The sequence below is a fragment of the Pseudorca crassidens genome, chromosome 9 (genome assembly GCF_039906515.1).
Source record: "Pseudorca crassidens isolate mPseCra1 chromosome 9, mPseCra1.hap1, whole genome shotgun sequence".
NCBI lineage: Eukaryota > Metazoa > Chordata > Mammalia > Artiodactyla > Delphinidae > Pseudorca > Pseudorca crassidens.
The window spans coordinates 98,504,793-99,081,508 of NC_090304.1; the positions used below are offsets into that span (position 1 = coordinate 98,504,793).

Below are 576,716 nucleotides of genomic sequence, written 5' to 3' on the forward strand. Positions count from 1 at the left end.
ACAGCAGAGCAGGGCCTATCTGAAACCCTGGCGTTTGCAGCAGAGGATGGTTTATGGCAGGACACCAAGCAAGGAGAACAGGCAACTCGTGCTCAAAAGACCCAGACTCCCTGGTGGCTTTCAGGGAAGGGTTTTTAAAGACAACATTTGGGGTGAGAGCTGCAGGGGGCATGACTTTCTTCTGATTGGCTGGTGGTGAGGTAACGGGGCGGTGTTCCAGGAATCTTAATCAGCCCTCTGGTGCCAAACAGTCTGGAGTCTGCGTGCTTGCGGTCAGCATGTAGTGTGGTCAGCATCCTCCACCTGGGTGGGGTGGAGGGGGGCCTTAGTTCCTGCAGAGCAACTCGAAGACTTGCAGCAGATTGTTGTGTGTATCCCTTGAGGAGGAACTAGGACTCTGCTTTATGGCTGACTTAACTGTCTCCTGGCTGCTTTCCCTTTGTTTCTACATTCCTTCACTTCCCTAATTCGTAATTGTTTGAATCTGCGCTTTGGAACTCAGGGAAGGCTTAGGAGACTAAAGCGTTTTTTTCCTACAAACAAGAAACAGGTGTGTGTGTGTGTGTGTGTAGCATGGAGGGGCTTTTGTACCCGGGAGGGTGCTCGGTTTCGATGACATTGTAATTCGTGGCAGAGCTTCTTCTGGAAAACCTTCTGGAGTCTTCTGGAATACCAGCAGTATCCTCTAAGTCCAGAGGGAAGCATATTGGAGCAACCTCCCATTTTTCTCACAGTGTTCCAGAAAGGCAGCTCTGGGCTCAGAGGACCTTTGACTTGCACTGAGCATTCAGATCTTACCAGGTGACCTGACTTCCACTTTCTCCTGTGTCTCATGGTCAGGGTGCTTATGAGGTTTTCAGAGACGGAAGTGTGGGTGAGGTGGGTTGAGTAGTGCAGATCGAGTTCAAACCTACCATGTTTTATACCCCAGATGCATTCTGGAATGTGTCAATCTGTTTTCCGTGAATTCAATAGAATCTTAAAGAAATTAGAGGGAGTTGTCATTTCATGGAGTTCAAACCTGCCTCTCTATCAAATGAAGGGTCCTTTTGTAATGCAAATGTCTGCTCTTCTTGAGCTGTGATTCTGTCTTGACTTTCTCTAAACGACACACACCTCTATGGGGCAGAATGTGGGGCTTACAGGCAGCATTTTCAATGCCAGGCAAATGTCCATCCCCCGCCTTTGTTGTAACCACTCGCTTTGGTGGTCTTTGTTTATATCAGGTATTATTTTGGCCACTGGAGGGCCCTCCAGATAGAGGATGACTGGAGAATCCCAAATGTGTCCCTGAGCCCAGGCTCCAGCTCACACCCAGATTTTTGAGCAGGCAGCACATCTTGCAAATCGGATTTAACTGGGGAGAGTAGCAGTAGCATTGATGTTTCTTTTATTTAGGAATTTAAGCATAAGAGAAACCTCTATTTAAAAGAGCAGCTTTTGGATTACAGTCTATTTGGAGCTGGAAAGGAGGTGCTAATCTTATGTGTGGAGAGTCATCAGGCAGAAGTCAGCACAGCTTAGAAAAGCGGAGCTTTGAACAAAGGTTATTTCTCTGTGTGAAGGGAATCACACCAAGGTGTATGGAGCGAAGTAGGGCCATAGAATTTATTTTTATGAGGAGGAAAAGAGAGTTGAGATAGGACACCTGGTAAAGCACAAAATGACTGCTGTTTATTTTCATGCCACATCTTTTCACCTGCAGTTTTCTACTTTATTCTTTGAGTCTAGTTCAGAGATGTTATTTTGCTGAATGTTGCCAAAACACCCTAACTTCTGTGCTCAAAGATGTCCCTGTGGCATGAAAAATTCCAGATCCAGCCCCACCATGGATCAAAACACACACCTGTTGCAAATGAGAAAAAGTCAAGGGAAGAGTCCAGCAAAGAAATATGGGCCGGTGACCAGGTTTCCTCAGTTTACAAAACAAAGAAAATTCGTCAGAACTCTCCAGGGCAGATCAATATCAAACCAGACTAAAACAAAGTCTCATGCTCTAATCGCTTAAGGCCTGCAACAAAAACTGAAGTTGATTGTATTGATTTGCATGGTTCCCCTGAACTAGTAATTTTCCACCACCAGAGCAGGGCAGGCTTGACTTGTAAACCGCTTTGAGGATGAATTTGGGCCCCAGCCATTGAAGAACTTGGTTCTATGGAGACAGATAAGGCCACTGGAGATACAGGTAGAGTAGGGCAAGATCTGTGAAGACTGAGCTGGTTCTCAGTTCCTCAGAAAGAGGAAATGAAACTCTTTCTGACTCATCCCTTAGATGGTGGTGTTACTGAACTGAACTGAGGTCCACTCGCCTGCCATGCAGCAAAGCCAATTTACTGACACATTGTGGTGAAGGAAAGTACAGTGTGTGTTTGCAGGGCACCAAGCAAGGAGAAGGGCTCATGCTCAAAAGACCCATGCAGAGGACATCTCTTTCTGTATTTATTTAGGGGTGAAACGGAAGAATGGGAAGGACTGAGCCTCAGTAGAGAACCTCAGTTTCCCTTTGAACTGGGGAGTTTATAGGTAAGGTGGGAAAAGATGAGCAGACAGATTGACTCCAGTCCGTATTAGCAGACTTTCCTCTTCTGGGAACGTCAAAGGTAGGCAGCAGAGAACTGAGGGTGTGTTCAGCAGATGCGTGTCAAGGGAGGTAAAGGGACTGAGTGAGATCTGTGAGCCTGGACCTTTACATTCGACCACAGTTCTTTCCCCTGTCGATTAACCCCTCACAGCCTGTGTCTTGTTGGGGAGTTCTGTTCACATAGCTGTATCTTGGAATTTTGCTTCTCCCAAGGATGACGCCTGGGAGTCAAGTCTAGGACCCACCCAATTCTGATGTTGCGTGATAGGATGCAGTTTGAATGGTCCCCTAGCAGGGTTGTCCTCTGGCAATGAGCTCCCCAGGAACTGGAGAGAAGGATTGGACTTTAAAGAGGAATGGAGGTCAAGGCTGACACGGGTTGACTGAAATCAGTTATTTAGGGGATTAGACAACACAAAGGATGATTGGGAGAATCAAACTTCTCAGAATTGCCCCCAAACACTGAGAAAAGGTCGACTGAGGGTCTGGAATCCCCTCCCTGCCTCTGAACTCACAGCTGTCATTTGTCATGGACACTGACTTGACATTAAACATACATTTTCCTCTGACATATTTGTATTGTTTTAAAAACTGTATGACAGATAGTTGTGCTGAGTGAGTGCTGGGCACCTAGCAGGCAGGCGGTAAATATTTGCTGAACGTTGGAAAAATGCGGTGGCTTGGCTGTCAGTATGGTTCCTATTCAGAACCCATCCCCAGCGCTCCATTCACACCGGGCTGGGTGGATTTTACGTCCAAGGGTTGATCAAGCCCTGCCTCACCAGAATAGTCTCTGTGAATACTGGAACATTTAGAGTAAAAGCCACCATGGCAGGAAAGAGGGACGGCTGGGGGAAGTGCAGCTGGGAGTTTTCCTAGAGAAGAGGTGCGGTTCCTTTGTTCTGGTAGATTTCAGCCAGAAGGAACAGCAAATTTTAGTGTCTGCAAACCACCAACCAGCTACTCCCCTCCCCCTTTACCTCCTTCCCTCCCGACCTGGGAATTCATTTGCCGCTTCTCCCTCCTCCTCCTCTGCCCCAGAGCAGTCCCCAGGGACAAAGCTCTTTGTTGTGAACACTCCGAGGCAATACGAACTTGGACATTCTCCAGGGCAAAATCAGGGCTGTCCTCCAAGGAGAGTGATCGCCGGGGCACAGACCCTCCCCTTCCCCCCGCACCTGTTGATCTCCCCCTTCCCGGGGTGAACGTCAAGCCGCAGTGTGCTTGGGACGCACGCGCTTCTACACCAGGCTCAGCAGATGGCGCTGGTGAGCAAAGCCCTTCCCTTCCCTGCCCCGCCCCTCCGCACCGCAGCCGGAGCCTCGCTGGTCTAAAGCGAAAACAGATGTTTTCATCATTTCTGGATCCGGCATGTGACTTGCAGTTCAGCAGTGTGCCAACAGAACCCAGAGATGTGCGTTCGCTTCATCCCCCGCAAAATAAAAATCCTTACTTGAACGAGCCTTCCTCCTAAGTGAGCCACTGACGCGTGATCTGTTTAATCCAAGGGCACATGTCTCATCGGGAGCCAAGTGCAAACTGCCTTTGTAGCCAGCCCTGGCTCTATAATTGGGAGGCTTTTTTTTTTTTCTTCTTCTTCCCCAGAGTAAAGCCAGGGCGGCCAGACTAGCTATCTTTACACCGAGGGCTGGGGAGAGGCGCTAGCTTTTTAAAATAGCCCTGGTCTGGCAGGCTGGGGACCGTGTGTGCGTGGGAGCCAGTGCGTCCCCAACAAAACAGGAAGGCCAGGACGGCGCGCCCTGTTCCCCACGCTCCCGGCAGGTGGCAGCGTCGGCCCGGCCTGGCCTCTGCCAAAGGCCAGGCCCAAAGCCGGGCCCTTTTACTTTTGGTGGCCTCAAAATTATTAGTTCCAGATGAGTTCTTGCAATTGTAATATTTGGTTTAACCCAATCTGCCCGATTGCGTCAGCACATGTTCAAATACAGCCGTCTGAAGTCTAACCAGACATTAGAGGCATGTTTCAGGGGGTGTCAACATTCCTTACCCTTTGAAAGAATTAAAAAAAAAAAAAATGCGCACAAAAACCCAGAGGTTGATTTATCCCCCAAACGAAAGAAGGGTGAGCCGCCTGGGGCTGAGGTGCCCGAGAGGGACAGAACAGGGGGAAATTCAGGGAAGGCGTAACAATAGAACTTTGTGGATCGAAGTCTGCTAGAATGGAACTGGATTTATTTGTTGAACTAGGAAGGGACCTCTGGGCTCTTTGAAGGTTAGAGCAAATAAGTAGAACCGGTGAGCATTTGGTTTTCTAAGAGAAGAGCCCTTCAAGTCATGTAGCTGCTATTGTGAGACACAGAATGCTATCTGCCTGCGGATGGGCCTCTGCTCACACTTGGCCTGGCAGCTCAGGAAGGGGGCCAGGGAGGAGGGGCCAGTATTTTAACACAGCTGTGAGGGGTACCCCTAGTCTCCAACTAGGGACACAGACTGGGTTTCCTAAGCACGCCAGCAGAAGGCCCTGGAGGACCCAGTTAGAAAACGCAGGACATCGTGAAGGCGTCTGGCCAGGGGACCTGCTGGAGGCCTCCAGTGTCTTGTAAACAGCCCTGTTGCAGTCGGTCACTGCCGCACCCTGGTGCTTGACACCCCGGAAACCGGGCACCCACTCTGGTGGTCTCGGGTTTTACAGACGTGTCAGCTGAGGCTAAGAGATTCACCGAGCTCCGGGGAAGAGTAGCACATGTGCTCAGGCAGCCCAGGAATCCTGCTCCGATCGTCAGACAGGAAAGGGTGTCTTGCTTCCCTTAGCGGAGGTGGAGTAGCCTGGCATTAGGAGATAGCCTCCGTCATGAGGCCCCCCTCCTCCTGCCTGCACCCCACTTTTCCATCTGTGCTCAGATTCTGCAAGCACCTCTCTCGAGGTTGCAGAGATTCCTGCTAGCCGACTGCGGGGAGCCTGGCTGTTTCCCTGCAGGTCTCTGGCTCAACATGCTCCTGATCAAAAGCCGGCACCCGTCTGGCAGATGCTTCGTGTCCTGCGTGTCAGGAGCTGGTGGCTGGTGCCGGCATCAGGCAGACAAGCAGGCTGATCGGCCATCTTGTCAGATGTGGTTGGGACCTCGCACTCGCCCCTCCCTGCTCCAGCGGCCACCCCGCTGCCTGGATTAGACATAGGAAGGGTGATGGGACCTGCACACGGCTAGCTGAACACCTCCATAATGTTTAGGGGTCCAAGCTGCAGACTGTTTTCCTCTCAGTTTGGAAAATGCATGTGTCCCTACACGTTGCTGGGGAGATGCTGATGGTCAGTGGTAAGAGCTGCACCTCCATCCTAGCAGATGCTCAGCTTGGGGAAATTATCCAGTCAGCAGACAGGTGAGCACGATACTTACCACAGTCTTTGTACACCAAGAATAGCTGAGAAATTCCAGTATTCCTCTCCACTGCCACAATAACTTTATTCCCTTCTGAGAATCAGCTTTTAGAGATTCTATAATCCAGGCTATTCAACCCTGGCTACTTAAGAATCACCTGGATGCTCCCCCAGAGATGCTGAGATCAGAATGGAAATAGGGTGGGAGACAGGCATCGTAATTTTAATCTGCAGTCCCCCTGCCCCCAGATGATTTTAATGTACACCCGAAAGTTAAAAAAAAAAAATCACTGTGGTTCTATCCCAGCTTGATGAGGTTCTATCCCAACTAGATGAGGTTCCTAAAAGTTAAGGGGTTTCGCCAAAGCCACTCAAGTTCGAGTCCAAGCCTGGAATTTCTGTATAAGAGCACTAGCTCCTCAGTGATGGTCGAAACTCCTCCTCCAATCACTGAGCCAATCACCTCTTCTACTATCACTTTTCCCCGTTCAGTGAAACTCTCCAATGACCACAAACCTGTGTTGGAAAGAGCAAATACTTCCTGAGGAATTTTCCGTTTTGCTCGTTTAAATAAATGCATACACTCAGAAATGAGAATCACCCTGCACCCTGATGTCCCTCATTTATCACTTCTGTTTCCAAATGGGATTCACGCCTGCACAAGGCCATCGTGTCATAACAGCTCTGCAGTGATCTGTTTTTATGGGGGAGGCAAGAGGGCCCTAGAAAATTTCAGCATCATGTTTAGGATTAAGTAGATGACAGTGAACCAAGTGAACGCGGAGCCATCCCCCCTCTCAGGCTGGTGAGACCATGGGCTTGGTTCTTGCCAGCCTTCCCTGTGACTGTTTAAGATGCTGTTTGCTTCTCAGTCTTTCCCCACTGGGGGCAACAAGCACCCTCTGAAATAACTCCATCCTGCGTGGGCAAGGAATAGTCACTGGCTCATCCCTTGAGGTAGGGTTTCAGAGAATAGATCTGTGATGCTTATAGGTTGAGTGAATGACCATAAGTCACTGGGAACAAGAGAGGCAAAGATCCTGGATATCATCGTGGTGACCAGGTCAAGTAGAAAGGAAGCTGGACAGGAGTCAGGGGCAAAGGTTCCCTGTGTGGCCTTGAAGGAGCCCTTGTACTTCTCTGGGCCTGAGTTCTCTCTCCTGGACATGACCTCTGAGGCCTCTTCTCACTCTGACATTCCGCAATGAGTCCCTGCTCTCTGGGACCTCCCCATCTTTGGTCAGATGTGAGGGACCAAATTCTTTTCTTTCCTTCAATCAATTACTCTAGAGCCATTTCCCCAGTGGCCTAAGGGCTAGTTCATGACAATTAAAGTGGAAATCTGACGAGAAGCAGCTACGGGCAGACGATGACTTAGTCCCCTACCCGGTGCCTGGTGGTTTCACAAAGGACACTTGTAAGTCCCTTCAGTAGAATTCTGTCCCTTCTTGGAGGAACTGCCAAGGGATCTTGCATCACTGGGGTTCATTTGTCCATCCACCTGTTTCTTCCATCATTAAACATTTATTAAATACCTACTACATTAAAAAAAAAATGATGGGTAAGAAAAGCTTATAGCCAGGAGCAACTCTTCCAGATTAAAAGAGACCAAAGAAGCATTATAACGAAATGCAATGTGTGGACCTTGACTAGATCCTAGATCCAAGGGGGAAAGCTTGTAAAAGACATTTTTGAGTCAGTTAGGGAAGCCTGAGTGTAGACTGCATAATGGGATTATTGCTAATTTTTTGGATGTGATAATAGTATTACGTTTGTATAGGAGACACTCCTCATCCTTAGAGGCATTTCAGGATGAATGCCATGATGTTGGCAACTTATCTTCCAATGATTCAGGGAAAAAAAGGCAAATGTGCCAGAATGTTAGCAATTGGTAAAGCAAGGCTGGAGTGTATTGGATGTTCACTGACTAGTTATTCAATTTTCCTGTAGATGAAAAATATTCAAAATAAAAAAGCAAGACGAAAAAGAAGTGCCTGTGTCTTCAAGGATTTTACTATTTACTTTTACCATTTATTCTTTATCAAGGGCAAAAAGCCATGTGAATCACTATGTCGAATCTGAGACAGAATAGAATGGATGGCCAGTGGAGGTATAAGTAGTAAGTCTTGGAAGCCCAGAATAAAGAATGGCTCATTTTCCCTGGGGCCTGGGGGTGGGGGGTTGTTGGTGGTAGTGAGGGAAGTCTCCCTAGATGGGGCAATATTTGAGTTAGGTATAGAAAGATGTGTGCAATTTCAGTAGGAAAATGGCAGGGCAGGGGATTTTAGGCTGAGGGGACAGTAGAAGCAAAGTTACAGAGCCGGAAGTTGTCCAGTGTATCTGGAAGATAATAGGTATGTGAAGGGATGCCTTGGGATTTAAATATTGATTGATGTCAGATGATGTGTGGCCTTGAATGCCGTAGGAAAAATTTTCAAAATCTGACCCTAAGAAAAGATCAACCAAATGTATTCTTCATCTTACATCCACAACTCTTTGCCGTATAAGCGTCAACACTGTTATCTAATTAGTGAATTTTCTATGGCAAACTTGTACTGATGCTTCAAAACCAGCATACGTGACTCAACTCTAAAGTTCTCTCCAACCTCAGCAGACAGAATCAGTCACTCTTTCCTTTTCCATTCCTGTTCCTGACACTCACCTGTGCTCTCCGTCCATGTAGTGAGGAGCATGGAAGGCCGCTCTTGACAACAGCCAGTTACACCTTTCTCTAGAATTATCCCACTGCTCCTTATTCGCCCCTTTTTGGAGTTCCAGTCCTTAGGCTCCACAGTTCACTTCTCAATCCTTGCCTCAAGCTCTGCTTGCTACAGTAATCGGTCAGTGTTCTCAGGTTCATTGGTTTCCTCAAATTAGCTTGGTTTGCTGGCTCCATGGATCATGGCTGTAGGACAGTGGCCTGGCTGCTGCCCAGCTCATGCCAGGGACCCACCTCAGCTGGATTAGGCTCAGTGGGCCGTCACCAGGGCAGAAGATGAGAGCATTTCTCTTTCATGTTCTCAGCAAATCTGTGTACCTTTACTGTATATAGTATTTATCATACTGTGCTGTGATTATTTTCTTTGTCCATTTCCCCTACTAGATCATGAGTTCCTAAAGGGCAAGTACCATGTCTTGGTCAGCTTTGAATCTCCAGGACTTAGCACATTGCCTGGTACTTAGTAGGGCCTCAATAAATGCTTATTGAAAGAGTGAGTGGATAAAGCAGTGGACAAAGAGGAATATCTTTTCATTGACATCCCTTTAGATTTCTGCACTATTAGTCCCTTATTTGAGTGCATAATTGAGAATTGACTACTTGTGTAGGAACCGCCAGCCATAAACAGGTCACAGAGAGTCTACTTTACTGAAGCTCCATCTCTGGGTTTATTTGTATTAGTGTGAGTTTTAAGTATGGCTCCTAAGACAGTGAGAATCTCCAGTTGTGTTCCTCTGGGAAGCTGCTTTCCCGATACATGTAAAAGAGATCAACTCTGCCTTTGAAATTGCAGTGGGATTTTAAATTGTGTCAACACAGAGCTTGGGAAAGGAGTTGAGTCATAAACCATAGTAATCAGACTTTGCTCTTACATGTGGCCCTTTGCACTAGCAGATCCACCAAATATGCAGCAAATACTAATTAAAATCAAAAGATTGCTAGAGTTGTATTCCTGTCCAGGCTATATGGGAAATGCACTGTCATCACATCTACAGAGGCATCGCCATTTCACCGCTCTTTCCCATACCAGTCAATTGTGTGCAGAGAGTCAAAAGAACCAACTTCAGAACACAGAGCTGTTTCCATGAAGAGCCTAGGCCAGGAATCATGGGGTCTGTTCTGATCACTAAATAACCATCCTTAGTCCATATAACAGATGGTGGGTAATTATGTTGGCTTATATGTTTTGTCCGGACAATGTTTCCTTGATTACTCTCTTCAAAGTATCCTCTGTCCCTGCCCCCCACTCCTAGGCTCTATCTCTGTAGGGTAGGAAATGAGTCTCCAGGACTTTCTGAATTCAGGACTAAGCTGACCATGTCTGTGGGATTCTTGTAGAAAATAAGTCTCATGCTGAATCAAATAGCAGCTTAAATCCCATGTAGGACAACATGAGGTGGCTTTGGTGACTGACTCCATTGGCCAAGAGTGGACACCTGGCAACCTGATTGGGCTTAGGGACATCACCTTGTGATAGAGAGAGCTTCTCATCTCTTTATCCTCCATCCTAAACTAGAAGCACAAGAGTCCTCCCCCTACAAGGGACTCAGTCTCTGACCAAAGAATCACATACCATACCCTCTTCTGAACACTATTCATAGAACCATTTTGGTTCACTTCAGTGCAATTCAGTGATAATTTATTGAGCAACTCTCATGAGACACTGTACCAGGCTCTGTGGGAGCACAAAATTATACATTATACATTGACCCTGCTCCTCGAGGCTCTCTAGATCTAGATCTCATCTCTGCTCCCACTTCTTGTAGGACCACAGAACTGATTTCATCCTCAGACGCTATCAGATAAATTGGTATAGAGAAGGAGATCCCAGGAAATAGGAGTATGGGTGGAGTGAGAGTGGTTATAATCAGCTGAATATCTTAAAGGAAAGGTGCTATGCAAAAGAAGAGTCTGGTTGTAAATTCGATTTACCAAGACCTTAGAAATATTATCTGTAACAGCCATCCTTCTGCCTGCCACTTAGAGGTCTGGTGATAAGAAAGCTATAAATGGTCTCCTTTCATTATTTGGGGACATTTCTCTTCCCCTGGCTTGGATGCCATGGGTCCACCGTCATCAGGAACAGAGGGTTGGAACTGTGGGCACAGGGTAAAGACCCATTAAAAGACAGACAAGCAGGATTCTCAAAGTGGCTAAAAGAAACTGCTAGGTAAGCTTTGTGTATGGGAGCTCCAGTCCCCCTAGATGAAAGAGAGTGATAAGTTTGAAGTTAATTTTGCTCAAATTTCCCAGATTTTTTCCTGCAGGGACCTTTTCTTGAGTTCTAGAAGGTTCTGTGTTCTGTGTCATAATGAAGGGGCTCCCCACTAGCCACTTGGTCCCACTATCCATCCTGCCGTCCATTAATCCACCAGTTCAAGTTGTATTTATTAAACATCTGCCACATGTGTGGCACTGTACTCATTGCTAGTGGTAAGGGGGCCAGCCCCATTCTCATAGACCGGTTGTATTACTTCCTTGTTGTGTATCAGCAAGTAATTCAACCCTTCTGAACCTTGGTTTCTGCGCCGGTAAATTAGGAATATTCATACTATTTTGTGGCATTTCAGTGAGGAATAAATGAAATATTTTTGACAAACTGGTACTTGGTAGATATTCAATAACATGAATTCCTTCTCCCTTTCTTTAAATCTGAATTTCTTTATTGCAAAATGTGGATAGAATAACGGCTCTTTCAGTGGGAGGTTTTAAAGATTAAGAAAAGATAATGCATGTTAAAGTGTTTTGTAAGCTCTTAACTACTGCCATGATGAGAGCTTACTATTATAGTCGCCCTCAAAGAGCTTACAGTCATGCTAGAAGGCCGTGGCACACACCTATGACACAGAGTACGTGTCTAAGCACATCAATACCCCAGTGCCCTCTGTAAGGACCCCAATGCCCCACTACCCTCTAAGTGGTTTGACCTAAACCATATTCCTTCTTCCAAATGAAAATCGGGCGATAAAGAAGGCTGCTCCACACCTTTCAGTGATTTGATGGTTTTTGAATAGCGACAAATGATTCTTCCTGCCAGCTCAGCCACAGGAAGGTTTTGCTTGAGAGTTATTTCCACGGCTCTTTACCTCTCAACTTTGGCCCCACTGAGTCCCTGTATGATCCCTTTGTTTTAGCCAGGTTGGGTTGCCTTACTTTTCAACAAACCTATCTTGTCCTATTCACCCCTGCATCTTTGCTAATGCTGGACCCTGAAGCTAGAACTGACATCTCCTTTCTGTCCATGCCACTCTTGTGTTGTTGACTCACTTTCTTCCTATGTTTTGTCTGAATCTTTGTAAACCCCATGACAACCAGCACAGGCCCTGCACATGGTAAGTGTTCAATAAATATTTATTGGATGAATGCTTAATTTTCTTCTCCATATTATATTCAAAAAGACTTAACTAAGGAATTAGCTGTATGAGGCACTGTGCCAGGTGCCCTACTGAGATAATTACATGAAGGATTCCTGTCCCTAAGTAGCTTAACATCTAAAACTGTTAAACCGATGGAAACACTCATTTATAGTGGCCGATGACCTGGGTTCCTAACCTGGAATCTATTGATTAAACCCCTCCCCCTATGAAATCACTGAAATTATATGGAAAAGGTTGCATACATGCATATTCTGGGGATAGGGTCCACAACCACTGTGAGAATAAGAGCAGAAGAGGTGGTGAGAAGCAGCAGGTCTAGATTTTATTCTGGATTTATTGATGGACTGGAGAGAGAACATGAGAGCAGTGGCAGAAGCAGAGAGAACTTTGGGGTTTTCTATTTGAGCAACTGAGTCTTGCCATGTACTGAGGGAGTGACTGTTTGGTGGTGGAGGTGGGAGCAGATTTGGGGAAGCGGGAAATCAATAGGTAAATAATAAGATAGCTTGAGATGTCTATTAGGCGGCCAAGCACAGATGCCAGGGAGCAATTGCAGGCATGAAATAGAGCTCAGGGGAGAAGTCTGGGCCGGAGATAGAAATTTGGGAATTGTCAGTAGATGGTACTTAAAGCCACCAGGTCAGACATCACCCAGGGGAGGAGAGGTCCAGGAAAGGAGCCCTGGGACTTTCTAAAATGTAGAGAAATGGAGGATGAGGATTCAGCAAAGGAAACTGAAATGGAGAAACCACTGATTGAGGAGTAAAACCAGGTGGGTGTGGGACCCTCAGAGCCAGAGAAGACAGTGTTCAGAGGAAATCAGTTATCAACATGCCAGGCTTCTCTCCTGGAAACTGCATCACCTGCATGATGCAGTCTACTAGTCTGAATGTCTTGAATGTAGGAATCATGTCTTATTTATTTTAGAGTCCCCAGGGTATAGCACAAAGCCAGACACATGATCAGTACTTGCTCATTGTCTAATGAATGGGAAAGAAATCTCAAAGATCAAGCAGGAGAGTAAGAGGTCCCCCAAGCAGAGACCTCTATGGCTGAGATAGACACTGCTTCTGACATGCTCTGGGGGAGACGGGGGAGTGGCTCTGACTTGTCTCCATGCAGCAGGAGGCAGGACAGTGGCATTGCCATGTCGAAGAGCTGGAGCCTTGGCAGGACACTTAACCAGCAATGTCATTTGTGCACAAGGGCACTCGGCTGGGGAGCAACTGCACTTCCACCTCCACCATCTGCTTGGTTAATTCCCAGCCCACTGGCTCCAGTGTCACTTACCTCTTAATTACCAGCCTTGGCTCCCACCTGGCTCAAGAGACCAGCTTTGCTTCCCTGTTACATTTTAAGCAGTGACCTGATGAGCCCATCTCTCCTGGCTGAGAGGGCTTACCTTCAGCCAGCCCTTCCCCTCTGAGATGTCCTGAACTTGCACATTTAGGGGTTTAGAGCAGTTGGACATCCTGGTGGCCTTGGCAACTCTAAGCTTAGTTCTGTCCACTCGGGGGCAATGCCCCACAGGACAAACTGTCTCTGAGAGCAGCTGGAACAGGAGAAAACCAATTAAGAGGATAGTTGAGAGGTGCCCGGGCTCCGTGGCGTAATCTACCATTGGTGGACTGGCCAAGTCAGGATGATGGTAATTACCTGAATCCTGGACGCTCTATATAAGCTTCTGATATTCTGGAATGGAGCCAGGTTTAGGTGAGTTATCTCACCACAGATGATGTCTATTCTTGAATCATCCTCCCTCTAAAGACTTTCAGATTTTTTTTTTCTTTTTCAAGTGGAAGAGATGGCTTTGAGTTTAAGGCATCTTAGTTTTATAGCATGACCCCAGAGTGGAAAGCTTTCCCCAGCTGAGTTGACCAAATATTCCTCCTCTTAACTAATGCTTTTTCTTAAACCCCAGTCAACAGAGAAACCCCAAAGTTTACCCTTCTTCTTCTGAATTGAGTTGCCTCTGTTCTATTTTATTTTAGTCTTTCCTTGTGTGGGAAAACTTCCCATGACCCTGACAGTAAAGAGGAGCTTGATGCCTAGATTTCTGAGTGTTGTATTCTCACCGACAGCTAAAACATACACTCCAGATATACGCGGCAGCCCTAAAAGGTAGATTTTGTCCCGTATATTTACATGAATGTTCTAGGGAATAGGGGCTTTTATTAAGAAACCAACAGGAAAACACATTTTCTCATTGCATCCCTTGCTATCCTAAGGGGGAGGGAAGGAAAGAGGACCCTTTCCCCCCACCTCCTTTTTACAGATGGTAACTGAGACATAGAAGTGATGAGTTACCCACTAGGTGGATCTGGGACTTGAACCTGGTTCTTTAGATTCCACCAAAGTCAGAGGCTCTTTGAGGGTGGGGTAATCACATGTGATTCCTGGTTCATCCTTCTGGGATGAAGATGGTAGAAAACTGCACTGTTACAGGGGCTGAGCTACATCTCTACCCATCCAGTGTGTATCAGAATCTTTAGAGCAGACGAAGGAGGGAAAAAAGGGGTACTCTTCAGAAATATATTCATTATACTTTCATGTTTAGAAAGTGAATGTTTATACTATAAACTGCTCAGCAAAAGCACTAATAAAATCTTGACTTAATGAGGTATGGGTTAAAAAGTGTTGCAAAACAGTTTTATCTCTTTTGTCCTCTTGACTGAAGAACTGTGGTCTCTGGAGCTGGGCAGTCACTGCACGGCTCAGTCATCATCTCACTAAACCCTGGTAGGGCATAGAGTCAGAAGTAGCTCTGGAGGAATCTGCTCTTACTACCGAGCCCTGGTCTCAGATGGAGTGGATTCTCGTGAGCTGGTGAACAGAAGCTGACCCTTCATGAATCACCAGGTCTTACTAAGCACATGTTCAGTGCTATGGTAGGTCCTTTGGCCAACAGAGAAAACCCACAAAGGATATGCATTCTAAGTAAGGAGTCAAAATAAAATGCTTGAAGTTGGATGGAGCAACATTAAACTAAAAGACATAGTTTTAAAAAAGAGTCATTTTGTACATAATTCATTCAGCATTTGAATATTTAATACCCCCTATGTGCTAAGTTCCCTGAGTGTTGGAAAGTGGTGGGTGGGGTATAATAGGATGAGCTAGGCTATGCTGAAGTAACAATAGTGCACACACTTCGGAGCTTTAACACAACAAAAGTTTATTTCTAGCTCAGGGAACACATCCAACAAGGGTCATCAGGAGTATCAGCCCCACGCGGTCATTCAGGGATCCATACGTATGGCAGCTTGCCATCTTCTAGTCGCACTCTGGGGAGACATGTGACCTCTAAGGTTTCCAAAGAAGGGAAGAGAAGGATGGATGAGGCAATTGGCTTTCAACCTGCAGCCCAGAAGTGACATCTACCACTTCTGCTTACAGTCTGTTGACCTAAATTAGTCATATGACCCCAAAGTCATGCAAGAGAGGCTGGAACCTATAGAACACCTGGAATGTTTGAGCACTAAGTTTCTGCTACAAGTGGAGAGTGGATCTAAAGATAGATATAGCCCCTACCCTCCATTACTGTGCAGAGCTGTGTTATAAAGCAGGTGATACTAAGCCTCATCAGAGAAACAGATCATGTGCTAAGGAAGTCTAGCCCTGGGTAGATGAGTGGGGCTGAATCCAGGACAGAATTTTGGAGAATGTGGTGTTAGAGTGGGGCCTGGGGATTAGGAGGTTTTGATGGACTTTAAACAATGGATGTTGGTGGAAACGCCAAATAGAATAGTGAATCGTTTGCTGGAGGGCAGGATTGTGACGTGGAGAAATAATATTAATGATAATGGTAATAAGAAATACACATCCAGCGCCAAGAATAGGCCAGGCACCATTCTAAGTGCTTCACATATATTAACTCTGTAACCATCTCAATAATCCTTTGTCAGAACTGAGGCTCAAGGACGAGAAGTAATCGCCCAAGGTCGTACCCGGGTGTGGCAAAGCTGGGTCCTCACCCAGGTGGTCTGGCTCCAAAGTGGGTTAACCACCAGTACCCACTGGTTGGGGGAATAGGCTAGGGCCAGATTCCAGAGGAACCAATTTGTCTGAGCATCTATTCTGAAGGCAGAGGGTGCCGTGGAAGGTTTTCAAGCAGGGGAGAGACATGATCAGATTTCAATTAAATCATAGACAGCTTAGGTCCTGCGTGTGAAGATCTGGGAGAGGAAAGCAGAAGGCTTTGTGGGGATCTGAAGCTGGGTTCTGAGAGGTGGGGCGACTAGGGTGGATCAGAGAGAATGAAAGGATATTCCAGGCAGGGGACAAGCTGCCTGGGGATGTAGAAGGAGAAGTGAGTATGGTTTGGAACAAGGTAGTGGGATTTGCCTGACTGACCTGGAGCTGGTCTCCTAGGGTCAGGACAGATGGGGCAGAGCATCACAGTTAGGGATTTCAACGTCAAGCCAAGGAGTTCGATTTGATTTAGTATGAAGGAAGGAGACATCGACTGCTTTGAAGACACAGCTGAGGAATGTGTCAAGAGGTACTTCTCTGCCCTTCACTGTCCCCAGCCTGACTTTCGTCACAAGCCCCAACACACCTGGCATTTCAAAGCCTGGGGGCATTTTCAAAGTAAACCCGAAAGGCTGGTTGTCATTCTTTCAAAAGATCTCCTCTGTCCTACAAGCAACCAAATAATTGAAGTCTGGTTGTTGTTTTTTTTCTTTTACTTTTCTTTCCTTTTTTTCCTTTTTACAAGGACCATTACAAAGGTGTGCAATATTCGTCATTTACACATCTGTGAATAACACTGTAGGCTAAAACGTGTGAGTTCCCATCTCAGCTAATGAATCGGAGTATGGTTTTAATTTTTGAACTGCAAAAATGTTCTGCCTTTTTTGGTCATCCCTACAGAAGATTTCATATTTTAATAATTCAGTGCAGCCTAATTACTTTAATTAATCACCTTCCTTTCAGACATGTCAGTGGGCTTTGTTAATTTCTTGTTACTGTAGGTACTATTGGGAGTTTTAAGGAATTTAAAAAATATATATGGCATAGTCCAGGTTAACTCTTTCGTGAAGTCTGAGACGTGTATCCTTCCCCCGAGGGCGCTCTGTCATTCACAAGTGGTGGCTTAGGTTATACCCATAACTCTCATCTCTGCTGACACATTCCCTCCCTGTGACTGGTTAACAAAACTATCTCTGGTCATTCTGTGTCTTAAAAACTGCTGTCTGGAGAGAAAAGTAAAATGCTATTTAGAGCAAGTCAATATTTTTGCATCTTTCTGAGTCATGATGAATATACTGAGAATGACAATAGCTTTTATTGTACAATCAATATAATTTGCTTCCCTTGCAGGAAAACATAATTAGCTTACAGTTCACACAGTGACAATGAAAATGTGTTCCTTTCTGAAGTTTGTGGGTGGAGGGTCCTTTCCTGCTCAGAGTGGAGGTGTCCCCTCCTGGCTCCTGTCCCAGGCAGACTGGGGATCACCAAGCAGATCTCTCAACTTTCGGGGGCCTTTGTTAGTTCTTTGCACCAAGGAATGACAGTGCTTTTATACAGAGTTAATAATACATAAACTGGTTATGTAGAGGCGTGAAGTTAGTTTCCGGCCTTGCATACAATCTGTATTACTTAAATGAGAGAGCTCTAATATTGATTGTTTAACTGGACCCGTATTTTTTTCTCTCCCTTTTTTCCATGAAAGGGAGAGCTCAGATCTTATGATTTTTACCCATTTCCCTCATATATATAAAAGGGCCCCTGATTAATGAGTGCGTTGAGATACAGGGAAGGAAGACACCATGGAACCTTCCTTGTTCTTTTCTGGGACCCTTTTGTCCCCCTCGGAGGCGGCCGGCCCCCCACCCCTCAGCGTGGGCTGGCTGCAACGTCGTTCCCATGCATTTCACACTCCCTGGCACTAGTCTCTGGAGCCGCTGCTCGGTGCAGGCGGGGCAGCTTTGTAAGCAGTCTGAGGTTTTACGAGGACTGAGAACAAAGTGAGGTTTGAGTGGAGACCTTGACTGAAGTACATCTCGCAGGATTCCTGGTAAAAGGCTGCAAGGAGGCCTCCTGTTTGGGGCTTAAGGTTGAATGCTTTTATTTTGAAATGCTGACTGTCTGAAATCAGATTTACTCAACCTCCACTTTGGCTTTGAACTGAAGCACACAAGCTACCTGTCACCTGAAGGACTGCAATTAGGGTCTGCACTTGGAGCCATGTTCTCTATCAGTGTGGAGGGGTGGATGTGAGCAGAGCCTGGGATTTGTGCAACGGACAGAAAAAGAAAGACCTATCTAAAAATCTCCCTTTTTGCTTTTGTCTCCTCCCATTTACTGCTCATGTCCCACCCTCTTTCCCCCCAAATCTTGAGAAGTCATAGAAATCCACAAGAAAGAAATCAATAATCAGATCAGTTCCTGCCATGGATCCAATAAAGGCTTATGGTTGAAAACCCTCCTGGTCCTTCTGAGTCTCCTAAAATGTTCTGTTGCAATCAGAGATGTTAATTGGTTGAAACTGCCTGTGGTCTTAGGAAGTGCTCCGGTTACAAGGAGAAATCCTTTTATATTGCTGGATTCCAGCCACAGGATCTCTGAAGTTAGGAATCTGGCAGAGGTAGGGCCCCCTCCAGGGTGTAAATAAACTGGCTAGGTCTATAACCCAATAAGAAGTGAATTTATGGCATGCGTGTTTCAAGTCACCCAGCGCACACACACGGCACGTTTATGAAAGAGAAGGTGTGGGTTACAGCCGGAGCCCAGACAATGGAATACGGCAAGGGAGGTGGATGCTTGTCAAGTCTATGCAATCAATGGAGGGAAAGCAGGGGCCCTGCAGGGATCAGAGCTTCTCTTCCTGCCTAGGTTTGCAAGGAACTGCCTAGAATCGAGCCGCTGAGTTTGACCGGCACACAAAACTGCTTACTTTGCTAGCCAGGAGACTGAGTCTCAAACGGCTGAAGTGGGTGAATGTTTTATAGCCCGGGTCTGGCAGCCGGGTGACATTCTCGGCCCAACGGTGCCTACACGTGGTTGTTATCAGAACTGGAGCTTTTGCTGGGCCAGATTTTGCCGTGACCCCTTGAGAGGCCGCGGGAAGCGAGTCGGGAGGCGGTTCCGAAGCCTTGGGCAGGGAACGTGATGAGCCCCCGGTTTACGTTACACAAAACTGTTTCACTTACGTTGCCAAAGGTTGTTCGGGGTTCACGTATGGTGATTAAGACCAGAGAAATCTTCCAGCCCCGCTCCACCCACACTCCCACCTCCCAACTCAGCTCTAGCATAATTGCATCCCCCGAGCGGTGTGTGGCTCTGCAGGGTAAGGGTGTGAAATGTGCCCAACCTCGTTTGCAGACTGCTCCAGACTGCTGGTGACAGTGAGCTATTAGTGAAACGCAGGACCGTGTGAACAAAGCTGCCTCTTAATTGCTCACTCTTCAGCATTAGTCCCTCGGACAACACTACCCACCCACACCTTACACATAGACCTAAAAAAAAAAACCCATCAATTTACAGTACCCCACTTTAGCATAGCAAATACAAGAACAGTCCAGCCGGAGAGTCTTTTTTTTTTTTTTGACTCCCCGCCCCCTCCACCTACATCCCCTTCATTCCCATTGGCTCCCGTGAAGTCCCAGAGAACCAATGGGATTCCTCTCCTTCATTCATGTCCTAGCAACAAGCCCTGTTCCAATCTTTCTCTGCCAAACTAACACCTGAAAAATTACATCATGAATAATGGCAAAAGCAGCAAGGGCCAGAGAAGGGCCCTTTTTTTTTTCATCTGTCTGCTGCAGAGTTCATTTAAGGTGTTTTAGTCTAGATTCTTAAAGCAACAATGTCCTAGATTTTTTGCCTCTGTTTTTTCAGCACATCGGTTAACATTTATAAAATAGAAAATGAACAGTAACTGAATGTAGCAAAAGGCCTTTAGGTGAAGTGAGGGGAAAACATACTGTTAATTGTGTTCTCTGAACTTTTAACAGTCTTCTTTCAGGGAAGCCCTCAAAGTGGAGAACTAGATTGCTCATATAGTATATTTTGGGGAGAAATGATGAAAACATCCCAAACCACGGCAACGGCCCACGCACTCTCCCATACAAAAAACCTTCCTGGTAGCTTCTCTTGCTCCTGTTAACTACACCCAAGGCCCTTTCTCTTCCTCCTTTGGAATAAAGGGCTCATTCTGTTAAGGGGATTGGAGCCAGGGAAGGAATCCTTGCCTTACGGATCTGTGAGTGGCAGCGTGAGGTGGTCGCGGTAAAGGGGGCCGCAGGGTGGGTGCCATGAGCACGGGTGTGTCTGTGCACGTGCAGGGCTGCAAATGCAGAAGGGCAGCTGGGGAAATGCAAGAACAACGAGATCCAGATGACCGGGGAGGGGGGAGGCCGGGCGATAGGGAGTGGGCGTGGGGGAGGGAGGGGGCCGGAGGGGAAGGCCGCTGGCCAGGCAGACTTGTTCTCCCCAAATGTGCGAGGGTTTCTAATGAAAATGTCCACACTTCTAGGCGTTTTTCAAGACCCAGATGCTGATTTGCCGCTTCCGGCTTCCCCACCCCACCCAGTCTAGCGCAGACTGCGAGCCGAGCCGCAGACACAAAGAGCCGCAGCCCTGCGCGCACTGCGGCGAGAGGGAGCCGGGCGGTGGTTCGCACCTGCCTGCGTCCCAGTGCACCGGCCAGCCCGCCCCCGACTCCCTCAGTCCTGGGCACCGAGGCCCCTGCCCACCCCTCACCCCCCACCCCCCGACATCCTGGTGTCCCTGTAAGCATCTGTGGAGTGCCTGTGGCGCGAGCTGGGAAGGGACCCAGGGTCCCCAGGCCGTCTCGGGTGCCTTGCTGGAGAAGCAGAAAATAGATATATTCGGTGTCTGGCTCCGACGCGGAGTTTGCAACTCGCCTCTGCCATCGCCTTGGCAGCGGAGTGGCTAGAGGGGTTGGCAGACAGTCTGCCTTGGGACTTGTGAAAGCGCATGACTATATAAGGCCCGGGAAGGAAGGAGAAGGATGCCAATCTGAGGGATGGGATGGCGAGGGAGAGGAAGAAGTGCAGGGGACGCAGCTAGAGCTGTTCCCCCTTGTCCATCCCTCCCCCCCCCACCCCCCGCCTCAGGTTGCAGAGATAATAACTCCTGCAGAAGTTCTGCCCCCAGCTGTGGAATAATAACTGCATCATGGAGGTGGGGCAGGGAGGGGCGCTGCGCCGGTGTCTGCAGGAATAGATGCTCTTGCCCTGGAAGCTACTCGACAGCTGCCTCTTCTTCTGGCCTGAGAGCGAGCTGGCTCCAGGGTGGGCCAGGACGGAGACCCAGAGGTCCAAAGTCTCAGATATCTTGGTGAACACCACGTTCCGTGGTGCAGAGAATGGGTGGGGGAGGGGAGCAGTTTGGAGAAGTCGATGGCTAGATGGTCTGGGCCAAGGAAAAGGCGTAGGGGAAGGAGAACCGGAATGGGAGCCAGGAGTCCTGTATTAGTTCCCGCTCTGGCAGGAGAGCTAGAGCAGTGCTGTTTCTGTTCTTTCCCACTGCGGCTGTTGCAGAGATCAAATCAGAGGATTCTCGGAAGGTGCTTAGAACAGTGTCTAGAACGTACAGTAAGTACTCGATCGGGTGAGATGTTATCACAACCCTCCCACTGGCCTCCTGCGTGGGTCTGGAACCTTGAGTTAGAAGGGGTGCCGTCTGCAATTGTATCCTCTTTGAAATGCTCTCTTCCCTCCCTTGGCCCCTGTGGTATAACGTTTGCCCGTTCTCCCACCTCTTGGGCTCTCCTTCTATCACTGTTCTTTGTGGAACCTGCTTCCTCTGGCGGGGCCTTATCTACCGGTTCTCCTCTGGGCTCTGTCCTGGGCCCTACTCCCTGCACAACTGTGCTTTTGTGATCTCATCCTCCCAGAGGTTTTTTTTTTTAACATTCTTATTGGAGTATAATTGCTTTACAGGGTTGTGTTAGTTGCTGCTTTATAACAAAGTGAATCAGCTATACATATACATATATCCCCATATCTCCTCCCTCTTGCGTCTCCCTCCCTCCCACCCTCCCTATCCCACCCCTCTAGGTGGTCACAGAGCACCCAGCTGATCTCCCCGTGCTATGCGGCTGCTTCCCACTTGCTATCTATTTTACATTTAGTAGTGTATATATGTCCATGCCACTCTCTCACTTCGTCCCAGCTTACCCTTCCCCCTCCCTGTGTCCTCAAGTCCATTCTCTACATCTGCATCTTTATTCCTGTCCTGCCCCTAGGTTCTTCAGAACCTGTTTTTTTTTTTTTAGATTCCGTGTATACGTGTTACCCCCAGAGCTTTTGATCATTTGTTCTGTCCTGATGGTGGCTGTAGTAGAGCTCCAGCCCAGCTCTCCCAGACTTCAGGTGGTGCTAGTAATTGGGACTTCCCGTATCAGGGTCCTCCAGGCACTTTAGATTCCATACATCTCCCGTCTTCTCCACCCTCCTCTCAGTTTGCTTTTACACCTTTGTGTAGTTATCTCAGTGAAGAATGCTGCACCCATGGAGGTGTCCCAGGCGGAAACCTGGCTGGAATCCTGGATTCCACCTTCTCCCTCATCCCCCGTGTCCAACCTTCACCAACTACTACCCGTTTTACCTCCTATTTAGCAAATACATCCACTTTTCTGCCTCCCCATGGCCACTGGTCTAGTATAAGCAGCCAATCTTCTCACCTGGACGGTGGTATCAGCGCTGGACCACCACCAGAGGGTCTGACCTCATTGCTCCTGCCCAGGACTCCTCTGGGGGCTCTCATTGCTCTCAGGATGTACTCGGACACGGCTTCCCATCTTTCATGCTTCATCTTGTTGCACTCTCTGCCTTGTTCTTAGAGCTCCGAACTCGGATATTCCTTTAGCCTCTTCAGAATGCTTCCCGCCCCAACTCAGACTTCCTAATGCAAAGTGCACCCCTCCATTAGATAAATCCTACCCACTCATCATTACGCACCCAGTCGGATTCCTTTTTATATGATCCATCGCACGGAGCTGTTTGGTTTCCTTCACCTTAGAATTGTGCATTCCACTTGTTTGATTAATATCTGCCTCACCCATAAGACGATGATGCCATGAGAATAGAGACCTCACTTTTTTCCTTCACCATTATAGCCTTAAATACTTAGCACACAGTAGGTGCTTAAAGAACATTTGCTGAATAAACAAATAAGACATTCCCCCAACTATGTGTCACCAATCCATCTGGTAAACATGATTTCTTTATTGGCATTGTCCTTATGTAGGAGAGAATCTTTATTGCTAAGAGATGCATGCTGAAGCCTTTAGGGGTGAAGTGAAAAAATGTCTACAACTTACTTTCAAGTGTTCTATCCAAAGGAAAAAAAAAAGGACAATACATAAACTAGGTGTTATACTGGTACTCACTGTACTGGTTTTTTGTCAACTTTCCAGTGTATTTAAATTTTTTCACAATAAAAATTTGGAGAAAACAAAACAAAACATGACATCTTGCTCTATAAGAGTATAGATGCAGGCAAGGTTGAGGACGAAACCCAATACTTTAAATCCAATTTATATAATCTTATTACTTAAAATCAACATTATTGAGGTATAACTTACATATACATTACATACATTAAAATGAACTCATTTTAAGTGGACACTTTTATGAGTTTTGACATATGTATGGACCCATGTAAGCACCACCGCGATCAAGATCTAGAACATTTTCATTACCTAACATGTCTCTTTGCAGGCAATCTTCGCTGCTCTTGGACCCAGGCAACCACAACCCTGTTTTTTGTCACTATGGATAAGTACAGTGTTGCCTGTTCTAGGGTTTCATACAAGTGGAATCATCCAGTGTGTACTGTTTGTGTCTGGCTATTTTTACTCAGTGTTACATATTTGAGATTCGTTCGTGTGGCAGAGTCTATATTAGTAGTTTGGTAGTTTGTTCTTTTTATTGTTGAGGAGTATTCCATTATATGAATCTATCTCAATTTCTTCATTCATTCATCTGTTGATGGACATTTGGGTTATCTCATTACCGCATTTGGGTATTGTGGTTAAATCAGTCTCAGACATTTGTGTACAAGTCTTTGTACGAACATTATCTTGCCCTTCTCTTGGGTAAATGCCTAAGAGTGGAATTGTTAGGGTATAAGTTAAATATGTGCTAACTTTGAAACTGTCAGTTTTCCAAGAGTTGTCCAATTTTGTCCTTCCACCAGCGACGTATGAGAGTTCTAGTTGCTCTGCATACTTACCAACACCTGTTATTGTGTGTAGTGGTGTCTCATTGTGCAATGGATTTTTATTTTGATGATGACTAATAATTTTGAGCTTTCTTTCATAAGCTTACTGGCCATTTATATATCATCATTTGTGAAGTGGCTGTTCAAATCTTTTGTGTCCATTTTTATTTTAAAAAGGTTTTCCCTATCACTGATGTTGTAGAGCAGAACCCCAAAAGAAAAAAGACACATCGCCTCTTCCCTCTGCCATAGTTTCTGCTTTGCTTTGTCACATGTGGCTTGACCTGACTTCTGTCCATTTCTAAATTGGGTTGTTTGCATTCATCTTCTCATTATCAAATTGTAAGAGAGAGAGAGAGAGAAAGAGAAATCTATTCCTCCCTCCCTCCCTCCCTTCCTTCCTCCCAGTCTGTGGCTTTCCTTTTTATTTTCTTAACAGTGTCTTTCAAAGAACAGAACAGAAGTTTTAAATATTGATGGGTTTAATTTATCATTTTTTCTTTTATGGTTAATGCTTTATTTGCCCTAAGAAATTTTTGCTGCCCAAAGGTTGATAGGATTTTTCCCCCGTGTTTTCTCCTAGAAGTTTTGTAGTTGTAAATTTATGTTCAGTTTGATGATTGATTTTGAGTTACTTTTTGTGTGTGATGTAAAGTAAAAGTCAAGATTCATGGCTTCCCCCACAAATTCCAGTTATTCTAACACCATTTTTTTGAAAAGTCTGTTTCCTCCATTGAATTACCTTGGTAATTCAACTGTTTGAGTTAACTGACCAAAAGGTTGAACAACCAACTGACCAAATAATGTGTGGGTCTTTTTCTGGACCCTCTGTACTGTCCACTGATTTGTATAGCTACCCTCACACCAATCCCACACTGCATTGTTAGTGTAGCTTTATAGTGAATCTGAAATCAGATAGTATAAATCTTCCAATTTTGTTCTTTATCTAAAATTACACTACTGATATTAAAGACTCTTGGCATTTCCATATAAATTTTAGAATCTGCTTGTCGAATTCTATAAGAAGTGTAGATAATTATAAAATTTTCTCCTTTACTTTGTTACTAAGGTAAATTTCAGTGGTTGAATTTAAAATGTTAAACCAATATTGCATTCTTGGTATACACCTCATCTAGTAATGATGCACTGTTATTTTTATACATTGCTGAATTTAATTTGCTAATAGTTTAAGATTTTTGTGTCTATATTTTTGAAGGATATTGGTTTGAAATTTTCTTTTCTTGTAATTTCATTATTTGGTTTTGTATCATAATATTGCTATCCTGTGAAATGAGTTGGCATTTTTCTGTTTTCTGAAAAAGTTTTTGTGAGATGGATATTATTTCTTCCTTATAGGTTTGTTAGAACTCACCAGTGAAATCATCTGAGGTTGGAGTTTATTTGGAGGAATGTTTTAATTTACAAATTCAATATATTTAAATATATTTTGTATTTACTCATACATTTACTATTTCGGCGTTCTTCATTTCTTCATGTAGATCTGAGTTCCCATCTGGTGTCATTTTTCTTCAGCCTGAATTTCATTAACATTTTTTTTTTGTTTTTGGAGTGCAGATATGCTGGTGACACATTCTTTCAGCTTTTTTTTAAAATGTCTTTATTTTGCTTCTATTTTTGAGGAATATTCTCAATAAATATAGAATTTTGGGTTGACTGATTTTCTTTAAAGGTGTCATTCAATTCCCTTCTAGCTTGCATTATTTCTGGGGGGAAGTCTGCAGTCATTTTTACTTTACTTCTTTGGATATGTCTTTTTCCTCTGGATACTTTTACAGTTTTCTCTTTACCTATGATTTATAGCAGTTTCACTATGATGATTCTAATTTTTTTCTTTCTACTTGCTCTCTGTTGGGTGTTTTCAATCTGTGGGTTTATAATTTTTACTAAGTTGGATAAATTTTTGACTTATTCATTTAAATATTCTTTTATGCTTCCCTTTCTGGTGCTCCACTTACACACATATTAGACTGATTTATATTGTCTTAAGAGTTGAGCATTTCTTTTTCTCTTTCTGTTGCTTGCCTAAAAGCTCACTGTTTTCTTTTGTTTGTTTGTTTTTTTCCCTGCAGTGCTTAATCTGCTATCAAGTAAGTACATTTAGTAAATTTTAAATTTCAGATATAATATTTTTCAGCTCTGGAAGTTTCATTATACTTCTTTTTCATCTCTTTAATTTATTTCATTACTTTTATGTTTTCCTTTAAATCTTCAAACATATTTATATTAGCCATTTAAAAGTCTTCATCTGCTACCTTCATTGTTTCTATCTGTTCCGTTGTTGTTTTTCTTGTATTATTATTTTAAAATGTTCTACTGGTTATGGGTTACATATCATGCAACTTCTTCATGTTGGGTGTCCAATTGGTGTTGGAGATTGTGATTGTAACAGTTTAGATTGTGTTGTTTTCTTTTAAGGAGTGATGAATGTTCTTGTGGCAAGCTGTTAGGTTACTTGTGGAACAGCCTGATCCTTTTGGGACTTGTTTCAATAATTTAAAAAGTAGGTTTATTTATTTTAAAATAAATTTACCCATGGGATAGTTTTACCATATTTCTAAGGTGTGACCCTTCTCAGTCTCTATTGAATGCCCCAAGGATCAACAGATTCTCTCCATGGGGGGCTGGTTGGAACTTGACTGTCTCCCAGCCTCATGTGAGCTCTAGAAATGTTGAGTTTACGTCTCCTCAGTATTTGTTCTTTGCCTGGCCTCATAGCACTTCTTCTTGAGCATGTGAAGCTTAGTACTTAATGAAAGACTCAAGAGGATCACTATGCAAATTTCTGGATCTCTTTTCTTGTGTAGATTCCTTTTCTGTGGTACGCTATTCCACAAATTCCAGCTGCCTCAGCATACTCAAACACTGATCTCTACCTCCTCTATTCAGCAAGACTACTATGCTTTAGTTGGGCTGCTTCTCTCTGTACCATGGCCTTGGAAATGCTTTCAGACAGAATGCCTCACCTACCACAGGGCTCATCTAGTTTGCATCTCTTAGGGATCACAATCAAGCACTGCCTGTTTTCTAATGTCTGAAAATGATAGTTTCACTGCTTTTGTCCAGTTTCCTAGTTATTTACCATAGGAGGACAAACCTGCTATCATGGCCAGTGATATATTTTTAACCAGCTTACCTAACAGAATTCTCATTTTGTATATATTCTTCTAAAGAAATTACCAAAGAGTATAAAACATTACAAAAAATGAAGATACACTACCTTCATTAGGTATAATCACTCTAATAATCATTTTCAAATAGGAAATAAGATTGGTGGATTTGACTTAGTCATAATGAACACATACTAACCTAAAGGGATCACTTCTTTCTCTTCATAAGTCATTGTTTAATAATATTTTCTAGGATTCTGTCTATATCATGTTCACTATTAAGCTTTTTCCAGAATTTATTTTTCTTTTTAAGTATGAAGATATATGTCTATTTCTGGTCTTTTGACACAATAATATTTATAAATAGCATCTATTTACTTATAGAATGCTTACTTTGTGCCAGGCAGCATGCTAATTATTTTATGTATGTTTCTTTTTGACTCATCACAATACTATCAGTTAGTTTCTTCTATTATCTTCACTAGATAGACAAAGGAATTGAGAATAAAAGTTATAAAATAACACCTAAGGACACTCAACTAGAAAAAGGTGGAGCTGGAGTTTGAATCAAGGTAGTTTGCTTAGAAAATGCCAGTTTAACCACTGTAGGCTATCTATTCTTAACATCACCTTTCTCAATCTTCAAGATTTCTCAGAATTGGTATTAAAATCAAGCTTCTTAATTCCTCTTTGTTTCTAAATATCACTTGCGGTACCCAAGGAATGGCAGATATGAGCAATAATATAGGGACCTTCAGTGTGTATTGAGTATGTTCTACTGATTAATTCACTTCATCTCTTTCTACTCTTAGGGCATTGTGGGCAAGTGGAACAATATGTAAAACAAAATAGAGACACAAAACTGTGGGACTCGTTAATTCAAATGCAATATGGGGTTGTTTCATAGCAACTTCACAGGGATGTTGTGAGGGTAAAAACGGAAGAAACACATTTTAGATACATAAGGAACGAATCATGAGAATGTGCATTTAAAGTTCATAGATATATTGGGCAAAACAATGACTACAACACCTGCATGAATTTAATTAGTGCTTTTCTTGTGAAGAATGTAAAGTACTTAAATATACCATAGGATATCATTGTTAGTGGTTTTAGGAGGGGAAATCATTCACCAAACAAGACAAACAAGAAAACCATGAGAGCCAGATAAGAGCAATATGTTAGAGGTAGAGGAGACCCAGAGGAAGGACAGATCAGCCTAAGCCTTCTATTTAAAGAGTAGGAAGAATTTGCCTGACAGACGAGAATAATAAGAGCTGGAGAGAGGGCGTTCCAGGCTAATGGGACAATATGTTTAACAATACAGAGGCATGAAACAGGCCACATTTTCTTTGATTGTTATATATATATATTTTCATAGACCATTCAAATAAGGTTAAAATCTTAGTTTTCTCCCCCAAAGAATTTATAACATAAACAAATAGATCAAATAGATCAAGTGTAAGTATGGAAAGAGAATATTGCTAATATATGATAGAGGCCTGATGAGATAAATATCTGTTGAATGAATGAATCAATGATCAATAAATATCAGGGTGTGCTACACGCCAAATGACTAACGCCAACAGTGAGACCTATGGGAAGACAGAGCAGAGGATGTTCATTTTTGGGTGGCATGATTAGGAGAGTCCTTGAAGGAGAAGTGGGTCTTGATCCAGATTTTGAAGGGTGGGTAGAGTTTGGTAAATAGATGAGAGAAGGTATCACAGGAGGGTGAAGAACAGTATAAGCAGAAGCAAGCAGGAGAAAGGCATATTCTTAGGGAGGGATGCATGTAGAGAAGGGGGCGACCATGAGGTAGGAATCACCAGATGATGGTGGGGCATGAATGCCAAGTTGAGCTTGGACTTTGTCCTGTAGTTTGTGGGGGATCCTTAAAGGGTTATGGGCAAGGATAAAAGCAACCTTAGCATTCATGGATTAGGGTAAGTTATAAATGATTTGACACATCAAAAAAGATTTCTTACAATTTTTTTTAAAGACGCAACTTGTACTTTTATTTATTTTTTAAAATACTAAAAAATTTTATTTATTAATTTATTTATGGCTGTGCCGAGTCTCCATTGCTGTGTGCAGGCTCTCTCTATTTGTGGTGAGTGGGAGCTACTCTTTGTTGAGGTATGCGGGCTTCTCATTGTGGTGACTTCTCGTTGTGGCACGTGGTCCCCAGAGCGTGCAGGCTTCAGTAGTTGCGGCACGTGGTCTCAGTAGTTGTGACTCACGGGCTCTAGAGTGCGAGCTCAGTAGTTGAGGCACACAGGCTTAGTTGCTCCACAGCATGTGGGATCTTCCTGGACCAGGGATTGAACCTGTGTCCCCTGCATTGATAGGCAGATTCTTTTTTTTTTTTTTAAAGTTCTACTTCACTTTTATTATCATCAAAAACAGATTAATCTTTACATCATCCTGACATGATTACAAAACAAGTTTATGTGACCATTGGTGATAAAGGCAAAATTCGAAACTTTTTCTGAATTTTATCTTATTTTATTTTTTTAATATAGCAGATTCTTACTAGTTATCTATTTTTTACATATTAGTGTATATATTGTCAATCCCAATCTCCCAATTCATCCCACCACCACCACCCCCGCTTTTTCACTCCCTGGTGTCCATACTCTACATCTGTGTCTCTATTTCTGCTTTGCAAACCAGATCATCCGTACCATTTTTCTAGGTTCCACGTATATGCGTTAATACACGATATTTGTTTTTCACTTTCTGACTTACTTCACTCTGTATGACAGTCTCTGGGTCCATCGACATCTCTACAAATGACCCAATTTCGTTCCTTTTTATGCCTGAGTAATATTCCATTGTGTATACGTACCACATCTTCTTTATCCATTCGTCTGTCAATGGGCATTTAGGTTGCTTCCATGACCTGGCTATTGTAAATAGTGCTGCAATGAACATTGGGGTTCATATGTCTTTTTGAATTATGGTTTTTTCAGGGTATATGGCCAGTAGTGGGATTGCTGGGTCATATGGTAATTCTATTTGTAGTTTTTTAAGGACCCTCCATACTGTTCTCCATAGTGGATGTATCAATTTACATTCCCACCAACAGTGCAAGAGGGTTCCCTTTTCTCCACACCCTCTCCAGCATTTGTTGTTTGTGGATTTTCTGATTGATGCCCATTCTACCTGGTGTGAGGTGATACCTCATTGTAGTTTTTTGGGTTTTTTTTGTTTTTTTGTGGTACGCGGGCCTCTCACTGTTGTGGCCTCTCCCTTCGCGGCGCACAGGCTCCGGACGCACAGGCTCAGTGGCCATGGCTCACGGGCCCAGCCCTTCTGCGGCATGTGAGATCTTCCTGGACCGGGGCACGAACCTGTGTCCCCTGCATTGGCAGGCGGACTCTCAACCACTGCGCCACCAGGGAAGCCCCTTCATTGTAGTTTTGATTTGCATTTCTCTAATAATTAGTGATGTTGAGCAGCTTTTCATGTGCCTCTTGGCCATTTGTATGTCTTCTTTTGAGAAATGTCTATTTAGGTCTTCTGCCTATTTTTTGATTAGGTTGTTAGTTTTTTAATACTGAGCTGCATGTGCTGTTTATATATTTTGGAGATTAATCCTTTGTCCATTGATTCATTTGCAAATATTTTCTCCCATTCTGAGGGTTGTCTTTTCATCACGTTTATAGTTTCCTTTGCTGTGGAAAAGCTTTTAAGTTTCATTAGGTCCCATTTGTTTATTTTTATTTCCATTACTCTAGGAGGTGGATCAAAAAAGATCTTGCTGTGATTTATGTCATAGAGTGTTCTTCCTATATTTTCCTCTAAGAGTTTTAGAGTGTCCAGTCTTACATTTGGGTCTTTAACACATTTTGAGTTTAAGTTTGGTGTTAGGGAGTGTTTTAATTTCATTCTTTTTTTTTTAATACACGTATTTATTATTTTATTTTTGGCTGTGTTGTGTCTTTGTTGCTGCACGCAGGCTTTCTCTAGTTGCAGCCAGGGGGGGCTACTCTTCATTGCAGTGTGTGGGCTTCTCATCGCAGTGGCTTCTCTTGTTGCGGAGCACAGGTTCTAGGTACATGGGCTTCAGTAGTTGTGGCTGGCGGGCTCTAGAGTGCAGGCTCAGTAGTTGTGGCGTACAGTCTTAGTTGCTCTGCAGCACGTGAGATCTTCCCGGACCAGGGCTTGAGCCCATGTCCCCTGCATTGGCAGGCAGATTCTTAACCACTGTGTCACCAGGGAAGGCCTAATTTCATTCTTTTACATGTAACTGTCCAGTTTTCCCAGCACCACTTATCGAAGAGACTGTCTTTTCTCCATTGTATATCCTTGTCTCCTTTGTCATAGTCCCGCTGACCATAGGTGCATGGGTTTAGCTCTGGGCTTTCTATCTTGTTACATTAACCTATATTTCTGTTTTTGTGTCAATACCATATTGTCCTGATTACTGTAGCTTTGTAGTATAGTCTGAAGTCAGGGAGTCTGATTCCTCTAGCTCCGTTTTTTTCCCTCAAGACTGCTTTGGCCATTCGGGGTCTTTTGTGTCTACATACAAATTTTAAGATTTTTTTGTTCTAGTTCTATCAAAAATGCCATTGGTAATTTGATAGGGATTGCAGTGAATGTGTAGATTGCTTTGGGTAGTAGAGTCATTTTCACAATATAGATTCTTCCAATCCAAGAACATGGTATATCTCTCCATCTGTTTGTGTCATCTTTGATTTCTTTCATCAGTGTCTTATAGTTTTCCAAGTACACGTCTTTTACCTCCTTAGGTAGGTTTATTCCTAGGTATTTTATTCTTTTCGTTGCAATGGTAAATGGGAGTGTTTCCTTAATTTCTCTTTCAGATTTTTCATCATTAGTGTATAGGAATGCAAGAGATTTCTTTGTATTAATTTTGTATCCTGCAACTTTACCCAAATTCACTTAAGAACTCTAGTAGTTTTCTGGTGGCATGTTTAGGATTATCTATGTATAGCATCATGTCATCTGCAAACAGTGACAGTTTTACTTCTTTTCCAGTTTGTATTCTTTTTATTTCTCTTTCTTCTCTGATTGCTGTGGCTAGGACTTCCAAAACTATGTTGAATAATAATGGTGAGAGTGGATATCCTTGTCTTGTTCCTGATCTTAGAGGAAATGCTTTCAGTTTTTCACCATTGAGAATGATGTTTGCTGTGGGTTTCTCATATATGACCTTTATTATGTTGAGGTAGGTTCCCTCTATGCCCACTTTCTGGAGAGTTTTTATCATAAATTGGTGTTGAATTTTGTCAAAAGCTTTTTCTGCATCTGTTGAGATGATCATATGGTTTTTATTCTTTAGTTTGTTAATGTGGTGTATCACACTGATTGATTTGTGGATATTGAAGAATCCTTGTATCCCTGGGATAAATCCCACTTGATCATGGTGTATGATCCTTTTAATGTGTTGTTGGATTCTGTTTGCTAGTATTTGGTTGAGGATTTCTGCATCCATTTTTTTTCAGTGGTATTGGTGGTAATTTTCTTTTGTTGTAGTATCTTGGTCTGGTTTTGGTATCAGGGTGATGGTGGCCTTGTAGAATGAGTGTGGGAGTGTTCCTTCCTCTGCAATTTTTTGCAAGAGTTTGAAAAGGATGGGTGGTAGCTCTTCTCTAAATGTTTGATAGAATTCACCTGAGAAGTCATCTGGTCCTGGACTTTTGTTTCTGGGGGGATTTTTAATCACAGTTTCAATTTCATTACTTGTGATTGGTCTGTTCATATTTTCTATTTCTTCCTGGTTCGGTCTTGGAAGGTTATACCTTTCTAAGAATTTGTCCATTTCTTCCAGGTTGTCCACTTTATTGGCATAGAGTTGCTTGTGGTAGTCTCTTATGATGCTTTGTATTTCTGCCGTGTCGATTGTAACTTCTCCTTTTTCATTTCTAATTTTATTGATTTGAGTCCTCTCTCTCTTTTTCTTGATGAGTCTGGCTAAAGGTTTATCAATTTTCTTTATCTTCTCAAAGAACCAGCTTTTAGTTTTATTGATCTTTGCTATTGTTTTCTTTGTTTCTATTTCATTTATTTCTGCTCTGATCTTGATGATTTCTTTCCTTCTACTAACTTTGGGTATTGTTCTTCTTTCTTTCTTTCCTTTAGGTGTAAGTTTAGATTGTTTATTTGGGATTTTTCTTGCTTGTTGAGGAAAGATTGTATTGCTATAAACTTCCCTCTCAGAACTGCTTTTGCTGTGCCCCATAGGTTTTGGGTCATCGTGTTTTCATTGTCATTTGTCTCTAGGCATTTTTTGATTTCCTCTTTGATTTCTTCAGTGATCTCTTGGTTATTTGGTAATGTACTGTTTAGCCTCCATGTGTGTGTGTTTTTTACATTTTTTTCCCCTCTAATTTATTTCTCATCTCATAGCATTGTGGTTGGAAAAGATGCTTGACATGATTTCAATTTCCTTAAATTTACTGAGGCTTGATTTGTGACCCAAGGTGTAATCTATCCTGGAGAATGTTCCATGTGCACTTGAGAAGAAAGTATAATCTGCTCCTTTTGGGTGGAATGTCCTATAAATATCAGTTAAATCTATGTGGTCTATTGTGTCATTTAAAGCTTGTGTTTCCTTAGTAATTTTCTGTGTGGATTATCTGTCCATTGCTGTAAATGAGGTGTTAAATTCCCCCACTATTATTGTGTTACTGTCAGTTTCCTCTTTTATAGCTGTTAGCATTTGCCTTATGTATAGAAGTGCTGTTATGTTGGGTGCATATATATTTATAATTGCTATTTCTTCTTGGATTGATCCCTTGATCACTATCCTATCCTTCCTATAGTGTCCTTCCTTGTCTCTTGTGACGTTCTTTATTTTAAAGTCTATTTTATCTGCTATGAGTATTGCTACTACAGCTTTCTTTTGATTTCCATTTGCATGGAATATCTTTTTCCATCCCCTCACTTTCAGTCTGCATGTGTCTCTAGGTCTGAAGTGGGTCTCTTGTAGACAGCATATGCATGGGTCTTGTTTTTGTATTCATTCAGTGAGCCTGTGTCTTTTGGTTGGAGCATTTAATCCATTCAAATTTAAGGTAATTATTGATATGTATGTTCCTATTACCATTTTCTTAATTGTTTTGGGTTTGTTTTTGTACATCCTTTTCTTCTCATGTGTTTCCCCCTTAGAGAAGTTCCTTTAGCATTTGTTGTAGAGCTGGTTTTGTGGTGCTGAATTCTCTTAGCTTTTGCTTGTCTGTAAAGCTTTTGATATCTCCGTGGAATCTGAATGAGATCCTTGCCAGGTAGAGTAATCTTGGTTGTAGGTTCTTCCCTTTCATCACTTTAAATATATCATGCCACTCCATTTTGGCTTGTAGAGTTTCTGCTGAGAAATCAGCTGTTAACCTTATGGGAGTTCCCTTATATGTTGTTTGTCATTTTTCCCTTGTTGTTTTAATAATTTTTCTTTGCCTTTAATTTTTGTCAATTTGATTACTTTGTGTCCTGGTGTGTTTCTTCTTGGGTTTATCCTGCCTGGGACTCTCTGTGCTTTCTGGACTTTGGTGGCTATTTCATTTCCCATGTTAGGGAAGTTTTTGAGTATAATCTCTTCAAATATTTTCTTGGGTCCTTTCTCTCTCTTCTCCTTCTGGGATCCCTATAATGTGAATGTTGTTGCATTTAATGTTTTCCCAGAGGTCTCTTAGGCTGTCTTCATTTCTTTTCATTCTTTTTTCTTTATTCAGTTCCATGGCAGTGAATTTCACCATTCTGTTTTCCAGGTCACTTCTCTGTTTTTCTGCCTCAGTTATTCTGCTATTGATTCCTTCTAGTGTATTTTTCATTTCTGTTATTGTATTGTTCATCTCTGTTTGTTTGTTCTTTAATTCTTCTAGGTGTTTTGTTCTTTAATTCTTCTAGGTCTTTGTTAAACATTCCTTGCATCTTCTCGATCTTTGCCGCTATTCTTTTTCTGAGGTCCTGGATCATCTTCACTATCATTATTCTGAATTCTTTTTTCTGGAAGGTTGCGTATCTCCACTTCATTTAATTGTTTTTCTGGGGTTTTATCTTGTTTCTTCATCTCTTACATAGCCCTCTGCCTTTTCATTTTGTCTATCTTTCTGTGAATGTGGTTTTTGTTCCACAGGCTGCGAGATTGTAGTTCTTCTTGCTTCTGCTGTTGCCCTCTGGTGGATGAGGCTGTCTAAGAGGCTTGTGGAAGCTGCCTGCTGGGATGGATGGCTGGTGGGTAGAGCAAGGTGTTGCTCTGGTGAGTAGAGCTCAGTAAAACTTTAATCCACTTGGCTGCTGATGGGTGGGGCTGAGTTCCCTCCCTGCTGGTTGTTTAGCCTGAGGCCATGAAGCACTGGAGTCTACAGGCTCTTTGGTGGGGCTAATGGCAGACTCCAGGAGACCTCATGCCAAGGAGTACTTCCCAGAACTTCTGCTGCCAGTATCCTTGTCCCCATGGTGAGCCACAGGCACCCCCCTGCCTCAACAGAAGATCCTCCAACAGTAGCAGGTACATCTGGTTCAGTCTCCTATGGAGTACTACTCCTTTCCCCTGGGTCATGATGCACACACTACCTGTGTGTGCCCTCCAAGAGTGGAGTCTCTGTTTCCCCCAGGCCTGTTGAAGTCCTGCAGTCAAATAACACTAGCCTTCATAATCTGATTCTCTGGGAATTCCTTCTCCCGTTGCCTGACCCCCAGGTTGGGAAGCCTGACGTGGGGCTCAGAATCTTCACTCCAGTGGGTGGGCTTCTGTGGTATAAGTGTTCTCCAGTTTGTGAGCCACCTACCCAGTACTTATGGGATTTGATGTTATTGTGATTGTACACCTCCTGCCGTCTCATTGTGGCTTCTCCTTTGTCTTTGGATGTTGGGTATCTTTTTTGGTGAGTTCCAGTGTCTTCCTGTTGATGACTGTTCAGCAGTTAGTTGTGATTCCAGTGCTCTCACAAGAGGGAGTGAGCACACGTCCTTCTACTCTGCCATCTTGAACCCCAGAAACAATTTCTCGACAGGCAGATTCTTAACCACTGTGCCACCAGGGAAGTCCCTACAATTCTTAATTAATTACTAATTAGTTAGTTAGTTAGTTAATAGGTGTGAGGATACAGCAGTGAACAAAAACAAAGCCTCTGCTCTCATGGAGCTTATATTCTAGTAGGAGAAGACTGACTGACAATAAACACATGCATATATAACATGTCAAATGGTGGTGGGTGTATGATGGAGAATAAAGCTCAGTAAGGCATAAAAGAGTGATGGTGAGATGGTGTTATTTGTATAAAGTAATCAAGGGGGACTACTCTGACAAGTTGGCATTTGAGAAGAGAAATCAGGGAGGAGACAGGCCATACAACTTTCTGGGGACCATACAGGGAGTGAGAACTGCAAATAGGATGGATCTGAGGTAGGAGTGGGTATGGAAAATTTGTAGAACAGCAAGGAGATCATATATGTGGCAAGGAAGTTGTAGAGTGGGCAAGGGAATAGTCATGGCAATGAGATCAGAGAGGTGGGGCAGGGACTTTTCTGGAGATCAGGTGGGAGCTAGTAAGTTATGGAAAGGACCGTCAGTTTTGCTCTGAGATGGGAAGCCATTGGAACGTTTGAATGGAAAAGTGTTATGAGCTGGCTTATTTTGACAGTATCACTCTGCCCACTGTGTAGAGGATAAACTTTAGTGGGAGAAGCAGGGGATCTTATTGGAAGTTACTACACTAATGTGCAGACAGGAAGACAGGATAGTGGCTTAGATTACGGTGATAATGGAAGAAGTGGTGCAAATTACCTTCTGAATTACCTTTTTTGAAGGTAGACCTGATGATTTGCATTTGAAGTATAAGAGATAGAGAGATGTCACGGTTGTCTCTAAGATTTTTGGCCTGAGAAAGTGAAATGGAGATATTTCAGGGAAAAGCAGGCTGGTGTATGTGTGTGTGTTGGAAGTTGTGGCTAAAATGGACGTATTAAATTTGAGACTTGTAAGAAGAAATATCAAGTAGGCAGTTGTACATATGGATCTGTGAAGTTTAGAGAAGCACTCTTGCCTGAAGATGTAGTTTTTGGAGTTTTCAGTGTCTGGATATCCTTTAAATCCATGAGACTGGGTGAGAACACCACTGGAGTGAGAAGAGAAAAAGGACCATACATTCCAAGGTTTAGAGGTTGAGAAGATGATAAAGAACCAGCAAAGGAGATTGAGTAAGAATAGGCAATAGCTGCGGAGAGATCCAAGGAAGAGGACCATGATAGAAGCCAGATGAAAAAAGTGTTTCAAGAAAGAGCAATGAACTACGTCAAATGCTGATCTTAAATTGATTAATATGAGAATCAGAAGTAGCTACTAGATTTGACAACCTGGAAGTCTCTGGTGACAAGAATATTTCCTTTGGCTGATAGTGACTGAAAAGCCTAACAGAAGTTGATCCTGGGAAAAATGAGAGAAGACTAGAGACAACAAGTATCATGATTATTCTGAGGATGTCTGTTAGGAAAGTAAGCAGAGGAATGGGGGTGATGTGGGTGTCAAGGGAATTTTTTAATGGGAAGGGGATTTGTTGGTAAGTTCGTAGGTTGATGGGATGAGAATAGTCCATTTGAGAAGGAAATATTAAGGAGAGAGAGGACAGGATTGATTAAGTGAGCATGAGAACTGAAGGGGTTGGCCTGGGAGACAGGAGCAGAGGCAGTTCACTATGGTAATAGGGATACTGGAGCCCCCCCTTATCTGTGGTTTTGCTTTTCATGGTTTTAGTTATCCCCAGTCAACCATGGTCTGGACATATTCAATGGAAAAATTCCAGAAATAAACAATGCATAAGTGTTAAGTTGCACACTGTTCTGAGTAGTATGATGGAATCTCATGTTATCCCACTCCATCCCGCCTGGGATCCCCCACCATTGACATGGTCTGCTCCTGACATCCAAACTCAGCATTGTCATGGCTGATGATCCAAGGAGATGGTCCTTCTTCTGATGTATCCTCAGGTCAGGAGCAGCCTAATGCTACTTCACAACACCTACATCATTCACCTCACTTCATCTCATCACATAGGCGATTCATCGTCTCACATCATCACAGAAAGGGTGAGTACAGTCCAGTAAGATATTCTGAGAGAGACTACATTCACATAACTTTTATTACAGTATATTGTTATACATTTTCTATTTTATTATTAGTTATTGTTGTTCATCTCTTACTGTGCCTAATTTGTAAATTAAATTTTATCATTGGTATGTATATATAGGAAAAAACATAGTATATATAGAATTTGGTAGAATTCATGGTTTCAGGCATCCACTGTGGGTCTTGGAATGTGTACCCTGCGGATAAGGGGGGAACTGCTGTCAAGGCAGTGATGTGAATACAGGTACAACTAGGTTATTAGATTTGGTGGTGAGCCTTGTAGAAGTTCTCTTCTGATCGCTGCTACCTCGGTGAAATAAGGAGCAAGGTCACCAGTGGATAGAGAAGAGGGGAGGAGATGTTGGAGATTTTGGAAGGAAGATGGTCAGTTTGTTTCTGCCTGAGTTGAATTTAATGAACTGATTGGTCTCACAGATGAAAATACCTAGCAGGCAGTTAGAGCAATGTGATTACAACTTGGGTGGTTACAGTCAAGGAAAAAGTTGGGTGTCATGTGAAAAGATGTGGAGATTGAAGCCCTGCTAGTGGATGAATTCTCTAATAGACAAATACAAGGTGGTAGGCCTCTCCACTGTCCAAAGCTGGGGTGTAGGGTAGGAACTGAGAATCAGTAAAGGAGACAAAGTCAGGGAAATCAGTGTGGTGTTCAGGCCCCTCTCCCTATGAGCCTTCTCTCTCCCTCTCTCTCAGCAAGTGTGAAGGTCATTCAAAATTATCATGAGACTGCCATATGCCCACCACTGTGCCATATACCCTTTCCTTGATTTCTCCCAAAAGTCCTGTTATTCTTGTTCTGGTTTTACAAATGAGAAATGGAGGCTCAGCAGACACAAATGAAAGGGGTGAACCAGGCTATGAGCCCGCGCTGTCCTCTTTCCATGACATCAAGTACGGAAAGTTCCATGAAGATAGAAAATGCTTCGTCAGGTCCTGAACGATGGCATGCTGAAAGACCGTCATTTCTGACTGAGTACTCCGTGCATTACCCAGCACAATGAATCTTTACAACAAAAAAAGACCTCCTATCTGGGCAGACTTGGCCTTGCGGGCACAGGCTTTGTGGGTAGATAGCATCTCTGTGTGGTTTCGAGAACGGTGAGCCTCTTTTCTGGCACGCACTGCCTCAAACCATGTTTTGTGGCCTGGTGGTAAGAGTACGAGCTAGACTGGAGCCCCACCTCACCTCCGCAGCCATAGGTACCAACTCCCACCATTACCATCATCCCCAATTTAAGAATGGGGAAATGAAGCTCAGAAAGGTTATGCAACCTGCCCAAGGTCACATATGCACCAAGCAGCTGAATCAGAACCTTGACTCAAGCCTCTGTCTAGCTTCAGAACACACACACTTAGCTCCAGGCAACATGGCCACGCTTAACCTTCTCTGGGTTACCATTAGAAAGAAGCTGCTGACTCTGTCTACCTGTCAAGGTGGACCTTTATTAAGCCCGTCCCTTGTGCCAGGAATTACTGATAGGGTGCTGTCAAGGCAGAGAGCTGAGCAAGCAAGCAGCGCTTCCGTACTCAGGAAGCTGGTGCACATATCCGAGTGGGCCTTGGGTAAGTAGCCAATTTACTTAGCGCAAGAGCAGAGACGTTTTGCTGGTGGTTTCTTGCTGTCTGGAGATACTTGCTTGAACAGCCTGTTGGAGCCATACAGCCAGTTCCCAATGCTTGCTGGAAAAGGGGATGGGAGTGCAGCTGGATATATATCCACATACGAGCGTCCAGAAGGCCTGCACCTGAGGCACAGAGGCTGTAACACTATTCTTGTGTACCAAGAGTTGATATAGTGCTATGGTTGTGTGTCGATGGAAGACATCCTAGAGATCCATCTGGACTCCTTTGTTGAGCAATATTGCTGCATGGGGAGGCCTCCCAGGGATGTGCAAGCAAGAGGGACAGGGACAAGGGTAAACTGAGGCAGGCTCTGGCCAAGGAAGGATGAGAAATTGGAGCTGAAAAACTGGCTGAAACCCTCTCTGCCCCTCGCTAGCAATTGAATTAACTGGCCTCGGTGTCCTGCTCTGTAAAATGGGGTAATCACTCTCACTCTGTCTCATCACAGAGTTGTAGGGGTTCACATAATATATGTGAAAGTGCTTTGCAAAGTGTAACGTATGAAAAAGATTACACATGATCCTAATCATCAGGCTATTAAAATCACTGGGAATATATTTTAATTTATAATCCAAGGGCATATTAGCTCAGGCTAACACTAAAAAAGAATGTCTCGTGGCATCTAACTTATATTTTGTTGATGCCCAGAGTTTCAAAGCTCTCTATCCATACTGCCCAGTGACATATAATGAGAGCCCCATTTGTAACTTAAAATTTTCTAGCAGCCACGTTAAAAACATGAAAAGAAATAAATGCAATATTTTTATTACCATATATTACTTTACCTAAATATATACAAAACATTCTCATTTTAACATTTAATCTATCTTAAAAATTATTCATGAATTATTTTACATTCCTTTTTCACATGAAGTGTTTGAAATTCAGCATGTATTTTATACTTATTACACATCTCAAGTTGGAAGCTACATTTTCAGTGGTTAAAGTAAAATGTAGTCGTACCAGACAGTAAAGTTTTGTTTAACAGAAAAATGTTTCACCCTGTTTCAATTCCTTAGTCACAGCAGATATGTCTCCAGTCATCAATAGGCATATTGGCTTGTGGCTGCCATATTGAAAGGCATAACTCTATCATCTGGTCCCTCTTTATTCTAGGTCATGCTTCATTATGTCGCCAGGCACTCCTGCCACCTATAATCAGGCAGGTTCCTGTATTATCCCATGAACATAGCACAATAGTGGAGGCTCAGTTTGCTTGTCTGCGCAATGGGGTTACTAAGAATGACTCCCTCCCATGCTGGCTGTAAGGAGTCCAGAAGATTACTTAGTGAAGTACCTACAACAATTCCCCGTTGAATAGTAGGTGTCAGGAAATATTAGTTTCTCTTTCCTGCTTTGTTGTTTCTGCTCCTGCGGGGCTCTCCCTTCTCCCTTCTATCACACAGATAGATGTTATCCATTTTTCAAGGTTTCACTTAGTCCCAATTTGCTATAACATTGTCACTGGTCACCCTGGGTATTCATTCATCTCTAGAGTTTGTTCCTTGCAGTTTGGCCCTTTAGTCATAGCCACAGTTTTGTCACTTGTATTTTGTCACATGTTGGTCTTGTTTTTCTAACATCATTGTGACAGGGCAGGACCGGAGCCCTTCATATCACCCAAGCGTTTTCCACAATGCTGAATTCACAGTTCCAAATAAACACATACATTTACATTTTTTGATGGATGGATTGATCGAGGTAGCCACAGAGGGGTTCTTAGTGACCAGGGGCGTCCCATTTGGGTTTTAAAAAATGAGTGTAGACAAAATACTTTGTGAATTCAGTGGCACATGGATAATTAAGAATTGACATCGATTTGCCCTCACATGGAGTTCATCAATTTCAAGTTACTGTATGTGAAATGTTACAATAAATTAAAATTTTTCTTTAACGTAATCAAATTTCAAAACTGTTGGAAAATAAGGGATAGAAAAAAATCCATCTATAATCCTATCACAGTCCTTCTTATTATTTTTATTTATTTAAAATATTAGTGAAGTAGGGTTCATTTACAACGTAGTGTTTAATTTCTGCTGTACAGCGAAGATTGGGAGTTGGGATTAGCAGGTACAAACTACACTATAGAGGATGGATAAACAAGATCCTACTGTACAACACAGGGAACTATATTCAATATCCTGTGATAAACCATAATAGAAAAGAATATTAAAAAGAACATATATATATGTATAACACAATCCTTTTTATTATTCTGCTGTTTTTTTCCTCTCAATTCAAGTTTTTCCAATATTACATTATTGATACATGTTGCTAGGTAGAAAATAAGTGGCTATCTCCATTTTACAGGTAGTGAAACTGAGGCTCCGAGATTCAGGAAAACTGCTCAGTTTTATATCAGAAATCAGGGTGAAGACACAAGAGAAATGTGGGTGTCTTGACAGCCTCTCCCAGCCTGGTGCCAGCAGTTTATGTTAGAGCCGCTCTCTTTAGAAATCACTGTTTCCCTGACTGATACGAATTAGAGCGTAAGGTATTGCTAAGAAATTGCCTTTATTTTCATTGCGTGTTGAGTTGTCTTCTAGGATGATGTCGAGGTTTCTTAACATCAATAGAAAAGGGGGAATTTGCAAAAACCAAATGATGATGGCGTTCAGTTGCATCTTTGAGAGGAACCTGGATTCAGTTAGATGACTGAGGCTTTGTTTGACCTTAAACAGCTTTGACAGTTTAAATTTGAGATTTTAACCCCTCCATAAGGCTGTTAAACCAGCCAGAAAATCTGGAGCATTTGAGAAATTCTGCAGACTGAGGGGACAAAAATTGAGTGGAAGGAGCCCAGCGCTGGCGCTTAGGACACAGGTGCAGGTCGAAGCGGGGGAGACATACCTGGGTTGGCAAAGGCTCGGGAGCTTCCTAAATGATGGGGCTCCTTCTCTCCCGCTCTGCGCTGCCCCAACATGCACCTGCCTTCCGGGTCCTTCCCATAGGATGGATCTCTAGCACCTTGGCATTTTGAGCGAGCATAAGGGCAAAGTGATAACAGAGCCCCCTTATTGTCCTGCATGGAACGCACTGACTTATCCTTTCAGTGCGTGTTTAAGAGCGTGTGGCACAGGCAGAATGTACAGAGGGCTCAGAAAAAGATTCAGATGACACTGGAGGCTGAAGGCGTCTTGACTTGTGTTGTAGATACGTAACGGGCTCAGAGAGGTGCTGGGACCGCTCCAAGCTAAGCAGGTTCATGCTGTTTCAATAATTCCAAGTGCCCTATTTCAAGACTGATTTGACACCACTTTTGTCTGAGTTTACGGTTGGTTGTTTATAATCCTCAAGCAGGAGCACAGGCTTCCTGTCTACACAGAAGATGGAGGTGGAGTAAATTCCAGCCCCAGAGGCTATTTCTCACCCACTTGGCTTGCTGATGCCTCCCAAATCTATTTTCCCAGAAGATCCCAAGCTTTAGACTTTTATGATTTTCATTTCCCAGTGGTTCTTCCCGAGTGCCTCTGGCCTCCTTGCCAGGAATCAAGTCCCAAGGATTCCAGTGTGACCACCACAGGCCACTTTATCCAAAGGTAGTTTACATATTATGGCAATGAATGGACTTCCGCTTCCTGAGGAAATCGCCACCTGAACGGCTGTGGTCCCAGGTGACCAGGCGTTATGATGGCCATTTTCTGATTGGGCAACTAAGAGATCAGAGAGGGGAACCAATCAGCTCAGAGACGCGCAGCAAATCAGGATTAACCCCTGCTGCCGAGTGCACGCGCCGGTACTTGCTCTCAGACAGGTGACCTAGGGCTGTGGCTTGGGCTGTCGGAGATCTCACGGCCTCTCTGTGTGTCTTCCCTCTCTTACTCTCCAGAGAGCTGAGCAGAAGCTTCCAAACAGCTCGAGTTTCATGGGGGTGAGGCGGGTGGGTTGGAGTGGAAAGTGGGCAGGGAGGGCTGCCGCGGTAATTTGCCTAGTTTACTAGGTCAGTTTCCTGTCAGGACTCACTGTGGTTTAAAATTATTGTGGAGCTTGGTTTCTTATTGACAGGGGTTTATAAACCCCAGTATGTCTACTCCTGCGTCCATCCTGGAGGGAGCAGCTTCTCCCTAGCCTTTCCAGGCCTTCCTTCCATTACCGAGGGCTAATACTATTTTCCTGGGTGACCCGTGATGCCGGGTTCCACGTTTGGGGCTGATGCTGGCTCCCCTCAGCACTTTTTCTGGTGAAACATTTCCATTTTGAAGGGAATTCTACTGGATTTGCAGTACAACCTATCATCTTCGTTTTCTCTCTTTTTCTATGTCTACGAGCCATATGTCCTATATGGTAGACATCAGACACATGTGGTTATTACATACTTGAAATGGGGCTAGTCCGAATTCAGATGTCTTCTAAGTATAAAATATACACTAGATTTCTAAGACTTAGTACAGAAAAAGGTTAGACTAGCTCATCAAAATTTTTATATTGATTGCATGATGAAATGACAATATTTAAAGGATACTGGGTTACATATAAACATTAAAATTAATTTCACCTGTTTCTTTTTAGTTTGTTATGTGGCTACTGGAAAATGTGTAACTTACACATGTGCCTCACATTCTATTCCTGCTGGCAGTGCTGATCTACACCAATTTCTGGAAAGTGTTGATGGCTCCTGTGTTGCTATTTGAAACACCTGGGTTGCACTCCTAATTCCAGTATTCCTAGTTTATCATCTCCTGAAAGTTGCTTATCTATACCTAGATTCAGCGTCTTCGCCTCCTGCCAATTATACTGCCTGTGTTTCCTGTCTCTTATGAAATTTTATGTGCAGCTGGAAACACTTTGAAATGTGTGGCCCTGGCCGTAAGGAATTGCAATGATTGTTAGGCAGTAGTGCCTGCCACCTGTACTAGAGGACCCAGGATGTCTCGAGTTATTTCTCATCCTCCACTCTGTGCAAGGAGAAAATGGTGAGAGGCTTTGTCTTCCTAAGAGTTAAGAAGAGGCAGTTTGAGAGAGTCAGTCTATCTTTCGGTTAACAGTTCCCAGAATAGATCTGGGGAGGTAAAAAAACAAAAAGGCCATCGAATTGAGTGAGGAGACTGAAAGCTGCTGGCATTTCACTTCTTTTGTTCTGCCTCTTGGCCGTCAGAACAGAAACTGATGGGCAGTCCGTGGCGTGGACGGCCTCTGCAAAGTGGCCTGATCAGATTCCTGAGCTTGTAGGTCACTGGGCAGCATGGCGACTGGCCGGAGCCAACACCACGCCCTCCTGACCTTGAAAGGAGCCACAAGTGGACTTGCATTCATTGCTCTGCGAGCCTCTGCTGGTATCGGTGATATCGTGGGCATCAATCTTATATCTTTATGAGAGTTTGGTGAGCCAGCAAAGGCATAAGGAGAGGAAATGAGAAAAAAATACACGTTTGACCTTAGTGAACAGCAGCAATAAAGAAACAAACTAGAAACAGAAAAGAATATCAAAGACTCCTCCCTTCCTGTCCTTTCCATCGCTTTTATTCTCAGAGTGTAGCATCGTCCCTGGCGCTTAATGGTTCTCTGTAAGTGAATGAATGAGTGAATGAATGAGTTGTTTGTATCCAAAGAGACATATTCCTTTGTGAAATAAAACCATGTAGGCTGTTGGGATTTATCTTTTCAACCCCCGAGCACACGGCCAGAAGATGTCAGGCATCGGCTGAGAGCAAAGCAGGATTCAAAAGATACTCAGTATATTGACAGTTAACCAGAGAGGCTGAGCTCAGCCTACATTTATCTGATATCATAGATTTTTCAGAGGGGTGGATGGAATGATCTCTCTTTTAACCCTACAAACATAATTTTATATAAACACAAAATGCAATTATAATACACTTGGTTGTGTGGTCTTTCTTTTCCATTTTTCTTAGCTCCTTCCTCCCCACCCTGCCTCCATTCCTATCACCTTCTCCCACGTAACTCACGTGAATGCCCTACTATCTTTCTTTCCTCACTTTTCTCCATGCTCATGTAATCACACACACATCATACACATACAACATTCCTTTGTCAGGGTGGATTTTACTTAAATGAAATAAAATTATATCACTTTCCTCATTCAATGATTCTTCCAGGAAATCCCACCAGGGCAGCTCTTAGAGCTCTGAATCATTCTTTTGAACGACTATATAATATTCCAGAGTGTGGCTAGATCATTACTTCCTAACTTTCTCCTTAGCAATAGGCATTCACTTTGTTTCCAGGTTTGTTTGTTCATTTTTGGCCTTTTGAACAATACTTGCCAATCTACTTTTTTCGTATGGGTGTTTTTATTTGTATTAGCTAAATTCCCAGGAGTGAGATTACAGCCTATACATGCATTTTGAAACTTTAAAGAAATATTGCCACATTACTTTCTAAAAAGGCTGTTACAATTCTCATTTTTTTTCAACTACGTGAGAAAGTACTCCTTTGCCACATCTTCCCCTGAAAAGGGTGCTTTTTTAGAAAGAATATGTTGCCAGCAGGATGGATATAAATTAATATAATTCATTAACTCTAGACTAGGAGTTGTTAACTATTTTGGGGGAGATGTACTCCTCAGAACACTGTTTTTTGAAGGGCAAAATAAATTACGTAGGATTACAAAGAAAACTAATTATATTGAAATATAGTTTTTAAATATCAAAAAACCCCATAGATATTATATGTATATCTACTCACATTTTAAATAACAAAATTTAGTTGCAGATCCAGTAGCTACCATAGGTTCAAAGAAGTGATGAATACAGATGACATTTCAATATATATGCTACAACCGTAGCATGATAGGAAAATCGCTGTGATTCCTCTTGGACACAAAATCATAGGTACTGCTAATACGACTGTGGTTGGTTGACTACACTTGTCATTGAAACAAACACTACATTTCAGTTGAAAAATAATGAAACTAAAAATGTGTTGTTTTTTTTTTTTATCTAAGTTCATGGATTGTTCAGTATTATCCATAGACTCCTTGGGGTATCCCTGTACCCCAGGTTAAGTACTTTCAGAGAAGAGGCCCTAAATACCACCTTATTCTACTCTTTCATTTTACAGATGAGGAAGACATTATCCTAGAGTTTGTGCGCTGACCAAGACCCAAGTTCAGATGTCCCAGCTCCCTGCCTGGTTACTCTTTTGCCACAAATTTTACCCTCTGCAGGGAGGCCCACCCCAGTGGGTGAAGCTCCCTTAGCTGCTTCTGTTTGGCTCCAAGTCCTGGTTAAACCAGGGGTTGAAAGACTATGGCTCATGGACCAAACTTATAAGAATGCCTCATCTTATAAATAATCATTGAAACATAGTTCTATTCGTTTTTTTGCATATCGCCTGTGGCGAATTCCTGTTCCAATGGCAGAGTTGAGTAGTTGCAACAGACCACATGGGCCACAGAGCCTGCAATATTTACTATCTGGCCCTTTACAGGAAACATAGCCAACTTCTGGCTTAGACCCGCAGGTGACCTGCACTCTCACCTCACCTATACTTTGATGTTCCATCTTTCAGCAGTGGAGCAGGGAGCACAGTGGTTCTCTCTAGGGACTTTGCATAAGCAATTCCCTTTCTCAGGAATACTGAAGCCCCACCCTCACTCCTGGGATTTCACCCCCTTCAAGAAGCTTTCCCTGATCCACCCCTTTCTCCAAGTCTGCTTTATGTGCCCCAAATGTGTGCCCTTTTAGTGCCCTGTGCCCACCCTGACTAGCACCATTCAGATGTGTGTCTGACTACACCCGATATAAGCTCCCTGAGGGCAGGGGCTGTGTCCTTCTTGTTCAGTTGTCTACCCTCAGTATCTGGCTCTAAGGAGATGCTTAAAATGTATTTGTGGAATGGATGAATGAATGAATGAATGAAATTTATTCTCAGTGGCTCTTGTTCCACCACTTTTTCATCCTTTTGCCTTTCTGTTCAGGGGTAGCCCATCTCCATCTTGCTCTCCTCTAGGTGGTCTCACTTAGTCACCTTCTTCTATTGAAATGTGCTTTTAGGAAATGATTAGATAAACTCATTCTTAAATGACTGATGGAGATTAAGTGCCATGAGAGCAGAAACTTTGTCTATGTTATTTCCCCCATTTATCTAATGCCCAGTAAAGGGCATGGCAATGAAGAAGGTATTCAATAGATATTTACTGAATAAATTAATGTTTATGGTAGCTTAACGTTGGATTAAACCAAAGGAATACATTTCATATTGTGGAATTTCTGGTGTCAGGGAGCCAAGTTGGGAATATTTTTAGAAATAGAATGTTTTCATTTGTGCCTCTGAAATTTAACTAATTCAAAGACTTCCTCTTCCACTTAACTATAACTAGTCGGCTAACCTATGGGATAGTTTTGGCATCTTGGGTGTCAGTGTGGGTGACAGGAAATGCTGGTGTAACATGAATTAGGAGAGGTATGAGAAGCCAGGGAAGGTGGGTATTTGGTGAGAGCCTACTGTCTTTGTAGCTCCCACATCTGAAAATTCTTTAATCCCTTAAGTACAGGAGGTTTTCTTTTTCCCAATGTTTATGAGTGGCCTTGACAGCTCAGCTTCTGAACTCCAATTCTAGCTCTGCTCTGGGGCCACTCCTGTCAGCTCTGGATATGAGAGCGGTCTCAGTTCCAGGTGCTGGAACAATAGAGGCCTCCCTTTCCGGGCTAGCACCTTGTCATGCTGTCAGCTCCCACTTTCTCTCTCAGCATCACCAGCGCCTCTGCAGGCACTTGGTGCCAGGGGTTTGGGCTACTTCTGCCCATGGAGGCCTCTGGGAGGTATCACCTATTACCACCCAATGTTCTGTTTTTCCCAGGTTAGGCTCCTGTCTTTCTCAATGGCCTGAGTCTGTACTGGTAAAAAGTTGGAAATCTCTCAGCAAAGCCCTTGCGTCTTTTGCATCCTTCCAGAGTGCTGGAGAGCTGATGGAGTTCCCCCCTCAGGGATTTTTTTCCACTTACCAGCTCTCAGGGAGCCCAGGGTGGAGAGCAAGGGCAGGTGGGGAGAGTGAGAAAAAGGACAAATATTTTCTTCCACATCTTTGCTATCTCCCTGGGACTGAGGCTGGGAAGGACAAGCTAGCTTAGCTAATAGTGACCCTCTTTCCATCATCACTGATTCTCAGGTAGCTTTTCTTGGGTGGAGGGGATACAATAGATCCAATTTAGAATGAAGGCCTCAGGGCTCTCTGGACCTCCAACAGCAGGACTGGCTTGCCCAGTCCCCTCCCCCTTATGCAGCCTGCCACAGTTCTAGTCCTGACCCTGCCCGAGGATATGTGCAGGTTATCCGACGGCATTTGGTCTCGACCTCCTGATGCCTTCTTTGCCTGGGCAACCAGCCCACCTGCGCCGGCATCCATGAGGTCTTCATAAAATCGCCAGACTCTCTAGCCTGCTGGGTTACATGTGTGCAGAAAAATAGGACCTCGGCCCACATCATGCCTGTAGCAAGTCAGGGCAGGAAAATCGTGTGAAGAGCTACCAGCTTCTTGGTCCACAGGGCGACTTACAGATCCCTTCTCTTCTGGAATGTACCACCAGCCCAGGGATGGACTGTGACGAATACTTGGCCTGAGGCAACAGTGCAGCCCGGGGAATGCTCTCCACGCATGTGTGTTTTCTCACAGAATTATAAAGCCCCGCAGCTCTCGGTGCCAGAGGCTGCCGAGACTTGCTGTGTTTTCCGACCATTCATTCGTGATTACATCCCCCCCTGAACACCTGCAAGACCAATTCATAAAGCGAGCATTCATGGACTTTGGCAAGGCCTTCATGGGAACGGCAGAGTATGGGCCACGGTCATTGTATCTCCAGATAAAAACATTCTCTTACCAAGGAGGCCTCGGAAAATAGAAGCAGACTGCAATTTCAGTTCCACACCGCGGGGTATTAAAAAGAAAAGTGTTACTTCACCTCGTCTCTTTATAAAGTCAGCAGGCTGCGGGGCTGCGGCGGTCCTGGACAAATCCTCTTTCAGGACCCTTTGGGGAGAGAGAAGAGGGGAGTGGTGGGCACGGCATTGATGGTGACAGAGGACGGGCCAGCCATCGGTGTGTTGTGGCATGCTTCCCCGCAAGTTACACTGATTTACAGCTGGATAACAGGAAACACGGAGCCTGGGTGGCCTTCTGTGTGATTCTGGGGGACAGATTGCTTCTGCGACTCACAAAAACGGCGTCATAATCTGAAAAGGCCAACGATCTTAAGGAACCATTAAAAAAATAACATCTTTCTATAAAATACGGAGTCGGCTTTCAACGTGATTCTTTTTCACCTTTAGTTTTTCTTTGAAATGCTTGTTATTAAATGACAAAATGGCTGCGGCCAGCACAGGAAGGCTTGAAAATCAGTGCTGGAGCACCGTGGCTGAGTCTGTCTTAGCAGACCAGGCAGAGCCAGAGGTATGCTCAGAAGCACCGTGAGGACCATTTCACAGAATAAGCTAAGATGTATCTGGGCATCTGGAAGCCCAGGCTCCCCAAAATGTAAAAATATTTTGTCTTATAGAGGCAAAATGAAGTTGATGTGGATGCATTATCCGATGAAATTGGCTTTCCTGGATAATTTATCAGGGTTTTGCTTATGTGTGCGTGTGGGGTGGGGAATGGGGAGGGTTCCAGATCTGCCCTCTGCTCTGCCTGTGTAGACAGCCTCCAGTGCTCAGTTAGCCTCCTGAAGAGCCCCATTCTCAGATAACAGCTTATACACTAGGAGCAGGGATGCTCACAGTGTGTTTTCTCCTCACACGTCTAAACACACATCGTCACAAACTCATTTAGGTTCGAAAGGACTTTTAATGGGACATCTGGCTCTGTTCCACGACTTCTTGTCAAGGCAAAGTAAGTTCCCTTGTGAATATCCTGTCTCAACCCCATGGGTGGCTAGAATCCGTGGTTACGTAGAAAAATTTTTTTGTCTCTTGCTATCGATTCAACCGGCACAAGGGAACCAACGGCAAATGGTTGAACCTAAGAAATGACAGTCAGAATTTCCATATATATCACTGCCCTGAAAGGTGGGGGAAGCTTAACCTACCTTGAAGGGCCTTTTCCATGTTTAAATAATAATAAATGCGCATGTTTGGTATTCAGTCAATATGGCATTAGTATCAGCAGTGGCCAACTCCTTGAAGATCTCAATGCATCGTTCTGGGGAAGAAGAAGCTGATGAATAAAAGGAGAAAATTTCATCAGCTGCAGTAACATCACAAAAATGCTACATCGACTTCTATCTCCTAATGTTAATACAGAGCAAAGTAATATGAAGCAAGCTATTACTTAAGTAATTCGATCTGTGCAAAAAGTCAATGTAACCAGGTCTCAACCCCGTCTAGGTTGTCCTCATGGTAGGATTTTTTTGTTTTGTTACAGATAATTCCCTAAGCCTCCCATTGTAATTTGTGTGGAGGTAGCCGGCATCTGTAATGCTTGAAAAGGGCAACTAGATTGTGTAAGATGATTTCTTATTATCCTGTTCATGTCACCTGCTAACTCGAGGCTTGATTTAGCTCCGTCCGCAGTGTAGACTCAGCATAGCCCCAAGTGGAGAAGGTTGTCGGTTACCTAATAACGATGAAACTCAGGATAATTTAGGCAGGATAAAAAGCTTGCTCTTTTCTGGATGATCTGGTTAATTATCTGGTTAAATTAGGTTAAAACCTTTTTGTCGGGGGGTGGTCTCTAATTATCTGGAAAACCAGGTAACTGTGTCCTTTTAAGAGCCTGTAGGCTTGAATTATTCATCAACATAGCCCAGCATCCCGGGAAGACACCCAATTCTTCACCTGCCTTTTTGTGCATGATTTTGGATTGAGACTCTTGAGCTGCTCTATTTGCAGCCTCTTGTAGATGCAAAATCGTCAAACGGTCTCCATTTTATTTATTTATTTATTTATTTATTTATTTATTTATTTATTTATTTATTCTTTTACAAAAGAGAGCTCCACCTTTGAGCTGTGAGCACACTGGTGCTCAACTTGGAAGATGGGTAGCAAATTTTCCCAAGAGACACAAACAAACACATGCATAACTGGAATATCAATGAGGTCTTTTTAGAAGCGACACATTAAAATGCAAGGCAGGAGATAATGAGATAAGCAGCAAGTTACAGGTTTCTTAATTCTAGCGTGAAAGGAGAGAGGAAAAAAAGAGAACAGAAAACCCCTGTAAAGTAGCTTAGCACAAGGATCTCCTGGGCTTGCTAGGATGCTTGCTTGGGGAGGGGGTTAGGGGGTGTTTTCACCAGCTACCTCAGTGACACAAATGGAAGGGGAAAGAATTGCCTTAGAGGTGACAGGAGAGATCGTAAAACCACGCAAAAAAAATTTTGTTCATAACCTAGTTTATGTCTCTTTCCTGCCCTTACTACCATATTCCTAAGTCAAATATATGACATCTTTTCTGGTGATGACTCTTTCCTGACTATTCTGGGGAAAAATTCGTACCATTTCTTGAGAACAGACTACGTACTAGTCATAGTACTGGCGGCTCTGATCTTATTTACGACAATCTTATAGCAAGCCTGCAGGATGATGCTGTGACCGATGGGGAGACTGAGGCTCCAATGTTCTTGTTCAGGGCTGGGAATCAGACCCAGGTTGCTCAGATTACAAAGCCAGGCTCTACCTCAGCTGCCCTCTGAGCCACTGAAGTTACGCCCAGACAAATTGTCTGTCTGCCAGCCTTCAGTCTGACATAGGAAAGAAATAGAACAAGAATGAGTCTGGGGCTACTTAGTGGAGGTGTAGTTGGAAGAGCACTTGGAGTCAGAAAATCTGGGCACCAGGCTAGATGCTGCCTTTAGCTGTGTGGCTTTGGGCAAGTTACCTAGCCTCTCTGAGTCAGTTTCCTCTTTGGTAAAAGTGAGATACTGATACCTATATTTCAGGGCGTGTGGTGAGGCTTGATACACGTGAAAGCATGGGAGTACTCAATTCATGTTTAAGAAATAAAACCCAACCTAACAGCTAACCAAACAAGCAAAAACCAAGATTCAAAGTCCAGGAGGAAATCAGGATAAATATTCAAATCATTTAAAGTTTCCTTCCTCTCTAGTCCCACTGTTACCACCTGAATTTGGGCCTCATCTTCTCACTTGGACTTTGGCAACATTCTCTTATCAACTTCACCTGCCTCCAAGGTTGGTCTCTTTCAGGGCATCCTCCAGCCTGCTATCAAAGAGAGCCTTCTGAAACTAAGGGATAATCATGTGAGTTCCCTGCTCAAATTCCTCCAATGGTACTTCATCGACTATGGGACGAAATCCAAATTCCTCACTGCACCGTAGATCTGTAGCTTTTCACGATTAGGTTCCTGCCTCATTTTTCAGCCCTTGGTCCTGACAGGCTTTTATCTGCCTGCCGGCTACTTTGTTATCTGCACTGAGGTCCTTTCGATTTCAATAATAAATCGGAATCTTTCCTACCTTTGGGTCTTTGCACATGCTGTGCCTTTTTTCTGGAATGTCTCTCAACTCAGACATCACCTCTGCTCTGGAACCTTCTCTGATTTTCCTAGCCAGAAGCTGCCGCACCCTCCTCTTTGATACCTTAGCTAAAAACTTACCTGGCTGTGGCAATGGTGTCCTTACTTGTGTCTCATCTGCTAGATTCAGAGTTCCTTGAAGGGAGGACCGGGGTGATTTATCTCTGAGTCCTGGCACCAAGCACGATGCTTCACGTACATCATTTGTTCAGGAAGGACAGGGGGTGGTAGTGGACAATGGGCCAATTAGGAGGCTGCTGCAGTTGTCCAGGGAAGACGTGACAGACGTCTGGACAGTGATGGAAAGGAGATGTGGTTTTCCCCATTCCGCATACATTGACTGGCTGGCTAAGTGGGTACCCCCTCCCTTGCCTGTCCTCAGACATCTCTTCCGAAGCACACCTTTCCGTAGCAGTCGTATTAGAAACACAGGTTCCCGTTCCTAACCTTTTTCGCTCTTTTACATTTTTTATTGTTCCGTTAGCCTTGGGACTTCACAACCAAATGCTTCAAGGATCAGAAAGCTGACACTCCAGAAGTTATGGTAGTTGGGTAAATGTTTTTGCAGTGTTGGGTATTTGGTGAGAGCCTACTATCTTTGTAGCTCCCACATCTGAAAATTCTTTAATCCCTTAAGTACAGGAGGTTTCCTTTTTCCCAATGTTTATGAGTGGCTTAGTTGGTTTAGAAGACAAGCCTTTGTCTTCGGACCTGAAGCTTTCAGACGTGTCAGCTTCAAGAAGGAAGTCTTTCGTACCCATATTTCCTACATATTGTTTGGGGATGGGGAGAAAGGCTCTGGTGGTTTTAGACGTAATTGACTTTAAAATAGTGGTTTCGGGCTTCCCTGGTGGCGCAATGGTTGAGAGTCCGCCTGCCGATGCAGGGGACGCGGGTTCGTGCCCTGGTCCGGGAAGATCCCACATGCCGCAGAGCGGCTGGGCCCGTGAGCCATGGCCGCTGAGCCTGCGCGTCCGGAGCCTGTGCTCCGCAGCGGGAGACGCCACAACAGTGAGAGGCCCGCGTACCGCAAAAAAAAATAAAAATAAAAATAAAAAATAGTGGTTTCAATGTTGACTACATACTGGAATCACTTTAGTGCTGGGATTTTTGAAAGATTCTTATGTGTTCCCGGTGTACAAACAAGGCTGAGAACCATCCTCTCAGCTCCCTTGGCTTTCCTTAGCTCTAAAATGTTCCCAGGAGCTCTTAGCCTCACCTTGTGTAGCTGGTTATTGGAGGTCTTAGAGGAAATTAGAACGAGAACAAAGAGAAAGGAAGTTAAGGCAAAAGAAAGTATTCAGAATAAAGGTTCATTATTAACCAAACCCAGTAATGGAGGGAAGGATATTTTCATTTCTGCCAAAGGCCACATGTGAATGCTTGTGAGGGAAAGTGTACCCATAGCTTTGTGACTGAACCAATAATTCATATCTGATTCAGAAGCTGACTTTGTTGGATTATAGCTCTACAGCTGTTCTCATTCTAAGGCCAGCCTCTCCCAATGGGACTTATTGTAGCAACATGTCTCATTTATAGAACTCATATGCAGGGGCCTGGAGACCCCAAACTGTAAATTAAAACCTTGTGTATATTACTTGGGTGAATTCAATTCAAAAGCGTTTTGGCTTGTCCACATAGGTCATTTTCACTACAGAGGGGAGGAGGAAACATAATGGGAAGGAAATAGGTCTTTTATATTCACCCTTCCTATTTCTGGTAGGAGGTCTTGACACAAAGGTAATCATGGAAATAAATTCTAATAAAATGTTGAGGCTTTGGTCGGACTTGGTACTGGCAAGTGCGGGGCAGGGGAAGCAAGCAAGCAGGAAAGGGAGAGGGACGGAACTCGGGAGCCTGAGTGTTCGAGCTAGAAAACTCCTCAGAGAGCGCCTTCCGGTAGAAGACCAGCTCCAAGTTTGCTTAGTTTGGAGGCTTTTTTTCAAGAAGACACGAGAAAAGGAAACTGAGGCCCAGAGAGGGAAAATGTGTTGACCAAAGTCTCACAGTGAATTAGCAGATGAGGCGGAACTTAAAAGTGCTTTGTCTGGACGGGTAATCGGTGTCCTTCTCTCTTATCCTGTTGCCTTGAAGATACTGTGGGGACATTAAAAAAGACCTAAGAGGCAAGAAAGTATTCCAGGTACTGTTTCTAAAATAATGGAAGACTATGAATCAGAAAACATTTCCAGGAGTTTCAGGCTAAAAGAATTCTCCTGGTTTGTCCCAAATAAGATATGGCTGGGGCTTGAGAGTGACCTAAAATATGGGAGACATTTTAGAGGGAGAACCAATAAGATCTGGGACTTACTGGATTTTGTAAAAGAGGAAAAAGGACAGTGAATCAGAACACATAGATTTGATCTAGAAATGCTTTGATTTGCAAAAAATGATTGCTAATGACCTGGTACTCTCTGTTCATACCCACTGTCTAACTTTCATTCATTTCTCATTCCTTATTAACGTATCACAGTGAAATATGGGGAAGGCAAAGAATATAGTTGCAGGGACAAAGCAGAGAAGGATATGGATTTGATGGGAGTGGACAGCCCGCCTGGGTTAATTCATTCAATACACAACAAACATTTTGTTGAGCACCTTCTGTGTACCAGGCACTCAGGATGTGTGCGAGAAATAAAACCCAACCCCACCTCTGCAGGAACTCAGTCTGGTGGGGTTGCACAGTCATATGAGCAGACAACTGTGACTGTCTTCTGTGAGGAAGCTGAGGAAGGAGTCGGAGCAGGGTGGAGCCCTGGTCGGAGAAGCATCCCAGTAGAAGTAACTTTTAAGCTGATCTTCACTGGATGACTGGGAGTTTGTTGGGAGGTAGCAAAGCAGAGAAAGCACCATATATAAAGACAAGGGGATGTAAAAAAACAAACAAACAAACAAACCCTATGTTTGGGGATTGGGGACCAGTTGGATATGTCTAGAAAGTAGGATGTGAGGGGCCACTGGGAGAAATGAAGGTGGAAATGTGGTTTGGGGCCAAGTTAGGAAGCCGTGTTAAGGAGTACAGCCTTTATCCTTAGGGGATTGGGAGGGGAGGCATTCATGGTTTAGAAGCCCAGAGTGATGTGCTCAGACAGGAGAGTTATAAAGTCATCGTCAGCCTTGAAATGACGTGCATTAAGCAAGAGGGAAAGCTAGAGGGGTGGAGACCAGGCAAGAGTTTCTGGAACAGTCCAGAGAAGGTAGAGTAAGGGCTGAGGATGATCTAAGATTGGGGATAGATGTGGGAGACATTTACAAGGGGGAATCCACAAGACCTGTGACTAACTGGATCTGGAGAAGAGCAAAAAAGTATGCGAGGAAATGATGATTCTTTCATTTTTATGCCTCGAAGATCTATGTTTTCCTGTCCAATTTGTTTACTCAAATTTCTTAGGTGAGGGCTTCAATTCCATAGCTAGTTCTCCTTCTCTGTACTGGTAGAGCCAGGTGTTTTCCTCCCGTCTAGTATTATTAAGAAACCAAGGGCGAGCACGCTATTACTCTGCCACCTCCTACTGTTACCACTACCACTACTATTACTGGCTGCTACTGATGTACTATTTGGGGCGGTAAGGCAGTTATACCGCAAACAGATAAGCTCAAAACAAAGTTGTATTCTGCTCTTTCTAGCCACCCCGCTTTGCTACCATTTGTAATCGGGATTTATTTCTTAAACATTTAAAAAGAGCTTACTGCGTACAAAGCACTGTGCAAACTCAAGGGAGTAATCCCAGGGTGCAAAGGAAAGGCAGTGTGGGTGTGTCAAGAGTTCAGATAGTGGGACACCATGGGGACTGGGGTGTTGGGGCAGCCCTGCAGAGGAGTCTGGAGTTACTATTCAAGTCCTGAAGAAAGGAGCATGTTTGAACCAATGCTCTGTGTGAGAGATGCAAGGCCAAAAGGGTGGCGGGCAGAGCTTGAGTGAAGATGTGGAGTGGATACATCTTTGACATATTGGGTGACAGTGACTAGACCAGTGGTAAAAAGCATTTGGGAGGGAGGAAGGAGGGATTGAATCGTGTCCTGGACTCCGTCCGACTTGCTTTCCAGGCATCTAGGCACGGCCACGTGTTGGATGAAGCCATTTGCACCTTGTTCTGAACTATGTCATGACCCACACTTTGCACCAGTGGGATGATTGGATGGGATTCTACTGATGGTGTCCAGCAAACGGTGACACTTAACTGCTTTTTGGTCTGTGAAATGAATGGGCCTCTGAACTCAGTCCATTAGCACCTTGCCCGGCAACTCAGGGGCACGCCCCAGCCTCCTCACTGTAGCCTGTGACCTAGTACCTCTCTTCATAAATACGAAGGCTTTTCTAACACAGCCGTCGCTAAGTGAATGATTTTATTTTATTTTATTTTTTGCGGTACGCGGGCCTCTCACTGTTGTGGCCTCTCCCGTTGCGGAGCACAGGCTCCGGACGCGCAGGCTCAGCGGCCATGGCTCACGGGCCCAGCCGCTCCGCGGCACGTGGGATCTTCCCGGACCGGGACACGAACCCGTGTCCCCTGCATCGGCAGGCTGACTCGCAACCACTGCGCCACCAGGGAAGCCCAGGGAATGGTTTTGAAAGGAGACACATCTTTTGTTTTCTCTCTCTTTATCTTTGCTTCTGTATTTCCCACTTGGAATTTAGTTTGCTAACCACAGTGGAACACACTGTGATTGCCTCAGGTAGGGAATGCCATGCTGGGTGACTATATTCTCTTCCTGAAAGACACTCTACAGTTTCACAGGGTGAGGTGAGTGTGAATAAGGGCACAGTGATGGGATTAACATGTACACACTGCTATATTTAAAATGGATAACAAACAAAGACCTACTGTATAGCACAGGGAACATTGCTCAATATTATGTGACAACCTAACTGGGAAAAGAATTTGAAAAAGTTATACATGTATAACTGAATCACTTTGTTATACACCTGAAAGTAACACAATATTGTCAATCAACTATACTCCAATATAAAATAAAAAGTTTAAAAAAATAAAGAAAAATCACAGCTGTATTCATTAAAAAAAGGGGAGGCAGTGAAGAGGAGCTTGGGGGTCTGGGTGGTTTATGGTTATGGAGCAGCCAAGTAATTCCAAGTTGGAACTCTATGGTTACTCGTAAGGTCTTCTTTTAAAGCTCACTCTGGGGCTTCCCTGGTGGCGCAGTGGTTGAGAGTCCGCCTGCCGATGCAGGGGACACGGGTTCGTACCCCGGTCCGGGAGGATCCCACGTGCCGCGGAGCGGCTGGGCCCGTGAGCCGTGGCCGCTGAGCCTGTGCGTCCGGATCCTGTGCTCCGCAACGGGAGAGGCCACAACAGTGAGAGGCCCACATACTGCAAAATAAATAAATAAATAAAATAAAATAAAATTAAAGCTCACTCTGGGTCTTGATGATGGTGGAACCTTACTTGATTGCTCTCAGAGAGTAGACCACTTGCAGGAGTGGTTTGTGAATACCATCTCAGTGTGTTCTTCCCCCCTGGTTCTGGGGAAGTTCACTGTTAGGATGGTATCCTATGCTTCTTGCTCAACCTACCCACCCTCCAAGGCCAGATCCAGAGTTGCTTCTCCCAACAAAGCCTGTCACATCACTCCAGCTCGCTGAGATTGTTACCTGTTTTATATTCATAAATCTCATCGTCTGTACCTCTCCCTTGCGAATAATTATACATTATCTTGCCAAACTGCTTGTCATGTTACCTTTTCTATAGTTTAATCCTTACACTGTTACTTACATTTGATATGTTTATGCTTTGTTCCTCCAAATCGGCAGCGAGCTCCTCGTGAACAAGGCTCAGACCCCATGCTTCATCGTATCGTCACGTGACTTTGCATTTCCCTGGCACATTAGCGCTTATAAATCCCTTCCACATATATTACCTTATTTAAGCTTCACAATAATACTGTCAGTTTGGAAGAGCTGGTATTATTAGTATCCTCATTTCTCAGATGGGGAGACCTGGTGTAAGAAATATTAAATGCCTTTCCCAAAGTCACACTGAACCATGATTTTCACAGAGCAGGGCCATTGGAGATGCCTAGTAAGTATTGTTGATTTATCTGTTCATTAAATTCCAGCTCAATTCTACAGACAGCCTGATGTTTTGAGCAATAGGATTTGTATTGGGGGGAGATGATTGGCTGTAAAGACATCCTGGACTCACTGGCTTAATACGCAGCCTTCTGCATCACCCTCCCTGTTGGAAATGCATTTGGTAAATCAGGACAACGTGGACAGATGATAAATCTGATTTTTAACATGTACCCTTCCCCGATATTCTCCTCCAAAGTAAGTTTCAGAGAATCCCTTCGCGGCCTCACCTCTCCTTTGCACGCTGCCTATAAAGGCACAGGTGGGGGTAATAGAACAGTGGGTTTGAAAATCCTCCTTTCCAGATGTCATCTGTTTAGTTCTTGTGACATTAGTTGGCAGCCATATTCAATGTTAGAAGTGTGAGGATTACTTGAAGCCATTTCAAGAACTGCTTTTCTTATGGAGCCAGACGTTGAAAAAGGTTTCAGTAATGAAAGTGGTGCAACAGAAATGGAACTCGTAAAGAGGGATTTTGTACCCCTTACATTTCCAGGAGTCTGTCAACCTGGGAAGGACAGAAGTACAAGTACTTTTTAACATCCTCAGTGCGGGTAAGGCCTTTTTCTGCCCAAGTCTGTGTAGCACAAAGTGAGTCCAAAAGTTGAGTAGGGCGTCCCTGGTGGCGCAGTGGTTGACAGTCCGCCCACCGATGCAGGGGACGCGGGTTCGTGCCCCGGTCCAGGAAGATCCCACATGCCGCGGAGCGGCTGGGCCCGTGAGCCATGGCCGCTGAGCCTGCGCGTCCGGAGCCTGTGCTCCGCAATGGGAGAGGCCACATTGGTGAGAGGCCCGCGTACCGCAAAAAAACCAACCAACCAACCAAACAAGAAGTTGAGTAGATTGGCTGCTCCTTCCTGCTTGCACCTCCTCTCCCTCCCGGTTCCTACCCCCTCTGCGTCCCATTCTGTCGTTAGTGTATTTAGGCTAAAGTTTTCAATTTGTCTGAATTACCTGAGAAGTTGTAAGGATAAATGAGGTGTGAAAGCACTTTGAAAGTAGAGAATTGCTTTGAAGACTCCAAACCCAGTCTAAACAGAACCCTCTGTACTCTGTAATCCAAGAAGAAAGAAGATGATGACAATGATTACAGTGAAGTTCCCAATGAGGTAAAAGAGACCTGGACTTCTAGGGTGTGTCTCTGCAGTACGGAGGCAGAGGCAGCTGCAGTACGGAAAGCAATGCAATGGAGTTAGAAGGTTTGAAACCACCCAACTGTCACTTACTCCTTCTGTCACCCACTGGGGATGACTCATCAGATCTCTTTGAGTGTTTCCTTATCGGTAAAGTGGTGATAATAATGCTTGTCTCACTGGGTGGCTGTGAAGAGCAAATGAGATAAACCATAGGGAAAAGCTTTGTAAATTGAAAGGTGCTATACAAAGGTAAGGGATTACAGTTATTATTTAGAACAGTATCTTATGCCTTTGACATATGCATTTATGGAAGTGTATTGTGGTTTTTAATGTTCCCATAGATGCTTGAGGCAGCAAAACATCTATAATAATAGAGCAAAGACTCAGTTGTGTCCATTAGTTACCTATTTAGAAGGTGAATTAAATGCCCTTGAGAAGCCATGCCCCACCCCTCCCTAAGATACCCCTTGCTCTTGCTACGAAGACCTCTTCTTGAGCCCAGATGTGCCCTGACTTCCTTTCTGCCCCTGTGCTTTTGTCCACCTTGGCTCTCCAGCCTGGGGAGGGAGTGGGGGTGGCTCTCTTATTTTCTGTTAGAATCCTGCCCATTCTGCAAGGCTCCCTTTTCTCTTGTCCTGTGACGTCATTTCTTGAGCTCTCCAGGGAAAGTTACTTCTTCTGCAATTCTTCTTCAGAAACTCATTCCCCTTTTTTAACCATTTGCACCTGTATTTCAGAGTGAATTTTCATAGACCTCTTCTTCTAGAATTGTAGTCCTGCCAGGCAGGGCACCTGGTGTATTTCCCCTGGTTTCTCCGTTGCACAGATATATTGTTTGCACTCACTGAATAGTAGTGGTCTGGAATCTCCCCAAGGTGCCTGGGTTGAGCTGAGTAAGAATAGCCTGTAGGGCCCTGAAAGAAGTATGTAATTGGTATATTGGAAAATAACTGTTGGCTGATGACTTTATCTTCAGCAAAGAGATCCAGAAAGTCTTCCTAATTAATCTCTAATTTGTCACAACATTAAATCCACTGAAACACTTCATCCCTCTGAGCATTTTGGCTCTTCAAGGTCTCACCGTACAAACTGTTTTTAATTTTAGTTTTTTATTTCTATGGGTATTTTTTTTCTGATTTGAAAAGTAGCAGATGCCCACTGTGGAAAATTTGGAAACTGCAAAAAATGTAAAGAAGAAAATAATAATACTACAACATTGAGATACTTTGTTCTATTTTTATTGGGTATATAATTTTGAGATTAAATTTTAGCACATAACTTTGTGACACTTTTCACTTAATGGAACATCAGAGGCATTTTCCATGTCATTAAAAATCCTGACGAAATATATTTTAGTGACTACAAAGGGTTCCGTCATATGGATACATCATAATTTACTAAACCATTATCTTGTACTGGTCATTTAGATTGGATCCAATTTTCCTGTATTATAAAGGATTCATACATGAAGATCTCTATTTAAAAAATTATTTGATTTCAGATTGTTCCTTAGGATATATTAATAGAAGAAGAATCACTAAGGTACAACTATTTTTAAGGCTGGATGCATTTTCCCAAATTTATTTCCAGAATGATTATACCAATTGTATATATTTTCATTAATGAGTATTAGAGTGCCCTTTGTTTTCACTCTGTATCTTATAACTTAAACTGTTTGGCTGATTTTACTTTTTTCTACAGAAGGTGTTTTTGGATCAACCTTATTTTGACACAGATACTTATTTAATGTTAGTAATTTATTTCTAGAGGTTTTGGTGCAATGAAATCATAGGTGCTGCCTTCTGTAAGGATGATCTAGTGCCACTAATATAATCCTGATGAGAATGACATTAATTTTAAATAACACAAACCACAAGTGGTATAAAAGTGTGAGCTGTTGTTGTTATTATTACTATTATTATTTTGTTTTGCGGTACGCGGGCCTCTCACTGTTGTGGCCTCTCCCGTTGCGGAGCACAGGCTCCGGACGCGCAGGCTTAGCGGCCGTGGCTCACGGGCCCAGCCGCTCCGCGGCATGTGGGATCTTCCCGGACCGGGGCACGAACCCGCGTCCCCGGCATCGGCAGGCGGACTCTCAACCACTGCACCACCAGGGAAGCCCGTTATTATTATTATTATTTCCCAAGAAACAATAGGATTTAGGCAACTGACATATCTAAGATGTCTGTTATAGCAATTTAAGAAGGAAATAGTCTTCTGCAGACCACAATAATGTAAGGAAGTATTGATATATTGAAACTGAAGAATAAGTCAAGCATACATTAAAAATAGAAAAGGAAATCTAGGTCCAGTGTGTTACTATATTACCAATTTTTTTTTGTTCCTGAGGTGAATTAGAAACTCAAAGCTAAGTTAAATGTGTGTGTGTGTGTGTGTGCGTGCCTGTCCCCTGTCCTGGCTCTCAGATGTATTCCCCTGGTTTATCTGGATAAGTAAATCTCTCAAGTCTTCCTAGTGGAGACCTGGCTTTTGTTGATTTTCCATCCAAAGGGAGGAAGGGCAGAGAGGCCACAAAAAGCTAATATTTTCCTTTTGTGTAACTCGTCTACTTTAATTCCTGCTTGCCACCCTCACTTCCATCCCCATTTTTAGGCTAACCAATCAGAAGGCCCTCTCCCCCTTAGCTGCCTCCTTATCCAGACACTGGAAGAATCACTCAAATCCTAACTTTCTTTTTATTACACTTCTTGGGAGTACTGGGTAATAAATCAACTGGGCAAGGACAGATATGGAAAAGCAATATTTAAAATGAGTTATGATGTAAAAGAGATGACTTGCTCTTATGTTTTATCAAAGGCAGCCTCTAACGAGCATAATGTAATTCACAATGCTTAAGTAGGGTGACTGTAATTGCACCAGTCATTAAGCTCACAGGATCATTAAATACATTAAAAGAGGGAGCCAATGAGTTATTGTGAATGAAATAAGGCCCCCCACTCACCCCACTTCACCTATTTAACTGGAATTGAACTTAGCCTGGGTCTCTGATTAGTCACAACCCTTGACTTTCTCTCCTCCTTCTATACCAAAAAGTCACTGGGACAATTTCAGAACAGGTCAAACAGAGAAGTTCTTGAGAGGAAAGAAAGACAGAGGTGTTGTCAAACTACAGTTTAAATTTACTAGCAGATTAAATTTTTCATAACAATTTAAAGTTTGAAGTCTAGCCACTTATCTATTTTTGATAAGTTTATTATCTTAAGAAGCCTACAAAAAAAGAACTACCCACATACAAAAAATTCTATTTCCTCAGTAATTACAGAAATGTAAACAGAAACTTATCAAATTGGTAAAAAAAATAGAAACAAAATGACTTTTCCTATTGATGGAAAGCATATAGGGAAATAGGTACTCTCTTACATTTCTGGTGGGATTTTAAACATTAATAAATTTCTGGAAAATGAGCTGGCACCATGTATCAAAAACCTTTAAAAAGTATTCCTATAGGGCTTCCCTGGTGGCGCAGTGGTTGAGAGTCCGCCTGACGATGCAGGGGACACGGGTTCGTGCCCCGGTCCGGGAAGATCCCACATGCCGCGGAGCGGCTGGGCCCGTGAGCCATGGCCGCTGAGCCTGCGCGTCCGCAACGGGAGAGGCCACAACAGTGAGAGGCCCGCGTATCGCAGAAAAAAAAAAAAAGAAAGAAAAAATATTCATATATGTTGAACCAGAAATTCTGTATCTTGGAAGTTATCATTAAAAATGTTAAGATTTAGCTATGAGGATAAGTGTAAAAAGAAACTGGAAATACTCTAAATATCCTGCAATAAGAGATTGGTTAAATAAAGTAACATAGAGCTAATAAAGGAATATTATACATTTATTTAAAGTGATATTTTAGAAGTGCATTTATTGAGAAGGAAAAGATGTTAACAACATAAAGTGATGAAATGTGGACCACAAAACCTTATGAATGACATGAACCCACCTTTGTACACAAAATATTTTTTAAAGGCACAGCTACCGTTACATAGAAAAGAGTGGGGATTTATGTTCTGGTCTCTTCTCTTCAACGTCATCTCTTAACATTCATACCCTTTCACCCTACTATTCTGACATTGGAATTATTTCAGGTTTTTGGATGCAAATGCTCCTTCTCTCTCTCTTTCTCCTGGGTCTTATAGAATATTGTTCCCAACTTTTAGAACACTGTCTCTGCTGTTCTCCTAGTCACACAATCCCTTCAAGTTTGGCCGAGGTCTCATGTTCAGTATTTTCTACTCCAGAAATTCTTTCTTGACCTCTCAAGTCTGGTTTGGGTTCTCCTTCCATGTGCTCCTATTCCACGGCTTACCTCTTGTATCCCTGGGATGACCTGTTGACTTGTTTGCGTCGCCTGTTTTTTCTGTGAGAAGAGACTACATCTAGGTTCTTACAGCACCATGTGTGGTAGCCTCTCTCCAAGATGGCCACTATAAAGTCTTCCCCTCCCTGGGTCTGCATTCCACAGCCCCATAGAGAGGTAGTCTGTTCCTTCTCTCACCTTGGATCTGGGTTGGTCTTAATGACTCACTTTGACCAATAAAATGTGGCAGAAGTGAGGTTCAGAGAGTGCTAAGGCTTTCACTTGGGTTTCTTAGAATACTACCTGCGGGGAAGTTAGTCATCACCTACGGAGTATGACTACTGTGAGACAACCATGCTGTGAGAAATTCAAAAAAAGTGGAGGAGGGCTTCCCTGGTGGCGCAGTGGTTGAGAGTCCGCCTGCAGATGCGGAGGACATGGGTTCGTGCCCTGGTCTGGGAGGATCCCGTGTGCTGCAGGGCAGCTGGGCCTGTGAGCCATGGTGGCTGGGCTTGCACGTCCGGAGCCTGTGCTCCGCAACGGGAGGGGCCCCAACAGTGAGAGGCCCGCATACCGCAAAAAAAAAAGAAAAAAAAGTGGAGGAGGCCCTGAGAATGGGACATTATGGGGAGGGAGAAAGGGAGGGAGGGAAAGGAAGAGAGAGACAGAGAGACAGAATGGCCAAGGACCACTGAGGTTCTAGACATCCTGGAAGTCACCTGTCCAGCGCACCAGCCCAATAAACACCAGGTGTATCCAGCTGAGTCATTCCCCAATTCTTGACCCACAAAATTTATGAGCAAGATTAAATGGTTGTTTAAGCAACTAAGTTTTGAGGTAGTTTGTTACAGTGATAGGTAACTGTTATATCAGCCTGGCATGTAGTGAGCCTTCAGTAAATATCTGTCAAAGGAATGCATAATGGGGATTTTTACTTTCTTTTTTTTTTCTCCTAGTTACTTTCTTAGTTCTCTGTCATGTACTGTGTATAAACAATAAAACAAAATATATATATATTTTTTTACAAAAGAGGTTCCAGGAGAGCTAAAAATGAGAAGGACATGAAAGATGATACATTATGGCCAATTGACCAGAGAGTATGTCTGACTTAACCCAATTCTGTAGATGTCCTTAATTCTTTCTGGAAGGCTGGCTTCTCCATAACAGCCTTTGTCTCATTGAAGACATGAATAGTTATCTAAAAGCCTAATGCCCTGACAGAGGGAAATAGGACCATAGCATTGAATTTTTAATCTCTCTGTTTCTACAACCTCAAATGATCACAGACAACTTCACCAGGTCAGGGTCAGTTTAGCCTTCTCTGAGCTCATCATTCCCTGTTATTTAGGGAAGAAAAACATTATGCCTCCTCTTTCCTCTTACAGAACAGTCTCAGGTCCTTAAGGTTAAGAACATGGAAGGCTTCATTTTTCTTCTAATAATGTTTCTGTGGGTTGGGAGGAAAACGCCTACTGGCTCATGATGACGTAGCAGTGGGTGGGGGCATTGTACCAGCATCCTCCCCATAAGAATTTCTTTCCAGTCTGGGCTGTACCTAAGTTTTGCTTATGAAGCCTAGGGAGGGCAATTACCATCAGTGGCATTTCTAAACCAGTTGAGCATCTGTGTCGAGGATGAATTAGGTGTCTTGGATGGATGGAGTGAAATGCTCTTTAGTGACAAGTGGAGGATTAACTAGATGATCTGTGCTAACACTTTTAGCCCAGGAATTCTATGGCATCATGGATTTCCACTTGGAGAGCTGAGTGCATTGAGATCTTTCCAACACTAGCATTTTGGATCTCATTATTCCATGGATATGTCTGTACATTCTAGATTTCCTTTGAGATTAAAGTAAAATAAATGAATTCATAAATGAATAACTAAGATGCATAGCTGTATGAAAATTTTTTATTGTGGTAAGATATGCATAAGATTTAATATTTCAACCATTTTTAAGTGTATAATTCAGTAGCATTAAGTATATTCATAATGTTGTATAACCATGACTAGTGTTTATTTCCAGACTTTTTCACCATCCCTATAATTTGATTTTTAAAATGCCACTTCTACCTATTCAAAGGCTACTTTTTCTTATTTCTAGATTCTAAACGGTTGATGTAGACAAATAGCTAACCTTGACATAAGTACCTTATGACAGTAATCCTCCACGGATGAAATCTTTCAAAACATGTTCACCAGAGTAATAATACTGAAGCAGATTTCTCAGTGTAGGGGTCATGTGAGTGGTTTTAAATCCTCTGAGAAGAGTGAACATCTAAAAGCCTCACAGCTACAATTAGTGAATCATTCAGAACATCTTCAGGTTTGGGGGTGAGTCTTGCTCTGTGTGCTCAGTGTCTGTTCTGCCTCATCCTGCTAATAGACTCCACTCCCCAGGCTCAGGGATGATCTGTGGTCCAGGCTGGGCTAGCAATAGTGCCTCACTCCCAGGCCATAGTGCTTGGTCCAAGGGATGGGCATAAGATTCAAACCATGTTCAGAATTTTTATTTATTTTTTATTTTTCCAAATTTCAATTGAGAGAAGAGGGCCTTCATTTTCCTCTATGGTTTTGGAGCATTTGGGATATAAATCTGGAGTAACCGGCAGCCACGTACCCCACTCTGTTAGGTAAGCTAGTTTGGGAGAATATATGTAACATTTAGAGAGATGCAGAGATGAGAGGTGAAGAAAGAGACTCCTTAACAACATTTGATCCTTGGTTTCGCTGTCCCTAAGACCATATCCATTCCTGCCCTTTCTGCTGTTCAATTATTATTAATCCCCCTCTTTTGCTTGAATTGTTTTGAGGTGTGTTTCTGTCCCTTGTAACCAAGAGTCCTGATCAATACAGTGGGATTTATAATTGTAGCCAAACTACATATTTTGCTCAGGAATATAGATGCCAGCCAGTGTGGCTACCCTGTGACTCTATGGGTTAAACATATGGAGACAGGAAGATAGTGTTTCCCACATCCATCCATCCACGAGTCCATCTATCTGTCCATCCACACTCCAGCCCCACGGATATTACATACATGTGAATATAAAGCAATACTTTCAATTGCTAGAAATTTACTGTGTTGTGAAATCCTACTCATGGTTCAAAATGGTTAGCATACAGTTGCAGGGAACAGAAAGCACTCTGTCCGTTTCAAGCAGCAAGAGCTTTAATGTAAGGAATGAGGTCATTACACAGTTGGCGCATGTGCTGGAGCAGCGGACTCTAGGTTGGACCTCTAGAAATGCCTCTTAGAACAACACGGTGGAACTGCTCTGCCAGGGGAGCTTCTACTTCAGCCAGGATCAGCAAGGAGAGGTATTGGGAGGCCGCCCCGGAACCACTGACTTCAAAACAGGAATCGGGAAGCCACTTCGGAGGTCTCCACAATTGTCTTTAATCGCCCATAAAGCCGGTGCTTAGGAAACTTTCATCTGCTGTGGAAAAAGCAAAGTCTCCACAATTGTACTTAAGCAGTGGCAGTAGCAGAATTCAGGGAAATGGACTTCACCTCGCTTCCACCTTCTAAATCCTGGGTGTCTCTAAATGCATACAATGTTAATTGGGTGAAAGAAACAGTGTTTAGAACAGAAGTGGGGATAAGCTTGCTGTCTGTGCTGGTTAAACCTCATCTTTGCATTTAGTTTTGGGTACTCTCCCACCTCCCCAAAAGGGAAAGAGATAAATAATGTGTTTGGGAGATGGTGGACATGAGGATGAAGAAACCAAACAATATATTATCTAAGGAATAACTGAAGGATCTGGGAATACGTAGCTAGGAGAGAAAAGGTTCTGCCAGTTTTTGCGAGGTATTTGAAAGGCTAATTCTTTATGGTCCTTAAGGGTAAGATGAAAGCTATAGGAGTTAGATTTTAATGGACAAAGGAAAAAGCTTCTACTAATAAAATCTATGGAACGATTGGGCTACTCTGGAGTGCTCCATCTCTTGAAGTACCCAACCATTGTTTACATGACCAGGTGATAGGAATGCTGTGGAAAATACTGTATTTTTACTCCCCTCCTCCACTTTTTTTTTTTTTTTTTTTTTTTTTTTAACGGTACGCGGGCCTCTCACTGTCGTGGCCTCTCCCGTTGCGGAGCACAGGCTCCGGACGCGCAGGCTCAGCGGCCATGGCTCACGGGCCCAGCCGCTCCGCGGCATGTGGGATCGTTCCGGACCGGGACACGAACCCGTGTCCCCTGCATTGGCAGGCGGACTCGCAACCACTGCGCCACCAGGGAAGCCCCATTTTGTATTTTTTTTTTTACATTAATTAATTAATTTTTGGCTGTGTTGGATCTTCGTTGCTGTGCGCAGGCTTTCTCTAGTTGCGGCGAGCCGGGGCTACTCTTCGTTGCGGTGCGTGGGTTTCTCGTTGTGGTGGCTTCTCTTGGTTGCAGAGCATGGGCCCTTGGCACACGGGCTTCAGTAGTTGTGGCTCGCGGGCTCTAGAGCTTAGTTGCTCCGTGGCATGTGGGATCTTCTTGGACCAGGGCTTGAACCCGTGTCCCCCTGCATTGGCAGGCAGATTCTTAACCACTGTGCCACCAGGGAAATCCCCCACATTTTGTATTTTTGCTGTCATATTTTACATCTTCATATTTATCCCTGAACTGTTTATTGTAGTTATAGTTGATTTTACAAAATTTTTGTCTTTTAATCTTTGTACTAGTTTATTAAAGTGGTTGATCCACAGCCTTTACTACATACTGTATTTGACTTTACTAATGTGATTATTCCTTTCCTGTAAATTCTTCCTTTTTGTTGTAGGCTTTTCTCTTCTACTTAGAGAACATCTTTAACACATTTTTAGGGTCAGTTTAGAATTGATGAACTCTTAGTTGTTTGTTTATTTTTTTGTCTGAAAAGTTCTTTTTCTTTCAATTCTGAATGATAAATTTGCTGGGTAGAGAATCCTTGGTTATAGGTTTTTCCCTTTCAGCACTTTAAATATATCATTCTACTCGCTTCTGACCTACAAAGTTTCCGAAGAAAAATCAGCTGATAGCCTTATGAGGGTTCCCTTGTATGTGACTCTTTGTTTTTCTCTTTTTAGAATTATCTCTTTTTTTAAAATTTAATTTTATTTTTTTATACAGCAGGTTCTTATTAGTTATCCATTTTATACATATTAGTGTATACATGTCAATCCCAATCTCCCAGTTCACCACAGCACCACCACCGCCCTCCACTCCTTTCCCCACTTGGTGTCCATAAGTTTGTTCTCTACATCTGTGTCTCAATTTCTGCCCTGCGAACTGGTTCAACTGTACCATTTTTCTAGGTTCCACATATATGCGTTAACATACAATATTTGTTTTTCTCTTTCTGACTGACTTCACTCTGTATGACAGTCTCTAGATTCATCCACGTCTCTACAAATGACCAAATTTCGTTCCTTTTTATGGCTGAGTAATATTCCATTGTATATGTGTACCACATCTTCTTTATCCATTCGTCTGTTGATGGGCATTTAGGTTGCTTCCATGACTTGGCTATTGGAAATAGTGCTGCAGTGAACACTGGGGTGCATGTGTCTTTTTGAATTATGGTTTTCTCTGGGTATATGCCCAGTAGTGGGATTGCTGCATCATATGGTAATTGTATTTTTAGTTTTTTAAGGACCCTCCATACTGTTCTCCATAGTGGCTGTATCAATTTACATTCCCACGAACAGTGCAAGAGGGTTCCCTTTTCTCCACACCTTCTCCAGTATTTGTTGTTTGTAGCTTTTCTGATGATGCCCATTCTAACTGGTGTGAGGTGATACCTCATTGTAGTTTTGACTTGCATTTCTCTAATAATTAGTGATGTGGAGCAGCTTTTCATGTGCTTCTTGGCCATCTGTATATCTTCTTTGGAGAAATGTCTATTTAGGTCTTCTGCCCATTTTTGGATTGGGTGGTTTTTATTTTGATATTGATCTGCATGAGCTATTTATATATTTTGGAGATTAATCCTTTGTCCATTGATTCATTTGCAAATATTTTCTCCCATTCTGAGGCTTGACTTTTCGTCTTGTTTGTAGTTTACTTTGCTTTGCAGAAGTTTTAAAGTTTCATTAGGTCCCATTTGTTTATTTTTGTTTTTATTTCCATTACTCTAGGAGGTGGATCATAAAAGATCTTGCTGTGATTTATGTCAAAGAGGGTTCTTCCTATGTTTTCCTCTAAGAGTTTTATAGTCTCTGGTCTTACATTTAGGTCTCTGATCCATTTTGAGTTTATGTTTGTGTATGGTGTTAGGGAGTGTTCTAAATTTATTCTTTTATATGTACCTGTCCAGTTTTCCCAGCACCGCTTATTGAAGAGACTGTCTTTTCTCCACTTTATATCCTTGCCTCCTTTGTCATAGATTAGTTGACCATATGTGCGTTTTCTATCCTGTTCCAATGATTTATATCTCTGTTTTTGTGCCAGTACCATATTGTCTTGATTACTGTAGCTTTGTAGTATAGTCTGAAGTCAGGAAGTCTGATTCTTCCAATTCCATTTTTTTCCCTCAAGACTGCTTTGGCTATTTGGGGTCTTTTGTGTCTCCACACAAATTTTAAGATTTTTTTGTCCTAGTTCTGTAAAAAATGCATTGGTAATTTGATAGGGATTGCATTGAATCTGTAGATTGCTTTGGGTAGTATAGTCACTTTCACAATGTTGACTCTTCCAATCCAAGAACATGGTATATCTCTCCATCTGTTTGTGTCATCTTTAATTTCTTTCATCAGTGTCTTATAGTTTTCTGCATACAGGTCTTTTGTCTCCCTAGGTAGGTTTATTCCTAGGTATTTTATGCTTTTTGTTGCATGGTAAATGGGAGTGTTTCCTTAATTTCTCTTTCAGATTTTTCATTATTAGTGTATAGGAATGCAAGAGATTTCTGTGCATTAATTTCTATCCTGCTACTTTACCAAATTCATTGATTAGCTCTAGAAGTTTTCTGGTGGCATCTTTAGGATGCTCTATGCATAATATCATGGCATCTGCAAACAGTGACAGTTTTACTTCTTCTTTTCCAATTTGTATTCCTTTTATTTCTTTTTCTTCTCTGATTGCAATGACTAGGACGTCCAAAACTATGTTGAATAATAGTGGTGAGAGTGGACATCCTTGTCTTGTTCCTGATCTTAGGGGAAATGGTTTCAGTTTTATACCATTGAGAATGATGTTTGCTGTGGGTTTGTTGTATATGGCCTTATGTTGAGGTAGGTTCCCTCTATGCCCACTTTCTGGAGAGTTTTTATCATAAATGGGTGTTGAATTTTGTCAAAAGCTTTTTCTGCATCTGTTGAGATGATCATATGGTTTTTATTCTTTAGTTTGTAAATGTGGTGTATCACACTGATTGATTTGTGGATATTGAAGAATCCTTGTATCCCTGGGTTAAATCCCACTTGATCATGGTGTATAATCCTTTTAATGTGTTGTTGAATTCTGTTTGCTAGTATTTTGTTGAGGATTTTTGCATCTATATTCCTCAGTGATATTGGTATGTAATTTTCTTTTTTTGTAGTATCTTCGTCTGGTTTTGGTATCAGGGTGATGGTGGCCTCATAGAATGAGTTTGGGAGTGTTCCTTCCTCTGCAATTTTTTGGAAGAGTTTGAGAAGGATGGGTGTTAGTTATTCTCTAAATGTTTGATAGAATTCACCTGTGAAGCCAACTGGTCCTGGACTTCTGTTTGTTGGAAGATTTTTAATCACAGTTTCAATTTCATTACTTGTGATTGGTCTGTTCATATTTTCTATTTCTTCCTGGATCAGTCTTGGAAGGTTATACCTTTCTAAGTATTTGTCCATTTCTTCCAGGTTGTTCACTTTATTGGCATAGAGTTGCTTGTAGTAGTCTCTTAAGATGGTTTGTATTTCTGTGGTGTCTCTTGTAACTTCTCCTTTTTCATTTCTAATTTTATTGATTTGAGTCTTCTCCCTCTTTTTCTTGATGAGTCTGGCTAAAGTTTTATCAATTTTGTATATCTTCTCAAAGAACCAGCTTTTAGTTTTATTGATCTTTGCTATTGTTTTCTTTGTTTCTATTTCATTTATTTCTGCTCTGATCTTGATGATTTCTTTTCTTCTAACTTTGGGTTTTGTTTGTTCTTCTTTCTTTCTTTGCTTTAGGTGTAAGTTTAGATTGTTTGTTTGAGATTTTTCTTGCTTGTTGAGGAAAGATTGTATTGCTATAAACTTCCCTCTCAGAACTGCTTTTGCTGTGCCCCATAGGTTTTGGATCATCGTGTTTTCATTGTCATTTGTCTCTAGGTATTTTTTGATTTCCTCTTTGATTTCTTCAGTGATCTCTTGGTTATTTGGTAATGTACTGTTTAGCCTCCATGTGTGTGTGTTTTTTACATTTTTTCCCCTCTAATTTATTTCTAATCTCATAGCATTGTGGTTGGAAAAGATGCTTGACATGATTTCAATTTTCTTAAATTTACCAAGGCTTGATTTGTGACCCAGGATGTAATCTATCCTGGAGAATGTTCCATGTGCACTTGAGAAGAAAGTATAATCTGCTCTTTTTGGGTGGAATGTCCTATAAATATCAATTAAATCTACGTGGTCTATTGTGTCATTTAAAGCTTGTGTTTCCTTAGTAATTTTCTGTGTAGATGATCTGTACATTGATATAAGTGAGGTATTAAATTCCCCCACTACTATTGTGTTACTGTCAGTTTCCTCTTTTATAGCTGTTAGCATTTGCCTTATGTATAGAGGTGCTGTTATGTTGGGTGCATATATATTTATAATTGCTATTTCTTCTTGGATTGATCCCTTGATCACTATCCTGTCCTTCCTATAGTGTCCTTCCTTGTCTCTTGTGACATTCTTTATTTTAAAGTCTATTTTATCTGCTATGAGTATTGCTACTCCAGCTTTCTTTTGATTTCCATTTGCATGGAATATCTTTTTCCATCCCCTCACTTTCAGTCTGCATGTGTCTCTAGGTCTGAAGTGTGTATCTTGTAGACAGCATATACATGGGTCTTGTTTTTGTATCCATTCAGTGAGCCTGTGTCTTTTGGTTGGAGAATTTAATCCATTCACATTTAAGGTAATTATCGATATGTATGTTCCTATTACCATTTTCTTAATTGTTTTGGTTTGTTTTTGCATCCTTTTCTTCTGTTGTGTTTTTCACTTAGTGATGTTCCTTTAGCATTTGTTGTAGAGGTTGTTTGGTGGTGCTGAATTCTCTTAGCTTTTGCTTGTCTGTAAAGCTTTTGATATCTCCATGGAATCTGAATGAGATCCTTGCTGGGTAGAGTAATCTTGGTTGTAGGTTCTTCCCTTTCATCACTTTAAATATATCATGCCACACCATTTTGGCTTGTAGATTTTCTGCTGCGAAATCAGCTGTTAACCTTATGGGAGTTCCCTTGTGTTTTATTTGTCATTTTTCTCTTGCTGCTTTCAACAATTTTTCTTTGTCTTTAATTTTTGCCAATTTGATTACTATGTGTCTTGGTGTGTTTCTCCTTGGGTTTATCCTGTATGGGACTCTCTGCACTTCCTGGACTTGGGTAGCTATTTCCTTTCCCATGTTAGGGAAGTTTTCAAGTATAATCTCTTCTAATATTTTCTCGGGTCCTTTCTCTCTCTTTTCTCCTTCTGGGAGCCCTGTAATGCGAATGTTGTTGTGTTTAATGTTGTCCCAGAGGTCTCTTAGGCTGTCTTCATTTCTTTTCATTCTTTTTTCTTTATTCTGTTTTGCAGCAGTGAATTCCACCATTCTGTCTTCCAGGTCACTTATCACTTCTTCTGCCTCAGTTATTCTGCTATTGTTTCCTTCTAGTGTATTTTTCATTTCAGTTAGTATATTGTTCATCTCTGTTTGTTCTTTAATTCTTCTAGGTCTTTGTTAAACATTTCTTGCATCTTCTCAATCTTTGCCTCCATTCTTTTTCTGAGGTCCTGGATCATCTTCACTATCATTATTCTGAATTATTTTTCTGGAAGGTTGCCTATATCCATTTCATTTGGTTGTTTTTCTGGGGTTTTATCTTGTTCCTTCGTCTGGTGCATAGCCCTCTGCCTTTTCATCTTGTCTATCTGTGAATGTGGTTTTTGTTCCACAGGCTGCAGGATTGTAGTTCTTCTTGCTTCTGTTGTCTGCCCTCTGGTGGATGAGGCTATCTAAGAAGCTTGAGCAAGTTTCCTGATGGGAGGGACTGGTAGTGGGTAGAGCTGGCTGTTCCTCAGCTGGGCAGAGATCAGTAAAACTTTAATCCACTTGGCTGCTGATGGGTGGGGCTGGGTTCCCTCCCTGTTGGTTGTTTTGCCTGAGGCGACCCAACACTGGAGCTTAACCGGGCTCCATGGTGGGGCTAATGGCAGACTCTGGGAAGGCTCATGCCAAGGTGTACTTCCCAGAATTTCTGCTGCCAGTGTCCTTGTCCTCACGGTGAGACACAGCAACCCCCCGCCTCTGCAGGAGACCCTCCAACACTAGCAGGTAGGTCTGGTTCAGTCTCCTATGGCATCACTGCTCCTTCCCCTGCGTCCTGATGCACACACTACTTTGTCTTTGCCCTCCAAGAGTGGAGTCTCTGTTTCCCTCAGTCCTGTCAAAGTCTTGCAATCAAATCCCACTAGCCTTCAAAGTCTGATTCTCTAGTAATTCCTCCTCCCATTGCTGGACCTCCAGGTTGGGAAGCCTGACGTGGGGCTCAGAATTTTCACTCCAGTGGGTGGACTTCTGTGTTATAAGTATTCTCCAGTTTGTGAGTCACCCACCTGGCAGTTACGGGATTTGATTTTATTGTGATTGCGCCCCTTCTACCGTCTCATTGTGGCTTCTCCTTTGTCTTTGGATGTGGAGTATCGTTTTTGGTGTGTTCAGCGTCTTCCTGTCGATGATTGTTCAGCAGTTAGTTGTGATTCTGGTGCTCTTGCAAGAGGGAGTGAGAGCATGTCCTTCTACTCTGCCATCTTGGACCAATTAATTTAGAATTCTCTCTTTATGTTTAACTTTTGCCATTTTAAATATGGCATGTCTTGGTGTGTGTCTGTTTGGGTTCATCTTCTTTGGGACTCTGTGGTTCTTGTACCTGAATATCTGTTTGCTTCTTTAGGTTTAGGAAGTTTTCAGCCATAATTTCATCAGATACATTTTTGACCCCTTTGTCTCCCTCTTCTCCTTATGGGATCCCTATAATGTGAATGTTAGTACTATTTAAAATAATTTTTTAAATTGAAGTATAGTTAAATTACAGTGATGTGTTAATTACTGCTGTACAGCAAAGTGACATATATATATATATATATATATATATATATATATATATATATACACACACACACATTCTTTTTCGTGTTGTTTTCCATTATGGTTTAATCACAGGATATTGAATATAGTTCCCAACAAGTAGGACCTTGTTGTTTATCCATTCTATATATATCGGTTTGCATCTGCTAATCCCAAACTCCCAATCCATCCCTCTCCTACCCTTCTCCCCCTTGGCCACAACCAGTCTATTCTGTATGCCCCTGATTTCTTTCTGTTTCATAGATAGGTTCATTTGTGTCATATTTTAGATTCCACATATAAGTGATATCATATGGTATTTATCTTTGTCTTCCTGACTTACTTCATTTAGTATGATAATCTCTAGTTGCATCCATGTTACTGCAAATGGCATTTTGTTCTTTTTTATGGCTGAGTAGTATTCCATTGTATGTATGTACCACATCTTCTTTATCTCTTCATGTGTCAATGGACATTTAGGTTGTTTCCAGGTCTTGGCTATTGTGAGTAGTGCTGCTATGAACATAGGGGTGCACGTATCTTTTTGAATTATAGTTTTGTCTGGATATATGCCCAGGAGGGGTGTTGCTGGATCATATGGTAATTCTCTTTTTAGTTTTCTGAGGAACCTCTACACTGTTTTCCAGTGGCTGCACCAACTTACATTCCCACCAACAGTGTAGGAAGGTTCCCTTTTCTCTACACCCTCTCCAGCATTTGTTATTTGTAGACTTTTTAGTGGTGGCCTTTCTGACTGGTGTGAGGTGGTACCTCATTGTACTTTTTTTTTTTTTTTTTCTGCTGTACGCATAGGCTCCGGACGCGCAGGCTTAGCGGCCATGGCTCACGGGCCCAGCCGCTCCGCGGCATGTGGGATCTTCCCGGACCAGGGCATGAACCCGTGTCCCCTGCATCGGCAGGCGGACTCCCAACCACTGCGCCACCAGGGAAGCCCCCCTCATTGTACTTTTGATGAGCATTTCTCTAATAATCAGTGATGTTGAGGTTCTTTTCATGTGCCTGTTGGCGACCTGTATTTCTTCATTGCATAAATGTCTCTTGGGTTTTCTGCCCATTTTTTGATTGGTTTGTGGTTTTTTGTTTTTGTTTTATTAACATCTTTATTGGAGTAGAATTGCTTTACAATGGTGTGTTTCTGCTTTATAACAAAGTGATTCAGTTATACATGTACATATATACCCATATCCCCTCCCTCTTGCGCCTCCCTCCCACCCTCCCTATCCCACTCCTCTAGGTGGTCATAAAGCACTGAGCTGATCTCCCTGTGCTATGTGGCTGCTTCCCACTAGCTATCTATTTTACGTTTGGTAGTGTATATATGTCCATGCCACTGTCTCACTTTGTCCCATCTTACCCTTCACACTCCCCATATGCTCATGTCCATTCTCTAGTAGGTCTGCATCTTTATTCCCGTATTGCCCCAGGTACTTCTGATCATTTTTTTCTTTCTTTTTCTTTTTTTTAAGATTCCATATGTATGTGTTACCATACGGTATTTGTTTTTCTCTTTCTGACTTACTTCACTCTGTATGACAGACTCTAGTCCATCCACCTCACTACAAATAACTCAATTTCGTTTCTTTTTATGCCTGAGTAATATTCCATTGTATATATGTGCCACATCTTTTTTATCCATTCATCTGTTTTGTTTTTTAACATCTTTATTGGAGTATAATTGCTTTACAATGGTGTGTTAGTTTCTGCTTTATAACAAAGTGAATCAGTTATACATATACTTCTGTTCCCATATCTCTTTCTTCTTGTGTCTCCCTCCCTCCCACCCTCCCTATCCGACTCCTCTAGGTGGTCACAAAGCATCGAGCTGATCTCCCTGTGCTATGCGGCTGCTTCCCACTAGCTATCTATTTTACGTTTGATAGTGTATATATGTCCGTGCCACTCTCTCATTTTATCACAGCTTGCCCTTCCCCCTCCCCATATCCTCAAGTCCATTCTCTGATAGGTCTGTGTCTTAATTCCCATCTTACCCCTAGGTTCTTCATGACTTAATTTTTTCTTAAATTCCATATATATGTGTTAGCATAGGGTATTTGTTTTTCTCTTTCTGACTTACTTCACTCTGTATGACAGACTCTAGGTCTATCCACCTCACTACAAATAACTCAATTTCGTTTCTTTTTATGGCTGAGCAATATTCCATTGTATATATGTGCCATATCTTCTTTATCCATTCATCTGTAGATGGACACTTAGGTTGCTCCCATGTCCTGGCTATTTTAAATAGAGCTGCAATGAACATTGTGGTACATGACTATTTTTGAATTATGCTTTTCTCAGGGTATATGCCCGGGAGTGGGATTGCTGGGTTGTATGATAATTCTATTTTTAGTTTTCTAAGGAACCTCCATACTGTTCTCCATAGTGGCTGTGTCAATTTACATTCCCACCAACAGTGCAAGAGGGTTCCCTTTTCTCCACAGCCTCTCCAGCATTTATTGTTTCTAGATTTTTTGATGATGGCCATTCTGACTGGTGTGAGATGATATCTCATTGTAGTCTTGATTTACATTTCTCTAATGATTAATGATGTTGAGCATTCTTTCATGTGTTTGTTGGCAATCTGTATATCTTCTTTGGAGAAATGTCTATTTAGATCTTCTGCCCATTTTTGGACTGGGTTGTTTGTTTTTTTGTTATTGAGCTGCATGAGCTGCTTGTAATTTTGGAGATTAATCCTTTGTCAGTTGCTTCATTTGCAAATATTTTCTCCCATTCTGAGGGTTGTCTTTTGGTCTTGTTTATGGTTTCCTTTGCTGTGCAAAAGCTTTTAAGTTTCATTAGGTCCCATTTGTTTATTTTTGTTTTTATTTCCATTTCTCTAGGAGGTGGGTCAAAAAGGATCTTGCTGTGATTTATGTCATCGAGTGTTCTGCCTATATTTTCATCTAAGAGTTTTGTAGTGTCTGGCCTTACATTTAGGTCTTTAATCCATTTTGAGTTTATTTTTGTGTATGGTGTTAGGGAGTGTTCTAATTTCATACTTTTAGATGTACCTGTCCAGTTTTCCCAGCACCACTTATTGAAGAGGCTGTCTTTTCTCCACTTTATATTCTTGCCTCCTTTATCAAATATAAGGTGATCATATGTGCGTGGGTTTATCTCTGGGCTTTCTATCCTGTTCCATTGATCTATATTTCTGTTTTTGTGCCAGTACCATACTATCTTGATTACTGTAGCTTTGTAGTATAGTCTGAAGTCAGGGAGCCTGATTCCTCCAGCTCCATTTTTCGTTCTCAAGATTGCTTTGGCTATTGGGGGTCTTTTGTGTTTCCATCCAATTGTGAAATTTTTTGTTCTAGTGCTATGAAAAATGCCAGTGGTAGTTTGATAGGGATTGCATTGAATCTGTAGATTGCTTTGGGTAGCAGAGTCATTTTCACAATGTTGATTCTTCCAATCCAAGAACATGGTATTTACCTCTCCATCTATTTGTATCATCTTTAATTTCTTTCATCAGTGTCTTATAATTTTCTGCATACAGGTCTTTTGCCTCCTTAGGTAGGTTTATTCCTAGATATTTTATTCTTTGTTGCAATGGTAAATGGGAGTGTTTTCTTAATTTCACTTTCAGATTTTTCATCATTAGTGTATAGGACTGCAAGAGATTTCTGTGCATTAATTTTGTATCCTGCTACTTTATCACATTCATTGATTAGCTTTAGTAGTTTTCTGGTAGCATCTTTAGGATTCTCTATGTATAGTATCATGTCATCTACAAACAGTGACAGCTTTACTTCTTCTTTTCCAATTTGGATTCCTTTTATTTCTTTTTCTTCTCTGATTGCTGTGGCTAAAACTTCCAAAACTATGTTGAATAAGAGTGGTGAGAGTAGGCAACCTTGTCTTCTTCCTGATCTTAGTGGAAATGGTTTCAGTTTTTCACCATTGAAAACGATGTTGGCTGTGGGTTTGTCATATATGACCTTTTTTAGGTTGAGAAAAGTTCCCTCTATGCCTACTTGTTTCAGGGTTTTTATCATAAATGGGTGTTGAATTTTGTCGAAAGCTTTCTCTGCATCTATTGAGATGATCATATGGTTTTTCTCCTTCAATTTGTTAATATGGTGTATCACTTTGATTGGTATGTGTATATTGAAGAATCCTTGCATTCCTGGAATAAACCCCACTTGATTATGGTGTACGATCCTTTTAATGTGCTGTTGGATTCTGTTTGCTAGTATTTTGTTGAGGGTTTTTACATCTATGTTCATCAGCGATATTGGCCTGTAATTTTCTTTCTTTGTGACATCTTTGCCTGGTTTTGGTATCAGGGTGATGGTGGCCTCATAGAATGAGTTTAGGAGTGTTCCTCCCTCTGCTGTATTTTGGAAGAATTTGAGAAGGATAGGTGTTAGCTCTTCTCTAAATGTTGGGTAGAATTCGCCTGTGAATCCATCTGGTCCTGGGCTTTTGTTTGTTGGAAGATTTTTAATCACAGCTTCAATTTCAGTGCTTGTGATTGGTCTGTTCATATTTTCTATTTCTTCCTGATTCAGTCTCGGCAGGTTGTGCATTTCTAAGAATTTGTCCATTTCTTCCAGGTTGTCCATTTTATTAGCATAGATTTGCTTGCAGTGATCTCTCATGATCCTTTGTATTTCTACAGTGTCAGTTGTTACTTCTCCTTTTTCATTTCTAGTTCTATTGATATCAGTCTTCTCCCTTTTTTTCTTGATGAGTCTGGATAATGGTTTATCAATTTTGTTTATCTTCTCAAAGAACCCGCTTTTAGTTTTATTGATCTTTGCTATCGTTTCCTTCATTTCTTCTTCATTTATTTCTGATCTGATTTATTTCCTTCTGCTAACTTTGAGGGTTTTTTGTTCTTCTTTCTCTAATTGCTTTAGGTGCAAGGTTAGGTTGTTTATTTGAGATGTTTCCTGTTTCTTAAGGTAGGATTGTATTGCTATAAACTTCCCTCTTAGAACTGCTTTTGCTGCATCCCATAGCTTTTGGCTTGTCGTGTTTTCATTGTCATTTGTTTCTAGGTATTTTTTGATTTCCTGTTTGATTACTTCAGTGATCTCTTGGTTATTAAGTAGTGTACTGTTTAGCCTCCATGTGTTTGTGTTTTTTACAGATTGTTTCCTGTAATTGATATCTAGTCTCATAGCGTTGTGGTCAGAAAAGATACTTGATACGATTTTAATTTTCTTAAATTTACCAAGGCTTGATTTGTGACCCAAGATATGATCTATCCTGGAGAATGTTCCATGAGCACTTGAGAAGAATGTGTATTCTGTTGTTTTTGGATGGAATGTCTTATAAATATCAATTAAGTCCATCTTGTTTAATGTATCATTTAAAGCTTGTGTTTCCTTATTTATTTTCATTTTGGATGATCTGTCCATTGGTGAAACTGGGGTGTTAAAGTCCCCTACTATGATTGTGTTACTGTCGATTTCCCCTTTTATGGCTGTTAGTATTTGCCTTATGTATTGAGGTGCTCCTATGTTGGATGCATAAATATTTACAATTGTTACATCTTCTTCTTGGATTGATTCCTTGATCATTATGTACTGTTCTCCTTTGTCTCTTGTAATAGTCTTTATTTTAAAGTCTATTTTGTCTGATATGAGAATTGCTACTCCAGCTTTCTTTTGATTTCCATTTGCATGGACTATCTTTTTCCATCCCCTCATTTTCAGTCTGTATGTGTCTCTAGGCCTGAAGTGGGTCTCTTGTAGACAGCATGTATACGGGTCTTGTTTTTGTATCCATTCAGCCAGTCTGTGTCTTTTTGTGGGAGCATTTAATCCATTTACATTTAAGGTAATTATTGATATGTATGTTCCTATTCCCATTTTCTTAATTGTTTTGGGCTTGTTATTGTAGGTCTTTTCCTCCTCTTGTGTTTCTTGCCTAGAGAAGTTCCTTTAGTGTTTGTTGTAAAGCTGGTTTGGTGGTGCTGAACTCTCTCAGCTTTTGCTTGTATGTAAAGGTTTTAATTTCTCCATCAAATATGAATGAGATCCTTGCTGAGTAGAGTAATGTTGTTTGTAGGTTTTTCTCCTTCATCACTTTATATATGTCCTGCCAGTCCCTTCTGGCTTGCAGAGTTTCTGCTGAAAGATCAGCTGTTAACCTTATGGGGATTCCCTTGTGTGTTATTTGTTGTTTTTCCCTTGCTGCTTTTAATGTTTTTTCTTTGTATTTAATTTTTGATAGTTTGATTAATATGTTTCTTGGCATGTTTCTCCTTGGATTTATCCTGTATGGGACTCTGCGCTTCCTGGATTTGATTAACTATTTCCTTTCCCATATTAGGGAAGTTTTCAACTATAATCTCTTCAAATAAGAGATATGGGAACATATGTATATGTATAACTGATTCACTTTGTTATAAAGCAGAAACGAACACACCATTGTAAAGCAATTATACTCCAATAAAGCAGTTAAAAAAATCTCTTCAAATATTTTCTCAGTCCCTTTCTTTTTCTCTTCTTCTTCTGGGATCCCTATAATTCGAATGTTGGTGCATTTAATGTTGTCCCAGAAGTCTCTGAGACTGTCCTCAGTTCTTTTCATTCTTTATTCTTCTCTGCAGTAGTTATTTCCACTATTTTATCTTCCAGGTCACTTATCCGTTCTTCTGCCTCAGTTATTCTGCTATTGATCCCTTCTAGAGTATTTTTATTTTTATTTTATTTTTATTATTATTTTTGTTGAGGTACACGGGCCTCTCACTGTTGTGGTCTCTCCCGTTGTGGAGCACAGGCTCTGGACGCACAGGCTCAGCAGCCATGGCTCATGGGTCTAGCCGCTCCACGGCATGTGGGATCTTCCTGGACCAGGGCACGAACCCGTGTCCCCTGCATCGGCAGGCGGACTCTCAACCACTGCGCCACCAGGGAAGCTGTAGAGTATTTTTAATTTCATTTATTGTCTTGTTCATTGTTGCTTGTTTCCTCTTTAGTTCTTCTAGGTCCTTGTTAAATGTTTCTTGCATTTTCTCTATACTATTTCCATGATTTTGGATCATCTTTACTCTCATTATTCTGAATTCTTTTTCAGGTAGACTGCCTATTTCCTCTTCATTTGTTAGGTCTGGTGGGTTTTTACCTTGCTCCTTCATCTGCTGTGTGTTTTTCTGTCTTCTCATTTTGCTTATCTTACTGTGTTTGGGGTCTCCTTTTTCGCAGGCTGCAGGTTTGTAGTTTCCGTTGTTTCTTGGTGTCTGTCCCCAGTGGCTAATGTTGGTTCAGTGGGTTGTGTAGGCTTCCTGGTGGAGGGGACTAGTGCCTGTGTTCTGGTGGATGAGGCTGGATCTTGTCTTTCTGGTGGGCAGGTCCACATCTGGTGCTATGTTTTGGGGTGTCTGTGGACTTATTATGATTTTAATCAGCCTCTCAGCTAATGGATGGGGCTGTGTTCCTGTCTTGCTAGTTATCTGACATAGGATGTCCAGCATTGTAGCTTGCTGGTTGTTGAGTGAAGCTGGGTGTTGGTGTTGAGATGGAGATGTCTAGGAGATTTTTGCCATTTGATATCATGTGGAGGTGGAAGGTCTCTTGTGGACCAGTGTCCTGAAGTTGGCTCTCCCACCTCAGAGGCACAGCACTGACTCCTGGGTGGAGCACCAAGAGTCTTTCATCCACATGGCTGAGAATAAAAGGGAGAAAAAATAGAAAGAAAGAGGATAAAATCAAATAAAATCAAATAAAGTAAGATAAAATAAAATAAAGTTATTAAAATAAAAAATAATTATGAAAAAAATTTTAAGTAAAAAAAAAGAGAAAAAAACAACGGATGGACAGAATTCTAGGACAAATGGTGAAAGCACAGCTATACAGACAAAATCTCACACAGAAGCATACACATACACACTCACAAAAAGAGGAAAAGGGGAAAAAATAATATATGTTGCTCCCAAAGACCACCTCCTCAATTTGGGATGATTTGTTGTCTATTCAGGTATTCCACAGATGCAGGGTACATCAAGTTGATTGTGGAGATTTAATCCGCTGCTTCTGAGGCTGCTGGGAGAGATTTCCCTTTCTATTCTTTGTTCGCACAGCTCCCGGGGTTCAGCTTTGGATTTGGACCCACCTCTGCGTGTAAGTCGCCAGAGGGCGTCTGTTCTTCGCTCAGACAGGACTGGGTTAAAGGAGCCGCTGATTTGGGGGCTCTGGCTCACTCAGGCCGGGGGCGAGCCTGCAGTGGCAGAGGCCAGCATGACGTTGCACCAGCCTGAGGCGTGCCGTGTGTTCTCCAGGGCGAGTTGTCCCTGGATCCCGGGACCCTGGCAGTGGCGGGCTGCACAGGCTCCCCGGAAGTGGGGTGTGGATAGTGCCCTGTGCTCACACACAGGCTTCTTGGTGGCGGCAGCAGCAGCCTTAGCGTCTTATGCCCGTCTCTGGGGTCCGTGCTTTTAGCCGCAGCTCGCGCCCGTCTCTGGAACTCCTTTAAGCAGTGCTCTTAATCCCCTCTCCTCGCGCACCAGGAAACAAAGAGGGAAGAAAAAGTCTCTTGCCTCTTCGGCAGCTCCAGACTTTTCCCTGGACTCGCTCCCGGCTAGCTGTGGCGCACTAACCCCCTGCAGGCTGTGTTCATGCCGCCAACCCCAGTCCTCTCCCTGCGCTCCGACCGAAGCCCAAGCTTCAACTCCCAGCTCCGCCCGCCCCGGCGGGTGAGCAGACAAGCCTCTTGGGCTGATGAGTACTGGTCGGCACCGATCCTCTGTGCGGGAATCTCTCCGCTTTGCCCCCGCACCCCTGTGGCTGCGCTCTCCTCCGTGGCTCTGAAGCTTCCCCCTCCGCCACCTGCAGTCTCCGCCCGCGAAGGGGCTGCCCAGTGTGTGGAAACCTTTCCTCATTCACAGCTCCCTCCCACTGGTGCAGGTCCCATCCCTATACTTTTGTCTTTGTTTTTTCTTTTTTCTTTTGCCCTACCCAGGTACGTGGGGGGGTTTCTTGCCTTTTGGGAGGTCTGACGTCTTCTGCCAGTGTTCAGTAGGTGTTCTGTAGGAGTTGTTCCACGTGTAGATGTATTTCTGATGTATCTGTGGGGAGGAAGGTGATCTTTGCGTCTTACTCTTCTGCCATCTTCTCTAACCTCCCATTCATCTGTTGATGGACACTTAGGTTGCTTCCATGTCCTGGCTATTGTAAATAGAGCTGCAATGAACATTTTGGTACATGACTCTTTTTGAATTATGGTTTTCTCGGGTTGTTTGTTTTTTTGTTATCAAGTTGTATGAGCTGTTTGTGTATTTTGGAAGTTAAGCCCTTGTTGGTCGTATCATTTGCAAATATTTTCTCCCGTTTTGTAGGTTGTCTTTTCGTTTTGTTTATGGTTTCCTTTGCTGTGCAGAAGCTTGTAAATTTGATTAGGTCCCATTTGTTTATTTTCATTTTTATTTCTATTGCCTTGGGAGACTGACCTAAGAAAACATTGGTACGATTTATGTCAGAGAATGGTTTGCCTATGTTTTCTTCTAGGAGTTTTATGGTGTCATGTCTTATGTTTAAGTCCTTAAGCCATTTTGAGTTTATTTTTGTGTATGATGAAAGGGTGTGTTCTATGAATATGAGTACTACTATGTTGTCCCAGAGGTTCCTTAAACTCTCCTTATTTTTTAAAATTTGTTTTTCATTTTGATTGGGTGATTTCCGTTATTCTATCTTCCAGATCACTTTTGCATTCTTCTGTATCACCTAGTCTGCTGTTAACTCCTTCTAGTGTGTTTTTCATTTCAGTTAACATATTCTTCAGCTCTCTGGTTCTTTTTAATATTTTCTAGTTCCTTGCTAAAATTCTCATTGTGCTCATCTATTCTTTACTCAAGTTCAGTTAGCATTCTTTTTATTTTTTATTGAGGTATAGTTGATATACAATATTATATAAGTTTCAGGTGTACAGCATAGTGATTTAAATTTTTTAAAGGTTATCCATTTATAGTTGTTATAAAATTAGCTATATTCTCTGTGTTGTATAATATATTATTGTAGTTCATTTATTTTATACGTAGTAGTTTGTACCTTTTAATCCCCTTTGCCTATCTTGCCCCTCCCCTCTTCCTTCTTCCCACTGGTAACCACTAGCTTGTTCTTCGTATCTGTGAGTCTGTTTCTTTAGCATTCTTATTACAAATGCTTTGACCTCTTTATCTGGTAAACTATTTATCTGTTTCATTAGCTGTTTTTTCAGGGTTTTGTTTTCTTGTTCTTTCATTTGAAACAAATTCCTGTGTCTTCTCATTTTGTTTGAAAATATTGTATTTGTAGATACTAGAGACTTGACTATGTATTCATTATGAAGTTGTTAATTTTGGCAAAGCTCTTCACTTTCCTCAATTTTCCTGGGTAACTGTGACCATGTTAATGATGGATTTAGAAAGAAATAGGGTATGAATCTGAGTACAGCATCTCTCTCAGGATCCAAAAGAAGATCTTATGAAGGGGTGGTGGCTATGTAGGACTCAGGAGAGGGGCAGATATGGTTGAAATAACCCCTTCAGGGGTTAAAGAAAAATAAGAACTAGTAGTACCTCTCAAAACAGGATTTTAGAAATATATCCTACAGGAGATTTGGGGTGGAATTGAGCTTTGAATGAGGGGCGTAATGGGGTTTGGTAAAAGTAATAATAGTTATTGTGTATTGAGCATACTGTGTTTGTAACATATACCATGTTTGTAACATATACCATGTAAACACACCCTATGTTTGAGAGCTCCTTGATTTACATATGAGGAAAATGAAGCCTAGAAAGGCTAAATAACTTGTCCAAGGCAACAGAGTTACTAAGGGGCAGGGCCAGAATTTGAACCCCAGAGCTCACGCATACACATCCCACTACATTGCGCTCCACGTCCAAGCTGGGAAAGAATAAATATCCAGCTGGTAGTGGAGCCTGGGCTGTTAACAACCTGATCTACACAGCAAGGCCAGGAGGGTAAGACAAAGCAAATGTCAGAGCCATTTGGGCAATGAACCAGCCATTTTTCTTTCTATAATTGGGATAATACAGTCAAATCTATGCATAGCCAAGGAATGCTATTTTTGAGACATCTGTAATAACTTATTTCACCATGACGTATTCCAGTCACGGTTTCTCATCCATAAAATAGAAATAAAACTCATTGCCTCAAAAGGGTCATGTGAGGATTCACTGAGATAATGTATGTAAAAGTGTTTGCCTAGAGCATGGTTATCAAATAAAAGGGAGTTGCCTCTTAATTCCCAACCCAGGAGTTGTTTTACTCTTAAGGACATGGTCTCAGTCTTAGACCATCTAGTCAATTAGAAGAACAATGGAAAAGAGGCATTTCTGAATTCTCAGGAGACCTTTTCTGGGGGGAAAAAAAATGAATTTCACCTGTAAAATGTTATTTGAGCCTACCTGTGGTTATATCCAAACAGGCAGGGAAATTAGGGAGTTCAGCTTAAATTCAGCGAATCCAATTTATGCTCAGGTTAAAAACACTTGCGTGTAAGGCCAAGGGGGGTATTTTTCTGTACAGCTGCTATTCATAAAGACCAGGCAGCTGCTTATGTGACAGGATTTGAAAGGCATGGAAAGGCCTCCTCACATCTTTCCTCTTTCAAACATAGAATCTGAATTTCCATTCCAAGAAATCTCTCCATGGGTGAGGCACCGATTCTCAAACTTTACTATGTATCAGAATCGCCTAAAGAATTTATATAAAATATTGACCCTGGAACTCCTGAGTCAGACTCTTTGAGGTTGGGGCTCAGGCAGCTGTATTTTTAACTAGGTGGGTCTAATGCACAACAAAGCTTGAAAACACCAGATCAAGGCATTATATCTACAGAACTCCCTATTAAATTTCAAGTTTTCTTTCAGGAGGTTGCCATGGTTCTCAAATTATAGCTTCTATTTCCCCCTTCTACTAAAACTGTTCCGGTCCATATCATCAGTAAACTCTTTGTTGTCAACTCTAATGGATTCTTTTTGGTTTTCATATATTATGGCATCTCTCCTCAGCATTTGATGCTGTTTACTCTTCCCCCTCTCAGTCTCCGAGATATCAATCTCTCCTAGTTTTCTGCCTTATGTCCTTGACTGCTTCTCAGTCTCCTTTGCTGACTTCTCTTTTCAACTCCAAATATGGAAGTTTCTATATGGAAATATGGCTTGTAGCCAGGCCCCCTGCTCTTCTCTGTATACTCGTTTCCTGGATTTAAATAGCTAATGGCCAGCCATTCCCAAATTTTTACCTCCTACCTAATCTTCTCCCCGAGCTCCAGTTTTGCGCTGCCAACTACCTACTTGGATATCTCATGATTATCTCAAACTCAGTAGGTTGAACAGGATTCCTAGACTCTCCTTTCCCTCACATCCTCTCTAGTCTACACTTCTCAGGAAATGATACCATAATCCACCCAGTTACTCAAACTAGAGCCTAGACGTCATGTGGATTCCTCCTTCTCCCTCATCACCCACAGCCACTCCATCAGCAAATCATGTCAATGTCCTCCCAAATGAATCTTGAACTTCCCTTCTCTCTGTCTCCCATGACCGCTATCCAGCAAGCTACCATACTGTTTCCCAGAATCCTTCCTCGTATCCTCCCCCTATGACCCTCTTTACATTATTCTCGAGGAAGCCAGATCATTCTTTTAAATGACTCCAAACATAAAAACAAAAATTAGATCATTAATTTTTTTACCTTAAACATTCAGTGGTGTCACAATGCATTTAGGGTCAAATCGATACCTCACTGTGTCTGTGAGGCACCTACTAAGTTCTCCCTCATCCTGGTCTATAAGGCTCCTTATTTTCTGATTCACTGCATTCCTCGCCATATTCCAGTCACACTGATCTCCTCTAAGTTTCTCAAATACTCCAAATTACTCTCAGCCTCAGGGCCTTTGAATATACTGTTCATTCTGCCTGGAATGTTTTTTACCTCCATGACTGTCTATTTCTCATCCCTCAGAGCTTAGTTTAAATCTCACCTTCTGTAATCACTCTTCCTAACTAGGTTTTCTCTGTTATTTTCCATTAATTCTTCAGAGTATTTTGAATTGTAATTACTTATTCATTCATTCATTTGTTTATTGTCTGTCTCCCACCCTAGAAAATAAGCTCCATGAATTCAGGAACTGTGTCTACATATCTAGCTTCTAAAATAGTGTCTGGCATGATACCTGCTCAATAAAAATCTACTTAATAATAATAATAAATAATCATGAAAGTGTTAGAAGAAAATATAGCAGAATATTTCTGGAAGTTTGAAAAACTTTTTCTAAGCATGACAAGAAACCAAGAAATGATAAAGATTGACAGATTTAGCTACTTTTGCACTTTTGTACTACAGAACTAACAGGTAGAAAACAAACTGAGAAAAATCTTTTATCAGTTACTCAAAGGAATTTCTTCAAATCAGTAAGAGAAGATTAGTAAACCAATAGAAAAATGGGCAAGAAAACACAACTTATAAAAGCAAAATAAGAAATGGTCAGTAAAAATATCATAATATGCTCAACCTTACTCTTAAAAACATGAGATTTTCATCCTGTTGAATTAGCAAGAATTACAAAGATTTACAAATACCCAGGTCAGGTGTGTGTGGAAACAGTTAACTTTTATACATTAATGTTCTACACTAACAGTTAACTTTTTTACGTGTGTTGTAAATTAGTGTAACATTTTTGTTGAACTGTTTGGCCATGTCTATTGAAATTGAAAATGTGCTTTACCTTTGACCCAACACTGCTTTGAATTAGCAATTTTAGGAATTCATCCTGAAATAATACTTTCACAATGTACAGTATATATTTATATAAGAATATACAATATATTCGTATATGAATATATGATGTATATTCATATAGCTTATGTTTATTTTGGCATTGTATTAATAAACAAAAACTGGAAACCATCTGGTTTTGCAATTAAATAACGTACACTCATACAAAGAAATAGTATGCAGCTGTTACAAAGAACAATGGTGTAGATTTGTATATTCTGTTTTGTAAAGGTATCCTTTGATATATTGTTAAGTTGAACAGATTTAATCGAGTGGTATGTGTATTAAGATTCCCCCCTTAAAAAAATAAAGATGCAAGTATTTATAAATTGTATAAATATGTTCAGGTAGGCATGAAAAAATAAGGAAATGACTGAAATTCTTAACCATGTCTCTATTTGGAAAGCTGGATTTTGGAAAACATTCTCTGCATCCTACATGTATGTTTCATACGTTTCTGTGTTGTTTGGCGTTTTTTAAAAACCACAAGTGTGTAGTATTCTGTAATTTTAAAAAATGGGATAGAGAGAGGGCGTGAGAGGGATGGAGAAAGAGAGAGAGAGACAGCCAGCCAGCCAGAGAGACGGTTTCTGTTTCATGCACTTTGCCATCAGCCATGTTTGGAGCTGCCCTGCTGGGCCTCGTGGAAGGTCAGACCACTCGGTCAGGGGTTCAGGGGCACCAGCCCTTCCCCTCTCCCTCTTTACCCCAATTAGGAGAGGCACTTTAGCATCATATGTTTTTGTAAGGATTAAATGAGATAAAAGTTCCCAGAAAGCTTTATCAACTATAAAGCTCTTTCAAATACAAGAGATTATTATCATCGTCAGAGTCCACTTAAACCTGCAGTCCCTTTTTTCCAGAAGAGCCTTTACCCGCCCCCCGCCCCCCTCCGCAGCCTCCACCCGGTGCTTCTCCCGGGAGGGGGATGGAGTCGGCCTGTCTCCTGCGCCATCATTTCACCCCGGCCCCAGCCCAGCCGCTTCCCAGCAGAGCTTGGCTGTTCCTTGAACTTTCAGTGTTGGTTCGATTTCCTCCAGTGGTACCACATGCTGCTGTGCAAACAGAGCACGTGGTCGGGCCAAACAAAGGAACATGTGTGCTGCAAACCATCCCCCTATCACGGGAGCGGGAACTCGGCCAGGAGAGGGCCCGGCCCGTGCGCTATAATTTTTCACTGCAGTTGAAACTCCCCGTAAGCTCTTAGGAAGCGGCGCGGGTGGAGGAGCGGCGGAGAGCAGGGGCCTGCGTCTCTGGCTCTTTCCATCACCGCCCTGGAAATAGCAGCGATTGTGCACGGCCCGACCCGGGCTTCCCCCAAGCTGCTAAGATTTCATTTCACCTCCGACAGGCTGCTTGGGGACTCGCTGGGAAAAGATCACTCTCCCGGGATGCTGTCAGGGGGAGGGGGCCCGCGACTGTATACAGCTGTCAAAGCGTCTCGGACGGGAGGTTCAGGCACATCTGCACGAGCCTGTCTCCGGCTGTGGGGCACGTGGGGAGCACCTCAAACCTATCAGTGTACTGGCGAGCGGTAATTGCATTAGGATTAGTTATCTCCTGCGCTCTGCTCATTAGCCCCGTGGATGGCGCGCATCCAGCAAGAGGGTGCCGCAGGGCGAGGGGGAGGACGTCGCCTAACAGGTCGTGATAATGGAAGACTTGCTCTCCTGGAGTTTGCTTCCCTCTGCCCTCCGCCCTCCAGGCCCCCTACTCTCCTCCGTCTTCCTCTAAACCTCATTTCCTGACTTTTTCCTGAAGGTCTTATGAAATGTGCCATTTAGGAAGATTATGATGAAAAAAATCTGGATCGGCTGGAGGTGGGGGAGGGAGGCTGCGGAGGGCATGGGGCTGGGTTGGTTGCCTGAGTCAGAGGAGGAGAAGAAAGCGGTTGGCATGTTCTGATACCAAGGCCAGTGGCCTGAGAATGCCTAGGTGCTTTTGCTGGCGGGGCTGGTTCTTTTTATGTTTCAACTTCCTTCCCTGTGTGATGCCTAAGACTGGGATGAAAGGGAGAGGCGGCGATTTCCAGGGGATTTGGGTCCCTCCCGACCTTGGAGTGTGTGAACTCTCCGGGCTGCACCCACCAGGCTGAGCTCGGGGCTCCCTGCTCTGTCCGCCCCCAGCTCTCTGGCTGGTTTGATCACGTAAGCACCATAGAGCAGTTGTTTGTTTCTTGTCTGCCCCGGGACCCAGTCAATTTATTTTTCGCTGTACCTAGCACACGGTCTGGTATACAGAAGGTTCTCAAAAGTGCCTGATGGGTAATAATTTAAAAAAAGAAAGAAAGGATCAGGGGAATCACCCTCCAGAGGCACCATGATCCCAAACTGGACTTTCAGGCCGGCAGACTTACTAGCCGTGTGACCACGACAGGTAATCTAACTTTTCTAAATGTGTTTTCTCATTGGCAAAACAGGGTTAATAGTTTACCCGTGGGCTTATTCACACGTGTGTAAATCACCCCAAATAAAGCCTAACACGTAGTAGGTGCTCAATGGATGTTAGCTCCCCTCTACATCTTGCTTTATTCATCCCTAAGGTGGGAATTTAAAAAAAAACCTCTTTGATGTCTCAGGAGGAGGTAATTAATGTTCTCTTAACCCATCTGAAAGGGCCAATAGGGTACAAAGTTGTTTTATAATTAAGAAATGTATCAGACCCTGTGCAGGACTAATTGCTGTGCAAATTTGATTGAGGCCTGTGAGGACAAGATTGCCTTTAATGGGTTGCAGAGAAGGGGACTATTTAATATCCTTCAGGGAAGTTCCAATACTCAAGTCTCTGCCTTGGAGATTGCATCACCAACCATTAAGAGCACTGCTCAATGGTTTAGAGTGAATACACCAGGGCTTTGCTTAAATAATTATTTTGAAACTGGAAGGTTTATTGAGAGTTCAGGGTTCAGATTTAGAAATGTCAGAAATAGAGTTTTATTTGTTTCCATCGCACATAATGAATTGCCCTTTAAATAATGAAGCCATGAAAATGCCAAGTACCACATACTCCAATGGATTGCCAAATGTTGAATTAGGCCCCTGTGAGACTAAGGCTTCAAAGCCACGTACATCAGAGAATGGGGGCATTTACAATTTCCACAGAAATCATTGATCCAGAGGGAGCTCAGTGGAGGCAGGTCCCTCACCAAGTCTACGATCTCCACTTTTCAACTTCTACTGTGGTGTTCTGGGACTACTCGGCAATCCTTGTTGTTAGGCATCTGGAACAATACTTTGGAGAGGTGACAATGGAGAGAAGCTCCTAGAACAGCCTGTGTGGATTCCATATACTGGTATGGAACAAACATGTTCTCCCTTAGACAGTAAGACATGCGTATATATTCAAGTTGGGGTCCAGTGGGAATGAGGAGTGTGGTTGGCTTCCTTCCGTGTGGCCTGAAGCCACTAGCTTTGCTTATCACAGGGGGATCCAAAAGGACTGGTGTGGTTTAACCTTGGGGTCAAATCTTCTTCCCCCATACGCAGAACCCCAGAGCACCAAAGCCTTTTTTCCTTCTTACACCTCATTCTCTCTTTGTCTCTTCTACATCCTCTGCAGATAAGAGATTTCCTCTTTATCTCCCAGGCTAATTCACCCATGTCTCTTCTTGACTGCCTTACACTCTGCATCCATCTGGAGTTTTGTCCCTTCATTATCATTTTTCTCCTAAGTATGTGGTATATATATATATATATATATATATATTTTTTAATATATTTATTTATATTAGTTATTTGCCTGCACTGGGTCTTAGTTGTAACATGCAGGATCTTTGTTGCCACATGCAAGCTCTTTAGTTGCAGTGCGTGGGATCTTTTAGTTGCGGCGTGTGGGATCTAGTTCCCTGACCACGGATCAAACCCGGGCCCTCTGCATTGGGAGTGCGGAGTCTTAGCCACTGGACCACCAGGGAAGTCCCTCTCCTAAGTATATTTTATATTTCTTTTTTTACTGGAATTTACTTGGTTTACTTCTGCTTTCATTCATAGTCCAGCCTTCTTGATATTGAAAATAAATCTTCACTTGAGTTTGCTCTTTTTCTAGTATCTTTTCTAGGTCTCTCTTTCCGTTTACTACTCTTCTGATTTGTCTCCACTGGGACATTATCCAGTGTCCCTCGAACCCCCTGAAGCCTGATTTTTGCTTCCTTTAGTCTCCTGATTGTCACTGTCAGTAGTCCATTCTGTCCCCATCCTCCTTTGTTTATCAATCTCTCCTTAAGACCCTCTGGGCATATGTCACATGGCGCTAAGTCTTTTCCAAATTTCTCTGATTCTTCCTCCTCTGGGTCTTCCAGGCCTCCCTTCCTCTTCTTTCTCCCCAAATATATGCATGCCTCCATAACCAGAGCTGACATTTATGGAGTACTTACTGTGCTTTTTTTTTTGGCTGCGTTGGGTCTTTGTTGCTGCACGCAGGCTTTCTCTAGTTGCGGCGAGCAGGGGTTACTCTTCGTTGAGGTGTGCGGGCTTCTCATTGGGTGGCTTCTCTTGTTGCAGAGCACGGGCTCTAGGCACGCAGGCTTCAGTAGTTGCAGCACATGGGCTCAGTAGTTGTGGCTCGTGGGCTCTAGAGTGCAGGCTCACTAGTTGTGACACGTGGGCTTAGTTGCTCCATGGCATGTGGGATCTTCCCGGCTCAGGGATTGAACCCATGTCCCCTGCCTTGGCAGGCGGATTCCCAACCACTGCACCACCAGGGAAGTCCCCTTATTATGCATTTTAATCCTCCCATCAACGCTGTGAAACAGGTACATTAATTATTTCATTGTTATAGGAAGAACTGAGGCTAAGAGAGCTAGTAGGTGTCAAATCCTGGTCTGCTCTGTCTGACTTGAGTCCAAGCACTTAACCAGGTGGCTCTAATGCCCAAGGCTTGGTTTTCTGATCTCAATCCCCCTTCGTCTACCACTGACAGGCAAATCTCACTTTGTCTGTGGGTCCCACCAGATCCCAAACCCTAAATTTCCTGATGAGCTGATCACTCTCCCCTCCTTTCAGCTCTCCTTCCTGACTTCCGTAACAGAAACGACATTCTCCTAGGACCACGGCTTGACCCCTAGAACCCTCTTCTCTTTTCCTAGCTCGTTTTGCTCAGCCCTTCATCCTGTTAGACACCAGGCCTTGACCATATTTCTTTTATGATGTCTCTTGAATACTTTTTTTTCCCCTTCTCATTACCGTCCCTTAATATAGACCTTGGAATGGTCCCTTGTTTGAACTAGCACAGTATTCTGATATCCTCTTACCTGTTTTTCCTGCTGTTGGTCCTGCCTAGCTCGACCTGTTCATCGCAACCAGAACCATCTTCTTCCACATTCTCATGGTTTTGCTCAAAGAACTGAAATGATTTCTCTGTACCTGTAATAAAATGGATGGTCCTAAACTTGTTACTCAAGGTCTTCTATGTTCTGGTCCCCCAAGTTTTCAATCTATAGCACCTAAATATTTCTAAACAACCTCTTAGCACTGTTTTAATTAACTAGTTAATTGATATCCTTCCTTTTACTACAAAGGCCTGAAGACCCCTGTTGCAGCCTCATCTCCATGGACCTGGGCAATGGTGTTTAGGTGTAGTTTGCGCGTATATGAGCTATGAACCAGGAGTCAAAGTCCAACTCTGCATTTGTTGAGGAAGTTCCCTGGTTCCCCTCTGTCCTCCTCTTCTTATCTGTGTAATGAGGAGCTGTCCTAAAGTTTACAGAAGGAAATAAACGCTTACATCTATTGGTGGCAAAGCAAAGATATTCAACAAATAGTAGTTATCATTCATCCTTTTTATTTCCCCAACATGCTTGGTGCTTTTCTGATTCTGCACCTTTGGTTATGATCCCCCTTATGAAATTGCGTTCCTTTGTGTCTCCACTGATTACAATTCTCCCAGTTTTTAAAAGTACACTCACCGCATTGCCTCAGTGAAACTTTCCCCAGCTCCCCTTGGAGAGATTTGTCTCTAATTTTGACACTTACAGGTACCATGTAAATCAACCCTTAATTACATACTGTCTTGTGTGTCATCATCCAGCTGTTCTAGGCCTTTCTCCCCACTCAGCCAACCACCCCAGGGCCACCCATGAGAGCATCAGGCACCTGGGATGGAGGAAGGGGTGGAAATGTTCAATGGCTACAACAATGGAGTTGAGGGGGACGGAAGTAAGTATATTAAACAGGAAAAGTCAGGGAGGGTGTCAGACATCTCCTTTCTTCCTTCCTTTCCGCCTTTCTTGGACAAAATAAGTAGTGTGCTTAACTGATATCTTCAACAAGCACAATCAAAGGATGTGATCAAAACAGAACTGTATTTTGTTTCCCACTGCCCATTCATAATTTATTTGGTGGGGATAAAGTTTCCCTGCCCCTGGATATGGGTGGGTCCAACAATTTTTTAAAACCTATTTATTTATTAAGACATAATTTACATACAATAGTATGAACAGATCTGAAGTGTTCAGTCTGATGAGTTCAGTCATTCTGTACACCTGTGAAACCACCGCCCCCAAACAAGATAGAAAAACATCTCCATTATCTCAGAAAATGCCTTCACTTCTCTTTCCGGTTATTTACTTTCCCACTATCTCTAACCCCATTCCCACTGCCAGACACACTCCTGTTCTGATTTCTCTCACAATAGATTAGTTTTGCCTGTTCCCAACTTTGTATAAATGGAATTATGCAGTATATACTCTTTTGTGTCTGGTTTCTTGGGCTCCGCGTAATGCTTTCAGGATCCATTCTTGTGTTACCTATATTAGTAGTTCATGTAATCCTTTTTATTGTGTGCTGTGTTGTATTATTGTGTAGTTCTGTTATAGTCCTAAGAACTCTGCTGTTGTAAGAATATACCACAATCTGTTTATCCATTCACCTGTTAACTGACATTTAGGTTGTTTCTAGATTTTGGCTACTATGAGTAAGGCTGCTATTAATATATTTGTGTAAGTCTTTTTGTGGACACATGTTGTTTTTTATTTTGGGTGAATTCCAGGAGTAGAATTGCTGGGCCATAGCGTAGTTGCATGTGTGATGAAAAACATGCCTTTGGGAAGTTGTTCTCTAGAGCAGTGGAAATGTATGGCCAAAATAGAATGCCTTTATCAGGTGTTCCATCTGAGTCTTAGTTTTCTTTGCGTTCTTTTCTTTCAGAAACTCTGTTGCGAGCGGAATCCTCATGTTGCCAGCCACTTGTCTCCTTTTATTAGATATTTACAGAGTCTCATAAGGATCTGGATGGTAAATGAGCTAGAAATTGTTTCTTACACAGTAGCCTCTGATTTATTTATGCAGGTTTTTTGCAAGGAGTTGAAGGGCTGTAGAGACATCACTATACTTCTTAATACCTCCATGAACCAAAGACAAATCAAAGATGCCCATTTTAAAGTTGGAGAAGTTGAGGCACAGAGTGGCAGCAGGAAGGGCAGTACTTTTCTGCAGAATAGACCTGTCTAAAATGTCTCAGTATTGGTCTGCGCCACCCAGACTGACTTGTTCACTGCCAAACAAGTGAGTAAACAACTATCATAACAGCCCACAAGGTCCCTTTCGGGGTGTGTGTGTGTGTGTGTGCGTGTGTGCACACGTGCACGCCCCCACCATGACTTTCCTGCTGTTCCACCTCACTCAACTCATACATCACAAAACTAATAGCCCATTCCCTGTGGGGTATTTTACCCTCCCTGGTACCACCACTTAGTAACTCTCTCTCGAGATGCATTCCAGATGTCAGATATTTGGCTGAAAAATACCACAGCCAAGGTCTACAGCACCACTGCTATGATCTCAGGAAATTAGCTAGAGTTGGGAGAGCAGGGTTGGCAGTTCACTGGTGGGACAGAGAGTAGCATCAGGCCATTTTATGTGTCAACTTGACTGGGCCAAGTCACACGTTATTCTGGGTGTGTCTGTGAGGGTGTTTCTGGATGAGATTAACATTTGAATCACTAGACTAAGTAAATCAAATTGCTCTTCCTAATATGGTGGGCCTCATCCAAACAGTTGAAGGCCTGAATAGAACAAAAGGGCTGACCCTCCCACAAGTAAGAGAGGGAACTCCTTCTGCCCGACTGCCTGGAGCTGGGGCATTGGTCTTTTCCTGCCTTTGGACTTGAGCTCAGACCAAAACACTGGCTATTCTTGGGTTTGGAAACACTGCCTTTTGAATTGCCTTATTTTATACATACAGTTGACCCTTGAACAACGTAGGGGTTAGGGCCACGGAAAATCTGCCTATAACTTTGCAGCTGGCCCTCTTTATCCTTGGTTGTGCAACCGTGTTATTCAAGGGTCACCTGTATCTATCTACCTACTAGTTCTGTTTCTCTGGAGGACCCTGACTAATACAGGCTGTTGTAGGAGAAGAAGGAGTTTCTGAAGTGAAATAATTTTCATGCTGAGGTGGGGCATGGGATCCTTCCATTGAATAAGAGTTACCTTTCTTTGAAATTATTCATGCTTAGAAAGATTTTTAAAACTTTGGTTAGATATGCTTAAGGATTAAAAAGTGGTTATCTCTTAGTGGGGACGATATACATGATTTTTGTTATTTTTCTCTGTGTGTCTGTGTAGTCCAGATTTTCTAAAATTACTATTACTTTGAAAAAATCAAACTTTTAATTTTGAGATAATTGTAGATGCACATGCAGTTGCAAGAAATAATACAGAGTGATCCCATGTACCCTTGGTCCATTTCCCCCAAAGGTAACATCTCACAAAGCTATAGTGCAATATCACGACCAGGATACTAATGTTGATACAGCCAAGATTCCATCACCCCAAGAATCTCTCATGCTGCCCTTTTATATCCATACTCACTATCCTGCCCTCCTTAACCTCTGGTAACCACTGATCTGTTCTCCATTTCTGTAATTTTCTCATATTCAGAATTTATATACATAGAATCCTACAATAGGTAATGCTCTGGGGATTCATGTTTTTGTGTGTATCAGTAATTCATTCTTTTTTAAATTGTTGAGTAGTATTCCATAGTATGGATGTACCACAGGTTGTGTAACCATTTACTGTTGAAGGATATCTGGGTTGTTTCCAGTTTTACACTATTATTAATAAAGCTTCAGTAAATATTTATGAATTTATCAATTTTGCCTTTCACAGATTGTGCTTTTGGTGTCAAGTTTGGGATCTATTTTCCTAGCCCTGGGTCCCAAAGATTTTCTCCTATTTTTTAAAAAAATTATAGTTTTGTTTTTTATGTTTGATCCATTTTGACTTCATTTTTGTTTAAGGAGTGAGACTTAGGTCAAGGCTCTCCTTCTTTACCTCCTCCTCTTCTCCCCTCCTTCTTCTCCTTCTCTTTCTTGCCTATAGATGTCTAATTGTTTCAGCACTGTTTATTGAAAAGCCAGTCTTTCCACCACTGAATTGCTTTTGCGCCTTTGTCAAAAAATCAGCTGGGCATGCTCGTGTAAGTCTATTCCATTGATCTATGTGTCCATTCCTCTGCCAGTACCACACAGTTTTGATTACTGTGGCTATATAGAAAGTTCTGAAATCAGATAGACTGTGTTCCTTTTACTTCAGTCCCATTTTTCACAATGGTTTTACCTATTTTAGTTTGCCTTTCCACATAAATTTTAGAATAATCTTGTCTATATCTATAAAAAAAAGTTTTCTATAGTTTTGATAGGAACTGCACTGAACCTATGTATAAATTTGGGAAGAAATGATATCTTTTACTATGTTAAGTCCTCCAATCCATGAATACAATATATTACTTCATTTATTTAGATTTTATTTGATGTCTTCCATCATTGTTAGTATACAAGTTCTGAACATGTTTTGTTAAATTTACACACAAGTATTTAGTTTTTCTGAGTGATTGAAATGGTACTGTAATTTTGGTGCCCAAGTGTTCATTGCTAGTGTATAGAAATATAAAAATAAATTTATATATGTTATATATGTGTATAAATTTATGTTTATTTTGTATTCTGCAATGTTGCTGAACTCACTTATTCTAGGAGTTCCTTCAGTAGATCTCTTGAAATTTCCTATACAGACAAGCGTGCTACCTACAAATACAGACAATTTTACTTTTTGCTTTCCAACTGTATGTCTTTTATTTCCTTTTCTTGCCTATTGTATTATTTAGAACTTACAGCACTATATTGATTAAGACTGGAGAGTAGATATCCTTACTTTATTCCTGATCTTAGAAGAAAAGCACTGTCTTTCACTATTAAATGTAATGTTAGTTATAGGTTTGTTGTAGATAGTCTTTATCAAGTTTCTAAAGTTCCCCTAACCCTATTTTCTTCCGAGAGTTTAAAAAAAATTATAAATGGATATTGAATTTTTGTCAAATGCTTTTTATGCATTGATTGATATTATCATGTGATTTTACTGCTTTTCCCCATTAATATGATGAATAACATGGATTGATAATTTGGAAATTGAACCAGCCTTGTATATCTGGAACAAATTCCATTTAGCCATGGTGTTTAATTCTTTTTGTAATTTCTGAATTATATTTAATAACTTTTTGTTAAGAATTTTTGTGTTCATATCTTTTTTGTACTGTCTTTGGCTGAGTTTGGGATCAGGGTAATATTAGTTTCACAGAATAAATTGTGAAGTGTCCTCTCCTCTTACATTTTCTGGAAGAGATTGTGTAGAATTGATGTTAATTCTTCTTTAACTGTTTGGTAGAATTCTTTAGTGAAACTATGTGGGCCCAGAGACTTATTTGGGGGGGGTTCTTGGTTATAAATTCAACTTCCTTAATATTATAGGGATATTCAAATTATCTCTTTCACATTAGATGAATCGTGGTTGTCTCTGTTTCTCAACGAATTGATTCATTTCATCTAAGTGGTCAAATTGTATGTAGTAAGTTTTGAAATCAGGAAATGTGAGTCTTCCAACTTTGTTGTTCTTTTTCAAGGTTGTTGACTATTTGGAGTCCCTTAAGATTTCATGTGAATTTTAGGATGGGTTTTTGTATTTCTGCAAAAAACATTGTTGGGATTTTGAGAGAGATTGCATTGAATTTGTAGACTGCTTTGGGTAATATTGACATCTTAAAAATATTGTCTTCCAACCCATGCACATGGAACATCTTTGCATTTATTTATCTCTTCTTTAATTTCTTTAGGTGATGTTTTGTAGTTTTCATTGTATAAGTCTTTTACATCCTTAGGTAATTCCTAAACATTTTATTCTTTTTGATGCTATAGTAAATATAATTGTTGTCTTAACTTCCTTTTCAGATTGTTCATTGTTCACGTATAGAAATGCAAGTGATTTTTGCATGTTGATTTTGTATCCTACTACTTTGCTGAATTAATTTATTCTAACAGTTTTATTTTGGTGTGGAATGTTTAGGATTTTATATGTATAAAATAGCATCTGTGAATGGAGATAAATTTACTTTTTTTCTTTCCAAATTGGATGTCTTTAATTTCTTTTTCTAGCCTAATTGCTCTGGCTGGAACTTCCAGTACTATGTTGAATAGAAGTGGTAAAGTGGGCATTCTTATCTTATTCCTGATCTTAGAAGAAAACCTTTCAGTCTTTCATCATTGAGTATGATACTCATGGTGGGTTTTTCATATGTAGCTTTTACTGTTGAGGTAGTTTCCTTCTATTCCTTAATTGTTGAGTGTTTTTATCGTGAAAGTGTATTGAATTTTGTCAGATGCTTTTTCTGCATCAATTGAGATGATCACATATTTCTTTTCCTTCACTCCATTAAATGTGGTGCTTTACATTGATTTTTGTATGTTGAACTGTCCTCGTATTCCAGAAATAAATCCAACTTGGCCATAGTATATAATCCTTTTAGTATACTGCTGAATTCAGTTTGCTAGTATTTTGTTGAGGATTTTGCATTAATGTTCAAAAGGGATATTAGTTTATAATTTTGTAGTGTCTTCGTCTGGCTCTGTTATCAGGGCAATGCTAACATTACCCTCATAGACTGGGTTAGGAAATGTTCCCTCCTTTTCAAGTTTTTGGAAAAGCTTGAGAAGGATTGGTGTTCTTTAAATGGTTGGTAGAATTCACTAGTGAAGGTATCAGGTAGTAAAAAATGTGCCTGTTGCCATTTCTGAGTCTCTGGCTTCTTCAGCTCCAAGTCTGGGGTATATGAAGCAAAAAGAAAACTTAGGAACTCAGCGCTGCATTGTTTTTTAGGTCCTGAGGTCACTGGACACTCTTCCATCTTCTCTCCACCTTTCAGAGTCTATACCTTTGTTTTATATATAATATCCCACATTTTCCAGTTGTACTTAGTGGAGGAATAGGGAAATGTATGCCTACTCCATCCTCCTGGAAGTGGAAGTATATTCATGTATTATTTTTATAATAAGAATAAAACACATATTTTTAACAAAATAAGACTTAAATTGCAGTTGGAGGTATATGAGTAAATCAAGGAGTACTTGCCTGATTTAATCCAAGGACAGTAAAATTGGTGACTATGATATTGGGCGATGATCAAAAACCATACCATACTTTCTTGAGCACACATGTGTGGTTTGCACACATTCTTGCTTTTTATGAATCCTCACAGCAAACCTGGGAGGCCAGCATTATTCCCATTTTCCAGTGAAGTAAACTGAGATACAGATAGTTTAAGAAAAATTTTCCAATGTTATGTACCTAATGAGTGAGACAAGAGGGATTCAAACTCTAGTTTGTCTTAATGCAAAACCCATGCTCTTAATCTCTGTGTTTCATTGCCTCTATGTACTTCCTTTTAGAAGAGGAGAGACTGGAAGTATTTAGGTTACATCCGGTGGAGAACAGGAAATTTATAATGTGATTGAGCAGCCCATATTACCTGTGGTTTTGTAGGAAGCACTTAGGGTCCCCTTGAAGGGATCTGTTTTCATGTAGACTACTGATGGCATTTCTACAGAACTTGTATTTTACATTACTTCCTTCAAACAACTTTGAGATGTAGGTGGAAGCCAGCCTCACTGATGAACAGATGGGGAATCTGTAGCTCCAAGAGGTCGAGTGACTTGTCTAAGACCATATGGCATTGAACGCTAGAAGCAGACCTGGAAAGAAGGTCTTTTGAGTTGGGAGCAAGTATGCGCTCCACCAGCTCCCTGCGCTGCTTCCTGCTTGGTCTCTGCACTACTGCTCTATTCTTACAAAGCAGAGTCCTGGTGTAGGCAGGGCCTGCTGCAGTTAAATCAGGGCCTCCCTCCAGCAGCCTCCTGGCTTGCACCAGTTTGCAGACTGTATCTGATGGAAACCTTACGCAGAACAAAAAACCAACCTGAAGACAAGACCCATCTCAGTATCTCCATCCGCTGGATAAACATCTCCAAGACAGATATACAGGGAGGCCAAGCACCCTTTGCCAAGTTTTTAACCTAAAGTTTGGAAGCAGCTTGCATTTTCCATAGAGCAGTAAACTATTTTCATTCCTTTTACAGTGAACGACTCCTTATGGGGTGATAATTGACTTTCAATCTCTCTTTCAGGAACTGATGATTTTGTCTTCTTGCCTGAAAGAAGTTGCGGGTTGAAAGAAAAGGCCCATTTTTTTTTTTTTGAAGTTTTCTTCCTTCCCATCTTTTCTTTTTTTCCCTTTTGAAAGCCTGCTTTGCGAGTCTTTGGAGCCTTGCCTCTTTATTTGGAGAGAACTTGGCTCCTTCTTGGTGCCCCCATTCCTCTGCTGAATCTAATCTGACTGTTCTATTTATAATTCTTGAGCAAGATGAATCTCGTCTTTGTGTTTCTTTCTGAGCAACAGCGTCCCCTCCCTAGGACTTGAGCCATTTAACCTCCACAAGAATCTCTTTAATTTCTCTGCAAATTGCCAGAGAAGCAGGCAGCTGAAACCCTATCAGGTCCTGGATCATATCAGACCTGTTTTAAACTGGCACCCTCCTCCATCCCCCAATCTCCTGGGAGTTCATTTAGGAACAGGGCTCTGCAGAGAAATTCCCAGCAGCCTTTTGGCGATGCCAGCACAGTCTGGGAAGTCTGATAGGGAGGGCATGGTTTCTGGAGAACAGGGAGGCTGTAGGATGGACCCCCTGCCCACTTGTAACCATGGCTTTCTTCCTCTCAGATCCATCAAGGTTTATACATACATTACGTACTATTCACCCTTACTTTAATTCATCAAATTATTTTGCTCGGAAACCATCTGGCCCAAACACCTTGGTTTATAGGAGGGAAAACAGAGACTAAGAAGGGAACTGACTGATTCAAAGTCACACAGCTACTTAGTCCAAGAATTGACTATAGAGTAGGTATCCAACCTTATAACTCCATGAATATTTTTAAATTAATTTTTATTGGAGTATTGTTGATTTACAATGTTGTGTTAGTTTCTGCTGTATAACAAAGTGAATCAGTTATACATATATCCACTCTTTTTTAGATTCTATTCCCATAAAGTTCATTAAAGTGTATTGAGTAGACTTCCCTGTGCTATACAGCAGGTTCTTATTAGTTATCTGTTTTATATATAGTAGTGTGTATATGTCAATCCCACTCTCCCAATTTATCCCTCCCCCCACCCTTTCCCCCTTGGTAACCGTAAGTTTGTTTAATACATCTGACTCTATTTCTGTTTTGTAAATAGGTTCATTTGCACCATTTTTTTCGATTCCACATATAAGCGATATCATATGATATTTGTCTTTCTCTGTCTGACTTCCTTCACTCAGTATGACAATCTCTAGGTCCATTCATGTCTCCATGACCTTGTGAAAGCATTATTTTCATTTAATGTATCTACTCCAATTCAATGTCATTTTAAAATGCATCTCTATTTTTATGCATTTCTAATTTGTATGCACCTTCTAATTCCTCTTTTCATTCTCTGTCTCCCATACTTCATTTTTGCCCAGTCCTTTCTTCTATGTCCAGTATAGGTCTCTCTGTTCTCAAGGTGTGTTAATAGACCTAGAAGAAGATCAATTCTATAACCAGGGTTTGAGAAAGAAGTGATGAGCCTCAGCATCCTAGATCTTGAGCAGGCAGATCATTGAGTCTGTGTAGACCTCTAAAGCCGTGAAGGGGCAGCTTCACAGGTAGCACGGCAAGCTAGCAACCAAGCCAGGATTAGAGCTGAGATTCTCCCCTTCCCATCCAGGCTTTCTACTCCACTCAGAGTTCCTGCTGGCTCTGTGTAGATCCCAGTTCTGACGTGAGTCTAGAAAGTCCATTTAGACAATTCTTTTTTAATTAGGGCTTACCCAGACCAACCAGATTTCCAGGCTGACATCCATTGTAATAGGGGGATGTTCCATCATACTCATAAATGAACCACATTTTAACCTCTTTTGCCATGAGCTTCCTTGTAAAATTAAAAAAGAAAGGGCCAAGATATTTACTCTGACCCTCATAACATAAGTGGTCTTTTCCAGCAACATAAACTGAGATGGTCTTACAAGTTTTTAAGGACCAGGCATCAGTGTATCCCACTGAACATATGTAAGCACATTTACCCTTTGAAGCTACGTGGACCCGTTTGAATATGACACAAACACTACTTTAAGCCAAGCATAATTATATTTAACTCATACTGAGATCCAGGTGGTGGAAAGGCTGTAATCAATGGTTTCCTAAGCTTGTAACTGTTTCGGTGTCCCTGCCTCCCTCTTTCCATGACACTCTTTTCCTTTGGGACGTGTGGCATGGTGTACTTTTCGGAAGGCACTAAAGAGAGGAAATGGAGTTTAAACATTTTGAAACAGCACACTTGCCTTCACTGTAGGATCCTGCCTCTCTTAAAATCAAGGAATTCCCTCCAGTCAATTTAGGATATAAACATCCATTTAGTACACGGAGAAATGGGAACTAATGTTCTTAAAGTTTTAGTAAGTGTCAAATGTGCTACATTCTTCATAAACCTTTTTTTTTTAATCTGCACAATATTTCTGGTGGGCAGGTATGGTTGCCTGCATTTTAATAATGGAAAAATTAAAGCTAAGAGAGATTTAAAGACCTTTTGCCTGAGGCTACTCAGAGAATGAATGGTTTAGGTAAGATTTAATCCAGGTCTCTGACACCAAAAACAGCTATTATTATGAGTGTTCTTATTTATGTTTTCTTATGGAATATGTGTGAAAATTTCATGGTGTGTGTGTGTGTGTGTAGAAATGGAGCAGCTGGGTCATGAAGAGTGTACATCTTCAACATCATGAGACATTCCAAATTGCTCTGCATAGTGACTACTTATTTATAGTCTCTCCGGCAGTGTTTAAGAATTCTTGTTACTCCATATTCTTGCCAACATTTGCAGTGATCAAAATTAAAAATTCTTCTTCTGGCACCGTTTGGTACTTCATTGCAGTTTTAAGTTTATATTTTCTTGATTACAATGACACTGATTGTCTTTTAGATGTTTATTATTGCTTATTCAGGTTTTCTTTGTGGACTACCTGTTGATAATTTTTCCACGTCCTCTGTCTCAAAATTGTGTTTTCTATTTCTAGTTGATTTGTAAGAATTCATATATATGTACATATATCATGAAATATGCATACATATACCACACATATATACCCACACGTATATGCTCACTCACAAACATATATGTTCTTTTCTTAATCTTCAACTTTCTTAATTTGAATTTTTTTTATTGAAGTGTAGTTGATTTACAATGTTGTATTAGTTTCAGGTGTAAGGCACAGTGATTCAGTCATATATCTATATCTATTTATCTATATCTCTCTCTCTCTATTATATATATATATATTGTTTTTCAGATTCTTTTCCTTTATAGGTCATTACAGAATACTGAGTAGAGTTCCCTATACTATACAGTAGGTCCTTGTTGTTTATCTATTTTATATATAGTAGTGTGTATATGTTAATCCCAAACTCCTAATTTATCACTCTTGCCTTCCCTTTCCCCTTTGGTAACCATAAGTTTGTTTTCTATGTCTGTGGGTCTATATATACTCACATATATACTTACTCACAAACACATATATTCTTAATTCTAATCCTTCTATGATTATATAAATTTCAAATATCTTCTCCCAATCTGTAACTGGACTTCTTACTTTTTCAATGATGGCCTAAAAAAATCCCAAGCTCTATTGAAGTATAATTTGTATACCACAAAATTTGCTCATCATAAATGTACAGATTGATGTGTTTTAGTAAATTTACGATTAGACAACTATTGCTACAATCCAATTTTAAGGCATTTTCATCACCCCCAAGAGTTACCTTTTGCCCATTTTCAGTCAGCGTTGCCTCCCAGTCCCAGCTCCAGGCAACCACTGATTTGCATTGAGTCACTAGTTTAGCTTTTTCTAAAGATGTCATATAAATGGAAGTATATGACATATGTTTTTTTGGTGTCTGGCTTTTTTCATCTAGTATACTGTTTTAGAAGTTCACCCAAGATGTTGCATGTAACAGTAGTTTTTTTTATTGCTGGCTAATATTCCATTTTATGGATATACCACATTTTGTTTATCCACCCATCATTTGTATTGTTCCCAGCTTTCATTATGAATAATGTTATGAAAATCTGTGTACACATTTTTGGGTCAATATATATTTTGATGTCTTTTGGGTCGATATTCAGAGTGGAATTGCTGACTTGTATGTTAATTCTATGTTTAACTTTTTAAGAAACTGACAAACTATTTTACAAAATGTTCAGACTGTTTTTCATCCTCGCCAGCAGTGTATGTATTTTTTAAACGGGCAAATGAGTTGAATAGACACCACACTAAGGAAGACATGTAAATGACTAATAAAAACATGAAAGGATGCCCAGCATCGTTAGTCAATAAGGAAATGTAAATTAAAAGCACAATGACATCACACTAATACCCACTAGAATGGCTATAATCAAGAAGATTAACAATGCCAAGTGTTGGTGGGGATGTGGAGAAACTGTTTCCCCTAAGATGTATAGTCATTAAGGTATCTGCTAAAATTTTTTATTCTTAATTTTATTCGGACTTCCTAGAGGTCCCCCCTATGTCTGCTTAGCTTAGTGACCAGCCCATAGGTGGCCAGGGATTATGCTTGATTGGGAAAGGCTTTTACCCTGTGCTGTTTGATACGTGTGTGAATTGAGAAATCACTTACACTTTTGACCAGTTCTCAGGTTTCCCTTGGCATTTATCTCCAGACTTTCTTGGGCCTCCCTTGCTAACATGTCATAGTTTTGCAGTCACTCAGGTATGTGTGGGAAGTTCATTTCAGCTCTTCCATGGCTTTCTGATTTCTGGATCTCTCCATTAAGTTTGTGACTGGTCTATCCCTCACCACAACTAAGGTTGCAATCTTGGACAAGCAAGCTGCTGTGGGTTTTCCCCATTTTTTCCCTCAGAATTCAGCTGCCTCCCTCTAGCAGCAAAGCTGCTGGTTTTGCAGCTAGCCCAGCCCAGGAAAAACTAAAATTCTTACCAACTAAGCTGGGTTGGTAAGAAATAGGAGCAGCTCCAAGTGAGAAGACCACACATCCCTGCTGTTCACACCCAAAGATCTGGCAGATTTCAAGAATAAGTGCTTTCCAATTCATTATCTGCCTTGAAGTGATTGATTTTGAGAATTTTGTCCAGTGTTATACTTATTTTTGAAGAACTACTTCTTCATCCTGCCATAACCCCAAATCCCTCCAATTATGTCTTTCGAAGCACAGAATACTTTAATTGTAATATAATCAGATTAATCAATCTTTTCTTTCATGGATTTTATACTTCGAGTATTTAAGGAATTCTTCCCCATCACAAAGTCATGAATATATTCTACAACTCTTCCAAAATGGTTAATTAGTTTATATTTTTGTTTTCATTTTAAATGACTTTTAATGGGTGTGGAACAGGGTAGAAATTCTTTTTTTTTTTTCCCATACAGATCATAGTTATTCTAGCACCATTTATTGAATAGCCTATTCTCTTCCCGCTGATTGGCATTGTTTTCTCTATTATACATGAAGTTTCTTCATATACACAAATCTGTTTTTGAACACTAAAACCTGTTTTTATTTTATTTTTTTCAATTTGTCCATCTCTTTTCCAATCCCACAATGCTAGTCTTGAAATCTGGGCAAGTCTTTTTCAAAAGTGTCTTAGGCTTTTCTTGGCCCTTTGCTCTTTCATACAGTTGTAGAATCTGGCTTCTCAAGTTCCATGGACATTCTGTCAGGACTTTGATTAGAATTTTTTGAATGTATAGATTAATTTGGGAATAATAGACATGTTTAAGTTATTGAGTAGTCTTATCCATGAACTTGGTACATCTTTCTATTTGTTTAGATCTTTTAAATATTTTTTCCATAATATTTTATCATTTTATCCTTAAAGATTTTGTACATGTTCTGTGAGATTATTTGGTACTTTATATTGGGTCTTGTAAAATTACATTTATTATTATTTTTGTTTAATTTATAAGGGAATGCAATTAATTTTTGTATATTTATACTATATCCAACAATCTTATTGAATGCTTTTATTAAATCTACTGTTTTTTTCTGTAGATTCATTTGTTTTATTGTTCCATGTAGGAAATCATATCAACTCTAAGTATGAGCAGTTTTGTTTTCCTTTTCAATTCTTATACCTGCTATTTCTTTGGCTTTTCTTACTGTCCTTCTTAGAACCTCTATTATAAATTTATAAGTGTCAATAGTGGGAATTTCAGCATCCTTCCTATGAAACTTTTAACATTTGATTGTTAAAAATGATGTTTGAGGGAAGTTTTTGGTAGATGTAAAAAGTTCTCTTCTTAGTTTGCTAAGATTTTCCTCTTTAAATTACAAATGAGTGTTGAATTTTATCAAGTTTTAATATTTTTCCTGTGGATCTATGGGTATTAGCATATTATTTTTCTCTTTTAGTCTGTTAGTGTAAAATTTATATTAATCAAATTTCTAATGTTAAGCTGTATATGAATTCCTGGCATAAACCCAGTTTGTCACAAAGTCCTTTTGATTCATTGCTCGATTTTCTTTGCTAATAGTTTAATAATGCCTTATCTATGTTTATAAGTGAGTTAGGTCTATACTTCTTTTCATGTGACTGCCTATTTCAACTTTTAGAATAGTAACATAAGTGCTACTGACTATTAGTCCTCTTCAAGACCTCTATTAGTGTTGAAGCAGTGGAAATGAGTCATGCAGAAGTTAGTGAGAAGGAAAAAGGGGAGGATTTAGTGAATATTTAGATTCAGCAAGCAAGAACTTGAATGAGTGCTACCACAAGCTCAAGGATGAAAGTGAGAAACAAGAACTGTGTAAGGTAAACACGATGAAAAAGAAAAAGTTAAGTTCTATTTAGATATGAGTTTGGGATATTGAGGTAGCTAGTGACACTATCCAGCAGGCAATTAGGAGTTTTATAAATTGAGATGTTGTGACTAGAGATACTGTCATGGGAGCCATTTGCACATAAACTAGGTAAGTGGATGATATCATCATCTGAGATGATTATGCAGGGGAGAGGGTAGAGGATGGCACCTTGAAGGGTACCACAGTGAGAGGATGGGGTAGGAAGGGAGAGAGGAGCTGTGAAGTTGCAGTTTTCTGAGCCAGGGCTCAAAATAAAAAGCAATAGCAGGTGGAGTCTTATACCTCCTCACTTAGTTCACACACTTGGAGACAAGGGGACCATTGCCTTTCTCAAAAGATTTTTGGAGGAAATGTTGTTAAAAACACTGCTTCCCTAAGCCCAGAAAAGTAGATCTCATGCTCTAAATCAAAGGTGGTCACACACATTCTATCCTCCAGTGGCCTCCAGCTTATTGCCTTTAAGTCTCATGAAATTATTAACCCAGTCTCATGGAAAGTCAGTTTAAGTATGACCTTGAACTCAGAAAGCCAAACATAGGTTATCTACTTTTTACCACAAATATCCTATAGGTTATGAGACTTCCTAGTTTTATCCTAAATATAGTTGATAGTATAGTCTATGTTGTCTTCTTTGACATCAGTGTATCATTGATATACATTGATATACATCACGTAGAATTTCAAAGTTAGAGGGATGAGAAAAGCATCTTTCTCATTCCACAAGAACACTCAGGACCAGTAAGTAAGATGCAGTGACTTGACCCAGGTCACTTGATTAGTTAGAGGCGGAGCTTAGGCAAGAGCCCAGATCTCCTGACTTGAAGCCTTTATGATCCAGAGCCTTACAAGTATCAACACATGAATCGCTCTTGCCTATAACAAAACTTTTTGTTTTTGAACTAGTAATCTGTTCATTTTATTGATGGCTGTTTCCTTAGTTATGAGCTGTTAGTTTATATAAATGGTATTTGCTGGTGCCTACAAATGCACTGTGATTGTGTCCAGTTTTTTTTTAAGTTGCTTTTTTTCATGTTTAAACATACTGTTTGGATATATTGAGGGCGCATAATGGAGAGAGTTGAATAAGTATGCCATTAGTTTGCAAACAGACATGTCAACTGGGGCAAGATCCATTAATTTGTTGATAAGTGATTCACTGGGTGAGTCCTACAGCATATTTATCAACTATCTTTAATTTATCCTTTCTGAAGCACAAACTGAGTTCTTAAAAATATATAAACTAACATTTGTACAGCTCATTGTATTTACCATACTGGAAGCTCTTAATATCTGATATTCTTTTATTCAGCAAGTATCTAGTGAGCGCCTCCTATGTGCTAGGCCCTAGGGATAGAATAGTGGGCAAGACACACAAAGAGGTCCTGCCCTCATGGAACATATATTGTAGCAGTGGGGAGGCAGACAATCAACATGCAAATAAATAAATGGTATTTTTTCAGATAGTGACAAGAGCAATGAGATAGAGAGTGACCAGAGGAGATGTGGCCAGGAAGGGCCCGTGTTGCAGGTCAGGTTTTTTGGGAAGACAACTCAGGTGGTGATGAGCATACAGAGAGTTTACTGTGGAGCTCTTTTGGGATCAACATCCATGGGGGAGTATAGGAAGCAGGATTGGGAAGAGAAAAAAGTTGGGCTGTTGTGTAGTCACAGCAAAGCCTCAACCTCCAAAGCCACAGGACACTTTGGAACTGGGATAGCCCTGCAGGGTATTCTGAGTTGGGGGACGGATGGACTTGAGACCTTCTTATTGGCCATGGGCTAATGGGATGGGATGGGATAAGACCATCTTATTGGGATGGGCTGCCTTGGATGGGGGAGAGTGAGATCTTGGATGAGGTGGACTGCTGAGGTTTATCTATGAAGGGGCCCCGCTGTGAGTGGTCAGTGGCCAACTCTCTCAGCAGATAGGGGGATGATGCATCAGTCCTGAAAGAGGGGGGTTATCTGAGCATCCACTATTGCTCCTCTGATCAGGGAACCTTTGAGCTGAGACCTGGATGATATGATCGCGTTTACTGCTGGGGTCATTATCCCCACTTTGCATCCCCATTTACCTCTTGGAAACTCAGAGAGGTAAAGTAACTTGCTCCAAGTCACATAGCTGTAAGAAGCAATAATTGTGTCTCCTAGCCCAGGGCTGCTTCTAGTGTGATCTGCTTATATGTTATTCCATTTATGCCTCTACTTGTGAAAGTGCCAATGGCACATATTTCTGTAAACAGTTTAATAAAGGATGTGGATACCTCGCCAACAGAATATAGGTTAAGGCTCTGTGTATTTCACTTTAAAGTATAATTACAGGGCAAGTCCATAAGGCCATGTTTGCCTTTTTTCAGATAAGTGATTAGATAACGTTCTGCAAAATCTTTAGAATTTAAAAAGTTTGCAAACAATACGCTGACAACTTAGTTAAAAGAAAAACAAGTGGAACAAATATCACTAGACGTTACTTGTTCCAAAAGTCAAAAGGCTAACCACAGCCATGCCAAACATCTGCAAATATTTTCAGGCTTCTAATCCCTGATCTTTCTTTAGTTTCAGGTATGAGTGGAGAGCACTGGGGTGCTGTGGCTCTTATTGCCAACGGCTCACAATTTGTTCCTTGCCTGACTTTCAACCTTTGACCCATTTGGCTGATCTCCATTCCATGGTGGGTTTTGGTCAGGCAACGTCTTACATGTCACGTTCCTCTGCAGATTTTAAAGTGCTTTTGCATAAGTTATTTCCCTTCAAAAATACTGGGAGGTGTGGACCTTTATTCCTCTTTCATTGACACCCTGAGGTCCTGAGAAGTTGAGTGACAGAGGTACATCAGTTGAACTCAAGTCCTTTGTTACCAGATTACATGTTCTTTCCATTATTTCTCTGCCCATAGAGCTCTGAGGTAGGGTAGGAGTGGGCATGTAAGAGAGTAAAGAAGACATAGGGATGAAGAAAAGAGAACAGATTATTGTTTTTAAGTATCTGGGCAAGTCATGTAACTTCCTTAGGTCTCAGTTTTCTCATTGGAGAAGCGACAGAACTGAATTAGATTGCTTTCTAGGACTTTTCTCAACTTTAAACCCCTCTGGAGTTAAGGAAACAGAAAAGAAAAAGAAGAAGAAATCAAAACAATGAGACATCAACAACAGCAAAGAACAACCATGCTGCCCCAGGTCGGTAGCCATCATTACAACTATATAGTGACTCTTTCTTTGGAATTTTCTCCAATGACTGAATGCCTCTGTTTTGTACAGTCCACTGCCCAGGTAGCTGCTGGTTTCCTGGTACCAGTATTACTGTTTTACACATAATGATGAACAGACTGAAGAGATCAAATTAAATCCATTTCCACTTTAGGATGGGAAATCTGTTCGGAACAATCAAGGGAGTTTGGAGCACTAAGCATGGGTTTTCAGTTGCCATCAAATGGTAAATTGCTTAATGTCAATTGGCATTAAGTGGACCGATTTGTACCCAATTAATATACTGTGGTTGGAAAGGAAGAAAACAATTTCATTTAGCTAGATTGTTTTTCTCTGGGTTCTTCCTGCATGGAACTCTGAGCAGTTTGTGGCCATTCTCTTTTATTCCATCAATCCTCTACCCCTTGTGGGCTCCATCCTCCCTTATTGGGAAGGACAGGCTCGGAGAAGCTCAACTGTAACTTCTTGCATGCCCCAGAGTCCCATTTAGGGAATGGCTACTGCAGGGTCCCTAAGGAAACACAATGTTAGTGGTGGAAAAGAGTTAAGTCAGCTTTCAGAAGCAGTTCATTTCCAACGAGAGCTCAGTTTTGGCCCTGGACAAAGCTGGCTTACTAGCTATTAGGCTGAATTAATGGGTCAACCCACTCCCTGAATTTGCCTGGAAGACTCCTGTTGGAGAATCCAAGGGATCAAAGTAATGCTGGGACGACAAAGCAGATGCATGAAGCCTCAGTGTCTCCGCAAGATCTGGAAACCCCCCTTGGCATTGAGAAACTACCGCAGAGGAAACACAGGTCACTGGATCGTGGCCAGCCGAAATGGTGGTACACAGAAGCTCAGCTAAATCCAGGCTCCAGAGACTCCTCAAATGAGAGAAAGCCATGTGAACCCACATGGGCCAATCTGAGCTGGATGAGGGAAGATAGTAGTCTCATTTTCACATCCATAGATTTTATGCTCCCTTTGGTTGGTAATTTACATTTATATAGACTCTTTCAAACTCTGGGTTCTAAAATGGCTTTGCTGGTTTATATGTACAGGGCACCACTTTGTATCAGCTGTTTGCTCTGTAGATGTAAACAAAACCTGACCATCTGTATTTAAATAAAATCATGCGGCTCAGTTTTAACTTGGTCATTTTGAGCCATTAGCATACTTGAGTTCCCCTGAGTGTTTTGGTTTTTTTTTAAGGGTACATAAATGCGGTAGCATGGTTCTCCATGCTACTGGAGAAACCCTTTAGTCTGATTCCATTTTGATGCCAGGTGGCTCTATAGCTGCACGTCCTCCATGATTTATGTATGAAGATAAAGAGATGTGATGTGGCTGATAAAAATACAGGTGAGGACTCTTTCTCTCCTTCAGCCTAAACGCAAAATGTATTTTCCGCTCCTTCCCATGCGTTTGCCCACAGAAATACCTGGGGAGAAAAAGGACGGACATGGAAATCACTGTGTGAATTGTTAAGCTCCATAATGGTGTTGATGCCTATCGTTGTTTTGGAAAGAGGCAGCTTCTCGTGGTAGAAGGATTTCTGCATCTGGCCTCAGAAGGGCAAGGTTTGAGCCAAATCACTGCAAGTTAGGAACAGTGAGATCTTAGTCATGTCACTAAACTTCAGTTTCCAAATCTGAACTGGAGGTGTGTATACCGACTCGGTTTGCTTAAGACAGTTGTTGAGGAACGATGGACATCTGTCTGGGGCATCTGACATCAGTGACTGCCAGGGTCAATTTGGCTGTTTGGCTGGGCTGAGGTCCCTGTCTCTCTCTCAGTTGGAGAGAACGGCCTTTCCAAATAGCGGAGGACTATTCTTCAGTTACAATTATTCTAATAGATGGAGGACCCCTAAATAGGACTGTCGTGAGGATGGAATATGATCGTGTATACAAAAGAGCCTTGTTACCTGTAAGAGGCCATATGGATACATACGTATATCCGTGCAGGAACTTGCTGGAGTTTTGTGTTCCCTAGATGGAATTCCCAGGATCACAAGAGGCATCTTGCTACTGAATCTAAGATGCTGTCTCTCTCCAAAGCTTGAGGATCTCTGGAAACATCAACTATTGCTTATCACAGTCTCTCTTGTACCAGAGTTATTCATATGTGTGCTGTCGTATCCCTTAGATCAGAGTTTCTCAGTCTTGACACTATTAACATTTTAGATTAGATAATTCTTGAGCTTAGAAGCTGTCCTGTGTGCTATAGGACATTTAGCAGCATTTCTGGCCTCTACATATTAGATGCCAGTAACACCCTCCCTTGGTAGTGACAATCAAAAGTGTCTCCGGGCACCACCAAATGCCCCCTGGGGGGCAAAACGGCCCCAGGTTGAGAACCACTGACTTAGATTGTGAGCTCCATGGAAGCAAATTCTATTCTTTTTCTTAAGTTGTATCCTTGCACAAATCAGCATAGTATCTAGCTCTAGCAGGTGCTCAATAAAAAGTAATTGGGTGAAATTAAACTCAACAGCTAGTTTCACCTTGGTACAAAAGCCACTTCTCACCAACTTTCAAGTCTCTGTTAAAGGGGCCAAATTGAAAAGCAGACAAAGCATGTTGTAGCTGTTAAGTACACCAGGCTCAACGGGGAAACACCTGTCAGCAAAGAATGTAAGTTCACGGCATCCCTTGATGCAGATTTAGAAGAGGTGATTGACACTATCCAAGATGGTTGCCAGGTGTCCAAGTACAATGGGATCCAGGGAGCCGGGGATGCGTTTACACCTATTTGTCCATTTCATGTCCCCCTTCTTCCTTTTCTCCATCCTCCTTGCCAGAGATTTGCTCACAGCACAATTTTCCAATTGGCTTTGGGTTCTTGACCTTAGGAAGTTGTCATTGTGCTGGTGGCCATACCCAACTGTGCACACAGACCCAGGCAGGAAGAGAAGGGAAGGGGATATGTGGAGCTTAGTCATTCCAGATAATAAGGCGCTGCTGATTTGGGGCTTTGCAGAGAGGCTGTGCCTTCTGTGATTTTAGTGAGCAGATGGAGTCGCAGTTCCTAGAGGTTCTAACCCACAGGCACATCCTCTGAGTGTGCTCAGCCAGCCTTCGGAGCATCTCCCCACCATGTGAGTAAGGCCGTGCCCTCAGAAGGCAGTGAGTTCTTTGCCGGTGGTTCTTCAGCTAAAGCAGAAGTGTTTGCTTTCTTCAAGCTACCATATCTTTCTCTGCTCCTTTCACAGTGAAATGCCTTGAAAGACTGATCAATACTTGTTGCTCCAATTCTCTCTGACTCATTCCCTCTTGAACGTACCGTAGTCATCGTTTCATCCCCATCACTTGACAAAATTGCACTTGCCAAGGTCACTGTGACCTACCAGCTGCTAAATGCATAGTCAATTTGCATCCCCATCCCACTTGATCTATCCCACATGACCCAGGTGATCATCCATCTTCTTTGAAATTCTTTCTTCACTTGGCTCTCAGGACACCACACTCTCTTGGTTCCCTCCTCCCTCCCAAGGCCATACCTTCTCTATGATCATGGCTGGCCCTGCCTCATCTTCTCCTACCACACCTGGGCTCAATTCTCTAAACCTCTCATCCTCTCCCTCCTCCTCTCCCTTCCTTTTCCCTCTTTCCCTTTCTTTCCTTCCCCTCCCCTCTTTTCTCTTTTATGTACTTCTCTGCACATGGCTTTAAATACTGCTATGGACTGAACTGTGTCCCCTCAAATTTATATATTGAATGCCTAACCTTTAATGTGATGGTCTTTGGAGATGGGGCTTTTGGAAGGTCATTAAGTTTAGAAGAGGTCATGAGGGTGGGACTCTCAATGATGGAATTAGTGCCCAGAGAACAGACACCAGATAACTTGTTTCTTCTCTCTCCCTTGTCCATTGAGGACACAGAGATAAGGTGATGTCTACAAGCCATGGAGACAGCCCTAACCAGGGAACTGAATTGCCTGGCACCTCGATCTTGGACTTCCCAGCCTCCAGAACTGAGAGAGATAAATTTCTGTTGTTTAAGCCACCCAGTTTGTGGCATTTCATTATAGAAGCCCAAGAAACTAATACAAATACTATTTGCTGGCAACTTGTATATTTATATATCCAGCTTGAACATCTTTCCTGAACCCCAATCTTATGTATCTAATTGCCTATTCAACATCTCTCTTGCATGACTAATAGGTATCCCCAAATTAACATATACCAAACTGAACTCCCTCACCCCAAAACCTACTCTTGCAATCTACTCCATCTCAGTAAATGGCAACTCTCTTCTTCCAATTGATGAGGCTAAGATCCTTGGAGTTTTTCTCTCAGACTTCATATCCAGTCCTTCAGCAAAGCCTGTAGCTTTACCTTCAAATATATATCCAAGACCCAATCGCTTCTCACCATCCTCACCATTCACAAACTAGTCCAAGCCACCAGCATCCTGGATTATTGCAGTAGCCTCCTAACTGGCTCCAATGTCTCCAAACTTGCTTAATGCTCCTGCCATCTCACAGTCTGTTTCCACACAGAAGCTAGAGTGATGCTTTTAAAATGTAGGTGAGATCATGTCACACTTCAGTTCCACCTCCTCCAAAAGCATCCATCGTAGGGTAAAATCCAAATCTTACTGTATCCTAACTTCCTACATCTGGTACACTGCTCTTTCTCTGAGCTCATCTCTCGCCATTCGTCCCAACCTCATCCCTGTTCAGTCTTCTCTGCTACCCTGTCTTCCTTGTTATTCTCTTCCTCAAGCAACCAGGTATTCTCCTGCCTCAGAGCCTCTGCCCGTGCTGTTCCTTTTACCCGGAATACTTTCCCCTCACATACTTGCATGGATCACTTGATTATCTCCTTCAAGTCAAATAGTCACCTCCAAACAACCTTCCCTGACCGTCCATCTTTCCTAGAATACTAATCTCCCCATCACTTTTGTTATCACCACCCTGATGTGTTTTCTTTGTATCACTCAACCGTATTTCTTATCTGTTTACTTTCTTATCCTATTTCCTCTTCTAGAATATAACCTCATGAGTTTAAGAATCTTGCCTTGTTCCTCTGCTGCAACCCTAAAACTTTAACGACTTCTAGCTCATAGTTATGCTCAGTAATATTTGATGAATGAATCGATACCTATGACGGTAAAGAGCCAACCTGACAGCGTGGCCTTTGTCAACAATATCCTGAAAGATTATTGCTCGTGGTGGTTCTTTATCAAAGTAAATCATCTGAACTTCCAAATGAGATTGCATACGCCATTGCTTCTCTTTCTAATGTAAAATGTGTTTTTATTTTTCAGTTGAAAGTGAGAGATGTAAGTTTGGTGAACATTTGCCTCTCTAGCATTCCACTCATGTGTGAATGCACCAAGGTGTCCTTTTATTATGTTCAGTTTAATCCAGCAAACACTTATGGCTCCCGCCCACATGCCAGGCTCTGTGCTGGAGACAGAAATGCAGTTTGCTTGTACATGATGCTGCCCGCAAGATGCTCACAGCCATATAAGGATAAGGAATACAGAGCATCATCTATGCTTTCACAATTTTCAATCCTGATGAATAGTACCATGTGTCTATTCCTATCAAGAGGTGTAAGCCAGACGAGAATATTTATGCCCTCAGGCAAAGTATGTGTCAAACTTCCTCTAAAGGACAGTGCCAGAACTAGATAGATTCATGTGGTCCAAAGAGCACAGCATTGATAAATACCTTAAGAGAGTTGAAAACAAAGAGCTGTGAGAGTTGGAAAATGGGGACAATCCCATATTTTGGGGGGATATTATGGATGGTTTATGAAGGAGACCACAGCTGAGATGGCAGGTGGGGAAGTAGGGCAGTGAGAGCTAGGAGAGAAGATGTACAGGAGCACAGGTGTGTGAGTGGGAAACTCTGTCTCTTTCTAGAAATGGTCATGGCCAACTGTGGCTAGAGCATGGAGCAGAACAGGGCAGTCATTGGAAATGAGGATTGAGAGGAAACCCAAATCTTGTTTGGTAATATTATTTTGTCCCCAAAAGTAACAGGATCGATAAACAGGAGCCCCACTGTTTTTTGTGACGAATAGCAACAATTATATTCTAAATCTGATACTTCTCATTTGCTATGTGATGCCCATACAAAGGGTTTTGGAATCCTCAGAGAGGATTAACTTACTCATAGCAACTTTTTGGTATATTTCCATGTTTCTTTCAACCTTTGAAAATTGATAATCCATGCAGCATCTATAAAGATTCTCTATTTGCCACGACCAGAACAACCTGTTACTCTCCCTTGATGGCTAAGAATTTACTGGAAGTGCCTGTTCATGACCGTGATGGAATTTCCCCCATTCTTTCACTTTTCCCATAAAGCCCACATCTGCTGACCTCCAGGTTTTGATAAAAGGTCTCTCTCATTAGTTCAAGCAGCTCAAGCTCTGTCTGAAAAGGATTCCAGTAAGGATGTCTACCCGATGAATAACAGTCTGTTTTTCCAATTAACGTGGATGCTAATACTGAGAGAAGCACTGATTTTAGTAGTCAGACACATGCTATATACCCAGAATGATTACAAACCATTATAGCCTCAAACACGCCATCATGACAAGAATTCAGAGATCTGGTCTATGGACAAAAATACAGCTGACATCTACCTGTTCTCACAGTCCATTTTAATACAGTTTTATCAGTTTAACACAGTTTTTTGGGTCACAAAGCAAAGATCAGGAAAGGATTCACAGATTCAAAGCATTTCAGAACTGGAGATATAACAGTTTATTTGGTTCAATTGTCCTAGTTTATAAATGTAGAAACTGAGGGGCAGAAGAGGTTACAGCTTAACAAAGGTCAGTTAAAGGCAGAGCTTGAACTTGAACTTGGGGCTGCAATTCTTTCCACAAGGAAAGGTAACCATTTCTCAGTCACCTTCAGTGGGAGAATCTCCTACTGGCTGGGCTCTGGATCTCAGGCCCTTTAAGGGCCTCTGTAGCTCTTACCCTGTACTTTTGGGATATGCCTTCCCTGCCTTAGTAGGTCTGGGCATTAGGTAGGTGCTGCAGCATCAGCTTGGCCTCTAGGCTACAGGTGAGCTCTGCGTGTGCAAGGGAGCTTGTCTGTCTGTATTCTGCGTTTTGACACACTGCCTGGTGCCTCAGAGGAGCTCAGTGAATCTTAGTTTCCTTCCTCTCTACTGTGGAATCTACTTGTTCGATTGAATTGATGTGGTTGGGGAAGAGGGTGGGTATTTGATGGAGGGAGGTCACAGTGACCATGGAATTCACCGAGAGTGGGAGGGTTGGAGAAAAAAGAAATAGGAGGGGATGGGAGACCAAATGAAAAGAAAGACAAAGGGTGGGGAAAGAGTCAGGAAAAGATTACATTTAAAAGCACAAAACTGGTTCCTGTTTAGATGCAAACATGAGTCCTGAGTGTGTCACATGTGTTCAACCAGTGCAAGTGATTATGCAAATTAATTTAAAAGAGGGAGGAAAGAGGAGGGGTGGGGATCATGCGTCCACATGGAAGTGCTCCCCAAGATCCCTTAGAACTCCTCCCTCCCCATCAGTTTTGGAGAAGGATATGGACTCCATTTGTGCTGCTGCCATAAGAAAGATGAGGCATTAGCCCTGAGCAGTCACAAGAAGGCAGTTTTCACTGCAGAACCAGATGGGGTCTTGTCAGCCACATGGTGAGGTGGGGTTAAGTCCCATGATATTAGCTCAGCAAGCATCTGGGGGACTCAATTTGCTACTGTTCACCTATTTTCCTGTTGACCTCTCAAAAGTTCTAATTCCACCATCAAACAAGCCAGTGCCTTGGGACAGCCCAAACGCCCCACTTGCCTCCTGCAGGGCTCAGGCTGAGTCAGGAAGCAGAGGGGCTGTGGGCAGTGGGACTTCCCTCTTCAGCGGGTGCCTCAGAGGCTGTAGGACAGCAGGTTGTCTTGGATACAAGCTGGTGGGGCTGCAGCAGCAGCTTCTGCTGGGGTTTTGTCCCTGCTTCCCAAGCAGGCTCAATGGAATAGCCTGGACAAGTTGGGGCTGGGACCCAGACACCAGGGATGCTTGGGGAGTGAGCTCTTCACAGCACCTGGCATCACGCCAGCCCAGAGAGCCTGCTGTGCACAGGAAATATTGAACATTCTGAGTCTTAAAGAGGGAACCTGGAACAGTTCCAAGATTACACTTAATACATCTGCTGGGAGCTACAGAGAGGGGAGATGGGGAATCTGCAAAAATAACCCTTGCAGGGCCAGGAGGGCCCAGAGCATCAGCACGACACATGTAATGAGTAAGAATAAAGATCACCCCTTACCTCAGGTAGCGTGTACAGTTTCCAAAGCTCGTTCATACACACGGTCTCTTTGTTCTTCCTTATGGTACTGGGAGGTAGGCAGGGAATGTTATTTTAGATAAGTTACTAGATTATGCATTTGTATGCTTCCTACAGCACTTAACCTAGCAGGTTGTCCAGCAAATGGCAAGTAAATACATGGATGGATGAGGGGAGAAACTTGCATTTTGCAGGTGAGAAACTGACTCGGAATAGTTAAATTCATTGGAAGGCTTTCAAAATGGGGCATTTACTACAAGTGAGGCATCATGCCAGAACCTGGGAAGACGTGGTCCCCTCGGTCGAAGAGCTCACCTTCTAGAGGGGGAGATGGCCGGAAACAAGTAACTAATAAGTGACTGTGCGATCTGATAAGTATCTATTTAGGTGATTGCAAAAGGCTCTGGGAGACAGAAAAGAGACTGACTCCAAGTAAGAGGATGCAAGTGCTTTGCCGGATGTAGCAGGGATAAGTGCTGAGGCTCCTCTCCAGGTGTTCAGAATCATCATTTCTTTCTTGTACGTTTCCCCCGATCAGGAAAATCTCTCCTGTTCCTCTCACCCCCACATCCACCCTTGACTTGTTGCCAATGCATTCCTAAAGTTCTACCATCACCTGGACTTTATCTTTTGGCTACACTAGTGGTTTAAATTAAAATATTTCACGGGAAGGACATTTATGTGAATTAGGGATCAGAGCATAGGCTTCTCTGGAGCTGGAGGGGGAATACTGAGGTGAGGGTCATGAGCTCCGAGCTGTCTGGGGCTTTGTGTGGGATAAGACGGTGATTAGGGAGAGGGAAATAAGAAGAGACCAAGTGACTAGGGACGGCTGAAAAGAAGCATTGCCTATGCAGTTTCACTTTCCTCCCTCTAGCACATCCCGACGTCAATATAAATACACCATATACGTATGCAGGCATCCTGATATACCCATGTTTGTAGGTATATGTACACATGTGCGCATGCGTGCACACACACACCCCGACAGAGTCTTTAAATCTGTCACCAAAATGGGATGCAAAGCGCTTCTTACCCTGACCAGTTCTGTAATGATGTTTGCGTGATATTCGTGAACACAGGGCTGCATGTAGCTTGACAGCTGTGGGTTGCAAATTTTATTAAACTTCTGCCTTGTTCACAGTCTGATTTCTTGAAGGCCTTATCTAATTGCCTTGGGCCACGGGGCCTACCACCTTGGTCATGTGCAAACATATAAATTTCACCATGTAACTGAGGGCAAGTGATAAACTAATGTATAATAAATAGTGAAGAATTTTGATGATCTGCATCCTGGTGGAAGAAGAATGGCTCATAAAAACAATTATTACACAATCCACGCTTGCATTATTTACAAGGTGCATGCATACTCTCCTTTCTACAAGTGCTGGTGGGCATTTGGATCTAATCACCAGAAATCCAAGCATTTCCAAATGCCTAGATGTGGGCTGACATATAGCCCAAACATCTGGGTTGTTGACTGAGAAATGTGATTTTCAGCAGACCGCTGAGTGCCAGGGGCCCACAGCCTGTGTGTAAGTCACCTCTTCCAGGAAGGTGTCTGTGATTCTTCTGTCTGATTCAGTTGGCCCTCCTTCAAGTCTCCGGCATGCCGTGCATGTGAATTTACCTATCCACCTATCCCCACAAAGATGGGAGCGCTTTGCGGGAAGATTTTCCTCCCAGATATTTGTTGAATGAATGAAGTACTTACCATGCACATCTCCACCCATGAATCTAACTCAGTGCCTTGCACTGAGAAGAAACACAATAAATATTGAATGAACATCTATGTTTGTGAGTAGAGAGATTCAGATCAGCTGCGTTGCATTACACAGTTTTCTGTTTAAATGTCTCAAAGCCTGAGAAATCATTTTTACACTGCTTCCCCAGCCCCAGGGAGAAAACAGATAAAAATAATGAAGAAATTGAAGCACGCGGAGAAGGGATATGAATTCCCCATGTGCACTTGGGGAATGAGGCACGGAGTCCAGGGTTTGGATTTCACTTCCCTCTGCTCTTTCCCTCCTGCAAACGTGCCTCCCTCGGCCTTTCTCTCGCTATTAGAAGTCAGCGGAGTATTTATATATTCCAGGGCCTCTCTATGTAAATCCACATTCCATAAATCCCAAAGCTTTTCTTCTATTTCAGAGCAAGAGGCTGAACAAGATATATGCATTTTTTTTTTTGTAACCAGCAAATGGCTTTCGTATCGATCTGCCTCTTCTGAAGGCAGTTCTGCCTTCTGTAGATTTCAGGAGTCTGTCTCTCCATCCCTCCCTCTCTCTCTCTCTCTCCCCCACCCCCTCCAACAAGTCCCTTCCTTAAGTTCCAAGAGACTAATTATTTCCTCTCCACCATCTCTCTCTTCCCGAAGGTTTATCTGATTTCGGCTCTGTTCAGAAACCACCGGTTTCTCCAGAGTCTTGTATTTCCTGCCCGCCGCGGCCAGCATTCTACGGCACTAATCAGATTTTGCTGTTTCTCTTCACACTGAGCCCCTTCCCCAACCATTCTGCCCTCTTGACACTTATCCTCCCACCCTCACCTTCATGGTGCATGGGCCTATTAAATGGTGTCCAGTCCAATTTCTGGCACCCAATAAATCTAAATTTTCAAGCTTGGGAAGCCAGGCTCACCCACTGGCACCTAGATAAATGAGTCCTCCATGAGAAACCTACACCAGTCATTACTCAAGACTCCTGAAACCCCAACACAGGATTTCAGGCCGGAGAAAGTCAAGTCCTCCTTTCCTGCCTCACCCTCCGAAAAAGAAAATACCCCACAGCCCAGAGCCTCGTCTTCCTCTGCATCTCCTGTCCCTCCACGCGGATGCTCAAAGCGGATCCCAGCCTGCCACTTCCAGCACGCAGCCGCTCGCACGTCACCCGTCAGGTTACGCCGTCGGCTCAGCGGCTTTGGAATGAGACTTAATATCCGGCATACGTGCCTGCACTGCTTGGTTCTCCAGGGCTCCGAGCCTGGAGATGAACAAAGAGGCTCCGTGCAACGTTTCATTGTTTGCAACAAGCGCAACCAAGGAGGGCGTCTCTCCCCCAGCCCGCCCTGTGGCGAATCTCTCGTGTGTGTGTGTGTGTGGGGGGGTGTGGGGGTGTGGGTGTGTGTGTGTGTGGGGGGGTGTGGGTGGATGGGTGCGCGCGCGCGCGCCGGGTGGGGGAGCAACAGGGACTCAGGGCTGTGTTCCATCCCGGGTGGTGAGACCTGGAGATGGTGATATGCTCCTGGGAAGTGGGGACTATTTGTAGTTACTTGTTATTTTGACTTGTGAAATTACCCCCTTTCATTCCGCCAGCCTTCTGCCTCTGCACAATGAAAATTAATTACAATGAATTAGAACCTTTATAAACCACCCTTAACAGTACCAAGGCTTGGAGACAGCCCCTCCTCTGACCCCTCACTGGTCTACAGCTCAACACCTGATCAAGCAACAGCAATTCTAAAAGGCAAAAGTCTCTAAAGTACCTGCTTTTGGCCTCTATGGAATAAACTGGGAACGGATAGGATACTGTGATGCTTAGTGCTATATATCAGCTTGGCTGGGCTAGAGTACCCACTTATTTAATCAAGCACTGATCCAGGTGTTGACCCGATGCGTATTTTGTAAATGTGGTTACCAGCTACAGTTGATTAACTAGATTGCCATGGATAACGTGGGTGGGCCTCATCCAATCAGCTGAAGGTCTTAAGCAAAAAAACTGAGGTTTCCCAGGAGAGAAAAAAAATTCTGCCTCAAGACTGCAGCATCCACTTCTGCCCGAGTTTCTAGACTGTTGGCCTGCCCTATAATTCCTTGAAATAAATTTATCTGATCTATATCTATATATATCATCTATATCTCTATTTATGTATTATTGATTCTGCTTCTCTGGGGAACACTGACTGATACAGGTATTTAGAAATCTTATGTGAATTCGAATTGTTCATTGTGTAACTTCTGGAAGGAGGACTGCTCTTCTTCATTTCCTGAACATGAAGTCCTGTGCTGTGTACATAGTAGGGGCTTAATAAGTGTTCACTGAAGTGACTGGAAACCCAAAGAAGCCCCACAATGCTTTTCTCAACTTCCACCGCCCCACTTTCAAGTGGAAACATTTGCTCCCTCCCATCCACACGGGATTCAACAGCCCTACGTTGGAGACCAGCTCCTCTCAGGATCTTCCTATCATGTTGTCAAATACTGATGCCTCCATCACTCTCTGCCTTTACCATCTATCAGGTGAACCACATCTTCCCCAAAGGCTTCACTGCATCGGGGCCAGGCTTGTAACTTACTCTTGCTTCCTCAATGCTTGCGTGTGGGATTCTCTAGGTTTACATAGTTGTGCTTTTCTTTGCCTGGCATCTTAAGATGATGTCGTCCCTTTCTCGTTAGCTGGTGGACCTTCTGGGGGAATTCTAGGCTCCGATGTCGTGGAACATTTATGGTCTTTGGAATCAGCCAGAACTAGCTTGAGACCTGGTTTTCATATAAGCTTTGAGAACTTGATGAAGTCATATAACTTTTGTTGTTATTTTTAATTTAATTTTTATTTATATTGGGGTATAGTTGATTAACAATGTTGTGTTAGTTTCAGGTGTATCACCAAAGTGATTAAGTTATACATATACATATATCCATTCTTTTTTAGCTTCTTTTCCCATATAGGTTATTACAGAATATTGAGTAGAGTTCCCTGTACTATACAGTAGGTCCCTGTTGATCATCTATTTTATATACAGTAGTGTGTATATGTTAATCCCAAGTCATATAACTTTTATGAGCCTTCCTTATTAGTAAGATGGGGGTAAAATGACTCAGAAAAACATGTGAGAGATAACTAAAGCAAATAGTTATCAATTTTTTTTTTTTTTACATCAGTAGTTAAAACACTCATGTTTCCGCTGGTGAAAGTCTCTGTGGAACTGCAAAATATAAAGCAGATAAGCTAAGAATGGCTCTGGTTGGCTCTACAGAACCCCTCCTACTTGTACACTAGGACTCCTATCCTCTACCCTACTCAAGGATGTGCCCTGAGCAGTTTCCCCTCTGTCCCCCATATCAACATGTAACACTGCTCTACTGGATCATTCCTGCCACCTGAAAACATGGGGAATAGTCCCCATCTTTGAGCCAGACCACCAACCCAAAGCATCTTCCTTCACCCCACACCCCCTATAGTTACTACCCCATCCCTGTCTTCTTCACTACAGCAAAACCCACTGACAGAGTTGTCTATACATTCTGGCCCCTTAGGGGGGGTCTTTGTTCCCGTGACTCCTCTTTGTTCCTTGTCCCTCCAGTTCTTTCTTGAACTCCCTCCAGGTGGGTCTTTGTTCCCATGACTCCTCTATGGCTCTAGTCAAGGTCACAAAAGAACTTGGCATTGCCAGAAGTTACAGATGATTCTCAGGCACTATCTTTTTTTTTAAGGTATGTTGAAATTTCTTTTTAAAAATTTATTTTTTTAATTGAAGTGTAGTTGATTTACAGTGTTTTATGTGTATAGCAAACTGATTCAGTCATATATATATATATATATATATACATTCTTTTTCAGATTCTTTTCCATTGTAGGTTTTTACAAGATATTGAATATAGTTCCCTGTGATATACAGTAGGTCCTTGTTGTTTATTTTACATACAGTAGTGTGTATCTGTTCATCCCACATTCCCAATTCATCCCCCCATTTCCCCTTTGGTAACCATAAGTTTGTTTTCTATGTCTGTGAGTCTGTTTCTGTTTTGTAATTAAGTTCATTTGTATCATTTTTTTAGATTCCACATATAAGTGATATCATATGGTATTTGTCTGACTTCCTTCACTTAGTATAATAATCTCTAGGTTCATCCATGTTGCTGCAAATGGCATTATTTCATTCTTTTTTATGGCTGAGTAATATGTGTATATACACACACACACACATATGTGTATATACGTGTGTATACACACCACATCTTTTTTATCTATTCATCTGTCGATGGACATTTAGGTTGCTTTCATGCTTTGGCTATTATAAATAGCACTGCTATGAACATTGGGGTGCATGTATCTTTTTGAACTAGAGTTTACCCTGGATAGATGTCTCAGGCACCATATTGCTTGGTCTACTGTAAGCAACCTTAGCTACAGTTGATCACTTGAAGCACTTTCTTCACTAGTCCCTGGGGTACCACTCCCTCTGGGTTCTCCCCACTTCACCAGCAGTTCCTCCTCAATCTTTTTTTTTTTTTTGGTATGGTTCCTTCTCCTCCTTATGACCTCAAAATCTTTGAGTGCCACAGGGCTCAGTTCTCAGTTTACACAAACTTAGGGGTGGGAAAGAGGGATTCATCTAATCCCATGATTTTAAATACCATTCATATACTGATAACTCCCCAGTTTCTATATCCATTTTGGCCCTCTCTCCTGAAAGCCAGACTCATATAGCCAATTGCTTCCCTAACAACTCTGCTTGGATGTCTAACTGATGTCTCTAATTTATCACATCCCAAACCAAACTTCTTATTTTCCCCTGAAATCTGCTATTGTGAAGTTTTTCCTATTTCAATAAATGACAATTACATGCTATAATTTTCTCTTCTCTAAAACCTTGAGATCGTCTTTGACACATCATTTGTTACCACATCCTACCTCCAATTCAATGTCAAATGCTATTGACTCTACTTCCAAAAATATATCCAATCTAACAACCACTTCTAACCATTCTATTGACACCCTGAGTTTAGTCCAGCTCACCATCCTCTCTCATGTGGGTTAACAGCCTCCTAACTGTCTCCTTACTTCCTCCTCCACTCAGCTATAGTTTATTCTACACAAGGCAGTCATATCATATCTCTCTTCTGCTCAGTATCTTCCAATAGCTTCCTATCTCACTCAAAGTAAAAGGCAAAGTACTATTAAGGGCCCAAGACCCTACACAATCTGTCTCCAGCAGATTAAGGTGGAAGCTTAGTTTCTACCAATTTTCTTATTTACCGCTGGGTACGATGGTCTGACTTCAGTCATCATCTCCTTGCTATTCCCCAAACATGGTGAAATATGCACCCACCTCAGAACCTTTGTAGATGCTGTTCTCTCCACTTGGACCATTTTTCTCCTGTGTATCCACATGAATTCCTACCTCCACCCCACCACCCAGATATCTAAGTTGATCATTCAGAGAAGAGACCTTCTCAGACATCTGAACCTGACCACACTATATAAAAGGGAGCGCCCTCCTTCACCTCCTTATACCCTCTTTACCTGGATTTACTTTTTTACGGTGCTTATCAATCTTGACGTATTATATATTCCTTTATTTACTTATTGTGTATTCCCATAAAAACAAGCTATGGCATCAGGAGCTTTGTCTCTGTTTACTGTTATATTTATGCCCAGCAGGTGGTAGATTCTCTGTTTGTTGAATAAGTGAATGAATGAAGTGAAATTGACAGGCCATGAGCCACATTCAGTGTAACCTCCTCCGCCTGGTTGTGAACCCATCCTCTGGAGCCTCAGAGATGGTCTCATCCCTAGAGAGCTGTCCTGTCCCCTCCTCTCAGGTTTTTGCTATTTCACAGTAAACATCTCTGGTTCTTTCCACAGTTCTTTAAAAAAGATGGTGGCTCTGACAGCACCTCTGAGTATCTTCACACTCCAGGATGCAGTTTGCCTGGATTTAGGGATCTGGACACTTAAAATAAGTTAGTTGTTTGCTGACGATTTTCTCATCCACCTTGGGCTTCAGTTCTACTGTAGCGATGTTGGTTCTACCTGCTCATGCCTGAAGACAAGTCTCCTTGTTCCTCTTAAAGATTGGATGAATTAGGGATGTGAATGATGTAAGTGTCCTTTGATTAGAAGGAGGTAGCTAATAAAGCAAACCTGTAGAAACAGTTTATCACCCACGAAGCACTGTATAGCCTATGCACATGATGGATGCAAAAGTATTTCCTAAAACCCCTATTTAAAACTTAATGTGGGACTTCCTGGTGGCGCAGTGGTTGAGAGTCCACCTGCCGATGCAGGGGCCACGGGTTCGTGCCCCGGTCCGGGAAGATCCCACATGCCGCGGAGCGGCTGGGCCTGTGAGCCATGGCCGCTGAGTCTGCGCGTCCGGAGCCTGTGCTCCACAACGGGAGAGGCCACAACAGTGAGAGGCCCGCATACTGCAAAAAAAAAAAACTTAATGTGGATGGTAGTCAGTGGCAGAAGACAGCACATTCAAATGGAGTAGAGTTTAATGAAGGGGTTATTTGCAAAGGCATGGGAAGGATAAAGGAAAGCAAGCCAGAGGTGCTGAAGCAATCAGGGGCAAGCCCAAGCTGGGAAGTGTAACCAGCGTGGCCTAAGAGGCAAGCGGAAAGGCCATTCCTACTCTTGGGGAGAGCAGCTGGCTTTAGGAGAGGCTGCCTGAGGTGAAGCAGGGAGAGTCAGGGGAATGAACATGCCCGCCTAACTCACTGCTGCCCTCCCATCTATGGCTAGTGCTATCCTTTTCAGTTCCCAAGTAGACACAAGGTAGCCAGGAGTCATTGAGGTAGCCCACAAAGGCCAGCCTCCAGGGGCCCAGAGAAGGCTGCAGAGGGATGGAGGGGGGATCTGAAGGAACCAATGGGGAAGATCCAGCAGGGTTTGCTTAGTAATAAACAACTCTTGAAAAGTGAAGGCGTTCCCAAATCGTTTTCTGTTGTGTCTGAAATATTTAATGATATGTATATATCAATTGTTTTAATCTTGAAGGTTTTCTTTTTTTCACTTGTGGTGGTGGTGGTGGTGGGATAATAGATTTTCCCCTTTGTTTTGCTTTTCTCTATTAAAATGACTTTATACATACAGTTCTTCAAAAAGTATTATGGGACTATATGATTCCATTTGGATGAAGTTAGGAACTGGCTAACCCAGTGTATGGAGATAGAAGTTAGAATAGTCGTTACCTCTGGGGAGGCGGTGGGTATTGGCTGAGAAGGGGAACAAGGGAACATTTCTAGGAAATGTTGATCCTGAACTATATCTTATATGGGCATCTATTTAGGTACAAATTCATTGAGCTGTACACTTAAGTTTTATTTTTTTATTGAATATAGTTGATTTATAATATCATATTAGTTTCAGGTGTACAACCCAGTGATTCAATATTTTTATAGATTATACTCCATTTAAAGTTAGTGCAGGGCTTCCCTGGTGGCGTAGTGGTTGAGAGTCCGCCTGCTGATGCAGGGGACACGGGTTCGTGCCCCTGTCCGGGAGGATCCCACATGCCGCGGAGCGGCTGGACCTGTGAGCCGTGGTCGCTGGGCCTGCGCGTGCGGAGCCTGTGCTCCGCAACGGGAGAGGTCACGGCAGTGAGAGGTCCGCGTACCACATTAAAAAATAAATAAATAAAGTTAGTGCAAAATAATGTCTAGGTAGGACCCGCCATTCACTCGCCTCACGCCTTCACAGTCGCGAGAGTCACCTCCCCACCAGAAAGGAAGAGGAGACCAGAGCCGAACTCTCTTCCTGCCGAGATGTCTGTCGGCATGCGATTAAAGTCCTACATGAGGCTGAGGGTCACATCGTGACATGGGAGATGAACACTGGTGAGGTGTATCGAGGGAAGCTCATTGAAGCCGAGGACAACATGAGCTGCCGGATGTCCGACATCACAGTCACGTACAGAGATGGCCGAGTGGCACAGCTGGAGCAGGTGTACATCCATGGCAGCAAGATCCGCTTTCTGATTTTGCCTGATGTGCTGAAAAACGCACCCACGTTAAAGAGCATGAAAAATAAACCCAAGGCTCAGGGCCGGTCGGGGAAAGGCTGCTATTCTGAAGGCCCAAGAGGCCGCAAGAGGGAGAGGACGTGGAAACATATTCCAGAAGCGAAGATAAATTTATCTGTTGGACAGAACTTTGCCCTTATTTTATTCTTTTAGGTTATCTGGGTCAGGGGGTGCATGCGTAGGTATATGTCCTAGGTTATCTTTTGAAATCTTTTTCTTTAGATCTGGGTAAATGTTAAACTAAATAAATATAGTGGGGTTTTTTCTTCTTGAGAATAAAAAAAAAGTATATTTCCCTGTGCTGTACAATATATCCTTGTTGCTTATTTATTTTATACATGGTAGTTTGCATCTCTTAATTCCCGCCCCTATCTTGTCCCTCCCCCTTCCCTCTCCCCACTGGTAACCACTGGTTTGTTTTCTGTAACTGTGAGTCTGTTTCTGTCTTGTTATATTTGTTTGTCTTATTTTTTAGATTCCACATATAAGTGATAACAGACACTATTTGTCTTTCTCTGACTTATTTCACTAAGCTCAATACCCTCTAGGTCCATCCATATTGTTGCAAATGGCAGAATTTCATTTTTTTAATGGCTGAGTAACATTCCATTGTGTGTGTGTGTATTTTTTTCTAGTTTCTTTTTTTTAAAATTTTTATTGGGGTATAGTTGCTTTACAATATTGTGTTAGTTTATACTGTACAGCAAAGTGAATCAGCTATATGTATACATATATCACCTCTGTTTTTGGTTTTCTTCTCATTTCTATTTTTTTTTTTTTTTACATCTTCTTTATCCATTCATCTGTTGAGGACACTTAAGTTGCTTCCGTATCTTAGCTCTTATAAATAATGCTTCTGTGGACACTGGGGTGCACATATCTTTTCGAATTAGTGTTTTCATTTTATTTGGATACATGTATACCCAGGAGTGGATTTGCTGGATCACATGGTGGTTCTATTTTTGCTGTTTGAGCAACCTCCATACTGTTTTCCATAGTGGCCAGATTTATGCATTTTATTGTATGTAAATTATACCACAATAAAAAAATAAAAGAAAAAATAGTATGGTTATATCCTTGCAAGTGCAATGTTGATATGCAGTATTTTCAGATGTTTGTACAATCTATGTGAGCATTTGTATGCCAGATCTGCATTGTCTCATCTGCTCTCTCTACCCTTGTAATCTGCACTCAGTTTTTCAAGGGGCAAAGATAAGGGAGGGGTGTAGACTAGTCTCAGAGAAATCTATAGACAATTACCCTCAGTTGAAAATAAACATAATAAAACTATAGACGTCTAATTTTTGCAACTCGAGAGGGTTTTTTTCCACAGCTATTCACATCTAATCACTCTCACCTAATAAATGAATAGAATAGCTAATGTGATTAGACTAATTCACTATTCATCATGAATATTAAATGAACAGAATATTTTGCATTTCACCAGTCACATATCTTGAGTATTTACCTGATATTACAATCAGACATGTGTTAGATTTTCTCTCTGCTTCTGGGCCATAACTCATGGATAATTATAGTGTTTAATTAGCCCCACACAGCACTTGGCTGTTGGGTGTGGATGGAAATTACAGGATGCAGAAGGAACAAATCAAAGGCTGTAAAGGAAAGTAGCCCTTTGCTATATCCCCTGGAAGCACAGTAGGGACCATGGGCAGTGCAGGGTGAATCATATTATTCCACTTGAATAGAAAAGACGTTGCTTTCAAAAAGATTTTTAAAGTACATTAAAAAAAATACAATGAGTGAGCATGAAATGGAAAAGAGGTAGAGAGTTTAATGCACTCTTTATAAAGAGGCCTTTTTCCCCCTGATCATTCTTGACCGCCCCTTGCATTCGATGAAATCATAGAATCGTCAGTTGGTTGGGAGCTCTCTCCTAGCAACCTAGACAGGTAACTGCAGTGTCAGTCCAGCGAGCTGACTGACAGAGGTTCAGATGACTGTTGCGCGGTCCTTGAGGCCTGGAAGTGCAATAAAGCAGTCTATATGGGGATATATGTATATGTATAGCTGATTCACTTTGTTATACAGCAGAAACTAACACACCATTGTAAAGCAATCATACTCCAATAAAGATGTAAAAAAAAAATAGTCTGCTAGCTAAATGCCTAATTTCTCAAAGACATGCAATGATTCGAACCAGTCCAATCTCATCCCGCAAACACATAATGAACATCTTCGCTGGTAAGACACGGTGCTAAGTCCTATGGAGGAGAGAGAAGTAATATAAGTAATACAATATCATACCCTCTAAGCTTGGGAAGTGTGGAAGGAGAAAGGGGAGATTCAAGAAACTGGCTTCTCAGAGGACAAATGAAGAGTGGTTCAAATAGGAGGGCAGAATCGTGTCCTGGAAAGAAAAAGATAACATTTTGATGTGTACAACATGCTACACAGATGGAGTACGAAGCTAAATACGGTAGGCGCAATTCTAAGATGGTCCCCAAGACTTCCCATGCTCCTTGTACGCATGCCCTGCATCGGTGCTGGGACTAGGACTCTGATGGACTTTACTCCAGTGACTAGGTTATGCTACATGGCACAGTGGATGACCTGACCCAATCACATTGGTCCTTTAAAAAGCAAAGAGCTTTCTCCAGCTGGTTGTACAAGAGGAGGTCAGAAAGACAGACTCCAGCTGCTCTGGAAGGAAGCAAACACTGTGTTGTGAATGGATAGTGGGGGCAGATGACAAGGAACTGCCAGGGAAAGCAGTTCTGGGCTGACAGGTAGCAGGAAAAGGGGCATCTCCGTCCAATGGCCTCAAGGACACAGATTCTTCCAAAAAAACAGTGATCTTGGAAGAGGACTCAGATGAGAACTGAAGCCCTAGCTGGCACCTTGATTTCAGCCCAATGAGACCCTGCGCAGAGAATTTATGCTCTGCCCAGTCTTCAGACATGTAGAAGCTTCGAGATGATAAATTTGTGTTGTTTTAAGATGCCAACTTTGTGGTAATTTTTAACGCAGTAATAAAAAGTAACATCCCGGGCAAGAATGAGGATTTAAAAGCTGTGATAAAAAAGAGTGAAATAGGGGAAAAGAGGGAGGTGGGATGTGGAAAGGGGGGAGGAGGGGGGCAGGGAGAGAGAGAGGTGAGAGAGGCGATAAAGAAATGCACCCACATGAATAGTTTCGGGGAACTATTAATCATAAAGGAAATAATTCCTCTTTGCGGAGAAAGAATTTAAGAAGAGAAACAATGATTTACTACTGAATAATCCATGAGGGTTTCAGAGTAAATGCTTGGCCGGACCCCAAATCAGCCTGCTCTGGCAGCTAGCTCATCTGGGGACTTCTTCCCTCTGTTCAGTATGTGATTCAGGGCTTTCTCCCCCGAAGTCACAGGCCTGGGCTGGGTCACAGTTGCCAGTTTTGCTCTCATCTTGAATTGTCTCCACAAATTCTTCCTTTTTTCAGTATGGTCCAAACTGTGATATGTTATTGACTTGGAGATCCAGCAATTAGATCCTGAAGGGGAGAGCCTATAGCACATGGCACAGTTTCCATTTTTCTGGGCTGTTGAGAGCCAGTTGAGGAGGTCATAGGAGCCCAAAGACCCGGGCTCGAGTCTTGGCCGTATCTTCTCTAGCTGTGTGAATGTAAGATGTTATTGATCTTGGAATCTCTCCTGTAATTTGGGGAAAATTTCCAATTCTGACTTTTTTCTAATGCAGAGACGGTGGTGACGAAAAAGTGAGAAAAGTGGAGTGTCATATAAAGTATTATTACTATTTCAGCTTTGAGTGTGCCCTCAGTAGCTCATCGTTTATTTTAATCCCGAAGGTTCTGCATTAAAGTCTGTTAACACCCTAGTCACATAGGACCTACCCTTAAATATCACAATGTTAGAATGTTTCTCCAAGTAATTAGAGACACAGAGAATTGGGGAATGAGATTGGTTGCCACTAGATAATATTATCATAAAGGTAAAATTCCATTGCAATGAATATTATTACGGTATTATGTTTCAGTGCTATCTTGAAACGAGTACTTTCTCTAATTATCTAAGACAAAAAAAGAGCCTGTATAAGATAGTGAAGGGCCCTCCTTTACAGTGAAAGAATTTTGATTGTGAGTTATCGCAGGAGACACGGAAAACTCCAGTTGAGCTGTTTGCAACTCTTTTGTCCTGCTAGTAAATATTAACCTTCAGAGTTTCTTTTCGCTCTTCCAATATTATAGTGGCTAAAACAATCTTTCACTTAACTTCCAAACCACCACCAAAATCGAGTCATGAGGAGGAAAGTAGAAGTGGAGAGAGTCAAAACACCTTCCTCTTAGGGGGTAGAAAGCACTTCTTTTAACCTTTCAGCTCACTGAGGAGAGATTGGACACGCTGTTTTATCTCCAACTTCTGCAGATGGGAAAAAGCAGTGACATATCCCAACAAAACCCCATCCTCTGTGCACAGGAAAAAGACATAAAAGAAAAGACAACCTCATAGCTTTTTCACAGAAAGATGATACTTTTGGAACACAGCACTGTTTAAAGCGTTGATAAAATTATTTAATTTTTCCAGGCAAAACAAGAGAAAAGGTAAGGAAGGAATTTGATCTCTATGACTGTGTTTAACAGTCAAGTTCATTCCTGGATCAGATATTAATTGAGCACTTACAACACTGGGGCTGCAGCAGCATACAGGGCAGAACAGGCTTCTGCTCACGTGGGGTGCGGGTTCCCGTGGAGGGACAGGATGAATGAACTGGCAAATATACTGTATGTCAGGGGGTGGTAAAGTGCTGTGAAAAAAACTGGAGCAGGTCAGGAGGTGGAGGTGACAGCTGGAGGGGTAGTTGCTATTTACATAGGGTGGCCAGTGAAGGTGGTGCTGATAAGGTGACACTTGAGCTGGGAACTGAAGAGAGTGTTGAGGAAGCAAGTCATGTAAAAATGTGGGGGAAAACAGTCCCCAACCAGGAACCAGCAAACGCAAGTGCCCTGAGCCAAAAGCAAGTTCAGCCTTCATTCATGCCTTCATTGATTCATTCATACAGTCTCTCTTTCATTCATTTTTTTCTTACAAATAATAACTCAATGCCAATTATGTTCTTCTAGGGAACATCGTTTTGTGAACCTTGTACTACATTTTGGTTATGAAATGCATATTTGTTGACCAACTAATCAGTATACTTTGGCATAGGCGGAAAATAATGAGGTAGGTAAGATTCTCACCCTAAAATGAATACAGTCCATTCTAAGAGACAGACATATACAGATAAATGTAGCACCCCAGGAGGCTTTAGGTTATTGGGAAAATAGCTGGGCTTTGGAGAGAGAGATCCTGGTCCAGGCTTTTTAAACACCTAGCCCTGGGTAAGTGACTTTCTTCCTTGAGCCATAGAGCGTGGGGCAAGTGATATCTACTGTGTAGAACTCTTGTGAAGAGTAAATGAGATGACCTATATAAAATATAGAGCAAACAGTAGGCATTCAGTTAATGTACCTTCTCTTCCATCTCTCCTGATATAGTAGTATGATATGACTGACTAGTTGAACACATACTACGAACATAATCTTAATACTTGGCACCCTTTATTTGCGATTGCCGATGATGGGCCTATCTCACATACAAAACCGAGGTTTTTCTTGAAGATAAGCGACATCGTGTTAATAACCATTGTTTCTACTGGGCCCAGCCTAACATCTAGCATATAGTGGGGTATTCAGTAAATGTTTACTGACTGAGTAGAGCTAACAAGTGCTCAGAACAGGAGTGGTCAGAACCGTATCTGCCATGGATCATTACATAGAAGGAGAGAAAGGTTAAATTAATCATTTTTGATTTACAACAGTGGTCAGAGGTCAGGTTTTCTATGTGATCTGTATAGGGCCTGGACCATTAAAAAATTATTTAAAATTCCTCTGAACATGGTATATTTCAGAGGCCTGTCTAGGAATCAAACAGCGTCCTTACACACATTTCTTTTATAATGTGTTTAAGTAATTAGGAAATGATAAACCCTTCATTCTTAATGGCAGTGGACACATAATTCAATCCCATGGATGGTGCAGCAGACCATATTGGCCCTAAGTTTCAACTTCTCGTAAGTGAACTTAGTTAATTTCATTTTCTCTTTCTACTCTTGCACACGCTCAGGCAGAGCCGCCGAGCAGCTTTTTCTTTTTTAATTTTTATTGGAGTATAGTCGATTTACAATGTAGTGTTAGTTTCAGGTTTACAGCAAAGTGAACCAGTTATACACATACCTATATCCACTCTTTTTTACATTCTTTTCCATATAGGTCATCACCAAGTACTGAGTAGAGTTCCCTGTGCTATACAGTAGGTCCTTGTTAGTTATCTATTTTATATATAGTAGTGTGTATATGTCAATCCCAATCTCCTAATTTATCCCTCCCCCACCCACCCTTTCCTCCTGGTAACCGTAAATTTGTTTTCTACCTCTGTGACTCTATTTCTGTTTTGTAGATAAGTTCATTTGTACCCATTTTTTAGATTCGGCATATAAGCGATATCATATGATATTTGTCTTTCTCTGTCTGACTTCACTCAGTATGACAATCTCTAGCAATCCATGTTGCTGCACATGGCATTATTTCATTCTTTTTTAAGGCTAATATTCCATTGTATCACGTCTTCTTTACCCATTCCTCTGTCAATGGACATTTAGGTTGCTTCCATGTCCCGGCTATTGTAAATAGTGCTGCAATGAACATTGTGGTGCATGTGTCTTTTTGAAGTATGGTTTTCTCTGGATATATGCCCAGGGGTGGCATTGCTGGATCATAAGGTAGTTTTTTAAGGAATCTCCATACTGTTCTCCATAGTGGCTGTATCAATTTACATTCCCACCAACAGTGCAAGAGGGTTCCCTTTTCTCCACACCTTCTCCAGCGTTTATTGTTTGTAGATTTTCTGATGATGCCCATTCTAACTGGTGTGAGGTGATACCTCTTTGTAGTTTTGATTTGCATTTCTCTAATAATTAGTGATGTTGAGCAGCTTTTCATGTGCCTCTTGGCTACTGTATGTCTTCCTTAGAGAAATGTCTATTTAGGTCTTCTCCCCATTTTTTGATTGGGTTGTTTTTCTTTAATACTGAGCTGCATAAACTGCTTTTATATTTTGGAGATTAATCCGTTGTCTGTTGATTCATTTGCAAATATTTTCTCCCGTTCTGAGGGTTGTCTTTTCATCTTGTTTATAGTTTCCTTTGCTGTGCAAAAGCTTTTAAGTTTCATTAGGTCCCATTTGTTTATTTTTGTTTTTATTTCCATTACTCTAGGAGATGGGCCAAAAAAGATCTTGCTGTGATTTATGTCAAAGAGCGTTCTTACGTTTTCCTCTAAGAGTCATAATGAGGTATCACTTCACATCGGTTAGAATGGGCATAGTCAAAAAATCTACAAACAGCAAATGCTGGAGAGGGTGTGGAGAAAAGGGAACCCTCTTGCACTGTTCGTGGGAATGTAAATTGATACAGCCACTATGGAGAACAGTACGGAGGTTCCTTAAAAAACTAAAAATAGAATTACCATATGACCCAGCAATCCCACTACTGGGCATATACCCTGAGAAAACCATAAATCAAAAGACACATTCACCTCATTGTTCATTGCAGCACTATTTACAATAGCCAGTTCATGGAAGCAACCTAAATGCCCATCGACAGACGAATGAATAAAGAAGATGTGGTATATATACACAATGGAATATTACTCAGCCATAAAAAGGAATGAAATTGGATCATTTGCAGAGATGTAGATGGACCTAGAGACTTTCATACAGAGTGAAGTAAGTCAGAAAGAGAAAAACCAATGTTGTATATTAAACGCATATATGTGGAATCTAGAAAAATGGTACAGATGAACCAGTTTGCAAGGCAGAAATAGAAACACAGATGTAGAGAACAAACCTATGGACACCAAGGGGGGAAAGCAGGGCAGGGGTGGTAGTGGGATGAATTGGGAGATTGGGGTTGACAGATATACAATAGTATGTATAAAAGAGTTAACTAATAAGAACCTGATGTATAAAAATAAATAAATAAAACTAAATTAAAAGCAAAGTCCATAGTTACCATTAGGGTTCACTCTTGGTGTTGTACATTCTATGTGTTTGAAGCAATGTGTAATGAAATCTACCCTCCACTGCAGTATCATACAGAGTAGTTTCACTGCCCTAAAGCTCTTCTATTCTTCCACTCTTGCACGGTACACATGGAGATGCACCATCGAGATCCCTCTTTAAAGAAGGGCTCGCTGCCCTGTTCTGGGAAATACAGAGAGCAGCTTTCAGCTGTCAGCATCTTCTGACTCTGCTTCAGCTATAGAGAGCATGACCTCCCCTGAGATCATACCTTCCCTGGGACAGCCCACCTCCAGTGACTGTGAGCGACACAGGTGTATAAAGGCCCTGGCACTTTGGTCCAGGTATTTCTTTTTTTTAATTAATTAATTAATTAATTAAATTTATTTGGCTGTGTCAGGTCCTAGTTGCGGCACACGGGATCTTCATTGCAGCATGTGGGATCTTTTGTTGTGGCACACGGCCTTCTCTAGTTGCGGCGTGCAGGCTTCTCTCTAGTTGTGGCTCATGGGCTCTAGAGTGCGAGGGCTCAGTAGTTGTGGCGCACAGGCTTAGTTGCCCCACAGTATGTGGGATCTTAGTTCCCCGACTAGTGATCGAACCCATGTCCCCTGCAATGGAAGGTGGATTCTTAACCACTGGACCACTAAGGAAGTCCCCTGGTCCAGCTATTTCTAATTGATGTAAGACACCTCTGACTAGCAACACCCACTCCAGAGCGCTTCTCTGGGTTGAAGGAGGTCCGCATTACAGTTCTACATTGTCCTCTGACAAATACAGCTTCTTCCTGCCTTTCACAGGTGTGGATCCCCAATAAACATCTTGCAAACCAAACTGTCTCAGCATCTGCTTTCAGAGCACCTGGCCAGTGACACGCCTCTTCAACTGTATAACTATACATATGTATGCATGTGCATATGTAAGTATACAAATACACCCATATATGCATTATATATGTACATACATTATACATGTATATATTATATATAATGTACATACACACACATATATATACCTTCACACCCAACGTAGTGTCTGAGAGATGCCTTTGTTCCTATCTGGGGCTGACCCTGGCTAAGTGGCACTGTGTCTCCTGTACCTCATTTCTTCCCAGTCTGTTGGTCAAGGCATCATACCTTCTGTGAGAGAGTGAAGAGTTCTCTTCTTCCGTGCATATGTTTCCCATGAGGACTGTGGATCCGAACACTCTGGCTTCTTCCTCTTCCCCTGACCATAGGACTGGGCATGAAAGTCAGACTGGCCCGATCTGTCTTGATGGTATTTGACCAGAGCTGAGGAGAAATGCTCTATTTTCTGGGAACATATACAGCAGGAGCAGCCTGTGGAATGGGTGTAGTCTGTGCTTGTCTTCATGGGAGAGAGTATGGAAGATACATACAGTGCAGCAGAGGTGAGACAGTGGTCCCGGAAACATCAAACCTCTGGGTACAGTCATATCCTGTTACACTCCTCTTGCTGGTCATGTGAGCCAGTCTGTTTCTGTTTTAGCCTAAGTTAGTTGATGAAGATATACTGTCCTTTGCAGTCAGGAGTCCTGATGAATAGACCCCTCCAATTTTGCTGTCTACGCCATGTTTTTGTGTCCCTTGCAGGACTTTTCTCCTTTAATTAACCCATCTTCCAGTGTCTTTATTCTGTCCCTCTCTACTGGCTGCTTTCCCTTTGCATAAAACAAACACAGATCTCACTAATGGTGGAGAGAAGACTGTCCATTGAGTCCTCAGTCTCTTTAGCTACATTTCTACTCTCATTTTTTTGCTGCATGGCTAAATTTCTCTTAATAGTGGGCCATACACACCCTTACATCCTTACTTCATTCTCTTAACCTCCTGCAATCTGTCTTCTGTCCTCACCTCTCTACTAAAACAGCAATTTTGAAACCAGTTATCTAGTAATGGCCCAAACAAAACAACCTTTCCTCAGTTTCATTATCTTGGATCTATTTCTGGCATATGACACTATTAATCACTGACAACCTCCTCTGCCCTCTGGCAAGACATGGTCTTGAACTTTCCTTCTTAGAGGCCCTACATTCCACTGGCATTCCTGAGGAGCGAGGTTCTGGTGGAGTCATGAGGGAGAAGATTCAGAGCGTAAGAGAGCAGGACGCTTCTACTTTGGGAGAAGCAGCTCTTGAGATGATTTGGAGAGCAGTGGGTAGAAATGGAGGGAACTTGATTGGGTGCCTTTGTTTTTAAGTAAAGTAAGAGTCAAGCCAAGTGGCTGAAAGTGTGGAAGACAAGGTGGAAATGTCAGTATTGAAGTGGATAAATTTTAGAAATATTGTAAAGAACAAATTAACCAACCCTAAAGAAATGAATACTATGGTTATAAACCAGCATCGATGGTCCAGATAATAGAGCTAGCTTGGATTCAATCAGCACAATTTCATAGCTTGTGCCAAATGTCCAAATTTAGGGGAAACCAGTTTAGTAGCAGTTGCAAGCTTAGAGGCATCATGGAAATGCTGACCAGGATCCAGATTGGGTGAAGGTGAGGCCAGAAGAGGCTTTAGATCTTCAGACCATGGCAAATATTAGATTAACAAGGCTGAGAGAATAGGAAACATGAGGACAAGTTGGTGAAGCAGAGGTCTTAGAGTTGAAAATCTCCAATTGATACATGATCCATGGTGGGGCCCTCCTCTGCATTAGTGGTTCTCAAACTTTTGTGCATCAGAATCACCTGGAGGGCTTGTTAAAGCACAGATTGCCAGCCCCACCCCTGAAAACTCTGATTCTACAGGTCTAGGCAGGGCCTGAGATTTGCATTTCTAACACGTTTCAGGTGATGCTGATGCTAGTGGTCCTATGCTTTGAGAGCCACTGCTTTGTGCTGAGAAACAGAAAGGAGGTGAAGGTCATTGATGTTGAGGAGGTTGAGATGCTGAGAGGCTTAGGTCATCAGTCATCAATAAAAGCTCAGTGTGCTCCTGGAGAGCACGTGCTCCAGATTAAAGGTCAGAAGCGTACATTAAGGAGTGAGGGAAAAGACTTGCCAAGGAGAAGAGCTCTCGGGCGATGGCGGCAGGACAACGCTCTGCAAGGTAGGTTGAAAGCAAGTGTGACCTTTTTTGAGTTGCGGTCAGGAAAGAGAAAGCAGCTTCGGGAAAGGGGTTTGAGAGCTAGTTCCAGTTAAGGGAAAGCCACATTTCCATTTGACAGCGAGGTGGAAAGAATGCTGGCGTGAGGATTTGCAGCCATGTGGGAGTTTGCTCATTAAGCAGGATTCCACAGGACGCCAAAGAAGAGACTTGTTGAAAAGATGGTATGGAATATGTGGCGTGGATGAAAAAGTGATTTAGCTGTAGGTGGGGGTGACTAAAAGGAAAAGCAGGGGAAGGGAATAAGGTTGGTGGGCTCTGTGCTTAGACTAGAAGTAGGGAGACTAGTTAGACCGAGTTTGGGGCCAGGGGAAAGTTTTGCACTTGTGTTAGTGATCAGGGAAGGAGGCTGCCGACGAGGCGTTCTACCTTCACTGTGGGAATTCAGACCACTTCTCTGTTGTGTTATGTGAATATCTGTTTATGTCTGCTTTTGCCTTGACAGTGTCTTCTTAGTTTCTAATGATAATAGTGTTATTGGGTAGAAGGTAGGCGGAGGGTATTGTGAGTGGGGTTAGGAGGCCAGGCTGAGGCTTGCCTGTATGGATTTTTTTTTTTTTTTTTTGCGGTACGCGGGCCTCTCGCTGTTGCAGTCTCTCCCTCTGCAGAGCACAGGCTCCGGACGCGCAGGCTCAGCGGCCATGGCTCACGAGCCCAGCTGCTCCGCAGCATGTGGGATCTTCCCGGACCGGGGCACGAACCCGCGTCCCCTGCATCGGCAGGCAGACTCTCAACCACTGTGCCACCAGGGAAGCCCCTGGATTTTTTTTTTTTTAACCCTAGGATCTTTATAGTATACTGGGCACAAGTAAATATGTATACGGTCCACCTTTACTGTCATCACTGTTGTATAGTATGGCTTGTGCCTGACTGCATATGATACTGAGTTAAGTGTTGTAACAGGAGAATGCTAGACTCATTTTAGAAGTTCAATGGAGCACACAAACATTTTGAAGCAAACACACTCTGCTATCATGAGAAATAAGACTGAGCTAAGAATCAAGATTCTTGTTTCCACTGTTTTGTGACCTCCATGGTGTTTGGTTCTGTGGTTTCTGAAGACCCTTGCCATTGGCGACACTATTGTAGAGTGGAAACACAGTGGCTTCAAAATTAGATACGTTGTGACCCTAGTTCTCCCTCAGCCCCTACCACCTTGGAGAAGTCCACCCAACCCGTCTGGTCCTCAGGGTCTTCATCTTTAAGTGAAAAAGATAATTGACCTCATAGAAGTTGTTGCAAAAATGAAATGAACAACACCTGTCAATTTCTTAAGTACTTCTGGGTCATACTAAGTGCTCAGCAGTATTCGTTTTTTTCTTCCTTCCCTAGTCCCCACTTTTCTTTTCTTTTTAAAGGTTGAGCCTTCTTTTAATTTATTTATTTTTAGTTTTGGCAGTGTTGGGTCTTCATTTCTGTGCGAGGGCTTTCTCTAGTTGTGGCAAGCGGGGGCCACTCTTCATCGCAGTGCGAGGGCCTCTCACTGTCGCGGCCTCTCTTGTTGCGGAGCACAGGCTCCAGATGCGCAGGCTCAGTAGTTGTGGCTCACGGGCCTAGTTGCTCCGCGGCATGTGGGATCTTCCCAGACCAGGGCACGACCCCGTGTCCCCTGCATTAGCAGGCAGATTCTCAACCACTGTGCCACCAGGGAAGCCCCCCACTTTTATCTTTATCACTCTGTACATTTTTAGGGGCCAGAGAAGTATTTCACTGTGGGACTGCAGGGTGTAGATGAGCAGAAGACCTCTTGAAGTACCCACCTCACAATGCACCACTTCTTACTGCTGTGTAACTTCCTTGCTTGGCAGGAAAGTTTCCTCCACGTGACTAGCTCCTTTTTCATGTGATACGTGCCTGTAAAGCAGGGCTTGGATGTTCTAGAAAGGGAAAGTGTCTCAGAAAAAAAAACAAACAGGGATTACATTTCCCTGCACATACTTGCGAATTTGAAATTAAGAGGAACAAGCTTTTGCCAAGACTGTGTCTTGCTTGGACACTTGTTCTGAACCTGAAAGCTCTTGGCAGTTCATACAGCATGCTCCTCCCTTCATCTGCCCCTGGACTGGACATACGTTGGAAATTTATAGTTTATTTTCCCAATGCTTCATCCTGGTGCACTTCCCTGATGGTGTCAATTAGTAAAAACCGTGGAAAGCCTATATTTCTGATGTTCCCCACGTCATGGTGAGCATAAGCTGGCAGTAACTCTCTCTGACACTGTGAATACTTTGAAACTTTGTTTCAAAACAGTTTGAAGAAAACCCTATTTATAACTAACTCTGTGTACACTTTGAGTCTCCCAGAAAAACTTGCCTAAAAGTCACCAAGGTGAATGGAGGAGGATGTGGAGAGGCATTGCCACGTGTTCTATATATGTCCGTCCTATTTTGGGACTTGGGGGGCGGGATGGGGGGAAGAATTACTCTTTGTAGAGTCAAAACTAGGGTGTACTAAAGTTTGTGCACTATGAGTTGCTCTGATAAATTTAGACTCCCGAAAGTTCTTCTACGCACTTCAGTTGAAAGTAAAATAAGAATGAAGTGAGCTGACATCCTCATTCACTTAATATGTAAATGTCAGTGCTGTCAGCCCCGGACTTATTTGGGCCTGTCTTATTTTGTTTCTGTCATAGAATGTTTCTCTTTAGATTCCTTGAGTTAGATGCTGCAAGTCAGAAAAATAAGTTTATAGAGTATGAACATGAGAGAGGCACCTTGATGCTTTTCATTTTTACAGCTGTGTTGTTATTCGTGTATCCATTTTCCAAAGGATATGACCCTGATTCTGGGGGTTATTTTTTTTATGTTTAGAGTGAAGATGAGGGTTGTTAGCAAAAGTGGGGAGCAGAGATATGAACAGAGTGGGCTTTACTGCTTGAGGGACACATTGTCCCCACCCTTCCCTAAGATGGTCTTTTACCATGGCTCATTTTCCCAGTGGGCAGGTAGGTCTTGCTTTGTCTGCTGTACCTGGTATAATGCCCCATGTTCTTCTCTTAAGGGACAAATTCAGAGGAACAATGACGATGGCACCCCTAAGACCACGTAGGGTTAGGGGCCTAAGGAATCTGAGGCATTACGAGGCTGCACGTAAAACGGGAAGAGAGGCTGGGATGGGCAGCCTCATCCTGGATGTCTTCGCCCTCTCTTTATCACAGCGCTGCCCTTGCAGTTTTGCTCCCTGGTTAGCTTGTGTGGCCCCTGCACACACTGGTCCCCAGAGACTGAGGTGAAGCTGGCATTTGCATGAGGAATCTGCTCTCTGTTCTGCAGGATCTGTTCCCAGACCGGGTGGGCCTCCTTCAGGTTCGGCCACGCAGGAGCACCAGAACAACCGTCTTTTCATTCCGAGGTCTCAGGGAAGCCTGCAGCCAGGTAGGTCATCATCCTCGATGTTCTGAATCAGTCCTGCTGAGGAGGCAGTGGTCGGGCAGGCTGGTGGTCTGCCATTGTCCTCCTGTTCGTCACTTCGTGGAGAGCAGCAAATCCTCCTTCCTCCATTACTCTTTCAAAAGGGACGGGGGAGGAAGGAGTGGGTCATGAATATTTAATCAGGGGAAAGTAGGCACACATTATTTGGGTAAATACTTAATAGCGGTGCGAGACTCTCCTCAGATGGGGATAGATGCCGCATCGCCGGCCTAGCGTGCTTTCACCCTTAATCATCTCTTCTTGGTTTCCTTTGAGTGGGGATCTACGAAGGCTCCTGTCTCTCCATCAAACCACATCTCTAATTTAAACGGCTGTTAATAAGGGTTAAATCTGCAGGCTGAGCTGGCCCTTCACTTGTTACTTGCAAAGGGGGAAAAAATCAATGGAGCAGGAAGCCAGAGGGGCGTCCATTTTGAGAAGCCGTAATGAATTACGTTTCCTTAGGAAAGCTGGCAGCCTCCAGTTCTCCCATAGCCTCCCTTTCACGGAACCAAGCCCTCTGTGACACATCAAATTTAATGAGACTGCACAGATCTCAAGGAAGGGGCGCGCTGCTGCCGGGGCACTTTATTAAGAAGGATCAGAGAACACTTGCTGGCTTTTAAAAGGAGTCCTTAAAGGCAAAGGATCTTTTGTGGGGAGTGGAAGGAGGTCCCTAATTTCAGTGTTTCATGTCCCCTCTGGAGCACTTGAACGACCTAATTCGATGTGAGCTTTTGGGTCTCAGCACGGGCAAACAGGTCCTCAAACCTCAGGACCATTGAAGACCAAGAGGATTGTGGTAGGTAATTAGGGACCTTCTGATTTAAGCGCCATGCCTCCACCCCTGTAGGCCATTAGAAGGAAATGGAGAGAGATGTTGCGTAACTGTCTTCCCTGTGATGAATCATTGTCATAATTGTATTTACCAAATCAATAATTAAATCGCTTATTTAGCCAAGAGGACTGCACTTATGCACGCAATGTGCAAGGCGTTTTGAAATCTAGAAAAGCTGATATATGTATTGGCTGTAGGTTTGGGAGACGGCGTTATCTGGGCATCAGGAGACTTTCATTCAAGTATTAGTTTTGTTGCCAATTTACAAAGCTTCTATAATCAAATGATATAACTTGGATTTCAATTTACTCGTGTATAAAATGAGAAGGTGAGGGTCATGTACAATTCTCCATTGAGACCTAGAGCTCTGAGTCAGTCTTAGAAAACAGAAAAGACGATGGTGCTAGACCAAGAACACTTGTGTGAGCCAGACACAGCTCCAGGAAGCAGCTACGTCACATTTCTTTGAGTTCTTTCTGAATTCTCCCCAAACAACTCTTCTGGCACGCAGAGCTCCAGGTATTGCATTCCAGAGCCTCTTTCCTCCCTCAGTCTCTATTGATAAGCATTTTTTTCTTATGCCAAGAAAAATAATAAAATGATAGCTGACATGTACGACATGATTATCACATCCCAGGCACCAGGCTGAGTGATTTATGGGCATTGTATTGAGAGGTGTGTAGATAAGAACACAGGCTGGAACCAGCCTTCCTGGGTTCCAGTCACCACTTGGCCACTTTCTAGCTGTGTGACCTTGGGCAAGTTACTTAATAAATATCGTGTTTATTGATGTCTGGCATATAGTAGGTACTACAGAAGTGCTCGTGTTATGATCTCATTTAAACCTGGAAATATTCCTTTGAGGTTGGTAGGATTATCCCCATTTTACAGACAGGAACCTGTAATTCAACAAATTATAAGATCACCTAGCTGGTGAGAGGCAGTACTGGGAATCAGGCAGAGTCTGAGCTCCTAACCAGGGTTCTCATGCTCCAGTTCTGGTCTTTTAAAAGGTCTTCTTTGTGCTTCAGTGGAAGTAAAATCCACCAGCATGGCTGGAGAAGGGATTTTAATGCTCCCCTCTGCATCTTTAGCTCAGAGCCCTTGGATTGCTCTTTGATCAGCCTTTCCTCTGATATCATTTTTCGTAGGTTGGCATCACAGCTGTTTCAGTTTCTTATTTGTGTGGCCTCCTCTTCAAGGTCATTGCATCTTTCCCTTGAGATTCCATTTTGATACCTACTATGGTGTCTCCCTCTTTGCCATTGGTTGGGTGAGCGGGGAAGCAGGCCACCAGCAGGGATGAGAGCAGGCACAACTCACATTTCAATTGGGATTGAATGGGAACCAACCACTCATGAAGGTCTAGATCACTCTGCATCCCAAATGTCAGCTTTCTGGAGTCCAGAGGTTCAGAATAAATAGCAGTTGAAAGGAAGGATGACAGAGAGGTTCCATGTGAATATGGAAAAAAGCCCTGGAGTCTGGATAGGGGAGGTCAGAGAATGCAGCATCATAGCACTGTGACCTTATTAGAAGAATGCTCTGGAGGTCAGTGAAATTATAGTCACCGCTTTGAAGGAAATATTTTGTTTGTTTTCTTCCCTGTTGTACATTCATATGAGTTGTTCAAACTGAAGAGTCCAGACGGTTTACCAAGGTGATTAAATGATGTGCTTGGGCCATTCACCTCTCTGGCTCCATACTTGAGCTCATGGTCTGATTTCATCTCTGGGAGCAGAGGAGAGACAAATTATGCGTATAATTTGCCATTTATTTATTTAAAGTCATGTTTTCTTTGTGTCCTATGTCTTTTTATGGAGGTGCATCCTATTTCTCAGGCCACCATCTTAGTCTTGAAGCTTCCTGTGTGTTAGGACACCTTGTCTCTTCTTTCCTCTGTGTCTTCTGGTTCTTGTTCCAGTAAAGGGCACTCTTGGTATTGATTATTTCTTAGAAGAGTCTCTCTTGGAATAACTGAGTGTTGCCAGAGAGGCCTTTCCTCTTTCCTCTGCCCTTTCGGGTTCTTAGCACCCAACCCTGGCAGTTGGTAGACACTGACGACAGATTGCTCTGGAGTTATTCAGCTTGCAATAAACTACATCTAGGGGTAAAACCATTGTCACTGTGGGTTGCAGCAAGTACCTTCACCTGATCTAGAGAACTAGGCTTGGGACTGCCTTTGAGCCTGAGCTGGAAATGGAGCCAACAACAGATATCTGAGACATAATTCAGGAATATACTAACAATTTCCAACAAACTGGTAAAACAGGGACCAAAATAGCATGATCTCCACTCAACTCTGGAGCACTGAGTGTTGGCTAGACCCTGTGTTTTCTTTGGTCATATTATTATTATTTTTTTAATTGGAGTACAGTTGATTTACAATGTTATTAGTTTCAGGTGTACAGCAAAGTGACTCAGTTATACATGTACATATATTCATTCTTTTTCAGATTTTTTTAACCCATATAGGTTATTACAAAATATTGAGTAGAGTTCCCTGTGCTATAGATACTATAGAGTAGGTCCTTGTTGGTTATCTATTTTACATATAATAGTGCATATATGTTAATCCCAAGCTCCTAATTTATACCCCCCACAAGTATCTCCTTTGGTAACCATAACTTTGTTTTCCAAATCTGTGAGTCTATTTCTTTTTTGTAAATAAGTTCATTTGTATCATTTTTTAAAAATTAGATTCCACATATGAGTGATATCATGTGATATTTGTCTTTCTCTGACTTCACTTAGTATGATAATCTCTAGATCCATCCATGTTGCTGCAAATGGCAATATTTCCTTCTTTTTTATGGCTGATTAATATTCCATTGTGTATATGCACCACATCTTTATTCCTCTGTCAATGGACATTTAGGCTGTATCCATGGCTTGGCTATTGTACTGGTAAATAGTGATGCAATGAACATTGGGATGCATGTATCTTTTCAAATTATGGTTTTCTCCAGATATATGCCCAAGAGTGGGATTCCTGGATCATATGGTAGCTCTATTCTTAGTTTTTTAAGGAACTTCCATATTATTATCAGTAGTGGTTGTACCAATTTACATTCTTACCTACAGTGAAGGAGGGTTCCCTTTTCTCCACACCTTCTCAAGCATTTATTGTTTGTATGCATGCTTTTTAATGATGGCCATTCTGACTGGTGTGAGGTGATACCTCACTGTAGTTTTGATTTGTATTTCTCTGATAATTAGTGATGTTGAGCATCTTTTTATGTGCTTTTAGCCATCTGTATGTCTTCTTTGAAGAAATGTCTGTTTAGATCTTCTGCCCATTTTTTTGATTGGATTGTTTGTTTTTGTTGTTGTTTTTTGACATAGAGCTGCATGAGCTATTCGTATATTTTGGAGATTAATCCCTTGTCGTTTGCTTTGTTTGAAAATATTTTCTCCCATTCTATGGATTGTCTTCTCATTATGTTTATGATTTCTTTGCTGTGAAAAAGCTTTTAAGTTTAATTACTTCCCATTTGTTTATTTTTGGTTTTATTTTCAGTACTCTAGGAGGTGGATCAAAACAGATCTTACTGCGATTATATCAAAGAGTGTTATGCCTATGTTTTCCTCTAAGAGTTTTATATTATTCAGCTTTACGTTTAGGTCTTTGATCCATTACGAGTTTACTTTTGTGTATGGTGTTAGAAAGTGTTCTGATTTCATTTTTTTACATGTAGCTTCCAGTGTTCTCAGCACCACTTATTGAAGATACTGCTCTTTTCTCAATTGTATATTCTTGCCTCCTTTGTCATAGATTAATTGACCACAGGTGTGTGGGTTTATTTCTGGGCTTTCTATCCTGTTCCATTGATCTATATTACTGTTTTCGTGCCAGTACCATACTGTTTTGATTATGGTAGCTTTGTAGTATATTCTGAAGTCAGGGAGCCTGATTTCTCCAGCTCCGTTTTTCTTTCTCAGGATTGCTTTGGCTATTTGAGGTCTTTTGTCTTTCTTTTCAAATGTAAATTTTGTTTTGCTCTAGTTCTGTGAAGAATGCCATTCGTAGTTTGATAGGGATTGCACTGAATCTGTAGATTGACTTGGGTAGTATAGTCATTTTGACACTATTGATTCTTCTAATCCAAGAACATGGTATATCTTTCCATCCCTTTGTGTCATCTTTGAGTTCTTTCATCAGTGTTTTATAGTTTTCAGAGTACAGGTTTTTACCTCAGGTAGGTTTATTCCTAGGTATTTTTTTCTTTTTGATGTGGTGGTAAATGGGATTGTTTTCTTAATTTCTCTTTCTGATCTTTCGTTGTTAGTCTATAAGAATGCAAGAGATTTCTGTACATTAATTTTGTATCCTTCAACTTTACTGAATTCACTGATGAGCTCTAGTAATTTTCTGATAGCATCTTTATAATTTTCTATGTGCAGTATCACGTCATCTGCAAACAGTGACAGTTTTATTTCTTCTTTGCCAATTTGGATTCCTTTTATTTCTTTTTCTTCTTCTTCTTCTTTTTTTTTTTTTTTTTTTTTTTGCAGTACACGGGCCTCTCACTGTTGTGGCCTCTCCCGTTGCGGAGCACAGGCTCCGGACGTGCAGGCTCAGCGGCCATGGCTCATGGGCCTAGCCGCTCTGTGGCATGTGGGATCTTCCCGGACCGGGGCATGAACCTGTGTCCCCTGCATCAGCAGGAGGACTCTCAACCACTGCACCACCAGGGAAGCCCTCTTTTTCTTCTTTTATTGCCATGGCTAGGACTTCCAAAACTATATTGTATAAAAGTGGTGAGAGTGGACATCCTTGTCTTCTTCCTGACCTTGGAGGAAATGCTTTCAGCTTTTCACTGTTGAATATGATCTTAGCTGTGGGTTTGTCATATATGGCCTTTATTATTTTGAGGTAAGTTCCCTCTATGCCCACTTCTTGGGGAGTTTTTATCATAAAGGGTGTTGAATTTCATCAAAAGCTTTTTCTGCATCTAATGAGATGATCATATGGTTTTTATTCTTCAGTTAATGTGGCATATCACACTGATTGATTTGTGGATATTGAAGAATCCTTGTATCCCTGGGATAAATTCCACTTGATCATGGTATATGAGCCTTTTAATGTATTGTTGGATTTGGTTTGCTAGTATTTTGTCGAGTATTTTTGTGTCTATGTTCATCAGTGATATTGGCCTGTAATTTTCTGTTTTGGTCATATTGTTCTAACCAGTGAAGTGGGGGATGGAAAGAGAGAGAAACTTCAAGAATACAGATAGACTTAATGCCAATGAAATCTGGGTTTCTAGACATAAGAAACTATCTAACATGGAATTGGTGTGCTGGGACCTGGAACAAAGTAAACACTAAAAATTTGCTTGACTTGAAGGCTCCTGTAGATATACTAACCGCATTCAGATACTTCTTCCTCACAGACTCAAGAGGTTCATAATTTGAGTCATGAGAAAGGTGACATTTTTAGCTGACAGAGGATATAAATGTCTGTATTTATAGTACATAGCCATGGGTTTGGAATTCCCAATTGTGGCACTGAGATCTGAAGTGTGAGACACCAGAGTTCACTGTCAGCTGCTTACAGAATCACTGCCACTCTGTTCAAGTCTGGGAGTGGTTTCTGGGGATCTAAACACAGTCAGCTTGGAAGGAACCATAGTACAACCTGCCTTGATTTTCTCTTGGTCTTTGGTTTAAAATTTTTCCTCTTGGGAAGTGGATATTCATACGTATTAACCTGGCGCCTACCATATGCAGAGCTGATGACATATACTTTGCGGTGGATGGAAAGTTAAAGAAGAGAATCTTGTGCTTCCCACAAGGTGCTTGAAGTCACAGGTGAACAAGTATAGCCATTAGGTAAATGACATAACCTACCTGGGCCTCACTTTCCACATCTGAAAAATTAAGTAGTAGAGTACCCACTTCATAGGATTATTTGGAGATTAAATAAGCTAATGTATATAAAGCCCTCAGTACCTGGCGTGATGCATAGAAAGTTCTTAATAAGCACAGGAATAATCACTGTTGATAGCACGCATAGAGGATGGAATGTAACACACTCGTTACAGAGAAACCCCATGAAAGGGCTTCTTGCTCAAGAAACATGGAGGTCGAGAAAGATCAGCTTGCGGTTTAAGAGTAAGCTCAGCGTGGGGCTTCCCTGGTGGCGCAGTGGTTGGGAAGTCCACCTGCTGATGCGGGGGGCGCGGGTTTGTGCCCTGGTCCGGGAGGATCCTGCGTGCCACGGGGCGGCTGCGCCCGTGGGCCATGGCCACTGGGCCTGCGCGTCCGTAGCCTGTGCTCCGCAACGGGAGAGGCCACAACAGTGAGAGGCCCGTGTACTGCAAAAAAAAAAAAAAAAAAAAAAAAAGAGTAAACTCAGCTTTATAATGACAAAACAAAAACAGACAAACCAAAAAACCCAAAAAATGATTGGATCAATTCTATGATTTCACAAAAGGCTGGTTCTGGGAAAGATACCTAGGTATGTCATATTTGCTGGTTCACTTAGTTATTGATTCGCTGTCTTCATTGAGACACAGCCTGTGTGTGCAAACAACAGTGGTGCGTGTGTCAGTCTTTACTGCTGCTCTGCTCTTCACTAAGACTGTGCCCTTTGGCAAGTCCATTGGACTTCGTAGGGGAAAGAAACCGAGGCTGGCAAAGCTATGAAAAGCATCTAAACTTTAAAAAATTTACACCAGTGCTAGCTGGCAGTAAATGAAGTGACTTGGCCATGGTAGACACTGGCCAAGAGAAGGTCTCCAGAAGGTCATTTATAAGGGCACAAGGGGCCAACTCGACAATAAGCCCATTTTGCTACTCAAGGGGCAACACTTGAAGACTGTGTTCAGTGCCAGAGCCTGAGACAAGCCTGGGGACAAGGATCAGATCGTAGCTTTCTGAGGCTACTTCAACAGATACAGCAAAAAGGAATTGGGGCGTCGTAGGGAAAGAGAATTCTGTTCTCTGGACAGAGTGGCTAAGCCATCCCCTGTGCCACCTCCCCACATCTCACCACCCACATTGGAAACACTCCTGGAATGCCGTGTCCCTGGGCAGCGTTTCCAAGGGCTCCTTCATTGCTTTCCCTCCCTCCTCCTGAAAAGCTGAAATAAGTAAAAAGAAAAGATGGAAGAGAGGGAAGAAAGAAGGAAGGAAGGAAGGAAGGAAGGAAGGAAGGGAGGCTCTCTTCCCAGGAAGTAAGGCATTTGTGTAATTGAAGCTTTAGTCAGAGAAGGGCAAGTTGAGGGTTAAATATGTAAGAGAAAAAGAATGCAAAACATCAAGATTCAATAGAGGTTAGGCCTATTGAGAAGCCAAGGACATTTGGCTGAGAGAGTGGTGAGGGAAGTGGTGTTAAATTCAGACATTTCAACTCTGCGACTTTGGGCAGACTTCAGAATGAAGGGGCTAACATCCTAGCTGTGGTACAGAGAGTGGTGTTGTGTGTCTGACAGTCCCCAGGGTCTGCCCTGCCTCCCCTGAGTCCCCGTGATTCCCCCTCCCCACCAGGGCAATAAAGGAATGTAGGTGAAATCTGCCTGCGCTGGGGATGGACCAGGGATAACAGAATTCCCAGCCCAAGTGGAGAGTGGGCCAGCGCCCAGGGGCTCAGAAAGACTAAGGGTTTGCAAGGCGGGGAGAATATTAACCATATTGCTTCTGGGTTCTGTACCTGACTCCCAAATTGCAAGACATTGTATTGTTTTCCCCTTAGGTTTTCAACTCCTTTCCTACTTTATCCATTTCTTTCTTTTACATGACTGTGTGCTCCGTTTCTCTGCTCTGCGGGGAAGAGAGGTTGGGGCAGGAGCGGGGAGAGGGGAGAGCATCAGGGAAGGAGGAAGGAACAGCTCAGCGGCCTGACCTTCTTCAGCTGCATGAAAATCATTCCAGATTTGAAAAGGGCTTTGGGGAGGTTTACTGTTGGGATACCTGTGACTCTGCAAACGAGCTCTTTTGTCTCAATCTTCCCTCATGCCTGGGTCTCCCAGTCCCCCTAAGCCCTGCTACTTTTGAAGAGTTAAATCAGAGGGAAAACACAGTTTGGAAGGCGGTGTTTCGTGGAGGGACGGAGAGCAGGCTGCCTGGCGGTTACATAACCTGGCTGAAGGGAGGCTGGGCCTAGAGACAGAAGCCAGTGCTCAGGAAATAAAGAAAGGAGAGTAAGAAAGAGGAGGCAGGAAGGGAGAAGAAAGGGAGGGAGAAAGGAAGGAAAGAAGGAAGGAGAAAAGGAAGCAAGAAGGGAAAGAGGAAGGAAGGAGGGAAGGGACAGAGAGAAAGAAAGGGTAAAGAACCATAGCTTGATGTCCCAGGACGATGAGTAAATGGGGGAAAGGAGTAGAAGGAACTAGTATAATATAAATGCATGTTTTAAAATTTCACGCCACTGTCAGAGTTATGGAGCACTGAACAAACAGCCTCACATAGACATGAACTTAACCTTCACAAACAGGCAGATTGGAAGTTGATAGCCTTTAAAGCATTTTAAACAACAACAACAAGAAGCCCTGTTGTCTATGCAGAGATTCCCCTGGGTGTGGTGAGCTTCATACTCAAAGCAACCAGAAGTCGAAAAGTATATCAATAAGAACAGCCATGAAAGCAAAGCTTCTGATTTAAATGAAAAGAGAACACCGAGTGAGCTATTGTTTGCACCAGGACTTCTAACTGGGTTATTATCTTGAACCCAACCCAATCTACCTCATAAAAGCTTGAAACTCAACTTCAGGCTGCTTTCAGGAGGAAAAGTCCCTAAACCCTTTCTTCTCCTACAGGGTCTTGACCTTCAAGTGTAGAATAGGTCTGATCAATATTAGGAAACTAAGGTGTGCTTTACGCCTCCGCACACAGAACTTCAGTGGCACTGTGCCCGAGTGTCCACACACGCAGGCCCCCACGTGTGTACACACCACACAAGCACCAATGAGCACAGGGGATGAACTGTTTGCGGCACCCACAACCCCCCCACCAGGGAAGATGCTTTTATGGTATTTCCAGCTCTTCTGCATCTCAGCATGACTAAAAAGGAGAAGAGACAAGGAAATGAAGGAAAGGAGTTCCCTGGCAGTCCCAGTAGTTGGAATTCTGCACTTTCACTGCCGAGGGTCCAAGGTTCAATCCCTGGTTGGGGAGCTCAGATCCTGCAAGCCTCGCAGCACAGCCAAAATAAATAAATAAATAAAATAAAAATAATTTAAAAAATGAAATGAAGGAAAAATCTGCCACTTACTGGGCCAGCGCCTACTACGGGTGAGGCACTGGTCAGAGTGCACCTTTTCTATGTAACATCACAATTCATTGCGTTTAATGGTGCTTTTAGAATCGTGTTTTAACACATGGCACATCTGAAGCAATCTCTTCTGGTAAACTGCCTTAGAGAGAGGCCGTTTCTCTTTGCAAAGCCAGCTGTGAGTTGCTGGAAGCCACGCAGCTGCAGACAGCTGGAGGGCTGGACTGTAAGGGGATCCCGGAGAAGTGAACTCTGGCTCGCAGGCCTGAGGCCACAGGAGGGAAGGCTTGTGGGCAGGGAGGAGCTGCTGCTTGCATTGGCTTGTCCGGGGCTTCTGCTGCCTTCCTCATTTACCTGAGGGAACCGAACCCATCAGTAGAACTTAGAGAACCAAATCACCTGGGAACCAGAGCAGGTTTCCCTCAGCCCTTGTTCTGTATTTTCGCATGATTTTATCCTCCTGAGACCACCTCACCGTTGGACTTCGTCTGACTTGCAAATTGTCTCTCTCAAGACCTAGAAGATGCCTTTTGTGGGCTCCAAAAGAAATGGGGCAAAACCCTTGAAGCCAAAGCAAGTTCCAAAAGAATGTTTGGCAGGGGGTGTAGGAAGCACTTCCCCCATGGCCAGTGAAATATTTGCCCCCAGGCACGAGAAGGGAATCTCCATTTGTTTTCTCTCCATTCAGTTTTTCTAGAGGAAAATGAGTGGCTTGAGCTCTTGAGCCCAGCGATTTGACCTCAAGGGAGTTTCCTCATCAATACAAAAACTAATATAGCTAGAGAAAGGTAATAACCCTTCCCAGCACAAATTATCCCCAAGCTTGGCTTTTGAACTTCGTCATTGAGACTTATCATTGGGTAACAGAAAATGCTTTTAAAAAACATGTTCTGGGGCTTCCCTGGTGGCGCAGTGGTTGAGAGTCCGCCTGCCGATGCAGCGGACACGGGTTCGTGCCCCGGTCCGGGAAGATCCCACATGCCGCGGAGCGGCTGGGCCCGTGAGCCATGGCCACTAAGCCTGCGCGTCCGGAGCCTGTGCTCCGCAACGGGAGAGGCCACAACAGTGAGAGGCCCGCGTACCGCAAAAACAAAAACAAAAACAAAAAAAACCCCCAAAAACCATGTTCTGAGCAAGGAAGATAAAGTGGTCACAAAATGACCAAAGAAGCAGCTCCCCATTGACCTTATGACCTGGCTTGAGCCTTGGGTCTGTATACCCACCCTTGCCACATACAAAGTACCCAGAAAAGCCAAAGATCCTGACACACTCATGGTTCAAAGCCAGCAGTGCTGGAGGAGCAGTATCAAATGTCAGCCAAGGTGCGGAGAGCATTTCAGGCTACAGACAGGAAGTGTGTTTAGGGGTTAGGGGCCAAGGAGATCAGCAATAGGTCAGGAAGGAGACTGTGAGGTGGGTCTAAGGCAAAAAGGTCCAGGAAACAAGGTGAGGACATGGAAAGAGTGAGAGAGAATCTGTACTTACTAGGTATTGGGCATATGGAAGAGTTAGGGAACCAATGACCAAAATCACCCGTCTGCGCCAGGCATGATAATGACCGCTTGCATGAGTTATCTCACAACGGGAGGTCCTGATAAGGAACATGGAACTAACAAGCTACTGCCAGCTTGAATAATTTGGGAGGGGCCAAAGGGAGGGAGGAGATGCCAGCCCATAATACGTCCTGCCAACCTCCCAGAATCCTTCGCATTGGAATCCATCTTGGCTGAGAGATGCGTGCATCATCAGGAAGGACGCTGAGTCAGACCAAATATAAGCCAAACAAGATGACTGGCCAGAGACAACCCGGAAACAAACCCCATTACCGTCAAACCTGAGACTGTGAGCCACGTGGCAGAGCAGGTGTCCTGGTTTCCCTTACTCTGCTACTTTCCGTCTGGGCACCCCTTCCCAATAAAGCCTTTTGTTTTGTCAGCATGTGTGTCTCCTCAGACAATTCATTTCCAAGTGATAGACCAGAGCCCACTCTCGGTCCCTGGAAGGGGTCCCCCTTCCTGAAAAAGTGTGCTGGGTCCAACCTAATTTTTTAATCTTCTATACCAAGGAAATGGTCTACTGCTCTGGAAATGGAGAATACTAATGCTTTGTATTTGCTTTGCAGTTTTCAAAATCTCATAGCCCAAATCCTCTCATTGGTGCCTTCAACAACCCAACGACATAAGCAGAACAGGGAGTGTTGTTCCCATTTACTTGATTTTGAAACTCAGACTAAAAGAGATGAAGAGATTTGCCCACCATTACTAATGGCAGAGGCAGACCTAGAGCTCAGGGCTAGTGATACCCAGTTCAGGGCTCTATCTCCTATATCCTTTGACTCAATAACATTGGTTAGAAAGAACTGAAACTCAAGAGAAGGGAAGACTGGATAAGGGCAGCTTCTGGAATGTCAGTTCCAGGTGTGGGTAAATTTTCCCACAGTAATTCCAATGACTGGAATCATTCCATCTGTTTTGCACCCCCTGTGTTTTCTTCAAACGGCAACATCACCAGCAATGATTTATTTAGTCCAGTCTGGTCCTGTGATCATCCTTGAGCTCACAAGGTGCCCCATGATTGACAGTTGTACATAGAGACAGAGAAAAGTGTTTCTCCCAGGGAGAAGTCCTGTGCCCGTCTTGCTTCTCTCTGAGGGTTAGTGGGAGGTGCTGGTGAGACCACATATGCGAAAATTCTTTTTAAAGTGTGAAGCGCTGTACATATTCATTCATTTGTTAAAAGAAAGAAAAAATATTTTAAGTGCCCATGCTCTGCTAGGTACCATGTTAGGTGCTGGGGATACAAAGGTGAACGAAATATACCCGAATAAAAAAAAGTGTGATGAAAGTAAGCGCTGTATCGCCTGGTTATTTTGTCCCACACACTGCACAAAGCCCTGGACATAGATTGTCTTTTTATTCTTCAACACACCCCAAGGAGGCAGTTGTTAATTTCCCAATTTACAGATGAGGCACGAGGTTAAGTAACCTTCCCAAGTAAGCCTGGATTTGAAGCCTGGGATCTTAACTCCAGGGCTCGCGCTCTTGCCTCGTGAGATGAACAGTGATACACGATAGGGTTGGACATGCAGGCTGCGGTGAAAGGACCGTGGTGAGGAAGCTGGAACAGGTTTCATAGAGAAGAGATATGTGAAAATGGGTGAGGAACTTACCAGGAGTCAGAGTGATGGTAGGGAGCCTCCCCCAGCCGAGGGGAGAGCACAGAAAATGGCATCAAGTAGAACCGAGGAGAAGCCGCGGGCAAGGAGCTGCTTCCCCTCCCTCTTCATTTTCTTGGTTTATTTCTTACGGTTTAATACCAATGCATAGAAAACTTCTCCGAATTTCAGTGTTTGTCTTTCCATTGAGTAATAATTCCATCCAAGGAAAAACCATTCTGGGTGGTAAGGAGGGTGACTATTTAAGATGTGGGCAAACCCTTAATCAAAACTTCTACCATCATCGAAGCTGGCGTTTCCCCCAATGCGCTTTGTGAAAACTTTTGCCTAAGGCTTTCAGACTTTGTTTGCCAGTTAAAATAATATAATTTGGCAATCGCCGAGGCTTTGTGTGTGTCTGTTGTGTGTTTAAGTGGAACCTCATGGCAGATCTGGAAAATCAGGTCACAAAGGCTGCTGGAGAGCTACCTCCCTTGGGAAATAAATGACAGGATTCCATCTCTCTGTGTTACCATCTTCAGTAAAGTGTTACCATTTTCATCATCGAGGTCATCACTTTCAGCTATGGGCTCTGTGGACTTCTGTTGTCATTACAGGACCGTGGGTTATGCCCCCTGGGGGAAAACTCTTTGGAACGTGTATTAATATGGTCAAACAGAAACATGTAGATATATATGCAGGATGCATAAAAGAATCCAGGAAACTCTGAAATTAAGTTAGAAGGTTGAACATTTATAGGAGTTTAATTTGCAGGAGGCACTGGATGAGAATGTGGGAAGTGGCGCTGAAGAGGGAAACAAACTAGCATATTTGCATAATTTCTATCCTCACTTGAACTTCCACTGTTAATATTGAAACTTTTTACTATTTACCATTCAAATCTATCATCTTCAGAAGAAATTATATATACACCAAAAGTGCTTTGTGCCTTATAAAGTCCTGGTGACTGGTTTGTGGTTCCCACTTTTGTTTTGGGTGAGAAGGTTTATACTTGTCCTTTTCAGGCTCTGGAAACCAAGCCTCAGAAGTTTGGTGATGTGGACAGAATCCCTGAAAAAATTAACAGAAAAGGATGGAAGTACAATTCAGGTCTTATGACTTTCCATCCAGTGATTTTTACAAGAGATCTTGCCACCAGTCTGTACCCTGTTTTCACTTCTTGGGAAAACCTCTCTGCGGAATATGGGATTTCAGGTAGAAATATGATTGGCAGAATAGTTTGCAGAACTTGTTTATAAAACCAGAATCTCCCTCTCTGGAGACCTAGAAGGAAAATTATCTTTTGGATACGACTTAAAAGAAGGCTTCCCTATCCTGAAGCAGGAGCATGTCTAACACATTCTTGATCAAGATCTCTGATCCTGAGATTCCGTTGAGTAGGGTTTCTTGTCTCCACAGTGATAAAGGAAACAGGAGAGCATCACACGCAGCCATTCTTATTATCTTTATTTACCCAGGCAAAGCATTGACCTTCAACTGCTCCCCATTTCTTTCTCTTGCCTCCACTGGTTGCATGTTCTTAATGTTGTTGCGTAAATGAGTCTAATTAGGAACATAAGTCTCAGACTGCAGAAAATCGCTTAGCTGCTCTCCATGAGCACTCAGCTTAAAGGAAATAGAATTAAAATGCAGAGTGGTATCACAGTATCCGTTTCTCCATCTCCTTCTCTCTCCTCTCTCTCTCTCTGTGTCCTCACTTCCTTACCACAATGATTCCCTTGACTTAATATTCCTAACCAGCATCTTGCCCGTTAGATTTTCATCTCCACTCCTTGTTTTATAGTCTTTTCCTATGCCTTACACATAATGTGAAGCAGCTATCTTCCCAAAGTTACTTCTGCTTTGTGTAATAAATCATTTCCAGAGGCAAACTCTTCTCTTTTGTTCTGCAGGACTTTTCCCCCCACTCAGCTCTCATGTTGATCCATCCATTTATTCATCCATCCATCTTAACTAAAAGTTTATCAAGAGCAGATCTATTCAGACCAAGGGTTAGCCAACACACAGGGAACATGCTTTACACTTTGCACCTCCCTCCCTCACCACGGAAGCCAGAGGATGGAAGCTGTGTTCAGTTTTCAGTGGAATGCACATACAAGGCTCCCCATAAATGCAAAATTGGTGGGCACGCACTATGGATATATTGCTTTTTCCGGAGGCATCTCTAGCTGAAAGCAGTTTGAAAAAAAAGTCTCTCTCTCTCTCTAGGAGATTGAACCAGTTTGAAATAGTGCATAATAAGCAATTAGATATTAAAAGAGGTAAAAGCCTAAGAGGGTATACACACTTAGGGAAGGTTTGCATTGATTTAAAAAAAAAAAAAGCTCATTAAAGAATTAAGCTGGGGCTTCCCTGGTGGCGCAGTGGTCGAGAGTCCGCCTGCCGATGCAGGGGACACGGGTTCGTGCCCCGGTCCGGGAAGATCCCACATGCCGCGGGGCGGCTGGGCCCGTGAGCCATGGCCGCTGAGCCTGCGCGTCCGGATCCTGTGCTCCGCAACGGGAGAGGCCCCAACCGTGAGAGGCCCGTGTACCATATATATATTTATTCACTTTGTGGATGAGTACATTGAAGAACAGAGAGATTAAGTAACACAGCTAGGAACTGTCAGAGTCAGAATTTGGACCTAGATAGATTGGCTGTAGGGCACGTGCTCTTAACCACTGTGCAATAGAACTCCTGATGGTAAACAACGGGGGTGGAACAGGAGAGGCTAGATGGAAGAGGCCTGTGAAAGAACCAACTATGGCTGAGTGAAGGATGGGAGGTTAGCATTCTTCATTTCACCAAATAAGTGAATCATTTCATAAAATCTCTCTGCCATTTACCTGGTTTTGAAAACGAGTATCTGGTGCTCCTCACAAGTTCAGCCCCAGGAAGCTACAACAATGGGTTAACTTTTTTCCTTGGGCTAAGTTTTATTTTTTTCCCTGGTAAAAATAATATTTAATACAGAGCTCAGAGCACTTGATTTATGGCCTGTTTGAAAATCCTTTTCATCGCTGTGTATTTTACCGGTAAATATTTAATCCGTGGTACCACATGCCACCCTGTTTATTAACTTTAGAGTTCATATTTTATAGTAAACTAAATTCTAAAATATCCTATGAAGAGAAGGACAGTACATCCACATAGTCCACTGAGAAATTACGCCAAAAGAATCCCTAAATTATATCACTTGATCACCCTTTTAATGATTGGAGACCTTGATCACTATAAAAACAAAATCCCCTTAACAATAATTTCTATATTACATTACATTTGGTGTGGAATCCCAAGTTTTCGTTCCAAACAATTGTCTTACACCCCAAAACATGACCAGAATAAATGGCCTGGAGGCGTCACGCCTTTGCTTGGGTGGCCCCAACTGCCTGACGATTCTGTTTTTCTGTCTTTGAGGCTTTGGTTTCAAAAACGTAAAACCACTAGACTCAGAAAAGATAAATCTTTCTCAGTTTGCTTCAGAAAATCTAAACCCAATAAAATCCACGTTGGTGGCTTCTGGAGAGAGTTACTTATCTGTCTCTCAGGAATGGGCCTTTGGGTTCTCCCTATTTTCCTCCTGGACTGTTGGAGTTTTGCTCTACAGCACGATTCTAAACCATCTCTCTGAGTTTCTTAACCTCGTTGCCTTTCCACAAACCCTCTATTTTAAAACATTCTAGTACTTACCTGTATTCTATTTAGACCATTCACTTTGGAGGAACTGCCTTTTCTTCTCACCTTCCCCCTTGTTATTGAAATAATAAATGACTTATGTTACTCAAAGTTTAATATAGAGAGCTCACTCATCTTCCATGAAGACTTCCTTGATTTTAAGAAGTTAAATGTACAATTCCTTAAACATATCTTTATTCTTAATACACTATCTTTTTTTTTTTGGCCACATCAGTTCTTATTTCCTTATAATTAGTAGAAACCTTAAATTGTCTCACTTTTTGAAGTGAGGCATAGTTCCAGGAAATTGTTTTGAGAAAGATCAAAGCTATAAAGACACCCTAATCCTAATAAATTTAAAGTGAAGTAAAAAGAATAGAAATAACTCTAAAAACAACCATTCACGATCTGGTTTGAGTGTTGTTTGTTACGCTGAGTAAACATTTGAGAAAAAAGGATATGCCAATAGTGTTGTATGTGTGTGTCTGGTAATGCATATGATAGCATATCATTTAGCATAGAGAATTTTATAAAGTATCACTATTAATGTTACTGTGTATAGTAAGAGCTCTTTTACTTAATTGACTTGTTGGGTTAATGAACGTTCTTCATTCTCTCTGTAAGACATTCTAACTGATGCCCAAAGCACAGTGAGTACTTGTAACTAGTAGTCTACTTTCTAGTAAGCCTATGCAGTTTTGCTCAGAAAAATTATGTGTTCACTAAGAGTCAGTTGAATTTATTTATTTTTAAAAATATTTTAATTTTGTTGGAATATAGTTGATTTACGTTTGTTAGTTTCAGGTATACAGCAAAATAATTCAGTTATACATATACACATATTCATTCTTTTTTAGATTCTTTTCTCATGTGGGTTATCACAAAATATTGAGGTAGAGTTCCTTGTACTATACAGTAGGTCCTTGGTGGTTATCAATCTTATACATAGTAGTGTGTGTATATTCATCCCAAGCTCCTGACTTATCCCTCCCTCCACAACATTTCCCCTTTGGTAACCATATGTTTGTTTTCAATATCTGTAAGTCTGTTTCTGTTTCGTAAATAAGTTCATTTGCATCTTTTTTTAAAAATTGGATTCCACATATGAGTGATATCATATGATATTTGTCTTTCTGTGTCTGACTTCACTTAGTATGATAATCTCTAGGTCCATCCATATTGCTGCAAATGGCAATATTTCCTTCTTTTTTATGGCTGAGTAATATTGCACTGTGTATATGTCCCACATCTTTTTTATCCATTCCTCTGTCGATGGACATTTAGGTTGTTTCCATGTCTTGGCTATTATAAATAGTGCTGCAGTGAACATTGTGGTGCATGTATCTTTTCACATTATGGTTTTCTCTAGATTTATGCCCAGGAGTGGGATTGCTGTATTATATAGTAGTTCTATTTTTACTTGTTTTTTTCTTTTTAACATCTTTATTGGAGTATAATTGCTTTACAATGTTGTGTTAGTTTCTGTTTTATAACAAAGTGAATCAGTTATGCATATACATATATCCCCATATCTCCTCCCTCTTGCGTCTCCCTCCCACCCTATCTCACCTCTCTAGGAGGTCACAAAGCACCGAGCTGATCTCCCTGTGCTATGTGGCTGCTTCCCACTAGCTATCTATTTTACATTTGGTAATGTATATATGTCCATGCCACTCTCTCACTTCATGCCAGCTTACCCTTCCCCCTCCCTGTGTCCTCAAGTTCATTCTCTACATCTGTATCTTTATTCCTGTCCTGCCTCTAGGTTCTTCAGAACCTTTTTTTTTTTTTTTTAGATTCCATATGTATGTGTTAGCATACAGTATTTGTTTTTCTCTTTCTGACTTACTTCACTCTGTATGACAGACTCTAGGTCCATCCACCTCACTACAAATAACTCACTTTCGTTTCTTTTTATGGCTGAGTAATATTCCATTGTATATATGTGCCACATCTTCTTTATCCATTCATCTGTTGATGGACACTTAGGTTGCTTCCATGTCCTGGTTGCTTCCATGTCCTGGCTATTGTAAATAGAGTTGCAATGAACATTGTGGTACATGACTCTTTGAATTATGGTTTTCTCAGGGTATATGCCCAGTAGTGGCATTGCTGGGTCATATGGTAGTTCTATTTGTAGTTTTTTAAGGAACCTCCATACTGTTCTCCATAGTGGCTGTATCAATTTATATTCCCACAAACAGTGCAGGAGGGTTCCCTTTTCTCCACACCCTCTCCAGCATTTATTGTTTGTAAGAGACAGCTGAATTTATTCCCAAACCTATTTATTCCAGTTGTACTTGGAGTTATAATTATAAAATTTAATTTGATATTATACAAAGCAGTGGACTATGAATGTGAAAAAGTACTATTTATCTGAAAGCAGAATTGAAATATTTTCAGAAGACTCAATAAAGACAGATTATTTTAAACGATTTCTATTGATTACATATCGGTGAGACAGCTATAGCAATTTTGATAAAAAATCTAGAATTCTGCATTTAGCTTTCTTTACAAACAACTTTAAGTTCGCCTTCACTTTAAAGAAATAAAAATGAGATTGTGGATGATGCTTTAAAAGTCTATTGTTTTTCAACCAGCAACAGCAGATCACACATCCTTCTCATATTCACATGGAACATTCACCAAGATAGACTACATCCTGAGCTATAAAATGCACCTTAATAAATTTAAAAGAATAGAAATCATATTGGGTTGGCCAAAAAGTTCATTCGGGATTTTCATGTTACAGAAAAACTGGAACAAACTTTTTGGCCAACCCAGTACAATGTCTGGTCTCAGACCAGAATGGAATTAAACTAGAAACAGAAAGATAACTGGAAAATACCCAAATATGTGGATATTAAACAACACATGGGTCAAAGAAGAAATCTCAAAGAGAAATTTTAACATATTTTGAACTAAGTGAAAATAAAAATACTACTTATCAAAATGTGTTTTGATAAGGATGCAGTGACAGCAGTATTTAGTGGGAAAGTGATAGCATTCTAATATGTGGATGTATATATTTAGAAAAGAAGAAAAATCTAAAATCAATAATATAAGTTTCCACCTTAAAACTAGAAAAAGAAGAGCAAATTAAATCCAAAGTAAAGAAGAGAAAGGGAATAATAAGAATTAGAGCAGCAATCAAATTGAAAACAAGAAATCAACAGATAAATTCAACTAAACCAAAAGCTGCTTTTTTGGAAAGATCAATAAAATTGGTAAGCTGCTAGCCAGGCTAACTAAGAAAAAACAGAGAGGACACAACTTAATAATATCAGAAATGAAAGAGGAACATCACTAAAGATCCTATGGATATTAAATGAATAATAAAGAAATACTATGAACAACTCTATGCTCATAAATCTCACAAATGTGCTAACCTAGATGAAATGGACCAAGTTCTTGAAAAACACAATTTGCCAGGACTCATATAAGAAGAAATAGACAATCTGCATAAGCTTTATCAAAAAAAATTAAATTAATGCTTAATAACCTTCCAAAACAGAAAGCCCAGGCCCAGATGGGTTCACTGGTGAATTCTACCAAACATCAAGAAGAAATGATACAACTTCTCTAAAACCCCTTTCAAAGGATCAAAGTAGAGGAAATATTTCCTAACTCACTCTATAAGGCCAGCATTACCTTAGCAACAAAACCAGACATAACAAGAAGACAAAAAACTATAGACTAATAGATCTCATGAACATAGGTGCAAAAATTCTCAGCAAAACATCAGCAAATTAAATCTAACAATGTATTGAAAGATTTATATATCATGAACAAGTGGAATTTATCCCAGGTATTCAAGACTGGCTCAACATTTGAAATCAGCTAATTGTCAAGATGTCAGTTTTTCCCAACTTGATCTATAGATTCAATGCAATCCCAATCAAAATCCCAGCAAGTTATGCTGTGAATATCAACAATGTACATTTAGAGAGAGACAAAACCCAGAAAAGCAAACACAATACCGAAGGAGAAGAACAAAGTTGGAGGACTGACACTACCAGACTTCAAGACCTACTAGAAAGCTACAGTAATCAAGACAGTGTGGTATTGAGGAAAGAACAGATAAATAGATCAATGAAATAGAATTCAGATCCCGCAAATAGGCCCATGTAAATATAGTCAACTGAATTTTGACAAAGCAAAGGTGATACAAAGGAGCAAAGATAGTCTTTTCAACAGAAGGGAGCTGGAACAACTGGGCATTCACATGGAAAAAACAAATCTAGACACAGACCTGATATCCTTCACAAAAATTAACTCAAAATGGATCACAGACCTAAATGTAAAATGAAAACTATAAAACTCATGGAAGATAACATAGGTGAAAACCTATCTGACCTTGGGTATGTCAATGACTTTTTAGATACAACACCAAAGGCACAATCCGTGAAAGAAAAAATAATCTGGGCTTTATTAAAATTAAAAATGTCTTCTCTGTGAAAGATAATGTCAAGAGAAAGAGAAGGCAAGCCACAGACTGAAAGAAAATTTTTTTAAAAGACATATATGATAAAGGCCTATTACCCAAAATATACAAAACTCAACAATAAGAAAACCAAAAACCTGATTAAAAACTGGATCAAAGACCTTACTAGACACCTCACCAAAGAAGATATACAGATGACAAATAACCATATGAAAAGATGCTCCACGTCATATATCATCATGGAAATGCAAATTAAAATAATAATGAGATACCACTACACGCCTGTTTGGATGGCCAAAATCCAGAACGCTGACGACAATAAATGGTAGTCAAAATGTGGAGCAAAAGGAACTCTCATACGTAGCTGGTGGGAATACCAAATGGTATAGCAGTGTTTTGTTTGTTTTATAAAACTAAACATACTCCTACCATACCATCTAATAACTGAGATCCTTGGTATTTACCCAAAGGAATTGAGAACTTTGTGTCCACACAAAAACCTGCACATGGATGTTTATTGCAACTTGATTTGTAATTGCCAAAACTTGGAAGTAACTGAGATGTTCTTCAGTAGGTGAGTAGGTAAATAAACGTGTTACTCCCTAACAACGGAATATTATTCAGCACTAAAAAGAAAATGAGCTCTCAAGCCATGAAAAGACGTGGAGGAACTCTAACTGCATATTACAAAGTGAAAGAAGCCAATCGAAAAGGTTAAATACTGTATGATTCCAACTATTTATTGCATAAATAATACACTTTAAAAATTAAGACTTTATTTTTAAAGAGCAGTTTAATTAAAGCTCACAGCAAAATTGAGGGGAAGGTTCTTATATACGCCCTCCCCCACCACATGCACGGTGTGTTATTTATGCAATAAAAACTAGGCAGAACATTCATCAGCCGATCTATACTCAAAGAAAAAGTTGTGCTCCTATATTATAAGATTGGTAAATAAATTTACATTTCTATTTGCTTTTAGTTAGAATTAATGTTTATGGTACTTTTTGATAAGTCTCTATAAATCATCAACTTGAATGACTTTTCTGATTAACTGTGAAACTCAGGGTTTCTACTGGAGTGTGTTTCTGTTAGCCATCAATGTTGGATAGAGCTTGGTCCTAATGAGGCTAAACCTTTGTGATACCTTCTGACTAATGACTCCTTAGGTACAGGAATATCTGAATGCTGGAGAGAGTATCAAACAGTAAAGATCTAAAAACAAAAACAACAAGAAACATGTCTCTCTGGTGAAGGAGCCCTCTTTATGTTCTGGCATGGTGTGACTCCTTAGATCTGGACTAGATAAAACTAATGAGAGCTTTGGCAAACAAGTTGCACTCTAGCCTGCAAGCCCAGATGTCAAGCCAAATCAGGTGAGGTGCTGACCCCGGGTGATTGATGGCTCTGCAGCTGGAGGGAAAATATGAATCATAGTTGAAGAAAAAACCCAAAAGGTCATATCCAGGGAAGTGGTGTCAAATGTTGGGTCTAAGGGCTAAATGAGGTTGTAAATGGAAAGGTGAGTCAAAGGCATAAAACTTGCACCATCTGAAGCCAGATGAAAAGTTTTATGTGAGATTAGTCATAGCTGAGGCTGGGATCAATGAAGGTATAGTCATAGCTGAGGCTGGGATCAATGAAAGCATTTGAGAGACCAGATTTTTTTTTTCCCCCTGGTCAATTTTTATTTAAGAACCAGGTAGATGGAGAGTTTAGGGAAGGTTAAAACTAACAATCTTTTAGGGTTACATTCATATATAATACATTAATATATGTAACTAATTTATTGATGGATTGCATTTTGTTGGAGATGTACATTTAAAAGGGTTTGAATTTTCTATAAATGACCTCTGTATAATGTTGAATTTTCTTTTCATCCTGGATAGTAACCCACTTAATATTATTTGGCCCTTCTATAACCACTTCTGCTTTTGACTGTTTAAATGGTTTGATATCTGTTTCTGAAATCCAGTACTTTCATCTTAAAACTTCCATCTCATATTCTCTCCAAAGTGGTCTTTTCCCCTCCACCCAGTGCTGGGACTTCACTGTCTTGGAGTGAGGGTGAGGGTTGTGTGGCCTGGCTCTCAGGTAGCTCTACCCTCTCCCTCCTCCTGGCAATAGTTTCTCAGGTGTTGGGATAGCAGAAAGAGAAAAAGAAGACAACTCTCCTTTTTAACTGGACAATGTTGCAGTCTTGCCCTTGGGTGGTCCTGATGGCTGTTGTAGCTCTTTGCCTGTGAACTCTAAGTACATGGATGGTTGCTCTCACCTGCCTTACTGATGAGGAACTCCTTCCTGGTCATTGGTGATGTCCCGTAAGACTTGGCCGTATCTTCCTGCTGACTCCCAGGAGGTGGTACCATGCTTCACTTCTCTGATGTTCTGCTGTCCTCAACCTGCTGTGTCAGTTGAAGAGAGATTGTAGCACTTAATTTCTTCAAATCCCTATGGACTTCAGGCATGTAGGATTATTTTCTGAATCTCTTCAAAACTGAGAAAGGATGTCAACCCTGTCTCCACTCATCACTGGTAGTCTCCCGCCTTGACATCTCTCCATAGTTCTTGTTTCTACTACATCCAGGACCCCAAAAGACATCTTTTTGGTGAAGCAGATGTCCAGCAATGGAATTATTAAATACCTGTCTTATTTTACCAACACCCTCAGACTTTACAAAGTGATTCGCTCTTGGGTATGGGGGAAAAAATTCCTCTAAAATGAGGCAGGGAATAGCTCCTCTTCACAAGCCCTGCGATGACCCTGAACAGCTTCTTTCATCAGGCTCTCTCTTATTGACAGGGCTTAATAGGGGTACTAGTTTCTGGTAGGGCTGGTCTTCTGAATTGGCACCATTCAATAAGCATTAAGGTGGTAAATGACACACACCTCCCCAATAATTCTCTGAAATTGAGGTGGGATACTTGGTTCTTTTTCTTTTTTTTAAAGGCTTTTTGAAGACTCTTGCCTTGAGTCTTAACTAATAAGAAAATCTCAACTTGATTTTCTCTGATTTATGCCTTGGTAGCAGTGAGTCTGAATTACTTTTTTTTCCTTTTTCATCCATTACCATTGGTGATGTGGAGAACTTTCTTGGTTCCAGGTAAGTTCTTGGTTCCAGATAATCCAGATAATCTTGGGCCAAACAGACTTCTAGTGAATTCCACTAACCCCACCTTAGAATAGGCAAGTATAAATTTCTGAGTATAGGCTAATTCATTATACATTTCTTTGAACTCAATTTAGTATAACTGTATAGTTTTTCTACTGCATACAAGTGCTGCAGGGTGACAAAGAGTCGTGATTCCAGGCTTCAAGGTATTTTATGCAGGTAGAAATAATTTTTTTATAAATATGTAATTTATTGTCCTTGGAAAAGTCATTGGATAAGTAGTCAGGAGACTACTTTCTGGGGGGGGGGGGCCGTACCACAGATGCTGAGGCTGCATGACTTTTAGAAAGTTGCATCAGCTCTCTTTGTCTCAACTTTCTTTTTTCTAATAGTAGGGTATTGGGCAAGTTGATCTCCAAGCGCTCAGTTCTGATATTCCTTAAACAGATCTCTATGGTTCATATTGTTATCCCTGCTCATGTCTTCTGGCATTAAGAATACCCTCCCTATTTCCTTTCTGCTTTAAATTTTTTATCCTTTACTAGAAGGATATATAACCCCAAAAAGGTTAAGAATTACTGCAGTGAACATTCTCCCTGATCAATGAAAGGAAATGATGTCCTGAAGATGTATGGGAGTGTGTTGAATCTATAGATGACTGGGGAGAATTGAAATCTTAACAATATAGGTCTTCCAATGCATGAATATGATACACATCTCCATTTATTTAGATATTTGATTTCTTTCACAGTGTTTTTCAGTTTTTAGCAAACAGAGTTAGAACATATTTTTAGAAACACTTATACCCAAGTATTATACGGTGTTTTTTTTTGCTGATTTTGTAAGTGGTCTTTTGAAAATATTCAATTACCAATTATCTATTACTAGTATGTAGACATAAAATTGCTTTTTTAAAATATTAACCTGAAACCTTCCTAAATCACATATTGATTCTAGTAGTTTTCAAATATCATCTGTGAATAGAAATAGTTCCTACCTTCCAATATTATGCACCTTTTCTTTCTTTCTTTATCTTTTTTTACCTTATTGACTGGCTAGGACCTTCAGTATGATGTTGAATAGGAGTAGTGGTAGAGGATATCCTTGCCTTGTTCCAAAGCTTAGGAGGAAAGCATTCAGTCTGTTACCTTTAAGGTTTTTTTGTTTTTGTTTTTTGCTAAACATCTTTTATCAGGCTAAGAAAGTTTCCTTCTCTTTTTAGTTTGTTGAAAATTTTTATCATGAAAGAATGTTGCATTTTGTTAAGTGCCTTTTGTACATATTTTAAGGTTATCATGTATTTTCCCTTTTAGTCTATTGATATAGTGAATTACATAGATTTATATTTGACTATTGAGCCAGTCTTGGATTTCTAAGATAAATCTCTCTTGATCATGATGTATTATCCTTTATATATATATATATATATATATATATATATATATATATATATATATAAATATATAATTTTGCGGTACGCGGGCCTCTCACTGTTGTGGCCTTTCCCATTGCAGAGCACAGGCTCCGGACGCACAGGTTCAGCGGCCATGGCTCATGGGTTGGAGAGTATTTCCATTGCTTCTGTTTTTGGAAGAACTTGGGTAGAATTTATATTATTTCTTCTTTTAATTAAAATTTATATATAGATAATAACATCCCTGATTTGGTTTTGTCTGATATTTCCTCATGGTTGGATGTAGGTTATGCATTTGGGGAAGAAAAAACCATGAAAGTAACTTTGTCTCTCTCTTTGTGCACCATATCAAGAGGTACATAATGTCCATTTTTCCCTTTGCAGGTAATGTTAATTTTGCCCACTTGGTTGAAGTAGTATCTGCCAGTCTCCTCAACTGTAAGGTTACCTATTTTCCCTATTTCATGTGTTTTGAGTTTTTTGATGCTATTTTAATGCTATTTTTAAACTATCATTTTCTGATTGTTGATGGTATATAGAAATTCAGTTGATTATAGTAAATTAAACTTGTATCCATCAAAAAAGAATGTCAAAATATATACTTCATTACTTTTTCATGCTTTATTTCATTGGTTCTATATTCCAGAAATATATCAGATTCTAGTGCACTTTTTTTTACCCTTTTAATGAGAGTGCCTCCAGTATTTCATCATTAAGTAGATTGAAATATGATCTTGGTTTGATATGTTTATTTTGTTAATTAAGTCTGACTTTGCAAAGGTTTGTTTCTATCTTGGATAGATTTAGAAGTTTATCAAATTACTTTCCAACATTTATTTTTAACTGTTTTACTGAAATACAATTCACATACCATACTATTTGAAGTGCAGAATTCAATGGTTTTTAGTATACTCACTGAGTTCTGCAACCATCGCCAGAATCTAATTTTAAACTTTTTCATCACTCCAAAAAGAAACTCCATGCCCATTAGTGGTCACTCCCCATTTCACCTCCCACTATCCTCTGGCAATCATTAATCAACTTTCTGTCTCTATAAATTTGCCTATTCTGGGAATTTAATATAAATGGACTCACATAATATATATTTTTTGTGTCTGTTTTTTTTCACTTAGCATAATGGTTTTAAAGTTCATTCATGTTGCAGCATGTATCAGTACTTCATTTCCTTTTACTCTCAAATAATACTTCATTGTATGGATATACTACAGTTTGTTTATCCATCTATCAGTTGATGGACATTTGGGTTGTTTCTACTTTTTGTTTATGCTGCTTTGATATTCATATATGTCATTGTGTAGGCATATGTTTTTCTTTCTTGAGTATATACCTAGGAGTGGAAGTGCTGGGTCATATGGTAACTGTATGTTTAACCTTTTGAGTTTTCTAGACTAAAGCATCCTTCCCGTTTTTTTTTTAACTTTTTATTTTATATTGGAGTATATTTGATTAACAATGTTGTATTAGTTTCCAGTGTACAGCAAAGTGATTCAGCTATACATATACATGTGTATATTCTTTTTCAAATTATTTTCCCATTTAGGTTGTATCCTTCCCATTTTAAATTCTGCCTAGAAATGGATGAGAGCTCCAATTTCATTCACATTCTTATCTGTCTTTCTGATTTAGCCATCCTAGTGGTTATGCAGTGGTAGTCCCTTATCAAATATCTGACCTGCAAATATTTTCTCCCATTCTGTGGGTTTGTCTTTTCACTTTCTTGATGATTTCATTTGCAGCACAAAGGTTTCTTTTTAATTTTGATCAAGTCTAACTTTATCTAGTTTTTTTTCTTTTGCTGTCTGTGCTTTTGGTGTTATTCTGAAAAAGTCATTGCCTAACCCAAGGTCATGAAGATTTACTCTCTTTTTAAAAAGAGTTTTATAGTTTCAGTTCTCATATTCATGTCTAAGCTCTATTTTGAGTTAATTTTGTGTATGGTGTAAGGAAGAGGTCCAATTTTATTCTTTAACATGTAGATATTAATTTCTTTCAGAACCATTTGTTGAAAAGACAATTATTTCCCCATTTAAATCTCAGCATCTTTGTCTAAAATCAATTGGTCTTCACTGTAAGGGTGTACTTCCAGCTTCTCAGTTCTATTCCATTGATGTATATGTCTATCTTTATGCCATTACCACACTGTCTTGATTACTGTAGCTTTGTAGTATGCTTTGGAATCAAGAAGTGTAGGTCCTCCAGCTTTGTTCTTTTTTTCAAGATTGTTTTGTTTATTCTTGGTCTTCAAAAATTATTGATGTAATAAATTATACAGTGAATGTTCTGACAATGATCATTATTGAAACCATAAAGGAAAAAATTAGGATATTTAACTACAAAAATCTGTATGTGAAAAAGCACTGTAAATCAATCTGAAAGACAAAGTATAAAAGTATTTGCAAATTATGTGAAAGACAATGGGTCAATATACTTAATTTATAAAGCACTGCAGTAAGTTAACTAGTAAAGTTAATGTCGTAAGGAACATGAAAGCATTCAAAGTTAGAAATAGCATAAGAAGTGAACAGATAATTTATTAAAGAAATTCCAATGGCTAATAAGCTTAGACAAAAAGTTCAAGTACATAATAATAAAAGAAATTGGTATTAAAACAACAAAATATTTTTTTTTTCATCTTTCCAATAAGTAAGTGAATATATTTTTCAGTGATAATAATCAATGTTGGTAAGGACTATTTAAACAGAAACTCAGGTCTTGTTGCTGGCAGGTGAAAATTATAGTCACCTCACTGGAGGGTGATTTGGCAGTGCTTATAGAGAGGCATATATGCTCACCTTCTTTGATCAAGTAATCGCATTTCAAAGTATTTGTATTGAAAAAACATCAGAGATTTTCACAGAGATTTATGTACAAATACAACACAGTGTTAGGTGTTATAGTGAAAAATTGGAAAATATAATGGTTGACAAAAGCTGAATAATCAAATAATTGTGGTTTAGTTATATAATTAGATACCTTGGAGACATTAAAAATAAATAGTTCAAAGTAAATTTATGAGACAAATGCTCCTGATTTAATATATTTTTAGGAGCATTTTGTCTCACCTGTAGTATTTGGTGGTACACAACTACAAATGCTTTCATTTTTCTCCATTTATTACCTTCAATTATAGTTTATAGTTTATTATATCTGAAGAAAGTCTTCATAATCTGGGGCTTTAAGTCAGCTAAAGCCATGTGACAAGTCGACTTCAATTGGCTATATTTGAAAATATCTTCAAGAGTTGTATGATCTAAGTAATTACTGAAAAAAGCAAAAATCCCAATAAACTCAAAGGTCTTTGTTTCTAGGTTATGCAGACCAACTCTTCCATGAAAAAAATTTTAAATATCGATAATCCAAAAAGAGAAGCTGAATATGGAGGTTTCTTTTGCCCCAAGGGTGTCCTTGCTCATGTAAACTATTGTTTTGATGTGAGGTGTGGGGTATAGAAATAAAACCCAGAGCCCAAAAAGGGAGGAGTCTCACAGAAGACAATATATGGTGATCCTGGGCTGGTGGTACTCCTGGCCACCTGGCAGAAGAAAATGCAGATATTCTATGGAGAAGGCCTGAGATCATTCCTACAATATTTTTTTCAAGTACAAAGACTAGCAGGCTGTCAGAGATAACTAAGCCAACAAACAAACAAACAAAACACCAAACTGACATGAATAAGAATGAACAGAAACAAAACAAGTTGGGAAAATTCATGTAAAGATTGAGATATTGGAATATCAGACACAACCTATAAAAGAGCCATGTTTTATATACTTCAAGAAACAAGATAAGTTTGGAATGGCTTCAAGCAATAGGATACCATAAAAAAATGATATCACAAATTTGATGGAAAACCAAGTAGAAAACTCCTAGAAATACAAATGCCATAACTTAAATTAAAATCTCAATGGTTGAGCAACAGATTAGCCACAACTGAAGAAAGAATAATTAGCAAACTGGAAGATAGGCCAGAAGAAATTATACAATATGCAATATTAGGCAACAAAAAGATAGAAAACACAGAAGAAAGAGTAAGAGACATTTAGGACAGAGTAAGAAGGGCTAAGAACTTTAATATCTCTCCAAAAAAGGAGAAGAGAGAAAATGGGAGAGAGGCAATATTTGAAGAGATAATTGCTGAGAATTTTTTAGAACATCTGAAAAAACGAAGTCACAGTTTTAAAAGGCCCAATGAATCTCAACAGAATAAATAAAAAACTCCTACACCTACACACATCATAGTAAAACTGCACAACATCAGAAACAAAGAGAAAAATCTTAAAAACAGAGAAAAAAGATATATGATCTTCAGTTAGTCTGAAGTTGACTTCTCAGTAGCAAAAATGGAAGCCAGAAGGTAGTGAAATATTATTCTCAATTTTATGCAGTAGCTACCAACTGTGTATACTTTATTCAGGAAAAGTATCTTTCAAGATTGAAGTAAATAAAGATATTTTCAAATAAACAAAAACTGACTTTGTCACTGGCACACCTTCTCTAAAGGATATTCTAAAATGTATTCTTCATGCAGAAAGGAAATTGATTTTAGGTAGAATTTCTAAAATGCAAGAAAGAAGAGTAAAGAAAAAGTAAATATGTGGTAAAATTAATTTGTGTAAAACAAAAATAATATTGACTCATGACAAAAAAAAATCATAGATTTTAAAACATTACAACATCAGTATATACATTTGAGGAAAAAAGTTATAATGTCCACAGACCTTTCTATTGCCCAGGAGGAGGGTAGAGGTATTAGTTTTAGATTTTTAATTGTTAGCTTATCTACTTGTAGGAAAGAAATCTAGTATGTAACTTCCAAACACGGGAAAGAAATGAAATGATAAAATGTAATCTACTAAAAATTATTACGAAGGAGAGTGAGAGAAATAAGAACAAGAAGGACAAAATAAGCAAAATAAAGCAAAAATAAGATGTTAGGTTTAAATCCAAATATATCAGTGACTACATTAAATGGAAACAAGTTAAATTCTCCAAATTAAAACTAATTGAAATGTACACGTGTTTACAAGAGGAGCATCTAAAATGAATGATATAAAAAAGATTAAATTAAAACCTTGGAAAGAGAAATACCATGTAAATCATATAAATGCAAATCAGAAGTAGGAAATATATAGCTTTGTTAATATCAACAAAATATACTTTAATTTAGAAGGTAATAACAGATAAAGAGCATCTCTTTGGCATTGTTAGAGCTTAAATTCACCATGAATATATAACAAATTTCAATTCACATGTGCCTAATAACATAGTCTTACAAATATATGAAGTAAAAATGGACAGAACTACTAGGAGAAATGAACAAATCTACAATTAGAAAGATTTTAACTCTTCATAGTCATTAAATAAATAGAAAATATGTTTACTTATCTGGAGGGCGCCATCAAGCACAAAGTTCTTTAGATTTTGATGAAAAATACATATTCACAAATTAAGAGCAAGAAAAATGAAAATTCGAATCAACTCTTCAGTCTAAAAGAAAGATGTGCTTTTCTGAGAGTAGTCAAAGAATGAAAAACTTTTCATAATATTTCAAAAGAGGGGGTTCTGTGTTATAGCTGGGGTGTGTGAGAAGAATTGTTCTCAGTAGACGTCCAGGGCTCCAGAATTTCTACCTGGCCAGGATCTCTGGTTGTAAGGAACTCCAGTTAGCTATGGTGGAAAGTGTCTTGCTTCATGGGGAGGCAACCTCAAATAACTGTCTTCCTTGAATGATGGTCCATCTTTTAATCCTAGGAAAATGTTAAATGAAGTATAGAAATATTTAAGAGGCTAAAATCCATAATATTAATAATTTTATAATAACAAAGAATCTGCATATATAATACATTCCATATACTTTAAAATGTTTTATAGAACTTTTCTCTTAGATTAATTGCCTTATAACTTCAATTTAAACAATATAATTGAGTAATTAATTTAGACTTGCAGGTTTAAGTTGAGATGTTATGCAAAGTATTAGGCTATATAAGAAGATTTTAGGGGCACCATATTTTTAAATTATAAGAATTATTTAAGATGTATAAGAATTATTTAGTACTCATAAAGGTTCTGTTTGTGGAGTCATACAACTGAGTATTAGAAAGGAATCATAATATATTACAGCTACAAACTTAGCTTAACACAGTTAAAGTGTCTAATTAACTATATTCATAAATGGGAGCAAACATATTCATAAATGGGAGCAAACATTATTTATAGACACTTAAAAATTATTGTTAAAACTTATGACATGCAAATGATTCCATAAGATTTATAATTTGAACTTAATGAGGTGTTTGAGTTTATAAGTTAAATAAATTGTATATCAGTCAAAAATTTTAAACCAAAATTAATCTTTTCTATGTGCAGAAGCTCCCTCAAGAGCATTAAAACCCTTCATCTGAAAATGTTCAAATGTCTCTTTTTTGCCTCTTAACAATATCTTGGACAGATACTACTTCTGTTCATTTTCAGTTACTAGTAAATGCAGTCCCATCCAGTGAATTTAATTTGTTTTAAAATTTCAATTTAATTTCCAATTTAATGCTCATCTCCAATCCTCCCTGCCCCAGCAACAGCAAAGTTTTAGCCCAAAGCACTGTTTTTTTCCTTCTTCCTCTATCCATGCCATTGGAGCTTCCCCTACCGGCATGGTGGGGGAACTAGGTCTTCTGTCCCAAAGGAAAGGGAGAAAAAATGACACACACTCCCTGTGAGGCTCATGAACCATATTTATTTCTAGTCAATTCTTTCAATCCTAACCCAAATCTTTCTTCCTTTTAGTAATCATTTTATACGCCCACTAGTCTATACAGCATGTTGTTGTGTGTATGTATGCATGTGACATGATTGGGGCAGACAACTCTGAGGAAGTACTTGACTCCAAATAATTTTAGCTTTCTTTTGGAACCTGGGGTACTTGATTCCTCTTTTCCTCAGTATGATTTTCTAGCTGCCAATTAAAGGGCAATAGGAAGAAAACAGAATTTGAGCAAATGTTGACTATCTCTGAACAGTAGGATCATTGATCATTTTTACTTTTATGTTAAGAAGATTTTTAAAACTTGCATTCAAAATAGATATAAAACTTGAGCTCTTTTTATAATAGTCACAGAAATTGTATATATATTTGGTAAAGTATGAAAGCATTTTAACTTGAAGAGGAAGAACAACATTTTGTATACTTTGAAGTTGGAAGATGCCTTTTCTTGAATGTCTTCTGAAGAGACTCTTGTGATTTGCATCTTTGCACTCAGCATTCAAACATTCCCAAGGGTCTAAAGTGCCTTTCAGGGATCTGAGGTGATTATTTTTGAGAAGGAAACTGTGAGGGGAAACTTCTAATGGGACACAAGGAAGCAAAGTAGTGATATCCTGACTGAAGGGCTAGCAGGTTGAAGGCAAAGGCTGAAGTGTCCTTGAAAGGAGCAGCTAAGTCAGCTTCTCCAGGCTTCTCTTCATCAGGGTAAAGGATGTGGAAGAATCAAATTCATGGTCTGACAGGAGTAGAAATTTGAAAGCAGAAAGAATGGGATGAGGACAATAAGCACACCTAATATGTCCCTGCAAATTTCTCATCTCCTGTGGATGGACTCCATGATGTGAGGGTTACTTCCTGTCTTGTTTTTCAAGTGTCTTGTGATCCACACTAAGGGGGGCTGGAGGAGAGACACAGGGACTGGCTGATGTCAGAGGATAAAAGAGAATGACATGTCAGCAACACAAACATTAGTTTCTGCTTCTGACTGGCTCTGAGTGTGAAAATGTCAGAACTGGGCTCTGCCCTGAGATGCTGAGGAGGTGTGATGTTAGTGCCGATGACACAGATGGAGTCAGCAAGAAGCTTTGGCAGCAGACTCTCCAGCACAGCTCTAGCCTTCTTTTGGGGCCTGTGATGGCCAGAGTAGCTGTTACAGAGATGTCTGAACAAAGCTTCACCCCTAATCTTGTGGTTTCCAGTTGTAGATCCAGCTGTTCAAGAAGCTGGTGTGAGCTGATGCCTAAAGTTAGAATTTGTCCAACACTTTGAGGGAGCATTGGGTTGTAGTGGGGAAAGTACTCAACTCTAAATTAGAATTGTCTGATTACTTCACCATCTCCTTCCTCACACTGTGAATGCCTTGAGGCAAGAATAACATTCACTATCTTTGTATCACCTGGCACAAAATAAGTGGTCAGTAATAGCTTTAAAAGTAATGAGTAAACTTCCTAAGAGGTGGCAATGGTTGAAATATTGGCTTTCAAATTTACTCTATGCAGTATCTGTGGCATTGCTATTTTCCTTCTTTGAAAACCCCTTGGGGAAGTCATTTGGTATTATCAAAATTTTGGGGAAAAAATGTGATATATTTTGGTCTTCCACGTAGTCACTTACCAGAGTCATAAAATTGCCTCATACTAAGAATAAGTGTTAGTCTTTTTTGCACTGACAGTGTAAGGGATGGGCCAGTTGATCAGCTTTAACCTAACAACAGGCCACACAGTCCAACTTGTCAACATTAATGTGTATTCAAAAGTCACATTCAGAGAATTTTCCATTGGGGGGAATTTGAAAGCTGTGACTCTTACGGAAATAAAAATAATGCCACTGGGCTGATTACTTTGTACACCCCTGCTCCATTCCTAAGGGTTGGAAGTTAACACTTCCCAAACCACTAAAAAAAAAAAAAAAAAAAAAAAATTTTTTTTTGGTGGGAGAACATCAATAATTACTGACTAGGAGAAACTCCTCTCTTCTCCCTCCTCCTGTGACTACTTTGGGAATAAGGGTTTTTTCTCCTTAATAATCTCAAATGATTTGGTCACTATTTTTTTAAGTTAATTTTTATTTTATTTTGGAGTACAGCTGATTCAATGTTGTATTAGTTTCAGGTGTATAGCAAAATGATTCAGTTATACATATACATATATCCATTTTTTTCAGATTCTTTTCCCATATGAGTTCTTACAGAATATTGAGTAGAGTTCCCTGTGCTATACAGTAGGTCCTTGTTGATTATTTTATATATAGGAGTATGTATATGCTAATCTCAAATGCCTAATTTATCCCTACCCCCAACCTTCCCCATTTGGTAACAAGAAGTTTGTTTTCAGAGTCTGTGAGTCTGTTTCTGTTTTATAAATAAGTCCATTTGTATCACTTTTTTAGATTCCACATAGAAGTGATATATAATATTTGTCTTTGACTAACTTACTTCACTTGGTATGATAATCTCTAGGTCCACCCATGTTGCTGCAAATGGCATGATTTCATTCCTTTTTTATGGCTGAGTAATATTCCATTGTATATATGTACCAAAACTTCTTTATCCATTCCTCTGTTGATGGACATTTAGGATGCTTCCATGTCTTGGCTACTGTAGATAGTGCTGCAATGAACATTGGGGTGCATGTATCTTTTCGAATTATGGTTTTCTCCAGATATATGCCCAGGAGTGGAATTGCTGGATCATATGTGTCACCATTAATGGTATTATGCTATGGTTTCTCAGGAACAGCAAGGACTAGCACTCATAGGTAGAGTAGTCAGCAACTTCATAATGCCTTTGGTCTTGAAGTGAGTCTTCAGCCTTGACCAGACAAAGCTGATGAACTGTGTCACGGAATTGCTCCTTTAACTGTACTCTGATTACACAGTGAGACTGGGAAGAGATAATGAGAGTTGAGAAGAGGTGTTGCAAGTCTAAACAGTGGATAAAATTCCAGAAGCCAAGGCTTCAAGGAGAAAAAGAAATGTGTCAGATCTTGGTACATTAAATTCTTCTTGCAGAAGCAAGAAGAACTACAACCCTGCAGCCTGCAGAACGAAAACCACAATCGCAGAAAGATAGACAAAATGAAAAGACAGAGAACTATGTCCGAGATGAAGGAACAAGATAAACCCCCAGAAAAACAACTAAATGAAGTGAAGATAGGCAACCTTCCAGAAAAAAGAATTCAGTGTAATGATAGTGAAGATGATGCAGGACCTCGGAAAAAGAATGGAGGCAAAGATCAAGAAGATGCAAGAAATGTTTGACAAAGACCTAGAAAAATTAAAGAACAAACAAACAGAGATGAGCAATACAATAACTGAAATGAAAAATACACTAAAAGGAATCAATAGCAGAATAACTGAGGAAGAAGAATGGATAAGTGACCTGGAAGACAGAATGGTGGAAATCACTGCCATGGAATAGAATAAAGAAAAAAAGAATGAAAAGAAATGAAGACAGCCTAAGAGACCTCTGGGACAACATTAAATGCACCAACATTCACACTGTAGGGGTCCCAGAAGGAGAAGAGAGAGAGAAAGGACCCGAGAAAATATTTGAAGAGATTATACTTGACAACTTCCCTAACATGGGAAAGGAAATAGCCACCCAAGTTCAGGAAGCAGAGAGAGTCCCAGGGAGGATAAACCCAAGGAGAAACATGCCAACACACAGTAATCAAACTGACAAAAATTAAAGACAAAAATTATTAAAAGCAACAAGGGAAAAATGACAAATAACATGCAAAGGAATTCCCATAAGGTTAACAACTGATTCCTCAGCAGAAACTCTACAAGCCAGAAGGGAGTGGCATGGTATATTTAAAGTGATGAAAGGGAAGGACGTACAACCAAGAATACTCTACCTGGCAAGGATCTCATTCAGATTTGATGGAGAAATCAAAAGCTTTACAGACAAGCAAAAGCGAAGAGAATTCAGCACCACAGAACCAGCTCTACAACAAATGCTAAAGGAAATTCTCTAAGGGGAAACACAAGAGAAGAAAAGGACGTACAAAAACAAACCCAAAACAATTAAGAAAATGTTAATAGGAACATACATATTGATAATTACCTTAAATGTGAATGGATTAAATGCTCCAACCAAAAGACACAGGCTCGCTGAATGAATATAAAAACAAGACCCATATATATGCTGTCTACAAGAGACCCACTTCAGACCTAGGGACATATACGGACTGAAAGTGAGGGAATGGAAAAATATACGCCATGCAAATGGAAATCAAAAGAAAGCTGAAGTAGCAATACTCATATCAGATAAAATAGACTTTAAAATAAAGAATGTTACAAGAGACAAGGAAGGACACTGCATAATGATCAAGGGATCAATCCAAGAAGAAGACATAACAATTATAAACATATATGAATCCAAAATAGGAGCACCTCAATACATAAGGCAACTGCTAACAGCTATAAAAGAGGAAATCAACAGTAACACAATAATAGTGGGGGACTTTTACACCTCACTTACACCAATGGACAGATCATCCAGACAGAAAATTACTAAGGAAACACAAACTTTAAATGACACAATAGACCAGATAGATTTAATTCATATTTATAGGACATTCCATCCAAAACCAGCAGATTACACTTTCTTCTCAAGTACACCCGGAACATTCTCCAGGACAGATCACATCTTGGGTCACAAATCAAGCCTCAGTAAATTTAAGAAAATTGAAATCATATCAAGCATCTTTTCTGACCACAACTTTATGAGATTAGAAATAAATTACAGGAAAAAAATGTAAAAAACACAAACACATGGAGGCTAAACAATATACTACTAAATAACCAAGAGATCACTGAAGAAGTCAAAGAGGAAATCAAAAAATAACTAGAGACAAATGACAACAAAAACATGATGACCCAAAACCTATGGGATGCAGCAAAAGCAGTTCTAAGAGGGAAGTTTATAGCAATACAAGCCTATCTCAAGAAACAAGAAAAACCTCAAATAAACAATCTAACCTTACACCTAAAGGAACGAGAGAAAGGAGAACAAAGAAAACCCGAAGTTAGTAGAAGGAAAGAAATCATCAAGACCAGAGCAGAAATAAATGAAATAGAAACAAAGAAAACAATAGCAAAGATCAGTAAAACTAAAAGCTGGTTCTTTGAGAAGATAAACAAAATTGATAAACCTTTAGCCAGACTCATCAAGAAAAAGGAGGAGAGGACTCAAATCATTAAAATTAGAAATGAAAAAGGAGAAGTTATGATGGACACTGCAGAAATACAAAGCATCATAAGAGACTAGTACAAGCAAATCTATGCCAGTAAAATGGACAAGCTGGAAGAAATACACAAATTCTTAGAAAGGTATAACCTTCCAAGACTGAACCAGGAAGAAATAGAAAATATGAACAGATCAAACACAAGTAATGAAATTGAAACTGTGATTAAAAATCTCCCAGCAAACAAAAGTCCAGGACCAGATGGCGTCACAGGTGAATTCTATCAAACATGTAGAGAAGAGCTAACACCCATCCTTCTTAAACTCTTCCAAAAATTTGCAGAAGAAAGAACACTCCCAAACTCATTCTACAAGGCCACCATCACCCTGATAGAAAATCAGACAAGGATACTACAAAAAAAAGAAAATTACAGACCAATATCACTGATGAATATAGATGCAAAAATCCTCAGCAAAATACTAGCAAACAGAATCCAACAATACATTAAAAGAATCATACACCATGATCAAGTGGGATTTATCCCAGGAATGCAAGTTTTCTATAGTATACACAAATCAATGATACACCATAATAACAAATTGAAGGATAAAAACCATATGATCATCTCAATAGATGCAAAAAAAGCTTTTGACAAAATTCAACACCGATTTATGACAAAAACTCTTCAGAAAGTGGGCATAGAGGGAACCTACCTCAACATAGTAAAGGCCATATAAGACAAACCCAGAGCAAACATCATTCTCAATGGTGAAAAACTGCAAGCATTTCTTCTAAGATGAGGAACAAAACAAGGATGTCCACTATCACCACTATTATTCAACATAGTTTTGGATGTCCTGGCCATGGGAATCAGAGAAGAAAAAGAAAATTGGAAAAGAAGTAAAATTGTCACTGCTTGCTGATGACATGATATATGTATATAACAATCCTAACGATGCCACCAGAAAACTACTAGAGCTGTTCAATGAATTTGAGTAAAGTTGCAGAATACAAAATTAATGCAAGAAATCTCTTGCATTCCTATACTCTAACAACAAAAGATCAGAAAAAGAAATTAAGGAAGCAATCCCACCATTTCAACAAAAAGAATAAAATACCTAGGAATAAACCTACCTAAGGAGGTAAAAGACCAGGAGTCAGAAAACTCTAAGACACTGATGAAAGAGATCAAAGATGACACAAACAGATGGAGAGATATACCATGTTCTTGGATTGGAAGAATCAATATTGTGAAAATGACTATACTACTCAAAGCAATCTACAGATTCAATGCAATCCCTATCAAATTACCAATGGCATTTTTCACAGAACTAGAACAAAAAATCTTAAAGTTTGTATGCAGACACAAAAGTCCCCAAATAGCAAAAGCAATCTTGAGGGAAAAAGCGGAGCAGGAGGGATCAGGCTCCCTGACTTCAGACTATACTACAAAGCTACAGTAATCTAGACAATATGGTACTGGCACAAAAACAAACATTTAGACCAATGGAACAGGATAGAAAGCTCAGAGATAAACCCGTGCAGCACCTACAGTCACCTAATCTATGACAAAGGAGGCAAGAATATACAGTGGAGAAAAGACAGCCTCTTCAATAAGTGATGCTGGGAAAACTGGACAGCTACATGTGAAAGAATGAAATTAGAACACTCCCTAACACCATACACAAAAATAAACTCAAAATGGGTCAAAGACCTGAATGTAAGGCCAGACACTATAAAACTCTTAGAGGGAAAACACAGGCAGAACACTCTTTGACATAAATCACAGCAAGATCTTTTTTGACCCACCTCCTAGAGTAATGGAAATAAAAACAAAAATAAACAAATGGGACCTAATAAAACTTAAAAGCTTTTGCACAGCAAAGGAAACTATAAACAAGACAAAAAGACAACCCTCAAAATGGGAGAAAATATTTGCAAATGTACCAACAGACAATGGATTAATCTCCAAAATATATAAACAGCTCATGCAGCTCAATATCAAAAAAACAAACAACCCAATCAGACAATGGGCAGAAGACCTAAACAGACATTTCTCCAAAGAAGACACACAGATGGCCAGGAGGCACATGAAAAGCTGCTCTACATCACTAATTATCAGAGAAATGCAAATCAAAGCTACAGTGAGGTATCACCTCACATCGGTTAGAATGGGCATAGTCAAAAAATCTACAAACAGCAAATGCTGGAGAGGGTGTGGAGAAAAGGGAACCCTCTTGCACTGTTCGTGGGAATGCAAATTGATACAGCCACTATGGAGAACAGTATGGAGGTTCCTTAAAAAACTAAAAATAGTATAACCATATGACCCAGCAATCCCACTACTGGGCATATACCCAGAGAAAATGATAATTCAAAAAGACGCATACACCCCAATGTTCATTGCAGCACTATTTACAATAGCCAGGTCATGGAAACAACCTAAATGTCCATTGACAGACGAATGGATAAAGAAGCTCTGGTACATATATACAATGGAATATCACTCAGCCATAAAAAGGAATGAAATTGGGTCATTTGTAGCGACGTGGATGGACATAGAGACTGTCATACAGAGTGAAGTCAGTCAGAAAAACAAATATTGTATATTAATGCATATATGTGTAATCTAGAAAAATGGTACAGATGAACTGGTTTGCAAGGCAGAAACAGTGACATAGATGTAGAGAACAAACATATGGACACCAAAGGGGGAAACGTGGAGGGATGAACTGGGAGATTGGGATTGACATATACACACTAATATGTATAAAATAGATAACTAATAAGAACCTGCTGTATAGCACAGGGAACTCCATTTTGCTCTATAGTAGAAACTAACAGAACATTGTAAAACAACTATACCACAATTTTAAAAAAAATTAATGAGATAATGCTCTGTTTTAATGGTCCTTCTGAGTCAATACCAAAGAGTCATCCTCGAGACATTTTATGACAGTCAGGAAAATGGATGCTTTTTATCCATGAGACCGGCTCTTAGTATAAGCAAATTTGTGGAGATGAAATGGATTCTACAGGTAAAACATTACAACTGTATTTTAAAGCAGAGGACACACAGGACCAGAGCTTGTAAATGGCTTGTCCACTACTTAGTGCTCAGGTTATGATAAGAATCTAGTTTTCCAGTCCATTACTTCATTCATAGTGCTTGCTGATTTCCACCTTACAAAAAAGGTTCATAACACTGCACAGATTTAAAAAAAAAATCAGTGTGATATTTATTCTCTCAAAAGGCAGGAGGTGGAAGTGTGAGAGGCAGGTAGTGGCATAAACAAGGGTTTGATAATCTGGGTTTATGCTACTTCCTAGCTATATAACCCCAGGTAAATTTGAAAACCTCTTCAAACCTAAGCTTCCCTTTCTGTGAAGTGGGGATAATGAGTGTACCTATTTCAGGGTTATGAGATTTAAGTCAGATAGTGCACTGCAACGTGCCGAGCACAATTATCTTGTATACACGTATGAGATGATGACTCAGTGTGTCCTGATTTATGCATTTGTTGACCTGTATACAGTGAGCATCCTTCATCAGTCTCTTCTTCACTGTCATGCCCACAGTGGCCCCACACTTGCTCAGCACTTGTTGGCGGTCCTCTATTAACAAATTAATGATAATTGGACAACTGATAGGAAAGGTGAGTGATGACTTCAGATATTTACTGATGAAATAATAAACACTTAGAACTTTAGAATTGCAGTGGTCTTTCCAAGTTATGTAGCTCAGTTCTGTATGAGATGGAAAAGTCTTCTGCAGAATACTCCAGAGTTAAAAACAAATTAAAAAAATCCATCTAGATGTCTTAGTTCCCTTCCTCAATTCAGTCCAACCTTGTTAACGTCACAGCTAGCATTTACTGAGCACCTACTGTGTCCTAGGCACCGTATTATATTATGCTCCATATGTGTGTTCTCAGTGAATGCTCATCATAATCTTATAAAGTTCTGCCATTTTTGCCCCTTTTTAAAGATGTATAGACTGAGGTTCAGGGAGGTTAAACAATTTGCCTTTGGACACACAAGAGCACTATGACTTGAGGTATATTTGACTTCAAATTCTAAGCTCTCAACCACATCCCACACAAAGAATAAAGCCGAAATCATCCCCTCTGGATAATTCATCTGCCTCAATATGCCCGTTTCTGATCAATCAGTTAGATGAGATGCACTAAGGTTACTTTAAGGAGATTTCTCATGTAATGCCTTCCTTCTACCTGTGACAGATAGACATAACCTTGACTCATACTGTAACATCAAGCTAAAAAAAAACCCCAGGGTTTCCCAGGTGGCGCAGTGCTTGAGAGTCCGCCTGCCGATGCAGGGGACACGGGTTCGTGCCCTGGTCCAGGAAAATCCCACATGCTGCGGAGTGGCAGGGCCCGTGAGCCATGGCCGCCGAGCCTGTGCGTCCGGAGACTGTGCTCTGCAACGGGAGAGGCCACAACAGTGAGAGGCCACGTACTGCAATAAAAAAAAAAAAAAAAAAAAAAAAAAAACCCCAGACAAACAGTAACATAACTTTGCTTTTTTCTTTTTAACTGTATATTTACATTCATCATGCTTTTTTCCCTTGACTCTAAGGATGATGATGCCAAAGCATTGGGCAGAAATCCAAAGAGAAAATAATCTTGTCAATTACTTTGATTTTTCTAATTCTCCAAATATTTGACCTCAGGTAGCCCAAACATCCAGATAATTTACCAAAGCTGCATCTAAACACATGGTAACCAAACTGTTACTGAGCCATTTCGGCCAAATTGTTCAGCCCTGGCCCCAGAATGACTACAGAGTTTTGACCCTCGCTAATTCCACCACTGTATGATTGTAGCAAGAGGGCCCATCTGCCTGATTCAGTTCATTTCACCTTGCCTTATTTCCCTCCTTTGGGTTATTACATTCTGCTGCTATGTCTGTAGGCACAATCTGAGTTTTAATATTTCCATCCAGGGGTTTGGGTGAGGCAATCATGGGGAGAAATACTTCTCATCCCAGGGTTCCACTGACCCTACCCCTTGGAATGCTGCTTCCTCCCTGTGGGGTAATGAGACATTCTCTCTCCCAAACTCTGGCCTGATATTGAAAACCTTTCCCTCACATTCCACTTCAGCCCCATTTTTTCATGCTATGAAAACTGTTTAATCCTCTTCTTCATAGCGCTCTTTGCTTCCTTGCCTTTATCTGCCACAGTAACATGTCAAGATAAATCTTAACACAATCTCTTTTCTTTTCTTTGTGATTTTCTATCCTTGACATCAGGGTGAAGATATTTTTCTTTTAAAACAACTCTGGCAACTCTCTGCCCTTTTGTTCTGCTTGGATCTGAGCACCCTGTCATTTCTTTGTGGTCCTCAGTTTTATTTTTGCTCTGGCGTCACTGGAAATCATGGCGTCTCACTCAATAATGTTAGCTATGAGCTCTTATGAGCCAGTTTATCCTTCTCCCAGACAACTGCAGAAGAAACTCAAATTCCTCTGATGTTGCTGCATTTGGGCAGATCCTTGCAGCAGTGGAGGTTACTGATTGGATTTCAGCAACGTTCCCTCCCCATGTTTTCACCAACAAAGCTTTTCTTGCATTTTACTTCACTTGGACAGGGTCTCCTGGCTCTCTGCACCCTAGTTTAACATCCCTCAGTAACTGCTCAACTGCTCTTGAATACTTACGACCACCTCAGCCCTTCCTCAGAAGACCTTTTGGGTCCTGCATCCTGGGTTCCTTGGTTCCCCTTGGCCTGGCTCTTCTTCCTTCCCATGGGTTCGCAGCATGGAGCTCTGGAACAGCTGAAGGAGCATTATTTGGGTTGGAAGGAGGAGACCCTTCATGCTCTGTAGTAAATGTGTGACATTGGGCAAGTTATAGCACTTCCTTGGGCCTTTGTTTTTTCCTTCTAAACACATGGACTAGATCAGATTATCTTTAAGGGGCCCTTCCTGCCGGCTCCCAATTTCATACATTGTGAAATGTTGGGGTCTTTTGAAAGTCCTGGAATATACTGCTCAGTGGAAAGTTAGTCGAATCAGTTGGCTAACTAGTAGTCCATAATGATAACAATTACATTTTATCATGATGGACTAGTTAGTAGTCCATAATGATAACAATTACAATTACCTCGATTTCTGATGAAGTAGACTGATGATTTTTTATGACACTCTGGTTAATACCACCTTAAGACACTGAGTGATTTAACCAGTTTTGTTTACTACCGTCTCCAGCCATTTCATATTATTTGGCCCATCCCTGACTAATGAAAAAGAGTTTCATTAAAAAATTCATTCATTCACTCACTCACTTATTCCTTACTTTGTTCACCAAAGGACAGTGCTAGACATTTTCCATATCCTCAAAGAATTTATACTCAAGCTAACTTAATTTCATGGGTTAAACTCTGTCTAGAAGCAGGGTCAAAAATAACAATTCTTGTGGTATTTTGAAAAGCAGAAATTAAAAAAAACACTCGTGAAAGATGTGATCCAATTCATTGGGATCAATATTAGGGGTTTACTTGGAAAGATTTGCCTCAATAGAATCTCAATTAATATGCTTTGAGTATGTTACTTTTTTATTGATTTGATGAGGAACTGGCTGAATAGGTGTGTAATTCTGACACTACAGAATATAAGCTATTTACCTTTCAGGTAGATTTTTCTTAGACCTCTTCAAAAATAGAAAGGGGAATTCAGTAGAAAATATATGTGAAAATGTCCATTGACAGTAAAGCGTCACTATTATTATCATCTAAGCTGCCAGGATTTGGTAGTGGGGGAATAAAACTGTCAGATATGCCTGCAGAGTGTTAATCAATTACTCAACTATGGGGACAGAAGTCTGACCCATGTGTGCATCACCTGGTTCAAAAGATATACTTCTCTCCTTGGATAAAGGACAGCTGCTTAGTGTGGTGGCCTATATTGTAGAATTTGAGAGCCAACGTGATTTTGATGGGTCAACAGCACATTTTCAGCACATAACTTTGACTTTGAAGGAAATGATCCAAACATGAGAGAGAAATGAAATAAGATCATTGGAAAGACATCAGGTGAAAATACTCCTTGCCTAAGTAGAGAGTAAGAAAATAACCACATGATAATTATAATCTTGCAAAAATAAAGCACAATTAAGCCCCCACTGTCTCTCTTTCCACCCCCCACCTCCCCCCATCCTATGCGTATCTTGCCATAATCCTGGGCTAGGATTTCTCCACTCAGCCAGGCACACCCAGAGCTAATTTTGCTGACTCCTGCTTCTGAGCCTGTGTCCCCATCTTTTCTCAACAGCTGGAATGTCCTCTTTATTTCTAGTCATGTCTCTGCAACTCACGCTCTCCTAAAAGAACTCTGCAGGACATTCCTCCAAACTATTGCTTTTTTTGGATCTTGGAGCATCCTTCACAGATATTTGTCTCCTCTTGCCCCTAGACTTTAAGTTCTTGGAGAGGGAGAATCATCCCACCTCTTTATCTTTCCTTACCACATCTAGTCCTTTCTGTCCTGTCTTTTGAGCAGTTGGTGGGCAATATTTTTGACAGAGAAACAGTCTTCTGAGTAGAGCAGTTAAGTTTCAGCAAGATACAATCCCAGGCTATTCAGTGCCTTACAATGCCTGCCTATAGAAAGGAAAAGACATTTTGGGGTGACATTTGATCCCCTCATCGACTAGAAACACAAAGGAGTCTAAACGTCAACCAGGTTTTAGGTTACTTACAGGCAAGTTTTCTACTTCAGTGATTTCAGAAATCGGGTGGATTGTTCTTTGTCTCAGAAAGAATTCATTTTTGAGATGCTGATGGCCTCAGCTCTGGCTGGTGGCCAGCTTCAGGAAGTGTGGTTCACAAGCCGTCAAGGACTGTGCATACTCCACATTCCTTGGGTAATGCAATTCTGGACCCAAATCGATTCCAGAAGTCTGATCTTCCAAGAGGGGCCAATGCTCTGAGCTTGTTGAACAGTCCCTCCAGGCCACCCCCTGCCCAGCACCCAATCAGCCTGGAAGGGTTAAAGCAGCCAATCAAGGAGCTAAGCGAGCAGTTTGGTGAGACCAAAGTTGCAGGGATCTGAACAAGTTGATGAGCTTGGCAGTTTGTGTTTGAAGAATTTGTTTCATGTTTTGGATAAAGTCTGGGAATTTATCCTTCAAAATTCCTTAGATTTAGTAACATGTCAATGCACTGTGTTAATGCAAGGAGTTTTTCTTTTTTCTTTTCTTTCTTTCTTTTTTTTAAGGTTAAAAGCCGCCTTCCTTTTTAAGTATGAGTAATCCATCCAAATCCTGCCTAAGGGAACAAAAGGGGTGCCGGTAATTTTCTCTTTCACAAAATGCAGAGACTTCCTCTCTGTCCTCTCCAAGTACTATTCTATGAACTGAAGGGAAATTACACTCCTCACCATTGAAAAAGAGATTATGCAAAACGAGAAGGTAAAGCCAATCACCATAATACAAATACAAATACCAGCTTAATTCTTGCATTGCAGAGCCCTGTGCCTTTTCTTTCCAGATGCGGGTGTATAAACACATCTACCTTTTTTTTTTTTTTTTTTAAGTTCTATTATCTGGTATTTTTAAGAGCTCACACAAAATAGAATCCTCAGTAGGACATCATACGCTCCAACTCGGTACTCCAGATCTTACAAAACTCTCTTCTTTCTCTTAAACAGAGAGCATCTCCAGACAGTCTCCTCACTAGGGGCACCAAAACTCAAGGGTTGCTATTTCAGGTAGAAATTAACCAAATGGAAAATGATGAGAGGCAGAGGTGGAGTAGACTATCCCAAACAAAAGTAATAGTTGGATAACATTGAATTTGGGGAATTATAAGCAGCTCAAAATGATCTGATATCTAATAGTTACCACTCACAAAATAGTATGTGCGAAGCTCTGGGCAAAGTGCATTGCGTACATTATCTTTTACCTTACAGGCTTTGTGAAGACACCTCTAGTTATAAATATGGTCACTGAAATTGAGAGTGGGTAAATCATTTGTTCAAAGGCCAGACATTTAGTAAGGGATAGATACGGCATTCATACCCAGGTATATCTGGTTTCAACACTACTGGGGGTGAGGATTCTACCTGTGGAGTTCTGCAGAAGTCAGATGCCAGACAAGGGAATGTGGAATTTATCCTGTAGGCAATATATGATGGGAAGAGAATAAAGTTCTTTGGGAGGAAGGCATGATTAGATTAGTGTTTTAGAAAGATAAGTTTGTTGGCCACGTGTAGGATAAATTGGAAGGGGGTGATTCCATATTTTTATTTAGTACTCATATTATTCTACTTTATATTAAAGTCGGCAGTTTTTGCAATTACTTTTCTGGTGGATAGGGACTATGTTTAATTCTTTATCTCTCTCACAACATATGGGAATGAATGAATGAATGAAAGAATGAATGCAATTTTAACTCAGAAAATTTCTGTGTACAGCAAGGAGACCAAATAGCCACTTACCAGACTCCATTTGCTGACCCCTAAAACTGTCATCAATATAAATGAACAACTGGCACTAACTTTGGGAAGAAGCCTTATGAAGTATGAAAATACAGCTAATATTAGGAGAAAGAGTACTGAAATGAAAAATAAAACCTTAGTCTTTAGGAGACTTGGATTTGAATCCTAGGTCTACCATTTGTTATGTGTGCTTAAGCAAGTCTCTTCATCTTTCTGAGCTAGAATTTTCTCATCTCTGTAATGAGAGTAATCTTTGAGGAAAGCACTACTGATTCAGACAAAGCATAAGGGGGGATTCCGGATACGTGTAATGCTTGATTTCGTGATCTAGACAATGGTTATATGAGTGCATTCATTCTGTGAAAAGTCATCAATTCCACATTTATGTGTATATTTTTCTGTATGAGTTTTATATTTCAATAAGAAAGTTTATTACAAAAAATAAAATCAGGAAAGTTGGATCTAACCTTATTTATTGTTTTTCCAGTTTGGGTGCTCAGTGGTCATAACTATTGATTCTTGACAGAAATAAAAGTATAGATATTGTCATGTCAAAACACAAATATCATGAGAAACTAGTCCATGAACTCTCTGGAGAAGCTGTTTAAAGAATGAAAAAGAAATAAACTGGAATAGAGGGACTGCTGGTTAAACACGGCAGAATGACCAAAAGTGTTTGGTACCACTTCTCAAACCTCACTAAAAGGGCAGTAAACAAATGTAAAATGCACAAACCTACTATGACGAAGGAAACAAGGAAGTAAATGTCATAAAAGTCAATAATATTTTAAAATTTATTTTTATTATTATTTTTAGTTTGAACTAGTTTAAGATTCATGAGAAGTTGCAAAAATAGTAGAAAAAAATTTCACCCAGCTTTCTGCAATGAGAACATCTTATATAACATAGTATATTGTGAAAATCAGGAAATTGACATTGGTATAATACTATTACTCAAGTACAGATCTTATTTGAATTTCACCATTTTGCATTCTCTCTCTCTCTCTCTCTTTTTCTCTCTCCTCTCTCTCCCTTTCTTTCTCTTTTTGTTTTGTTTAGTTTTCTGTTCTTTGGTGTGTAGTTCTATGAAATTTTATATGTCTAGATTTTATGAATACTTACCACACTCAGAATACAGAACTATTCCATCACTATGAAGAAATTTTTTAATGTTACAATTAGTCACACCTCTTCCTCACTTCCTGACAACCACTGATCTATTCCCTTGCACTATAATTTTGTCATGTTGAGAATATTATATAAATGAAATTATATAGTGTATAAATCTTTGACATTGGCTTTTTTTCCCAATCAGCATAATACCTTTGAGTTCTATCCAAGTTGTTGCATGTATCTATAGTTTGTTCCTTTTATGCTGAGCAGTATTCCATGATATGAATGTACCAATTTCTTTATCCATTCACCTGTTCAAGTAAATTTGTGTGTTTTCCAGTTTGGGGCTATTATAAATAAAGTTGTACAATAAACATTTGTGTACAGGTATTTGTGTAAACATAATTTTTCATTTCTCCAGGATAAATACCCAGGAGTATGACTGCTGGGTCATGTGGTCATTGTACGTTTAACCTTGTAAGAAAACTGCCACATTTTCTAGTAGCTTTACCAGAAACGTATGAAAGATGCGGTTGTTCTACTAGCCCTTGGTGTTATCAGTGTTTTTTTACTTTAGCCATTCTAATAGATGTATAGTGATATCTTATTGGAGCTTTAATTTGCATTTTTCTAATGGCTAATGATGTTGAACATCTTTTCATGTGTATATTTGTCATCCATGGATCTTCACTGGTGAAGTGCTTGTTCAAATGTTTTGCCCATTTTCTAACTGGATTGTTTTCTTACTGCTGAGTTTAGAGTTCTTTAGATATCCTGGACAGCTTTGTTGGATGTATGATTTACAAATATTTTCTCCTTGTCTGTGACTTGTCTTTCATACATTTAACAGGGTCTTACAAAGAGCAAACACTTTAAATTTTGATGAAGTACAATTTATTGTCTTTTATGGGTCATGGCTTTGGTGTTATGTCTAAGGGCTCTTTGCCTAACCCTTAGTCATAAAGATTTTCTTCAACGTTTTCCTCTAAAAGTTTTATAGTTTTATGTGTTGCATGTAGATAAATGATCTGTTTTGAGTTAATTTTTGTATAAGGTGTGAATTATAGGTTAAGGTACTTGGTTTTGCCTATGAATGTTTAGTTATTCCAACATTTGTTGAAAATGTATCCTTCCTTCACTGAAATGCTTTTGCATTTTGTCAAAAATTAGTTGGCCATATATGTGTGGCTCTATTTTGGATTCTTTACTTTGCTCCATTAATCTAGGTGATTGTGCCTTTGCCAGTACCACTCTGTTTTGATTATTTTATCTATATAATAAGTCAAAATCCAGTCATGTTCTTCCTCTACCTTTACTCTTCTTTTTAATATTGCTTTTGTTATTGTAGTTTCTTTATCTTTTTATATAAATTTTAGCATCAGCTTGTCTCCATCTACAAAGAATCCTTCTGGGATTTTTGATAGAAATTGCTTTAAACCCATAGATCAATTTGGGGAAAACTGATATGCTTATTATGTTGAGTCTTCTCATCCCTGAACATAGTATACCTTTTCATTTATTTAGATCTTTTTTGACTTCTTTCATTTAGCATTTTGTAGTTTTCAACATAGAGATTCTGTATGTGTTTTATTGGATTTATAACTTTGTATTTCACTTGGTGGTGACTGTAATTGGTATGATGTTTAAAATTTTATTTTCCAATTTTTCATTGCCAACATATTGAAATATGATTGAGTTTGTGTGTTGACCTTGACCCTGTGACCTTATGAGACTCCTTATTAGTTCCATGAGGTTGTTTTGGGGTTTTTTTTGGTAGGTTATTGGAGTTTTCCACATAGAAAATCATGTTATCTGAAAATAGGGAAAATTTTTATTTCTTCCTTTCTGATCTGTGTGCCTTTCATTTCCCTTTCCTGCCTTTTGTACTCACTAAAACATCCAGTACTATATTTAATAGAAGTGATGAGAGCAGACATCCTTGCCTTATAGTTGATATTATAATTGGTGAAAGCATTCAGTCTTTTACCATTAAGTATGATGTTAACTCCAGGTTAACATCAGATCTTTATCAGGTTGAGAAAATTTTATTCTATTCCTACTTTTCTGAGAGTTTTTTAATAAAAAAACTGAATGGTATTGAAATTTGTCAAATGCTTTTTTCTGCATCAACTGATATGATCATGTGATTTTTCTCCTTTATAGACTGTTAATATGTTGGATTACATTGGCTGATTATCAAATATTGAACCAATCTTGTATTTCTGGAATGAAGCCCTCTTGGCCATGGTGTAGTACTATATTATTATATATTTCTGTATTTCAGTTGCTAATATTTTGATGAGGAGTTTTTGCATCTCTGTTTAGAGGGATATTGTCCGTAGTTTTCCTTTTTATAAATTATGAATTCAATTTCTTTAATGTTATAGATAACACAGGTTATCTATTTTCTTTTGAGTGAGTTTGGTAGTGTGTGATTTTTGAGATAACAGATAAGTTTATCTAAATTGTCAAATTTATGTGTGTGGAGTTATTGTAATATTTTAGAATCCCTTTAGTGTCTGTGAGGACATTACCAATATTGGTAATGTATGTTTTTTAATTTGTCAGTCTTGCTGGTGGTTTATAGTTTACTGATTTTTAAGAAAAATTCAATTTTAGATTTGACTGATTTTCTCTATTGTTTTAAATTTTACCGATTTCTGCCCTTTATTATTCCCTTCCTTCCTCTTGCTTTGGGTTTATTATTATTTTTAAATTATTTTTGAGGTGAATTTTCAGAATATTAATTTGATACATTTTTCTTTTGCAATATAATCATTTAGTGCTACAAATTTTCATTAAGGACTGCTTTAGCTGCTTCCCATGTATTTTAATGTCATATTTTCATTTGAATTTAGTTCAATATACTTTAAAATTTTAAATTTGTTTTGAGATTTTCTGTTTGAGCCATGAAATATTTAGAAATATGTTGTTTAATTTCCAAGCGTTTGGATTTTCCTGTTAGATTTCTTCTACTGATTTCTAGTTTGATTCTATGATAGTAATAGAGCATAGTTTGCATTATTTCAGTTCTTTAAAATTTGTTAATGTTTGTTTTATGACTCAAGATATGATCTATAGTAATAGTTAATTTCATGTATCAACTTGACTGGATCATGGGATGCCCAGATATTTGGTTAAATATTATTTCTGCGTGTGTCTGTGAGAATGTTTATGGATGAAACTAGCATTTGAATTGATGGATTCAGTAAATTGATTTGCCCTCCATGACGGTGAGCATCATCCAACCCATTAAGGGCTTGAATAAAACAAGTAGGTGGAAGAAGAAAGAATTCAATCCTTCCCATCTAATTGCTTGAGTTGAAACATTGTCCTTCTCCTGCCCTTGCTGGTCCTGATTCTCAAGCCTTTAGACTTAGATTGAATTAGGCCACCAGTTTTCCTGGGTCCCCTACTTACAGACAGCAGATTGAGGAACTTCTTAGCCTATATAATTGCATAATTGTGTGAGTCAATTTCTTATAACACACCTGTAGTGTGTACACACACAAACACAGTTGATTCTTGAACAGCATAGCAGTTAGGGGTGCCAACCCTCTGCACAGTTGAAAATTCATGTATAACTTTATAGTCACCCCTCTATATCTGTGGTTCCACATCTGCTGATTCAACTAACTTGGGATTGTGCAGTATTGTAGTATTTACTATAGTAAAAAATCTGCATATAAAGAACCCATGCAGTTCAAACCCATGTTGTTCAAGTGTTAACTGTATACTATAATACTATACATAGAATACACATTATATATATGTATATATATGGTACGTTTTTAACTAATACATCTGTATTTTTCTAACTGAAGTATAGTTGAGCTGCAATATTATATTAGTTCAGGTGTAAAACATAATGATTCAAAATTTTTATAGCTTATACTCCATTTAAAGTTATTATAAAATATTGGCTATTTTTCCTGTGCTGTGCAATATATTCTTGTAGCTTATTTATTTTCTACATAGTAATTTGTAACTCTTAACCCCTAACCTTATTTTGCCCCTCCTCCTTTCCCTCTCCTCAATGGCAACCACTAGTTTGTTCTCTATACCTGTGAGTCTGTTTGTTTTGTTATATTCATTCATCTGTTTTAGCTTTAGATTCCACATATAAGTGATAACATACAGTATTTGTCTTTCTCTGTCTGACTTACTCCACTTAGTGTAATACTCTGCAGATCCATTCATCTTGTTGCAAATGGCAACATTTCCTTCTTTTTTATGGCTGAGTGATATTCCATCATACACACACACACACACACACACACACACCCCATATCTTCTTTATCCATTCATCTGTCAGTGGACACTTAGGTTGCTTCCATATCTTGGCTATTGTACATAATGCTGCTATGAACATGGGGGTGTATGTATCTTTTTGAATTAATACATCTGTATACTTGAATGTTCCATGAACAGCTGAAAATAATGTGTATTCTGTTCTTGTTGGGGGAGTGTTTGTAAACCTTTCATCTCAGTTGAAAGTATTGTTCAGTTCTTCTATAGTCATGCTTTGTCTAGTGGTTCAGTTCCTGAGAGAGAGGTTCTGAACTCTCCAACTCTATATTTGAATTTTTCTATTTCTCTGTTCTGTTTTTGCTTCAGGCATTTTGCAGCTCTATTTTTTGGTGCATATACATTTAAGATTGTGTCCTCTTAGTGAATTAACCTTATTAGCATTATATGATGTTTTTATTTGTCTCTGGTAATTTTCTTTGCTCCAAAGCTTATTTTGTCTGATACTAATATAGCCTCTTCATCTTTCTTTTGATTTATGTTTGTGTGTTTTTCCCTAGTATTTATCTTTAATCTACTGCTACAATTATATTTGAAGTGAGCTTCTTACGGATAACATAGGATTGAATCATGATTCCCCCACCACTTTTCTTGGTATCTTTAGAAGATTCACTTTTAATAAATTTTCTGACATATTACAATTTAAACCTGCCATTTAACTTTTTGATTTATGTTTATTCCTTCTGTTTTACATTCCTGTTTACCTTCTCCTATCTTCATGTGGGATAACTGAACTTTTAAAAAATTCTATTTTAATTTATCCACAGGTTTTCATTTTTTTCATTGCTGTTGTTCTTCTAGTATGTCTCTTTCTATAGTTATTTTAATGGTTGCTCCAGGAATTATAATATACATACATAGCTTTTTTGCAGCCTATGAGTATCAACATTTTACCACTTCAAATAGAATTGTAAATACATAATCACCCTTATGTTCACTTCCCTGCTTGCCTTTATGATATAGTTTTTTAATTTTAAAAAATTTTTATACAATTTTTAAAAGCTACTTTCCATTTACAGTTATTACATGATATAGTTGTCTTTGTAAAAATTAATTAATTAATTTTTGGCTGCGTTGGGTCTTCATTGCTGTGCACAGGCTTTCTCTAGTTGCGGCAAGCAGGGGCTGTTCTTCATCGTGGTGCGTGGGCTTCTCACTGCGGTGGCTTCTCTTGTTGCGGAGCACTGGCTCTAGGTGTGCAGGCTTCAGTAGTTGTGGCACACAGGCTCAGTAGTCATGGCTCACGGGCTCTAGAGTGCCAGCTCAGTAGTTGTGGTGCACAGGCTTGGCTGCTCTGTGGCATGTGGGTTCTTCCCAGACCAGGGATCGAACCCACATCCCCTGCATTGGCAGGTGGATTCTTAACCACTGTGCTGCCAGGGGAGTCCCATGATATATAGTTTTCAATGTATCATTAAGACAACTATAAGACAATGTTGTAATTTTAATTATCAAATACAATAAAAAAAAACTCAAGAGGAGAAGAAGAGTACATTATATTTATACATGTATTTGCTCTTGGTATTGCTTTTTGTTTCTTTCCTAATGCTAACAGATTCCTTTTATTATTGTTTCCTTTTTGTCTGAAGAGTTTCCTTAGCCATTCTTTTAAAGTAGATCCGCTGACAACAAATTCTTTGCTTTTCTTCTTCTGAGAATGCCATTATGTCACCTTTCTTACTGAAGGATATTTTCCCTGAATATATAATTCTGAGGTGACAGTTCTTTTCTTTCAGGACTTGAAAAATGTTGTGCCACTTCCTTATGGCCTCCATGGATGAGAAAACTGTCATCATTCAAATTATTTTTCTTGTATAGGTAATGCACAATTTCTCTCTGCTTTCAAGATTATTTTCCTTGCTTTTAGTTTTCAAATGTTTGATTATGATGTGTCTTGACATGGAGTTTTGGAGTTTATTTTGCTTGCGATTCACTGTCTCTTGGGCCTACAGGTTTATGTCTCACCAAAGTTGATAAGTTTTGGGCCATATTTCTTCAAGTATTTTTTCAACCCTGCTCTCCTTCTCCTCTCCTTCTGTGACTTGAATGAAAGAGGGGTTAATTATTTGTTATTGTTCACAGATGTCTCCTCCTCTCCCCCAGAAAAAAATCCAAGTACTCAGACAATTTACAAGTGAGTTCAAGGAAGAGATAATCCTTGTTTTATATAGCACACAAGGACAGATATTTTTCCTAGTCCTATTTGGTGGGAAATGGAACCTTGATTCCAAAATCAGGTAAAGGCAGCACCATAAAAGAAAATTATAGGTCCATTTTATTTATGAACACAGATGCAAAGATTTAAGCTTAAGCCTACTGAAATAAACAATGTATTAAACTTAATTCATAAATATGATAAGATTTTTACCTTAAATGAAAAGAACAAAAATCATGTGATTATCTCAGTAGATTCAGAAAAAAACATGATGTTTAAAATCTACTTATAATTTAAAACTATCAAATAACAGGAGTTAAAGGGAACATCCTTAATATGATAAAGGATATAACAAATACATCAAACATCATGTTCAACAGGAAAACTTCACATGCATAGGTATAAAACAAGGATACCCACGATCATCGTTACTGCTCAACACAGTACTGGAGGCTTTGGCCAATATAATAGGAAAAGAAAAAGAAGTAAAAGGTATAAAGTTAGGAGAAGAAAAGATAAAACTATTGTTATTCACAGATGATAAGACTATCTACAAAGAAAATATTACAAAATCAGGCATTAGTATTATTAAGAGAGTTCTGTAAAAATGATAATGATCTTCTATATAAGTATTAAACAATTACTAAAAAATAGAAAATAAAATAGCATTTAAAATATCATTAAAACCTATGAGGTACTGAGGAATTAATGGAATGCTAAAGCTTCATATGAAACATCTGAAAACTCAAAAGGATATAGAAGAAGAATTATACTATGTTTGTAGATGTAATGAGTTAATACTGTACCAGGAGTGAGGTACTGACTTTAAAAGATATGAGAGAGTTTTTTGAAGTGATGGACATGTATTATGTCTTGATTGTGTGTGGTTACATAGGTGATTTATTTGTCAAAAACTGTTGAACTGTGCACATTAAAGGTGCATTTGCTATATGTAAATTATACCTCAATAAAGTTAATTTAAAAAAAATTAATTACAATACAGAAAATGATGAGTCTGAATACATGAACATAAGTTATTATTGTTCCACCAAGGACACCATAAACAAAATTAACAGAAGAATGCCTTCGATCAGATGGGTAACAGATGGGTAAGAGATATTTTGATGTCAAAAATTGATGAGGTTAATGTCTAGAAAGGTCAAAGAGTCAAAGAACTTTGCTAATCAACATTACAAATGAGAAACCCAATTTAAAAAAAATGGGAAAGGTAATAAGTTGAACATTCACAGAGGGGAAAATTCAAATAACCAACAAATATATAAGGAAATGCTCAACTTCACTAGTAATTAGAAAAAATCAAAACAAAAATACAGTAACAAACATTTAATATCGAGCAGATTGGCAAATATTAGGAAGTTATGCAATAACAAATATTTGACTAGAATGAGGGGAATGAAAATTTTCATGTTGCTCACAGTAATAAAAACTGGTATAGTCATTCTAGAGGTGAATCTGGCAGTATTTTAATTAGTAAATATTTTGAGTGCTAAAAATGGGCCAGAAATGATTTTAGATGCTGGGGAAGTCAACAGTGAGTGAAAAAACATAAATATATTTGCCTTCATTAAGCTTATCATCTAGTGAAGAGAGAAGATAACACAATCAAACCTAAAATTAGCATATGTCAGATGATGATAAACAGTATGGAGAAAAGAAAGACAGGGTAAAGTGTTAGGAGATGGCTAGAGGAAAAGGAAACAGTTACAATTTAAAATTTATTTGCTAGGGAAGATTTCATTGAGAAGGAGACATTTGAGCAAAGACCTGTGAGGGATAAATCCTGGAGAAGAGTGTCCTAGGCAGAGTTAACAGCAAGAACAAAGACCTGAATTGAGACCATGCTTAAGGTGTTTGAGAAAGAAACAGCAAGATTAGGTGGCTTGATCTGAGGAAGTAAGGGGAGAATAAGAGGAAATGAGGTAAGAGAGATAAATGGGAGCAGATAACAAGGGCACTGTATGTATTTGAAGACTTTGGATTACACTCTGAGTAAGATGAGAAGTCATTTGTAGGTTTTGTGGAAGGAATTCTTATGGAAATTAGGTATGTATATAGCCTAAGATTCAGCATTTCCACTACTGGCTGAATTCCACAGAAAAACCAGTATACAGAGGCATAAGACATGCACAAGAATTTTTAATTTATTTTATTTTTTTGGTGAAAGTGAGGAATAGGAGGCAATTGAGGCATCCTTCACTAGAGAATGAATAAGTAAAACTTAACAGTCAGTGCAATGAAGAAGAGATACATACACGTATCATATGTATGTATACATATGAAACAAAAAAGAAGAAACAGAATGAGATTTATTGCATAATACAATATAAATAACTTGAAAATACCAACATACCAAAGGCAATGCTATTTTTCAAAGACATGCAAATATCCAAGGACGTGGACTACTTAGGGTGGGTGTCTTTGAGAAGATAATGAGAATGAAATGAGAATTGGGGATATAAAATAAAAATAAATTTTTAGAACGTGAAAAAGGCTTATGGAGAGGCTAAAACAATCATCTTCAATATTATATTCCCTCAGTCAGAACCAGCAGTTGATTTTTCCTTTAAAAAATCAAAAACTTTCCTTTATTATTATAGGGAATTTTGAATAACAGCAAATCACTATGTAGCCATCATCCAGCCTCCAAACTCATCAACTCATGGCCAATCTATGCCCATTTGCACCGTCATTCACTTTCCTCCACTTGTTTTTATCTTTTTTTAGCATTTTAAATCAACTTTTTTGAGCTATAATTTACCTACTAATAAAATGCACTCATTTTATGTGTACATTTTGATGAAGTTTGAGTATAATCACCACCACAATTGATTTATAGAACATTCTATCACTCAAAAAACTCCCGGAGCCCCATTCAAATCAGTCTCCCATCAGCACCCCTAGGCAATCACTGATCTGCCTCCTGTCACTACAGATTATATTTGGCTTTTCTAGACTTATACCAATGAGCAGCATGCAGTTTCCTTTGTGCTCATGTTTTCTTTTAAATTCTTTAACATATTTATAATAGCTGTTGTAAAGAGTTTTCTGCTAATTTTGACATATATATCATTTCTAGATCTGTTTCTACTGCCTGATTTTATTGCTGGATAGAAGTCACATTTTCCTTCTCCATACGTCTAGTAATTCTTGATTGGATGTGAGACATTAGATGCTATTTGTTGAATGTCTGAATTTTGTTACCTTTATTTAATAGTGTTGGGTTTTATTCTGGCAAGCAGTTAATTGACTTCTGGATCAGCTTGGTTCCTTGAGGCTTGTTTTGAAGCCTTGTTAGGGCGATTTTGGAGCTTTTACTCTAGAGTGATTTTAGTCCCACCATTAAGGCATGGCATTTCTGTGTCACTATGAAATTCTCTAAGTTTTTAATGAGGTCTCTTACTTCTCTGGATGGAATTTGAATGTTTCCCAGTCCTATGTGAGTTCTGGTAGCTGTTCAGTTTATAGTTCTCTGGTAATTGATTGTTCCTTAGTAGTTGTTCTGTAGTCTTATCCTACACATCCATAGTTTAGTCTTCATACAAAACTCAAGGAGATCCCTTTCCAGATTTCTGGAGTTCTTTCTCAGCATAGCTCCCTTCTCTCCAGTATTGCAATGTGCATATTCCAGCCACCTCATCCTCCCCAGACTTGGAGCTCTGTTTCCTCAACTCAACAAGAATACTTTGTTCTACTAAGGAACCTGCCTCCTGGCTTTATGTACTGGTATATGTCTTCAGACAAAAAGCAAAAGCAATTATTGGGCTTACCTTATTTTTATCTTTTCTTTTAGGTCACAGTCTGTATTTGTTTCCTATATTTTGACCAATTTTCTAGTTATTAAAGTGAGAAATCTAGTCTGATACTATTTACTTCATCATCGCCCAAAGAAGAAATCTCAGAAATCTTGGTTAGCAAGCTTTTTAAAAGAAAACTGAGTCTCTCGCAGGGGCCACTGGTAGATATTCTTCTGTTTTCAATTCTTTTTATCTGTATAGAACTATCAGTAATTTAGGATTGTGCCAAAGTTTAAACTTCTCTTATAGTATTTTGAAGCAAATCTCAGGCATATGTTATTTGTAAATATTTTACAAGTGTAAAATGTACCCTTAAAGGATAGGGACTATTTAAAAAATTACAACTCCATGATCATAGCTAAAAAATTCAACAATAATTCCTCATCAAATATCCATTGTTCAAATACCCAGCTGATTAAAATATTTTAGTTAAAAATTTTTAAATTAAATTTTAAAAAATCAGGATTCAAACAAGATTCACAAATTGAAATTGTTTTGTCTTTTACGTATTTTTAAATCTCCATGTTATAGCTCCAGTTCTTTTGTATTTCTCTTGAAATATATTGTTTTTGTCCTGCAGCATTTCCTACAGCTTATATTTTGCTGATTGCATCAGCAAAATAGTTTAATGTGTATTTTAACATGTTCCTTTATTAAGTGCTTCCTATTAGTAGCTGGAGAGAGAAGTGACAGTTTACTATTGTAATTCATGTTGTTCCTCTTTGTGTTTTAAGTTCTATTTTTTTATCATCTTCTGAAAAGTTTTATTTTTTTCCAACTAATTAATTGGACATTTCTTGCTTTACTCTATGGTTCCTTATAGTTTTCCTCTTGCTGTTATGTATAGCCTACATTTTTAACTTCCTCTAGTTAGCTTGCCATTGGATTTGAAATTATTGGGCAAACCACACGTCCAGATTTATTTGCATGATGCAGAGGAAAGGCATATGATACACTGAGTACCCTGTTTATAGCATGGAAATGCTTGCCGGAAGATCTCCAAACAGACATGAAGGCCAAATAAATGCACTACACATGTTGCAATTGTTTCTATGTGTGTATGCTCATTTGACCTTTGCAAATATGTGGGATATGTCATTCTTTTACGGTATGTTAGTCTCCCCTTAGTTGCTTAATACAGAATTAACAGTTCAGTTTAAGAGTACAAGAGGCCTTTCTGAAGTCTCATCTGTAGTTTCAAGCCTACCCAGTGCACTGGAAGAGCCCTGGATTTTAATCAGAAACCCTGGAGTTTCATTCCAAGGCTTGGTAAGCCACAAGTACCTGAACCTTTGTTTCCATATCTTTAAAACAGGGATAACAGTACCTGTTTTAAGCAACTCATGGAGTTGTTGTAAAATAGGAATGGGTTAGTATTTGTGAAATTGCTCTATAACAGTGCTGTCCAATAGAAATATAACGTGAGCCAAAGAAGTAATTTAAATTTTTCTAAGCCACATTAAATAAAAGAAGAATCCAGTGAACTTAACTTTAATGACATATTTTACTCAACCCAACATAACCAAAATATTATCATTTCAACAAGTGACCAGTTTGAAAAAATTATTAAGGAGATGTTTTACATTCTTTTTTTATTGCTGAGTTGTTGAATCCAGTGTATGTTACACTTACAGCACATCTCATTTTTTGATGCTAAATTTTAATCAAAAATACTTGATATGTATTTGGATTACATAATATTTACAGTTGAATAAGTAGATGTACGTCCCCCAATTTTCCTAAACTTAACTTAAAAAGGTTTTTGGTAACTGAATCAAATATTTGTTTTTAAAATTAGTAAAATTACATAAAATTAGAAATGCCTTAGTCACATCAGCCACATTTCAAGGGCTTAACAGTCATATACAGCTAGTGGCTACCATATTGGATAGCACCACTATATCAACCGTTGAGCTCTATACACCTGACAGCTTTTCAGAAGCTCTTAAATCTCAGTTGGATGTTACACTGTTTGTTTCACTTTGGGCATCTATATTAGAGAAATGAATTTCCTTTGCTTTGACCTACAAAAGAATTTCGCAAGGAAAACCTCCCAGCTTTCCCGACAACTGGACAACAGATTGCTTCCATTTCAGTAATCAGAATTTATTTTGTCTAAGAGTCACTACACTTTCTGGGAAATAAAATACATCTCTAAGAGTGGGGGAAAGATGACAAAAATAGACTGTTTTAAAGAGCTGAAAAATCGATTCCTTGTAGTAATGCAATCTGGAATACATGAAACCATTAGCACAGGGAGCCCACAGTGATGTCAGGATCTATTCTGAGCCATGGAGAATCAAGCTCCCATGTGACTTCAGTGCATTGTCAAGAACAGACTGATTCCGGGTAAGGCCAAACCCATCATCTCAGGGTGAGGAGCATCACATGGGGTCACCTCAGGTGTCTGGGATCTCCTGGCAGAGGTTAGTCAGGACACTGGGGCAATGATGAAGGGCAATCTATCCCAAGATCTTTTTTGCATGAATTCATCACAGAATTTGGTACCAAGGTATTTCTCTCTTCCTTCTTACTTGAGTAACAAACTAGGAACTCTTCACAGTTTTTCTTTGCCTCCATGGAGAATCTTTGCTCTGAAAGAACCTACTGCATTCAGTCAGATTGCACTGTTTTAACGAACACTTATCTAGCCCTTACCATGTCCCAGACATTGTTCTAAGCAGTTTACCTATACTAATTAATTTAATTCTTGCAACAAATTTATGAGATAGTGTTATAATGTCCACTTTATAGATGAGGAAACTGAGGCAGAGAAAGCTTAAATAACCTGCACAAAGTCACACTGCAAGTAAGTGATGGGGAAGGAATATGAACCCAGAAAATCTAGGTTTCTGACCAATCAGTAAACCCCATGGCCTTTGCTACTACTGGGTGTGGATCAGAGGCTAGACTTCCAAGCTCAGCCCAGAGTGCCAAACCTTGCACCTAGTCACCAGGAATTCAGATGCCACCTTCCCTAATTAGTGAAATCAGAGGGGAGCTTGGAAACCCATCTGCCTCTGCAGCTGTGTCCTGCTTCTCTAGAATGCCTCATCTGTGCGGCCTCTAACAAAATTCTATTCATCTTTTAAGGCTCAGCTCAAAACACACCTTCTTCACTAGGTTTCTTAAATCTCTAGAGTCAACTGACTCCCTTTCTCATCTCTCCCAGCCTTTTCCAGCTTAATCTCTATTGCAGTTTCCCAAAAGTTGCCTTGAATTACAGAACCGTCTCTCTCTTCTCCTTGGCTATGAGCCCCTAGAGGATGGGAAGTATATCTTATTCATTTCTGTATCCCCCACAGCACATAGCATGAAGCCTTTTGCCTTCTAGCACTCAGTAAATATTCATTACTAATTCATTACTACTTATATATTTCTAATTTGAATAGAAATATATTGGAAAATATACTACAGTGGGTTTCAAGAAACTTGAATTCTAAACTTGCTTCTGTCACCAAGTAACTATATACATTTGGGCAATTTATTTTGCCCCTTTGAGCCTTAGTTGTCTTGTCTATAATTGGATGAGATAATCTCTAAGGCCTCATGACATTTATGGAATAGGCTATTATTTGCTCTAAATTTATGGACACAAAAGGTTTTAAACAAGTCCCTGAAGGGTGTTTCATATATTCTGAGATCACTCCTGGGCTACTGGGGTGAGGTGCTTCTAAACAGGAACACATGAGAGGGGTCAGCAGAAGCAGCCCCTTGAGATAGGCCAAGGCTGGCTGGTTGGTTGTGCTTTAAAATTCGAGCCTGGTTAAAAGTGTAGATCTTTAAGGAAAGGGCCCTACATAAAGTGGTAGGTACAGCAGAAGACAGCTTCAGGAAACAAACGAGATGGTTCTTCCCTCAGTGCACTTAATATGTGGTAGGAATCACCGGCTAGCTAGGCTTCCCTGGAGAACACCTTAGAAATAGCATGCAGATAACAGGTATACATAGGCAGGTGATAAGCCAGTCGAAAAGCAAACGATAACAAGTGTTGGTGAGAATGCGGAGAAATTGGAACCCGTTTATGCTGTTGGTAGGAATGTAAAATGATGGGGCTACTGTGGAGAACAGTATGGTGGTTTCTCAGGAAATTAAAAATAGGACTACCATATGATCCAGCCATCCCACTTTTCATTATATACATCCCAAATTGAAATCAGGATCTTGAAGAAACATCTGCACTCCAATTTTCATTGCAGCACTATTCACAATAGCCAAGGTATGGAAACACCCCAGATGAATGGATCAAGAAATTATGGTACATACACACAGTAAAATATCATTCAGCCTTTAACAAAAAGGAAATCCTCCCATTTTCGACAATAGGGATGAACATGGAGGACACTATGCTAAGTGAAATAAGCCAGTTACAGAAGGACAAACACTGCATGTTATCATTTATGTGAGATATCTAAAACAGTCAAACTCACAGAAGCAGAGAACAGAATGGTGGTAACCAGGGGCAAAGGGATGGGGAAATGGGGAATTATTCAATTGGTATAAAGTTTTAGTTACACAAGATGAATGTGCTCTGAGGATGTGCTGTATAACATAGTGCCTATAGTTACAAATACTCTATTGTGCACTTAAAATTTTAAGAAAGGAGACTTCAAATTAAGTGCTCTTATCACAAAAAACAAAGGGTCACAAACTTTTGGAGATGATGGGTATGGTGATGGTTTCCTAGGCATTTTGGGGGATGCAATCCAAATTCATCAAACTGTAGATGGACCTTCAAGATGGCAGAAAAGTAAGACATGGAGATCACCTTCCTCCCCACAAATACATCAGAAATACATCTACATGTGGAATAACTCCTACAGAACACCTACTGAACGCTGACAGAAGACCTCAGACTTCCCAAAAGGCAAGAAACTCCACACGTACCTGGGTAGGGCAAAAGAAAAAGGAAAAGACAGAGACAAAAGAACAGGGACAGAACCTGCATCACTGGGAGGGAGCTGTGAAGGAGGAAAAGTTTCCACACACTAGGAAGCGCCTTTACTGGCAGAGACGGGGGGAGGTGGGGGGGAAGCTTTGGAGCCATGGAGGAGAGTGCAGCAACAGGGGTGCGGAGGGCAAAGCAGAGCGATTCCCACACAGGGGATCAGTGCTGACCAGCACTCACCATCCCGAGAGGCTTGTCTGCTCACCCGCCAGGGCAGGTGGGGGCTGGGAGCTGAGGCTCCAGCTTTGGAGGTCAGATCCCAGGGAGAGGACTGGGGTTGGTTGCGTGAACACAGCCTGAAGGGGGCTAGTGCACCACAGCTAGCCAGGAGGGAGTCCAGGAAAAAGTCTGGACCTGCCTAAGAGGCAAGAGACCATTGTTTCGGGATGTGCGAAGAGAGGGGATTCAGAGCACGCCCTAAACAAGCTCCAGAGACTGGCGCAAGCCGTGGCTATCAGCGCGGACAGCAGGGACGGGTATGAAACACTAAGGCTGCTTCTGAAGCCACCAAGAAGCCTGTGTGCAAGCACAGGTCACTATGCACACCTCCCCTCCCAGGAGCCTGTGCAGCTTGCCACTGCCAGGGTCCTGTGATCCAGGGACAGCTTCCCCAGGAGAACACACGGTGCACCTCAGGCTGTTGCAACATCACACTGGCCTCTGCTGCCGCAGGCTCGCCCCCCATTCTGTACCCCTCCCTTCCCCCAGCCTGAGTGAGCCAGAGCCCCCTAATCAGCTCCTACTGTAACCGTGTCCTATCTGAGCAAAGAACAAAGGCCCTCAAGTGACCTACATGCAGAGGTGGGGACAAATCAAAAGCTGAACCCCAGGAGCTGTGCAAACAAAGAAGAGAAAGGGAAATCTCTCCCAGCAGCCTCAAGAGCAGCAGATGAAATCTCCACGATCAACTTGATGTACCCTGCATCTGTGGAATACCTGAATAGAAAATGAATCATCCCAAAATTGAGGCAGTGGACATTGGGAGCAATGATATATATATATTTTTTTCCTTTTTCTCTTTTTGTGAGTGTGTATGTGTATTCTTCCTTGTGTGATTTTCACTGTATAGCTTTGCTTTTACCATATGTTCTAGGGTTCTGTTTTTTTGTTATTTTGTTTGTTTCTTTGTGTTTTTAGTATAGTTTTTAGCACTTGTTATCATTGGTGGATTTGTTTTTTGGTTTGCTTGCTCTCTTTTTTAAAATTATTTTCAACTTTTTTATTTTTAATAATTATTTTTTATTTTTCATTTTCATAACTTTATTTTATTGGATTTGATTTTTTTCTTTCTTTCTTTTTTTCTCGCTTTTCTTCTGAGCTGTGTGGCTGACAGGGTCTTGGTGCTCCTGCTGGCTGTCAGGCCTGTACCTCTGACGTGGGAGAGCCCAGTTCAGGAAACTGGTCCACCAGAGACCTCCCAGCTCCACGTAATATCAAATGGCAAAAGCTCTCCCTGAGATCTCCATCTCAAAGCTAAAACCCAGTTCCACTCAATGACCAGCAAGCTACAGTGCTGGATACCATATGCCAAACAACTAGCAAGACAGGAACACAACCCCACCCATTAGCAGAGAGGCTGCCTAAAATCATAATAAGGTCACAGACACCCCAAAACACACCACCAGATGTGGACCTGCCCACCAGAAAGACAAGATCCAGCCTCATCCACCAGAACACAGGCACTAGTCCCCTCCACCAGGAAGCCTATACAACAAACTGAACCAACCTTAGCCACTGGGGGCAGACACCAATAACAACAGGAACTATGACCCTGCAGGCTGCGAAAAGGAGACTGCCAAACACAGTAAGTTAAGCCAAAATGAGAAGACAGAGAAACACACAGCAGATGAAGGAGCAAGGTAAAAACCCACCAGACCAAACAAATGAAGAGGAAATAGGCAGTCTACGTGAAAAAGAATTCAGAGTAAAGATAGTAAAGACGATCCAAAATCTTGGAAATAGAATGGAGAAAATACAAGAAATGTTTAACAAGGACCTAGAAGAACTAAACAGCAAACAAACAATGATGAACAACACAATAAATGAAATTAAAAATTCTCTAGAAGGAATCAATAGCAGAATAACTGAGGCAGAACGGATAAGTGAGCTGGAAGATAAAATAGTGGAAATAACTACTGCAGAGCAGAATAAAGAAAAAAGAATGAAAAGAATTGAGGACAGTCTCAGAGACCTCTGGGACAACATTAAATGCACCAACATTTGAATTATCAGGGTCCCAGAAGAAGAAGAGAAAAAGAAAGGGACTGAGAAAATATTTGAAGAGATTATAGTTGAAAACTTCCCTAATATGGGAAAGGAAATAGTTAATCAAGTCCAGGAAGCACAGAGAGTCCCATACAGGATAAATCCAAGGAGAAACATGCCAAAACACATATTAATCAAACCATCAAAAATTAAATACAAAGAAAGAAAAAGAAGCATGGGAAAAACAAATAACATAAAAGGGAATCTCCATAAGGTTAACAGTTTATCTGTAGGCGGAAACTCTTCAAGCCAGAAGGGAGTAGGACATATTTAAAGTGATGAAGGAGAAAAACCTACAACCAAGATTACTCTACCCAGCAAGGATCTCATTCAGATTCGATGGAGAAATTAAAACCTTTACAGACAAGCAAAAGCTAAGAGAATTCAGCACCACCAAATCAGCTTTACAACAAATGCTAAATGAACTTATCTAGGCAGAAAAGACAAGAGAAGGAAAAGACCTACAATAACAAACACAAAACAATTAAGAAAATGGGAATAGGAACATACATATTGATAATTACCTTAAATGTTAATGGATTAAATGCTCCAACCAAAAGACATAGACTGGTTGAATGGATACAAAAACAAGACCTGTACATATGCTGTCTACAAGAGACCCACTTCAGATCTAGGGACACATACAGACTGAAAATGAGGGGATGGAAAAAGATATTCCACGCAAATGGAAATCAAAAGAAAGCTGGAGTAGCAATTCTCATATCACACAAAACAGACTTTAAAATAAAGACTATTACACGAGAAAAAGAAGGATACTACATAATGATCAAGGGATCAATCCAAGAAGAAGATATAACAATTGTAAATATATATGCAGCCAACATAGGAGCACCTCAATACATAAGGCAAATACTAACAGCCATAAAGGGAAATTGACAGTAACACAATCACAGTAGAGGACTTTTTTTTTTTTTTTGCGGTACGCGGCCTCTCACTGTTGTGGCCTCTCCCATTGTGGAGCACAGGCTCCAGAGGCACAGGCTCAGTGGCCATGGCTCACGGGCCCAGCCACTCCGCGGCATGTGGGATCTTCCCATACCAGGACATGAACCCATGTCCCCTGCATCGGCAGGAGGACTCTCAATCACTGCGCCACCAGGTAAGCCCATAGTTGAGGACTTTAGCACCCCATTTTCACCAATGGACAGATCATTGAAAATGAAAATAAATAAGGAAACACAAGCTTTAAATGATACATTAAACAACATGGACTGAATTGATATTTATAGGACATTCCATCCAATAACAACAGAATACACTTTCCTCTTGAATGCTCATGGAACATTCTCCAGGAGAGATCATATTTTGGGTCACAAATCAAGCCTTGGTAAATTTAAGAAAATTGAAATTGTATCGATTATCTTTTCCAACCAAAATGCTATAAGGCTAGATACCAATTACAGCAAAAAGTCTGTAAAAAATACAAACACATGGAGGCTAAACAATACACTACTTAATAACCAAGAGATCACTGAAGAAATCAAAGAGGAACTCAAAAAATACCTAGAAACAAATGACAATGAACACATGACAACCCAAAACCTATGGGATGCAGCAAAAGCAGTTAAAGAGGGAAGTTTATAGCAATACAATCCTACCTTAAGAAACAAGAAACATCTCACATAAACAACCTAAACTTGCACCTAAAGCAATTAGAGACAGAAGAACAAAAAATCCCCGAAGTTAGCAGAAGGAAAGAAATCATAAAGATCAGATCAGAAATAAATGAAAAAGAAATGAAGGAAACAATAGAAAAGATCAATAAAACTAAAAGCTGGTTCTTTGAGAAGATAAACAAAATTGATAAACCATTAGCCAGACTCATCAAGAATAAAAGGGAGAAGACTAAAATCAATAGAATTAGAAATGAAAAAGGAGAAGTAACAACTGACATGGCAGAAATATAAAGGATCATGAGGGATTACTACAAGCAACTATATGCCAATAAAATGGACAACCTGGAAGAAATGGACAAATTCTTAGAAATGCACAGCCTTCCTAGACTGAACCAGGAAGAAATAGAAAATATGAACAGACCAATCACAAGCACTGAAATTGAGACTGGGATTACAAATTTTCCAACAAACAAAAGCTCAGGACCAGATGGCTTCACAGGTGAATTCTATCAAACATTTAGAGAAGAGCTAAGCACCTATCCTTCTCAACCTCTTCCAAAATACAGCAAAGGGAGGAACACTCATTCTACGAGGCCACCGTCACCCTGATACCAAAACCAGACAAAGATGTCACAAAGAAAACTACAGGCCAGTATCACTGATGAACATAGATGCAAAAATCCTCAACAAAATACTATCAAACAGAATCCAACAGCACATTAAAAGGATCATACACCATGATCAAGTGGGGTTTATCCCAGGAATGCAAGGACTCTTCAATATACACAAATCAATCATTGTGATACACCATATTAACAAATTGAAGGAGAAAAACCATATGGTCATCTCCATAGATGCAGAAAAAGCTTTCAACATAATTCAACACCCATTTATGATAAAAATCCTCCAGAGAGTAGGCATAGAGGGAACTTACCTCAACATAATAAAGTCCATATATGACAAACCCACAGCCAACATCATTCTCAAGGGTGAAAAACTGAAACCATTTCCACTAAGATCAGGAACAAGACAAGGTTGCCCACTCTCACCACTATTATTAAACATAGTTTTAGAAGTTTTAGCCACAGCAATCAGAGAAGAAAAAGAACGAGTCCATATCGGAAAAGAAGTAAAGCTGAGAATGTTTGCAAATGACATGATACTATACATAGAGAATCCTATAAACACTACCAGAAAACTACCAGAGCTAATCAATGAATTTGGTAAATTAGCAGGATACAAAATTAATGCACAGAAATCTCTTGCATTCCTATAAACTAATGATGGAAAATCTGAAAGAGAAATTAAGGAAACATTTACCACTGCAACAAAAAGAATAAAATACCTAGGAATAAACTTACCTAAGGAGACAAAAGACCTATAGGCAGAAAACTATAAGACACTGATGAAAGAAATTAAAGGTGATACAAACAGATGGAGAGATATAGCATGTTCTTGGATTGGAAGAATCATTATTGTAAAAATGACTATACTACCCAAAGCAATCTAGATTCAATGCAATCCCTATCAAACTACCAATGGCATTTTTCTCAGAACTGGAACAGAAAATTTCACAATTTGTATGGAAACACAAAAGATCCTGAATAGCCAAAGCAATCTTGAGAAAGAAAAATGGAGCTGGAGGAATCAGGCTCCCTGACTTCAGACTATACTACAAAGCTACAGTAATCAAGACAATATGGTACTGGAACAAAAACAGAAATATAGAGCAATGGAACATGATAGAAAGTCCAGAGATAAACCCATGCACATATGGTCACCTTATTTTTGATAAAGTAGGCAAGAACATACCATGGAGAAAAGACAGCCTCTTCAATAAGTGGTGCTGGGAAAACTGGACAGCTACATGTAAAAGAATGAAATTAGAACACTCCCTAACACCATACACAAAAATAAACTCAAAATTGATTGAAGACCTAAATGTAAGGCCAGACACTATAAAACTCTTAGAGGAAAACATACACAGAACACTCTTTGACATAAATCACAGCAAGATCCTTTTTGACCCACCTCCTAGAGAAATGGAAATAAAAACAAAAATAAACAAATGGGACCTAATAAAACTTAAAGGCTTTTGCATAGCAAAGGAAACCATAAACAAGAAGAAAAGACAACCCTCAGAATGGGAGAAAATATTTGCAAACGAAGCAACTGACAAGGGATTAATCTCCAAAATATACAAGCAGCTCATGCAGCTCAATATCAGAAAAACAAATAACCCAATCCAAAAATGGGCAGAAGACTTAAATAGACATTTCTCCAAAGAAGATATACAGATTGCCAACAAACACATGAAAGGATGCTCAACATCATTAATCATTAGAGAAGTGTAAATCAAAACTACAGTGAGGTATACCTCACACCAGTCAGAATGGCCATCATCAAAAAATCTACAAACAATAAATGCTGGAGAGGGTGTGGAGAAAAGAGAACCCTCTTGCTCTGTTGGTGGGAATGTAAATTGATACAGCCACTATGGAGAACAGTATGGAGGTTCCTCAAAAAACTAAAAATGGAACTATCATACGACCCAGCAATCCCACTCCTGGGCATATACCCTGAGAAAACCATAATTCAAAAAGAGTCATGTACCACAATGTTCACTGCAGCTCTGTTTACAATAGCCAGGACATGGAAGCACCTATGTGTCCATTGACAGATGAATGGATAAAGAAGATGTGGCACATATATACAATGGAATATTGCTCAGCCATAAAAAGAAACGAAATTGAGTTATTTGTAGTGAGGTGGATGGACCTAGAGTCTGTCATAAAGAGTGAAGTGTGTCAGAAAGAGAAAAACAAATATCGTATGCTAACACATATATATGGAATCCAAGAAAAAAAAGAAGCTTATGAAGAATCTACGGGCAGGACAGGAATAAAGACTCTCATAGAGTGTGGACTTGAGGACACGGGGAGAGGGAAGGGTAAGCTGGGACAAAGTGAGAGAGTGGCATGGACATATATACACTACCAAATGTAAAATAGATAGTTAGGGGGAAGCGGCCGCATAGCACAGGGAGATCAGCTTGGTGCTTTGTGATCACCTAGGGGGTGGGATAGGGAGGGTGGGAGGGAGATGCAAGAGGGAGGATATATGTATATATATAGCTGTTTCACTATGTTATAAAGCAGAAACTACCACACCATTGTAAATCAATTATACTCCAATAAAGATGTTTAAAAAAATTCATCAAATTGTATAGATTAAATATATGCAGTTTTTTGGTCTATCAGTTATACCTCAATCAAATAGTAAGTAAAATTAAAAAGTTATTTATAACATTTGCAACCTAAAAATAAAAAATGGTTTTCAAACCATTAAAAAAAAGATTGGGTCTGGCTTTTACTTAGAGTTACAATTCAACTTTAAAAACAAATGAAGAGGGCTAGAAGGCAGGAAATAGTGGGATTAGGAGATTAAATATTTGCCTGGGCCAAAGAGTTTCCAAGTTCCTAAATGTCAAATATAAATTTCTAAGTTATGAAATATTGAATTTTAAAAGTTTATGGATTCTGGGACTTCCCTCCCTTAACCAGTGGTCAAGACTTCGCCGTCCAATGCGGTGGGTGTGGGTTCGATTCCTGGTCAGGGAGCTAAGATCCCACATGCCTCACGGCTAAAGAAACCAAAACATAAAACAGAAGAAATATTGTAACAAATTCAATAAAGACTTTAAAAATGGTCCACATCAAAAAATCTTTAAAAAAAATAAAAGTTTATGTATTTTACACTTACTTCTTAGTGATTTATCCTAATTACCAGAGCCATAGAACAGAGATTGATCTCTCACCTCTCTCCCTGGATAAAGCAATGCAGAGAAGTTCTGTTTTTGTTTTCATTCCCCCACTGGCACATGGGGTCTAAACTCCAGTCCTCACTCAGCCACTTGGAAGGTAGAACTTGGGTGAATCACTTTACCTTGCTGGGTCTTAGTAACAGCTTCTGTAAAATGAAGGGATTTATTGTAAATGATCTCTAATAGCCCTTTCAGCTGGACAAAAGGTCTGTGACAGATATCTTCCTCTGCTAGATTATAAACCCCTGGAAGGCAGGGGCTGTGGTTTACCCATCTCTGTAGAGCCAGTGCCAGCAAAGTTCCTGGCGTGTACTGGGGGCTTAATAAATGCTGGTTGAATTGAACTGAATTGAATATAATAGATGAGGAAGCAGGAAATGAGAACCAGAAAGTTAAAAAAAAAAAAAAAAGAAGCAAGCTTTTCCTTCTCCCTGTGGACAAAAGCTGGGAACCGATGATTTTGGTAACAGGTAAAGACCCCGACTAAAGAAGAGTGGAAGGTACATCTCATCACCTGGGCAGTAGAAGCCCCTGGGGTGTACAAATGTTTGGGGGAAGGTTATTGATTATAAAGTAAGAGAGCGCTGATAAATTACAAAGGATAAATCTAATCAAAATAGATGCATAAAGTTAAGACTTACTATACAATAATACATTAAAAATTAGTGGAAGGGCTTCCCTGGTGGTGCAGTGGTTGAGAGTCCGCCTGCTGATGCAGGGGACACGGGTTCATGCCCCGGTCCGGGAAGATCCCACATGCCGCGGAGTGGCTGGGCCCGTGAGCCATGGCCGCTGAGCCTGCGCGTCCGGAGCCTGTGCTCCGCAACGGGAGAGGCCACAACAGTGAGAGGCCCGTGTACCACAAAAATTAGTGGAAAAGCTCCCAAATTGTTGCTTAGATTTTCAAAGTGTAAATAATTATTTTTGAGTAGGTAACACAAACACAGAGGATCAAATTTTAAAGATTTTAAAAGGTTTTATTAGAAGTACTGATTTTGTCTTTTTATAGGCCATTAGTTATTTGAATAGAAAGTTTACTTTCTTTTTAAAGCAACCACTGAATGGAATCATCAGTGTGTCTGATACCGTACCACCTGGAACTGAAGGTCAGACCCTTCCATACAGCTGCGGAGCTGGATGGCAGGTAAAATGCTGGCGTCTAGATGCTGAACCAGCAAGTAAGGCAAGGGTGACAGTGTTATCCCATCGTACATGATGCGCACCTAAGGTCTAGAAAGAAGACAATTTAGACAAGGTCACTTAGAAAGACACTGGCGGAACCCAGCTGGGAAAGGCAGCTAGCCTCACTCTGCTCCTTCATCAGGTGCTTTATCTACCTTCTCATCTTCCTGCCCAGGGCAGTTTCTTGGAAAGGGAAGTGCACTGCCGTCCTGGGGTCAGGACAGGCTCAGAGCCTTCCTGCAGAGGCAAGAATGTTCCTCTAGCCCAGGCTTGTGACAGTTTCAAGGGAGAGTCAGGTTCGCTTCAGAGACAGCACATTGGGATCTTTGTTTCCAAACGGGTCACATTTCCTCTTGTTTATTGAATTCTCTCAATCACAAACTTGATCTCTGGGTCCCAGGAAGGGGGGCCTCGCTAGCTAGAGAACATGCACAGTTGAACTTTATTTACTCTTGGTAAAAGCATCAGAAAGGAAGGTAACTTTTTACCCATTCTCTCCTCAAAGCCATCAAAAGAATTATGAAATCTTTTCCAGATCAAACACTGAGGTTCTTCCCAAAGGTTGTCACCATGAATTAATGTGCAGCTCTTTCACCCTCCTTTCCCACTGTGCAGAAGCTAGGGGGGTGGGTTTTCTCCTCTCTGCAAGGGCATCACGTCCATCATGGGGTTCTGCTCCCTTCTTTCCTGTGCTCCTCATTTTCATCACTCTCCACGCCCCAGGATCTGTCCACCTGGAGGGTTGGAGGAACCCAACCCATACGTGTAGGGACCATCCTGCTCTGTCCAAGTAAGAGACTGTACATACAGTTTGATGCGGGCAAGTTTTGAGGTTGTAATTCTTGAGAAAGGCACCAGTCCCCCAGGTGGCCAAGTTTACTTCCTAAACTTCTCTCTCCCTCTGTGGCAGAACTGCCTCCATGCACTGAATACATTGTCTTTGTTGTTAGTGCTCCCCACTTGCTGCAATTAACACGTTTCTTTAACTCCTTTAAGATGAGCTTGTTAGAGCTCTTCTCCAATGCCATGTGGTTCTAACTTCCTCTGATTAATTAGGAGGCTTGGAAATCTGTGTGTTTCAAAAACTGTGCTGTGGGTGATCGTAGCACTGAGCAAGTTCACTTCTTTAATATTTAATGCCGAGCTATTTTCTACTCTAGAGGTAGATTGGGGGGAAGGGCTGTGTGTAGCCACCAACGTGTATTTTCATCTCTACTCCTTTTTGCCTTGTGTTGCTAACCTACTTGGCTCCCCCTACCTTCAGCCAGATAAAGAAGTGAAAAGAAGCCAAGGTATGGGGGGACCGCTGTTCTTCAGGCAGGTACCAAAAGGAGGCGTTACTAAATTATCCAGGATACTTGGATCCTTGACTCCCTTGGGAGAGGAAAGCTTTGAGGCTATGTGCCATGGTGATCTATTAGAGGTGGCAAAAATATCTGTTGTCCAATGCACTGTTGAACTCTCTGTGCCCCTGTTTTGCAGAGCTAATGGTAAAGGCCAGTATATCCTGGCAAACCTAGCCTCGCTTAGGTGTTTCTCCAGTTCCCTAACTACCCATTTTCTGTCTGGCCTCCAGACAGCTAATCTAATCTACCTTATTTTGCTTCTTATAATTTCATTATTGGATGTAACCTTGTCCCAAAGTCTGGGCCTGTCGCGTCCATGAAGCTTCTCCAATACCCTTTATAGTTCGTTCATTGATTCATTTACCCAATAAATATTTATTTATCATCTCTGTGCTGGATGTTGGGTATCCCAGCATATAAAAGACAAATAGATCCGCTTCGTACCTTTGAAGCGTATTGTCTAACCTCAGAGATGTACATTGAACAAGAAATGGCAAATGTGATGAATGTGATACTGATATGCAGGGGTCTGTGGGGACACATCAGAAGAAATTTAACCCAGAAAGCAGATGAGTCAGGAAGGGCCCCTCTGACAAAGTGCCACTTAACTTGAAGGAAAAGAATGAGCACAGAAGAGTCCAGGTAGAGAGGAGTCGTGTGTGAAAGTTCTGCGGTAGAAAGGTGTATGGTGTGTTGTAGGTAACAGAAGGCCAGTGTGGCTGGATCAGAATAATAGCCAGTGTTAATCTGGCCAATAGCTGGCCATGTTCAAAGCAGTTGACATGTTTTAATTTTTTTTAACCTTGACAGCAAGTCTATTATGAGGTAACTGAGAACACAGGAGAATTAGGTAACTCGTCCAGGGTCACATGGCTAGGAAGTTCCGTCACTGCAATATGAACCAAGACAGTCTGGCTCCAACCCCTGCCCTCTGAACACAGCATCGAGCTTCAGAGATAGCAAAGGGAGGGCAGGCGAGGACCACATCGCGCAACTCAGGAAGAGTAGAGGGAAGAGCACGAGTCCATTTAGACCACACTAAAAGTTAAATACAGCACCCTGGTCCACTACATACTACCTTCCAGTTCTTTTTTTGTGTGGAAAATTGGGGGAACCCACTGAGAGTGTAGCTCTAGGTTAAGCACTGGAGGAATACAAGAAGTGGCCAAATTAGTCCTCCAAGGGCTAATCAGGTCCCCATAACTTTGAGGGAAACAAGGGGTTCATGTGGGCTGGAGAGCTGAAGGATTCAGGGAGCAAGGTGTACTTGAAGTGGCCTGTAAGAATCATTAGGGTCTAGACTGAGACAAGGAATGGAATGGTTGTCCATGCCTTTTCATTCTTTTAATTTTTCAGCATATACTTATTACGTTGCTCCTCCATGCCTGGTTTTCCGCCAGGCATTGAGGTTACAGCAGTGAACTGGACAAATGACACAGAAACCAGCATGAGCAAGAAGACAAGTGTGAGAAAGTCTGTGATTGTGGGTGACAAAGAGGAGGCTAGTTGGCACCCAAGGGCCATGTGGAGAGCTAATGGAGGCTGGGCTTCGGAGGAGGGAAATGAGAACAGGGAGATAAAGCAATTGATTGTTCAAGGTTGTATCAGTGTCGAGTGAGATTTGTTTTTTTCCTGACAGATAATGAGAAGCCATTGCTAGTTTTGTGTAGGAAAGAAAAACAATTCATTTCTAGCATGCTTTGTGTGGTAGCTGTGTACAGGCCACACTGGACAGCAGGGAGACCCAAGTGTCAGTACAATGTTAGGTCAGGCAGGAGAAGCAAGGAACAGAAGAGTAGATCTAAATGTCATTTACTCTTTTTAAAAAATTTTTTGAATGATTTCACTGAAGTATAGTTGATTTACAATATTTTATTAGTTCAGGTGTACAACATAATGATTCAATAACTTTGTAGATTATACTCCATTTAAAGTTATAAAATATTGGCTATATTCTCTGTTCTGTAAAATATATCCTTGTAGCTTATTTATCCTACACAGAGTAGTTTGGACCTGTTAATTTCCTACCTGTATCTTGCCCCTCCCCTAATCCATCCTTTATTTAAAATGGTCTTTTTAAAAAATTTTCTATTTTATATCGGAGTATAGGTGATTAACAATGTTGTGTTAGTTTCAGGTGTACAGCAAAGTTATTCAGTTATACATATATCTGTTCTTTTTCAAATTCTTTTACCATTTAGGGTTATTACAAAATATTGGGGAGAGTTCCCTGTGCTGTACAGTAGGTCCTTGTTGATTATCTATTTCATATATAGTAGTGTGTATATGTTAATCTCAAGCTCCTAATTTATCCCTCCCCCTACCTTTCCCCTTTGGTAACCATAAGTTTGTTTTAGAAGTCTGTGAGTCTTTCTGTTTTGTAAATAAGTTCAGTTATATCATTTTTTAAAATTCCACATATAAGTGATATCACATGATATTTGTCTTTCTCTGTCTTACTTCCCTTAGCATGATAATCTCTAGGTCCATCCATGTTGCTGCAAATGGCATTATTTCATTTTTTATGGCTGAGTAATATTCCATTGTATATACTGGGTTGGCCAAATTTTTTGGCCAACCTAATATGTACCACATCTTCTTTATCCATTCATCTGTCAGTGGACATTTAGGTTGCTTCCATGTCTGGGCTATTGTAAACAGTGCTGCAATGAATATTGGGATGCATGTATATTTTCGAAGTGTGGTTTCCTCTGGATATATGCCCAGGAGTGGGATTGCAGGATCATATGGTAGCTCTATTTTTAATTTTGTAAGAAACTTACATACTGTTCTCAGAGTGGCTGTACCAGTTTACATTCCCACCAACAGTGTAGGAGGGTTCTCTTTTCTCTACACCCTCTCCAGCATTTATTGTTTGTAGACTTTTTGATGATGGCCATTCTGACTGGTGTGAGGTGACATCTCATTGTAGTTTTGATTCACATTTCTGTAATGATTAGTGACGTGGAGCAGCTTTTCATGGGCTTCTTGGCCATCTGTATGTCTCCTTTGGAGAAATGTCTATTTAGATCTTCTGCCCATTTTTTGATTGGGTTGCTTGTTAAATGCCATTTACTCTGATTTCTCACTTGCCTTGCATATACTTTAAACTTGCTGTGGATTAGTTTGTACAAACTAATCAAGGTTAAACCAGTTTCTCTTGGTCTCTAAAAGTAGACAGGATTTCTGGCTGATAACTCAGATCAGTTTTATTAACCCAAAACTACCTTTCAACTTGGCACCTCTTCAGCCAGAAACAAACATATTATTCACCCCGGATTGTCCTGAAAGGGGTAAGAAAAATGAATGTAATTTAAGGAGACGGTCCTTAATTAAAAGAGCCACTTGGTAAATTTCAATGGCTGCCTTGTTTTGGCTAGGCATTTTTTTTCCAGTTTAATATTCTTTTCCAAATCTTCTTGTTTGTTGGAGAGTTTATCACAGCTGGCTTCTACCTGGTGAATTTTTATTTAATCTGCGGCGGATGCTATGTCAGGTTGACTGGATTTCAGGATGGGCGTGTGCGTTGTACCCTAGCGCCAAAGCGTGTGGGAGGACGATGGCTCTGATGCAGTGAGTGAAGCCCGTTGGGTGGTGAGTTCTCTGGGTGACGTGCATTGCCCAGCATTTCAGTGCAGAGGGGCAAATGGGGTAGATCTCTTTTTATCTGCATGCACAGTTTAATGCCTACCTCCTCCAAGTAGCCCAGCTGAGTGGGCTTTTCTCCACCCACATGTATATTTTCACTAAGAACCTAATGTCACACATTTTGTTGGTTGCCATTATTTTGTGTGTGGGTTGAGGTGCTGTAGCAATGAGGAACTGCTGCCTGTAGTCAAACAGATCAAGCAAGAATGACTGTATGGTTTTAGCGAACACCCTGCATCGCCACTTAGCACTTGCGGACCTCAGGGAGTGCGTGTGCATGGCCGCGCGCACGTAATCTGTTTTGCCCTCAACATTTTTTCCCCCATAGCATTGCAGAACTCTGGAACTGGAAGGAACTTTATAGATGGTAAAGTTTATCCCTGTTATTTACAGAGAAGGAAATTGAGACCTAGACAGGAAAGGGGCACGGCTGCCAAAGACCACAGAGCTAGTGAGGAAGTGGAGGGATTAGAATACGGATTTCCAGACCCTGGCCTCTCTGTATGCCTCACCACTTTAAATTCTCATACTTTATTCATAAAGAAATATGGGCTTGCAAGATTGATGACTTATACTGTTAAAAAACCATCGACTTATGAGTCATTTGCACAGTCATGCCTTGAACTGGACTCCCAGACCAGAACCATTCAACAGTTCTATGGTAGAGGTACTTGGGTGCTGTTTAGATGCACGTGGAAATGCAGAGGTAGAATGAAAATAGTTTAAAAAAATTCCCTGAACGCCATGCTCTGTAGGTCTCGACCCCTTCAAGCCCTGACCCCATCATCGGATTGCTGTCTAAATTTTTCTTAAACATGTCAAGGAACTGCAGAGAGCATGGCTCAGAGTGTGCTGAGATAGCCCACTGACTCGATATTCCAACACAACACTTCCAGTCACCAGAGTTAATTACTTCAAATGTGCAGCTTAAGTGTAGCCCATGAATCAAATCAGAAACTGGTTCCGGGAAATCAGTCTTTGATAATGAGAGCTTTAGGAAGCAAGAGTTACAGTGAGGGGGAAGCAGCCCAGTGGGGTTCCAATCCGCATTGCCACAGCCAGGGTTAGCTGAAAGGGAAGTGGGTATCTGGACCTATCATCGCTGACCCTCTCATTGCAGAAGCCCCATAGCACCTCCATTCAGGAGCTGCCCAGAACTGCCCACTCCAGCATCTTGTCCTCACCTGTCTTCCCTTGGCAGCACTCTGTATGCTGGAATTTTCTTCCCTATCTACCCTCACTATCCCTTCTTCCAGCTAAGCTGGCCTGTTTTGCATTCTAGTGCTGTCTTATCTTCTCCTTTGTGATCATCAGCGGTCTCACCCGTTGGTCTATTAGAGGGCATTACTGTTAATATGGAGAATTTATCATTTGTGGGATATGCACCTGTATGAGTCAGCTAGCGCTGCTATAACAAAATACCACAGACTGGGAGGTTTCAACAACAGAAATTAGTTCTGGAGGCTGGAAGTCCAAGATCAAGGTGCTGGCAGGGTGGATTTCTCCTGGGGGCTCTCTCCTTAGCTTACAGAAGGTCACCTTCTTGCAGTGTCTTCACATGGCTAAATTTTCTCTGTGCACAGGCATCCCTGGTGTCTGTCTCTTCTTATAAGGACACCAGTCATATTCGATTAGGGCCCTACTCTTAGGACCTCATTTAACCTTAGTTGTCTCCCTAAAGCCCTCATCTCCCAGTACAGTCATATTGGGGATTAGGGCTTTGACATGTGAATTTTGAAGGGCTACAAGTGAGTGAGTCCATAACAGGACTGCAGGTGGTTCCTCTCTAATAAAGATGTTTGCAGCCTTAACTCAGAGCAGTAACTCTGCAGCAGCAATCATGTATGGTACCTCCATAGGCAAATGAGGGGGGTGTTTTGGACAGAGACCTCTACTCCTCTATACACAGCCCCTAGGCTGTCTACAAATAAGCTAGATCTGAACAACTAAGGATGTGCGTTCCCAACCTCCAGGTGATGGATAAGTAAAAATCTCCTGCCCAGGTGGCACTTTCAGTAGCTGCAGAGAAATACCAAAGGGATGTGCCTATATTCCTCATCAGCCAGCCAGTTTTATTTTGTTTGATGACTTGAATTTCATTTTAATTATCTAGTTTTGGAATGTAGAAAGATGTATATATCTATATTATATATAAATAACTGTGTGTTATGTATGAATGGAAATATGTTTTTTCACTATGAGCTTTGAGAAGGTTATAGAAAGTGCACAGATTAGAGCAGATGCTGGAGACCAAGGTCACCACAGTCAGGGGCTTCGTCGTGCACCGTGAGGCCACCTACTATGACAGTGAGCCAGGCATCTGCATTAAGCACTGATAACATTGATAATAGCTAACAGTGAAAGAGCAGTGATTTTAATCAATCTTCACTGTAACTCTGTGAGGAGAGTGTTCTATTATCCCCTTTTTATAGAGTGGGAACTGAGGCATAGTTTGCTCAAGGTCCCAAAACTACTAAGTGGGGAAGGGCTATCTGTCTGCTCTCAAAATCCACATCCATTTGTGGTCACTCTGAAAAACAAAACACAAATACCTAGAAATGACAAGCAGAGGGCTAATATGTGTCGTTGAATCAGTGCTGTGGCATTTGAAGGATTGAGGTGACCAACTGGAGGATAAGTTGACGGAGTAACCTCCTCCGTCAAAGAGATGTTACCTGAGCCCAACCTTGAAGCATAGGTAGAATTCAGAGAGGGACAGAGGTGGGGAAAAGAGTGTCTGCAGAACTGGAGGTGAAAACAGCAAACAGAGTGTAGGAAAGAGCGAGAAAATTGGCAGGCCTTTATTTGAAGGTTTGGAAGGAAGAATGAAAAGAGGATGTGTTCCTATTTGTCAAGACTGGCTCTGGACTCCACCTTAAAGGAGAAGCAAAGCTCACGTTGAATCTCAGAGGGTGGGTAGGACTTGAACTGGTAAATTTTCATGGACAGCAGTTCACCTGCATCTGAGAGTGAGCTCCTGAGTCAGTTGGTAGGAATTTGTATACTGAAACTGTTTTAATAGCAAGTAATTCTGCTTGCTGAAAAATAGTAACTAAATGTCAGGAAAGTAAAAGAAAAAAAAAAACTCGACATTTTTGTAGCTTTGGTCTCTCTTGGGTGCAGATGGACTTGTATGGAAGTGTTCTTCTTTACTTGAGACCACAGTCCAAGTGAAAGTGTGAGTCACAGTTCTACATCTTCTTTGAGCCAGAAAAATCTTTCTACACAATCAGTCATCGTATGTTCTCACCAAAAATAAATGCTTCACATTGTCAGTTCAGACTTTGAGACTCCCATTACACAGGCTCAATTACCTTGAAGTCATTTAACTCCCATCCACGAAATGAAGATGTATATGAAGATGACATCAGAATTAATTATTTTCCAACATATGTGTCCTCTTTCTTCATGGGTTTACATGATGGATCGCTTTGGTTACATTACTGGATGTATGTGTATGTTTCCAACCAAAGGCAGTTTCTTATGTGCTTCTGGATCTTTCATCTACATCCAAATGGCCACATTGCCTTTTCCCTCTGCTCTAGATTTCTCTTCTCTTAGGAGATAAAGTATTAAGAGAGAATGGAGGACTCTGGTGAGAACTTTTGTTACACGGTAATTTTGCATTTAAGAAATCATTTCACAGAGGTGGTATCAGAAGTAATAGGACTAAGCTGCTGTTGGGACTGAGAGCAGTACCATCATGATATTGGATGTGGGGAGAGTGGACAGCAGAGGGAGGGAAAGCTGGATGGGAAATTCTAATCCCTAGGGTAAATCTTTGAGGGTTGAGTGCTTAGAGATGGGTAAGCTTTGTGACTTTACTAAGATGGAATCATGTTAAACCAGCATGTCCTCAGCCTGTTGTCCTATAAAATGGACAAAACCCAGTTTATTATATCATCGAAAGAGATTTTTCTGAGCACCTCTTCCTGTGCCAGGGAAGGGAAATATCAAGGAAAATAAGTGATGGTCCCAGGCTAGGAGATCATGGTTTACTTCTGGATGCTAGGTCCAACTTACGTAAAATTAACATATAATACATGACAATTTATAGGAAATCCTAAACAATCCCACAGGGCCCAATAGTTTTCAAATAATGTTGTACATCAGAGTCAGCTGTGGGCTTGTGAAAGGATAGATTCTCAGGCTCTATTCCTAGAAATTTTGAGTTTGGGCCTTTGAAGCTGGGTTTCTTAACAAGATTCAAGTTCACTAAAGACTATTGGTGAAGAGAAGAAGGAGGGGGTGGGGATGATCACTTTGGGCTGGGGCATAAGAGAAGCCCCCAGCACTGATCATAGAGGTGGAAGATACAAGTTCACGGAGCTGAGGTTATATCCATGGGTAGACAATCTGGGTGGAGTGAGGGATTTTAATAGGAAGTGGTGTCCATTGGGTTAATGCCAGGATGGCCTGTGGATTAGTTCCACCCTGTGAGTAGTAGGAAGAGAAGAATGGTTTAGTTCCTTCAGACCAGGACGCTGATGGGGAAAGTGATGGTCTGGAGAAGCTAGTGGAGGAGAGAGGAAAATAGGTCTTGGATCTTCCAGTGGGCACTCAGCTGGTTAAGGCCCCTCAGGAGAAAGGAGGGGGGCGGTGGGTGCCTATGTTCTTTCCCCTCCCTGTCCGCTCAGTAAAGCTGATTTCTAGCACAACACAGGGTGTACTTTAAACAAAACACTAAGATTAGCCAATCCACTTACCTCCCCCAAAGGAGCTCACTCACCCAGAGGAAGCCTGACAAATGATCACGTAAAATATTATGCTTTGAAGAAGGTCCCTTATATCTCAGAGAGTCAATAGAGTCCATTATGTCAGTTCCCATCCACTGGCTTCTTTCTCAGCTATTTATATTTCCATTTAGTTGAAGTGTAGGCAAAGCTCACCAAGGCCTAGAAAATTAGAGTTATCAGAGCCTCGTTAGTTATCTTCTCTACAACCATCTATCTTTTTCATTCCACTCACTCTGGGCCTGGCGGTTTGTCCACTTCCTTTTGAGACTTTCCAGTGTGAGATCCTGCTTTTTCCGATGTCTCCACACTCCTGATCTTTGGACGGTATCTTTTCTTCCACTGGTCTTCCTTCCTGTATTTGTTCTTTTCGGGGAGAGGTGGGGACATTGAGGAGTTGGAGAAGGGAACAGAGCTGACTGTTCTGGTTTTCCTGCACTCTCTTGTCTTACTTCTCTGTTTACATCTATTCCTTGCACACCCTTGCTGGTCTAATCTTCCTTAAACAGCACTCACAGAATCATAGGAGAGATGGGATAGGTATACACTGACACAGAGATAAACTGACAGTGCCTTGGAAGATAAAGTCAGGGAGTAAGAAGAGATTCTGGTGAGAAAGGAAGGAAAGGGAGGGGGTGCTGCAAAAGGAATGGGAAAGGCCAGTATAATCATAATTATTATTACAACAACAATTACTATGTATTAAGCAGCTAATATGTGCCAGGCAGTGTGAGCCATAAAATCACTTAATCTTCACAATGCTCCTTTGACTGTGGTTTATTTCTTCTAAAACAGGGATAATAAGACTCAAAGAGTTTAACCATATTTCTCAAGGTCATACTGCTAAGGATGAGTCACAGCTGGAATTCAAACTTTGTCTTTCTCTGCTACATTGTGGAGAAATAATCAGGAAATTTTTTACATCTAAACTCAATATATTTTTAAGAGAAAGTTTCCAAGATATAAATATTTTAAAATGTAGATAATTTGATAATCCATATACTTGCACATGCACAAATCCACAAATTGAGTCAAAGTATTCAGTTCAATAATATTCTTTCACTTTATCTTATAATCTCAGAAGGACCACAGGATAATTCAAGTTCAATGGCAGGAATCTCTCTACAATATACCTTATTCCACCTCTGCTTAAGTATTTTCAGAGAAAGGGGAACTCACCACCAAAAAGACAGTCTGTTCCACTGTTGGATGGCTCAGATGTTTATAAAATTATTCCTCTGTTACAGTGCTACGAGAATGAGCTCAGAGCTGTCCAACTATTTTTGTCTTCTGAAGTTACACAAAATATATCACATTGTTCTTCTGCAGTATAGCTCTCTGTGTATGTGTGTAGAATTTCTGCACAGACACATGCACACAATCACACAGGCACGTGCACACACGGAGCCTCAAAGTCTCCTCTTTTCCCGCTAAGCACCTCTAGCTCTCGCAGTTGTGACTCACTTGACAATTTCCATCTTGCTTATTGTCCTTTTGACCAACCTGGGTCATAAAATTGAGTATAGGACTCAAGATATGGTCAGACTACACAACCTAGAGAGGACTTTTCCTTTCTATTATTGGGTACCATGCTTTTGTTGAAACAGCCTAGCTTACATTAGCATTTTGAAAGCCAGTGACACTGTTGATTCCTATCATACTTGTAGTCAACCAAGACCTATAGGCCTTCAATCTAAGTTAAGGACTTAAGAGGTATCTCTGTTAAATTTAATCTTGTTAGTTTGGCCCTTGTTCTCTTCTGGTAAGATCTTTCTAGATGGTGATTCTTGCAAAAATGGCTCTCCTTCCCAGCTTTGTGTAACCTACAACTTGGTAAGAATATTTTCAATTTTTTTCATAATATGTTGTTGAGTACAACCAATAAGTTAAAAACAGTTTTATGATGTGATCTTGTTTTACTGAAATACCTATTATTTATACAAAGATGATCTGGATGAAGATATACTGAAATGTTAACAGTCCTTATCTCTGAATGATTATGTGCCTTATGGTGTTTAATTTTTGGTTATTGATTTTTCTGATTTAAAAAATTGATTTTATTATTTATTAAAAAAGGACTTATTTTTAAAAGGAGTCCTTCTAACTGAAAAGACTGGTTGTTCCACATCTTTTCATTTTTGAATGTACAGTATCTTTGTTATTACCTAATTGCCAGGTATGTCTTGAGTCTTCAATTTGACTCAAAGCTCCTTGAGGACAGGGCAATTGTACTTCCATTATCCCTCAAGGATCTGACACAATGCTGGATTGATTGGTTTGCCTTTAAACTAACTTGTCTTCCCTCTAGTGCTGAAGTCATGGCCTTTGTTTGACTTTATCTCTTGTTCAGATCAATGTCTTAAAACATCATGTTCCCATTATTTTATCTATGACCTACACTTAAGCAAAATTAGGCTGATTCATTTACTGGTGAATAATTATTCAGTGTGTTAACAAATCCATTTAGCCAGCTGAAAGCCCATTATTTTGATTTACCACGGCTGGCTGATAATTGTACAATGTAAACATAAATAATGGAATTATTTTGGTGAGAGACGACTATTGGTGAACACTCCAAGTAATGATTTGTTGAGACCAGCACTGTGTTAAGAATTCCTACAAATGGAGATGAAGACAGGACTCTTGCTTTCAAGGTGTTTACAGCATACTTAGTGAGGTAAGGCTTTCAAGAACAAAAGGATGTCTGAAACTCACAGAAAAGTTATTCATATAAAGTTTTCCTACATATTTGTTTTAGAAAAATATAGAAACTACAAATTTTCTATAAGATAGAAATCATGTACCATGGCCACGTAATCTTCCCCCTCCCCAGCCTTCCTTGCCCACCACCACAGTATTGTCCACTCTATGTCTAGAGGCAGACTTGGTGGACCATGGCTCTTCCATCTCCCACCATTGTCCAGGGCACCCTGATTTCCCATTTATCTGGAGTCTCTGGGAACGAAGGGCTGAGCAGATCCTTTGTCCTTCAGTAACCACACACAGATTACATGGAAAATCTGGTTGTGGAAAAGCCCTATGTGCTCACAAAGGGCAAAGACCATGAGGAGGTACTACAAAATTATACAATTTCTATGTCATTAACTTGTAACCATTTGTACTATCCAATGCTTTACTCTTAAAGTTTGGTATCCATCCTTGGGTAAGGATTTTTTTTTTTTTTGCTATTTTCTTCTTCATTCCTATTGATCTCATTCCTGAAAAGCCTAAATTGGCCTAGAAAATGAATGACTCTTTCCCTCTCTCTATTCTTCCTTCCCTTTCTCCCTCCCTCCCTTCCTCTTAGATTACTTTATCATTCTATGTAATCCTCCAAACAACAAAGAAAAGGAAGAATTATTACCTTCTCTTTAAAAGTGGAAAAATCTGAAACTTAGAAGAAATTTTCCCAAGGTTGCACAGCTAGTGAGAGGCAGAGTTCAAAGAGAAATCTTTCCACTCCAAAGCCAGCAACAGTCCCTTGACAAAGTAATAGGTGCCCACAGGGTAGGTACTAGCCTCCATCCCTGTCTCTCTAGGACCTACTATGGGTCTTGGCACTTGGCACAGGATGACCACTGATAAATTTTCTTTGAATTGGATTTTAGTTTGGATTTTGGAACCTCGAGTTGGGCAGAGCCTCAGCAGTCATCCAGCACCTTGTTCCTGTAAGGCAGGGACCTGTCTGACAACCTGGAAGGAGTGGATCCCAGAGATGCTCCTCTTTAGTCCTCCTTGCTTCTTGCATCACCCCCACACAGCTCTTATGGACAGAGTCCTATGCTGTACAAAACACAGAGCACGCTAACTTGTCTTTTAACTAACTTTTTTTCCTTTAAGTAAATAAAATTAATGTATCTTCATTGTAGAAAATGTAAAAAACTCAGTAAAAAGAAAATTAAAAACCATACAGATTTTTTTAAACAAAAATGCAATATTATGCAAACTTTTATAATCAATTCCTTCATTCAGCAATGTATTGTAAACATTTTGCAATGTTAATGACTATAGATGAACATCACCTTCAGTGACCCCATAGCTTTGCCTATTGCTGGATGGATGGCCGGATAAATTATCATTCAACAGCTAGTTCCTTTCAGATTAACATTTAGATCACAACTCTTTCAAAACTTTCAAATAAATGGTTTCTAGATGATGTCATTCATCCAGAGATTTGCTAGCAGGAGTCATTCATTTCTTAAGTTTGCTTCACTTAAGTCTAAACCATACTATACATCCACAATGGATCAAAGTTTTTGTATATGTATGGAAATATCACATTTAATTTGGTACATTGTAGCACAAGATGTATCAAATAGTTCAGAGAGTACAATGAGTTCAGATGTAAAACATTACTCAGAATTAATTTGACTTATATATAAATTCAGTTCCAATGGAAATAGCGTATTATATATGGAAATATATTTTTATCCAAGAAAAATATTATTCAAATAGTGTTCCAATTTTATGATCAACAAGGTAGTGCTTGGTTAACTGTAATGGGAAATTGTATTTGTTAATTTAATGTTTTATATTTCCTTCTTTCTACTTCTTTTGGGGAAGAAATGAGAAAATTGTTTTCTACCCATGAATAACCACCTACTTTAATTTTTGCATATCAGACAGGATACAACAAGAAAAACAAACAGAAGGCATTTAACAGAGAACTAGTTATAAAAGACCAGAGAACTAGTTATAAAAGACCTGAAGAAACAAAACCAGGAAAAGGGGGAAGAAGAAGTAACCCAGAAATTATTTACTACAGGAAGGAAATATGGCTAAAGAAGAAAAGGAAGGATTGGTGTTTCCAGAGCACATAATGCATTGACTGCTGTACTAGTTAGTGAGGTTACCGTGTATACTGCTGTTACCATGGTAGATGGTAGCACTTGCTGATACTGGAGCCATGGGGTGGACCACCCTGTAGATGCTGACCCCATAGAGAACCTAATGGTCACTACCAGAACCACCAAAGAAGGATTGTTGACACCAAAGCTGGAATCCTTAAAGCAATGAAGCCACTACCATCCACAGTTACTGCCAGAAGCCAAAGAAGAAGAAAAAGGAGGAATAATAACTTCTCTCCACTGCTAATTTCTGATCTTCCTCCAGTGTCTCCTAACATGCAGAATCCATTAGGAATGCAGTTGGCACAGAAGTCTAAGCAGAGTATGGAAGGATGTGTATGGGAATGACAGACAATAGATAAATAACTGACACTATTATCATCTTCCTACCACTTGGTGACATGGAGGAAGCTTCATGGCAAGGCAAGAGCTCTGATTCTGAGTCAATTAGAGCCCTGGCAGTCTCACCTGGAACTCAGGTAGGAGTGTCAAGGGGAGGGATAGAAACCATGAAAAAGGGTTTTTTTCTTCCATACCCAGCCTCAGTTTCATGGGGGAAGCAGATACCCTGCCTCTTGTTCCTGCAGAGTTGGGGTCTAGGTCCTCTCTGTCACCCTGACAGTGTAAGGCATGAGAATGCTGGCAAAAGGCATAGCACTGGAGAGCTGGAGGATCTAACTCCAGCCAACATGCCAAGATCACTTCCATCTGTCCTATTTCCACCCCAACTCCACGTTCCTAAGACAGCAAGTCCAAAAGCAAGTCTCAGTAAATTTAAGAAAACTGCAAACACATGGAGGCTAAACAATATGCTACTAAACAACCAATGGATCACTGAAGAAATCAAAAAGGAAATAAAAAATACCTGGGGAAAAAATGAAAACACAACAATCTAAAACCAATGGAATGCAGCAAAAGAAGTCCTAAGAGGGAAGTTTATAGTGATACAAGCTTTTCTCAGGAAACAAGAAAAACCTCAAATAAACAACCTAACCTTACACCTAAAGCAAAGAACAAACAAAACCCAAAGTTAGTAGAAGGAAAGAAACCATAAAGATCAGAGCAGAAATAAATGAAACAGAGCCTAAAAAAATAGAAAAGACCAATGAAACTAAAAACTCATTCTTTGAAAAGGTAAACAAAATTGATAACCTTTAGCCAGACTCATTAAGAAAAAGAGAGGGCCCAAATCAATAAAATCAGAAACAAAAAAGAAGTTACAAGTGACACCACAGAAATACAAAGGATCATAAGAGACTACTATGAGCAACTATATACCAATAAAGTGGACAACCTAGAAGAAATGGACAAATTCTTAGAAAGGTACAATCTCCCCAGACTGAACCATGAAGAAATAGAAAATCTGAACAGACCAATTACCAGTACTGAAGTTGAATCAGTTATTAAAAAACTCCCAACAAACAAAAGCCCAGGACCAGATGGCTTCACAGGTGAATTCTACCAAACATTTAGAGAAGAGTTAACATCTATCCTTCTTAAACACATTCCAAAAAATTGCAGAAGAAGGAACACCTCTGAACTCATTCTATGAGGCCACCATCACCCTGATACCAAAACCAAAGATATCATAAAAATAATTATAGGCCAGTATCACTGATGAACATAAGTGGAAAAATACTCAACAAAATACTAGCAAACTGAATCCAACAATATTGATACATTAAAAGGATCATACACCATGATCAAGTGGGATTTATCCCACGGATGCAAGGAGTTTTTCAATATCTGCAAATTAATCAACATGATACACCACATTAACAAACTGAAGAATAAAAACCATATGATCATCTCAATAGATGCAGAAAAAGCTTTTGATAAAATTCAATATCCACTTATGATAAAAACTGTCCAGAAAGTGGGCATAGAGGGAACATACCTTAACACAATAAAGGCCATATATGACAAACCCACCACTAACATAATAGTCAATGGTGAAAAGCTGAAAGCCTTCCCCTCTAAGTTCAAGAACAGGATAAGGATGCCCACTCTTGCAACTTTTATTCAACACAGTTTTGGGAGTCCTAGCCACAGCATTCAGAGATGAAAAAGAAATAAAAAGAATCCAAGTTGTAAAGGAGGAAGTAAAACTGTCACTGTTTGCAGGTGACATGATACTATACATAGAAAACCCTAAAGACACTACCAGGAAACTACTAGAGCTCATCAATGAATTCAGTAAAGTTGCAGGATACAAAATTAATATACAGAAATCTGTTGCATTTCTATACACTGAAAAAACTATTAGAAAGAGAAATTAATAATCCCATTAACCATCATATCAAAAAGAATAAAATACCTAGGAATAAATCTACCTAAGGAGGCAAAAGACCTGTACTCTGAAAACTACAAGATGCTGATGAAAGAAACTGAAGTTGACACAAACAGATGGAAAGATATACCATGTTCTTGGATTGAAAAAAATCAATATTGTTTAAATGACCATTCTACCCAAGTCAATCTACAGATTCAGTGCAATCCCTATTAAAATACCAATGGTGTTTTTTCCCAAGTCAATCTACAGATTCAGTGCAATCCCTATTAAAATACCAATGGTGTTTTTTCCCAGAACTAGAACAAATAATTTAAAAATTTATACAGAAACACACAAAAAACCCAAATAGCCAAAATAATCTTGAGAAAGAACAGAGGTGGAAGAATCATGCTCCCTGACTTCAGGCTATACTACAAAGCTAAAGTAATCAAAACAGTATGGTACTGGCACAAAAACAGACACATAGGTTAATGGAACAGGATAGAAAGCCCAGAAATAAACCCATGCACTTATGGCCAATTAATCTATGACAAAGGAGGCAAGAATATACAACGGAGAATAGACAATCTCTTCTATAAGTGGTGCTGGTAAAACTGGACAGTTACATGTAGCTGGTAAAACTGGACAGCTACATGTAAAAGAATAAAATTAGAACATTCTCTAACAACCATATACTAAAATAAACTCAAAATGGGTTAAAGGCCTGAATGTAAGACCAGATACTATAAAATTCCTAGAGGAAAACATACGTAGAACACTCTGACAAATTGAAGCAATATTGTTTTGGATCTGTCTCCTAGAGTAATGGAAATAAAAGCAAAAATAAACAAATGGAACTTAATTAAATTTAAAGGATTTTGTACAGCAAAGGAAACCATAAACAAAATGATTGGACAACTTATGGAATGGAAGAAAATATTTGCGAATGATGCAACCAATAGGGCTTAATTTCCAAAATACATAAACAGCTCATATAGCTCAATATCAAAGAAAGAAGCAACCCAATCAAAAAATGGGCAGAAGACCTAAATAGACATTTCTCCAAAGAAGATGGCCAACAGGCACCTGAAAAGATGCTCAACATCAGTAATTATTACAGAACGGCAGACCAAAACTACAATGCGTTATCACCTCACCCCAGTCAGAATGGCCATTATCAAAGAGTCCGCAAGTAATAAATCCTAGAGAGGGTGTGGAGAAAAGGCAACCCTCCTACACTGTTGCTGGGAATGTAAATTGGTGCAGTCACTATGGAGAATAGTATGGCGGTTCCTTAAAAAACTTGAGGATATGGGGAGGGGGAAGGGTAAGCTGTGACACAGTGAGAGAGTGGCATGTACATATATACACTACCAAACATAAAATAGATAGCTAGTGGGAAGCAGCCGCATAGCACAAGGAGATCAACTCGGTGGTTTGTGACCACCTAGAGGGGTGGGATAGGGAGGGTGGGAGGGAGGGAGACGCAAGAGGGAAGAGATATGGGAACATATGTATATGTATAACTGATTCACTTTGTTATAAAGCAGAAACTAACACACCATTGTAAAGCAATTATACTCCAATAAAGTTGTTTAAAAACAACAACAACAAAAACCCTAAAAATAGACTTACTATATGATCCAGCAATCCCACTTCTGGGCATATATCTGGAAAAGATGAAATTTCTAATTCAAAAAGCTGCATGCACCCTGATGTTCATAGCAGCACTATTTACAATAGCCAAGACATGGAAGCAAACTAAATGTCCATTGACAGATGAATGGATAAAGAATAAGTGGTATGTATGTATAGAATGGAATATTCCTCAGCCATAAGAAAGAATGAAATAATGCCATTTGCAGCACGATGGATGGACCTAGAGATTATCATATGAAGTCAGACGAGAAAGATAAATATGATATCACTTATATGTGGAATCTAAAAAAGATACAAATGAACTTATTTACAAAACAGAAACAGACTTATGGTTACCAAAGTGGAAAGGGAGGGGATAAATTAGTTTGGGATTAGCAGACACAAACTACTTTATATACAACGATAAACAACAAGGTCCTACTGTATAGCACAGAGACTGTATTTAATATCTTGTAATAATCTATAATGGAAAAGAATCTGAAAAAGATATTATCTATCTATCGGAATCACTTTGCTGTACACCTGAAAGGAATGCAACACTATAAAAAAAAAATGGGGGAAGTCCAGGCCTGAGTATGCGCAAGGCATATAGCTCTTAGAGGAGGCTATGGACCCAAGACTTCCTACCCCAACTTCTGAATCTGCCTCTTCCCCCCATCCATACCCCAACCCCAGGTTTGGGATGGTCTTAAGAGCCTTCATTTAACTTCTTTGAGTGCCCCAAGGCAACCACACACAACTTCCACTATGCAGCCAACAGGGTGGAGGGGTGGGGGGAGTGGTCACTGACATTGGCCCAAGCTGAGGTGTTTGTAAACTGAGCACTGGGGAATGGCATAGAGAAGCAGAAGAGAACTACAGCTGCTTACCTAGCCCTTAAAAACTCATACATGACCTTTGAATGAATGACTGCAGAAGCTGCAGTCCATTCATTTGTTTCATTTGATGCATACTGAAGGCCAACTATGTACCGTTCCCTCTTCTAGGTCCTGGGGATACAGTGGTGAGTAATTACTGCAGAAAAGCTGTAACACAAGCAAGAATCACTCCTCCCACAAACTTTTGTGATATCCCTCCTCTCAGTACCTTCTTCATACTCTTGAACATCCTATGACGTAAAGACAATTCCATTTTACAGATAGATATAGTGAGACCTAGAGAGAATCACTGACTTCTCAAGCTTACATGGGGAGTTAAGCATTCTATTGGAATAAGAACACTGAGCGGCAGGCTCCTTAATGGATATTGCCTCCTTCCTCCTCATCCTCTCCTACTCCACATCCCCAGCTGAGTGGAGTTGTGTGCCAGAGTGTGGTCACAAGGTAGAGCCAATAATGTTGCAGCTATTGACCTGATAGCCTCAAATGAGATATCCCTGTTTGTGTAGCTTATATTCTTGGAAGTCTATGTAGAAAAGACACATCTGGCCATCACAAGCACTTTCAAGCTGTGTCTTGCCCTCTGGGGCCACTATCTGGGGTAGCTGAGGTGAGGTCTGCAGAGAGTTCTACCTAGGACAGACTCTCCAGCTCTGTGAGTGTAGCATGATGGGCAGGGACAGGTACCCTCTTCAGCAACAAAAAAATGTTGCCTTTTTATTGGCCAAGGGCCAGTACAGAGTTCCTATTATCACTGTGATCCCCTTCCACTGGGTCCTGTGGTAACTGTCATTTAGTGGCTTCATGGTCTATCCCAGAAAGCTCAAGCTGAAGTGTTTCCCAGGATGCAGTCAATCATCATCTGTGCCAGACTTAGAGGCCAGAGGAAGATCTTTACTTGAAAGAAAGCTCCCTCACTCTAATTCTGGCATGGGCCCAGGATCTTACAGACTTCCACCCTGTAGTAATGGTAGACTTGTCAAGGGCGGGGTCCTGGGAAAATGCTGGGGCTCGAACATGTGGAGCTCAACATTCAGGACTTTCATATGATTGCCCACTGAGGAGATGTCTAAGAAAAGGTTGTTCTGGTTGACATACCCTTTCTCCTTAAAACATCAAAGCATATTGCCTGCGACGGTGTTGGGGTTATTGGCTACCCTGTTGGGATGGACCCTCTGGAAGAGATCCGTCATGAAGTTGGGTGGGCATCAGGTGAGTCCTGCATGACACAGCTCCTTCACTGTATACAGGTATTACATATCCAGCTCCTCCTTCAGCCAGGCCTGATCCCCGCCAGCAAGTGCCACCAGGTGCCACTATGCTACAGATCAGCAGGGCCAGGTCAGTCCAGACTCCAGGGTAAGCATCAATGTGAACAACCCCCCTGGCACTGGCCTCATGCCCTCTGGGAGCCCATGCCTTTTTTTTTCACAGAGATCAGAACTGAATGAATAAATGGATGAGTAAAGGAATGCATTAATTGTGTCCTTGCCCCCAAAATATGCCCTTGCTATGACAACTTCACTAAAGACTTTTCTATTGCGAAAACATTCTCAGCCATGCTTTTCTACTTCCTGTGATCATAATGGGATTGAATCACAAAATCCTATAGGAATTCAGAAAAGGAAAAAAGCATTCGGTTGAGACTTTGATAATAGATGGGACCTGAAGGAAATGTTGATTTCAGACGGCAGAAAAATTAAGGGAAGTTGTTCTAGGCAAAAAGAACAAGAAGAACAAAGGCATGGAGGTAAGAGTAACTTCACATGTTAGCGTGAAGTCTAGGAAACCTGTTTGACTAAGGCACTTAGTGTTGTTGGAAACCATGAGAGAAAATGTTGATAGGAGATGTTCTTGATGGATGGAGGATCGTCAATTTTGGATTCAGGATATATCATTTACTTTTGTTATCTTTAGTGCCTCACCCAGAACCTGACACAGAATAGGCATTTAGTAAATGTTTACTGAGTGAGTAAATGAATGAGTGGGTGAATGAACACATGGATAAATGAATAGATCTGATGGGAAAGAAAGTGTTCAAGTTGAAAAAAAATGAGTCTGGAAGGATGGTGATGCTATGGACATAAATGGGAAGTTTAGGCACGGTAAGTTAGAGATAATGGTCGAATCTTCAAGTGGAAATTTCCCAAAGGAAGCAATTTGGAATTAAGAAGAGTATGGAGATTTGTGAATCATTATCACAATGGTACTTGAAACCACAAGTCTGGATATGCTCGAGGGCAGTTAGTGTAAAAGCTGAAAAGCAGAAGACAAGGACTAAGCAGTGGGGTTTACACTTAGGCAGTGGTAGAAAAAGAAGATAGAAGAGAAACCATGGAGTTTGGAGAACTAGGAAAGTAGTGTTAAAGGACCTCAGATAGAGAAGCTTTTTTTTTTTTTTTTTTTTTTTAACGAAGGGTGGAGGGTAACTGTAAGACTATGCGGCAAAGCTCAGAGACTGAGTAGGTTGAAAGGATGGGGTCTAGTTCCTTAGACAATGAGGACAGTACAGATAGAACACAGAATCAGTGTTGGGATATGGCTGGTGCGTATTCTGCTGGCAAATCACCGGAATACAGAGAGTTGGCTGCTGGAGCCAAGGAGATTGCTCTGAGTATGAGAAGGCATCTGCAGAGCTCAAGTTTGAAGTGCTACAAATAATCGTTTGGAGCCATGGACGGGAGTTTCATTCTCAGAGAAGCTGACCAGGAGCAAAGGAATGAAGAAATGCAGAAGTAACTCATATTTGGGGTACAGATTATGAAGTCTAAAACAAGTAGATATAGTAATGGGTTAACATACTTGAAAATCAGAGAAACCACAAATCAAAAACATACAATAGATTCACAAAAACACAAAAAGAAGAGAATTCAAGCATAATACAATAGAAAACCGTCAAACCACAAAAGGAAAAAGAATGACAAAAATGAAAGGAACAGAGAAAAAATATAATATCAACTGGAAAACAGTATTTAAAATGGCAATAAATACATATCAATATTGAGAGGATGGAAAAAGATATTTCATGAAAATGGAAATGACAAGAAAGCAAGGATAGCGATACTCATATCAGACAAAATAGACTTTAAAACAAAAACCATAAAGAAAAAGGACATTATATAGTGATAAAAGGATCAATACAGGAAGAGGATATCACACACGTTAATATATATGCACCCAATATAAGAGCACCTAAATACATAATACAAGTACTAACAGACATAAAAGGAAGAACTAACAGGAATAAATAGTAGGAGACTTTAACACCCCACTGACGTCAATGGACAGATATTCTAGACATAATCAATAAGGCAACAGACATCCTAAATGACACAATAGAACAGTTAGACTTAATTGATATTTTTGGGACACGACACCTGAAAAATACAGAATACACATTCTTTTCAGGTGCACATGGAACATTCTCTAGGATAAACCACATACTGGGTCACAAAACAAGCCTCAATAAATTTAAGAGGATAGAAATTATTTCAAGCACCTTTTCTGACCACAGCATTACCTGGTGACTAAATGACATGCTACTAAAAAAAAACCCAATGGGTCAACAATGAAATCAAAGAGGAAATTTAAAAATACCTTGAGACAAATGACAAGGAAAACACAACCATACAAAATCTACGGGGTGCAGCAAATGCAGTCCCAAGAGGGAAGTTCACAGCAATACAGGCCTTCCTCAAAAAACAAGAAAAATCTCAGATAACCTAACTTACTACCTAAAAGAATTAGAAAAAGAAGAACAAACAAAAGAAAACAAACAAAAACTTTATTATTTCCAGCAGAAGGAAATAATAAATTTCAGAGAGGAAATAAATTAAAAAAGAGATTAAAAAATAATATAAAAAATCAATAAAACCAAGAGCTGGTTTTGAAAGGGTAAACAAAATTGACAAACCTCTGGCCAGGGTCACCAAGAAGAAAAGAGAGAGGAACAAAATAAACAAAACAAGAAATGAAAGAGGAGAAATAACAACCAACACCACAGAAATACAAAAAATCCATAAGAGAATACTATGAACAATTATATGGCAACAAACTGGACAACCTAGAAGAAATGGACAAGTTTCTAGGAACATACAGCCCACCAAAAGTGAATCAAGAAGAAGTAGATAATTTTAACAGACCAATCACTAGAAGTGAAATAGAATTTGTGATTTTAAAAACACTCCCTACAAACAAAAGTCCAGGACCAGATGGCTTCACTGGGGAATTCTACCAAACATACCAAGAACTTGTACCAATCCTTCTCAAACTCTTCCAAAAGACCAAAGAGGAGGGAACACTCCCAAAGTCATTATAGAAAGCCACCATCACCCTGATACCAAAACCAGACAAAGACATTACCAAAAAAGAAAGTTACAGGCCAATATCTTTGATGAGTATAGATGCAAAAATTCTCAACAAAATACTAGTGAGTTGAATCCAACAACACATAAAAAGATTATACACCATGATCAATTTGGATTCATCCAAGAATCACAAGGATGCTTCGACACATGTAAATCAATCAATGTGATACACCACATCAATAAAAGAAAAGATAAAAGCCCCAGGATCATCTCGATATATGCAGAAAAAGCATTTGATAAAATTCAATATCCATTTATGATTTAAAAAAAACCCTTACCAAGGCATGTATAGAGGGAACATATCTCAACATAATAAAATCCATTTATGGCAAAATCACAGTCAACATGGTACTGGATGGTGAAAAGCTGAAAGCCTTCCTGCTAAAATCTGGAACAAGACAAGGATGCCCACTCTCACCACTTCTATTTAACACAGTATTGGAAGTCCTAACCACAACAATCAGACAAGAAAAAGAAATATAAGGTATCCAGATTGGAAGGAAGAGGTAAAACTGTCATTACATACAGATGACATGATACTATATGTATAAAAACCCCAAACACTTCACACAAAAACTACTAGAACTGATAAATGAATTCAGCAAGGTAGCAGGATTCAAAATTAACGTGCAGAAATCTGTTGTATTTCTTTACACTAACAATGAAATATCAGAAAGGGAAAGTTAAAAAATAGCATAAAGAAAAATACCTAGGAATACACCTGACCAAGGATGGGGAAAGACTCATACAATGAGAACTATAAAACACTGATAAAGGAAATTGAAGATGAGGCAAAGAAATGGAAAGCTATCCCATGCTCTTGGATTGGAGGAATTAATATTGTTAAAATGGCCATACTACCCAAAGCAATCTACATATTTAATGTGATCCATATGAAATTACCCATGACATTTTTCATAGAACTAGAACAAAAAATCCTAAAATTTATAAGGAACCATAAAAGATCCAAAATTGCCAAAGCAATCCTGAGGAAAAAGAATAAAGCTTGTGGCAAAACTCTCCCAGATTTCAAACAATACTACAAAACTATAGTAATCAAAACAGCACGGTACTGGCACAAAAGCAAACATATGGATCAATGGAACAGAATAGAGTGCCCAGAAATAAACCCACACACCTACAGTCAACTAATATTCAACAAAGGAGGCAAGAATATACAATGGAGAAAAGACAGTCTCTTCAGCAAGTGGTGTTGGGAAAGCTGGACAGCTGGACAGCTGCATGTAAATCAGTGAAGTCAGTACACTCCCTCACACCATACACAAAAATAAACTCAAAATGGATTAAAGATTTAAATATAAGATATAACACTCCTAGAAGAGAACATAGGCAAACCATTCTCTGACGTAAATCATAGCAATGTTTTCTTAGGTCTCCCAAGGCGATAGAAATAAAGACAAAAATAAACAAATGGGACCTAGTCAAACTTATAAGTTTTAGCATAGCAAAGAAAACCATAAACAACATGAAAAGACAACCAACAGAGTGGGAAAAATATTTGCAAATGATGTGACTGACAAGAGCTTAGTTTCCAAAATATACAAACAGGGCTTCCCTGGTGGTGCAGTGGTTGAGAGTCTGCCTGCCCATGCAGAGGACATGGGTTCGTGCCCCGGTCTGGGAATATCCCACATGCCGTGGAGCAGCTAGGCCTGTGAGCCGTGGACGCTGAGCCTGTGCGTCCGGAGCCTGTCTCCACAACGGGAGAGGCCGCAACAGTGAGAGGCCCACGTACCGCAAAAAAAAAAACAAAAAAAACAAAATATGCAAACAGCTTATACTACTCAATATCAAAAAAACAAGCGTCCCAATCAGAAAATGGGCAGAAGACCTTAACAGATATTTCTCCAAAGAAGACATACAGATGGCCAACAGGCACATGAAAAGATGCTCAACACCACTGATTATTAGAGAAATGCAAATCAAAACTGCAATGAAGTATCACCCACTCAGAATGGCCATTACTAAATAGTTTACAAATAATAAATGCTGGAGAGGGTATGGAGAAAAAGGAAACCTCCTACAATGTTGGCAGGAATGTAAATTGGTACAGCCACTATGAAGAACAGTATGGAGGTTCCTTAAAAAAGCTAAAAATAGAGTTGCCATATGATCCAGCAATCCCACTCCTGGGCATAAATCTGGAAAAGATGAACATGAATTCAAAAAGATACAGGCACTCCAGTGTTCACAGCAGCACTATGTACAATGGCCAAGACATGGCAGCCACCTAAGTGTCCATCAACAGATGAATGGATAAAGAAGATGTGGTACATATATACAATGGAGTATTACTCAGCCATAAAAAAGAATGAAATACCACCATTTGCAGCAACATGGATGGACCTACAGATTATCAATACTAAGTGATGTAAATCAGAGGATAAGATATCACTTATATATGGAATCTAAAAAATGATAGAAATGAACTTATTTAGGAAACAGAAACAGACTCATACACTCATAGAAAACAAACTTATGGTTACCAAAGGGGAAAGGTGGGGCAGAAAAATTAGGAGTTTGGGATTAGCAGATACAAACTACTATATATAAAATAGATGAACAACAATGTCTTACTGTATAGCACAGGGAACTATATTCAATATCTTGTAATAAACCATAAAGGAAAAGAATAAATAAATAAATAGGAAGTCAAAACCTCTATTTGATGGATCAATGACTATGAAAAACCTCATAGGACTTCTGAAACCTTTTGGCCATGTATTGTTTTTGTCCCGTGATGGTGGTCATCTGGAGGAAGAGTAGGAAAGAAGGGGGCCAAGGTTACTATCCCTGCTCCACTGCCAGCTTTAGAGAGGAAAGAACCTGAGGATGAAGGTATGTTGTTTAAAAGGGAAGAAAGAGACAGCTGAGAGTCCTTGACGCCTGCAGGAAGGAAGGGAGGGAGGCAGGGAGAAAGGAGAGGCACCAGTTCAGGACCAAAAAAGCTGCCCATAGACTTAGCCATCTGCTCTTGCACATGAGACCAGCGGTTAACCTCAGCGTTTCAGAGTTCTACAGACCCAGAATCAAGTTCTGCCTTTTCTACTCCCCAGCTGTGTCCCTTTGGACAAATTACTTAATCCTCAGTTTCCCACTTATGCAATAGCATAGAAACAATAAGAACAAGGATAAAAATAATGGAATCTATCTCCTAGAGTTCTTGTGAGAATTCAATAAAATACCGTGCCTGGTATAGGACTTGACATTCAATAAATGGTAGTTTTTAGAAAAGTAGGTTCTTCACAGGGATACAGTAACTCTTTGGACCCCAATGGTCCTATTGGATAAATGGTTAACTCTAGTATCCATTTACCCAAGTCCTAGCCCTCCAGGCTGCTAAACAGACCCTGGACACTAGAATATTCTTCATGCCAGGTCATGAGAAGGGTATGTCAGTATTTTTTCCAGGATGGCTGGGTATCATTTAAAGCCAAATAAGACTCACTCAAAGGAGAGAAATCTGCTAATGAGCCCATCAAGATAAAGAGGTAAGAGTGTCAGCTTCTGACCATCTGTCTTGTTCTGGCAGCTCGTGCTCTCCAGACCCCAACCCCTGTGCCTCATCTGAAACTTGCCAATGCCATTGATTTATATTAATCTGATAGAGCATTCATTACCCCAAGTACCAACCTGTCACTGTTTGCTTAGCTTGCATGAAATCAGAGCTACTCAAAAATCAATGTGTGAAATCTTTGTATCAACATATAAGAAATAGAAAGGTTTATGCTGGCAGATGCAGGTTTTTGGACAGATTAAAACTGACAAATTGGCATGATCCCTGATGAAGGCAATGATGAGGTGTCCTGGAATGTCAAAGGTTTTGAAAATGGCGTGCTGAGGAAAGAAATGCATTGCTGTCAGGGAAACAACAGGAAAAGAGAGGGCTGTGTATAATAAAGGGCTCTTAGGTTTGCACATACACTGATGACTTTTTCTGAAGAACTGACTTGTTTTCAGCACGGCTGGCTTGGTGTTACTGTCCCCTAGGAACTAATAAGCAAAACAAGGGGTTAATGACTTGAGCAAGGTCACTGTGTGCAGTGCCGGAAGAGAATGGAAGAGCCTAGATGTCCATTTCCTCCAATCACTGAACCCTCTGACCTTCAGAGGGAGAGACTCTCACCTCTTGCCCTCTATACATCTTTTCCCTCCAAGAAACGACTGAGGGAACTCTTCCCATTCAAACAATCACAAGCCCCCAACAGAATTCTAAAGCAGACTGATCAGGGCAGACATCTGCTTATTTTGCACAACTACTGCTGTGTTCTGCACTTCAACTTACAAGACACTCGTGCATTGGGTAAAATGTCTTAGCTTTGACTGAGAGAATACCTTTAATAAAGATAATGGCCAACTTAATAAAGAAGAAAAAGCCACTTCCATTTATGACATACACTGCATTGTACGTACGCACATACAAAGCACCGCAGCACTCCATAACTGTGACAAAATTTTCTTTTAATTTCGATTCCCCATGTCCCACAGCATACTTGTGGACCATCTGCTTTCAACACCGTTGTATTGTATATGCTTCAGGAACGCAAATCCTTTTTTTAAAAGAATAGTAGCCAAGAAGTGTAAATAAATATGCTGCTGCTGAAGAAAAAGGAATCCACTCCAAACAGCTCAAAAACCATTAATAGCACATGTGTGCAAAAACCAGAGAAATCACCTTTGGCAAATACGTAGGATGCTGTAGTAAAAAGGGACTGAGCTCTGCAGTCAGACTTGAGTTTGAATCTTGCTCCTACCACTCATTGGTGTGAGATGATTTTTTTTCATCAATTTTCTAACTTTTTCTGATCCTGTAAAATCAGAGTAAGATTCTATAGGAGTTTTATGAGGATTAGGTGAGAAAAGGCATGTGAAAGGTCTAACATTTTGCCTAAAATACAGTAGACTCCTAATGCAGGTATGTTTTCCATTGGATCATTCATCATTGTGGATGATTATCTGACTCTCCATCTCCACCCATTAGAGTAGATACTTTAGAAGTGCTATTATTAGTACTTTGTTATCTAGATGCACATATTTCCCGGCTCTAAAATCTTCATTCCTCAGAGCAATGGAGACACAATCAAGTAAATAAAATTGACCTTTGTTACCATTTGGCCAGGACTCATCGGTATGCCTGTTGGTTGATATACCAGTGACTCTTTTCTCCATTGGCCCTTTTTGTCCTGGCTATCTATTGCTGCATACCAAGTCACCCCAACACTTAGTAACTTAAAACAACAGCAATCATTTATTTTGCCCTCAAATTTGCAATTGGGCAAAGCTCAGTCTGAAAAGCTTGTCTTTGCTCCATGTGGCATCATCTGGGCAGCTCAACTGGGGGCTGAAAGATCTACAGTAAGTCCCCTACGTACTAACCTTCAAGTTGCAAACTTTCAAAGATGCAAACGTGCATTTGCATGTCCAATCACATAAGTTAATTCATGTGCCTGGCGTACATTGTCACGTGCGTGCATCCTCCACAAGTGATTGCACTTTTGTGTACTTTATTGTACAGTACTGTATAGAGTACAATAGTACAGTATCTTTTTTTCAAGCCCCAGATGTCCGGAAGTAAGTGTAAAGGCAGCAGTGATGGGACTTCCCTGGTGGTGCAGTGGTTAAGAATCTGCCTGCCAATACAGGGGACACGGGTTCAAGCCCTGGCCTGCGAAGATCCCAAATGCTGCGGAGCAACTAAGCCCGTGTGCCACAACTACTGAAGTCCACGCACCTAGAGCCCGCGCTCCACAACAAGAGAAGCCACCACAATGAGAAGCCCACGCACTGCAATGAAGAGTAGCCCTTGCTCACCGCAACTAGAGGAAGTCCATGTGCAGTAATGAAGACCCACTGCAGCCAAAAATTAAAAAATATATATTAATTAATTAATTTTTTAAAAAGCAGCAGTGATGTAGCTGGCAGTGCTAAGAAGCACCAAGCAATAACGATGGAAGCAAAAGTGAAAATAATTGAGAGTGGAGCAAGGCGAAAAGATGGTAGACGTCGCTCATCCTTATAACGTGTATTGTTCAACCACTGGCATGATTCTAAAGAAGAATCATGGAATGTGACAAGATCATGGAATGTGTGAAGGACAAGATCATGGAATGTGTGAAGTTTGCTGTGCCGACAATGTCAACAATAATATCAAAGAAGCGTGGAAAAGTGATGGAAGAGATGGAGGAACTTCTCAGTGTGCGGATGCAGGATCAGCATCAGCGTCGAGTCCTGCTCAACTTAATGCTGATTCAAGAGAAAATTAAAAGCCTTTACAGCGACTTGAAGGAGAAACACAGTGAAGACTCAGAGGGTGCATCTTTTAATGCCAGCCATGGCTGGTTTCATCAGTTCGAGGCTAGAGCCAACCTTCACACTGTAAAAGGAAGTGACGAGGCAGCAAGTGCAGATATGGTAGCTGCCTGGGAATTCCTGAAACGCTTCGAGAAATTATTACTGAAGGCGCATATTTACCCGAGCAGGTTTTTAATGTGGATGAGACAGGACTGAACTGGAAGAGGATGTCAGATCGCAGGTACATCAGTAAGGAGGAAAAGTTGATGCCAGGCTGTAAAGCAGCAAAGGATAGGCTCACGCTGTTGTTTGGTAGCAATGCTTCCAGCGATATGCAGCTGAAGCCTCTTAGTTTATTATTCAGAGAACCCAACCGCCCTTAAAAACATAGCCAAGGGCTCTCTTCTGTTGTGTGGAAGAGTAACCCCAAAGCCTGGGTTACACAGGTCATTTTCCAGGACTGTTTTTTCCACCATTTTATCCCAGAGGTAGAGAAATATTGCTTAGAGAAGGACGTCCCATTCAACATTCTTTTGCTCCTTGACAATGCTCCGGGCCACCCCCCGTTCATGGACGACTTTCATCCCAACATCAAAGTAGTGCATCTGCCACCAAATAACTACACTGCTCGTCCAACCTGGTCACACTTTTGTCAGGCAGTAAAGGCACGTGATGAATCAGGAACAACCTGTGACAATTTTGGAAGGACTATTAACATCTACAAGTCCATAAAAAACATTGACTTTGCTTGGCGTGAGGTTACAGCCATCACCATGAATGGGGTTTGGAAGAACTTTTGCCCACAGTTTGTTCGTGATTTCTGTAGATTTGAGAAGGTGGATAATGAGTCCAAAGAGGTCTTTAGCAACTCAGTGACCCTCAGCGAGAAGCTGGAGCTAGATCTGCAAGAGGATGACTTCACTGAACTCCTTGCTGTGCAACACGACGAGCTTACTAATGAAGACCTGATGGAATTGGAGGCCCAGAGAAAGGACGAAGAGAGACAAGAGGAAGAAGTAACTGAAGAACTGAAGAGATTCACAAGGCAGGAAATGGCAAGGGGATTTTCTTTATTTGAGGAGGCACTGTTAGTTTTTGAAGCATAGGACTTGAACGTAGAATGGTACACGAAGGTTGCAGCAGCCGTTCAGAATGAAATCCAGTGCTACTGTGTCATCTATGATGAGAAAAAAAGAGCTACTACCCAGACATCGCTGGATCGTTTTTTTCAAGAGGGTAGATAGAATTGAATCCAGCAAGGAACCAGAACCTGTGCCATCCACGTCAGGTGTGAGTGACATTGCAGCTTGTCCTCCGTCTCCTATTGCTGATGATCCTTCAGCTCTACCATCTCCCGCCTCCTCTCCCTCCTCCAGTCAGTAACGCTTCTTGCCTGTTCACTTGATGCCAACCCCTGTATGTCAGCTGTTGTACTGTACTACTGTACTTTTCAAGGTACTGTACTGTAAGATTAAAAGTGTTTATTTTTTGTGTTTTTTAAAATATATTTTTTGTGTGAAACATATTATAAACCTCTTATAGTACCATACCATATAGCTGACTGTGTTAGTTGGGTACCTAGGCTGACTTTGTTGGGCTTACGAACAAAGTGGACTTATGAATACAGTCTCAGAACAGAACTCATTCGTATGTAGGGGATTTACCGTACTTCCAAGATGACTCACTCACATGGCTAGTAAGTTGGTGCCTGATGTTGGCAGGGAGCTCAGCTGGGGCCAATGGCTAGGGGCCTCAGTTTCTCTCCACATGGACCTCTCTCTGTTGCCTGGTCTTTCTTGCAGTACAATGGATGGCTTCCAAGGACAAGCATCCAGAGAACCAGATAGAAGCCATATCACTTTTTAGGACCTAGCCTTGGAAGTCAACAGAGTATCACTTTTGTCATAATCTATTAGTTGAGGCAGTTACAAAGCCCCGGCCAGGCTCCTGCGGAGGGGTCGTAGACTCTACCTCTTGAAGGGGAATGACAAGTTCCTGGAAGCACATGTGGGAAGGGAAATATCGTTACGGCCGTTTTTGGAAAATATAATCTGTCACATTTTTTCAGGTCTTTTGGTTACCATCTTGGTTCAAACCTTTATTACTAACATTTCCTAACACCATATACAAAAATAAACTCAAAATTGATTAAAGACCTAAATGTAAGACCATATACCATAAAACTCCTGGAGGAAAACACAGGCAGAACACTCTTTGACATAAATCGCAGCAATATATTTTTTTGGATCCGTCTCCTAAAGTAAAGGAAATAAAAGCAAAAATAAATGAATGGGACCTAATTAAACTTAAAAGCTTCTGCACAGCAAAGGAAACCATCGACACAATGAAAAGACAACTTACTGAATAGGAGAAAATATTTACTAATGATATAACCAATAAGGGATTACCATCCAACATATATAAACAGCTCATACAACTAAACATCAAAAAGCAAACAACCCAATTAAAAATGGGCGGAACTGAATAGACACTTTTCCAAAGAAGAAATACAGATGGCCAACAGGCACGTGAAAAGATGTTCAACAACACTAATCATCAGGAAAATGCAAATCAAAACCACAATGAGATATCACCTCACACCTGTCAGAACGGCCATCATCAAAAAGAACACAAATAACAAATGTTGGCAAGGATGTGAGAAAAAGGGAACCCTTGTACGTTGTTGGTGGGAATGTAAATTTGTGCGGCCACTGTGGAAAACACTATGGAGGTTCTCAAAAAATTAAAACTAGAACTACCATATGATCCAGCAATTCCACTCCTGGGTAATATATCTGAAAACAACAAAACACTAATTTGAAAAGATACATGCACCCCAGTGTTCATAGCAGCATTATTTATAATTGCCAAGGTATGGAAGCAACCTAAGTGTCCATCAACAGATGAATGGATAAAGAAGATGTGATGTACATACACAATGAAATACTACTCAGCCATAAAAAAAGAAAATTTTGCCATTTGCAGCAACATGGATGGACTTGGAGGGCATTTTGCTTAGTGAAATAAGTCAGACAGTGAAAGACAAATACTGTATGGTATCACTTATATGTGGAATCTAAAAATAAAACAGACTAGTGAATACAACAAAAAAAGAAGTAGACTCACAGATATAGAGAACAAACTAGTGGTTACCAATGGGGAAGGGAGAGGAGAGGCAATGTAGGGATTGCGGAGTGGGAAGTACAAACTATTGGGTGTAAGCTAGGCTCAAGGATGTATCGTACAACAGAGGAAATCTAGCCAATATTTTGTAATAACTATAAATGGAAAGTAACCTTTAAAATTGTATAAAAAATAAAATAACCTGTATTACTAACTGGCCAGAACTAGGACTTTTCTCCTCCTATTTGCTTTTCATTTGGTCTCTCCTATTCTTTTCTATATTGAATTACACTCTTAAAAGTAGGAAAGAAAATTCTGATTATTCTGCACCCTCACCCCATTCTAAAACCTTCTTTGCCCATTGCCTGTTAATCATTTAACATGATACTCAGTGATTCCCCACACTTCTTGATCTGGATACAACTTTGCAGCCCGAGCTAATGTCTCAGTGAAATTAAACAATATCCCATTTTCTTGAGGCGAACCTGTGAGGTGGAAAGACCGTGGACTCATAGACTTTGGAGTCAGTCAGATCTGGGTTCAAATCCCAGCAATGCCACTAGGCTGAATCCTTTGTAAAATGCGCTTAGTAATTCTTATCTTGCAGAATTGCTATGATGATTAGGTAAAAAATGGCAGTCAAGTGACTGGCACAGAGTAGATTTTAAATGGACGTGATTGCTTCCTCCCTCTCCACTCTCTTCTCAACTGTCTTATTTCAGCACCTGTTTGTGAGAAGTGTCCTTCCAATGCAGGTTATGTACTTGGCTCCCAGACCGTGTTGCCAGCCATCTAAACAGGAGCCACATGCGGGGAGGCCCAGCCTGTGAAACTAGCTGAGTTCGTTTCACTATAGCCACAGAAACCCATGTTGTGAGTTGGTAGCACCAACAACCAGGATGGACCTTCCACAGTCTTTCAGTCTGGGCGCTTAAATGCCTTGTCACACACGGAGAGAAATGCATACTGATTTATATGCCTTTGGAAATAGTTGTGGCGGTGTGGTTTGTATTCCACAAATCCACACTGAACTGGGCAGATGTCAAAAGCAGTGTCACCACAATCCCTAAAAGCATCCAGGAATTTCTCTCTCAGGCTCCTCACTCTTTGGGGCCTGTTGATACTCTTCCAATCAATTAGGGCAGTTTTTGGTTACTTCTAACATTTTGCTTAATCAGTTCACTTATTAATTCTATGAAATGTATACCTTTCAAATTAGATTTCCATTTAGCAGATGATTTACTTAACCAATCAATAGGAAAGTTCCAAGAATTGCAATCTCGCTATTTCCAATAATTTGTAGAGTCTTGGAGAGGTCACCTCTCTCATCTATATCAGAAGCAGATCTATGGCAAGCAAGACAAGTCATTAGACTTAATCTTTTAAGAAGTTATCCACACTAAGAATAGCTCAACATTACAGCACACTCAAGTTTTAATGGAGTTATACTGAAGCTGTTCTTCATTCTGGGATAGACTTTGCTTTAATGCCAGCATCTCTCTATGTCTCCTGGAAGCCATCCATCCACAGCTTCTCCAATGACATTCTGCTATTTTACTGATCCACAGTGTGTTTAAAAATGGGAAAGTCCGTGGAGACGGATAGTCTGGGCATCCACATTCAAAGACTGGCATATCTATGCCTATGGGAAGCTGAGGGCAAAGAAATACTGCCCTGTCTCATCTTGTTCACCAAGCCCTAATCCTGCTTTCCGATTCCGACTACATTTTTATTCCCTCTGTGAAACCTTTCCTAATTTAACTCCATTCGGTTTCATTGCTCTATTCACTCCATAATATGAATAGTTCCTATTTAACTTTTATTTAGCTCTTCCTATCTGTCAGACCCTGTGCTAAGCACTTTATATTGGTTATCTCATTTACTCCTCAAAATAACCCTGTGAAAATGGTATGATTATTCTCATTTCATACATGATGGAACTGAAGCTCAGAGGTGAGTAAACCTGTCCCGTGTCACATTGCATGTATTAAAGCTGGAGCTGGAAATCAGGTCTATCTGCCTCTACAGCCCCCCCATGATCACCCGGCGATGCGGGTCCCTTTCCCGCTACCTACCCCACCACCAATCCACAGTTCTTGTGACTGAAGGAAGACTTTCCATGTGTTCACAGTTTCGATGAGTCTTTATGCCCATTTCCTTGTGTATCTGGCCTCTCTGTTCCTTAGACTAAGAATTGAAAGATAAGAAATATATGGTCAATGATCCAGGGCTTTATTTTCTCCCCAGGAGGCACCTCTGGTGTAGTAGAAAGAGCATTGAACTTGATGCCTTCATGATTTGAGGTCCAACTCTTGGTTTCCCCTCTTGTAATCTGTGCAAATGTTGCTGAAGCCATTTCCTTATCTTTAAAATGATAGTTATTATACCTAGAGTGGAACGTGCCTGTGCACAAATGTTAGGAAAAGCACCATCAAGGTGCAGAGCATTCTCTTATGTCATCTCTCAAAGCCCCTGCAGAGACTTTTGTTTTTAGAGGGTGATAAGTCATTTGTGATCATTTTAGAGTCCTGGGAGAACAGTGCCCCAAGTATGCAAAATAACTCCTCGGAGGAGCATGGGGTTCATGCCTGGGTTCCCGCTGGGTGGTAGAGAGCCAATCAACATATGCCTAGAGCCATTCCCTCTCCCCGAACAATGGGAACTTGAGATGGTGGGACTGGCAAAGGGCCAGGCAGCTGTTCTCTGAATCCTCGGAGGAGAGCAGTGGTCTCCTGTTGCAGGGAGAAGGATTTAAGTTAAACCTGAGGAAGTATTTCCTGAGTATAGGGTATAGGCACTGTGAGGCTCTGGAATGCAAGGTTAAGGAAGGCTGGAATGTCCTTGGGAAATGCTGAAAAAAAAGAACAAAACCCCAATCTATTTGAATGTCCTGTTGCCTGGAGGCATAAGAATGGATTCGTTCCCTTCAGACCCAGGAGTTAATATTGAGAAGAGATCTGCTTCTTGTCTCGTCTCACCTTGCCTAATAGAAAACTTCTACTGTTGATGGTCCTATGGGGGTGGGGCGGGGCTGACTCTCTGTCCACGGACTTCTTTGGAAAGCACATGCTCCCAGGAACAAGATCCTGACACCTAAGAAAGCTTCCGGAGCCCAAACACACCATGGAACATGCCACACGACCGTCTCAAGCTTGTTTTTATAGGTAGCACTTAACTGTGGGTTTTACTCGGCAGCCGCAACCGTAAGGTTTCCACCGATCAATCAGCAACCAACAAATACACGGCACTGGATTTGTAAGAAAGCCCAAAAACCTTTCCCCTGATTTTCTCATTCTTGCCAACGGAGAATACACTTGAAGTCAATGGGAAATGCTCCAAGCAAGAGAGAAATAAAGCTTTTGAAAGGTGCAACACGTGTGAGCTCTGGGCCCAGAAAATCATGAACTTTCAGAATCTTAGGAGTTGCCAACACACAACGGTGAGGAGTGTCCCATTTCTCCACACGATGTGGCAGGCATATTAAAGAAATACGCAGCCCCGCAAAATAACCTGAGAGGCTGCCTCCTTTGTTTTCCAGTGTTTTAACCTTCTTAGTGTCTCTGACACACAGTTGGTCCAGGTGGGTGATGAGAGTTATGTGTAGTGCTACAATTTACAATAAGATTTTCAGTTTCCAAGCCTTGATGTTCCATCCCCACTACCACCACCCCCGCCCAGGCCAGACTAATTGCTGTTTTAGTCCATGGACCAGTATCATTTGCTTGGTCCTCAAAAACACTAAGTTAGGGATTTTTAACTAGGTATCTACAGATGGGTTTGGGGAGTCTTTGAACCTATTAAAATTATGTTCAAAATATCATGTCTCTATGCTTTTTTCTGGAGGAGATGATCTAAAACTTTCTCCATAGTCTCTTGGGGGTTTGTGATGGTAAAATATACAGAACCATCACAATTAAGGCAAACGCTTCAATCACTCCTCTGCCAACAGAGCTTCCCTGCCACGTGCCACTAGGTCTCCTGTCCATGACTTGCCAAGGGAAGCCCTTCCTCTCCAATGGTAGCATCCAAGCAGGAGCAGGAGCGTTGCACATCAGGCAAGCAGAGGGGATTTGTCATGAGAAATGATCTGGATGACTGCTAGGGTCTCTTTCAATTCCAAGGTTCTAGGACTCAGTGAACTATGACCCAGAAATGAGAATTTGGGGCCACATAACAGGCATTTTATTCCTGCTTTTCTTTTAAGGAAAATTGTCACCCTCACTGCCTGATCGCTCTTCAGGGGACTGAATCTGACAAGAAGAGTAGGAGATGGAGTGTATTGGCTACAGGGAGAGGCTGGAGGGTCTCTGAGCCAAGGGATACAGAAAGTGGGTGGATAGAGGTGCCCAAGGGGCCAAGCAGATGGTCTTAGAAAATGTAGGTGCTGCTGGTGTGAGCTCTCTGTGCAGGAATATGCCTGTGGTCTAACTGTGTTTGGAAAGGGTCTGTGTGAGCTTTTTGGTATCTCCAGGACCACTCTGAAAGAATTGATAGTCCTGTTGTCTTTCCTCTTCTTTTCATCAAATGGAACTAAGAATTGATTTGGCTATAGTCCTCCACCTGCCACTTCTGGTCCCACTCGGCTTTGGTAGGAACAGATGTTCCAGAGCAAGACAAACACCAATAAAGCATCATGGTGTGGTTACTCCATCTGCATCCAAACCTTCCTCACCTTCTGGGCTCTGACCATGGAAGGGGCAGGGCACCCAAGCAATGACTCAATCAGTAGCCACAGCCCAGCACCACAGGCAGAGGAAATCAATGGAAAGTTACAACAAACCCCTGATGCTCAGTGGAAGGAACAACAAAAGCCTAGCATGAGAGAGACAGAAGGAAGAGTAACTTAATTATTAATAAATTAATCTGTTCAAAAAAATGTTAATGTTCTTACCATGTAAATAGCTCTGCAGCACTGCATGAGACTCTGTCCTCAAGGAACTTGTAAGCCCCTTACATAGACCCTAATACTTTGAAAGCTGAAGTGCAAAGAGCCCAATTAACTAACTGGGTCCAGCCAACAACAGAGAAGGGAAAGATCTGTCTATGGCCAAGAAAGCCTTTATGGAGGTGGTAAGGATAAGTGACTTTAGAGGATGGATAAGATTTGGAGAAGGTAGGTAGGAGGGGAAATTCCAGGTTGGGAGGGAAAAGATAAGCATAGAGGTAGAGTATGAAAATATCAGGTATTATTGATCAATAGTGAGTTAACATGAAGCTACTGTGAAAGACCCGGAATGTCAGGCAAAACGGTTTAGGTTTTGTCTCATAGGCAAGAGCCTCTAAAACTTTTTCTTGTAAGCAACACTTTACAATGATTTCTTTTTCTTCCTCCCTTTCTTTTTCCCCTCTCCTTCCCTTCCTTCTCTATCTCCCTTTCTTCTTTTTGTTTTCTAAACTTAATTTTTTAATTTTACAATGATGGTTATGTACATTTCATTTATGGTTGAACCATGCAGTATACTGGGATTATAACATTTCCCCCCCCCCCCCCGGAAATAATAATTGTACTATTTTAAAACTTATTTTCAATGTGCTTGAAAATTTACCCCCAGGCTTCACTTAAAGGCTAAGTCTTTTCTCAGAACTTCTGTTAAAACATACCAGGAACTCTCCGTTTCATGTTTTTCTGGAGACAAACTTTTGGAGCCCTCTGGGTCTCTGCTCCAATCTGGACCTGATGCTTCCTAGATCCTGCTAATCAGTGTCTCTCTGACACTTCCCCTTAATCCCTTCGTATATTCCTTCCACTCCTCTCCTGCATTGGATAGCTTGTTTCTGGGATCTTGCATTTCCCCATTTCTTGTTTATTTCCTCATTTTGGTGGAGCACACGCTCTAGTATCTGAAGAATGAGAGCCAAGAAGCTCCTTTTTTGAGAAGTGGCTTGTCTGAAAACATCTTTACTCTGCTTTGACTCTATTAACGCTAAGTGTAGAATTCTATCTTGGAAATCATTTTCCCTCGGAATTTTCAGGATATTTTTCTGATGCCTTCTAGCTTCCAGTACTGCTGTGAGAAGTCCTATGCTGCTTGGATCTGCCTTTCTTTGTAGTTTCCTGGCTTTCTCTCTCTAGAAGTTTGCAGGATGTTTTTTTTGGACGGTGATTGTCAGTTCTGCGGGATACTTACAGCCCTTTCTATCTGGAAAATCATGTCTTTCAGTTCTGAAAATTTCTCTTGAACTACTCCTTTGATAACTTTCTCTCCTCTCTTTCCTCTATTCTTCCTTTCTGGAACTCTTCTTATTCGGATGCCAGAGAACCATGAATTGTCTAATTTTCTTATGTGTTCTATTTTCTATCTTTTTGTTCCATCTTCTGGGATATATCCTCAGCCTTATTTTCCAGTTCTTATATTGAATCTGTTATCTCTGCTCTTTTCTTTAACCTTTCTGAAGGTCTTGATTATAATTGTCTTTCTCCCCCTCTTCCTCTTCCTCCTTTAATTGCTCTTGGCATTGTCTGGATTTCCTCTGAGTTTCTTTGTCTCACTAATTTGTTTTTAGTTGGAGGTTTTCCTCAAGTATACGGTGATCCTTGGCTTTCTCTTCCTAATGAGGAGATGAACATCAAAAAACCTCTTGGAAGCTGTTTTTACTTAGGAGATGCTTATCCATTGTTAATCTTCATTATAGGTTAGCACATGTGGGAAACCCCAGTGGTCAAAATCTCTAGGTCTTTTTTTCATGGGCTGGTAACTTGTTTCTTTTCTATTCTTTTAGAGAGAAATCCTCCAATTTCTTAACTGGTTTGAGGAAGGGGTACCTGGGCCAAAACTTATCTGTTAATATTCATGAGCCTAATAGGAAAAGGTGCCCAGATATCTCACTGTTCCATGTGTAGATCTTTATTTTATTCCCTCTCTTTTCATGAATACCTCACATCATCAGCTTGCCTGCTATACCGTGTCCAGAGTCCCCCCAGTTCGTCTTCTCCAAGGGAATAAACCTTTAGTCTTCTGCCACGGTGGAGAAGGGACATCTGCTACTTTTTATAAAGACTTTTCACACATTTTAATTTTTCAACCCCACCTTTTCCCTCAATTTCAGAGGCATTTGGTGTTTCCAATTCCTGAGTCCTCATCAAGTTCTTCGGTGCAAAGCAGCTTCAACTTTGCAAATCATCTGAGTCAATTACTGCTCTCTGTTGGCTTTCCATCCAAAATTTTGAGATTCTATCGCTTTTTTCAGTCCAGTCTTTTAAGGATGTGTGTCCTTTCTAGCCTTCTGTGGAACTACCGGAGGGAGAAGTAAACATGATTTTTAATCCATTACCATGACCCAGACCCATCTACACAGGGGGATAAGGGTCATCCATTCAATCAGCCATTTATATTTAGAGAGAGAACGCTGAATGCCAGGCACTGTGCCAAGCCCTGGGTTTATAAATGTGGCAGGCTGTATTTTCTAAAGATGGCCACATGAATGGATATAGCTCATCCTACCTGCTCTTCTTACAGTGTGATTTGATCCTCCTCCATGGGGTTGAAAGATGGATTCTATTTCCTCTCCACTGAATATTGGTGGTCTAGGACTGTGGCAAAATTGGCACTGTGGGATGGGCCTAAGTGGTAAAATGCAGTAACAGTTTCTGCCTGGTTCGCAGTCTCTAGGGACACTTCCTCTGGGAGCCCTGAGTGGCCATGTAAGATGTGTGACTGCTCCAAAGCTGCTATGAAGGAGAGGCCATGAGCAAAGACCACAGAGAGATGGAGACTTGCCCAAAGGGCCCCAGCTGTTGGAGTTTTCGCAGCCTCGGCCTCAGCCACGTGTGTGACGGAACCTTGGAGATCATCCCAGTCCCAGCCCTGGCTACTACTGATATCCTTACTCTGATAGGGGTTGTGGAGAGACCCAGTGACAGCTACACAGCTGAGCCCAATGAAACCTCAGAACTGGAGAGAGAACAATAAAAATAAATTGTTGTTTTAAGCCACTACATTTTGAGGTGCCTTCTTAACGAAAGTAAATAAATGCTTACAACACAATGTGATAAATCTCCTAATAGCTGGGCTGATGCTGAGCTGTTGAAGCACAAGGGAGGAAGTGCTGCTGGCACACATGGGAGGGGAGCTGGGGAGAGCAAGGAAGTGTTTACAGGAGAGGTGAAGTATGAGGAGGTGAGTGTCAACTATGCACTGGAACTAGAGACAAAGAGGCAGACATAGGCAGGAGAAAACGAGAAAGCATGGATAGCATTTGAGATTGCCTGGCTATGGGGCAGGGAACAAAGGAAGAGAGAGGCTATAAATGGCTATGAGGTCTTACTCTCTTCCTCTTATTCGTTTAAAGATATTCTAGTACCACTAGCCACTGCCTACACAGCCTCTTTTGCCTCATTGAAATTAACTTTACCTGAACTGGATCAAAATGTACAGTGTTCAGTAATAGTCTTTATTGGTAGAAACAAGGCAAAGCCTGGAACCTAGAGGTGCCACAGTGATATCCGCTAATAACTAGCACGGGACATCCTCTCTCTATGCAAGATTAAATGATTTGCGGCACTTATCACAAAGCTTGGCTCGACTGGGTCTGTGATTCATGCTCTGAGCACTGTCTTTGCACCTGCCAGGGGCTGGGGCCGTGCTCCTTCCCTGGCACACACACACCTGTACACATACTGAGATAAAAGGGGCTCACTCCCCAGTCCCCTGGCTTATTTACCTCCAGACACTAGCCCATTACTAAGAGACGTGTGTGTGTGTGTGTGTGTGTGTGTGTGTGTGCAGAGGGAAGCCGGGTGGTTGTGTAGAAGATGGAAGCATTTTCCTGGAAAAGGCCCTCTTGGAATTCTTTTCTGATCGAGTGTGCGGAAGACAACTTAATTAAGAGACAGTGCTTAATGACAAGGAAGGAAAACGTTCCTTATCTGGTAGATTCCTTTGCTAATGGAATCTTCCAGCTTACCTTGGCTAAGTCCATTGACTATACTAGAAAGATTTATTACCATAAAAGCTCTAACATTAAGTTGCTGGGCAGCAGCCCCCATGATTCAGGCATGGACTATAGCCATCCCATCATTTTGGATGCTACTCTAATATGGGAACGCACCTGCAAGTATGCATCCAGGGCTTTCCCAGAAAATGGAGGTGTTCTGCATGGTCACACTTCCTTGCCATACACACCTCCTCCGCCCCGTGCAGGAGGCATATCTATTCCTGACGCACAGCATCCTCTATCATGTCTTCCATGCTTGTCCTGAATTTCTCTTTCTTCTCTTCCTCAACTAACAAATGCATCCTCACCCTCAGAAACAGACTTCAAGGGCACTTTCTCTGTAAAAGAGGTGGGATGGATTGTTCCTACTTGATGCTGCCTTAGTGCATTGGCACTGAGGTCAGACAGACATGGATTCAAATCCGGACTCTGGAGATGACTAATTCTGTGATTTGGGACAAGGCCGGCATATTAGTTTTCTAGGCTTGCTGTAACAAAGGACCATAAACTGGGATGGCCTAAAACAACTGAAATTTATTGTCTCACAGGTCCGGAGGCTTGAAGTCCGAAACTGAGGTGTCAGTATGGTCGTGCTCCCTCTGAAGGAAATGGGAGGAGACTCCCTCCTTGCCTCTCTTAACTCCTGGTGTTTGTAATCCTTGGCATTTCTTAACTTGTAGGTACCACTCCAATCTCTGCCTCCATCACCACAAAGCCATTTTCTCCCTCTGTGTCTCCACATGGTTTCCCTTCTGTGCATGTCTGCCTGTGTTTTAATTTACCCCCACCCCCCCAACCCTTTTTTTAAAATGCTGTCTGATTCCCCTTTCATGAGGTGTTTATTTTTATTTTTTTAATATTTATTTATTTGGCTGCGTTGGGTCTTAGTTGCGGCACACGGGATCTTCAGTGCAGAGTGCGGGCTTCTCTCTAGTTGTGGCGTGAAGGCACCAGAGTGCTTGGGCTCAGTAGTTGCAGTGCTCGGGCTTAGTTGCCCCGTGGCATCGGGGATCTTAGTTCCCCTACCAGGGATCTAATCTGCGGGCCCTGTACTGAAAGGCAGATTCTTAACCACTGGACCACCAGGGAAGTCCCTGAATTACCCCTTCTTATAAGGACACCAGTTGTATTGGATTAGGGCCCATCCTAACGACCTCATCTGAACTTGGTTACATCTCTAAAGACCCCAATTCCAAATAAGGTCACGTTCACAGGTCCTGTGGGTTAGGACTTCAACATATCTTTTGGGGGGACACAATTCATCCCATAAGAACAGTGAACCTTGCTAAGCTATAGTTTTCTTATCTGTAAAGTGAAGGATTATAATAGTATCAAAGCCAAAGAGATATTGTGGGGATATAAGACATGAGGCTTCACAAATTGCCCTCAGCCAAACATGGTCCTTATTAAGGAAAGCATCCACGTGGTAAGGAGCAGGCCAGCTTTGCATTCTCCACCCCGTCCTCCAAAGTGCACCCTCACCTTGAGATTTTACACTAAACCCACGGTGACTGCTGTATGTACAGAAATCCTTCTGAGGTCTGGGTGATGGGGGCAGTGATAATTAGTAAAAGATCACCAAAGGGTAAGTGTCTTCCAAGAAGAGAAGTTGAAACATGGTCTGACCTTTTCTTTCAGCTCAAACCATGGCTGATCCAAGTTCGATCTTATGAATGGAGCTGGCAGTTCTCTTCATACTAAACACAGGTACCATTTAAAGGAGAAGACACCGACTTATTTCCTCCTCGCGTGATTCATGCGAGAGACTATTTTGGAGACTTCCCAGGAAGCACCTTGACTCTCATCCTGGAGATTCCCAGGATTTCAGCGCCTGAAGCCCTGAACAGAGGGCTGGCTGGGCAAAGAATTCCCTGTGTACCTAGTGCATTGGCCCAGATTCAGGGACTTGGCCCAGATCTTGGGAAGAAGTGCTCGGGGTAAAAAGCAGCCACGTGACCAGCATCCTTAGGCCTGGCCTTCCCAGCCCTAAGGAAACATCCCAGAGCTCCGACAATTCCTTCACATCAGTGCTCAGACACAAGCCATCAGCAAAAATTTATTTCATCTAGGGAGTCCTTCTGGTCCAGGCTCAGCCGCCTTTGCTACACGATCATTCCGTGGCCTTCGAAATCAGTAATAGTCAAAGCAATAAAGACTAATTTTATGCTCTAGAACCTGACAGTGAAAAATATTTTAGGTGATGGTCTGTGACTGGTTGATTTAGGAAATCAACAAACCTGACAGCTGAACATAACGCAACACTGCAGGAGTGATGCGATGATCATATGTTCTGTTTTGCACCACGGAAGGCAACTGAAATGCAATTCAGCAGGTCACATGTAGCTCTTGTTGGTTTTTGCTCTTTTTCTTTAAAAAATAAACATTTCAAAGTACTTCCCATGTATCCCCTTATACAGGTCAAAATTTTAAAATAATATAAGTTGATTTTTGCACAGTTAAGAGTATGGGCTTTTGATTCCAAATGCCTGAGTGTAGATACACACTCAGTTGTTTGCTAACTACATGGCTTTGGGCAGGTCACTCATTTTATGGATGCCTCAGTTTCTTCAGCTGTAAAATGGAGATAATAATAATTACCTCATCGGGTTGGTGTAAAGATGAGTTCAAGAAAGATATTCAGCAGAGCACGTGGCCCAGAATAAATGCTCTAGTGTTAACTCTTTCATTCCTCCCTCCCTCCCTCTCTTTCTTCTCTGTACATTTATAAAATATATACAATGCAGGGAGTATAAAGATGAATCAGGGGCTTCGCTGGTGGTGCAGTGGTTAAGACTTTGCCTGCCACATGGAAGCAACCTAAGTGTCCATTGACAGATAAATGGATAAAGAAGATGTGGCACATATATACAATGGAATATCATTCAGCCATAAAAAGAAACGAAATTGAGTTATTTGTAGTGAGATGGATGGACCTAGAGTCTGTCATACAGAGTGAAGTAAGTCAGAAAGAGAAAAACAAATACCATATGCTAACACATATATATGGAATCTAAATTTTAAAAAATGGTTTTGAAGAACGTAGGGGCAGGACAGGAATAAAGACACAGATGTAGAGAATGGACTTAAGGACACGGGGAGGGGGAATGGTAAGCTGAGATGAAGTGAGAGAGTGGCATTGAGATATATACACGACCAAATGTAAAATAGATAGCTAGTGGGAAGCAGCCACATAGCACAGGGGAATCTTTGTGACCACCTAGAGGGGTGGGATAGAGAGGGTGGGACGGAGACGCAAGAGGGAGGGGATATGGGGATGTATGTATACATATAGCTGATTCACTTTGTTATACAGCAGCAACTAACACAACAATGTAAAGCAATTATACTCCAATAAAGATGTTAAAAAAAAAAAGAAAAAAGATTCCACCTGCCAACGCCAGGGACACAGGTTCGAGCCCTGGTCCGGGAAGATCCCACATGCCGTGGAGCAACTAAGCCCGTGTGCCACAACTACCGAGCCTGTGTGCCACAACTACTGAAGCCCACGTGCCTAGAGTCCGTGCTCCACAACAAGAGAAGCCACTGGAATGAGAAGCCGGCACCACAACAGAGAGTAGCCCCTGCTCGCCACAACTAGAGAAAGCTTGCACGCAGCAACGAACACCCAACGCAGCCAAAAATAAATAAATAAATAAATAATTTTAAGAAAGATGAATCAGACACAATTTCTGCCATTGAGGTGTTAATGGTATAATATGGGAAGACAAGCTTTTGAATGATAACCATATACATATAGATCCTGAGACAGAAGTACATACAATCCACTGTGGGGATACAAAGGAGAGCTTTGTGGCAAACTAGGTAGAGGTCACACAGCTTGTCATCCTGATATGAGGTGTGGGACAGAGTTCCCTATAGGGCAATTACTTACTCTATGGGTAAGGAAACCAGGCTGGGATGGCAACCGATAACTCCCCCATCAACTACTTCCCAGATCCTTCCTCTCTTCATAGCCAGGCTTCCAGAAATGGTCTAACTTCCATCTTCCTACCACCAGATTTCCCCTCACTCTCAAGCCTACTGTAGTCCCGTTTCTGTTTCCACTCCTCCACCATAAGTTCTCTTCTGGAGCCCAACTTCTATGCTTCCTTTTAAATTCTCAGTCTGTTTTTGATTGCCTTTCTGATTTCTTTTTGTTGAACCTCTCCTGTGTGACAACTGGGACCCTATTCTTTTCTGTTTTTCCTCCTCTCTTTCTGACTCCTCTTGCTTTCCACCTGCCCCGTAAGTATAGCATTTCTCCGTGGTTCCTCTTTTGGATTTTTTTTTTTCTTGGCCAATACACACCACCAGACTGATCTCAACTCTGACCTTGACTATCACATCTGTGTGGTACCTTCAGCTCAGTTCTGTCTCCTTGACTGTAGAGCCACACCTCCTGAATGTTTTCACTTGCATAGGCTATAGAACCTCAGACTCAACATGTGTTCTTGATTTTAATTCATGACACTACCCTCCTTGGTCAACCGGGCTAGAGAACTGGGGTCTCTAGGTTTCCCATTCAAGTCCTCTCAACTCTATGGAAAAAACGTCTCTCAAATTTGTCATCCCTTTTCCACTCCCCATTGGCAGTGTTTTCACTCTGACCTTCATCATCTTTACCTCACCTCACTACAATAGACTCCTGACTGACCTTAATATCTGCAGGTTTTCCTTTGTCTGGGCTACTGACCTCATACTGTCAGTTATCTTAGATGCACATATGATCGATGCACACCCTTGCTTAAAACTCTTTTGTGTTGTTTATTAGTTCAGGAAAATGTCCATATTCCTTACTTCAAAGTTCTTTAAGAATCTGACTCCTACCTGCCTTTCTAGCCTAGTTCCTCCAAGACTCTGAAGTATAACAGCCTGTTATGGGATAATTTTGTCCCCCCAAAATTCATGTTGAAATCCTAACCCCCAGAATGTGACAGTATTTGGAGATAAGGTCTTTAAGAGAGGTAATTAAGTTAAAAATAAGGGCCTTAACCGAATAGACTGGTGTCCTTATAAAAGAGGAGATTAGGTACCCTAACAATAAATTATCCAAAAGAGAAACTAAGGAAACAATTCCATTTACAATAGCATCATAAATAATAAAATACTTAATACAATACTTAGGAATAAATTTAACCAAGGAGGTGAAAGAGTTGTACACTGAAAATTATAAGGCAATGATGAAAGAAAATGAAAAAGATACAAACAAATGGAAAGACATCCTGTGTTCATGGACTGAAATAATTAATATTGTTAAAATGTCCATACTACCCAAAGTGATCTACAGATTCAATGTAATCCCTATCAAAAATCCCATCACATTTTTCACAGAAATAGAAAAAATAACCCTAAGATTCTTATGGAACCACAAAAGACTTGAATAGCCAAAGCAATACTGAGAAAGCTGAACAAAGCTGGAGGCATCACACTTCCTGATTTCAATCTACATTACAAAATTATAGTAATTAAAGCAGTAAGGTACTGGCATAAGAACAGACACACAGACCAGTGAAACAGAACAGAGTCCAGAAATAAACCCACGCATGTATGGTCAACTTATCTTTAATGAGGGCATCAAGATTATACAATGGGGAAAGAAAAGTCTCTTCAATAAATGCTTTTGGGACACATGCAAAATAATGAAACTGGACCCTATTTTATACTATAAAACAAGCTCAAAATGGATTAAGGACTTAAATGTAAGACCTGAAACCTCACAGAACAAAACATGGTGAAAAACCTCCTTAACATTTGTCTTGGCAATGATTTTTGGGCTATGATACCAAAAGCACAAGCAACAACAACAAAATAAATGAGTGGGACTACAAAGCTTCTGTTACAGCAAACAGTCAACAAAATGAAAAGGCAATCTATGAAATGGGAAAGAATGTTTTCAAACTGTATATCTGATAAGGGGTAAATATCCAAAATATATAAGGAACTCATACAACTCACTAGCAAACTAAATTAAAATAAAGTAACATGATTAAAAGTTGGGCAAAGGACCTGAATAGACATTTTTCCAAAGAAGACATCCAGTGACCAACAGGTATAAGAAAAGTTGCTCAACATCACTAATCACTAGGGAAATTCAAATCAAAACCACAGTGAGATATCACTTCATACCTACTAGGATAGCTATTAACGAAAAAGACAAGAGATAACAAATGCTTGCAAGGGTGTGGAGAAAAGGGGACCCCTGTATACTGTTGGTAGGAATGTAAGTTGTTACAACCACTATGGAAAATAGTATGGAGGCTTCTCAAAAAAATAAAAAATAGAACTACTATATGGTCCATCAATCCCACTTCTGTGTATATAGCCAGAGAAAATGAAATCAGTATTTCAAACAGATATCTGCATTTCTACATTCACTGCAGCATTATTCACAATAGCCAAGATACAGAAACAACTTGTCAATGGATGCATCAGTAAAGAATATGTGGTATATACATACAGTTGAATATTATTCAGCCATAAATAGGAAGAAATCATGCCATTTGCAACAACGTGAATGAACCTGGAGGACATTACGCTAAGTGAAGTAAGCCAGACACAGAAAAGCAAATATTGTATAATTTCACTTACATGTGGAATCTAAAAAAGTCGAACCCATAGAATCAGAGGGTAGAATAGTGGTTTCCAGGGGCTCAGGGGTGGGGAAGATGTTAGTCAAAGGGTACACATTTCCAACATGGTGACTACAGTTAATAATACTCTATTATATACTGAAAATTGCTAACAGGGTAGATCTTAAGTGTCCTCACTACACCCCCCCCACACACAAAGGTAACCTTGTGAGGTTATGGATGTGTTAATTAACTTGATTGTGGTAATAATTTCACAATGTATATTAAATCATCATGTTGTACACCATAAAAAATAAAACAAATAAATAAATGGGCCAAATCTCCCAAGATGGAAAAAAAAAATTGGCTTCACTGCTTATGAAAAAAAAAAGAGAGAGAGGAAATTACAACACACATGCACACAGAGAGAAGAAAGACCTTGTGAAGACACAGAGAAAAGACAACCATCTACAAGCCAAACAGAAAAGTCTCATAAGAAATCAACTCTATTAACACCTTGATCTTGGATTTCTAGCTTCCAAAATTGTGAGAAAATATACTTCTATTGTTTAAGCCACCAAGTCCCTGTGGTACTTTGTTATAGCAGCCCTAGGAAACTAACACACAGTCTACAGAATATACTATTCAGTCTACACTACTCTGATTTTGGATAACACCATACTTTTACTTATGCAGTTTCTTCTGCTTAGTGTCCTTTTCTAGACAATATTTATCTTTGAAAATATTTTATCTCCTTCTCAAAGTACTTCTCAAAAGCCTATGCCCATCAAAGCTAGAAGTAATTTTTCCCTACTCTACGTACTTTGGTCTTACTTCTAATAAAGCAACCATCACATTATAGTTCTATTGTTCCTGTAAAATTGTGCCAGTCCTAGAAAACAAGATCAGAGAAGCAATGATAATCAAGTTATGTATGATGGTTGCTTGGAGTGATGTAATGACAGTGTTGGTGGAAATGTGAGGAAGGAGATAGAATGGATGGAACGTAGTAGTTTATTAATTTTAGGAGGTCAAGGTGAAGTCCAGATGAGTGATGAAGTCTAGATATCTAACTTGGACAACTGGATGGATAGTGATTCCAATAGTTGTAGATAGGGAGTTCTAGAGAAGTGGTCATGGGAGACAATAAGTTAGTTTAGTGTTGCACATGAGTATCTATAGGAATCCAGAAGGATCCATTCTGTAGGCAGAATTCTGTTCTGTTTCTGTAGGCAGATGGATGTGCAAGTCTGCACTTCTGGAGAGAAATGTATTGAAAAGCTGGCCTTGTAATATTTTTAAACTCTTCTTTTGACTAGCTATAGATCCTTAGGCACAGTTTTCATCAAAAAATTAGCTTCAATTATGTGCATAAAAGGACTCTGTCTTAGACTTCTATAATTCTCATAAAAATAGTGCAGTTCTGTAAATAAATGTTTGATGATTGGTTAGGCAAATGTATGTGTGTTTTATTTTTTAAATACCTCATTTCTTTTTCTTGTCATATTGCACTAGCTAGGACTTCCAGTATAATGAATAGGAGGGGTATATATGTGTGGTTTTAAAGGAAATATTCTAGCATAATCAGATTCAATTGGCTAGTGAGGATGCCTTAAAACTAGGATAATACTGTAGTAGTTGTACTGATACCCATTCTTTCCTTCTTTCATTGTAATAGGATTTTAGCTGAGTATATGCTCTCCCAGAACAATGACTACCTTTACCAATTCCCTTATGCACAGGTGACTGGACATTATGATGTAAGTCAAAATGTGAGGCAGCTTCTAGAGATTTTTCACAGAGGTGACTAGTCCATATCCTTCCCTCAATTCTTCTCTGCCCTTTCTCCTTCTGCATCCTAGAGTAAGGATGCTGCCATCTTGGACCATAGTATATGAGGGCAAGCATATAACAATGAACTGAAAGGAGCCTGGGAGTGTTGTTGGAACAGAATTACCATATTATCCCTGGACTGCCAGCCTGGGGTGATTTCTTTATGAGACAGAAATAAAATACTTTGTATAAGCCATTATCAATTTTTTTCCATTTTCTGTCAATATCATTCTAATTGATAGAGTAGACAACAAAGTGCTAGCACCCACCCATTTCTTGCCACTTCCCATTTCCTTCCTGGTTTCTATAAAATTGTCCTTTCATACTCTCTCCCAAAGGGGAGTCTTAAAACACTAAATGACCAGCTGATTGTCCTTGTGTTCTTAAAGTTTGGTGCTATAGGAAAATTGTGCATAGGGTGCCATGGAAGCTCTGAGATGAAGACATGTAAATAGGGAGAGTCTGGGCAAAGGCCATTCTGGGTGATAGAAATAGCAGGTAGAAAGCCATAGAGGCAGTGAATTATAAGGAATTTGGTTGGCATGGCTGAAGTGTAATATGTGAACCTGAGACTGAAGCTGAAAAGGTAGACAGAAGCCTGATACCAAAAGGTCTCTTCTGCTGTGGTCACAATCTTGACTCTTTCAGGCTCTCTTAGAATGTTCTTTCCGAAGAATAAGAAGAGGAGAGTATCTTAGCCATCACTTACCTATATAAGCACAGAATTTAGAGCAGCCTCATACCTATTGGTATATTTTGGGGAAACTGAGGACCAAGGCCATTCTAAGGAGGTGGGGCTGGGAAAAGAGATAAAAATATCAGAGCAAGCCCAACAAATAATCAAGTAGCTCCAGGAAGACTGCCTTGTAAAATTTGTTCTCTTGTCCAGTGATCACAAGACCTAAAATTCTACCATCAATGACATATTTATTAATTCTTATTGAAGGTGTTTCTGAGTTAAGATGAGAAGCAAGGGACATGAAGAAGAGGTAAGATCATTGGCTCCCAAGTTTTGCTGTTCTCTGATGCCGGGGAAGGGTCCTGTGACCATGGAGCCCAATCATAAATTGAGGGACATTTAGGTTGCTTCCATGTCCATTGACAGAGGAATGGATAAAGAAGGTGTGGTACATACATACAATGGAATATTACTCAGCCATAAAAAAGAACGAAATAATGCCATTTGCAGCAACATGGATGGAGCCAGAGATTGTCATACTGAGTGAAGTAAGTCAGAGAGAGAAAGACAAACATCATATGATATTGCTTATATGTGGAATCTAAAAAAATGGTACAAATGAACTTATTTACAAAACAGAAATAGAGTCACAGATGTAGAAAACAAACTTACAGTTACCAAGGGGAAAAGCAGGGGGTGGGGAAGGGATAGATTGGGAAAGTGGGATTGACAAATTCACACTCCTATATATAAAATAGATAACTAATAAGGACCTACTGTATAGCACAGGGAACTCTACTCAATACTCTGTAATGACCTAAATGGGAAAAGAATCTAAAAAAGAGTGGATGTATGTATATGTATAACTGATACACTTTGCTGTACAGCAGAAACTAACACAACATTGTAAATCAACAATACTCTACTAAAATTTTTTAAAAAAAAAAAAGAAATTGAGGGACAGAAGTGATAAAAGGTAAAGGAGACCTGGGGGAAACGCCCTACCTGGAATAACCAGCTGCCTGCCATGGCAGCAGGCTTAGATCAGTTAATGAGAAGTCAGAGGGCAATTGCTGCTGACCACGTCTCCCTCTCAACTGTTTGTGCAGATAATCTAGCCAGGAATAGAGGGAACTACCCCAACAGACTTAAGGAGAGCTGACGGATTAAGGGGAGAACAGCACGCAACTGATACTACAGCAAGGAGAGCAAAATGTGTTGGCTGCCTAATGAGAATCTTCCCTGCCACCACTGCTCTTCCATGTTCCCCAGAGCAGGCTCAGCCTCACTTGCCAAAAGTGGCAGGGGGTGAAAAGACTGTTGGCCTCGTGCCCACCTGGGTACCTGCTGGGAGAATTTTGCACATGCTGCTAAGTGCCCAGTGGCACTCAGGGCTTCCATTTACATTCTTAATTACCCTGAAATTCAGCCACATGGTCCTTCTGCCTGTCTGGACCAGTGCTTGATGGCAGCTGGTGCTAGAAACTTACTGTGCTCCAAGAGCTCTCAGGATCCATCCTTACTCTGTCAGGGAGGGTTCTCCCAAGTCAGTAAGAGGAACGTGCATGTATGTGTGCACGGGTGTGGGCACACGTGTGCCTGGGTTTATGTATGTACTTCTTGGTTCCAGACAATGACTTGCATGTATAAATATATGTGGGGGAAGTAGGTGGGTTAAATGCTCAGAGGGTTTCTCTTAACTATTGATGATTTGGGGAGTGTTTTAAGCTTTCCTCAGGTACCAGAAACGTTCTGTGAGGAAGCACAGAAATATTTTGGTAAATAATAACTGATTGCATTTATCTTTCCTGAAAAAGAAGAGGTAAAGTTTTCAGAACATTGTTTCTGGATTTTAGGGCAGAGTAGATGGAAATGAGGTTGAAAGTGTTTGGGGAAATTTTTGACTTTTCCTGCACAAAAGTTCCCCACATCCCCTTTCTTCTGATTTTGTTTTGGGAGGAAGGTTTTGAAATGGGTATTTGCGTGGTGTGTAATTCTATACACACACACTCACATGCCCATGTATATACACCCATGCATTAACGTGCTTACTCTGTACATACAATGTGCAAGATGTCTTGCTAGAAACTATGGGGGATGAAAAAATAGATCTCCATCCATCCGCAAAGCTCTCAAACTCTGTTAATGAGGAAAAATATATTAGAAAGCAGTTAAGTGTTAGAAGCCAAGCATCTGGTAGGGTCATTATGTGGGGAAAAAGGTCAGAGATGGAGAGAGTCACTCCCACGGCAGTGGTCAGGGAAGACTGGCAAGGAGCTGGAGCATGAACCTAGTCTTGAAGCGTGAAGAGACTGTTCTCAGATGAGCGTGTTGCTGAAAACTGGGGAAATAATGGAAAAGGGCAAACCAATATGGGGGCAGTTACAAAGTTCCCAGCAATCTCACAATGGACTATGGCCATTGTCTCCAGAGCGAAGAGTGACACATCTACTAATTTAGTAAGTGACTACTCTCCTCGAGCCCAGCTCTCCTTTCTGAGTTCACAGGGAGGTCTCATGCCAACTTTTTCTCTTAGCAACACTAAGACTGAAGAGCCAATCAAAAGAGAGGGACAAATAGATAATGGTTCCTGTCCACTCGAAATACTTGCTTGATTAATCGATCAAGTCTTCCTTTTATTAACTTAACTCATTTAACAAAACTTTCATTAACCATCTATAAATTGTCAGGCACTGGGCTAGGCATTGCCCCTAAAATGCTTAGTAAAGAAGCAGTCATAGAAAACCAGCAGGACACAAACTGGGATAGTAATGTATATAGGATGTTCTGGGAAGTCTTGAGGGGACATTCAAGAAACCTGGAAATTAAGGATGGCTTTATGGAGAAGGAGAAACTTTAGCTGAGGTTTTTTCTTTTTTTTTCTTCCTGAGTTTTGAAGGAAAAGTTGGAGTTAACTTGATGAAAGGGAAAGTGTGTCAAATGTGGTAAAATTATACTGTATTTGTAAATATGATGCCAATGTAATAGCCATTGCTGCCTACAGTTAGAATCTCTACAGGACATTATTTCAACCTTGTTTCCTGGACAGACTACTTCAATGCTATGAATCTGATGGTTTATTTCACAGAACCAAAGAGCACTGAGACAAAGGTTATATTAGAACTGTTAATTTTTAAAATATCATGGGATCAAGAATAGTTCTTTTAAGTAATCCACTATTGTTTACATCTTTAGACAGTAGAACACAGGGTTTAATGATATCATTAGTAATATATTTGGTTATAAAATAGAGGGCAGAAGTCAAGAATTATCCTTGAAAATATTCTTTTCTTTTTTTTAACATCTATATTGGAGTATAAGTGCTTTACAATGGTGTGTTAGTTTCTGCTGTATAACAAAGTGAAACAGCTATACATATACATACATCCCCATATCTCCTCCCTCTTGCATCTCCCTCCCACCATCCCTAGCCCACCCCTCTAGGTGGTCACAAAGCACTGAGCTGACCTCCCTGTGCTATGCGGCTGCTTCCCACTAGCTATCTATTTTATATTTGGTAGTGTATGTATGTCCATGCCACTCTCTCATTTCAACCCAGCTTACCCTTCCCCCACCCTGTGTCCTCAAGTCCATTCTCTACATCTGTGCCTATATTCCTTCCCTGCCCCTAGGTTCTTCAGAACATTTTTTTTTTTTAGATTGCATATATATGTGTTAGCATACGATATTTGTTTTTCTCTTCTGACTTACTTCACTCTGTATGACAGACTCTAGGTCCACCCAACTCACTACAAATAACCCAATTTCGTTTCTTTTTATGGCTGAGTAATATTCCATTGTATATATGTGCCATATCTTCTTTATCCATTCATCTGTCGATGGACACGTAGGTTGCTTCCATGTCCTGGCTACTGTAAACAGAGCTGAAATGAACACTGTGGTACATGATTTTTTTTGAATTATGGTTTTCTCAGGGTTTATGCCCAGTAGTAGGATTGCTGGGTCGTATGGTAGTTCTATTTTTAGTTTTTTGAGGAACCTCCATACTGTTCTACATAGTGGCTGTATCAATTTACATTCCCACCAACAGTGCAAGAGGGTTCCCTTTTCTCCACACCCTCTCCAGCATTTACTGCTTGTAGATTTTTTGAGGATGGCCATTCTGACCTGTGTGAGGTGATACCTCATTGTAGTTTTGATTTGCATTTCCCTAACAATTAGGGATGTTGAGCATCCTTTCATGTGTTTGTTGGCAATCTGTATATCTTCTTTGGAGAAATGTCTATTTAGGTCTTCTGCCCATTTTTGGATTGGGTTGTTTTTTTTGATATTGAGCTGCATGAGCTGCTTGTATATTTTGGAGATTAATCCCTTGTCAGTTGCTTCATTTGCAAATATTTTCTCCCATTCTGAGGGTTGTCTTTTCGTCTTATTTATGGTTTCCTTTGCTGTGCAAAAGACTTTAAGTTTCATCAGGTCCCATTTGTTTATTTTTGTTTTTATTTCCATTTCTCTAGGAGATGGGTCAAAAAGGATCTTGCTGTGATTTATGTCATCGAGTGTTCTGCCTATGTTTTCCTCTAAGAGTTTGATAGTTTCTGGCCTTACATTTAGGTCTTTAATCAATTTTGAGTTTATTTTTGTGTGTGGTGTTAGGGAGTGTTCTAATTTCATTCTTTTACATGTATCTGTCCAGTTTTCCCAATACCACTTATAGAAGAGGCTGTTTTTTCTCCATGGTATGTTCTTGCCTCCTTTATCAAAGGTAAGGTGACCATATGTGCGTGGGTTTATCTCTGGGCTTTCTAACCAGCTCCATTGATCTATATTTCTGTTTTAGTGCCAGTACCATACTGTCTTGATTACTGTAGCTTTGTAGTATAGTCTGAAGTCAGGGAGCCTGATTCCTCCAGCTCCATTTTTCTTTCTCAAGACTGCTTTGGCTATTCGGGGTCTTTTGTGTTTCCATACAAATAGTGAATTTTTTTGTTCTAGTTCTGTGAAAAATGCCACTGGTAGTTTGATAGGGATTGCACTGAATCTGTAGATTGCTTTGGGTAGTAGAGTCATTTTCACAATGTTGATTCTTCCAATCCAAGAACATGCTATATCTCTCCATCTGTTTGTATCATTTTAATTTCTTTCATCAGTGTCTTATAGTTTTCTGCCTACAGGTCTTTTGTTTCCTTAGGTAGGTTTATTCCTAGGTATTTTATTCTTTTTGTTGCAATGGTAAATGGGAGTGTCTCCTTAATTTCTCTTTCAGATTTTTCATCATTAGTGTATAGGAATGCAAGAGATTTCTGTGCATTAATTTTGTATCCTGCTACTTTACCAAATTCATTGATTATCTCCAGTAGTTTTCTGATAGCATCTTTAGGATTCTCTATATATAGTATCATGTCATCTGCAAACAGCGACACCTTCACTTCTTCTTTTCTGATTTGGATTCTTTATATTTCTTTATCTTCTCTAATTGTTGTGGCTAAAACTTCCAAAACTGTGTTGAATGATAGTGTTGAGAGTGGGCAACCTTGTCTTGTTCCTGATCTTAATGGAAATGGTTTAGTTTTTCACCACTGAGAATGATGCTGGCTGTGGGTTTTTCATATATGGTCTTTATTATGTTGAGGTAAGTTCCAGCTATGCTTATTTGCTGGAGGGTTTTTATCAAAAATGGGTGTTGAAGTTTGTTGAAAGCTTTTTCTGCATCTATGGAGATGATCATTTGTTTTTTATCCTTCAGTTTGTTAATATGATGTATCACATTGATTTACTTGGGTATATTGAAGAATCCTTGCATTCCTGGGATAAACCCCACTTGATCGTGGTGTATGATCCCTTTAATGTGCTGCTGGATTCTGTTTGCTAGTATTTTATTCAGGATTTTTGCATCTATGTTCATCAGTGATATTGGCCTGTAGTTTTCCTTTTTTGTGACATCTTTGTCTGGTTTTGGTATTAGGGTGATGGTGCCCTCATAGAATGAGTTTGGGGGTTTTCCTCCCTCTGCTATATTTTGGAAGAGTTTGAGAAGAATAGGTGTTAGCTCTTCTCTACATGCTTGATAGAATTCACCCATGAAGCCATCTGGTCCTGGGCTTTGTTTGTTGGAAGATTTTTAATCTTAGTTTCAATTTCAGTGCCTCTGGTTGGTCTGTTTATATTTTCTCTTTCATCCTGGTTCAATCTCAGAATGTTGTGCTTTTCTAAGAATGTGTCCATTTCTTCCAGGTTGTCCACTTTATTGGCATATAGTTGCTTGTAGTTATCTCTTATGATCCTTTGTATTTCTGTAGTGTCAGCCGTTACGTCTCCTTTTTCATTTCTAATTCTATTGATTTGAGTCTTCTCCCTTTTTTTCTTTGATGAGTCTGGCTAATGGTTTATCAATTTTGTTTTTCTTCTCAAAGAACCAGCTTTTAGTTTTATTGATCTTTGCAATCATTTCCTTCATTTTTCATTTATTTCTGATCGGATCTTTATGATTTCTTTCCTTCTACTAACTTTGGTGTTTTTTGTTCTTCTTTCTCTAACTGCTTTAGGTGTAAGATTAGGTTGTTTATTTGAGATGTTTCTTGTGTCTTGAAGTAGGATTGTATTGTTAAAAACTTCCCTCTTAGAGCTGCTTTTGCTGCATCTCAAAGGTTTTGGATCATCGTGTTTTCATTGTCATTTGTTTCCAGGTATTTTTAAATTTCCTCTTTGATTTCTTCAGTGATCTCTTGGTGATTTAGTAGTGTATTGCGTAGCCTCCAAGTGTTTGTATTTTTTACAGATTTTTTTCCTGTAATTGATATCTAGCCTCATAGTGTTGTTGTTGGAAAAGATACTTGATATGATTTCAATTTTCTTAAATTTTCCAAGGCTTGATTTGTGACTCAAAATATGTTCTGTCCTGGAGAATGTTCCATGAGCACTTGAGAATAAAGTGTATTCTGTTGTTTTTGGATGGAATGTCCTTTAAATATCAATAAAGTCCATGTTGTTTAATGTATCATTTAAAGCTTGTGTTTCCTTATTTATTTTCATTTTGGATGATCTGTCCGTTGGTGAAAGTGGGGTGTTAAAGTCCCCTACTATGATTGTGTTACTGTTGATTTCCCCTTTTATGGCTGTTAGCATTTGCCTTCTGTACTGAGGTGCTCCTATATTGGGTGCATAGATATTTACAATTGTTATATCTTCTTCTTGGATTGATCCCTTGATCATTATGTAGTGTCCTTGTCTCTTGTAAAGTCTTTATTTTAAAGTCTATTTTGTGTGACATGAGAATTGCTACTCCAGCTTTCTTTTGATTTCCATTTGCATGGAATATCTTTTTCCATCCCCTCACTTTCAGTCTGTATGTGTCCCTAGGTCTGAAATGGATCTCTGGTAGACAGCATATGTATGGGTCTTGTTTTTGTATCCATTCAGCCAGTCTATGTCTTTTGGTTGGAGTGTTTAATCCACTTACATTTAAGGCAGTTATTGATATGTTCCTATTACCATTTTCTTAATTGTTTTGGGTTTGTTATTGAAAATCTTTTTCTTCTCTTGTGTTTCCTGCCTAGAGAAGTTCCTTTAGCATTTGTTGCACAGGTGATTTGGTGGTGCTGAATCCTCTTAGCTTTTGCTTGTCTATAAAGGTTTTGATTTCTCCGTTGAATCTGAATGATATCCTTCCTGGGTAGAGTAATCTTGGTTGTAGGTTTTTCCCTTTCATCACGTTAAATATGTCCTGCCACTGCCTTCTGGCTTGCAGAGTTTCTGCTAGAAGATCAGCTGTTAAACGTATGGGGATTCCCTTGTATGTTATTTGCTGCTTTTCCCTTGCTGCTTTTAATATTTTTTCTTTGTATTTAATTTTTGATAGTTTGATTAATGTGTGCCTTTGCGGCGTGTTTCTCCTTGGATTTATCCTGTATGGGACTCTCTGCACTTCCTGGACTTGACTGACTATTTCCTTACCCATGTTAGGGAATTTTTCAACTATAATTTCTTCAAATATTTTCTCAGTCCCTTTCTTTTTCTCTTCTTCTTCTGGGACCCGTATAATTCGAATGTTGGTGTGTTTAATGTTGTCCCAGAGGTCTCTGAGACTGTCCTCAATTCTTTTCATTCTTTTTTCTTTATTCTGCTCTGCAGTAGTTATTTCCACTATTTTATCTTCCAGGTCACTTATCCGTTCTTCTGCCTCAGTTATTCTGCTATTGATTCCTTCTAGAGAATTTTTAATTTCATTTATTGTGTTGTTCATCATTGTTTGTTTGCTCTTTAGTTCTTCTAGGTCCTTGTTAAACGTTTCTTGTATTTTCTCCATTCTATTTCCAAGATTTTGGATCGTCTTTACTATCATTACTCTGAATTCTTTTTCAGGTAGACTGCCTATTTCCTCTTCATTTGTTTGGTCTGGTGGGTTTTTACCTTGCTCCTTCATCTGCTGTGTATTTCTCTGTCTTCTCACTTTGCTTAACTTACTGTGTTTGGGGTCTCCGTTTCGCAGGCTGTAGGTTCGTAGTTCCCATTATTTTTGGTGTCTGCCCCCAGTGGGTAAGCTTGGTTCAGTGGGTTGTGTAGGCTTCCTGGTTTGGGGGGACTGGTGCCTGGGTTCTTGTGGATGAGGCTGTATCTTGTCATTCTGGTGGGCAGGACCATGTCCAGTGGTGTGTTTTGGGGTGTCCTGATTTTAGGCAGTCTCTCTGCTAATGGGTGGGGTTGTGTTCCTGTCTTGCTAGTTGTTTAGCATAGGGTGTCCAGCATGGGAGCTTGCTGGTCATTGAGTGGAATTGGGTCTTAGCATTGAGATGAAGATCTCTGGGAGAGGTTTTGCTGTTTGATATTACATGGAGCCAGGAGGTCTCTGGTGGACCAATGTCCTGAGCTCGGCTCTCCCACCTCAGAGGCTCAGGCCTGACACCTCACCAGAGCACTAAGACCTGTTCTTTAGGAATTCTGGGGCATTTTTTCTTTGTTTTCTTTCTTTCAGGTATTTTTTTTTTCTTACTAAGTTGTGATGAAATTTCTAGGAATGAAGCAATAGGCAGGTGAATAGTCTCCAATTCAAAGCCAGGCGTTTCTCAAGCTCTTGCTACTTCTTGTTTTCCTGGTTTCCCTGGAGGGAGAACCAGGAGGTGGTGCTGGGCTCCATCCCTACTCCTTCCCCATGTGGACTGGTGCACACACGTCCTCTGGCTGCCTCTGCTTTTGGAGGGGTAGCCCAGTTATGAAGGGATCTTTATAGTCCTTTCTGGTGTCCAAGGTCTTCTGCTAGTTTTTAGCCAGTGTTCTGTGAGAACTGTTGCATCTATAAATGTATTCCTTATGCATCTGTGGAGAGAGATGAACTCCATGTCCACCTACTCCTCTGCCATCTTGAATATCTCTCTGAAAATATTCTTGAAAAATATTTTTAAAGTTCAGGTCATATTAATGAAGACCAAAGAGTGCTGTATGTGTATTTAGGGGGAAGGTGGTTCACAAAAGCATGGTAAATCATCCTTGGATGAGTATATCAAAAAAGAAATAAAAATTACAACTGCAGTCTATTTACAAAACGATGACAATGAAAACTGTTTACCAAAACTTAAAGGATATGGCCAAATTTCTAATTAGAAGTAAATTCATTGTCTAATATGACTTAGTTATGAAAAATATATAATCATTTTTGTCAACTAGCTAGAAAACTGAAGGAAAGCAGGAGGAATAAAATAGTAAAGAAAACAATGGAAATAAATAAATTAGAGAAAGAAAAAATATGAGTAAATTTTAATCAGAAAATAAAGAAAAAAATTCATCACATTTAGAATGAATGAAAAGATATGTAATGCTGTATATGTACTATGTATTATTAAAATAATTTTAATGAAAATGTTGTAAGTGAAACTTCATGCTACTTTGAAAAACACAATACAGTGGTAAATGTCTAGGGAACTTACAAATTATCAAAGTTGATTCAAGCAAAAATGGAAATATTTTATGGATGAAATAATATGGCAAGTATTTCAAAGGATTATTAAGCAATTATTCTATTAGATAAAAGTTTTAGGGACAGATATTTCCACTAAATTCTTTTAAATGCTAAAAATAATATGAACTGTAAAAAGTATAAGAGCAGAGAAAAATATTGAACATATGTAATACATTTAATAAAGTAAATAATAAACTAAATAATGAAATAATAAGCTAAATAAATTTAATAAATTAATGAATATGTCTAATTCATTTAATATAAAAGTGATATCAAAAATCTTACCTATAATGTATATAATAATACTATGGAATTTTATTTTGAATTTATGAATGTGGATATAAAAAATTCAAAATAAAACACTAATAAATAAGCAGTAAACTAAATAGACCAATAAATGAAGTTAAACAGTATGGTTTAAAAAAACCATATTGACATAGAAGAGTGAATTCCTGAATAAAAGAATCCAAGTTTATTAAAAAAAAAAACTATCTCTCAAAAAGTCAAAACGTGGAAGGCCACATGATCATATCAATCACATCTGATAAATTTTAGTATCCAGTATTGAAAAAGAAAATCATAGTGAAGTAGGACAGTGTTCTTTCTTAATATGAAAAATATATCTTGCTAATTACAAATATCAAGCTCATTAAAATTGGCAGGAGTTGAGAGGGAAGATGCTTTCATATGAAACAGAAATAAAATTATTCAAAAGGAAGAAACTTAATATTCATAATTTTCAAAATACTTTAGAATTAGAATAACAGCATTGGATCAAGTGGTAGGTAACAAAGCACATATATGATATTCAATTACTTTTCTACTATAAATATTTAGAAAATATAAAGAATAAAAGCATCCACTCAAAGCATAGCAAGAATATAAATATAAATAACTACAATAAAATATGTGAAAGCTTATATTAAAAAACAGAAAAATAGAAACCAATAAAAACATATTAAATACAAACTGGCCAAGCACATAAATAGGCTATCCTCCAAAAAAGACAACATATGCTTAGTGAATATAAGAAGAGAAGTATTCCATTTCATTAGAAGTCAAAGAAAATAAAAAATAATGAAATACTATTTTCCACCTATCAAATTAATAAAATTTTTTAAAATAATATTTTTTAAAAGAATGTTGAGAAATTGCTCTTGTCAATTGCTGTTAAAATGAAAATGGCTACAGATGTTCTAGAAAGTGACTTGACAATAGTTATCAGGAACCACAGAGAAGTTTCTACCATTGGTCCTGGTAACTCTACTCATAAAAATATATCCTTGTAAAATTATGAGAAATGTCTGAAAAGATTATGTATAAGTGTCTTCATCATGAGTTTATTGTAGCAAATTATTAGAAGCAATCAAAATGTCTAATAATAAGGAGTCTGGAATATGATGTAACATTTTAAGACCATTACAAATCATGTTTGCATAAAGTAGTTAATGACATGGGAGAATGCACATGATATAATTTATCCATGTATATCTAGAGAGAGAAAGAGAAAAAACTAGGAGGAAGCACACCAAAATATTAACAGCTCTAAACCTCTTTGTAATAGGATTACAAATTATTTTAAAATTATTTTTACATTTTTCTTCATCTTCTAAAATTTCGAGAACCTCAGTCAGACCAAAAGCTTGAAGAACATTCCTGGTTATATTTTCTTTTGGCCAGGACCAAACATGACTGTCTGTCACGGCATCTATGTTATGGCTAACATATTTGTACTGCCTTTTTCTTTCAGTCTGATATTTTATTTTTATTTTATAACTTTACATTGATGGTTTCTCCCCTTCCCTACCCTAGGGTCTGTTTCAATCCTTTGTGGAATGAAACGAGGGACTAAACAAATAGGCAAATGGGAAGAAATGTGAATTGTATGTCCTAAGTGATTTTCATACTCAATTCTATTCAGTTTGAGTCCAGAACATGGCCTTGGAGCCTTCCACTCTGAGGTCAGACTTGTTCTTCTGTGTCTGATTAAACATTTCAAGAGAGAATGCTCATGGGCCATTGATGATCAAGCTCAGAGCTCCTGGGAGCTGCAGTCCTTCTTATCCTTATGTCAGTGCTGGGTAAAAAGCAGTGACATTTGAGAGAGAAGGCATGGGTGAATCCTACTACATCTTCATTCTCCACTTGCTATGCCTAGAAGTGTGGTTGGAATCTTGATCATGCTCAGTGTTGAATGGACCAAGTAAGAGGACCCTTCTTGTTACTGAAACCCTTTTAACTTTGGACAAGAGTGAGGCAGATCATTTCTCCATAAAGTTCAGTTCGTTTTTTTTAAAAATCTTTTTAACGTTACAGATTAAAACTAAATTTTAGCTATGAAAGTTTGAAGGGAAGATCCACAAACCACCTTAAATTTTCCCTTTTCTCATGAGAGAGACAGAGAAAAGATCATTCTATGAAATATTTGACATAATGCTACTCTGATAAGTCTGAAGAAATGTGAGTCACTACACAACCATTCTCTCAACTCAGGACAAAAAACTTCACGGAATTACTGTGCTTTTAATCCAAAGAGCTGGGTGTTTGGCATTCCACAGTGCTTTGCAGTATCAAGCCAACCAGGGGAGCCTCTCATGAAAACAGTGTGTTGTTGAATTGTGGGTCTTAGCTCTCTTGGGTTGATAAATGGCCGTTGATTTTTTAAGACCCTTCTTGAGTCAAGAAAGGATTATTGGATTAAGATGTGTCCGGAAATATTTTAAACACTTAATGTAATTTACATCTCAGTACTGGGGATTACTAATTAGAAGCTGTGCATTGTGGAATTTTTTTTTTCCTTCATAGGAAGAGATGTAATGCCAAATCACTTACACATGAAGGTTAAGTTTGTTTGGAAGACAGAATTTAACAGTGTAGCAATTCTTGGAGTTAATGCTGAAGGATATTATGACCTGCTTTTGGACGTGTGCTTGCGTGGGAGTATGTGTCCACGTACATGTGAGATTCGTCTGTTGGAGGAGCAAGAGTTGAGCAAGCAGGAACCAAACAATAGCTCTTTTCGTTAACAGGTGGGGTCACGTTCTATCTGAGATGACTGGCTAGAGAGCCATGGAATGAATGCTAAATGTTGCTTTGTTTCCTACTTGAGTTTCAGCACTGTATCTGCCCTCCTCCCTTCCTTCCTCCATGTTTCCCTCTACCCTTCCCTCTCTTCATAATATACCGTTGTTTACATACTTCTATGCAGCAATAAAAAGCTCCAAAGCAATGTTAAAGCCAGGTGTAACTAGTTGGTTTAATTCTAATAGATTTTGTATTTATTTGTTTTTACATTGACTTGGCCTCCTTACTTTTCTCCATCCTACTTGGAAAAAGGAGATTTCTCATTGTATGGTCCTATGTTTTCCATTTTATTTCTCAAAGGAAAAAAAAAAAAGAGGACTGTGGGAGCAAAAAAATAGTAGCACAATATGGATTCATGAAGATTTAGTCCAAAATTCTCTCTTTTTCTTCTCAGACAAGGAACTTTAATCTCAAAGCAAATGAAGACGCTGTCGTCTTTTTAAAACACTCATTTGGGAGAAAAACATCCTAAAACTGTTAGGAACCTTGAAATATGACTGTTCTTTCCCATTATATTCAGTAGAACACATTGTATTATTGGCCTTTACGCTTGCTACTGCAACAAACAAACCCCAAATGATATAAAGGCTCAAATATGGAAGGAGTTTGCTTTTCTCTCAGATAAAGCATAAAATAGGTGTTCCGGATTGATGCACATCTTTTCCCCAAATGGTGATTCAAGGACCCAGGTTTCTTCCACCTACTACTCCATCATCAACACTCTGGCTTCCAAAACTGTCATCATCAATCTGTGTCAAGTTAATGGTATGTGAAAGATTTTTTTTTAGGGTCAGGACTTCAAGCCCATCTTCACTTCACTTGTGTTCACTTAGGCTCAAATTCCACTGGCTAGAGCTCAGTCACACGGCCACATCCAACAGAAAAGTAAGGAAAGGGTATGGCCTAGCTATGTGGCAAGGAAAAAGAGTATACAGGCTTAGTGAACAGCTAGCTATGCTCTGCTCTCAACTGAAAATTCTACTTGCTTTGAGCACTTTCAGTGACATTTTGCTTCACGAGCAAATGTATTGGACCATGGTAGGCAGATAAGATTTGGCTATACACAAAAGTGTGAATCAGAGCACAGCCTCTGTACAACACAAGGGTGTCTCAAAAAGTAGAAATATTTCTAAAAAAAAAAAAAAAAAGTAGAAATATTTCTTTGTGTCCATTTCAAATGAAAAATGGAGGATGGGGTCTAATGATAGATTGACGGGCATCTGGAGACACCTGTTTGGGGACCAAGACTAGAGTATAGGAGGGTGTAATAAGTAGGCAGAGGAGCATCATTCTGGTCAGAAGTTATGACCAGTGGGAGCACTAGAAACTTGCACTGTTGTTCCAACTATTATACTGGCTAAGATCTAGGCATGTTGACAACCATTACCATCAGAGTATAGTAATGACAGCAGACACAGTGTGAAAAATCAAGACTGAGCAAAGCTGCATTTGTCTGTTCCAAAAGCTATATTATTTCCTTCTATCATTTTGCTCCACACAGGCAAACTGATTTATAAGTTACAGTCTCTGAGCCTCCATTAATTTCACTAAGGGCATTTCACACTTGTACAATAAATGTTTGAATTAAGACATTTCTTCTCTGAAATTGAATTGCATGTTAACTGGTTATTGGCTGTTGCTTCTGGTCCACACAATTACAGATAAGAGCACTGATCTGGCAAGAAAACAAATTGGCTCTTAAAAGAGGACAGTTCGGATTTGACAGCTACAGATGATGAGGTATCTCTCTAATGGATCCCGTGTATCACCATCAGAGGTGTGAGAGACCTGCAAACCCTTTCTCGCAACTGCCCACTTCTACCCTTTGATCTGCCTTCCCCTTTCAGCACACATTAGCTGAACCCACTGAGAGGGAATAATGCCTCGAGTTATCTGGATGGTTGGTGAGTCTTGAGATAGGCAGAAGTTACTAGGAGAAATCTTCTTGGTTCAATCAGGTAGCATTACAAGTGATGTTGGTTCCAACTACAAATGCCTGACAGTCGACAGGTGTAAATGCCCAAGTACTTCCCCCAGGGATGCTAGACCATCAGGGGTATTACCCAGATATTTCACTCTATTGGAAAGAACCCAGATTCTGGCCACCCTGGCTAGAGGACAGCTAATGTGATGTATGGTTAGGGTAGTTTGCCCAGAAATTGGTTTGCTGGCGTTTAGGGACTTGATCTGAGCTCAAACCTTTTGGGAAGAATGACTCAGGTCTGGCTCTATCTAGTGACCTCAATACAGAAATAGAACGCCCTGCTTCCTTGTCAGGAATATCAGCAGATTGACCTCTGCCCTTCTCCTCTATCCTAGTCAAGGTAGGAGGCCCCTGGTGAACAGCTCAGCACTGCCCATCTGATATCTCAGCTGCCCCCAGTAGAAGCCATCTTGGGGTAGATTCCTTTGACTTTTAAGAGTCATCTATACTATTCCTCCAGTGTAAGATGATCTCATTGTAAAACTCTCTCTGTCCCCAGGGGAGTGATAAGCAGCATTCTCTTTAAGAGTTTCAGGTCAAAGTCCAGATTCCCAGGTTTATTCCAGCTCTGGATACATCTAAAAGAGGCTATTACTTTCCAGGGGTCAAGCTTTCAGATCTTACCCCATCGAGAAGATAATAAAAAAGCACTTGTAGTTGGATTTTATTCATCATCTATATAATCACTGAAATTATAGATGAAAACGGCCATTATGTCATCCCAGCTCTCTTGCTGGCCAGTGTGTGTGTATTTTCTCTTTTATGACATCCCATAAAAGCATCCTACACAGGGTTAGATCATAACAGTCTCTCAGCCATTTGTGGCAAGTGCAAAATATTCCAAATGAACTGAGTTCCTGCCTGATTTCCACCTGGAAGATTCTGGAGATGGCTGAGTCTGCGCAGCCGTGCCTTTTTCCTCATCTCCCCCATCTCTGTGATGGCAGCATGGCCAGCTCTGTCTGGACAGTGGTATAGGACCCGTGTCATTATGGGCTCTGACAGAAGGAGCTCGGGTGGTTCCCTGGTCATATTTGTCAAGCGGATCCTCCATGGGAGGCTAGAGGCACATTCTTGGAGAGTCAAAAGTTTTTCATGAGAAGTCTTCTATGTCATATTTTCATTTCGATGATATTAAAAACACATTTGCACATATTCTGGGGCATCTGGAAGACCTCGTAACTGACAACTGCCACGTGATTCCAATGCTCCAATTGCATTTGCGTTAGGGCCAAGGAGTATGTTTCACGAATGAGAAGAGGGGTGAGGTAGAATTCACTTGCACTCTAGTGAAAACCAGAGGACTTCAACGTGTACTGAAGAAATGGTGATTTCTTAGAATTGTCATAAAGAGAAATACTGAAGGGTTGGAGTCATTGCATAGCAGGTGACAGCAGAGGAAGACCAAAGTCAAAAGCAAGTACATATGCCATAGCGCTTGGAATCACACTCACATTCTGAGCAAAAATTAATTTTTACCAAGCTGTCGTATGTCATACTAAATTAATGGTAATAATTCCAGTATTAATTTTTTAGTTTTATTTGCAAATTAATTTTGACTGTATTGCTTAAGGGCTAATATGCATAAGGAGTTTATGCCTAGTTTAACAGTTATATATATTTAAGAAACATTAAAATACAGTGAAGTCAACATGGGGCTACACGACAGTTGTTCTTCTATAAAAAGACATTTATTCACTGATCAAGTTGAAGAAATACTGCTTTGGAGGATTACCTTTCCCAGGTTTGACTACACTCGTTCTATCTATAGCTCCAAGGGCTATCCACCGAAAGCACCATTTTCTAATTTCAGTGAATTTCGAAGTCGAAGGATGGGACTAGACTGGATCATATTTAAGGAGGAGGAAATGATTTTCTTTCACTTTTTCTTGCAGGATGTTCTGGCCACACCACTGGAACAAGACCTTCTATGGATATCTCTGAGCAATTGCTCACAATATTGAGAAGTGAGAGAAATGGATGAGTTGTATATGCCCTTCCTAGATACTTCCTTCTGTCCTCTGATAAGAAGAAGGTGCATATAGCCTTTTGATAACAACCTGTCTCATAAAAAGTGGTCAATAAGCCGAATGAAAGGACAACCCAGGTCAACAACAAGAAGCCACTGAGACATGAAATAGACATTAGACATTGGTTAGTTGATCAAAGAATATTCCAGTAGGATGGAAGATCTCTTCCAAAGCAGTCTTTGGAAAGTTCCCTGATGCACAGTCTATTAAGTGGGGTTCCCAGGGGCCTGGTGTAGATTAAGCTCCTTCTTTCATGTTATAAATTAAAACAGAAGAAATCTAGTCCACTAGTCCTCCAGGCAAATGCTTGATTGTTCTTTGTAGGAATCCCCTGACATATCAGATTAGGTGGGTTTGGAGGGAGTGAATCATCTGGAGATTTATCTAGGCATGTAGAGTAAAGTAATGAGCAGAAAGGTGCTCAAGGGAGCTGCTGGGAAAGAATTATGCCAAGAACACAGAGAATAGGAGAGGGTGGAGGAAGATGGGGCAGGCAAAAGGCTGTGAAAGGTTACGTTAACGCATCCCTATTGTGTGCCCGCTTTCTTTTTATATTTTTCTCAATGATAAGATGAAAAGAATTGATTGAGCCTGAGATGCCAGCCACAGGCACTCACATCCTGGCTTCTCTTTGCTATCAAAAGTGGCGTGGCGTGAAGGATGACTTCTTTTGAAGAAATGTCTTCTCTTTCACTGACCACTCAGCTCTGGTGGGAAAGGATATCTACCCAGGGAGTCACAGCAGGTGAGTGGGAGCTGGTAGCCTGTGACTGCACCTGAGTTCATGGCGGGGCAGATGGAGTTTATCTCCAGCCTAGAAACTGTCTTTGGACAACTCACTTTTTCTTTTTATGCCTCAGTTTTCTCACCTGTAAAATAAAGGCAGGGATGCTCCTTACTTTGGGAACTGTTATTGGGGTATGCCTCTCCCTTAATTACTTTGAACTTTATGGAAGGGACAGTTCTCATGCAGTTCTTTCTTTATGATCCAGGTTAACGACTGTCTCCACCCTGTGTTCCTTGGCTGGCCCTCTTCTCATCATCGACCTTCGGGAATATTGCTAAACAGGTTTTTCCTCTGCTATTTCTCTTATCCTCTCAGAAATTTCCTCATTTCAAAGAAAACTGAACTTGATGTCTGAAGAAGTGGGGAGTTAATTTCTCTTTTCTTCCACTTACTGTGGGTGTAGTATGTATGACTTGGTCTCATTGAGCTGCTTTTTCCTCATCTATAAATTGGGACAATCTCAAGAACCTTACAGGATTGTTGAGGGTAAGAGGTGTGAATGCTGTTTGTGAACTGTAAGGGCTGCGCCAATGCCAGGTACTAGACCTGGCAGTTAACGGAGCAAAATTATTATTCAGAGTCATCAAACCAGGAAGTCTTTGTTTTTAGGGGCTTTATGACATCATCTTGGCTGGTGCCTTGATCCTGTGCTTCCTGACTCTCCCTGACTCTGACACAAAATTTTCAGGTGGGACGCTGGAGTGCACTGAGATGCCCAATAACCTGAATCTCTTACCCTTTCTGATGGAGTCCCAATCACTTACACAATGTCAATGCCCCTGCACATTTAAGGCTGAAGATGGAGGCAAGAATGAGACTCTCTGGGCAGGGTTCATAAGTTTACTCCTTTGCTCCAACAGCATCTTAAACCCACTTTTATTATAATATTTATTACCATGACTTATAATTGTTTACCTGTTTGTCTCTCCCACTGGACAATGAACTCTAAGGGAATATGGATTATTTGCTTGTAATGTCCAGAACACAGTACAGTGTCCAGTGCAGAGTAAATGTCCAATACTAAATGAAGCATTACTGCTGGAATTTTCTCTCTTCCTTCCTCACCCATCACCCATGAGCACCCCCCCAGCACTGGCAATCTGGCCATGCCTTGTATTCTGACTGAACTCCAACCCCTGTTGTTCCCAGAAATCTGATTATCCTCTAAACTTTAATCACAACCTTTCACCTGACACTGCCCACGTGGAGTACACGGCCCCAGGGTTGAGTTCCATTAGCCTGTATGATCTGCTATTTGCATGTTTTTATGGAAACTGATGGAAGTGCTACATATGTGCAAAAAGGAGAGAAAAGGAAAAATAGAGGGAAAAAAAAAACAGGCTCAGAGAACAGGGGAGAGCTGTAGAGGGAATGTTTTGGCATTTGCTTGGCTATAAGAAGGCTACGTGAAATCTATGAAAATAAAAACTCTATGGATAAAATTAAGCTTGGCTTAGAGACTAATGTTTCCCAAAGTACATTGAACAGAAACGAGTTCTATTGATGTTATTATGTATTAACTTTAAAAAGTGTTCCATGTTCAAATAAGTTTGTGAAGCAGTGTTACATAAAGTTAAATAGGTTTCTTTACCCTAGAACACCTAATAGCCTTTTATATGACAATGTAACTTAGACATCTTCAAGAAGAAGTAGTCACACTGCTTTGAACAAGTTTTTGATCATCCTTAATTGGAGAATTCCATAGGATCAAATGTTCCTTGGAATACATTTTGGGAAACGCTGCCACAGAGATACATATTTGAATTTTAAGATACTTGATCATTGATTCCAAGGTAACATGGAGTAATATGGGCCTAATGGTAATGCAATTAGGTAGATTCTTGCCTGATTAAACCACTATCTTCAAAGGGTTTGATTAATAGAAGGCTGGCAAGCTGGGCGTATTGTTTCTAGTTGTCTGCTTCCAGACTGTTCATGTCCCTACCCTGCTCAACCCGTTCATAACCACAGAATTTTATACTTTGCTTCAAAGAAACTATTGATAAAAACAGAAGTTTATATGACAAACAACAGTCTGTAACATCCAAGGATTCTGGTTGTTTTCAAAGTCAGTATGAGTTAATGTACAAGATGGTTACCGAAACACACACCTAACCAAATGCTAAATCGATAGTTATTTAGTGTCACCAGTTCAGGGGAGACAACAATCCAATTGCCTTGTGCCTTTTTGGACCCCACATTTTAGTGGATACAATAATAAACAAAAGTGTCTTTATGGGAAAATAACAAAGACAGTGATGGGTTTGGTGGCCATACAGTGGAATAAAACGTCAAAGAAATTGAGAATGTTGACCCTCAAGAAGAAGCAGCTTAGCGGAAGGATATGATGTCTATTTTAAAATGTTTGAAGAGTTGCACAAGCAAAGGGGAGTGTTATGGGCTGAATTGTGTCCTCCCTCCCAAATTTATATGTTGAAGATCTAACTCCCATAACCTCAGAATGGGACTGTCTTTGCACATAAGATCTTTCAAGAAGTAGTTAAGTTAAAATGAGGTCATTAGGTGGGCCCTAACTCAACATTACTGGTGTCCTTATAAGAGGAGATTAGAACACAGACCCACATGCAGAGAAGAAAGACCAGGTGAAGACACAGGGAGAAAGAAGATGGTATCTACAAGCCAAGGGAAGAGTCCTCAGGAGAAACAACCCTGCTGACACCTTGATTTCAGACTTCTAGTTCCCAGAATTGTGAGAAAATATATTTCTGTTGTTTAAGCCTCCCAATCAGTGGTGCTTTGTTATGACAGCCCTGGCAAACTAACACAGGGAGTGTACTAAATTCATTAGATGGTAGACTTCTTAAGGAGGAAGCTTTGTTCTACATGTCTTTGTATGGAATCTTGTCACATAAGAGGGAGCCAGGAACATGCTCGAAAAATGAATGTTGAATGAAGAAACAGTTATTCTCTGGGTTAGCAGAGGAAGAGCTAAGACCAATGCATGGAGCAACCAGGGTGAAGGCCTGTGGCTCAACCAAGGAGTGGGTGGTTTGCAAGGTAGTGAGCTCCCCAGTCCTTGGAAGTGTTCATTCGGAGACTTCCTGACTACCTGTTAGGTCTGTCACAGGAGAGACACCTGAACTGGTAAGAGGGCTCCTAGAAGACCCTGGAAGTCTTTTCCATGGATCTCTGGCTCTCTGGAAGTAGAAAGGAACTTCCTGACACTCAGACGATTAACCAGGCATGATTGCCTTCCAGTAGCACCCAAAGATAGGCAAAGCCTACAATGGGCATCTTCCAGAGTCTGTGAGAGTCCTGGATTAAGGGGGGAACTTCTGAACAACTTATTGGTGTGTGACTTTTGATGTGTCCTTGTCTACAGTATGTGAGCAAATCTATTCCAATCAGGTTCAGTGTTTTAAAACAAAGGCAAAATAAATGGACAAGTACAAGTGCTGGATGGCAGGGTCCTGATGTGGCAGCAGGAAAACGTATATGGAATGAAATCTTCCAGCCTGTGAACTTGGGCATGAACGGCCTGAACATTGCCAGAGGACACCCAGAAGGCAGTGGGCATTTGTACAAGCTTTCCTCTTTATCATTCCTATAATCACTGGATGCTCCTGATCTATTCTTCTGTGGATCTAGCCTCAGATGTCGATAAAATAGATGCTTGCCTACAAGATGAGACTTGAGAAGACGTGGAAATGGTCTCTTTTGTCTCTAAACACCTCCTTTACCAATCTGCCAGGAGCTTCATTGGAGATGATCTTTTCCAAAAGATATTATCTCTGTTAGCATGAAATCCCTCATATTTGCACAGTACTTTTCTGTTTACTAAGCTCTCTCACATTCATTATCTGTGATCCTTCATCCATCCGTGGCTTTTTTCATCTCCATGAATGCGTCATGCTTTCTGTGGCACAGAACCTTCCCATGTTCTTTTCCCTCTTGGCTAATGTACCCTTCCAAGTACCCGTACATCTCTTTCATAGTCGTCACCACACCTGAGGATGATCTGTTCTTCCTGTAGGCTTTAAGTTCCATGAGGGTGGGAACGAAGTCTGCTTTGCCATCTGCTCCATCTTGAGGCCTGGTGTAATCTCTGGCACAAAATGAACACTAACTAAAGTTTCTTTGAATAAATGAATGAGTATGAATGGCCTTTACTTTTATAATAACATCACATAACCCTGTGATGTTATTATCATTCTTATATTACTTATAAGTTTGGGAAAAACTAAGTGGTTGACCCAAAATTTCACAGATTACTCAAGATGAAGTCTCCTTGACTCCAAATTAATAACTCCTTCCCCTTGTATCACAGCTATCTCTACTGGTAACATGAGTCTATGTTCTTCAGGACATTAATAGACTTCATGTTGACCTGGATGAAATGGAGCTGAAAGAATGGGGGTATTTCTAGATGATAAAAAGAAAATATTATCATTTGGCCTGTGCACACTGCTAAATTTATTGTTTAGGTGATACTATGATGCAGGATAGGATGGCTTCCTGAGGATTCTTAACCCACACCTACTTACAGTCAAGACTGATGCAAAGTTTGTTTATCCACGGGGTGAATGGTGTGGGCACCGCCATCCTGGATCTGCAGGATGTGTAGACACTGTCTGACATATAATTAAGCTGATTAGAAATGAGACCCTTAGAACTGTACATGCAGGTGTGGGGATTCAGGAACAAGGAAGAGTGAGGGGAAGAGGAGCGAGAAGGTGGCAGCGATCACGGGCAAAGAAGTATGACAGTCTGCCTGGGCCATGTGGCTGACACCCCGCCTGACGCTTGTTTTGACTTTTCTCTTACTGCACAACCGGTGCATGCAGATGACTTTACATCTCATAGCAAAATGTGCGACATCAACGTGCTAAGCAAATGCAAACAAAAATATGCTTTCCTCACTCCAAACAAATCTCTCACACATCGCAATGATGCGGTGGCATGGCGAGAGACGGGAGACCCAGGGCCTCAGGAACCAGATCTGCTCATTGTTTAAACCACCCTCTGGGATCCACAGAAATGCACTGGGAGACCAATGTCAGCCATATTGGATGACTTGCTATTATTTGGACATGGCCTGCACTTTGATTTCACTCATCCATGCATGCATGAAAGCATGGTCTGTCCAACTCACTCAACATTTATTATGCACCTGCTGTGATCCAGGCAGAGCCAGGCACTAGAGGAGCGGCTGTGAAGGACACAGGGGTGAGCCCTCTGTATAGCCTGTCTTTCAGGAGCTCATAGTTTCCCTGCTTTTGCTCACGCATGGCCCTCAGCCTGGGATGGAGCTCACTCTGCTTTCTCCTTATGGAAATCCCTCCCATTCCTGAAGGGCCAGTTTGGGAGCACCTCCTTTCACTTCTTCACCATGCCTTCCCACAGTGAGAATGAATCACTTTTTCCAGTGCTCCAAAAGCACTCTGCTTCTACTCTTGTCTGAAATTCCACAGTCGGTATTTGATCCAAGTGCCGGCTGTCACCTTATTTCTCCTGCCTTTATTTCCCCCCCACCTCCCCAAAGCTTGTAGGACCAGATCTTCCCTAGTTCTGGGAAAATTCTAACAGGAGGAGGAACTCTATTAGTGGCCTAAACTTCATAAAAGGGAGCTTTATAATTAAGTTTGTAATTTTTGCATTGAAAATCTCTTTGGGCTCAAACATAGCTGCAGGGCTCCAATGTGCTTTTCTCAAAACTCCTTAATGAAGTAGAATAATGACAAGGAATTATGCTTCATTCTCCTCCAGGGCAGTGCAGCATGGTGGCTAGGAGTGTGGAATTCGAAGCCCAGATTTGGTGGGCTTCAAATCCTGACTCTGCCATTTGTTAAGTGTGTTACCTTGGGGAAGTTATTTAATATATGTGTGCCTAGGTTTCCTCATCTTTAAAATGGAGATAATAATAGAACATATTTTATGGGGTTGGTGTGAGGATTAAATGTGTTAATACCTGCAATTGCATATGTGGAACACTGCATAGCACTTAACACACCTGTTCGAGAGATGTTAGGTATTAGTTATTACTCTCCAAATAAAATAATTCCTACCGTGAGCCTACTGTCGTATCGCATTACTGATGTTTCCTTCTAATCATATGTAATGCTCTGAGGCTCAATTTTACAGAAAGCCACTGCTGAGAATAGATGCTTCAAATCCTTCTAGTATTTTTGAAGAGTGAGTCATTCGGAGTTAGATCCTGCAACTTGAGTTTCAGTATTTTTACCATGATTAGGTGTCTTCCCTGGGAGAAGTTACTCAGGCCTTCCTAATCCTCTATTTCCTCAACGTAAAAAGGAGAGGTAATCATACACCCCTCACAGAGTTGCTGTGACGACTGAATGAGTGTTGAGGTTGAATTAAGTAAATAACATATGGAAGTGTCTAGCGTCCTGTGTGACAGTCTTAATAAATGTTTGTTTCATTCTTTTATTAAAAAAACTAAATGATACACCTGGGAGGAGCCCTGAGTATTTGATGGTGCCGAATGAGCACTGTGGCTTTCCATGTGCAGGTGTGGTCTAACACACACACACACACACACACACACACACACACACACACACACACACAGAGGTGTGGATACAGATCTCAAAGCATTTAATCCTCACGATAGCCCTATGCAGTAGTATTATTAGGACCCCTTTTCTAGGATGGGGAAGCAGGTGAGGATAGCTTTTCCGCCTAGGGCTGCTGCTCTGCATATGTTTCTTAGTCTTTCCACACATCTATTCTGGTAGCAGTTTCGTTTTCCTTGAGGGCTGAGCCTTCTCCCCAAAACCCAGCTGTTGGCAGGCCTCTGCTGTTGCCTCACTCACCACAGCATTCTTTTCCCTGGGGTAGACTTGGTGTGTTGAGCTTTTGTGTGGAATGGGCTGATCTCATGACCTCATCCTTTGCCCTGCCCTCCCCTTCCAAATGCCCACTGGGTTGTGTCTCTGGTGCTAAGCATTTCTTGAGCCAAGCTCTTAGACTATAGTGTCTTGGGCAGTCTGGCTACCTTCCACAGAGTCTGCCTCTGCTACCAAACTGGTTTTCCTCCTGTGTTTCCTGACCTAAAGGACATTCGGACCTGGTCCCTCCTAGCCTTTGAGGTGCATGTTGCTTGCTGGGCTCCCAAGGTGTTGCAGGCCATGTGGGGTGACTGACAAAGTGTCTGCGTTATCTCTTCTGGGGGCTGGATGGGGCTCTATTTTGTGAAGCAGAAGTGACCCAAATCATCTGAAGGTCCTTAATTCCATGAATAAAGCTCTATTCAGAAGGAGATTATCATGTAAAGGAGAGGAGCGTCATGTTTGGAGAACGAGTGACCGTGGCAATTATGAGTGCAGGAAATCATTGAGTTTTGCATCTGGGTCCTTCAGGAGGCTGGCTTTGTCATACGATCACCCTGCCGGTGGGCAATATGAGAGGCACGTGCTGTGACGCCACCTGAGGGCTAATGAATGTGGACACGAGAATCCCTGGTCAAGGACACTGGCTCTCACTAGAGAACCGCTGTGGGGACCGTCCAGGAGAGAGGCAAACGACCGGTTTGAAGCTCTTCCTGTATTTATTGCCTTTGGAGAATGAAATCCACACGTCTTTTGTACAGTGGTTGATTTGAGTGATAATCGACATGGTGAAGAGACGCGGTAACCTTTTTTATTTTAACATCTTTATTGGAGTCTAATTGCTTTACAATGGTGTGTTCGTTTCTGCTGTATAACAAAGTGCATCAGCTGTACATATACATATATCCCCATAAGAGAGGGTAACTTTCTAAACGGCGTAAGAGATGAGCAAGGGTAAGCAACTTGGACAAAATGGCGGCAGGTACACAGGGGCTAGTGGTGCGTGTCTTCAGCAGCTAGCTAAGCAGTCTTTTTCCAAGACCCTCACCTTTTGCCGTACAGAGGCCCTCTCACTGGCTGAGAGCAAAGAGCAGCACCCTGACCATTCGTTCCTCGGTCTCTCGCCTGACCAAGGGGGGCCAATTAGGTCCAGTTGTGATGGAAGTGGGAGGGGAGTTTTTCTCTATGCGTTTGACCCTTGGAGCGACTCCATCTGTGTCAGAGGCCAGAGGGCTGGAGAGTGGCAGCTACACTCTACCTCATCTGGCCACAGCCAGCCCTGTGTGCGGTGACTATTCTATTCCTTTGCCTGATACCCTAAGGTCCTGCAGATCTACGGGGCTGACAATGCCCTCATGCCTCCCCCAGATATAGAACTTGACTCCATTGATCACTTCAGAAGGTGGATGTTTGGTGGTCGGGGGAAGAAAGATAAAATATAAACACTAGCTATTAGTCCAATGTCTGTTTTGCTTTAAAAGTTAGTATTTCTATTGGTAAAGGGTGGCAAATGCCAGCCTCACCACCCACCTCCAAGGCCTGTCTTTTTCTCACTGTGGGATACAATGAAGTAATTCATAAGAGGCATTGCAGATAAATACTGAAATCTCATTTATCAGGGTTCTTCCAGGGCTCCCAGCTAGTTTAAAATCTAACAAGCTTGCTAAATGTTAGGGCCCCGAAAGTACCCTAAGACATATTCATCAACTTCCAGAGATTAAAATCAGTGCGCTTTAGAAAGAAAGAAAAAAAAAAGAACCAGAAAATGCCAGCTGCCTTTGCAAACAGCGCATTGGAAAAGGAACATAATTGCGTCCTTTCCCTCTATATCCAGGAACTTCGACCGCTACTGTGCTACATCAGGTATGTAATGAAAGACAAATGACAAGAAATCTAAACAGAAGAGGCGAGCTGAAGTAACTGTAGTTTTTTATGTTTGGGAGAGGCTGAGAGAGAAAAGGAGCATTGTATCTCGGATTAACAGAACTGCAGGATTTCATTAATGACGGCCCAGCTTTTTAGCAAAAGGAAGATAGTTAGGGCAGTAAAAGAGAACATGACTACAATGTGCTCTGCTAATTGGAAATGTATATTATTTTCAGGCGATGTGTGTGTGGGGAGGGGGACTGGGGAGGATGAGAAGAGACCCGTATTGAGAGGCTGGCAGGGAAGAACTGGATGTAGGGCGCCCCAGGTTGGGCTGTACCAACGGGGCAGTTAAGGGGCCCTTTCTTGCAGATATGAACGCCAGTGCCCAGAGCCCTCCCTCCCCCATTCCCTTTTAATTCAGTGGCTACGTAGGGGCTTCTTTGATGGCAGCTTTGAAGTTGGTGGCTTTGAGATTACTCTTCCTCTGTGACCTTGACCACCAGCCATGAGGTTAAGGGGGGAAGGGGAGGGGAGGAGGAAGGCGCTAGGGTTGGAAAACGGAAAGGAAGGAGAGGGGAGGGGAGGCAAGGCCGCCCTAAGACATTTCTGCAGCATTCCACGATGTTTCTGATCACTCTGCAAAGTTGAAATATGATTGCAGCCTTTGCACCGGGAAGGAAAGAAACCATTTAAATGAAAAAGTAGCTGCCTTAGCAGGTCAAGCACATAGTTACATTAATGTCGTGTAGAACAATAAATCAACTTCGATCTCCAATTGAAAAAATGCTAATTTAGCTCAGCGATTCACTGATTGTACTTTCCTCTGATAGAAATCTTTTCTTTTATTTAATGCGAAGCCTTGATTTGACAGCCTCCTCTAATGGTGCTTGCAGACTCTCAGCATTTCAGTGGAATTCTGATCATGGTTTTAATATTCCGTGCAGCTCTGCCCCCTCTGATTTCACGCTCACACATTAACGAGAGCTGACACTGGAGATTAGACTCAGACAGCTGGAATGCCAGGTCTTTGTTGCAGCGTGGACAGGAGCCAACGTCGTTCAACCACAGCCAAGAGGGACCTGGGAAAGTCTTCTTAAGAAGGAGGGGAAGGCGGGGTGGGGGGCTTGTGGGAGGGTGGGAGAGGGGGATGGAGGCCCAAAAGAGAGGCAAGGTAGTTTCTGAAGGGCCTAGGAAAAGACATATTTGCAGAAAGCCCTTTTGTCTCTGAAATGCACATTTGAATCCATTTTGATTTATTTCGAGGAAGTGGATCATTACAGGGAAATCCCAAATTGGTTGCAGTGTTTTTCTGTAAACTCTGAAAACACAAGTGTGATGCATGGGATAGAAATGGCTCCCTGCTTCAGCTGCTCACTAGCTTGTCTAAGAAACAATGGTGATTACGAGCCGGAGGAAGAGTGCTTACATAAGGAAATGTGTTCCCCCTTTGCCTTAAAAAAAAAAAAAAAAAATCACTTAGTTCCAGGTGAATAGATGGGGAAATAAAACTAGATTTATGAGCCCAGGCTGCCTGCTCAACTAGTGACTACCCAGGCAAGAAAGGAAGTCTCGTAGCCTAACTGCCTTGATCCTAATAAATGGTTTCCTGATACCAGAAATCAAATAAAGATCCCTAGTTTCATCTAAACCATGAAGCAGCTTGTGCTCAGATAGTGTCCACGTTGCAGAGGAAAAGGCAGGGTGCTGCCTGAAACAGTGGCACAACTTTCTCCAAAAGCAAATGACAGATGATCAAAGTTGCAAAGATAGCACATTAATACTATGTCAAAAAAAAAAAAACTGTTTCTTCTCCCGGGGGAAACCAATTGAGTAGAAATAACAAATGTCCTTCTTGCTAACTGTATCATTAATAATAATCATACTTTGCATTTTTTTTTTTTTTTTGCGGTACACGGGCCTCTCACTGTTGTGGCCTCTCCCGTTGCGGAGCACAGGCTCCGGACGCGCAGGCTCAGCGGCCATGGCTCACGGGCCCAGCCGCTCCGCGGCATGTGGGATCTTCCCGGACCGGGGCACGAACCCGTGTACCCTGCATCGGCAGGCGGACTCTCAACCACTGCACCACCAGGGAAGCCCCCATACTTTGCATTTTTATGGGATACCAGGATTCTAGAGTCCTTTATAAATATGCATAGGGGAAGGCTGAAGAAGGGAGGTGAATGTACCCATTCCCAATGTTTGGATGAGGGGACTGAGGACCAGGGCCCTGCAGGGGCTTACTGGGAATGAAATAGCAAACAATTACAAAGCCTGCTGCAGCTGGCAGGAAGCCATCCAGGCACTTTCTCTGACACCCACTGCTCTTTGCTATGAGCGTGGCTTTAGTTTGGGGATGAGATGAGCTGGACCATCTTGTATCACTTTGGCCTATTGTTCTTTTTGCCCTTCTGCCTGGTCTTGGTTGGATCACCGCCACTGACATAGGTTTATTCATTCAACCAGTATTTACTGAGCCCTGAACTAGGCAACATTTTGATTAAAGAGAAGTATGAGTTAGGATGAAGCTATGTATTACATGCATCCCTAATATTTTAATAAAAATGCAGAGGCCATGTCACAGTGGTTAAGAGCAGAGCTTATAACACAGCACGTATCCGAGTAATTAAGAACAAGTCAGACAAATTTGTACATGAATCTCAGGTTTTCTCTACTGGCTTCGTGACCTTTAGGAAGGTCACTTCTCTCTAAACCTAAGTTGTCTTGTCTATAAAATGGGGATTAAAGTGAAAGAACCCTTAGCTCCAGTGCCTGACCCATAGTAAGCGCTCAATAAATGCTAGCTATCGCTGTTGCTGTTGTTCGTTTCATATCGTTGTTGGGAGGATTCAATGAGAACACACACGTACACACACACATGCATTGCTCAGTCATAATAAACGCTCAATAAGTTCTGCGTATTTTCATGGCGCACATTAGAATAGACAATCCTTATTGCCTTCAAAGTACTCTCCTTGATAGCTGTATGTTTATTTCCAAGATAATGAGAAATTGCTCAAGGCATTTTGGGAACTCTTCTTTAGAATCGTGTGTGGACACTCTCGGTGCTCTCTCTTAAATATCTTCAAATGTAGCACATCTTCATCTTCAGAAGGTGGATTTGTTGTGGGAAGCTACTAAAAAAGTTGCCCTGAAGCTGTGTCCCGTGAATATCGTGGGCAATCAAGCTGGGAGAACATTGTTTTGGAAATAACGTGCCTATAAAGGAATTAGATTGGTTTTCGTGTATGGCATCTAAACTGAATCTGACCACAATTCCAAAAGAGGCCAAGAAGCGTCTGGAGCAAATGCAGCCATTTAAAAGTATACATGTAGCCTCCCAAGGAGAGGACTCAGAAGGGATCGCAGATCGTGATACTTTGTGGGGAAGAGAGTAAAACATTATCTCATGGTCACATTTTATAACAGCCTTCCCTGAAATAGCTGATGGTGCCCGGCAGAAGAGAAGGACGTGCCCATGAGTTCTTCAGACGATGCAAAATCTGAGGTTCATGTCTCTCGACTTGTGGCCCTTTTAGCTTATGTACAGCTTTAGTCCAGGGTCAATTTCCTCATTTATTCAGAATTGATTAGGCACCTACTGGGCTTCTGGCTAGGTACTAAGGGTTAAAGTTTACTAAATCAAGATCCCTACCTCAAGGGTCTCACAGTCTAATAGGGAAAGTGAACAAATAGTTGCAACACAGAGAGGTGAGCGCTGTCATAGAGGGACACGTCAGGCGTGGGTAGAACGTGGAGGGCCTTGTATATACATCATGCTCAGTGTGTGGATGTATCTTAGAGGTGACTGGGAGCCACTGATGGTTAAAGCTAGGAAGGAACGTGCTCCCATTTCCCTTTCCCTTTTGTTCTATCTATCCTTATCCCGATTCCCGGCCTCCATGTCTTAAGAACTGACCCAATCTTAGACTACCTATCTTAGCCCTGAGCACAGCTGAAACATCATTGTGCTTCTTCTTGATCTTTCTCCCTTACTAAGGGGCTCTTTGGCAGAGAGAGAGGGGAAATCTTTCCTGAGTCCTGCTTCCAGGAAGATTTAGGATGTGTGATTTATTATAATTTCAGTTGTAAAAGGTTTGGGTTTGGCTTAAAGAGTTGTTGTGTTTTTTGTTATTATTTTTCAACTTATAAAGTCTGAGTCTGTTCCAAGGGCTGTAAACCATGGCAGCTTCCAGTGGTCCCAGGTAGCATCCCCCATAGTCACATTACTTACAATTGGTAATAAATGGCTTTGACCAAAGGGGAGAGTAGATTAGCTGAACAGAATGCTTAAGTGCCAAAAGATGGGGCAGACTGCTTCTGGTGGTTAGATATCATTGATCATATCAGTAGCAATACTGCATATATAGGATATGCTGGAAGTCAAGGAGCCTGGGGTGGTTTTATTTCTACCTCATTGCTTTGCCTCCGTAACACAGAGGCAGGAGTACCACTTGTGCCAACACACTGTCATTGAAAAAGATCCATTTGTTCAGTGTGTGCAATTATCCTGACTCCGTGTGTTCACGGTCAGAGCACCTAGAAGTATCTAAATGAGATGTAGGAGACTGCAACTGTCTCCTGGGATCTGAATTGTCTAGTGGCTTCGGCGTGTTTGAACCATTCTGAATGGTCATGATAATAGCATCTCTTAGAAGACTGACTCTCAACCTCAGTATTGTACCACACACGAGTTTCAGGTGGGTTATAAGCATAGCACTTGTGGATAATTTGCTCAAGTTTGTAGGAAATTTAATTGGAAAATATCTAAGGAGGTTATCTCTAGAATGCCGCCTCATCATGTCCCTTCTAGTATGCTTTCTGAAATGGAAGAGAAAAGTGTGGTTATAGGGAATTAGAGAATCTCTGAATAGCCCCCAAAGAGAGTGCCATATATGCTAATATATGTCGATGTCATGTGTGTCCCAATGGAAAAAAGGTTGAGAACTACTATGCTGGAAAATGACATTTGGTGTAAACACAGGCACATCATGTATGCAATTCAAATGGAGTTTACTCATTGTGAGATGAGAAAAGACTACATAATGATGATGTCTTTCAGTAACTGGGTTTCAAGGTGTATTTTCTGAGACCGTTATCTGCTGTAGGATCCAGAAGAACAGGGTACATGCCAAGTAGTCTATTTGTCCCATTATTGTGTAATCCTTAGTTATCCTAATTAGGCCTGCAGATTTTCCCAGTGCTTCTGCTTGTCTCTGAGCAGTTCCTGGGATTATGAGGGACTATAGTAGAGGTTATGGAGGTCATGAGTATAGGGAATCAAAATTTGTTGAACATCTACTATGTGTTGGTAGTATATATATTAAATACATATATAATGTAATCCTCACAGTCCTACAAGGTTTTATACCCATTTCACAAATAAGGTTTCTGAGACACTAAGAAACCTACATAACGGGGCTCTAAAGTCAAATCCTAGAACTAACAGGAATAATTTGAATCCAGATCTTTCTGAAACTCCAAATCCTTGCTTCTTTTCTGAGCGTGTGCCTCTCACAGGGTTGCTGGGCATGGGAGGGCGCACACATCCTCATTGGTTCCCTTGTAGGACATGAGGGTAGGATTGGGCCCAGTATAAAGTTCAAAGGCTTGGGATCAATTTCAATAATTAGGGCCAAGTAGGGCTCATCCATGACAGCATCTAACGGAATACATAGGTCGAACCATGTGAGAGTGCCAATACTTGACCATTTTTTGTCTATAAAAAAGGAAACTTTATATGATTCAACCTAATAAAAGTAGTATCAGCAGTGCTAAGCACACTTAATATGTTTGTCTCACACACAAGATTGAAATAAAAATCTGGCTATTAAAATGGAGACAGAAAAGGGCCATTCACTTTGGCTCCCAAAGTTATATATCTGTAGCTCCAAGTCAACTGAATGCGGTAGCCCTGCTTGAGACTTGTGACATCTGCAGAAGCAAGCCTCCTACAGTGAGAAAGAGGGGAGAGGTGAACTCTACCCTTCTCATGTCATCACAGGCTCTAGGATATGAGGTGTAGTCCCTCACATCCTTTCTAGGATGCTTTCTGAAGTGGGAGACAAAAGTGTGGTTAGAAAAGTGTGCAACTAAAATCACCTGCCTGGCTCTCCAGCCCTGTGTCCCTGTATACTTCAAGGAAGGCTAGTGACTCACTGTTATGGACTGAATTATGTCCCTCAAAAAGATATGTCCCCAATACTGCAGAATGTGACCTTATTTGGAAATAGGGCTGCTGCAGATCTAATTAGTTAGGGTGAAGTCAGACTGGAGTAGAGTGGGCCCTTTATCCAATATGGCTGGTGTCCTTCAAAAGAGAAGAGACACCCAGGGAGAAGATGTGACAACACTGAGGTATCCGCAAGCCAAGGATTGCAGACAAACACCAGGAACCAGGAGAGGCAAGGAAGGAGTGTCCCCTACAAATTTCAGAGGAAGTGTGGTCCTGCTGATACCTTGAATTTGGACGTCTAACCTCTAGAGCTGTGAGACCATAAATCTCTCGTTAAGTCCTCCAGTTTCTGGAATTCTGTTGTGGCAGCCCTAGCAAACTGTGACACTCACCTGTTAGACTGTCTATGTATCTCCTTCTGCTGCTGTCAGTCAAGATGATTAAGAAAATAAAATTATTATATAAAAAGATAAATCCTAGATTTCAGAAAACAGGGCTCACTAGAGTTATTTCTAGACTGTTCTAAAGGGTTTCTTTTTTTTCCTGAACCTTAAGTTTGAGGGCTACATATGCAGACTGGTGTCTTAGCAGGAGGTTTTCATTCCATTTATGACAGTCAACCTACGTGTTAAATTTACTCTGAGCCTAAGTCATGGCCTAATGAATTCTGAACAAATGTGCTGCTTTCCCACTGAATGACAAGGTAAGGAAAGTCAATGAGGTCTTCTCTGGCAACTGCGATTGGCCTTCACACCATCAGCAATTAATTTATGTTAAATTGAAAATGTTATTGGGGAGGCACACTATTTTCTGCTGTTATCATCATTGGCAACTAATCCAGGATTCACTCATCAGGTCAGTCAATCATTAGCTGGACCCAGACCCAAGATGGTCACAAACAGACTCACCCAGTATTTATTGAGTATCTGCCATATATAGACACTGGTCCAGAGACTTTGACTGAATGATTTCATTGACTCTGTACCACAATTCCAACACATAGTTATCTCCATTAAAACATGACAAAAATAAGACTCAAAGAGGTGAAATGACCTGCCCAGAGTCACACCACTAGTAAGAGCGAAACGGTGAGCTTTGGACACAAAGATCAGACATGGGCATGGCAGAGGGAACAGCTCCCAAGAAGTACCTCACCGGGATGGTTTGAGAAAATCAAGGAGCATGGAGAATACTGGGGACCAGGAAGTGGTACTCAAAACCACTGGGCATGAGGGAGGAGGTCTAGAGTAGACCCCTCCCCCGGACTGCCATAGCTGTGGTCATCAGAGATCTGAACTTGGAGGCAGAAGGTCTGCTGTTCAGCTCTACCATTTACAGGCCTTCTGTCCATGAGCTAGAAACTGAATTTCTGGCCTCCCTGGCCTCATTGTTTTAAACTGCAAGATGGGAACAACTGTACCTTTGTTCTTGGGGTGTTCTGAGGTTTGCCCACGATAACACACATACAAATATATAGCAGTTGTTAGGTAATCAGTAAAATTTAGCTTTCTGTCCCCTTCCCCAATTACATCCTGGGCTGGCCCAGAGCTAAAGTCAGGTCTTTCTGAGAAACCCTATGATGCAATGTGCTATTACAAGCTTGATTTTTCAAAGACAGCCATTTTGTTTTCTTTTTTTAAATGATAAATAAAATATTCTCAAAGAAAATCATTCATTTAGTCATCAGATATTGTTTCTACAGATACCAAAATTCTACATATACCAAGCATGGCTGGATCAGACACAAGGAATTCGAAGATACTGCCTGCCCTGAGAAACAGTCTTTATCCCTTCACTGAAGCACTATAAGGATTTATAGTTTTTAATAGTCTTTCCTGATATATATCTCTATGCATACATAATCATAGGGAAGGTATGTTTTTGTTTCAATTGTTTCTTAACATTATTTTCTGAATACCTTACCTGTGTGGGGAAAGTCATGCTTCAGCCTCAGGGCCTTTGCACTTCCCCCGTATATCCTCATGGCTTGCTGCTTAACTTTCCTCAGGTCTCTAATCAAATGTCACTTTATCAGACACCTTATCAGAGAGGCTGCCCTGACCACTTATCTAAAATACTCTCTTACTACCCCTTGTCTTTCTCTTCCCTTACTGTTGCAAATTGACCCTTAGATTGTTCATTACCTAATATTATCTCATAGGTATGTTTACTTATTTATGTATCATCTCCCATATCCAGCCCCTTGCCCTGGCCGCTAGAATGTAATCAGCATGAGGGGCAGGGCTGCATTTTGTTCTGACGTATCCCTAAGACCTACAACAGTGACAGGCCTATTGTAAGTACTCAAGAGAAGTTCCATGTTCAACATTTCTACTGACTATATAATAAATCACATATTTTCCCTTGTGTTTCCAGAGCCACAAAAATTTGCTAATGAGCCTCCCCCAGCTTTATTCACTTTACACTTCCCTCACTATGCAGTAAACATATGGGCAAATTTTATGTTTATGTATTTTGGTAAGGATTGCTCTGTCTTCCCTCCCCACCCTCGAGCCCCTGCCCTGCTCCCAGAGTGTGTGCCCCTGTATCCCTGAGAGCAGACATGTCCCATAGCATCTCCTGGAGGATGGCCTCTGTTTCTCTCCATCTAGAGCTCCAGGTCCAGAATGCATACACGAGGGATCTAAAGCCAATTTTTCTGACTGGCTTGTATCTGCAGTGCTCCCAAATTCCTCACTAATAGCTATAAATGTACAAAGGAAGGAAGAGTGAAAAATTTGATGTGCAATGAATCAAAATTGACCTGGCCTACATTTTGGCATCCTTTCTGACACCCACCTGAGACCTCCCACCTTGCTATCATTATCTCTCATTAGAAATGACTCAGGAAGCCCAAGGTAAGCGGTTCTAGGATGCTGACTGGATTTGTGGGGCTGTTGATAACAAGCCACATTTCTCTCTCTCCCTCTCCCTCCCTCTCTGACTGGCTGTGTAGCAGGACCTTTGGGGAGAAATGTTTAGTGGTTAGCAAGAAAGTAATTAGGTCCAGAATTGCACATCAGCAACATTTCTCTATTTTCAAAAGGCCAGCACTGAGGATTTTACCATTTATACCTCGGTGCTAAGTTAGATCAGGTATCTTAGCTTCTTAGTTTCAGAGTTTGTTATTGTTTATTTTTGTTTGTTTGTTTTTTTATATATGTAATTCAAGGTTCTTTCATACTACCAGGACACTACTGGAGGCAGTCACTGTTCTTAGTTCCATTCCTCTCCTTTCAGGAATTTTCTATGTATAAATAAGCATGTATGTACACTATTCTTTTTTCCCCTCTGCAAATGGATGCATACACACTATTCCACACATCGCTTTTTGCTCTGCAATTTGTCTTACGGATCTTTCTTCAATATACACAAAGAGATGACCCCACTTTAAAACCACTACCTAGTATCCACTTCCATGAATGTATCATATTTTATTTTACCAAGCCCCTATCAAGGAATATTTAATTCGTTCCCATTTTTTTGCAATTACAAACAATGTAATAAATCATGTCACACATGTGCAAGTATATCACCAGGAAAAATTTATAGAGGTGGAATTTCTAGGTCAAAGGATGTGGACTGTTTACATTTTGACAGATCATTACAGACGCCCCTCTGTAGACAATCTGACAACAAACCCTCCCATACAATTTGGGCAAACACACAAGACCGACTCCTTCCTCGCATTCTCACCAGCCTTTTCATCTTTGACAGTCTAATTGGCAAACATATTATTTCATGGTTTCTACTTGCATTTCTCATGTGTTTAAACACTATTCATATTTCTGTGGATTGTCAGTTCATGACTTTAGTCTAATACTGTTCTGGGTTATTGGTCATAGGACTTTTAACAAGGAAGTCTGTATGTATTAAAGAGATAAGCCCTTTGGAATATGGGAATGTTTTCCCCTGGTTTGTCAATCTTTAAATTTTATTTATATTTCATTTACCATGCCAAAAAGTGGAGTTAGATGTAACACTTCTCCATTCTGAGACTTTAAAACATTTTTTATTTTATATTGGAGCATAGATGATTAACAATGTTGTGTTAGTTTCAGGTGTACAGCAAAGTGATTCAGTAATTTGTCAAGCAGCAAGAGATAACTAATACATGTATCTTCCCGAACTGTCTTACTGTCATAGTTTTTTCAATTGATCCTTTTATGTTACTTAAGGATTGCAATATTGTCTGCAGGTAATGATAATGGTGTGATTTTTTAAAAATCACTTTATTGTTTCCCCATCAAGCCTGATGCCAGATTTACGAATTCATGAATTTAAAAATTTTTAAATTCATGAATTTTATTATGCTAAGGAAATCTATTCATTTATTCCCATTTTATTAAGTGTTTTAAAAATCAATAATGATGTTGAACTTTGTCAATTTCCTTTACAATACTTAAGAGTATTATCTTATGATTTTTAGGCTGAATTGTATTGAACAGGGTTGCATTTTTGCATTAATATTCATAAGTGAGAGTGATCTTATTTTGCTATCTATTGCTTGTGAAATAGTGGCTAAGTCTGAAGTTACTGTCACCTCCTTGATGTTTCTGTAATCCATAGAAGCGGAAGCTTTTCTCACTTTTTCTATGTCCTGCAGCAGTATAAATCAGCGTAGGCAAATTTTTCCATAAAGGGCCCGATAAGTATATTATGCTTTGTGGGCTGGATGGCCTCAGTCCCCAAATACTCAACTTACCAGTGTAGTGGGAAAGCATATACAAATGTGTGTGACTGTATTCCAATAAAACTTTATTTATGAAATGAAGAGGGGGTTGGATTTGGCCCACGGACCATAGTTTGCCAAACCTTGGTATAAATCAGTCTTCTCGAACTTTAACGTGCATGAAATCTCCAAGGAACCTTGTTAAAACCACATTTTCCTTCAGCAGGTTTGCAGTGGAACCTGAGAGTGCAGGTCTCACTGGCTCCCAGGGGATGCCCATATGCTGGTCCTCAATCACTGAATCACAGGCTTTAAATAACGCTGAAACCGTCTGTTTTTAAAACAGTTTGGTCGAATTCACTTGTGAAAATATCTAGGCCTAAGTTCTTTCAAATTTGTCTGTATTTTATTAATACTGGTAGTTTTAAACTTTTGGCCTCTTCAGGGGTTCGTTCTTGCAATTTATGGTTTCCCAGAAAAGTATCCATTTCAACTAGTTCATATTTGTCCGCAAACAGCTGAGCAAAGTCGTTTTGAAAGATTATTTTCTTCTCTATTTGTGGTTATTTCTTTTTTCTTATTTCTTCTTTCAGATACCTGTGCTTTGATCAGCTAATGTTTTATCTATTTTATTTTACTTTTTTAAAGGTCTATTTTTGAAAAATTAAAATATAGTTGGTTTACAATATTATATTAGTTTCAGGTGTACAACATAGTGATTCAATGTTTTTTTATAGATTATACTCCATTTAAAGTTACTAAAAAATATTAGCTATATCCCCTGTGCTGTACAATATATCCCTGTATCTTATTTTATACATAGTAGTTTATACCTCTTAATCCCCTACCCCTATCTTGCCCCTTCCCCTATTATTTCAGAAAGATACATGCACCCCAATGTTCATACCAACATTATGTACAATAGCCAAGATATGGAAGCAACCTAAGTGTCCATGAACAGACAAGTGGATAAAGAAGATGTGAAATATTACTCAGCCATCAACAAGAATGAAATTTTGCCATTTGCAACAACATGGATGGACCTGCAGGGTAATATGTTTAGTGAAATGCCAGATGGAGAAAGACAAATACTGTATGTTAAAGGTCTTGAGTATATTTATTTATTCTACCCTGTCTGGTTTTCCTTTTTAATTTCTGCTTTTATTTTTGTTTTCTTCTGGATTACTTATTTCCCCTGACTTCTTGAGTTTCATACTTAATTCAATCTTTAAAAATCTTTCTTTTATTAATGTAAACAATATTAAACCATGACTACTTCACTGAACTTCGCTCTAACTGTATCACATAGAGTTTGGTATTATTATTTTCTACATAGGTATCAATTCTTACCTTGATTTCCTCCTTGACTCAAGAATTATTTAAAGTTTCTAAATTTCCTAGATGGTAGGTTTCTTTTCTCCTAGTTTTAATTTTATTACATTTTGATCAAAGAATGTTGTCTGTAATATCCTCTCTTGATCTATCATTAACTCAGAGAGGCCTAATAAGTCCCTTTCTACTGATAAGTTTCTAGTAATTTCTGTGGACTTTGCTTCCTGAATTGTGAAGCTGCATTATTTAGTGCACAGAGAGTCAGGAGAATTCTTCATTGTGGATTGTAGCTCTTGATGTGTCCTCTTCAGTGTGTTTAGAGCTTTTCAGGTAATGGTTAGTGTATGGCCATTTCCCTTATCCTAGTCTTTCTTAGCTTTCCTTAGCTGTATCTATTTTTGATGAGGCTTACCTATAGGCCTTGGGGAATTCTGGCTTCTGAAGGAAGTGAATCAAGATCCCTAGCTCTGGCGGATGTTTGCCAACTTGATCTGACTCCTGGTGTGGCAAGGCAGTCTAAGTATTTCTTAATATCCACTCCCTACTCCCCAACCTCAGTCATCCCCATTGGCCCAGACTATACAACTGTCCTTCTGCCTCAATTTCCCTTCCAACCTCAGCTCAAAGTCTGACCATGCCTCACACCACATCTGCTTGGCTAGAGCCCCTGGGTCTTCACAGCTTGCTGCATTGGCCTGGCCTGTTGGACTGACCTCCTGCAATAACATTGCCAACAAAACTTTGAGAAGTACCTCAATTTCTTCTCGAGCTTGTCCTGCCTGTTAAGATGGACCACTCCCTCTCCTCAGTGTGATACCTGCATGACACACACCTGAGCTGTCCATTCCCTCTGAATACAACAGACCCACCACTTGCTCTTTCTGGGGCTAGCTGTGGCAGCCAGGCCACCTCACCAGGTCCTGGAGCTTCTCTTCACCTTTCTTATCCACATTGTTTGAGCTTCTCACTTCATGACAGCAGCTGTCTCCAGAGGAAAATCTAAGTGATAGGGATATCTAAGTGATTATCCCTTTCCTAGATGTTGATTAAAAACTCTTGTATCTGGCAAATATATTCTGGGGATATTGTTTCTTATACTTTCCTACAAAATTCACCTGTCACAGTAAAATCTTCTCATATGACCTGTAGGAGACTGTTGCCATTAGCCTTAGTAAAGTAGGTCTTTTTGACTCTTCAATTAATTATAATCTCTACTTCTATCTTAATCATAACCTTATTTATCTCTCCTCAAAGAGCAAAAGAGACTAGCAAAGTATTAATTTCCCTCCCCAAAATAACAAAATTGCAACAATGATAATAATAATGGCTAACACTCTCTGAACACTTTATTGTGTAGTTTCTATGTAGATACGGAGATCTCAGTTAATTCTCACTGCAATTTTATCATGTAAATGATGTAACTGTTATTATTATTATCATTATCATCCTCATCATCATCATCTTCATTTTATAGATTAGGAAACTTAAATAAATTGAGTAAGAAATTTAAGGTTATATAAGTTCAAAGTGGTGCTACAGAAAGGATACCAGGTCTGTGTAACTCCAAAGACTACACCTTTAGCCATTATACTATGTTGTTTACCAGTCAATTTTCCCCAAAGCCAAGCAGATTATATATGTTTTATTGATTAATAAGTTTATGCTCTATGATGGATTCCATATCATGATTAGCAAAATTTACTGGTCTTTTTCCCAGGTTATATTCCAAGAATCAAAGTAACAATTTATCAGTCATAGGGCACAGCAGATGTTTTAAATAACCATTTTATACACTTATTCTTGAATTTTTAAAAAGCCCTTCAATTAATATAATTGTATTAATTCATGTTCAGAAGATCTTATAGACTCAACATTATTTCATCTATTACCTTTAATTACTGCTCTTAAATGACAGTGAGTTAGAATAAGTTATGCTAGCTGCTATAATAAATAACCTTCCAAACTCCAAAGGTTTAAAAAATAAAAATTTAGTTTTGCTCATGTGGATTCAAATCAGATGTGCTTGTCAGGCAAACTTCCAATCTCTCATTTAGGGACCTGGGCCCCTTTCTCTTATGGCTCCATCCTCTACTAAGACCTTGAATCACCTCCAATCAGCACTTCCATTCAGTAGAGAAAAAAGGGTGTGGAAGAAGTTTTTTATGGGGCAGGCCTAGAAAGGGAGGATATCTCTTCTGTACATTTCATTGGCCAGAACTCAGACTCACAACCCCAAGTACCTATAAAGGGGGTTAAGAAATGTAGCCTGTAGCTCTGTGCCCAGAGGGAAAAGGAAATCTGTTCTATGCACACAGCAGGCTCAACCAGACAGTCTGAGATCTCACTAACTTATTTGGAACGGATAAAATAGAATCCATTCAGATTTTATTGTCTACTTTCCATCCAAGATCTTTGCATGACCACCAATTCAATTTCTTAATTGAATTCTTCTTTTAAATGCGTGAGCTGGTTTTAAAGATGTGTTTATACCTTCTTTGATTCTCTTTTGCTTAAGAGGTCGACCTTCCTTCCCCTCCCCCTGAGTGTAGGCTGCACTTAGTGACTCACTTCTGGTGAGTCAAACAGAGTAGAAATCATGAGATGTCACTTCTAATATTAGGTTATAAAAAGATTGTGGATTCTGTCTTGGGTGCACTTCCAAACACCCCCAACCCTCCCTTTGAGTCACTTGTTCTGAGAGGAGTCAGCTGCCCTGTCCTGAGCAGCAATGGTGTGAGGACACTCGGGCAGCCTATAGAGAACTGTGAGGGCTGCCAGCAAGCATGAGAGTGATGTGAGAAGTGGATCCTTCCCCACTCGAGCTTAGAGTTAACTGCGACCCCAGCCAATACCAGGACTTCAACTCACAAGAGACTCACAGCTAAGTTGCTCCTGGATTTCTGAACTACATCAACTGTGAGATAATGTCTACTGTTTTAAGCTTCTGAGTTTGGAATAACTTGTGACATGCAATAGATGACTAACATAATGCAGTTTTAAAACTTGTATTTTAGCTCCTTCTATGCTGTCATGTGGGTTTACAGACATTCTTCCACAGAGAGTATAATGATACTTAAACTTTACTGTTATTTATGTGAAAATCTCTCAGAGCTGATGCTCACTATTGGCTCCGGGATTATGTAATCTGTCCTGGGATCCACGTGTTAGCGCACCTGCCGGATGTATGCGGAGAATGTTTCTCTGCCTGCTGTGTGCATAGCCTGCTCTCTCTCTCAGAAAGGTGTGCCACGCTGGAGAAGAGTGGTGTTGATTTTCACCTTTGAGCATGTTATTCTCTGGGATTTCATCACACACTTAGGGAACTCCAATCTCTTCTACTTTGGTTTTACCGTGTCTCCCATGACCCCATAGAGCCCAATTCATTCATCCTCCTGATTAAGGAGAATCACAAATATGAGAGAATCCATTCTGATTCTCGCCTTTGGGTATGGGGGAAACTGCCATTTTTCTATCACATTCTGTTAGCGAGCAGTTTGTTTCAGTTCTCACATTTAGGCTTCATATCAGTCATGGGAGGCCCATATTCATTGCATCTGTTTTATAGATGCAGCAAGGTAGAGAGCTCTGATGTGGGGCAGGCAGAATGTGATTGCAAGTCTATGACTCCAAATCTCATGCTTTATCATGAAACCTTCTAGGGCTTGATAGGCATATGCCTCCCTTTGCTTATAGGGACAGAAGTTATTATATACTCTATACCAGAATTTTCCTATCAAAACTCAAATGGTTACATCTGTATGTAGAGCTTAAACTTCTGTAAACCCACTGATGGAATCCAGGCAGGGGCTGAACAACTTGAACTTGGTCTTTTCTTTTTTAAAATATAAATTACCCTCTAAATTTTTACTTATGAGTCTCTTAGGGTTTTTGCCTTAAAAGAGATCTCAAAGATGATAGAATATACCTCCTTTAGTTTACAGATACATTTATTACTTGGCCTCGCTTCTGGAATTAAAAAGTCATCTCTTTCTTCCTCAGCCCAAGTAGACCCCAGCTACTCTGGAAAGGGAGCTGGGGGCCAGACATGGGCTGTAGGGAGAGCCAAATGCAGCTGTCTGTAGAAGTGCATGCTGCATTTCACTTCTTAAAGTCCTTCTGGTCTCAAAATGACAGTGTCCAAATACTACTCTTGGTTATAGGATACCACAGCTCATACTCAATGCATATTCTCAATTTCCACTGGCATTAGAAGGGCACGTGACTACCCAGTCAACAGGAGAGAATTCCATGATGAGGTGTGCAAGAGCCACATGAAGACAGCTCAGTACAGCTCACTGGCTCCTCATTCTGTGAATGAACTTGAGCTTGGGCACACACCCCATGCTTGGAGACAGGGCATTAACACATCAGCTCTAAATACTCATTTGCATGCAGAATACACTTAGAATGATTTTTAGCTGAGAATCAAAAGAACCAATACATATTTAATGATGCTCAATAGCACTAAATATATTAGTACTGATCTCTGAAGAAAACACCTATTGACTCAGATTTCCAGTCCCTTGACTTGTATTGTCTACCAACTCCAGCAGGTTTCCTTGCCCTATGTAATGGCTAGCTCCAAAATCTTCAGCTCAGGATAAGACCCCGAAGTACCTCTTCTTAAATGAGCATTCTGTTGAAGTCAGAAAATGCTGGAAAAGCCCAAAGCAGAAATAGGGACTAAGACGGCCTTCTGCCTTGAATGGAGCTATCAGGCCTGGGAAGCAACAATTTTCAGCCTCTGTACTAGATGCTGGGCCATGCCTGCAGGGGGTTTGCTGTGTGCAGGGCATTGTGTTGGAATTCCATGAGCGGCATTCTGAAGAAGGACTGAAAGGAGGAACTGTGGGGTGATTGCCCTAGTTGACCACAGGGAATTAGGTGGATGACTCAATAATTTTTCTTTTCTGGGTATGGTGGGATGAACTGAACACAATTCCTAATGCCTCAGGAACTCTGCCCTGGCACCCAAGCTAGGTGAGCTGATGCATAAACCCATTAGCCAGAGTGGTAATGTGAATATCCTCTGAGGTCTTTAGAAATTGTTTTCGAATTTTAATATTATTATGACATGTTCCCATTCCCTTTGCTTGTTTCTAATCTGCTCTGATTCTGAGTTTCTGCCAGACTCAGATGCCTTCTCTGACAAAATCTGACTTCTGTGGCAGCCACAGTGACATGCTGCTCAGACCTGCCTTTAAGAGAACCACTGTGAGGACAGCATCTGCCTGACAACCTCCAGATGCTGCACCTTTGGATCCTTTGCAGTGTTGGTGCCAAGGCCACAGTCTCTACGGGGTGCTCCCAGCCAGTGACTGATCACGGGAGGTGACAGAGAAGGGCTGTTCCTGCCCAGTGCAGTTCTCCACTAGTGAACCTGTGGTCAGGTCTCCCATCAGCTTGCTTGAGACGTTCTCTGTGCTCTGCTACCACCTGAGAGCCTCACTACCCCACCCTCCTTTCTTCTCTTTCTCCTTTCACAGGTGTCAGACCAGCATCGCCATCTGAACCCTTTCCCTGCTTACTCGTGCTGCCTTATCATGTACAGGTGCTTCTTCCAAAAAATCTCTAGCAGGTTTAATTCTGTTTGGCATCTGCTTCTCAGGGGCCTATGCTGGTACAGCTCCCTTTTCTGACCCCTGCTCTCAGCATCCTTGCTTGCTTTCTCAGGCATTTGAGCCTCACCTCTCTCTAACCCACCTTGGTCTAACCATCCCTGTGGCTAATGCTTTCAGCTTGTCTTCTCCATTCCAGCTCCAGGCCTTCAGAACTCCATACCGACTGGCAAGACAGTCCAACCCCCGTTGGTAAAAGAAACAAATACCGAAGGAATCAGGAATAACAGAAATACTAGTAGCCTCTCCTAATGCCAGTGTCACCAGTGTGCAAGAGTGGATGCACAGTCATTTGCCATTACCCTCATGGAATATACATTATGTTTCAGAGTATATGTTTCAGAATATAGAATGTTTTAAATTTTAGAAAAGAGGTTATATTGAATATTATGTAATATACCCGGGGGTCTGTGGCAGCAAAAGCAGTAATATTTCTCCACCAAAATGCATAAATATTCACACTAAGGTGGATAAACCAAGTAAAAAAACAATTTTTAAAAGATAAAAAAATACAAGATTAACTTAAGGTCTATTTAGGTTGAGTTTTGCAGTGAAATAAGTTATTTTTGAAAATTTTGCTTTTCAGAGCTTTCATACTTCTGAATAGAAAGACGGCAGACTGTGGACGTCATGTAGTTAAAAAAAAAAACTCCCACTTATTAAGCACCTGCTTTGTGTCAAGCATTGTACTGAGCCAGAGTACTCTACAGGCATGATTTTATTCAACCTTCACCTCAGTATTGTGAATAGTCATTTTAGCTCCATTTTACAGGTGATGAAACTGAATCTCAAGTAACTTGTCCAAGGCCACACAAATAGCAAGCACCTAAGCTGAGATTTGAACCCTAAGGAATAGACCTCCAAAATTATTGGTCTTAACCCCTTTGCCACATTGCCTGTCCCTGGAAGTATCATTTAGCCCTACTACCCAATAAGACATGATGTAATAAGCCTAGCCTAGAAGTCAGGAGGCCTGGGAATTAGCACAGATTTCATTCTCTGTAGTTTGTCCTCGTTGAGACTCCATTTCCTTATATAAAATTGGGGTCAGCAATACCTAACTTGCAGGGTGGTTTTAATAAGGATCAGAGGATAAACTAGGTGTGGAAACATTCTGTGATCACACTGCAAAGTGCCAAAGAAGATGATACTGTGATGGTGGTGATGATGATATAAAACATTATTATTGCTTATGCTTCAGAAAACTCTTAGGGCTATAAATAATTGTTCCCTTGACAAAGAACTGGGTGGATACTTCATCTTCATTGAGCAGCCCTGCACTTGAGTACCAAGGAAAAGTTGGGACCTTGAGATGATCTAGGAAAATGGGCCTATTTGCAATAGCTGCACTATACCATTTGAATTTAGGAAGGAATAGCTATCTGTTCTGCACTGTAATTTCTTCTCTAAAGATTCCATTTCTATGTTCAAATAAATAATTATGCATACACACACACACACATACACACACACACACACAGCAGGAAAGAGACCTCCAACTTGAGTGGCTCTGGTGCTTACAAGTGAAGTAATTCCCTCTGGAACAAAACTGTTGACAGCTCTTTATCATTGTGACTTTCCTTCAACACGTCTGGTTTTTTCTTTATTTCTCATTAACACTGCCACACTGTCCATTTCATTAGTCTCTTTGGGCCAAGGATGGGTGGCTGCTGAATAAGGCAGGAAAACAAGAAATGGTTCCAAGGTGGGTATGGTGGGTGGCACAGAACACAAGACAGAGTCCTTGCTGGAGAATGTGGAGCTGCGTGTAGAGAGAGAGGCTGCGTGACTTCATGAATGCAGAGTGTTAGGCTGGAGTCCACATTTTTAATTTCAGGTCAAACTGGAAAGATAAACAAGAGGCACAGAATAATTGATATAGAGGTGGTCATAGATTGAAGTCTGTGTGGAAGATTCTAAGTCACATGAGAAGGCACAGACAGAGTCTAAATCCAAGACACAGCAGGTGGTGGGTGGGGACTTAACCACAAAGAGGAGAGGAAGAGAAAATACAGGTGTAGCGATGGGAAACAGCATCCCTGGATCTTGGATATCAAGGAAGGGTCATGTAGCCCTATATATTGACTTGCTGATGTGAAGCATGGAAGTTAGTGTGACCTAGTTGAAATTCAGCTCTGCCTCTTAAACATGTGACACTGAGTGAGCTACCCAACTATCAAAATTTCAGTGTATTCAACTCAAAAATGGGGATAATTCCTATACTGTAGGGTTATTGTGAGATGTTTAAAATATTTAAAGATGTGCCTAGAACATGGCACAGACTTTATACACGTTGACAGTGATAATGAAGTGTCACCATAATCTTTGTTTTCTGAGGAAAGAGACAGTCTGCCTTCAGCTCTAGTTTCAGGTCCTCTGAAAGTGGATCCTGGAGAGAGTCAGTGGCTTCTGGAAATCCCTTGCATTGTGTTATACTAAATCCAGAACTGATAGATTATTTTATTTTACATCTGAAGACAATTTGGTTGGTTCAGTTATTGGAAATAAGGAAAACAAAAAAACCCCAACAACGCATGAAGAATCCTCTCAAAACCACACAAGAAATGGATGCAGTTGTCTTTTTACTACTTTCCTCTACCCCACAAACCTTAATCCAAGAGAATGACAAGGAGTGAAACACATTTGAATCTCATCTATTAGTCTTTCTTTGGGCCACATATGAGTGACCACGTGTCAGATCAACACTTTTCCCACCCATCTTTCCCCACAGAATGCTCTGTGTAAGAGAACGACAAGAGTCTTCCTTCTGGGCAAGTGCTTTGATGAGAGCAGTTACTCTACCATCCCAGTCAACTACTCTATTGGGCAAAGGAGCTAAAGAGAAGAGAAGACACTTAGCAGCAGAAAGGACAAGAGCCTGGGTGTGTCCAGCAAGTATTTAGTGTGAGCCACAGTGAGCTAGGTACCTTGGCATGAATGCCTCTGGTTGCCAAGCATGAGAGCAAAAACTCCTCAAACCTGCTGGTACCAGCTGATACAGACCACTTGTTCTATCACTTACTTGCTTGTGATCTTGGAGATGCTCCTTTACTTCCAACTGAGTTTTAGTTTCCTTACCTATAAAATGGGATATTTCCATGTCCTGGCTATTGTAAATAGAGCTGCAATGAACATTGTGGTACATGATTCTCTCTTTTTTTTTTTTTTTTTTGTGATACACGGGCCTCTCACTGTTGTGGCCTCTCCCATTGAGGAGCACAGGCTCCGCACGCGCAGGCTCAGCGGCCATGGCTCACGGGCCCAGCCGCTCCACGGCATGTGGGATCTTCCCGGACCGGGGCACGAACCCGTGTCCCCTGCATTGGCAGGTGGACTCTCAACCACTGCGCCACCAGGGAAGCCCCATGATTCTTTTTGAATTATGGTTTTCTCAGGGTATATGCCCAGTAGTGGGATTGCTGGGTCATATGATAGCTCTATTTTTAGTTTTTTAAGGAACCTCCATACTGTTCTCTATAGTGGCTGTATCAATTTACATTCCCACCAACAGTGCAAGAGGGTTCCCTTTTCTCCACACCCTCTCCAGCATTTATTGTTTGTAGAGTTTTGAGGATGGCCATTCTGATTGGTGTGAGGTGATACCTCATTGTAGTTTTGATTTGCATTTCTCTAATGATTAGTGATGTTGAGCATCCTTTCATGTGCTTGTTGGCAATCTGTATATCTTCTTTGGAGAAATGTCTATATAGGTCTTCTGCCCATTTTTGGATTGGGTTGTTTGCTTTTTTGATATTGAGCTGCATGAGCTGCTTGTAAATTTTGGAATTAATCCTTTGTCAGTTGATTGATTTGCAAATATTTTCTCCCATTCTGAGGGTTGTCTTTTCGTCTTGTTTATGTTTTCCTTTGCTGTGCTAAAGCTTTTAAGTTTCATTAGGTCCCATTTGTTTATTTTTGTTTTTATTTCCATTTCTCTAAGTGTCCATCGACAGATGAATGGATAAAGATGTGGCACATATATACAATGGAATATTACTCAGCCATAAAAAGAAACGAAATTGAGTTATTTGTAGTGAGGTAGATGGACCTAGAGTCTGTCATACAGAGTGAAGTAAATCAGAAAGAGAAAAACAAATACCATATGCTAACACATATATATGGAATCTAAAAAAAAAAAAAAGGTTCTGAAGAACCTAGGGGCAGGAAAGATATAAAGATGCAGATGTAGAGAATGGACTTGAGGACACAGGGAGGGGGAAAGGTAAGCTGGGACGAAGTGAGAGAGTGGCATGGACATATATACACTACCAAATGTAAAATAGATAGCTAGTGGGAAGCAGCCACATAGCACAGGGAGATCAGCTTGGTGCTTTGTGACCACCTAGAGGGGTGGGATAGGGAGGGTGGGAGGGAGACACAAGAAGGAGGAGATATGGGGATATATGTATATGTATAGTTGATTCACTTTGTTATAAAGCAGAAACTAACACACCATTGTAAAGCAATTATACTCCAATAAAGATGTTAAAATAAATAAATAAAATGGGATATTGACAAATATTTCATCCATTTATTTTTGATGGCGATTAAAGGCGACGTTATCAATAAAGCAACCAGCATAGCAACTGGCATAAGATATATAATGTATGTGAGCTGCTGAAGTGCTAACATATATGTGGCGGTGATGGGAGCAGCAGTAATGGTGGCAGTGGTGGAAGTAATAACACCGATGGCAAGAGTAGTATGAACTGCAGAGAGAGATTTGGAAACCACCTAAATGTCTTTGCTCTTTCTAGCAGAAGGGTTGACTCAGACATCTGTACTTAGGAAACTAGACTACTGCTTTACAGATGACATTTCTGCAACAATTTCCTTTTATTTCCCTTTAGCATTTAGTAAAGTTCTATTTGAAAACTGGAAACTATTGCAGCTGTTTCAAGAGTTTGGAGGAGGAGAAGCAAGAAGGGGAGGCTGTTCTCTCCTCAGTCAGAGGCTAAAGCCAGAGCAATAAATACTAAAATTGGTAGCAGGAGCCCAAGGAGAAGACAAAACTGCACCTTCCCAGCTGGCAATCCCCCAACTCAGGCTCTTCAGTGACTCCATGAGGACTTCAGGATAAAACTCATGCTCCTATGCATGGTGAGTACAAGCATCTTCACCAACTGGCCTTGCCTACCTCTTAAATTCCAACCCGCAGTGTCTTCCACCCTCTGCTCCTATAGGACACGGTGCTGTTTCAGACCTTGGTGCCTATTCATGCAGCATCTTGGGCCTGTGCACATGATGAGCACCAGCTCATCTTTTAAGATGTGTCTCGTGCCACCTATTTTTGAAGACTTCCTGAACTTATCTCCCTTCAATGATACTGACCATCTCCTACTTGGTGTCCCAAATTTCCAATGTTTCTATTAGCATCTGGAAAGTTTTATGCAATTTTTGTCTCTTCCTATGAAATTCCTTGAAGTCAGAGACTATGTCTTATTTATGTTTGTGTCCCTGACAAATAAAAGGGACATAATTAATGCTTTTTGGATGAACGATGAAAGGAAGGGAGGGATGGATAGATGGATGAATAAATAAATGAATAAATGGGTGAGTGAATGGGTAGTGAGTGAAGACACAAGTGAAAAGATCCTCCCGAAATACCCTACAGGGGGACTGGCAGAGTTTTGTCAATACCTCCCACCCCCCCAACTCCAGCTCTTCACTGCTCAGAACTTGGAAGTTCCTGAATTTTATTTCCATGTGTCTTATTCTTTATTGGGAAGTCAGGATAAGGTACAGGTATAAGAAATTGGTGATGTGTGGTTCATATATACAATGGAATATTACTCAGCCATAAAAAGAGAAAGAAATAGTGCCACTTGCAGCAACATGGATGGACCTAGAGACTGCCATACTGAGTGAAGTAAGTCAGACCAAGAAAGACCAATATCATATAATAATGTGGAATCTAAAAATAGGGTACAAATGAACTTATCTATAAAACAGAAATTGAGTCACAGAGGTAGAAAACAAACCTATGGTTACCAGGGCATAAGCGGGGGACGGATTGATTCAGAGAGTGGGATTGACATATACACACTACTACATGTAAAGTAGATAGCTAATGAGGACCTACTGTATAGCACAGGGAACTCTACTCAATACTCTGTAATGGCCTGCATGGGAAAAGAATCTAAAAAAGAGTGGATATATGTATATGTATAACTGATTCACTTTGCTGTACACCTGAAACTAACACAACCTTGTAAATCAACTATACTCCAATAAAAATTTAAGAAAAAGAAATACACAGAAATTGGTGATGATTTGGGTTTTAATCATGCTGATCTGAGATGCTAAGACATCCATGTGGAAATGTCTAGAAGGTAAATAAGAATATGGGGTGAATGCTCAGATGAGAGGCCAAACAGAAAGTATAGATTTGAGAGTCATGTGAAGCAGTGATGGTTAAAGCCAGGGGTAAGGATAAGACTGCTGAGGGGATAAAGGGGGTGTGGTGGAGGAAGATCAGGGCTACTTGGGTAACATGGGGGAAACAGCAAATTGGAAAAAGGAGTCAACAAAAGAGTAGGAGGAGCCTTTGTCCTGAAGACAGAGAGGAGATACACAAGAAGACAATGGTTAACAATGGCCAATTCCAAGAGAAAGTAGGTAGCTAGAGGGCTGGGAAGAGGCCACTGGATTTGCCAATTTACTTGAATAATTATAATTCACCAATTAGTGGCAGAACTCAGATATAGTCTTTAGAAACAAGAAGCTTCCTTGCACAGTCCCAAATTCAGATCAATTCTCATGGAAGGGAAAGAGTTACAAAACTATTAAAACTATTGTTCAGAAATATCAAACCAGCAATTTTGTTCATCAATTCAGATTTAAAATTTAATTTCATGGTACAATGAACCCATACACAGTTATGTCTATTAAGGTCACCCACTCTCAGCTCATCAGCTTACTCTGGGCATTGATGATGGTAAAACTCTTTAGGAGATAAGAATCACTGTTTCATACTTCCCAGTGCTCACAGTTTTAATGTGAGTCAAGATTTTCCGACTCTGAAATACTCAATGAAGTTTATCCCCCTAGTTCTCCCCTGACTGCTCCTCAATCCACGGTTTTAACAAAACAAACACATTCTGCAAGAGATTCTCAGGTTTAAGGCAAGGAGAGCTGGGGTAGGAAGTTTTCGATTGAGTCTTTTCATTGTCTCAAGGAGAGACACACGCATTTTACTTGAATTATTTGCTTAGCTTCTCATCATCTGTTTCTTCTTTCTGCTGCTCAAAATATTAAGGCCAGAATTCAACCAGCTTTTACTGTGCTTCTTATTATTGTAATAATGGGTGATTAATTCATGAAATACCTTTTGTCGTCCACACAATGTGAATCTAGAATTTTCCTTTAAGGCAACATGGTAATTAGGCAGTTGGGATTTAAATTGGCCTGAAAATATATTCACATCCAAGGTCAACTGAATATGGACACACATGCACAAACACACGTATTACATCTTTCTCTCTATATATACGTATAGCCACACATATAATATATATATATTTTTTATGTGTATACATATACATGGGAGATATACCTATATATACATATGATGTATACCTATATATACATGTGATATAGATATAAGTATATCTAGATATAGATCTACCTCACATGCATATGGATATAGATATAATTAAAAAATTTTTTTTTGATGTAGACCCTTTTTAAAGTCTTTATTGAATTTGTTACAATATTGCTTCTGTTTCATGTTTTGGTTTTTTGGTTGCGAGGCATTTGGGATCTTAGCTCCCTGACCAGGGATCGAACCCGCACACCCTGCATCAGAAGGCAAAGTGTTAACCACTGGACTGCCAGGGCAGTCCCAGATATAGATATAATTTAATGTGAAGAGTCCTGAAAAAATCTGCCTGCTCTTCCCCTTACTTTCCCCCAGAACCTATGCCTTCAATTGTTGAAAATTCAGCACTTTCTGAAACATAAAGTGGGTTAGCAGCAAGGTCTAGAGAAGTAGGGGAGAGAAAAACAAAAAACAACCTCAGAAATATTATAAAAGCATAATTAATGTGGAACTGCAGACCTAGAAAGCTGCGGAGAACTGATTGTCCACCCTCTCCAGCTACACTGTCTGAGTTCTCTGGATAATTGGATGGCTCTCTTCTTCTCTTTCTACTTTTTCATTTCAGCAGATGTATTCTTTTTTTGTAATAATTTGAAAAAATACTAAATTCTGATTTTTTTATTATGGTGAAATGTTGAATCCCACTTCCCCACCCCAGAATATATTTAACCCTATATTCAACCAGTGAACAGTGATTGAGGCCTCTTATTCTGGCAATGCCATGGAAACAAAGCAAATAAAACCTGTTCCCGGGCTTCCCTGGTGGCGCAGTGGTTGAGAGTCCGCCTGCCGATGCGGGGGACGCGGGTTCGTGCCCCGGTCCGGGAGGATCCCACGTGCTGTGGAGTGGCTGGGCCCGTGAGCCATGGCCGCTGAGCCTGCACATCCGGAGACTGTGCTCCGCAACGGGAGAGGCCACAACAGTGAGAGGCCCGCGTACCGCAAAAAAAAAAAAACAAAAAAAAAAACCTGTTCCCTGCCCTCAAATAGGACAAAATCTATTGGAGATTATTCTGCATATAAATAATTATAACACCATGAGATAAACGTTAATGGAAGTATGTGCATGGCCATGTGAGAGCACTAGAGATGAAGCATGAAATTGCACGGAGATCACAGGGCAAGACACTTTTCAGCAGAATCTGGAAGGGAGAGTAGGAAGGCACCTGGTGGACCAGGGAGAAAATGGCATCCCAGTTAGTGAGAACAGCATATGTACAGCAGCAGAAACACGTCTTGTTTGGGAAATTACAAGCGGCTTGAAGTTGAGGGAGAGAGATTAGATATGGGAACATATGTATATGTATAACTGATTCACTTTGTTATAAAGCAGAAACTAACACACCATTGTAAAGCAATTATACTCCAATAAAGATGTTAAAAAAATAAAATAAAATAACAAGGTAGGATAAAGGACAAAGGGCTAGTTATGCCATGCTAAAAATGTTTAAAGTTTCTTAAATAGTAAAGAAGGGAAATTCCAAAATTACTTTTCTTACTAGCTAGAAATAAGATATAAAGTATTGACGTTGACCTGGTTGCAAAGAAAAGGATTGTGTCAATGAAAAGAGTAGATGCCTGGAGACACATTGGACTCTTGGCTTTGAATCCTTCACCTTCTTGAAAGAAATATGTCTTGTTCCAATGGCTGGACACTGTAGTTTAGTTTGCCAGATTACCATGTAGTGATGATAATAGAGGCCACATTTGCAGGACTTTTCACTCTGGCCAAGAGAGAGAAGTAGTCTGACCTGGGGACCTCGCCACACCCCAAAAGGATGAACATATTTTCTTCCTTTGAGGTGTCGACCACAGGAAAGGCAGCTTCCTAATTTGGGAAGGAAAATATGATTTCAAGAGCTTAAAACATCAAGTGATTCTTTCAAACTGCATTTTGATGAGGTAAGGGTGAATGAATGAGAATCATATGGAGTCCATTTTCCTGAAGATCCAGCTACAGATTTAAAATTAAGGAACAAGGAGCTTGAGGCAAAACATGCTTTAGACTTGATCTAAACATAAATGTTTGAGAAATTGTTTGAAATTTTCATAAATCTGCACAGAAATTCAGTTATGCATCTTTCCATTATGTGCTCTGTGAATTTCGCTCAGAATCCAGCCCTTTCGCACAGTGTCATTTGTGGAGAAATGGCCTAAACAGACTTGGAGAAACCTAGTTACTATTTTGGGTACACAATGACCTCAGACCCATCAAAAAAATGTTGGGTCCTGAGCAAGCTTTCAGAGACCATCCCCAAAGCCTCCTTCTATCTCTCGCCCCAACCCATGAACATACTCATGTAATCAGATTTCACTAGGTTATGCTGTAGTAACAAGCAGTCCTCAAATCTTAGTGGCTTCCAGAAACGAAGAGTTCATTTCTCATTCTTGTCTCACTCACATTGGCTGTTTCAAGGTTGAGGTTCTCCTCCATGTGCTGTCTTCATTTAGGGAATGGCAGAAAAGGCAGTCTCTATCTGCGACACTCAATTCTTGAGGCAGAGAGAAGCAAGCAATGGCAAAAGCACGAGCGGTTCTTTAAACTTTTGCCTAGATGTGAAATAGATCACTTCCACTCACAGTTCATTGGTCAAAGCACATCATACATCCAAGCTTGACCTCAGTGAGGTAAGAATACACTTCCTACAGGGAAAGCATCAGGGAGGTGTCCCCTAGGAAATCACAAGAAAGAGGGGCAGCAAAGAATTTGAAAAAATAATAGAATCTACAATGTCCATTCATCTTTAGCATGATTAAAATTTTGAAATTTTGTTTACTTGCTTATTTCTCCCTCTCTCAGATTTACAATCTGCATAAGAGCAAAGATCGTATCTTATACTCATCACATGGTAGGTGTTGATACTTAATGATGCTCAGTAGATATTTGCTAGATAAAAAAAATCAAGTTTCTGCTTTCCCTTCTGAAAATTGGGCACATTGATATCTGTTCCATAAGAATGCTAAGAAGATCAAATTAGATAATGAATCTTCTTTCCTTACGGGCACAAGATTGCAGAAGCATTTTAGGACAAATAATGTGGCAGCTCTCCAGACTGGTGAGAAAACGTTTGCACTCCAGAAGGGGTATTCTTGCGTACAATTCTCAGACTTCGTACCAGTTTCCAGCTTTCTCCCCACAATCCGCAGCATCAGTGGGTCCCATTGTTAGCAGGAATTGGCCTGTTCCTGTACTTTGTCTCCAGGTGAACTTGTTTCAGGATATCTAGTCACATAGACACAGGCTGCCTTATCAAGGCTCTGGGATAAGGATAGTCTTCACCTGCAGTTTTTAGATACCCTGGTACCAGACAATAACTCATCTGTGCTACTTAAAAATACCTCTATGAGAACCTCCTCCAGGTCAGATGGACAGAAGTGGCCTGAGAGCCCAGTGAGAACAACCGATCTGTTGCTGGAGACTTAAGAGATTTTAAAGAAATGTTTTCAGATAGGAGATCCCAGAGGAACCCATATTGTGTTCTCAAATTTCTCAGGGAAACAACCAAGGTTCACATATATATTGTAGACTCACTTTGAAAACAGGGAGCCAACAGGATCCACAGTACAATAATAATAATGCTACTTTTTCCATAATCTGGAGCTTGAAAACAATGTTCACTATTAATCATAGATCAGTTAATTCAACACAAGTAATAAGTTGGATGCTTCAATGTGTTTGTTACACTTCTGGGCATTATCATTACAATTATGTCTTTTCATCTTGTCTTTTTCTTGCTGGATACAGAGTTCATATACCTGATTCTCTAGTTCCCAAGTACAGACTCCAGAGTTTACCCTTTACTCATTAGGCTCTTTTGGGGGTCCTTATTATATTGGAAGCTCTTCGGGAACCTGAACATTTACCAGTTCCAATCACTCCTAGGCAACCTCTGTCTCAGGAGCACAGAGTGCCTTTCTCAGAATGCCACTTAATGACCCATGTCTTATCCCCACATTATGGACAAGAATAGTGAAATCTACTCAGGGACTATGGATGTACCCAGCTTTTCCCCGGCTTCTTCTCCAACGTCACCAATATCCAGAACAACTTGGAGAGGAATAATTATTCTGATGTCTTAATAGCAGAGGCCATGACACTTGGCTTTCTTGCTCTTTGTTCCAGCAACAGTAGACAGTAATATCCAATGGCTGCCTGCCTGGGCAGATTACACAACAGGAAGAGAGCTAAGGTGCCGGGAAGAGAGGATGTGAATAAACACCTCTTCTCCCATGCCTTCAATGCTTCAAGTGAGAGGGATGCTTTTTGAAATTGCTTGATATTGTCCCTCTTATCCCTTAAATGTTGATTTCTTCCAGGTCCCCTTTTTAGCACCTTTTTCCTTCTATCCATGATCTCTGAGTAGTCTTAGAATTCAATTTGCCTTTGTAGTCTGATAACCCCAAAAGCTCAGCCCACATGTCTCTCCTCTCCCAGGCTTCTATTTCCAATGCATAATGGACATCTTCATCTGGGTGTCCTGTTGTTATTTCAAATATAATATATCCAAAATGACATTGTTTATTGTTCTCTTCAAACCTGCTATTCTATGTGTCCCTTCCTATGTGTCCCTTCGTATGGAACTGAGTCCTACCTATTCACTTACCCTGGGCTAGCTTTCTCATAGCAACGACTCTGCTCTATGGCAGTCCTCATTCTTCTCGCCTGTCCCTTCTGCTAGATTATGAGCTCTTTGAAAGTAAGGTTTTATTATTCATCTCCATAAACCTCAATAATGGAGCCTAAAAAGTGACAGGCTGTAAGTGTTTGCACAAAAATGACTGGATAAGGTGAGTATTACCATAACCCATCATGTAATCAAGCATGGCCTGGTCAGTTTCAGTAGATTAAAGAAGCCCCAAAAGAGTGTGGGTGTGGGCCTAGACTAGTTCAGTGGAGGGAGCAGGGGTCAAGAAAAGGCTTAGTCCAGCATCCAGGAGCCAGGATACAAAATCTGAAAAGTGTGAACCGGTAGACCTACGTAGTGACCCAGGCCCACAGACAGCATCAGAATAACTACAGACAAGTAGCAGGAGCTGGACAGGGCCTCGGGAGCCATAGAAAGGACAGGCAAAAGTCAAGGACAAGGGACTGCGTTATTCCTTAAGCTGGGAGGTAAGCACACGGTTCTTGACTCAGGGATCCTGATGGAGGCTTAATGGGGACACTCCTCCTGTGAATGAGGTAAATGTTCAATGTGCAGCTTGCGCACATCTGGGACCCAAAGGCTGGCTGGGCTGTCCACAAGGTCAACTTGTAGCTGAGGGCCAGAATACGTGGCTGGGTCTGTGCAAATTCCTCCTATGCGGGTCAGACTTAGCCCAGAGCCCAAGAAGGGACCGAGGCAATAGGTGGGAGTTAAGGACTCCAGTTATGAGGAAGAGAGATGTTGCTGCAAATTAGACAGGCTAGGTTCTAGAAGTCCAGTTTGGTCCTATTTAAAGCATTAGTTAAGTACTAAATGTAGTTAAGTATTAAAATTGGTCTCCTAGAAGCTGAGTGAAGGGCATATGGGAACCCAGTATTATCTTTGCAACTTTTCTGTAAATCTAAAATTATTCCAAAATGAAGTGTTTTTTGACAAACCATTTATTAAAAATATTTTATGACCTAACAGGGTTTAGGATATTGAATGAAAATTAAGCATTTGGGAGTCTTCCAGTGAAAAAAAATCAGACAGGTTTACTTTATTCCTCACTAGGATCAGATGCTCTCCAGCTGGCTAGGTTTGCTATGGAGTATAGAAAGGCATTTACTGGAGAGACAACTTTTGTAGTCACAAAGGCTGGGCTGAGGTCCTTTCCATGAAGCCTATTCAGGAAATGGGGGTGCTTCTTATTATATTTCTTACAATCTGACCCTACTACCAGGGTGGGGCTGAGAGATGGGATGAGAGCTCTGGAGAGGAGGAAAGGGAAGGGGGAGAGGGGGACCAAGGTACTGCTGTGATACAGAATCATCATCAACCCCTTTCCCCTTCTTTGCTGCCACTTCTACAACTCAACAACCTCTGCCTGTCCTTAGATGACCCAGGGAGTCTTGTTTCTTGGAGCTGCCAGTTAACAAGTGAGGTTGCCAACGGAAGCCAGTTGCTCTCTTCTGATGCTGAAACTTAACAACCTGTCATCCTTTGTTGTCTGCAGAACAGAGAACACAGCCAAGCCGGCAGGGAGAGTCTGTTGTATGAGTCCAGATCTCATTGGAAGGGTGCAATTTATTCACACATATCAAGGAAGAGCAATAAATCCTTATCACTGCCACCTTTTCTCAGTCTCCAAGGGGTCAGGAAAAATTATGATGGGTATGGGATGGAAGGAACCTAACATGGTGACAGTTTTTCCCTAGATCTAACCATAGTATTGGGTTGGCCAACTGAATGCAAAGAATGGACACAACGGTCATCATATAGGTGTGTTTACTGGCCTGCACATTGAACAGCATCCTTCATGTGCCTCCCTGATCTGAGAGTCAAAGCTCCCAAAGATATTGGCAAGCAGGAGTGGGGGAATTCATTGATTGAGAGGATTTCAAACAACCTGAGAGAAAGAGAGAGAGCAAAGAGTTCAATAACTAGAGATGGAAGCATGAAAGAAGAGAACCAACCAAACTGAGAGCAAACTAAAAATTCCTCTTGAGAGTTATTTTATCAGTGCAGAAAAATCAAAAATATTTGGAAGCAGGGCCGGCCTGTAGTTGGAAGGGGAGACTACAGAGTTGCCAGGAATTGTAGGAGGCGTTTGTTTAGGGAGCTTCCCCAGTTACTTCCTTCTTATCACCGCCTTTCTGTGGGCTTACCTTTGACTGCGCAATGAGCAGAAATTCCAGACTGGGAGGCTGCTCAGGTAGAATCAGCTGAAGAGAGGGTTTGGAGACCTGCCAGGGCCAAATCATACATCAGAGCATTCGGGGCAACCCGAGGGCATCTGCTGACTCAAGAGGAAGGTCTTATTTCCAGAGAACAGGCATTAAGTGGGCCTACGTTACCAAGTCACTGAAGAAAGACCAATGAGAAGAAGATTCTCTGAAGAGAGAGAACAGTGTATTAGGACAGAACTGAGGCCTCAAAGAAAATACTTAATTGCCAGAGCAAGTGTGGATGAGTGGGAAGCGCCCTAGCTCGGGAAGAATGACCTGGGATTAAGTCTGAACATTCCTGTGTACATCCTGTGATCCTGGGTGAGCTCTCTGAGCCAGTTTCCTCATATATAAAAAGGAAACCTGACCTACACTCTTATTTATGAGAGTCAATTGCAACAACACATAAAAGTCTTTTATGCAAATGAAAATCGTGATTGTAACTGTAGACCAGATAAGGCACCTCTGACCTGGACCAGGACCAATTTTATCTGTTTCACCCCATACTCATCATGTGTGAAGAAAAGTGCATGTTTTATTTTATTTTTATGACTTATATGCAAAGATCTTATTTGACCTTTTTAATTTGCCCACATTACAGATAGGCAGTATTTCTGATGACTAGTTAGGCTGTTAGGATATTGTACTTACAGTGAAATCCCTATTGATAGTTCTCCATTGATTTCTTTTCCCACATCCAACGCAATTGCTTTAAAGTACCTACAAATTGACTAAAACTCCCTGCTCAACAGTTCTCCTTTCCCACAATTCATTTCTTCCAGTATCTTGAAATAATCAGTGAGGAATCATCTATATACCTACATATCTTTGTGTGTTTACATGTATGCACACAGCACCTGTCTCCATGGAAAACGAAGCCTTCTGGAAATATTGCACAATTAATTCTCTTGGCCGCACTTCAAACTTCACTTCCAGAGAAGGAATAGATATTTCCCCCATTTTGTGGATGAAAAACAGAGTCCCAGTCACTCATGGAATGAATATTATAACTGATGAGAATCTACTTCTCTGGAAACCCAGGCTTCTTATATCCTATACCATAGTCTTTGTCATTTCCATAGGAAGGAATTCACCATGGCTCCCTTTAATCTTTATTCCACGCTTTATGGAAAACAGTAATTTCTGGGCTAAAGGACAGTTTACATTGGGGTCAGGAGAATGGAAGAAGACAAGAGAAGGGCCTTAAGGGCCTTGATCTACTACATGTCTACCCAGAAAGCCTCTGCTAACACTTTCCCAGCTCGTCTGTGTGACTGGTAAATGATGAGGTGCAGGCTGGGTCTGGAATCCCCCTTCGCGTGAGCCTACAATACCTGTGCCGCACTGGATGCTGTAGAAGGCATGGAGCTGGCTATTCTATCATATACCTTCAAGGCACAGCATATGAATCTTAAGGTGCTAGGGCAGAAGAATAGATTTGAAGAGCTCAGGGGAAGAGAAGCATGTCTGCAACCTGCTTTCAGCCCATGAGTCAGAGGTAGATGATTGGATGTCATTGCAAGAGAGTTCCTCAGCCTGGGGACATAATTAACAGAACTGTGGCCACCTGCTGTCAGGTGCCAGCACTGGGGGTAATTAGCAAACCGGGTACCTGAGGATCACAAGGTCTAAGATGGGAAAGAAGCAGAAAAAAGAGCATTTAAAGCAGCAGAATGAAATCCCAGAAAAGACCTTGTGAATTCAGAATAGCACTCTGAAAAAAAAAAAAAAATCAATTGGCTCCTTTATGAGCTGCCGATGCAACAACAACCCTGGTCTGGTGAAATATCACTGGACCTATATACCCGGGGTTGGAGGCTGACCTGACCATGTCCAAAGCCAGCGTCACTGTGCTGCAGGGTTCATCCTTAGCATCCCACAAACAAAGAAAAGGGTAGCAATCGATACGGGACATGACGAAAGCCCAGGAGAGCCAAAAGGAGTTGGCAGGTCACGGCAGAGAGAGGCAAGAGAAACAAAAAAGCCCCGGAGATGTCAGCCTCAGATTTCTCAAACAGCACAAAGGATGTTGGATTTCAATGCACACTGCTTGGCTCTGTTCAGGGTATAAAAGGGAACAAGGTGGTCAGTGTTAAAGGAAAGAGGGAGAAATGGCTGACGACAGCCTTGGAGCTGAATTAAAAAACACCAAATTAAAGGCATGTGTATTGAACTGAGGCGCTGCGTGCGGGTGCCCTCCCAAAGACTCTGCAATTACCAGACTTGGTACCGAGGCTCCCAGGCAGCGGGTCACCCACTCAGGGGTGTCAGGGAGCCCAGGAATGGCCCAGATCACCCCCTGCCCGTAACACTTCCCTCACTTGAAGGTTAAGTCCTTTAGCTTATTACTTTGATTTCGCTAATGTCCAAACTGTCCTGGGGAGACAGAACCATAGATGAATTTCAGTCTTTTTCTACAGAACGTATTCGATAGTAGATGTCACGGGTAGAGATTTATATCCCATCTTTCATCTTTACCTTTTAAAGACACTGGCCAGTTCCCTAATGTTGCTCACTTGCTCTTCACAGCAGGTAATAAGAATGATGCTCCCTGGAGTTGTACAAAGTGGTGGCCCACAGGCCCCAAGCTAGTTTCTCCTTAAGATTGGGATCTACCTCAGTTTCAAGCATTTTTTGCTGCTAGTGCTTTGGGTTTGCTATGCTTGCCGCCCACCTGGTCCTGATCTTCCCAGCCTTGGACTGTATGCAGGCTCTGTGAGTCTCCTGTTTCTGCATCCCCAGGTTTCTCTTAATTCCCAGTTCCTACGACCCCCTTTGTCTTTCCTACTCCTGCCTTGTCCTTATGTAATGTCTTCTACTTTGTCCTACCTCCTGTAGTCTTGGCTTGCAACTGCTTTTTTGGGAGCATCAACTGCTCCCGGTCTTGTGTGACGCTGGATACCCGAGGAAGGTGGCAAGGAGAGTAAGGAAGGAAGAAAAGGAAGGTGGAGCACCAAAGCATACACTGCTCTCAGCATGATCTGTTGATGGTGAAAACCATTAGAAAGCACTCTTAGAGCAGCTACCAATGAGATGGCTTGTTGGGTCGTTTTTAATGCATCGCACACTCAGATTCTTGTTTCCTAGGGTTTCGAAACCAAAGCAATTGCAGCTATTCTGAAATAGCTCTCCCAAAGAAGAAATAAATGTATATATTGGGAGGAAATAGGGATTTCCATTGATTATTCTATACTTGGCTCTCTGAATACTTGAGATGCTTACTTTAGTGGACCTGGGTTCTAGTCCTAGTTTTGTTATTAACAAAAGTATACAGACTTATCCAACTCAAATCTGTTCTCTCACATCTACATAAAAGAAAATTTTCTTTGATAATTTATTAGAAATAAATATTTAAGAGATAAATTCACCAGAAATAAGTAGTGAAAGGACCTGCAGGAACCAGTGTAAGGACCAATGGCTGAGAGTTGGATTATACAAATGCTACGGTTCTGCCACTCAGCAGTGGCATCTAGATCAAGGCCCTTAATTTCAATTTCCTGCCAAATTCACTCTAATATCTCTGCCAAATCTAAAATTCTAAAATCCTATGAATCTAAGAGAATAGAGCTTAAAAGAGTCTTAGAAAAATGAAAATATTGAAGGAATTTTGCTTTAGCTAATTGCTCAGATTAATTTAGTTTTAATCCTTTGTAATAATATAGGCCTTTATAGCTAAAGAAATATATTTTGGAAATGGATATTTCTTGGGTAAGTGATGGAAATCCAGAATTCCTTCTACACTGAGAACATTATGAGATAACTCCTAATTTTATTACATAGAGAATTTACTTTATAAGTTTGTTTAGGAAGTTTGATATATTGTTTTAAATGTCATTTTTAAAAATTAAAATTTGGACCTCTTACATTAACATAGCTACATAACTGAGTATCTTTTCCCTTTTCTCCCTAGAATTCATACAAAACCACCAAGAAAATCTCTGAAACTCCATTTTAAATGAAACTATATTGAAATATAATATACAGATAGGAAAAATTGTGTAAGGACTGCTGCCAACAGGTGTTAATATTGGGATGAAGCCATGAAAAAAAGCATAGAAAGAGTAGCCCAGGAGTGGCAAATCTCAGAAAAAAGGGTAGTGAAAATATACTTCTCAAAGGGGAGAGACCAGCTCCATTTTTTACCCAAATAGGGTCAGAAACTGGGGTGGGCTGTCTTGGTGGTTGAAACCAATACAACTAAAATACAAACAAACTAAAGAGAAAAGTCAGGGCTATATAAAGAATAAAACAATCAATCATATCTGTAGGAACCAATCTGTTTCTGTACCAGTTATAAGGCTCCCCTATCATCTTCCCCTCTACAGGAAACTCCTTCAAAGAGCAGGTCTAGGAAAATCCAACCCATGCAATAATAAATAATAATAAAGAAACTGCAAGACCATTGAGAGAATGATGCTATAATAAAAATCTATGGGGAAAATACCAAGGCTTACCCACAAAAAACCATAAACCTATTATAAAAAAACACAAACCTATGTGAATGGAGAGATATGCCATGTTTGTGGACTGGAAAACTCAAATTTCTTGGTCTCTTCAAATTGATCTATTAATTGAACACAATCCTAATAAAAATCCCAGCAGTATTTTTTGCAGAAATCAACAAGTTGATTCTAAAATTAATATGGAAATGCAAAGAATCAAGAATAAACAAGCCAATCTCAAGAAAAAAGAAAAGGCTAGAGGAGTGTACTATTTAAGACTTAATAGTCAGCAATAATAATCAAGATAGTGTAGTACTGGCATAATAATGAGCACAGAAACTGAAGGAACAGAATAGAGTCCAGAAAGAAACGCACATATATAGAGTCTATTATTTTTGACAGTGGTGCTAAGGAAATTCAATGGGGAGATGAAGTCTTTTCAACAAATTTTTCTGTTACAACTGGATAAACATATGTAAAAAATAAAAATAAACATGATACTGGAAACCTACCTTACGCTACGCACAAAAATAAATTTAAGATGGATCATATATCTAAAAAACAAAAAACTTTGCCAACAGACAAAGAACACTCATCAGCCAATGCTGCAACTGAGCAGATGAAGCATGTGGCCATGAATTAAAAGAGACAAAACAACTTAAAGGAACTATTGTCTTTAAAAGGGAGACCCCAAGGCAGAGATAAAAGAATCCAGAGAGGAGACAACAGGAGGAGATGAAATATGAGCTAACAGAATGTAAGCATAAAGGGAAAATTTTCATCACATAAATAAAATCAAAATTATAAGAAGCACAATGAAGAATAAACACTACAGAAATATAGAATAGTTCATAAAACATAAAAATGAAACATGATTTAAAGCAAACTAATTAAGCACCATAAAATAAACTTAACATAAGCAGAAGAATGGAATCTTAAAAGATAAAAATAGATATTAAGGGGTTAGAAAACAGGAAAACAGAAAACAAATTAATACATTAAAAAAATTAGCACTTTCATTAAAAAATTAAAATACAATTTAACCTAATCAGTGAAAACAGGGAGAAAGTGTAAATAGAAAACAAAGCAAAAACCAAAAAAAAAAAAAAATCACATAAGCAGAAAAAATTAAAATACTCTTAAGAAAGGGCTTTGTTCAATTTTATGCAAGTACATTTTAGGAAACTATGATTTGCCAATCCTGACCCTAGAAGAAATAAAAAGTCTAAGTGAATAAATTTCCCCTGAAAAGACCTACCCATAAACAAAGTACCAGATCTAGCATGTTTTACAGAAGAGTGTTGTCAAAACTTTAAAAAGCATGTAATTCCAATGCTATTTAAATTATTCCAAAGAATGGGAAAAGAAGGAAATCTTGCAAATTAACTTATGAAGCTAAATACTAACTTTCAAGTTATTTTTCAAGCAAATCTGGACAAATACTGCATTGAAAAATTACAAACCAATATCCTTTACAAATATTTTTTTCAAATATTCTAAGTAAAATATTTGTAAGAAGCTGGTGGAAAAAATTTTAAATAATGTCAATGACTGAGTGGGGTTTACTGAAGGAATGTGAAATTTGTTTAATATTATGAAATTCCTTGACTTATTTTCTCATCTTAATAGGTTTAAGGACAGTCAAATCAAATAATCTTAGTCATAGATGTTAAACAAGACTGACAAAATACAATAGTCAGAACCAGAACTGAGGACCAACCCCTTACCCCACCATGAGCTAGCAGTAACACAATGGTAGTTTACCCTGGAGATGGGGCAAAAACACAGAAAGAGGCCTCCTCTATGGCATAGACATGAGGATAGCTGAAAGCTAAGGGTGGAATTGGAACACTGAGAAAAACGCATGCACAGGTCCCACAAGCCAACGGAAGCCCACAACCAGGGGAATGTGAAGCCTGTCATGTGCTGAGGATTATGCTAGCAATAGCAAAATACAAACCCAGTCCAATTACTGACAAACTTGAGATAAAACACCTTTATAGACACATATGAATGCCTTGACAGTAGAGACATGGCCATTTCTGGACATAAATGCTATTTACCTCTATATTTCCTGTTCTTCTACACATAATGCCTGGCATTCAATAAAAATTATGAGACAAACAACAACAAGGGAAATATGACCCATTGTCAAGAGACAGAGCAGTACATGTCAAAAATTTGGTTTGGATGTTGAGACCAATGACACCTGTCACATACTGGGAGGGTTTAATAAAGCTTATTACTCACATATTGAAACTTTATAAGGAGGGCAAGGAGGGCTCTTAAGCTGACCTGAATTGGTCTAGGAAAGTGGGAAAAAGAGACCTGCTTAGGTTTTATGGTGTTTAGGGGATGGGACTGGGGTGGGAATTTCTATATAGAGACCAAGGCTTGCATAATTTGAAATTCCCACTGGTGCCAAAGAAGAGAGCACCTGGGCTTTCTCATCAACACACCCAGGGTGAGGGAGAAAGAGAAAGGGAAGTGGTGGGGCTTGAAAGTTGTCAGTAGTCAGACACTGAAGATGGAGCCAGACTCTAATACGCAATAACATGAAGTATGGGAAGGAGAAAGTTGAAGTAAACCACTCTAGGATTCTTAAATTATACCTGAAGTGGTAGAATATTATTTGAAGGTGGACTATTGTACTTTAAATATGTGTACTGTAAATCCTAGAGCAGCATTTCTGAACCTAGATACTACTGACTTTGGGGGACAGATAATTCTTTGCTGTGAAGGACCACCCTGCATATTGTAGGATATTTAACTGTATTCTGGACCTCTGCCCACTAGATGCCATAAGAACCCTCACAGTTGTGACAATTAAAAATGTGTCCAGACAAATGTCCCCTAGAAGGCAAAATTTCCTGCTGTTGAGAACCACTTCTCTAAAGCAATAACTAATTTTCTTTAAGCAAATGAGCTATAACTAATACGCCAACAATGGAAATAAAAAGGTATCAAACTCAATTAATAAAAAAAAGAAGGCAGGAAAATGGAACAAAAAATGTGCAACAAATAGAAATTTGGCAAGGTATTAGATTTAAACTGAATCATAGCAGTGAGTAAATATCAATGTTCTAATCACTTCAATTAAGAGGCAGAGATGGTCATATTGGCTAAAAACACAAGACTCGACTATGTGCTATCTATAAGAAGCTCATTTAACATATAAAAACATAGATAGGTTAAAAGTAAAAGGATGAAAGATATATCTCATGCAATTACTAATTTAAACAGTTTTTAAAAAGCTAGAACGGCTTTATTAATACAAGAGACAAAGTAGACTTCAGGACAAGGACTATTACTGCAGATAAAGACAAACATTACATGATATTAAAGATTTTACTATTTGATAATATAAGAACACTGCAAAATACATAAAACAAACATTGATAGTACTCAGAGGAAAAACAGACAAATCCACAGGTATAGTTGGAGAAATCAATACTCCTCTCTCAGTAAGGATACAGAAGAAAATCAGTACGGAAATACAAGACCCGAACAACTAACTTGACCTAAGTGATATTTATAGAAGCTTTTACCCAAACAACAGAATATTCATTCATTTTAAAGAATACATCAAATATTCACCAAAAGAGATCAGATTCTAGACTATAAACATATATCAAAAATTAGAAAATAACTGAAATAGATTGTCTTCATAGGTTAGGACAATCAGTATTGCTAAGAAATTAATTCTCACAAAATATATGTTTTACAGAAATTTTCAAATTGATTCTAAATTTTGTATGGTAACATAACAGACTTAGAATAGCCATGACAACTTTAAAATAGCATAACTTTACAAAAGCATAAAGTGGGAAGGCTTGCATTACTTGAGTTCAAAATTGAATCGACAAGAATCAAAACAATGTTTTGCTATAAAGATAGCCTAAAAATAGATAAATGGAACAAAGAGGGAGTCCTGAAATGCCTAAATTGGTCAACTGATTTTAGACAAAGGTGCAAAACAAGGCAGTAGAAAAATAACAGTATTTCTGACAAAAGGTTCTGGAAAAATCATATATCCCTATGCAGGCAGGCAAGCAAGCAAGTAAGCAAAGAAACAAACCTTCAATTCATACCTTGTATAAACAAAAATTAACTCAAATGATCACAGACTTAAATAAAAATCTAAAATTATATACAAAAAACTGTAAGAGCCCAATACTATAAAAATTCTAAAAGAAAAAAATTAGAACACTGGATTAGGCAAAGATTTGTGATATATGACACCAAATGCATCATCCACACTGTAAAAAATTGGTAAAGCGGACTTCATTAAAATTAAGAACTTCTGCTCTTCAAAATACATTGTTAAAAGAATAAAAAGACACACACTAGGAAATACCTGCAAATCACATTTCTGATTAAGGACTTGTTCCCAGAATATAGAAAGAACCTGCAAAGTTCAATAATAATAAAATAAACAAGCAATAGAAAAAAGGGACAAGATATTTGAAAGGACATTTCACCAAAGAACATAAGCAGATGGAAAATAAATATCTGAAAAGACATTCAGCATACCACTTATTAGGAAAACACAAATTAAAATCTCAAAGAGATATCAGTACACACCTATGAGAATATCTAAAACAAAAACATAATCATACAGAATACATAATACAAAAGCACTGCAACTGTCAAACACTGCTGATGGGAACAGAAAATGGTACAACCATTAAAAAAAAAAGCAGTTTGATGAGTTACATCAAGAAAAATAATGGAGTACCTCAAAAATGTTATTTTCCATAAAAACAATGAATAAAACTGGCAAAAGTGGTCAGTCTCACATTTTTGGAACTCTGGGAATTACCGAGAGGCTTGCAGCAGTCCAGGGAACATCTAATCAAAAAAACAGCTGAATCTTGGTAAGAACAGTAAGTTTTATGATATTTTTAACTTGCCCTATTCCTGTGTCCTATTCACCAACTGTGTAGTAACTTTGAAAAATAATAGCCTGCATTCCCAGTGCAGCCTGGCAGCCACTGTAAGGAGCAGAATAAAGCCAAAGCTCTTGCAGAACCTCATGCACAAAGCATTACTATTATTTGACCTATATGGTGATTCCCTAGAAGAAAGGGAAAAGGTCACCTCTATTTTATTTAACATGGAACTTGTCCAATATGAAAAGCTTTCTCTCTAGGGAGCCCTTGTCAAAAAGTCACCGATAGGTGTATTAACTTTGTAGCTGCATGAAGTGGGGGACAAAGACTGGGGCAAACAACAGATAAATCAAAAGTCTTAAAAGGAAAAGCTGGGGTAAGAGAGTTTGCTTGGCAGGAAGTGAAGGCTAAGGCAGAGTTGTCAAGTGTTGTAGGTGTTCCTCAACACACACACAGTCTTTTGGCAAAGACTAGGCGATTTATGGTTCCTGGCTGTGGTAGGCTGAATAACGGCTATCAAAGATGTCCAAGTCCTAATCTCTGTAACCTTCGAATGTTAGCATACCTGGCAAAAGAGAATTACTAATGTTGTTAAGTTAAGGATACTGAGATGGGGAGGTTACCTGGATGGGCCTTAATTTTGCAATCAAAAGTGCCCTTATATGAGGGAGATCAAGGGAGATTTGACACAGAAGGAAAAGGCAATGTGAAGACTAAGGCAATAGGCTACACTCCTGGCTTTGAGGATAGGGTAAAGGTCCATGAGCCAAGGAATGCAACTCTAGAATTTGGAAATTACAGAGAAACAGATTCTTCCCTTGACCTTCTGGAGAGATTGCAATCCTGTTAACACCTTGATTTCAGCCCACTGAAAATTATTTCAATTATAACATCCAGAACTATAACAGATTAAATGTGTATTGCTTTAAGCCACCTAGTTTGTGGTAACTTTTTATACAACCATACAAAACTAACAGACAGCTTTAACAGACATCTCTATCTGATCGTTATGTGACCTCTAAGCTAGCCATGTAGAGACTTTAATTGCCACACATAAAAAATAATAGTTTATAAAATTAGTTCAGAACAGTATGTAAACAAACAACAAGCAGAAACAATAACGAGCCCTGGAGAAAGGAAAATCTGATTTCCAGAGTTGCCATACTCTATTATTTAAAATGTGCAGTTTTCAGTAAAAATTTATGAGACATGGAAAGAAAGAATTAAGTATGGCTCATACCCAGGGAAAAAAGCAGTCTATAGATACTGCTGAGGAGGTCCAGATGTTGGAATTAGCAGACACAGATTTTAAAAGATCCATTTTTAAAATGTTCAAAGAACTAAAAAAAAAAATCATGTCTAAAGAATGAAAGGAAAATATGAGAATTATGTTTTATCAAATAGAGAATATCAGTGAAGAGATAGACGTTATTTAAAGAATCAAACAGAAATTCTGGAGTTGAAAAATACAATAGCTGGGGGGTGGAGTCAAGATGGCAGTGCAGGAAGATGCAGAGTTCGTGTCTCCCCACAACTAGGGTGCTTGCCAGATGCTGGTGGGGGACCTCGATGCCCAAGGAGACAGGAGAAACTCCCAAGCAAACCAGTAGGACATGCGGGGACTGAAAGGCAGAGAAGAACTGGAGCACAGACAGGACCAGGGCCCCTGAAGGGTGGCTGAGAGGGGGGCGGGGTTCCCATGCCTGGAGGGACCCTTGGGGGCTTGGATCAAGGGGGAGTATGCCCAGCATTTCCCTTGCCCAATTGGCCAGGGAAGTCTGCCTGGCTCTTGGGCTGAGTCCTATGCCCTCAGAGGCCCCCTCCTGGCCACACTGGTCCTGGGGGCATAGGAGAGAGGCCAGGCGAGAACAGGAGAGGCAGGTGGGAGGGGCCCGCCAGGACCTCAGGAGCAGGAGAAAGAACAGAGGGCGTTTGCCCCACCCACTCAGGCTTGGGAAGCCTGCTGGGCTCCCAGGTGGGGTGCCCCCCAACCGAGACCAGAGGTGGGAGGCAAGCCTGGGCCCCGTTGAGCCTAAGCCCCACCCCACATACCACCCAGGGCTTTTTCCAGCCCTGTTGGTCCTAAGAATAGGCCCCACTCACTGCCCAAACCCCACTCCTGCTTAGGCCCCACCCTCCACAGCCAAGGTCTTTTCCACCTTTTTCTTTTTTTTTCTCTTCCTCTTTTTTTTTATTATTGCAGTTCTGTTTTACCTTCTGGTTGTTTCATCTATATTTTTATTTTTATATTCTTTCTAAGACATCTGTTAGTTTCCTAGCCTAATTTTATTTTTTACTTCGTTACTGGTTTGTTTTTTTGCTGTTGCTGTTTTTTGCCACCCAGTGCAGCTTGCAGGATCTTGGTTCATGAGCCGGGGGTCAGGTCAAAGCTCCCGCAGTGGGAGCTCCGAGTCTGCACCACTGGACTAACAGGGAACCTCAGACCCCAGGGAATATTCATCAGAGTGAGGTCTCCTGGAGGTCCTCATCTCAGCACCAAGACCCAGCTATACCCAACACCTACAAACTCCAGTGTTGGAAACCTCAGACCAAACAACCAGTAGGCAGGAACACAATCCCAATCATAAAAAAAAAAGAGAGACAGCAAAAAAATATGTCACAGATGAAGGAGCAAGGTAAAAACCTACAAGACCAAAAAAGAATTCAGAGTAATGATAGTAAAGATGAGCCAGAATCTTGGAAATAGAATGGAGACATGCACTGAGAAAATACAAGAAATGTTTAACAAAGATCTAGAAGAACAAAAGAACAAACAGTAATGAACAACACAATAACTGAAATGAAAAATACACTAGAAGGAATCAATAACAGAATAACTGAGGCAGAAGAACGAATAACTGAGCTGGAAGACAAAATGGTGGAAATAACTGCTGAGGAGCAGAATAAAGAAAAAGGAATGAAAAGAATCGAAGACAATCTCAAAGACCTCTGGGACAACACTAAATGCACCAACATTCGAATTATAGGGGTCCCAGAAGAAGAAGAGAAAGAGAAAGGGTCTGAGAAAATATTTGAAGAGATTATAGTGGAAAACTTCCCTAACAATGGGTAAGGAAAGAGTCCCTCAAGTCCAGGAAGGACAGAGAATCCCATACAGGATAAACCCTAGGAGAAACACACCAAGACACATATTAATCAAACTAACAAAAATTAAATTCAAAGAAAAAACATTAAAAGCAGCAAGGGAAAAACATACAAGGGAATCCCCATAAGGTCATCAGCTGATTTTTCAACAGAAATTCTGCAAGCCAAAAGGGAGTGGCATGATATATTTAAAGTGATGAAAGGGAAGAAACTACAACCAAGATTAGTCTACCCAGGAAGGATCTCATTCAGATTCAACAGAGAAATCAAAAGCTCTACAGACAAGCTAAAGCTAATAGAATACAGCACCACAAAGCCAGCCTTACAACAAATGCTAAAGGAACCTCTCTAGGCAGGAAACACAAGAGAAGAAAAAGACCCACAAAAACAAACCCAAAACAATTAAGAAAATGGTAATATGAACATACATATCAATAATCACCTTGAAAGTAAATGGTTAAATGATCCAACCAAAAGACACAGACTGGCTGAATGGATACAAAAGCAAGACCCATGTCTATGCTGCCTACAAGAGACCCACTTCAGACCCAGGGACTCATACAGACTGAAAGTGAAGGGATGGAAAAAGATATTCCATGCAAATAGAAATCAAAAGAAAGCTGGAGTAGCAATACTCATATCAGATAAAATAGATTTTAAAATAAAGACCATTACAAGAGATAAGGAAGGACACTACATAATGATGAAGGGATCAATCCAAGAAGAATATATAACAATTATAAATGTTTATGCACCCAACATAGGAGCATCTCAATACATAAGGCAAATGCTAACAACCATGAAAGGGGAAATTGACAGGAACACAATAATAGTAGGGGACTTTAACACCCCACTTACACCAATGGACAGATAACCAAACAGAAAATAAATAAGGAAACAGAAGCCTTAAATGACACAATAAATCACATAGATTTACTTGATATTTATAGAACATTCCACCTGAAAGTGGCAGAAGACACTTTCTTCTCAAGTGCACAGGGAACATTCCCCAGGACAGATCACATCTAGGGTCTCAAGCCAAGCCTCGGAAAATTTATGAAAATTGAAATCACATCAAGCATCTTTTCTGACCACAATGCTATGAAACTGGAAATCAGTTACAGGAAAATAAACTATAAAAAACACAAATACATGGAGGCTAAACAGTGCACTACTAAATAACCAAGAGATCACTGAAGAAATCAAAGAAGAAATTTTTAAAATACATGGAAATTAATGACAATGAAAATATGACAACCCAAAACCTATGTTATGCAGCAAAAGTAGTTCTAAGAGGGAAGTTTATAGCAATTCAATCTCACCTCAAGAAACAAGAAAAATCTCAAATAAACAATCTAACCCTACACCAAAAACAACTAGAGAAAGAAGAAGAAAGAAAACCCAAGGCAGTAGAAGGAAAGAAATCATAAAGATCAGAGCAGAAATAAATTAAATAGAAATGAAGAAAACAATATCAAAGAACAATAAAACTAAACGCTGGTTCGTTGAGAAGATCAACAAAATTGATAAACCCTTAGCCAGACTCATCACAAAAAGAGGGAGAGGAAGCAAATCAGTAAAATTAAATATGAAAAAGAAGATACCACAACTGACACCACAGAAATACAGAGGATTATAAGAGACTACTACAAACAACTATATGCCAATAAAATGGACAATCACGAAGAAATGGACAAATTCTCAGAAAGGTACAATTTCCCAAGACTGAACCAGGAAGAATCAGAAAATACAAACAGACCTATCACAAGTAATGAAATTGAAACTGTAGTTTAAAATCTTCCAACAAATAAAGGTCCAGGATCAGACGGCTTCACAGGTGAATTCTATGATCATCTCAATAGATGCAGAAAAACCTTTTGAGGAAATTCAACACCCACTTATGATAAAACTCTCCAGAAAATGGGCATAGAGGAAACCTACCTCAACATAATAAAGGCCATATACGACAAAACCACAGCAAACATCATTCTCAATGGTGAAAAACTGAAAGCATTTCCACTAAGATCAAGAACAAGACAAGGATATCCATTCTTGCCACTTTTATTCACCATAGTTTTGGAAGTCTTAGCCATGGCTATCAGAGAAGAAAAAGAAATAAAATGAATACAAATTGGAAAAGAAGAAGTATAACTGTCACCATCTGCAGATGACATGATACTATACATAGAAAATTCTAAGGATGCCACCAGAAAACTACTAGAACTAATCAATGAATTTGGTAAGGTTTCATGATACAAAATTAATGCACAGAAATCTCTGGTTTCCTATACACTAACAACAAAAGACCAGAAAGAGAAATTAAAGAAACAATCCCATTTACCATCACAACAAAAAGAATAAAATACCTAGGAATAAACCTACCTAAGGAGCCGAAAGACTGGTACTCAGAAAACTATAAAACACTGATGAAAGAAATCAAAGATGACATAAACAGATGGAGAAATATACCATATTCTTGGATTGGAAGAATCAATATTGTGAAAATGACTATACTATCCAAAGAAATGTACAGGTTCAATGCAATCCCTATCAAACTACCAATGGCATTCTTCACAGAATAAGAACAAAAATTTTACAATTCGTATGGAAACACAAAAGACCCCAAATAGCCAAAACAATCTTGAGAAAGAAAAACGGAGCTGGAGGAATCAGGTTCCCAGACTTCAAACTATACTACAAAGCTACAGTAATCAAGACAGTATTATACTGGTGCAAAAACAGAAATAGAAATCAATGGTACAGGATAGAAAGCCCAGAGATAAACCCACGCACATATGGTCACCTAATTTACGACAAAGGAGGCAAGAAAATACAGTGGAGAAACGACAGCCTCTTCAATAAGTGGTGCTGGGAAAACTGGACAACTACGTGTAAAAGAATGAAATTAGAACACTACCTAACACCATACACATAAATAAACTCAAAATGGATTAAAGATCTAAATGTAAGACCAGGCACTATAAAACTCTTAGAGGAAAACATAGGAAACACACTCTTTGACATAAGCCACAACAAGATCTTTTTGACCCACCTCCTACAGTAATGAAAATAAAAACAAAAATAAACAAATGGGACCTACTGAAACTTAAAACTTTTTCCACAGCAAAGGAAACCATAAACAAGATGAAAAGACAACCCTCAGAATGGGAGAAAATATTTGCAAATGAAACAACGGACAAAGGATTAATCTCCAAAATATACAAACAGCTCATGGAGCTCAGTATCAGAAAAACAAACAACCCAATCCAAAAATAGGTGGAAGACCTAAATAGACATTTCACCAAAGACATACAGATGGCCAAGAGGCACATGAAAAGATGCTCAACATCACTAATTATTAGAGAAATGCAAATCAAAACTACAATGACATATCACCTTGCATGGGTCAGAACGGCATTATCAAAAAATCTACAAACAATAAATTCTGGAAATGGTGTGGTGAAAAGGGAACCCTCCTGCATTGTTGGTGGTATAAACTGATACAACCACTATGGAGAACAGTATGGAGATTCCTTAGAAACCTAAAATTAGAACTATCATATGACCCAATAATCCCACTACTGGGCATATACCCTGAGAAAACCATAACTCAAAAAGAGACGTGTACCACAGTGTTCACTGCAGCACTATTTACAATAGCCAAGACATGGAAGCAACCTAAATGTCCATCGACAGATGAATGGATAAAGAAGATGTGGCACATATATACAATGGAATACTACTCAGCCTTAAAAAGAAACAAAACTGAGTTATTTGTAGTGAGCTGGATGGGCCTAGAGTCTGTAATACAGAGTGAAGTAAGTCAGAAAGAGAAAAACAAATAGTGTATACTAACGCATATATATGGAATCTAAAAAAAAAAAAAAAAGGTACTGATGAACCTAGTGGCAGAGCAGGAATAAAGAGGTAGACATACAGAATGGACTTGAGGACATGGGGTGGGAAGGGGAAGCTGGGGTGAAATGAGAGTAGCATCGACATATATACACTACCAAATGTAAAATAGCTAGTGGAAGCAGCAGCATAGCACAAGGAGATCAGCTTGGTGCTTTCAGATGACCTAGCGGGTGGGATAGGGAGGGTGGGAGGGAGGGAGGCTCAAGGGGTGGGGGTGGGGGATATGGAAATATATGTATGCATATGACTGATTCACTCTGTTGTACAACAGAAACTAACACAGTATTGTGAAGCAATTATACTCCAATAAATATCTATTTAAAAAAAAGAAAAATACAATAGCTGAAAATAAAATTCAATAGAAGCACTCAACAGATTTGCACCAGTAGAACAATCAGTGAACTTGAAGGTAAATCAATAGAAATCCAATTTGAGGAAATGGGGTGGGGGAAGAATTAAAAAAAAAATACAGAGTCTTATAGTCATCTAGGACATCATCAACAATAACGTGAATAATGGGAGTTGCAGAAGAAAGAAGAAAGAGGAAAGGAACAGAGGATATTTAAAGAAATATGGTTGAAAACTTCCCAAATTGAATGAAAGCCATTAATCTACACATCCAAGAACTTCTACAAACTTCTAGTAGGATGAAATCAAAAAGAACCATACCTAGACATATCATTATCATATTGTTGAAAGAAGAAAGGAAGGAAGGAAGGAAGGAAGAAAAAGACATATCTTAAAAGCAGCAAGAGAGAAGTGATTCATTGCTTACAAGGAAGTCTCAATAAGATTAACAGTTGATTTCTCAACAGAAATCATGGTGGCCAGAAGGCAGTGGAATAACACATTCAAGGTGCTGAAAGAAAAACAAATAGAAAAACCTGACAACAAGGAATCTATAGCCAGAAAAATTATTCCTCATAAAAGGGAGAAATTAAGAGATTCCCAGATAATCAAAAACTGAGAGAATTTGTTGCTAGATTTTCCATACAAGAAATATTAATTGAAATCTTTCAGGCTGAAATGAAAGAATACTAGACATAATGCAAATTCACATGAGGAAAAAAAAGACAATATAAATGTATTATTGTTTGTAACTCCACTTTTCTCCTATCTGATTGAAAAGACAACTGCATAGACCAATAATTATAAATCTGTGTTTATAGGCATACAATGTAAAGATGTGTAAGTTGTAAAAATAACAGCATAAAGAGGAGAGAGGAATGGAGCCATACAGGAGCCAAGTTTTTGTAAATTGTATTAGGTCTGCTTAGGTTGCCATAACAGACTGTACTAGGTGGCTAAACAACAGAAATTTATTTTCTCACAGTTCTAAAGGCTAGAAGTCCAAGATCAAGGTGGCATCAGAATTCGTTTCTGGTGAAGCTTCTCTTCCTGTCTTGTAGACAGCTACCATCTCACTGTGTCCTCACATGTCATTTACTCTGTATACACAGGGAAAAAGCCTTTTGGTGTCTCTTCTTCTTTTTATAAGGATACCAGTCCTATCAAGTTAGGAACCAATTCTTATGAACTTATTTAACCTTAATTACCTCCTTAAAGGCCCTTTATCCAAATACAGTTGCATTGGAGGTTAGGCCTTCAAAATATGAATTTGGGGGAGATACAATTCATTCAGTTCATAACATATACTATCGAAATTAAGTTACTGTAAATCTGAACTAGACTGTTTAAATGAGAATGTTAATCCCTATGGTAACCCCTAAGTTTTCTTTCAACTTAAAATAGTAGAAGAGACAAATGAATTAAAATAATATTCTACAAAAATTATTTTTAACATAAAAGATGGCATTATGGAGGAATGAAGAACAATAAAATTTATTAGACATAGAGAAAACAAATAATAGAATGCAGACATAAGTCCTGCCTTATCAATAATTTGATTTAATATAACTAGATTAAATTCTTCAATTAAAAAGCATAGATTGGCAGAATGTATTTTAAAATGATCAAACTAAGCCTGGAATTTGCTGAGCTTATGGTCCAGAGGCAATTCTCCTTTCCCAAGCATGTTCTGCTTTCCATCCAGAATGAATTTTTGATCTCACCAGTCCTTCAGTTACGCACTGAAAACTCTATAATCCTCTAATTTCCCTTTTAACCACGACTGGAAAAAAGGTTAGAACTACATCTAGCATCCACTCAAAGAAATTCTCTTACCCTAGGTCACTGTTACAATTAGTTCTCATTCAGTTGTATTACCTCTTATCATTTCATTCATTCTTGGTGAATGATGAATGAAATGATGAATGAAATTCATCATTTCATTCTTGGGTTCTTTTGTTTGTCTGGTTGTTCTCTTACTTTTTGACTTATTTGGTTCTGTTTTTGTTTCTTTTGTGTGTCTGTGTTTCCTTGTTTCTATTTTTGTTCATTTGATTTTACTTTTTACCATTTGTCTGGGGTTTTGTTAGTTTGGTTTTTTTTAATCCCCTTTATTGCCAGAATGAGCGATTGGTGACGTCTTGGTTCCTCTACCGCAAGTTGGGCCTGAGGCTCTGGGGTGGGAGTACCGAGTCCATGACACTGGGCCACCAGAGAATTCCCAGCTCCAGGGAAGATTAATCGCTGAGAGCTCTCACGGAGGCCTCTATCAGAATGAAAGACCTGGCTCCACTCAACTGCCAGCAGCTCCCAGCACTGGACTCCTCACACCAAACAACAAACAAGACAGGAACACAAACCCGCCCATCAACACACAGACAACCTAAAGTCATACTAAACTCAAAGAAACCCCCAAACACACCACCTGACATGGCCCTGCTCATCAGAGGGAAAAGACTCAGCACCACCGACAAGAATGCAGGCACCAGCCCCTCCCTGATTCAGGAAGCGTACACAAGCCACTGTACCAACCTCACCATTGGGGGCAGAGAACAGAAACCATAGGAACTACAATCCAGCAGCCTGGGGAAAAGAGACCTCAAATACTGTAAATTATACAAAATGAGAAGACAGAGAAATACCTTGCAGGCAAAGGAGTGAGATAAAAACCCAAAGACCAAATAAATGAAGAGGAAATAGGCAAACCACCAGAAAAAGAATTCAGAGTAATGATAGTAAAGATGATCCAAAATTTCAAAAATAGAATAAACAAAAGAAATGTTCAACAAGGACCTAGAAGAACTAAAGAGCAAACAAACAGTAAAGAATAACACAATAACTGAAATTAAAAATACTCTAGAAGGAATCAGTAGCAGAATAACTGAGGCAGAAGAACTGGAAGATAAAATGATGGAAATAACTGCCGAGGAGCAGAATAAAGAAAAAAGAATGGAAAGGATGGAGGACAGTCTCAGAGACCTCTGGGACAACATTAAGTGTACCAACATTTGAATTGTAGGGGTTGCAGAAGAAGAAGAGAAAAAGGAAGGGTCTGAGAAAATATTTGAAGACATTATCATCGAAAACTTCCCCAACACGGGAAAGGAAATAGCCACCCAAGTCCAGGAAGCGCAGAGAGTACCATACAGGATAAACACAAAGAGAAACATGCTGAGACACGTATTAATTGCACTAACAAAAATTAAACACAAAGAAAAAATATTAAAAGTAGCAAGGGAAAAGAATCAAATAACATACAAGGGGATCCCCATAAGGTTAACAGCTGATCTTTCAGCAGAAACTCTACAGGCCAGAGGGAGTGGCAAGATATATTTAAAGTGATGAAAGGGGAAAGCATACAACCAAGATTACTCTACCCAGCAAGGATCTCATTCAGATACGACAGAGAAATCAAAATTTTACAGACAAGCAGAAGTTAAGAGAATTCAGCAACACCAAACCAGCTTTACAACAAATGCTAAAGGAACTTCTCTTGGTGGGAAACACAAGAGGAGGAAAAGACCTCTAAAAACAAACCCAAAACAATTAAGAAAATGGTAATAGGAACATATATATTGATAATAACCTTGAATGTAACTGCATTAAATGATCCAACCAAAAGACACAGACTGGCTGAACGGATACAAAAATAAGACCCATATCTATGCTGTCTAAAAGAGACCCTCTTTAGACCTAGGGACACATACAGACTGAAAGTGAGGGGATGGAAAAAGATATTCCATGCAAATAGAAATCAAAAGAAAGCTAGAGTCGCAATACTCATATCAGACAAAATAGACTTTAAAATAAAGACTATTACAAGAGACAAGGAAGGACACTACATAATGATCAGGGGATCAATCCAAGAAGAAGATATAACAATTGTAAATATCTATGCACCCAACATAGGAACACCTCAATACATAAGGCAAATGCTAACAACCATAAAAGGAGAAATCAAGAGTAACACAATAATAGTAGGTGACTTTAACACCCCACTTAAACCAACGGACAGATCATCTGAACAGAAAATATATAAGGAAACACAAGCTTTAAATGACACATTAGACCAGATGGACCTAATTGGCATTTCTAGGACAATCCATCCAAAAACAACAGAATACACTCTTCTCAAGGTCACCCGGAACATTCTCCAGGATAGATCACATCTTGGGTCACAAATCAAGCTTCAGTAAATTTAAGAAAATTGAAATCATATCAACCATCTTTTCCAACTACAATGCTATGAGACTAGATATCAACAACAGGGAGAAAACTGTAAAAAATACAAACACATGAGGCTAACCAATACACTACTAAACAACCAAGAGATCACTGAAGAAATCAAATAATGCCTAAAAACAAATAAAAATGAAAACATGACGACCCAATCTTATGGGATGCAGCAAAAGCAGTCCCAAGAGGGAAGTTTACAGCAATACAACCATACCTCAAGAAACAAGAAAAATCTCAAATAAACAACCTAACCTTACACCTAAAGCAATTAGAGAAAGAGGAACAACAACAAAAGACTCCCAAAGTTAGCAGAAGGAAAGAAATCATAAAGACCAGAGCAGAAATAAATGAAAGAGAAATAAAGAAAACAAGAGCAAAGATCAATAAAACTAAAAGCTGGTTCTCATAATTCAAAAAGAGTCATGTACCAAAATGTTCATTGCAGTTCTATTTACAATAGCCAGAATATGGAAGCAACCTAAGTGTCCATCAACAGGTGAACAGATAAAGAAGACATGGCACATATATACAATGGAATATTACTCAGCCATAAAAAGAAATGAAATTGAATTATTTGTAGTGAGGTGGATGGACCTAGAATCTGTCATACAGAGTGAAGTAAGTCACAAAGAGAAAATCAAATACCATATGTTAACACATATATATGGAATCTAGGGGGAAAAAATGGTCATAAAGAACCTAAGGGCAAGATGGGAACAAAGACACAGACCTACTAGAGAATGGACTTGAGGATATGGGGAGGGGGAAGGGTAAGCTGTGACAAAGTGAGAGAGTGGCATGGACATATATACACTACCAAAAGTAAAATAGATAGCTAGTAGGAAGTAGCCGCATGGCACAGGGAGATCAGCTCGGCACTTTGTGGGAAACTAGAGGGGTGGGATAGGGAGGGAGGGAGTGAGGGAGACACAAGAGGGAAGAGATATGGGAAGATATGTATATGTATAACTGATTCACTTTGTTATAAAGCAGACACTGAAACACCATTGTAAAGCAATTATACTCCAATAAAGATGTTAAAAAAAAAAATAAAACCTGGTTCTTTGAGAAAATAAAGAAAATTGATAAACTATTAGCCAGACTCATCAGGAAATAAAGGGAGAAGACTCAAATCAATAGAATGAAAAAAGGAGAAATTACAACTGACAATGCAGAAATACAAAGGATCATGAGAGACTACTACAAGCAACTTTATGCCAATAAAATGGACAACCTGGAAGAAATGGACAAATTCTTAGAAAAGTACAACCTTCCAAGACCGAACCAGGAAGAAATAGAAAATATGAACGACCAATCACAAGCACTGAAACTGAAACTGGGATTAAAATCTTCCAACAAACAAAAGCCCAGGACAAGATGGCTTCACAGGTGAATTCTATCAAACATTAGAGAAGAGCTAACACCCATCCTTCTCAAACTCTTCCAAAATATAGCAGAGGGAGGAACACTCCCAAACTCATTCTATGAGGCCGCCATCACCCTGATCCCAAAACCAGACAGAGATGTCACGAAAAAAGAAAATTACAGGCCAATATCACTGATGAATATAGATACAAAAATCCTCAACAAAATACTAGCAAACAGAATCCAACAGCACATTAAAAGGATCCTACACCATGATCAAGTGGGATTTATCCCAGGGATGCAAGGATTCGTCAATATATGCAAATCAATCAATGTGATAAACCATATTAACAAATTGATGGATTAAAACCATATGATAATTTCAATAGATGCAAAAAAAGCTTCTGACACAATTCAACACCCATTTATGATGAAAACTCTCCAGAAAGTGGGCACAGAGGGAACCCACCTCAACATAATAAAAGCCATATATGACAAACCCACATCCAACATCATTCTGAATGGTGAAAAACTGAAAGCATTTCTTCTAAGATCAGGAACAAGACAAGGGTGCCCACTCTCACCACTATTATTCAACATAGTTTTGGAAGTTTTAGCCATGGCAATCAGAGAAGAAAAAGAAATAAAAGGGATCCAAACCAGAAAAGAAGAAGTAAAACTGTCAGTGTCTGCAGATAACAAGATACTATACATAGAAAATCCTAAAGATGCCATCAGAAAACTACTAGAGCTAAGCAATGAATTTGGTAAAGTAGTAGGATACAAAATTAATGCACAGAACTCTCTTGCATTCCTATACACTAACAACATAAGATCAGAAAGGGATATTAAGGGAACACTCCCGTTTACCTTTACAACAAAAAGTATAAAATACCTAGGAATAAGCTTACCTAAGGAGGCAAAAGACCTGTACTCAGAAAACTATAAAACACTGATGAAAGAAATCAAAGATGACACAAACAGATGGAGAGATATATCATATTCTTGGATTGGAAGAATCAACATTGTGAAATTGATTATAATACCCAAAGCAATCTACAGATTCAATGCAATCCCTACCAAATTACCAATGGCATTTTCCACAGAATTAGTTCAAAAAATTTTACAGTTTGTATGGAAATACAAAAAACCCCAAATAGCCAAAGCAATCTTGAGAAAGAAAAACAGAGCTGGAGGAATCAGGCTCCCTGACTTCAGACTATAGTACAAAGCTGCAGTAATCAAGGCACTATCTCCAAAGAAGATATACACCTTGCCAACAAACACATGAAAGGATGCTCAACATCACTAATCATTAGAGAAATGTAAATCAAAACTACAATGAGGTATCACCTCACACTGGTCAGAATGGCCATCATCAAAAAATCTACAAACAATAAATGCTGGAGAGGGTGTGGAGAAAAGGGAACCCTCTTGCACTGTTGGTGGGAATGTAAATTGATATAGCCACTATGGAGAACAGTAAGGAGGTTCCTTAGAAAACTAAAAATAGAACTACCATATGACCCAGCAATCCCTGGGCATATACCCTGAGAAAACCATAATTCAGAAAGAGTCATACACCACAATGTTCACTGCAGCACTATTTACAATAGCCAGAACATGGAAGCAACCTAAGTGTCCATCGACAGATGAATGGATAAAGAAGACATGGCACATATATACAATGGAATATTACTCAGCCATAAAAAGAAACAAAATTGAGTTATTTGTAGTGAGGTGGGTGGACCTAGAATCTGTCATACAGAATGAAGAAGTCAGAAAGAAAAACAAACAGCGTATGCTAACACATATATATGGAATTTAAAACAAAAAATGGTTCTGATGAACCTAGGGGCAGTACAGAAATAAAGATGCAGACATAGAGAATGGACTTGAGGACACAGGGACTGGTAAGCTGGGATGAAGTGAGAGAGTGGCGTGGACATATATACACTACCAAGTGTAAAATAGATAGCTGGGAAGCAGCTGCATAGCACAGGGAGGTCAGCTCGGTGCTTTGTGATGACCTAGCGGGTGGGACAGGGAGGGTGGGAGGGAGGCTCAAGAGGGAGGGTATATGGGAATATATGTATACATATAGCTGATTCAGTTTGTTGTACAACAGAAACTAACACAATATTGTAAAGCAATTATACTCCGATAAAGATATTAAAAATAATAATAAAAAATAAAAGATTGGAAAATACATATTGCATGCACATAGTAACCAAAACAGAGCTTGAGTGAGTACACTAATATCAGAAAAAAGTAGACTTTAAGACAAAAACTTTTACTAGAGACAAAGAAGGATATTTATAATGATAAAAATGTCCATCCATCAAGAAGATATAACAAATACAAACATATATACACCTAACAATAGTGCAAAGACTAGCATAATTTAGGGAGAAAAAGACAATTCAATGATCATAATTGGCAACTTCAATACCCCAATTTAATTGATGATTAGGACAACTAGACAGAGTATTAGCAAAAACGAGATGACCTGAACAGCACCATAAACTGACTAGACCTAACAGAATTATGTACAGAACACTCCACTTAAAAATAGCAGAACATATATTCTTCTCTAAGCATATAAAACATTCTCCAGGATAGCCAGATGTTAGGCCACAAAACAAGTCTCAAAAAATTAAAAAGGAGTGACATCATTCTCTGACCACAATAGAAAGAAATTAGAAATCAGCAACAGATACAAATTTGTAAATTCACGAATATGTGACAATTAAATTACATACACCTAAATAACCAATGTGTCCAAGAAGATATCATAAATGAAGTTAGAAAATACTTTGAGATGAATAGAAGCGAAAGCACAACCATACCAAAACTTACGGGCTACAGCTAAAGCTGTTCTTAAAGGAAAATTTGCAGCTGTAAAAATCTACATTATAAAAGAAGAATGATCTCAAACCAATAACCTAAACTTCCACTTTAGAAAAACTAGAAAAAGAAAAGCAAATTTTGCCATGTTTTGAGAGACAAGCCCCACATGTCAAGGATCAGAGAGTGGCCTTTAGGAACTGAGAGTGGTTCTGATCTATAGCTAACAAGGAAATGGATATCTCAGTCATACAACTACAAGGAAATTCGCATTTCCAACAGCTAATGAGTTTGGAAAAGGATTTTAAATGTGCCTCAGATGACTTTGTAGCCCCTGTGAACACTCTGCTTGCAGCTTTCTGAGACCCTGAGCAGAGAACCCAGCTAGCCTATGCCAAAAATCCTGATCCATAGAAACTGTGAAGTAATAAATGAGTGTGTTTTTAAGTCATAAAGAAAGAAAATCAAATTAAATCCAAAGAAAGCAGAAAGAAGAAAAATAATAAAATTAGAGCAGAAATTAATGAAATAGAATATAGAAACACAATAGAAAAAATTTAATGAAACCCCGAAGTATGGTCTTTGAAAAGATCAAGAAAATTAGATAGACTAACCAAGGAAAAAAGTGAGAAAATTGAAATTACTAAAATTGGTACAGACACCACTATTAATCTTTTAGAAATAAAAAGGATTAAAAGAGAATAATATGAATAATCAACATAGATAAAAACCTAAGCAGTCTATATGAAATGGAAAAAAATCTTAGAAATACACAAACTACCCATACTGACTTAAGAAGAAATAAAAATCTAATCTATAGACCTATAACAAGTGAAGAGAATGAGTTAGTAAGAAAACAATTTCCCCCAAAGAAAAGCCCAGGCCTAGGTGTCTTTACTGGTGAATTCTACCAAACATTTAAAGAAAATTTAGCATTAATATTTCTTAAATTCCTCCAAAAATAGAAGAGAACACTTTCCAACTCATCCTGAGTCCAATATTATTCAGATACCAAAAGCAGAAAAAGACATTGCCAGAAAAAAAAATATATATATATATATAGACGAATATCCTTTGTAAATATAGAGACACAAATTGCTCAATAACACACTAGCAAACTGAGCCCAACAGTCTATAAAAAGGATTACACACCATGACCAAATGGAACTTATCCCTCGTATGCAGGTTGGTTCAACCTATGAAAGTCAATCAACATTATATCAGTAGAATAAACATGATAATTTCAATACACGTAGAAAAGATATTTGAAAAAACCTGAACAATCTTTTCATAATAAAAACCTTAAACAAACTAGAAATACAAGGGAATTTCCTCAAACTGATAGAGAGCATCTATGAAAAACATGCAGCTAACATAATATTTAATGGTGAAAAACTGAAAACTTTCATCCCTAAGATCAGGAACAAGACAAGAATCTCTACTCTTAGCACCTCTATTCAACACTTCCTGAAGCTTCTAACCAAATAAATTAGGCAAGAAAATAATATAAGACATTCAGATTGCAAAGGAATAAGTAAACTATTTTTATTTGCGGATGACATGATCTTGTATACAGAAAGCCCTAGGATCTATTAGATCTAATAAATTCAGTGAGATTACAGGATACATGATCAATATACAAAAATTAGTTGTATTTTTATACATTTGTAGTGAACAATCTGAAAATTAAGAAAACAATTTTAAAATAGCATAAAAATAAAATACTTAGGAATAAATTTAGCAAAAGAAGTTTGATAATTGTACACTAAAATCCACAAAACTTTGTTGAAACTAAAGAACACCTAAATAGATACCTCATGTTTCAAGGATTGGAATACATAATATTGTTTACACAGTAATACTCTCCAAATTGATCTACAGATCAGAGGCAATCTCTATCAAAATTCCAATGTCGTTTTAAATAAAAATTTACATGAAAATGCGAAGGAACCAGAATATCCGAAACAATTTGAAAGAGAAAAATAACACTGGAGGAGTCACACTCCCTGATTTCAAAACTTACTAAAGCACAGCTACACCAATCAAGACACTGTAGTACTGGCATAAAAATAGACATGTAGATCAATAAACTACAAATGAGAAATAAATCCACATATCCATCGTCAGTTGATTTTCGACCAGGGTGTTAAATAATTGAATGGGAGAACAAATGGTGCTGGAACAACTGGATACCCACATGAAAAAGACTGAAACTGGACCCCTACCTCACACCATTTACAAAAATTAATCCAAATACATCAGACCTACACGTAGAGGTAAAACCATAAAACTCTTAGAAGAACACATAGATGTAAATTTCCATGACTTTGGATTAGGTAATGGTTCATTAAACATGTCACGTAAAGCACAGACACCCAATGAGGAAACAGATAAATTAGACTTCATAAAAATTAAAAATGTTTGTGAATCAAAGGATACTATCCACAAATTGAAAAGACAACAGAGAATAGGTAAAAATATTTTCAAATATTAATATTTGAAAGGGTTAATATCCAGAATATAATAAGAACACTTACAATTCAAGAATAAAGAGACGAACAGCCCCATTTAAAAATGGGCAAAGGCTTTGAGTAGATATTTCTCCAAAGAAGATAGACAAACGGCCAGTAAGCACATGAGAAGATGCTCAGTATAATTAATCATTAGTAAATGCAAATCAAAATCAGAATGAGAGGGCTTCCCTGGTGGCGCAGTGGTTAAGAATCCACCTGCCAGTGCAGGGGACATGGGTCAGAGCCCTGGTCCGGGAAGATCCCACATGCCGTGGAGCAACTAAGCCTGTGCACCACAACTACTGAGCCTGTGCTCTAGAGCCTGCGAGCCACAACTGCTGAAGCCCGCGCACCTAGAGCGCATGCTCCATAACAAGAGAAGCCACCACGATGAGAAGGCTGTGCGCTGCAACGAAGAGTAGCCCCCACTCACCGCAACTAGAGAAGTCCATGCACAGCAACAAAGACCCAAAACAGCCAAAAATAAATAAAATAAAATAAAATAAAATTTAAAAAATCACAATGAGATACCACTTCATGCCCATAATTTTTTTAAAAAAGGAAAATAAATGTGGCAAGGACGCGGAGAAATTGGAACCCTGTACATTGCTGGTGGGAATATAAAATGGTGCAGCTGCTGTGGAAAACTTCTGGACAGTTTCTCAAAAAGTTAAACATAAAGTAACCATATGATACAGCAATTCCACTCATAGGTATATATGCGTGACAACTGAAAATATGTTCACACAAGAATTTGGACATAAATTTTAAAATGTGGAAACAAGCCAAAATATCTACCAACAGATGAATGGATAAACAAATTATGGTTCATCTGTACTCGAAATGCTACTCAGCAACAAAGAGGAATGAACTATTAATCCATGGAACAACAAAGACTTATCTCAAAATAATTATGCCAGTGAAAGAAGCCACCTTAAAAAAAAAAAGAGTACATACTTTATGATTCCATTTATATAAAATTCTAGAAAACGCAATCTAATCTCTAGAGACAGAGATCATGTCATTTGTTGCCTGGTGGTGAGGGCCAGAGTTGGGAGGTGTGGAAGGAAGAATTATAATGCGTCAAGAGGAAACTTTTAGTGGTAATAGATATATTCATTATCTTGATTTTGGTTATGGTTATATACATCTGTCAAAACTTACCAAGCTGTATACTTTTAATACATGTGGTTTACTGTTTTTTTATTACGCTTCATTAAGCTGTTAAAATAATTAGAAGAAGACAAAAGTCTCAATTAAAAATGGGCAAAATATTTGAACAGATACTTCACCAAAGAATACAGATGGCAAATAAGCACATGAAAAGAGGTTCAACATCATTAATCATTAAGGAAATGCAAATTAAAGTCACAATGAGATACTGCTAGACACCTACAAAATGACTCCCCCAACCCTACCCCTCCGCCAAAAAAAAATAGATAAAAGAAAGGGTTGGCAGGAATACACAGCAACTGTAATTTTCATACATTGTTGGTGTGTATGCAAAATGATATAACCACTTGGGAAAACAGTTTGGAAATTTCTAATAGTTAAACATACATTTACCATACAACTCATATTTTTCACTTTACACAAAGATCTTTAGATTGATAACAAGCTGAAATCTGGAAACATTCCAAAGTTTGTCAACTGGTGAATGGATAAACAAACTGTGGTACATCCATACAATAGACTCCTCAACAATAAAAGAGAACTATTCATAGATACAATAATATGAATGTATTTCAAAAGAATTATGCTAAAGACGATACAGAAAAGTTTTATATAGTATAATTCCATTTATTCTGGATAAAGCAAAACCATGGGTTAAAATATCAGATCAGAGTTGCCAGGGGTGAGGTTGTTGGGGAAATAGACTATAAAGTGTCACAAGGGAACTTTTTGTGGTGTTGAAAATATTCCATATCTTTAATGTGTTCGTAATTAGTAAACTGTACACACTTGTCAAAATTCTCTGAGCTCTACACCTAAAAGTCTAAATTTTACTGTATGAAAATTATACTTCAATAAATCTGATTTTTTAAAAATTCATCATTTATTCTTGATTTTAAAAAACCTCAATAAATAGCGGTAGATACCTTCTTTTTTTTTTTTTTTGGTGGTACGTGGGCCTCTCACTGTTGTGGCCTCTCCTGTTGTGTAGCACAGGCTCCGGATGTGCAGGCTCAGCAGCCATGACTCACGGGCCATGGCTCACGGGCCCAGCCACTCCCCCGGACCGGGGCATGAACCCATGTCCCCTGCATTGGCAGGTGGACTCTTAACCACTGTGCCACCAGGGAAGCCCCCTTCTTAAAATAATGAGATATTTCCTTCTTAGCCCCAATCAAGCACCATTCTTAATTGCAAAAACAGAGAAATTTGCATTAAAGACGTAAAGAAGATGCCCATAATCATCACTATTATTTAACATTGTGCAGGAGGTACCAGCCAACACAATTGGAACACAGAAAAAAGCGGTACAAAACTGGAAACAAGGAAGAAGACATACAATCAGTATTTGAAGGTGTTTAATGGTAAACTGGAAAACACAAGAGAATAAACTGAATGAAAGTATAAACTCAAGAAAACAAATTAGTGGGGATACACAATTAATATGAATTAATCAATGATTTTCATCGATGTAAACAATAGCCAGTTGGAACATCTGACAGAAGAAAAAAATCCCATTTATAATAGCAACTCAGAAAGACAAAATAACCAAGAAGAAAATTAACATAAGACATATTAAGGAAACTTTATAAAATTAACTAAAGATAGTAAATTTTAACAAATGGAAAGACAGATATTTTACATAGGGAGAACAAACATCATAAAGATGTCAATTTTATCTAACCTAATTAAAAATAATGTAATTCCAGTAAAATTGCCAATATTTTTAAAAAGCTGATTTTTTAAATTCATGTAAAAAAACAATATTTAGAGATTTTTTTTTTTTTTTTTTTTTTTTGGCAGTACGCGGGCCTCTCACTGTTGTGGCCTTTCCCGTTGCGGAGCACAGGCTCCGGACGCACAGGCTCAGCGGCCATGGCTCACGGGCCCAGCCGCTCCGCGGCATGTGGGATCCTCCCGGACCGGGGCACGAACCTGTGTCCCCTGCATCGGCAGGCGGACTCTCAACCACTGCGCCACCAGGGAAGCCCAGAGAATTTTTGAAATGGAAAAACAGGAAGAGAAATGATCTATTTGATTTCATACATATTATAAATCCATGACACTAATGCATGAAGGGACTGACATAGTCATGGAAAAAAAATAGAGAAAGTTCAGAAACAGAGCGAGAGAGAGATATTATATAACAGAAGTGGCAACTCAAACCAGAGGGGAAAACATAGGGTATTCAATAAAAGTTCCTGGAACAATTGGATTTACATATCACATTTCAAACAAGGATAAATTCCAAATGGATCAAGATTTAAATATAAAGCATGAAACCATAAAAATACTGAAAGAAAACATGGAAGGATTCCATCCTAGGCCTGGGTAGGGAAAAGCCAATCTAAATATAAATCAAAATCCAAAAATTTTTTAAATTATTATATTCGACTACATAATACTAAAAGAAAATTTCAGTGTGAAGATATACCATTAAACAAAAATATAAATGTTAAAACTGAGTTAAAATATTTGCAACAAATACCAAAAAAAGGAGCTTACCTCCCAAGTGTATAAAGAGCCCCTACATTTTGATAAAAGCCAATAAGAAAATGGGCAAAGAATATGAAAGGAAATATAAATTACTTTTAAATACATGAAACTACTTATGAGTATAAGTGAAATGCAGTTTTAAAACTACACTGAGATACTATTTTTCACTTATCAGATTGTCAAAAATCCAAAAAGTGTGATGCAATCTCTTGGTGAGGCGGTAGGAAAAGAGTCACTTTCATATATTGCTGGTGGGAATGTAAATTGTTACAACCCCAGGGGAGGGCAATCTAGTAATATCTATTAAAATCACAAATGCATATACCCTTTGACCCAGCTATTCCACTTCTGGGAATGTATCCTAGAGTTACACTAGGACACATGCAAAATGATATACACGAATATCTATTGCAGCATTGTTAGTAATAGCAAAAGATTGGAAGCAACCCAAGTCTTCCATCAATAGGAGAATGATTTTTCATTTAGCTTGCTTTTACAACTTCAAAGTGGAAAAAAAAGTGAGGCCCTGTTCCTAAGGCTGGAGATGAGCTGGGCTTAGTCATCTACTCCATTCCTCATTGCCCTGGACTGCCCCCTCCAGTCCTACTTGTCTTTCCAAGGTAGCAGAGCCCTCCCAAGTGGGAGATGGCCTCAAGCCAGCTTGAGAACATCAGCGTCATGAGAGGGATGGTCAGAAGAGGGAGCAATGCAAAAGAACTCCACCCTCTACCAGTTATTATACAAGAACTCTTCTTTACTGGGTAAGTTGAGGGGAGAATAGAGAGTAGGGTGTGAACTTGCCCTAGATCTAGGATGTTCCATCCATGCTTACTGTTTAAAATCTTGATTATCTTTTAATTAGGGCAAGATATGACTAATACTGCTTAAGGTTTACACTTGTCTATTTCAGTAAAGTGGTACCTTTTTTCCTAAAAATTATACAACTGGGAGGAAATGTATGATGGTATTTTTCCCCAGGTACTAATGTTTATGAATAGTCCATGAAACCATAATCAGGGCAAAAATACTTGCCCACTGACAGCTTACTAACCTCAGACAAAATACCTAGTAGACATAAATAGTGTTCCGAGTGAGGCTGTGCAAACTAAGACTACAAAAATGATGGAAAATGCTAAGGTTAGGTGTTTTTCTTCATCTACATTTACTTCCATTTCTTTTTAAGAACTACAGAATTTGGGTAAAATTTGTTGCTGTTTGTCTGTTTGTTGTTTGTCTGCTGGGTTTGATTTTTAATTTGGGTAAACAAATTCTTTAAAAGCCGTTCAAAGGAAAGGAGGGGAATCGCCTTGGACCATAGATGCAAGAATTTTGCTGGATGGTCCTAGTCTGAATAGAAACCACTTTGTGTAAAAAGGCTCATTTTAAGTGGGTCAATCTGTATTCGTTGCACCACTTGAAACATTGAAGACACACTTTTGTGTATCTAGTGTTTGGGGACTTTTTGGGAACACACTATATTTATACTCTATTAAACTAGGTCAGCTCCTTTGTTGGGACAATCCCAGAGGGAGCTATACATTTCACCTAAAGATAGCAAGAGCAGTTCTGGTATTTTACTCATTTGTCTATCCCAACTCATCCTACTAGTCTAATCTAGTAATGTCCTATGTTCCAGTGAATAAACAGTGACTGATTTATTTAAAAATATTTCTTCAGTGTCTAGTGTGAGTTGTTCATTGTGCTCAGTGTTATGGGAAATACGAATTCCATCTGTCAAGGAGACCTCTCTTTAAAAGGGTAGTAAGGCACATATTCATAACTATAAAAAGGACAGAAAGATGAGTTAGGTAAGGCTGTTGAGTCAGAGGTGCAGACAAGTTACTCAAGAGAAAGTGTCCTACAGGAAGGTAGAAACTAAGACATACTGGAGAGAGCTCAGTGTGTGTGTGTGTGTGTGTGTGTGTGTGTGTGTGTGTGTGTGTGTGTGTGTGTGTGTGTGTGTGTGTGTGTGTGTGTGTGTGTGTATTAACTTTTGGTGGTAGCAGAGGAAACTCTAGAAAGAAAAAAAAAACAGTATCTTGACTCGCACATAGATTTTCCTGATTAAAACAAATAACAAACAAGATGTGACTTCTGACATTTTCAGCATACTTTAACTCAAAAGATGATTTTTTATAATATTCATATAAATAAAATATGTGTTAATCACCAGAACACCATCAAAACTATAGTGATGAACTAAACTTTGCATGTAATAGGTTGCAGATTTAGGGAATTAGAGTTCACTGTTTCTTGTGGCATCTAGTTCCACGTACTCAGGGAATAATATTGAACTCCGGTTTTGTATTTTAATTAGGGCACTAACAGATGAACAGATTAAAGCAGATGAAGTGTCTAAAAATCAGGTTATGTGAAGAATGCCAATCCAAACGAGTTGTTCACCTTTGAAAAGAGAAAGCTTAACCCAGTGAGGACTATCTTTAAATAACTGTGGTGGATCAGTGTTATTTACTGTCATTCCAGAGACCAGAAATTAGGGAAGTCAGAAAGTTCCAAGGAAGCAATGAGCGGCTTACAGTGCAGAATGGCTTACTAGCAATTACAGCTGTCCAAGCACAGGCTACGGTGCTTCGTGTATTTGTGAGCAACTTAAGGAGCAGTTGAATGACATGTGGTCAGAGATGCTACAGATGAGATGCTTCTCAAACTCAAAGGTGCATTTGAATCACCTGGAGTCTTGTAAAATGCTGCCAGTCACCAAATATACTATGAGCAGCAAGGTATAGAGAATTTTCCTTCACTGTATACAAAGTTTTGAATTAGAGAAATTTTAAATCCCTTCCATTTTGACATTTATTTGCATCTCAATGCAAAGTATTTGCTAGGTGCTACGGGTCTAAATGAAAGTCAGGGTCCCTGAAGTATTATGGCAAATTTCAGAAACAGGAGAATGCATAGCACATTTGGAATACAATAACTTGATCACAAGGAACATTTCTGGTAGGAGAAGTGCTGTATAAACGGCTTAGAGGCAGGCCAAGTTTCTGTAGTGAATATTAAGTTAAGAAAGTGTCTATCAACAGATGAATGGATAAAGAAGATGCGGCACATATATACAGTGGAATATTACTCAGCCATAAAAAGAAACGAAATTGAGCTATTTGTAGTGAGGTGGATGGACCTAGAGTCTGTCATACAGAGTGAAGTAAGTCAGAGAAAAAGAAATACCATATGCTAACGCATATATATGGAATCTAAGAAAAAAAAAAAGGTCATGAAGAACCTAGGGGTAAGATGGGAATATAGACACAGACCTACTAGAGAATGGACTTGAGGATATGGGGAGGGAGAAGGGTAAGCTGTGACATAGTGAGAGAGTGGTATGGACATATATACACTACCAAATGTAAAATAGATAGCTAGTGGGAAGCAGCTGCATAGCACAGGGAGACCAGCTCAGTGCTTTGTGACCACCTAGAGGGGTGGGATAGGGAGGGTGGGAGGGAGGGAGACGCAAGAGGGAAGAGATATGGGAACATAAGTATATGTATAACTGATTCACTTTATTATACAGCAGAAACTAACACACCATTGTAAAGCAATTATACTCCAATAAAGATGTTAAAAAAAAATTTCACTGCAAGAACTCCCTGTATCCTGGAGGTAATGGTATCTTGGTCCAGATTTGCATTCACCTGTAAGTAACATACCCTCAGGATAGTGGGTTAAATATATAAATGTTTATTTGTCCATGTAAATAAAAACAGTACAGAATTAGACAGTCCAGGGTTGGTATGACAGCTCCATGAAGTCATCAGAGTCTCAGTCTCCTTCTATCTTTCTGTTTAGCCACCTTCAGAGCTAACTTCCACCCTGGAAGATTATCGTAGGATTCAGGACACTTGCTGGAGTTCCAGCAATATGGTCACATTCCAGCATCGGAAAGGAGGATGAAGAAATTGCTCCTTTTGAAGGAAACAACTCGAAAGATCCATAACCTGCTGTTTACATCTCATGGGGCAGAACTTGGTCACATGATGGAATGTAACTGCAAGGGATCCTGGGAAAGGTGGGTTTCTGAGCTGAGCACATTGTCTAGGGTTTTGTATCCAAGAAACAATGAATGGATTGGTGGACACTGGGAGTCATCTAACAGTCCCTACCACAAATCCTGAGTCAAGAAATAGTTTTGAGTTGAAAGACGACACCTGCAAAGGATTATTTTTGAAAGATCAATATGGAAGCAATACAAAGAATGAAATTGAAGGCTGAGAGAGTCTACAGTCAAGATGGCTGGTTTCTAGATGTAAAGGAACCCTGGGGATGTTGGACTAAACCAGAGTAATAACAGATGAAGTGGAAAGAGAAGGGATTATAGGATGGTCATTACAAAGCTATGATTGATGGAACTTTATGGTTGATCTGGGTAGAAAGGGAGAGGGAGGAGCCTAGACTACCTGTGAGGTTTAGAAGCTTGGTGACTTGGAAAATGATGCAATCCACAGCAGAAACAGGAATGACAAAAAGAAAGTCAACATGTTGAGGAGGAAAATGAGTTTTGTTTCAGATACACTGGGTTTGCTGTGATGATCTCATCCAAGGAGAGATGTGGAAATGTCTAGACCTTTCATGGTTACGACTGTAGGACTCTAGCTCAGGAGACAATTGAGTGCTGAAGGGATGGCTTTTAAGGTTTTTCATATACTCCACACTTCCCCTTGGATGTCTATTAGTCATCTCACACTTTATGTGTCCAAAGCAGAATTCTCAACCACCTTCGCTCCACTCTAGGTGTTGAGAACACAGAGGATGTTGGTCTGTTTTACTATTCATTGCAACAAAAATACTAATGCATAGGCAAATATGCTGAAAATGAGTTAGGATAAAACTCTAAAGCCAAATATAAATATTTGATATTATCTACTCTTTGAGAATAGGCCCCTCTGAATTTTGAATTATTTCCTATAATCCAGTCTTTGGATGCCTTCAAATTTAATTTATCCATCTGCTTAAAGGGAATGATAACCCATAAAAGCAAAGTATACCAATATAACCAGCTTCCACAGCACTTTCCTTATGGACACACTCGATTTTCCAAATATCAACTCTATATGCATCTGTAAATTGAAGTGTAGACAATGTTTCCTGCCTTTTCTCTGGCTAAGAATCTGATTTTCCCTTGACAATATATTCCTAATGCCAGAGGTCAAGGCTTATATTAACCCATTCTGAACCTGCCTTCAAGTGGTTAATGAAAGATCCCTAGAGCAACAGCCTTGACCTTAACCTGAGCTGCATTTTCTTTAATTGGATTGGATTCTCCCCTTCCTTCCTTTGTTCCTTTCAGCTCCAACCAGAGAAAGAAAACAATTGAGCTCCTGGGATATATTAATTACAACATGTTTTGGCCAGCCATGTCTTGATTTTCCATTCCGTTCATGTCACCTTTTTATTGTCCTACACCACAGAACATCACATGGATCAACTCTCTGGGAGTCTCCTATTTGCTTTTAGCCAGTAGAGGACAACCTACCTCATGTAGATGGGAGAGCTCCTAGGATGTCAGGTCATGAGACAGAGGATTCCCTTTCCACATTCCTAAAGCTGCCAGGTGTGCACGACATCCCACAGACAACTGGATAAATGCCAGACCCTTCTCCATAGGAGTTCTGGTCTTTGGGGGAGAGAGTGAAACTTGTTACCAAACCAGAAGGCTGGAACTGTTTTGAAAAATCTAAAAATATAAGGCAGCTTGCTTATTAATAACGATGCTTGCTTCTAATGTCATACTGATGCACAGAGCTTTGTGATGAACAATGTGCTCTCACTTTATACTCACTATCCTTTAAGATAGGCATGGTGAGCACTACATTAATGTAGAGATGAGAACAGGATGCTGAGAGAGCTCAGTGACTTGCTCAAGGCTACACAGCTGACACTTCAGCAGAACTGAGACAGGACGGTCCTCCATTCTTCACCTCTCCCTTCTTTTCCCTCCAGTAAAATTGTCTACCAGTGTTTACTTACCTACCAGGCGGTGTACTAGACTACTCTAAGCCATGGTTGTCAAATATGTGGGATTCACAGAATTGAAATGCATGTCTGAATCTATTCTACTCCTTTCCCCCACTCACACAAACAGCATTCCCTCCTCACCCCCGAAACACCTTCAGTCTAGGCTAAGACTTCAAACACTCTCCACTCCCCAGATGGTATATGCCATCTACACGTGGCTGCCAGATTGCTCACATTACTCCTTGCACTGCTTCTCCCTCCCCCCGCTCATCTATATGCACCAAAGCCTATTGTGCTCTATCTCTGTGCTGTGACGTTGTTGCTCCTTCCTTATAACTCTCCTAACCTCGTGTTTAATCATGTACTCATATTAATGAGGTAACAGACCTAGGGAGCTAGCACAGAGTCTAGGACATTGTGTGTATTCAACACATGTTATCGATGATGATGATGATGGTTCTTCTGTTAGTATTTTAACTCAAATGTGAAGGATATTTTCTTTGTATTTAGCACAATATCCATCACATGGTAAGAAATCATTAGATGTCTTTATTTAATGATACATTATCTATACAGGTATTATATAGACAGTAATAAAGGCAACTTTTATATTAGTTTATAATGGAGCATGGAGAGATGGATATAAATAACTGCAGCGGTGATCGCTTTAAAGTCATGTAGCTAAATCATAAGCACATAGTATTTATGAGCTTGAAATGACATCGGACAGCATCTAGTCCAGTGTTCCTCAAAGTATGGGCTCCCAACCAGCAGCAGTGCCTGGAAACTTGTTAGAAAGGCCAGTCTCCAGCCTCACTCAAGATTTCTCAGAACATTAACTCTGGGTGTGGGAGCAGAGATCTGTGTTTTTAGGAGCCCTCTGGGTGACTGTGAAAGACAGTAACGTTTAAGAACCAGTGATCTAGTCCAATCGTCTACCTTCGACAAGAGAATAAAGGCACAATGAGTTCAGTGACAGAGCTGGAGGTCACACAGCTAGTTAATGACAGAAGTGAAGCTAGAACAGTGATCTCCTGACTTCTTGACCTTAATATCTGCCCCCATTACTATTCTTTTTTTTCTGAAGGTTCTTTATCCAGTTAATAATAGAATAGTTATACTCAAAGTTCTGCTGTAGCTATATGTAGTGCTTGCTAGAACGCCAGGGAGCCTTGGCACCAGGAACCCCGAGTATGTCTCCCAGCTCACCTGTTGCTCTCAGAATAGCTATCTGTGGCAGCCCGTCAACAGAAAACCTGCTGCAAGGAATGCAGTCAGCTGACAACCTCCAGCGGCAGTGCCTTTGGGGGTCCGCCTCAGTGTTAGAGCCAAGAACATGGGTTCTCAGCTGATGACTAAGCGCGGCATGGGTGCTAGGGCCTGGCCATTTCTGCCCACTGCGAGATTCCTCTCCTGTCGATCTCTGGAGCTGCCTCGGGGTGGCTGAGATCCTCAGAGCTGCTCTGCAGTCTGAGGCTGGCTCTTCCCACCCTCTGTCCTTTCACAGGTGTCAGACCTCCAGTGTGGTCTGGAGGCTTCCTGTGCCTGTGCCTGCTCCCTCTTCCCTTTATGTTTCATGGAAACGACCCCCCTAAATCTCATCTGCTTCTACCTCCACCACGGCATATAACTCTGCGATGACCCGAACTGACACGCTACCGTCTCTGAGCCTCAGTTTCCAGATGAACAAAATGTGGCTGTAAGAGTTCATTCCTAACACACAATTAGGAAATGATACGTAGTTGCCAGGTTGTCGGTAGTAGCTAGAGTATCAACCTTTCAAGGTTATTAGGCTTAAGTGAAGACATCGACATAAAAGTGTGTGGCAGAGACATCTTTTGCTTGTGGAATATCCAGTTGATCACCCATATTTTCACCCCAGGTGGGCCATGTGACAGATTCTGGCCAAGGTGCTATGAGCAGAAATGATGCATTTTCAATATAGGCCAAAACACAGAAGAATAAATGTCCTCTAAGGCTGGCACAGCAAACTCCAAAGGCCATGTGTTAAGATGACGGTGTTTTCATCAGCCTGTGATTTGTGAGCTAATGTAGAACCCAGCGCCCAGCTAACCCACATTGGATATATCACGTGACAAGAAATAAAGCGTCAGTGTGTTAAGAACTGAGATTTGGGGATTAATTTGTTACTGCTACTTAAACTATCCTATGCTGACTAAAACAATATGTTTTGCAAAATGTACGGCACTGTGAAAATAAAAGACATTTTCACTTCAACTGCTTACTTTCTAGCATTATTCTTGCTTGTACTTGGGAGAAAATGTAAAACTGAAGATATAATTCAAGACAGAAGAAAAAGAAAACTCGATTTAGGAATAAAATTCTCAAACTGAAGGTAGGAAAAAATCAGTCATTAGGGGAAAATCTAATTTGAAAATTCTTACTGGAAAAATATCTCACAGTTATACTTGAAAAAAAATCCAGAGTTGATTATAAATTAGACATAGAGCCGTTCACGAGCTTTATAATCTCGTGATGTGGCAGAGGGTAGTTTTTTCCACTTTAGTTTGCTAGAGTGAAATAATCAGTGTTATTCAAATTCCTTACTTTCTTTTAATTGCACCAAAACTAGAACAGGATGTTTCTAAAGTGGGGCCAGTTTCTGTGTAAGTTGACGTGTGTGCACTGGAGGTGGCTATAGAGAAGAGCAGCTGTTTTTGCCCTTTTCAATAGTTGGTATGTTGATTAGGTGGCGACTCTTCTCTTCCAGTCCTTAGAACACAACCAACCTGCAGAAGGGTCTGGCAATGATGAATAATGAAAAGGTCAAAACAGAAAGGCCAGATTTCACAGCCTGGAAAACATTTGAAGTTTCACCTCCTCATTGCTATTGGACAAATGGCAAGAAGTGGTTCATGTTCTGTCTTTCCAGGGACAAGATTTCAACCAGAAATATCTTGGAGGGAGCCAATATCTTGGATTTGGAAGCAGAGAAGTGAATGTTTCTACGCCTCTTTAGAGATAGGATAAAACATGGAACTTCCAAATGACATAACCTAGAAAAATCAGTTTATATAGGTACTACCCTTTAACTACTCTTGGGCACTCATAACTTAACACTGGAGAAAGCAGTACTAGATCACTCACTTTGTGGTCTGCCATAAATTGAGGAATGAACTGCAGTTATTCTTATGGCAAAAGTGGAGAAGGAATGAGTTCAAGGGCTCTGAAAGCCGACTGTACTAAATAAATATTGGAATGAAACAAAGATGTGGTGACAACTTTTACACAGTGAAATGGCAGTAGAATGGGGCAGTTGTAAATCTGTTCCTTTTAAGCTAAAAATCTGTACTCAATCTAGTTTCTTTCTAAGAAGTTCCGTATAAAACGTGTAGCATCTTATCTGGGTACAGATTCCACAGAATCTAATATCTTCAGAAACAACTGCTCTCACCATCCCTCTTCCTCATCCGTCCTCCCCACCCTGCCTGCCTTTATCTTTTCCTTCCTTCCGGCAGGATTTATTAGTCTGCACAGCTGTTTACTAATGTGTTTCTATCTTGAAGCCACTGGCTGTGGTCAAACTATAAAATGGGGAAAAGATGACAGGAAGTTTTGCTTTGTTAGATACAAAACAGAAACAAAAATTAAGCTAAACAGAAACAAAACCTGATGATTAGTTGTCACTTTATGTTTTCATTTGTTTCACTTGGTACTATTGACTTTAGAAGTTAGAAGACATATGCCTAACTCCCAGCTCTTCCACTGATTCCCTAGGCAACTGGACTTCAGATTCAGTGCAAAACTTACTTGCACTTTCCAGGTATGCGCCAGGTATTAATCCAAGTATTTTCACATATGCCATCTTATTTCATGATTTAAAAAGTTCAAAGAGGTTAGAGGAACTATAGATCCTGGCTTGCCTAGGACAGGGCCCACTTGCCAGCATCCCATTCGGTTAGCGCTCCTTTTAATCTTCAGAGTGTCGTATTTGGGAAATGAACAACGTGGTCATCGTACATAGGGTAGGTGTTATTAGAACATTCTACTTATAGGCCTCTCTGGGTCTTAGTTCCCTTATTGATAAAAATGGGATGCTTGAGTAGAAAACATTAAAAGTCCCTTCTGGCTCTAATGTCTATGATTCCTTGCACATTTATAGATATCTTGGCATCAAAGCTTTCTATCTGCTTGAAAAGTCTATTAGGGTAAAGACTCTGCCTCAGCAACCTGTCAACACTGAAAAGGGCAAAGGGATCCTCCACTTTGGTACAAGAAATAAGAACTTCTAGGGCAGAATACATGGTGGAAAAAATGCCTACTGAATTTACATGCATTAATGATGCAGCACTGCCTATGAAGTCACCAACAGTTTATAGAAGATACACGGAAGAGCGTATACCAGAGACCACAGGGCGATATATACCTAAAATAACTGGTTAATATCTGTTGAGTAATAATATGGTAAAATCTAACACATTTCAGTTTAGAATCGTTGCCACAATTAAGAATTATGAACAGTTTCCACTGTCGGTTACTCGTATTATGTCTTTTTGTCCTTTCATATGTCTGCTAATGCTAAACCTCTAGAACATAATTTTCACTTTGCCCACAGGCAACCTCCTGGGAAGCATGTTTTAGCGAAAGAGTTTGGGCTCTGGAGTAAACTATCTGAGTTTTAATCCTGGCCCTGCCAGTTATCCAAATGCAGGCTGCTTGACCTTTCTTTGAGACTCAGTTTCCTTATTTACAAAACAGGAACAACAATCCAAATTTAGAGAATCATTCTGAAAATTCAGTGAGGTAGTGCTGACACATTGAAGGCCCTAAGAAAATATTTGTCCTCCTACACTGCCCCCAAAGAGGTGTCTACGTGAAATGCATCAAATAAGTATTGCAGCCTAAATCTTGTCATTAGGAGCCTAGATCTCTCATGGTTCAATGGCTGCGCAAATACCAGTAAGTGGGATTTCACTTGATGATGGCTTTATGATTAGCAGCAAGTGGCAGCTTGGCTTTCAGCTTTGTTGTTCTTAAGGGAAGATTCTCTGCCTTCTCCAAGGCTGTCTATCAGTTTGTTGATGCTCCAAGGCTGAACATAATGTTCTATTTACAGAGGGTGTTTAATAAAAGCAATCTGTCATCAGTGTCTCAAGTCCAAAATAGCTCCCCAACTGTAATCTACATGACTTTCAAGTTAAGAGAAAGCTAGGATCAGACCTCACCTGTGGTCTTGGATTTTGTTCTAGATACCATACTTTAAAAGCATCACATGTGCAGTCTTAGGATTAATGGGTCTGGAAGGATTAGAGAGTAAAATCATGAACAGCTGTAGCCAGGAAGAATGTTTAAAAGTGTTTTGGGATAAATGCTACTCTGATGGGGGTACTTTTGTTTTGGCCTGGAAATGACCAATTGTGAACTAAAATGAACAGAATATTCTTTCCTTCTGGAAACGCAATACAGATAGAACATAGAGGCATCTGAGGAGGAGATCGAGAGACACAGAGACAGTAAAATGCAGAAGCACTTAGGGAGAACAAATCATTTCCAGAATAAAAAGTAATTGGTAGCAGACACTTCACAGGGCACATCAGAAGTATTTCTCTACACCCACTGTAGGTCTTGCTATTTCAAGTAAACGTTAAGCAACTGCTTCAGAGGGATTGATGGCATGTTGCATATTTTTTATAATCAGTGTACACCCAATGCCGAATTGCCTAAGACAAAAGTAACAATATGAGGAATCAGAGTAATGGTGGCTCCAATGTCTTGGTGGGAGATTAGCTTTTACCTTCCCAGAATCTCCATCACTTTCTAAAGCTACCCTAAATAAACAAACATAATAATCTTTGATAGGGACAATGGGTAATTTCTTAATCTTAGGTGAAGTGTGACCAAAAGTCTCTTTAGAGAACCTTATTACATTAACTATTCTGTCATATACAATGTAGGTAAAACTATAATAAACTATGCAGAGTTTCAAGACAAATCCTCTAGTTTCTCTTTCTAACCTTATTGCCCTCCACCACCACCCTCGACCCAATCTCCACTAAGGACATTCTGAAACCACTATGGAATCTCCTAGATAATTCTCCAAGCCTCCAAGAGCTCTCCCACGGTACTGACTGGGTTCCAGACTGACTGGGTTTGATCATCACAACAAATGACATCTAAAAATGTTCATTAGCAAATTGATAGCAAATTGTGTGAGATTTTATTCTACTGTATGTATTAGTGGATCCCATTTAACCCCTATCTTTTTTAGTCTTATTATTTTTTTACTTTTCTAAAGCTCCATTTAAATTTAAAAATGTTAGAGATAGCCATATACTCTTAATCATTCCAGTCTGGATTCTGATGCCAAAGTGGAGAAGTTTCCTAATATCCCTTCCAAAATGCTGTGGGTGTATAACTCAAATGCATAATGAGTCACCAACTAGATGATAAGGCAAGTCAAAACTATATTCTATAATTAATGATAGAAGGAACTAGGGATATTTAGCCCAGAGAAGTAAATGCTCCTGGTAGTTATTTTAAATATCTGAAGAGTTATGGAGTAGAAGAAAGATTTGGATTGTTCTAAGTGACACTAAAAAGTGAAACTAGAGTAAAAAGTCAAAACTACATTGAAATATATCGGCTCAGGTAAGGTCTATGTAATAGTACTAGCAAAGATAGAACTGGAAGACAGAACTGAAAGGCAATGAGTTTAAGGACAGAGTAGGAATTTGGCAGAAAAGGTGTATGAAAGTTTCAAACATCAGATTGATGCGTGGACCATAAATCCATTCCAACCTGAGAGGCAATAACTCTAAGGGAATAAAATGAAGATGAGGATCAAGGTATACAGCAAGTTCATTTGAGTTACAGAACACAGGAAAGTATAATGTTTAAAGAGGAAATCCAGAATTGGAGAAAGGTTTTCTGCTAGAGAAGACCCAAATCACACAGAGATGAGAAGACTGATGCTCCTCATGAAAAACACCTAATGCACTGGGATTGGGCAGTCAGGCTCTAACACTGTGTATAAAGCAAAAGCAACTGAACACTAAGAAAGAGACATACAGCGGTCTGAATAATATAAAATCTGAGCACATTAATATTTCTGTCAATGCAACCAAGAATGTTACGGCATATATGTTGCTAGGAATGACAGAAGCTCTTACTGCAGTGAGATTAGGATCTTTTTGAAATATCAACAGAAGCATTATAGTTGGTAACATTCCCATCTAAAACAGATGACATTGATATACAATCGACATACTAGGGGGAAGAGCATACAAAATTACGGACGAGATTAGTTTGTTCTATACTGATTTTTCCCTTAGGAGTTTTAGCTTAGCTGTCAAATCAATTAGTTTTCCTCAATCCCAAGTACAATATCAAATTTCTCTGTTTTTTGTTTTTCTGGGTTTTTTTTGGAGTGAAGTGGGTTATGTCTGGGTGCCCTTTTATGTATTATGACCACCAGGGTGTAAATCGATTGGCCAAGTAAATGGGTAAATAAGCTGTAAGTAATGCCCAGGATTGGAGTGGAGGTGCTCCTTCTGTCTCATCTTCCCAGCATTGGTCAGGGCTATCTTGCTTCTCAGCTGGGTCAGTGCAGTGTGAGTTCTGTGTTCCAGGTTTTACAAACCCCTTAAGAAGCAAAACATAGTAGGAGGATATTTTAAAATTGAAGTCTGTTATCTTCACCATCCTCTAATGATTCAAGCATCATCAAGAACTTGCTATAACGTTGCCTTTAGGTAGAGCTGATACCCAAGAAAGAGTTAAATTCCTCACTTTGGAGCTCTTATGTAAATTTGGGTAGATCTAAAGTAGGAAAAACTTTTGAAAGCCATGATTTTTATTGCAAGAACCATGATTTTTATTGCAAGAAGAATTGTTTAACTTCCTTGGCTTTAAATGTGGAAGAGGCAAGGCCTAGAAGATTCAAAACACAGTATAGCAAGAACAGATGGGTAATGTAAGCAGAGAGTGATGGGAACTCTAAAGAACTCAAAGGGAAATAGTAGAAATTAAAAACACTGTAGTAGAAATGAAGAATGCCTTTATAGTCTCATCAGCATGGCCAAGGAAAGAATCAGTGAACTTCAAGATATGTCAGTACTTCAAACTTCAAAAATTAAAATGGAAAGGGAAAAAAATGGAAAAGAATATCCAAGAATTGTGGGACAATTACAAAATGTGCCATAAGTGTAATGAGAATACCAGAGGGAGAAGGAAAGAAGGAAAGAAGGAAGGAAGGAAGGAAGGAAGGAAGGAAGGAAGGGTGGAAGGAAGGGAGGGAGGGAGAAAGAAAGAAAAAATATTTGAAGTAACACTGGCCAACAATTTTTCAAAATAAACAACACAGGTCCAGGAAGCTCAGACAACACCAACCATGATAAATACAATAATGACACCAAAAATCTACACCTAGGCATATCATATTCAAAATACACAAAAAATCAAAGACAAAGAAAATATTGAAAGAATCAGAGGGGAGGGGCAGAGTCAAGATGGTAGACTAGGAGGACATGGAGTTCACGTCTCCGCACAACTAGGGCATCTACCAGGCACTGGTGGGGGACCACGGACACCTAAGGGGATGGGAGGAACCCCCAAGTGACCAGGTTGTGGTTCTGTTTTACCTTGTTGTTGTTGACTCATTTATATTTTTATTTTTTCTAATAAATTTTTTATTTTTCTAATTTTATTTTATTCTTTATACTTTGCTGTTATTCTGCTCCTTTTGGCTTGTTCACCACCCCCCCCCCTTTTTTTTTCTGTTGTGGTGGTATTTTACCTTATTGCAGTTGCAGTTATTTCACTTATATTTTAATTTTTCCTAATACATTTTCTATTTTTCTAATTTTATTTTATTTTTTATTCATTGTTATTGTACTGCTACTTGTTTTTTCTTTTCTTTTGCTGCACCGCGTGGCTTGCAGGATCTTGGTGGCCCAGGCCAGGTGTCAGGCCTGAGCTCCTGTGGTGGGAGCAATGAGTCCAAACTGCTGGACTAACACAGAACCACAGACCCCAGGGAATATTAATCGGAGTGAGGTCTCCTGGAGGTCCTCATCTCAGCACCAAGACCCAGCTCTACCTAACTGCCTGCACACTCCAGTGCTGGACGCCTCAGGCCAAACAACCTCTAAGATAGGAATACAGCCCCACCCATCAAAAAACAAAAGATATGATAGAAAAAATGTTACAGATGAATGAGCAAGGTAAAAACCTACAATACCAAATAAATGAAGAAGAAACAGGCAATCTACCTGAAAAAGAATTCAGAGTAATGACAGTAAAGATGATCCAAAATCTCAGAAATAAAATGGAGGCACGGATTGAGAAAATATAAGCAATGTTTAACAAAGACCTAGAAGAACAAAAGAACAAACAGTAATGAACAACACAATAACTGAAATGAAAAGTACACTACAAGGAATCAATAGTAGAATAACTGACGCAGAAGAGCGGATAAGTGAGCTGGAAGATAGAATGGTGGAAATAACTGCTGAGGAGCAGAATAAAGAAAAAAGAATGAAAAGAATTGAGGACAGTCTCAGAGACTCTGGGACAACATTAAATGCACCAACATTCAAATTATAGGGGTCCCAGAAGAAGAAGAGAAAGAGAAAGGGTCTGAGAAAATACTTGAAGAGATTATAGCCAAAAACTTCCCTAACATAGGAAAGGAAATAGCCACCCAAGTCCAGGAAGTGCAGAGAGTCCCACACAGGATAAACCCTAGGAGAAACACAGCAAGACACATATTAACCAAACCAACAAAATTAAATTCAAATAAAAAATATTAAAAGCAGCAAGGGAAAACCAACAAATAACATACAAGAGAATCCCCATAAGGTTATCAGCAGATTTTTCAGCAGAAACTCTGCAGGCCAGAAGGAAGTGGCAGGGTATATTTAAAGTGATGAAAGGGAAAAACCTACAACCAAGATTACTCTACCCAGCAAGGATCTCATTCAGATATGACAGAGAAATGAAAACCCTTACAGACAAGCAAAAGCTAAGAGAATTCAGCACCACCAAACCAGCTCTACAACAAATGCTAAAGGAACTTCTCTAGGTGGGAAACACAAGAGAAGAAAAAGACCCACAAAAACAAACCCAAATCAATTAAGAAAATGCTAACAGAAACATACATATCAATAATCACCTTGAATGTAAATGGATTAAATGCTCTAACCAAAAGGCACAGACTGGCTGAATTGATACAAAAACAAGACCCATATCTATGCTGTCTACAAGAGAGCCACTTCAGACCAAGGGACACATACAGACTGAAAGTGAGGAGATGAAGAAAGATATTCCATGCAAATGGAAATCAAAAGAAAGCTGGAGTAGCAATACTCATATCAAATAGACTTTAAAATAAAGACTATTACAAGAGACAAGGAAGGACACTACATAATGATCAAGGGATCAATCCAAGAAGAAAACATAACAATTACAAATACTTATGCACTCAACATAGGAGCACCTCAAAACATAAGGCAAATGCTAACAGCCATAAATGGGGAAATTGACAGTAACACAATAATAGTGGGGGACTTTAACACCCCACTTACATCAATGGACAGATATCCAAACAGAAAATAAATAAGGAAACACAAGCCTTAAATAAAATAAACCACATAGATTTACTTGATATTTACAGAACATTCCACCTGAAAGTGGCAGAATACACTTTCTTCTGAAGTGCACAAGGAACATTCCCCAGGACAGATCACATCCTGGGTCACAAATCAAGCCTTGGGAAATTTAAGAAAACTGAAATTCTATCAAGCATCTTTTCCAACCACAATGCTATGAGAAGAGAAATCAATTACAGGAAAAAAAATCTGTAAAACACACAAACACATAGAGGCTAACAGTGCACTGCTAAATAACCAAGAGACCACTGAAGAAATCAAAGAAGAAATTTAAAAATACCTAGAAACAAATGACAACAAAAACATGACAATCCAAAACCTACGGGATGCAACAAAAGCAGTTCTAAGAGAGAATTTTATAGCAATTCAAGCTCACCTCAAGAAACAAGAAAAATCTCAAATAAATAATCTAACCTTACACCTAAAGCAACTAGGAAAAGAACAGAGGAAACACAAAGTTAGTAGAAGGAAAGAAATCATAAAGGTCAGAGCAGAAATAAATGAAATAGAAATGAAGAAAACAATAACAAAGATCAATAAAACTAAAAGCTGGTTCTTTGAGATGATAAACAAAATTGATAAACCTTTAGCTAGATTCATCAAGAAAAAAAGGAAGAGGACTCAAATTAATAAAATTAGAAATGAAAAAGGAGAAATTAAACTGACAACACAGAAATATGAAGGATCATAAGAGACTACTACAAGCAACTATATGCCAATAAAATGGACGACCTGGCAGAAACAGACAAATTCTTGGAAAGGTAACCTTCCAAGACTGAACCAGGAAGAATCAGAAAATATAAACAGACCAATCACAAGTAATGAAATTGAAACTGTAATTAAAAATCTTCCAACAAACAAAAGTCCAGGACCAGATGCCTTCATGGACGAATTCTATCAAACATTTAGAGAAGAGCTAACACCCATCCTTCTCAAACTCTCCAAAAAATTGCCAAGGGAGGAACACTCCCAAATTCATTCTATGAGGCCACCATCACCCATGATACCAAAATCAAACAAAGATATCACAGTATCACTGATGAACATAGATGCAAAAATCATCAACAAAATACTAGCAGAGAGAATCCAACAACACATTAAAAAGATCATACACCATGATCAAGTGGGATTTATCCCAGGGATGCAAGGATTCTTCAATATACGCAAATCAATCAATGTGATTCACCATATTAACAAATTAAAGAATAAAACCATATGATCATCTCAATAGATGCAGAAAAAGCTTTTGACAAAATTCAACACACATTTTTGATAAAAACTCTCCAGGTAGTGGGCATAGAGGGAACCTACCTCAATGTAATAAAGGCCATATACAACAAACCCACAGCCAACATCAGTCTCAGTAGTAAAAAACTGAAAGCATTTCCTTTAAGATCAGCAACAAGACAAGGATGTCCATTCTTGCCACTATTATTCAACGTAGTATTGGAAGTCCTAGCCACAGCAACCAGAGAAGAAAAAGAAATAAAAGGAATACAAATTGGAAAACAAGAAATAAAACTGTCAGTGTTTGCAGACGACATGATACTATACATAGAAAATCCTAAAGATGCCACCAGAAAACTACTAGAACTAGTCAGTGAATTTGGTAAGGTTGCAGGATACAAAATTAATGCACAGAAATCTCTTGCATTCCTATACACTAACAACAAGAGACCGGAAAGGGAAATTAAGGAAATAATCCCATTTACCATCATGACAAAAAGAATAAAATACCTAGGAATAAACCTACCTAAGGAGGCAAAAGACCTGTACTCAGAAAACTGTAAAACACTGATGAAAGAAATAAAAAATGACACAAACAGATGGAGAGATATACCATGCTCCTGGATTGGAAGAAACAACATTGTGAAAATGCCTATACTACCCAAAGCAATCTACACGTTCAATGCAATCCCTATCAAATTACCAATGGCTTTTTTCACTGAGTTAGAACGAAAAATTTTACAATTTGTATGGAAACACAAAAGACCCTGAATAGTCAAAGCAATCTTGAGAAAGAAAAACGGGGCTCAAGGAATCAGGCTCCCTGACTTCAGACTATACTGCAAAGCTTCAGTAAGCAAGACAGTATGGTACTGGCACAAAAACAGAAACATAGATCAATGGTACAGGATAGAAAACCCAGAGATAAATCCAGGCACCTATGGTCACCTAATTTATGACAAAGGAGGAAAGAATATATAATGGAGAAAAGACAGTCTCTTCAATAAATGGTGCTGTGAAAACTGGACAGCTACATGTAAAAGAATGAAATTAGAACACTACCTAACACCATACACAAAAATAAACTCCAAATGGATCAAAGACCTAAATGTAAGACCACACATTATAAAACTCTGAGAGGAAAACACAGGAAAAACACCCTTTAACATAAATCACAGCAAGATCGTTTTTTTAAAAAAATTTATTTATTTATGGCTGCATTGGGTCTTTGTTGCTGCATGCAGCCCTCCTATAGTTGCAGCGAGTGGGGGCTACTCTTCTCATTGCACGGGCTTCTCCTGTTGTGGAGCACGGGCTCCAGGCGCGCGGGCTTCAGTAGTCGTGGTGCGCAGGCTCAGTAGTTGTGGCTCGTGGGCTCCAGAGCACAAGCTCAGTAGGTGTGGTGCACAGGCTTAGCTGCTCCTCGGCATGTGGGATCTTCCTGGACCAGGGCTCAAACCTTTGTCCCCTGCAGTGGCAGGCGGATTCTTAACCACTGCACCACCAGGGAAGCCCCCACGGCAAGATCTTTTACGACCCACCTCTTAGAGTAATGAAAATAAAAACAAAAAGAAGCAAATGGGACCTAATTAAACTTAAAGTTTCTGCACAGCAAAGGAAACCATAAATAAGACCAAAAGACAACCCACAGAATGGGAGAAAATATTTGCAAATGGAGCAATGGACAAAGGATTAATCTCCAAAATATACAAACAGCTCATGCAGCTCAATATGAAAAAAAAAACAACCCAATCCAAAAATGGGTCGAAGACCTAAATAGACATCTCACCAAAGAAGACATACAGATGGCCAAGAGGCACATGAAAAGATGCTCAACACCGCTAATTATTAGAGAAATGCAAATCAAAACTCCAATGAGGTATCACCTCACACCAGTCAGAATGGCCATCATCAAAAAAATCTACCAACAACAAATGCTGGAGAGGGTGTGGAGAAAAGGGAACACTCTTGCACTGTTGGTGGGAATGTAAATTGACACAGCCACTATGGGGAACAGTATGGAGGTTCCTCAAAAAACTACAAATAGAACTACCATATAACCCAGCAATCTTACTACTGGGCATATACCCTGAGAAAACCATAATTCAAAAAGACACATGTACCCCAATGTTCATTGCAGCACTATTTACAATTGCCAGGACATGGAAACAACCTAAATGTCCATTTACAGATGAATGGTTAAAGACGATGTGGTACACACATACAGTGGAATATTAGCCATAAAAAGAAATGAAATTGGGTCATTTATAGAGATGTGGCTGGACCCAGAGTCTGTCAAACAGAGTGAAGTAAGTCACAAAGAGAAAAATATTGTATGTTAACACATATATGTGGAATCTAGAAAAATGGTACAGATGAACCTATTTGCAGGCAGGAATAGAAACACAGACATAGAGAACAGACGTATGAACATGGGGTTGGGGGAAGGGGAGGGTGGCATGAATTGGGAGGTTAGCTTTGACATAATTACACTACCATGTGTAAAACAGATAGCTAGTGGGAACTTGCTGTATAGCACAGGGAGCTCAGCTTGGTGCTCTGTTATGATCTAGATGGGTGGGATTGCGGGGGGTTGGGGGAGGGAGGGAAAATAATAAAAAGAATCAGAGAGGAAAAAACTTCACCTCACTTATAGAGGAAAAGTGGATAAGAAGTACATGAGACTTCTCTTCACAAATCAAACAAGCAAGAAGCAAGTAAAGTGAGATATTTAAAGTGCTAAAAGAAAAAAGCCCACCAACAAGAATTCTGTGTCTAGTAAAATTATCCAGAAGTAAAGGAGAAATAAAGACTTTCTCAGACAAACCAAAATTTAGGTAATTTGTTGCCAGTAGATCTGCCTTGTAAGATATGTTAAAAGAAATTCTTCAGAGAGAGGAAAAAGGATAGAGGTCAGAAACTTGGACCTATGTAAGGAAGAGAAAAATATTAGGGAAAGAGTAAATGAAGGTAAAATAAAATCTTTTATTTCTCTTATTCTTAATTGATCTAACAGATAACAGTTTGTTCAAAATAATGATAGTGTCAATGTGTTTGGAGATTATAGTGTACCTATAAGTGAAATAAATGACAGCAATACTATAAGGGACAGGAGGAAAAAATTAAGAATACTCTGTTATAAGGTACTTGCACTACCCATGAAGGAGTACAGTATTATTTGAAAGTGGATTTGCATTAGTTATAAACGCACATCGTAAACTTGAAGGCAACCACTAACAAACAAACAAACAAAACCCTACAGTTACATATACCGTAAGCTAGAGAGTAAGGAAGACTATGTGAAGACACTAGGATTCATTAGCTGAGAAGAGTTTGATCAAAGAAGGAAGAAAGGGTGGATTAACAGGCATGCTCTTCAGTCCCTGAGAAGTAGCCCATGTCCCAGCTGTGGTCGGAAATAACAGGAATAATAGAATCCCTGACAGAAATACCAGACATGCAGACAAGCTGTTCTGATTCCAAAACAGAAGGCATCATTTTCTAATTTGCCCTATGCAGTCTGGGTGACTGCACACTTCGTAGAGAAATTCCAGGTCCATCATGGCATTTGAGTGATAGAGCAGTGACCACTGAAGCAAATCAACAGGTGGGTCTGAGAATAGCTCTGAGTCCCTCCAAACAAAACATGGCATGAGAAAAGCGGCTGGGAATTCAAAGCCACCCAAGAGGAGCCTCACTGTTGGGACCAGGGGGACACAGGTGCACAGAATTTTTAACTGGAGGCCATGGAGAGACGGTTGTCGGTCGTCATAAGTAGCAAGTGCTTCTGCTAAATTTTAGTCTCCGTTTGCTCACAACTCCAGGGTATGGCCTCACTCTACTTCATGAGCTCTCTCTGTGTCTCCTTTCAGAATTCAGCTCTTACTGTTAAAAGCTTAATCTTCTCCACAACTCCCAAGACTAACTGCAGAGTTGAGAGGATCTTATTAGCTTAGCTCATTCCTGAGTAGAGAGAGATTTCTCAGGCCACTTGCTGACCTGTGCATTGCTTACCCTCAAGTCAGTTCATCGGACTTGGGGAACCTGGATACAAGACCACTGGGTTGAGAATATGGCTGTCCAGGATGCTCCTTCAGGAAGAGCTGTGGTCTCCCTGAGAAAAGGCTGTGGGCATGGCAGGCACAATAGTTGACCCTGACTCGCCCAGTGATAGACAGATAGGTGGATTTTAGATAGATATCAAATCAAACCTAGCCTGTAATCAATAATCTATAGTAAAAGGAAATCATAGGTACAAAAATAATAATGTAGTAAGGTTTAGAAGTTATGGAGGTAGTACTTTTCTTTATCCTTTTTATGTCATTCCTTACACAATTCACATCAATATTAACGATAATAGAGACTAATATTTGCTAAATGCCTACTATGTGTTTGGCATGTTGTTAGATGCTTTATGTAAAATAATTAGTTTAATTCCCACAACAACCCTAAGAGGTGGGCACTGATATCTCATACCACTAATGAGGAAACTAAGGCTGAGAAGCTTAGTAATTCATACATATAACTTCTCTGCTTATAGGAAGCAGCAACATTTGCACATATCTTTCCTCACAAAATGCCCTTGGTTGCACTTGGGAACAAATTCATTTTCAAGAGCAAAGATAAAAGGGTAATTTAGAGACAAGAAGAAAGAAACTAAAATAAGAAGAAAAAAAGCCTATCAGAAGCTTATTTTAGATATAGTACTATTATAAGAACAATTAAACTTTGATTGGCTTGGGGGAAAAAAAACCTAAGGGATCGTAGGAAGCTTTAACTGAAATTTACAGCTCTATGAGATGCGATTTTTAAAATCTTGATCTGTAAGAAGAAGTTCACTGGGGAACAGAAAAGTTGGAGTTTTGGCTTGGTTTTGTAACTTACTGCAGAACCTTGACTAAGTTCCCTAACCTTTCTGGCATCAGAGGCACCGCCACTAATAGGCCTTCAGCAAATGCTTTTATGAACATAGAATGATAAATAGGAAGGGATTTGATCTTTTAGATGAGCAAGTGTGAGTCCTTAGCTTGAAGACCAGAGACAAAGCATTATGCATGTCATGTGACAAGGATGCAAAAGTAAGAGTCCTCATGAGTCCTTAAGGAACCCACTGATTAAGGTCATGAACGCAGAAGTCCAATGCATGGCCTGCTATACTGGAAATCTTTGGTAGATGAATAGGAGAGCAGAACCAGTTCCCCTCCTCCCACCCCGGCCCATTGGTAAAGGCACAAGGACTGCAAATAGGATTCATCTTGTGTGCCAATTCCCATCAATTCCCAGCAGCCTGGTGTCATGTGTAGAGAGATCAGTGACTTTGTCCAGGCCAAGCAGGAAAGAATACTGCAGGTTATCAAGGCTGTAGGAGAAACAGGGCTTGGGTATGTGGGTAGAAGAACCTTTCAAAACTCCAAGATGGCTTTGAAGGCACACAGAACTGGGTTGGAAGTCTTGCTTCATCACTTAACCACGCGACCTAGGACAGCCCAAGTCTCAGCTTCTTTAATGTATATGACAAAGTATCAAATGCCTACATTATGTGCTATGGTAGGCACGTCATTGTATAAAGCACCAAGCACAGTGTCTGACAAATAGTAGTTGATCAACATATGTTAGCTGCCTTGACTGACATCCAACTTCTTCAACAGATTCCACGGTAGCCAGGACGTTCTTGGTCTAGTGATCATTGTAAACGAGGGTTCAGCAATCATGTGTCTGTGAGGACTCTAGACTCCTCTCATTCCTGAAGACATCCCCTAATACTTAAATTTTTGCCATTGCATGCGCAACTTCACCCCTTAGATTTATGTATTTTCTTATCATCGTCTTCTGCTCTCCTTCCCATACTTTTCCTCTGCTTTTTGGATTTCTATACCGCGGGATGGTACTAACCTTTACCTAGAGACTCAACACATAAAACCTGGGGATCAAGGATGCCTCCCAAGGCTACCATTTTGATAAAAGGAATCTGAGTATGAAATGATAAAGGAAAGGCTGTCACAAGGTTGCCCTACTAGAAATGTGCTCTATTCTCTCAAGAACCTGTATCCAGTCCCCCTGCAGCTGAGTCACTCACAAGCTTCCAGATCACCATGGAAGTCTCGAGTAGCTATTTTGAAGGCCTTCAAATACTCACTTGACAGTTCAGCTCCATTGTATGACTGAATTAATGGAAACAGCCAAATGTTTCTTTTCCTTTCCTTTACATGTGGGTTCCCCTAGACCTCCTGGCCTCTCCCTGCCCTGTGCTGCATGCATGAACAGAAACAGCCTCTCAGAGCAGATCTGCAAAGGAATTTTCTGGCTGAGGCAACCTGAGGTCAGGAAACCACGCAGCTGTCAGCTCACAGTTACAGTCTGGGGGGAAGAGAAGCCTGAGGCTTGGGTATGAGGCTCCCACTCGGTCAACCTCCTCACCAACATTTCAGCTGAACAATAACCATGATTGATATAAGAAAGAACAAAGCGACTTCCCAAATATTTCTTTCTTTCTTTTTTCCTTTTTTTTTCTTCTTGCCCAGTATGCCATGCTTCCTGTTTCTCTAGTAATGAAAATGTGTTCATCTGTCAAACGGAAAGCTGCCCCACTGTCTTAGGTGCAGAGAACTTCAATCACAGCAGCTGCTGCGACCAGACCCAGAGCCAAGCTCCTCATTTGTTTTGGCTAACGCTGCAGAATCAGTTTAGGCATCCCCCTAGAACAAAATGGTGCACGGGAACAGAGCCAAGCTAGGGAAGAGAAGCAGCAAAGTTGCAACAGATTATTTGTCTGCTAAAACAGAAGGAGAAAGATATCAAAACCTGGATCCATTTGAGTCCAGCCTCCCTAACATATTCTTTATTTGCAACACAGATGATTTTCCCTAATATCATTCAACAGGTGTTAAACTGTAGCTTTTCTAAAGATTAATCATTGCAGCCTTGGCAATGGAGAATTAGGACGGAACAAGGCAGCTCCTGGAATTCTTAGTGTATTTCTGCTGGGTACAATATGTATATGGCGCTTGTTAATGGTAATGATAATGAGGAAATTCTCGTCACCCTCCGCGTTCCCAAGGCATGCTGCGCATACCTGTATCTCAGGTAATAAACTACACGGATAGGAAATTATGTTTACTTTTGTATCTTTTACTTAGACTGTGAGTGCCTTAAAATACGTTTTTTACTTAACTATAGTTTTCAAAAATTAACACATAGTGGGCACCCAAGAAATACGGATTAAATGGTTTATTTGTTTAACTAAATTGCATAAGTGTACAACACGTCCGTCTTTCAATTTCATTAGCGAGGTCTGAATAAGTATGTTCATTTTTGGCAAATGTACCAGAACTGTTTACCTGAAAAGCTCCATCTATATTTCTATTTTCACCTATTTGAGACAAAGACCAAGACTACCCAGACATAAATTATTTAATGGGGTCATGAGGCCAAACCCACTTTGTGGCTCAGGTGGCCCGGCTAGTGGAGAAAAGAGTAGAGCTTGGAAACATGATATGGCTTCACTTTTCTTCCCCAGATTTATCAGAAAATGGCTAACCTTGAACGTCCACTTGAATATTGTAGATCTGATTAGAGAAGGGGAATACGAAGTCAAACTCTAAGCAGGCTACAAATGGAATTAAATGAAAATCTCAGAATATTTAAATGCCTCAACAACTTTGACGGTGTTATCTCGAGTCTGGACAACTTTTACAGGATTATTCTCCTACTGGTCAGCCTGTGCTGTGTAGTCTTGTGTCCCAGGAAATACCTCAGTTAGGTACTTCTCTAGGACAAGATAAGCCAGCATCCAGCAGTAGTAGACTGTGGATGGTGTGGTGGTCTGCTGCCTGAATTTCCAAGTCTTAGGTTAAGGTAGTGATGAAGAGTCAATGAATGGGTCATCCCTAAAGCCTGGAGTGTTTCCAGTACGTGCCGAGACACTGGCTGGAAAACTGAGGGAGGGAGAATCCTTCCCTATAAGTCAGTAGTTAGAACTACCTTGTATGCCTCTCTTCCAAAACCACAGGGCTGGCTGGGTTGAAGGCATCACAAGAGAAGCATCCTCTGTAGAGTCAAAGATAAGAGTACCGGTGTCCCTGTTCTGTCGCTGGAGATAGCCAGCTCTGGTCAGACCCTCCTTGGAGGAGGAGGAGAGAATTGAACCTCCTTTGCCTTGCCCAGTATATCTCGTGCTTGTTTCCCCGAGCCCCACGCTCCTTTCACATTATTTCAACAGTAAAATAGTCAATTTATTTTGTTTGGCACATTGTGTTCCACACACAAACTGATCTGATAACATTTGGTTGAGATTATTCAATTGAGCAAAATATTGGAGGAGGGTTGTTTATTTCTGGGGTGTCATATAGTTTGATCAAAATGGTTTTCATTTCATATTACTTCTTCCTCTACAACACTGCAGCATCCAGCCACAAATGAAAATAGTTAAACATCCAGGTAATTTAACTCCATCCTATCAAATATTAGATTTAGGAACATTGGGATAATAAAATAAAGGTTTCTTACCTCCAGATGGATATTTGGCACCGTGTAGTCATAGCCTATGTAGGGTAACACTTTAAGAATTAACATTATTGGAGCAGAAATAGAAGAATGATATGACTCTTCAGCATAAATGTGACATTTATGTCAAATAAGCATTGGATTGAAATCAACCAATTCAATTTCCAAGGGCCTATTGCACTTAGCAGAAAATTCTGCATAATGCATGCAAACCTGTGACATTACCCCGGAAGCCAAACTCTTTGAATTACTACTGAAGATTTCAATCCAACCCAACCAAATGCATTGTATATGCGTGTGTATATGTGTGAAAAAATCTGAAGCCTCTGAGACAAAGGTCTTAAACAACACAGCAGGTGTCAACTTTGCATCAAGACAATGCTGGAAACCCAAAGTCAGAATAGTACGTACTTAAACCAACTTGTTCCAGTGAAATACATGCGAGTATCAAATGCTTATTGGAAGAGAGGTCACATATGTCTTTTCTCTGGAAGTCTGTCCTGTTTATTTTCCCTCCTTTAAGTATGCCCTGGTGTCCCAAAGTATTTCCTTAAGACTGAAGCTCAGCTATCTGTGGTATGGGGACGGGACTGGGAAGAACTTGACCCAGTTTCTTCAGGGATTAGTTCTTGAACTCCTGAGAACCGTATTTAAAGTGGCTTACAAACGGGTGAGAATTCTTGCCTGACACTTGAGATTGAAAACCTGTGATGGGAATCAGTTTGGACTCTAAAGCTACAACTCAAGAGTATTAACACCAGGTGCCTCCTCTTAATCACCAGGCAAGAACTGTATGTGAATTCAGTGCTGCAGTGGTTGGCCACGTGAGTAAAATTTAAGATACTGGAAAACATATATTAGCCTTGAATACCATGTCTAGAGTAGAGTCTTGCTAAGTTGACCACACAGAACCCTGCAACCATACTCAACTATAAAAGCATTGTAATGACCATTGGCCCTCTCCCCATGTAGGAGCTCCATGACCCTTGGAGTGTGATGTATTATAATGATCAACAGGTTTCATTATCAGTAAACTTTGGTTGAGACTTGACTCTACCTCTACTCAAATCTCAAGAAAGTGACCTTGAAGGATGTCAACAACTCTGAAGCTTTATGTACTAAGATAGTGGTTCTCAAACTTTTCTGTATCAGGACCCCTTTACAGTCTTAAAATTATTGAGAGCCCCAAAGAATTTTCCTTTATGTGGATTATATATTTTGATATTTACCATATTAGAAATTAAAATTAAGCATTAAAATTGATTCATTTTAAAATAACAGCAATAAACCCATCATAGGCTACCATAAAACATAATTTTGGAAAAATAACTATTTTACAAAAAAATAGAGAGAGAATAACATTGTTTTACAGTTTTGCAAATCTCTATTATTTAATAGAAGACAGCTAGCGTCTCAAATGTGCAACTGCATTCAACCTATGGTGATATCACACTTCATGTCGTCTTGGGTAAACTCCACTGTACATTCAAGGACTGAAAAAGACACACAACAGTCTGGACCGCTTGGGCTGCCTGCAGAAGGGACCACCAGGGGTCCCCAAACCACTCTTTGAGAACTACCATCCTTACAAGCAAAATGGAGGATAACAACAACAGCAGTAATAATTACAGTTAATAGTACTTAAATCCTTACTCCGTGCCTGGCCCTAACTGAAGTGTTTTTCATATAGTATCTCATTTAATCCTTGTAGCAACCCCCTGAGGTACATATGATATAGCCTTGTTTTCATTTTCCAGATGAAACAACTGAAGCAGAAAGAAGTAAAGTACCTCTCCCAAGATCTTATAGCTCATAAATGGAGTTAGGATAGGAACCCAGGTACAGTCCTGTTATAAGATCAACATTCGTTGCAGTAGTAGTAGTAGCAGTATTTAACATTTATGAAGTATTGACTATGTAAAATGCTAGATACCATACATTATCTCTTTTTGCCCTCAAAGCAGATCTCTGATATACTTAGTATTATTATTATCATTTCACAGATAAGGAGATGGTCTTGACTAAGATCATATTTAGTATATGGGAAAATTATATAAGCTCTCTAACGATAAAGGTTTGCTACTTAAGTAGGAAATTATGCTAACATTAGGTGAGGTGGTCTGATGCTTCATTCAACTAGCATCATCGCAGAATGAGATACCGTTATTTCTGCAGAAGTAAATTTTCCAGAATAGCTCATCTGCACTACTTTGCAGGCCTAAACGTTTGAAGTATCAATATAGCTATACGGGAACGAAGGAATCGTTTTGAACATTAACTTTGATTCTGTTCCTTCCTTTGGAGATGCATTGGAGGCTACTGAGGCGGGGGTAGGCCTCTATTTCCTTATTAAATAATCCAAGGATGCTTTATGTGTTGTATGTGGGTTTTCTTTTTAGAGTTTGTAGATTTTTACTTTCAAATTTTTTTCTATCTTTTCTTTGTCAAACCAACAGTATTTTTTTTTTCCCAAAAGAATCCTTGGACCTGTTTCTAGACACCTCTCTTTTGGTGACCTTATACCTTACTGTTCATATTCTGTCCTCTTAAGAAACTAGGCAACCAAGTTTGCTTGTATAAAGAAACTAGGCAACCAAGTTTGCTTGTATAAAGAAACTAGGCAACCAAGTTTGCTTGTATAAAATAAGAGCAAAACGTATCTGAGTTTCTGGACCCCTCACATCTGTTTCGATGGTTCCAAATGCTTCCTCCGCTCACTTGCATCTGACTGGCCCTGCCCAGATAAATGAGGGTGTGGCATAGGCATTGTTCCTCTGAGTGAGATGTTCCTAAGAGATCACAACTTTTGATAGTTTGGAAGTTTTAATGCCATTTGTTATGAAGACAATTTGCTTATGGGCTTTCTTTTCACGTAGTTTTACGTTTGGGATCTCTGCTCTTAACTCCACTTTTTAAAAAATCCTTTAGAGGAAACCAAATATGCCTTGTTCCAATTCCAATAAGGTTGCTTTGAATGTTTCAAACTTGTAGTCATGGTTGAGAAGAACTAATTTAAAACACATTTGGAAGTTCAACTGAGCCTAACCTAGGTGGTTTCAATGTTTTCTCTTATGAGTTCACTTTTTTGGTTGTTGTTTTTGTCTAAATTCATGCCCCAGTGTAGTTTATGTCCTTTGGTAGTTGAGATACTGAGCCGAGGAAAAGTAGCAAAGCCATCAAAATCATATTAGAAAGAGAGAAAAGAAAAAAAAAAAGGAAAGAAAAGAAGAAGAAGAGATGATGTTTGAGAAGGAAAAGAAACATATATCATTGTTGTACTGGACTAAAATCAGTTCAATAAACAATGATAAGTGCTAAGGACTAGTCTAAGGGATAGACATGTAAATCCTTCCAATCACACTCAAAATAAAGTTCAAGTTCTGGGACCTGTCTCCTGCCTACCCCTCTAGGCTCTTCTCCCACTCCTCCTGGCCTTGTAATATATGTGCTAGTCCTCCAACGACCATACTGCAGTCCCCCTCCAAGTCTGCAGGTGTGGTTCCTCCATTTTGAATGTCCTGATGACCTCTGCCGTTTTTGTTAGGCAAAACTCTTAATCATCCTTCAAAACTCAGCACAAGTGTGACCACTTCTGAGAAAGTTATCTCTCCTCTCCAACTAGATGTCACCACTTCCATCTTTGTACCCCTACTTTACCTTCTGGAGTATTCTTCTCACAAAAAGACATTCATATGTTTGCATGTTTATTTCTCCGCTAATTTGCAAGCTCTTAAATACAAGTGTCTGCATCCTTACTGCTATCATGATGCTGGACACATAATGGACAAAACATATAGATTAAGTTTAAATTTGAGTTATAAGAGAGTTCCTGCTCTCTGGGAACTCACAAACTAGTGGTGATACAGATTCATGCATTTGAAACTCTAGCTTGAGATGGGCTATCACTGATGTTCTAATAGCATGAATGCATTGGCTCTTAGATCGTCTATGGAAAGTTTATACAACTTCAGTCTTGATTTGAGAGGCATATCTGCTAATATCAAAACTCAAGCCAACTCAGAAATAAACCCTTACATATATGGTCAAAGATTTTTGATAAGGGTGCCAAGACCATTCAGTGGGGAAAGGACAGTCTTTTCAACAAATGATGTTGGGAAACCTGGATATCCATGTGCAAAAGAATGAAGTCAAACACTTACCTTATACCATATACAAAAATTAATCCAAGATGGAATAAAGACCTAAATGTAAAAGCTAAAACTATAAAACTCTCGAAGTAAACATAGGAGAAACTCTTCCCGACACTGGATTTGGCAACAATATCTTGGATGTGACACCAAAAACACAGGCAACAGCAACAAAAAAAACACAAAAAAACAGCAATTACCTCAAAATCAAAACATTTTGTGCATCAAAGGACACTATCAACAGAGGGAAAAGGCAACCCATGGAATAGGAAAAAATATTTGCAAATCATACATCTGATAAAGGGTTAATATCTAGAATATAGAAAGAACACCTACAACTGAACAACCACCAAAAACAAACAATCCAAATCAAAAATGGGCAATGACCTGAACAGACATTTCTCTGAAGAAGACACCAATTAGCCAATAAGCACATGAGAAGATGCTTAACATCGCTAGGAAAACACAAATCAAAACCACGAGATACCACTTCACATCCATCAGAATGGTTACTACTAAACAAACAAACACAAAAAACACAAGAGAAAATAACAAGTATTGGCAAGGATGTGGGGAAATTGGAACCATTATGCACAGCTGGTGGGAATGCAAAATGGTCCAGGCACTATGAAACACAGTATGGTTGTCCCTCCAAAAATTAAAAACAGTTATCATGTGACCCAACAATTCCACTTTGCGATATATATCCAAAAGAAGTGAAATCAGAGACTTGAACAGATATTTGTATGCCCATGTTCATAGCAGCATTATTCACAACAGCCACAAGGTAGAAAAAAAAACTAGTGCCCATCAACAGGTGAATGGATAAACAAAATTACATAAATCAAATATTATTCAGCCTTAAAAAGGAAGGAAATTCTGACATAGGCTACAACATGGATGAACGTTAAAGACATCATTCTAAGTGAAATAAGCCAGACGCAAAAGGAAAAGTACTGTATGGTTCCACTTACCTGAGATACCTGGAGAAGTCTAATTCATAGAGGTAGTTGTTGGTCTTTGGAGGGAGGGAAAATGGGGAGTTACTGTTCAGTGGCAGCAGAGTTTCAGTTGGGGAAGACGAAAGAGTTCTGGAGATGGATGGTGGTGAAGGCTGCACAACAATGTGAATATACTTAATGTCACAGAACTGTTCCCTTAAACATGTTTAAAATGGTAAATGTTATGTTATATATATTTTACCACAATTTTAGAAAATTAAAAAAAAAAGAAAACAAGCAGGCATATCCCTGCCGTTATCACCCTCTTGTTTACTGGTTATCTTATAGGCTGGATGCATGAACGCACTGGAGAATCTGATAAACATCTGACTTCAGTTTAATTATGTTAAGCAAAGCAGACAGAAAGGAATCCACTTGGTGCCACCGCGCTGGAGATCTGCTGAGAAATCTCAACATGGAACCCAGGTGAACTGGCTCCCAGCCCTGTGCAAAAGTCCAAGAGGCATCATCATTCCCCAGTGAAGAGCAGGTAGACACTTGGAACGCGTCTAAGCAGGAGGCTTTTCCGCTCACGGCCTGGCCCTTGGGAGAAGACACCTGTGATGTGACTTGGCTACGGCCTCTCCTCCCCTGACTGCTGAGCACCTGCGCTTACTAAGCGCATTAAAAGTTATCATTCCAGGGCTTCCCTGGTGGCGCAGTGGTTGAGAATCTGCCTGCCGATGCAGGGGATACGGGTTTGTGCCCCGGTCCGGGAAGATCCCACATGCCGCGGAGCGGCTGGTCCCGTGAGCCATGGCCGCTGAGCCTGCGCGTCCGGAGCCTGTGCTCCACAACGGGAGAGGCCACAACAGTAAGAGGCCCGCGTACCGCAAAAACAAACAAACAAACAAAATCTCACAGGGCTTCCCTGGTGGCGCAGTGGTTGAGAGTCCGCCTGCCGATGTAGGGGACACGGGTTTATGCCCCGGTCCGGGAAGATCCCACATGCAGCGGAGCGGCTGGGCCCGTGAGCCATGGCCGCTGAGCCTGTGCGTCCGGAGCCTGTGCTCCGCAACGGGAGAGGCCGCAGCAGTGAGAGTCCCGCGTACCGCAAAAAAAAAAAAAAAAAACCCAAAAGTTACCATTCCACAGCCAAAAAAGGGATAAACTCATCTGGCTGTAATTCAGGACTGAAAAGAAAGCCTCACCTTCACCCTCAGCAGCGAGCATCCTTCCACCTTCCTCCTCCACCCAAGAAACTCAACAAACTAGCGGGTTGGAGATTTCTTTTCTCCCCACCCCCATCTCCTAATGAAGTGCAGGTGCGGGAGTAGTCCATCGAGGGTCTGAGAACGGGGGTGAAGGGCAACAACATTCCTGAGAAATTCAAGCCCTTAAATCCACTTGTCTTTATTCGCCACAGAGTTTTTGGTTATATTAGGGGGTCAGCAATCTTTTCCTGTAAAGGATCAGAGAGTAAATATTTCAGGGTTAGGGGGCTGTAGGGTCTCTCTCGCAACTATTCAGTTTTGCTCTTACAGTACAAAAGTGGCAGAGACGATCCGTAAATGGACATATTTGTGTTCCAATAAAACTTTATTGGTAGAAATTTGAATTTTGTATAATCTTCACGTGTCTCAAAATATTATTTAAAAAACTTTTTTCAACCATTTGAAAACACAAAAACCATTCTTAGCTTGTGGGCCTCGCAAAGAGGCAATGAGCTATATTTGGCCTAAGGTATGTTGTCTGCTCACCCCTAGTTTAAATACTTTTAATCTTCCTACTTGAAAAAGTTGATGTAGCTCACGTGTTCTTGAAGGGAAGGGAACTAATAGTTATTGGTAATTTACTCAACGAAGTTCAGCAAACATGGTGGTTAAAAGCATAGGCTCTGAGAACAGAATGCTTGGGTTTAAATCCAAGCTTCTGCCACTCACAAGCTGTGTGACCTTGAGGGATTTATTTAAACTATCTAAGCCTGTGTCTCCTCATCTGCAAATTGAAGCTGATGAAAACAGAACCCAGCTAGCAGGGTTGTTATGTGGCTTAAATGAATGGATACACGTTGAACGCTTGGATCAGTACCTGGTGCCTTGTAAGTATCAGCTGTTGTCTGCTCTGTGATGCCAAGCCTGGTATTAGGTCCTTTATTTCATGAGCTCATTTAATCCTGCCAAACGTATATGATGACCATTTGATAAATCAACACATTCCATACGGTTAAGGCAACTTGCTCGAGGTTAAAGCAAAAGGATGGTTTTAAACCAGGTGATCTGCTATGGTCCAGGTACTTCCCTTTCCCTCAAACCGTGCTCCCTTCAAAGATACTTCTGCAGTTTTTGATACTGTGGACCCTATATTTATGACAAATCTCCTTTCTCTCTTGGTTCCATGATTCTTCTTCCGTTAGTTCTCCTCTGATTTTCTCTGCTGTTCTCAAGGGTTCCTCTTCCTCTCCTTATCTCTGAAATGCTGGCCTTACCCATTGTTCAGGTCAAAGACATTCACAACATTCCTCTAGCGTCTCATTCATGGTCGTGGCTTCAGTTATGAACAATCACCTTTTGTAAACGAGTCCCACAGCTAATCATGACCTGTCTTCCCAGCCCCAATTCTATGTGTGCTGGACTCAGATATTTCCAGAGGGCAACGTGACAGATGGATTGCAAACTCATGCTGATCTGGCTTCACCTTAAAGCACTGCCACTCATCACTGTGGGATCCTGGGGGAATCATACCACCTCTCTGAGCCTTGGTTCAGACATCAGAAAAACGGAGATAATAAAAAGAACCACCAAACAGAGTTGTTGTAAAGATAAAATACGATGGGTATGATGAAATTGAGGGCTATTCATTCATTCTTTTATTCATTCATTCAACAAACATCTATTGAACACCTCCTATGTCCTACTAAGTGCATTCCAAGTGGTGGATGACTAAAGCCCCAAATCTCCTCACTTCAGCATCTCTCCTTGGAAACGTGCTCTTCTCTATATTTGACCTTTGCCCACCTTCTGGTCTTCTAGATTTAAGCCCATAGTTCTTAGTAATGCTACTTGCTGTCATCCCCTACGTTCCAAACATCAAATCTTGCTTCTCGTTTCCTTTCTTTCTTTCCCTCTTCCACTGTTACCATTCCCAGAACTAAGCCTAGATCATCTCAAACCTGGATTCTTCTTTCATGCCGATCCTCAAACTTTGACTTCATTTCAACTTGGAAATAGGGAAGGAAAAGGATCAGAGCTTAATTTGTACTCCATGTGAATTAAAGTGGGAAGAGGCCAGCAAGGAGACATGCGAGTTTTAAAAATTTAAATATAAATTGATAAAGTCTTGAAGTAAGGTGCTGACATTAGGTATGGAAAGGAGAAAGAGGAGGCTGTGAGAGGGATTTTGGAGGCGTCTGGGTGGGAGTGAAGTAGGTGTGGGCTTTCAAGATGTCACCCCAATTTAGTGTCTTGGTAACTAGGAGACTAATGATACTTTTTCACAATTTCTGCAGCACCTAGTTATCATCTCTGCTGCTCATATGTGTCTTTTCACCTACAGTCTGGTGTAGGTTATTTCTTTTTCAAGTATTACCGTCTTTCTCTTCAATTTGGTTATGAGCTCCATAAAGCATGGTCGACGTCCCTTCATCCCTTTCTTTTTATTTCAAAATTTGCTTAGCCTGAGTATGGGCAGTGCTAATAAGTGTTTAAAAATATGAATCGCTAATTGGCCCATTCTTGTGAGTATTTGGATGGCGTTCTGGGGTAGGTGGCAATTTTCTTCCCCAGAGAATTAGAGTTAGGTCAGCTATATAAGTTTATTGCCAAACTAAGTCTACTCCTTAAAGCAGCATGTATATTCTCAGTCAAGCATTTAGATTATTTTACAACATTTATTTTTATCAGTGAACTATAACCCTCATGAAAGCTCCCACAAGAACTTGGTTATCTAGTGATATCGAGCCCCAGAGAGAGGAGTTAACAGCGACTTTCTAAAGCCCAAGACCTCAGCAAACCTTCTCGATGCAAAGGACTGCTCATTTCTCTGTCTCCCTTGTACTCACATGTATACGCCATCAGCCTGGTGCTCTCCCCTCTTAACTGGAAAGTAAACAAGCTCTGCACAAAAGAGAAGCTCATTCCTTGACCCACTTCCTATAAGACAAGGTCAGTTCATGCTGTATTTAGCTTATGTAGTAGGTCCAGGCAAATGCTCCTATGATTCCTTGAAGCTCAGCTTCAAACAACGTGACATAGGTACAAGGTCCTGGAAACCCACAGCTGCAGGCAGAGCAGACTGGTCTGTGGCAGGAGAACACAAGGGCATGTCTTTCTGAGCAGCCTTTGAGCAGATGGCCAGTCTAAGCATCGGGTGCAAATCACTCCAGTCACATCTGAAAACCAAACAAGATTTTTTAGAACTGTGAAGTCTGGAGAGTGTTATGGATTCTGTGATATCAGAGAAATTGCTTCACATCCTTCCTTCTGAGTAGGAAAAATAGGATAAAATAAAACAAAGCAATAGGCAGGATCGAGAAGATGAAGGCTAAGAAATCAGCATGATATCGGGTGGGAGGCAGGGGTCCCAGAAAAGAGAAGGTAGAAGTCTAGATCACATGAAAAAAGTAAAAAGTTCTCTGTTAAACTAGGAGTAAAGGAGTGTACCCAGGGGTAGAACTAGGCAAAATCACAGGGCAGATAACAGACGGGGGAGAGAAATGATTTTAGGCTTGCTGGCATCTCCCAAGCTATCTTGGGCTGGGCACCTAGTCAACACGAAGAACTGACTGACTTTCCAGAATGGTGTAATAGAGGAATCAGGGGCTCTCTTAGCAGACACAGGTCTAGGTTTAAATCCTGCCGCTACACTGTACCTGCGTGTGACCTTGGTGAGGCACGTCACCTCACTGAGCCTAGGATTCCTCATCTGTAAAATGGGTAGGATAATGCCTATTCCCAGGATTATCGTGAAGATTAAATGAATTAATAGATGAAAGGCTCACCTCAGCACAGTCCAGCTTGGCAAACAGAGGACATTCAATCAATAGATCCTCTTTTTCTCTCACCCCTCTTTTCCCAGGGAGATAGGGCATAAAGGGCCAAATTCTTGTATCACTGCCTTTAGGTAGAGAGGAGACAGCATTGTCAAGAACTGTGAAGGGTCTGAAATGCTACGCTCCTATTAAGCTTATAAGTTAACCTGACACGGTTTCATGGATGCTGAACGAGTCCGTGAGACTCCTAGATCAGAGATGAAGGACTTGATCCCTCATAGCACAGCAAGCAACATGAGTATCAACATATTTGCATTGTTTCACTGGACACAAATTGCACAGGGCAATGGGAAGAGAGCCAGGTGATGGCTGATCACACTGTGGGGTGCAGTAGAGAGAGGAGCCTGAGCTTAGAGAACCCCAATTTTGTATAATGGGTAGTCAGCATACCTGTCCTGTGCTCCAGGCTAGCTCTTTCTTTCGATGCTATTTGCTGTAGAAACAGCCTTGAAAAGATGGAAGGAAAGCAGTCACTGCTCCTGCTTGCCAGACGTAAAAAATGTGAGACAGACACATGGAAAGCCGTCTCCCAAAAGGCATAACAGAAATAATCCATTTCCTTTCTGTCCTTTTCCCAGGCTCATTAGCAGAGGCAGGCTTTCTGTACAACATCACTTTGCTCTGTGAACATAGGCATCTCCCACATCACATATCCCCTGCATCCCACTCATCTTCACTTCTCCCCATCCTGTGGAGCACGCCCCACCCCCACCCCCACCCCCGCCCAGGAGCTTTCGGTACCCATCGTGAGCTGCTTAGAGCAGTGGCAGAGCCTACTGCCGTGTAGGCTGCTGGTGACCAGGACAGGACTCTTCCCAGGGAATCTAGTTTAAGCTTCCATGAAGAACGTGAGAAGAGAGGAGTTGAAGTGAGAAAAGTCAAGGGAGAGAACGAGATATCTCTCCTCTTCTCCCCATACTTGGGCAACATTTGATCCCAGCTTGGAGGCGAAAACTGAGCCAAACTGGTGTCACTGAAATGGAACAGGAAGTTTCAAGAGTTCAGATATCCCCCCTCAGGTGCAAGGGCCCAGGGCCAGCTGGATGTCTGCAAAGAGCAAGAGGCCACCTACATGGAGTTATTTGAGGGACAACATGAACTCCACCTGTTTCCAAATATCCTGCACCATTATGGTCTTTCCTCCAGGAAAGACATGGTCCAAAAAGGACCCTTTTCCAGTATAAATATGCTTTCTGAGAGGAACAATCTCGACTATTTATAAATGCTCTCAGAGTGGGCCGTGCACTGAACACACACATTTTGAGTACCAGCTGCATGCCTGACATTATGTGAGGCGCTGGCCTTCAAGCGTGATCAGCTGTAGTCCTTGCCGTCAGGAGCCTCAGGCTAGTGAGGGTCAGAAAGGGAATAGGCGATTTAGATGCAAAGTTACATGCTTCAAGATAGTGAATTACTGGGTGCCATAGCAGCTTAGGGAAGGGACACTTCATCTTATTTCAGAAGATCAAGAGGTGTTCTTGTGTTTTGGGTTTTTTTTTATTTTTGGTATGAGGGCCTCTCACTGTTGTGGCCTCTCCCATTGCAGAGCACAGGCTCCGGACACGCAGGCTCAGCGGCCATGGCTCACGGGCCCAGCCGCTCCGCGGCATGTGGGATGTTCCCGGACCGGGGCACGAACCCGCGTCCCCTGCATCGGCAGGCAGACTCTCAAATCCTGCGCCACCAGGGAAGCCCAAGAGGTGTTTTTTGATGGGAGTTAATTTTAATCTGAGGCCCTATGAGTTAAGTTTTTTTTCATCTCTGTTTTAGAGGTGAAGTAACTGAGGCTAAAAGAATCAAAATGGTTTACCTGATGTTACTTGCTGTGTGAGTGACAACGTGAAGACTCGCACATATTTTGACAACAGTTTTAGTGGGTTTTCCCGTAAATATATATTTTATAACATAGTGGTTTGTTGAAGCAGGTAGGAGACAGGATCTATGAAAGCTGAATCTTAATGGTGGTGGGAGGGGGAGAGGGATCAGGTGAAGACAAGTATGTGGGGTGGGTGTAGGGAGAAAGGCCCAGAGAATGTGACGTTGCTTGGGAAAGGCCAGCCCGGTGGCTGGGCGCTGGGGTAGTGGGGGATTCTGGAGGAGATGCAGATGATGCTGAAAACAGTGGAGATTGCGACGGAGGCTCTTCAGATGAAAAAAAAAATAGAATAAGAAACAGTTTTTAAGAAGTTGTGATAGAAAATTTGATATGAGCAGCAAAATCTAACTTTCTCTAATTCACAATTTTATCCAAATCACTGCTACCAGTATTAGCCATTGCCACTACTCCAGGAAGCAGGAGGCCAGCACTTTCTGAATACCCAGAGAGAAGAGGGAGACTTCAATCAGAGCAGCCAACTCCATGCTGGACCCTTCACAGGAGCTGAACGAAGGATTTCCCTCAGCCCTTATCCAACATCCCCCTTCTCCATCCTCTGTCAAGGCTTGCTCAGTTCCAGAGGAAATTCAAGGAACATCACTTCTTCACTATACCTTGAACCCATAGGGGCCCGAAGTTCCCTGCAACTGGCCTTGGCATTTGGAATAAGCACAGTGACCTGTGAATGTTAGCAGCAGATCCAGAGCTGAAACAATAACCAAAAAAAAAAAAAAGTGGAAACTGTTTTGAGTTGGACCAGGGCTTATATCATATACGATGGCTCAAAACTTCCTCCCACTCTTAAAGGCAAGCCAAACTCATTTGAGTTTCAAATATCACCATTTAGCAGTTATGGGCCTGGGCCTCCTTCTTTTCTGACTGAACTCTCAGCCAACCTGGGCAACATTTGGATCCAATTTGAGATCGAAAAATTGGGTGAGCTCCTTGCCAAATTCCTGTGAATCTGTGTCAAACTCAGTGATTTAGGCTAAGATTTGGGGTGTGGCTGAGTCCCCAGAGGAATTCTGTGGTTGCGTAATCCACAGGAAATGAAGCAAAGGGTGTTTTCAAAACTACCTCCAAGGAAGTGGGCTGCAGAGTCTCAGTCTTACGGGGCCCTAGATTGTAGAGCTTTCACCACAGAGTGTAAGTGTTCCCATAGCACTTAATGGTCTTCTAGGATTTGCTTAGCCATCTGTTCATTTTTTTCCCCATCACCCCCATCCTATAGGTTATTACCCATTTTGAACCAGAAGAAGCGAGTACATAGGAATGCTACATTTCTTACTCCAGGCCAAGAAGAAAATGGTGGAACTGAGCTAAACACCTGACCTGATGGATTCTATGGTACTTGCTCTCTGACCCCTTCAAAGTTTGTGAGTTTTTCTTTCATTATTGGGCAGGTGACTACAGCAACAACAAAGAAGTCACAGTAAATAGAGGGCAATGGGAATGTCATACATCAGTTCTTTGGAAAACTGACTCCAGAGTGGAGATGTGCATGTGAGGAGTTCTTTAGGAGTGCTCTCAGGAACGGTACCCTTGAGAGAGTAGGGGAAGCGGGACCAGGCAAAGGGGGAAGCTGAAAGTGCTGCGTTCACAAGAGTGGGCCTAACTGATCCCACAGGGAATTCTGGAGCACAGATAGCTCTGAACAATTGTGTGGAATTGTGGCGATGGTTCTTGGCAATCATTAGATATGAGCCACATTTGGGGAGGGGACGTGACCTTGGGCAAGGAAGCTTCCTTTGACAGAGAGCAATTTCCAGGGAAGGCTCAGCTGTGGGAAGTTAGCAGGCAACACTCTTGGCAGCTGGAGCACCTTGGTGGGTCCTAAAAGGCACCCACAGCATCCACTATGGGAGGAAAGGTAGAACTATATGCTGAGGACCCAGAGTTCTGGGGCCAATTTCATTGAGGTCATGTCCACAGTGATGAAAAATTGTTCCTAGACCAAGGAATGGGGCCCATAGACATGTAAGACCCCAATAAAGAGGCAGAGACCCAGAAGATGGTAATGGTACCTAGAGGTAAACCACTCTATGGGTCCTGCATTTTTTTTTTTTTTTTTTTTTTGTGGTACGCGGGCCTCTCACTGTTGTGGCCTCTCCCGTTGCGGAGCACAGGCTCCGGACGCGCAGGCTCCGCGGCCAATGGCTCACGGGCCCAGCCGCCACGCGCCACGCGGGATCCTCCCGTACCAGGGCACGAACCCGCGTCCCCTGCATCGGCAGGCGGACTCTCAACCACCGCGCCACCAGGGAAGCCCGAGGTCATTTGTTCTAACTACCAGTGTAACTTCTCTGAGAAGGATAACCTGGTTTTTCAAAAATGTGGGCTGGCAAATTGTCCACACTAATTTACAAGACCAAATTATATTCCAGTCAGCACTTAATTATTCATATGGGCATTTTCCACTTCTAGGTTATCAGTGGAATTCTTTTCCCTCGATTTCAGGCTCCTTCTCTCTGCCACCCAGCATGTGGCTGGGCCACATCCCCCTTCAGCTATTTAGTGTGGGCTTAGGGAATGCAAACTCATTTTAACTTTTTCCTGAGCACAACATCCCTGGGAAGGAAAATCTGAATCCCCAAAAGCCATACAAAGCATTCCAAAGTAAAATATAAGAAACATTTTGATTGTTTTTCTGTTTCGGATTATCTGTGCCACTATTCATTTCCTTTTTTTGTGGATAATCAAGAACTGGCTGTATTATGGTTAACAGGACTTTCAAATTGCTGAGAAAACTCTGCAGGGCATTGAAAAGTTTTAAGGGTAAATTCATAATCCCCAATGTTTACAGTTAATAGCACATACTGCCTTGGACAAGGGGAGTAGAATAGGTAGGTATTTCCAATAGTTCCAACTTCAGAGATCTTTTTGTAAGGGCATTTCAGCCTCAGCTGTTTCAAATCATATTAGGCCAGGGCTGATTAAAATCAGATAAGGCCCCCGAGACAGAGAGAAAAGGAAAAAGAAACTCCATGTTGAACTGCAAAGATTTTTTTTCGATCAACTTATACAAATGTATAAAAAGAAAGAAAGAAAAAATGAAAGATTATTATTTTTTGAGCCAAGGAATTTCTTAGCAGCATTAAGCCAATGTAGGCTCCATCCCCTTAAATCATTTTAACTCCAGCCATCTGAATGTCCTGGATGTGTGCTCCAAGCTCTGATAAGCACAGGGCAAAAATAAGCTAAATGGAACATTCTTGTAGCCTCATGATCTTCAGAGTCCATGTTATTAAGGCACTTATCCAAATATTGCACATGGGTTATCTTTAATTCCAGCTTCAAGGGACCTAAGGCCACCTAGTCAGTAATGGAGAGCTCTGAGATCCAGAGGCAGCTTGTGGTGGACATGGGGATTTGAGCTGGAATTCCGAGCCCTTGGGCCCTTTCCTTGGTTGTATGCACCCAAGTCAGCTCCAGCAAGACCTTAAAAACTCTGAGGAAAGCAGACTCATTGCTTTTTCCTTTGAAAGACTGAATTCAAGGCAATATAAACAAATTCATTTCATTTGTCTAGTTCTCTGCTGTACTAAACACAGGTAATTAAGATATGGGATACAAAGATGAATACAATATAATTCCTGCCTTCAAACAGCTCACAGTCAGAAAAGGGTGTTCAAGAGTAGAAACCTTAACCATTAACATTACTGTCCCTCTATCCCAAGCACAGCCATGCCTCTACTTTCATGAATTCCTTTCTTCAGAGGAAATTGACACCCCTTAGGAGAAGTCTTGACTCCTCCAGCCCCCACTGACCTTTGTTTCCTTTGCAGTTATTACTGTTATTTTAAACAACAAAAATGACATGATGATAGTGCAAGTTACTCTGCCCTCCTTAACGATAATAATAACAGCTAAACTTCTTCAGCATTTATGATATGATCGGCATTTGTGCTTCACATGTTACGTATATAATCTCACCCAGTGACTCTTCACAACAGCTCTCTGAATTATGTAATTTTATTAACATGTCGTATTTTATAGATGAGGAAACTGCAACTTGGAAACTTTAATGTGCCCATGGTCACACAGCTAGTAGGATTGAAACTCATGTTTTGTAATGCAGAAGCCCAAGTTCTTAACCTCTGTGTTATCCAGTCTTTCCAAGAGTGTCATTCTCCCATAACAATATCATGGTTTTCCACAGTGCTTTACAAATGCATATGGAGTTTATTCCTTGTTATCTGGTCATCTAATTACAATGGTCTTGTGTTGTTATTTTAACGTTTTGTTTGGTTTTTCTGTTCTCTCCTGGGGAACAGAGATGTGCAGCACTTACGAGTTAAAGGAAAGAAAGGAAAAGGAATAAGGGAGGGAGGAAAAAGACAATTTTCTGATGGAGAAATGATAGGTCAGAGAGATTAAACCAGCTGGTCTTGAGTTGTAAGAAGCCAGTTACAGTACCAGGAGCAGAATGCCACACTCTTGGATTCCTGACTGTACCATCTTTTCACTGGGTTATTGATTTGGGGGATAAAGGCACAGCAGCCTTTATTTGAATCTAAGCATGGGGTGAAGAGAGATCAGAAACCATATCATATTGGGTAAGAAAATTAGCTTTAGGGCAGCCACTAATTCTCTGCAGGAAAAAAAAACATGATAAATTAAAGTCACATGACGTGGGCAGGGCCTATTGTTGTTCATGGCGACAGTCACGTACCAAGCATTACACAGATAGGTGGAGGGGGTGAGAGATGGGGATCTCTGAGAAATGCATGAGAAGAATGTGAGAAGTGCATGAGGAAGAAGCATTAAATATCTAGGGTAACAGCAATGGCAGTGCTACTGTGAGCTGGAATGAAATAGAAAAGGCTGATAAAGGAGTCAGGGAGGAAGAATTCGCTCTGAATGCCAAGAGGGAGAAAGCTAATGGTTGTTGCTATTAGTCTAGGACCTTCTGGAAGAATATTCTTTGTCCTGCCCCAATACTTAACCCCTAGAACTACTAGACTCTGAAATTCTTTTATAAACACATCTATAATGATCAAAAGAATATAGTGACATCAAATTTAACAACAACAACAACAATCACCCATGCATGATGGGAAGGAAAAAGTAGATGTTGTACTAGCAGTAGGTTTGGGAAACGTTAAGAAGAATGGGCAGAAACAAACATAACTATACAAGGAAGAATGAAATAGTCATGGAGAGAACTTGATTGTGCCTGGAGTATCTACCCTTTTGACTTCCCTCACCAAACCTCAGTCAAATAGCTCTTCTAATCCTATCTCCCATCACAGTTTACACAGCCTCATGATTGTCTTCTTGGACATGAAACTGATATAACTATCCTTTACTGAACTTTTCACCCTGAAAACTTCCTTAAGAATATTAATAAGGTAAACATGACCAATGGAAAAATTCCCTAAGCTTGCTCTATTCTCTATACATTCTTCTCATTAGATCCATGTAGCTGTTGTCTGTTTTAGATTATAAAACCGTTGAGTGGAACAACTATGTAATATATTCTTTTAGAACAACTCCCAGCAAAGATACCTAAGCCTTTAGACTGGTTCATAATTAGGCTAAAGGGGAAAGTGACTAAGACAATCACCACGAGGGTAGACACTGGGATCACGTGAGCCATGGGGAGGATGGCTAGCTTCTAGCTGCCTCACAGAGTATAAGGCAGCATGGTGCAGAGATAAAAGCCTGAGCTTTGTGGCTTCCCTGGTGACGCAGTGGTTGAGAGTCCACCTGCCGATGCAGGGGACACGGGTTTGTGCCCCGGCCCAGGAAGATCCCACATGCCGCGGAGCGGCTGGGCCCGTGAGCCATGGCCGCTGAGCCTGCGCGTCCGGAGCCTGTGCTCCGCAACGGGAGAGGCCACAACAGTGAGAGGCCCTTGTACCGCAAAAAACATAAAAAAGCCTGAGCTTCGGATAAGAGCCAAGGTGAATTCTAACCTTGCTCCTCTTCATCCTGTGACCACAGTGTAGGGTTTATTCCATGGGTTTACGACAAGACTGAGGTCCACTCCTAGCAGATAGGACCTATATCCATGCCTAAATATTTAAACTATGGGTAGATTTTTAACTTCGCCTTGGAAAGTCTCAGAAGTATTCTCCATGCTTATTAAGAAGACAGCAAAAGGAAACAAACGAACAAAAACTTTAAAAAAGCAAATGGCAACCAACTTAAAGAAAAACAAACAAACCAAAATCAACCCAGACACAAATCTAGGAGGGAAAATATCCAAAAGAACATTTCTCTTTCCCCACCTGACTTCGAGAGGGGGGTGACAAGTGCTCACTGAAATGCATCACTTCAAGGAAGATTCAGAAAACTGACGCCCGTTACAAAATGTACGTTTTCCTAACAAAAGTATTCCAGGCAGCCTCCCTGCACATGGCACGGTGCATTTTCTGAAAATCAATCAAGTCCTCTCACTCAGTGGAAGCCCAATCGCATTGTCTGCCCCTTCCTCCTGAAGCCGATTTCTGCCAGGTAGAAAATGAAGTTTCCTTTACTCTTCTTTCAGACACAACGCTGCAGCGTCATAGAATTGTTGTTCTGTGTGGGAAACCGACTTCCTGTCTCAATAAATGAGCGCACACAGGCTTCTCTGGACACATAATGGAGTCTTTTTTATTTTATACAAAAATCATTCCACACTTAACACATCAATGAAGCCACTTAAGCTCTACTGCATCTGAATTAAAGAGGAATTGTGTGATCAAAGGGTGTGAAAAGAACCACACAGGGTGTTCTTCAGATCCTCTACTTTTGTTACATTTGATACATAACAAACCCAATAAATATGCTTATCCCGGGAGCAAGTTTCATTATCTCATATCCTTAAGCCTGGTGAAAGTATTCCTGTATTACCCTTCATGCTACAGCGTCTAATTCTATACTGACAATTTTGGGAGAGAAATGAAAAATATTGGCACGTTTCAGGGGGCTAGGGGTGAAGCTGGGGGGATAAGTAATTTTCTCTTGTGGTTTTGTGTGTTCCTGTTTAACGGAATACAAATGTATATGTATATACATGTATATAAATGTATATGTGGTAAAATATACACACAAATATATATGTTATTACACACACACACAATAACATGGGAACTTGTTTTCTTACCAAATAATGAAATATAAAGCAAAAAAGACATGATGAAAATTCTTTAATTCCCAGAATTGAATAGGTGAATAGGACATTCTATAATCCTTTTATAGCTTTTTGTGCTGTTAACATAGCTTCTGTGAAGGTTACTAGGTATTTAACATTCACTGTATTCTTTTTTTCTTAATATTGTGCATTCTAGAGAGATTGGAAAATTCCTAAAGAGAGTTCGGGCATCCTCATAAGGAATGTATCACAGCTACACATATCCTGAAATGTATTTTGTGAATAAGAATTTAAGTACTATAAAAAATGTGTCTTCTATGCCGTTGCATAAAAACATGAAATGCAAAATATGCAGTCAATGAATTAAAGTTGATTGAATACATTATTATTTAAATTTATGTAATCAAATCAATATTGGATTGAGATATATTCCTTTAGCTATCATCTATATAGCTGGAGTGAATTGTTGAACAAGGATCCCATACTATTCAGATAAAAATTCTCTTATTGAAGAAAACGAGTTTAAATCAGAATTCATTCATTCAAATAGCATCTGTGGAGTGCCAGTTATGAGTCTGCCATTATTCTAGGCACAAGAAAGTCAATGATTAAAGAGACATGCCTCCTACTCTGCTGGTAGTCCAATAAGAAAGAGAGATGTGTGGACAAGTAATGACAATGCAAAGTGTAATAGCAATTCTCTTGAAGTGCCCTATAGAAGCAGAGTGAAGAAAACAACTATTTAGTATAGGGAAGTCAGCAAAGGCATCCCTAAAGGAGTTAATACTTGAGCATGGTCTTAAAAGATGGATGGGAGAATAGAAAGTTTATCAGTCTGAGAAATTAGAAGAAAACCAGGGACCTTGTCAGGGACAAGGCCTATGGAAAAAGACATGCTGAAATCCTGAAAAAGCATAAGCACTTTTAATGGTGCATCATTTGTATAGCTGGATTATAGAATCCACTTAGTGAAAAGAAGCAACAGATGAGGCTGGGATGATAGGGTGGGACCAAATAACAGAGTGACCTGGCTGCCCTATCAGGGCCCTTAGATTGTGCTCTTGAAAGCAGTGAGGAACCAGTAGGGTCTTAACAGACCGAGTGATCTGAATTAGATTTATATTTTGTCCCAGTGAGATGTCCATATGAACCAACCTTTGGATAATTACTCAGATCTGGCAATCTATATATCTCTAAATAAGTTGCATTCAGTCAGTTGCATTTTTCTTTTCTTTTCTTGCTTTCAGTTGTTTGGCATTGCATGTGCCAGCCATGCAGATGATGGACTGAAAGGTTTAGTTTAAATTCAGATGTTTTCAGTGTTGTGTAGACAATCACAAACATTGAAAGAAAAAATATTCCATGAGGGTGAAAGTCCCTGTACCATGCTTCTCAAATAAATCTTTGTGGAGGGTATCACTAATAGCAGTTCAACTCTGTTTAAACGCAGTTATTAAGATCAGATGACCATCTGTCTTCTGCCACAGTTTATGTCATGCAAACATTTTCCATGGAACCTAGGCACTGTTCTCTGTTGCACAGACAAATAAAGCTCAATAAACAACCATAAAAATAACAACATATTGATTCAGTCGTACATTCTCTTTTTGATTAATTTTGGGTGGGTATATACCCAAGGTCCAGACATAACCTTTTGCTACCCAATCTGCCTTTCTTTGTGGAAAAATAAACCAGTAAGGCTTTTTGTCCCTTTGCTAATCCTGCCCTGGATTTCCTGTCATCTTCCACTTATACTCACATAAAAAAATTGATGTTTCATTTTGCTTTTGAATGATGTACAGAGAGTCCCTTTCTTCCTTATTTTCATTTGGGGTTTATGTGTTCATGAATTGTATGGCCTGCCCTTGAGGTAAGATTTGAATGTGGTCTGAGGCAGGATTTTTCACTCAACAGTCTGTAAGAAGTTGAATATAATGAAAATGGAATTTTCCAGTAAACAAATACCTACAAACATGCCACTTGGATGTGATAAGCACAGAAAAATCACGTGTTGACCATGGAGGGAGGGAGAGAGACAGCTCATGGAAGGAAATGTATCTACTGTTCACTTTAAAGATAATATGACTCTATCATGGATTTTTCAAGGTCTGACCATGAAGAGTTCCATCCACTCATTCTAATTAACACACTTAAGGAAGAGAGAGACAGAAAGATTTTTAGAGGAAGAAAACAACCAAGAAAGTAAAGGGATATGAGGAACCGTAAAAGGATCTGAGAAGCTTTCATCTAGAGAAAAGCATCCAGGAGATCTCAAGAACCAGGTCCTAAAACTCCCAGAACCATGTTGGATAAAAGGATTCAATGTATTGTGTATACCTCGAAAGGGAACCCTAGGTGGAAGTAACACAGATAAATATTGATTAAATATAAGGAGCAATCATCTAAAATGAAGAGTCATCTGTCCAATGGGCCAGCTGGGGAAAAGGGTTTTGTAAAATGAAGAGTCATCTGTACAATGGGCCAGCTGGGGAAAAGGGTTTTGTAAGTCCAGAAGCATTCAAACACAGGTTGGAGCACCATGAGGCATGAATGGGATGATTCCAGAATCAGATGGGCCCTTAGGTTTCTAGAGTCCCACCCAGCAATTCTAATTGATCTGAATCTACTGATTTTCCCTTGGCTCAGCCCGAGATTCTGAACTGCAGGGCCTCCTCTCCTCAGCATGAGTCTGACCTCTGCTTCTCCTGGCTTGGTCAGCCCTATGAAACAGACCTCAGCTCTGGATATCACATTTATTTGGAGGCATCAGCCTTAGCCTAGATCCTGATATCTGGATTTTTTGTTTGCTTGTTTTGCTTTGATTTGTTTCAGGCATAGCTAGTAATCTGACACTAACTTCTGAACGATGCTCTCATTTGACGATTTGATTGTAGCATTTTTGCTCTTGCACTCTATCACACGGAGAAACAAAAAGAAAGACCTCAGCCAGCCCTTCCTTGTATAGAGGCATTTTAAGGCACTGAAAGTTGAGTATGGGGTTTCTGCATAGGTAATAACGCAATTCATGATTTGAATTGATGCGTTCTTACCACTTTTCAAAACGATCACCATTTTAGTTGAGTGTTTTTCTTTTCAAAGGCCTTTGTCCAGTTTTACAACATTTTAGCCTCATGCCATAAACCTGAAGCCAATTAAGGGTGTACAGCAAATTGGGAAAAGCTTAGAAGTTCTGATTTTGATCACTAATCTCTTGGGAAATTTAGTCAATTAGTCAGTGACCTATTTCATCTACAGCACAATAACTCTCCTAATACCAACCACCAGCCCTCCCTGCCCCCCCCCCACAGGATTATTAACTTTTACTGGGAGAAAGCTGTGGGACCAATTTACAAGCCCTTTTGACTTGACAGGCTTGGAATTTCCCTGTAAGTACCCAAATTTTAGGACGTGAGTTACCTCGCAAAAAACAAACATCCTTGTCGAGAAAAGGAAGCTTGAACAGGCATCAAGCACACTCTTGCACCTAAGCATTTTGATGAATGAATGGTAAATGAATCATAAGCATAGGAATTACATTACTTTCTACGCACTTACATGTTTCAACATGAAGGGGTAACAAGTTGAAAGCTTTGTTCTTGATTCTTGAAAACCAAACTTATCCGAACATGTCATTTGAGCCCACTTGAAGGTTAACATTCCCTTATTTCTAATGCTGATGATTACCTTTTCTGGCTTTTCATTACTGGAATCTTTTCAAATTTCCAGAAAATTCACTTTGGTGCTGATGGAGTGGATCAAATTACCTCTGAACATCCTTTCACGGGTTCATTCTTTTTTAATTTAAGTAGGTCATAGTGATTCCATACAAGTCTGCCAGGTCATACCCTTAGTATATGGTGGACGGGGGTGGAGGGGAGATTGTTATCTATTACTGATAGAAAAAGAAACCGAGTTAGAAGTTCTTGCATCTTACAGAGCTAGAAACAGTACTAATTCCCTTAAGAAGCTTTTACTGAAAGCCTAGTAGGTGCCAGGCACTTAAGATAAAAAGCGACAGTCCCTGCTCTAAAGGAGTCCTCTGTCTGGTGAGGAAGACAGACCAGGAAGCAGGTCTTATTAACACAGTATGAGATACCATGACAGGAATACGTGCAGGGTACCCTGAGAACACAGAGGAGGGGAATCTAACCCCCAAGAGGGGTGGAGGAGGACTGGCAAGTCTTCCCAGAGGCATTGAGGCTCAGGCCAAAGACTCAAGGATAAGAAGAATTTAGGTCAGGAAGTAAAGAGGAGTGGAGGGTAAGGATGTGCAAAGTCAGGTAGCTATGAGATACTGGGTGTTTGGAGAGAGTTCAGTATGCATGTTATGTAGGGTTTCAGTTTCCAGTTGGGGAGTGGGGAAAGCCAAGCTGGCAAAGTAGACTGGGGCCAGATCACAAAGGGCCTTGTCTGCCAGGTTAGGAAGCACAGATCAGGTACTGGCTTTAGCACACATTTGTCTTCTACTGTTATCACTCTAGTTGAGCTTGTATATTGTTACCATCTAGGTTAACCAAGTGCTCTCATACGGTTGCGTTTTTCTTTCACCTATGTGTTTCCTTTAAAAATCATGCAATTTATCCTATAGCAAATAGGGGTAGGAGAGGGAGTGAGTGGGGATTTCCTACTTAGTACTGACAGAAGCATTGTCCTGTTGGAATCTCTGTTGCTTGTTCAACTTGGCCCAGTCCTTTCCCATTCCCGGGCATTGGTTTCCCATCTGGCAAAATGAGATCATTGTGATCTGTTTCAGATGTGCTTTATGTCATTTGGAGAAAAGTTGTTATTTGACTACAAATCCTCTCGTGTTCCTCATTAGACCATATGAATAATTCACGACCAATATCATCCGGGGCTGGATTATATTTGGAATTTTTATGTGGACCAATTCTCAAGCCAGACTGCTGTGATTCATCACAACTTTTGATGACATGTTTAAGAGGTAAAGAAAAGGAAACACAAGGAGTTCTTTTAGAGATGAAGAAAGAATGAAGGAATAAAACAGTATTAGGAAGCTATGGATATAGACCAAAAACACAGTGGGTGATTGTATATATGTATAAGGAGCATCAATAAAAAAGTTTGATTGCAGATACAGAGGAAGATATTTTGGTGGGGGGTTCTGATGCCATGGTTCAAAATCTCTGCCCACCTTTTCCTATTCTGGAGGCAATCTTGATAAATGGTCATGTGTATTGAATACTTTCTATAAACTAAGTGCACTAGGCATTTGTGACACCATCCTTGCAACCTCCCAAAAGGTAGGTTCTTATTGTCTCCATTTTACAGAGATAATTTTAAGGTTTGAGAGGTTTGGCAATGTTGCCAAGGACTCACAGTTAGTGAGTGGCAGCTAGAATTCAAAATAAGGTCTTCCTCTTGTGTACTCTTGGTGGGAAGGTAAATTGGTGCAGCCACTGTGGAAAACAGTAGGGAGGTTCCTCAAAAAACTAAAAACAGAACTGTTATATGACCCAGCGATTCCACTCCTAGGTATATATCTGAACAAAACAAAAACACTAATTTGAAAAAGTATATATATGCATCCCCAATGTTCACAGCAGCATTATTTACAATTGCCAAGGTACGCAAAGCAGCCAAAGTATCCATCAGCAGATGAATGGATAAAGAAGATGTGGTACATATACACAATGGAATATTACTCAGCCATAAAAAAGAATGAAATGTTGCCATTTGCAGCAACACGGATGGACTTGGCAGGCATTATGCTTAGTGACATAAGTCAGACAGAGAAAGACAAATACTGTATGACATCACTTATATGTGGAATCTAAAAATATACAACAAACTAGTGAATGAAACAAAAAAGAAGCAGACACACAGGCATAGAGAACAAACTAGCAGTTAACAGTGGGGAGACGGAAGGGTGGAAGGGCAAGATAAGGGTGGGGAAAAAAGGATTATTATGGGATTATATGAAATCATGTTTGTGAAATTTTTGAAAATTTTCAAGTACTATAGAATTTAAAGAATGTTTTGTTCAGGGTCTTCCCTGGTGGCACAGTGGTTAAGAATCTGCCTGCCAATGCAGGGGACACAGGTTTGATCCCTGGTCTGGGAAGATCCCACATGCCACGGAACAACTAAGCCCCTGTGCCACAACTACTGAGCCTGTGCTCTAGAGCCCATGAGCCACAACTACTGAGGCCGCTCACCTAGAGCCCGTGCTCTGCAACAAGAGAAGCCACCGCAGTGAGAAGCCCGCGCACCGCAACGAAGAGTACCCTCCACTCAGCGCAACTAGAGAAAGCCCACACGCAGCAACAAGGACCCAATGCAGCCACAAATAAGTAAATAAATAAATATAAATTTATAAAAAAAGAATCTTTCATTTAATAAAAATAAATTAATAAAATCAGAAGAAAAAAATCATACTGGACTACTATTGTTACTTAACAAAATAATGAATGAGTTAAAGAACTATTTCCCTCTGAAACCACGCCGCAAAAAAATACCCCAAAAACACATAATAAGTCTTCCTGGGTGCAAAGCTCTTTACTACTCTGCTTTGCTGCCTTCACTAAATGGCTAAGTCTATGGGCAGCTTTTTGGTCCTGTTGTTGATTAAAAATTACGAGTATGCCTAGATCATATTCATCACAGGTTGAGGATTAAAGTGAAAGAACCCTAAAAAACCACTTTGCCTTGTTCATAGCTTCCATATATTAATCAAAATACATTATAGTATTAAACAAATTAAACAAATTAAACATTATAGTATTAAATACATTATAGTATTAAACAAAATACATTATAGTATATTAATCAAAATACATTGATGTTTTAAATGCTAAAATACAGGACAAAGGAAATACGAATTAAGCACATGAAGTGTATCTCTTTTTATGTTTGTGGATAACTTTGCTGTGAATCTCTTGTTCACAATGCTTATTCTCAGGTGGTTTTTAAACAATATCTGATTAATAATTCTCTGTTAATATACTTGTTGGCCTGCCTCTTCCTTTGATTTTATAGGAGTCAACTTTATTTTTCTCCATTATTCTTCATTTTTTAAGCTTTTTTCTTTTTTGGTTGTGTTGGGTCTTCGTTGCTGCACGCGGGCTTTCTCTAGTTGCAGCAAGCAGGGGCTATTCTTCATTGCGGTGTACAGGCTTCTCATTGAGTTGGCTTCTCTTATTGCAGAGCATGGGCTCTAGGCATGCGGGCTTCAGTAGTTGTGGCATGAGAGCTAGGTAGTTGTGACTCACGGGCTCTAGAGCGCAGGCTCAGTAGTTGTGACACAGGGGCTTAGTTGCTCCGTGGCATGTGGGATCTTCCTGGACCAGGGATCGAACCCGTGTCCCCTGCACTGGCAGGTGGATTCTTAACCACTGAGCAAAAAGGGAAGTCTCTAACCATTTTTAAATTGAAGTATAGTTAATTTACAATGTTGTGTTAGTTTCAGGTGTACAGCAAAGTGATTCAGTTATACATATGTATTCTTTTACAGATTCTCCATCATTCTTAAGAAAGTATCCTCTAAAGAAAGTATCCCTTCAACTATTTTTATTTTTAAATTTCTAGGTAGACTTTACCTACAGAGAGAGTCTCTATGGAGCCCTCTGGGCCCCTGAGAAACTTTCTTCCTTACACTAAACTGAAATAATTCCACTCTTATCTATCCTTTTAAGACTAAAGATGTGCGGTGGTATCATTCTGCCTCCATCAATTTTAAATACAGTCTTATGCTGGAGTTGGATGAATAACTTAACAAGTTGTCTTTTAAGCATCAAAGCTTTTAAAAAAATATGAAATTAGCATGTGTTACATAGAAAGTTAATTATTTAATAATTCCAAGCAAACATATTTCTTCAAAATGTTCTTATGATATCAAAACAATTGGTCAGTTTCATGAAAAAAAATCAGCTGAACGAGATTGCCTAAATGGAACTGACTACGAAAAATTTTTATTTCCAATTAATTGTATTTTCTTCATGTTGATATGACATAGCCTGGATATTTGGGCTTCAAGGGCAAACTAATATTTAACAGAATTTTTAAATGCATACATTTACATTTGTGTGTATATATGTATCCATTATTAATGATATATACACATCCCCAGATATCAATGAATTACTGCAGAAAAAAATATAGTATATATTACATCTATAGTTGTTATATTTAATGGACCTAGAGCTGTAATATTTGAAACACCTAGATGCAATTTCCCATAAAGTATTAAAAACCAAATATACATCTGTATTTTTTTTCTGTAATATGGCATCTGTTAAAGTGTCATCCAGGGCACATACGAAAGCAGCCTAACCAGGTCTGAATTCTTGCTAATCTTAGGTGAAGAAGGACATTTGCTATTGATAAAGCCAGTTAATCTCCAGAGTACAACTTGGGCTTTATGTATTTTTAGATGAGAATCACAGAAATTGATTGGCATTCCCTTCTCATACAAGCTTCAAGTGCTAGCTGCAATGAGCTCTATGACTATGATTCAATGTATTATACTTTCAGTCTCCATGAAGAGACTCCAAAGCTGATAAAAATGAATTAACTTCTTTCTTTAATTTTGAAAATGCCTTACCAACATTCACTAATTAACAGATTCATCTGATGAGAAATATACACCATCCTGTAGTCTATCACCCAGAGGGATCTTCAATTGTATGTGATGTGATACATGGCTATACAATGGAAAATTAACTTAGCTCTTAACAATAATTCTGGAAGCTATGTAGAAACTGAGATTGAGTCCATGCAGCATTAAGAAAAAAGATTCCTGGTAGCAAACTCCTTCATCCATTACTTAGGCCAAAGACACCATGGCTTCAAAAAATAACCAAACCATAGTGTTTCCTCATAGCTGAGACTGCATTTAAAGGTTAGCAGATATAAAATGCAGTGACGACTACCAGTGCAACTCTGCTTTAAGAAAAGAGAAAGTTCTCTTTGGCCAGGTGATTTTTTTCCTTGAGATAAGTGACAGCTTTCATGTTTCTGGAATGGGAGATTGGGAAGATGGGTTCTCAAATTCTTCGTTTGTCCAATATGTAGATAATGAAAACGGTCATTTATATTTACACCTTGACACATAGGTTTTCTCTAAAAGATATTCTATCATGTGCCTAGAAGAGTTCATCATGGTTTTTCTAGCACCTAACATAGTATTTGGTACCCAAAATGTGTTTGTTAAATGACTAACTAGATTAATGACACCCAGTAAATATTCATATTTACATTATCAAGGAAGTCTATGTATTTGCAACCTCAGTTTTGATCATGGTTACTAGGGTATTACTAGGTGCTAAATATTCACAAGGCCTAAGAACTATTCACACTAGGAGAACTCTCCAGACAAATTGCCAAATATGTCTGTATTATAGAAATCAGGTTTAAAAAGTACCAGATAATGTATGGTTCAATATAATGGATATATTTCTGGTTCCAGTTGCTTACAAGTTAATGAATATGGAATTTTATTATCTGAACAATAGGAATCCATGTGAATCAAATAAATCCGTTTTTGTTCCATTGACCTGGGCACCCCACCTGGTGTCTCACAGATACTGTGAATGATGTTCTCTCTGAATCAACCATATGAATGCAAAGAACAAATCCACTTTACATTTCAGTTCGTGTAAAGACTGTTAGGTCTATTAGGGTATAAAGGACTCTAACTAATTCTCCCACCAGTAGAATTATTCTCTACCTTAGATGAATAACATTCCAAAAAGAGATATAGTTTAGTATTAAAGAAAATAGAAAAACATGCTTTCATTCTGGTTCTCAAAGGTATAATGCCCATAGGCCTCAATAAGGTCCAAGCTAACCAAAATTTATATGAAAAAGAAAATTGATAAGATTGTATGCATAAAACCAAAGGATTGTTGCCCCTCATGATTGCTGAAATCCCACTATACACATACACACATAAAGACACACACTTATACTTACACAAACACACACCTACACACACACATAAAACAAATTTACTAAAGTATAATTACTAAAGTAGTATTTCTTGTTATGAAGAAAAACTTTCATATCTTTTCTTCAAAGAACTTGATGACCAAAATGGTCTAGCATTAAAATACTTGCTTACTAGTGAAAACTGAGTAATTGGTATAGAATTATAAAACCAGAGAAAATATATGAAATAACCATTTTCAATTGCTGAACAACAGGCAACACAGAACCATGATTACTGTGTGGAAAAAGCTAAATTAGGTGAGCTCCATGATTTCCCTGGATTTCTGCTTACAGGCATTTTCTGAACTGTAGTGCAGGGAAAGGGAAGTCAGAAAACAATGGTCTTGCTTGGCTAAAGAGAAAGGGAACAGAGTTTAGAGTTCCTGTGTTGGAAATTGTGGGTCAGGATACCAGCTAAAAGGGACTGTACAGAGAAGGAGCTTCAGAAATCTATATTGGAAGCCCTTGAGTGTTTGAACATGAAGCTTCCCATGTGCAAAATAAGAAACATGAGGTCATGTGCAGAACAACTACTGAACAAAGACAACCACTAGGGAAAGAAAAACTACTGAGGAACTGTGAGTAGAACAATTACTAGAACTTGCACAATGTTGGGGGACATTCAAGTTCTAGCCCCAGAGTGTAGAGACCTCCCAGAGAAGTCACAGTGCTTAGAAGAGAGCCCAGAAAGGCCAGGCCTTAGGAGAAGGGCAAATTTATCTCTAGAGTAAAGGTTACCCTAGACCTGCCCTAACAAAGTTTAAAAACAAGACCCAAAAGAATCAAGCTGCCTTGATTTAATTTCCGTCCAGAGCAAAATTCAATACTCATGAAAGACAATAAAAACCAAACAATCAACAATATACAATCTATAATGTTTAGCATCAACTCAGAAATGCCTACATATAAAGAAGCTGGAAAGTGTGACCCATAACCAGGAGAAGAATAAGCCAATAAAAACAGACACAGAAATGACAGAGATAATGGAATTAACAGACATGAACTTTAAAACAAGTATTATAAATATGTTCAAAGATTTAAATGAAAATATGGATAAAGTGGGGTAACAAGTAAAGAAACACAATAAAGAATGGAAATTTTATGAAAGAACATAAAAAGACCAAAGAGGAAACCTAGAATTAATAAAAAAAAAAATCTGAAGTAAAAATTTCACTGGATGATCTTAATTCAGCAAAGGAAAATATCAGTGAATTTGAATACAGGAAAATAGAAATTAGCTAAGCTGAAACACAGACAGGAAGAGGTTGAAAAAATTGATAGAATCTCAGTGTAGAAGTTAAATGCATGATAGCAATAGAAAAAAAACAACAGTGGGGAAAATTTAAGTCCCTATGTTTTACACGAGGTGGGCTGATATTAATTCAAGGCAGACTATAAGTTAAGGATTCATATGATAAGTCCCAGAGCAATCATTAAAAAATAAATAAAATGAGGTACAAATAATAAGCCAACGGAAGATATAAAATGGAATAATAATCACTCAATCCAAAATTAGTTTGAAAAGAGGAAAAAAGGAACAAACTATAGATGGGACAAATAGAAAACAAATAGCAAGATACCAATCTTAACTCGAACCATTTAAATAAATACATTAAATGTAAATGGACTAAATATTTCATTTAAAAGGTGAAACTACCATACTGTGTTAAAATGCATGACTCAATATGTGTTATTTACAACAAACTCACATATAATATAAAGACACAGATAGCTTAAAAGTAAAAATGTGGAAAAAACACAAATGATGAAAACACTAATCATAAGAATGATGAACTGCGTATATTAATACTAGACAAAGCTGACTTCAGGAAAAGCAGTTTTACCAGAAATAAAGACAATGATGATGTAAGTGTCAAATTATAAAGAAAACACAGTAATCATAAAAGGGTATGCATCTAATAACAATATCAGAATTCATGAGGAAAAACAGGATGGAAAAGGAGGAAGCAACAGACAAATTGACAATTATAGCTGGAGATTTCAACACTCTTATCTCAACAATTGATAGAAAAACTAGACAGAAAATCAATAAGCATACGGAAGATTTGAACCATTCTAATGACCAACACAACCTGATTTATATGTATAAAACACTCCTCCCAACAGTTAGAAACTTCACGTTCTTTTCAAGTGATCACAAAACATTGCCAAGATAAACCCTCTGCTGAGCCATAAGACAAGTCTAAACAAATTTAAAATAATATAAATCATTTAGAGTAGGTTCTTAGGATTAAATTAGAAATCAGTAACAAAAAGGCATTTGGAAAATCCTCCAGTATTTAGAAGTCAATCAAAATACTTATTAAACCACAGGTCTAAGACAAAATTAAGAGAAAATTTGAAAACATTTTTAACTAAATGAAAATAAAAACACAACACATCAAATTTGTAGGATGAAGTCAAAGCACTGCTTAGAAAGAAAATTCCAGTTTTAAATGCTTATGTTAGATGATAAAAATGGTTTAAAAGTTGTAACCTAAGATTCCACCTTAAGAAGTTAGAAAAATCCAAAAAAATAAGCCCAAAGCAAGAATACACTAGGAAATAATAAGGATAAGAGCAGAAGTCAATTAACTAGAAAACTGGTAAATAATGAAGAAAAAAATAGTAAAATCACAAATTGGATTTTTAAAAAGATTAATAAAATTGATAAGCTCCTACCTATACTAATCAAGAAGAAGGAGAAAATACAAATTATCAATATTACAAACAAAGGAAGAGATATTAATATAGATCATTCAAACTTAAAAACTTGATAAGTGAATATTATGAACAACTTTATGAGAATAAATTTGAAAATTTACATTAAAAGGATAAATCCCTTAAAAATACAAATTACTAAAGCTAACATAAGAAGAAATTAAAAAATCAGACTAGCTCTATATCCATTAAGAAACTGATTCATAATATAAATATCTTCCACAAAGAAAACTCCAGACTTGGATGACTTCACTGGTGAATTCTATTAAACAATTAAGAAAGAAATAATACAAATTGTACACAAACTCTTACAAGAATGTACAAGGAGGGAACAGTTCTCAATTCCTTTTATAAGACCAGTATTACCCTGAAACCAAAACCACTTAATACATTACAAGAAAAGAAAATTACAGATCAATACCTCTCATTAGCACAGATACAAAATTCCTTAAGAAAATGCTAACAACCCCCATCCAGCAATACATAAAAAGGCAAATACATCATGAACTAATGGGGTTATCCCAGAAATGCAAAGGTGTTTTATCTTTCAAAATAAAATGGATGTAATTCAACATATTGATGGGATAAATAAAAATTATTTATCTTATTAGTTGAAGAAAAAGCATTTAATTACATTCAATGCCTAATAATGTAATGGTAATGATAATAATAATAGGAGGAGGAGGAGGTGTAACTACCAGAAAATCAGAAATGGAAAGAAATTTCTTCAACCTCATAAAGGTCATTTACTTTAAAAACACAGGAAGCATCATATTTACTTAATTGTAAAATACTGAATGCTTTCCCCTTAGATAGGAAACAAACAAGGATGTCTATCCTCCTCACTCTTGTTCATTATTGTACTAGGTGTTCTAGTCAGTGCAATAATACAGTATAAAGAAATAAAAGACATTTAGACTGAAAAGAAAAAGCAAACCTATCTTGAATTGTAGATGACATGATATATGTAGAAAAATCCTAAGGAATCTACCCCCCCAAAAAAAACCCTAAAACAACAAAAAAAAACTACTAGAGCTAATAAATGAATTTAGTATTATTATTAAATTTAATTTCTATACACAAATATCAATTGTATTTCTATACATTTGCAATAGAAAATGAACTATAAACATACCACTTACAGTATCATCAAAAACATGAAATGTTTGGGAATAATATAACAAACATTTCAAGAGTTATGCATTAGAAATTTCAAAATATTGTTGAGATAGATTAAAGAAGACTAGGTAGGGCTTCCCTGGTGGAGCAGTTGTTGAGAGTCCACCTGCCAATGCAGGGGACACAGGTTCATGCCCCAGTCTGGGAAGATCCCACATGCCGCGGAGTGGCTGGGCCTGTGAGCCATGGCTGCTGAGCCTGCGTGTCCAGAGCCTGTGCTCCACGACGGGAGAGGCCACAGCAGTGAGAGGCCCGCGTACGGCAAAAAAAAAAAAAAAAAAAAAAGAAGACTAGGTAAATGAAGAGATATACCATGTTCATGGATTAAAAGGCTCATTGTTGTTAAGGTGTCTGTTCTTAAGTTGACCTATAGATCACACAATCTCAATTTTTAGAATCCAGCAGGCTTTTAAAAAATAGAAATTGATATGTTGATTCTAAAATGTATTTGGAAATGCAAGGACTTAGAATAGCCATAATAATTTTGAAGAGTATAACACAGCTGTAGGACTCACAGTACTTGATTTTAATACCTATTATGAAGCTATAGACATTAAGACAGTGTGATATTGGTATAAATATTAACAAATAGATTAATGGAACAGAAGTAATTTTAGAAAATAGACTCAAACTTATATGATCTATTAATATTTGAACAAGTGTGCTAAAGTAATTTAATGAGAAAGAAAATTATTTTTAACAAACAGTTCTACAGTGCTGGCTATCTATATGGGGAAAGAGACCTCTACTTCATACCATACAAAATAATTAATTTGAGATTGATTATAGACCTAAACCTAAAAACCTAGAACTCTACAACTCTAATATTCTAGAAGAAAACATTGAAGAATGAATTCATTAATGATTTGGGGATAAATAAATACTTCTTAGATACAAACCAGAAAGTACTAAATACAAAAAAGAAAATTGTTAAGTTGATCATCAATTAAAATATCTATCTGTATCTACCTTTCTATCTATCTACCTATTTGTCATACATATCATATACATGTCACATATATGACAAAAGACTTGTTTCCAGAATATATAAATAACTTCAACTCAATAACAATAATACAACCAATAAATTGAGTATAAGGCATTACACAAAGAAGACTATATGACTGGTCAGTTAGCACTTGAAAAAGTGCTCCATATCATTAGGGAAATTTGCATCAGGGAAATGTACATTTGTCACAATGAGAACCACTATGCACCTGGTAGAATGATTAAAAGACCAACCATATCAAATGTGAGGATGTGGAGCAACTAAAATTTTATACATTGTTGATAGAAGTGTAAAATGGTACAGCTACTTTTGAAATTAGTTTGAACACTTTTCACAAAGTTAAACACAGACGTGCCCTAGGACCCAGCAATTTCACTTCTGGATATTCACCCAAGAGAAAGGAAAACATATGTACACAAACAGATATGTACAAAATGTTCATAGCAGCTTTATACATGATAGCCCAAAGCTGGTAACAACCATAATGAGTGCCACTGGAAAATGGATAAACAAATTATTGTGTATCCATCTAAGGTGTGTCTACTCAGCCATAAAAGAAATGAACTACTGATGAATGCAACAACATTAATGCACCTCAGAGACATTTGAGTGAAAGAAGCCAGGCCCCAAATAGTACAGATTGCATGATTCCACCTATACCAAGTCCTAGAAGGGGCAAAACTAATCTATGGTGATAGAAATGAGAACACTGATAGTCTCTGGGGGTGGGAGTTGGCATTTGATTGGGCAGAAGTACGAGGGATCTTTTGGCAGTGATGGATATGTTCTACACAGTTAGTTCTACTATAACACTTGTTTCAAAATGTGAATTTGTTCCCGTGCAATTGATACATTAGGGAAAAATTTGAGTGTGACGTGGACTTTTCATTTGCTTATGTGTGATGCTGTCTGCAAGAAACACTAGGTGAATGCAAAAAACTGCACCCAGCTAAATTGAGCTGCTTAGGAAAACACAAATCTCACACAAAGGAACACACCTCAAACATCTACGAGCTGCCTCAGTTTATCTCTTGTATTCTGAGTCACAACCATCCACGTCTGGTGTTACATGTTTCTGTCTCATTTCAGGTAGCCCTCTTTCCTTCACTTCATAATAACTCACAAATGGCAACCCTTCTGATGCCCACTTCCATAAGCAGATTTTAGGTCTTTTTCAAAGTAAAGTGTCACATTTATTATATGACCTTCTTATAATAACTTCTTTATGAACTCCTTAATCACCAAACATATGTAAAACTGCACTAATATTTTTATTAGGCTCTTATTTATTTTATTTTTAACATCTTTATTGGAGTATAACTGCTTTACAATGGTGTGTTAGTTTCTGCTGTATAACAAAGTGAATCAGCTATACATATACATACATCCCCATATCTCCTCCCTCTTGTATCTCCCTCCCACCCTCCCTATCCCACCCCTCCAGGTGCTGATCTCCGTGTGCTATGCGGCTGTGTCCCGCTAGCTATCTATTTTACATTTGGTAGTATATATAAGTCCATGTCACTCTCTCACTTCATCCCAGCTTACCCTTCCCTCTCCCCATGTCCTCAAGTCCGTTCTCTATATCTGCTTCTTTATTCCTGTCCTGTCCCTAGGTTCTTCAGAACCTTTTTTTTTTTTAGATTCCATATACATGTGTTAGCATACGGTATTTATTTTTCTATTTATTTTTACGTGTCACTGACAAAGTGTTTGAATGTTTTACCCTAGTCTCATTTTTTACATAAGACTTATGATGTGATGTTTCTTGCATGATTTTGCATGGCAATGATTTTTAGGAATGCATAATTTAGCATTGTAGCAGAATTGACTGTATCTTGTTGGGGTATGGCTCATACAAGTGAATTCAATGGTCAAATCTTATCAAACTGTACATCTAAAATCTGTTCATTTCCTGTTAGGTAAATGATACTTCAGTAAAAGAATAATAACATTAAATTAGTATTAACACACTTATGTTTGTTTAAAGTCTACATATTAGGAGCATGTTGGTCCTAGGCTTCTTGTGCATTCCATTTTACCTCTCGGTAAATAGCAAACTACCCACAGTCCCCTGAATGTGACATGTACTCTTGTGGCTTTCTGAACTCAAAATTACTTATATCTGTAATGTTCCCTTCCCCCATCTTTGCCAGGTTAAATTCTACTAATTGTTTAAACTTTAGTTAAAATACCACTTCTTGCAGGAAGTCTTCCTGGCTACTATTCCCTCCTCGGTCTGATTAAATGTCTCTCATGTGTGTTCTCAAAGCCTTTGTGCCTAGCTTTATCATAGTTTTTGCCACATTTTGTAGGAATTATCTATCCTTGCTTTGAGATTATAGTTTTCAGGGTAAGAGCTGTGTGTTTTAACCCTGAATCTCCATTCCTCATTCAGCGCTTGGCATGTATTAGACGCACAAAATACTATTATCTGAAAATCATCTGAATAAATGAATGAATGTACCATTTCTTGAACTAGTTTATTAGTCTCTATTCCTAATGAACAAACTAACACAAAATTAGTGGCTTAAAATAACACACCTTTATTATCTTACATTTCTAAAGGTCAGAAGTCTAAAATGGGTCTCAAGGCGCTAAAATCAAGGTGTTGGCATGGCTGCGCTCCTTCTAGAAACTCTAGTGCACAATCCATTTCCTAACCTTTTCTACCTTATATATGCTTCCTGTGTTTATTGGCTCATGACATCTTTCCATCTTCAAAACCAGCAATCACATCACTTCAGCCTCTGCTTTCTATCATTTCCTTCTCTGACTGATTGTCCTACCTCCCCCTTTCACAGATAAGGACACTTGTGATTATACTGGATCCACTTGGATAATCTCCCCATCTCAAGATCCTTAATTTAATCGTATCTGCAAAGTCCCTTTTGCCATGTTAGGTGACATATTCATTGGTTCCATGTATTAGGAAATGGACCTCTTAATACCTCTGGGGGCATTGCTATGCTTACCACCACCAGCAAAGTACTTACTCTCCTTTGTGCCTTTGCAATGGCTGTTCCATCCACCTGGAATACTCTTATTCCGTGTATTCACATATTTAACTCCTTCTTGTACCTATTGTCTTTGTTCAAAAGTTGTGTCAATGAGACCCCCTTTTTGCATCCTATTTAAAATTGCAGCCTGTGCCTGTTTCTGTTGTCATTTCTGATTACGCTTATTCTATTCTTTCCCTATAGCTTGTTTATTATGCTTATGGGGGGGAGGGGTTTGGTTTATTTTACCCAATAAAATATAAGCACTATGAAGGCCAATTAGTTTTGTCTGTTTTGTGTGCTCATATATCCCAAGCACCTAGAGCATCACCTGGAACAGAGTAGGGACTCAATAAATACTCACCAAATGAGCTGACTGGATGGATGACTGACTGAATATGTAAGACCCCCTCCTTCTGCTGCAGAGCACTGCAGAAATACGCAGAGACAAGCATCAGAGCTGCACACATACACAGAGAAGCTATTCACAGAGCAGCTATACACAGAGAAGCAAAAATAAAATGGCAAACATTTCACAAAGGCCATTAGAAGAAAGTATATTATTAGAAATAAAATAATTGTGACCTTATAGCTACAAAATCTGAGCATGGAGAAATTGCAGACCCAGGGACTGAAGCTTACCTGAAATGTTCTGACAAGGGAGCCATTTCAGCACAGACTGTCGGGGGGCAAGGACAGCAAGGGACAGTGGGGAAGAGGATGACTGGCAACAATGGACTAGGTTCCACACTGGGTCAGGCATGATGGAACCTCTTGGTTTGTTTGTTTCATCAACACTTAGTGAGAGGGTGGTGGAATTTAATGATCATGTTCACAGATTGAATTATCCATAACTTATTGGATATACAATACCACCTAAACTAACTGTGTATTAACTGCATATGGTTTTCATACCAAGGTGTATGTTCTACCATTTTCAAGTAATCCTTTCACTGTATTCATAAAGTTTTATGTTAAAGAAAATTTTGAGAAATCCAGGGCAAGACGGTGGAGGAGAAGGACCTTGAGTTCACCTCCTTTCATGAGCACACACACACAAAATTACAGCTAACTGCTGAACAATCACTGATAAAAAAAAAACTGGAACCTACCAAGAAAACTTTGAAATATTCCTACAATAGCTATGTAAAACTTTTTACTATTTACTAACAAAGGCAGGTAATACTCATGCTCACAGTAGTTATTTTAAGCAGTATTTCTTATAGAATAGGGCCTTGAAAAAGTATACTCTTTTCTGTGAATGCTGCATATTACAAGTGTGTGTGTGTGTGTGTGTGTGTGTGTGTGTGTGTGAGAATGTAGACTGGTACCCACATATGGAGCAGCGTGTATAGGTCTCATTGGTTATGACTATAGTATCCTGAAGAAAATGGAGTAGAACTCTCTGGTCCAGAGCAACCTGAAAATGTAGTTGATATTATAAAAACTTTAAAACATAGACATGAGCATTAAGTTGTTATAAGCTTAAAAAACGAGCTGACCTACAGTCACTAGATATATTGATAGCTGCCCTTATTCTGGTCCAGCCTTGGCCCAAAGAAAGCAGAACCTTTCTCTTGATTTCCTCATTGCAAAAGTGAGGCAAGTAGGCCCTTTCAAAATGTTTTCATTATATGATAAGGGATGGCAAAAGGAAAATAAACACAGCGTAGAGGGATATAAACAATATGGCTTTAAAATTAGAGGGTTCTGATCCTACCACAGCTTATTTCTCTCTGTTCTGAAAGTTGTCTCAAAATACTTACATTCTATAGGCTCCAGGGCAGGCACAATTTTGCAAGCACCAAGGCTGGGTCCCTCACATCTTAGCTCCCAACCCACTTCTTTGCACCTTCCTTTTTGACCTCCTTACCTCAGTGTTATTATCTAATCTAAAGCCTAATATCAGTGTCTGTTCTAAGAGAGATGCTTTTGACTTAGTTGAATGACACCTTTCAGATGAGACCTTATTTTATATCCACAGGGATGGGGACAGATCCTATAAAATAACAAAGGAGCACTCATCTGGTAGTTAAGTAACCTAAATTCTCGCCCTGGTTTTCTTACCAACTTAACTTCCGAAATCTCAGCTACAGAAATGAAGTGATTGACTTTGTCCGTCTTTCAGGACAATTCAATTTCTCTACTCCTGCTATCATCATTAACACACACGATTGAGATCCTTCTATAGGTACAGTGAATCTATCCTCATTTTTCAAAAGCAGATTAAGAAGCTCAGAAAGGTCCGGCGAATTGCTACCACCACGCTCTAGCCTGGATTCAACCCCAGATCTCACCCACAGAACGAATGTCTTTGCCAATACCACACCATGGTCCTTACGGAAAATGGCTACAGCATCACAGATAGACAAGAAAAGATCCCATGTGATGGACACTTGGGTGCCAGCACCTCCACCTGTTCCTATGGTCTCCTCAGAAACTGCCAGATTTGATAAGCTTAGCCTAAGCTTAGCCTCGGCTCATTAGTTCAGGGGTAGGCGTGACCCAAATGAAGAAGTGGAATCCTTCCACAGGATTTGGAAATATGAAAGGGAATCAGTCTGTCTGAGGTGACTGAAGCCATAAAATGGAAAATTCAGGAGATGTTAGCGGCAATGTTTCTGGCCAAGTGAAGAAAGCCAGTTGTCAATGTGAGACAATGATGCAGAGGAGGAGGATGGAGAATTCTGGCAAAGCTTGGACCCTGAGTTTTGGTTGTTCCCAAACAACCAGGGTTCAGTTGCACACTCGACCTCCTGCCAGCTTGGTGGTTCTATTCTCCCTTGTATCCTGTGTGCTAACATACGTCCCCGTACTGCCTTAATTGTTGAGTCTGTTTTGTTTTGTTTTGCATTAACTTGTATCAGTTTCCTAGAGCTACTGTAACAAATCAGCACAAGCTGAATGACTTAGAACAACAGAAACGTATTCGCTCATGGTTGTGGAAGCTGGAAGTCCAGAACGTGGGCTGGCTCCTTCCAGAGGCTCTGACAGAGAACTCATTTCTTGTCTATCTCCTAGCTTCTACTGGCTGCTGGCAATCCTGGGCATTCCTTACCTTGTAGACTCATCACTTTAACCTCTGCCTCAGTCTACTCACGACCTTTCCCTCTGGGTGTCTCTTTGTGTTATCTCTCCTTCTTTTCTCTTACAAGGAAGCCCATCATCAGACTTAGAGCCCACGTGTATCCAGGATGATCTCCTGTTGAGACCCTTAGCTTAGTTATTTCTGCAGAACGTTTTATGCAAATTCACAGGTGGACATATCTTTGGCAGAGGCTGCTATGACACTCCAGAAAAAGAGAATCCCAAATTGTAGTGGTGACTAGTTTCAAGATTTAGTGATATCCATCTCAATAAATTCTTTTATATCTCTAATTACACTTTCTCGACAGCCACCACTGCCCATATTTTTCTTGTAAGGTCATTTTGACACTTAACAAATATAACACTGTAATCCGAAAAATAATATAGTATTGCAAAACATGTAAATACACCCATGAATATTTTAGATTTACCTTTCCTTGTGTTACAAAGACAAGGAAGAAGATCAGGTGATCTCAGTTTGCTTAGTTCAAATGACGCTGGTGACAGATCACTGTAGATAAGATTAAAAAAAAAATGTCCTATTCCACTTAGGACTTCCACAGATACCTGAAAATTCATCTGTGCTTTTGTAGTTGCTCCAGGACTAGTACCATGGCACCTACAAGAAGAATGGTTTACTGGAGCGTTCTCTTGTCTAGACACTACATAGGTGGAGTTTTTTTGTTTTTGTTGTTGTCGTTGTCTTTTTTTTTTTTTTTTTTTTATAAGTAACAAAGAAGAGGAAGTGTGTCGTTGCTTGGTGTTTTAACCAATATAAATTGCCTTCTTTTCCAGGGAAATGTTCCCTATTATGTGAAGTCAATTTCCACGTAACCAGCCATTTGTTAGGGTAACAAATTTACCCCATCCTGGAATCTCAAATAAAAAATCCATTGTAATGCCATTATATAGCCGGTTTTATGTTTACTAGCAGCTGTCTTTAAATCTTCACTACTGCAGAGTAAAACTATTATACTGGTATTTTTTTTTTTAAATCCCCATAACAACAACAAAAATACAAAGTCCCTGGTTTATGAGAAGTGTTTTATTGGGAAAATACTAAGGGATGGATTCAATAAAAAACAAAACCAGGCCTTCCGCTCAGTATAATCTTATGGGTACCCTCCATCTTCCAGATCCATGACTGAGGTATTGTTCTGCCTTACAAAGGAGAGTCACAAGGTTTAAACTGTGCCTGTTTTGGGCGTTCTGATCCCTTCACAAGGCAGTTTCCCATGGCATATCCCCTTAGAAATAAAGTTTGAATTTCAGTGGGAACCAACCTTGAACCTGTCGTGCAGGTCTTTAGGTCAGATAATAACATGGAATCTTCTAAAATATATACAATGATACCTCGCTGTCAGCCCCCTTACCTTCCTATATCGTACCCAGTGTCTTATGTATTACAGCCTATGACTTAGTGCTGTTTTAACGAAGTAAATCCAAAAACAGGCATGCCAAGCTCCTGCCATGTAAAATCTCTCAGTTTGGTGCTAAAAAAGAAGATATAACTTTCAGAGAGTGGTAAAAATGCTATAAACACGTGATGGCAGATTTGTTTGGGGGAGAGTTAATTACTTCCTTGTTAATTCCTGATAGAACTTAGAAGGCCCTTTAACAGCTCACTTTTGGCTCTTGATTTATCTCTTTTGTATACAGAGTTGTAGATTATTAAGCTATTTTTAAAAAGTACACACTTTTTCTTGTAGGTTACAATTTTATCTGATTTTATAATTTTCCATCTTTAAACTGACTCGATCCTTTTTAATGATGTCCATGCCCTTAATCAAGAGTGTATAAACAATCCATATTACAAATTTCATAAAGACATATGTAAACATTTAACAGGCTTTGGAAGACATTTGCAGTTTAGAATATCTGGATGAATTTTTTTTTTTTCTTGGAGATTATCCTGTACTAGTAACAGGCAGAGAAAATATTTCCCATGCCTGTGAGTATTTAGGAGTTCCTTTGTGTGCCTAGATCTTTTTTTTTCCCCCCATAAAGGGGAAGTGGTGTGCATTGGGGGTGGGCAAAAGAAAAATGACAAGAAGCAAAAGCTCTGCTGCTATAGGATCAAATTCCAAGCAGAATTCCTTCATACACGTCCATTTCTGTGAAAGTGCAGTGTGGCGCTCCTTTTCACTGTATCTGCTGGCTTAATTGTTTCTGCCTGTTCATTTCATTCTTCAGTGAAAACATTAGCCTAGGGGACATTTGAAAATCAAAAGGTAGGCTTGAAGTTTAACAGGAAATGAAGAGTGGTGTTACTGCAATATTAAAGTAAAAGTTAGAACCAATAGGAAAAAGTCACAATTCTAAACTCAATATGTCTTTTCTCCTTTCTGCTGTTTCCTTTTGCTCTCCCAAATGTCAAGATTAAAGAAAAACATTCCATGGTTCCTACATTTTTACACAGCCAGGATATATAAAGGATCCTGGCAAGTATGCATTAATGGAATTTATCTGCAATGTGATGAGAATCAAGAGATTTGAATTATTATGGAGCAATATTTAAAATCCAGGACAGATTTCCTGACAGCTGTAATTATTTCATTCTTTTAGAATTATCCCTCTCCGCCCCCAAACCTCCTCTTGCCAAAATTATCCAGATAATGAAGTGGTGGGAAGGTTAGAATCTGAACCATCACAAAAACCAAAACTGACCAGAAAATTAACCAACTCCCTGTTTCACTTACAGGTAGAAGTGTGATTTCAGTGTCTCCGTGGGTGCTGGTGAAGTTTGACCTATAGTAGGGATGTTGTCTTCAGACAGACTAGAACTTGAACTTCAGAAGTTCATTATTCCTCACCCTAGTTGCCCATTTCTTCTCAAGGTGGGATGGCTTATTTGAAACAAACATCAGTTATGCCAAATCCTGGTATTCTAACAACTTGAGATGAAGTGTCATTATTGTCCAGTTTCTCTCTCATCACTGAGACAAAAGAGCAAGAAAATATTCAGAAACCAAGCTCACTAGATCTCAACTTAAAATACTGCCTGTTTCTCCACCTTAACAAGAAAGTCAAACAATTCAAGAAGAGCAAAGAAATTAGCAAAGTTGTTGAAAATGGCCCACCAGCTACAGATATTTTAAGAGTTAAATAATGAGGTGGAAAATATCAGACTTAAAAAATAATAAATAAGGCTAAGTATTTAAATATACGAAATTTATTAGACCATTTATTTTTGGAAATAATTTAGGCTAATTCCAATGGCCATGATGCAGAATAGTTAAATAACAAGTAATTACATCTTCCTGCCTTTGAAGAACAATGGATTTGGGATGGGTCCAAATTTGTAAAGAGCAATTATGACCTTATATTCGATTATCTAATGGAAAGATCGTCGTACTTTTGCCTTATTTTGCTAACACTGTATTTCATAGGCATTGCAACTTGGAGAAGTCATTTAATCAAAAGTTATATTCAATTATTGATCGATTATGTATCCCACTAATTAGTTTTAGGAATAGCAGGACAAGAGAACTGTTGATTATAAAACAATTTCAGGAAGAAGAAGTGGTTCGTTTAGCTACTTTTACAATGATCGTCCTCTGTGGAAAATATAATCTTTGGGCTGTTTCTGTTACTGCAGTGGAAGCAGTGTTTGTGGTGGTGGGGCATGGACGTGCAACGCTAGGTGTAGGTTTGAAATGGGAAAGCAAGGCAAATGAACAAATTGCAAGTTACATACTTTGGGGGGAGGGGATGTATTTTTACAGGTATCAATGATTGTCTTTACAAGTAATAAATAATGCTAAATAAAACATGTAACTAAATGGGCATTAAAGACCTTTTACAGACATAGAAGAAAAGAAAACCTTTTTTTCCTCCTATGCTGCAGACTGCAGGCATTTTCCTCTCCCTCTGTCAAGTGCAATTCTTTCGTGATGAATGACAAGGCAGGATAATAGGCTGTGGTCGCCATGGCAACCAGACAGCAGCACTGTGTGCCTAGCATTTTTTCATCTGAAAATGAAACCAGAAGCAAAGAAAAGCTGAAAATGTAACCAACAGATTAACTGATACAAAAAAAAAAAAGAAAAGAAAGAAAGAAAGAAAAAAGGAACAAAAAGGCAAGTTAGATTACAAGCAATTAAAATTACAGTACTAGTCTCTCTGTCTCTTTTATACACACACTCACACACACACAGACACACACACACCGACGAGATATTTTAAAATTCTATTTGATAAACACGTAACCATCAAGCTTTATCTTTATTTTTCCAAATGCCTCACTTGTTTTTGAAACCTTGGAATAACTGCGTTTTTACAAAGCGGCTTTAATTTCACTAGCCACGGCAACTGATGAAGCTTTCTGTACTGTGTTTGTACTGGAATTTCTAAATTCCTTTCCTCTCTAGTGCCCATCCCTGAACTATCCAGAGACCCAGAGCTTATGCGCAACAGTTTTAACTGGGGACTGAATTGATGGGGGGAGTAAGGGCAGAAAGGTGACCAGAGCTGAGAAATAAGGGGACAATTCTGTCTTCACACTTGGGGATTCCATATACTTCATCCACCGTATTTACTAAGTAATCACAGTTGCTCTTCCGTTGAGCTAAAAGAAAGCTGCAGTTCTTTTGCAATCTTCTCATTCCTAAACAGGAGAAGGCTCCTGAATCCCTATTCGGAACGCTGTCTTATTTTGCCCATGTAATTTCCTTTCATTTACTGATCTCAAAAATCCTTTGGGGCAGCTTTTTTTTTTTTTAGATGTTCTCTGTCCCTACGAATGCACATATGAAAGAAAACAGACATAAGGGAGAACTTTCTGAGAGCAATCGCCCCTCTTCATTGGGTATTTGTGGAGCCAAAGAACACTGAGCAACGAGAGACCAGCCCACAGGACGAGAACAGACAAACCGGCCTTGGACTCCACGGACTCAAGTTTGAATCTTAGCTCCACCCTTTGGTGATATGAAAATAAGTACCAATATCTATAAGGAATGAGCCAGAAAGTTTTTAACTTCTCTGAGCTTCAGGATTTTTCGTCTCTAAAATGGGCAAATCGTACCTACTTCATGGGACTTTCGAGAAGATTAATGACATCACCTGTTGAGAGTTTCTGGTATACAATGGGAGTAAAAGATTCCTCCTTCCTGTAATCAACATAGTTTTCTAGTCTGTGTAGGAAAAACGTCTGTATTGTGTGTGTGTGTGTGTGTGTGTGTGTGTGTGTGTGTGTGTGTGTTAGAGAGAGAGAGACAGAGAAAGACAGAGAATACATAACCACCTGTTTCAGGAGGATGTAGCCCAAATGAGTTAATTTACGTGAGATGCTTTGAAAGTATGACACATTCACGGAAAAGGAAGGTGGGGTCACCCAGGGATGTTGAGAAACTTCTTTTCCAGGAGAATCCTAAAGAAGGTGTCTGACTCTGACCCGCCCTGAAGCAGATGAGGGATGGATGGACTGACCAGCTAAACTGCAAGGGCTCCTATCTCAGGAACCCGGCCCCTACTGTGGATGAGAAGATTGAAACGTAGGAGGCTCACAGGGCGAGGCCACAGAATTCAGCAGGAACATCAGGGTGTCCAGGTGCTGACACGGATCCAATATGCCAGCTCGGAGCCCTCCCGATCCTTCTCGAACATGCCCGGTGGTTTCACCGGCCACCCACAGTAAGACCTAATAAATCCTTCCTTTGTCCCCATTTCCCCCAACACACACAAATGCAAAGTAAACAGTTGGATCAAAGCTTTTAATGTGCTTTGTACTGTTTTATTTAAAAAGATCAGGTCTGATATTTGAGAGGAAGAGTCCATCTGGCTAGGCTGATCTCAAGAAGCCTCAGACAAATTGTAAACAAGACCAGGGCACAAAGTTCTCTCACGGAGCGCAGACTGCGGCTCTGCCATCGCCCGAGCACTGGCTGGAGCTGGCCGGCTTTCCCTGACCACTCATGCAAACGGAACTTAGTGTATTGAAACTGGCCCTCTTTATGAGCTTTGCCTAGAATTTTCTAGCCTTTACACTGCCTACTACTATGGCCGGTTCTGTCTAAGCTTCTACTGTCCTGAGACCCTACTTGTTCATGTTTTAAAATTTTCTAACAGTCAACATCATAGTGCTTTACATACCATTCGGACCCTCAGTTGTTCAAATAAACTCCTTAGTAATTTTAAAAGATGAGGAATAAAGATTTGAGGGAAGGGAAAAATTGTTTTACTAAATGGGATATGTGTGTGTGTGTGTGTGTGTGTGTGTGTGTATATATATATATATACACACACACACATATATTTTAATTTAAGGCTTGCACGTTGTGCCATTATGGAACACAAAGAAAGGACACATGGGTTACATTTTCTCCATCACAGCATTTATCATGCTTGCTGTTGTTATTTATACACTCATCTGTTTTCCTTGCTGGACTGTGAGCTCTTACACACCTATGTTTATACCGTAGATCTACCACTCATCTGGCCACGGGCATCTTTACATGTCTAAACCTGATTTCTTATCTGTAAAATGAGATGACAATTCTTCAAATAGTTGTTGAGACTAATAAATAAGACGTGTGTGGATATGCATAGTTTCCGGCATAACAGAGCAGCATGCGATATACCTTTTTAATTCAATACCTTTTGTTGCATTTTTAAGTGAACCGCTTGCCATTCCAAAAGGTCTTTCCTGATAATCTTTGGAAGGTCATCAATGCTTGCAGAGGAAACCGTAGGTTCCTAAAAGGATTATTCCCCAGAAAGAAGTTGTGTGGACCTATTCCACAGACCATGTCTACTGCAAGTATAGAAGAACGAATGCCATCTAGAATTCACTAGAAGAGGGAAGGTTGCATTTGGTTGGAAAGTGAAGACAGACTCCTGGGGTTGGCAGCAGATGAGGGACCAAACATAAACACACAGCAGTAGAACAATTCATCTCAGGAGGACCACCTGCGTATGAGCATCTGGAGACCAACTCCCAGACCACAGAACTGGTCTGTGGCACAGGACAAGTGAGATGCACACAGTATTAGCTGAGACCAAAGAGTGAACTGACATTCAGGCAATATTCGCTGAGCACCTACTGTCCATGGGACGATGAGTAGGTGCTTTCGTGTATATACGTCGCTTAACTTAGGAGACGGCAGCATAGCAGTGAAATATGGGCTCGGAAGTCAGACTGTCCAGGTTTCCGTCCAGACTATTCTGCTTAGTAGCCTCATGACCAGGCACGTTACTTAAGTTTGATAATGATAATTTTCTTATCATGGTTACTTAAATTTTCTTACCATGGTTTTTTCACCTGTAAAAGGAACAATAGCACCTACTTCCCCAATTTTTTTGTGGTCATTCAATGATTCAATACATACAAAAGTGCTAAGCCGCAAGCCTGTGCATAGAAACTACTTAATACATTTTAACTATTGTGCTTTGAGTTGGACTCACTCATTCTTTTTATTAGTTAAGAGAGACTGTGAACTTACGACAGAAGAGAGGTCTAGACCTGGGATCAGAAATCCTAGAGTCAGGAGTCAGTTCTGCCACTTAAAAGTCTCTGTACCATCATCCAAAAATGAAAGTAAGAAGATCACTTGAGATCTCACTCAAAAGATGTGTCGTGAGACACGTTTATTAAGAGACCAAGATGAAGTGTGTCCACTGAGACCACACAAGTGATAAGCAGAGTTTCAAACTGTAGGCAACCGATATCAGGAATATTCAGCAGCTGATCCCAGGCCAGGGCGGCAGTGGTTAGAGTCCAGGCCCTCGGGGACTAAGACACAGGGACAGGAACACGAGCATCAGGGATGAGAGCTGCCAGGATCAGCACGACAGCCAACTTAACCCCGAGACACAGTGATGCCAAATTAATCTTCCAAACACACCATTTGCATGAGATCATCATGCTCACCGGCCTCCAATCACTCAGCACTGGCCTAAGAATAAAAAATCTCAACTCCTGTGATGAACATCCAAGTTCTTCCAGGACCTTCCTTCAGTCTCCACTGTCAAGGTCACTGACACATTGGCTGTTTCCTCTCCCTGCACAGGGCATTCAAAGGATAGAGACACAAACTTGTGGTCTCACCCTTCTCTCCAACTAGAACACAGTCCCTTCCATCTCTACCTGTCCAAGTTATTGAGAACCTTCCAGCCTCTGTAAAGGCAACTTCCTCCGTGAAGCTCCCTCAGTCCTCCAAGCCGTACGTGTTCTCCAGCTCGCTTGCGCACCTAGCAGCCTCTGCTTTGTATTGAGTCACTTTGTATCTGCCTTTTCTCCCCTTTGCTTGAAAAGGGGCTTAAACATAGTATTGATAGTCAAGCAATACATATTTGTCGTTGTTTGTTTGACAGCTGTATTAAATGAATGGATACATGAATGAATGAGTGAAGGAAAATGTAGGTAAATCTAGAAATCCCTTACCTCTAGCCAGGTTTTGTTTTATAATAAAAACAAGGCTGATCATAGACCTTGATATTTGTAATAATAATAATAACTATGAATTAACATGTATCAATTCCCATTATGAGTTAGGCATTGAACAAAGAGGGAGGGATGCAGTGGTGAGTGAAACATACAGATCTCTCCCCTCTGGAGCACACAGTCCTAAGGAAGGGTCATACATTTATCAAATCATTGCCTAAATACATAATTATAAACCATGAATGATGTAAAGAAAAACATTACAGCAAGTTATGAGAACACAAACAAAGGAACAGGATCTAATTGCGGGGAGGTCAGGGGAGGCTTCCTTGAGGAATCGATGTTTCTATTCAGATTTGAATGATGATAGCACTTGGTCATGGGCGGAGTACTGACTTGACAGCAGCGGATTGAATAGAATGGCCATTTAAGGCATTTCTACCCTGCAATCAGATGTTTCTAGGACTGTATGAGGATGACAAGTGGTCCAGCATCAGTGCTAATAATTTTGAGTGTGTGTTGAAAACAGAGTAGGCAGACAGTAAGAAGAATGGTCCAGAGAACATGATAAAGGAGGAGAGAGATAAGGCTGAGAGGGGGAAACATAGCTCAATGAATAAATAATAAACCTGAATAAACAGAGAAATAAACACAAGGCAAAAAGCAGGAAATGATGAGTATACCATCACTCTCCATCCTGGATGTCTCAAATAAATCCTATAAACATTTAACCTAAAAACATCTCGTGTGCAGTTAAACATTTTCCATTTAAAATATAAGGAAAGAATTTTGACTAAGGGAAATCCTAACTTGGCCCTTTATGAGAACTTGCATGCTTCTGCCTGGGTCCTGGACCGATGTAACTTGGCCCTTTATGAGAACATGCACGCTTCTGCCTGCGTCCTGGACCGATGTCATGTTATCACCCTTTTGGATGCACGCAAAGCAAAGAAGAGTAGGGGTTACATGGGTTTAAATGTGAGAGGTTGGAGTCCGTCTCTCTGTGCCTCTGGCTGGTTATCTATTTGTCAACATGCTCCCAGTTGAACTTACGAAAAGAAATGGGATGGCTAAAGGTTACATTTGGAAAAGTGGGAGAAGCCAGATAGATGACTTCTAAGGTCCATGCCAGTGGTCAAAATTCTCAAGAACTGAAAGAGCAGAGGGAGAACATACATCAAGCACTCTGAGACACTGCATTCACTATTCAATATCCACAGTGAACTTTTTAGGATACAGAATGGAGACGTCATGGATGTGCCAAAAAGGTAGCATATTTTCCATACCCCGCCCCGCCCCGTGTGGACCAAACGAGCTTTTCTAGTTCTGCTGACACAACAATGATGGAGACGCTTAATGGGAGAGAGACACCCTGTTTCTGGGGCATCACCATTTAAATTTCAGTGGCTTTGGATCTGAAGGCAGGTGGAAAAAATTGACTGTTCAGAGGCCTGCAACCAAAGAGTGTGGAAAAGAGAAGCTGTGGGTACAAAAGATAAGCTTTGTCTGTTTCATGGTTTTGCCCAGGCAAGTGGTATTGAGAAACATGAATAAAAGTGATTTATCCTGGGTTCCCCTCTTCACCCTGCAAGTCTGCCATGGCATCAGAAAAGGCTGTGATGGGAGAATTCTTCTCTGAGATGTTAAGTCCTTTCAGTGTTCAAGGCTCCTTTACTAATACCCATGGGAGGAACCCACCTTATTAAATAATACCTTAAGGAAGCATTAATCTATCAGTTATTTTCTATTAGGCACAGAAAGCTGAGCCTGGGACCATAAAGGGAGGAGACAGGTGACAGAGGCAGGAACTGGGCACAGGCACTGGAGAAAGTTCCATCCAGCTTCACGACGCGTTCAGCCAGGGTCTTGATTGTACAAGTGCCTCTACTGGCTCCCAAAACACAACGCCTGGCCTAACACAAAGTCACTGTTTTCATAGAGAGGACACCTGCAATAGTCACACAGTCAAAATAAAAACATGTACATAGTGTGTTTGCTCTTTAGTGTTCATGGAATTCACACAGGCACATATTTTGCCAGATGCAAGAAAAAAGTGATTGTAAGCTACATACAAAATAAAAAGCATGCAAAACTTTCTCTCTGCAAGCATGATGACCTCACCCCAAGCTTTTGTGAATGGGCATTACTGACGGGCAGTCAGACCATAAGCAAATTGGCCAATCAAAGCTCAGCAATGCCTGGATCCCAAACTGGTCACCGACACAAGAAATGCCAGTTTTCAGAGCCCGATAACAAAACTTTTAAAGTTCTTGATAACAGAACTTTATAAACAACAACAAAAAATTGGTTCATAAGGTGAATTACTCATGGTTATTAGCTAATAAGAGGACTATAATCATTGCAAAAAATCTTGGAGAATGCAAGATGATGAGCAGGCTGAAAATGGAAACATGCTATGTTTAAAAAGGCACAAATGAGTGACTTTGGAAAAAAGTGATTTTTTTTTTGGTATAACTCTCTTTTAGGGTTCAAAAGCCACTTCTAAAATTTTTCTCAGCACTACTTCTAAGAGGGTTATCATTTCCTTTCCAGGGTCCCTTGGTTGAGCATGTAATGCTCTTGACACCTGCAGACTGCAGAACCTCCTTCCTCTTAAAGGTCTGAGGAAGGCCTCGGTTACCCACCTTGAGGGTCTCCAAATCAGCATTTCATCTCAATGTGTTGTGCTGGGGTTGTGCCTTTTAAAAGATACTAAAAAATTAAAACCAAGAAGATAATCTCGCTCCATACAGCGCTCTACAATCAGCTGGTTTGGACTTCATACAGCTTATAAGTTCAATCCCTAAATAAACCAGTTTTAGCTTCCACTCCACAAACACTTGTCCATCTTCACTAGTGCTATGACTTCAGTCCAGCCTAGGTCCAGCTAGCAAGGGTCATTGTTTAAAGGTGATGAGACCATTGTTTAAAGAAAGTGTAGGTGGATCCATGTGCATCTTTCAGCTAAAGTTGGGTCAGTCAAACCCTCTTGATATATAAAGGAAAGAACGTATTATTACCTAAGTAAATGGACTATCTTAGGGATAGAGACATAATTTGAAGAATGAACATGTTTACCAATTGCTAGTGATTCCCCTGAAAATGTTTTTAATGTACTTAATTATCCACAGGAACAGGCGGAATGGAATCGCAGCATTCTAGATAATCCAAGTCATTTCTACTTGACTTTAGCATACAGCGTTCACCACTCCTGCACACGCCCACCTTCCTCTTTATGTTTCGCTTAACCTAAAACCTGCATTTACTTAGAGAAGGTCATTGGAAGGCGTTGAACCTGAACCTTTATGCAAATTCTCATCACTGAGTTTTCTCTAGATATTTTCACCAGTCTCTTCATCTTTTTTTCCCCATGCATAAATCAGGCAGAAACTCACACCATTAATTTTCCTGGGATTGAATGCAGTTTAGAGCCAGAGAAGGGCAATCATTTCCTCACATGTCTTTTTCCCCTTATGAGGTGAGCACTTTGAGGATGAAGATCATGTATTATTCATCGTTGTATTCCCAGGATGTAGTAGGTCCTCAATTAATGTTTATTGAATGAATTAAGTACAAAGTATGTAACAACCCATTAAAATATTTTGCCAGTCGATTCTATAATTTTTTTAACTGTTGGTTGAGCATAAACATTACATTGCTCTGGGCAAGCAGGTAAGTGGCTATTTACCAGGCAGATTTATCTATAATTGGATATAATGTATTCTAATGATCTGAATTGATTTGGTTAGTCTAATTTGGATGAAAGACACTCAGTGCACTGGTGTTATTTATTTCCTTGGAGGTAGTAAATGAGGTTCCTTCTAATACCTGGCTAATGGCAATTTGCATGTCGGTTGAACAGTTGGGGTGTTTTGCTTTTGCAACAATGGTTTAGGGACAAACAACAGGACCCTTAAAACCCCATCTAATCCAGCTTTATTGTTTCATAAGCTGTCAGACTTCATTTTCTTTGTCATAAGGAGAGGACAGAACAGGATATAAGAAAAGCAGAGAGAGGATCATGGGACATAGGAGCTAAAAAAAACTTTGAGATAATATATATAAATAATAACATTGATATGTTGAGAAACTGCTTTCCCTCTAATCTCTCTTTCTCCCTTGGGTTTTTGGAAACAGGTAGTACATAAAGCCAGGTAAATGACAACTGTAGAAATTTCTGATTATCATGTAAAACAGTAAGATTGTAAAAAATCAAACAATGTCGAAACCAATTTGTAGAACCAGTTTTCTATGGTAGGACAAACTGGGGAACAAACTGCACCAAAATTAATATATTTAGTGAACTGAAAACCAAAGGTGGGATCACAGTTAAAAGCCATTATTTGTGATCATAGAAATAAAGTTTCAAGTAAAAGAGTTTTAAATTTTCACATTATTGGAGTGGAATTCTTTAAATTAGGCTTATTATTTTGAATCTGAACAGCCAATGACAGCTTCTACTCAAAATTAATAACTTTCTAATTTTTTTGACAGTACATTAATAGATCAGAGCAGTTCACCTTATATCAATGAGATGAACTGGACTCTGGGTTTTAGAAATTAAATAAATCCTTCAAGAATTCAAACTGAGCTGCGAACTAGGAGTCTGGAATGCTGAGTTCAAGTCTTTTCCTGCATATCTTTGTGGTAATTGCCCAGTATCTCTTCCTACAACAATCTCTCTTACCAAAATGAGATATTATAACATGGATATTAGGCAGACAAACAAGATAATAGATAAGAGAGTACTGCTCTAACCCTTTGGGAGATATGCATCATAGAAATATAAGGGGTTGTTATTTTTATTATGTCAAAATTAGCTGCAGTCTTGTATTCAGTTCTAGCCCTCCAGCAAAATATGGATTTGGAAATAGTTTAAAGAAGAGCCACCCTGACGATTAAAAGTTCTGGAATTGCATGTTACTAAGGAAGATGAAAGGAAGTAGTATTATTTATTCCATTGAAGAAATGATTGAAGGAGAACGAAAAAGGTTTGGAATTAGAGTAGTCGTTCTCAAAGTGTGGTCCCAGGACCAATAGTAGCAGTATCACCTGGGAACTTGATAGAAGTACAAATCCTAGGTCTCTACCCCCAGAACTGTTGAATCAGAAACTCTGGGGATGGGACACAGCAGTCTATGGTTTAACAGTTCTCCAAGACGATTCTGTTGCATGTTGCAGTTTAAGAACCATTCAGAGAATAGGTGTGGTGGTCACAAGGAGAATAATGAAAATGGGTAGTGTTAGAAAAAAAAAAAAGGATGAGTGTGTCCTTAAATGTTGAGTCTTAACCCCTGTCCAAGAAATCAGAGAGCTATAGAATAAAGTGAGGAAGTAACTTGGGGAAAAAGCACAGAAACGATCCAGCGAGGGCGCCTTTCTTTTCTTTTTTCTCTCTTTTTTTTTTTCTTTTCTTTTCCTTTCAAGGAGAGTTCAGAACCCTGATAACTACATGTGGTTTTATCCTCAGATAAAATTTTAACATTGGTTTATTCAAAGATGAAGTCTTGAGAGGACAGTAGCAGCATGAGAAAGCCATGTGCAGACACCAAACTCAAGCAATGGCTCTGAAGTAGTTCATATTTAGTGGAAAGAAAATCAGTAAAATAAAAGGAGAGAGAGACAGAGAGAAGGAATACCAACAAAAAAGCAAGGAAAGAAAGAGGGAGAGGAGAAAGGGAGGGAGGAAGGGAGGGAGGAAATACAGAAGGGAGTAAGAAGGAAGGAAGGAAGGAGGGAAGGGAGGAAGGGAGGAAAGAAGGAAGAAAGGAAGGAAAGAAAGGAAAGAGCAAGAGAAAATGAGGTACAGAGAAATAATTGCCAAGTCTCAGCACAGGAGGAAAAAGAGAAAGAATAAAAGGAGGACTTTCAACGTTTCTGGATAACATTACCATCAGATAGCACAGTACACTGGAGCCTTGCTATAAATTCTGTCCTCTGGGGCCAGATTGTGAAGCTGTTTTATCATGAATTTCAATTCATTTTAACAATTTGAATTGAGTTGAAATACCTTATTATGAGTATCTTCTGGCACTTTGGTAACTAAACCCCTTGAATAGATGCCAGACCATACTCACCTTATATAACTCCCTCTCCTCTACAAAGAATTATTACTACAGTGAAGAACCAAAGGTTCTGTTTGTTTTTTTAATCATATTTACTTTTACTTCATTATGTGGCATAGATAGGTGCAAAGATGTATGGACATATTAATATTCTTATATACAGTGGGCAAAAGTTTTCCAACTCCCTTTACCCTAGATCTCCTCTTTCAAAGACCGTTGTTTACCAACCCAAAGAGAACAGGAAAGAGGAAAATCCAGTTAGTTAAAACATCAACATATGCAGGAGTGATCTCAATTCTTCACAAATGAAATGTTCCTTCTTTTGATTACCTAAAGCAAACTATTGATCCCAAATGAACTTTCCCTTCCCATCTATCATTCATCTAGATGGCTGGTCCCCAGCATGAGTCATTAATAAGAAAAAAACTAATATAAGTATGAGACTAAACTGAACCAAATGACAACAACAAAAATTCCAGATTAGCTTCACCTCTTTCTTTGACAGTTATTAGATGGATAGTTTTAGTGAATGACATGCGGGATTCTAACTTCAACAAGTCACTTGACAAGGCTTTATGATCTCTTTTGGGAAAGTTTGAGTCAAATATGTGAATAAGATGATTCTGAAATATTTAATATATCAGATATCTTAATTAGGATCAAAAAAGATATTGGGAGACAGGATAATGGGCTGAATCTAAAGATGAAGGAAATGGTGTTTGACAGTAGCACGTACAAAATAGACTTAAGTATTTTAATAGACAGTAAGACGATATGGGTCAACACTGCTAATTGGTTGCCAAGAAGATTAATATGAGGTTTTATACATAGAAATCCAGTACTTAGGAAGCATTTTTTAAAGTGATCATCACCTTCTGCTCTCCATTTGTCAGTCCACATCTAGAAAATTGCATTCAATTCTGAGGAGCACATTAAAAAAGGCAGACAGACAAATTGAAGTGTGGAGACTAACAAGAATAATCAAGGTATTTGAAATAATGCCGTAGGAGGAGTGCTTGGAGGTGCTAGGTGTGTGTAGCCTAGGGAAAAGCAGACTCTGAAAGGAACATGGTTTCTTCTTTTAAATACATGTAGGACTGATAAGTAGAAGAGATGAGACTTACACTGTATGATCCAAGGGTAAAAGCAGGAACGATGGAAGCGCCTCTTATGATTGGATATGAGAGAAAAGTTTTTAAACTATCTGAGTTGTCCAAAGATGGAATTGCTGATTAGTGAAGTGGTCCATTATAGGCTAGCAGGGGAAATTCAGACAAAAGATAAACTAGGTGGCCTTTATGGCTTCTTTGTCATTGAAAGTCTGTGGATTTAGACTCCAAAAGGAAATTTGGCTGAAGCAAACATCAAAAGTGCATTCTGTTGAAATAATGCCATTTGCAGCAACATGGGTTGACCTAGAGATTATCATATTAAGTGAAGTAAGTCAAAAAGAGAAAGACAAATACCATCTGATATCACTTATATGTGGCTCTGTTTCTATGAAACAGAAACAGACTCACAGACATAGAGAAGAGACTTGTGGTTGCCAAGGGGGTGGGGGGGATGCATTGGGAGTTTGGGGTTAGCAGATGCAAACTATTATATATAGGGTGGATAAACAACAAGGTCCTACTGTATAGCACAGGGAACTATATTCAATATCCTGTGATAAACCATAATAGAAAAGAATATGAAAAAGAATGGATATATATATATAACTGAATCACTTTGCTGTACAGTAGAAATTAACACAACACTGTAAATCAACTATACTTCAATAAAATAGATTTTGGGGAAAAATAAAAAAATAATAAAAGTGCATTCTGTAAAATTATATTAATTTTTTATAACATCTGCTTCCCTGCTCTTATTTACTTGGGTAGTTAAGGCAATGATATGTAATCTTGATCACCAGGCTCTGGTGGCCAGTGGGACTTGTGTTCCTGGGTCTCACAGGACTGTGGCGATTGGAGAGATGGTTCTTGGCAGGCTGCCATGCCCAGGGCACTGTGAAGACAGCAGACTGAGGTGCACCCCCAAGTCTTTCTGTGAAGGAGGCCTCTTTGCTTGTCTTTGAGCTTTTGCCTGAGGGGCAGACTTCATGTTTGGCACATTTCTGATGGACACAAAGCTGTTCTCAAGGATCTCAAGGAACACAGGCTGAGCACATCATCTTGGTGCTCTCCCTCTCTGCCTTGGTCTAGCTCACTTGCGTCTCCCAGAAAAGAGCTTACACAGGCATACCTTGTTTTATTGCACTTCATAGATACTATGTTTTTTTACAAATTGAAGGTTTGTGGCAACACTGAGGTGAGCAAGTTTATCAGTGCCATTTTCCCAACAGCATCATCTTTTAATTAAGGTAGGTATATATATATATATATATTTCTTTGTAGACATAATGCTATGGAACATTTAATAGACTATAGCATAGTGCAAACACAACTTTTATATGCTCTGAGAAACCAAAAAAAAAAAAAAAATCACATGACCCCCTTTATTGTGAATGGTCTGGAACCAAACCCATAATATCACCAAGATACACCTGTAAACTTGTCTGTAGCCCCAATTTTTGTGACTGTCACCCAGGAGACACCACCAAAGGACTGGTCAGTAGGAATTACATTTGTGGTCTGACAGGACTGTATATATTTGCATACTTTTAAAAGCTGATGTATGAGGGTTTGGCTTCCAGCCAGATCTGGGTGCCGAGATCCTCCCCTTAGGGACACTGACAGGTCTTGGCACATCCTCAACTACTGGGAACTATTAAAAGTATAATAGGCTGCTTGGACGAGCACAAGGATTTGAGAGACGATAGAACTGGGGCAGGGTTGAACAACAAGGTTCATCTCCTATACAAGGCCACTCCTCCAAGACTGGGAGAGGTGGTTGTTTCATCTGTATAGAAACGAACACAGAATGCCAAGAAAAATGAAGAAACAGAGGAATATGTTCCAAATGAAAGAACAAGATAAAACCTCAGGAAAAATTAATAAAATGGAGATAAGTAATTTACCTGATAAAGAATTATAAGTAATGGTCATAAAAATGCTTATCAAACTGGGGAGAAAAGTGGATGAACACAGTGAGAACTTCAAGAGAGACATGGAAAATAGAAAAGAGTACCAAACAGAGGTCACAGAGCTGAAAGAGGCAATAACTAAACTGAAAAATACACTAGAGGAGTTCAAAACCAGACTAGACATATCACAATAAAGGATCAGTCAACTAGAAGACAAGGCAGCAGAACTCACCCAATCAGAACAGCAAAAAGAAAACAAAAAGTTAAAAAGTGAAGATAGCTTAAGGGGTTTATGGGACAACATAAAATGAAGTAATATTTGCATTACTGGAATCCCAGAAGGAGAAGAGAGAGAGAAAGGGAGAGAAATCTTGTTGAAGAAATAATGGCTGAAAACTTCCCTAAACTGGAGAAGTAAACAGACATCCAGATTCAGGAAGCACAGAGAGTTCCAAATAAGATGAACCTAAAGATAATCACACCAAGACACATTACAATTGAAATGTCCAAAGTTAAAGAAAAGGAGAAAATATTAAAAGCAGTAAGAGGCTTCCTGAAACATTTTATCGTTATTTCCGTATCTTCGTGAAGTAACAACACATTGACTACCATGTTCCTCATTTTACAGAAGAACTAACTCAACTCCAGAAATTTTCAAGGAAATAATTATCAGTAGTGTTAGATCTAGAACACAGAACGTTTGATTCACAAAAATTAAACTTTCAACTATGTCTTTGGACCTTCACCATCTGACATTCCTCCTAAAATTCTCCCTGATGTTGATTGAGATTATTAGTTGATTAATTCAAGTTCATTGAGTGCCATCAAAACTATAAAGAATTATTCTGTAATCATGGCAGGACTTTATGAGAGCAAGTGTTTGATCATATTCTAAGTGAATGGGGAAGTTGTAAAGGGTCCTTCTCTAGAGGTCTTCAATATATTGTGATCATTCTACTATGGGCTAGGTCATAATTTTCCATTAAATCTACCAGGTATCATACTATGGGCAGAGTAAGAGAAAACTCTAGGAATCAAGAAATGCTGATGACCTCACTTGTGCACTACAATGCCAGTGCATTTTGGTTTTCTCCATCCCACTACTATAAGCTATGACATCACTTTCCTTAGCACAGTACTTGACCCTACGTAGTGATAGTGGTATGCTACCCACAAACTCCATGGTAAACATTTACACTGCTCTAAGCAAGAGCAAAAACCAAATGATTCTTCTTAGTCCTTCAGTCTATTTACAAGTTTAACACTAATCAGACATACCTGATGTCAAGAAATAACCCTGGTCTTTGGGGAGAAGTCTAAAGTGAGAATTTTCTTATGGGCTAACAAATAATTTGGTAATTAGGTATAAAGGATATAAGCAGAGCTAAGTTTAAGCCTCATGTTCTGTTTGATTTTTACTAGTAGAGACTAATCTGAATAGTCCTGTCCTTGAAAAATCTTCCTCTCCAGGCACATACCTACCACTTAGGGACCCCCAACATGCTGAGACTCACTCCATCATTACATGTCTGTCACACTGTGAAAATTCAGTGGGCTCTGTCAAACCAGGACAACAAATCTCTCAAATGTTACAACAGTAGGTGGTCAATCTATGCAGGAAGTAAGTTATGCAAATAGGTTAATAATAATCACACACACACACACACACACACACACACACACAGTCTTTTTCAGGACTGATTTGCCTGGAATCTTGGCATCATGGAATGTCAAATGACTTTAAAATGTGACCATCTAAGCCTCCTGAATGGAGAGACAACAAACTGGCAAAGAAATAGGCATAAGATGACAATTTAACATTCCACATTTTACTAGCTATACAGTGTCATCCTTGGGGTTAGCAGATGTCAGCATTCCTAGATCAATTAAATACAGTACCCCCTCCCCACCGCTTCCTTTATGAAAACTGAATATACTAACAGAATGTTGATAATAGCAAAGATTTTGCTAAATAGCCATTTTTTAAGAGTACCCCTGTTTAAAATGTAGAAACCTAAAAATATATACAAACCAAATGTGATGCATTGCAGGATTTGCCTGAATGATTTCCTCTGCATCTGGTAACTGCATGCTATTAGCTACACTTGGTACAACTCGATACAGCTTGACATATTCTGGGATTTATTAAAATGTAAATGATAAAGCAGAAAAGAATGTTCAGACAATTGGATTACTCCATTGACTGAATGTTCCAATACTGTATCTATTTTTGTCAAAGCAATGGTGGCTCCTGCTGTGGAATGCTGAATGGAATATTCCATTGCAGGGCATGGGGAGAACTTGCATAAAGGAAATTGAAACCTAATCACTGAATTTTTAATTCCCCTCTCCAAAAGCAACAGATTGCCAATACTTTCTAAAAGAAATTATGATAATTTTGGCACATAATTATTGGAAGGTTACCATTCACAACTATGTATTCAGCATCTATTATTGGATCTGAAACTTCATTCATGAAAACAATGATGCATTTGCTTGTTTTTGCTCTTGGCCTTGGCTTGTTTTACTTATGAACATTATGTGATGAGCATGAATACGTGATACGTGATACGTGATACGGCTGGAAGTGAATATGCACGATCCAAGGGAGATATTTTCCTGATGGGGACTGTTATTATTTATTCCAGAAAAGAGAAGGCTGGGAGGTAGGTGTCTTTAAGGACTTGAAGGGATTGGGTTTAGAGAGAATGGAGACCAGCTGTTCTTTCTCTCCACAGGGAACAAGAGAAAATGGGATTAAACTACAGCGTGAGGGATTTGGGATCAAAATAAAACAGAATTTCCCAACTGTGTAGGCTCTCAAACACTGAAACATGTCTCGAAGGAAGTATATGGACATTAGTTTTATTTTGATGCCTTAAAAAAAAGAAAGGCACATTTTCACCACATGATCTTATATGGACAAAGAAGAATGGACTAGATAATGTACGGCTCCTGAATTCTCTTGATCTATGAGAAGAATCTAAAAATGGGGGTGGGGGTAGCTAAAAGAAGTAACTTTTTCTTTAATAGTAGTTATTTTTCAAAGTCAACTTTTCTCATGGGGACAGACTGGCAACTTTTACCTGTATGTAAAATGTTAAACTGAATGGAATGTCACGTAATAGGGTGGGTGGGGACAGAGAATGTGGGAGCACAATGCACTCTTATTTCTCCTCCCACTACCATTTCTGCTCTTGAGTAGTTCAAGTTTAAAAGCAAAATGTCCTTCCTAGTTATGTGTGGAGTTTAACATACGTATATTGATTTTTGAATTTGTAAGAATGTGGTGAGGGCTCCTGGAAAACTGAACTCTACCTCATTATACACACACACACACACACACACACACACACACACACACACTACATATATAAGTATTCACATATATATGTATATAATGTATATTTTTCAAAAAAGAAGTTGCACTCGAACAAAATGAATCTATAGTGCTCACATTTGATTAGCAGAAAATTTTGAGTACATGGGATTAAAATTGGTCCAAATTCAATTATTGCTTTAAAATATTATGACTATGGTGGGTGCTGGTTGTCTCTTGAAGATAATTGTATCTTCCATTTCCTGGAGGCAGCTTAGAGTAGCAAAAAGGTCATGTTAGAGTCAGAAAGCTGGGGTCAAGTCTTATCTGAATCATGAACTGGCCCTTTGACCTGGACAGCTCGTTGACTCTTCAGTGTGAGTTTATATTCTGAGGAATAAAGAGTAAAATGAGGATGTGAGACAGATGATTTAAAGGTTCTCTTTTCGTCCCCAATATGCGATCCATCATCAATACCAAAAGCTCCTGAGCTTTGCACTCGCTCAAAGATTATGTTCCCATAGGTTAAGTTTCCAACTTAGGCTGCATCTTACAACCACCCAGGGAGCTTTACAAAAAATCTCAATTCCCAGGCTACACCCCCCACCAATTAAATCGAAGTCTTTTGAGGAAAGACCCAGGTTATCACTATTTTTTTAAGCCCACGTGGTGGTAGCAATATGCTGTCAAGGTTGAGAACTCCTGCTTTGGGCACAATGCAGGGAGAGGACCTGAAATAATGACGTTAACGTTGTTTCACTATGAACTCAAGAATTGTGTGCATCTTCATTCCCTCCTATATCTTCAGGACCTAACGAAGCGTCTACCAAAAATATAGTAGGTGCTCAGGAAATCATTAACATTTTCAGTGAACTTTGGCCAACCCCTAAAAAAATAGGGTTTATCAAATCTGGTATCTACTTTGATCATTTTCACTTTCCTCTTATTTACTGAATAAGATCTCAATTCTCTACTTTCGTTTGCCAATGAAAACAAGGAAGGCAAGTAAAATAATGGGCAACCCAGCTGCAGTGACAATTCAACGATCCTTGGGATGGATGTAAGGAAATCATCTATCTCCGTATCCTCTAGAGAAGAGGCTCCTGGGGATCTAAAGACATATCTCCTACACGACCCCACACATCTAGGTGAGAATAAATAAAACAAGATATCTGAGTATCCAGATGTCATTCATTCATTCAGCAGATGTTTAGGAAGTACTTACATTGTGCCAAACACTGTGGTAAGCTATTGTAGACTTTCTCAATGAGGACTTTATGCTAGAATTAAACCTTAATTCTTAATTAAACCTGGGTATCTTTACATGTAATTAATTAATTTCCTTCCTATGCATACAATTTTAGTTATATATCATCGTTGGAAAAATTGAAAAAACAGTCACTGAAATAATTGTTTTGCTCTGTGGTTCAGATGACAAACTCGAGATAAGAAAGGCTGCAATTTTAGGGGATAAAATGACAAACAAAACACAGTACTTGTCTTTTAGAACAGTACTATCTAACAGAACTTTCTCAAGGATGGAACTGTTCCATATCTGTGCCATTCAACATGGTGGCCACTAGACACAGGTAGCTACTGAGCACTTGAGATGTAGCCAGTGCACCTGAGAAATTGAATTTAAAGTTTTACTCAATATTAATTTAAATTGTAGTAGTCATATATGGTGAGTGGTTACGCTACAGTACAAGGCAGCTCTAGAATCTCATATTCAAATGGAGGAGACTGTCACATAAATTCTCATCATCTGGGTGATAAGCACTAATACGAAGTAAGCACAGAGTGCTATGAAAGCACCCAGGTGAAGAAGCTAGTCTTAGGGGTAGTGGATGGTTGGGGTGAAGACTTCCAAGAGGAAACGCCCTCTAGGATGAGACATGAAGGACAACAGATGGAGTCTGGAAGGGGTGGTAGAGTACCAAGCAGGAGTAGGTGTGTGAGAAAACTCAGAAGATAAGAAATGGCAAAGATGTACGGTGAGAACCTGCCAAAGCAGTGATACTTGATGAGTCCAGAGAGGAACGCTGGGGCCAGGAAACAGGATAGGAAGGGTTTTAGATGTAATGCTATTTAAAGGGCAATGGGAAGCCAGTGAAAAGTTTGAAACTGTGGAATGATAGGATCATATTTGTGCTTTAGACAGATTTCCCTGGGTGCTACTTAGCAGTGTGGAAGGGAGAAACTGGAGGCATGAGGCAGGAGTCCAGGTGATATGAGACTTGTCTTAAATAGTTGGAGGATGGGGAGAAGTAGACACATTTAAAGACAGAAAGAAGGAAAAACCAAAAAGATTTACCTGATTGGCCATGACAGGTGGAAAGAGGAAAGACAAGGATCACACCTTGGTTTCTGACTTGAGTAAATGATAGTGCTGCTTATTAAAGGCAACATGGGATCATTTAGAAATTGCCTCTAAATTGAAATTTCCCACCACATCAGATCATTTGCTCCTCATAGATCCTGAAACTAGCTTTGATGCACACTAGGGAAAACACCCAAATTATGAGAGCATACTCTTCCAAGAAATCAACACGAGTTCACAGCTGATGCACCACTGCTTTTATTGGGGGTTCAGGGGACATATGACAAAGTCTCATAAAATGTCAACAAAGTCACATTTTGTGCTTGGCTATGCTTTAAAAAAAAAAAAACACCTGTTTATTTATGAGTTCACTTAATGAGAACTGTGTGAGATATGGCCAATGACCATCATTTTGAAAACAGGACGACCTGAGCCACCAGGAGGTCTAAGTGTGACAATGCCAGATATCTAAGCGCAAGTTTACAGCAGTCAAATATTCAGATCCTTCCAAACATCTAGATGCTCGCCCTTAAGTAGACACAGATTAACTGACTCCTTCAAGACAAAATTATGTTTTGAACTTCTGTGTTCTCCAGCTGATCACTTTTTCTTTTTTTTTTTGCGGTACGCGGGCCTCTCACTTTTGTGGCCGCTCCCGTTGCGGAGCAGAGGCTCCGGACGTGCAGGCTCAGCAGCCATGGCTCACGGGCCCAGCCGCTCCGCAGCATGTGGGATCTTCCCGGACCGGGGCATGAACCCGTGTCCCCGGCATCGGCAGGCGGACTCTCAACCACTGCGCCACCAGGGAAGCCCCTGACCACTTTATTAACCATTACTAAATGCCAACTGAAGGCAAAGGGGCTGGTAAAGAAGAGTGAGGTTTCCTCAGTTCTAGTTTTTTATGGCTGAAGTATCCTTGAGTTAGTAACAATTAAAATAGCAAATAACCATTGATATTTTCAAAAAACATAAGGACTATTGAAACAGTCGTGTTTAAATATTCATGCAGAAGCTCTTACAAATATATACTGTCCATAAAACTGGTTAAGAAAATGCTCATTAGAAGATCTGGTTTGTTTAGGTGAACTAAGAATGCCAAATAACTTAAGAATATCATTGAAGACGTTGCACACGTAACTTGGGCCATTGTGTGTTCTTTGTGGATGGACCACTGACAATTTCTGGAACTAAAGATGTCAGTTTGTAGCTAGCTAATTTTCACATTGAGGTGAGAAGCCAAAGAGGTGCAAAATTGAAGCAATCTACTAGGTACAATGCTCCCTGATCACCCAGATAGAATGTTTTCACTGATCAAATTCAAGCTCACACTTCATTTAGACAGGGTGGAGAAGTTCAAGAGCCTCTGAGGGCGGCATGGTTTCCGGACCGAGCTCTGCTACACTTCAACGTGTGATCTTCCATAAGTCACTCAAACTTTATGGATTTATCACATCTGTAGAAAAGGACCTTTAAGCTCTGCCCACCTCCTGTTTTTATTCTCAAGTAGTTGAGATTTCATGCTGACCGAAGTGAACAGTTTCATCAGAGTCTGGCCCCCTCCCTAAAAAAGGTCTAAAATGCTGATAGACTCTATTGCCCAATTTTTTTCAATTTCTTACATGAAAATACATTCCATCATGTGAGTTTAACCAGAAAACTGAAAAATTTGAGAAGCTAATTAAGGGAAATAGCTATTTATTTACCACAGAAAAATATCGAGGAATATAGAAGCGGTAATATTACAACGTTGGTAGCAATATCGTGACTTAGCGCGTTAGATCATGAGCTCTGCAGTCGCAATTCTGATTGTGAACTCTGTATGTGGCAGTTTGGCAAGTTACTTAACCTCATTAAAAGTCAGTTTTCTTTGTGTAAAATGGGAATAAAAAACAACATCTATGTGGCAAGGTTGTTGTGAGGCTTAAGAGAGTTAACATAGAGAATGCTTAACATGTAGTGAGAACTCAATAGATATCCATTGTTACTAGGCTAACAGAAAAATCACAAATCTTCCTATCAGTTGCTTTAATGGAAGAAATATGATTATAATTCTAGGCTACCCCTAGGGAGGGAGGGGGGAAGTGTGTGTGTGCAAAGTCTTCACCGTATATATATCTATACATTGGCACTGAAAGTCTGGGATGCAGTGCAGAAGACATGTATATTCATAATTCCCTAAAACCACCACGTAGATGCTTTCCTCTCTGACTTTTCTCACAATATTGCATCCACCTAAAGGCCTCTCTTTTCTCCTTCCTTTCCACTTATCTAAATCTTTAACAGCCTTTAAGATTCATCTTGTATTTTCCTCCTTTGGGAACTTTCTTCCCTAAACAGACCAGTTTGCCCAGCTTAAGGTGACCCCTGAGCTCCTTGTTTATATCTTTGGCTTTGTTTTGGTTTTGCTCTTATCAGTTGACCTGATTTGTTACTTATCTTTTCAAAAGTTTATGTGCCTCTGCCTCACTAGATTTAAACTCTTCAGAGGCACTGACCACATCTCACAGAACCTAGCTTGCCCGATAAAAAGAATGGTTGGTTGGTTGGCTGGCGTCAGTGGGATCTTGTATTTCTATGCCACAGTCTGAGTTCTCACCATTATTTTATCCTTTGGATCGCCTCCCACTATTTCATTATTTCAAAAGAACTTTATATTCTTTAAGTCACTCTGAAGGTCAAACTCGGTGTGTGGCTAACATTCAATTTACTTCCGGCATGAACAACTTTCTATTTTAAAAATCGGTGCATTAATAAGCATATTCATTCATACTAGAAAAAAAGTTTTTTAAAAATGAATGTCACACAGAATTTAAATACAAACAGGAATACACATGACGAAGGGAAAAGTCCTTGGCTCCTTCGAAATCTAGACGTCATTCTTAAGTGTTTCTGTTTCTTGAAAAGCTTGCCTTGTTCTTGTTCTGAGATTCTATTGGCTGAAGGTGCAGCATGTGGGTGTGTCACTTGGCAGGAGAGGTGTCTTCAGGTGATCGCTTTCTTTGTTTCAACTTCACAGTCGGCTTGAGCGTCCATCAGGACAGCAGTCTCTGTGGTCTGTGTCCTTTCACTGGGGAGACATTCCTGAGGAGGGGGGACTATAGGACCAGCTGAAAGGACATCAACACGACTAAAAAAATAACAGAACACATCACAGAAGGTTATCACATTGACTCTTTAATACAAATAGAGGAATGTTATGATACTTTGAGAGCCATGCTATTTCTAACTAGGAGTGAAATGCTGCATCACCAGAAAAACGGAGCTTGCTCATTGTTCATCTTGTTCAGGAATCAGTCAAGCAACAGGATTGCTTGAGAGTGTGTGAGAGCACCACGATCCTCGCTCTGGGAGAGTGCGCTCCGTAAGAATAACTTCAGGTTTATCCAACAGGCAACTTACTGAAATAGGACACGGAGGAAAACAACAAAAGAACACAGGACATTAAGGACACATTCAACTAAATCTAAAGACTACATGCAAAATCAAATAAGTAAGGGCACATCAGTGCTTAGCAATGTAGGAGTGAACGGAGTCACTAGAATGGTTAGGAGTCGATGTCAATTCCTTGTATGTGTCTTTGTATTTCTAGTGCCTGGCTCAGAGGATGACACATGGTTCCCCCCGAAAGAAAGAATGAGAGGAACCACAAAAGGGAGGGAGGGAAAGAGGAAGGGAGGGAGGGAGAGAGGGAGGAAGGAAGGAGGGAGGGAGAAAGGGAAGAGGAAGGGGAGGGAACAAGGGAGAGAGGGAGGAAGGAAAGGAGAAAAAGAAAGAGGGAGAGAAGGAAGGAAGGGAGAAAGGGAGGGGAGAGACAGAGAAAGGATGAAGCAGGAGGGAGGAAGAGAAAGTGAGAAAGAAAAGAAAGGTTTCTGAAATGTAGAAGAGGTGGAGAGGCAGAGCGTGCAGAGAGGAAAAGCTTGGGTGAGAGCATATTCAAAGATCTGGAAGCCTGGAAGAGCAGGCTCCCTTAATTCAAGAAGAGGTTATGCGTGGTTTGAGAAAATGGGCGGGGCAATTTTCAGGAGGTTTTGAACACCTTAAGGTTTAATTTGGGAAGGGTGTAACAACTGTAGGCTTTTGAAGGGGATATTAACATGATATAAATGCATCAAGTAGAAAGGGGAAACTGAAACTCAAAGATGTCAACCCAATGGAAAAAAACCAAAGGATACTGCAAGCAATTAATGAAGGCAGAAGGACTAAAGAATATGGTCTTAAAATAGAAAGGCAGGTGCTCCTCTGGGTTTCTTCTATGTTAATGTTGAAGGAAATGGGCTTAGATCTCAGATCAAGAAATTCCTTCTCCCACTGTGTAGCTTTTCTCATTCTTCGCCTGTTCCTCTTTTCTGTCCCTGCCCTTCCTGAAACTTCAGTCTTCACTGTTTTAGCATCAAGGCAAAATATGTTAGTAAGTACAGCGCCTGGAGGTGGGATCAAATATAACTTTAAAGGGCAGCTGTTGGTGCAAATAGACTGCGGATTCAAGGGTCCTGAAATTGTTCTTATACCTCTATAAGAATCGCTTCAAAAATTCCCTGCTGGAGAAGAGTTTAGAGACCAACTAATCCAACCCACTTATTTTACAGACAAGGATATTTGGGAAGAGCTGTATTAATGTTTCTTTCATTCTACAAAAGTTGTTATGAATGCAGTATACTTTGCAGGTGGACCTGAAATTAACTAAAGCCTTTACTGTCAGCTTCTTCATTATGCTAGCACAATGAAGATGCATAATGAGTTAGGTACATCAAAAGGGATTTACTACCACACACCCCTCTTTCTGCACTAAACGCTCTGGACACACTGAAAATGTTGGTTCTCTTTCTAGATGGCAGGTATAATATATATATATATATTTCTGAAAACCGGTAAAATACCCTACTGTTAAATATTGTTAATAGATATTTTTCTGTTCTGATCAAGCACGCAAAACTGATCCTGGATGAGTAATTAAATATACATCTTACAGATTTTAGAATTTATTATTTTGTGAACACAGAATGGGAGGGTGGGGTGCTAAGCTTTTGATACATGTGTATGAGACTCGTGCATCAACTAAAATGCCACTGCAACAAGGAAGGACGTGTCACAAAATTCTTGTGTGACTCCTTTGGGTAGCTAATAATGCAAAGCTCTCGCATACATCAGCAGATGAAAAGTAAATCAACGTATTGTTTTGGTGTTGCATAGATAGAGCCCATGCATAATGTCTCTGGACCCCGTCAGCAAAATGAATTTTGAGGAATAAATAGTATAAACATGCAAAGCACCATACTCCAGGTGTCTATTATGAGTTAAAAGTTTAACAAATCAGCTTTCTTTGGGGCCTGTGGCTACTTAATTGGAATGAGTTATATCTTGTATCCTCTTAACATGAGCCTCCCTTGGAATCCTCTTTGTCTCCTGAACGTATAAGCATAAATTGGGACCCTGGCATTGCCTTGCTTGAGGTCCCTCTGTGATCTGATGGGGATGATTCTCCAAATTTATATCAGAAGCATCTCCACCCACTGAGCACACAGCAAGTGCCAAGTGCCAGGCTGACCAATCCCCTCACTGTTGCTCTGCCTGGATCGTGCCTTAATGGCTAGATCTTCAGGGTCAGCTCCTTGGTGTGGTGGGGTCTCCAATCCAGGAGACACCATATTGAGACACCAAAAGGGAAAGTGATGTGAGTGCATAAATGACCTGAGGCAGAGTTTCAGTTATTCATCATGTGTCACGAAAAGTGGAGGAAAAATAGGAAAGAGGTTGTTTGTTATTATTTTGATTACTTTGATTAAATTAAGATTATTATCTCTGCCTAAGGCCATTTCCCTGGCATTTTATCTCATTATTCTAATAAAGGAAATAGATATCTTATGAATACGATTTACTGTTCTAACACTCTCCATTACTTCAAGTTGCCAAAGTCGAGATGAAGACTCAATTAGTAAAGAGCAGCAAATATCTTATGCACAATGCAAGTATCCACAATGCTAACCCTTTTAGTAATCGTGAGTTTCCAACATCTAGGTCAGACACATTCATTCTTGCGTGAGAACACAGAGTTCTTTGCTTCTTATATTAATTAACAAGGAGTTAAAAAAAATAAAAGCTGACTTTAAAAACATTCTACTCAGGAGCCATTTCAAATGAGGAGAAATGCCCAAGGGGGGGGGAATCTCAAGTAGGCAACGTGTAAAGCAACACACAACTATATGCACATTAGTATAATTACACATTGCAAATTATATCGGATGTATCTAATATCTAATTTTTTGAAAGCTGATTCCACTTGAGATTTCAATAACAGCATCAACATTTTGCAGGTGGCTCCTTCTGTATAGTATCCAAAGGGAATTATTCCTCTAATGTGCTTACAGCCCTCATGTAAAAACTGAAGCTCTTCCTTAAAGGACCAATGAACAATGAACACTGGGAATATTACCTTGATGGATAAAGCGAGGGGGGGGGGGTCCACCAAGGATAATGTTCAGCATATGGTTATTTATTCTGTCCCTTCTGTGCAGAGGATCCTTATTTGCTTCAAGCAATAAGAAAAATACTTAAACAAGAGCCTCATTAGAAAATGTGGGGAAGGCTCCATACATATTCTGAGGCAATGACATGAAAAGCTAAGGGACTGATGATTTTTTAGATCAACTGCTAAAAGAGAAGTGTGCAAGAGAATGGCAAATTATACCTTGGACTGAAAACAGAGACTGCCCTACATTCAATTCTGCTCTGTTAAAGCATATGACTAATTTGTCCTAAAGACGACACCAGGTCAAAGCTCCGTTTTGAAGAATAGGCTTTTGTCCTCATCTTTCTGTATCAATCAATCAATCATCAAATAACCAAATACATATTTGTGATCCTGGAGAATGGAGCATATTATTCAAGTTGATTGGATCCATTTTCTTGAGTCCTCCTTAAAGAACTTTCTGCTAATTAACCAGGGTTACTATTGAATTATTTAATTATCTGCACTTTTGTGCAATGAAATATGTTGTCATATCACATACTTTATCACGCTGTTGCTGTTCATATTTAATGATGCCTCTATAGTTAGCAGTTTCCTTTGTTCTGCTCAGTAAGTGGTTTTAGAAAAGGGGGTGGGCGGGGAAGGAGGAGCCTTGGGGTTTGTAAAATACAATCATACATTCCTGGTGCACATGCAAAACTTTGTGCATTGACATGAATTTCTTTTTCAAAATCAAGTTGCAATTCCATTTGGAATAAGCTAAGAGGCACATGTCGGTGACTTCAAATGCAGTCAGAGCGATATTCCTATACCTTGAACACCTCTCCAGTGTATTTCCACTGCAGTGCAGTGGTAAAACGACGACTTCATTTTTTTTTTTTTTAATCAGCAAGGAATGTCTTTAACAAGGAAGAAGTAAATTATGATAATGACTCTGAATGGTCGGATCCTTGAGCATTACTAATTAGCATTTATTGCCTGGATTATAGAACAATACATGTGAAACCGAACTGCGATTGCTCTTTTACATCCAAGAACTGGAAAAGGCAGTGGAGCAAGAGGCAGTATCATCAGTGGTTGAGTCAGTGGGTTTACATCTCCTTGAGAGTGTGCAGAATTCCTCGTTTTTGGGGTTTTTTTTTTTTTTTGAAATATACAAATGTGGTCCTTGGTATTTATGGCCCATTCATTTCGTGTGTGAGGCACATATTTACATATGATATCATAGTCATGGGAGACTAATGAGAGGAGAAACATTTTGGCTATGATGTCATTTTGGGACAATTTTATCCATTGTGAGAGTTTAACAGTAAAGAGCGTAAAACTCGCCGTTTCAGAAAAGTATGAATTTTTCTGTAGAAATTTTGACTTAAAAAGGAAACAAAGAACTCAGTTCTTAGTGACAAAAATTTTACATTCACCTCCCACTTTCTCTTAGGAGGCCTACAGTTGAAAATAATTGAGAAAAGGCAAATTGGTCTCTGGTTTAAGATCCTTTTTTTCATTAGGAATTTGTAAAAAAAAATAGGATTCTGAAATTAGAAATAAGTGAGGTATTAATCAACAGACCAACATCACTCCTGTAAATAAAGGCCACTCACATAATTTGGCAACTGGAATTCCTAAATAACCCGGTAGGTAGGAGAGAAAGAGGGAGAATTAACCATTCATCATTCTCGCTGCAGACTCACCGTTTTCCTCCACACCCCATTACAGCGAATGAAGAGAAAAAAAAAAAAAATCATAAAATAAAGCCGGTACTAAATACAGTCACTAGTCTTCCGAATACCTTTATGGATTCCCTACCCTGATCCTTTTTAGTTTGAAAGAATAAGTTTGGCTAAATCTGTGAGGAGATTAAACAGACTGGTGATAAAAATTAATTCTGCTGAATGAGCAAATGCATTTGGATTGCAGAGATGCAAATAAGATAATACTTTTCTTTTCCTTTGACATACCAAGCGGATTAGTTTAGAATGTTAAATTTGATTTTATTAGAATATATTAGCAGTGTTTTAATTAATACCAATCAAACATTTTCTTTCCCTGGGGCTAGATGTGCTCCTAACGCTTTCTAAATCATCTGTGCTTTATACATCCAAAAAAAAAAAAAAAGAAAAAAAGAAAAAGGAAAAACCAACCACCAAATTACTAAAGCCTTTTGTTACATTCTTCATAATTTTACTGTATTCAGCAGAAGACTATAAGCTGTTTACCTAAAGGTGTCTTGCCCATAAAATTAGTTCCCAGGTGCTGGGTTTAAAATGAGTCCTGTTCACTTGTACAGTTGATTTTTTTTTTTTTTTAAGGTTGAATTAGAGACTTGAAAAATAAACATCTTCTGTGTTTTTCTTTTGGGGAAAAATGTTGCAAAAGGAGTTTTGGCTGGTTCGTCTTACTCTTGGCTTTATTCTCTCTAGAGCTTCCTAGAGCTGTTAAATTTCCAACTGCATGGGTTTTAAGCTGGCAGTTCTTTGGAAACAGGGGCAAAAAAGGAATGAAAAAAAAAGGTGGGGCGGGGGGCAATCTAGTTAAAAATACGGTGAGCCAGTGTGCCCTGTGAACTGAATTGTAACTGTGCTGCAAGGAAGTGCCGCATTGCGTTTCACTCCTGACCCCTCTCCTTTTCTCTCAAGCTTCCTGTCCTTCTGTGTCCGAAAGCTCCAGTTCACTTCTTTCTCTTTTCTTCCCGCAATGCACCCCCCCCAATTTCCCTGCCTTATTTTTTTTTTTTATCTGCCAAGCTGGATTTGCACTTTTAAAGATCAGTATCAATAATGCCCTGCTTGTTTCGGTGGCACTCTCCCTTTAAAAGACAGCCCCCTCTAATTGATGCGTCTGGGCTAGTCTAGACTGGTAGTGATTGAACCAACCACCAATTATGTTATTCATTTCACTGAACTTCACTGATGGGCTTGGTGAGGAAGAAGGGGTGTTGAGAAATCTGCCCTTATACTGAAGCACTTCCCTGCTGAAATATAAAATCTCGTGTGTCGTTACGCACTCCTAAATGCCTGTATGATCAATCCTATGATAGCAACCTTAGGACATGAGCAATCCAGGTGAAAACATGTAAAAAAACCCGAAAGAGTGCCTTGCAATATAAACTGTATCACTTGTATTAAATTACTATGCTGTTATCATTTAAAAATCACAGAAGAATTACATCCAGCATGCTTTTATTGATCCCTGCATACAGTTTCATAGAATAAGATGCAGCTATATTTTGACCTCGAAAAGCACCAAATGTTTGGCAAATACTTGATATGAATCAAGTGGTAATTATATATCCATAAGTTAAATATATGCCTTTCCATAATTTCCAAATGCCTATGCATGCACATCAGCTAAGATGGGGGAAAATCATTAATCCATTGTATAGAAACCAAAAGATAACTTGAAAATCAAATAGCTCTTTTCTCTGATGCATATTCAGGCTATCAAAGGCTTGAAAGTAATATTTAAACATTACAACTACTAGGACGTTTCGACAAAAAGCACAATGCAATTGTTGCACAATTCGTTTTCTCAATTCAGTTTTCTGATACAAAATGGTTTCTTGACTACGATTTGGAGTCAATGACTAAAATGGCAATAAACACTTAAAAAAAGAAAAGCAGGAAAAGAACAGTTTCCTTAACCTTCGGCAACGTATAAAACAAGGTTATAACCGACATAAAGTCTTTAAAAGAAGAAAGCATTTGAAGTCAGGGTTGACTTAGGTATTTTCCAAAAATAGAAGATAAATGTTGGCTCAAGAGTACTAAAATGGTTTAGATGAAATTGTATACTGGAATTTTTCACAACAAAGAAAAGGTAAGTTACTGTTTCTCTTCTCTAACTATGAGATAGATCTAAATCACCGAGATTCTTGTGGTATCAAAAGTTACATTTTTAGAAAACTGCAAACTAGGTAATGCTAACAATTACCTTAAGAGAAGATAATTTTAACTGCACAGTTTGGTGTTATAAATAACTTTGTTGGATTATATAAATCCTGATCAATTTTTTCTAATTTTTAAATAAAAAATAGGTATTGATAACTTCTAAGTGATACAATAATTGTGTGCGTGTGCTGTTTCCTTTTATATGTTTAAAAATATGTATTTCCTTTTATTTCTTTCCTTTTATATGTTTAGAAAATACATTTCCAATCCTTATTACTTTTAAACTCATTGTGTATAACATTTTAAAATAGATGTCAGGCAAGGAAGCTATAACCTCTCCTTTTATTTTATTTTTTAAAGTGTTGCCAAGTAATACAAATTTAATCTTTGTTAACACCATAAATTCCATCCTTCTTGTAAGTCTAGCAAGAGTGGAATTTTTAGCCTACTGATATTTTAGCTCACACTACTGGCTCGTCCCTATTTGTGTCTGTGTGTTCACTGTCCAGCCATATATGATACACATATGTGGGCACTGAATATATACTCTACCCACATGCCCATTTTAATTGGGCACAATTTTAAGATTAACTGTTGAGTTGAAAAGTTGGAGGCATGGGGCATGCTGGGACTTCAGCTGATAGGTTCTGAGGTCAACCACCAGGTACTGAGCTGTTCTTGTTACGCTCGGATAGTACTGCGTGTTGCTCTCAAGGAATAGACCAGGGTAGGTGAGTTCCACAAGCCTCAGGCATCAATAATAAACATGCGTACACATCGCAGCCAACACGCTATTATCACACAATATATACCTACTTTAACAGAAATCCAGGAGCTGCCACTTTTCTGGTCACCTGATCCCACCTAACAATGAAAACCTCAGAGGTGCACTCAAGCACTTCAGACAAACTTTCTTTTCTTTTGTTTTTGCTTCAGAGAAAAAAAAAGTTCCACCAAATTTCCAGGATGCAAAGGCACGGCTCGCAGCTCCCAAGAGCCTAACCCGTGGATTGAAACGGTAAACATCACAAGTTAGGGTCTCAGGGATTGAGAGGAGCGCACTAAATTGTTCTTTCTTGAGACAAAACAAAGCAAAACAGGAATGACAAGCGATTTCTGTTCGAGGTTCACGACTAAAAGACAACAAACAGGTGGCAGGATATTCCCTCGCTCTCTAAGCTGCCTTCCTTCACAAAATTTGGATTCCACGTAAGTATAGTAGAAACATACAAACGTACGCAGCGTCTGTGGGCGCATATACATACCTGAACATACAATCGCCAGTCTATCAGAGAAAACTCTTTGAAGCTTTGGGCAAAAAGAGTTTACTAAAATGGAAAACAATATGAATAGACTCAGAAATGCCCACGTTTTTCAAACCACGGTCTACAATCAAGATTAAACGTCAAAGCTTTAATTTACAACTAGCACCAATGACGGTAAAGAAAATCCGAGGCATCTCTTCCCCCCTGGGCGAGCATGCCGCATGCAAAACCATCCAAATCAGGTTTCGAGAAGCAGAAGACCAAGCAGTAGGATTTGGAGGCTTGGAAAGTATACATACGAAGAGCGTTTGAAACTCACCCATTGGAAGTGGAGTCGGGCTGCAGCCTCCAGTAGCACCGTCCGGGCCAGGGGGGGAAACGTGAGCTGCAGGGCGCTTGCCTGGGCGAGGTGTTTCAATAGAGGACTGAGAGCTGGGCAGGGAGGGGGAGGCGGGGGCAGGAAGCGATACACCAAATCTAGAGACTGTAACTCTGTAGTTTATGCTTTGACGAGAGAGGGGGTTAAAAAGGGCGATTCGGTGGGAGTGGAGGGAGGGAACGGGGCTGATCAAATTTTGAGAATATTAGGTTAAAAATTCAAAAAAAAAAATGTTTTTCGAAGAATGAGAACCCTCCCCAGGGCTGCTTTTCAAAATTTCCTCCTTCTTTCTTTAGCGTGCACTTTGCCAGTCCTGCGAAGGGCCTCCTGTACATCAGCTGCTTGGCTGGAGCCAAGGCCAAATCACCCCGAGCCAGCACCAGGCTGTCACTTGGTCGAGGCGAGTGGGAAGGGGTGGGCGCGAGCCGGGGAGGCACATCTCCCCCGCCCCACTCCCGCCGCGGATCCTTTGAAGCCGTTTGCCAATATTTCGGAGGAATCCGAAGCACAATTCCCCTCCATCTTCGCAGACAGCTACGGGCTCTGTACCTGATAGATCGTCGCTTCCCCGCGTCTGCCTGGAAGCTGGGCTTTCCTCTGCGGAGATGGCTCCTAGTGCCGCCTCCAAAAATGAAACGAAAGGGAGGGGAAGTGGGTGGGAAGATGACTCTTTAAAAATTTTTTCTTCCCCTTTTTTTCTTTCCTTCTGTTTCCTTTCCTTTCCTCCTTCTTTTTCTTCTTTTATTCCAGCCTGAGCAAGGTGGATGGATGGCTAGTCAAAGAGAATGACAAAGCAGCCCCTGCAAAGGAAGGCACTGGAGGGGGCCTCGGGCACTTAGGAAAAATGCTAAATATTTTGTATATATTTCCATATGCAACTAAAAACCGTTAAAGTTCCAGGATCTACCCCCCTCTGCCCCCTCCCCCCACCTTACAAAATAGAATCATAGGAGCAAGACAGCTATATTATGTCTCTTTTCCCTCTGTACAGGGTTATTCAACATCCCACCCCCCCTCCACCCCATCTTCAAGACAACTTTTTTTTCTCACCTCTGTAGGTTCTTCGCAGGCACAATCCTCTGTTCAGTTCAGGGTCTCTCCTTTTTCTCTCCCTTCCCTTTTCCTTTTCCTCTCAGAAAAGCTAGTCCGTCATCATCCTACCTAGCTTCTCTCTCTCTCTCTCTCTCTCTCTCTCTCAACCTCTCTCCCTTTTTCTTTTACTGTTAAAAACATAATAATAATGGCCCTTTCGACATAGCAGCATGAAGTGGCTGCCTTTGAGAAAGCACATTTAATCTTTACTGGCTCCCCTAGGCTTCAGTGAAGAAGGAGAAGGCAAGAAAAAAAGGGAGAGAGAGGAAAAAAGATTGTAAGGGAGGCTGCTGACGGACAGCAAGCGTCAGGCACAAATCAGCGACAAGTTGAATTTTCCTAGACCACACTGCCCCCTTTCTTCTCGGTTCTCTCCCTGGGCTCCTGGAAAGCCCGAGTGTCTGGTTACAGGAGGCGATGGGTCTCCTTTTGCCAACCATGGTGCAGATTCCTCGCATGCCTGCTTAAATCTCTGGCAGAGTAAGGAATCAATATCCCCCTCTAATCACCTTTAGCTCTTCTAGGGCTTCTGAGAACCCACTTCGCGCTCCTCACGGCTCCCCCGCCCTGCCAGGCTCCTCCATACAAAGCTTGCCGTCGTCCTGTCATTTCTCACTTCCTTCCATATCTTGGAGGCAAGCCTCTCTTCTAATATCCTCTCGCCCGCTCCTTCTCTCTGCTGTCGTGTGTCTCATCCCTGACTCCCAGCACCGGATGCACTAAGGCTTCTGCCTGACTACTAATGAGACCAAAAATACACCAGCAGGTCAGGGGGAAGGCCAGACGCTGTGTTATACAAATACAAAAAAAAAATCCTCAGCCCTGCTAGACCCAGAGATCAGGTATCACATTTTCTAAAAGGGAAGAAAAAAGGGGGTGGGTGGGGTGGAGTGAAAACGAGAGACCACAGTGCAGATCTCTGCCTAATTGTTCCACATCCCATGGGCATTTAAAACACGCACGCATGTGTGAGTGCAGGTGATGTAACTTGGGGAAGCTGGGTGGGTTTTCTTTATGGACAGAAAGTCAACAATGCCCAAAGACTTCTTTGAAATCGGCATTTAGAGGGATAAAAGAGCAGTGATTCAAATCTATATTTAAAGTACGCAGACACTCTATTAAGGCATGTGATGACTACAATGCTAAAAATCTCTTTCTTTTCAATGGCTGGGTTTTACGCATTGACTCTGTTTGCCGTGTGTACTAATTTACCACTTACATTCCCTTGGATTTGGAAATGAACTTATCAGTGACTGTAGCTCATCCCAACCCTTCGCTTCTACTGCAGACATTTTTCCTTATCCCTGAAGCATTTCTCCTCAAACGTCCATCAGTTCTGTGCACACTTCATTGATCAGCCTAAAGTCCCTTGATCATGATAAGTAATCATTCAGATGACCAAAAAAAAAAAAAAAAAAAAAGTGGCACAAGAAAAAAAATGAAAGACATCCTGAATTGACCAAGGGAGCATATCTTACCATTTCTGTGGGTACACATCTTAAAAGCTCGGCTACAGGAGGATTTTGTAAAGCAGGTAGCTCTCGAAAATTAGGGTCTCTACCTATCTGTACACACAGTGGGTATACTGCCATCTTCACCCAATTTTCGTGGCTAGAATCATGCAGACAACAGGCAGTGCTGTGTTAAATATAATGCTGGGCTCTGTAAAGAGCAAGGAAGGGAGGGAGGTAGCTGAGGATGCAGGTTTCTTCCAAGTCGATGTTTTTAAAAGGTAGTTTCTTTGTGCTCAACTCAGATATTGTGCTTTGTCTCTGACTGTGAGACCTGCAGAAGCACGGCTGGATGCCAAGGAAAAGGAGAAGAAAAAGCACAAACGAGAAGGAGATGCAGAGAGAAGAACAAGGGAGAGGGAGGAGAGAGGAAAGGAGAACAAATTGAGGCAAAAAGAGAAAGACCTACAATCATGGTGTTGGGTTTCCTTTAATACCTTTTTTTTTTTTCCTCTTTCTCATTATTGGGAAGGAGAAAGAGATGGTTGGCAGGGGTTGGAGACTGGGTTAGAATCTTTTTCAGATTTGGCTAAAAGGGTGTTTGCACTAGACTGATGGAGAAAAAGAAACATGCTAGAATAATCATAAAGGGTGGAGCTGTCAAAAAAAAAATCTTTGACTCACTGGGTGCCTCCCTGTAACGCCAAAATGAATCGTTCCTAAGGAGAATCATCAATTGTCTTAGTGTCCTTGTATATGAAGTCCAGATTATGGGAATCATGGTTGTACTCATCCTCAAGACGGAAAGATAGACGGAGAATGACATTTCCTGAGATTCTCTGAAACCTCTAGATATTTGCAACAATGGTTCGGCATGATTTTCACACACTGAGCTAATTTGTCCCTGTCTGTATTCACTCAGGTTATCAAGATATACAAATATGTAACTTATAAAAGTTTTGCTATGAACACATCATTTTCTCTATACAACTCAGCCATGTCTTTGGAGGATACTTATTTCAAGCAGTTAACACCTGACCCCAATTTCTGTGGGTAATTAGTGAGCTAGATAACCACACAAAGTGGGTAATTATTTAGTACCCAAGGGTATGCTAGAAGTGGGTAGTGGTTTTGTTAACAAAAGCACATTTCTAATTATTGTATCTATGATGGGTGTTTCAAAAATACCAGTTACTATATCAAGTGAACCATGATAAATAAGTGAACTATTTTGCTGTTCTTAGCACATATGTGTGTGTGTGTGTGTATACTGTTACGGTTAATAATATTTACTGCTCCTGTATAGGGTGTTGTGAAGATTAATTAGATAACATCTGTAAGACTCTCAGAGATGCAATGTGCTAAGGAACTTCTAAATACAGTGTTATCATTGCTCTTACTATGTTGATGAATCATCCCAGGATGGGAGAAGCTGAGGGAGTAGATTTCAACTGGATTGAAAATATGCTGAGATCACAAACGTGATGAGTTTGATTACGGGGAGTGGTCTCCGACCTGACCGAGAGGAACACAGGCGGTAAGAGAAAAGAAAGGTAGATGCCATTTCACTTGTTTTATATTTTGGTTTTTTGGCCGGAGGCATGTGGGACCTGAGCTCCCTGACCAGGGCTCGAACCCACACCCCCCTGCATTGGAAGGCGAAGTCTTCACCACTGGACCACCAGGGAAGTCCCTGCCATTTCATTTGGATCGGAGGAGCCAGGCTGGGAGGGGAGGGGCAGAAGGCAGGAGTCAGAGATGGGCCGGGAAGGAAGCTGAATCAGCCGGACCACACCCTCGCTCCAAAGTCTGTCTAGCCGTCCCTTTTGATGAGCAGCAAATAGGCACAAAAATCCCCAAAGAAGACGTCCATGCCAGTCCTGGGACAAATTCATCACAATTACAATCAATCAGCCGGTTATGTAGTATTTATTCTGGAGAAGAACCAGCAGTGCAGATTATTTTCACAAATGCAGATATAGTTCCAAATATTAGAGTGTTGAGAACAGGCACACACAGACCAACTTTAGGTATCTTTAACCCGAGCTACAAACAGCAACGAAGAAGCGCTTTCTAATGCCACTGCTTTTATGAATCGTCTGCAGGATAGGATATTATTAATTTCTGCAGAGAAAGGAAGAAGAATAAATGAAGAGGAAAGGAAAAGAAAAAAGAAAAGCCCATTGCTTTCAGGGACCCTAAATCTGGAGAGCAATCAAGCCTTGAAAACAAACAACAAGAACTTACTGCTTCTTCCTCTGTAAACGTCCATCTCCTTGAGCCCGGTGTCTGGCTGAGGCAGGACAGACAAGAGGCCTCTGGGATCCAAATCTTCAAGTAGGCTCACCACATTTTTTCTTTCAAAGCAAGGTTGTCTTGGGGATTAACCCTAGGAGTCTGGGAGATGTGAAGCAGGTTGGGAGGGTGATGGGAAATATGCAAGGATATTGTATTCAGCCCAGTTTACGGTCTCTAGGGAATAGGAAAGGGAAAGGGCCCCATTAGTCAGCCAACAGGTACCACTGCTGAAATCCCTGCTTGGAGGATGGCCTCCAGGACACGTGTTTATGCTGTGATTGGAAGCCAGTGGTGTGATGAGCTCATTTTAAGAGTTTGGGAGCAGAGGGAAAATATCTCCAGAAGCCACCCAAGCCAGGCTTCTGACCTGAAGCCCAGTATTTGTCACCCCCTCCCTGAGCTCAGAACTACAAAGGCCGACTGGCATTCTCCAACCCGCCCAGCTCCTTTCAAACCCACAGACTGTGCCAGACTGGCCCCACCTCCCACTGCAGCAAATTCTGTAGCCCTGCTCCATGCCGCCCTGTAGGGAGCCAGATTTCCACTTTAATTGTCCTACCTGGCCTTCTCCTCTGCCACTGCCCCTGGCTCTTGGTTCCTGGCATGGTTTCAAAGGCCCAATCAACTGCCTCCCCTCCCCCATCATCATTTTAAACACTTCTACTTCTCCCCTCCCCAAATTTTTAGGTCTAAAATCTTTTTATGTCTTAGGGTTTCTTTCATCTCTGGCCACCACCATTTCCTTTCTTTGGCCTCTTTTTTTTTTTTTTTTTTTGTCATATTAAAATTCAGTCCTATCTCATGTCTTGGACTGAAAACTCAAACCACAAGTCGGCTGCTGGCATCTCCCCCAACCCAGTCTTTCCCCAACCACATTAACATAGCCAACAAGCCAACGCATCTCAGGGCACTTCCCAAAAGGTCACCTAAAAAGAGCTGAAGCCAGTAGAGAATAGGGGGTGTGTGTGTGTGTGTTAATTGATCTAACTACATGAATGTAGTGGGAAAGGGTCTGATGGACATGGGTGGGGGAAAGAACAGAGGAAGGGAGTCTGGTATATTTGTGATATTGAGGATAAAAGCAACAGAAGCTAATTATTACGAGAACATAAGGTAAAAATTATAGTTTTATGTATGTATGCATGTGTGTGCACACAAACACACACACAAATTACTTCCACACATCACAATATCCTAAGACCATGTGATTACCTGCAAGGGTATTTACCATACTGTGAACAGCGACAGGAAGGTGATACCTGGTCCTGTAGCTAAAAGCTGAACATGAAAGCCTTCTGGGATGGCTCTGAGGAGGAAGACAAACCTCTACAAGTCACCTGCCCCCTCCACCCTTGCGTGGGCTGGGAGACTAAAAGAGGTAGCACCTCTCCCTTGCTTCCACCATGATTTTAAGCTTAGTATTGCTCTCTGACCCTCAAAATACTTGTGCTCTTAACCTTACTACTTAGGTACTTTTGCTTTACTGTTGCAATTCTGTGCTCTGTGACCCCTCTAAGCTGTTATTGGGGTTCTTCAATGTGCCAGACACTCACGGATAACTAGTATCTCATTTAATCCTCAAAACAGCCTTGAAAGCCATCACCAGTGTTTTACAGATGCAAAGGGTAAGGTCTGGAATTGCCCCTAGGATTTGAACCCAGGTCTAACTCCATAAGCATGATCTTTTCCTTTGCATCAGTACACTCTTTTATTGCCTGTCTCAGAGTAGGTGACACTTTCTGCAGGTAACCCTCTCAAACTAGCCTAGTTTCTCCTTCTACGTAGTTTGCATAGCACCCTACACTTTATCTTAGCATTTATTCATTCTTTTTCATTTAGTTCATTTTATTCAATAAATATTTATTGACTTGACTATATGTCAGGCCCTGTGCTGGGCAGTGTGCTTTCCTTAGCTAGAGGAGAGAAGAAGATGCTGTGGTATTGGCACTGCCTAAATACTATGCTATCTCCACCTCCAAACTCGAAGGTGAATGAAGACAGGGGCTGTGACATGGTCACGTTTGTATTCCCAGTATACAGCACCTGGCACACAGCAGGAGCTCGCCAGTTTTTGAATAAACTTCCACACTCACGTAAATGTGATTTTGATTGTAACTTTTGGAGAGGGGGGATTCATGTCTGAATAACCCTGCGAATAATGCTTAGTAAAATGCTACAGAAAAGTAGCGTTTAATAAATGGTGAATTGCAGCCTTATTGTCCATGACGATACTCTGGCAGAGGTCCCACCTATATTCATGTTTGTGTTTCCGGAAAAGAGCAAATTGGTCTGTTTCATCTATTCTAAAAGTTCCAAAGGTGTGCTGTTGGAAGCCAGATGTACTTTGTCTGAAATCTCACTGCTCTGGGGATTAGGAGGTACCATCAACTGATAAAGCATCCAGGATGACATGGTCGTAAAGGACTCTTCTGAGCTACGTGCAGAGAGACATCTCTTACACTTCAGAGGGTGTGGGTAAGTCTAGATCTGAGACTGGCAACCCAGTTCAGATGCCCTCATTTCAGAAAAAGAGGTTGAGAAGCTCGAAGTGGTTCATGACCATTGGACCTAAAGGCTCCAGGGTTTTTCATAATGTGTCTTCTGACAGAAAGATTCGACAATTCCTTCTTTTGCCTAAGGAAAGAATATTTAAGTATGTATAAGTGGTATCCCAGGCAGGCTAGCTTCTCTGCTGGTCTTCATCTGTGCGGAATCCCTGTCTCTGAATAGAGGGCAAGGGGAATAGGATGGCGTTCAATCTGTCCTTCGACAGGCGTCCATGCATGTTCAGGGTTTAGGCACCACTGATTCAGTTACAATCTTCACTAGGCTGGGGTCATTTCCGTGATATTAACCCAGAACACAGTTTCTAAAGATGCATCCTTGGGGGCCTGAGGCACCTCTCACGGGAGAGCTGGATGGAGTTTATCTACCCCAGCCCACAAACTCTAAATGTGCTTTAGATGTGAACTATCTAACTTCTGTTGGCACGAGTCCCTCGTCAATTGACAGAAACACTCCTTACTGTTCCTCCTAGGAAGGTGAGGAAGAGGAAGCTTAGTTATGCACTGTTTGGTTAGCAATGCCCTTTTCCTAAAGCAATGACACTTTGAACTGGTAGGGAGCAGTGTCTGGTACAGGCAACCTGCAGTTCATGTGGTCCCAAAAGGAGTCATCCGGCAGATTTTATACCTTAAACCCACACCAGCTCCAAGGGTCTCAGACCGAGTAACATCAAGCTAAAGAGCTGGATTTGGGCTCAGTGAAAAAAAAATTTTGTTTTGCTTTCCTTTAGCCGTTTAGGATATTAGGGGAAATCAATGGTGAGATAATCCTTCAGTATATATATTTACCAACATTGTTTGATATAAATATATAAAATAATTCTCTTGTCTCCTTATGCCTCATCAGGTGAGTTTCAGAGGACTTTTCCAGGTTTCTAGCTTAACTCCACAGAAGGGAGTTTATCCGATGGACCCACGTGGTTTGTGAAGTTCTCTGAAAGGTAAGCTACTGTCCATTGCCTTGTGGCCCGACTCTCCCAATTTGTAGGAAGTACGTTTCACTAGTCTTTAGGGTCTAGAAGAATAGAAGAGAAAACCTTTCGTTCCTGTTAATAGTGGGTAAACTGAGAAAGAGAGAGAGGGAGAGGATCAAGACCCTTCTAAAAGGTGAGATCCCTATTACCTGTACAGTAAGAGAATCGAACCCAACATTATAAAGATCATTATTCTTGGCTTCTGTGTGTCATCTAAGAGCCAAGTTCTATTTTGGTCTAGGCTTCCTGCTATTCAGTCATTAGGTTTAGGCTGGCAAGAAAAGAGGCATATTTCCACACGCTGAGACTTTGGAAGATTGAGATGGCTAGGCTGAGAGTCTAGAGATGATATGCAACCAAGGATACAGGCTAGGGACTTGGTCTTGAGTTTGTATAGTTTTTGAAACTGCTACAAAGCCTGGAGGTTGTGAGGGAAAGGAGAGAGGTGGGGGAACGGTAAAGCTTTGGAAGTCAAGAGTTCTTATCTCACATTCGGTCCTAAGGATGCCATGGTTCTTAGAGGCATCTTTGCTGACCAAAGTCATGCTCTTTAGAAGACGGGGACCCTTTTATTGTGTTCTGGATCTCTCAGTACTTTCCAGTATACTATTTTGTACTATACAGTACTTTCTCCCTATAAAGGAGAGAGGTATCTATCCAGGGCAATGACCCCATCATCAGGAAGAGATTGAACTATGATTCAGATTTCAAGGTTTCCAGTCAAGCTCCTAATACTGCCCCTCACCTTTCCATTAATAGTCATAAAGTTAAGACACACTCCTTCTTCACGTTCAGACTTTTCGGACCTTTTAAAGCTGTTTAAGTTCTAAAGATTTAGGACGAGGAGAGGGGGAAGCAAATATCCTCATGTCATTATTCCCCTTTCATAGTTGGGAACCAAGGCCATTCGTGGCTCAGTACATTTCCCCAAGAAGGTGCTCAGAGCACCAAGAATAGAATCTAGGTCTCTCAACCCAGCTGTTGAGAATGAACCACTGCAAGTTCAGTCAGAGTGAGTTTGTGTAAATCCAAGGTATCGTTAAGAATTATCATGCCCTGTGCACCTTGGTTTCCCCCATTATTAACTAACGACAGCGCAGTCGGGAAGGGCTTCCAAAAGATACGATTATGTCTACTTGAGCATTTGTAAAATAGATGAGTTTCAAAAGCACTGAGCGTGCAGAATTAGTAAAACTAAAAGAATACAGAAACACTTTGAAACACGTTTTGGGGACTGAGGGGCAGTGGCAGTATCAGAATTCCTGCTGAGATGAAAACAGAGAGCGATGAATAGGGAGTGCTCTGGGAAGAAGCCGAGGAATAATTTAAGGGTGGAAACTGCTACCTCAGAGATTTTCAACTTGGCACGTCCAACACTTCTCAAGGAGTCTCTCCATGCTACAACGAGCAATGACATGAGGACCACAGAAAACTAAGTCAGAGGGAGCCGGCTCGCCTTCTGCGGTCTGATGCTTCGCCCTCCAGGAATGTTGGATGGTGCCTCCAATGCAGGCTGGCCCAGAGCAAACCAACTACAATTTGAGGCCAACCTGCATTCCCAAACTAGGGGAGGTTGAGTAGATTCTTTCGGCCTTCCTAGGTCTTTAAAGATTCACTGTGATATTTTGACTATCTACCCCAAGACTGCTGGACTGTTCAGTTTATAGGCCTTGGGGTCTACATGCCCGCCTCTGCAAGGGATTTACCTGCACATGTGCTGAGTTTGTTTCTACTGTGCTTAGAACTCTGCCTGCCATGTAATTGGTGCTTTACAAATTACCGCTCATTCTGTACGTTTCTGGGAATTTAATATAGTCTAGGGCCATAACGTCATGTAACACAGACCTATCAACTAGTGATACAGAGACAAGCAACCTCTAGTTGATGATTTTCCTCTCCTGCCATGAGCTTAGTGACTCAGAATCCATACCTTAAAATGTATGGAAAAGAGAAAAACGTTCTAAGGTAAGGAAGGAGAAAAAGAATTTCAAAAATTAAACAAAAAATCTGGCTGGTGTTTAGCTTCTATTTAAAATGTTAATAATGCTTTGGGTGTTTCTCGGAAACATCTAGGTATCTAGTTGTCAATGTCTTTTTAAAAGCAAAGTAAACAGAGAAAACAGATCAGAAAACTAAAGTAGGGTAGGACATACTTGGTGAACAGTATCTTCCCTCCAACCATATACCATCTCTCTCTCTCTCTCTCTCTCTCTCTCTCTCTCTCTCTATATATATATATATATATATATATAAAATCTCGGAGCCCTGATGACTATTTTTGACTGTGCAGTAAGAAATGATTGAAGGATCAGGAAATAGGAAACAGCTCTGTTCAGACAATTCACAGAGAACAAGCAAGGTAAGACCTGAGTGGACCTGAACGTGGGGGGAAAATCCCACATATTCCTCCTCTTCTATTGAAAACAAGGGAGAGATTAGTCTGGAAAATACCACTGCAGAGAATGAACTTTTCTGTGCTGATGAGAAAGGAGAATTAACACCCCATCTGCTGTCTTCCTTGCCTCCTTTGGATAACTTCAGTCTCTCTTTCCCCAGTGGCCCCCAGCACTGTGAGAAGGTCTTACTCAGGACCTGTTGCACTGTGATTGTGGTGCATACTGTGTGTATCTATCCCACTGTACCATGACTGTCACAAGCAAACTCTCAGTAAGTGCTGAATATAAAATGAGGAAAGTCAACTAGAAGATAAAATTTAAGAACTATAGGATAAAGTGCACACGCAACCACGTCCATAATAAACACGGAAAGGCGGGAGTTCAATTGGATCCAGTTTCTGGGCTGGGTCTTATGGGACAAGAAGGGGCAAAGAAGAGGCTCTGGCAACCATGAATCCTCCATCCTCCGTGAGGATATTAAAGCCCTGCTGGCCAAGATGTGCACACAGAGTTGGAATCTGGCCCTGGGGAAAATCAAAGACTTACACACCCTTGTCTGGTCTGCTTTCTTGAACTTCAGCTTCTATTTCTGGTTATAGTGGTCCTGAGACAGTTGAACCAATGGAAAGAATATAGAATTGAAAGTTAAAGACACATGAGTTCTCTGCTTACCTTTGTCACAGTCACCTCGGACAAGACATTTCACCTCTCAGATCATTAGCTCCCACAACTATAAAATGAGAGGACTGGATTAGATAAATTCTGAAGTTCCCTCCAGGGAAATTCTAGAATTGCCTAGTCCCTCTCTCTGTCTAGATTCTATTACCTTACAAGAATATTGTCTTAATGGTTACGATATACATGGGATTTGGATTTAGAAAAGAAAGGGAATATCTTAGCTGATGTTAAAAACAATTTAAAGTCTGAATATACAAAACAAGAGAAGAAAAATGTTAAGAGTCTCAGTATGGGGGGATTCACCATACTAGACTGGGTCGAGAGAAGGGGATGCCCATTGACTTGTCTCCAAAATCTCCTGATCATTGAGTGGAACAAAGAAATTTTGACAAGATTCTTGGGCAATAAGAAAGCATGTTGTTGGAAAGGGGCAAGAATCAGTATCCATTCCATTTCATAGTCAAAGAAACTGAAGTTCAGAAAGGATGGATAACTCACTCAAGATCACACTGTGAAGGGGAAGTCACACCTGACTCCCAGGTATCCTGTCTCCATCCAATTATGTTGTCCATGAAGAAACCACCACTGCTTCCGATAAAACATGAGAACATGGCACCCCAGCCCAGCAGAACTGTCTCCTGGCCACCTTGACTTTCATGCTAAAATCACACCTGCTAAAAATTCCTGTAATGTGGTCACTACAGAAAGTGACCACACAAGTGATACAGATACTCTTCAGAAGATTTCTTGTGGTCACAGACACTTCCACTGGCCTGGGGTTAGGAAATCTGGTTTACATTCCTTTTTCTCTCATTTTAGGATCTTGTAACCAATTGCCTTCCTTAGGAGTCAAAAGACTTATAAGAGAAACTTATAAAGTGTAAAATGACCCAAATCAATGTATATAAAACATTGTGAGAAGAATTTTTTGTCTGGTATTACTAGTTATCTAAAGAAACTACCCTTATCTACTTTTTTAATGTGTGTGTATATATACATATACACACAAACACACATATATTTTAAATGTGTGCATATATACTTACACATTTTAAATATATATTAAAATATATATGATAGTATTAACACACACAATACACCATTCTTACAGAATTATGTATGTATATATGTGTGTATATGTACATGTGTATATATACATATATACATACTTACATATACATATATACATATTTATGTGTGTGTGTATATATATATATATATATTTTTTTTTTCAGTCTAGCTTGGAAATCTGTTTCAAAATCAACTCCTGCTCTCCTTGGACTTGATATATAGCCAAGCAAGCCATTCTCAATTAACACACCTCCCTCCTGGAAAAGTCACAGAATAACTTTATTGATTTCCCTTTACCCTTCTCCACATTTCTCTGCTGAAATGTTGTCTTAACTCTTAAATGTAAAAGGAAAAGGAAAAGAAAATTAAAATAAAGAGATTTGTTTCTTTAGGACCATCTTTATCTTCTTATATTCTTATCTTCTAAAAAAATTTTTTTTTAAAGAACAGGCTACTTGTGTACGATATCTATGTAGTAAAGACAAGTCAGGATGATATATTTCCCAAGGTTTTTAGACAACAGATTTCTTTACACTGAAACCTGTGTTTTACACACAATGCTGGACTCAGTTCTACATAAACCTCTTCTTCTCCTCATTCTCTTCTGACTTGGCCAGCCATCTTTGAAAACTGCCAAGGCTTTCTGGCAAACAGTCCCTCCAACGTTTCAAAGAGCATGCCCAATACATCAGAATACAGGGGATGTTTACTTCTCCTCATCATGTTCTACCGCAAAAGATCCCAACAAGATTAAGTTTTGTAAGTGTAGAAAATTCTTTACTTATACAGATTTTAGGATCGTTGATGCAATTTAGAAGTTTCCCTGATGCAGTTTTAGAAATGTAAAGAGGAGTTCCTCCAGGCAGAGTCTTTTGGCCTCGATCTTTCAAGATTACTGGGGAAGGATAATCCAGAGCCTGCCTCTTATTCTCCTTTCAGCTTCTGAGCTGGCCTGTGCCCTGGATTCTGACTGTGGGACAGGGGTCGGGTAAAGGTAGTAGAAAGAAACAGAGAAGGGGGACACTGGGGGGCTTCAATTAAAAGCTCTAAAAACACCTTTTCCATTTTCTTCTTTTTTTCCCCTCAGAGTTAGCTCTACTTACTCTAATGGCTGAGTTCATAAGAGACTAGCCAAATTTTTCTTTCTTTCCATTCTTTTTCAGCATCCACAGCTTTTCCATGAAAGTGAAGGAAAGAGCTGACTTATTTACAACACAATCACAATCTGATTCTTCACTTTAAGTGAATAAAGATACCTAGTGAAATAAGTGGATTGTGACACAAATGAACCTATCTAGGAAACAGAGGCAGACTCACAGGCACAGGGAACAGACTTGTTGGTTGCCAAGGGGGAGGGGGTTGGGGAAGAGATGGACAGGGAGTTTGGGGTTAGCAGATGCAAACTGTTACACACAGGATGGATAAACAACAAGGTCCTTACTGTATAGCACAGGGAACTATATTCAATATGCTGAGATAAACCATAATGGAAAAGAACATAAAAAAGAATTAAAATATATGTATAACTGAATCACTTTGCTGTATAGCAGAAATTAACACAGCATTGTAAATCAACTATACTTCAATAATTTTTTTTTTAATTGAAAGTTTATGAGGACAAACCGTCACTCAGAAACATAAGTACAGAAAGAAGATGAAAGCCTGGGACTAAAAAAAGTTAAAATGACGGCAATGCTGAGTGAACAATTTAGTAGAGCGATTATTAACAATATGACAAATATCTACTTCCAATGTACAAATGAAATACACTCAAAACCACAAAAGGACAGTGATGCTGCCCTGAGTTTTAATCACACGACCTTTTTTTTTTTTTTTTGAGCAAAATGCTTTTATTTTCCATGAATTTGCAAGCTTAAGTTTTAATTAAATGCCATTTTACTTTTGACTAACCAGTTTATCTTCTTTTCATTTTCTCGTTGCTCTGCACAGTTTGAATTAAAGACAGTAATTTGGAAGTGTTATGGGTAAAAGTGGGTAGAAAAGCATGCTGAGAATTGGGTTATCTTGTTGAAATCAAGTTCACCTCTGTGTCGTGCAGGATGAAGGATGGGGAAATGTGTCCTAACATCTTGCTGTATCTGTCCCGACTCATTCCTTTCATAGGGCCTCAGCAGGGGAATTACATAGCAATGCAACTTGCAACCTGGTTTAATAGGAAAGTCTCTGGAGGACATTTCTAAGAACAGCCCCCCTCATGGCAAAGGAGCCAAGATTGAACATTGTAAGAGGAAACGTTGTTTCCTCAGGCGATATATTATAGGTTCTTTGTTGAAACTGGCAACAGTACTCCAGCTGCAGGCAAGAGGGTCCCTTCTGTCTCTGGATAAAGAGAACTGCAGAAGTTGGTCCTGTCCAGGCAGTGAAGAGTGCATGTTCAGTTTCTAGGATCTAATAAATAGGAAGGTCTTTCTTGGGCTTCGGCAGCACCCAGATAGAACACAACAAAACCACCACAATTTGAAGCTACCATGTAAGAGAGTTCAGAACTTTACATCCATCCATCCATCCATCTATCCATCCATTTCTTTCATTTATTCAGCAAGATTTTAGAAAACACTCTCCCCTATGGACTGTGCTTTGCCTAAGCATAGTGTTAGGTGGGACGGAAAAAGGGGTTACATTCTGCCCTTTTCTTCCCAGCTCCTACTCTGCCTATATTTCCCTTGATTTCAACTGCCTACTCAAAAATCTCAACTGAAAACAGCTTCCAAGGGGTCATGTTTTTATGTCATTTTCTTCTTTCTTACCTCCATGTGGAATATCATCTGATTCAGGTTTTCATGAAAAACATTATTAATTCTAAGTCTCAACAACATACTCTCCTCAACAAATTTGAAGCTCAGACCACAAAGAAGCCATTATCTACTCCTTAAAGCAAGAAAGATACCCATGTTGATCTCTGACATTTAAAAGGCAGGGATGCTTTTTAGATTCTTTTTTCTCCTAATGTGAACAGCTCCGAGAGATTTGTTACACTTTTTAGTCAGAAAAAACCTGGAGCTGTGGGTGCCTAAGGGAGTTATTCCAACCAAGACTAGAATTTCAAGTGAGAGAATTGATCCAGCTCCCTTGTCTGGTGCTTATAATACACGAAAGCATCACCCTCACCATGGCAGACCACAGGGAATGATCAGTGTGAATTGCTAAGTTGTCACCTCAATGATGCGCTGCAAACAGTTTCCCTAGAGAAGCAGCAAGTTCCTGACCACAGTATCGTATGCAAATAAATAAACAAATGCTATTATTGTTATTTTTTATTCTTTTCACATTGGGAAGACCTCAGAAACATCCTGTTTCAATTGACAGGCTGAAATCACAGAAAAACTCCTTCCCGTCCCAGTTCTTTGGCTAAGATGTATTGGTAAAATGGTGCATTATTCATTTTTCTACTTGGGAAGAGCTGCGTTATGATAGGCAATCCAGATCTAGGTGACTTACAGAGTACTGTTGTGTTGAGAGAGAAAATAGACTGAAGATAGAAACATCTCAGTTGGCAGCAGCAGAGACGCTATACGATCGGATCTGGTGTTTGACCTATCTTCTACCAAGGCATAAGGAGAAGGACTGCATTGCACGAAATAGCCCACAGATCTTTCTACACAGAACCAATATGAAACATCCATAAAGGTAAGATCAGCTGTCAGGAAAGATCCTCTTCTTTCACATCAAGTCGTGGAAATTGTTTGAGTTATCATGGTCTGGGCCTCTTAATTTCCCTTATGCTAATGGGTAGGGACTCAGGAACCAAGGATGCCTCCAATTAGCCAGAATGGTGGTAACTGATATCATCAAAAGAACGACAGGGTTGTAGAAAAAAGGCTGATGAAGAGTAGTGGGAAGACCACAGGGAGTTATGCAGCATACTTTGAGATAAGTCTCTTTTGGATCTTCTATGCTTCTTCTGTCTATTTCATGCTATAGGTGGAACATGTACCCAGGGAATATTTTGTAGTTTTTCTAAACTTACAATGATTCCAATGCTCATTTAGGGGGACCACAGAATATTCTACTCTAACAAAGTTTAAAGGGAACTTGGGAAAATCCATCAAGTGTCTTGCTGAAAACCAAATGGGCAAAAGTACGATTGAAACCAAGAACATGGATGATGGGATCATTCAGACTTGGGTCTGAAATCCAGATCTGCCACTTAATAACTTTGTGGGCCTGGGCAAAGTACTTAACTTTTCTGAACTTCAGATTCCTGATGTGTAAAATGAGGATGATAACATCTTCTATCCCTAATTATTTTAAGGTTAAATGGGATAAGGAATATAAACTGTTGATCACAATGTCTGGCACATAGTAAGCGCTCAAAAACGTTAGTTCCTTTATTTCTCTTCCTTTATTAATGCGAGCTTTCCAAGTTTCCATTTAACCTCTCTTCTCTGAGTTCACAGAATACTGATTTTTCTATACTGTGCAGCGTCTATTCAATTTAATAGTTTCAAAAATTATTCTAAATATAAGACATAGAAGGAATATGAACATTGAATAATACTTGCCATTTTTGCAAAAGGTGCTCATTGTCTACTAGGGAAATTAGACACATGCTTGTGTAACTATAAATTAGACAACAACAGGTGGAATAATTTGATAACTGAAATTGGGATGGAGGGTCATCTATTATGTACAAAGCACCATAAAAGGTGGCAAAGACTCAAAGATATATAGGATGCAATCATCAAACTTCAGGGCTCTTAATTTAGTATAGGAAGAGATATATGAACAGACAAACTCAAAGGAAGGTGGAGAGGACAAATGATACTAGATAAAGTCGTGGCACAAAGGATGAGAAATCACTTCTATTGGAGGTATCAGGGAAGGTTTCACAGAAGAGAAAATATCTAGGTTAGATAAATAAAAGTAAGTAGGTTAGAACGTAAATAAAATTGAAAAATTCACTGAAAAATACAACTTACCAAAACTGACACAGGTGAAACAGAAAATCTCAATAGCCTTATATCTATTACAGCAATTAAATTCACTATGTAAACCTCTCCATAGAGAAAATGCCAGACCCAAATGGTATCACTGGTGATTTCTATCAAATATTCAAGTAAGAAATAAAATTAATCTTAGAAAATTCTTCCAGAAAATAGAGAAAAAGAGAACACTTCCAAACTGAATTTTTACCAAAATTGGATAAATAAATTACAAGGCAATTACAGACCAAAATCCTTCATGAACATAGATTGAACATACATGTAAAAATCCTTAATAAAATTTTAATAAAACAAATCTAGCAACATAAGAATACATCAGTACCATTAGAATTTATTCCAGGAATGTAATATTGGTTTTATTGATACATTTAAAATTCAATCAATGTAATTCACCATAGTAATAGGATAAATGGAGAAAAGCATATTATTATTTTAATAGGTACAGAAAAATCATTTGACAAAATTCAACACCCATTCATGACAAAAAAAAAGAAAGAAAAATCTTTCAGCATATTAGGAATAGAAATAAATTTTCTCAATCCGATGAGGGGCATTCTATAAAAAACCTACTGTCAGCATCATCCTTGATAGTTAATTATAAAATTATTTTCCCCTAAGATTGGGAACAAGGTAAAGATGCCTGTGCTTACCACTTCTCGTCAGCATTTCACTGGACATCCTAGCAATTTATAATAAAGCAAGAAAAATAAAAGGCATAGATAGAAAAAGAAGTAAAACTGCCTCTATTTTAAGGGGCATGCTTGTTGATGTAAAAAATCCTAAAGGCATCTACATAGCAATGACAGAACTAATAGCTGCATTTAGTAAAATCACTAGATACAAGATTAACACATACAAGTTGATTATATTTTTATACACTAGCAACAAATCATTGGAAAAGAAATGTTAAAAATCCATTTATAAGAGCATCATAAAACATCAACTACTTAGGAATAAATTTTCAAAAATATGTGCGCAGTGAGTTGGATTGTGGCTCCTAAAAGATATGCCCACCTGGAACTTCAGAATGTAGTCTTTTCGGGGGAAAAAGCGTCTTTGCAGTTGTAAGTAAGGTAAAAATATTGAGATGAGATCACCCTGGATGAGGGTGGTCCCTCAATCCAACAACAGTATCCTTGTAAGAGATAGAAAAGGAGAAGACACTGAGACATAGAAGGAGAACACCAGGAGAAACAGAGGCAAGAAACTGGCCAAGGAATGCCAAGGATGTCTGGCAGACACCAGAAGCTAGGTATGGAATGGTTTCTCCCTCAGAGTGTCCAGAAAGAACCAACCTGCCAATCCCTTGATTTTGGACTTTTGGCCTCCTGAACAGTGACAATAAATTTGTCATTTTCAGCCAAGCAGTTAGTGATCATTTATAACAGTAGCTCTGGGAAACTAATACAATGTGTAAGAGCTTACAGTGAAAATGGCAAAATACTGCTGGGAGAAGTTAAAGACCTAAAGAAGTGCAGAGACATACCAGGTTCATAGACTGGAAGATGCCAATATCATTAACGTGTCAATTCTACGCAAACCTAGCTAGAGATTCAAAGTAATCTCAGCAAGTCACCCCCCCCTTTTTTTCCTGCAAAAATTGACAAGTTTATCCTAAAATTAATATCAAAACACAAAGGTTCCAGAATTTTCAAAGTAATTTTTAAAGAACAGAGGTTTTATACTACTTTATTTCAAGATTTACTATAGAGGTATAATAATAAAGACAGTGTGGTACTGGAGGATAGAATAGACCTACAAACCAATGGAACAGAATAGAATCCAAAATAGATCTACACTTTATATGGTCAACTGGTTTTCTGACAAAAGTGCCAAGGCAACTCAACGGAGGGGGTGGAGTCATTTCAACAAATGATGCTAGAATAAGTTACCTGCCTAGAAAAGAAAGAACATTGACCCTTATTTCATAACACATACAAAAATTATCTCACAGTAAACAACAGACTTGAATATAAAAGCTAAAACTATTTATCTTTTAGAAGAAAATATAGGAGAAACTCTCTGAAACTTTGGGGGTAGGCAAAGATAAGAAAGAGAACACTTTCAAACTGAATTTTTACTAAAATTGGATAAATGACAAGGCAATTACAGACCAATACCTTTCATGAACATAGACTGAACACAGATGTAAAAATCCTTAATAAAATTTTAATAAATCAAATCTAACAACATAAAAAAAACCACATCATTACCAATTAGAATTTATTCCAGGAATAAAAGAACTGTAAGAGAAAAAATTCAATAAATTGGACTTGATCAAAACGTAAATCTTTTGCTCTTTAAAAGACACGATTAACAAAATGAAAATACACACAATAAATGGAGAGAAAATATTTGCCATGCATATAATATGACAGATTGGTATCTAGTTTGTATATATAAGGACCTCTTATAACCGAATAATAATGATAACCTAATAAAAGAGATAAAAATTTAAACAAATTCTTCATAAAAGAAGATATACAAATAAGGACATGAAAAGATGTTCAAAGTCCTTAGTCATCAGGGAAATGCAAGTTAAAATCACAAGCAGATACCGAACCACTACATGCTCATTAGAACAGCTACCTAAGGTAGGCTACAAGGATGTACTGTACAACACAGGGAATACAGCCACTATTTTGTAATAACTGTAAATGGAGTGTAACCTTTAAAATTGTATAAAAATAAAAGACTGACAATAACAAGTTGTGACAAGAATATTGAGAAACTGGAACTCACACATGCTCTTAGTGGGAATGTAAAATGGTAAGCCACGGAAGACAACTGGCAGTTAAATATATATCTACCATACGACCCAGCAATTCTACTGGGAAATAAAAACATACGTCCACACCAAAACTTACACACAAATGTTCAGAGCAGCCCCAAACTGGAAATAACCCAAATGTCTATCAACCGGAGAATGAATAAACAAATTGTGATATATCCACACTACCATAAACTACTACTCAGTAGTAAAAAGGAACAAACTACTTACACATGCAACATGGACGAGTCTCAAAATCTTTACCCTGAATGAAAGAAACCAACACAAAAGAGTACATACTGTATGATTCTATTTATATAAAACTGCAGAAAATACAAACTAATCTATAGAGACCCAAAGCAGATCAGTGCTTGCCTAGGGCCAGGGCCAGAAGGAGAGATGGATTGCCAAGGGGCACAAGGAAACTTTTGGAGGTAATGAAGATGTTCTATAACTTGATTGTCGTGGCTATTTTATGGATGTAAGCCTGTAGAGACTCATCAATTATATATTTTAAATGGATGCTCTCTGTTGCACATAAACTAAGTAAATTTGCTAAACATAAAGATGGGGACTGTCAAGAGAAGCACATGAACAAAGGCACAGAACTGTGAATGCCTGTATATCTTAACATCTGAGAATAGCTTTCAAATTCCCTCCAAGTAACAACCCTGTCTTTTATTATGTATACAGTCCTCTCAGTGTCCCGAAAAAAGCAGGGCAATGGTGTTTCTGAATTGCATGGAATCTGTTCACTATACCCACAGGTAGCTGTCTAAAGAGTGCTAGATCTACTACTATTGGAGGACTGAGCACAAATCCCAACCCTTTCTTTATCCTGCTGAGACCTGCAGGAAGTCATTTTACCTCTCAAAGCCTAATCTTCAGACTGAAGCTGAGGGACTTCCCTGGTGGTCCAGTGGTAAAGAATCTGCCTTCCAATGCAGGGGACACGGGTTCGATCCCTGGTTGGGGAACTAAGATTGCACATGCTGCGGGGCAACTAAGTCCGTGTGCCTCAACTACAGAGCCCACGTGCTCTGGAGCCTGCACGCCACAACTAGAGAAGAGAAAACCTGCATACCACAGCTAGATAGAAGCCCGCGCACCACAACAAACAGCCCACGCGCTGCAACGAAAGATCCCACATGCCTCAATGAAGATCCCGTGTGCTGCAACTAAGACCCGATGCAGCCAAAAATAAAGTAATAATTAATAAATCTTTAAAAAAAACAAAAACGAAGCTGATAATATCCCCATAATACAGTTGTCCTAAGGGTTAAAATAATGCATATAAAAGGACTTAGTAATATTTAATAGATGTTACATGTCCATGACAAATAGTAGTGCTTTTAAACATATTTGCTGATTGGCATGTCAGTTGTCATCTAGCTATTCATATACTCAAATCTCTTATTATCTGCCTAAGTGTTATCCGTATCAAATGATTTTCTTAATCAGAGACACACTTTTCAATCACTTCGGTCAATGAGGTGTTCTAGAATTGAGAGTTGATTTTAATATTAGGTTGGGCAGAATACAATTACCAAGGTAAATTTGTCCCCACAAAAATCATATAAAGCATTCCAAAGTTGGAGTGACCTGGGGATTATCCATTGTTTCTAGATTACCTACGTCACTGCTCTCTATTGGTGCAGTCAGTGGAGAGTAGACTAAACAAAGAATAAACCAACCAAAAAACAAATGGTCAGTATATGTGGTTCCAGTGTGAAGATTTCAAGGAGAAAGGGGAATAATGGGTACAGCAAGGGCACTGACTACAGAAAGTCAAGGCAGGAGGAGACTGCTTAATGCAGCTGCTAAGAAGATGAAATGCACGTTTAGGAAAATTTCTAGGAGATCGTTTTTAAGAAGTTACCAGGGCTTCCCTGAAGGCGCAGTGGTTGAGAGTCCGCCTGCCGATGCAGGGGTCACGGGTTCGTGCCACGGTCTGGGAAGATCCCACATGCCGCGGAGTGGCTAGGCCCGTGAGCCATGGCCGCTGAGCCTGCCCGTCCGGAGCCTGTGCTCCGCAGCGGGAGAGGCCACAACAGTGAGAGGCCCGCGTACCACAAAAAAAAAAAAAAAAAAAGGTACCAGACACATTTAGTAAATTGAACACAGGCACCCCTTCTCCCAGAAATAAAATGGATAATATAATCAAACTTCCAAAGACTACTTCATAGGAATGTCTGACTGAAATAGCAAATTATAGATGAAAGCAGTTATATTTGTTGAGAAATTCTGTGATTGAAGACCTCGATGAGCTTCGTCATTTCTTCATATTCCTCTGTCTAAGGGTGAAGAATTCTTCATCACATATAGGGAGATGTGGGTTGGTTTTTAACACATTTTTCTTAGTAAACAAACTCCTTTCAGTTTAGGGGTCAGCAAACTACAGCTCTGGAGTCAAATCCCGTCGACTCCCTGTTTTATTGGAATCTAGTCACGCCCATTTGTTTTCTCTCGTCTATGGCTTCTCTGTCACTACGAGCGAGTTGAGTGGTTGTAACAAAGATCATAGGACCTGCAAAGTCCATACTGTAATATTTCCTCTCTGGACCTTTACAGATAAAGTTGGATGGTCCCCTCTTCTAGATAATACAAAGTTAGATGCAGACATGGGGATACCTGCACTGATGCCATATCAGGAATAGGGGAGGTTTGCTTACAAGAAAAAGAATGACACCTTGGACTTAAAAGAAAAATATCCATGTTCAATAATAGGAATCAACACAAAAAAGAACAAAGAGAGAGTCAAATATATTTAGCTCTTGAGTCTTCAAACCACCCCGTACTATACAATCCCATTAGAGCCAAAATCTTTAGGGAGACTGATTAAAGGGAAGCTTGTGAAAACGAGAGAGGAGGTACCCTATCACATCAAGCAAAAATGTCTTGCCCAATTTCCCTTTCTCCAGAATATGATAAACTGAATCACTGTTCACTTAGCATTTTTGTTTGTCCATTTTACATTATTTTCTCTCTTGCTCTTGTATGCAGCGTCTATATGCCCAGAGAGGGCACCCCCCTGTGACTTTTGCCCAGTGTGCACATCCTTAGCATAAGCACAATCGGTTGCTTAATGAATAGCTGGTGATGATGACGATCAAGAACTTAATAACAGGGTCATTTCTGAAGGCTGATTAGTGGGGCTTCGAGTTAATATCTTTTCACTCTCTCTTTAGTGCTCATTTGTGTGTGTGCATGTGGGTGTGAAGAGACTAAAAATTGAACATTCACTGAAAGAAACAAGTAGAATGTTCCATTAGGAGTAGGTAGACAGCTTTGTCAAAATATCTACTGATGGTTAAAGAATGAGATATCCAAGATTTTATCCCTATGATTCATCCTATGATTTGGACATCATTTATCCTAGCTAACCTCTATTTCCAAGATTTTCACAACCACATTTACCATTGGCAACATCCTAAATGGACCTGCAAGCTTAAGAGATCCTTGGTTCAACTGGAAACAATATTTACTACTTTTACAGTAGTCCACCAATGCACCAGGAAACCAAAAGGGGCTGACAGCCACGGTGATGCTAGAATGCTGTCATGCCACGAAGGGGGCCATTTAAGTTTTGACTTGAGAATAACAATTCCTCAGAAACCTTCTCTCTTTGCTAATGTGGATGATGACTCTTCAGTCATAGGTTCTTACCGAAGTGTTAAACTAAATCAAGAAAAACCAACCTCACCCTAAACAGGATTCCCTTTACCAGCTCCTTTGTTTCTGCCAACTGGGCCGTCATTCTTCGAGATATAAAATGTGGGAATGGTCTTTTATTTGTCCCTCCCCCTCCCTCCCCAAACCCATTTTTAGTTACAAAGTCCTACTGCTCTTCTGTGGAACATATGTCTTTGATCTTCTCCTCCCTCTTCACTTTTCACTACTGTGTGTGTAACTTCTTCACCTCTTCACCTCCTGGGTACGTCCGGCAGCTTCCTTGCTAGCCTCCCGTCCTCCAGTTTCTCCCTCCTCTGGTCTACCTGGAGTTCCATTAACAGAACACTCTGCTTTAAATTCTGTTCTTCTTTTGCCATTCCCTAGCCCCAGATCTTCATTGGTAACTGATACCGTTTCATATTTACAAGACTGTGCATGTGTGAAAACTCCACAAGCAGTAAAACATTATAGAATTCTTGTCTTTAGCAATTATGGTTCTTCCTGGCTTTTAGGATACGACACCAAGTAACCCACCTTCCGTGAAGTATAACCTGATTTGAAACTGCTGGCCAACATGCCACCTTGGGCTCTGGTTAGGTCAGACTCATCATCGTCAAAGAGCATGCCCTGCTCTCCCCCATACCCGTACCCTGCAGAGAGAGACAGGGAGGCTGAATGACAGTCCAACTGGGAGTTTTTTATATTGTGAAATGACCAGACATATATGGTCTGCCGAAGAGCTCCGTTCTTGATCCTGTCTTGTTTATTTCATTAAAGCCTTGGATAAAAATAGATTCAATTCTTATGAAATCTGTAGATATTAAAAGTGGGGGAAAATAAAAGCTGTGCCAGATGACAAGATCAAAGTTCAAAGAGAACTCCAACAGGAAGTCAAAATAAAGAGCACAAAATATGACAGGAATAAATAAGTTTTGAACGCTAGGCTCAAAACTCCAACTGAATTGTGTGGGAGAGATTTTATATACTAATTATTCTAAAATATTTCCAGGGGAGGAGATCAGAATAAGTGTGAGGGCATTCAAGGGGGCATGGATTATTTATAAGGAAAATACAAACCAAGCCAACAGTTTTGCCTCCAAAATAACCAAAGCACACACAGGCTGTATTAATAGAATTATGTTGTCTAGAATAAGGGAGAGACTAGTTACACGGTGTTCTCTACCGGTTGGAAAGCCGCAGAATATTTTCAATTCTGGTTGCCATATCAATTGACAAACAAATACATGAAGACTTGTAAAAGATCTGTATATAGATTTACTCATGTTTAATGTGAAAGGAGGACATTAAGAAAGGATTTAATATCTACTTTCAAGGACTGTCTCCCACAAAGAGAGAGTAGAAACATTCCCTCATAGCAAAGGAGGGAAGAGCTAGACTCATTGGTGAAAGGTTGGAGGAGGTAAATTTTAGGTCAACAGAAAAAGGAACAAAAAAACTTTTTCTATCAGTAAAAGATATAAATCTGTGGGATAAGATGCTTTGAGAAATAAACTTCTTGTGACTTAGAAGAGTTTAAATATAGATTGAGTGACATCATCACAAGAACTTTTCTGGCATTCTTAGAGCACAGAGATTTAGGCTAGATAACATGAAGGTTATGTTCTCTTCATCTCCAAGATGTGGTATCACTCTGCCACACCTGTAATACCCTCTCCTCTCCCATCTCCACACAACAGTGATCATATTTGCTCTCCATTTATAGACATCTATGTCCTTCTCACTAGAATGGGAGCTTTTTTTGTTTTTTAACATCTTTATTGGAGTATAATTGCTTTACAATGTTGTATTAGTTGCTGCTGTATAACAAAGTGAATCAGGTATATGTATACATGTATTGCCATATCCCCTCCTTCTTGCACCTCCCTCCCACCCTCCTATTCCACCCCTCTAGATGGACACAAAGCACCGAGCTGATCTCCCTGTGCTATGTGGCTGCTTCCCACTAGCTAGTTATTTTACATTCGATGGTGTATATATGTCCATGCCACTTTCTCACTTCATCCCAGCTTACCCTTCGCCCTCCCCGTGTCCTCAAGTGCATTCTCTATGTCTGCATCTTTATTCCTGTCCTGCCCCTAGTCTCTTCAGAACCATTTTTTTTAAAGGTTCTGTATATATGTGTTAGCATATAGTATTTGTTTTTCTCTTTCTGACTTTTTTTAAAATATTCCATATATATCTGTTAGCATATAATATTTGTTTTTCTCTTTATATGTGCCAGATTTTCTTTACCCATTCATCTGTCGATGGACACTTAGGTTGCTTCCATGTCCTGGTTATTGTAAACAGAGCTGCAATGAACGTTGCGGTACATGACTCTTTTTGAATTATGGTTTTCTACACGCCCAGTAGTGGGACTGCTGGGTCATATGGTAATTCTATTTTTAGTTTTTTAAGGAACCTCCATATTGTTCTCCATAGTGGCTGTATCAATTTACATTCCCACCAACAGTGCAAGAGGGTTCCCTTTACTCCACACCCTCTCCAGCATTTATTGTTTGTAGATTTTTTGATGATGGCCATTCTGGCTGGTGTGAGGCGATACCTAATTTGGTTTTGATTTGCATTTCTCTAATGATTAGTGATGTTGAGCATCCTTTGATGTGTTTGTTTGGCAATCTGTACATCTTCTTTGGAGAAATGTCTACTTAGGTCTTCTGCCCATTTTTGGATTGGGTTGTTTGTTTTTTGATATTGAGCTGCATAAGCTGCTTGTGTATTTTGGAGATTAATCCTTTCTCAGTTGGTTCATTTGCAAATACTTTCTCCCATTCTGAGGGTTGTCTTTTCGTCTTGTTTATGTTTTCCTTTGCTGTGCTAAAGCTTTTAAGTTTCATTAGGTACCGTTTGTTTATTTTTGCTTTTACTTCCATTTCTCTAGGAGGTGGGTCAGAAAGGATCTTGCTGTGATTTATGTCACAGAGTGTTCTGCCTATGCTTTCCTCTAAGTGTTTTATAGTGTATGGCCTTATATTTAGGTCTTTAATCCATTTGGAGTTTATTTTTGTGTATGGTGTTAGGGAGTGTTCTAATTTCATTCTTTTACATGTAGCTGTCCAGTTTTCCCAGCACTTATTGAAGAGGCTTCCTTTTCTCCACTGTACATTCCTGCCTCCTTTATCAAAGATAAGGTGGCCATATGTGCATGGGTTTATCTCTGGGGTTTCTATTCTGTTCCATTGATCTATATTTCTGTTTTTGTGCCAGCACCATACTGTCTTGATTACTGAAGCTTTGTAGTATAGTCTGAAGTCAGGGAGCCTGATTCCTCCAGCTCTGTTTTTCCTTCTCAAGATTGCTTTGGCTATTCGGGGTCTTTTGTGTTTCCACACAAATTGTGAAATTTTTTGTTCTAGTTCTGTGAAAAAAGCCAGTGGTAGTTGGATAGGGATTGCATTGAATCTGTAGATTGCTTTGGGGAGTGCAGTCATATTCATGATGTTGATTTTTCCAATTCAAGAAAATGGTATACCTCTCCATCTGTGGGTATTCTCTTTAATTTCTTTTATCAGTGTCTTATAGTTTTCTGCATACAGGTTTCTTGTCTCCTTAGGTAGGTTTATTCCTAGATATTTTATTCTTTTTTTGCAATGGTAACTGGGAGTGTTTCCTTAATTTCTCTTTCAGATTATTCATCATTAGTGTATAGGAATGCAAGAGATTTCTGTGCATTAGTTTTGTATCCTGCTACTTTACCAAATGCATTGATTAGCTCTAGTAGTTTTCTGGTAGCGTCTTTAGGATTCTCTACATATAGTATCATGCCATCTGCAAACAGTGACAGTTTTCCTTCTTTTCCAATTTGGATTCCTTTTATTTCTTTTTCTTCTCTGATTGCTGTGGCTATAAATTCCAAAACTATATTGAATAATAGTGGTGAGAGTGGACAACCTTGTCTTGTTCCAGATCTTAGAGGAAATGGTTTCAGTTTTTTACCACGGAGAACGATGTTGGCTGTGAGTTTGTCATATATGGCCTTTATTATGTTGAGGTAGTTCCCTCTATGCTACTTTCTGGAGGGTTTTTATCATAAACAGGTGTTGAATTTTGTCCAAAGCCTTTTCTGCATCTATTAAAATGATCATACGGTTTTTCTCCTTCAATTTGTTAATATGGTTTATCACATTGATTTTTTGCATACATTGAAGAATCCTTGCATTCCTGGGATAAACCCCACTTGATCATGGTGTATGATCCTTTTACACATGGTGTATGTGCTGTTGGATTCTGTTTGATGGTATTTTGTTGAGGATTTTTGCATCTATGTTCATCACTGATATTGGCCTGTAGTTTTCTTTCTCTGTGACATCTTTGTCTGGTTTTGGTATCAGGGTAATGGTGGCCTTGTAGAATGAGTTTGGGAGTGTTCCTCCGTCTGCTATATTTTGGAAGAGTTTGAGAAGTATAGGTGTTAGCTCTTCTCTACATGCTTGATAGAATTCACCTGTGAAGCCATCTGGTCCTGGGCTTTTGTTTGCTGGAAGATTTTTAATCACATTCTAAATTTCAGTGCTTGTGATTGGTCTGTTTATATTTTCTATTTCTTCCTGGTTCAGTGTCAGAAGGTTGTGTTTTTCTAAGAATGTGTCCATTTCTTCCAGGTTGTCCATTTTATTGGCATATAGTTGCTTGTAGTAATCTCTCATGATCCTTTGTATTTCTGCAGTGTCAATTGTTACTTTTCCTTTTTCATTTCTATTTCTGTTGATTTGAGTCTTCTCCCTTTTTTTCTGGATGAGTCTGGCTAATGGTTTATCAATTTTGTTTATCTTCTCAAAGAACCAGCTTTTGGTTTTATTGATTTTTGCTATTGTTTCCTTCATTTCTTTTTCATTTATTTCTGATCTGATCTTTATGATTTCTTTCCTTCTGCTAACTTTGGGGGTTTTTTGTTCTTCTTTCTCTAATTGCTTTAGGTTTAAGGTTAGGTTGTTTCTTGTTTCTTGAGGTAGGAATGTATTGCTATAAACTTCTCTCTTAGAACTGCTTTTGATGCATCCCATAGGTCTTGGGTCATCATGTTTTCATTGTCATTTGTTTCTAGGTATTTTTTGATTTCCTCTTTGATTTCTTCAGTGATCTCTTGGTTATTTAGTAGTGTGTTGTTTAGCTTCCACATGTCTGTATTTTTTACAGATTTTTTGCTGTAATTGATGCCTAGTCTCATAGCGTTGTGGTTGGAAAAGATACTTGATACGATTTCAGTTTTCTTAAATTTTCCAAGGCTTGCTTTGTGACCCAAGATATGATCTATCCTGGAGAATGTTCCATGAGCACTTGAGAGGAAAGTGTATTCTGTTGTTCTTGGATGGAATGTCCTATAAATATAAATTAAGTCCATCTTGCTTAATGTATCATTTAAAGTGTTTCCTTATTTATTTTCATTTTTTTTAAACACCTTTCTTGGAGTACAATTGCTTTACAATTGTGTGTTAGTTTCTGCTTTATAACAAAGTGAATCAGCTATACATATACATATATCCCCATATCTCCTCCCTCTTGCATCTCCCTTCCACCCTCCCTATCCCACCCCTCTAGGTAGACACAAAGCACTGAGCTGATCTCCCTGTGCTATGTGGCTTCTTCCCACGAGCTATCTATTTCACATTTGGTAGTGTATATATGTGCCTGCCACTCTCTCACTTCATCCCAGCTTACCCTTCTCCCTTTGCATGTCAAGTCCATTCTTTATGTGTGCATCTTTATTCCTGTCCTGCCCCTAGGTTCTTCAGTTTTTTGTTTTTTGTTTTTTTAGATTCCATATATATGTGTTAGCATACAGTATTTGTTTTTCTCTTTCTGACTTACTTCACTATGTACGACAGACTCTAGGTCCATCCACCTCACTACAAATAACTCAATTTCATTTCTTTTTACAGCTGAGTAATATTCCATTGTATGTATGTGCCACATCTTCTTTATCCATTCATCTGTCGATGGACACTTAGGTTGCTTCCATGTCCTGGCTATTGTAAACGTAACTGCAATGAACACTGCGGTACATGACTCTTTTTGAATTATGGTTTTCTCAGGGTATATGCCCAGTAGTGGGACTGGATGATCTGTCCATCAGTGAAAGTGGGGTGTTAAAGTCCCCTACTATTACTGTGTTACTGTCGCTTTCCCCTTTTATGGCTGTTAGCATTTGCCTTCTGTATTGAGGTGCTCCTATGTTGGGTGCATAAATATCTACAATTGTTATATCTTCTTCTTGGACTGATCCCTTGATCATTATGTAGTGTCCTTCTTTGTCTCTTGTAATAGTCTTTATTTTAAAGTCTATTTTGTCTGTTACGAGAATTGCTACTCCAGCTTTCTTTTGATTTCCATTGGCATGGAATATCTTTTTCCATTCCCTCACGTTCAGTCTGTATGTGTCCCTAGGTCTGAAGTGGGTCTCTTGTAGACAGCATATATATGGGTCTTGTTTTTATATCCATTCAGCCAGTCTATGTCTTTTGGTTGGAGCATTTAATACATTTACATTTAAGGTAGTTATCAATATGTATGTTCCTATTACCATTTTCTTAATTGTTTTGGCTTTGTCATTGTAGGTCTTTTCCTTCTTTTGTGTTTCCTGCCTAGAGAAATGCCTTTAGCATTTGTTGTAAAGCTGGTTTGGTGGTGTTTAATTCTCTTAGCTTTTGCTTGTCTGTAAAGCTTTTAATTTCTCTGTCGAATCTCTGTTGAATATGAGATCCTTGCTGGGTAGAGTAATCTTGGTTGTAGGTTTTTCCCTTTCATCACTTTAAATATGTCCTGACACTCCCTTCTGGCTTGCAGAGTTTCTGTTGAAAGATCAGCTATTAACATTATGGGGATTCCCTTACATGTTATTCATTGCATTTCCCTTGCTGCTTTTAATAATTTTTCTTTGTATTTAATATTTGATAGTTTGATTAATATGTGTCTTGGCATGGTTCTCCTTGGATTTATCCTGTATGGGACTCTCTGCGCTTCCTGGACTTGATTAACTATTTCCTTTCCCATATGGAAAACTTAGGGAAGTTTTCACCTATAATCTCTTCAAATATTTTCTCAGTCCCTTTCTTTTTCTCTTCTTCTTCTGGGACCCATATAATTCGAATGTTGGTGCGTTCAATGTTGTCCCAGAGGTCTCTGAGACTGTCCTCAATCCTTTTCATTCTTTTTTCTTTATTCTGCTCTATGGTAGTTATTTCCACTATTTTATCTTCCAGGTCACTTATCCATCCTTCTGCCTCAGTTATTCTGCTATTGATTCCTTCTAGAGAATTTTTAATTTCATTTATTGTGTTGTTCATCACTGTTTGTTTGCTCTTTAGTTCTTCTAGGTCCTTGTTAGACGTTTTTTGTATTTTCTCCATTCTATTTCCAAGATTTTGATTCATCTTTACTATCATTACTCTGAATTCTTTTTCAGGTAGACTGCCTATTTCCTCTTCATTTGTTTGGTCTGGTGGGTTTTTCCCTTGCTCCTTCATCTGCTGTGTGTTTCTCTGTCTTCTCATTTGGCTTAACTTACTGTGTTTGGGGTCTCCTTTTCGCAGGCTGCAGGTTCCTAGCTCCCATTGTTTTGGGTGTGTGTCCCCAGTGGGTAAGGTTGGTCCAGTGGGTTTTGTAGGCTTCCTCATGGAGGGGACTGGTGCCTGTGTTCTGGTGGATGAGGCTGGATCTTGCCTTTCTGGTGGGCTGGACCGCATCTGGTGGTATATTTTGGGGTGTCTGTGACCTTATTATGATTTTAGGCAGCCTCTCTGCTAATGGGTGGGGCTGTGTTCCTGTCTTGCTAGTTGTTTAGCATAGGGTGTCCAGCACTGTAGCTTGCTGGTCATTGAGTGGAGCTGGGTCTTAGCATTGAGATGGAGATCTCTGGGAGAGCTTTCACCATCTGATAGTATGTGGGGCGGGAGGTCTCTGGTGAACCAATGTCCTGAACTCGGCTCTCCCACCTCAGAGGCTCAGGCCTGACACCCAGCTGGAGCACCAAGACCCTGTCAGCCACACGGCTGGAACCTAGTGGTGGACGCAGTAGCTCAGCATTCCCTCAGACAGCCTGTAGTAGGGATTCCTGTGGTGACATCTTGCTCTGGAGGATGCTCTAGACTGGGAGCTTCTTGAAGGTAAGGATTCTGTTTTTTTATCTATACATTCCTGGATCATAGCACAGTTCCCAAGGAGTTGAAGTACTCAATATACTTCACTGAATTATAAAGTTCTACCTAGAAAAAGCCTACCCACTCTTCAGAGTACAATAGGAGTTCCCGCTTTCCACAGGAAGCCATCCCTAATCAATCCTATAGCTTTTATATTTTGTGTCACACAACTTGCCACAATGTAGTTCTCTTTATCTTTCCTTGTGTAATGTTGTTTAGTGTGTGCTATTTCTATCTTCCCAACTAGACTGTTAGTCCTCACTGAAGAAAAGAATACCATTTAAAAATTATGCCACCTACTTATCACTGTGCTCAGAATGGAATTGATTAGTGCTAATGTGCTTGCTGATTGAAAAGTAATCTCCTAGAAAATTTTAACGTTAAAAAAAACTTCCTCCACTTATTAATCACAAAGAGAAAAATAGTAACTTTATAGTGGAAAAACACGGCAGACACTACCTTAACAAAGTGATCAAAATTAACATCACCAGTAAGATAGCATATAGACATCATTGACCCTGATATGATGGCATCTTTGGTGGCATCTTTGCCAGAAATGGATAACCTCAATCTAATCATGAAAAAACATCACATAAATCCAAACTAAGGGACAGTCTACAAAACACCTGAGCAGTAGTACTCTTTAATAATGGTGGGGCCACAGAAGACAAAGAAAGACTGAAAAAGTGTCCCAGACTGAAAGAGACCGAGGAACAACACACTAAATGCAATGTGGGATACCAAATTGGTCCCTGGACCAGTAAAATGACATTAAAGGGAAATGGGGAGAAATTCTAATAAGGTCTGTAATTAGTCAGTAGCACTGTAACAATGTTAATTACTTAGTTATGATAATTGTACTGTGGTTGTAAAAATGTTAACATTAGGGGAATCTAGATGAACACTGTACTATTTTGCAACTTGTCCATAGGTCTAAAATTACTTCAAAATACCATTTAAATAAATCATATTTTGGTTTCATCAACAAATTAACAAGGGAATAGTGTCTATGCAAAGTTCATACACTTCTCAGAGGGAATGGTCATGAGGGATAAAGAACTTGAGTGGGGATCCAAACAACGAAGACAGCTACCTTTAACAAAAACAAGCCACAGTTGATTTCCATTATTCGTGGCAGTTATCTTCTGTAGAGCTGCTGTGAACACTGAATTAGTGAATACTGAAGAATTCCTCCTAGGGGAAATACCAGGTTAGTTTCCTGCAAGTCTCTGGTCATGTTTTCATCAACTAATCAGTACGTAATTTTGTTTTATGTGTGTTTCTGTTTAGAGACACCTTATTTAATATATATTGTAGATTCATTAACATTGAACTCATGGCCATCGGCACCATAACTCATATGTGTGAATGAAGCGTATCTAACACACGTATTTTCTCCATAAGGCGCATGACAGCTTTCTGTGTCTAGGAACACTCGACAGCACTGCAGCATTGCCCCTGGGGGCCATTTTAAACAGTGAAAACTTTGACAAAATGTGCAAAAATGCAAAAAACATGGCACTAAATAAATCCCAAAAAGGACACAGTAAGAGAGCTTCAACAAGAAGGCAGAGTCGCCTTGTTCAACCCCAGCTAGGAGGTTGTGTGTACCAGCAAAACAAATTTTCACTGCCTTGCACATGTCTCCAACTGACCACAAAAGCACCACCAGTATTAATTTGGGTTTACAAATAAATAACTTTTAGTGAGTGGGTGAATTTGCAAATATGAGATTCATAAATAATGAGGACTGATCATACCTTTAAACATGTCCAATGACTGTGAAGTTATGTTCTTGCCTTTAGTGAGTAAGTATAATATTTGCATTTGAAAAGATGAATTCTCAGAAAATTAGAAAGTAACTGAGAATTCTTCACTTATTAGAACCCGGCAGAAAGAGTGGGGCTTCTTCACTAAGACTTGCCCAATTTCAGTATCACACTTTTCTTAGAGATGGAGACAGTGCATGGACATTTGTCTCTGAACTTTCATTCAGTTTGGGGGTACTTTAATTCTATAATTTTGTTCTCAGTTTATGGTCTTTTCCCCCACCCTGGCTACATTGAGGGTCTTTTGAGTACCTTGGCCTCATCAAGTCCAATGATATTTATTTCCTTTCCATTTTAGTCATCAGTACACATGGCCACAACCTGAAATTCATCAAAAGCTGGAACTGTTTCAACCTCAGGAAAGCCTCTCTTAATTATCACATATCCACTCCTCACTTCTACTGAATCTATTCAATTTCAATTTGTGACACAGAAACTCCAAAATTCCAAAGAATCCCCCAAGCCAATCATTCTTATCTAGCTCTACTTTAGTCAATAAAGCTTGTAAAGTCATTTCAATGATGCTTTCACTAGCACCCCAGGATCTATTATCTTTTGACCTTTTACATCTTTTCATTTTCCAAATTATGATATGCGTAATCACCATTTGTTTCCTCTGCTTTCATTCCTGGCCTGCAAAATATTTCTGCAAAAATTCACAATACCATACTGTTAAAATCCAAAATGAATTAATTTACCCAATCAACCTTCAACAAATCTTTACCATTCTTATCCATCTACTGTTGAATCCCAATTGCACAGACAGGATCTGGCAAGTATTCCCTCCTTTCTACACATACTGCCAAGACCCTAGTTCAGACTGATACATAGATCACCTGTCTGTGGTAATAAGTTCTTAACTAGTCTCCCCCTATCCCGTCTTGTCCACTTTATAAGCTAATTAATCATCTTAAAGTAGACAGTTAATCAACCTACATGCTCCCTACAGCTACCTGGCGAAATTCCAAACACCTTTACATGGCATTAAAGTCCCTTTAAGAACTGATTTCAGATTACTTGTAAAGATTTTTCTTCTATTAAATCCATTTTTATACTATGTCTAAGCCCAAATGGACTATTTCCATTCCCAAATAGTTCCTACTTCTCTCTAATCAAGCCCCTTATTTATATTTTCCCTTTATCAGAAATATTTTACCCCTAATCTCCATCCCTCAAAATCTTACCCATTCTTCAAGCCCCAGCTCAAAATACATCTCTTCTATGAAGCCTTCTCTGATTCAACCTTCGGAAATATTCTCTTTCTCTGACTCACCATAGCATTTTGTAATAGCGCTTAATGCATTTGTATTTGTGAAGTAATTATTTTATTCTCCTCACTACATTTCAAGATCTTTGAGGGCAGGAAATATCATATCTATCTTGCATTCATGACACCTAGCACAAATGCTCAGTAAAGTACTATTTAATAAATGAATGAATGTGAGATATATATGCAATATGGGTATGGACATAATATATATAATGTATATATGTCTATATAATATGATCTATGTATAACAGAGAAGATTGAAAACATTGTTAATGGCCCATATTACTGATACAGTAAAACTTGAAATAGACATAGGGGAAAAGAGAACAAAACAGTAGTAAGTTAAAGGTTATTTGATAAAGTGACATGAAATTGATTGGAGAAACTGATGAGTGGTTAACTATGGTAACATTAACTCTTTAGGTTGTATTGAAATCCTTCCAGATAGCAAGGTTTATTTATTTCATTCCTGGGATTAAAAACTAAAAGATAACATAAGGCTAATTGTACTCAATGAATTCTTAAATTGGATATAGATGTTACTGTAATGGCACATCACTTAATTTGAAGGACTTTTAAATTTTGATTAACTTTAAAAAGTAACTTGGTATTTATTGTCGAATGAAACAAATCACCATCATTACCATCACTACCACCAGCATCATAAAATCTATTCCTTAGTTAAAAAACACTTCAAAAACTCTACTAGAATGTAGCCCAGTAGGAAGCTACAACAACTGTGGAAGCTTAGTAACATCAAAGACAACCATTCATCATCTTCATGACCATGATGGTTCTATTTACACTCAATGAACAATGCAGAAAAGGGTACAACATCAAGAGAGACTGCGTCCCCAGTACTTCTGTCCCATTGCAGGGAAATTGCATGTGATTACTCTGAAATAAAAATTAAGTAATGAAACTTAGTCAATTTTGTTCTGATAAGCATGCGAATACTTCTCTTTGGGGCTTATTCTTTGTTCCTGTAGCTTAATAAAGCCTTTAATTTCTGGCAACTCCCAACATCCTAAGGAAACTTTTTAAAAGCCAAGCTTCAGTTGCACCCTGTTTTGACTTGGCTACTGACCTGATTTCAGATTCAATCTTGTGCACTGAAACAATAGCAGAATGAAAGGAAAAAACTCTATAGATGTCACAGAATACTACAATATTGAACTTAAATACAGAACCCACATAGGTGGGTTATCCAAGTTTAATATTTCCTAAATCACAGACCTGTCAAAAATTGTTTACTGAAAGAAAATGTGATTCAACTGAACCAACACTTATTAAATAACTATTATGTGTCAGCCTGGGAAGAGAAGGATGATTAAAATGGTGTCCATTCCGTCGAAGAATTCACAAAAACTATCAGTAAGACAGACATGTGTAACGCTCACATCATATGATGGGGTAGCTGTTTGAACAAAGTATTAAGTGAACACAAAAGAAAGAGCTGCCTGAGGGAGGTGAGAGGGAAACAGAAAGAGAGATGATGACCTTTCAGCTAGACCTGGGAAGACACAAACCATCAAAACAAAGGTATCCTCAACCATGAACAGAGCCCTTGGCAGAAACCTAAGTTTTAGGGTAATTTCAAAGCATGAGCTATGAAAGTAATTGAGACCAAAGATAAATCATAGGTAGAATGTGGGATGAGATAATAAACTGAGATAAATTAGTAAAATGAGCTATGTTCATGAGGGTGATATTCTCACTTAAACCGTGAGACTGCAGGATGAGGAATATATGCTCCATTCTGTATTGAATTTATCATGGGAAGTGACTCTGAGAGCTGTCTTCCCATGACACAGAGGAGGTTGAGAGTGACTTACTGGGGCTTTCAGTATATACTATAAAAGAACCTGTAGAAAAATTATCATCTCTTAAGAAACGCTTTAGTTTAAGGATAAGCAATAAAATCAGTTGTGCAATAAGCTATAGGGTGTCAGAAAACAATGCATGATATTTATATGGCCCTGCTCTTCAGGGCTGAAATAAAAGGGATTTCCAAATGATAAATCAGGACTCTGAAAGCAGAAAACACAAGAGAATAGATGGATCGCTCACCAAGCCCCCAGACAGAATTCCCCACCACCACCATTTTCATCAGAAAGGATCAGTACCTGGACACCTCCTCTGAAAATAAATAATGGCCTGGGGGATTTCCCTGGTGGTCCAGTGGTTAAGACTTCACCTTCCAGTGCAGGGGGTGTGGGTTCAATCCCTGGTCGGGGAGCTGAGATCCCACATGCTTCAGGGCCAAAAAACCAAAACATAAAACAGAAGCAATATTGTAACAGATTCAGTAAAGACTTTAAAAAAGTGTCCACATCAAAAAATCTTTAACAACAAAGAAAAAGAATGGCCTGAAGTTTGTCCAGTTGTCGCAGGGACACAATCCATAGGTAATACTAGGGTTTTGTACAATTGGTGTATCTTAACCACATTCTTCTACTCTGTGTATCCCCCAGAGTAAGTTGGGCAAGTAATCAGCTGAGAAACTCGAAGCCTTCTGGGAGTAAGATCTCTTGACTGTCCCTATATTTATTTTTAAGGGGGCCCTATGTCGAGTATGGAGGAGATTTGATTAAAAAAATTTTAAAGCATCAACAACAACAGTGACAACAATTTTGATTTTTAGTCCCAGCTAGACTATTCAAAGTATTACCTTATGGAGAGAACATGAAATATTTGTATAACATAGAGAAAGAAAAGAGACCTCAAAAATGTTCTCTTTGCCAACAAAGTCCTGAGGAAACAATTTTTTTTTAATTAAAAATGAGATTCCTCCCAATGCATCATTTGTCTAGATAAATGTAGCTTAAGACTACAAAAACACAATCTTAATAAAGCTGAAATGCACAGTGAGTATGCTTTCTTTATCATGCTTGTATTTTTCTAGCAATTTTAATTTTTCTATCATTCCTAACATTTTTAATTTCCCATGTGCCCAGGACAGAATGTGAAATTAAAACAATTAAACCGAATATCCACTAAAGAGCTTTCTTGATAAGTACAGCAAAGGTTTGCTGTTTTAACAGGGTAATACATTTATAATTTGCTGGTGACAGGAATCTAACTCACTACTGGGAAATTCTGACATCTAAGATCTGTATCTTGAGAGGCTAGAGGAGAACTACAGAGAATGTCTATGATTTTAATTTACTTATCCTATTTAGAAAAAAAAGTCACTTGAGTCATCCTGGCTCACTCTTCTTACCATTAGTCATACTGCATTTCCTTAAGCCTGTGAGCGTGTTTCTATGTAAATAAACTATGTAGTTCACTTGGGGATAAAAGTCACAGTATTTAGAGATTATAAAGACCTCTTAGATCATCCGGTCTGGCCCACAAGAGATAGTCCCTAGATAGGAAACGTAATTGTTGATCTTTGCCAAGAGGCCAAGAAGAAACAGTTGGCAAAAATATTTTCCGTGTTTTTTTGGTTTTAACTTATCTAATAGTGCTTTGGTCACTTCCCAAGTGCACTCGTAAAATTATCATTAAACAGTTTCACTTATCAGGGAGACACAAAGTTTAATTTATCTGAGTTGATAGTGTTTCAACCACCTCCATTTGTTGAAGAAATGATCTTGTTTTACAAATATGAACAGTGAGGAATCTGCTCTTTGAACTAACCAGGCAGTTTCCCTTCAGTAAAGGAAGTCAAAAGGCAAGTTCTTCCTAACTGATTTTCCTAATCTATTTTCCCAAATTTTGGAGCAATTAGATGTTAAAACATTGATTTGAGCAAAGCAGGAAGTGAATACAGTAACAGTTACTGCTTTATGAATCAAAGTGTTTTCCATTTCCATTTGCTACATTTCATAGAATTGGGATTAATTTTGAAACTTAAAAGTATGGAGAGCTTTGGCACTGTGGTAAAAGTCAAATAGTGAATCAGCAAATGTGAACCACATAGAAACAGTGAAGCTACCTCTTCTGGTAACAATTCTTTTTATTCCGCAGTTCTTAAGTCCTATTTTAACCACGCCAGGTATGTTCCCTCTACCCAGATTATATTCAGAAAATTGTCATTACAACTGAAGAGGTAAAAGCCAGATAAACAAATATACAAAAACAGCACAAACAGGTAAAACTAACAAATAGGAGATGAGTTGGTAACGTAAAAGAAAAGTTAGATCTAAACATTTTGAACATAATTATTTCTCATCTACTAAACACAAATCAACCTAACCTATGAAGTAAATCTTCTACTTTTATTGAGTTAGTATTTCCAGTGTGGGTATGATATTTGTGTCACATGAAATTATACTAAAAATGTTGTTGAAAAAAGCGTGGTCCTTGATTTTTTGAAGTCTACGTCCTAAGTCAAGAGCTTACAATCCATTTAAGCCAATGACAAATTTGAGGATTCCAGAGGAACTCAGTAAGACTCTCCATGTTCACTGAGCTGCATGCACCGTGGACTAAGCCCTCTGCAGGTGCTGTCGAGGATTATAAAGGACATTAGACATGGTCCCTGCCCTTCCAGAGCTCACAGTATTATGGAAAAGATAAATATCTAGTCGCCCATCCCTCACCTCCCATGCAGGATGAAAAGTGAGTGACTAATTTCTGTTATTTAGCTTGTATTGACTTAGCTAGAAAATCAGAGTCCGGACAGGAAAATGGCAGACTCTGATGGGGAAGCAAAGGGAAGTTTAGTGTAAGGATTATTTACAAAGATTGGGCAGAGTTAAGAGAGATTAAAAAGAAATGGTAAGGTATCTGAGGACTGACAAGAGAGGAAGTCATTACCCACCTAGGCCTGAGAGATCAAGGAGAGGGAGTGGTTATCAGAAGGTGGAGAGAGAATTAGGACTTGTAAGAGGTACCACCACTTCAGCAAGGAATGAAGCCAGGTCAGCTCCATGGACTGCAGGAAGAAAGGCAGGAGGATTAAGCTCTAACCTCTCTCTCTACTTTCTGTTGGGTCTCCTGCTGGTGCCTCCCTTTGGTGAAACACATGCAAAAGTCAGAAGGGAAAAGGGATTGCTGAGACAGCCCAGGAAGGCCAACCTCCAAGAGCGCAGAACAGGATGGAAAAAGGTAGAGGGAAGATCTGCCGAGGCAGAGAAGAGCCAACCGAACTGGCTGAATTTAGAACCACCCAAGTTCACAGGATAACATATATGCGTATTCATAACGAAATATTTTGGTAGACCGGTTAATAGTGTTTCATTTGCAACGGAGAATTGTGGCATTTTCCATTAGATGAGATCACGGTCAGTATTAACACAAGTTTCCAACTTAAACCGTAGAACATAAACGGTAAAATCTAATTTAACCAGTATTCTATCAAGCTGAGATCTCTAATGGGCACTTCTACACGTCAACTAATCATACAACAAAAAATTTGCTGTATGATGTTGATCCTGAAGCATACAGGATTCTGAATAACTTATAAATCTTAAAGAAATATTGTATTTAGGATGATCTTAGCCTTAAGCAGAATATAATCTTTAATTTTTTAATCCGGTCGTTCATGAATCTCATATACGGAAGTTTTGTTAAAAACTATATTGGTTAACCAGAAAACTCTCCTTCTTGGTGGTTATGAAAGGTAATAGAAAGTTTACTGTCTCCACCCCCCCCCAAAAGTTTACTTCCCATAAATTCATTTTGCACCTTTCTGTTCAGTCTTTGGGGATATATTCTCCTTGAATTATGCTTGATTTAATATGTGTTTTGCTCATTGGTTCCAGTATATTAGCAGCACTTCATTACTCAATAACAAAAAGCTACAAATAGATTAAAGGCTCTTAAACCCTCAGAGGATTCAGAACCCACATCATGAGGGCCCCATTTATGCTCTGAAGTTGCTTATTAGCAGTTGACCAGAAACAACATATCGCTGTAACACTGCAGCCTCACCGTTGAGCATGCTCTGCCCCAATCTGGAATTCAAGCTATGATTTGGAGTCTATGCCTTTTCCTCAAAGTCTAAAATGGCAACCACAGAATACTTGGGGCCTAATTCATTAAACAATGAGTCATTCTGGAAGTCCTTTCCCTCTTTCCTGGACTTGATAAATTTTATCCATGAAATCTGGCTGCCCTTGATGCAATGGAATCAACGATTAGAATACTAGCATCGAAGGGCATCAGCCTGGTTTGAAAATACATCTCAGAGTGTCCAGTTCAAAGTAAAAGCTGAATGCAAGTCCCCACTCTTCCCCTTCACCCACCCCCACCAAAGCCAGTGTAGTCATCTAACCAGATTGAGTGGTAATCAATAACGTATATCCTCCAAATGCTTCAAAAACTACATGTAACATTAAAAATTTGATAATTATTTGGTACATCTAAACCTGTGCAGATACCCCTCCCCAAATGGATTCCTGAACCAGAATTTTTGACCACAGAGTGAAAAGTTTTTAGGTCCTAAAGAACAGAACACTCCAATTTTAGCTTCTAATCACAATTCATAAACTGTAAAACAAATTTCTTTTTAAAGTTCTATAGGAACAAGAAGTGACCTTGACTAAGATTTTCCTAAGGGATACTCTCAAGTGAATGGATAATAAGACCACACTGATCTTCATTTGGCCACAAAGAACATTCAGTCCACTTTCAGGTAATTTTTAAGTAAAAATCTCAGCATTATTATAATGTGTGTGTTTTGGGTTTTTTATTTTTTCCCCTTGGTTCCCTTTTACAAACATATTGGTCCACAGTCTCTATACTGGAAGCACACACCAGAGAAAGGGAAGATGCACAAGAGTAGGATAAGAAAGTGGCAGCCATGTGATCGTGTATCTCTTCCCGCCACGTTTTAGAACATACTCCATAAAGCCTTCCACTGTGCTTATCCACAGAGTCCTCTTTCCTTGAATTTGTACCTTGAAAGGTTAAATCTCACTCCCCCCACCAGCAGAACTGGAAGAATTAAAGCAACAGAAAGAAAAGGAAGGCAACAGAAAACTCCCTCTAGACAAGACTCAAGCCATATCAAGCATGATGTTACATGAACCTCTCCTCTCCCCCATTCCTCCTTAATGCACCATATAGAGAGGGCTCTCACATTGTAACCATGTCATATATATTTTCTCTTCACTCAAAGCATCCTGAATAAAGAGAGATCTATTTGTCTCCATGGTGTTTTCACCATTAACAGTATCAGAGCTGCAGGAACACAATGGGAGATGTGTTTTCCGTTAACCTCTTGACTCAGAGATGTCCTGATGCTAAACGTTATTGCATTTTGCATTAGCACAGAACAGTGGGAGTTCTGTGACTGATGTAAAAAGGTTGAGAAGGGCCACAGAAGCTCTCGTGTGCTCCATACTGCTGTTGGCGGTAGAGCACGAAGCACATAATTTTTGTTTAGAAAGAGCACAAACAGGAACCAGGGAAGGCGGTGGTGAATTTCACATGTCTGACATAGCCCCCCTCCTGTTCACCATTGAGCTAATCTCTACTGTAAAATGATATTCAGCGCTTTTAACCCTGTTCACAGACATTAACTAGGTAGAAATTAATTTACTTTTCTTTATTACCCTAATGATCTACAAACCATGGAAGGAACAAGGGAATTCATATTCACTGTTTTCTTAGGCTGTTTTATCCGTTGCCTTAATGTGGCTTTCCGTGTTAGCGGATTGTTGCGGTAACCATTATTGCAAATTGCTCCTTACCATTCTGCTCATGTCCCTTTGACAGTATAGACCTAGAATTGGAAATTTCTGTTTTCACGTTATAAGACAGGAGGCTACGGAGGCTAAAAAGTAAGATTCTAGTCACTGCCACCTACAATTCCTGAATGACAGTCTCAGAATTGCAGAATATTCTATACTAAAGGTCACTCAGAAATTGTCCAGGTCTAGTCCGTGGGTTCACACAATCAGGCACTGACGTTCAGATGGCCTAAATGATTTGAGTAGGGCAGAACCAGGTATGGCACCTGCACTCACGCCCCTGGTGAATTCTCTTTACAGGCTCTACTTAAGGATGTGTCTGCTGAATGATCAGTGTAACACGAAGAAGATCTTTGGGACCATACTCAATGTCACAAGGTCCTTATTTCTAAAATGCAACTTTCATAGCGCTGCATCTTAGGGTTCTGTATTAGTGAAAGAAAGTAAAATATTTGTAAAAGGTAAGCTGTGTGATTGAAATTAAAGGAGAATTTTGCTGTACTTACCTAAAGACGGGGAGCTGTCTCCAAATGTTTTCCCCTCAGCCTAAGTGTCTGGACATCTTGGAATTTAGAAACATCTGATTATGTAAAGCTTTGCTACCCAAGAGTGTGCTCCACACACCGAACGCATCAGCCTCACTTAAGAGTTGGTAGGAATGCCGCATTTCAGGCCCCATCCAGCCCTGCTAAATCAGAATCTGCATTTTAACAAGATCCCTGGGGGATCCCTGTTCATTAAAGTTTGATAAACACTATTTAAAGGAAGCAGTCAATAGAACTTGGAAGGACAAGTGTTAGAGAAACAAGCTATTAAAGACCATCAAAGATTGGTCTCAGAATAGAAAAACAAGTGTTTCAGTGGGGTTAGAATTTGGAGGGCAAGAGATGAAGGGAAAATAGTACAGTGGGACAAGAATAGAAGTGAGGTGGGGTATTATTCTATTTGAAATCCAAATGTGCACTAAGTATTTAGAAAATACATATTGATTGAATTAATGAAAACTTGGCCTACTTATCCCTCCCTGGGTCTTCCAGAAAGGCTCGGAGAAGACAAGTCAAAGCCAGCTTTGAGAAGGCTAGTGTTTGTCCTGACAAGAACGACTGTGGAAATGCATAACCACCCAGTACCAGAAGGGGGTTGACTGGGTTACCACATACTAGTTAAATGCCTCTACTAATGAACCAAGCCAAAAAGAATCTGATGAGTGCAAATAAAGAAGTACAGATGACATGTCTTCAAGAAAGTTTATTAACTTGCTATTCTTCTTCTATACTCTCGCTATGCCAGAGTCTCCATAAACTGTGTCAGCAAAACATTCCTTGATTGATGAAGAAGGTCAAGTTGCCAGCAACACATTTATGTTTTGAAACTTATGTGTGTGCTAGAAAGTAGCTGGTTTAAATCACTGGTTTCTGAAAAGTTAAAATAACACTTACATCACCCATTTATAGCTATTATAATTTCTTGAGGATATTTTTAAAATGTAGCATGCTGCAACTCTTTTTTTTTTTCCTTTTAAATCCTAAGATTAATTCTCAGAAGACAAACTACGGTAATTTGTATTAATCGTGTACTTGGGATTTCTGGGGCTAAGAATGATTGTCAGATATAAAATTCAGTGAAGAGTTTCCCTGAGGAAACAGAACCCATACTCACCAAAGATGAAGATAAGGAATGAATTGTTTTGAGGAATGCTTTACCCATCCATTACTGATGAAACTGACACTAAGTTGTATCTAAAGTGGCCTCCATAATTTATTTTCCTTGCAGTTCCCAAACTCTGCGTCCAACCACGAGCTACTGGCCAAAAAACACAAGGGTATGACCTCCTAGACACCACATCCACTCTGAAAGCAAAGATGGCATGATTTAAACTCTGGTAGATACAACCTTCTTACCGAGTCAGTAGAAATTCAACCATATGACAGTCTGCCTTCAGAAACAGGACCCCAAACACTACTTGGAAACCATGGCTGTGTGAAATCACTCAAGTTTATGCCACTGAAAAGGAGAGGACATTATTGTCCTGCACAGGGAGGTAATTTGATTTAAAAAAAAAAATCTTTATAAATGTATAAACAATACTAAGTAGGTCCTTATATGTCAAGTGGCTACAGATGTTTAATACACAAACTCTTATCCAACACAGACACAGGTAATAGCTGTGTTTCCTGTCAAACTCATAACAAATGTGACAAAGTAATGACTGTCTTCTAGGGCAAGGCCACAGGCTCTTCTAAAGGGTGGATGTATTAGCTAAGAAATGAAGACCATACAGGAGCCTGAGGGTCTTGCTCCTATTTCTGCTGTAGACCTTCAGGGTGCAAGAATTAAATAAAACATGAATTCTAAAAACACTGTACCCAATCTTACCTTTAATAGGCTTTCTTAGGAAAAGAAAAGGCCCGGAGGAACCATGGTCATTCTCGGCATGTTGCTTTGTGCAAGACCCAAGGAAAGCTAGGAGGCTGTACAGTTATCTCCCTTGATGTAATTCTGAACTATACAACCTACTACCTCAACCTGGGAGCATGCAGTCACAATGGCTGGAAAGCTACCATTTCTTAAGCAATGAAATTACAAGTTAGTCTTATAATTGTTCTTCATGCTGTCACTTATTTGGGCCATTCATAAGAGACAGCACATCAAAGGGTCCGACAGTAAAGAAAATAACACAAGAACCTTGGCATGAGATTACTGTGCAGACTGGAAGGAAGGAAATACTTGGGATCGGTCTTCTAGAAATTATTTGTCTATGAAAATTATGGTAAGGTTATATAATGGCTGTCGTTCTGATCAATCTAATGTCCTCTGGTACCTGTTAACAGAACAATGAAAGCAGACCAATATTTAAACTCGAGGAGCTGAAGAAAGAATTAGGAAGACAAATGTTTCCCTTGTGAACCTGGAAAACTGGAACCTCTAAAGGGTTGGTGAACAAGAGGAAATAGTTTAAGCCAAAACATGGTGAAAAGGTATAGGAAACAGGATTATGAACAAATCAGAGATAAACAAATAATACAGAAGTTACGGTGAACATTCGCTCAACAGTATTCATCATGTACATCAAGTAATTCACATATTTATAAAGCGCCCATTTTCCAGAGGTGACTGCTTCAGCACTTTTTTCACAAAGTCTATCCCTGTTTATTTAGCAATGTATAGAAATGTGACTCTCTATTTTTTTCATTATAAGGTATTAAATTTCGCTGTTTGTACTCTTCATTTTTAAACTGGGTCTTTATCTTCAGGGCCGGTTCAATGCTGGAGTGACAGACAGACTCATAAGCTTGGTGGCTTCCCATCTCTGTGTGTTCCCATGTTTGGTCAGGTTTGTATTTTCCCATGAGGACTGCTCTGTGGCTCTCTCTCCTCATTGCTCAAGTGGACTCTGGTTTTGCCTGGTTAAAGGCTGTTCCTCAGAGGGGCTGGGCCTAACCGTATAAGATGGAGGGGTGTCTGAGGGCACAGGGAATCAAAGAGTGATAATTCTATCATGCTGATTGCGTTCAAAAGACAGATGCAAATGCTGAAGAGCTGGTGTTTCTTCATGTTACTCAACTAACTTGGCGAAGGATCATTTTTCCAATTTTTCCAACCCTATTCCCTCACGCAGCAATCGGGGAGTAAGGCTGCTTTTTTGAGGAGGCTGCCTCTCTTCAATCAATGCTACCTGGTTTGGGGGAAAGACTGGGACGTTACTTTTACCAAGCAAACTCCTTCATCCTTCAAGCCTCAATTCAAAGAGTTCTTTCTCTGATTATCTCATAATTTCACACACACATTTCTAATCTAGCCCTAACACCACTGCATTATCACTTATCTGTCTCCTTCACTAGACCCTGAGCTATGTGAAGATGAGGCTGCACTACTCACCTTTGCAAATCTGGTACCACCTGCATGTCTACTACCTGGCACATAGTAGAGACTTAAAAACATGTTCATGAAAACAAACATGTATGAACGAAAGAATAAAGTGGGAGTATAAATGAACCTAAGGTTAAAGGCTAGGCAATTTTTATTTTTATGCCAGGTCCCCTGTTCTTCCATTTACACTGTAACTTCAATCATAGGAAGGTGGATTTGCTATCAAGATTCCAGAGGGGGGAAAACTGTAGAATGACTGAATTCAACCTGACAAGTATGCCTTAAGTCCTGGATCTCATATGGAAATTCAAGAAGTAACTCCAAGTCCCCTGCCTTTTAGATACTCACTTATGCATATGATTTAATATCCACTGGGGCACTAAAAGAAAATATAATTCATTTCCTTGCACTGACCTTTTGCCTGATTCTATAAACACAGTCAGGATATAACTCTTATAAATGGGAAACAAGGCAGTGGAGGGGCAGGTAAGAGAAAGCAAAAGAAGATACAACAAAGAGAGGTTAAGTTTCAGTGTACTAGAACACTAGTATATGAGTATAAACATATAGCTTACAGAGCTTTTAAATATCTGGAAATGGAAACATTCATCTTTCTCCATGTACCTTCTTCTTCTAGGGGTCAAAGATAAAAAGATGTTGCTCTTAGAATACTAATGGTTTTCAACACCCTGCTCTTTTAGTTGTGTGAATTTCCTTGTTTATTTACACTGATTTTAGCCCATTATCATGTATTAGTGCAATTATGGCTCATTACATAATTAGTGTAAATATTTGTAGGCATGTAATAACAACATGCAATTATGATATGGAGTGATGTCATAAAAGGTCTTATTGAAAAGGGAAAGTAAAAAAATAAAATAAATAGCATTTATAGGAGAACAGTAGTTATATACCTTTAGGTATAGAGAATCTATTTTACTCTTTTAACTTTAAAAAACATATTTTAAAGGTATTCTGAATACAGACAGACAGACCCTCAGACTATTGAACACTGAGGTTTTTAAGTGCTACCAGCAGCAATCTTTCCAAATGAAGGGAGGGTGAATCTTGAACAATGCCATGAGTGTCTGAGATTACAGAAAAGCAGGGACTCCCCACTAGTAAACATATTCTGTATTGATCTGTTTGGAAGTTGGACAAACGTTATGATTAAAACATGATTCATTGAAGTCTGCGTTGGTATGGCCAACAAGCAATTCTGCAAAGGGACTCCTGACCAGATAATCAGTTTTTTGAAGTCAGAGTAATGTCTTCACCCTCTAGCAAAGTACTGAACACATAGTAAGCATTCATAAAGGTTTGCTGAATGAACGAGTGGATGCATCCTATAATGTGTCTGGCCATATGGCTCCAGCGAAGTAAAAAAGTGGCTTTATTCCAACTCATACTTTATTGAGTAACATGTTAGGTGTTAATAAGTCTGCAGATTTGGAGAGTCATTCCTATTGACTGCTCTGTAAAATTTCAGCACTATTACAGGCCTAAGAAACTTTTAAAATCTCAACTAGAGAGGCTAGGTGACATCTGATGAAGTTAAATAACACAGTCAGCAAAGATCTAGAGTACCTAACAAATGTTGGGGAATGACTGGTAAGCACACTGAAAAGTAAGAAATCATATTAACTTAAAACTCAAAGTTAATTTTGTCCTATACGTATCAGTTTCTTCCCATGAAGAGAAATCCATTTATTAATTTTGAAACACAAACAAGAAACCCTTTCAAAATTAAACACCAGTTCCCCCTACTCTCTCCAAACTCTGGTGATAAAGGGTGAACTGCTTTATCAAACACGATTCTTGGAATAATAATTATTTTTTTCTGTTAAAGAAAAACAAATCTGAATTATAATCTCGTGTTACAGCTTCATAAATATATTTTTAATAATTTGAGAGTTTTAATAAAACTAGTTTGTTTTATACCCATTCTCTCTACATCCCCAAGCAATAATGACTACTGAATATATATTTTAGAGTCTTTCTGAGGAAAACCTGAAGTTATTTAACTTTCTGCAGCTTCCTGTAACATATCTGGTCCACTCTGAGGGAGTCCCAAGGGAATAATTAATAGCTACAGAACCACTCATTCACGAACATGGAAGAAGGGAAAAATACTGAATTTCATCATCCTGTAAAATATTTAATATCCTGTTTCTTGTGACCAGTGTCCAGGGGCTTTGGGCTTTCCACTAGAATATTTTCTAGCCAGGTGAATCAAATAATCATGTCCTAGGCCTTTTAGAAACTTTGAAAAGATGGACTGCTCTGCATAATCTTTTTTCTTAGGGTAATGACTGGGTTTAAAAAAAACCCTTAAAAGAAACGATCTGGGGCTTCCCTGGTGGCGCAGTGGTTGAGAGTCCGCCTGCCGATGCAGGGGACACGGGTTCGTGCCCCGGTCCGGGAAGATCCCACATGCCGCGGAGCGGCTGGGCCCGTGAGCCATGGCCGCTGAGCCTGCGCGTCCGGAGCCTGTGCTCCGCAACGGGAGAGGCCACAACAGTGAGAGGCCCGCGTACCGCAAAAAAAAAAAAAAAGTCACCTACTGGTCACCCTGCAGTCTTAATGTCGTCCCTGTGTAGGGAATTCAGGCTGCTCAGCATCCCCTAGATTCATGAGCTCTGTTGGTCCCACTGGTAGCACATTTAATAGCAGGTTAAAGGGATGATGAGTAGATACACGATTTTGCCTTCATCAAACCTAAGTGTTTATCCAGGGAAGGTACAGGTTTAATTTGCTAGCAGCTTATCCATTCCGAGTCGACCACTTCAAAGAGGTGTATAAAAGCAACCGAGTAGACTGTTTGCTTAATGGGCAGATAAAGGCCTTGGGCAAAGAATTATACATGATACACACCAATGGGGACAGACTTTTTCTTCTGGATGTAATGTTCCATCATTCCAGAACGAAGCAACAAGTTCTCAGTAAGCTGGAAGTCAAGATCTACAGACCACCCTCCTCAATGCTTTGCAGAGCAAACGCATACACACAACATCCTCAGGGTGTAGCATTTGCAGAGCTTGGTATTCTCCAAGACGTCTTTAAACAATGTCACCTGTATCTGGGCCTTCCTAATTCCGACATACAAAATTTCATTTTTACATGCTTGATAGAAGAAAGCTCTAGCTACCCGTGAACAGTGCGGCTCTTATGAGGAGACAGCATTTAGTGAAAAAAATGTATCCATCTGAATTTCAAACCTTTTGCTGATGTTAATAACTACTTCATATTGACTCTTTTTTATTAGAAGAGGCTTCACCAAAAAAAAAAAAAAAAAAAAAAGCCTTAAGGGAACTCCTGGTACTATGTTTGACCAAAAGGGAATGCAAAAGTTTCAGAGTCATCCAGATCTGATCAACTTTTCACCCTGGGTTCTGTTTACAGACTCTTCAGCTCACATTGTTGGAATGAGACAAATATAGCCAATTTTGCTTTGATCTGGAGTCAGTTTGGCTTTCCAATCCTGGCACAATGGTGACATTTAAGAGGCAAGGGGATAAAATTATTTTCATTCCAGCCTTTTAAGCATGGTGAAGAGTTATAAAACAGCTCTGGACAAATATGAAGCTGGACTTGAACGAGCCATTTCTTTTTTATAAAAGTTCTTTTTCTTACATTGCTGGGTATGTCCAGAAGTATAAACAGTTAAGCACATCCATTCCCCTCATTAATTTTATTTTTAAAGGCAAGGGCTGATTTGACGGCACTTGGAGAACAATGGGAAAGGAAGACTTACTACAAGGTACTGATACAACCCACACCAGGGTGAACTGGGTCTTGTAAACAAGTCTCTGTCACTTTCCAAAAAAGATCAGATAACTTTGAAAACAATGTCAGGCTCACAGAAAACAAAACAAACCCTCGTGTATATATCTATTTACTCACCACTCAATAGGAAGTTGTCTGAGTCACCCCCATTCCTGCTGCCTCACCTGTGAGCCCAGGCTCTTTGTCTGACAGCTGAGAGCAGTTAGAAGAAAGAAGGGAACTGAGGGCGAGCCTATAAATTAATCATTGGAGAGCCTCATCCATTTCAGGACAAAAGATCTCCTTCCTCCGCACCAGCCCCTCTTTCCATGTCTACCCCTCTTAGAGGAAACTAAGGAGAAGAGAAGGAGAATCAAAGAATTGGAAGGGACTTTGATGGCAGACAGGCAAAGCCCGCGGCCTGTGAGATTGCCCACAGACACATACCTATAGACACAAGCTTGTGTGGGCTATCATCACAAGTTCGGATCTACGGGTTTGTGGCAACAGGCCTTAGGATCTCTCTCGTGTGGGTGTCTGACATGTCTGAAAATGAAACGTTAACACCATTAGTCCAACCAAAGGTTCTGCAATTCTATCATTTCACGCCAGAAACGGGAAGACTTCATCCCGCTCTTAAAAGGGCAAACGTTAAGCAGCATCTTCTAGGTTCTCCCCCACATACTTCCCTGTTTTCACTTATTCCACAGACACAACGGGCTTCAGGTAAACCTCATCATTTTACTGTTTAATATTACAGAAGACTCATTTATTCAGGCCTTAACACACACACGGAGCATAGTGATGGCAAATGAGCAGAATAAAGAAAAGTCTTTCAGTTGTAGGGAGAGAAAGAGAGAAACACTGGAGAACCCAAGTGCAAGTTCATTCTTTTAAATACCTGTAATTACATGAAAAAAAGATGGTGAATTTTTCCTTTTTTATTTGCGTTCTGGCAGACAGCTGTAATAAACTAGCAAGCACCGCCTATGGGCTTGTTAGTATTTCCTGAAAATTATTCTAGAGATTTCCAGTTATATTAAATTGGAAGATTCATCGTGAGGAAAAGTTTGTATTTCACCCTCACTCCGCCCCTGTTCTTGGTCCAAACACCAACAATGAGCAAGTCTCGGCATATTTTATAAAATCTGAACCAGAAAAGAAATTGTATAGTTGCTCCCCTCAAAACTGTCCCAGGTTGTGGGAATGACTCTATTTCTAAGGACTTCTCATAAAAGGATTTTGTTTGTCAGCATAACATCCTTTCTTCATAATCAGTGTTCTACGAGTAAAGGAGTAGCCAAGACAATGTACTTTCATTAATGTCTCCTTTTGTGAATTTTATTTAGGACAGAGTCTGAAGCGTGAGTACTTCAAGGACAAATGATGGAAAGCAAAATCATCCATCTCCCTAGATGTGGGGAAAAACATACGCCTCCATCTCTTTGTAGGACCTAGAAAGAGACCTTTTCAACTTTTGTTAGCAATGACCGTAGATGCTGGTTCTCAAAAAAAAAAGATCTTTGCCGTGACAGAGGAACATTCATTCCTACCTCAAGAATCTGGGAGGCTCTCCTAATAACAAAAAAACACAGCTGAATTTGAGAATTATTCAGAGAAAAGAGCAGGCCCCGATGTATACAACTTAAAAGGTGGAAGCGAGAGAACAGGAAACCAACAGTGGGACAAATAGGGAAGAGGAGGCAATGGTTCATAGACACTTCATTGTCTGCCTGTTTAATCACGATGGAGCCACAAGCATCACTGCTCAGAGTTCACTGGTGCTGTGAAGGTTGCCAAGACCGAGAATTTCGTTGCAGCTCCATGGCTGGACTTTTAGATTCAAAGAAACAACAGTCCCAAGTGGAAGCAAGGAGGATCCAAACCAGTTACCTCAAAATGGTTTGGACTTTCTGTTATTTTAAAATGTTCATTTCCTTTATAGAACAAAAGGTTTTAAAATAAACTCCAAGCCTCTTATTTTGCTTTGATCTCCCTGACAAGGTCATAGGGCCAGAGGTATTTGAGGATGGGCACTTTGCACACTGTTAAGGATGGCTGGAATGTGTGTGACACAGGAGCTCTTATTAATGTACAAAGGAATAGGCTCAGGCTCCCAAAGTGACGAGAACTGTTATCATTTATTAAAAAGACAGAATGCAATATTTGTTAGCAACGGATGAAGATCTGTCAGAGTTACACTGAATCATTCAAGAAGCATCACCTTTGTAACTCTGCACCTCCAAGTCCATAACAAGGAGCTCAATGCCGTGTTTCAACTGGGCGCTTCTCTGTGTCTTTGTGTGTATGTGTGTGGAAAATACAGGACAGAGAAAAGTTATTCATTCTGAAGGGTTTGTAGTGTTAATTTCCAAACAATCCAGAGTTTTAATTTTAGAAAATAAAAGAGAAATCAGAAGATGCCCAGGTGGCAGAGAAAAGAGAAAGTTAGATACCGACCTAGTAGATGAATGGTTTATTTGGGAATAGACATTTTCCCAAATATCAATTGAATACCTCCTTCAAGAACCATCTTTGTGTTGAGTAGAATAATAAGGGTTCTTTTCAGAGGAAAGTTTGTCCTGCTTTCTTAAGCAAGATTCTGTGGGGCTACCTTAGATAGTAACACTAATAATTAACTTGGAAAAGGTAGGCAAATACCTATAAACAATGGCAAAAGTAGGGTAAGGTAATTTATCAAGCAAATATATCATTTGTGTTATTAAACATATTTACGTAGCACAAAGTCCTCCAATAACACTGAAAGGAAGCTACTTATATCACGATAGCGGAGCTCAAATCCTAGTCACTGGACCTGTGTAAGCATAGTTGTATAAAATATGTCTACATACTGTATGTAGTACTAATCTAGGACTAAAGTTAAAACATCAACTATTATGCCATTATTATGTTATAAAGCACCCGTTATTATGCAACTTCTATAAGCCATATCTTCCAGGAATTCAGAGCACATGTTAGGCTTTTTAGAGATAATCCTCTAATACTTATATTTCTAAGTACAATTACTAAAGATAGCCACAGAGTTTAAGAACGGCGCCTGATGGTTTCAAATGAGGTTTGCCTAAATCGTTGTCAAAAGAAATAAGCACAGTTAAGCAATAACTTTCAAAATATTTTTCTGAGCTCCACAGAATTGAATAATCTGCTCGTTGGCTACAAATATTATAAAACTGGTTGCTATTGTCAAAAATCAAGCTTAAAGTAGTTATTCTTCATAATTAAATGATTCAAGCATGCCCTAAAAACTTGTAATACTTGAGGAAATGGAAGGTTTGGAGAAATTATAGGAAAATATAATTACCTGAAAAAAGGACCTTCTTGTGAATCCTGTTTTTGTAAACCTGTTGCCATCTTGCTAGGCCAGCATCTTCAAACCATTTGCCTGCGTCTGGAAAATAAAATTATTTTAAACGGATCAAGATTTTTTGCTTGGTTTGTTTCTTTTTGTCACCCAACTCTTTTATAAAGCTGAACTAGAATTCATGCCAAAATGAAAGTAAAAAGGAACACACCAAAAAAACGGAAATAAAAGTAATTCTAGAAAAACACTGGGCAGCATTATGGTTTCTTCATTTCCAGAACTACACATGATAAAAAGGTTCTGCAAATAAGTCACTTTCACATTTTTCCTGGAATTTCCCTGGCTACCGATGACTCTTGAGAACGATTTTACCAGAAAAGTGATCAAATAGGAATGCGACGTCTCGGAATCCTCCCAGATTCCAATGTTTTATATCAAACTGCTCATTCGCTAAACATGATTAAGAGATAGGCTATCAATAATTAAGCAGGGTTAAGGTATAATCAAGTTGGGCAATCATTACCTGGCATGACGTAGCATCACTGAGACACTGTTTTAACTTTTTGATTCAGAAATGATTCGGGAGTCATTATTTCTCTCTGCTGATGGGGCCGCTAAAATAGAAGTAAAATATCTGATTGTGGTGGATTTAGGAGTCTGTCCCCCTCCACCCCAGCGGGCTTCTTGGCTTCCATTCCAGCGGTCTTTCATTGGCCAGGTTTTAGATGCAGGGTTTGCTTTTCCTTCATTGTTCCTTTACTAGTGGAAGGAAAACTCACTGTGCAGCTGCTCGCAAAAGGGAAAATGTACTTGAGTTTTGCCTGGCTGTGGACTTGAACACCAAATCCACGGTGATGTCAGCAGAACGACACCGACAGACAGATCCCCTGCCCTTCCACCCTCCTTCTCTTTAAAAGAGGTATCCCTTGTACAGAATCTCAGCACACCTCCTTTGTCCTGGGGGGAAAGAGCAATTCAACTGAACAACCTGTTATGAAAGAAAGAGAGAAAGAGAGGGAGGGAGGAGAAAGAGACAAAGAGACAGAGAGAGAAAAAGGAGAGAGAATTAAACAGAAAGTGAGAAACAGAAAGTGAGAGATGGAGAGAGAGGAAGGAAAGAAGGAAGGGAGGGAGGGAGGGAAGGAAGGAGGGAGGACAGGAGGAAGGAAGAAAGAGAAGGAGGAAGGGCAGGCAGAAGGGCGGGGGGCGGCAGAGAGAGAGGCAGAGAGAGGGGGGGAGAGAGAGAGAGAGAGAGGGAGAAAGGGGGAGAGAGAGAGAGAGAGAGAGAGAGAGAGAGAGAAAGGAAGAAAGGAGGAAAGAGACAGAGGGAGAACTCAAATCTATCCCTGGCATTAACCCGACATCGCGAAGCAGGAGAAACAGCTAGTATTGGTCTCCCTATGGCTTTCCAGTTCTCCTGATGTCTTTTCTCTCACCCTCTGCAGCCCCTGCTCTTTGTAGAAAGATCCAATCACCTCAACAAAAGAGGCACATCCAGCAAGTGCTCCTCCAAGAGTAATTCACGGGTGCCACGCATCACAGCACATTTTCTCCACCTGCGACCTGGCCACCAGGACACCAGCCTCCAGGGTGCGAGTGTCCCTCAAGCACCCCGTGCAGACAGACAGAGGCTTCCGGCACCAGAGCCATCTAGCTTAGGTAGAAGGAATTCTTCTCTCCCCAGGAAAAACTGACCAGAAGGGAGCAGGGGAGGGAGGAGACTGGCAAAGCAACGCCATGGTGTTCGCGTTCCTTTCGGGCAGAGGGAAAATTAGGAACCGATATTTATAACCTTCCTACTACATACTCCCTGTATTAAAAAAATAAATAAATATTTTACGTCAAATGAAAAATGAAAGTGTGGCTAGGTCGGCTAAAGAACAAAGACATGAAAAATGGCGTGATAGAATAAAATAGATGGGATGAAAACAAAAGATGCCCTCAGATAATTTGAGTAGTGTGCTTTTTTTGGGAGGGGGTAATTTAAAAACGATCTTAAACCCACCAAGTGTTCACTTACAACAGATGTATAACAGGGACCGACTATTTAAGAGTGAGAAGTTGGAGGCAAATTTGCTTTTGACACACCCGAGGAAACAAAAGAGAGAGGGGCTGCCAGTAACAAGTTGTTTCGTGTGCAACTGGCTAAGGAGGTCGCTTTCACTTTTGAAAGCGTTAAGTTTGCTCAGGATGACAATTTTTCTTGCTTTTTAAAATACAAGCAAGGGTGCCAGCCTGCAAATTCCTTTCTAGCTATATTGTTAATAAAGCCAAAAAGGCTTTTACGAGAATTAACATTTTAAAAAACACAGAAGACCCTGATTCTGGTATGGAAACACGAGACACATGTTTTTAAAAAATCGGATGTCTGTCATTTCTTGAATATAAACGAATTATAGGCTGCACAAAGCTTTCTATATGCCAGGCAACTTTAACACTTTTATGTTCAAAGCTATGTTTCGCTCTTGTTCTACCACAATTGGATTAGAAAGCTCCAAATGAAGTGAGGGTACAGGGTGGCTAGGGGGAATACTGAGGATCAGATCACTTGGATCCTGCAGGAAAGGAGATATGCAATAGGTAAAGAGTCTGTGTTTCCTTGGAACCTTGGCTGTGTAACAAGGGGATTCTTGTTCTGGGAAAAGTACAAAAGAGCCTGGAGCCTCCACAATGATACTTACAAAAAGAAGCACCCATCAGACACAAGAAGCTAAGTTCAGCTGAAACAGAGACCTTCTGCCTTACTCCAGGGCAGAGGTTCACCCAGGGAGAGCCTGCCAACCCTCTCTCTGCGTTTCACTCCAGGAGAGCTTAGCTTGTCTCATCCAGGGCTCTCCACACCTACTGATTTCCACATTTCCCCCTTCCTCTGGAACAACAAAAATCAACCAAATGGAATATGATTTTATAAAGTCTCCGTCAAATTGAAGTTTGGAAAGAAAAAACAGGTATGAATCTATATTACCTACTACTTCTTGCTCTCAACTTTTCCCCAAATCGATCTGGTTTTGCCTTCCAGCCCTCTACACACCCCCAACACACTCTTTCTCTCTCCTCCAAGCCTCTCTCTCTCTCTCCCACCCTCCCTCCTTCTTCTGCTTCTCTCTCTTTCACACACACACACACGCACACGCACACACGCACACACACACACACACTGCCGCTTGGTCCAATCTGGTGCCTACTTAACACCAACAGAATGACAAGCAACATCTGTTTGTAAAGAAGCCAGAATGAAACCTTAACGGCTTTTTGGCTAGGTTTCTCTTTTTCCTTTTCCCCTGACTCTAAAAGGGGAGGGGGCAAGAAGAAGAAATATTAAGATTTATATTCAACATCGGCTCCAACGAGGCAGCAACTGTACTTCCCTAGAGTTATTTCCAGGTACAGCAATTGTAGGGAAAACCACTGCAGTATTTACGGCTGTCTCCCCTGAAGCAAGCCCGGTCACATAAAATCCAACGTATCACATTCCTAAGAGTCAGGTTTTTTTCTAAAAGCTTTATATTCATCTTCTAATTAGAATTACAGGACCGCGTGTGTGTGTGTATGTGTGTGTGTGTGTGTGTGCGCGCGCGTGTGCGTGTGTGTGTCAGGAGGTGATGAAAGACAGAAAGGGAAACGAGCAAGACAGAAAAATAAAAGACACAGTTGAGAGGAAAGGAGCTATGCTGTTTCTCCCTTATTTTACAACACGCTGGCGTGTAAACAGGCACCTTTCCGCAGATGCCACACACGAGAGCAGGCACCAGCAGCGGGAGGCTGTGGCAGAAACCTGCACAGCTGTGGCCATCAGAAACAGGTCCCATCATCCCCCACGGGGATGGGAATTTCTGGAAAGCCACCAACTGTCCACAGAGTCACAATGCAAAGGATCAGAGCTACCTAGATGGGGGAGGGGAGGGGTGGGCAGGCGCTGGTAAGGGGGAGAAAGGCTCCCTCACCAACTCAAGGATTCCGCCCTCAGGGAAGAGAAAGAGGGGACTCTTTCTTTCACTCCCCTTTCACTCTGCGTTTGGAAGAAACCCACACACATTAAGGGAAAAATAAATTCAGACAAGTTGCTAAGGAGACTTGTGTAAACTCCAAGCACAGACATATTTCTTGGCCTTTCCCCCTGTGCTTCATCTTGTATTCTGATCACGTTGCTCTGCGGCAACGTTGCACCAACCTTCTGCATTAATCTTGGCCTTCACCGTGCAGACTGGCAAAGCATGCTGGTTGTATATATCATCTTTCAAACTTAACAAGTGAAAAGGGTGCGCGCGCGTGTGTATGTCTAGTTGGAGGGAGAGAGTGGGTGGGGAAACTTAATTTGGAATTTTAAAAACATAGGTGTTGAACAAAGAAGAATATTTAGACTGTGTGTTTTGGGGGCAGTGGGGAAAGGGGCAGGTAAAGCACTGGAAATTTCCCTTTGCCTGTGCGTTCCATCCTTTCGCCACTCTGCTGGCCTTTTCCCCCCCTCCCATATCTCCGGTTAAAATCCTGTATCCCTGGGCAGAGGTAAGCAGCGCCGGCATCACTGCAGACGCCCAGGAGGGGCCCAGGCTTCTGCAGAAAAGAGTGTGCTGCACAGAGTGGACCCCTGGCTCCCTGCTTCCCTGCTCAGGAGGGTGTCCCAGAGAGATCAGCTTTTTGAAAACTAACTGCAACGATTCATAAAACCTCTGAACCAAACCTGTTTAGATTCTAAACCAGCTAGCGTTTCAGAGGACAGACCCCGGCCCGATATCCATGCTCTGGAGCAGAGACCTTCTCCCACAGTGACACATCTTCAGCAGCGGCCAATATATGTCAACATTTGATTTAGGGGAAAATTAACATTTTCTTTCAGGACAGAGATGTTTGTACTGTAGAAGCCAATATTTTCCTTTCTCAGCCTCGTGTATTAGAATTTCTAAAATCTTCTCTAGGACACAGAAGGGGGAGATAATAGCCAAAATCATGGCTCAGGGTGCTGGGACAAGTCAGTCAAGTCTGTGTGTGTGTGTGTGTGTGTGTGTGTGTGTGTGTGTGTGTGTGGGGGTGTGTGGGTGTGTCCCTGCCTCACTGTCATGAGCAGATTAGGAAGACACACACCAGAGAGTTGGAAGGGGACTACGGGTCCCTTCCCAAATTAGAGAAATTCACAGCATCTGCCCACCAGCTACAACCGAAGAGCCCCAGTGAGGGGCAACCAACCAGGCCCGCTGCTGTTTTCAATCACAATTCTCAGGGGTGCCCATGGGATAAGGAATTGCTAAGGAGATGGGAAAAGTTCCTGCATGTGGTGCATAGAGCTGAGTGTGTGCCTTCATGCTCCAACAAGGCTATGCAGCTTCCATCTCTTCCCTTTGCCAACCTGTATTTGGTTTTCACACTTCAAAGCTAAAGCAAGCTGTGCTGCCTCAGTTGAAATAAGGCAGCCAGGCAACCCTGAAGCTAGCAAGATGGAGGGTTTGCTCCTGCCATTCGCAGAGAAAGACAGAGCCCTGCAACGAGCCCTGCTGGCCCATCCTTTACAAACGACTCCATGCAAGTGAGCCCTAGATTTTAGGGAAGGGGAGATCGTTGGCGTCCTTTCTGACCTTTTCCCTACGAGGCATATCCTCAGATGTTCTGTGCCACAGAGGCATCATGACTCAATCAACATGAAAAATGAACCTGCAGGGAAAAGAGCAGGGTGGGCCTCTCCCAGCGGGCAACTGGGCAATTGCCCTGTGACCCGCCTGGCCTGGGGGCAGGGCAGTGACACCTGCATTTTTTCATTTGTCCAGGAAGCTGCAGTAGCCCAAATCCCAGGAAACCCTGCCTTGTCGCCTGTTGGCTATTTGTCCTGCCTGCTGGAAACAAGAGGACTGTCTTGCCCTAATGTGAAGACATATTTGCTGGGACGCTGCATGATCCTAGAGCATCAAAGACAGGAAGAACTAATTTACAAGATCAACGCAACACCTAGTCCTGCAGTGAAGGATTCTCTTCCATCTAGATTGCCAAAGAAGTGCTTTCCTTTATAAGTTGGCTTACTGCTTTCTCAAATGCCCCAAAGAACAGAAAACATGTTAGATACCTCTTATTACAGCACCACCTGCCCTCCCTCCAACCCTGCCAGTCCTTTGTGGAAAAAGGAAAGATACCAGTAAACAAATGATCAACACAGCCAGGCTAGTCTGGAAGAAAGACTGCATCAGATGCATACAAAGTCAATTCAGATAGCATTCAGATAAAAATATGGTTTTTCACATCATATTGGAAAATCTTTAAGGAGTCTGTCCTTTGAGATGCAGAAAGAAAAACAGCCATATTAACAGTGGCTGGCAAACTAAAATGCTGCCCAGAGACACCTCTCAAAGTATAAAGTAATGCAACTTCTAATTTAACATGGGTATAGGTACATATCTGTGCGCGTTTATATAAACACACACACACCTATATACAAATATATGTATACACACATGCACACACACACACTTGTCATCCAAATCTCTCACCTCTAGCCTTGAGGTCAAAGACCACATCTTTTTCACATTTTGTAAACTGACCTTCCCTAGTCCACCCTGAAATTCAGTCTTACACTCCGCACACAGGGTAAGGAACAGAATGTTTGGCCTCTCCATCTTATATGAGCTAATGCTTCAGATTGCAAAATACTCTACACATCAGTAAGTCTAGTTGATATTATTACTCCATGTTGTGGCAGAGAGCTGACAGAGAGGAAAGTTAAGCGTCTTTCCAAAGCTCATCTATTATTGTAATGACAGCATCAGAATTAAGACTCTCCTCCCTGCCCCGAAACTGGTGAGAGGGTCCTAGGTCAGGCTGAAGGAATTTCATGGTGCCCCTTCTCTCACTCCGCTTTACTTGTTAGTCAGGCATTTGTATCACGTATAATCCCCCAATACAGGAGACCTAGGCCACATGTACTCTAGCAGCTGCCATCTTGGTAAAGCCCAAAGAATAAACCAACACACTCGTATAGGAGGTTGATGTCAGAGGTCAACTAAGTTTGAGAAAGGTCTCTAGCAGCGTGTTCTAGTCAAGCCAATCCAACTGTGTGGTCCTATAGCTCTGATCGGGAGCGACAGACAACAGGTCACCTGAGTCTACAAAATGCTTTTAGCATATCTACACCCAGACTAAAGTCCATCCATTTCCCTGTGTAATTGTTAGTGCTTGCTGAACTTTTATTTGTTTTCACACACGGGGCAGCAACGAGGAGAGGATGAGTTCAAGATTTGAAGAGAGGGCATCAAGTGTACAGTGTCCTATGCAAAATGTTGACATATTTTCTATATATTCCCAAGGCGGGTGGTTATTAAAGGACAACTGAAAAACTCCTAGTGTCCCTCAGGGGGACTCAAGGTGGTTAAGCTGCTCTTCTTGGGCAGGATTAATATCCATAATATAATGACACCTCTGTGTTTTCTTCTCACATAAATAATTTATTTCTGACATTTAATATGGACCAGACATCACCTCATGGATGGCTCATAAAAGCACGATCATATTTCCCATTTCTTTTGGTGTGATATTTTTGGGGTGGCAGACAAGAATGGGTGGGGTAAGTGGAAAGTCGAGTCTTGAATCCCGTCTCAATGATTGGTAAACAGAAAAGGCTGGCAAAAGCCACCGATCTAGTCCAAAATCCCTTCTTGAAACATTTTAATGATGCCATGAAAAACTCAAGATGACACCTTTTTCTATCTTTATTTTTTTAAGAATGAAACCCCTTGTGCCAATTCTGACTGACTGGTAGAAGGTGTCTGGAGTACAAACCGAGAAGGACTCTGAAATCCTGCCTGATCGCAGTAGGAAAGAGTTTTCCAAGCGTTAGTAAGTTATCACTGCCCTGGGAGAAGGAGGATGATGATGAAACATATACTAAGTATTTGCCACTCCTGACTGACCCCCAAATCCTCTTGCATTGTCTTCCTTGTGACAGTGGGAAGAGCTAGCTATTCAGCAGCCTCTATGTGATAAAGTTTTTAATTCCTGTAAAGTATAATTGTTATTATTATATTATTTCTGGACATTCTAGCTAATAAAAAAGGAATTCAGGTTGAATTTTTATCTTACATGTAATAGGTCTTACATATTTTATTCACACAATCTTTAGAGTACTCTCTAAGTTACTAGAATAAGGTAGAAAAAATGGCAAAACAATTCCCATCCTCTTCCCTCAATCACTGAGAGGTGCAAACCTCCTGACAGGTAAGTCTCTGTTGAAGGCAAGGAAAATCATGACAAAGAGCAATTTCTGTGCAGCCCGGGACGCCAAATCCATTTATTCTAATTTAGTTCTCCACAGAATCTATGTGCGATGATGCATTTTATAACAAAGACCTCTCTCTGGGCAATGCAGCTGGTCCAGACTGGCATTACCATTTCTCCTGGGAAGCTTGGAAGGTTCCTGGTGCTAGGTGAGGGCAAACAGGGGCAAGGAGAAGACAACGTTGAGATATGGATGTTTTCCCTCCTACCTCGTTGACTTGGCCAAGCTCCCTGGTGCTAGGAGGTTAGACATCTGTGATGAAACAGGACCTGAAATCAGGAGACTTGCCCTTTCTTTAGGGCACTCAGTCACAGAGTTTACCAGACATCCTTAGGCCCTGAGGAAGCTCCGTCATTGTAAACGAGGTCTCCCTGTATTTCCTAGGTTCGCTAATGGACGTCTATCCCTTCAAGAAGGCGAAACTTTTGTCTGTGGTCCAAGTAATTAAAGGAAAAGTCCCTTTCCAGAAGCAGAAGCCTAAGGGGACCACATCAAAGCCTTCCTCACTCCTACCGATCTTTCTCTGCCAAACTCCACACTGTGGGCTATGGAATCCAGCTTCCCAAGAGGCAGGGTGGGAATCTCCCAAGGGAATTAGGTATTGATTCCAACCTGTAGGGGCGCCAACTTTATTTTCACATTTCTGAGGTGTGAGAGAGGACGTTTTCCTAGCCTCAGCCCCAAGAACTCAGCCTCACAGCCTGTAAAGGTGCAAATCTTCCAACCAGGGAAGAGAGGTCAGCGATCCTTCTGACTGAGCAACATGGACAGGGCTCACAGGTCCTCCCAGAGTCAGACCTTTACCTAGCCCATCCCTCCGTCACCACGGAGGACCACAGATGGACTCGCCAGTTCTTCCCCGCTTCAATACATTTGGCAAACGGACACGAAGGGTCGGGGCTGCCAGATGTTTTTCAGTGACCTGTGCACAGGCAGCGAAGGATTAAGATCAAGTCGCTGATGACTTTTCCTTGTGGACCTGGAGCCCCAGCAGAAGTGGTGACCACAGGAATCAGGAGACTCTACCTTTCAGATCGGAATTTTCAAGGAGACCGAGAGGCTTGACCTCCAGAGGGAAGGCCCGGTTGGAGCTCAGAAATAAGATACAATAAAAACTCTGTCTGGACCAGGTTTACATAGGATCCCCTGGGTACTGGAAAATTACGAGAAATTCCATCCAGGAGTTCAGCTGAGCATCACAACGTCGGTTTCTGCACATCTGTAAGTCCTATTAGTGCTTATGAGATCCACTTGCCTGTGGCTTGATTTGGAACTGCAGTTACGCTGAAGGGGCCATGAGGATATGAGCACTGACATATGGCTTCCTCCATCCCCCGCTCTTTGCGGGGAATGGGAGTAAGGGGACCATGAGCTCCAGGGCACCCCCTGTCCTAAACGATCCCCACTATCCCTGTGCGGGAGTGTAGGTGTGCGTCTCCCAGCATCTGCTTAGTTCCCATGAGTTTGCGGGTAGAGATGTTCATATGTTGCTGCTGAAACCCAGAGCTGGATTTTCTCCTGAGCTTGTTCACAGCTCCCCCTAGACCCCTGGCAGACAAAGGCACCACCAAATCCTCACTAAGAGAACATAAAAGCCCTGAGTAAGAGGAACGCGGGCACCCTAACTGCCTTTCTTACAACATATGGCCTATTGGCCTCACTAACACTAATACGATGAAATGCCTATTTAAACATCTTAGCCAAGGGCTCCAACATGGCCTGGCTCCACTCTGCGTGTTCTTTTTCTCTGTTAGATCTCTGCCTTTACTAGAGTCCCACTTCCCTGCACACACATACCCCACAAACGGGCTGTGCCAGATGGGCCCTTAAATCACAGCAATCAGCTGGGAAATTAAATGTTAGAAAATCCAGTGGGTCTCCTGAATTTTCGCACTTGAGAGCTCCGGCGATGCCCTATGGGAGACCCAGGCTCCCTTTTAAAGGAGGGTCAATGTGACGGACCCAGGGTGGGCTTTAGGCCTTGTGGGCATTTCTGGTTTCTTCTCAGAGAACTGCAGTTCAGTTTCATCTGGGTTCTGATGGCTGCTACTAATACTTCCTATTTAGAGAACACACACCTTGGAGGAGCTCAAAACAGTTACAGAAATTAACCAAGCTTTGCAACATCCCTGACAAGTAGGCAGGGACTAGACAGTACTTCCTTCATTTCAGAGGAGGAAACCGAGTTGTTCAGAGGGCACGTTTCTTTGACACGCCTTGCAGACAGGACCCCATGGCCCACTCATTTCCAGGGCTCTGACGAGGCTGCCAAATGAGGTGGGTGTTTATTTATACCATGCTCACTAGTTTGTTGTTCTAGTATTTTCTCACACACACACACACACACCCCATCGTGCTGTAAGGTCCCAGTGTGCGAATATCACGTCTTTTTTGCTGTGAATCTCCCCACAAGTGTGTATTATAGGTTTCCTTTAGTAGGTGATAACGTGTGACTGATTATTTTGCAATAAACCTATATCTCCTTCTAGGCTGGCTTTCTCCCTCTGCCCAGAAGACTCCTAAATTCTGCTCAAACATCATTTCCCTGAAGACCCCAAGGTCCTATCAGCAGCTGGGTTTTAGGAGTCCAACAGTACCCACCTCGTCCAGCACTTACCCCATTCTACTGCAATTACTAAAAGGTGTAATAGTGAAAAGGAAGTAACTCTGTGATCTTTGAGACAGACAAGCCTCAGTTTGAATCCTAATTCTGCCATTGTGAGACCTTGGACAAGGTAACCAACTTTCTTCTATCTCCTCCTCTGTAAAATGGGGATAAAAAGACTTACTTTGGAATCCATCATGGCACTATTTGCAATAGGAGACAATAGAAGCAATTTAATATCCGCCTATATGCGAATGGTTAAATACATCAATATTGGAAAATACTCTGTAGCCATTATGAAGACTAGCATATATAAAGAACAGAGAGAAATACTTCAAATATGTATTAAGGGTGAAGAACAAATTTCAGAGAATATGCATGATTCTATATATACAAACAACTCCCAGATCATGTTGTTATTCTGTACAGGCTTACCTAAACGTAAGGAATGAGATAAGCTCTATGAAGGATGGATAACTGATGGGCTCACAGGACTTCCCTGGTGGTCCAGTGGTTAAGACTCCTTGCTTCCAATGCGGGGGACGTCAGTTTGATCCCTGGTTGGGGAACTAAGATCCTACATGCCACGTGGCCCAGTCAAAAAATAAAATAAAATAACGGGCTCAGGAAACGGTAGCTACAACTCCTGCTGTGGATGGGTTCCTTGGAGGTGGAGTTGTGTTTTAATCTTTGTATCTCTGGCACCTGGCACATCAGAGGCGCTGACGGAGTGAGTGAAAGAAAACTACTCAATGAGTGATGCTTTCAGGAATTAACTGTTGAGTTAGGAAAGAAGAGTCCTAATGTGAATCACCAAGAGTCTTATGTCTTGTTTGGAATGGTTTCTTTTTGCTTGTTTTTTTTTTTGCGGTACGTGGGCCTCTCACTGCTGTGGCCTCTCCCGTTGTGGAGCACAGGCTCCAGACGCGCAGGCCCAGCGGCCATGGCTCACGGGCCCAGCCGCTCCGCGGCATGTGGGATCCTCCCGGACCGGGGCACAAACCCGTGTCCCCTGCATCGGCAGGCGGACTCTCAACCACTGCACCACCAAGGAAGCCCTGGAATGTTTTTTAATGTGGGGAGGCGGCCTAGTCCTTTGGGAAGAAACTGGACTGAGAGTCATGAGGCCTAGATTCCAGAGCAGTGTTCCTTAAAAGTGTGGTCTCAGGACCACCAGCCACCAAATCACCCAGGAGGCTTATTAATCATACAGATTCCGGTATGAGAATCTGAATCAGATTCTCTGAGACTGTGATTCAAGAGTCTGTATTGTAACAATCTCCTTTTTATCTATAGATTAAAAAGTCTGAGAATCACTGCTTTAGATGCTGTTCTACCTTCCTGTTTGACTCTGGGCAAACCACTAACCTTTCCAGAATTCAGTTCCTTCTGTACAATGCAGAGGTTGGATAGCAAATGCTCCTTTAACTTGTAAAATTCTATGACCGTGATTAATCCAGTTCCCTGCCTTTAGGCAGTCCTGTACCTGAGCCATATAAGATGGACTGTTCAGACCTGGTATGAGCTGCCTTTGGGTCCCTGGGCTACCATTTGGATACTTTTCAAATTAGAAGCTACTTGTTATTTGATCTTGTGCCTTATATTCTTTAATTACTAAAACCAACTGGTAAGGACATTCTCTGAGCATTGGTTCTTAATGATTAAAATATACAATTTTTGAATTTTAAAATATTTGTGTTATAATTGTAATATATTAACATAATGTAATTACTATAAGAAATAATATAACAAACACACACAAGAAAGGGAAGGTGGAATGAAGACCCTGGAACAGATACTGATAACAACTGTTAGGAAATATTACTGACAAAAGCCAGTAGAATGTCTCTCTGGCCTTGGGTATGAGTGGAATAAGAGGAATGTGTCCAGTCATTTTCATGAAAACTAAAAGCCAAGAGCAGAGACAGCTGAGTTGAAGAGGGACCCTCTAGCATGTCCTTATGTGTGGCAGGCCAAGAAATGGCAGGTGATAGCATCCTCTAAGAAATCCCAAAGGTTTTTAGAAGACAAAATCCAACACCAAATTAATCCCTCCTTCAGTCTTCAGATAGAGAAGAGCTTCTTAGACTCACCAAGAAATGGCTCTAAGTCATAATAAGAATATTCGGAAAGAGATTTCTACCTAAGGCAAGTGTTGGAAGTCACTGAATCTGGATTTAAGTGTTCTCTGTCCTCTTTATTAGGGGTATTGTCTCGGGTGACTGCCTTAGTCACTCAGAGCGCCAACTGCCTTACCCGTAAAATGGGGTTAATAAGAACACCCATTCCACAAGGTTATTGGGAGAACTGAATGAAATAATGCATGCAAAGTGTCTAGCCTTGTGCCCAAGGCATATTAAGCATGAGGTCAACGTTTAAAAGAAACCACCCTTCTTCCTGTGATAGTACAGAGGGTAACTGTCCTTTGAGCCTCTCTTGCCTTCCTCACGGGAGCCTGATAGAGTGTTGATTTAGGATTATTCAAGGGGACATGCTTTTGGAAATTCTCAAATTGTTTTCATTTTAGAGTTTCTATGTTATTCAGCTCTGCTCCATATTCCCTTTAATGATTACAACCAAATCACACACATGCATGATGAATCCTTTTAACAAAAAATAGTCTAAAGACCCTTCCAGAGGCTCCTTGAAATATACCTTATAAAAGGAAAGTCAAAATTATTGATGCCAGCACAGGGTCAATGAATAGGGGCTGATGGATTCCTAGGGCCTAGGACGCTGCCTGGCACATGGTAAGTACCAAATAAATATGCACCTGAATGAAATAATGTCATTTGCTGTAACATGGATGGACCTAGAGATTGTCATACTGAGTGAAGTAAGTCAGACAGAGAAAGAGAAATATCGTATGATACCGCTTATATGCAGAATCTAAAAAGAAATGATACAAAAGAACTTATTTACAAAACAGAAACAGACTCACAGACTCAGAGAATGAACTTACGGTTACCAGGGAGGGACGGGTGGGGAGAAGGGATAGTTAGGGAGTTTGGGATTGACGTGTACACGCTGCTATATTTAAAATGGAGAACCAACGAGGACCTACTGTCCAACACAGGGAACTCTGCTCAATATTCTGTAAAAACCCAAGCGGGAAAAGAATTTGAAAAAGAATAGATACACGTACATATATAACTGAATCACTTTGCTGTACACCTGAAACTATCACAACATTGTTAATCAACTATACTCCAATATGAAATAAAAAGTTAAAAAAAAAAACAAAAAAAACCCCAAATATGCACTAAATGAACACAAGATCTAATGATCATAGTCACTGTGAAAGTAGAAACAGACTTAAAACTTTGTTCAAATGGTTGATAGTGTATGGATAGTAGAGACGGCTAAATCTGAAAATTCTTTGGAAATCTTAGGTCAGAGTTAAGTCACCTGGAAATAAACTAGCCTCCAATAGCTTAGACTGCTGGAGTTATTTAGACATTTCTCCTATTTCTATTTTTTTAAATTCACATTCTGTCACCTCAAAAGTGTCAAGCTCTTTCTCGAAAAAAAACGTCTAAGGGAGAAAGCTAACATTCCTGAGTTTAAAGGCCCCACCTTTGGAATTCTTTGGACCTAAAAGAAGGGGACTGACCAGGAGCTCTTAGATTTGGTCTCTTTCTTCCCATCCCCATCCCTCCTTTCTTCTCTCTCACTCTCACTTCTGCTCACTCATCCTTACTTCCATTTTGTGTTTTGGCTTGCACCTTCCTAGAAGCAAGTTTCACGCTTTTCCTTTGCATTGCCATGTGCCCAGCCCTGGCATAATGTCAAGCACATAGTAGTACAGAAAAAATATTTGTTATATAAATTATGTACTGTATAAAGTATCAAGGAGATTTTGTACCAGGGAGAAAATTTTATTATTTTACCTCTGCAGGACACCCCAGCCATTTCTATCATACCCCACCATTTCCTACTGCTGGGCATATATTATCCTATATATTTCATGTCTTTATTTGTTCACTACCCTATGAGCTGTGAGAGTCTCAAGGTCGGGATGATGTCTTCCTCCTCTGCATCCTCTCACAAACAGCCACGTCAAGGCTCCACTCCCCGTGGCCGGTGATTCATCAAGTATGGCTGCCTGACTCAGAACCAACATAATCAGTACAACACACTCTGGACCTTCCAAGGAGGTAGGGACCATGTCTCACTCATGCTGACATACAGCCCAGTGACTGACACAGCAAAGACTCTCAATAAATATTGACTGAGGAAGGCAGAAAGGCAGTAAGAATGAATGACACTGAAAAGAAAAAAATCCAAATGGTTCAGTGAAGCCAAACACGCAGCAAAATAAACTAATGTGCGTGTCTATTCATTCTACCTTGCATTCATTCAACAAACATTTACTGAATGCCTAGTTTATGCAAGCCATGTACTTGGCAGATGAATTATATATGAGTGGGAAAACAGGTCTGCGTGGAATGTCCACTTTAGCAGGGAAGACGGATGGTGTACGAGGCACTGCATGTATGCTGATGTTGCCAACGGGCAAGGAGAGAGTACAATTCCTCGTGCAGAGGTGCAGAGAGGCATGAAGGAGACAGGAGGTGATCAGGGAGAGACCAGGAAAGGAAACAGGAGACCAAAGAATCATAGACAAAAATTCATCTGCCCCTGAAGCAAGGAACTTCTTGTAAAGACAAATGTGCTCAGGACATTAGTCAGTCTTTAAATTGATGGTTTAGTGTGATGGCAAACGCTGGTACAGCAGACAGACATCTTCTATACACAGTGATATTGACACACATCCAGCCAAGAAACCCCAACATTCCCATTTGACTGATCACAAGTGTGGGCTCACCTCCTTGACCTTGGCACCAGCCCACAAGCTGTTTCGCGATGGTTTTTTGTTTGTTTTTTTGTTTGTTTTTTTGTGGTACGCGGGCCTCTCACTGTTGTGGCCTCTCCCGTTGCGGAGCACAGGCTCCGGACGCGCAGGCTCAGCGGCCACGGCTCACGGGCCCAGCCGCTCCGCGGCATATGGGATCTTCCCGGACCGGGGCACGAACCCGTGTCCCCTGCATCGGCAGGCGGACTCTCAACCACTGCGCCACCAGGGAAGCCCTGTTTCGGGATGTTTTAACAAGTACTGGGAAGTGGTAAGCTTTTGTTTTTCCTGATTTTCACAGAGATACCTGTTGACTTACACCTGGCATTCAGTGTACTATCCTGTACCAGGGATTCAAACTCAGTAGAGAAGAGTGGCAGGGAGTGAGGTTGAGGAGAAAGGAATTTGAGAGATTATCAAGACGGGAGCACAGGCACTTCAACAATGAATGAAGCTACTTGAAAAAGGAACCCCCAGGGCTTCTCTGGTGGCACAGTGGTTGAGAGTCCACCTGCCAATGCAGGGGACGTGGGTTCGTGCCCCGGTCCAGGAGGATCCCACGTGCTGCGGAGCGGCTGGGCCCGTGAGCCGTGGCCGCTGAGGCTGCGCGTCCGGAGCCTGTGCTCCACAACGGGAGAGGCCAGAACAGTGAGAGGCCCGTGTACCACAAAAAAAAAAGAAAAAAAAAAAAAAAAGAAAAAGGAACCCCCAAATGGGTTATATTATTGAGTTAAATTCAAACTCAAGCACAGTGACTCCGAACACCAACATGGGCAAGAGGAAAACCAAAGTGCTCCAGTATTCGGTCACACACAACTCTTTGGTCTGGCACCACGATACACCCCTCTTCTACTTTTTCACCTCCCATGACAGTCTTGGTCTGCCCGACACCAGAAGCGCAGTCATAGACCCTGATCTCCACAACTGTGAAATGGAACCTTTGCTGTTGTCTGAGTAGGAAGATGGGAGAAGGCTTAAACTCACATATACGGGTACACAGATGAGAGCCTCTCCGTGTGAGTCTGTGTAAAGAAGAAATTCAAGGAAGTAAAAACGTAAATCTTCAAACTGAATGCTCTGTATCTCCAAGCATATCCTTGTATTCAGTTTCTCGGGATTTTCTATCCGTCCTGAGGACCATGGAGAAATGCAGAGGCTTGACAGCCAAGGGTTTCAAACCCAGTTTCACCACTTAGGTGGCAGCTCTGGATAAGTTACTTAACTTCCTCATACTTATTTTTCCTCATCTAAAACCTGCTGAGTTGGAGAGTGAGTAAAATTACCTGGCCCCTATAGATGCCCGATAAATGTTGATTACTTTTTCTCAATCGCTAAAAGAAATGTAAGGTAAGGAAGGACCGATGCCATGTGTTTGCTTAGGTGCTTTTGTAAGACAAGGAGGATGAAAGAGCAGCATCGGTGGGGATGTGGGAAAACACACCTGAGATAGAGTTCTGAGTAATCAAAGGTGAACACAGAGCTTGGGGTAGCAATAAAGGAAAGAGGAAAGAAAGATACAGTTCCTTTGGGGAATAATGTCTTTCTGTTTCATTACCTTTCACTCTCGTGACCTCCCTATTTCTATGGTTCTCCCACATAACCACTGCCTCCCGGATGCCAATGACGCAGATGCAATTACGCCTCACGAGGAAACTGGCTGCTAGAGGGAGCTCTTCTGGCCACACAGCTACCTTTCCCCTAACTTCTCAGGTAAGTCTCCCCACCTGTGACAAGAGGCTCCAGAGACTTCTTGCTGAATGTGCTGCCGCACTTACATGGTCTGAGCCCTAAGTCAGGCAGGCCAGTGCCATTCTGATTCTGCTTGTTATTTCTCTTATGAAAAATGTAAGGTTGAGAGAAACAGGGAAGGGGGCACGCCCACAAGACTGCTGTTGGCTTCTTAAGTATTGTTCTATCTGAATGGGTGTAATGGCGAAACTCTACTGCTAACACACTGAACAGCAATGCACGCTCACTCAACAGCCTTACACCCATCTTCTCTAAAATTTCTATCTGTCATAGAAAAGAGATGTAGAAGATACTTTGTTTTAATGGTTTATCAGTCAGCTGAGCTTCAGAAATATATGTCCATAAAGATATTACATGGAGAACTACTATACTTTCCTTATTGGAATGATATAAATAATAAGTTATTTATATTATAATAAAAATATAATATGAACCATCCATTCAACAAATATTTATTAAGTAACTTCTGTGGATTAGGCGATGAGCTAGACCCACAAAAATGCATATATACAGGAGGAATTTTTACATACCCTTGAATAGTATTTATCCATAGAGTTGAGATATAGATCTCATGGGTGCAGAGTGAAATTTACCATCCTGTTTTTCCAGCGCATCACATTTAGCGTGCACGACAGTTTCATAAACACAGCTTTTTAACTGAGTGCATTCTCTCTTCAAAAATTTCTTTTGGCCAATCTCAAAAAACTGTCATCTCTAGTATAAAAATAAAAAATGGGGTTCCCCATTTAGGATGATTTTACACTTGCTACAGAAATATCAGTTTTAAAAAGAGAGACGGAGATTGGATACTGTTGGCCTCGAATCCCACAATGAAAAGCAGCATATGATACCAGGATGATACATGTCCTCAAATAGAGCCATCCTTTTCCGTAGTTTCCAAGGTGAGTCGTGCTTGTGGGGGTCTTTAGAGAAGAAGTATGGGGGAATAAGGATGGACGAGAGAATGACTAGGAAAAGAGCTAATGTTCTCATGCATACGTCCCTTGTTTTTAGTTTAAGATTTACTTTTTCATTCATTCAGCAAATATTGACCAGTACTTACTATGTGCTAGAAGATGAAGTAAGTTATTGCACATAAAGGTAAGAAAAAAATATCCCTAGCTAAAATACACATTATATATCCCCTTTTGAAGAATCGTTAAAATTAGTAAACTGTGATTTTTCTGAAGAAAGTAACACTTGTAAAATGGGATTCCAGGAGTTTAATGCCAGTTAGTATCACTCTTTTTCCCATAAGAGGTGTGCTAGAGGACGGGAATGTGACATTTCTTAAGAGTGGTGGGTAAACCGTGTTGATGCTTATGAAGAACATGAAATGGCAGCTGACGACTCAGTGATTAGATAAAGACAGGATATAGGTTTAAACTGCAGCCAGGCAGAAGACACATGACATTGGGCATCACCCCACATGCTCTAGAGACACGAGTTCCACGTGACTCCTGCCACTGCTAGCTACAGTTGATTGAACAGCAAGCAAATGCCAGATGTACCACAAGATTTATATATATTCTCATTTAATTCCCACAATAGCATAACAAAGTAGGTGATATCTTCCCCGTTTTATCTGTTGTCTAAATGAGGATGTGAGGCATACAGAAGTGGCATGTCTAAGCTCGCACAGTCAGGAAATGTAGAGCCAGGGTCTAAGCCAGAATCAAGGCTATGTGACTCCAAAGCTTGCCTGATGTGGCCACCCTCTGATGAAGTTCCATCTAAAATTCAAAGTGGGAAATCTACCTGAAAAGGACAAAGGATGCTCCAGAAGATTTCCTTCAGCTAAAATAGCGACTCTTACTACTTGTCGGATCTCAGACTTCTGATAATTTTATGAAAGCTGGTCTCCCTAAAAAGAGACACGTATGTTTACAATTTGTGTGTGTATGTGCATTTTGGGGGGATTTCCAGAGTCCTCAAAACAAAGGCTAAGAACCTGTGCCCTGAAAGTTGCAGGACCCGACAGGGATGTAGTGGGTAAAAATACCTCTTTGGCCAAACCAACCAGGTTGATGCAAATTCTGGAGTATACGCAATTCCTTACAAACGTAGAGTTCACGCCTAACAACGGTTAATCACAACAGACAAAGACCTCAAATTACAAAGATATTCACAAAGAACACAGATTACCTGATTCTTGTTGGACTTTTGAGTAGGAGGGAGTCAGCAGGAGTGTCTAAGGGGGCAGGAAAGAACGTTGCTAGAATGAATGTCAACCCTATAGTTGGGCTGAGCCCCTTGGTCATGACCTTGAGGCTCAAGGAATTGGCTCAGACAGTTCTGAACTGAGTAGCCATTTCACAGACAGCCCACAGCCCAGCAGGACACCCCTCTCTAACTCTGCCATCATGACACTGCCATCTGCAGCAAGCGAGCTGAGATGTCTCAAGACCAAATTTATCACACCCAAGATTCCATCCTTACGTAAGAATCACCTGTCGCTGGTGCATAAATTTTAGCACCTAGCTGAGCCAAGGGTAATCAAGATTTAAAAGAAAGGGGCCTGAATAAATATCAAGCAGATTTCCTCTCTGTGGGGCTGAGTTTTGAAAAATCTTTGTGCCCTCATATGCCCCTCAAAGGAGACTGTCATTTTTCTGCTTTCGGTCTGCCTCACTACTGTTGGGGAAAGGATGCTCGCTACTGTTGGGGAAAGGATGCTCTCTAAGAGCCATAGGCAATCTGTTTTCTTGGAGGTTCTGCTCAAGCTATGACCTCGGTTTGTTCCAACTTATGTCTGTCCTCACAAGTTTCAGCTTGCTCTCATCATCAGCTAAATTAACCATAAAGCAAAGCCTTGACTCGCATTACTGAAGCTTGAGGGTAATCAGTACAAGCCCGGAGCTATGCATCACTGTTTCCAAGGCTGCAGGCCTAAGAAGAAATGCAGGAATGGCCCTTCAATTTATATTCCACTTCGGGTAATCTAGAAGATTCCTTTAGCTTGAGACCTTGGAGGGGAGGTTCAAGTGTGTCGTCTGAGAGCAAACAAAATGCCATTGGAAAGTGACAGAAGGCGGTGGAGTTGTTTAAGGAGCAGCGGCATTGGGATAATAATGGATGGGAGGGCAAGGAAGAGGGAGGAGGGAGTCTCCTGGACTAAAAAGGGGCCAAGAAAAGTCCCTACAGCTGTTTGGTGAAATTTGGAAAAGTTAAATTCAGGTTAACAAATATCTGGTCTGAATCTGACCTGGGGCACATTGTTCCCCGCTCTGGGTTTCCATTTGTAAAATGTAGGAATAGGACGAAGGCTTCTTCCTGCACGAGCATGTCGTGATGGAAGGTAGAAGAAAAGGCCTTTGAAGCCAACAGAATTACTCCTCTGTCCAGGGAAATATAAACAACAATAACTCCATCAGCCTTCGGCTCTGCTTTTGAATGAGTTCTTTGCTTCTGTCTGAGAGGCAAAGTAGTTCATTCCTTGGGAAAAATTTGAACGTAGAATGGTAGACCATGCCCTTTTCACTCCGGTTTCATTATGTTATTTTGAATTATTATTAGTACATAGAACACTCAATATAAGTTAACAAGATTTTACTGAGCATCTGTCACGTACCCAAGGCTGCAGTAGGTCCTCTGGGGTAGATAAAGAAAAACTCTGTGACACGTTCAGGGTCTTCAAGTATCTTAATATCTTTTTAGAGGTTTACATGTTCCATTTTAAAAGCCAAGCAGAAAACAAGCTGTTATATTTTAGAAGTCTAACTTTTAAGATAAATATTACTTTTCTCTATTAATGTAAGCAACTGAGTTTGACTGAACTTGTTTTCATGCTTCTACTAATATATATCACTGTATTTACTAATACATATTATTGTATTATTTATATTGTTACTCATGTCTACAAAAAGCCTCACTTACAGACTTTACACTGGCTTGAATTCTGGTTGGATGCCTCTAGGTAAAACACAAATAAAAGTCCATCAAAAAAACTCTGAATTTCCAAACAAATGCATACTTGTACATTTTGAAGTTCCACTCAAGTGCACTCTCTATATGATATGAAAGAAAACTAAATGAATCATCTTGGGGAAACTACTCTAATTCCTGAGTGTGTACTTCAGTTAATATTTCTGCACATCTTGGGACTTCCCTGGTGGTCCAGTGGTAAAGAATCCACCTTCCAATGCAGGGGACATGGGTTTGATCCCTGGTCATGGAACTAAGATCCCACATGCTGCGGGGCAACTAAGCCTGCGTGCCACAACTACTGAGCTTGTGCGCCTCAACTAGAGCCCATGTGCCACAGGCTAAAGAGCCCATGCTCTCTGGAGCCTGTGCACCACAACTAGAGAAGAGAAAAACCCGCATGCCACAACTAGAGAGAAGCCCGCACACCACAACAAAGAGCCCGCGCAACAAAAGATCCCGCGTGCCTCAGCAAAGATCCCACTTGCCGCAACTAAGACCCAATGCAGCCAAAAAAAAAAAAATTTTTTTTTTGCACATCTTTTAAACACTGATGCTGCTGCCTCAAGTTAATTCCCAGTAATAGACTATTATCCTTTGGTGTGTACTTCTTTTGCAAATACCAAATAGATGGTCAGTTACATTATCTTCCCCAGACTATCTTGTTTTCCTTTGAAGTTTTCGAAGACAAATCACTAATCCATTTATTGTAAATGGTAATCCTTTCAAAAATATGCCTTGGGTGCAAAACTGAACTTTTCAGGCAGTAAAGATGTTTCAAAGGAGATTTTTCCAATGCAAATTATCTTTGTAGTGATGTGAAAGTAATTGTCCTGTTTTATACGAATACGCCTTTGTATACTTTCAATTACATGTATTTAAACATTTAAGAATGATGTAAAACATGATATATACATTAGTGGAATTTGCCAGTCACATCATATATTTCTAAGCAGTTTATAAAATATGTACCAAGAATTAAAGTATGATATTCTTTTTTTTTTTTTTTTTTTTTTTTTTGCGGTACGCGGGCCTCTCACTGTTGTGGCCTCTTCCCATTGCGGAGCACAGGCTCCGGACGCGCAGGCTCAGCGGCCATGGCTCATGGGCCTAGCCGCTCCACAGCATGTGGGATCTTCCCGGACCGGGGCACGAACCCGTGTCCCCTGCATTGGCAGGCAGACTCTCAACCACTGCGCCACCGGGGAAGCCCAAAAGTATGATATTCTTTCTTAAGAAACGATACACTGTATTACCATGTTTTTCTTCCAATAACCCACAGCATTATTCTGGGAACTTAGGTGTTCAGATTTGGGTTGCCTACACTGTTCAGCCCATGAAATTTCAAAGCACATTCATATCCACTGCCCTTATGGTGACCCCAGTAAGATGAGAGGCAGATATTCAGGGTGACCCACCATCCCGGTCTCCCCAGGATTGAGGAGGTTCTGGGGATGCGGCACTTGCCATGGGAAAGTCCCAGCAAATGGGGGACAGGCTGATCATCCTGTGGGTATTATAATTCCTCTTTGTAGTTGGGGAAACTGAGGCACAGAGAAGCAAAGTGCTCTGCCCAGTTTACCCAGCAAACCTGAGGCAGACGTGGGACTCAGTCTTCTGTCTTCCAACAAGAGAACATTTGCAACTAGGCAGATCCCTGCTATTTCCTCTATACCTTACTTCTGCCTGAAACTGTAAGAAAACCAATGTCATCTTTTGTCTTTTTTGTGTGCTACCATTTCAAAAGTACTAGGATGAAATACAGTGGGTACTAGTGAATAGGACTCTTTGTCAAAATCCCATATTATTTGGGAGGAACAGCATCGCAGCTTTGTGCTTTAAAGAGAATGACAGAGAGACTGAGAAGTTATGATGATCACAGCTCTTAAGAGCAGAGGAAGTACTAGTATAAGGTCTGTCTACCCCACCAACCACCTCTTACGACTGCCAACTATCTCCGGTCTTGACTGAGCCATTTGTGTAATTTCATGAAACAAATCAACTTAAATGAATCTCAGAAAAAATGACCCAGAGAGCCACCTTTTGAATCGCAGCACGGTAACAGCTAACATTTCCTGAGGGCTTACTCTGTGCTAGGTGCAATGCTTAGAGCTTTACATGAATTCGGTCAATTCAGCCTCACAATAATTCCAAGAAGGAGCAACTAATATTCCCACTTTACAGATAAGAAAAATGAGGCTGAGAAAGGTCAAGTAATTCATCCAGTGTCACACAGCTGATAAAGGTTGGAACTTGGATTTAAACCCAGGCAGCGTGACCCTGGAACCAGTGCTTTTAGCCATCCACTGCATCACTTTTAATAAAAGCAGTTCAACAGCACAGTTCCCAACGTCCCATCACTCCGACAGCTTTTTGTTAGGGCAGACCTAAAGCTAGTGGACCACATATTCCCCAGATGCACAGTGGGTGTGTTGGTCTAAAAGCATGAGGCTTTCTGGTCATGGGTATTAAAGGATCTGAAGGAAGAGATTTTAATCTACTGATTAATTCCAGAGTGAGATAAATTGTCCTGCCAAGCTCCTGCTATTTATTCAGGACCTCTATTTCTCTTTTTGGAAAATGTAAATAATATGTCCTGGGCTTCTATGAGAAATGACTAGGTAAAATAATGGGCAAGTACTGTGCAAACTGTAAAGTGCTGTACACAATTATCCCATATGTTAAGGAGTTTCCAAAATAGCAATTTCTTCCAATGCCCTTGCAAAAGCAAATGAGACACAGCTGCTAGAACACTCTGTAAAGAGAGAGAAATCCAGCTCTTTAAAACTTTCAAGGGGGAAAACACACACCATAAAATTACCCCGAAGATGAATTTTACAAGAAGCACGGAAGTGTCATCAAGTTTTTCCGTGGTTAATTCTAAAAGAGTGCTAGCGTCGCAAAGATCAAACAAGCAGTTCTTCCACAAAAACCTGGGGAAATATGCTGTTTAATGACACTTGCATAATAGTTAGAAATGTAAATTATACTCACATGAGAAGCAGAACTGAAGAAGCCAAGTTTACTGGCTCTTCTGAGTCTTTTCCAAAGACAAGTCTGTTGGGGAAAAAAGAGGAGAGGCTTGGTCTAAACCAAACAAAAGGAAGACATAAAAAAAAAAAAAAAAAGGAAAGTTAGAAGGATGAGGTGTTCCTGGAATGCTATGAAGCACTGAGAGTGACTCAGCACTTGCCAAAGGGCAGCAACAATTAAACGAGTTTGTTGAAAGAACTCTAATAAAATCGGCGTGCCCTGTAATCTCAGAACAAGCTGGCACCACTAAAGAAAACGTTCAACAACACATTTGGGGACTATGAGTTGATGGAAGTTGCTTGGGGCGGGGGGACTCAGGGATGAGTCATAGACTCCTCAAATGAAGTGGACTAAAGCTGGAGGAAGCTGGGTTGGGTCTCTGCCCTCTCATTGTCTTTCTCCTCTCGAGGGATTGCAGCCCTTCTGCAATCAGCCAAAAGGAACAAGTGAGTTGGCCACTGGGCAATGAGAAATTGTCAAACAAGTGAAATGAAGTTTCATTTGTAGTATAAAGCCTATACACTGTATACACAAGTCCTGAGACAGGGAGGAAGGAAGACTTTCCCAGGATCCTCTGTGCCCATGAGAATCATTCCTGCTGAATCCTGTCTCCAGGTAGAAGGGCACCTAGGTTATCCAAGATGGAGCCTATACAGATTTTTAAGTTCTTTGGGGAAAAAGAAAATCATGATTCCTCTTAGTAACTAAGTTCTGTCTTTATCTACCCTTTTAGCCATTAAGTTCTGTGCTAAAACTAGCTTCAATTTCTCTAAACTGGTCTTTGTGGACATGGATGAATGATTTTGGTTTTGTCCACCGAAAAGTACGCATCCTTCATATATTTGCACGTAGTTATTCTCATACTAAACTCATAATGGAAACCCAGGAAATTCTCCTGTCCCTTCTCAGATGAGAACTTCCCATCGCCCCACCTCAGGTTATAGAAAGGAAAAAAAACTTTTTTTGATGTCCTGGCATCATGTTTCCTATTTCACGTGGCTATAGACTGAGTGGAGAGTTTACACCTTCCTAGCTTAAGAAAAAACAAAAAAATTGAGAAGGTTAAGAGCTAGTGATTTGACATTTCCACATTAACTTTTTTTCAAAACGCTGGTGTTTTCTTTTTTTGTTTGGGATTAAACTCAGGTGTAAAATATTATATCGCACATATTCGTTATTGAGGGAATTGACTGAATTTACGTAATATTCATGAACAGAATTTTGTAAGTTGTTCTGCCAGCCAAACTATTCCTGCTTCCTGCACAAATGGAGCTGCTCAGTGTTAATCAATTGATTACCATGAATGAAGAATTCTCCAGAAAGTTGTTAAAACCAAGATACCACCATTTGGTTCCCCTTGAAAAAAGGAAATTATTGTTCTACTGGATTTTCTTTTGTTCTGAATAGAAAAGTTTTTAAGTTGGGTTGGATATTCTTTTTTTTTTTAATGCTCTTTTTTTTTTTAACGTCTTTATTTGAGTATAGTTGCTTTACAGTGTTGTGTTAGTTTCTGCTGTATAACAAAGTGAATCAGCTATACATTTACATATATCCCCATATCTCCTCCCTCTCGCGTCTCCCTCCCACCCCTCTAGGTGGTCACAAAGCACCGAGCTGATCTCCCTGTGCTATGTGGCTGCTTCCCACTAGCTATCTACTTTACATTTGGTAGAGTGTACATGTCCGTGCCACTCTCTCACTTCGTCCCAGCTTACCCTTCCCCTCCCCGTGTCCTCAAGTCCATTCTCTACGTCTGGGTCTTTATTCCTGTCCTGCCCCTAGGTTCTTCAGAACTTTTTTTTTTTTTTAGATTCCATATATGTGTGTTAGCATACGGTATTTGTTTTTCTCTTTCTGACTTACTTCACTCTGTATGACAGACTATGAGACTAGATATCAATTACTGGGTTGGATATTCTTTTTGGGTTTTTTGTTCTTTCAATTTCAGCATTCCTCTAGGAAGAGAGAGTGAATGTTCTCTTTCTCATCAACCAGAGTGTTACTAGTTTGAGTATGAAATGCAACCAGGTTCCAAGGAAACTATGTTGTAGTTTTCGGGAATGGGAAGAGTTTTTTCCCTCAGGTGACAGAAGATGAGATGTTCCTTTTGTCTTCAACCTTTTAATACCAAAGTGTGAACCATTTCTACATACTTGTTTGGAAGCATGAACTGAATGCCATGAAAGATAGCAAACTAAGCTGACTCCTTGATTCTGACCAAGCCAGCAACAGGCATTTGGATTTGAGTTGGATTTAGATGAGCTATTCAATAACCTGTATAGTGAGACTGGGAGCTTAGGAATCAAATCACATTGTGATCTTGGTAAGGATATTGCTCTTTTGTGAGCAGCTTAGTTGATGGGGTCAGTCTTTTAATTTACTTAAAATTTTGCAGAGAGTTTTCCTGTTGCAGCACTTGAACGTTTCTCCCCAATTCAATTCCTTCATCCATACAATTGGGTTAATACAACTTACTGTGCAGGTCTTTTGTAAGGACCAAATAAAATATATACATTAGATGCTTACTATAGGCCCTGGCACATAAAAGCTGAATGATCGTTTCTTGTTCACTTGGCCCCTATATGCTCCTACTGCTAAAAGTTGGTTCTCATAAAGCAATGTTGGGCTGTTAATAACTTTCTGCCACCCTCCCCCTGACACCCCCCAAAAGAAGAAAAACCACAGTTAACTAAGAACAGTCCCCTAATTTTGAAAATTTTGTTGTATCTTTCCAATGGAACCCCATCACCTTATACCTACTATAATAATTTACTGGACACTTATATGAGCCATCTACTGTAACAAGAACTTTATATGGGCAATATCATTACACTTTCCCTACAACCCTATGAGTTGAATACTATGGTTATTTTCTTCTGCTTCAAACTCACTTGTTCCCCAATATGAAGAACCCCAATGAGTATTTTCTAACCATCCATTTTACATAAGTATTTTTTATTATCACTGTAAAACATTATGGAATGCCTTCTGAATTATGTTTTTCAAATTTTGTTCAAGCAAAGCACTAAGATACAAAGCACTGATACTGTATACTAAGATACAGTTTCAATCCTCCAGAAAGTGACATATTTTTTTACCCCAGAGAGGAAACTATTTAAAGGGCCCATTATCTCTCTTTTTTTAATCATATAGGTGCTTCCTATCTCTGATTAAGTTTATGACCTCATCATAAATAAGAATGGCTATAACTCCTATTAATATCTGCTTAAGAACTGCAGCCAATAGCTACAAAATGTCAAACTGACCCCACTGACAAGACGGTAGTGATCACCCATACTGTTGAAATGGAGAGCAAGAGATCACTGTAGAAGAGTTCTCATGGAGACGTTCTACCCACATTCACCATCTGAAAAAATGTCATACGTAGACATTCACGCACATTGAATTGGCAAATAAAGATTTCTATACAAATATCCCTAATTTTAAATAAATGTGAAGGCCAGTAGAGCAACAAAGAATGCCTATGCTTGATACAGAGACATTCGTCAGGAAGAGTCCCTACTTGAAAAGATAGTACATCTCTATTCAAAAACCTCAGTCAATTCAGTTCATTTAGAAAAGCTCCTAAAATGAAACATTTATTGCATATTTTTCATATTGTGTTTGGCTTTGTTTTATTTTCTGAATAAATATTTGAAGAGGCATATATGTGGGCTGTATTTTCTTTTGAATCATTTTTGATATTTTACGAGATAATGTTGGCTCTTCCCTCATGGAAAAAACTGAAACAATCAAAAGGGATTTTACACATGGTCTCGACAACTACACCTATTGCCCCACCAGCATTACTCCCCCCTAAACATGCCTGTTACCATAGATAAAAATCCCTGATTTCTGGGATGCCGAATATTCCACCTGGATTCTAGATACCATCACTATTTGCAGACCCAATGAAATTGCTTAAGGAATCCTTCCTATCTTTCCTAAAACACTAATCTGTCCCTCTCTACTGGATCACTTCCATCATCGCACAACTGTATCATTATTTCTCCCAACCCCAAACAAACACAAACACCACCACTTCCACCAACACACCCTTAGCAGGACCCCACTTTCCTCACCTGTTTCCCTCCCATTTCTGTGCTTTCGTTGGCAGGAACTTCAAGAGTTGTCTTTCCTCACCATTTCCAAGTCTTCTTCTATCACCCTCTTACACTATTTAGAGCAGACCTTAACCATCACCATGCCACCAGATATGTTCTTGTCAAGGTTACTGATGTTCTCTAGTTGTGAAATTCAATAGTAAATTTTCAGTTTTCATCTTACTTGACCCAGCAGCAGCATCCGACACTATTTTTCACTCCCCTCTAACTGGTACACTTCCTTCTCTTGGTTTTTAGGACACCAAAGCCTCCCAGTTTTTCTCCTTGGATGGTCCACTCCTTCTCAGTCTCTCCTTGGTGGTGTCTCTTTTCCTTCTTGACCTCTTAGTGCTAGAGAATCCCAGGGTTGAGTCCTTTTCTTCTTCTCTGCTTTATCTACACCCACTCCCTTGATCATCTCATTCAGCCTCAAAACTTTCAATACTGACAAGCTGATGACTCCACCTTTAGCCCAAATGTACTCCGCATACTCTCATAAGCCCCATATGTGCGTGACCAGCAACCAACTCTACATCTCCCATCAGGTATCTAATAGTCATTTCAAACTCAGTATAACCCAAAATCAAAATCCCAACATTCTCCACAAACTTGCTCTTCCTACAGTCTTTTACATCTCAACTGATAGCAATTTCATCTTTGCAGCTTCTCAGGCCAACACCTGGATTCCTTTAACATTCTACATCCACTCTCTCATGAAATCCTGTTGCACTTTACTTTCAAAATATATAGAATTTAACTGCTTTTCACCACCTGTACTGATCAGTCAACACATGGCCCAAGCCACATCATCTCTTGCTTGGGTTACTGGCATAACCTTGTAACTAGCCTCTTAGCTCCTATCCTTGCCCTACTCAGTATTCTCTAAACACAACATTCGAACAGGTCCTTCTTAAAAAGTCAGCATTGTGCAATGACTCCTTTTTCACTCAGATTAAAGCCAACATCTTTTTCAGTGACCTACCAAACATTACATGATCATGACCTTGCCTTGATATTACCTCTCCTATCTATCACTACTTCCCCTTCACACACTTTGCTTCAGCCCCACGGTCCTCTTTGCTGTTCCTTAAATATGCCAGCCATGCTCCTGCCCTTTGGCTTTCATACAGGCTATTCTCTCTGCCTGTGACACTCTTCCCTAGATAACTACATGCTTACAGTCCTACCTGTCTTAGGTCTTTGCTCAAATGGCACCCTATTTGAAATTGCAAATGCACACATGACCCTTTCCTGCCAGCCCCTGAAGTCCTAAACCTTATTATCCTGCTTGATTTTCCTCCTTTCCATAGCATCTACTACCAGGAACATATTGCTTTATGTATTAAGTTTACTGTCTGTCTCTGCTAGAATGTAGGCTCTGCAAGGGCAGGAATTTGAGTAGATCTTGGTCATGCCTTTTCCTGAACATCTTGAATAGTGCTTGGCATATGAAATCACTCAATGGGTGTTGAATTGAATTGAATGAAATAGGCTTCCAGTAAAACCAAAAAACACACACAAAAAATACACCCAAAAAAACCCCTGAATTGATAACATCGTGCCTATAGGAAATAAGGGCTTGACTTAAAATAGCTTGATAGAGAATTATTGTCTAGGATCTAAGTCAATCCTAAAGCAAGAAGAGAAGATACCTGAATACATACCTGAATACATGGTCTATTTTCTGGGAAAGAGAGTATGGAACCAAAAATGACAACCTGGGGGAAAATGAAGACACATCTTCCTTCTTTTGCATTTAAAGATTCAGGTAACATATTTTCAGATGACTCAAGAAGAAGTTTGGAAAACACCACGATAGTGTGAAGGAGCTAGAAGTTTAACTTAAAAAAAAAATCTGGCTTTCTTTTTCCAGTGTTCATCACAGTTCTATATAGACACTCTGACCCATGGATGTCCACCTGTGGTTTGTGCCACTGATGGCTTTTCAAAGTCCCATTTTAGTAAAGTAGTTTGAAAAAGAGGAGCAGTTCATGGAATATTTGTTCTTATCAGCCTTGGCAATCATAAGGGAGATCAGGTAACTGCTCTCAGTGTGTGGTCCTTGGACCTGAAGCATTAGCAACACCAGGAAACTTGCTAGAATTGCAAATTCTTGGGACCCATCCCACTCCAAGTCTACCTCATCAGAAACTCTGATGATAGTATCCAACTATCTATGAATTAACAAGTCCTCCAGGTGATTCTAATGCCTACTTTGTGTTAGGCATTCCGTTTAAGAAACACTGAGGAAACAAAATGAGAGAAATCATCATTATTGTTCATTTTCAAGTTTACAATGACTTATTTTTTTAACAAGGCAACATTAGAATACAGATTGCCCTCACTGATAAATGCAATACGCTCGTAGGTCATCCAGCGCCCAACGCTAACATTTATGAAATACTCTTTCTGGGCATTCTGCTTCAGATTGACGAGAAAGTAGAAGACTCTCATATATTCCAGGAGCCTCATTTAATGATTTCACAGTGCTCTGAGCTACTTGGCTCTTGGCTCTTCCTGTTAAGATTTATGAACCCAGATTGCAGCAAACCATTTTTCAAATTAGCTTCAAGTTGACAATTCCATTTCAACAATAAAGACTATAGCAATGGAATGTGAATTGAGGGAAAAAAATAGATATTGAGGGTTGTAGGAATTTGTCAAAAATGACATTCTAATTACAAATATTAATCCACAAGTAGGTCACCAAGAGTCACTTTGCTTTGATTATTTGCTTGATAGAGGATTATGACACAAAGACCATCAGTTTGTAAAGTATTTATTTAAAGAACGGAACTCCGCCTGGTCTGTGAAATCCAAAACCAATATTCTATAAAGCCCAACTTCCTGTAATTCTCACACTCTCATTAGTTCTTTAAGAGTAGATACATATCCCATTTTACAGACGGCACAACAAAGCTCAGTGACCTATTCAAGGGCACATTGTTATGTACAAAGTCAAGACTGAGTCTCAGATGTCTGGGATTTGCTAATAGATGCCAATTCAATATACGAAATAGGTATTAAGCACCTGCTCTGTACTACCAGACCATGGATCAGGGGAAGGGAGTGTAAGAATTTCTGACACAGTCCCTGACTTTAAAGAGCTCAATTCAAGATACCCTGTCCTCCTAATCATTTAATACCCACCTTTGTCAGTTCTAGCAAAGTAAATGAAATAAATGGTAAAGCTGGTTGATTTCAGCACTAAAGAAATCTTGGACCAGCAAGGACTGCGTGGTGAGGTGTCCTAAGACCTTTACAATGATCATGTACCATTTAATCAAGGCACCATGTACATCTTGATGAAGAGTTTAAAAGTGCCCTGTCATGTCCTACTAATAGTTCGTGCCCATAACAAAATATGGAGACACTATGTGAAAAAAAAAAAAGTGATAAGCTTGCAGAAAGGCAGTGGAATTGGAGCTCAGGGTCAGAGGAGACGGAAAGCTAGCTATTGAACAAATCACATTTTACGATGAAAAAAATAACATGACGTTCAGATATATTTACAAACAAAGACATGTTAGAACTGGTATGCGCTCCTTCCATCGTTCTCTCCATTATCTGAGAATAAAGTTGAGTTTGGGGGTCTGTATTTTTTCAAAACACCAGCAGCTCTGGCTTTAGAAAATGTTCAAGTTAAGTCAAGAAACTTACGTGACTGAGAATTGGAGACTTAAGGTCCGGTCTCCATTTTATCCCTTACTGGGTTTAAAACTAAAAGGAAGATTTTTTGTTGTTGTGAAAGTAAGAGAACCTCAGACAAATTTTTAAGGAAGTTAAAGTTTTCCAATAAAGTATTAGAAGCTATAGAAACATGAAGCCATATTTATGCATTCGCTCAACATTTATTTAAGCACGTGTATGCTGAGTGCAGTAGGTCCTGGGGGTACCCAAGTGGATATAACAAAGTGCTGGTGTTTTTTACTCTATTATTAGAGTATCTGGGGAACACCCTCAGAATAGTAACCCGAAATTACGTAAAGTAGGGAAAAAATTGGACTTAAGCCAGTTTTTTAAATGAGTTGAGACTGCTTAAATAGTAAAATAAGAAGACTAAGGGGTAAGCTTTAATAACTTTTTAAAAAGTTTACAAACTCATTTTAAGATGGACTTAGGTCAGACAATATGAAAGCTAAAAAAGAGTGAAGATTTAGCCTCAAATTATAGCAAAAAAAAAAGAAAGGGGGAGGGTTGGGGAAGAGAAGACATTGGGAAGAAAGAACTTTTTCTAGAACACTGGAGCTAGAGACTGAATTCCTCTGCTGGTCTGCTGAAGATATTTTGGACGTGATTAGCTAATTCTTCCTCTCAATGGGTTTAAAGATGTGACTAAACGTGGGGTGCTGGAATAGCCATTTGTTGGAGTTCTAAGTCTAAAGCTCTGTGAATGGTAACTAGGTGGATTAAAAGGCTGTTTTCTTCTCTCTCCCTTATTTGGCTGATATGTCTTCTTCCAGATTTGGAAACTCATAGACATCGCTATGAAATGTATCACAGACCATGAGTCACTATGAAAAGGACAAGTGTGTAAATTGCCTTACCAGTGAAAAATCCTCTGCCTGTCCTCCCCTTTTTTTCTGGGACAAAACTTCAGTTTTTTTCTCTCTGATTCATATCCTGGGGAAATCAAATCACAAAATGGCTATGTTTAATAAAAAATATCTCCAACCCACCTCACTTTAAGAATGTAACCTCTTTTGAATCCAGATGTTCATGATCTCCCCCGCATAAAAGCCTTTTCTTCAGAAGACTTTGGTGCCATTTAAGACAGGTAAAAGAGTCAGAGAACCTCTCATACACAAAAGTTATGCTGAAGTCCCATTAGCCAACGGGTCTAAAAAGTGTGTCTGCTGGTGGCAACTATTTTAAAGATGAGAATTAGCAGGAGAAAGGACTAAAGTTTATTTGAGCCCACCAGTGCCAGGTATGCTAGAGGCTCTTCTATAGTAATGGTTGACATTAATTGAATTCTTACTAGGTATGAGGTACCGTTCTAAGTTTTACAGGCATTATTTTATTTAACTCAAACTACTCCATGAGATAAATACTAAGATGGACCCCAGCTCTAGGAGGAGGGAAATGAAGCTCAGAGAGGCTCACTAACTTGCTCAGGGTCATGTAGCAAGTAAGATGCAGAGATGAGATTCAAACTCAGATCTGTCTGACACCAGAACTTAAACTATTAACTACTGTCCTCAGTAGTGCTTTAAAAAAGGTAGACAGACTCTCTCCATTATGTATAGGAAATGGAAGCTCAGGGAAGTAACCTGATCAAGGGCACACATTAATGTTTCTTTGGCCTGGCATTTGAACTCAGGTCAGGTGGACTCCAATATTTATGTTCTAGGCACAGAGATATTAAGCCCCAAAGAGGAGCTGCTATCCTCACTCACATTCAACTCCATGGAAATTATTCTTAAATCAATTCAAATAAATGAATGTCTACTCTGTACAACGAATGAGACTCTGAAGATAATGCGAAAGATGTAAATCTACTGTACCTACCTCTAATAAGCTTTAAGTTCTAGTTGGCAGAGAAAATACATATATGAATGGATTGAGGTCAGTTGCAAAGCATTGTGTCACCACAGGTAACAGGACATCGTATGAAATGAATAAATTCTGAAGCAATGCAGGGGAAACCAGTGACTGGAGAAGAAAGTTCATCAATGAACGCTGAGAAGAGGAGTAAAATAAAGCATATGATGAATGGAGTTGATTCCATTTCCACTATCTTCCTGACTATTTTGTCAGTAGGAAGAAAACATACTTTGGAGAACCTATGGAAAGAGAACACAACCTTAGCACTTATTAGAAAGGTTTCATTAAAGGTATAGCTTATGATCACAGAGCAATGAAAAGACTGAAGGACAGGAAAGGATTTTTCTGTGATTACAGCTAAAACTACTAGTTATTACTCTTTCCCTTGGCGAATAGGTTTCCACAGGGTTCCATCAAATACAAACCATAATAGTTATAAATCAAACCCAGACTTATTCTCTACAAAGAAAGGCAAAAGGGCAGAGGGAAGGGAAGGGCATCGATTTCAACATTTTCAAGGGATTTTCCATGAGATCTAGCCAGTCTAATGAAAAAGAAGAAAAACTTTTTTTCTGAATTAATCTTGAAAATAGAGCTTTACTGGATGAATGAACTAGAACGCCAATGCTTATTTCAGTTCCCCTGCCTGCAAACCTCCAACTTAATAAAGAATGGGCTGTTGAAAAGAATCCTGGGGATGGTAGACAAGTATTCCCTATTTACAAGGTCGTATCTAAGCTATGTTCAACTTTTCTTCAATCTAAGACATAGACTTCAGCCTTTAATAGGAAGATTTACTGAAGCTCCTCTGAAAATAGCATTTTCCAAACTGTACTGAAGAAGAAAAAGAGGCACTCTAGATGCTAATGAATATTACTAAATAAAACAGTTCTAGAGTCAAATAACTTTGGGAAAGCTGAGTTCAATTTTTTGCAGCCTTAGACATGTGCATGTACATCTTGTATCTCTACTGGGGACATATTCAGAATTTCTCAAACTTGTTTGACCTTAGAAATACCCTGTTATTTTGTGGAACTGTACTACTATCTCATAGGTCTAGTATTCCAAAAAGCAGCCATGTTCTCTTTCCTTACATAACTTTTAGAAAGATGAGGTAAATTGAATAATGGGTGGAGAAAGAAAACTACCAACTGGCCATGGCTTTGACCCCATGCCTGGGCGTGATAAGCCTTTACTTCCATGGACTCTGGGTTCATCACTGAATGAGTGACAAAACTCTAATGCCTCGTTCCATGATTTTCAGGGCTACCCTCACAGCAACATGAACAAGCAGTAGGGTCATTCTCTCCTATAATGGGCAGCTCCAGGTTGGCCTCGGTGGTGTCCGTGGGAGACAAGGCAAGGGTTCCTTCCCAGGTGATGGCCACGGAGGAGTACATGGAGCGAAAGATTATTTATACCGTGTGCCTAAACCACTGGGACAACTAAAATTTAGTATTTCATCCTAGTCTCTGAGATATACTCAAGGACTCAAAGTTCAGACTCCTTTAGCGGGTCATTCTGTATCTGCTGGCTGTACTTCCCTGCCCTCTCCCACACCTGAGCAGAACCTAAGACAAATTCACACAGAATATAATGGGATCACACTTCTTCAGATCCTCTGTGTGAGGGTGACTCTTTACAATACTATCATTATTTATGATGATTCAAAGAGGAGGAAACAGAGGCACTGAAGGGAAAGTTTCACCTCTTAGAGTAGTACAGCTAGAGGGAAATCCTTAGGCGAACCTTCTGTCTACAGAAATACAGTTCACTTGGGGGAGAGAACACCTTATAATCACTACATCCAAACGATTTAATTCCTACCCTGTGACATGGCCAGCTGAGTCAAACTGCACTATCCTCAGAGTCAGAGATACAGGAAAAGTCAGTCAACTCGTTAATGTGTGATGCATTTTGCAATGGCATTAACCACCATGCTTAGCCAGTGAGCAAAATTAACATAACTCTCAATGCGAACACTGTATCTTTCCATGTAACGGTATTTATACACTTTTTCATATTTCCAAATATTGTTGTCAGTGCAGAACTCTCTGTTGTAACAATAAACGGATTTGAAGAATAACTTAAGTTTGTATAGTGCTTTACAGTTATGAAGTACTTTCATTTACGTGTCTTATTTTATCCTCAGTATAACTCTGAGAGGTGGAACTTAGTGTCTTCATTTTATGATGCAGAAATTAGAGATTGAGAGATTATCACCAAACTAATAGCTGGCAGAGTGAGATTGAAACCCAGCCTCTCTGATTTCAGCACTGTCAACTCCCCATGAAGTGAAGCGCTACTCACGTGCTCCAAAGGATGTCCCTTATAAGTTCATGGTAATCTCAATTTTTTCTGTATTCCTTGTGCAAAGTACTAGTAAAACTAGTACTTTATTGAAAACTGTCTTATTTACCAATTATTTAATGAATTGATAACCAATTATTATTTAATTTTATCTGCCTTATCTATCCCACTCAAACATAAGCCTTTGGTTACACTGTACTTTCAGAGACCCCTGAAGAATGTCCCCTCCCTCTAGACCCTATACAACCAGGTTCAATCCTATGCCACAGAATCCAGCACAGACCAGGGGTGGCCCCTTCCTACCTTCGGAAACTCTCTCTGGACTTCTCAACCCCTGTCCTCGCTTAGGGAGGAGACTCTCCTGTGTGCCGTGTGCTCCTAGAGCACCAGTGCGGTTGTCTGTGGGGGACTCACACCACCACACTGTACTGCAAGGGTCTGTTTATCATGTCCCCACTTGATCTTGGGCATCTTGAGAACAGCAATCTTGGGTTCCTTCACTTTGAATCCCCAGAATCTAGTACACAGTAGATTGTCAATAATTAATAAATAAGCAATCTAATAAATACATAAAGTAACACAAAACCAATGAGGGCAGTTATCGCCTTTGAGGAGTTCCCAGTCTCACGAGGGAGAAAGACCGGTCAAGAGACCACAACAAGCAACATTCCGGGGTGGAGACGGGTTCAGGGTGCTCTGGGAGTGTGGACAGGTAGGGATTGTGCTGTTCGGCCCTCAGAGACAGTGAAGTTGGGCAGAAGCTTCAAGAAGAGTAGAAGGTCCCCAGCCAATGGGCGTGGAGCTGAGAGAAAAGGGCGGGAGTGGGCAGCAAAGAGCGACAGCAGGCTTTAGAGGGGTTCTACTTCTCTGGGGGAGCTGCCCCTCTCTCCAGCCAACCTCATGGTTCTAACAGCAGCTACAAGTCATGCACGGTATCTTGTTCCCCTGGCCCAGAGGACTTCCCAGAGGTTTTGAAAATTTCTTCAGGCTCACCCAGGAGGCACATCTGAGAGAATAGAGCTGACTGGGAGAGAGAAGCCGAGGACAAAGTCGGAGGAAGGGTGTCGTGGAAGTGCTCAAGTCCCTGACTCTGGTGATGTCTGGAGTCTGGTGGACCCCTGCCTTTGCTGAAGTTTGGTTTTCTACCTCAACTTAGTCAAGCTGGTTTTCTGTCACTTGCAAACACAAGAATCCGTATCCACACTAAGGCCTTACTAATACCTCCCACAACATGCAGAGATAGGCGCCAAGTAGCTACTCGATATTTTATTCCTCAAATGGACCTTCTCCCGTCATCGAGTTCAATCTCTTTATTTAAAGATGGGGACACAGGCTTGAGCACTTTTCCCCAAGTTACCCATACGACTCACACCTGAAGCTGAACTCTCTTCCCAGAACAGTGCTGTATCCACACAGACTGCTGCCCTTGTTGCCATTTGCTGGGTAATTAGCCTCAAGGTAAGAAGTGATAACGGGGTTCACATTTGGTGAAAAAATCACAATGGGCAAAGGATTCATGATACGACTGTAAAGTGATGATGTTATTGTTTTCTACTTAATTCTATAACGAGTCCCTGGCATGCACCTGGTAAGTGGGTGTTTTGAGACAAGGCACACTCCTTGACCTCAAGTACTTCACCAAGTAGAATGAGAAGCTGTACAGCTTACCAGACCCTCAAATGAGCCATCTGGGAGAATATGTCCTTATTACTTTTGCAAGTGCTGACAAGTCTCCTCTGAACCGGTTACGACCCAAACAAAAATGTCACCTCATAATTTCATAACTGCATTTAAATTCATTTTTAATCAAAAATGGTATCATTCAGCTGGACCAACTGGAGACGGCACTTGGTTTTTAGAAAATGCAAAACAGCCTCCAAAGACAACCATTTCCTCCTACTAAGTATATCCAAAAGGATATGCTATGGGTTCTGAGGTCTACTGTAAAATAGGAGGTTCAAAGATGTTCTGCCCGAGGCTAGGCAGCATCACTGCCCTGAAGGGAACTATACTATTCAGGATGGGTACATTTTTACGTATTGTTAAAATAATGACTTCTAGAATTTATATTAAATTTCCAGACAGGCATATATCTGCCTAGAGGCAGGTGTCAATATCACCTTAGGTCACCTTGAGTCCCGTCCAGCTCTGTGATTCTGCAGTTGCTTATACTGGATTTCTCCAAGTCTGTGATGGGCTGAAGAGCTATTCCTGTCCTACTTCTTTTCCTTATATAGGTCAGATCCCATTCCAGTGAGTACCATAACAATAACCACCTCATGGCCAGGTTATTTTAGACAACCTGATAAAACGAGGATCAAGCATGACCTCCAAGACAGAGTTGGCTGTGACAGAATTTGACCTGAATATTTAAGCAAGGAGGCAGCCGGTGTCTTAAATTTTTATCTCCATGGCACTAGGCCACTGCAGGACAGTCAGACAAAAGTATAGAAAAATCATCAGTGAGTCCAAACCACAGTACTCAGATTCCTGAATCAGGGACCCCAGTAGCCTGCTAGGCACTGCAAAATCAGAATGTCTGGGGACCCAATGCTGTGTGTCTCCATGTGAGAAGAGTCTCCATTTTCTGTCAACTCCAGCCAAAGAACAGCATGGAGACTTGTGCCTCTGATTTCAGGTCTATAAATGAGCCCTCTTGTCATACTGGATACCCCCAAACCTGCAGTTCCTTTCCCCACTCTTTCCCAGCAGGGCTGGCTTCATGTTTCTTTTCGCATTTGTTGCTCTTTCTTGGAGCGAAGCGTTAGCTGCCACTCTCTGTAATCTTCCTCTACAAGAACGTAAATTCCCTGAGTGTAGCAACTTGTTTGTTTGGCTCCCAGCTCTATTTAATACCCAAGTTGTCCTGCTGGAGAGCAAGCGCCATAAAAGTATGAAATCTCTTGTCTAGAACCGTGCCTGGCATATAGTAAGTGCTCGATGATTATTTGCTGAATGAGCAAATGAATACATGATGAACAGTCATTGTGCAGGACCCAACTCCAATGCCACTCCTCCCTTCCCAGAGCAGTTACAGGTCTTTCCTCTGACCCTTTAGAACTGTTTGCATCTCTCTATTATAACATCTATGGGATACTCTACCTTTGTTATATCTGTTTTCCCAGGTAAACTGGAAAATACTTTATGTAAGGAACTATGTTTTTATAGCTCCATGTCCTTGTGCCTAAAACAGTTAAGAGTTCACTCGATGTTTATTGCTTCAGTGATCATAAGAATGAATAAAAATGTTTCTCTTGTAACAATGAACGCTGAGGATTTATGATTTAACATCATACCTCACATTCTGCCTGGACTCCAGAGCTTTCCAAACTGAAGAAGCCGTGAGTCACTGGGCTTGGAGGGGAGGGGTGTTTGTTTGTGGAGGACTTGTTTCCCGACCTCGATGAATCACAAGTATAATCACCCCAACTGCATCCTGTCTGGGGAAGTAACCAAAACCCCTATTTCTGGCCCCAATGGCTTTTTGGTTTTATGAGTAAATGCCACTGACATGTCATTAAATAAATGCCCTCAGAAAGCCCCCAGCCAGTGCCATAACCTATGACAGTCAGGTTGTAGAGGAGCATTCTTGCGAACACAGCACAAGACAAAGGAGTTAACGTTATTCTCCTTGCCTGGACCACTGCTCTAGCTTCTAACTGCGACCTTGCATCCAAGTTCTTTTCAAACATCTGTTACACTCTTTTCCAATAAATCACAGGTATGATCATGTAATTCTCCTGCAGAAAAATATGCGATGGTTCTCATCATCAACTGAAAACAGACCAAACTTTTTAATCTACAACCCCCTCCGGATTCTGGCTCTGACCTTCTCCACCTGCCACACCTTCCTGCATGCCTATATAACCATATGCTCCCAACAAGATGAACGATTTTCTGATCACATACAAATCCTATACTTTGCTCTGCGACTTTGTTCCCTGTCTCCTCTTAGAATGCCCACCTCCTACTGTTTCCAAATGTCTAAAATCTACATACTCTTTGAGTCTCACCAAATGCCACTTCCTCCACAGTATCATCAGTGATGTTCCAATAAGGAAGAATAATGTCTCTTTGAGCATGCGCAGATGTTTTAATCTGTGCTCCCTTTCCATTAATTACTTCTAATTGCATTATAGACACGTACACGCATGCTCATTTCTCTGATAGATCAGTTCCTGAAGAATATCTGAATCTTAGTCAATGTGATACTCCTTCAACTCCTAGTGGTGCGTGCCAGAGTGCACACTCCAAATAAACATTGTTAGAGGAAAACCTGAATTAGATCAATTGTTGAAATCCTTATCTTTGGCTCAGAATCTTCAGGAAAGGTCTGACTTAGAATTTTTTTATTCTCATCTCTCTCGTTTTATCCCTTACCTCCTTTCCAAGAAAATATAACATTCAGAAAGTCTTTGGTCCCTGCAAAGAACTTGCTTTATATCCATAGATCTCAAAGGCAAGGTATTCATCCCAGCCTTCCTTCCTCCTATATCCAGTTCCTGTGGCCCACCTTGCTAGTAGATACAACAAGCTCAAGTGAGAAAATATAATTTTGACCATAAACCCAGTAAAAGGAAAACATACTTGAGAGGTATTGCCATTTCAAAAAGCAAACTTTAAAAAAGATAGCATAGGGCTTCCCTGGTGGCGCAGTATTTGAGAGTCCGCCTGCCGATGCAGGGGACGTGGATTCGTACCCCGGTCCAGGAAGATCCCACATGCCGTGGAGCGGCTGGGCCCGTGAGCCATGGCCGCTGAGCCTGCGCGTCCGGAGCCTGTGCTCCGCAACGGGAGAGGCCACAACAGTGAGAGGCTCGCGTACCGCAAAAAAAAAAAAAAAAAAAAAAAAAAAAAAAAAATATATATATATATATAGCATACTCCACAAAGACTTTGCTGTTACTGGCTATTTCAGAATATCCGCGCCTCAGTGCCAATTTCAGGGTGGACACATTCCTTCAGTGTGGATAAGCGAGAGTTGAAGCAATAAAGCTTAGCAAAGCACCTTCCTCTCCTTTTTGTTTATTCGTACCATTCTGCTTATGAGAATAGGGAGGTAGAAGCAGAACAAGGTTAAAATCACCCATGTCAAGGTCAGATAAAGAGGGAACAGAATGTCAGGAGTTTTGCTTCCTCAACTCTCTTTCAGCAACGAGCACTTCTGCGCAGATGAAAGAGATGTACGGCCATCACTTCCCCCCGAGAGCCACCTCCACAGGCCGCTTCCATCCAGGCTACCATCAGGGCGGGGCCCCTCCCTCTCTAGAGGCTAAGTCCTACCCACACCACTTACTGGCTGAATGACCACGGAAAAGTCTGCAATTTCTCTGTCCTTTAAATTGCAAAAGAACGTGGTCAGACTTTATAAACTGTAAAGCGCTGCTTAAATATTAGTTGTTTGCGTAAATTCAGAGACAACGGGTTTTGTTTTTGTTTTCATTACCCTACACCTGGAGTCAGCAAACTTTTTTCTGTAAAGGGCCAAATACGAAATACTTTAGGCTTTGTGGACTGGATGGGGTCTACTGCAACTACTTAACTCTGCCTTTATAGCAGGAAAGCAACCACTGACAATATGCAAATGACAGGATATGCTTGGTTCCGATAAAACTTTATTTATAGAAACAGGTGACAGACTGGATTTGGCCCATGGGCCATATTTGCAAATCCCTGCCCTACATCTTTGGAGGAAATGAAACCCCAGAGGCAGACAGAAGGGCTTACTAAAATCTTTCCCAGTGCTAATGATTTTGTCACTTCTTGTGAGCAACTGTCCTGAGGCTTACAGACATCTCTTTTAGGTGCTTTTTGAAATCAGAGTTTTAGTTTTGTGTATTACCATCACCACCTTCATCAACATCCTTTTGGACCTGAGAAGTATTACTGAGACAGGCATAAAAGAACCCTAGTTTTCTACACCTACCACTTGACCACACTCTCTTCTGGGAAAGACAGCTCTGATTATTGTTGAAGAAAATATCAATCATACTTGCGGTGAAAGGTCACTATATTTTTTAACAAATTGGTCCTTTGAGCAAGATGAATTTTAATGGATTGGTTTATTAGCCTAAAGGCTGAACCAGACTGAGAGTAACTGAATGATCTGCTCATAATTAGTATTATTTATAATTATTTTACTTGGGAAAAAAGTATCACCTTAAATGTCAGGATGTTTTTTAATTGCTTCAGATGAGATTCAAAATAATTGACTTTGCAAGTGTATTTTAAAAAAAAACTCATTTAAAATTATCTAAAGCTGCTGAGAGTCTGTCTGCAAGATGTAAGATATTGATATTCATTACTAGGAACAGGGCAGAAATTGATCCATGATTTTTTTTTAACCACACGAATTGTGTATTGTGGTCACTTCTGGACTCGAAAAGAGCTGGAATGCTGATAGGGTGATGTGTCTTTCCTATTGCCCATTAAATCTGTTCTCTAAGTAAGTATGCTGTGTGAATATGTCTTTTACTCAAATATATATTTGCATATATTTTATATTAAAAAGGGAGTAAGTACGTGCTTGAAAATAGAAGGGATACACACGTGCTTGGAGGTTGTAGAAAAACACAGTCTATGTACATATTGTGCAGGTATACACGTGATTTGGATGGGACACCGACTTCTTGAAGGTGAGTAGGTGTATCATTTAGCATCTCTGTAAATATTTATCGGTCAGTTGGTGGAGAAGAAAAGGAGAGTACATTAACATCTGGGGAAAGATAGCTTTTAAAATAATGCAAGTTGTAAAATACGGATAAATCACTAGTAAAAAACCTGCAGCAGAGTAACAATGATGATACCTTATAATTATGTAACACTGGAGAGTGACAAACTTTTGCTGCGCTCAGATATAATCTCAGCAGTGCCTCACATCTACATCTGCATGCAGCAAGGAAGGGTAGTAAGGACTTCACTGGGCAGAAGGGGAAGAGACGGCTCAGTGAAGTCCAAGGATTTGCTCCCAGTCTACACTGCCTTCCCCGTATCCCACACTCATCTGGAACCCGCAGAAAGGGTGAATGTGTCCACAGGTATCAAAGCCAACCTCAGCAGCCTTCACAGGTCGCCTCAACCAGCCTGACTCAGGATGCAGACCCAAGTTTCCCACGTGAGGGGTTTTAGTGAGTTAAGTAACAAGCGGACTGGAAAGAACATCCCAGGCAGGGAATATGGTGACGGGATTAAAAACACAGCCTCTTATTCGCTTCTTCCAAGCATATTCAGTCTGAGCATGTGCCTGAGACACGGTGTGACACTGACTTGGGTGGCACAGAGTCCAGGACACAGCCAAACCGCTCTTCCAGGGAGCAAAGCAGACACCATCAATCACTATCTGCATGTTTGAGACATAGAAAAATGTAGCCGAGGCTGGGAAAAAGAACATTCGAAGATGGCTAAAAGGGAAAGAACACCAAGTTTCCCACTTATCTGCCAAAGACACGCATCTATACAGATACACACACACACACACTCACACAGGTTCCTCCAAAGCTCCGTAAGAAAATACCCTGCTGAGAGTAGTAAGGGTATATTAACTAATTTTTATTAATGCCATCTTTTATTTGGCTAGCAATCATAATCTATTAAGAGCATTTATTCACATTATCTTACTTATTCAACCCTCAGAAAAATCCTATAAGGCTCATCAGTAATATATTATTATCTCCCTTTTATAGACAAAGAAAACGGAGACAAGAGGTTTCCTTGCTTAAGCTAATCTCACTAAATGGCAGAATGAGAACTTGACTCCTAGTCATTCCTGAGAGCAACTATGGGAAACTGGAAGGAAGGAGGGAAAGCTGAGACATTGGTTCAGAGTGGGAAGAACCTGAACACACTGCCGGCAGACCAGAATTCTTCCTCGTTTAGGTCAAAAGGCCGGCGTAGGTGTGGCCCTGTGACACACAACCATAACGGCGAGAGCGACTTCCAGGCACACTTACTCACTTTGAATTTTCTTGTGCAACTGAGCGTTTGCTCTCAAACTCCTGGCCTCCAATGTCCTGTGAAGTTTCTGGGCAGCTGAGTTGGAACCAACTTCAAACAAGTTTAAGTCTCTGATTCAGCCCCCAAACCCTCCCTCTCCGGCTCTGTGGTCAGTCTTTTGCATCACGACCTGCGATCGAGCAGTTTTTCTTTTGCACTCCTTTGGGGCTCCTCCCTCACTCTCCCTCAATCTCCCAGGTCCTGTCTGCACTTCTCCCCCTCCGTCTCTCCTGTCCATCCACTTTTCCCACTATCAGGGGCTCTGTGCCCCGTGTGCCCCTCCATCGTCCTCTCCCGGGTACCTACTTGGGCTCGGCAGCCACAGGCACCTTCCAGCTGCCCCTCGGCTTTCTTGGTTCTCTGTCTGATGCTGTCTGAAGCCGCCTGCCTCCATCCAGGGCCTGGGATCCATGAAAGTCTTCAAGCTCTTTGTTACTTTTCCACCTTAGTTGATGATGCTAGGTAAATAACAACAAACCAGAAAAGATGGTATATCAGCTGTGGTTCTCACCCGAAGCTTCCAGAAGTGTCAGCTCAGGCCCCAACATTGCAACAAAGGAATCTAACAGTTGGGTACTCGAAAATCAGTTAGAGGACAGGAGGAGAAAACTTCAGCGCTTCCCAAATTCTGCTGCCCTCCGGGGGCTCCCCCTTGTGGAAGATGCAGGGCATGGCAAGGCGGTACCCAGGCGGGTCGGGGCCTCCGGGAGGAGGGGGAGAGGAGCTCACACACCCCAGGGGTGCGCACCCCCAGGGCTGCGGAGTGCTGCTCCAGCCATGAATAACAGCCCCTGTGTGAGCCCCTCTGTAATTAATCAGGGAACCGCTGTGGGGAGAGACAAGAGTTCCCCATGCCTGGGGGTCTCTGGTCCAGGTGAGTATGGCATGAGTCATGAGCTTGCACAGTTTACACTCTGTATGGACGTGGTGACTGGCAACCACTTGCCTCTTCTTCACGTCCAATTCCCTCACCAGCATAAATGTACCATAAAGTCGGACATCCACACAGGGCTATACTGGTGAGACAGGCGTGGTCTCTGCCGTCTGAGGACAGGGAGATGGTCCAGGCTCTTGGACTCTGGCCAGTGTGGGCACCCATCCTTTTGGAGTCCTGGCAACTTCCTGCTCCCCACTTGATGGAAACAGACTGCATGTTCACATAGTATCTTTCTGCGGAGAGATTCCGCCTCATTCATTCCCACCTACCCTGGCAGTTAAGTAGAGTAGGAAATCAAATATAGCACTCTTTCTGCAAACAGAATGGGAGGCTCATGCAACCTAGAAAGGTGTCCAATGCTCTAGAAAAGCCATCAGTGGAGCTAAGGGCCCAGCTTTCCCGACTTCCTCGTGCCTCCTGTGTCTAGACTGTGTTCTGCCTCTGGAGAGCAGGGGAGGTGGGGCTCCCGGACCTTCCTCAGTGCAGGGCGATGAGCGGCACCCTGAAGGAGTATTGATCGATGCGGTGGCTGTGAAGACCACGTGCTGGGTGTGACACAGACATCTGGAACCAGAGCGAGCCTGCCGGAGAGACTGTGTCATTATGTCAAAAGCTGGGGAAACAACCAGTGGGCCTACTGGGATGCTCTTTATTTGCCAGAACCTAGTAAGGAAGCTGCAGAATGACAACAGTGGCCCGGCCAGAGTTCACATGCCACCACGTGTGTGGTGACACATTATCTCATTTCACCCTTATACCATTTCTGAGATGGAGTCGGGTTAACCCCATTTTATAGATGAAGAAACTGAGTTCAGAGTGGTTAATTGCCCATAAGATAAGTGGCCATGATAGGGATCAAACCTAAATCTACTTCAGCCTAGAGCTCTTCTCACCATATCACATTGCCTCTGTGACTCTTCCAGCTGTCCTGGCCAGGGGACTCGGGCCACGGCATATTAATTTCAGCAAAGCCAAATCTCAAGCCAATTCCCGCTGATCTCTATTTAAACTCCATTACCTCCCTGATGTTGGTAGCAGCTCTGTACTGAACCACACAGAAAGACTGAGCTGGGAGTAAAAATATAAAACTCCACTTACTAAAAACCATCGCTTCTTCATTGGCTCTTTCTCCATAAGCAACCTCGACACTACAGAACCAAAGATAAAACGAACACAGAAATACCCTGGGCAAAAGGAGCTGAAATAATGTGACGAAGGAGACGTGTCAAGTCATGATATGGACTCACTAAATATTTCTATACTATACCTATACTGGGCTCTGGGCTGAATGTGAAAGAGGCAACCCACCCTGAAGACACTTACATGTTGTTATAAACTGAAATCAAGTTAAAAACAGCAACAAGGATTTGGAGAATTCAAGGAAAGCTACAAAAACAAAACAAAAAAAGATTCCTTTCATGTAATTGGATCTCAACCTGAGGACCTTCAGTGACTGACTGCTGTGAAGGACGGAATAAAAATCCAGGAATACTTCTCAAAGAGAAGGAGCAGTGGGAAGCAGCCGCATAGCACAGGGAGATCAGCTCGGTGCTTTGTGACCACCTGGAGGGGTGGGATAGGGAGGGTGGGAGGGAGGGAGACGCAAGAGGGAAGAGATATGGGAACATATGTATATATATAACTGATTCATTTGGTTGTAAAGCAGAAACTAACACACCATTGTAAAGCAATTATACTCCAATAAAGATGTTAAAAAATAAAATTAAAAAAAAAAGAGAGAAGGAGCACAGGAAGGACACATGCTCATGGGTGGAAGAATAGGAAAATGAGTGGAGTGGGAGGGAGAGTCTTGTTTCCCTTTGGGCTGGTCGGTGCATCCCGTTCTGCGCCACCCCAGGCAAAGTGGAGGATGCTTATAATAGAGCGACCATAGGAAAGAAGGGATCACAATTCATCTCAGGAGGAATCTGGAAAAGTGGAAACGTTTAGGCAGGTGAAGATACGACTCCGCACAGGAAATGACTGCTATCTTCAAATATCCAAAGGGCTCTGAGGTAGAAAGGGACGGGATTTGCTCTAGCTTTCAGGGAATACGATGGAACCAACGGGGAGAAACTCCAAAGAGAGTGCTTTTTGACTCACAGAAGAAAAATACTCTGCTAGCTCAATCCAAAACTAGAAGGATCACTTCCTGTCTGGAGAAGGTCAGGAGGGCTCTGCCACTGGAAGTTCTTTGGTCAAAGGACGGGCCCAGGCAGGAAGACCTTCTGGACTGAAATAACCCTTGGGAATCCCTTTAGCTCTAAGCGTGTTGGGGTCTCTGAACAACCTGAGTTCCAAGCGGAGAAAGTGGACAAGAGAAATGCAGGAAATCCTCACACAGAGCATATAACTCCCATTTAGGGATCACATGTCCTAATATATTCAATGACCACCTAAATGCAAAATGTGCTTACGCCTTTTCCTCTGTTTCTCTTGAACAGAATTACTTATTTTACTGTCTCAGGAATTCCAATATTTAAGGACCTCCTAGGTGAGGCAAACGCCCTTTAGAATAGTGGAAAACACAAAGGAGAAGGCCACACTCCCACCCTCTCATCAGTTTAAGGAGAATCTGAGGGTTTAAAAGAGATGTTTAGAAGCCAACTGGTCAAAGACCCCCACCCCTCATGTCTGAATTCCTTCCTTATCTTCCCTGTTTGAGTGTTGCCCGATCTCTGTTTGAATGCTGCCTCCAAAGCTAATTTCATTGTTGGCCATTCCAATGGGGAAATTGGCAAAAATATACACATGTAAAATGCATCAGCAAGACATGGAAACAAAGGCAAAGAAAAATGGTACCTTTAATAGGCACTGTATCAGAGTATAAAGACAGAACCTAATATTAATAAGGATTATAAAAAGTCAGACTACAGTAAATTTTTAAAACACCACCTCCAAAGCAAATAAACTTATTTACAAAATAGAAATAGACCCACAGACAGAAAATAAACTTCTGGTTACCAAAGGGGAAGTGGGGGAGGGATAAATTAAGAGTTTGGGATTAACATATACACACATTACTATATACAAAATAGATAACCAACAAGGACCTGCTATATAGCACAGGGAACTCAATATTTTGTAATAACCTATAAGGGAAAAGAATCTGAACAAGAATAAATAGATAGAAAGATAGATATGTATAAATGAATCACTGTGCTGTACACCTGAAGCTAACACATTGTAAATCAACTGTACTTCAATGAAAAAGTGAAAAAATAAAGTAAAATAAAATAAAATAAAATACCACCTCCAGTGTGAGTGGCCACTACTTAATGACACATGGTACTGGTAAAAAGCACAGTCGTGACACTGTTGCTCGTCAGGCTATCTTTTGCGTATATGTGCAAGCCTTCCAGTGCCCGGTGGGAAGATAGAATAGGGGCAGGAGAAATTAAAATGGTGAAGGTTGCTAATAAGGAGGAAAGCAAGGTATGGGGCTTTGAGGGATGCTGGTACGTGGTATGTATTTCACTTGCTTGTATGATGGGGACTGGGGCAGAGTTATAAAAATGAGTGCAGAGCTGGTGGGCATGGCAGACAAGAAAAACGGGGCATTAAAGAATTGACCTCCGATTGAGTAGAGAGGATGGAGGGCTTAAGTGGAGGAGGGAAAAGACATAGAGTTTAGGGGTGGAGGAAAAGGGAGAAACATGAGATCAATGAGGGAATTGAGAGGTAGGGAGAAGTGAGGAGAGAGCCTCAGGTGAGGTCCAAGATACTTGGGATGTTTCCAAAACCATCGTGGGGTCTCAAGAGATGGTGAGAGGTGGGGATAAGGGTAAATGTTTAGGGGGATGCAAGAGACAAAGCCCGGAAAGATCTCCAGAGTGGAAAGAAGCAGAGAGGAAGCTAGATTCATCATAAGACTTAGTCTCTTCCTGGCTGCAAAAGATTGTTAATCCATCAGAAAAATGTGGATCCGTCAAGGGTTGACTGAACACCTCCTATATGCCCAGACATGTGATAGAAATAGAAATCCAAGTGTTAGTAAAAAGTCATGCTCAAGAATGTCCCGTAGTAATCTTAATTACTATCAGTCAATTAACAATCGTTGATTTAGGAACTACTACAGCTGGGGACCACGGTCAGCACGAGCTGTACAGTTGGGATCACCAGGCCTATCGACATGGAGGTCACAAATGGGGGGGGGGTAGAGCCAAATGTAAAACTGCTGCGAAGAATTATAGGGTGCTTCAGAGAAGGATGACATACAAAAATAGGGTTCGTGATTTTTAACAAAAAAGAGATGTGAGAAGCCAAGAGAAGCAGGAGTCAGGCCACGGCAAGTTTCTTCCCGGCCTGAGACTGGCCGAGAGCGTTGCCCGACAGCTTCTCAGGGTCCAGAGCAAGAGGGCAGATGCCGAGCCCAGCAGAGGACTGCTGGGGACTGGCGCAGAGCCAGACTGGGTAAGAAACTGACTCCACTCCTCAAGGACATCAGGAGCTCATGATGGAAGGAGGCAGCCTTCTGCCTGAGCTCCTTCCCCTCTGGACCCCACTCACCCTGCCTGGCGTGACCTCTTCGGCTCATTTGGCCTCCGCCCATGGCCAAGTGAGAAAACCATCTCTAAGGAGCCTCTCCAATTTCCTGAATTTTCTGTCTGCCTTGCTTTCCTACTTGGGTTCACAGATGAGCCCATGACCCTCAACGACTGTTTTGGGGAAGCTTTTGCATTTTCCTTGGCAAAGGTGCAGCTCGCTGAATTCTTTTAGGCCAGGCCAATAACAACAAGCCCTCAAATCGCTGAGCCAAGTGGTTTCTTTGGGGATCTGCTTACATTCCCTCCCTGAAAAGAGCAGGGGGCCCACTTCGTGCAGTCTCTGCACACAGAAAATGCACGCTCCACTTTTAAGGTGGCGGAGGCATGGGAGGCTCTGACCCAAGAGAGGATGGAGCACAACTGATTTTTGCTTTGGTTTTATATTGCTCGATTGGGTTTCATTCCATTTTAGATGATGGATAAGACGGCTCGGAGTCAGCTCCCTTGAAGACTGTCTTGAGAAAGGGCTAGGGAAGCTTTTAGTGCAAGCCCCATGGGATCCCAAGTTGGCAGAAGAATTTATGTGTGTCAATACCCTCTCTCATTCCTGAACTTCCACTCAGTTCAGGGTTCAATACTGTAATTACATTCTTGTAAGTTGTGGCTTTGGGAAGAAGATGGAGTCAGTCTATAGACGGCTTGATTTTTTTTTTTTTTTAATAATCATGGAAGGATGTTTGGGTAGAAATAATCCAATTCCATAAAGGATTACTCCAACGTTTTGTGGGGTTTTTCTGATTTGGAAACTGTTATATGACGATTCTTCAATCAGTTTACCTCCCCGTTTATTTTCTATCATGCGAACGTGAGAACATGGTCATGTTTCCCAGGTGTCCCTAGCTGAGGGGAAAACCCTGAGAGCTATCTTCATGGGAGCCTGTCAAGCAGTGGCCGTCAAGCAGCCACTATGGAATTAACAATTATCTGTGAACAATTCACAAGGCACGTCATCCATGTGCAGATCACTGAGAACTGACTGCCTCTGAGAAGTGCCTGCAAGATTAGCCAAACGGCCTTTTGCAAAAACAACAAGAAAATGATCACAGAAGTACTTCCTCATTTCTTGGCATCAGTGCATGGCTAGGGCGGCAGAGTTGCAGGTTCATGCTCCGAGTCTGAGGGTATTCTTCAGGTGGGGGAAACAGGGGCTCTTGCAAAGTAAAATTTGAACACATTCTCACGTGGCAAGATGACCCACATGTAACCAGAAACACCTAGAGCAGTCATTCAGTACTGAGCTTTCCTACTCAGATGGAAACTAAAGGGTTGTGGGGTCAAACCTGCCATTTTTAGAAGACGGAAATCAGGGCAATCTCATTTGCAGATGGGTAAATACATTCTAGGGACCTAAGCCGGCTTCAGTGACTTTATCAAAAAGCCTGGCATTAGAGCAAGAGGGTTGATACTGAGAACCCTCCTAGGAAGGGGCTCATCCAACAGCCCACTGCACCGTCTGACCCAGAAGCTCTCCAGCAGTTTCCAGCCACTGTGGGGACCTGGCAATCAGAAGTAACTCCATCTTGGGCTTCCCTGGTGGTGCAGTGGTTAAGAATCCACCTGCCAATGCAGGAGACACGGGTTCGAGCCCTGGTCCGGGAAGATCCCACATGCTGAGGAGTAACTAAGCCCGTGTACCACAACTACCGAGTCTGTGCTCTAGAGCCCGCGAGCCACAACTACTGAGCCTGCGCTCTAGAGCCCGTGAGCCACAATTACTGAGCCCACGCACCACAACTATTGAAGCCCGCACACCTAGAGCCCATGCTCTGCAACAAGAGAAGTCACCGCAACGAAAAGCCCGTGCACCGCAACGAAGAGTAGCCCCCGCTCACCGCAACTAGAGAAAGCCAACGCGCAGCAACGAAGACCCAACGCAGCCAAAAAATTAAAATTAAAAATAAAAAGAAGTAACCCCATCCCCATGCTTTGGAGGAAAATTTACAAACTGAGGTTTGCCTGACCTAACAACAGGGATGATTAGTTTTCCTATATCAACTGATGAAGAGAAGATACTGGCATTTCCAACCAAGAAAAAAAAGGATAGCTTAGGCTAAAAGCAGCCTCAATGTGGGAAACCAAGTGAGGTTGTGAGAAGAGTCAAATTTCTTGCACTTTATTAAGAATTCAGCTGGACCCTCCAGAGATGCTCATCTTCAGGGGATTTCACAGGTCCTTGGCCAGAGACCAACCTGGATCATAAGAGGAAACCCCCTGGGCCTTTCTTTTAAAGAAAGAGCTTTTAGTCATCTGGGCTTTGCTTATTGAAAGAATATTCTTTCTTGTCCTGGAGTCAGGGTAAAAGAATGTGCTGCCAGGTTATCTGAGAGGCCCACAGGGAGATGCCAGTGAGACAAGCCCAGTGGTCCCCTACTGAACTCTTTCATCTTGAAGGCCAATAAGATGCCATCTTCACTACACTTCCCAGGGCCTGCTGTCTTCAGACGGCACGACAGCAATGAACACAGAACTCAATTGCCACTCCTTTCCCATTTCACTCTTAACGCCAAGGAAATCTGGTATCAGAGCCTTGGAATTATGAACTGGAAAATGGTGACAAGAAGAGCGAGGGTGCAAAGTAATTCAGAACACCGAATGTCACCCAATAATATGAAAACAGGTCATGCACGATATCGCCATGGGGCTTTTTTTTTTAATAGATATATTTTTTTAATTGGGGTATAGTTGCTTTACAATGTTGTGTTAGTTTCTGTTGTACAACAACGTGAATTAGCTATATGTATACGTATATTCCCTCCCTCTGAGACCTCCTTCCCACCCACCCCCCATCCCATCCAGCTAGGTCATCACAGAGCGAGCTGAGCTCCCTGCACTATACAGCAGTCCCCACCAGCTATCTGTTTTACACATGGCAGTGCACATACGTCAGTCCCAATCTCCCAATTCACCACCACCCCGTGACCACACGTCCGTTCCCTACGTCTGCCATCTCTATTCCTGCCCCGCAAATACGTTCATCTGTACCATTTTTCTAGGTTCCACATACGTGTGTTATTTTACGATATTTGTTTTTCTGTTTCTGACCTACTTCGCTCTGCATGACTTTCTGTTAAATTCTTCCCTCTCAATTCTTTGGGGAATTCTCCCTGCTTCTGTGTGCAGAGAGCCCCACTAACTCACAGTAACCTGAGGGTTAGAGATCATCACCGTTAAGAGCGGGACCACAGCGGTGGCAATGGGATCATATGATCCCACTCACTCTATGTCAAGGCCATAGTCTACCCATAATGATAGGTTATAGGTGTAAGTTTACACAGTGAATAGGCCACTGCTGCTCCCTCCTTGATTCTCAGCAAGAAAAGTGCAGAAAGTTCAGTCACTCCCACTGGCCACTGGACAAATGCCCAATTGCTCTCTGGGGAAATCTCACAGCGACTGTGTCATTGTGAATTCCTCCCTCTCATGCCCCTCCTTCATGGCCACTTAGTTGCCAAGCTCTGTCCATTCTTTCTCCACTGCATTTCTTGAATTAGTCCTCTTCTTTGATTCCTGCGGCAATCATCCTTGGTGAAGTTCTCATTTTTTTTTTCTCCACTGGGCTTTCGCTCTATCTTCCCATTTAGTTTCCCGATACCACTGTAATCCATTTTACACATGACTCTCGGTTGAGTCTTCCTGACGCCTGCCTCCCCGATCACGTCACTCTTCTGTTCAAACACTCGTGGTGATACTCTGCTGCCTGCTGTTCACAGTCCAAACGTGGTGATTCTGCATTGCTTATCGACCAAAATCCAATGAATAAACTGGTAGCTTTATTCACAAAGAGGAAATTGTCCAGGGACTCACATGTTATCCTTTGAATGAAGGACTGAGACGCAGAAAGTTGCTCAAACTTCAGTAGCCCATGTACTGGAAGTGAATTTCACTTGTCCCGTCCCAGTGGGTTTCTCTCCTATACATCCCCTTCGTCCCAATCAAAAAGTCCTTTTCCTGTGTCCACCCTGACTTATCCCTCAGGCTCTTGAATTCTGCTATCTTTAACTATTACTTCTTTTTTTTTTGCGGTACTTGGGCCTCTCACTGTTGTGGCCTCTCTCGTTGCCGAGCACAGGCCCCGGACGCGCAGGCTCAGCGGCCATGGCTCACGGGCCCAGCCGCTCCGCGGTATGTGGGATCTTCCCGGACTGGGGCACGAACCCGCGTCCCCTGCATCGGCAGGCGGACTCTCAACCACTGCGCCATCAGGGAAGCCCTAACTATTACTTCTTTTAATAGTGAGTTCCACTCTCAGAAATGAGATTAACAAAGTAAAAAAGGAACAAGTGACTCCTAAGAAAAACACCAAAGAATGACTGCAGCTTGAGTGGAGAAGGGGAGCCGATGGGTGTTTGTGACTCTTCTTTGTTTGATTCCCTGCATCTCAGGACCTTAATCGTCCACAGGTTAAGCCTCTTGACTAAGCCTTTGACTTTGATTGGGGATTTCTCTTCTGTGCTTATGCTTCAGTTACTCAAAACATGATCATCACAATTAGACGGTCATAATACCCCATGATGCTAGGAATGGTTTAATGGAGAAACATACTTGGGTAAAGATCCTTGGATATTAATCAGAGTAATGCATAGAGACTGTAGAAAGCAACTTGGAGAATAACACATAGAAAAATTACTCAGTCACTTTGACCATCTTTACAGCATTGCTATTTCTGGGGCTGAATGCAAGAGCAGCTAGGAGTGGGGGAGAGGGGAAGACACACCACATCACACACAAATCTGAGGATTCCAATTCTGCAACGTTTCTTGTCATGTGTAAAAGATGGACATAATCTCCCTCTACATAAGGCCTATAACAGTCATTCCCCTTTCCCCAGAAGTAACACAGACTACAACAGCCTAGAAAGGTGAAGAGCTCACTTTTCTTTTAAAAAGAAGAAAAAAAAGGAGAAAATGAAGAAAAGAAACAAGCAAATACGAACAGACTCTGAAGGACAACTTATTTTGCCTGTCAGTGCACCGTGATGCACAGCTGGGAAGTTCTTCTTAAGATCTAACCTGCATTTCTCTTGCTGTTTTTGTTTGTTTGTTTGACCATAGACTGCTCTAGCCTCTTTGCCAACAGAGAAATACTCAGAGCCCTACCCAGCTGGCCACTTGGCTCAGCTAACGGGGCTGTTCTCAAATCCATGGTTAATATGTCTGTCCCTGAAAAGGGCCATTGAGCTTGGCTCCATAAGAAAGCTCTGGACCACACCTCTCAAGCTAGACAGCCCTGCCACATGTGTGTGAATGTAGATGCCATCGTGACCACTGCTTCTATCTACTAAGAAAAAAGTCAAAGCAAGATTCGTGCCTGAACTTCAACCTCTGCCCAGAGAGCGCTGAAGAGTCGGCTACCGGGAATTAACCTCTATCCTCTCATTACAGCGGGACGCTAGGCCAGAGCAGGGGGTGACCGCGAAGGTGAATCCTGGGCTCTAGCCCTCGGGTGGTGTTTGCCTCGCAAAACCTTTCTATTTCCTGGGGGTGAAGGTAGGGCTCTTTAGCAAAATTTTCAATATGGAGTTGTACCCCAACTTTTTCCTTCTACATCCATAGTTTCTTCTATCTTATAAAATAAAATGTCACTCTTGTTTTTTTTAAAAAAGCACAAAGGGCTGACAGTATAAACAAGATGGGACTTCAGAAGGCCAGAAGGCTCTCTGCATTTTGCCAGAACCAGGCTTTGCCTCCTTTTGGGTTTCCCGAGGCGGCCAGCACCCTAGAGCTGGTGACTTCTCAGGGGGCCAAGTGTAAAGGGGGCTTAGGACTTCCATGTCTGGTGAGAGACCCCCTGAAGGCTAGAAGGAGGAGGCAAGAGCAGAGACCCATCCAACCTGTGTTCAGAATTACCGGAGAAAGTTCCTTAATATTCCCCACCTTGGTTTCTTCACCTGTAAAATGGGGATAATAATGGGAGCATATCTCATAGGATTGTTGGGAAGATTTAATTCAAAGGGATAAAACCCTTAACACAATGCCTGGCACATAAGGAGTGACCATTTAATTGCACCTCTTGGTATTAATATGAGTAGAGTCACCTCTGGGGGCAAAGTAGCAAAGAGAAAGAGTGGGAAAGAGAGCTCCGGGAAGTGACCAAGGCACTGCCATCCCCCTGGCCCTGGTGATGACCCCACTGTGCAGGGTGCAGAACATTCTTCCATTCACCCAGGCCCCAGCTCGCTCCCAGATATGCAACAAGCCGGCGGCACAATAAAGACCTGCCTTCCACAAGATGGGCACCGTGCCGAGCGGCGCCTGGATCCAGAGGAGATATCTCTGTCCAGCATTTCTATCAGGGCTCTTCCGAGCCAGCTCCTGGGGCGCACACAAAGACCCATTCAGGATGGCTGGAGCGCTGAGCGCAAGCAGATGAGCAGAGGGGCCCGGGAAGGGGGTGGAGAAGCAGCACAGTGCCTGGCACCGACCCGGCCAGGGCCGCCTCGGGCAAGTGGGCACGGAGGGCTCAGGCCCGCAGCCGGGACTGCACTCTTTATCCTTCCTCGGATGCCTTTCTCCGGGGGTGGTCCAGGGCCTGGAGACACCAGCTGCCGTGGCTGGGGCTGAATGACCTCGCTGGAGGAGGCGGGGAACCCCCAACCCCACCACGCCAGCCCAGTACGCCGGGTATCCAGTGGAAACGGGCCATTACTAACTGGCTTGCCATTTCAAAAGCACTTCTTTCTGGGAAAAATGCCTCTCAGAGGTTCCCACCCTGGGGAGGTACTAGCTGAGGCACTGAAGTGACAAACAAGAAGCTAAATGAATACACAGCAGCCACCCGTTACTCCCCAGGACCTAGGAAGTGGCTTCGTGTCCTTCAGCCTCAGTTTTCCCACCTGTACAATGGGGCCTGGTAAAATGATCTGCTGGAATCCAAAGAGAAGCTGTTGAGAGAGTTTCTAGGCAGCAGTGTGTTTATTCTCTCTGAGCCAGCAGGCGGGCCCAGCCCCAGCCTTCCTCTCTGTGGCCTCCTGGAACGCATGGAGAATGCCTGGTCTGGGGCTCCCATCAGCATGGCTCTGCGGGCAGCCCCCAAATAGGTCAAGTCCGATGCATCAAGGCCATGCCAGCTCTGCAGTGCTCACAAGTTTGGAGCAGAGAGGCTGCTGAAAGGACCATGATCCATGAAGAAAAGAAGATTCCCTCCTTTACCTTTTTCCTCCTAAAATTACAGAAGGCTATCTTAATAATGTCTGACAGATTAAACGTGGAACAGAAAACTGAGCCCCTTCTTGTCACCAGGTTTCTAAGACATTTCCTATGGCACAATGTCATTTTGCAGATGACTCAACTCAGTAGGACTGAAGGGATTTTCTATCATCTAAAGATGTTTCTACATCAATTAATCCAGTTGTCCAGCTTTCCTGGAATGCACTGACTGCATTTGTTCACTGAGATACCTCTCATCCAGTGGTAAAACTCGGTACACGTACCACCTCCTCCAGGAAGCCTTCTCTGACGACACAGCTCAAATCAGTGCCCCTTCATCATGCTCCCACAACGCCCCAGGCACACCTCTCTCTCGTGGCACTTAGGAAATGACTTGAAATTGTCTGTTTATGTGTCTCAGTCTTCTCTGTGGTCGGGCACTGTATTTTATCAAGCTTCCAGCACGGTGTTGGCACGACGGAGGAGCTTAATAAATGTTTACTGAACTAAATGGATGTGCTGCTGGCATAAACCCCCACTTGTAATTTATAAGAGTATCCTGTAACCTTTGCTCTCAGGAAGTTCTATCTCGTAGCTAACCCAACCCTCCCCTGCACACATATGTTGCTACTTATTCTAACCTCAGCTGGTGACCATCCTCATTCTTATGAGAGCAGCAGAAGCAATCACTGCTATCCCTCATCATTTCTTTCTACCAAGTCAGACTTCCTTTCTTTCAGGCTTAAATCAGGAACAAACAATCAGAATCTCAGATCTGACAGCTTTTACTTTTAACAGACAAATAGAAAAGGACTTTCCAGAAGGATTTTGGCCAGAGAGAATCTGTGCATTTCAACAAGCTTCTGGGAGGCACCTACTATGTGCCAGACTGTGTGTGAGAGAATAAACACGTGCCGAAGTCCCGGCCATCGAGAGATCCCTAACCTAGAATAGGGAATAAACGGGGGTACTTAACCAATTAACCAGCAGCACTCCACTTTCTTTGTGGTGCCCTGATTAGAATCACCAAGTGTTGTGAGAATGTAAGAAAGTCCAGACTGCTAAAAAAACAAAGTTTCCAGTTTCTGCGCAACTTGGGAGAAAACTAGTAGCCCAGTCAGGGAACACACTGGGGACACGTTGATGAGCCCATGAAAGGATGAGTGCCTTGCCTGGGTGTGTTGACACTGTGACAGAAATCTATTTGCATTTTCACTGCTGGGAGGAGGCTGGCCTCCACTGACCACATATTCAGGAAGCTGGCATGAGCCCCTGATCACCAACCCCTGCACTGGCAGCCTCCCTTCTTCTGGCCAAGGAGCTCAGGGTCTGCGTGACTTGAGGCAAGTCATCCGGGGACATTTGGGATTCTGATCGGGTGAGCCAGTGGAGGCAGCACAGATAAGACCAGGACAGAAACCTGGCAGCCTAAGTAACATCTGCTTGGGCTGAGGTTTTGGCATGGGCTCCTGCGGGGAGCCTGGGGCTGGAGCCTGGGAAGGCTGTGGTTGGAGCAGGTGACAGCAGGTGGCGCAGGAGAGCAGAAACCAACCCTTGGTGGGGCCCAAAGAAAGCATGGGATTAATTCTACCCCAAAGAGAGGCGCTAGGGCTGAGAAAGGCAAAGGGGACCAGGCTCTCCACATGGTGCCAAAAACAGCAGACTGTCCCCATGGAACATACAGCCAGATACGGGCATTTCTCAGGTAATGTAGATGGCATCGTGACCACTGCTTCTATCTACTAAGAAAAAAGTCAAAGCAAGATTTGTGCCTGAACTTCAACCTCTGCCCAGGGAGCGCTGAAGAGTCGGCTAAGATAGGTCGGAAGAGGTCTGAGTAAAATCCTTGCATGGTCAGCATCTTTAGGACATGTGCAAAGAAAAGGAAAAACAGCATACAATATTAACTTCAGGAGCAAGGTAAACACTCCTAGAGCTGAAAGGCTCGAACCACTCTGAACCCTTAGACGGCTGATGGGCAAAGTATAATTCTCCAAATAACCTTCCCCCTAACAACAACAAAATGAAAACAAACTACGACAACAAAAGCACTTAATCTGGTTGGTAAAGTTCCGGAAAGCAACATTTTCAAACATACACACAAAAAGGGATTATATCTCATCTTAAAGCTACTAGACGAAGCCACCTTCTCAATGTTCTTATCTCTGGGTAAGCTGCCTCCAGATCATACCATTACGGGAATAGGACGGCCAGAAAGTTCCCCTCCCACAGACACCCAAGGCTTCTCGGCTTCTGTGCCCCAGAGGGCAGAAAGCACGGTCCTACTTATTTATTTACACAGCACGGTAACTTGAAGAACGTCAATTGGGGAATTCTAAGCAGGGGGGTAAAAGTGCCACACACAGGATATAGGACAATCTGTCTCTTCTGAGAGAGAACATTCCAAAGCAGTAGACTGATGAGATGCGCAATGGAGAATTTACCTCATATACTGAAGCAGCGTAGGTTGGCTTGGGGATAAATTTGAGGGAATGCAAGGAATTTTACTTATTTTTCCATTTCGTTTACTTTCACGTTGCCAATTCTCTTGTGGGGAAGCAATCCTAGATACCTAAGGTCTGGCGTTTTATAAATCAATTCTCTGTGTTTACTTAAGTGCATGTACATATATGCAGCATGTTGCACTGCTTGAGAAAAAACATTTGACGTATTTGTTCTCAATCTTCTGCAAAAAGCAGGGTCTGTTCAACTCAGTTCGCTGCTGGGTTTACTGCTCAACTAGGACAGTAAATGAGTCTGTTCTATAACCTACCGCCTGTAACTTGGTGGGCCCACATCACAGACGTCTCAATAGCAGAAAGTGTAAGAGCTCAGCGATTAGGCTCCATCAGAGGGCCAGGAGAGCAGAGAGGAAGGGAGGAGGAATTCCTCTGGGTGGGACCAGAAAGGCTTCATGGACTCAGATACTGTAGTCGTTTCATCCTCCGTGCCATGGACTTGCTTCGTTCTGCCTGGAATGTCCTTCCTCACCTCCCACCATCTTCCTTTTGTGGGTAATTTTTCATCTTCTTCAAGAATCAGTAGTGATCCCGTCTGAAGCCCTTCCTGACCAGCACCTTGCCCTGTGTGTCCTTAGAAATCCTGTGCAAATCTCATTCCAAGTACATGATATAGGAATGATGCTGCTGTCACCATCTTCCTGCTATAAAATTCGCTATTGTAGATTCCTGTTCTTCTGCTTCTTCGTGTTTTCCCACATCCCTCTCCCCCCAACTCTTTCTAAGTAGGGTTGCCAGATGAAAACAGAATGCCCAATTTAAACTGAATTTCAGGTAAACAACAAATAATTTTTAGTATAAATATATCCCTGAAATTCCATGTGTTGTTGTATTTTTATTTGCTAAGTATGGTAGCCTCACCCTGAGACCCCTGAGTTCACGTCTGTTCCCCCTCCCCATCCCCCTGCGGCGAGGGGTGGGAGATGCATTCAAAGCTACAGATGCACTGTCTCAGCATTGACCTCTCTCCCCAGCCAGCCCTCCAGAAGAAAGGGGGTACCCCTTGCACACCCCTCCAGAATACTGGACGAGTAATCTAAGGTCAGCTTCAGACCCATTTGGTGTTTTTTCTCCTGTACTGGGTGTATTTATTCAATAGAAATGAAGTTTAAGTGTTTTGTTCAATATAAAAACACTTGCTCAGATGTTCTGAAATAGGAGGGTTATTGCTTGCTTTTCATTTAAATGTGGTTTCATGAACTGTATGAATTCTACGACACTTTGAAATCTGTTAAGTCCATGTTGAATTTCAAAGTATGGCCACAGCTGGATGTAGTGACATTTACCTTGTCAGTTCCTGCTGGCTCTTTCAACCCATTCTGTCCTGGAAGAAGCAAGGGAGATGCAGCTGGCAAGGTATGAACCTGCAGAAACACAGCCAACCCCAACAGACAGTGTCCAGCATTGTGAAATGTCTTCAAGCTCCACATGCCCTCCTTATTTCACTATTTTAGCAAATGGAACTTTAAAAGCGAAAATAGCAACATCTTGGATTTCTCTAACAAATCCTTTCCACCAAGATTAACATTCTTTCCACTTACACCCCAACTCCCAGCGTGAAAATTCGCAACAAGAATAATTTATGGCAATGTTGCCCTAACTTTTTTATATCATCACACACAGGAAGCTACAACAATTGCATAACTGGGATACCTTGGAAAAAATCTGGGAGATTCTATTTGAGACTTAGTAATAAAATTAATTAAATTTCATTACTTACTTTTTAAATTAGTAAATGTTACGGAAGATACTAAATACGGACTTTGTATAAACTCTCCCAGTAAAATAAATCATTTTCTATTTAGAAACATCTAATATCTGCTTTTAAAATGTAATGATTAGGGAATTCCCTGGCAGTCAAGTGGTTAGGACGCTGCATTTTCACTGCCGTGGCCTGGCTTCGATCCTTGGTTGGGGAACTGAGATCCCACAAGCCACACGGCACAGCCGAAAAAAAAAAAAAAGTAATGATTAAAATCACATATGCCTTCTATATTATTAGACAAAATATAAAATATTAGAGAAAATGAAATCAGGAAAATAATCTAA

General features: G+C 40.4%; 6 long non-coding RNA genes across 9 annotated transcripts; 3 read left to right on the forward strand and 3 right to left on the reverse strand.

The window, feature by feature from the left end:
• The first annotated feature begins 20,097 nt into the window (after positions 1–20,097).
• On the forward strand, positions 20,098–289,054 carry LOC137230976 (uncharacterized). Of its 2 annotated transcripts, none has more exons than XR_010946328.1 (5): positions 20,098–20,217; positions 145,965–146,066; positions 286,706–286,845; positions 287,412–287,585; positions 287,833–289,054. It is a non-coding gene; the product is annotated as an uncharacterized lncRNA (long non-coding RNA). The 2 variants fall into 2 exon arrangements; XR_010946327.1 differs by lacking the exon at positions 20,098–20,217 and adding an exon at positions 21,152–21,574.
• On the reverse strand, positions 174,269–193,632 carry LOC137230973 (uncharacterized). Of its 2 annotated transcripts, none has more exons than XR_010946323.1 (3): positions 191,645–193,632; positions 189,607–189,768; positions 174,269–188,403 (listed from the first exon to the last, which is right to left on the reverse strand). It is a non-coding gene; the product is annotated as an uncharacterized lncRNA (long non-coding RNA). The 2 variants fall into 2 exon arrangements; XR_010946322.1 differs by having other exon boundaries at positions 174,269–188,365; positions 191,645–193,626.
• A 6,746-nt stretch (positions 289,055–295,800) lies between the features above and the next one.
• LOC137230974 (uncharacterized) lies at positions 295,801–320,345 on the forward strand. Its single transcript, XR_010946324.1, has 3 exons — positions 295,801–296,299; positions 318,950–319,199; positions 319,283–320,345. It is a non-coding gene; the product is annotated as an uncharacterized lncRNA (long non-coding RNA).
• Positions 320,346–395,118: 74,773 nt separating this feature from the next.
• LOC137229743 (uncharacterized) lies at positions 395,119–396,989 on the reverse strand. The gene is made up of 3 exons (XR_010945828.1): positions 396,750–396,989; positions 396,309–396,424; positions 395,119–395,699 (listed from the first exon to the last, which is right to left on the reverse strand). It is a non-coding gene; the product is annotated as an uncharacterized lncRNA (long non-coding RNA).
• A 52,610-nt stretch (positions 396,990–449,599) lies between these two features.
• LOC137230975 (uncharacterized) lies at positions 449,600–471,931 on the reverse strand. Of its 2 annotated transcripts, XR_010946326.1 has the most exons (5): positions 466,153–471,931; positions 462,413–466,029; positions 461,303–462,177; positions 452,615–452,763; positions 449,600–452,492 (listed from the first exon to the last, which is right to left on the reverse strand). It is a non-coding gene; the product is annotated as an uncharacterized lncRNA (long non-coding RNA). The 2 variants fall into 2 exon arrangements; XR_010946325.1 differs by lacking the exons at positions 462,413–466,029; positions 466,153–471,931 and having other exon boundaries at positions 461,303–462,359.
• A 45,690-nt stretch (positions 471,932–517,621) lies between these two features.
• On the forward strand, positions 517,622–533,666 carry LOC137230977 (uncharacterized). The gene is made up of 7 exons (XR_010946329.1): positions 517,622–518,095; positions 520,907–521,130; positions 522,849–522,962; positions 523,786–524,622; positions 525,891–526,136; positions 532,491–532,571; positions 533,653–533,666. It is a non-coding gene; the product is annotated as an uncharacterized lncRNA (long non-coding RNA).
• The last annotated feature ends 43,050 nt before the right edge of the window (positions 533,667–576,716 follow it).